General features: G+C 43.7%; 2 protein-coding genes across 2 annotated transcripts; both read left to right on the top strand.

Moving 5' to 3' along the window:
* The first annotated feature begins 146,601 nt into the window (after nt 1–146,601).
* On the top strand, nt 146,602–429,114 carry DAB1 (DAB adaptor protein 1). Its single transcript, XM_039238907.1, has 16 exons — nt 146,602–146,668; nt 282,848–282,987; nt 291,764–291,862; nt 360,324–360,455; nt 361,066–361,185; nt 361,647–361,685; nt 363,216–363,281; nt 369,784–369,843; nt 395,952–396,002; nt 396,098–396,145; nt 400,852–400,914; nt 403,277–403,385; nt 411,113–411,661; nt 415,494–415,621; nt 415,969–416,079; nt 427,976–429,114. The coding sequence occupies exons 1-15, from the start codon at nt 146,602–146,604 to the stop codon at nt 416,062–416,064; spliced, it is 1,767 nt and encodes a 588-aa protein (XP_039094838.1). The 3' UTR covers nt 416,065–416,079; nt 427,976–429,114.
* Nucleotides 429,115–458,538: 29,424 nt separating this feature from the next.
* On the top strand, nt 458,539–497,807 carry C8B (complement C8 beta chain). Its single transcript, XM_039237781.1, has 12 exons — nt 458,539–458,630; nt 464,740–464,896; nt 468,136–468,277; nt 469,986–470,127; nt 472,743–472,875; nt 475,474–475,671; nt 479,384–479,624; nt 481,721–481,849; nt 484,604–484,767; nt 492,536–492,689; nt 494,808–494,876; nt 497,484–497,807. The coding sequence occupies exons 1-12, from the start codon at nt 458,539–458,541 to the stop codon at nt 497,633–497,635; spliced, it is 1,773 nt and encodes a 590-aa protein (XP_039093712.1). The 3' UTR covers nt 497,636–497,807.
* The last annotated feature ends 11,317 nt before the right edge of the window (nt 497,808–509,124 follow it).

Genomic DNA, 509,124 nt, shown 5'->3' on the forward strand with positions numbered 1-509,124 from the left:
TCACTTTCCAACTCTAAATACCTCTACCTGAGGAGGTAGAGAGGCATTTAAAGTGCTCAGTACTTACCTGTATTATAGCACTTAGGGCTCTACTTTTAAAAATCTACTTGTTTACTTATCTTTCCCTCCCATTATTCTGTTACTTTGGAACAGAACTTGTCCGTCATTTCTTTATCATCAGTGCCTACCACAGTGTTTCATTCACATGGAAAACACTCAGGTTTGGTTTGGTTTTCTAATAAATGAACATATGAATGATTTTTTAAAAAAATGGACCTTATAAATGGAACCAGCCATGGTTATTCAGAGAAATAGATTCCAAGGGAGACTTTGAAGGCTCCAGTCCCACATATATTTAAAGATAGAATGGATAAACTTACATAGGTGTGTGTAATTAAAAGTCAGTCTACAGCTGGGAACTTCACTAAATGACCTTTGGGATTCCTCTGACTACAATGGGATTCTCTAAATTTAGTCACATGTAATAAATCCAAAGGAAATAACATACCAGATTCCAGCAATCATTGTACAGTTTATTGCACTGATAAGCATTAATGGTACATCTACACTGAGGATGGAATGAGTGGGGATACAGTGACAAAAAATTACATGTGTTTTTGAATCAGATGATGTAGGTCCACATTGATATTTTTGGAAGTAGTGCCCGAGTGACTGGATATATGAGTAGGTGAGTGGTGCACAAAAGGCCATGTTAGTCGCCCAGTGTCATACAATTAGATCTGGTGAAATAAATACCGAAATTCTGACTTCTAGAGGTATATTGTATTCCATACGGAGAAGAGGAAGGAAAGAAAGATTCAAAATATTCCTTTAATATAGACAGACGCATATAGAATCTTCTCTGCCATGCACCCGAAATATATGGGAAAACATTAAATTTAAATCACAATCATTTAGAGACTCCTCAAGTGGAGATGTCCCTAAGTCTGAAATTAAGTGGGAAAGACCTCAGTACTGAAGTGAGTTGGTTTATTCTATGCATATTAATATATTTTGGGGGTAAATTCTTAAATGAAGTGATAATACCAGATAAGCTGCTTAAATATTTGAATGCCAGTAATGAAATCATAATTAAATCAAGTAAAATGTAATAGTAAATGTCTATCTAATGTTGATATTCCCTCTTGGATTCCTTGGAATTTGAATGGATAAAATTTTTATCTTGCAATTCTTGGGATTTAGTTCAATATTTCTTTCATTATCAGTACAGAACCCCACATACTAACTAGTGTAATGACAATGAATGCTGGAGTCTGACTAAAGGCAGCAGCAACATATCAAATGATTTTAATTAGAATAATGTAACTGTATTTAGGGAAGATACTCTAGTAAATGTTAATATAGGAAAGACATAAATAAATGCAATTTCCCTCAGGCTGAGGTTGCTGTGTGACCTTGGGTAAGTCAGATAACCGTTTTCAATTCTACAGATCTCATTTGTAAAAGAAGAAGGCTGCCTATTTAAACCTGTAAGTTTCTTTTGCATATTTCAGCTTTAAAAATTTCATATGTCTATATTTTTATAAAATGAGTGCAAATTAAATTCAACTTAACAAATAATTTGAGCACCTACTATGTTCAGGTCGCTACGGAAAGATCGGGTATACAATGATGAATGGGTATAACTTTGCTCTATGAATGCTTATTTGTTCAGTCAGCACATAATCACTGATCAGCACTCAGCAATGTAACTATTACAGGAATATATAGGCGACTGCATTCATTTTTCAGGGCTACTGTAACAAATCACCATAAAAATGGTGACTTAAAAGATATTTCTTCTCTCATAGTTCTGAAGGGCAGAAGTCTAACATCATAGTGTCCATATAGCTGTGTTCTCTGCAGGATCTTTAGGGAAGAATCCATTCCTTTCCTCTTCCAGTTTCTTGTGCCTTGACTTGTGGTGACTTCACTCCAATCTCTGCCCCTGTGGTCACACTGCCTCCTCTTCTCTGTGTCTCCCTTGTGTGTGTCTTATAAGGATACTTTTTATTCGATTTAGGACCCACCTGTATAATCCTGGATTATCTTCTCATATCAGCATCCTAACTTGAGATCCAAAGATTCTTTCCAAATAAGGAACAGTCACAGATTCTGGGGATTAAGTCACGGGCATACATTTTGGGGAGCCACCATTCAAGCCATTATGGTGAGCAAACAAACACAAAAGTAACAAACAAACAAAAACATTGCTTTGCCTTTGTGGAGCTTATAGTCTACTAGGAGAAATAGACATTAAGCCAAAATATACTTACAAAACGTAAGTATATTTTATATATGGTTATACATAGATAGTTTTAAATTATTATAATTAGGTCTCTGAAGGAAAATTACAGGGTGTCTTGAAAGATTTTAACAAAGGAGACTCGTTAAGGATGGGAGTTAAGGTCAGACCTCTATAAAAGGAATAGTTAAGCTAGCATCAATGAATGCATAGGACCTGGGGCCTGGGGAGAAGCTGCTGGAGAGGCGAGGAGATACCATTCCAAGCAAATAGAACATCCCTTGCCAAGGCCTTGGTATGGGATCGTGTAGAAGTGAATTGAGGCCACTGTGGCTAGAGTATAATAAGCACAGGGAGAGTGGAGTGAGTGGAGGCTACGTCATATCATGGAGGGACTTGAAAGCCTTTATCAAGACTTTTGAAAATTGAAATACCATGAGGAATCATTGATGTGTTTTAAATGGGACTGAATTATGTTTTTAAAATGTTACTGCAGCTAGTACGTGGAACATAGGTTATAGGGAAGCAAGAGTAAAAACAGGGGAAAAGGTAGTACTAGGCCAGAGATGGATGTAGCTGGGACCAAGGTGGTGGCAGGAGAGATGATGGAAGTGAATAGATTTGAATTACATGTTGGAGGTAAATTGACATGGATGGAGAAAGGGATGGCTATAGGAAAATGAGAAACAAGAAAGCCACAGCGATAGCTTTAAGTCTATTAATGGGACAAGTATTAAACAAATATTCATAAGAGAGATTCATAATGTGATTCAATCTTGCAGATGAAAGAAAAAGTGATAGCACCTGGAATCGGGTTGACATGGCTCCTTCCTTTTTTCCTTCCTTCCTTCTTTCCTTCCTTCCTTCCTCCCTCCCTCCTTGCCTGCTTGCCTCCCTTCCCTTCCCTTCCCTTCCCTTCCCTTCCCTTCCCTTCCCTTCCCTTCCCTTCCCTTCCCTTCCCTTCCCTTCCCTTCCCTTCCCTCCTTTCTCCTGCCTTCCCTCCCTCCCTCCTTCTCTTCCTCCCTTCCTTCCCTCCTTTCTCTGTCATCCACTCTCCTGCCCTTTTTCATAACCCCATTTAGATGGAAGTCTAAGCATTCCTAATTATAAAGACTTTCCATCTCTTCATAAGGTGCTCCTTATGTGCCTTTGATTGATGACTGTTCATTGGTGGAATTACAGGCACATCAGCTGAATCACCCTTGAAATTAGTGCAATGACAGGTGTCACATACATCTCTTTCTCTCTGCTGTTTATAAGGAGCTTAGCATGTACTCTAAGACATTATAGTCTTTATGGGGGATCCAGACATGTGAAAAATGGCTCCAACACATGGCAGGGATCAGGATTATAAGTAGGCGCAATACATAAAGGAAGCAAAAAGAGAAATATGGAGGGGGGGCTTCATTTAAATTAGTTCCTACATTGAGAAAGATTCACTAAACGGGAATGGGCACCAGTAATCTTGGAGGAGGAAATAACATGAGTGAAAGAATGTAGGCAAGCATGTGGAAGACATGGTCAGGAAAAGATCCATCATCTTTATGGTTTGATCGGGGATATATAAGAGTATACTACTAGAAGAAGACTGTAAAATGAATATAGATGAAACACAGTAAAATGAACTAATTTTATTTTATTTTTTAGTCACTTAAGGAAATCACATCTATATGAAATTCCACAGCCATGTTTGTTGAAAGGCATTAATTTCCTTCACACCATCATCATATCATTGTTGTCTTAATCACCGTTATTAAATTTTATGATTGTGTAGCCTTTACAATTTCTCATTCATGACTTCATTACATTGAGGGGATGGTATTGGCAGAAGTAACAAAAACTACAAACAATGCTGGCTTACATGATCAAAAGGATATACTGGCTCATATTATTGTTGATATAATGCTGACTTTAGACAGTGACTCCATGATATGACATGATGATTTCTTTTGGTCTCTTTGCTTTGACCTCTTTGGATCCAGCTTTATCATAAGACTCATTCCATTGAGGAGCCTACACTGTTGCTTCATGGTCTACAAGAGGTATGTGTGCGTGTGTGTGTGTGTGTGTGTGCTGGTAAATAGAGATAATAGAGGAGCATCTAGTTCACAGGGTTGTTGAGAGCATTAAATGTGACATTTACAAATACAGGTGACCAAATGCCTCTCCCATCCATTTTGTGCTTGATCCTAAGAATATCCAGGAAAGTAGCTGAGGGCACCCAGTTCTAAGAGATGAAATTATTGAGGCCTAATATGGTTATTAGCCAAAGGAAATGCCAACCACACACACATATTTGTTGTTGTTTGTTTCTGTTTTCCAGCTGAAGTCTGATTGGACAGGTTTTCTGCCTTGGCCAGAGTGATGATTCAGGTATGCTGAGTGATTTAGCTTAGGTCATGTGTTCTCATCAAGAGCTGAGGTGCAGACAGCACCTCTGAGAAATCACATACTTCTCCAAATTGGAATTGGGTTTTTAGGAAGAGAGAAATGCAGTGCGAAAGGGTAAGATGAGATCGAAAGAGAGAACTAAAGAGTGTCCTTTAGAGCACTTTTATTGCCATTTTGTAACTGAGGAATAGAGGTTCATAGTACTGTTGGTTGCACAAAGATGAAATAGTTCCCTTTCTCTAAGAAGTTCTTATATGTTGAGAGAAAAAAAGAATTACCCACATATGGGAATTCAGAAGGTGAAGAGATGTTACTATCCCTTCTGACTAGAAAGGCCAAACAAGTGTCATGGGCTGTGGCACTGGACAAGTTATTTAATTTCTTTTACTTTTACGTGTGTGTGTGTGTGTGTGTGTGTGTGTGTGTGTGTGTGTGTGTGTGCTGGTAAATAGAGATAATAGAGGAGCATCTACTTCACAGGGTTGCTGAGAGCATTAAATGAGACATTTACAAAATCAGGTGACCAAATGCCTCTCCCATCCATTTTGTGCTTGATCCTAAAAATATCCAGGAAAGTAGCTGAGGGCACCCAGTTCTAAGAGATGAAATTACTGAGGCCTAGTATGGTTATTAACCAAAGGAAATGCCAAACCAAAGTCTCACGATTCCAAGCTTTACCTGCCTCTCTTTCCATTACACCGCTGCTTAATGAGATCCCCAGCCCTCTGTATATTCGCCTGCCGTTAACAGGAACCACACTGAGGGAACTACACATGCAAATTATTATTAGCATGAAAGAGGTAATTATTATTTTTTTACTTTGGCATCATCGCAGATGATCTTTGCATTAGACATTCTTTAGCAATGAATGATTGGACCAGAGGGCTTGTGGTTCATTCAGACAGTCATTAATTCTAAGTAAGAAATTCATTTACTGTCACTCATGTTGCTTGCACAATGCAAAGCCAACAGTGACACAGAACAGTCTTGAATTGCAAGGGCTAGAATGGAAGCTGGAAATCACCTAGCCTGACCTTTTGATTTACATATGAGCAAAATGAGGGCCAGCATGGGGAAGGTCACGCAATTAATTACTGGTAGGGCTGAGATGAAATCCGTTTTCCTTACTTCTATCCCAAAGCCTTGCCACTAAACCATGAACGCTGATCACCTATTTGGTTAGGAAATCCTTGATTATTTAAAACACATTGAGGATATAGGAGAGAGACACTTAACGTGCTGAAGGTTCCAAAGTGAAAATATATTAAAGAATCTTTCACAAATTCCCTTGTGCTGTATTAATTTAATCTTGATTATTTCTACAATGTACTTGTAGGGGGAAAACGGGCATTTGTACACACTGAATGGTCTCATTTGAGTCCTGCCAATGTAAAGGTATGAAGTGAAAACATTTTACATTAAAACAGCAAATTGCTTATGGTAACCATTGCATAATGAAGGAACACAATGAAGAATTACAGTTCAAATTACTTATCAGGTCTCTTCCATTTTCTAAGTTTTTAAAGTAGAAAATTGCACAGTATAATTACAGTAAGTTAATTTGCATTCATATTACAATTCAGCGAGCAATTACATTCTTTTTATTTAAAAAAATATTTTATAAAGTGTGATTTGCATCAGTACATTTCCAGGAAAGAGTGGTGACTTTTTCCTTGTGAGGTTTCCATACAAACTCAACCACACAGGCTAGACCTTCCAGTTTTGAGTTACAGCCTCTTATTGGCTTTCTGGGACATTGGAGAAGAGAACCATTTGAAGTATCGCTATGGTTTCAGAGCTCTTTGAGAATGCTTCAAGGAATCATAAGCTATCAGGGTTTAGAAGGAAACTTGAAGGTCTTAGTGCTCAAGATTTCCTTTCCTCTGTTTACTTCCATCATCTGAAGTCTGCGTTTCTCTATCCCATTCCTGGTAAGCCATCATCTAACCTACATTTGATTTCCTCCTGTGGCAGGAAATACTTTACCTTCTGGTGACACCCACAGCATTGCTGGACAGTAATTTCATTTTGTGTGTGTGGAAGGGGGTACTCTATGTTGGCCTAATCATTCTTTCATTAATGTACTTTCAAGGATATTTTTTTTAAAAAACCATACACATTCATTGCTTTGGGAGTGCCATACTTATAGAGTACTTTTTTGGTTGGGAGTATAACATAACACTCAGGACTTGCAACATTAGCACAAATATCTGTGTTGGGCCATCATGGAGTGGTTCCCATAAGGATTGTGTATTCTGGTTGGCTGTTCCACTTTCTCTTTACTTGCTTTTTAAAATTTTTTTAAAGATGAAATAGACATATATTGAAATGCATAGATGTGGAGTGCCCAGGTGGCTCAGTCGGTTAAGCATCTGACTTCGGCTCAGGTCATGATCTCACGGTTCGTGGGTTAGAGCCCTGCGTTGGGCTCAGTGCTGACAGCTAACTCAGAGCCTGGAGCCTGTTTCAGATTCTGTCTGTCTGTCTGTCTGTCTCTCTCTCTGACCCTCCCCTGCTCATGCTCGTGCTCTCAATCTCTCTCTCTGTCTCTCTCTGTCTCAGAAATAAATAAAAAACATTAAGAAAAAGAAAATTAAAAAAAAAGAAAAAAATGCATAGATGTTAAGAATAGTTTGGCCAGTTTGGGCAAATGCATTTGTCTATATAACCAACATTACATTAAAGATATAGAATATTCCATTACATCAGAAAGTACCTTGTGCCCATTTCCAGGAATACCCCTGCACAGAGGCAACCAGTGTTCTAATTTATCTTATCGTAGATTTATCTTGCCTGTTCTTCATCTCATAACAATGGAATCATGGCAATGTTCTTCTAGTTTCTCTCATTCAACATTTTTGAAAGATTTGTCCATGTTGCTGTGGTTATTGGTAGTTTATTTTGTTCCTTGCATAGTAGTATTCCGCTGTATGAATATTCTATGGCTTATTTATCTCTTCTACTGTGGAAAGATGTGTGTTGTTTCCAGTTTGACCAATGTAAGTAAAGTTGCCATAAAATTTATAGTATATATGTTTACTTGTGTGTATATGTGTATATAAGTGTGTGTCTACGTGTTTTATTCTCAGGGGTAAATACCTAGGAATGCCTATAAATGCCCAAAGAGTAGATGTTTTCTTAACTTGATAAGAAAGTGCCAAGTAGTTTTCCAGCATGGTGACATTGTTGTACACTTTCACTGGAAACATATGAGAGTTCTACATCCTCACCAATACTGAATGTTGTCAGACTTCCAAATTTTAGCCCTTTTAGTGGTTGTGAAGTGATATCTCATTATGGTTTATTTCCATATTCTTTATGATCAATGATGTTGCACACCTTTTCATGTGCTTATTGGCTATTCAGTATTTCTTCTTCTTCCTCTTCTTCTTCTTCTTCTTCTTCTTCTTCTTCTTCTTCTTCTGCTTCTGCTTCTGCTTCTGCTTCTGCTTCTGCTTCTGCTTCTGCTTCTTCTTCTTCTTTTTGGCCAAGTGTCTGTTTGAGTGTTTTGTCCATTTTAAATAAGCTGTTTATCTTTTCATTATTAATTAATAGGCGTTGTTTATATTTTCTGGATTTAAGCCCTTTGTCAGGTATGTATCTTGAATATTTTCTTAGGAGCACCTGGGTGGCTCAGTTGGTTAAGTGTCCGACTTCGGGTCAGGTCATGATCTTACGGTTCGTGGGTTCAAGCCCCACGTCAGGCTCTGTGCTGACTGCCAGCTCAGAGCCTGGAGCCTGTTTCAGATTCTGTATCTCCCTCTCTCTCTGACCCTCCCCTGCTCTCTCTCTATCCCTCTTTCTCTCAGAAATAAATAAAACCTTAAAAATTTTTTTTGAATATTTTCTTAGGTTTGTGGTCTACCATTGATTTTCTTAATACTGTCTTTTGACCATCACATTTTAAGTTTCGATAAAGTCTAATTTATCATTGTTTTCTTTTATGTTCAATGACTTTTTGTATCTTCTAAGAAATATATGCATACCTCTAAATCATTAGAATACACTCTATAGTTCTCTTCTAGAATCTTTACTATTTTAGTGATTGTATTTAGTTCTATATACGGTGTAAGGAAGGGACTGAGATTAATTTTTTTCCATATGATTGTCCAATTGTTCCAATATCATATTTTAAAGACTTTCCTTTCCTCAATGAATTGCACTGGCACCTTTGTTAAAAAAAATCAATTGACTCTATATGTGTTGGTCTATTTCTGGATTCTCTCTGATGTTCCATTGATGACTTTATCTTTCCTTAATGCTAGGACCATACCATCTCAATTACTGTAGCTTTTTAGTAAGTCTTGAAATCAAGTAGGGTAAGCTCTCTAATATTGCCCTTCTTTCTCAGGGCTATTCTAAGGCCCATATACAGTTTAGAATTAGCTTGGCAATTTCTTGAAAAAGTATGCTGGGAGTTTTATTTGGATTTTGCTAAATGTATAGTTCAATTTGGAAGAATTGACATCAACTTCGACTTTTCGACACCATGAACATGTTATGGTTCCCCATTTATTTGGGTCTTCTTCAGTTGTTTTCGTCAACACTGTAAGTTGTGGTGCAGAAACTTTGCATGACTTTTGTTCAATCTACTCTTAAGTGTTTTTTAATGTGCTGTTGTAAACAGTATTTAAATTTTTTGTTTTCCAATTGTCTGTGTAACTTTGGGTAAGATATTTAACCTCTTAGAATTGATTTTAACCTATAAAATGTGAATTCATGTTTTTCTCTGAACACAGCCACATATAACAACATACAAATAGCTTTTGGGGGATTCTTTAAGTATTACATTGGATTAACATATAGAAAGTTCATAATGCAATACTTGGTATGTTAGAATACTTTATGCCAAAAATGTGGGGAGGTGGGGAACTAGCCCAACCTCATTTAAGTAATAGAGGGAATATTTTGGCTCATATAATGGAAAAATCTGGCCGGGGGGATGGTAGCTGGCTTCAGGCATGGCTAAACCAAAGTCATTCAATAGTGTTCTCATAAATCTCTATTTTTCTCACCTGTTTTCTTCTCTCTCTGTTTTATTTTCTGAAGGCCTTTCTTACGGAATGGGTTCTTACAGCTACAGGCTTACCGTCTTTCCAGTTTCCAGGCCAGTGGTTAAGAGAAAGCATTTTCCCAAGTTGCTCTAGCAAAAGTACACAGGTCGCCTATTGGACCATCCCTGAATTGTGGCCAAGAAATGTGTGGGCTCCCATCTATTCCCGGAGCTGCGGTTAGGTGACCTCTATCAAAACTAAGTGGAAAAAACATATCATCGATTGGGGGGATGGCTCCCCATTAAAATCGGAGTGGTGTTTACCAAAGAGAGAGGAATGGTCAAGAGAGTCAAAAAGCAAATATCTGTCATACCTTGAACATAGTAGCCACAAAATGCATGGCACTGTATCCTACGGTATGCTGATTCTTCCCTTCTCTCATGCTCCCCAGGCATGGGAAACCTGGTCATTTTCTGATTGCTTTTAGTCTACTCCTATTTTCAAGCACTAACATCACCTTAAGATCCACTTTATGAGTGAAAAAAAATTGGGGGTTTGTGTTGGAACTTAAGAGCCTTTTGATGATCACTTCAGCCCTCTGCTTTGTTTCTGCTGTGCATTTAGCTGAAAAGAGCAGACTGGCGGCATAAATACAATTGCAGCATTGCTAGTCTCCTCCACCCCCTCCTTGGAAAAACTAAAAGGAGTTCTATTTATAGCAACTGTAAACCAGAGTCAAGTTTAGTAATAATACTGCCACACAACCTTTTCCTGGAATCAAGAAAGGCCAGTGTCGTAAAAGAAGGGGACTTCTGTTTTGATGAAGCCTTACAGAAATTTATTTTCATTTTTGACCTCAGAAAAGAAATAGCAATTGGATATCTTACTTGAGTTCAGGGCATGTAAGAAAAGTATCTGAAATGTGGTTATGTAAGGTGTGCAAAATATTTTTTCCTGTTTTTTAAAACATTTGACCCCTTTCACACTAAATTCCAAATCCTAAATCCTGAACATGGCAAACAAGACCCATTCAAGTTTGTTTATGTTGCTTCCCTAGAGTCAGCCATAGTCACCACCATCCACCGCCCTGGAAGAATTTGTACATTCTCTTTTCTTTGCCTGAAATACCTGTCCCTGCTTCATTTGGTTATTCGGTTATCTTTCCAGATGATATCACTTCCTTCATGAAGTTTACTTAACACCCTACCCTGTGTTAATTGCCACTGATGTTTCCCTAGCATGCTATACTTAATGCTACCATAGGGTTTTTTGGAATGCAGTGTAGTGATATATTTCCTTCATGTGTCTATGAATTGTTCAAGAGGAAGTTTTTATTTTGTTTTACCTCTTGTTTTCTTTACTTGCCAAAGGCTAATGTTGTACCTTGTATAGAGTAAACAATCAGCAAACACTTTTTGAATAAAGAAATAGAACTTGAGTGTAAACATGAACTGGAGTGAAAGGGACTGTAAGAGGCTTATATACTTTAGGTATTAACCTTTGACATTTTGTGCATTCTATATGTTAGTATACTTTGAACACATGTCTCTAGTATGCTTGGTAGAAATGTTCTACTGAACATTATTCAAAATTTTATTAATTTGAGAGCTTTATGTGCATAGAAACATTAGCATATTCCTGGCATATGTGAGCACTAGAAACTAATAAACAGTGGCTATATAATAATTTGTGTTTGAAACCGTCAGAGCTTACGGCACAAATTTATTACAATTCACCCAAAGAGAGGTGTATTAGAAAAAAATTATAGGAATAAACTGTGTTTTAAACAATACATAATGCACAAAAATGAGCTACTTTTCATTCCTTTCATTGGAGGAGTAATTATTGCTAATTGAATTTATGATTACTGACATTTGTTTTTGTTTTCAATCATGGGTCAATCTCAAACAGTGCTTAGGCTGTGCCTGTGCGGAGCTTGAAAATCATGTGCACAAGGATGAATTATGTGAAGTTCAGTAAAACTCCTTTGTGCCCGTCTTCCTGCTCATGCCTTTTGTTTTTTTTTGTTTTGTTTTGTTTTGTTTTTTTCGTTGTCTCACAGCTCCTCAAAGACAGGGTCTGTTTCTGATTTCTGTTCATCATTCTCATTGCCTAGCATAGTCCCAGATATATAAAAGGAATGTCATAAATGCTTAATGATTTAAAATTAATTACTTTGGCATTATTCCCAAAAGAGACTGATATTTGTTGGGTGATATATTTAGTGCTAGCCTTGTTTACTACATTATCTCACTTAACGCTTGCAGCAATCTCATGAAGCAGGTGTCTCAAGAAGCAGGTGTCACCATTGTAGAATGGAGACTTTTGAAGTTGTCAAAGATGACTCAGGCTATCAGATTCCAAAGTCCAGTCTATTCAGTACCCATTAAAAGAGAAATTTCTCGGGGCACCTGGGTGGCTCAGTCAGTTGAATGTCTGACTCTTGATTTCAGCTCAGGTCATGATCTCGCACTTTATGACTTTGAGCCCCGTTTTGAGCTCTCCGCTGGCAGCATGAGGCCTACTTGGGATTCTCTCTCCCTCTCTGTCTGCCCCTCCCTTGTTCACTCTTGTGTGCTTTCTCTCATTCTCTCATAAATAAGTAAACATTTTAAAAACTAAAAGGGATGTGTCTCTCTCACTGGGCTGTTACGAAGATGAAATGAGTTAATGTAATGAAAACATCTAGAACAGTGCCTGGAACATAATAAACAATGTATAGATCTTTGCAGTTCTTATTACTTTATTTTAGAGAGAGAGAGAATGCATATGAGCAGGGGAGAGGGGCCCAGGGAGGGAGGGAGGGGGAGGGAGAGAGAGAGAGAGACAGAGACAGAGAGAGAGAGAGAGAGAGAGAGAGAGAGAATCTCAAGCAGGCTCCAAGCTCAGCATGTAGCTCCATGAGGTGCTTGATCCCATGGCCCTGGGATCATAACCTGAACCAGAATTGAGAGTCAGATACTCAAGGGACTGAGCCATCAAGGTGCCACTGAGGTCTGTCTTTATAGATGTAGAAACTGAAGTGTTTTATTAATCTTTATAGAGTTGCTTGGTGAGCCTGAACTTCCTACTAAATGAATTGTAAGTGTTCAGTGGCAACTCTTCCCACTTTCTTGAACTTTGGAAAAGTTGCAGAGACTTGTGCCTTTCCCTGGTTCCTGGCCATTATATCACACCCAGCAGTGGAGAAAACAGTAGTACCAAGGGTGGTGCCTCCTCCCACCTTGCTGGGAGTTTCCTCTGATCAACTGTTCCCCCATGATTGCATCCTGCCAATGACCTCACCAATTTTTCTTGTCTCTATGTAAATTGCTATCTTTTCAGGAGGTGCATGACAGGCTCCCTTTGCTAGGGCTTCCATTTGTACAGAAGCTGTTATTACAGAATAAGTTTAATGGGTCGTGAATTTGTGCAGAAAGGGAGGGTCTCTCAATGACTTTGTATGTACCAGCCATGGACGTATTGGCTCCACAAGGAGTGCATTAGGCTAAATATTTTTAGCCCATTGACTCTGGGGGTAATAGCCCAAAATGCTTCATTAAATTCTCATGGGTGAGTGACAGAAGCTAAAGGGGGCGGGGGAACCAACACCAAAACCCAAATCTGCCACATTAGCTTTATTATGACACAGCTGGAGGACAGGAGTGTGGCCCCTAAAAATCAACTTTCTGAGAAACTGTAACTTGCCTTTTCCATCCCTTTTCCTGGCCTGCTTCAGTGGGGGCAGCTTTTGATTCGATGTTTTCCCTTCCCGCACCTGGCATTCTGGCGTCTGCGGACAGGTTACACCGCAACCTGGCGGAGCCCAGTTTCAGGGTCGAAGAATTTTCAGACCGACGCGGCACCTTCTGCGGTTTGACAGATCTTTGTAAAATGAGACGAGAAGAAGGGAGCAGCCGACCGTGTCCCGGCTGGGGCCTTCTTCCAGGCCAGTCGCGTGTTCGATTCTGCAGACTGTCTTCTCCCGAGTACGGGGAGGGCGGATGGGACCGCGGAGCTGGAGCAGAACCGGGACCCACATGCTCCCAGGGTCCTTGGGACTGAAGACAACGTGACCGTGACCGAGGCCACCCTATCCCCCCCCCCCCACCGCCCAGCTTTGCGTGGGAAGCCTCAGCGGAGACGGAGGGCCAAGCCGCTGGGAACGAGCGCCCCCTCCCGCGAAGGGGCAAGGGGGCAACAGGCCCTCTCGGCGCCCGCCCGCACTCTTTATTTGGGAGTGCGTAAGTTTGGAGGCTCGGAGAAAAGAATAGACCCTCGGGGGGAATGAGGGAGGTCGGGCGGGCGCTGCCGCTGGTGGCGATGGGGGCGAAACACGCTGGCTCCTCTGCGGAAGCCGAGTGCGGGGGCTCTGACCGCTCTCCTCCCGCCTCCGCTCCCCGCCGGCGCGGCTGGCGCGGGGCCCCAAGCCCTCGGCTCGGCTCGGTCCGCGCCGGGACGCGGGGTGAGCGCAGGCGCTCCTGAGGCGCGACCGCCAGCCGCGGCGCCCCCGCTCGCCGGCTCGCTCTGCCTCCCCCGCGGCGCCGCCGCGACTCGGCGAAGCTCTCCGAGCGCGCCCGGGCGGGGGCGGGGGCGGGGGCGGGAGCGGCGAGGGGCGAGGGGCGCGCGGCGGCGGCCGGGGAGCCGGCAGGTGAGCGGCGGCGCGGGGCGCCGGGCGGGCGCGAGGGCGGGCGGGGCGCGGGCCGCGGGAGGAGGCGGGGCCGCGCGCGGGGCGGTCTCCTCCCCATGCGCTGACGCCGGCCTGTGGCTCCCGGGGAGGATGGACCCAGCGCGGCGCTCGCCGGGGCTTCCCCGGGCTGGAGAGCGCGCCTGAGTGCCGCCGCCCGCCGGGCATGGGGAGCCGCTTCTTGGGCGGCTGCGGCAGCGGAGGAGGATGCTCTCGGCGAGCCGAGGTGAGGCGAGGTGGGGGGCAGGCCCAGCCCCGAGTTCAGAGCGGGCAGGTGCCGGTGGGGACAGGGCGCCCGGACAGCTCCACTGGCGCCCCGGGCGCGGAGGAGGGCTCCCGGGACGCCCGTCGCGGGAGTTTGGTGCGGAAGGGATGGTGACTGCTTTTTTCCGCCGGCTCCCTTCTCTGGATGGGAGGTGGGGGGGGGGGGGAAGGGGCGACCTCTGCCCCTTCCTTCTGGTTCTTCTCCACCAGCCCGTTTCCCTGCTTCTGACCGCGCGCGGCCTCTCTCCAGACGTCTTCACCCCAAACACTTAACGTCTCTCGGAGACCCCCGGCTCTTTGCACCCACGAGCCCCCCTTGTCCCCCTCCAAAACCTCTGCGGTGCTCGCTAGCCCTTCTCCCTGCCGCGCCAGGGGCGTCCCAGGGCCGGACCGTCTTCGCCTGCCGCTCGGCTGAGCTGTGGCTCTGCGGCACCTGTCGAATGAGCGGGTTTCTCCCACGAACCCCTGCCTTTTCGCAGACGCTCTCAGAGCTGGGCGCCGCGTCTCCCGGGACCCCAGCCCTTCCTGGGTCCTCCGCCGCCCAGTCCCAGTCGTCGGGCTCCCCGCCACCCTGCTAGCTCTCCTCCCCAGCCTGCCGCTCTTGGTTTCTTCTGCTCGGGACGCGACGCTGTGCCTGGGAAGCAGAGCTCAGGGTTGGTTGGTTGGTTGGTTTTCCTACTGGGGAAACTTTAAAATCCCCGTGGTGTGGCTCACAAAGAAGCCCGTTATAACAGGAGGGCTCAGCCGCCGAGAGAACCTGGACCTGGAGTCAGAGACGGGGGGAGATCGTATCGCGCGTCGGAGAGGGGCTCTGGGATGAATGTACAAAGTAAATTTCAAAACGGAGGTGGTTGCTGCAGCCCGGACTCTCCTTCCCTGGCTGGTGGCGTCCCGCGGAGTGTTAATGTGACCCCTGGTGGGAGGGCGCGGCTTTTCTCCGCACTTTTTAAAGCGCGCCCGCCGCCTTGATGGTGGTGCTGCTGACCCGGACGGGGGTGGGGGAGGAGTGGGTGGGCACGAGGGAAAGCTGCCTGCAGAGGCTGATGCCACTTGGCTCCTGCGTTGGTCGCTCCCGAACCCGCCAGATTGTGTACGTTTCACTCTAAGCTACCCGCCTCCCACCAACTGCATCACACAAGTCCTCATTGTTGGGGGTCTGCCTGAGCACTTCCGCCTGGGCAGGGAGAATCTGGAGGAATGGGGTGGGGGTTGGGAGGCCGGGGGCGCTCGGCGGCCGAGCTCTGGCTGTCGCCGGAGGCTGGCGGCGCTCGGAGCGGAGAGCGCCCCGGCGCGGGCATCTGTGCGCTCCCGCGAGTGTCTGCGAGCTTGGTCGCGTGCTGGCGTGGGTCGGTGCCTGCGTGTTCCTTTGGTGACCGGCGCACGTCTGGGCTTAGATCCTTAGAAAGATCGGCAGGTGGAAAGCTTGCAGAATCGAGTGCGTCTTTCGCTGCCAGGGAGCTGGGCAGGCGGTCCGGCGAGCGAGTCCTTCCTCAGATGGATGCTACTGTGAAGCTCTAACGAGTCACGGGGACCGAGGACCGGCTCTCGCGTCTCCCCACCTCCTGCTGGCCCGTTCCACGCACTTTCACAATGTTGATAGTTTCCAATAAAGGCCTTGTGGGGGTTCTGCTGACACTTCATAACAGTTAACATGTTTTCAAGTAATCATATAAATTAAAGGTGGCTTGCATTCAGAACCCCCTAATTATCCGGTTCACGCTTGTACATTTATGTGCCAATTATAGGTCTTCAGGAAATCCATAAAATTATAAACTACCCCACCCCCTGAATTAGCACCCATTGTTTTTATTATCTCAATGATGAGTGATTCTGGATGGAACCCTGAATTGCACAGGCAAGAAGATAGATGTGCAGGGAGAGAGGAGGAGAGCTGGGCTGGAGTAGGAACACGCCACAGAACCCCCAGCCCCCAATCTCTTTTACTTCCTATCCTGACGCGGCTTGGTGACAATTCTGGAATTTGAAAGGGATCAAAGATTTTCTTGATTTCCTATTGAGAAGGGCAACGTAATCAAAGGCTTATAAAAGTCAACTTCTAAGCAATCAGAAATTGTCTGCTGATGTCCTTGATTGAAACCCCAGCATTCAAATGGTGTATTGAAGAACTCACAGACATGGCTTTTGAAGCGCTATTGTTCTTTCCATACACAGAGGCCCTCGAAAAGGTTTAGAAAGTTCAAAATGTATTGACTTGAAAGACTGACATTGTAACTATTTGGCCACGCTGAGGGCATCAGCAGACATGAGAGCTGAGGCCGAGGTGCGAAGTGCAAACGTGTGTTACTGCTTTCTTGGGAGCAGTGCAGCTCTCCAGTGGGAATTCAGTTCTAAGCATCAAGTTGGCAATTAAATCTCTTCCTAGAGCAGATTTAGAAGATGATTTTTAGTAGTTTTTTTTTTCCCCTTGGTGGTTTGCTTAAGGTCTGAATAGGCATATCTGAAACATTTAATCATGTTCATTGTATTCAACAATAAAATCTGAATAAAAATTACTTATTGTTGATGAAGCTCTTCTCACAAGCTGTTCCACAGTATGTTTCATTTGTAAGATATACCATTGTGGGAGGCTGCGGGGAAGAGATGCTATCACTTATTGTTCTCGTTCTCCCCAGGCCAGAGAGGAATAGGCTTCTTCACTCCCCTCTGCCCTCCAAAGTAATTTCCCTTAAACGGGTGGGTGTTAGGCTTTGGTACCTGCTAGTACCCATCTTAAAAATTACATTTGGTGGATTTCTGATGCCTGGAGCCACCCCGCAGGCAGATGAAGAATCTAATTGAAGCAGCATTTCATTTTGATAATTCACTCAAGTCAAACATTTTGTTTTTGCAGGAATTTAATCCCTCTCTCAAACTAATAAAGCTAAGAATGCAAGAAAATCACAGTTTATGTCTTTTAGATGGCACTTTAAAAAATGGCCTACGTCGTCGAAGCCTGTTGTCAGGAACTTCTGATTGTTTCGCGGGCTTACTGTGACAAAGAATGTGCACTGGCTGAGTTAAGGAATTGAGGAGAGATCACGTCACTTCTCAGAGCCTCAGTTTTGTCATTTGCAAAACAAGGACAGCATTACGTATTACCTATGTGATCTTTGAGCAGTATTATAGAGAAAAGTGTCCCAGTTGGGTGCTTTGACAGATATCAGGATTTCAGCAGGATGGTAACTAGCATGCAGTCCTGCTAAGAAGACGGGATAATGTTTGGAATTAGAATGCCAAGCTTTAATCCAGGTACTTTCTGACTTTGTTCTGTTGGGAAAATCACCTCTCTTCTTAACAAAAATAAGAATAATTAACTTTTTTTTGGAGCACTTACTAAGAGTCAGGTACCCTTTTAAAATACTTTGCATGCATTTCTTTATTTAATCCTTAACCCTAGGAAATGGATAGCTGTATTCTCATTCCCATTTGATTGATAAAGAAACCCAGGGTACACAGTGAGTTGGTAACTGATCCAAGATCACACATCAAATAAGTTATAGAACTAGAAATTGAAATCCAAGAGTTCTGGGGACATCTGGGTAGCTCAGTCAGTTAAGCCTCTGACTCTTGATTTCCATTCAGGTCATGATATCGTGGTTCCTAGGCTTGAGCTGCATGTTGGGCTCCACGCTGACAGCCCCAAGCCTGCTTGGGATTATCTCTCTCCCTCTCTGTCTGCCCCTCCCCAACTTGCTCGCTCTCTCTCCTGCAAAATAAATAAACTAAAAAAATATATAATAAATCCAAGCATCCTGGTTCCAGGGTCTGCCCTGACCACTGTGTTATGCTGCCTCTGAGAAGAGAAGCAGTCCCAGCTATCTCTCATGATGGTTGTAAAACTTAATAGGGAATAATGGAGTAGACTTCCTGTAGATGCAAGCTGCAAGGTTTTCTGACTGTCAAGTGCTGAGAGCGTAAAATGAGTGCTGTTCTCCTGTCATCAGGGCACTGGGCCGACAGTGAATGTTTTGAACACTTGTGACTTCACGAGAGTATTGGTCAGTATGCTGACATCTGTTTGCACTGTTAAAATATTCATTAAGTAGGTATGCAGAGGTAGCATTATTGCTGTTGTCTGTTACCAGCCATGATGAGCAGAGATTTCTAACATTAAGAGGTGGTATAACAGGTGGGCAGAAGTCTGGACTTGGGTCCTAGACTACCTGGTTTCAGACCCCCGTTCCTCCAGTACTGCCAGCTGTTGACCTTGACTTCTCTCACCTCTCCTAGATTCAATTTTTCTTTATAATAAAACAACAGACCTGCCACCTAAGATTGTTGTAAAGATTGTAGGAATTGGTACCCAAGTACTTGGAACAGTAGCATGTAATGCTACTTAGCTGTTAATGCTATCCTTCAAATAAGATCCAGATTCTTCCCTTTGATAATGAAAAGTTCTCTGTTACTGATATCCTGAGGCTTAAGTATTCTAACAGTGGCCATTGTTTGCTGTTTTTTTTTTTTTTTTTTTTTCCCTTTCCTAACCAGGAGATAGGGAGAAAGAGATATGGTTCAGGATTTCAGGCAAAAGTTTCATTTTGTTTAGCTTATTGGAAATTGAAGGGAATTGTTAAGTACACATAACATGATAAAGCCGCCATGGTGTTGCAGTTTTCAGCAATTGTTTTGAGGAAAACAAAGTGACTATTTCATTGGATTCTAGTAGTAGAATAGTGAAGTCTCCCCATTTACAGATTGGAAGATAAATCAGGTCGGAGGAAACACACAACTTTACAGCTGATAGGCACCACTGGAATCCTGAATTCTTTCACTCCTTGTCCAGTGCTCTTTTTTCTGGACCGGAATGTCTCCTGTACTAGGATAGAGAAGTGGCCTGAAATATAAGTAACAATTGAGAGGAGGTATTGCCAGACTAAGCAGGAGCCAGTCAGATGTTCTGTTCTAAAAAAAGTGTCCCATAGGGAAAGAAAACCCCTCTTTCTGGTAAGTACATTCATGCCCATGAAAACTAGCACTGGACTCAATCTATGAAATGCATGTTAGCAAGATGTGAATCCATGCTAAAACAGAAACACAGTAAGTCAGTTAATGACTTGAACACTTCCCTTGGGTTGGAGAGCAAATGATTGGGTTTCTTTTTTTGTGAGATGCTCTTTGTAGTTTTCTTCCATTTAGTTCTCAGATATGGGAAGGTTGTGGTTCAGGAATCATAAAACTCCTCTGGCTTCTATTTCATGAAATATGCAGCATATTCTATTGGAGAGAAATTGCCAGCTTGCTTTTAGTATTATTATTATTTTTTATTTGAACCCAACATATAACCAATCTACAATGCCAGTGGGGGATGCTCATAAAGAGAAAGGAAAACAGAAATACAATTCTTCTGAATAGAACAACTCATAGCTAAAATGATACAAGTTTTGTGACGGCCAAGATAGGCTGTTTAGCTTAGGGATAAAAATGAGGGGAGGACCCTTTCAGACAGATATGACAGTTCAGGGTGACTTCAAGTCAGTGTCGACCACCTATGGTGTGTCTGCAAAATGACCAAACCTGTGTATAAGCTCCGAACTTCATAGTAGCTTCTGATTCTCTGTTGGTTAGTCTTTGTTTCTTTCTCTCTCTCTCTTTTTTTTAATGTTTATTTATTTTTTGAGAGAGAAAGAGGGAGTGGGGTAGCAATGGAGAGAGAGGGAGACCGAATCCAAAGCAGGCTCCAGGCTCTGAACTGTCAGCACAGGGCCTGACACGGGTCTCAACCCACAAACCGTGAGATCATGACCTGAGCCAAAGTCAGATGCTCAACCAGCTGCACCACCCAGGCCTCCCAGTCTCTCTGTTTCTTGACTGGATCCCTGTGATCTTTTTTTGGTTCACCATCCATCAGTTAAGCCATCCTTTCCCCCTCTTTTGTCTCCTTCCGTTTTGTCTCAGATAGTTTGTCTCTCTTTCAGTCTTTATATCAGATGAATCTATTCTTGTTAGTGTCACATTTGCTAGTAAAGACTGAAAAGTTACAAATATGCCTTGAGAGTATCTGGGAAATTGAAGAAGCCAGCTCAGGTCACCCATATAGGTATTGCTTCTGTGTCCATTTAACACATGTGGCCTGAGCGCCTATTTTGTTTCTGGCCCTGATTCTGTGCTTGGCATTGTGAACAGTATCAAGATGCAAAGATACAGCCTCTGTCATTTAGGCATCCTGCATCACGCAAATATAATTGACGCAGGGTGAGATAGGGTAGAGAAAAAAAAAATCTGCACAGCACTGCAAGTTTCCAGAAGACTAATTTATTATATTTGGAGAAAGGACAGGGTGGGGAAAGGCTTCAAAAAGAGATTACATTTTAGCTGGAAGCTGAAGGTTGACCAGTAGTTTCTCAGGGCGTGAAGGCATCCAGACTGGGAGAACTGTGTGGCCAGAGATAGGTGGGCATGAAGGTTCATCATTGGCTAGGAGATGGGCATAGTTGGGTGTGGCTATAATGTACAATATGCAGCTGAAATAGATTATTTTGGAGAGCATTTTCCATATTGTGTTCCAAGGAGGATTAGTGTTCCCCAAGATGGTTATGAAAACTTCAAAAGAAAGATCATTCAGAGGGAAAAATGCCCCAAAATGTTTGAAAATGACTGAATTATATATCTTAGTCTTCCTAAGACATGGTATTTACATGGTAGGAAAGCTCCAGAGGTTTCCTATAGTAAAAAAGTCATTTAACTTAATAAGATCTCAACTTGCTTTTCCTAGGACCTCTGATTTCCAGAAGCCTTTTCAGTGTCTTATGATCTAGACCAGGGAATGTGTTTGTAGGTAACCACTTTTTTAAGAAAAGGGGTTAATTTTATCTTGAGAGCAATATGTATGACTTGAAATGTAGTATAGTATATATAAGACGTATAAAGCATTGTAAGTAACAGTATAGTAAAAGCGTCTGTCCTCATCCCTTAGCTTATGAAATAAAGTCATACAAATGTAGTTGAAGCCTCTTAGTAACCTTTTCCTGATGATATCTCCTTCCTTTGGACAGAGGTAGCTCTCCTAGATTTGGTGTTTATCATTTCAGAAAGTTATTTTGAATGTTCTTTTGGGAGGAAAAAGAATTCCATTGAATTCTCATCTGGTTTCTAGCTGGTCACTACGGAGATAATAAGAAAGCGTTGACTTGTCTAGGAATTTTCCTTGAATAAAGGTCATTTGTAAGCTTTTCAGAAAGAGGAAGTGTGGCTTCTCTTCTTAACAATAGTGTCTGGAATGTAGTAGGTGTTCAATAAATTTCTGCTGAATTGAATTGTGTGCACTCTCATGTAGTACATTAAGTTCCTGTGTGTACAAAGATTGGGGTAAAGTAATGGTTTTCCATTGACAATATTGAAATTCCTTGTGATCAGTCTTGACAACAATTATTTTAATTTTCTAATATGGATCTGAAACTGGATAGTAAAGCCATCAACTGAAAGTCATTTTTAAATTATTTTTTATTTTAGTGAGAGAGAGAGTGTGTGTGTGAGCAGAGGAGAGAGGCAAGGGTGGAGGAGAAAGAGAGAGAAAGGGAGTGAGGGAGGGAGGGAGACAGAGAATATCTTTAGCAGGCTCCATGCTCATCCTGAAGTCTGATGTGGGGCTTGATTCCATGACCCTGGATCATAACCTGAGAGGAAATCGAGAATTGGGTGCTCAACCAACCAAGCTACCCAGGTGAAAGTCATTTTTGTGTTTTCTTGAAATCCTTTGGAATCATTAACAGTAACTACTTACCCAAATCTGCCCCATTAAAGTAGGTGATTGAGTAAAGCTGTCCATTTCCATTACAGGAAAAATAACTATAAGTGCTTTCGGTCAAAAAAGATATTTGTAAATTACAATGTAATTAATTACTCAGTACCCAGACACTACATACTTTGAAGGTTTATCTTTAGGGCCCCAAGAAATAATTTACTATCAATAACAGGGTGTGACAATTAGGCACAGTTATGCCGATGCAAGCATCTCTCTTGACATACGTGAGGGACAGCTTCCTGAAAAAGCTCCATTTGAAACACCTGTCATATTTGGAAGCACATGTTACCTAGCCTGTATTCATCTATTACTATATACATGTCAACATGTGTAGTGAACATTACTATATTGCTGAGGGATGCATGGTAGAAAGAATAGAAAGAGAAAGAAAGTGGAAAACTTGTAGGCTCACTTGGGGAGACCTTGGTTATGTGGGGGTTTAGCTTTTCCCATGAGGTTCATATTGATCATGGCTAAGAATCCACCCCTGTGATTTTCTGTCTTTGCTTTTGCCAGTACAGGTTTCTCCGAACAGGTTTGGGAGTAACAGTAAAAGTCCAGGAGATAGCACAGTGAGAGTCAATTTTGGGTATGAGTGATCATCAACAATGCAAACAGTGTACAGAGGGTAAGGAAGAGATGCCAGGCACTGCCATTCCCTTGTGATTGCCTAAGGATGCCCATGCACTATCATGATGGCACATGATCATACTTGTCTTAAATTGGAGGACTCAATCTGAGCAGTATCATATGCATGCTCACAGAAGTTCTCAGTATAAAACACAACCATTCAAACATTAAAATTAAACCAGAAGTTCCGGTAATCCAATTGTGGATGAAGTCAAAGATGGGCCAACCATATGCTGAATCTAAGCTATGATGTGTATTGTTAGAATGTAGCGAATTCAAAAAGGTTACTGTAATTTATTCCTTTGAAAAGCTGAATAGATTTATAGACCACATAGAAGTTGGATTCTTGCCAACCTTCTGCTAACTTAGTAATTTTAATGTAGTTGAATTTATCAATCTTTTCTTTTATGGTTAGTACTTCTTATGTCATGTTTAAGAAAGTCTTCTTTTAGGTGTGCCTGGGTGGCTCAGTCGGTTGAGTGTCTGACTTCGGCTTAGTTCATGATCTCACGGTTTGTGGGTTTGAGCCCCACCTCGGACTCTATGCTGACAGCTAGCTCAGGGCCTGGAGGCTGTCTTTGGATTCTGTGTCTCCCTCTCTCTCTGACCCTCCCCTACTCACGCTGTCTCTCTCTCTCTCAGAAATTAAAAAAAAAAAAAACATTAAAAAATAAAAAAAGGAAAGTCTTCTTTTGTTTTACTCTGATGTCCTAAAGATACTGTCCTTTATTATCTCCTAAAAGTTTTGTTGTTTTGTCTTTCACATTTAAGTTCTATAATCCATTTGGAGTGTATGTGTGAGGGGGGTGAGGTAGGAATTTATTTTATGTCTAATTTTCCTCCATTTGGAAAAAAGTCATCTTGGCACTTAAGATCATTTTCTAGTTGCGTGTGTATGTGTGTGTATGTATATATATTTTTTTTAAGATTTATTTTTAAGTAATCTCTACACCCAGTGTGTGGGACTCAAACTTACAGCCCCCCGCCCCCACCCCGATATCCAGAGTTGCATGCTCTACCAACTGAGCCAGCCAGGCACCTCCAGGCATATATTTTGTCTACTCTTTTGCCTAGATCACATTTCCTAGCTTATTATTAAAGCTTTATAATAACCCTTAGTATTTGACAAGACAAATCCCCACAATGTCCTTCTTCAGAAGTGTCTTGTTTTTTGTTTTGTTTGCTTTTTGTCTTCCAATATACATTTTATATTTAGCTTTTAAAGTTACACTAAATACTCTTGAGATTTGATTTGAGTTACAGTGAATTTATAGATTAATTCAGGGAGATGATATCATTATGTTATTGAGTCCTTCTACCCATAAATATGCTACCTCTCTCCATTTATTTTGTGCTTATTTAATGTCTTTCAATACAGATTATAATTTTCTTTGTAAAGGTATGCACTCTTAGTAGGTTTATTTTTGGGTGCTTTATATTTTTGTAGTTGCTATTGTAAATGCTATCTCTAAAAATTACATTTTCTAATTATATGTTTTCATCATATTCCACCTGTATTTCTTGCTCTGGATGGTAAGGTATTAGGAGGGGAGGAGAAAAACTGGTGCTTGCAGAGTGCTTACAAAGTACTAGGTGAGCTACAGAAAAACTGGTGCTTGCAGAGTGCTTACAAAGTACTAGGTGAGCTATGTGTTCTCATTTGGTCCCCAGAATAGCTTCAAGGAAAGGGCTGTGGGAAGCTTAGCACCACCATTGACAGGGTCACGACCCTCCTTTCACAGACTGACGGTCCCGGGATGTCCTTTGTGATGGTGGCCCCATGGGGATGTAGAAGTGAGGAATGGGGCTGCTCAGGCCTTGAACAAGCCAAGTAGCAGCCAGTCACCTTGCTCAAGTAGCAGAGGTCTTTGAAAGACGTCTCTGGTTTCCCCCTGGATTATGAGAGAATGGCAAAGTCCTTTGCTGATTAGACACTCTGTCTAGCATGACTAACATGGTCTGGGGCCTGCGGGCCAGAGTCTGGCTCCTGATACCCTAGTCTGGCATTTCAGACTGGCCATAGTCCTTTAGCTTCTTCAGCGCCAAATTTTGGCCAGTAGCTACAGTCTAGTTCTACTTTCTAGATGCATCCCAGGTCAATGGATGTTACTGCTACCTGCAGATGAGCAGCCACAGCTACAGGGAAATGAGAAGATGTGTCCAGTCACCAAGGTGAGCTGGGATAGAGATCCAGGTCTTCTAGTCCCCATGTCAGTGTTCTTTCTTCCTTACCATCTTGACTGAAGATCCTCAAATATATTATGATGATAATACAGTGAAATATTCAAGCATTTTTTATTTGAGAAATCACTATTCTGCATAGAAATTGTAACTTTTATCTGCAGAAAGGGGAGCAAGCAGGAGAGGTGTCTGCCTGTGGCCCATGGGGTGGTAATGGCCTGCCAATTGCTATCCCTCTCTGTCTGCCTCTCTCTGTTGCTGTTTGTGTCTCTCTTTTTCTGGAATTCCTTATGTTATGAATTCTTTGATAAGTCCACTCCTACTCATTTTTGCCGTTCAAATATTATGTATATTTTAGGGCCTAGTGGAGATAACCATTTCTCTCCAGAAATTACTTCTATGACGTCGATGTGGATAGAATTTCAGATTTTTCTTCCCTTGCTGAGTGTGGTACCTCTTTCTCCTTTCACATCCTGTCGTCATGTTGCATTGTATTTACTGCAGTGAAGATCATGTGTGCTGTGGTAATTTAGGTTGATATAAAAGAGGATATCTCATAAAAGCAAAATTAAGGGAAGGAGAAGCTGGCCACTTGGTTATCCTGATAACACTCTATATTTTCTATTTGCTATCCATGGGTTCATATGAATGAGTTCAGATACCATTCTGTATACATTTGACTGCTCCAAATGTATCACTGGTGAAGGAAGTGTTGATTTCCACAGTCATAAGTCAACATGGCTGGGAGGAGAGGAGGCTGGGAGGAAGGGGGGTTGGGAGAATGGACTACCATTGCCCTCTTCTAAAATAAGTACGGATCTTATAACATAGGCTCAACTAAGTTTGATGCTTCCCTCTGCCTGCCTTTCCCAGGCATGTGTATCTTTCTCAGGCTTCCTGAGCCCCAGACTCTATTAATAAACACTATCCTTCGTTATGTCTTCAATTGTTGTGCTGCATGTCTGTTTCTCTGGGTTCCTCTAAAGATTCAGTTCCCCAAGGACACTGGTGACTTGTCTTTCATGCTTCATATGCTTGGCTTTTCAAGGAAGTTCACCTTAAATTCTTGGTAGTTCTAGTTTTTAATATCTACCATAGTTCCTTTGCACTAGAGTGAAAAGTGTACTGTCCCTTTAGGGAACTATTTTGAATTTTTGAGAACAAAATAAGGGCCTTCTGTCATTTCAAGTGTTTCCATTGGCTCCTTTTATTCCCAAACTGGGCCTTTCCTGTTCTGTCATCTCTCCCTCCTTTTTTACTTTCCCTTTTTTTTTTTTTTGTCCTTCCTATTTCATCAGATCAAGGGAGTTGCATGAAATCAACAATAACAAAAGGGCTGTCAGCTTCAGAGTTTGCAGTGTATTGTTGCACAGTTGTTAGAATGTGCCTTGCTCCCTCTCTCACACATTGTTTCAGTGGAGGAGGAAGTATTTGGGGAGCAGTCACACGGTGGATTTCATAGTTCCTCTTCAGACCCCATGGTATCATAGGTTACCATGGGTGATTGTTCCCTTTTTGGGTTATCTGCAGCTGGTTTAAAATTACAGCTTAACTGCTGGTGGGAATGCAAGCTGGTGGGGACACTCCAGAAAATAGTACAGAGGTTCCTCAAAAAATTAAAAATAGAACTATCCTACAACGACCCAGCAATTGCACTACTAGGTATTTATCCAGAGGATACAGGAGTGCTGTTTTGAAGGGGCACATGCACCCCAGTGTTTTTAGCAGCACTATCGACAATAGCCAAATTATGGAAAGAGCCCAAATGTCCATTGAGTGGTGAATGGATAAAGAAGATGTGGTATATATATACAATGGAATATTACTCGGCAATCAAAAAGAAATGAAAGCTTGTCAATTGCAACAGTGTGGGTAAAACTAGAGTGCATTATGCTAAGCAAAATTAGTCATAGAAAGAGATATATCATGACTTCACTCATATGTGGAACTTAAGATAGAAAAACAGATAAGCATAAGAGAAGGGAAGCAAAAATAATATAAAAACAAGGAAGAGGACAAAACATAAGAGACTCTTAAATGCAGAGAACAAACTGAGGGTTGCTGGAGGAGTTTTGGGTGGGGGGATTGGCTTAATGGGCTAGGGGCATTAAGGAGGACACTTCCTGGGATGTGCACTGGGTGTTATATGTAAGGGATGAATCACTGGATTCTACTCCTGAAATCATTATTGCACTATATGCTAACTAACTTGGATGTAAATTAAAAAAAAAAAAAAGAATGGGGCGCCTGGGTGGCTTAGTCGGTTAAGCGTCCGACTTTCGCTTAGGTCATGGTCTCGCGGTTCGTGGGTTCAGGCCCCGCGTCGGGCTCTGTGCTGACTGCCAGCTCGGAGCCTGGAGCCTGTTTCAGTCTGTGACTCCCTCTCTCTCTGACCCTCCCCTGCTCACACTGTCTCTCTCTCTCTCCTAGAAATAAATAAAAACATTAAAAAAAATTTAAAAAAAAAAAAAAAAGAAAAGAAAAGAAAAAGAAACAAATGAGCAATGGGGGAAAAAAGAGAGAGGCAAACCAAGAAACAGACTCTGAACTATAGAGGACAAACTGATGGTTACCAGAGGCGGGGTGGGGGTGGGGGGAATGGGTTAAACAGGTGTTAGAGACTAAGAAGAGTGCATTTGTTGTGATGAGCATCAGGTGTTGTATAGAACTGTTGAACCACTATATTGCGCACCTGAAACTAATATACTGTATGTTAACTAACTGGAATTTTAATAAAACTAAAAAAAATCTAATAAATATTTTTGCCAAACAAAAAAACAAAGTTACATCTTAAAGATCGAAACTCTGCCAATCATTGCGTGTCAGGGGTGAAGAGCGTCTCTGTGGGTTGTCCCTGGACACATCCAAAACTGTACCAGCCACATCTCCAGGACAGGCAGAACTTAATAATGGTAAGGATATGCATTATGTCACTGAGCACTTCATCAGGAGGCACAAACCAGGTAGCTTAGTAGAAAGAATTTAAGCGGGCACCTGGGTGGCTCAGTCGGTTAAGCATCTGATTTCAGCTCAGGTCATGATCTCACAGTTCATGGGTTCAAGCCCCACATCGGGCTCTGTGCTGACAGCTCAGCCTGCTTCAGATTCTATGTCTCCTCCTCTCTCTGCCCCTCCCCCATTCATGCTCTGTCTCTCAAAAATAAATAAATGTTAAAAAAATACGTTTAAAAAGAAAGAATTTAATACAGGAAACTAAATAGGAAATTGGCAGAGCTGGATGTGTGACAAAGAAGCAAAGCACAAAGACGAGAGGCTACAGGAAGCCACCTGTAGATCTGCAGCCACAAAGGGAAGGTGCGGTGTTACCAGAGCCTGGGAAATGAGGCTGCTGGAAGCACATAGCACAGGCTGCATGGTGGGAGCAGGTCCCGCACAGGGATGGGCTGGAACCCTCGAGGAGGCTGGGCCACCGCCAGGCACACCACCTTGAGGCAGAGAGTGCAAATCTGAGACAGATCCCCTAGTTTCTCCTGCAACTCCCTGTCTCCAGGCTTTCCCATGAAGTGAACCTCGCTAGAAGTCAGTTGTCAACGGAGCCTGGGAAATGTGCTTGGGATTGGCTTCTGCCACACCCGGCAGAGCAGGGGAAGGGGCCAAGAGTGGACCAGAGAGAAACGGGCAAACTACTAGTCCTTATGCCGGAAAAATGAGTCTCTTATGAAAGTATTTACTGATATTGCAGAGCTCAAGAACAGCGAAGTGAAACCCTCATCCCTCCGCCTGCTCCTCCCCCACCTGCCGTCCCATCCCTCCTCCCTTGCAGAACATTGAGAGTGGCCACTGGCATCAAATCTCTGTCTTGCCAGGTGGCGCTTTGTCAGTGACAAGTGCCCTGCTGAGTAGAACGGTAATAGGGCCATATAGTCCTTTTCCTGCAATTCCCAATTCTAGAAGGCTCTGAAAAGTCAAAATACTTTTATACTTCATTTAGTGGCAAAACCTGATCTGATCGGACATGAAGCTGCTTGTAATCTTTATTGGTCCCTCTGTGTATAAATAGTCCTGCATATGACCTGAGAAGTATATTAATGAGTTTGATTACGGCGCGGGGCAGGGAGCGCTCCAAGCCTAGCAGGGGACAATACAAATATACAAATACGTAAGAGGTGAGTGTATGACATAGGACATGCTGCCTTTCTAAAATGCACAGTAAGATCTGAATTCTGAACACATCAAGCCCAGGAAATTTGGATGAGGGATTGTGAGTCTGTGTAGGGAGAACAAGTGGAAAGGTGGCCCAGTAAAACACAGTTCTAGGGCAGTACCTATGGTGAACATCACAGCTCTTCTGGAATCACCGAATGCCAGAGCTGGATTCCTTCGTAGCCTGGCAGAACAGCCCGTTTGTTCTATAGATGTGGAGGCTTTGTTTAGGTTGGAGAGCTGGCACCCATGTTGCAGGTTGACCAAGGGGTTAAAAGTGGAGCTGGTGCCACTCATTTCCCCTTTACAGTGAATGTTCTTTAGGTCTGAATCTTTGGTTACTGTAAGTGCTTAAGTAGTCAACATTTAGATGGAATGAAGGAGGAAGGCAGCAGGTGAATCTCTACTCCAGCTGCGGCAATCTTACATTTTTGTAGCATTTCATGTAAACACAGACTATTTAGGTTTCTTCTCTTCTCTTTTGATTTTATCAGATAGATAGCATGAGTGTTACGATCCCCATTTTACAGATGGTCAAATCAAGGTTTGGCTAATAACTAGGTCTGTGGCCATGGGCAAGTCCTTTAACTCTTGGAGCCTCAGTGGAAAATGGAATTCTCACATGCCTGTTTAGTAAATCAAGGACCATATGGCAGCATAATTAGAACAATGCCTGTGCATATGGACAGGCCACAAATGGTAGCTCTATTCTCCCTCACCCCTCCACCCTCGGCCAAGTGAAATAGACTCCAGGAAGTCACACAGCTATTGCTTTTGAAAGATCTGCTTCAGTATAATAAAGAGAACAGTTGAATGATGACGGACCTCCTCTCTCTGTGTCTCTGTGTTTTTTTTTTTTTCAACTTTAAGAGGAGGGGCTTGAATAAAGCCAACCTGTGCTAATTTTCTCTTTCTCCCCTTAGAAATTGGGTCACATTTGGCCATGACCTTGGTGGCCACTCTTCACAGAGCAGGATACATGCAGGTGGTTGTTTATTCCAACTCTGACTGGAGAGGAAACAACCAGGATCACAAATACAGTTTGCTGCAGAAAGCAACTTTATTTCTTGTCAGCACACGTGGGACTTTGTTTATCATAATTCACTTTGCATGGGCATAATAAAATATTTTCTTTTTCTGAGTATTTTGCAAGATTAATAAGGCTGCATTCTTAGGGAAAGTTTATTAATCCATAACTTACAGAAAACTCCAGAGGAAGAAGAGATGAGATATGTTGTGTATGTAAAGACGTCAGGCATGCCACTACCAGAATTGAATTATGCATACATTATCCAGCTAGCTCTCTGCTAGGTGCCTTACAGGTTGCTGATACGATGGCAGCTATGCCTCGGATGTGATCTAAACCAGCAGTTGTTTTGTTTTGGTTTGAAATTGGGAGGGTGTGAAAGAGTAGGTGGCAGATGCAGAATAATCACAGCCGGTGGGATGCTGGTCCTTTCCACCCCCTTGGCTGCACTTCCACTATGGGAGACACAGAGGCATGCATTTGGGCCCTGGGTCCCTTGCATACAGCTGTGTGCCCTGGATCTTGGCTCTCTTATCAAGTGGAGATGGTGTACCGGGGGTGAGGGCGATGGTGACGGCGAGGGTGATGGTGATGGCGATGAGGAAGATAATAGCTACCTCTGTGTCCATTACACAGACTGATGGTTTATGAGGAAGTACTTTTTATTTTCATTTTATTTAGTATTTATTGAGCCCCTGCAGGGTACTGGCGCAATGGTGGGCTCCATGAATATAGCCATAAAACATGTAGGCTTTCTTCTCAAGGTCCAAGATTAGTCTGTGAAGGACAAATACCTGGATGACAACATGGTGGCTTAGGACAACAAAAAAATAGTAGTCAAGGGATGAATTCTGCCAGAGTAGGGAAGGACCGGCCTCTAAGCTAAGTAATTGGAATTTGCCAATGGATCTTTCTTGTAGTAGATATGTTTCAGGTATTGTGTTGGGCGAATGTGACAGAAAATGTAGTTGTCCTCGTGGTGTGTATAGTCCACTAGAGAAGACATAGATCGACAGATGCCTGAAGGAGGCACGTTCTAGGTCAGTGGTGGATAGGGGAAGAGATGGGCACCTCCGTGTATGGGGAGCCCTACGTAAGTTGGTATGAACGGATCACAAAGTGGCAGGGGGCCGGGGGCCAAGTCAGCTGAGGCTGGGAATGGAAGCAGGAGCTCCAACTCATGGAGCGCCTTGTTGCCGTGTTAGCCTTGAGCCTGTGGATGGTGGTAAAACAGCCTTTCCTTTGTGTAGCCTTCTTGGCTGTTCTCGCCATTCTCCTGTTACCCAGGGTGAAGGAGCAGTCTAAGAAGTGTGGTTAGATTTATTTAGGTGAAATGAGGGTGTGTGTCTTTCAGGCGCCTCCTCTGACTGCACCAGTGAGCTCTGTGCCTATGGAGGCTGTGTAGTTGACATCACTGAGTGAACCAGGCCGGGGGAGGGGTTGGGAAGCACTGGATAAGCCACTGTTCAGTTCCAGCCAATGGTTGCACAACAGAAAGCTGGACCAAAGCAAGCACGTCTTCAGCTTTTTCAAGAAAAGCTAGAAATCTGGTTTTTAAATATGAAATCCATCAGTTTAAAAATGTGTCACTAGGGACGCCTGGGTGGCTTAGTCAGTTAAGTGTCTGACTTCGGCTCAGGTCATGATCTTGTGGTTTGTGGGTTCGAGCCTTGCATCGGGCTCTGTGCTGACAGCTAGCTCAGAGCCTGGAGCCTGCTTCAGATTCTGTGTCTCCCTTTCTATGACCCTCCCCTGCTCATGCTGCCTCTCTCTGTTTCTCAGAAATAAATAAAACATTAAAAGTTTTTTTAATCAAATAATAAAAATGTGTCACTAAGTCAGTTAAGCAACAACAGTAAAACATTTGTAGTCTAATAATATCTGGCCTGTGGGCTCATTTTCACTCATGAACCAGTCATTGGTGGATTCTGGACTATTCTTTATTGTGTTATGACCGCATAGATCTCTCTCAAGTGGAAGTTCAATCAATATACCAAGGGGTAAGTTGGGCTGCTTTTGGTAAAGAAAAATTTCTGCAAGATAGTTGAATGGTGGAAATTGGTCCTAATTTTTTCTGTGTGTCTCCTCAGTCATCTTTTATTGTTCTTGCCTAAACACTTCTGATACGTGCTAAAACTTCAGCAAAACCAGTGTGCATGGCAATCCTGGTGTTCTTGTCTGTTTGCTGGGCATCACTGAGGTTTGTGTGTGTGAGTCTACAGCTGTCTTGGTTAAGCTTGTTACATCCTGTGACCAAGGCATATTCCTGTAGTGAGTCACATGAGTAGTTTTAGGGTCCGTAAATGACAGCATTCTATGCCTTTCTCATTTAGGGTTGGGACTCGACTCCCAGCCTCTAAAATATGCACATTTCAAACCAGAGTGAGAACATGAGCAACTTAGTAGTTACTGTGGAATTGAGTGAATGTCATAAATATTTATTTATCTTTTTCATAGCTGGCATAAAAATGTTAGGATATAAAAAAGTTGTTCGCTATAAAAACAACAGAAAATTCATTGGCTATCCATCTCCTGAATGCGTGTGTCTCTTTGGGTTTTCATTAGCGTCTAGCAATATACTTTGAGAAATTAGATTTGAACAGAAGCTTCAGCAGAATATGAAAGCTCCTAGTGTTCATAATTAACCCGTTTTCAGCAAGGATCCATTGCGTGCAGCAGTTTCCTTTTAACCGTATAGTGGCTGTAGTCACATTTAATGAATTTTTTCTTTCAGAGTTTTTTTCCTTAAGAAAGAATCCCTTGTTTATTGAATTTGAAAACACACCAGAAATATGAAAGACAAAAAAAGTCACTTATGATATTTCTACCCAGAAGCAGTCACTGTTAATGTTTTGAATTGCAGAGGTAAACAGGCTGGAGGGTGAGGTCAGATGAAATGAGTGTCTTTCTGGGCTTCTTTAGTTATTTAATCTTGGTGAGTCTTATTTTTCTCACCCGTGAAATGGAAATAAAAATATTGCTTATTTTACCTGATATTTTTGTGGTGAAACCAGAGAATGCTTAATAAAGCCTGTCATTAGTTTGTCACACAGAAAACAGAAAACATTTAAAAATGAGCTATATGCACTGGGTGTTATGTGGAAGCCAACTTGATAATAAACTATAAAAAAAACAAAAATAATAATGCTGTTTGGTGACCGACTTACCGTGGAGAGCATAGAGTGATGCGTAGAGCTGGCTGATCAGTATGTTGCACACCTGAAATTAATATAGCATTGTATGTTAACTGTAATAAAAAAGTTAAAAAATAATTAAAAATAAAAGAGAGCTCTATGATTATGTTTTCTTTTTGCTACAAACATTTTGCTTTGCCAAGTTCATGCTGTCAGTATACTATTGTTAGTTAAATAAAAAAGGACAACTCACCTTGTTCACATATCTCTTTAAGAAATACTCTCTGGGGGCGCCTGGGTGGTTCGTTCAGGTAGTGACCGACCCTTGATTTTGGCTCAGGTCATGATCTCACAGTTCGTGAGTTTGAGCCCTGCATTGGGCTCTGTGCAGTCTGGGCAGAGCCTGCTTGGGATTCTCACTTTCGCTGCCGCTTCCCCATTTGTGCTTGCTCTCTCAAAAGAAATAAACTTTTACAGAAAAAGAAAAACTCTCTAAATCTTTATCAGTTTTTTTTTTTTACAGACTTGAATCTTCATTCAACTTTTCCCTTGTATATTTAGTTGTCATTCCTCCTTTTTTATTATAAATAATTATTTGATGAATATCTCTGTACATCAGTCTTTTGTGGCAGCTTGATTTTCTGGTTAGTGTAGTGACTGCATCTCACATCTGAAATGGGAAGGGTCACTGCCAGAATTCTCCACTGGAACTCCTGGCAATGATGGATGGGAATGTTTTCTATCTGCACTGCCTAATATAGTAGCCGCTACCCATGCATGGCTATTGAGCATTTGAAATGCAGCTACTGTGTCTGAGAAACTGCTTTTTTTTTTTTTTTTCAGTTTTCAACATTATTTAATTTTAGTTCAAATAGCATCAGGATCTCATGGCTACCATATTGCAGAGTAGAGTGGACCTAGGCTGGGTTTGTTTTTTAGATAGACATATCTATAAAACACTTGGCCTTATCTTTTTGCCTTTTCTTTTAATTTATCTGGTACAGACTCAAGATACTGACTTTTTACTTTCGATGTATACATTCTTTTTATTTATTTAAAAATTTTTTAATGTTTGTTTATTATTGAGAGACAGAGAGAGAGCATGAGAGGGGCAGAGAGAAGGAGAGACACAGAATCTGAAGCAGGCTCTAGGTTCTGAGCTGTCAGCACAGAGCCCAACATGGAGCTCAGACCTACGAACTGTGAGATCATGACCTAATCCGAAGTTGGGCGCTTAACCGACTGAGCCACCCAGGTGCCCCACATTCTTTTTTATTTTCTTTTATTTATGTAGGGTTTTTGGAGGGTGTCTCACATGCCAGCTACCATGTTAAGTTAGAAGCTGAATTTTAGAAGGGGCGTTTGGATCGCTCAATCAATTAAACATATGGGTCTTGATTTTGACTCAGGTTATGAGTCCATGGTTCATGGGATGGAACCCTGTGTTGGGGGCTTTGCAGACAGTTTGGACCCTGCTTGGGATTCTCTCTCCATCTCCCTCACTCACGTGAAACACACTGTCTCTCTTTCTCTCTCTCTAAAAATAAATAAACTTTAAAAAAAAAAGCTAAATTTCAAATTTTGCCAATGTAAGGACTGTTGAGGTTGTCAGTGGCAAGAATCTAGTTTAGGATGACTTCAGTCTAAAGGGGAATTTCTTGGCTTACATAACCGGATCTGGGTGCAGTCCAGCTGCCGGCACTGCTAGAGCCTCGTTTACACATCTGCTTTGCATTCTCCATGTTGGTGGCTTTGTCAGTGGGTTCTCCCAGAGCAGTGGCAAACATGGACACTGACCATCTACACTTACGTCCTACTTGCCTAGCAACGATGGCAGAAGTGGAAGTGCCTCTTCTCCCAAAGATCCACAGAGTGGCCTAGAGCTGGCTCTCAGTGGACTCGTTCTCATTCCTGAATCTCAATCACCATGGTCACAGTTGGGGAGGTAGGCTTCATGCCCAGTGGTCACTTGTGGGTGCAAGCTCACTTATGGAGCTCTGGTGAGTTCCCCACCAAACTACATGGGCTACCCAGGGTGTAAGAGCATGATTCCCCAGAGGAAAATCCGGGTGGCAGGCACATGCTATACAGTTGATGCCCACTGCACTGTTTTAAGGCATTCTTGGTTCCCCCAGTTGTCTTCCTAGGAAAGCCAGTTTGTTGGTGAGGGGTAGATTGTTTTGTCCTGTGAATTGCTATCTATTCACATAGCAGGCTTCTGTCATTTCATGGGACTATTCCCTTACCCAGAGGAGGGCCCTGTCTTCCAATTATGAAAGCATTGAGGTATTTGGGTTGTATCTGGTCTCACTCTGTCTGTGTTTATGGCAGTATGTTCACCAGCTAATTTCTCCTCTCTCGAAGTAGGTAACTATGCCCCAGAGAGTGAATGAGGTAAGTAAATCGATGCATCTATTGTGATTATTTTTCATTATGAATAAGGCAAAAGATATGTTGCCTAAGCCCCTTCCTACAAGTATCTGAATCAAAGCTGATGAGATTTACATGTCAGACTTCAGATAATCTAGGAATCTGGTAGAGAGTGGGCACTTCAGTCCCCAGCTGGTATATTGCAGCAATATCTTGGGACTTAAGGGTGTAATTAAACCATCCCTATTAGTAATTACAAAAAGGGACTCACTGCCCTTAAATGTGACTGTAACAAATCAGATCTTCATAAAAGCATGAAGCTAGTTATTTCATCAGAAAAATCCATGTAGAAAATATTTTATTAATGTTTCAATTTTCTGATTCAGCCCTTTGTGTAATAAAATATGGTGGCTGAAACAGTTTCTTTTTTACTGTTCTTGCTCAGCCTCATGAGAGAGGCTGAAATTTTGTAGTACCATTTATGCCAATTTTCCTTTAAACTCTCCAGCATAAAGCATATCAGCAAATTAGTATTCTCTGACTCTAAGATGAGATTGACCTCCTAGGTATAAGTTCATTTCTTGTCCTAACATCTACTGTACCGTGAAATTACGGGTCCTTTTTTTATCTATGTATTTTTACTTCATTTTCATTGTGGCAGGAGTGGTGGTGAAGAACTCAATTCAGATATTGTGTCACCTTAGTATATTATCAACTTTTAACTAGTCATTCATTTTTGTACAATGATGCAGGCAATGCCATGAACACAGCTCACTTTTCAATGCTGTTTTATTCCATGTGGAATTATAGACAAGTTCTCTGCATTTTAAAAGAACCAAAAACATGGAGCTTAGTCTTAGTGAAACTCAGTGGTCACTTCTGCTGAGTCACTTGTGCTGAATTGAGCTACCTGAATCAGCATCAAAAAAAAAAAAAAAAAAAAAGAAGCTCTGATGGGCTATGTCATAGGGAATCTTAGGATATGGTAGAGCACATAGAGTCTAATATCACGTTAGTCGGAAGACCTGTGGGTCCTTGAGCTACTCACTTGACTTCTCTGGACCTACATATTCTCAACTGAGAAAGTAGGGTTGGGTGAATGATCCCTAAGATCCCTGCCCACTGTCACCCTGTGATTTTATGTGTAGAGGAATTTTGTTCGTCTGCAAGAACACCTGATGACTAGTGTATAGTTCGCAGTTATACACACATGCTCTCCTCTGTCTCCCAAAAGTCTTCCTGGATACGCTCAACCTAGGCTCTGTCCTTCTCTGTTCTGGCTACACTTTTCACAAATGATGGTATTTGTCAGAGTGGGCATTAAAACCATTTTTAAAACATGTTTGCTTATTTTGAGAAAGAGAGACCAGACACGGACACACACAAGTGAGGGAGGGGCGGGGGAGGAGTAGGTAGAGAGAGAATCCCAAGCAGGCTCCGCACTGTCAGTTCAGTGCCAGATCTTCCGAACTGTGAGATCATGACCTGAGCCCGTATCAAGAGTCAGACCCTTAACGAACTGAGCCACCTAGGCACCCTCAGAATGGGCATTTTCATGTGTTTTATCTTCCCCCCAAGGATGTCAACTCCTTGAGTGGCAGGTGCCTTTTCATACATGTCTTTCCTTAGAGGAAAATTATTTTACATTGAGACACTCATTAAATATTTGGCAACTGTGTGGATAAACTGTATTACATATTAGAGATTGTGCAGGGAAAGACAAAAGCAAACACAGATACAAATATATCTGAAAGAGGACTCCTGTATAGTTATAGTGAAATTCCTCAGGTCCTTATGCCATGTAAAGTAAATTCAGTAGTTTCTCTGGGAGATTTCATTTTAATGTATATGAAGTGCCAAATTTTTGCAGTTGAGTGGAGAGGTAAATTATTTTGTGCCTATAATGGAATCCTTTTCTACATTTCTGATTATTCAGCACCTTATGGTAGGGCCATGCTGTGTTCTTTCCTATCATGTCAGAATGTAGCCTTTTTTTGGTGGTAAGGTCGTTCAAGTGCTTTTAAGAAAGAAAAGAGAGTATGCTGTCCTCACTGGTGTTTTAATGTTTTGAGATTGTTTTTGCATAGGCTCTGGGAGAGCTAGTCAGCAAAGCAAGACAATGTGAATACATCTCCCCAAATCAATGAGAATTGTGCTGTCCTCTAGAAAATTAGGTTTGAGCCACATCAACGTCAGTGCCAGGGACTGAATAAATCCCATTTCGTGATTGCACTATGTATGAATTGTGTAATGTGCCTAGATGGACACAAGCTGTGATCGTGTCTCTTTCCTCAGCATCAGTAAATGGTAATATGGTGGATTCATGTAAGGGGAAGTATCTCAAATAAACAGCCCAGGCTATATGAGGTAATTTAGGGCTTGCACTTGGGCAGTCTCCCAAGTAGACCAGTGTAAGATGTTACTGTTAACTAGAGACAATGGGGAAAACGCTGTTGGTGACTTGTTTAAAAAAAAAAAAAAAAAAAAAAAGCCTGATATTGGCATGAAGTACCCAAATCATCTTGCTTCCCATGGTGCCATGTGTAAGTGTGCTGTGTTGTTGGCAGGAAAGCCCTCTAGCTTGGTACCTCCAGGGGGAATTCACAGGCAGGTCAGGTGACCTTTCATGACCTGTGTTCATTGAGCCCCTTGAACTAAGTGCCTCCTATGTTGGTACAGAGATTGAGGGGTGGCAGGGGTGGGTTGGAGGGTTTAGACATAATAGCTTCATGGACTGAAAGCCCACCAGTTTTTCATTCTCGCCACCTCAGGTGTTAAAAATTAACCTGAGAAATAAACGTTCCAGTACTGATGCACTGTCTGTCTCTTGCACGGTGTTTCAGATCTCCTGCAGTTCATACTGGGGTAAGCCTTCACAGGGATGAGCCCTTAGAGCTGTCCGACACTAGTGCTATTTGAAGGTTGAAAGAAATTTAATGATGATTCCGAAGGGTGTCTTATCTCCTAATCCATTGGAAACTTCCCATAATTTAAAAATTTTTTAAATTTATTTTATTTTTTTCATTTATAGCCACGTTAGTGCAACAGTGATTTCAGAAGTAGGTTCCTTAATGCCTCTTACCCATTTAGCCCACCCCTCCTCCCCCAACCCCTCCAGTACCCCTCTGTTTGTTCCCCATATTTAAGAGTCTCTTATGTTTTGTCCCCCTCTCTGCTACTATGTTATTTTTGCTTCCCTTCCCTTATGTTCATCTGTTTTGTGTCTTAAAGTCCTCCTATGAGTGAAGTCACATTTGTCTTTCTGTGATTAACTAATTTTGCTTAGCATAGTGCTCTCTAGTTCCATCTACTTAGTTGCAAATGGCAAGATTTCATTCTTTTTGATTGCCGGGTAATACTCCATCATATATATATATATATATACCACAACTGCTTTATCCATTCATCTGTTGATGGACATTTGGGCCCTTTCCATACTTTGGCTACTGTTGATAGTGCTATATACATTGGGGTGCATGTGCTCCTTCAAAACAGCATACCTGTATACTTTGGATAAATACCTAGTAGTGCAGTTGTTGGGTCATAGGGTAGAAACTACCCATATATATTTTTTAATGTTTATTTTTGAGAGAGGAAAAAGAGACAGAGCATGATTGGGGAGGGGCAGAGAGAGACACACACAGAACCTGAAGCAGGCTCCAGGCTCTGAGCTGTCAGCACAGAGCCCAACATGGGGCTCATACCCACGAACTGTGAGATCATGACCTGGGCCGAGGTTGGACGCTTAACCAAATGAGTCACCCAGGTGCCCCAGAAACCACCAGTAACTTGAGTGCAGTGAGTGCTGGGCATAGGCAGCCCTGCAGTCAGTCAGTGAGTACCCGATGTGTTGGGGAAGTAGGGCCGCCATAGTAATCTAGCACTGTCCATCTTAGAGCAATTATCTTTTTCCTTTTCTTCTTAAAAAAATTTTTTTAATGTTTATTTTTGAGAGAGAAAGACGGTGCGAGTGGGGTAGGTGCAGAGAGAGACACACACAGAATCTGAAGCAGGCTCCAGGCTCTGAGCTTTCAGCACAGAGCCCGAAGTGGGGGTTTAACTCACGAACCAAGATTATGACCTGAGCCAAAGTTGGAAGTTGACCTGACTGAGCCACCCACGTGCCTCACAGTTATCTTTTTCAATTCAGCTCTGGCTCCCGATGTCTTATACTTGGTGGGTCTTCATAGCAAGGCAGAAGCCTTGGAGTTAATTGAGTCCAGTAGGTCTGTTATGGCTCAAGCTGATGCATATTATTTCTCTACCTTAAATGTGAACAACTCTCATGAGGAAGCAACAATAAATTCAGTCAAAGCAATGAAGCTTACTAGCTATGTGACCTTGGATGAGTCCTATCACTTCTCTCAGCTGCATTGTTCTTATCTATAACACAAGAGCTTTTTAGCTTTGATATTCTAGGGTATATAGATAGGGTTCTGGTACTGAGCACTGTGCTTGCTATGCCTGTGAGCTGATCAGAAGCATTTGGATCATAGGTACTCTACAAGCTACTGGGATTCTCAGATTTGGCCTACCGTCTAAAGCATATGCATATTATTCAGGTACATATGCTTGTCAAAGTCCTGATTTATTTTACAAAATGATATAAGCCTACAACCTTAGGTTTGAATTAATATTAAAATTTTATTTAATTAGGACAATCTCATTTTGAGATCAGGAAACTATGCCATCCATCCATAACATCCATCATGTTATTCTCTTATTCAATATTTATTAATATTAAGCACCTGCTATATGCTTTGTGCTATGCACAGGACTGAGAAAACAAAGAGGAATGAAACACAGTCCCTGTCCACAAACTTCTCATCCTCCACAGAGGAAAAGGACCCTTGCTGTACAAACCAGTCACTCTTAATTGCATTGCCTCTAGGTTCCGTGTGGCTGCAGTGGTGTTGATGGTGAGCAGGGGACCTCCAGTAGAAAAGAAGAGGTGAAAAGTTCCTTAGCTCTGGCTCCTGCAACCATTTTTAATCATTTCAAGCTTAAAGGAGAGCCTGAATCTGAGGGCAGAGCCCTGACAAGCCTGTTTAAAAACAAAAGTCCCGCCAGGAGTCAGATAGCATTTTTTCTGCTGAAGGACTTCAGTTTTGGAAGAGCACACATTCAAAACCCAAACCCAATCTCTCAGTCAGTGTTCAAAGGAAATAAAAGACCACATAGAAAAGAAATAGAAATGGGCACCCCAGTGAGGGATGGACAGAATCCAGGAAGTGCTGCAAAGCCTCTGTGTGGCCAGCACCTCCAGTGGTCTGACGGTGGCAAACAGGCTAGCAGTTTGTCCCCCTGACTTATAAACATGGTGTGTCTTTGCTCTGCATTTTACGATAGAAAAGAAATAAAGTTTATTATAAACTCCTGAATGAAAAGGCAGAAATGAAACAAGCCTCTTACGTTGAGGAGAGAATTGTAGAGGACCATTAGCATACTGGCTACTGGGCAGCAGAATTTCCAGAAGGGAGAGGAATATCCCCAGGGGCGCTTGGGTGGCTCAGTGGGTTGAGTGTCTGACATCGGCTCAGGTCATGATCTCATGGTTCGTGAGTTTGAGCCCTGCATCAGGCTTGCTGCTGTAGAGCCTGGTTCCGATCCTCTTCCCTCCACCCCACCCCACCCCCCCGGAGCCTCGTGCTTTCTCTCTCTCTCTCTCTCTCAAAAATAAATAAAGCCTTAAAAAAACAAACAAAAAAAGAATATCTTCAAACAAACAAAAAGTAGTTCTGTCACTTGCATCATTTAACAACCCATTCCCTACAGGTGTCTGTTATCTCCCTAGTCTTCAACACTGCCTGTGTGGACAGGCTTAAAACTTGCTCCTCCTCCTAGGTCATGGCTCCGGTTCCTTGCCCTGACCTGTCTCAGGCCTTCCTAGATCATCTCCCTCAGAATGGATGGCTGTCATGATCATGCTCCACAGCAGCAGCATTTGAGTTATTCATAACCACGTGGTTCACCATGGAAGACTCTAAGTGTCCCCAGCACAGAGACCGTGTTTCTTACATTCTGCAATTCTCTCCCCTGCCTGTGGGCCTTGCTTAAAGAGAGCACTCAGTAATGTGGACTGAGCAAATGAATGAACAGCCTTAAATATCTGATGTCTCTGATGAACTTGGGCAATCACATGGAAGTTGTTTATGCTGTGAACAGTTTCCTCAGGGGTCAAAGGGAGACAGGGGACAAAGTATGCCTGCCTGATTGGCAGATGACACAGAGACCAGAGAGCCAAAATAACTGGCTTAAAACTTGCTCTTCACACCTGAGAAGGATTGCTTGAGTCAAACATGGTACAATTTAAAAGAACTAAATGCAAGGTGTTGCACTTAGGTGCAAACCATTAATATTAATAGCAAAATAGGATGTAGTGACTATTTGCCCATTCTTATGAAGGAGGTGGAGGAGGGGCTCGAGTTAAGTTAATACAAATCACCGGGAAGTCACTCAAGATGTCTGCTCAGTCTTGGAGCAGATTAACTGAAGAATTCAGTAGCTGAAGAAGTAGTGGATCTTGGATTCTTGTCTCTGTTCTTCGGAGGACCAGTTGGAAGTTCAAGTATGTGAGGACATGCCTGCCTCCTGTGTCTGTTGTGGAGTAGAGCCTATAAAGGTCAGCAGTATTGGGATTGATCAGACAAGAGAGAATTTGGAGGAAGAATGCTGAGTGGTCTAGGAAAAAAGAAGATTGTCCCTCAAAGAATTAGAAAAGTAGTAGAAGGAACCAGGGATATTTATACTTTGAAACACATGTTTGCCAGCAGGGTTGGGTATGGGGAAGTGTGGAGCACAGTCATCATCTTTAAATATTTTAAAAACTGCCATGTGGATCGAGCGTTAGAAATCTTCTGTTTGTCATTCAACAAGTGGAGATTAGAAAAAGCAAGTTATGGTTCAAGGAATGTCTAAGTGTGAAATGGCTTATATGAGATAATGTGTCGCTTTTCTCATTTCATAGGGTAAAGGGTCCAGTCCCCACTGGAGTGGGGGATTGGATAAAATGATCCTTCTATTACTAACATTTTATGATTTCTATTGAATACACGGTCCTTTTAGACCCCAGAAAAATATTTAGTATATTTATATAAGATGAACAATTCTTAGTATATTGCTTAAAGCATGTTTATTTACATTATCTCAAGTGAGCCTTATAAGGTACATGCATATCCGGGAAACATTGTTTTTGTCATTCTGCAGATTAAAAAAATGACAGACTTGTTAGACAAATGACTTATTCAAAGTCATGAGAGGAGCTGAGTCCTTGATGCAAGAAGAAGGGCTTACAGTCTGGTTCTCTGCGAGTAGTTAGAACATCCCTAAGAGGTAGATTCTAATCTTAGTCCCAATTTATAGATGAGAAAACCAATGCATACAGCACAAGTCAAGGTTACTATGAAGTAGCCGAACTAATGTTTGAACCAGTGATTTTGAAGCTCATGTTTTTAACCTCTGTGCTAGCATTCATTTCTCTGCATCTGCAGATGAATTTTTAAAATTCAAAAGACACAAAGTAACCCAACAGTTTACTTTACCATCAACCATTCAAATGATCAGAATACAAAACTAACAACTAGAGATGTTCTCCCAAACATGGTGTCCAGGAATTTATCAAAGGTTAGCTGGAAAAGTTGAAAGAAAACCCACACCTTCCCAAAAGGTCCCAGAAAATCTGGCTCCTTACCCTTGAAAGTGGTTCATGACACAGTTATGCATTACTCATGTGGCTTGGTCAACGTGTAGATGCTAGGTAAAAGGGGTTTTCTAACTCCTGTGTCTAATGTTTTGAGCATCCAAACTTTTTTGTGTGCTTCAATAACAGCAAATGGAATAAGGGAAACATCACATGGTGGTTCAGAGCCAATGCATTGTATTTTCTGAATGACTGCAGTCATCTGGGTGCTTTTATTCTTGCTATGCCTTTGTCTAGCCACCTTATAGCTCATTTAAATGCTTTGGGGGATCGGTCCCTACAAGAAATGCCCCTCACCTGCTATATTCCCTTAGCTTATGCTCTGTCTTCCCACATTACTTGCTTTCTTTTCCTTTTTCTACTGTATTTGCCAATCTAGTCCCCCACACCCATTTTTTCCTCTAATCTGCTGGCCTTGGGATCTGTTTGCTCCTTGATTAGTAATATAATGTAGAACTGGAGATTGCTGGTGGACAACTGATAGATTGGTGTTTCTGTAAAACTGAGTCAAATACCTTTGTACTTCATAAAGGAATGCTCCAAATCTGTACTACCCAACATGGTGGCCGCAGGACACCTGTGGCCATTTACATTTAAGCTGATTAAAATAAAACATCCAGTTCCTCAGCCATACTAGTCACATTTCCAGTGCTCAGTGGCCTCGTGTGGCTAGTGGCTATGATAGTGGAGCTAATGGATAGCACAGATAAAGATCATTTCAGTCATCACAGAAAGTTCTCTTGACACTCATGGTTTAGGCACTTGTGGTACTGAGACCTGAGCAGAAACTGACCCAGACAGACATGGGTTCAGGGCTTAGTTTATAGTCAGGAAAGGTACTTTCTGGCCCCCAATATCCTCATCTGCAAAATGGAAATAATAAATAATTGCATCACAGGGTTGTTCTGAAGATTAAATGCAATGCCTAATAAAGCAGCTCTCATTTTGTAGTTCTGGCTCAAGGGAAATTCATTTCTGGAAGTTATTTGTTGCATGTGGCATCCTTACCAGTTTGGAGCCAGTTTGTAAGGCTGAAGTTTGCAAAGCCTGCTTCCCTAGAAATTGTCCCCTTGGTACTGAATACATAATGTAGGATTCAATACCACTGTTGGTTGTTGTTTGCTCCTGGATGGGTGGAATGGCAAAAAATAACCAATTTTTAATGAGTAAATACTCTCTAGGAGAGTATGTTCAGTGGGTCCCATCTGTCAGGAAACTTTTCTGTAATCTAAAGACCACTTTTCCCAAGCTACCTGCCAAGGAAAATCAGACCAATGATGGTTGTCTTTCATCAAGTTACATTTGGGAACCCCAGCACTTCCTATTTCCTTTGAAGTTCCTCTTAGAGACTCATAATGTACAAATTAAACACTCTGAGAAGTCCTGCTGAAAAGGAATATATTTAAAATGTTTCAACTCTGTGTTTTGAGTCTTCATGGATGTGGCGCTGCTCCTGGTTCTTACAGAACACTTATTAAAATAGTGTTGACAGAAACCATTTTATAGCATACTGCTCTAAAGGCAGAGTCAACCCACTGTTTTCCAGAGGCATCTGTAGGGAAGGCTCATTGAAAAGCATTTTCTTCTGCACTAACCCCTAATTCTAACATAACAAAAGGGATGTGGCACATACAGCTCAGCCTCTCTTGTAGTTCCTTAAGGAAAGGATAAATCTGAAGCTAGTTCAGGACCTGAAAGTACCTACTTTGTCAAGGTTTAAGGTTCAGTAAACAGCAATTGAGATCTCTCGTATTTCAGACAACCTCAAAGGCTGTTTCTATAGTTTGAGACTAGAGGCTAATGTAACCGCATTTCCATTGGATGGTGGCCTGCAGTTTTTGAAGCCCTCCACCTTCCCCAGCATTGTCTTTGCAGTGTAGCGCCCATTGGATCTGTCGTATGTCCTGCAAAAAAGGGAGATGTAATTCAACCCATGTTAGTGAAATGGTTGCTTTGAATAAAGCTCTACCTGTGTTGGCTCTAATAATGGGGTAAGATCTGAGATAATGGTCTCAATATTGTTATCTCACGGCACCATAAGATAAAGCCTGACAGATATACCCACTCATACACACAGACCTCAAGATGGTGGAACATTGAGAAATTAACTAGTGTAAACTAACGGCCAGAGCAGGAAAGGATAATAAGCAAATTCCTGAATCAAGTCTCTGGATTATAGATACATGTATATATCTGTCTATACATATGCCATCTAATCTCTCTCTCTCTCTCTCTCTCTCTCTCTCTCTCTCTCTCTCTTAGTCATCTGTCTCAGGGGTCAGCAAAGAATGATCTAGATGATAAAATCCTGGCAGGCTATTGCAGTGACTCAGCTCTGGTGTTGTAGATCCAAAGCAGCCATAGACAATACACAAATGAACATGTTCCAGTACGACACTTATTCAAACAGACAGGGGGCCGGATGTGGTCCACAGGCCAGAGTTTGCTCATCCCTGATCTATGTCGTTGGTAATTAGTATAAGCCCCAGTTTCTAAAATGCTTGCCTGAATCAGATCCTTAGGCTGAAGTAGAACTTTGGGAAAACCAAAAATTCTTTTAATGAATCACTGGCAGTAATGACTTTGCTGTAGATGGATTACTCTTGCTAATATTTACTGATCAGGCATTATTCTAAATGCTCATTTAGCTGTCACAACACTATGAGCTATGAGTTAGGTGCTATTTTTTTAATGTTTATTTTTGAGAGAGAGAGAAAGGGAGAAGGAGGGAGGGCCAGAGAGAAGGGGGCAGAGGAACTGAAGTGGGCTTTGTGGTGACAGCAGTGAGACAGATGTGGGACTCAAATTCCAGAACCCTAAGATCATGACCTGAGCTGAAGAAGTTGGATGCTCAACCCACTGAGCCACCCAGATGCCCTTGAAGCAGGTGCTATTTTTATCCATTTACATTTTGCATAAGAAACTAAAGCTGAGAAAGCTCAGAGTCACACAGCTCAAGAAGTGGTGGATCCTGAATGGGCATCTGAGGCTTTCTGGCAGCAGGACTGTACGCTCTCCCAAGGACCAAACTGTCTCTCAAGGAAATGTCAATAAAAACAAATCACCCTGGTTTAATGAATAGCACAGTACTCCCTAGCATGGTGCTTGTGACTTCATACGTATTCTGTGTCTCCCTGTCCCCTGCACAATTTTACTTGAGCCTCGTTGACCTTTTGTCTATTTCCTGAACATGCCATACTCTCTCACAAATCAGGGTTTGGAAATGCTATTCCATATAATCGGATTGCATTTTCCCCACCTTATTCACCACTTCTATTCGTTTCTCAAGACTATACACCTTCTCTGTTTTTCCAAACTCCTCTGGGTAGAGTGAGTTCTTCCCTTTGTTCCAGTGGATTTGCTGAAATGTAATGATGTATTGGTTTGGTTTTTTTACTGCAGGATACTGTGATCTGGGTGGCAAGGAGCACGGTGTTCCCCAGCAGCTAGCACAGTGCTTTCGCAACCTACCAAATGTTGAACAAATATATACTGAATTCAGGAATGAGTGAGTGAATGACTTTATAATAAGCCCAATACGTAGGAGTATCCATTACTTATTTTAAATGTAGTAGGTTTGGACTATTAAATGTAGGAGGTTTGAGCTGACTTCTGTTGGGTGAAAGTGGTCTTAAAATGCACTTAAAAAGGCTTGTTCTTCTTTATTAAAAATCATTAAGGAAATAAGTGGAGCCTGAACTAAAGTTATCTAGGAGAAGCAAATAAGAATTGTGATCAGAGTTACTCTTGGTATGAACATTGTATTTCACTTAAAAAAAATGCAGTTTCCCATACACAAAGTGTGTGTGCGCGCGTGCATGTAATGTGTGTGTGCACATAACGTGTGTGCACGTGTGTTCATCTACCTTTACAAACACCGTTGAATGCATGGATAGATTAATGCTTTAGACATCTTACATGAAGTTATTTTTATCTGATAGTGTCAAGACACATCTCTGTTGTCAAGAGCATCTTACATTCCTCTTTGTTTCCCACAACATATCTTTGCACATAGTATATGTTGAGTAAATGTTGGTTGTTAGGTAAACAAATGAACTATGAAATATCTAGTACTCACGCTCTTAGGGATTCTAGTGTAACTAAGTATATGGAAGCATTAATTAATATTTTTAGTTTGGCTTCCATGTGCCAAGCAGGAGCTAGATCTGGAAGATATGGCAGCTAGCGACATGACTTGGCAACTCATGTGATAGAATCTATAATAAACACTTGTGAGTTAGCATACTCTTTGGTGTCACATCCCTCCAGAAAACTGTATCATGAAGAAGTAACAGCTACCTCTGTTGCAGCCTCTTCTTTCTCTGTACCTCTGAGTATATTTTGGATCCCTCTTGCCTCTACCGTATCCCCAATGCCAGGCATAGTGCTGGGCAATTAAATACTTGTGAACGAATGAACGTTCCTGGAACCAAAAGCATAGAGCTAGTATATCATTCTGGAATGAGCTTTAGTTGTGGGCAGGGGACCTGGGTTCCAAGGCCAGCTCTGTCCCCTGGCTGGCTATGGTAAGGATCACTTGAGCTTCTCCTGGACAGCTGAGGAAAAAGCACGGTCACTGGGAACAAGGCTGAAAGACTTAAACTATTTACAAGAAATGATCTTATGGATCCTTAGAGGTAGAAGGAATGCCAAGGGGGATGGTCTGGGAGCTGCAGAGCATGCAGACATAGAAGGAAACGTAGCCACTGCTGGAGGAGGGAAGCTGGGCATCTGGGTGTCCTGAAAGCAGGTTTCCTCCGTGGCATCAGCCGAGACCATAAGTAAAGTCAAGTTATAAATGAAAGTCGGGAGAAGAGAGAAATGGCAAAAAATAAGATAAAAAGTATGCATTTACGATAGGCTGACAAAATGAACTGAAAAGGACTAAAGCCGGATTTCTTTCTGTTTCTCCTTGATTTCTCCTTGTCTCATTCTTGGAGAAAGCTGAAAATTGTCTCTGCAGGTCCTTTCCAAAGGGAAGATTTGAAAGGAGCAGTAACTTTATACAGGATAAGAAAAAGGTTACATGCCAGGGCTCTGATTATTCACAGCACTGGGATGAATTCAGGGCATATGCCTGCAGTGTTTTAGTCTCATGAATTAAGGAGCTCCAGGTGATCTTCCTATCAGGAGACTAATCATGGTTATTTTGGTGTCTGACTAGAGCTGATAGAATTGAAATAAGTACCTTTTGCAAAATATTTTTAGAGGCATTGTCTCATTTATACGTTAGAGTATCCCTATGAGGGTAGGTGTTAATATCTCCATTACAGGCGGAAATTGAGGCCCGAGTTAAATGATTTGCCTAAGGCCACACAGCTAATGAGCAACACAGATAGAAGCTGAATCCCATCAGGTCTTCTGATTCAAACTCCATATCCTTTTCACTACGATGGGCTTCAGGAGGAATGTTATGGCGTTTAAGAGGGCCACTTAGGGCCAAAACCCTCATTGGCTGTAATAAGACAGTGAGCGTGTGAAATACTGACTTTTTAAAGAAAATTTGGAATGTGTGTAGAGAACCACTGAAAATAGGAGACCACAGATGTGGTATTGCTTTCGAAGTTGACAGATTGGTTTTGGGGTTTGCACTCTGGCCCTCTACTAAAAGCTCGATGGCTTTGAGCACATAAATTAACATGTTTGTTTCCTCATCATTTATTGAGGCATAAATGAGTTAATATATGTAAAGAACTCATATATGTCTTCTGGCATATGGCATATTAGTATTATTTCTATTGATGTTATGATGCTGATTTATATTAGGGCATCCGGGCATCCAGATGACTGTGTCAGGGGAAGTATAGGGCTTCTTACCCACCATACATTTCATGTGGGGAACAATTTAATTATAACTGATGCAGGGATAGCAAGTTTTGGTCGAGCATCCTCTCCACTTGCCTGCTCTTTCCCTCCTTCCTGGTATTCCTTTCTCCCACTCTCTGTCCTTCCTTCTTTTCATTGAGTTGATTCAAGAAGGATAATAGGATCAAAGATGAAGGATAGTAAGTTTATCACATGTGTAGGTAGGAAAGGCATTCCCCACAGAAGGCTGTCCTTTGAGACGCTTGGTGGCATAACCTGCCGTGGTGTGTCTCCCATAGCTGCACCCACACAGATGCAAAGTGGCCCCATAGAACTGTCCCCTCGTGAGCTTGGGTGGTGATGAGGAGACGGATGTGACTTTGCGATGATAGGCAGGGACGAGCCAGATTTGGAAGTGCCTAAGTGCCTTGTGTTCCATGCTGAAGAGTTTTTGACTTTATGTTCAAAGTCAGGAGGAACCATTGGAGCCCTACAAGCTGGGGAATTAATTGATCAATTTGCTTTTTGGAATCAGTCGAGAGTAGAGGGTGTGACGGGCAGATGGAAGTTGTGACAAGAAATAATCAGGGATGTGGGTTAGGGGAATAGGAGAGAAATAAGTAGGACTGGAGCCCAGACCGCGACAACAGGAACGTGAAGAGAGGATGTGTGTTTAGGGGTACATAAAGCAGGGCGCCAGCCCTGTCTCCTCTGTAAAATAGGACGAAGAGTTGACGCATGAATTGATAGTTACCCTGGTGGTGTAAAAGAGAACATCTTTGAACGTTTCTCTAAAAGAATGACATTAAAAGGAGGCACGCACAGCTGGAACAGCTTCAAGGGCCCCTGAATAAAAGAAGGAGCCATACAGATCCGGTGGCGCATTTTGAAATAATGTTGTTGAGGCTTCCAAGTGGGTGAGAGGAGAAGTTTGTGAGAGGGAGTGGGATTCAGTGGAGATGAGAGATCTGTGGTCATGGAGAAGGGAAGTGAAGACAGTAATGAGGGATAAAGGAGAAGAAAAAGAAAACCATAGGAAGAAATCCAGAAGAGGAAATGAGCTGTGAGAATAGGAAGCTGAGCCCCCTTACGAAAGGGCTGCCTTTGTCTGAAGGGCACAGAGGGGGAAGGAGGGGAGGGAAGAGGAGCTTTCTGAGAAAGAGATGGAAGCAGGAACAAAAGTAAATGGAGATAATGGCCCAACTGTAGGTGGACACTGGCTGCAGAAGGTGGAGGGACACAGGAGGGGAGGGAGCATCGAGCGGCGCATAAAGCTGGCGTACAGTCAAAGGCAGCCAGAGAGGAAAGAGGGGGGACAAAGGAGCCTTGAAGAGTTCAATGAGATCACATCAATATGGGACAGAACAGCCCACACAAGCACAAATAGCATGAAATGCCAAAGGCCTGTGGGGCTCTGGCAGAGGGGAAGCCAGTTATAATTTTAGCATGAGAAACCAGGCTGTCTAGGATGATGGAAACATTCGGGGTGAATAGGGGCTGCAGGTCTGGTCAGTAGCCGCAGAAGCCCAAGGATGGGCTTCACACGTCGAGTGGATGCGTGAAGGGAATTCTTTGTTGAAAGATCTATGATCTCAAGTTTTATTTATTTGGGAAGGGAAATAATCACATTTATGAATGCACATGTTTCCGCGAGGAAATGTGTGAGGGAGAATGTCTGCAGGGATACGAGGCCTTAAATGCATGAGGGAGGAGGGTGAGGGAGGGAGGAGGTGCCAGCAGCTCATTAATATGCTGGCAGTGGAGAGGAAAGAGATCTCTGCAGCATTGATTTAGAATCTGCTGTGTGACTTGAGAAGGACAGGGTGAGTATAGCAGATAGATCATGGGCTTAGCTGCAGACACCCAATTTCAAAGCTGTTGTTTGAGTGTCTAGTGGAATGACCTGGTGCCAGGAATTTGACCCCTGATCCTTAGTTTCCTCATAGGTTTATCGCGTTACTATGGTGATTAGAAGAGGGATGAGCTCTGTGTGTGTGTGTGTGTGTGTGTGTGTGTGTGTGTGTGTGTATGTGTTCGCAGTAGACAATGTGATTTGGCAATAGTACATTTTATCATAAAATGTAGAAGTTAGGAAGTTCAGAAGTCAAAGACGGACCCGTGAGAATTTCCTTACACATTTGAGATAAGCTGTGATTCTGACAGTACTGCTAACACTAATGCTAGCCATGCCCTGCCCCTCACCTAGCTGCCGTCATGGAAGAGGTGCCCTTTCCCTGGCCCTGTGCTGCCGCTTTCTACGTGGCATCTTGTCCTCATAATGATTTACAGAGGTAGGCGGTGTTGCTTGAAGAGGTTTAGTGACTTGCCCGAGTCCCTTTCCTACTAAGTGGAGGAGCCAGAGTCAAACTTGTGGCAAATGCAAAGCCCTCCTCTCGGCCTGAACGTGGCGAAAACGCAGAGAGCTGGGGGATACCTTTAGGAAATAGGGTTACACTGATCCGGCTGATTCCACTGCCAGGGCCTCTGAGACTTGGCTTCACATGCCTTCCCGCTCCCGGGCCAGGCCAACGGGAGATGTCACTTGGCCTCTTGCAGCAATACAGCCAAATGCCATCAGAAGGCAGCCCACAGACGTGTTCTTGAAGGAAGAGGGAAGAGGATTGTTCTGCGGCTCCCTTCTGCCTCGGTGTCAGCTTCGAGGAGATCAAAAGGGATGGCACTAACAGTTTTTGGTTTCTCCTCTTCATTTGAAAACTGATGGGAAACACACACATTTATTTTTATTTATTTATTTATTTAAATTTTTTTAATGTTTTATTTATTTCTAGGAGAGAGAGAGAGAGAGAGAGAGACAGCATGAGCAGGGGAGGGTCGGAGAGAGAGGGAGACACAGACTCCGAAACAGGCTCCAGGCTCCGAGCTGGCAGTCAGCACAGAGCCCAACGCGGGGCTCGAACCCACGAACCGTGAGATCATGACCTAAGCGAAAGTTGGACGCTTAACCGACTGAGCCACCCAGGTGCCCCCCCACCCCCCGCCACACACACACATTTAAAGAGAGATGGTGAGGGGCACCTGGGTGGCTCAGTTGGTTGAGCGTCTTGACTTCGGCTCAGGTCATGAACTCATGGTTCATGGGTTTGAGCCTCGCATTGGGCTCTGTGCTGACAGCTCAGAGCCTGGAGCCTGTCTCCCTCTCTCTCTGACCCTCCCCTGCTCTCTCGCTCGCTCGCTCTCTCCCTCTCTCTCTCTCTCTCTCAGAAATAAATAAAACATTAAAAAAATTAAAGAGAGATGGTGAGGAGGAATGGGGCTGCACAGTGTGGGGGCAGGAGCACTGTCACAGAAGCAAGGACGTCCCCCTCCCCATGCAGTGACCTCCAGCCACTCGTTTGGTCTTTTAAAGCCTCGGTTTGTTCACACGCAGAGTGAAGTCGTCCATCTGCTGGTCTCCAGGGCCCTTTCCAGTTCTCACAGGCTCTATGGCAAGATGATAAATATGACACTTGTGTGAGGTTCCATTCAGTGTCTGGCTCTCTGTCACCAGTTTTCCAGGACTGTCATTAGGTTCCTGTAGACTCTATTAAGCTGTAGGACTTCTGTGCTGTCCTTCTTATGGAGATTAAGTAGACAGACCCCTTTTCTCAAGGGCCTAAGTGGTGGAGAGTAAACCAACTGCCGTTGTTGTCCTGTTGTATAATTATGACTATCTGACCTACTAGCTTGGGAACTTTTGGAGGGTGGAGTACTGTGCCTCATTTATCTTTAAATCTCTTTAGATTTCTAATGTCTCGAACAGTGCCTATTAAATATCTGGTGAAAGAATGAATAAATGGATGACTACCATTCGTGTAAAGTGCTTTCTGTGTGCTAAGTAAGCACTTGACATCCATTACCTCATTGAAGCTACACAACAACCCAGTGAGATAGGAGCCCCCATGCAATACTGTATTTACAGACACCGGCCAGGTCATTCACTCACCCAAGGCCTCACAGCTAGGGGGTGACAGGCACACTTTGGGTCAGAACCTTCTTGCCTGCTGTGAACTCTGTAACCCATGCTCCAAACTCACTGGAATGTGCATCTCTCAAGAGGTGGCTAAGCAAACATTGTAACCTGCCCAAGGGAAGTGATCAGTGAACCATCCATTCTTTGTAGGCAAAGTGAAATCAGCAGTGAAGTGAAGCACCATTTGGTAGGCTCCATGTCACTTTGCCATTTTGGGGATAGCATGAATGGGAAACACTACCATATGGCTAGAGTTAAACTGCACTTTGTTCTAACCCAGTAAGTTTTTAGCCCCTTCTCTTTCTAGCCCCCTGCCTGAAAGCCTGAATTCCACCCTCACTGAGCTATTTACTCTTTTCTCTAGCGCGTCATGCTGTCTCTTGCTTCTGGATTCTGCACATCTAGAAATGTAATTTCGGGTCTTGGTCTCTGACTCCTCAACTTGACTGAGTCTCCTTGAAGGCAGGGGCTACATCTGATTTACCTCCATGCCACAAGACCTGGCCAAGGGCTAGCATATGCTAGTTGCTAAGTAAATGTTTGCTGAGTGAATGTGTTAACAGATAATCCAAAAGATGATTTCTCATGCCCAGAACGTGCAAAGTGAAATGAATGTATGCAGCTATTTCTGCCGTACATCTTGTTTTATACAGGCTAACCCATGCCTCTGACCGTGATTTTTTTTTCTGAAATTTTGAAGAACTAAAAGGACCAAATCCAGATCCAAGGAAGAATTTTTTAAAATATTTACTTATTTTTGAGAAAGAGAGAGAGTGAGTGACTGAGACAGGGAGGAACAGAGAGAGACGGAGACAGATGATCTGAAGCTGGCTCTACGCTGACGGCAGATCATGGGGCTTGAACTCAGACAAAATGAGATCACGACCTGAGCCGAAGTTGGACATTTCACTGACTAAGCCCCCCAGGCAGCCCCTGAGGAAGAATTTTATATGGAGCATCTAGACTCAAGACTGTCTCTTTTCTTCCTTTTCAAAACATAGTAACTTATTCTGTTTGTGTTGATTCACAGTGTTTGAGTACAAGCTAATCCTTCAGTTCTTTGTCTGGTCGGTGGGAGTCCACAGACTGCTACAGCAGCCTTGAGAGAGGGTGTCCTGCCACTGCCGCTGGCCCTAGGCAGACATCCCTTTTTATGTCCTGTTCGTCATAGAAGCTCTGGGTGACAGTGTGGGTTTTTGTGTAACCCCTCACTTCTCCTCAGAGAGCATGTCATAGCATGACGGCAGCGCTTAGATTTCTAACATGCTTTATAAACCTCCTATATGTATGTCCTCACTGATCTTCCATTTTTATTTATTTTTTTTCTTTTTTTTTTTTTTAATGTTTTATTTATTTCTGGAGAGAGAGAGAGAGAGAGAGAGAGACAGCGTGAGCAGGGGAGGGTCAGAGAGAGAGGGAGTCAAAGACTGAAACAGGCTCCAGGCTCCGAGCTGGCAGACAGCACAGAGCCCGACGCGGGGCACGAACCCACGAACCGCGAGATCATGACCTAAGCGAAAGTCGGACGCTTAACCGACTAAGCCACCCAGGCGCCCCCCATTTTTATTTTTTTATTTAAAAAACTTAGTCATGGTAAAATACACATACCATAAAAGTTATCATCTTAAGCGTTTTTAAGTGTTGAGTATTTTCACATTGTTGTGCAGCCAATCTCTAAAACTTTTTCTCTTACAACACTGAAACTTTATACCCACTTAATACTTCTGCATTTCTCACTCCCCAAGCCATTGGCAACCACCATTCAGCTTTCAGTTTTGATGAATCTCTCTACTCTAGATGCTCCTCACATAGATGGAGTCATATGCTATTTTTTTATGACTGGCTTGTTTCACTTAGTCTGTGTTCTCATGTTATGTTTCATCCATGGCGTTATCAGTAGCATAATGTACTTCCTTTTTAAGGCTGAATGATATTCCACTGTATCCATGTACCACATTTTGCTTATCCATTCATCTCTTGTTGGAAATTTGGGTTGCTTCTATCTCTTGCCTGTTGCGAATCCTGCTGCTATGAACAAGGGTGTACAAATATCTCTTAAAGACTCTGGTTCCAATTCTTTGGGATATATAGCCAGAATTGAAACTGCTGGATAATATAATTTTATTTTTAGTTTTTTGAGGAGCACCATATTGTTTTGCATAGTAAGTAAACCATTTAACATTTCAACCAACACTGCACAAGGGTTTCAATTTCTCCACATCCAGCCCAATCCTTGTTATTTTTTTGAAAGTAACCTTTCTCATGGGGCACCTGGGTGGCACAGTAGATTAAGCATCTGACTTGAGCTCAGGTCATGATCTCGTGGTTCGTGGGTTCGAGTCCCGCGTTGGGCTCTGTGCTGACAGCTAGCTCAGACCCTAGAGCCTGCTTCGGATTCTGTGTCTCCCTCTCTCTCTGACCCTCCCCCTACTCATGCTGTCTCTCTCTCTCTCTCTCAAAAATAAAGCATTAAAAAAAAAGTAATCATTCTCATGGATGTGAGATGATATCTCATTGTGGTTTTGATTTTCGTTTTCTTAACAATTACTAATATTGTACATCTTTTCATATGGTTTGCTGTCTACTTGTATATCTTCTTTGGAAAAAGCTCTTTTCAAATCCTTTGCCCATATTTAATTGGGTTGTTCTGTTGTTGAATTATAGGAATTCCTTATATATTCTGGATATTATAACCTCTTATCAGATAGATGATTTGCAAATATTTTCTTCATACTGTTTTACTCTGTGATGATGTCCTTTGATTCACAGAAGTTTTAAATTTTTATGTAGACTAATTTATATGTTTTTACTTTTGTTGCCTGAGCTTTTGGTGTCATGTCTAAGAAACCATTGCCAAATCCAAAGTCATGAAGCTTTTCCTCTGTGTTTTCTTTTGAGGGTTTTATAGCTTTAGGTTTTATGGTTATCTGTCTTTGATCTATTTTGAGGTAATATTTTATATGATATAAGGTAACGGTCCGACTTCATTCTTTTGTATGTGGATATCCAGTTAGTTCCTAACACCATTTGTCAAAGAGACTGTCTTTTCCCCATTGAATGGTCTTGGCACTCTCATTGAAAATCATTTGGCCATCTACACAACAGTTTGTTTTTGGACTTTCTAATGTATATTTTTGGTCTGTTGGTTTATCTTTATGCCTGTTTGGATTATACTTACTGATCTTTATTGTCTAAATAACATGAGGTTCCAGGGGCAAGTGCCAGTGAACCCATGAACACTTTGAGGTCCAAAGATGGAAAAATGACATCTGCAGGTCTTCCAGCCACTAATTTGCAGAGCTGGGCCTCTGCTTTCTTCACTCTGCTACGAAGCCTGTTGTGTCCCGGGCCAGGATAATTCACCTTAAGAATTAGAGGAACAAAAACTTGAATAGGTTTTCTTCCAAGAAGAATCCTTGCTGTTGGAAGGGAAAAGAACTAGTATGTGGTAGGACCTCTGAATACGTTTTTGACAATTAAAGACTTTATAATCGTTAAATAACTACAAGTCTGTCATAACCTTAATTTCATGCATTCTTCCCTGTGGCCAGCAGCTCACTGTCTCTATTATATGCTATTTAATACAACTGTCTTTACTGATGTAAAGTCTGCTAATACTGTAGAATGTCTTTAATATTCCAGTCTGTCCCCCAACTCTGTCACTCCGGTTCCCCTTCATCTTCCTCTACTTATGTCTCCTACCTCCCCCACCCCGTGGCTCTCATACCCTCTAACAGACTGAGTAGTTGACTTCTTTTTTACGTTTCTTGTTTCTTGTTTGCCCCCGCCCTCTCCAACGTGTACTCTCTGAAGCAGGGATTTTCCTTTTGTTCACTGATGGATACAGTGTATGTTGGTGGTGGGCAGAATAATGACCCCCCCCTCCCCCAGAGGTTCCTGTGCCTTAATTGTCAGAATCTGTGGATGTTACCTTATATGGCAAAAGAGACTCTGCAGATAGGATTGAGAATAAGGACCCTGAGATGGGGAATTATCCTCGATTATCAAGGTGGACTCAGTCTAATCTTACAGGTCCTTAAAAGCTGAGACCCTTTCTAGGCTATAGAGAGCCAGAGAGGTGGCACCAGCCTGCATGCTGCTGGCTATGCAGATGTCAGAAGGGGCTACAGCCAAGGAATCCATGGTGTCTAGAAGCTGGAAGAGGCAGGAAAGCAGATTATTCTCTAGTGGCTCCCAGAAGGAGAACAGTCCTCTTGACAGTTGATTTTAGCCCAATGAGAACCTTGTGGGGCCTCCACAGCATTGAAAATAATGCAGTGGTGTTGTTTTAAGGCACTAACTTTGTGATAATTTGTTGGGGGAAGCAATGGAAAACTAATACAACAGTCAATAAATATTTGTTGAAAAAATGAATGAAGGAGCCCCATATCGATGTCAGGAGTAAGGACTCATCCTCATTAAGAGGGACCAGACTCAGCAAGAGGAAGCAAGTTGACCAGTGCCTCATGGTAGTGACTAGCAGAGTGGTTCTCTGTCTGACCCCCAGTCAGCTCCCTGTGTTTCCTCTCCTGCTGTTGTGTGTGAGAGGATGTGGGTTTGATATTGACCTTTTCAACCACACACAGCAAGCTACCATAATGGTTCATCCTCAGACCAGGTGTGCAGCGCTGTGGGTGTGTCTCTCGACTGGAAGAGGGAGGAGAATGAAAGCGTTATTATACCCTGTATACTTTAGAGATATGATAGAAAACTTCAGTCTCAGAGCACATGCTCTGCTCTGTGTATAAACAAGTAAAAGTGCCACCCAGCAGCTTCATTGTTGTGACCTACAGGAAGCAGCCACATCTGCCTTCAGCATCTGATTTGGGAAACTCATTGGGTCAGGTCACCCCAGGACCAGGGGCTGGGTTCAGGCTGATTGGATCAGGAAGAGCAAGGAGCTAAAAGTTGGATTTCATACCATCGGTCCTGAGATAAATCTTGAAGTCAGTGTCCAATTGTTAATCGTAAGGGATTGGTACGGGCAGAGGAGCTGTCAAGTCATGTTCTTTGAGAATTGGTTGTACAGACACCACAGATTTATTTCGGTGGATTTTGGAGCCTCTGTGCATGGTGGGCTAGCCAAGGCAGATGGCGCATGTAGGAGGAAATAGTGGGGAGACTGATTTCCTCACAAAAATTGTTCAGTGAAAGCTTTGCTAGAATATGCTGGGGGTGCTCCCTAGACTTGAACAAGATAGAGAGCATCCATATGAAAGGAGAGAGAACACAGTAAGCAATTTGCATGAGTGATGTATACAACTGTGTGATACAAGGCAGCATTTAATCTACAGACATTGACACATCATCAGTATTTTAAGAGTAACATCTTCTGTATAAAGATACTCAAGAGCCTTATGCTTTATGCTCTGGACTCCAAAATGATTACACAATCTCCATGACTAGTTGTAAGAAGCCTGGACTGATTACCCAAGGCCCATTTCCTGCATTTCTGTTTCCCTCTCATTTGACAGGTACCAGTATCCATTTATTCCATTATCTTCCAAGTTTGAATTGGAAAAATAAGCTAAATCAGGGCAGTCTTTCTTGAGTTATAAAACCAACCATGTGAAGATGCTTTGAATGCTGTTCTATGTGTACATAACTAAGAACCAGCTCCTCGCGGTAATTTTGCAGGTGATTAGCCTGTCGTGTAGAAGCATCCCTTTGGGAATGACAAAAGAACATGAGGTTGTATTTCTTTACAGTAAGCAGATTACTCAAGAGAATATCTCTCTCCTCACTGCTCCCCACCCCAAATCTCTGGAATGCAGATATTTTAGGGGAGGAGTGAAACATAAGTTGATAGGAAATATAGGGACTCATAATCGTCATTCTTTACATTTCAGATGTAATCAGTAAGCTTTTATATATGTGTGAGGGCTAAGATTTTGAGGACGACTTCAAAACCGGCTCTCTGTTGGGAATGCTGTTTAGCAGTGTGTTTGGCAAACTTCTCTTTATCCTGCACATCGTAGAGCAAAGGCTGTCTCCTCTGTGAAGCCTTTCCTGATTTTTTCTTAGACAGATGCAGGTCTTTGTTCCTGCTGTAACATGTTCATTAGTGTGCTTGGCTTTGGTCTGCATGTCTGCCCACCAGACTTAGCCCCATATGAGCAGAGAGGCCTATGCTATTTCACCTCTGTATCCCTAGTGTTGGCACATGATAGTAATAATAGTAAACATATTATCATTACAGTCATCACTTTGTTCCAGGCCTTGTCCTAAGCAGTTTACGTGAATTATCTGAAATACTGATCACTCACACCTGTCAGAATGGCTAAAATTAACAATATAAGAAACAATAAGTATTAAGATGTGGAGAAAGGGGAACCATCTTACACTGTTGGTGGGAATGCAAACTGGTGCACCCACTCTGGAGAACAAAATGGAGATTCCTTAAAAAACTAAAAATAGAACTACCCTAAATCCAGCAATCACATCATTAGGTATTTACCCAAAGGATACAAAAATACAGATTTGAAGGGGTACACGTACCCTGATGTTTATACCAGCATGTTGACAGTAGTCAAACTATGGAGGGAGCCCAAATGTCCATCACCTGACAAATGGATAAAGAAGATGTGGTATATATACATACAGTGGAATATTACTCAGCCATCAAAAAGAATAAAATCTTGCCATTTGCAGTGATGTGGATGGAGCTTGAATGAATTATGCAAAGTGAAATAAGTCAATCAGAGAAAGACAAATACCATATGATTTCACTCATATGTAGAATTTAAGAAACCAAATGGGTGCGTGGGTGGCTTAGTCAATTAAGCATTTGACTTTGGCTCAGGTCATCACTAGCCGTCCGTGAGTTTGAGCCCCACGTTGGGCTCTGTGCTGACAGCTCAGAGCCTGGAGCCTTGTTCGGATTCTATGTCTCCCTCTCTCTCTGTCCCTCCTCTGCTTGCACTCTGTCTCTCTCTCAAAAATAAATAAACATTTAAAAATTAAAAAAAAAAAAAAAAGAAACCAAACAGATGAACATATGGGAAAGTGGAGGAGGAAAGAGAAGAGAGGGAAACAAACCATGAGAGATTCTTAAAGATAGAGAACAAGCTGAGGGTTGATAGAGGGAGGTGGGTGGCGAATGGGCTAGATGGGTGATGGGTATTCAGAAGGGCACTTGTTGTGATGCACATTGTGTATTATTTGTAATTGATGAATCCCTGAGTTCTACTCCTGAAACCAATATTATACTGTGTGTTAACTAACTGAAATTTAAATTTAAAACATACTGATAACTTTAAAGATAATTATTTAGTAAATAAAGACACAAGTGTTAGATATCGTAAAAAAAATGCAAAGGTGGTGCATTTGATTGATATTTGGGGAACAGCGTAGGTACTAAACAGTATTGTAACATAAACGATTATGTTAATGATAGTAGGAGCTATTTACTGGGACCTAGTCTGGGCTAGATGCTTTGCTTATGTAACCGTATCAGCTTTATAGTAGCCTCAAGAAAAGACAAAACCTCATAGCTTTGGGGCAGCCAAAGCTTGCTTTGTCATCAATTTCCCTAAGTCTCAGTTTCCACATCCAGACAATGGAAGTAATCATACTGCTTCACAGCATTGTTGTGGGGTAGAATAAAATGGTGAATGGTGTCTGGCACTTAGTAGGTGCTCAGTAAATAGCATGGCATGATGCATGGTAGGATGAAGCCTTGCCAAGTGGTTGGCACATATTAACTTACTGATGAATAAGTAATAATAGCTACTATTAATTATTTACTATGTGACAAGCAACTTTTTAAGAGCTTCACCTGGATTTACATATGAGCTAATGTCATTATTTACATTTGACAAGTGAAAAAACTGGGATTCAGACGGTGACATATTTTACCCAAAGTCATGGCCTTAGTGAGTGGTGGAGTTTGAAAACGAGTTCTTAACCTGTAACACGAAGCCTTGTTTTCTTTCTGCTGTGTCTCAGTTTCCCTGTCAGCAAAATGCTGGGAGTGGGAAATCATACTCTCTGTGTGACTTGGAGGTCAGCCCTTATCTAACAAGTGATGCAGAATCTGTCCTCCTTTGCATATTTTGGGAGGAAGTTGTTCCAGCTGGTGAACAAGCAAACAGCATTGTGTGTATTACCCTGGGGCAGCTGCTTGTCTTGAATGATGGAAGCTGGTTTGCCTCTTTCCAACCATAGGCCATGTCACGATCAGAAGTGTTATGATGATGGCAGCTAAGCCATGCCTCGGAGAAGGAGACCCAATCTACCTTTATTCTAAAAAATGTAGCAAACCTGCCTATGGGCCATCGTATTAATTTCACTCTGAGTAGATGATTCTTACTTTGTAGTTTCATTAAGTACATTAGTTCATGCTTTAGAACTAGAAGGTAGACGTGGGAAAATACTCCTTCCTGGCTTCACAGCTCCAGCTGTGGTGGGATGCGATTGAGCTCATAAAACTGTCTTACACGACCTTTTAAGGAATCTTAGAGATCGTCTACTTCAAAGTTGCTTTTGTTGGTTTTGTGTTTTAAGCATTGGGAACTTATTTACAAAGGAGATTTCACGGGCATCTTGTCAGTATGGGATTGGTAAAGACTTGGGAGGGCGTTCTCGGCTGGCAGCCCTCCTTACCACCTCTTCCATGTTTAGCATCAGGGACCCTCCTGTGAGGCCCCGAGACAACTGTATAAAGTCACCCTCTAGCCACCCACACCACAGTCTGGAAGCTCCAGGTCAGCTGCAAACTCCAAGGTGTGTAGCTCAGCTGATTATGGGGACAGCATCTCGAAGCCAGGTCTTTTGACGTTGTTCCCAGTGCTTTTTTTCATTCCACTACAATTAATTTACTTTAACAGGGAAGCTAATCAAAGGTAGGGAGTACTTGAAGTAGCAGCAATTTTAGTAAGCAGTGACATCTTCCCTATTCTCCTTTTGGGTTTATGAAAAAGGCTGTTAAACATATGTTCTTAACCCACCTCCAAGTTGCTGAGGCATTCTGTGCTGCGTTGCCAAATTCCGTACATTCCAGTGACTCCTTCTTCTCCCTAATGCATTGCTAAAAATAAGAAAACTCACGCAAAAGCATATGTTGTGGTTTGCCTTTGATTTGGGCACAGATCATCCAAGTGTGAAAACAAAATTGGTTGCTCCCTCCTCCTGATGCACAGATCTGCACATCTGTAGTGTACTTAGTGGGGCAATTATAACTTACATTTTATAGGGCTTGGCAGTTTCACGAAGACACTTAATACCCAATATCTCATGCAGTGATTACAGGAGACATACTAGAGCAGCCAGAGCGGGTGGCTTTATTTATACCCATTTCATAGTTGAGAAAGAAATTAAAATTTGAGGCTTACGTTTCACAGGTTTTAAACTAGGTCCTCAACTCCAGAACTCCTCTGATTTCTTTCTTTTTTTTTTTTTTCTATAGGTATATGTTACACCTTTTTTTAAATATTTATTTTTGAGAGAGAGAGAGACAGAGCATGATGAGCGGGGGCAAAGAGAGAGGGAGACAGAGAATCCGAAGCAGGCTCCAGACTCTGAGCTGTCAGCACAGAGCCAGACACGGGGCTCAAACCCACGAACTGAGAGACCATAACCTGAGCTGAAGTCAGACACCCAACCGACTGAGCCACCCAGGCGCCCCTCTGATTCCTTTGCTGACCACTTCTGTGTCATTTTTAGGTAGAAGTGGAATATTAGCAGTCTTTGTTGTTATTTCCAAACTCACCTTGGGACTGTGATAGTAGCTAGTAGAGCAACTCTTCCCCCTGTTAGCTATTTGGGGGTACCTTCCCCCAGGCCGAGGAGTCACAAATATGGAGTGCTGGTATTAAACTCTCTTGAGAGATTATGGAGGAGGGGTGTGTGCTGGGCATCTTCCGTTTGCACCTCCAGATCCTGCCGGCACCTTGCTGTTGGCCCTGGGAGGCTGACTGGTATAATGCTATTAGCGTCTTGTCCTCTAGAGACTTCTGATCCCTTTGGCCCTTGGGAACATTGTCTGCGGGGATGACTAAAGTGGAGGGGTTTATTCTCCACCTCCGCATCTTCAGGATCACTACAGGCCGGCCGCTTCTCTCCGCTGGCGGTCACAGTCCTGTAGAAGGGGCCTCTCCACCCAGCCGCTCTGTTCAGGTCTTGCTCACCTCTCTTCTTCCTTCCTTCAGGCCGCTCCAGCAGCAGCTCCCAGTGTTTCCTAGCCATGCAGTACTGCGCCGTCCCCTGCGCTACCCTGTAACCCTACCCCCACCTTTGCAAATGGTGCCTTTATCGAGCTCTCCTAAAGCTGTGCAGTGTGAAGATGTGACCTAAGTCTTTCTGGGGCCCTGACTAATAGAAGTGGCTTAGGTAACATATTGTCAACTATACTGCCTTTCATAGGGAGTCTTCCAGGTAGTTTGAGTAAGAACTTACTGGAAAAAGCCCTCTGCCTTGCCTGGTAGGTACTTCCCTTTCTCTAACTTTCAAATATACCCTTGCCAGAAGCTGGAGCTGAAGATTTTATGTGTACATATAAAACCCAGTTTCTGGGCATGTGTCCTCAAAGATTCTGATTCTGCAGGGGCACCTGGGTGGCTCAGTCGGTTGAGCGTCAGACTTCGGCTCAGGTCGTGATCTCACAGTTCGTGGGTTCGAGCCCTGCGTTGGGCTCTGTGCTGACTGCCAGCTCAGAGTCTGGAGCCTGTTTCGAATTCTGTGTCTCCCTCTCTCTCTGACCCTCCCCTGCTCACGCTGTCTCTGTCACTCTCAGAAATAAATAAAACATTAAAAAAAAAAAAGATTCTGATTCTGCAGACCAGGAGTGAGGCTCAGGTATCTTCATTTTTAAGAAGATCGTCAGATGAATTTGATGTAGATAGACCCCGGACCACCTTTGAGAAACACTTTCTTAGGCCAACAAACTGAATCTCTGTCAGACTCCATGATGAAATTTGTATCTTCCATTTTGTTGACGTTCTGTGTGCATGTAGGCTTGCATATGTTTAACCGAAATTTTGCTGAAACGAGCCATTAGGCAAGACCATGCTCCTGTCTTTTCCCCTGATAAAACTGGTCGATGATAGGAATTTCTCAGTAGGCTTTGTGCTTTGATGAGTCTCTTTATCTTCGAATGGTTTTCTATCTCATCTACCCATCCATTCATCCACTCATTCATGAAACATTATTAAGCATCTAATGAACATGAAGCCATTCCTGTCCCCAAGCAGCTCACAAGTAGCTTGAAACAAACATGTAAAGAAATAGGTGTTTATTCATTCAACAAATATTCATTGAGCACTCAGTATTTGCCAGGCATTGTTCTAGGAATTGAGAATATAGTAGTGAATGAAATAGTCAAATATCCTTACATTTGTGGAGCTTAAGTTCTTGCATTAATTCTCTAGTACTAAACAGTATGGTGAGAAACAAAGGACAGAGTTTTTATATATATACACACATATATATGTATACATATATATGTGTGTATATATATACACACACACACACACACACACACCTGTGAGAGGCTGATGGACATGTATAAGCTGGGGCATTATAGGAACTACTCTATCAGGCAGCACCCACCTCACTGGGACACTTCCCAGCGGTGAGCAAGACTAGGTTTTCATTGAATACACTCAGGTTCCCTGACCGTGGAGACAGTCACTGTAAATATCTGAAGACAGAATAGCAAATCGCAGGGCTGGGAGTGGAAAGGGCTCAACCATGAGCTGCATATCTCAAAACTGCAGTGTTTTGGAGTCCGTTCTGGCATAGCAGTTGGTTTGGGGAAAATATTTAAGAAAAGCACCAGACTGGCTGGGTGTATGTGGAAGAGAAGACAGTGGAGCCGTAATGTAAGGGGACTTCGGGCTTTGTGCGTGACTACTGAGTTGCTCACAGCACATCCCCAGCACCGAGCGCATGCCTCTGTTAGCGTGCTCATTATGGAATACTGCACATAGCTGTGTTCGTGCCTCTGCCATTACAACATAAACGTGAATCGCTTAGTCTTTCTATCCTTGAAACCTCACAGTGGGTAGTATGCAAAGCATTTGTTGAACGGAAGAATGAATGCAAGGGTTGAACAGCTCTTTATTAAATACCTACTGTATGCCAGGTACTGTGTAAGACTCTGAGGAGATGGGAGTGGTTAGAACATGCTCTTACATTCAGGTAGCTCCGGCCTGTGGAGGAAGCAGCCGCGTACACACAGTGCTGCTGTGTGCTGAGCGTCGTGGCAGAAGGTCACAGCAGCTTGCTCGGTGACAGCCTAGCGTGGTGGCTGAAGGGAATGGGGCTGAGTAGTTCGGAGTTTGGGTTCTAGAGCCAGCTTACCTGGATCCTGCCTGTAACATTCACTAGCTCTGTGACCTGGGGCATGTGACGGGTCTTGCTTTTGGTTCAGTCTCCTTGTCTAAGACCTCCTAGGGATCTGGTGGGATTCACTGTGTTAGTCCGTGCAAGGAGCTCAGAGCAGGGCTGCAACAGGGTGAGCACTGGATAACTGTTGGCTGCCGTGTGGTTAACAAACAAAAGGGGGTTGGAAGCATGGCTGCTGTAGTCCTCCCCAAGTTCATTTGTTGAAACCTGACCCCCAGTGGGTTGATGTTTAGAGCTAGGGCTTTGGGGAGGTGTTGAGGTCATGAGAGTGGAGTTCTCAGGAATGGTGTCTGAGCCCTTCTAATAGAGCTCTAGACCCCTCCCCGCTTCCATCATGTGAAGACACAGCAAAAAGAAGTCTGTCCATGAACTGGAAAGTGGGCTCCACTGGACACTGGAATCTGCCAACACCTTGACCTTGGTCTCGGACTTTCTGGTCTCTAGAGCTGTGAGAAACAAAATTCTGTTGTTTGCAGGCCACCCAGTCTGTGGTATTTTGTTCTAGCAGCCCAAACAGACTAAGACAGTGGCCTTTGTCATCAGAGTTGGATTCCCACCCCACCTCTTGGCTCTGTGATCTGAGGCAAGGATACCACCTCCGTTTCCACCACTCCTTATGGGGTGCTGACAGTGTCACCTGATGTAGAAGGCAGCTGTGAGGGTTCAGTGAGATCCGGTAGATCAAGCATTCAGTGAAGCACTAAGGACTCCTTGTCACCAAGCACATGTAGCTGTGGTAGAGGGAGAGCCACCTGCTTATGTGGAAGGCTCCTTTTAGGACAGTCTCGAAACTGACATCATGAGAATTCCTTTGTCCTCATCAGCTGCTACTTGTGCCATTCTGCGGCAGTCAGGGGGTGACAGAAGGGTCCAGACCTGTAAATCAGGGTGGTAGAACAAGCCCTCAGTGCAGGCACTGTCATTAGGATTAGTGTTTCTGAAACCAGGCAGAAGCCTGTGTGCTGAGACAGGATGTAGTGCTGAGCCCTATGAGAATTTAGGGAGGGGCGAAATTTCAGCTTTCCGATTCTTTCTTTTTAAGTTTATTTATTTATTTTGAGAGATAGAGTATGAGCTGGGGAGGGGCAGAGAGAGGGGGAGAGAGAGATTCTCAAGCAGGCCCCATGGCTTTAGTGCAGAGCCTGATGCCGGGCTTGATCTCAGGAATCATGAAGTCATGACCTGAGCTGAAGCCAAGAGTTGGATGCTCAACCAACTAAGCCACCCAGGCACCCCTGAACTAGCCACTTCTAAAGGGTGGGCTCCAGCTACACTCCGGGGATGAGGCAGAGCCCCTCCAAGCACTTGGTTACACATTAAATCTTATTTAATAAATACCTATGCACAGGCCAATTCCAAAGCCATTACATCATTGTCTAGGGGAGTATTACCCAAGTATTTTATAAAAGATTCATAGATGGTTGTACCATGAAGCCAGGGTTTGAGAACTACCCAGACAGAGCCTTGGGGTGGGGCTAGCCATCTGAGAGGAGAGACAGAATGTTGGGCTGAGCCAGGCATGAGGAAGGCATCTGGGTCTCTAAGCTCTTTGCAACTTAAACATTTCATTTTTGATTTCCAAATGATGCAACCCAAATTTATTGAGCATAATTGAAAGGCGATTTACTCTGGGATAAACTTCTCGTATGTCAAATATTAGTAGCATGGCAATTTCTAAGATCATTCACTTCTACCAATACTTACTTTCCAGGCTAGAAATAATACCTTTCTTAATATAGGAGCCTAAAAGAAATTAATAAATATTTACATGTTCTAGATTTATCAGTGAAGGCATTGAAATTATGAAGCTTCCTCGTAGGTGATCTGTATTATAGTAGCTTCTGACAAAAATGCTTATCATTCCTAGGACTTTGTTTATTCTTTTCTTGTTTACTTTCCTGCTAAATCATTTAGCTTTATCATCGATCATAAAATAATCCATTGTTCATTTATTCAACAAATGTTTACTGTTAAAACAAAATGTTTTTTTCTGTTTGTTTGTTGGTTGGCCTTGTGTGTTTTAATTTGTCTCGAGCACACTTAGCATGCCTGTATCAGCAAATTCAGATTCCTTCCAACAAAGAGACCTATCTCCCTGGGTGTATCATAGAAAGGCTTTGCCATCAAGAATTCTACTGGCTTTTTAAAAAATTATGTCCTTCTTTTGTCCCTTTGGGATATGCCTCCTGGAGGGGTCTGAAATAAGGTTGGAAACATTATATCCAATTCTTCTTCAATAATCCTTTAAGTATCTTCTGATCCGTGTTTCAGAAGGTGCTACAGTAATTTGCAATGGAAAAAAATGAACCTGAATTTCACAAGAACCTAGAGATTATGTTCTTGAAATACGTTCATGCTTGTGTCAGTGGTTGGTGCGAGGGGTGGGGGGGAGCCACCCTCCCTGATTTATTCTGCTTGGGCCAGAATTTGCAATTCCTTGTTTCTCTTCGTCCACTTTTGCTAATAGTTACAGGAGGTAATTTTCAGATGTAGAAACAATAGAAGTAGGGCTTAGGCAGCTGGGAGGTACAGAAACTAACCTGGTTGTACTCTCTTCACACTACTCTACCCTACTTTGTGCTTGCATCTGCTGTGCTCTGTGCTCTTTCATTTCCCATGAAATACAAATACTTTTCAGTGCGGGCCTGAGGGTTGTACCAGGACTGCTTCCATTAAGTGTGCATAGGTGCACGTGTGCACATAGACATGCACACACACACTTGGTTTTCTTCCTTCCAGGGACCTTTCTGTGGCTTTAACTGGAAGCCACTTGGCTTTTTCACTTGGCTTTTCAGCCCAGTTACATGTGGTTAAAACTTTATCACTGTTGAGCATCATTAAGGGGTCGTGGAAGTTGGTCGAGGACACAGGGTTGAGCAAACATACCAGCAGCTGAGTATGTCAGTCAGTTGGTGTTTTGATTTATTTTATTGTTTTCAGGTAGCCATGGAAGGGGAGAGAGATCATTTTTTGCTTGTAGAGAGGATGAACCAAAAAGTATTATATATTCATCTTAAAGGTCACAGAAAGAGTTCTTGAGGACATTATCATCTTATTACAAGATAATCTCCTATACATACTGTGTATGTTGGCACTCTGAAAGCAAAATGATATTTTGTCTGGGATCTTTAGTCTCGATAGGAAAAAAAAACAGGAACTTAGATGTATTTTCTTGAAGGCAAGGTCTGTGAAAACCCTTTTATGGAGCTTGTGTGGCAAAGCATGCTGTGTAAAGTCAGCCGGAGGTCATTACCGTTTTTATTAGGTGATTATATTATAAATATGAGTTGGGCATCAATCATAAGCAGATCCTTTATGCGTGTTTCTGAACATTCTGTCTCCAAAGTGCTAAATTCCAAATTGGAATATTGATTGTCTGATGCCTGAGTTACAGCCTTCCTCAAACCTTGAATTAGGCCTCAGGGCCCATGTGTCTTTCTGGAGATAAGTTCTTCTTGTAAGTGGGAGATGTGAGGTCTTAAACAGTGGGCCCCACAAGGTGGAAAACCAAAGGCAGACTCAAGCACCGTTCTCCCCCAGGTGAATCGGGAGATATTAAACACACCGTTTTATGGCATATATAAAGAAATTGTCATAATTTGTAAATGTCCCTGAATTTCCTCCTGGGTAAAGCAAACGTTAATGGATTCCTGCAAATGTTTATTATTTTCATGCAAATTCAATTGAATAGTTTTTCTTTCCATTCTTTAGATGTTTTAGATTTTTTAAAACTCAACCACAGGCTTCTAAGTGTTTCCAATTCTATAAATATCCTTGGTTTTTAAAGTTTAACCATATTATTTTTAGAATGGTCAAACACCTTAGTCGGGATTTCTCCATCTCAGCCCCATTGACATTTTGTGTATTGCAGGGTGCTTAGCAGTATCTACCCTGTAGAGGCCGGTAGCCCCTCCTTCCACCAGTTGTAACAAACCCAAAATGTCTTCAGATGTTGTCCCCCTGGGGAGTGAAAGAGACTCTGATTGAGAATCACTGCCTTAAAATGTGTTCAGTCAAGGCCCTTCAGCACTCTAAATACAGAATGAAGTGAATCTCTTGAGTGTCTAAAACCAGAGGCAAAGGCCAACCTCACTGTGACAAATGCTTATTCACATAATGGCTTCCCCTCCAGGATGTCAGGGGAGGCCAGCGCTGTATTTTTTACCCCTCTAGACTTGGACTGCGAGGTCATGAGCCCCCAGTAAGTATTTGTTGGATGAATGGGAGAAACCAATTAGCTGTCACGAAATGTATATTTAGTTTCCATAAATATATGGAACATACGTATGCTTTTATATATGTTCATGAATGTTGTGTATATTTTTATGTATTTCCATAAAAAAGACTGAGAGTCTTTGTTATTCTTTTCTACCCCAGCATCTGAACAATGGGCACATAGCAGACATTTCAGTAGATGTAGATGAATGGCTACCTGGATGTGAAAAGTGTGTTAGAATGATGAATTAACGGGACATCCATGGCCGTATGCCATGAAAGGTGCATTTTTGTGGTGATTACAACTGTCTGCTGTTGGATATGGGATATTCCACAAATGGGCATTCTGAGAGTCCTGTTTACATCGCCTCCTTTGACGTTTACATTTGATACATTAGGTGTCCAGGCCTAAGGAGGCACGTGGGGTCTTCTGAATCCACACTGGCAGGAGGGAGAATGTTCTGGGTCAGTGGGGAATGAGTGACTCTATTTTCTGTATCCTGATCATCATAGTTGTACATGTTGCTACTTCTTATTCCCCAAATTCCCATGGCTGCCCTGCTAGAGCTGCGACCAGCCTTACCAGGTGGCTCTGTTCTGTAGGCCTGCATTCAAAGTTATAAAAAAGTCAGAGGAAAGAAACCCTTCCCCAGATTTATGCTGAAACAGCACAAAAGTTCAGTGTTATTGCAAGGTATTCGAAGTCACTTTTAAAAACTTGAGATTTAAATTCATTCTGTAGGCTTTTGACCACCACAATAGTGTGAATTTTAAAAGGACCGTAAAAAACATTTACAAGGTACAGTGGATTTCTAGGTCAGGATTCAAAGCTTGCAGAGGAAAGTGGAATTAAAAGGCACTTCAGTTAAAGTCACGAAAGATGGTAGAAATGACCTGATTCAACCTTCTTGATTTACAGATGAGGAAACTGGAAATCATTGAGAGATTAAATGACTTGTCCAAGGTCAGAGATTTTTTTTTCTTGTCTTTTAAATCTCTCTCTCTCTCATAATCATTTTCCACCCCTTTCCAATAAAATTAGACCTGGATTTACATGCACAGATAAATGATGGTTTTCATAAACCACAAAACACTGGCCCTGGCTGTGGTAACTTAGGAATAGTCAAGTGCAACTATATTCTTCTACTTTATGAGTAAACAGAAATCCAAAGAACTGTTATTGTGGTGTAGAAAAAAATTTAAAATCCAGTGTCCAGCAAATCTGCAACTTGAATACAGGTGTTTTTTCTGTTCAGCTTTTCTTTTGCTAAAGCATGCCGCATTCTTGTGATTTGATCATGTCCTCTCCTGATGGTACCCATTCCTTCGTTTATCAACTGACATTTCCTAAGCAGCTGCTGCATGTTTGGTAACAGGATGCAGCAGTTGGCCCGACACCATCTCTGCCCTCTAGAGCTAGTTTTGGTGAGGAAACTGAGAAACAAGCAGACAGTGCTTGATGAGCATAACGTTAGAACTAAGAAGATGGTGTTACGGGGCTGTGACTGGGAGCTGTCACTGAAGCCTGTTCTGTTAGGTGATACCAGGGAATGTGATATTCATTAGTCACACTGCACACGGTATGTTGTTCGTCACAGGGGTGGAGATCAAATGCTGAGCCAGGGAGAAGGCCTGTAAAGAGAGCTTAGCATGGTGCTAAAACGTGGAAAAACACAGACCTTGATTCAAGACCCAGCTCCAGGACTCCTTAGCTAGATGGTCTTCCTGGAAGGTTCAGAGCAGAGTCCTAATTTCGTCTCAAGCCTAAATCCAGAGCCCAGCCTTAGACCCTGTACCGTCTCTGGGAGCACAGGACTGGTCTGAGAATTCAGTAGGCTGATAACAGTCAATACAGGGAAGTACGCACTGTAAAAATGGTAGTTCTGCAAATAAGATTTCTTCGGTGGTCACTTTGCAGGTCCACTCATGGGGACATATATGTGCATCACTCATATCTCTCATCCACAAGTTTTCTGTTCATGGTAAATGGGTAAATGATTAAAAAGGAAAACATTTATTAAGAATATCAAGTACTTGGGCATGTAGAGGAAAAATGTATTTTTCTGGCTCTTCAGGTTTTTTGTTTTTCTTAAATAATTTGTATCACCTCAGTATTGTTGGGTACCAACTCCAGGGGAAGGATTGGATCTCCTCCTAATCTGTCCCTCAGCCCATGGTTTATTGGATTCTTATTCCTATTGATTAAGCTCTGTCTGTGCCAGCCATTGTGATAAGTCTTCACAGCAGTTGTAGCAGGGATGGGGAAAGTCAAGGCCTTGTAGACATTCCCCGAGTAGCAAAGGGAGGAGGCAGGGTGCAACACCAGATCCGTGGAGCTCCACCAGCCAAGCTTTAACCATTAAGCAATACTGCCTCAATTTGAGTTAATTCCTTTGGGCATTTTCTGTTACAGTGGGGGCAGAGATAAATATTTACTTTTACAGATTCCTAAGTGACATCTGTTTACTCCTGCTTTACCTACCCCCTAACCCCCCAGTGTGGGACCTTTCTCATTGTGTGTTTCCGGAATAAACCTTTTGCTAGATCTGTGTGAAGCAGACATACCTTTTGGTAAGTTTGTCTCTGTTCAGTGGGCAGGCAAATGCATGGCATGATACTTAGACTTGAACGTCCATGGTTTGTTTAGGCAGGTGCCGCTTGGGGAGTGTTTGCTGTTTCCCTGATGTGATTCTCACTGCAGTCTGCTGAGGTGGATGTTACTGGCTTCGTTTTCCAGAGGAGGGGCTGGAAACATGCAAACACAAGACTGGCGCCAGTCCTACAGTCTCCAGACCACAGGCGCCCAACCCTAGTAGGTCTCTGGAAATACGTGTTTCTTGTGTCCCCTAATGAGGAAGGCGCCTAGCTCTGATTGGAAACTGTCGTTCAGACTCTTAGGCTCTTGCTGTTTTCCACAGTACCGCTCTGTGTGACCTTTGTATTGTCATTTTACATTCCTGGGCTACGTTCTTCCCATCTCTTCCCAGAGATCTTCAGAGTAACATGGGGGTGAAGAACATAGAAGCCAGAGCCAACAGCCTGGTCCCGGCTCTGTTGCTCACAGCTGTGTGATGTTGGGCAAGTTCTATAATAATTTTCAGCCTCAGTTTTCCATCTTTGAGGTGAGGATAATAACAATACCAATCTTTGGAGATAACTGTAAAGAATTAAATGTGAGTTAATTTATGTAGGTATAATGCTTAAAGCAGTATCTGACATATGATAAGCTTTTTCTATATATATTAGCTACTATAATTATGAGCTATTATTCTTTACATCTCAAACACTTGATGAGCCGCTGCCATGTGGTGCACAGTGCGCCAGATAACGGGTGGGTTCTTGGCGTCCCTTTCAGCTCTGACGCTCCCTGATGGATGTAAACAACGGAACCCTTCATCATCGGGGGAAGCACTGTGTGGTTAGCTTCGGGGGACTTTCTGACTGTCTGCTTACAAATCGTTATGTGTGAAATGAAAAATGCATTTAGCTATTACTTTCTTTTACCCATCTTGTTCACGTAGGTGGATTGTATTTTACTACCTAATTAAGAGTAATGGAAAAAAAATGGAAGGAAACACATTTGCAGCTTATGTGTGGGTTGAAGTTTCTTGAAGATGGGAAACAAACTCATAAACTGCAGAGACAATAACACTGTTTAAATTAGAAAATCCATGGGTATCAGAAAGCGGAGTCGTGCCATTTTGCTATTTGGGGCTGGAAGAAAGAAAGCATCAACATGTTTGCACATTTTTGCACATAGTGTCCTTGGAGAAAATTGATCTTGCAAAGAGCAGGACACATTTGGGTATGAAAATTATATGCAGACAACCATGTTAGTATAGTCCTATCTTTTTGTATACCTTTCCACTGCTACACTTATAAGATAAATTTCTGGACCTCATGCAAACCAGATCAAAAGGGGATAGATAAACTGAAGAGGCTTAGGATATATATTTTGGCACTAGCATATAAATACCGGTTTCTCCTTGCTTGCATTTCATAGAATTTAGCCAAGCGTGCTGGAAGGAACCTGAACTTCAGGGCCAGATTCTGGACTCCTCTCCTTTTAGTTATAAATTCCTGGACAATCTAGGGAAAGTAATTTTCCTTCCATTGTCTATCCAAAGCCTGGTGCAGCAGGAAGTACATGGACTTTGCAGTCAAAGAGACCTCATCTGACTTGCGGCCCCTCCTCTTTACTGAACTGCTCAAAACCACATTTTCCTTGTCTGCAAAATGAAGACAATATGACCTGTTGTCAGGCTGTTCTAGGGCTTAATAGTATATCCTGCATTTTGTTGGTGCAGTACTCCTTTTTCATTAACATGTCAGGGACTTTTAAGATCTGTTTTCTAGTATGATATGTAGAATATGTTCAAAAGAGTTTATGACCCTTTTGGGGACAATTAATGAATAATAATAAACATAAAATAAAAACCCAGGTATCTATTCCTTAGGCCACAAAATAGAATTTCATGGTCTCTGGAATTTTCCTGAGGTCTCCTTCTTGACACATCCCCTCTCCACTCCTCCCCAGATAGCTGTTAGCCTGAATTTCATGTTCATCATTTCTTAATACCTTTCTGTAGGTATCCTCAAACAATTTCATTTTGTCTGCTTTTGAACTTCATATAAATAGAATCATATTGTACAATATTCTTATATCTTTGGTTCTCATTGTATATTTTTAAAAGTTTATTTGTTTTGAGGGAGAGAGAGGGAAAGAGAGAATCCCAAGCAGGCTCTGCACTGTCCACAAGAGCGCAGTGTGAGGCTCAAACCCATAAACCGTGAGTTCATGACCTGAGCCAAAATCAAGAGTTGGATGCTTAACCGACTGAGCCCCCCAGGCCTCCCATATTTTTAATTTTGTTAAGATTGTTTGGCATTGATACACCTACATATAGTTTATTTTCACTGCCGTGTAGTATTCTGTTCTAAGAGTAGCCCTTTATCTCCTCTAGTAAGGAGAGGCATTTGGCTGGTTTCCACTTTTGTCCTGTTATGAAATGTGTTGCTATAAATATTCTTCTATCACTTTGATTCTTAAGCTGAAAAAGTATTTATAGACCGTTTAGTCTGATATCTTGTCTCTGTCTAGCTGTTTTACATATAAGGCAGCTGAGGGCCAGGAAGGTAGGGAGGGATTCTCAAGGTTTCCCACCTAGGAAATGTCAGTGTCGGGCCAGTAACCAAGGTGTCTTGTCCCAGTTTGACTCATTGCTGTGACTGAATCACATGTTTGATAGTTTGTCTTTTGATTTTAAGCAATTTCCTGTACCACTGATGTTATAATTTTGGAGTCTGGGTTTGGGCTAGCTCTTCAATACTCCCCTAGAAATATACTTGGCATTTGCTGTTGAGATGATTTTTCTCCCCATCTCCAAAGCGGGGGCACTGCTGGTTTCTCTGGGGCCCTGTCCCATTAATGCTGGCCCTGGGCACACCCTGTGGCTATGGACCTGCTGAGAAGCTTCTCCCCCCTTCAGCAATGGGTGCCTCTGAGACATATTTCAATCAGGAAAGGAATCAAAACAGACCCAAAATGGCCAGCGGGAAAACTGCTGAGGAAATAGGGTCTGAATCCTTACAAGGCACTTTCTTAGGAAATGTCCTTTTACTATAAATAGGAATGGATATTCAGTTTTAGGCCCCCTTAAAAGAAAAACAAAACCTCTTAAGGACTGAAATTAGATTTGAGGCTGATGGGATGAATATATAGGATGGGGTGATTCTGTGCTGTGCTGAGACACGTCTGAAAGTTTGGAGCAGCTGGTATAGTGGGACAGCTGAGCCACAAGCAAATATCAGCTGACTTGAGTGCTTGTTATTTCTAGATGCCCTGGTTTCTTAATTCTAGTGTTTGGCTCGCTTGGAAGCTCTCTTCCCGAAGCCCCTCAACGTCTCATCCCACTGTGCCACTGACGAGCTGTGCAACCTTGGGCAACCTGTTCCTCTTTCGGGCCTCTGTGTCCTGCATCCCAACACTGAAGCAGTAGCTGATAGTTATGAAGAGCTTATAATGTGCCAAGCACTGTCCATGGGTCATCTCGTTAGTTTGCACATCACCACCATGGTGGGAGAACTATTATACTCCCATTTTATGAGGAAATTGAACATTGAGGCAGTTGGCCCACCGATCCCCATTAAACAGGGCATTTGGAAACTTTTTCTGGAAGACAACCTGTTTGGGCCTCCATCCCTCCTGCTTTGAATTGGGAACTGCTGTATATTACAGGTGCCCTCCTTTCCGAACACCTTTCCCATCACGGACCCTGGCCATCGCATCCTCTGTTAGCCGCAGGGGAGAATGTGGCTGGGATTCTGAATTCGTGATATGTATTTCTCTGGAGGGAGTGTCCAAGGTTTTCATCAATCTCAAAGGGGTGTGTCACCTCCAAAAGTTTAAGAACCACTGACTTTGATGTTAAAGTCATTAGCACAACAAACCGATGGCTAACCTACCATTTAAAGACAAGGAAATAGATCCACTTGGCTTATGAATGAATGAACTTTCAAAAGCTCCTAGTGATTTGCTCTTTAATGACTTGACCAAATATTTTGAAGTTGTGAAATCACATTGGAAATTCATTGGAAGGATATTTACCAAAGAAACAAAATATAGTAACCTGTCTTGTGAGTTATACTGTGCTCAGTCCAGATACTTCACCATTGTGTCTTTTCACTGAAAGTTTTCAAAGAACTTGGAAACAGCTTCTCATATTACTTATTCAGAGATAGTGACAGACTCTGTAATAGGAAAAGATGAAGTATTGCACATGTGTGGCATGCGTGTGTTTATGTGTTTGTGTGCATGTGCATACATGTATTTTGGGTGGGTCATCAGTTCAGTTAAACATAAATAAAATTTGGTATATTGTAGTTGATGTCATTGAGGAAGTATAGGTATTACCTCTCCCTTAGTAAATTGCAGCAGGTATTGTATTAGTTACTGAATGTTAATAGTAATAAATGCTGACTGGCTTATATATTTATTGAGCACAGATGATGATAGGTTTTCTTTTAAGGGCTCCACATAGATTAATATAATGATGAGAACTGCTGTGTAAAGTAGATACAGAGCTACTCTGTGCATTTTACAGATGAGAGAATAGAGGCACAAAGAGGTTTAGGACTTGGCCAAGGTAAGTAAGTATGAGAGCTAGGCCAGAATATGTCCAATTAATTCTGATGGCAGGTATCTAATATGGAGCAAATTAATGTATTCATGCTTTGGCGTGACCTTCATTATAATTGCTTAACTCTGAGACTGTTGCTGCTTTCTGCAAGGTCCAAGGTGAAGGAATCAAACACTGATTAACTGCCTAATATGGGACAAGTGTCTTTACATATGTTATTGGTTCTTCAGTACTATCCCATGCGTATATTTATATCATGGCTCTTCTCTGATTATTGTATCATTACCTACATGACTTCCTCTTATCCTGTAAGTTGTTCATTTATCTATGTATTGGTGATCTTTTACTTGGGTAATAAGCCACCCCCCACATTTCAGTAGTTATCCAGGCTGTCTGCAGTTCTCCTCAGCTCTTTGCCGAATCTTTTAATTTTTTTTTAAATATTTTTATTTATTTCTAGGAGAGAGAGAGAGACAGCATGAGCAGGGGAGGGTCACAGAGAGAGAGGGAGACACAGACTCAGAAACAGGCTCCAGGATCTGAGCTGGCAGTCAGCACAGAGCCCCACGCGGGGCTCGAACCCACAAACCGCGAGATCATGACCTAAGCGAAAGTCGGACGCTTAACCGACTAAGCCACCCAGGCGCCCCAGCCGAATCTTTTAATTTTAGGAACCCAGGCTCTGGGAGCAGCCTCCTGTGAACCATGTGATCTTCATGGCAGAGATCTGAAATACAGAGTCTGAACTGAACAACATAAGTGCATTTAAAGTTTCTGCACATTATGTCCACTCCTATTCCATTTTTCAAAGCTAGTCACATGGCCAAACTTGACAATGGGGCAGGGAATATTCTTCATCTCCCTTGAGGTGCAAGGGACATGGGTGAATACACATATCATTGGAAGGGACACAGGTAATTGGGAACCATAGTCCTGTGTACTACCTTCCGAGTGTTCCTAGAACTCATTTTTATTCAAGAGAAAACTAAAGCCTGGAGATGCTGTGTACCTGCAGGATGACATGATGATGTGATTTGAACTCGTCTTTCTATTTCTTGTACATGTTCTTTCCCCGTCCGGTTTCTAACATCATGTCTTTCTGCTCTGAAACATGCACTCCATTCTTGGGACCTGCTGAGTTTTATGTAATCTACCAGAACAGTGCATACGTTCACATGTCTGTGACTTAGTACATGATGTTTTACGTGTAGTTGCATTTCTCCTTCCTGTACCGGCAAATGCTCATTTCCTTCTGAGAATTCAGGGCCTCTGAAAGCATTGTTTCTTCAAGGCTGCTTTGGGAGCTCTCACTATTCCATTGTGTCCTCTGCTGCCACGTAGTGCCAGTCCCTTTGCATTTTAGTTGTGTGGGGACTTTTCTCTTCTCCTGAGTAGACTGGGCATTTCTGGGATACAGGGGGAGAGTGGCTGCTTTTTACTCAGGGGTCCCTACAGTGGGTACAGAAAAGATGCTCTAAATGTGCATTGGGGTAATGAATGATAATGGTAAGAAATGAAGTTTTCGTACACGAGAATGGCACTTGCCGTCATACTGTCAGTAATCTTGCATTTGTGTACATGTCAGGTCTGTTGGATTTAAATCATCCCAGAACAAAGGGCCTGAGAAATCAGTCCACTGTCATGACTCACATGTGTTCTGTGTTCTATCTACACATCGTTCTTTCTTTTAAAACTCAGCAATTTCTAGACAGTGTGTTTCCAAAGTGATTTTTATCCCTCCATTTTCGAGTATAAAACAGGCTCCAGTTATTCTCTTTAATTAAGTGGTTTTATTTTATTAATTGTTTCTAACTTACAGAACTCCCTAGAGACCCTTTACATGTTTCCAGATGAAGCCGGGAAGAAAAGCACATTAATTATACACACAAACTCCTTTTGGCGAATTAAGCATGATGCACAGTGAACATGAAATGACTGGCCCTCCTGAGCTATCAATCTAGTCATTAGTGATGGCTTGTATCAGTAGTATTGACATGGGCTTATCCAAATTGGATTCTTTAAAGAGTCATTTTAATTTTGCACAAATGTAAGAAGACAAAGTAGTTTGACATCTCATTTTTTTAACCCTCTCTTTTGCTGAGTGCCTAGAGTGTCTCTGTAATATCAATTCAGTATTTTACAGCACTCCAGTGTTTGTGAAACACCATATGTAACCTGAACATGCCACAGGGCAACCCCGGGAGATAGCTGAGTTTCACAGGGAAAGAATTGAGCCTCTGCCTCAAATCACAGTTAAAGTCTATGTCTCATATCAGTATAGCCACAGAGACTCTGGAGTCACTAGTACAGTTTTTAACATCTCTGAGCAGGAATATGGGTTGAGTTGTTCCTAAGCCCCTTTCTTAATTACTTTCTGTGGACAACTAAAAAGAAATTCAGATGTGTGCATATTGTTAATTCAGCAAGCATTATTTGGGTACCTATTATGTTCTAAGGTGGGAACATATGAGAAAATATAACATTTTAAAAACATGTACTATGTGCCAGGCGCAGTTCATGGAGGATTGACTCACTTAATCTTCATAGTGACCCTGTGAGGTAGGGTCACTATTGCTCTCAGAGTGTAATCTAGGCACAGAGAGATTAACATGTCAGAGGTGGGATTCACACCTGGAAGTTGGGCCCTGATTACCAGGCTCTTAACTCTCCACCTTATTTCTTATCCAGCTATGATATTCTTCTGTTAAGATGTGTACAGTCTGCTGTGGTAGGCAGTCAGAATGTCAGAGCAACATTCTAAGTTGCTGTGGTAGCTGTGTGATGGTGTCATGGAAGATGATCTCCAGTTCTCCCAAGAGGCATGGATACATGGCTCGAGGAGCCTCATTAGCCATCGCCAAGCTTTGGTTCCATAAACTTCAGTGTTTGCAAAGCACATTACATTCCCAAGACTTCTCTCTGAAAGGAGCTTCTTGTGTGTGATGCTTAGACTACACTAGGGAAATTGCTCACCTTCTGACTTAGAGAATTCCTTGGGTTGATGGTCTAGATTTCTGATGAATCATAAGTCATTCTTTGAGCCCCTACTGTATACTGGGTAAATAAGACCCAGTCCTTGTTCTTATGCGCTTCCCAGGCAGGGGGAATTTATATGATATCAACAAAGCCAGAAGGCAATAGTTCAGGTTTATTGAGGACTTCTTGTATGTCAGTTACTGTTTTGAGTTTTTTACACAACATTTTATTGTAACTGCATTTAAAATAGGCATTTCATCTGCGTTCTGCAGAGAATTGAGACTGGGCATGTTTTAAGGGAGGTATCATCTTTAAAGACAAAGTCTTCCCTCCAAATAAAATGTTGAGATGATTGAGTTTTGCTATCTTTAAAAAGACCATATTGTTACACAGTATTGATGGGATATCGACACATGCTAAACAGCATTCTGGGTCCAAGGGATACAGCAGCAGATGAAACCAGGCTCCCAGTTCTCAAAATGAACCTTACATTTCATTGGAGGCAGATAGACAATAACTAAAATTAAGTGAATCCAGTCTACATGGTGACGAGTACAATGGAGAAAACGTAGGAAGGGAGGCGACTAGGAGTGAGGTTGCAGTTTCAAACAGCATGCTCAGACAGGACCTGTGTGCATGTTTATGGAAGTTTAATTAAAAATCTAGTCACCGCTACCACTTCTGCTTAATACCCATTATTTATTTTCATTGCCTTCATAAAATTCCTATGTACAAAGCTTCTCCTAACAGGGGCTTGTCTCCCTCTCTAGCCTCATCCCATATCACTTTCCCATAAATGATGCTTCAGCGTCGCTGATCCACCTACACATCCTAGAAAATGCCACATCCTTGTGTATTTGTGCCTCTGTGTGCTGTTTCCCTTGCTGACAGCACATGGCTGCTTCATCTGGGAAGCTTGTAGGAACTCATTTCCCAGCATCCCACTGTGTTTCACAACACAATTATTTTACTTCCCACTATATTGAGATTGTCTGTGTGTGGGCGTCCCTCTTAAGCAGACTGATTTCTTCCATTAGGAAATGATTTTCCTTTGTAAGTGCTTAAGAGATGTAGAAGGAAGGAAAGTACATAGATAAGTAGGCAGGTAAGAAAGGAGGAGGAAAGACACGAAGAGAATCCAGAAGGAAGCTAGGAAAGGAGGGAGGAAGTTGCAAAGAAAGGGAGGAAGGAAAAGGGAGGAGGGGGAGGGAGAAAGGGGAGGGGGAAAGAAGGCATCAGAGTTCTTGGATCAGGCATGACAAGATCAGAATTGTATTTTAGAGACATTAGCCTGGGCATTGTGGAGAGAGATATGTTTAATCCCAGCACTCATCTGCCTTCCCTGAGTTAGCAGATCTTTTAAAGTTTGGTTCTTTGGGTCAGTAAGACTGAGGTTTCCATGGCCACTATGGCTTAACTCTGCTAATAGAAGAAGGTAACGCAGGGCTGAGGAAGGACTATACCTCTACAAACTTCTCTCTCCACTCGCCCCGTACCATGATGAATCATGGAAGTCTGATTGAAAATTCTAATCACATTTTTGCTGTCCTTCAGACCCCAGCCGTTGACAGTTGATTCACTCCTTTTCATGCCTGCTGCCTCTCTCTGGTTATGGTAGCTCTTATGCATGAGTCTATCATTAGCAGACAAAGCATGATGGATTGGCTAGGGTTCCCTTCATCCTTAGGACCTGGGAAATGCTTCCTTTTTCAGACTCTCAGGGCCCATGTGGGACATTGTCATGAATGAAAGAAGAAAGTAATACAATATTGGATGTGCCTGTTTTGCTGCCACTGTTTAGAAAGAGAATGATGCATATGGGGAATGTGAGTATATGGCGCGTGCCCACCCCCATCCCCCCAACCCGGCAGCAACTGATGCAGAATATCATTGATCCCAATCGATGACCGACCTGAGTCTGGCGGTTTCACTGAAAATGCCCCGCCCCTTTGAAAACCAGTCAACAATTTCAGAAATTGATTCTCAAAAAGGAAAATCAACCCACATAAAGTCTTTGGATTTTTGAGATCATATAAGATGCAAAGGGATTAGGATTGATTGATTTTTATCTTGGAAGTGGGTTCACGACAGTTTTGGAATCTGCAGTCTCCCTGGATATGAAGCTATGAATGTCAGCCAGATACTGGTTTATTTTATTTTTAATTTGATTCTAGTACCCTGAGTCTGTATTTAATGTTTCAGTGAGCAAAACAGTTATGTTTGGCTCCAATGAAAGATTGATAGAAGCGATTTTCAGATGTGGAATCAAAACAGAGTGGAAAAAAATGTCACGTTTAAATGAAATGCAGTACTTGGAGGCATCATGTGGCCTCATAATAAATGAATTCACGGCACAAAGTTGACACATTTTGAAGGAGAATTTCTTTTAAAAATTTGAGGTGATTCATTTTTATGATTAACTGTGGTAAAAACAATTACTAGAGAATTTTTAAAAGAAAGGAAAAGCTTTGAGGTGTTTATAGATAACACCTGATTGCCTTCATTTTTATACTTCGCCTCATGCAGACTATGAAGTTGTACATTTGTGAAGTTTGACTGAAGGCCCTGGAGCTCGAGGGGTGCTCATTTATCCCCGGCTTCATCTGTTATTCATCGTTTTGCAAGGGGGAGCAGCCGTGGTGAGGGGTCCACTGGCTTTGGACTCAGATAGACCTCAGTGTGAATAACTCTGTGTGACCTCAAGCAGGTCACCTAACTTCCTGGTGTCTCCCTCTCTGTTGCTTAAGTTGGGACAAAATGAGATAGAAATGAATTCTGAGCATCCAGCATAGCCTATACTTAGTAAAGGGTAAAAAAAAAACAAAAACAAAAACAAAAACAAAAAAACAATGACAAGCATACAGCGTATTCATTTCACCAACATTGATGGGTATTTACTATATAGTCTATTTGAAGCTCTGTACTTGTTATACAAAGGCTAGTCATGAATCTCAAGGATCTTGTAATTTAAAAAAAAAATTTTTTTTAATGTTTTATTTATTTCTAGGAGAGAGAGAGAGAGGGGAGGGTCACAGAGAGAGGGAGTCACAGACTCGGAAACAGGCTCCAGGCTCTGAGCTGGCAGTCAGCACAGAGCACTTGAACCCACAAACCGCGAGATCATGACCTAAGCGAAAGTCGGTCGCTTAACCGACTAAGCCACCCAGGCGCCCCAAGGATTTTGTAATTCAGAGAGAAGTTACATGGGTTTCTAGGGATGGAAAACCAGAGTATCTCCTCACCCTTGTAATCTAGTGTAGTGCTTGGTTCATGTGAAGCACTTAGAAAATACCAACTGAATAAATTGAGTAGAAAATACAAGCAATGGGAGGGAAGGTAAAAATAACAGCAACAACAGGAAACAAAAACCCTGTGTCTTAGTTCTTCCTGTGTAGTTCCTTTCCTAGGGTTCTCCCAAGAAGCAGACCAAAAGGATGTGTGTATATATAGGGAGAGATTTATTATAAGGAATTGGCTCATGCAGCTATAGTCTAGCAAGTCCAAAACTTGCAGTGTTGGCCAGCATGCTGGAGATCCAGGAGAGCCAATGGTGCAGACGAAGTCTGAAGGCCATCTGCTGGAGAATCCTCTCTTGCCTGGAGAATCTGGTCTTTTTTGCTGTAACTAGGCCTTTGACTGCTTGGGTGAGGCCCACCCACATTATGGGGGACAATCTGCTTACTCAAAGTTCACCAATTTAAATGTTAATCTCATCCAAAAACACCCTCCAGTTTGACATAGAAAATAAACCATCATACCCTGGGAGTAATTAATTTTAAATAGATGCTTCAAAAAAGCTCTAAGTTACTAGAATGTCTGAGTTTAAATCTTCCTCCTTCAGTTTCTATTTGTGTTATCTTTGGGCAAATTATTTAATTCTGTGCCTTGGTTTCTTTGCCTCTAAAATGGAGGTAATATTCGTGCCTACTCCACAGAGTGGTTGTGAAATTTAAGTGCAACAATGCAAGGCATTAAGAGCACTCTATAAACTAGAGTGGCTGCTGGTAAACTAATCAAGCCTAGACCCTTCATATTTTTAAAAAACATATATTTTTCTTTTTTTCTTTTTTAATTTATTTCTGAGAGAGAGAGAGAGAGACAGCATGAGCAGGGGAGGGTCAGAGAGAGAGGGAGATACAGAATCTGAAGCAGGCTCCGGGCTCTGAGCTGTCAGCACAGAGCCCGATGCAGGGCTCAAACCCACAAACTGTGAGATCATGACCTAAGCCGAAGTCGGATGCTTAACCAACTGAGCCACCCAGGCGCCCCTTAAAAACATATTTTAGGCAAAAGTATTTTTTCAGATTAGCATCAATACATTTTATGTTGTCATTTAAGTATTGTTTGTCATTCACTGTGCTGAAGTCCTTTACGTGCATTTTCTGATTTAATCTTGATCAGAAACATGACATTAGGTATATGATTGTGCCTATTTCCAGATGACAAATGGAGGCTTAGAGAGGCTAAGTGATTTACTCCAAGTCGTACACAAAGGGGCGGAATGGGCCTCCATCAGAATTTTCCTGGTTTATCTTCTGCCGCACCATGTCTGTGTTGTTGGATGGGACAGAGTCAACTGGGTCCAGGGTTGCTTCCTCCTTGTATTCGGCAATAAATCATTTTAGGAGTTAAAACTGGATAGTTTCTGTTTCATGCATAGGCATTGAAGGTACTCACATTTTTCACTTAACTTTGATTCTTTCTCTACTTTGCTTCATTTCCTTTTTGACTGCCCCGAGGCCCCCTAGAAAATGACAGGTGCAAAGCATGCCACGTGGTACGTGCTAGGTAGTCAAGTAGTTCTTTCTGAGTAGGGAGAAATGACAAATAAGCATGTGTAGATTTTTATACAAGCTCGATGTCAGCAGACTGGGCTCTTTGCAGCTGAATGGCCCCATGAAAGTCAATGATGGCTTTAGCTGAGTTCTGCTTGTTTTTACTCACACCAGGGGTCTAGTAAAACTCAAGTTAGTCCCTGCTCTGGGAAAATCACATAAAAAGACGTGTGTGTGTGTGTGTGTGTGTGTGTGTGTGTGTGAGTGAGTGAATACATGCACACGCATGGCCCTTTAGCCTGTTTCCTGCCTATATTAACATCTAACGTGTTATCTTTATCCCTGTTATCACTTTATATAATTGCTGCCCAGGATTCCTGGCAACACCTTAGTGGGCTCTTGTCTTGTATGCCTCTGGGTGCCTGAGTTCTTCTTTTCTTGAATGTTCAGATCCCTCCTTTATCTGCCTGATGAACTCCTGCTTACACTTCAAAACCTGATTTAGGTACCAGGCCCTGTGAATGATACCCTGCCTTTCCTTTGTTCCCCCGAATGAATCCCTTTCTCTTTGGTGACTCCCCTTGGGTTTGTTAATACCTCTGTTGTTGTAATTCCAATACTACAGGATCATTACTTCTGAGTGTGGAGCCTGGGAAATGTCATGGTTAAGATAGAAGCCTTTGGAGTCTGAAAAACTGAAGTTTGGGTCTCAGATGTGCTATTTACTAAGTTGAACAAGTGACAGCATCTTTCTGAAGCACAGTTTTATCACTTGTGGACTGCAGATCATACTGCAGCTATCTCTTCATAACATTAAGAAGATAAACATGAAGCGGCTAGCACAGCACCCAGCCCATGGCCAGCGTACAGAAGTGGGGTGCTGGCGTGGTCACCTCAGTACCCTGTCTCTTTTGCTCCATTCTAGCTCTTTGAGGCTCAGCAGGGGCCTTGGCCTATCTATTTCTGTATCTCTGGCTCCTGGCACAGGGTGCTCAGGAAATCTCTAGTAAGGGCTAAGTGAGCTGAATCCACAGAATCATTTTACAAACCCACAGGCTGTGGTATGCAAAGTTTACCTGAATCATCCATTGAGGGACTTTCATTTTATCTTCATGTTAGTACATGTGACTGCAGCAGCTATTTTCCTTTGAAGGCACCTGATGCCAGATGTTTTGACTTTGTGTGGAGTCACCTGGAATTTGAGATTTACTTCTCTTTCATTCCCAAGGTCATTGTCCCTTTTTAGTGCCAGTCAGAGGTATAGGCATGCCTTTGATTGGCTCAGGCAGGAGCTTACAGTTACTGGCTCTTTCCCTGAGAAGCATCCTACAAAGGTGATCTGAGTACAGAGAAAACGTATTCCCTTCAGGTCTCCGCATTGTGCTTTCCCTGTGTACGTTTCACTGAACATTTAACACAGTCAAACAAGCATTAGCATGTGGTTGGCTATTACTCAGCCTTGAACCTGCAGGAGACATCAGCTCTATCGGTGGATGATAATGGCAATCAGGGGAGTAGTACAGAGTGATAGAATCAGACAGATCTGTGTTCACATCCTGGCTTTGCCACTGGGAAGCTGGTGGGACCTGAGGTCAGTCCTTAACCTCTCTGAGCCTCATTGTCCCCACTAATGAAAAGAATGTCTGACTCATAAATATGGTTACAGGAGTTGATAGAGGCTTAGCATATCACAAGACTCAGTGTGTGGCAAATTCTCTATAGCATAGCCGATCCGGGCAACCGTTCAGGACGATGTGCCAGCATGGGCTAAGAGAACGAGAACCGGCTCTTGGCGATGTGGCTGTTTATGGAGTTAGGTCTGTTTGTAAATATTTGGGCCCGTCACACTGGTGTACTATTGTAGAGACGAAATACTCTGCCTGTCATTTCTTGCCCGTGCATAGTTGCGTCTGTCTAAGGATAGCTACGTGATGGTGAGATTCTACAGACATAATTAAGGAAAGGAGGCTTCAGACAGGATTTTAGTGAGAAAAATGTATCCTTTTGTGGTGACCCTTGGACAAAGTAGAGATACATGTAATTCATTTTTGTTCGTACCGTTTATTTTTGCTTCCCCTTAGGAGGGACAATCCTCTGCATCCTGTGAAAGTAGCTGATGCAAAGCTCCTATGTAGACACTGAAATAATGCATGTTGCTTTTTCCTGGAAGGGGCCTAAGTGGTACGACTATATGTTAATCATCAGTCCTGAAAGGTGTCATTTAGCAGCGGGGGAAATATGTTACTCTGTGCATTAATGGAAAAGAGATTATTTTGAAACATTTCAAAGCCCCGAGGACCCTCTTCAAGGAGTTTCCTTTTTTTTTTTTTTTTTCCCTTCTCCTCTTACCCATTTAGAGAAAAGGTATCACGGCTTCCCATGATTTAGAAATAGGGCTTTAAGTCTGGCGGAGGAAACCTAATGTCAGAAAATTAAAGGCAGAATGTGTGAAGCTCAGGCAGTGCGGGTGCTGGTGTGGCCTCATTCACAGAATCCTGGCACACAAGACAAAAAAGGTTTCACCCAAAATGTGGTGGTTATTTTACAGAAGCAGGGTCAGGGAGGGGTCATGACTGACATGTAATGGTTTGGGATGGAAGATCTCTCAGAGCATGAAAGAGAAGTGAAAACAAAGAAAAGTGGAACAAAGACGAGCAGTTTCAGAGACCCAGAGTCCTGGATGAAGAGGACTTGAAGGGTGCAGGGTCTCTCGAATGATGGGAAGGGTCGGGATTGGGATTGCTTACCCAGAACTGGAGGGACTGAAGGTTTTCTGGTCCCAGGTGGAAGGAAATGGGTCTGAGTGTTCTTTTGGCTCTCATGGACTTTCTTACAGCTGTCTGGACTGACCTCTGCCTCTGGGGGCTGGAGGGGCACTGTTGTGGAAGAACGGAGGGGCTTGCCAAGGGCGGCAGGTATGGCTTCTTCCCTGGAGAGCTTTAGAATGCTACAAGACGGAGGAGAGAACCCAAACCACTGGTAACTAAAAGAGGCCTTTCCAGAGGAAAAGAGCCAAGTGACATGGGTCAGGTTTGTATACTTGGTTCAAGTCCGGCAGGAAGGAGAGAGTTGTCTGCAAATCAGGTATGAGAAGACACTGTGTAGAAGGCATATTGTATCGGGGGAGAAGGGTATTCAAGTTGGTTTCCTTGGGAATTCATTGGTTTCCGTTCTCAGCTCTGGCCAGGGGAGTGATGTGGGGAAAGATATGTCACCTCCCTGGGCCTCAGCTATTTCACCCACACAGGGAGCTGATAGAGCCTCTGGCCCCTGCACTTCCGAGCTGATGTGAGGCAAGGGCACCTGGGTGGCTCAGTCAGTTGAGCGTCGGACTTTGGCTCAGGTCATGATCTCGCAGTTTGTGAGTTCAAGCCCCACACCAGGCTCCGTGCTGTGAGTGCAGAGCCCGCTTTAGACCCTCTGTCTCCCTCTTTCTGCCCCTCATCTGCTTGCACTCTCTTAAAAATTAAAAAATATTATAAAAAGGCTTATATAAGGCAATAACTATAAGATATGCAGCCCTAGGCCTGACCCATAAATATTAGTTCCTACTTCATGCTACTCTTTGAGCATTTACACCCACTTCTTTCTTTTCATTTTCTAAGCTTATGTATTTATTTTTGAGAGAGCAAGCGAGCATGCAAGCAGGCAAGGGGCAGAGATACAGAGAGAGAGAATGGAAGACAGAGAACTGAAGCGGGCTCCAGGCTCTGAGCTGTCAGTGCAGAGCCTGATGCAGGGCTCGAACTCAAACTGTGAGACATGACCTGAGCTGAAGTTGGCACGTAACCGACTGAGCCACCCAGGAACCAGCTTCAACTTCTGTTGGGAGCCGTAAATCAGGGTGTCCGCCTACATGTAGAGTTTCATTTTCTAAACCTGGACACAGCTGCCCATCGTCTGCTCTCTCTCTAGCCCTTCCCCAGCTATTTTAGCCCTGTAGCATTTAGGCAGACTTCTTAAAGTATTGGTGGCCTGTTTCCTACAGCAGACCATGAGATTCTAGTGGGGTGGGAGGGCCAGAGAAAACTCTGTACCCATCTCTTGGCAACTTGCCCAGCACAGGGGCGATACACCGTAAATGTTCAGAGTGTCCGTTTGTCTCCTTTAGGCTCTGTTGCTATGTCATTTGAGGTGAATTTATTTTCCTTTGCTCCCCCTGAATACCCTTGTGGATTGCTACACGTAATGGGATCAAAGGGCCAGGTGCTCCCGCTAGGAGAGGATCTGGGAAACTTTCACCTTTAGTTTATTTCCTTAAGGTTAGATTGGAAACAAAGAAGCTTTGCTGTGGGATCTGAGGAGTGAGGGGACCCTGGAGCCCATCTGTGGACAGCAGTGTGGTAACCCTCTCCCTTTACCCTGCATGCCTTGCTTACTAGAAGCTTGTTTTTATAGGAACTTAGTGGCAATAACTGGGGAAGCATATATGATCTGATACTTTAAAAAAAATACAGCTTAAAACCAAGTTAGAATAGACCCTTTTGGATAGCTATGCTATTTTTGTCTTTCATTAGTGCTGATAATTAGCAGAATTAAGAATGAACCTTTATTTTTTTTTTATTTATTTATTTTTTACAAATATTTTATTGTCAAATTAGTTTCCACATAACACTCAGTGCTCATCCCCAAAGTGCCCTCCTCCATGCCCACCCCCCCTCCCCCCCACATCCATCAGTCCTCAGTTTTTGTCAGCATTCAAGAGTCTCTCATGGTTTGCCTCTCTCCCTTTCCCCCACCATTTCCGCCCTTCTTCTCCCCCTTGTTCCTCCGTCAAGTTCCTCCTAATCCTCCTATACGTGCAAACATATGATATTTGTCCTTCTCTGCCTGACTTATTTCGCTCAGCATAACACCCTCAAGGTCCATCCATGTTGCTACACATGGCCAGATTTCATTGTTTCTCATTGCCATGTAGTATTCCATGGTATAGATAAACCACATCTTCTTGATCCATTCGTCTGTTGATGGACACTTAGGCTCTTTCCATGTTTTAGCTATTGTGGAGAGTGCTGCTATGAACATTGGGGTACATGTGCTCCTATGCCTCAGCATTTCTGTATCCCTTGGGTAAATTCCTAGCAGTGCTATTGCTGGGTCATAAGGGAGTTCTATTGTTAGTTTCCTGAGGAACCTCCACACTGTTTTCCAGAGGGGCTGTACCAGTTTACATTCCCACCAACAGTGTAGGAGGGTGCCCGTTTCTCCACATCCTCGCCAGCATCTAGAGTTCTCTGATGTGCTCATTTTAGCCACTCTGACTGGCGTGAGGTGGTATCTCAGTGTGGTTTTGATTTGTATTTCCCTGATAAGGAGGGATGCTGAGCATCGTTTCATGTGTCTGTTGGCCATCTGGATGTCCTCTTTGGAGAAGTGTCTGTTCATGTCTTCTGCCCATTTCTTCACTGGGTTGTTTGTTTTTCGGGCGTGTAGTTTGGTGAGTTCCTTATAGATTCTGGATATTAACCCTTTATCTGATATGTCATTTGCAACTATCTTTTCCCAAGGAATGAACCTTTAAATTATGGTGTAGACAACAAAACATCGCTAGGAATGAAATTATCATTCAGCTTACATTTTCAGGGAGATCTTGAAATCACTTAAATAAAATGAGTCTGAAGAATGCATTGATGCTGGGGGCTCTGAACTCTGGAGCCAAAGTGGATCATTGAAACAATGATAAAAATCTTGGTGATGACCATTATCTCCTTCATTTGTGCAGCAAATTAGGGTTTATAAGGCTGTTTTGTATCAGTAGAATCTTAGCAAATTAGAACAGGAAGACATCATAGAAATCATGTAATGCAACCTATTTATCTTATGAGTGAGGGAACAGACTTGCTGTTGTTGGTTTAAAACCACCTCAGACGTCTAGAAAAGTGCAATTATCATTACTTCAGAACAGCTTTACCAGGGTAGTCTTGTATTCCATGACACCCATTTCTTACGCAGGTCAGTTTGAACATGACCATTTGTATTTTTCTACTAAGTGCCAAAAACTGAAGTATAAAAAGCAACCAGGAATCTTATTTCAACTGAGGTATGTTTTTGACGTACCACATTGTATTTATTTCAGGTGTACAAGGTAACGCTTTGATGTATGAATACATTGTGAAATGATCACCACAACTAGTTTAGTTAACATCCACCACCACTCGTGAGTGTTAGTTTGTGGTGAGAACTTTTAAGATGGACTATTTTAGCAACTTGCAAATATACAATACAGTGTTCTTGTCTAGGGTTTCCGTGTGATACCTTATATCCCTAGGTCTTATTTATTTTAAAACAGCAAGTTTGGGGGCACCTAGGGGGCTCAATCAGTTAAGCGTCCAACTTTGGCTTTGGTCATGATCTCACAGTTTGCAGGTTAGAGCCCCGTGTCTGGCTTTGTGCCCACAGTGGAGAGCCTGGAGCCTGCTTTGGATTTTGTGTCTCTCTGGTCCTTCTCCCGCCCTCCCTCTCTCACTCTCAAAAATAAACATTAAAAAAGAATAACAGTAAGTAGGTTTGTACCTTGTAACCACCTTCCTCCATTTTGCCCACCCACCAGGCCTAGTTTGCAAGGCAGGCAGGATAGGTGTTATTGTTTCCGCAGTACCAGGACGGTGGGGGGTTGGAGTCAGGGATCAAAGGTGAGAAATGTTCTGGGTGGCACAGTTGGTTAAGCATCCAACTTGGGCTCAGGTCATGACCGCACGATTCGTGAGTTCGAGCCTGACATCGGGCTCTGTGCTGACAGCTCAGAGCCTGGAGCCTGCTTCTGATTCTGTGACTTCCTCTCTCTGCTCCTCCCCTGCTCATACTCTGTCTCTGTCTATCAAAAAGAAACATTAAAAAAACTAAAATAAAAAAAACATGAGCAATGTTTGGGCTGTGTTGATGCAGTGGAGTGGACTTTGTCCCTGTCCTACTGACCCTAGATCCCCTCCTGGTTTGCATAGCTTATCTTTGTTAACAGCTTGATCAGCTCTGAGGGGCCTTCTCTACCTGTAACTGAACTAGCCCCACCTTCCTGCCTGCCCCCTCACTCTCTCTCCTTACCCTATTTGATGCTGTCCCTCCACTACTACCTGATGTTCTAGAGGGTATATTTTAGTTGTGTGTTTTCTCCACCAGAGCGTAAGTTTCATGGACCTCTGTTTGGTTCACCACTAGAATCCAAGCACCTGAAAAAGTGCCTGGCACGGTACAGGCACTCAATAAATACTTGTTAAATAACTGAATGAATTATTGAAGGAGGTAGATGGCATATATAGATAGTCTGAAGTAGAGACTTGAAAAACAAAAACTCACTGTATTTTGAGAGCTTGACATATGGGCAAGAAAAATGACCTTTCCTCTTTGCTGTACCTTCAGCTTTTAATTCATTCACCCATTGAACAAATATGCCAGAGGGTGTCCAGTGCTTTGCACACTGTTCCGGGTTCTTGGGGAACTGCATTGACAAAACAGATGAGAAATTCTTGTCCGAGGAGAGCTTCCATTTCTGGGACATTGAGACAACCATAAATAAATTAAATTTATAAATAAATTCATAGATTGGCATCTGTATGTGTATTATAATAATGGAAGTGTGAGTAGAAAAGTAAAGCAAACCTAAGGAGTATGGGGAGGTTTTGTTTTACATGAGGTGGCCAAGAAGGTCTTTCTGAGAATTGACATTTCAGTACTTGATGAATGGATGGATATTTAACCATTAATTGTTTGTCGGAAGGGTGAATGTTTTAAAATACTAATGGTTTCTGGGGGCACTTGGGTGGCACTTGGATGGCTCAGTCGGTTGAGAGTCTGACTTTGGCTCAGGTCATGATTTTGTGGTTTGTAAGTTTGAACCCCACATCAGGCTCTGTGCTGACAGCTCAGAGCTTGGAGCCTGCTTCTGATTCTGTGTCTCCCTCCCTCTCTGTCCCTCCCTTGCTCATGCTCTGTGTGTGTGTCTCTCTCAAAAAAATGAATAAATGTTAAAGAGCCTAAGTGTCCATTACTGATGAATGGATCAAAAAGATGTGGTTTATACATACAATGGAATACTACATGGCAATGAGAAAAAATGAAATCTGGCCATTTGTAGCAACGTGGATGGAACTTGACGGTATTATGCTGAGCGAAATAAGTCAGGCAGAGAAAGAGATATGTTTTCACTCATACATGGAACAGGGGAAACCATAGGGTAGGGGAAGGGGAAAGAAATAGTTAAGGAGAGGGAGGGAGGCAAACCATAAGAGACTCTTAAATACAGAGAACAAACTGAGGGTTGATGGGGGTGGGGGAGAGGGGAAGGGGGAGTGATGAGCATGGAGGAGGGTACTTGTTTGAATGAGCACTGGGTGTTATATGGAAAACAACTTGACAATAAACAAAGAATAAATGTTAAAAATTAAAAAAAAATTTTTTTTAATACTAATTGCTTCTACCTCAAAGTATCTGTGAGTTAAGGTACTTTTCCTTCCTCAAGTAAAATGTGTAGAAGGCTTTCAAGCTCCTCTCTGTGAAATCAGGTTGTAGCTAAATGACCCCGAATCCACATCCATCCCCTCCCTTCTCTGTAATTGGTAGGAGTGGCCATACTGGAGCTGATTATGGTGAAGTCTTCAGCTCTTTTGTGCGGGAAGGAGCACAGCCCGGGCACCCATGGCCTTGGGTTCCAGCCTCATCTACCACTGTGTCTTCTAGCTCTGCCGTTACTTTGGGCCAGTTACCGCCCCTCCCCCCCAACCTCAGGGTTTTAATTTTTAAACAATGATGGTAATGCCAACGCTAGCCTTGTTTCTAAAGTGCCTGCATATTCTTGACATAAAACAGTAGCTCAGCAAATGTTCCTCTCTTTCCCCTTTTTTATCAGCTGTGCTTTAAAACGGTCCTTGCTCTGGGAGAGTAGAGTACAATGCAAGTGGCAAAATAAGTGATGCAAGAGTTATCCCGCAGAGGCGCCCCCAGTAATTGCAGGGCCTGGTACACGATCACCGTCTCATCCCAGCTTGTAAACAATAGTATATCTTCATCAGATTTTCCTCGTTAGGAAGGCTCCTGCTAATTATAGTTGTTTTTGCCTTAAAACTGAACTGCTCTTGTTAAAATTCTTCTGTTGAATCTTTTATTTCCATTTGGTAGTTATGGAAGATTGTAGAATTTCCGAGTCAGATGACTGGATATTGGATGGCACTTAGACATAACGTCTTACTGTTGCGATGCAGGAATAGCTCTGGAAAGGTGATGTTGCTGACCATGGACTTGCTGGGAGAGCTGGAGCCTGGAGAGGAGGCAGCAGCTTTGCCGTCACCTCTGCTGGCTCTTGCTTACTCCTCCTTCCCATTATCCTGAAGTAGGGCTCTACTTCCCCTTTACGGAGTAACCTTGTGTCCTTTTTCTCAGAGGCAGTTAATAGTATTTTCATGATTCAGATGAGAATAAATGAAGGTTCAAATATATTATTTGTTTATCCCATACCATTTACTAGTGGTGTGCAATTTGCTGCATGGTGCACTGTATGCTAGGTGTTGGGCCTGCAGACCACACGGTCGGCACAAGTGCTCCTGGCCAGTTGGAAAGGTGGATCCGGCACGGGAACCCATGTCCCCGGGTCCAGCTCAGTGCTACTTTCATTATACTGCCACAGCATCAGACATGTGACCCATTCAGAGTCCAACTGTGTTCTCACTAATATTATAATTAATGATAATGAAAATAGTCATCCTGAAAAAGATGGGGCTCTAAAATAATACAGACGTACCAGGAACAGTGAGGTGGATAAGACCACCTGAGGTCACTGTCCTGTTAGGGTAGTGCATGGTAACAACAAATACCAACTGGCTTCTTACCTGTGAGGCTTCACTGAAGCAAGGGCTCTTTCATGCACACTGTAAGATCCTAGCACAGCTTTATGATGACTGTAGTGTTATCCCTGGTTTATAGATGACCAAACAAAGGCTTCAGTATCTTAAGTGTTCACCCCAAGACATGTAGCCTGTAGGTGGCGCAGCTGGCAATTAGCCCCGGTTCTGTATGTTTCAAAGCCTGATCTTGGTGAAGCACAGGTGTTCCTGGGAGGGCATTCTGTCTTCATGGGGTTACAGACAGTGACGGATAGATGAGTGCACGGTCTTATCATGAACCAGTTACGTGTCTCTATACTTCTTTCAGTTGGAACTTTCTCTCACGCTCCCTTTGGTTCATTGGGGTGACCATGGGTGCCTTTTCATCTGAGAGGCTACTGGGGATGCCTAAACCCACACCACTTGAGCTAATTGTGTACAATTTAGCATTCCCAAAGCGCTGACAGTCCTCATTCAAACCAAGTGTGAAAGTTTTTAAATTAGCTTTCACAGTTTGATTCACAAGCAGCAAATGCAAAACGGCACAGGATTAATTTTTCCAGCCATCACCACGATGGCATAGCTGAAGGCTATCTTAGCTCATTTCTTTCAACAGAGAAGAGGCAGGGCAGAGACAGTGTTCTTAGGAGAATGACGTTCTAGAAGAGATCTCAGGGCCCAGGTTACAAAAAGCATCAGATATGCAAATTTCATAATGTCAGCATGGAACAGCGTGTGTGAAGAGTGGGAGCTTTGGAATTGGTCATGAGTCTGCATCATAGTTCTGTCCATCTTGCAGTATGATGTTCTTGTGCACTGGGCATCTGAATCACCCTTCTTTAGCCTCAGTTTGCCTCATTGTAAAATGGGGATAATGTTTCCAAATGTCTAAAAAGCTTCTGGTAAAGGTGAAATGATACGCTCTGTGTCATGGCTCAATATAGTGATTGACATATCAGAGGGATCTCAGTCAGTCAGAGCTATTGTTATTAGTGTCCTCCTTGAACTTTGTTTTCCTGCCAAAATTTTTTCACTGTCTTAGGGAGTTGATTTCTTTAAGTAATGTTTATTGAGCAACTGTTATGTGCCATGTGCCATGCCTGGCACTGGAGATGAGGAGATGACAAAACACAGTCCTGCTGTGAGAAACTCTTTGTACAGAGGCAGACACATAAAAACACCCTTACAATACGGCACAGTAATTGTGTTGATGGCACAAAGAAGGACCTTCTGACCCACCTTGTAGGGAGTGGTAATAGAAAACCTTGGGGGAAAAGCAGAATTTCAAAATATATGTAGGAACCAGCAAGGTAAGATGGTTGGAGGTGAGTTCAAGGTAAAGGAAATAACCCACCACAAAGGCAAAGAGGTGAGAAAAGCAAGGTTTACTGTGGGAACTTCTAGATGGTTCCAAATACTTGGAACAAACTGTGCATGAGCAGGTTAATTCAATCCTGCCTCAATTTCCACACCAGTGAATGGGCATAATGATGGTACCTGCCTCATAAAAGGCTGTTGCCAAGATAAATGAAGGAAATCAAGGAGGACACTTGGAATAATGCCTGCCACAGAGTACCCACAGGGTGTTCTCAGCACGTAGTGTTGAACAGTGTTCCACAGATGTCATCACTCAAGAGCTCCTCAGGACTTTTACAAGGTGGGTCTTGAAAGGGGGTTCTTACACATAGCATTTCCCTAAGCCTTTTTGACCATGGGATGGGTGACCATTTCTTCTTTATTCTTTTTTTTAAAATTTATTTCTGAGGGAGACCAGCAGAACATGAGCAGGGGAGGGGCAGAGAGAAGAGGGAGACACAGAATCTGAGGCAGGGTCCAGGCTCTGAGCTATCAGCACAGAGCCTGATGCGGGGCTCGAACTCATGACCTGTGAGATCATGACCTGAGCCGAAGTCAGATGCTTAACTGACTGAGCCACCCAGGCGCCCCTTTATTCTTGCTAATAATCTTTCTCAGGTGTTTTATACTCTAAGGTTTGGGAACTGCTGTGATTAGACTCATCAGATGAGATCTCTTTTCTTTCTCTAAAAGAAATTAACCTGGTTCAGAGTCTAATAGCACACCCTCACCAGAAAGACAGACAGACAGAAAGAAAGAAAGAGAAAGAAAGAAAGAAGAAAGGAAGAGAAAGGAAGAAAAAAGAAAAGAAAATGAAGAGATAGGGTTAGAGAAGAGACCTGTTGTCTCACATATGCCTTTGCTTGGCATTTGAATTAAAAAAATTACATTTTTTTGACTCACAGGTTCAGAACCTGAAGGGTAAGAGGAGGTTTCCTTTTGTTTATTTCAGTTGGTTTCTGCTATTCATGCCAAGCTAATAGTGTTTTTGGTACAGGTATTTGTGGGTGTGGAGTGGACAGTTGAAATATCCTCAGTGCACAGAAGCAAACCATATGGTTTGTCTGCTTAGCACTAAAACCTAGATTTGGTGGCAGACGATCTCTCAGCTTCGTCTGAGCTGCACAATAGTGCATGAACCAGGCTGGCTCCGTTGACGTGAGCATAGGGAGGAACTGAAACGGAAGGGCCAGGTCGGGGATTTGGACTCAGGGATGCTTCAGAGATACAGCATGAGAGTCAGTAAGCAAACACATGCCTCCCAGACTGCCCACAGCAGAATCTCTGCTCTGCACTCACCAGCTGTGCACCCTGGGGCAAGTCCTGATTCTAGGAGCCCCGTCTCCTCATTTCTAAACTGTGGGTGAAGAGCAGCAATCACCACATGGTTACCATGTGAAGCCCTGAGAACAGCACCTGGGCATGGGAAGGGCTATGTTCCGGCAGCCCTGGCACTTCCTGGGCAACTCCTTCAGCTTCTCCCAGCCTGTTTCCTGCGATCTTCATGCCTGACATCCAGAACTGTTGAGGAGATGAAAAGAAGTAAAGCGAGTTGGGTGCTCAGGACGTGACTCGGCCTGGGGGGACACCCTCGTGCAGCGTTCAGGTTCTGGCTTCCTAGCTATGAAGCCTTCCCGTCTCCCCGCTATGCTCCTGCTTCCTCAGTGTACCCATTTAGGGTGGTTGTGAAGTCTAACTGGTGCAGCTGGAGGCCGGGTGAGAGACTGAAGGACCGAAGCTCAGAAAATGTTAACTATTGTTACATCCTGAGCCTGGCTGGCCAGATGTAGCCTGCACACTGCAGTCTCTGAAGGTGTGGAAGTAAATGTAGATTGTGTCTCCGTGTAGCCTAGCAAACGGTTACAGTGAGTGGCTGCATTTCCACGGTGGCCGCAGGAATCAATACAGATGGCTGCCCAATCAATTCAAGTACAGTGTATCTGATAGACAGACTTTACGGGCCGTGACACACAGATGCGGAGGTTTTCCCGAGCCACGGCAGCACGATGGATTTTCACTGTTTGCTCCTCATTAGATCCAGGGTGCTTATTTTCCAACACAGAACACATGCAAATTGACAACAGGCACATGCTTTTAAATGTAATCAAGAAGAATGAGCTTGTGTACCAGCATTAATTTGCCTTAGTTCAATGTCAGGATTTCCAGAGTTTTATGATACATGTTTTTGTCCAGGGTTTCCTCTTTCTGGAGAAGGGTTTAGGCATATAAAGTGGTGTCTTACCGCTTTTTCCCATTTTCAAATGAATCAAACCAGGGTAAGTGTAAGTGTGCAGTAATGCCTGCTATGCAAATTCCTTTCCACTGGGGGGTAACTTGAAGGATACAAAGATTTTGTTTCTGCTCTCTGGCCTCTTCCAAACATGCCTGAGTGACCGGCATCGAAATTTCCATCACGGGACAAATCCTGTGAATGAATCCCAAGCATCTTAGACCCTGCTCAGTCTCCACTATCCCCACAAAGCTCTGGAGCACTGCATCCTGGTGCTCACTTGAAAATTAATTAAGTGCTGCTTCAGAATAACATATCTGTTGCTTAAACATTAACACCTTTTGTTGACACTTGACTTTGTGGCACTCTATGTCATGTCATCATAACTAGATTATAAGGACTATGATAAGGGATCATGTGTTAATTTTTGCATTCAACATATATTTCTAATCATAATTTTTGAAAGCTCATACGACATCTCATACAGCAGCGTGCGCCTAGCATATGTTCACATACTGGTTGGATTTTGATTAAAAGGTTGACTTTTTAAAAATGAAACTATTAATACCTTAAATATACCAGCTCAGTGAATGTGTCAGCCTGAAGTCATTGGTCTGTAATCACTTCTTATTCCCACTTTACTTTCTTAAGTGTACCCTTAGAAATAGCAATCTAGTAATAAGAATGCAACAGAGTACTCTGTTAAAGGCTTTGAAAATGGTTTGTTGAAGAAAGAAGTCTTAGTTTTTCCTAAGTCAATAGGAGGGAGACGGGCAGAAATTAAAGAAGTCTTACGTTTTCCTAAATCCACAGGAAGGACATGGGCAGAAACATTATGAGGATGGACATGTCATGAGTAGGGACGGTGTGATAGGCTTCTCTCATTTGATCTACACACATCAGTAAACTATTCATGATCCCTGTTTAGCATGTGGGGAAACTGAGGCTTAAAAAATGCAATCATTTGGCCAAGACAATATAGTTTCTAAACACTTAGAATTTATTAACTACTTGCAAACATATATCTCATTTGTACCTTTCAGTAGACTTCTGTGGGCTTTCTTGGTGACTTTATAGTTGAGATTATAAAGCCAAGAAGATTTGTCAGAGGCCACTGCACCTCTCAGAAGCAAGGCCATGACCATCACACAGGACTGTGGACCCCCAAGACTGCATTTGAGCAATATCACATTATCACACACTGAATGGTAACTATGTGAAGACTTACAAGCTTCAGTGGAATTCCAGCTTCCTGTACAATGCTTAAGCAGAGCTAGATCCCGTTCATGTGCTCAACCAAGTCATTTGCCTCATAAGGCTATATTAGATATCAATTTATTTCTAATTCTTGAAAAGAAATTTTAAAAAGTAACTGAGCCTTATAGCCAGATGCTAAGGTTCAGGCTACTAGACAGATCTTGAGAGTGCCCAGTGCAAGGATGGAATTGAGATGGTAAAGAAGGACACACACCTATTGTTTTTTACATACCTACAGCCACCATCCACAGTGAACAAGCAGTCTTTGTGTCTGTGGTCATATTACAAGATTTAGGTTTTTTAGGTAAAACTCTCTTTTTCTGAATTGGGACATAAGGAATGCAAGTAGGGAAGGAGGATGGATAGAGAGGGAAAAGAGGAGGAAAAAAAGCATAAACAGAAAGACCTTAGAGTCCTGGAAGTTCCTGTGGGAAAGGGAATCTGCATGCTCCTGGTCTGTGGAGGGTACTCAGGGAAGCCCAAGCATATAAGGAAGCGCTTCTTTACTTCTCCATTTGCTCGCTCGCTCGCTCGCTCGCTCACTCACTCACTCACTCACTCATTCACTCACTCACTCACTCACAAATTCATTAACACCTGCTCCTACCACAGGCACTGTTCTGGGTGCTGAAGATCCAACAGTAGATCAAACAGGCTCTGTCATCGTGGGCTTTACAGTGTACTTGGGAGATTTGCACAATAAACAAAAGTAACATGCAAGTTACATGGTATATTAGAAAGTTTTATGGAGGAAAAAAATGGGGGAGACATATTGGGAGCACAGGGGTGGGGTTTGTAATTTTAAATAGGGAAATCAGAAAAGGCTTCCCTCGGAAAGTGGCATTTGAGCAAATATCCAAGGAGGTTGTGAGTGCCTACTGTTATGATCTCTGAGACTGAGGGAGCAGTAGGTGCAAAGGGCAAGAACATGTCATGTGCATTGGAAGAGCGACAAGGTGGCCAGTGTGCCTGGAACAGGGCAGGGGAGCAAGACAACAGTAGCCAAGGAGGTCAGAGAAATTAAGGGAGTCGGGCAGGAAGTTCATAGAGAGCTTTATAATATCATAATAGAATCCACTGCTGTTTTGAAAATGAATTGTAGGGGAGTCTAAACAGAAACAGAGAATGCAGTGAGGAGCCATTGCAATAATGAGCGAGAAAGATGATGGTGGTTTGCAGCAGAGTTGTGCGTTTGGTGAGAAGTTCGGATTCTAGATAGACTCGTTCAAGTGCTTTTGAGTTTGTGCTTATGTGCCAGGCACGGAGACACAGGACACTGGTTAGGTGGAGAATCCACATCCTTCAGGAGTGAATACCATGCACTCTGTTTGAGAACCTTCCTTTGAGAGACTGGAACCCTGGAAGAGAGGCAGGGCTGTGTTGGGGAAGGAGACAGGCCTTCAGGGCTCCAGTCTCGCCCCGCCACATGCTGAGAGGGGGACCTTGAGTAGCAGTCATTTAACCTCTGAGTCTGTCTTCTTATCTGTAAGATGGGAGGAGGATATCTATTTGCTTGTGTACTTAAAATATGTATAAATAACAAATATACACTGCTTAGGGAAATTCTCTTAATAAATTGGGTGTGGATAGGGAGGTAACATCTAAAGACTTGATGTTAGGAGTAAGAGCACAGCCTCAGAAGCCAGAGCTCTTCCAACCATTATAACTGTGTAATCACAGGCAAATTACTTAACCCCTCCATGCCTCATTTGTAAAATGGAAAAGGTGAACCTACTTATTAAGACTGGTGTATAGATTAACTGGGTTAATACGTAAGCATGTAGAACAATGCCTGACATGTGGTAATTAAAACAAGTCCCTAGTGTTGTGGTGAGTTCCAAGGAAGTTGCTCAGAATATCCTTAGATCATTAGCATATTTGAGCAGCATTATCCCAGGGCATTCTTTATGTCAATGTTTTTGGAATCCGGATTTTGTGTAAATGGCCAAACAGTTTCCATGAACCCAAGTCCATGTATTTGGTTCTCTGTTTACTCATCCTATATAGTCAGAGTGCCTCCTTAATTTCTTCTTGGATTAGTCATGTTTACCAACAGCTCCCAAAATAGATTCCAGCCTTCAGAAAGAAAATGACAATAGCTATAACAAGGTATTAGAGGCAGCATAAACTTGTCTTACTTGAACTTAATGTGAAAAATGTGGGGGGGAGGGCGGGAATAACAAGGGGAAATTTTGAAAATTAGGCAATGATGTTTAACCAAAATGACATGTGCGTCTCTGAATGTAAATGCACAAGTGTGCTAATGCCTTGCCGGCTGCCTGCCATCCTGAGGTTTTATCACATCATAATGCAGTGATGAGGTATTTCTTTGCTTTTTTTAGTTTTTCCACTCGCAGATGCCAACAATGATTATTTGTAATTTCAGAAATAAAGATGCTCAAAAGCAACATCTGTGATTCCATATTTTTCTGTGGGATTCAAATTGCATGTCTTATTCCTATCTGTAGCCGGGGAATATTTGCAGTCAAACATAATTCCTGTATACTTGATTTAGCTCTGGGCCAGATTGACTAAAAGGTTTTAAAAACGGTGCCCATGCTCTCAGTATCTACGCTATGTGGATTCGCGACCTTTTAATCCCCATTTTCTGTAATACAAATAAAAAAGAGTTTATCAGTTGATTCAGATGAGTGGGAGTGTGCCATGTAAATTTCAAGGAATTATGCACTAAATTACAGTACCCATTTGGGGGCTTAAATATTATTCTCCACTACACAGAACTGGCATGGATTTTATTTTAAACGAAATGGCACACAGAGGCAGGCAATTATTTTTGTTATTGTGTTTCCCATCCTGGCCTCCAGAACCTAAGGACAAAGGAAGGGGATGTTCATTTATAAGTTGACCTCCTGAATTGTTCTTGAAATGCAATTTAATCCTCATATCAAGCAAAGTCTAATGCTGTATTTGCCAGTAAAATAGTCATTTGCATTTTTTATTGACAATACAAATTGTGTTTAATCAGGCAGTCGGCGTGTTAGCATTTCCAAATGATTGAAGACCCAGTTTTGTTCAAACTACATCCCATTTTGGGTCAGATGTATTTTGTTCTTTTTAATTATCAGAGCACATAAAGTTGGTTTCGAGCACTGTGCTTTTTCTTTTTTTTTTCCCAATTGTCCATGCCCCACATAGCTTGTCTCCAGAAGAAAGTCAGGAAGCCCTGAGTTCTTTTTTAATTTTTTTTTTAATGTTTTATTTTATTTCTAGGAGAGAGAGAGAGAGAGAGACAGTGTGAGCAGGGGAGAGTCAGAGAGAAAGAGGGAATCACAGACTCTGAAACAGGTTCCAGGCTCTGAGCTGGCTGTCTGCACAGAGCCTGACGCGGGGCTCGAACCCACGAACCGCGAGATCATGACCTAAGCGAAAGTCGGACGCTTAACCGGCTAAGCCACCCAGGCACCCCCAGGAAGCCCTGAGTTCTTAAGTTTACACATTTACAGATGTCAGCACAGCTCAGAAAAATAGCAAGAAAAGATTTGTACTTGGTAACTTTTTGATCGTTGAAAAGACTGGAGAGACGGACACAGTTCTGGACCACAGATCACAAGGTGGTGGTTTGATTTTTACCAGAAAATCTCGGTCAGTTTTCGGTTGTGCGCACCTCACCTCTCAGAGCCTGTTTCCTCAATTGTGAACAGGAAGGACAACCGCCTCGCTTCACCTTCTGTAGGATTTTCATGAGGCTTTAGCCTTTGAGAGGTAGCGTAGCTGAGCCTGGCTCCACTCTTCCTAGCCAGATGGGCTCAGGCGGGCTCACCTGGTGGGGACAGTAATAGTACCTACCTCACAGGGCTGTTGTACGAGTTGATATATAGAAAGCTTAAGATAATGTCTGGCCTGTGGGAAGTGCTGTTTATGTTTATGATATTATCGTCATCATTCTTAGTATTAATAGCGTTACCTCACAGGTTTACTGTGTGGATGAAATCAATTCATATTTGTAAAGTGCTCACAAGAAACCCTACATAGCACGTGGTAAGTTTTATAACTATTTGCCATTATTTTTATTATTGGTTATGTATCATTTATTAAGTGCTCATGGTATGAAAGGCATTAAGTCAGAGATTTTTGTAGCCAGCTGTGAGGGACACCACCGAGTCCTAACTTCACTTTGCAGATAAGGACAAAGGCCACGTGGCTAAGCCCATCTTGTGGAGGGAGGGAGCCCCAGGCGGGACTTGAGAACAAGGCAGAAGCCTTCTCATGTCCGTGTTTCCTCAGTCCTGAGCTTGGAGTCCACTCCAGACGGGTGTCCTCTGAGCTGCATCCCAGGCTCTTCCTCATACAGGGCCACACGGTTTCATGTTCCCTGCAAATTCAGCACAGTGACCTTGGCCGGGCCTCACTCCCTCACTCACACCCACCAGCATGGCTTCCACTTGGCCTGCTTTTCACCACGATTCGACACCGGGAGTCCAAGGCCCGGGGACCCGTTACTGTTTTCTTTTCCCCTGCAAAGACCTGGCCCGGCTGTGCCTCTCGTCACTGGCTCCTGGAGCCCCGTCTCTGCTCTGTTGTGCCGCGGTGTGGGGTGCCGACGCTGATGGGTTCTTGTTTGTTTTGGAGGAGACATTCGGTGACAGTTGAAAATACCAAATTTGTTTACACTGGTCCACACAGACAAAAGATTATCATCGTCACAGACGTTTTTCGAGAGCTTGCTGTGTGCCAGATCTGTTCTGGGCACTCAGTGCGTGTTAACGTATCTCATCCTCACGGCAGCCCTAGGCAGGAGGCTCTAATGCTGTCTGCGATCTCCGGATAAGTCCGCAGACCACGGGCTGCAGGGAGCTGGGGCAGCGGGGCAAGGGCAGGGCTGCGTGTCCCGTTATGCTATGTTCTCGTCAGCCGGGGGTGCAGAGCACGCTCGCCACGCACCACGCCCCGAAGGGTGGTACGAGAGGGGAGATGGAAAGGGGGAGAAACCAGCGTTTTACGGGGCACGTACGTGCCAGGCCCAGGGCTACATCTTCTACCCATGTTAGCACGTGACATGGACAACAACCCTGTCAGGGGAGACGTCGTCCTCCTCCTGTTAGAGACGAGGGTGTGGAGAACCTGAGCCGCTAAGTGATTTGCTTTCCCTTATGCTGTTATGTCGCAAAGCTGGGATTTGAACGCAGGTCTATCCAGCTGTGGAGCTCAGACTGTTGCACGGGTTTAAGTTCTTCCCTCTCTCCCTCCCTCTAGTTTTAGGACTATGGTGGCCGAACAGACAATGTGCTTGCCTTAAAGAGGCTTACCTCCTAGACAGGGGGTTGGTCAGTAAACAAACAGATAAACATATAAGCAGATCATTATAGCTATGAGGGAGGTCATTGGGGTGACTGACAGAGCCCCTGATCTAGGAAGCAGGCCCTTCATTAGGCTCCGAAGAGGGGAGATCTCTGAGGGCCGGTAGAGGTGAAGGAGACAGCTGTGCAAAGAACAAGGCAGAGAATCCCGAGCAGATACAGCAACAAGGACAGAGCTCCGAAGCAACGTACAGTATATTTGAGGAAAAGAAAAAGGGCAGCATGCCTGGTGTGAGGCAGGCAGAGGTCAGATCAAGCAGGGCCTCATGGGACAGAGTAAGTCTAGATAATTTTCCAGCTTCCATAACATTTAGAATAAAATTAACCCTGTGACCCTGAGCCATCCATTTATAGCTCTGAGTTTGCAGTTTTTAATCTGTTCGATGTGCGTAATAATCCCTGCCCTATGCCCATCTCAGGGATGGTTTGAATGTCAGATGCCACAAGGAAATCTGAGAGGCATTCGACAGAAGTCACAGAAAGGAATGAGTAATATATCTGATCACATTTATCTGTGTGAAAGAGAGGAGTTCTTGGAAGTCTGACTGTATAAAAGAAGGCAAGCTGAGCATTGGAATTCCTGAGGGCTGATTCTTTCCTTAGCTAGTACTAGTTATCATAGTAGTAGTAGTATGATAATAATAGTGTGTATCGAATAAGCTCTTACCGTGTGCCGGACTCCGAGCCAAGCTCTTTAAATGCATTATCAGTTAGTCCTCCCAATACCATAGAAGACATGGATACTATGATTTTCTTCATTTGCCAGCCGAGGGACTGAGGCACAGTGACGTTAAGTCTCTGCATCCTTGGGCTTGGTTGTGAATAACCAAAAACTCAACAGCACCTGGCCTGAACACGCAATATGTTTCTTTTAATTATAGAAATCCCACACTGAGAGTGAGCTGGTAAATCTGCTCAAGAAGGTCATCAAGAACCCAAGGTCCTCTACCTGTTTGCTCTGTCATCCTTTTTGTTCCTCATAAATGCGAAGTAGCTGCTGCAGCTCCGGTTTTCTCATCTGTATCTCAAATCAGGTGGAAGGAGAGCTGAAGGAGATGAGCAGTGGTGGCAGGGATAAAAGTTTTCAGCTTGTGAGGCTTTGGGAAAGGACAATGTTCATCTACATCTTTTTTTTTTTTTTTTTTGCCTCTGACAGGGTACACAACCAAACCTAACTAAAAAGGAAGAAGGATTTTGGAATTTCACTTTGTAGTTGAATGGGCACAGGTTACAGAGAAGGGTGTTAGAAACTGTGTTAATGAACGGGCCCCAGTCACCCCACTAGTACATGGTGAAATGTTATGTTACCCAAGTCATACCCTTAACCACAATGCGTTAGTATCTCCCTGCTGGGGTGAGACGTAGGAATCTTGAACCCTCTACTTAACCTCTCTATGCCCAAAATTTTCACTTGTAAAATAGGAATAATAAGAGTTTTTAAATAGTGGAGTTTTGGGGGGAGGATAAAACAAGAGTCCTCATAAAGCAATTGCCTTGGTGTCTGGCATATAGTTAAGTACACACCAAATATATGTACTTTACATTTATTTGTTCTTACCGTTACATTGTTATTGTTAGCAGTTTCTATGGCAGCATTAATGCATACAAAAGGTAAAAAAAGATACAACACAGCCTCTGCTGTTTAGGAGCTCACAGTTCAGACTCTTCGCAAATAATAATTTACAGTGTTAAGTTCAATGCTAGAGCAAAAGGTGGCATCAGAGTAGATGAGCAAGGGATTGGGATTCTTTGGGGGTGAGCGGGAAGAGATGAGAGGGGTTGAGAGAGTGCGGGATGAAAAGGATGACTGTCACAGGAAGCTAGGCTCTGTAGGTGGCTGCAGAGATGAGGCTGGGTTTGCTACGAAGAAGAGAGGGGGGGCTCTTCCTGGCGGAGGGGACAGCACATGCCCAGCAGGCAACAAGTCACATAAGGGCCACTCTGCACGGCCTGTTAAGAAACTGCATGGAACACTACATGGCAATGAGAAACAATGAAATCTGTCCATGTGGAGCAATGTGGATGGACCTTGAGGGTGTGATGCTGAGCGAAATAAGTCAGGCAGAGAAGGACAAATATCATATGTGTGCACGTATAGGAGGATTAGGAGGAACTTAACAGAGGACCAAGGGGGAGAAGAAGGGCGGAAATGGTGGGGGAAAGGGAGAGAGGCAAACCATGAGAGACTCTTGAATGCTGACAAAAACTGAGGACTGATGGATGTGGGGGGAGAGGGGATGGGCATGGAGGAGGGCACTTGTGGGGATGAGCACTGAGTGTTATGTGGAAACTAATTTGACAATAAACTATTTGTAAAAAAAAAAAAAAAAAGAAACTGCATGTATTTCTAACACACTGAAAAGTAGCGTGAGGGTCAAGGTCAGCCAGGCAGACATGAGCATGATTTCCTGGGAGCCTCCTTTATGCTGGGCACCGATGCCCTAGGGCTACAGTGAGTGGTGAGGGGAAGCCCCTGCTCTCAAGAAGCACATCACATCAGGGGCGCCCGGGTGGCTTAGTCGGTTAAGCGTCCGACTTTCGCTTAGGTCATGATCTTGCGGTTTGTGGGTTCGAGCCCCACGTCGGGCTGTGTGCTGACTGCCAGCTCAGAGCCTGGAGCCTGTTTCAGAGTCTGTTTCTCCCTTTCTCTCTGACCCTCCCCTGCTCACGCTCTCTCTCTCTCTCTTCTAGAAATAAATAAAAGAAAAAAAAAGAAGCACATCACATCAACACTCAGTTTTCTCATTTGCTAAATGGGGGGAAAAATGAAAGAAGCCTAAATTGTGTTAACCATCTGCTCTGTGACAGAATCAAGGGTAGATGTTTTGTGGATATTGTTTCATGAAACTTCGAGGTCATTATTACTCTCTCCATTTGACAGGTGAGTAGAAGAGTCCACAAGTTAACCTGATCACCCAGCTAATAAGGGCTACAGCAGGGATTCAGTTCAGATTTCTGACTCCAGAACCTGTGTGCTCTGCTTGCTGTACTGCTTCCAGAACCCTGGGTAGTACATGTGTGTACACACACACACACACACGGTGATGAAATGCAGCAATAAGTGAGAGCACTTTAGAGCCAAATGCAATATAAACATCAAGAGCTAGGACTTTTATTTTTTTTTTATTTTATTTTATTTACTTTATTTTATTTTTAAGAAAACAGGAAAGCACCTTCTTTACTACTACAGTAAATTTCCATAAGCTTGTCAGTTCCTTCCCAGCCAAGCTGATTAGCCAGAGCGCAGCTGTCCAGGCTGCTTACGCGAAGGAGGATGGCTTGATTGTAGTTCAGTGCCTTAGCTGTCATTGAGCTGCCTTCCTAAATATGATCCTTATTGCCCTGCTCACCCCTCTATAAACACCACTGCAATGAAAACATAAAACATTAAAAACATCCCCTGGGTGACTGCTATTGCCTTTTGAATTAACACCAGAAATGCTCATTTGAGAGATGCAGTTGAACTGGAGCGATATTTCTTGACGGGTTAATGAATATCATATGTTATCCTTTAACCTAATATAACACCATCAATTATTTAGTTATTTTTATTGATTGACCTCTTCCCGATTATTTAATAGTAGATTTTTCACTATTTAGAAGATGTAATGCTGGGCAGGCAGGCACCTTCTTTCACTGTTAAAGGGTGTCCTCTGAATATAGAGGAGTGTGTGTATGTATGGGTACATATTGTTATTATATTTTGGGAGGAAGAGACAAATTGCATGCCATCCTGGAATTAATGAACATGATGCATATATAACCATGTAAATCTAAACATAACAACAAGTTGAACTGCTGATGACACCGGAGATAGGGTTTCAAAGGGGCAGATAATCAAGCCTGCACAATTAGAGTTACTGTTTAAATATGCAAAAAGCAGAAGGGCACTCCTGGAAGAGAGAGTGTGCATCACAACCAGCGCCAGTATAAAATACAAGCAATGGCCCGTGCAAGCACATGTGTCACTGACTTTGTAACCAAGAACCAGAAAGCAATATGAAATTGTGTTCCTTCAGCGTGTATTTTGGGACCCAGCTTGTGTGTTCTCAGGGGCTCCTCATGGGCTGACAGGAAGGAGGGAGGTGGCATCTGGAAGGCAGGCTGCCTGGGTCCCTGTCTCTGGAGACACTAATTAGTTCCATGACCCTGGGACTGATTGGCCCTCAAAGCCAAATTTCTTTGTTGACCTGAATCTAGCTCTCTTTACAATGGACTCTGGCTGCTTTGTGGGACCTTGCTCTAGGCCGGGTGAAGGTTGTGGACTGGATAAGCCTATGAATTATAGAATTACAGAAAGGTAGGATACTGGCATGCCAGAAATTTTCTTAGGCGGGAGGATGGAACTTGGAATTTGTTTCTCAGAGTGTTGTCAAAATAATTTTCCCTAAGGCCCTCGTTTTAGGTCGTCCTATGAGCACGCACCTAAATTAATACTCCTATTAATTTTGTTAGGAATAGGCAAAATTTATCAAGTGATTTATAATTTGCAAAGTAATACTTAGATTCTTCCTGCTCTCATACCTTGCATGGGTAGTTGTAATTTCAAACAGGTGTCCGACTTCCAAGTATTCCCCAGGTTTTAAGTGAGTAAGGAAAACAAGTATCCTATCTTGGTCTTCAGGTCTAGAAACTGGTGGAAGGCAGAGAGAACTGGTAGGTCAGAAGAGATAGCGTTGAATCCTGGCCCTCCACGTGTTAGTTTCATGACCTTAGGCAAATCATCCAAACTCCACGAAAGCCTCAATGTCCATAATACTGAAACAGTGAAATAAACCTGACCAAGCAAATGATATAGACATATAGTTCATTGAGGTATGTGAAAGTCCTCATTACTGGAGAATAGAGTGCTCATGTGTAGGATTCTTCTAGCCTTTGGAGGATGCCAACTAGCCGGCTTCTAGAACACCACGTGGTCTTCCTCCACAGTGGACACCTGTAATCTATGACAGCATTCATCTTCATGAGCCAATGTGCAGCCTCAAAATTTCTTTTGGCACAGCCCTCCAGGCTGCCACGTGCCTGTTGATCTCATTTGGTAAGCCAAATCTGCCATCCGAGACCTGGCCTAGATTTTGGACCCAGACCTACCCTCAGCCTCCCTCCTTCTCTTCAGAAGCAGGCGTTTCTCTTTGCATCTTGGAATCAAGAGATCTGGCCCAGAAAACTAATGAACCCAGACATCTCTCAGAAGCTAGAAAGATGTGCTCTCTGTTGCTGAGTAGGTGGCAGTTGTGTGAGTCAGCACCTTGCATGCTGTACCAGCCACCACGGGCAGCAGACAGCCTGGTAATGCCAAGATGGGCGTATTTTCAGACCCAAGAGGCTCAGTAATGTGTGGTTTCCAATGGCTAGATTCCTTCCCCCAAATGGGACCTGCTGGGGTCCTTAGAGACCCTAATTAAAATAGGTCGCTGAAGATGGTTCTCAAACATCCTAAAGGTAACTTTAGGACCTGAATTCCAGGTCCATCAGTCCCCAGCATTCATGTTTTTCACTTTTTAATCTCTTTGGCTTTCAGGAAAATTAACTTTGGCAAAGTAAGTGATTTGGCCACGTACATCTCGGGGCCAGTAAGGAGCTACCCAGTCCACAGGGCGGGAATCCTTTTCTTCCCGTTTTGGTTCAGTTTTCTGGCAAGCTTATCGCCATTTGTCTTGGCATCTACATTTCCCTCTCCTTGCCAAGGCACAGGAGGTGTGCTCTGACACATGGTATCATTTTAGTGATCTCTTAGCCTTCCTTTTTCTCCCTACGTCTCCCATGGTGGAGCTCATCATGTTGGGGGCCTTGATCAGCAGGCTTGGCAGCAGGTCTGAAGAGACCCCCATCTACCGTCAGAAGCCTGGAGGATAGTTTTCTTGTGGGTCAGGTGGAGATGCCTGCGCACACTCGGAGAAGTTGCCAGCACACGCATCCCTGCGGGGTGCTGGATTGCAGGATGGCGGGCTGTGGGATAAACCCGGGGAGACTGATGTGTAGTTCTATCTTCCCTGAAGGGCCCATACTCTAGATTCCTCCGCCGGCCTCCCAAATGTGATCCTGGGCACACAACCCCACTAGTTGTTCTTGTAAAGAAGGCTCCATGAGGAAAAATCCTGGGTAGCACTGCTGGTTATGGAGTAAATGTTTGTCCCTATTCTGATGTTCCTGTGTTAAAATCCTAACCCCTAATGTGATGGTACTTGGAGATAGGGCCTTCAGGAGGCACTCAAGTTTAGATGAGGCCATAAGGCTGGGGCCCTCAGGATCACATTAGTGCCCTTGTAAGAAGAGGCACCAGAGAGATTGCTTTCTCTCCACTGGGTGAGGACACAGCAAGAAAATGCTATCTGCAAGGCAGGAAGGAAGAGGCTCCTCCACCAGAAACGGAATCTGCCAGTACCTTGATCTTGGACTTCCTAGGCTATGTAACTGTGAGGAATAACTGTGTGCTGTGTAAGCCCCTTAGCCTCTGGTATGTTGGGGCAGCCCCAGTGGACTAAGATGCTGCCCGCCCTGTCTTCTTAGAGAAGGTTGAGCTGAACGCCATGCGCCAGTGCCAGGAGAGGACTCCAGCTCATGGAGGAGAGCAAAGAGCATCACACTGCCAGCCACCAGGGTTAAGAAGTCCAGACACTTCTGCCCACTGTGTCTCAGTATCGGAGTCACCAAGGAAAACAACCCTGTCAAGCATTGGATGGAACGGCAGTGTATTCACATAGAAAAGAGACAGAGCGAGATCAGCTCCAGTACTGGGCATCAGTCTCCCAAGACCAGTGGGCCCCCTGGAAGCCAGAGCAGAGCCGTTGACCTCCACATACCTGGCTCTGTCTCAGTAGAAGGACCCTGACCCATCCCCTGTGGAGTCTCAAATACTGGCAGCTGGGCGCATACCCTTAAACAGAACAAAGGAGAACACATTGAGTCTGCAGCAGGGAAACCTTTCCCACACAGGATGCGAAACCGAGCACGGACTGTGTGGACTCTCTCTCGGTCAGGAGGTGTTCCAGGCCCAACACATTGTTACGTGGCTGAGTTGGGGTTAAAGAACTGCATACACGCACAAGACTGGCTTTCCCAACAATCATAGCGTGCATGGTCCTATCAAAGGCTCTGACAAGTCCAGGATTGGAGAAAGGATGTAACCTCCTGCTTCCTAGACTCACCTGTCCAGAGAGCACATTTGCAAAGCACTTCCATAGACTAGTTCTGCAGGTCACTTTGGGGAAAGCTGGATGAGGCCACAGTGTGCCCCCCTTTGCTTCCTGTTACCTTTAGGGTTTATGTCTGCATCAGGCAGAATGTGAGCATTATCCTTTTTGTTTCTTGAGCCTACATGTCTTAAAGTTCCTGTCCATGTAGGAATTGGCCAGTTCGTGGGCTGACAAGAGCAAGGTAGCCTGAGCATATACAGCCTGACATTTTGAATATAAAGGGAAATTATGGAAAGGACTAGAGTGGTCACCCTATGGTGCAGTGTTAATTATCCCCAACCATTTCACTGCTGGACTGAGCTCCCTGAGGGAAGGGAGTGTATCCTATTCATTATGTCCATGCCCAGCGCAAGCATAGAGCCTGAAGAAATCTCTCATAAGTGCCTGTTGAGTAAATGAAATCATTTTCAGGTGATGATAGGTTCATACACCTTTAATAATGGAAAGAAGCCAGGCAATTATTTAGCCCAAATTCATTTTAGAAACAAGGAAACAAAGAGCCAGAAAAAGTGCCTGGTTTGAAGACGTGATAGGCTAGTGATACGGTCCTTGTGTTGCAGATTTGAAAAAGAACAGTGAGGTCCAATTAGTTCTTGATTCTTTTCTCTGTTCGAGGGGAGGAGTGTTCTTGGCTTGGGACCTCATATGGGGGTGGGTTTGCCCATTATTCCAGTTTCCTTTTAGTAATTCACTTCAACAACTATTGTTACCTACTTAAAATGGCTGGCTGTTCAGGCTGCTGTATAAAGTATAATAATAAATAAAGTGCTGCTGATTGAGTGGGTTTCAGACAATAGAAATTTATTTCTCATGGTTCTGGAGTCTAGAAGTCTGAGGGCAGGGTACCAGCGGGTTCTCAGGGAATCACGTGAAACCCGAACAGAGCTACACACAGCGACTCGAGCATTGAGGAGGGGAACCAGCGCTGGGCTGTGCAGGTGTTGAGGATAGCGGACAGGAGACGCGACTGTCCAAAGTTTTTCACAGGATGCAGAGTGTGGAGCACTGTCCTAAAGAATAATTGGAAGGTTGCTGGGAATGGGGGAGAAGAGAGCCAAACCAGGGCATATCTTGAGCAGAGGCTGAGAGGCAGGTGGCTGTCACTCTGGTGGTAGCTGTAGCGCAGCAGGAAGGCACAGCAGGGAGGAAAGGACCTTCAGAGTCCTGCCACACGGAGCCATTTAGACTGAGTGATCCCCGTTTCTTAGCCCTCCCCTCCAGTGCACACAGCTAATGGAATGCTTTTTTATGGACTCCAAGACCCACATTATCAGGGTCTACTTTTAATTCCATACACTGGGCAAAAATCTCTTGGTTTTATTGACTGCTTCTTTATCTGACTTTACCTAATTGGAAAATAAACAGATAAAATGATACCTTTACTACAGATGAATAATTCATGTTCTCTTTGTCTTTTTGTCAGAAAAGAAAGCCTCGCAGATCTGTCTTTAAATTAGGATATCTGGTAGATGAGAGAAAAATGTGAGCGATTAACTCCAAATTGAGTTCCGTGTGAATTTCTGAGAACCAGAGTCCTCCTCTGTAATGAAGTTTAGATTGGTTCACGTAACGGTTCACCTGGCACTGGTGGAGCCCAAATTCAGAACATATGAGTGCTATTGACCTGTTAATTTGAAATGTTTTAATCTGCATAAAAATGGATTGTATTAATTGTTTCACATTAACCAGGGCTGACTGTAATGTCTGATTGAATTAAGCTGACTTTTCTCTCTTGGAGCTCCTTGCGGTTTCATTTGCCCCAAACACACGTAACTTCTCCCCACTGCATGCCAATCATCTGAACAGGGTGGGCTGCGTGGTTCTCAGAGAGCCACCAACCTCCTGCAAGTACAAGTACCCACCGTCCTCACTGACACACCACTGGGCATCTCTTTGTGAAGCGCTCCTCTTTTCTAAATACTCTTGTATTTCTCCACCTCCGGCTCACTGGTTTGCATCATTCTCATGTCAAATTTCAGTAAGTAAACTTTAACTAACTCCTTACATCAATCTGTGCCTCAAAGAAAGTATTGGAGCCAAAAAATCGATTAAAATTTTTTTTGTTTTACAAACATACTCTGAGGTCTCACATGGGCAGCATACCCCGTTGGACACAATCTAGTTGAACCCAGTAGTTGAACCATAGCCTGGGCCTTGTGATATGGTTTAAATGTAGGAAAAGTTAAGTAATAGTTCAAATCACCGCTGAAGGTAAAGGGGGCCCCCGGCCAGATAACGTTGCTAAATCAGTGATGGAATCTGTGGGGGACTAAAAAACACATTCGTTCCTTGAATGTGCCCCGTGTTTTGTTTTTCCTTCCCAGGATTCTGAGGCTAGGCCCAGTTCTTGACTGGATCTGGTATCTTTCCTCTGTATAACTCCCGTGAAATCGTAGCCTGTTCTGGGAAAGCCTGCCCTGGCCACCCCCTCCCCCCTTGTCTGATTAAGTGCCCTCTGCTGGGCCCTCATAGCTCCTGTCAAACCATTATTATATTTATCTTACCATTTACTTGTCTCCTTCATTCAGCTGGAATGAAAGGTTCACCTGGCAGCATGTAAGAAAGCAAGACTGGAGAGGAGTTTAGAGAGAATTAGATGATGTATCCCAGGCCAGGGCTTCTCAACAGCGGTGTGTGGCCCAGTGCCCTTGCCATCTCCTGGCAGTGAATTAAAACCTACGTCATCTGAATTTTAGCAGAGCCCAGTTGATTCATATGCATATTAAAGCATTAGAGGAACTGGGCTGGTTTAGGCTCCTGCTTCTCACACTTGGTTACACAGTGGAATCACATGGGGGTCTTATAAGTAAGGAGGCTGGGGTCCCACCCACAGAGATTGTGATTTAATTGATCGGGGTGTGGCCAATTAAAATCTCTCCAGGTGATGCTGATCTGCAGCCACCTATGTGTGCCACCTCTGGGCTAGTGTTTCCCACCTGCTGTCATGTCATCGTCACGCTGTGTTGTCTTTTTCATTTATGTGCCTGTCTTCCTTCCCTCTTAAGGGCAGGGACTCCTATATCCCAAGGCTCTAATACAGTCTCTCTCGTTGGATAATTATTTCTTAAAATGAGTGGCAACAAACTTGAGTGGAAGTCTTTAGTGCTGAATTTGAGGACATTGGAGCACACTTACAGGAAAAGATTAGCAATAGCTTGGACGGAGAATTGAAGCATGCTATTAATATAATAGGCAAAAAAAAAAAAAAAAGAGAGAGAGAGAGTGTTCTTATTCTGGCCAAAGTGTACAGGGTATGTCAAGTTGTTGGAAGGGGTGGGTGGTCTTTATTTTAACAAGAGGAGAGGAGACTTACAAGTTTAATTGGCTTTAAGCCCCAGATGATGCGACCGTGATGCTTAACTGTGCACTAAGAAAATCACAGTGTGACTTTTTAAATGCTTTACTAGTAGTCGCTGTGTTGACTTGTACTGGGGATTGGACTGCTGTACCTCTGGGCACCACACTTTGAGGAAGTAGTGAGCATTGTGGATAATATGGAAATCACATCTTGGGAGGGGGGTGCGTGGGAATGAATGCCTGGAGAGGAGAGGAAGTAGGGAGGACATGGTTGCTTTTTTCAGAACTGCCTCTTGTGTGGAAGAGAGTAGAACCACGCTGTGCTGCTCCACAGGACATAGCTCGGGCCAGCGGAAGTCATGGAGGCAGAATTTGGCTCAACCTAGGAAAGACTTGTGCCAGTAAGAGCTGGCCAATAATAGAACCGGCTGCCTAGGGAGATGGTGCGAGCAAGCTCTCTATCTTTGGAAATGTTCTAGCAGAGCCTGGATGGCCATCTGTCATGGGTATTGTGGAAATATTCATGTATTCAGTGGATGCACAAAATTTTGTTGATGATGCTAATAGTAGTAAATGTGACTACTATCTACTGAGTGCCTGTGAAGTGCCACTGAAGTGCCAGGTACTGTGGTAGGCAAGCTTGTATCCATTATCTTTAATCCTTCTACACCCTTAGGGAAGGTGACAATTACCACCTCTGCTTTACAGAAGAAATGGGATCAGAGCTAGAATTTGAACCCTGTGCTTTCAGACTTCAAAACACATAATCTTTTCAATATACCACCTACCTTTGATGGTTCCTCCATCTCTAAGATCTTGTCACTCCCAGTGCATTTAGATATTTGATTTGAAGTGACTTTTAGATGTCTATGTGGAAAAGGTCCCATTAAGAGCTGGACATGAAGGCTTGGGCCTTGTGAAAGTGCTCAGGATGGTAGATGGAGACTTGAGCATGTTCTACCAAGAGCTGAGAGTCAGTGCCATTTGATTAAGATTCCCAAGGTAGTGACTACAGAGAGGAGGAGTCAGAATGGGCTGACTCCTTCCCATGTGCTGTTAGAAACTCAAACCCAAGGGAATGAGACCTGCTTTCTGAATAGGAAGGAGTGGGTTATTACTGCGTGTTGGAAGCCTGATTTTTAAAAATTAATTTTAATGTTTATTTTTGACAGAGAGAGACTGGCAGAGAGAGAGAGAGAGACACGGAATCCGAAGCAGGCTCCAGGCTCTGAGCTGTCAGCACAGAGCCGGATGCAGGGCTAGAACTTGCAGGCTGTGAGATCATGACCCAAGCTGAAGTCGGATGCTTAACCAACTGAGCCACCCAGGTGCCTCCCCCTACTTTAAAAAACATTTATTTTTATTTTTATTTATTTTTGAGAGAGAGGGGGAAGCCTGATTTTTAATCTCAGTAAAATGTGAATGCTTCCATAAATTTTCAGATTCTAGATGGAAACTATGCAAGTCAAGTGCCAAAATTAGAGTCACTATGATATAGTGGCTCAATGTATAGCTTCTGTCTGGGTTGATACCTGGACACTACTTCTCCCTAGCTGTGTGTCCTCCCACAAATTACCTTCCTATTCCTTAATTTCATCGTCTGTAAAATAGGGATAACACAGTCTACCCCATAAGTTTATCATGAAGCTTAAGTTAAATAATGTGCATAAAATGCTGGAACAGTGGCTAACACGTAGTAAGCACTTGGTGTTTATATTCAGATTAGTTATTAAGTCTAATGAAATACTAAGTACCACAAATGGAATAGTTTCCTTATGATGCTCACTTGTCTAGGAATTCAGCTAACAATTTTTTAAAATTAAAATGCACAACTGATACCTTTAGGTGATCAAGCATTAAAGCTTGGTGTTTCGATCCATTTTGTTGCAGCTTCTAGACTGTATCAATCTACTTTCCCATTAGAATACAGAGTGTCTACTGTACAGAACGGAGAGGTCAGAAGGGCTTTGCAGTCAAACTGCCTGGGTTTAAATTCTGTCTTTGTCATCTACTAGCACTGTGACCTGGGGCAATTTACTAGTCACTCAAAGCCTCAGTTTCTTTCTTATAAAATGGAGATAGTAGTAATACCTCCCTCATTATGGTTTATCGATCCAATGAGATTACATGTATCGAGTGCTTGGAACTGTGCCCTGGGATCTTCCACATAGTAAGCATTTAATACATGATGGTGATAACATGGATCTCGTAAAATACAGGAACTTAAAATGCCTGGGGGTTCTTAGTATATGTAGCAGTGTTAATGATATAATCCTGTAGTTTGCATGCATAATCTCTGGACAGGTTTCTCTGTGAGCAAGAGACTTCTGGTTTGTGGGATGACCATGAGTGATGGCAGTCTGTGCTGCTTCTGAAATTGTAGACAAGACTAGGAGCTATGCCTGACTTTATGGAGAAAATCAACATGCTTTCATTAATCATTGTGCAGCCTTATAAAGTTTAAGAAGTGTTAGCATAAGAACCCTGAATGGGTTCTTGGTAGTAAGAGAAAACTGAAAACATGGTCCACACTGGTTTCAGGCATAAAGTCATTTTATTATCTCCTATAACAAAGAGTCAGAGGTGGGGGGTCCCGAGATCGGAACAGTAGTTCAGAGATGTTATCAGGGTTCAAATTCGTTCTTTCTGTTCTGTGTCATGCTTAGGTTAATTGCTTCATGGCTCAGGATAGCTGCCATAGGAACAAGTATCACATCCTCCTATAAGTTCACTGAACAGCAAGAAACCAGGACATCCAGGGTGGTACAGTAGAGCCTTCATTATTTGTCTCCTTTCTTTTATCAGAGGTCAAAACAAAAACAATTCAAAACAAAGCAACTTCCCAGAAATAACTCCCACAAAGTGAGACACTGCCATCCCTAGTTACTCTTGATTTGCCTGAACTGGATCATATTGCCATTTCCAGCCGGAAGGGAGGCCAAAAGACTGAGTGTCTGGCTTTTCAGCATCTCTAAGGGAGGCAGACAAGGAGATAAGGCAGTGTGGGTTAGGACATTTTCAAATGTCAGTGTGCCAATGAAAACATGAGTGTTCTTGTGCCACAGAAAGGTCACACAAAGTATTTGAATTTGGTGCGGGGCGGGGGGGGATGGGAGAGAGACAGTTGTTTGGTAAGCAACGGGCACCATCCAGAGAAGGGTGCTGGGGAATTGGGGAGGGCTTTGAATGCCTTCAGTTTGCCTTATCCTATAAGCAGGCATCATTCACCAGTGAGTAATATGGAGGAAGTGCCTGGATTCTAAATATGTGAGTGGAAAAATTGCCACTGAAGAGTCATCCAATTGCTCTTGTTTGCAGCTGCTGATTCTGACCCAGATCTGCCCTCCCCCAGTCCTCAGCTGCTCATCGTAGCTCTGGGGGGCTGGACTGTGAGCTCTGCCAGGATGAAGATGCCCATTTCCATACCTCTCCTGCTACTCTCCAAACAGGCTGTTCCTGGAGACAGGGGAGAGCACACTTCGGAGTGACAGGTCTAGTAATTAGCGGCCACCCTAGGGCCTTGCAACACTTCTAAAAAGACAACGGTGATCCAAGAAGTTCTTTCACTACCTGTGAGAGTCGCCCAGAGGGACAGGTGGGGATCTCCAATGCTAACTGCATGGAGCCCTTTAACCTTCAGTCTTTCCAGGGCGTGGGTTGGGAGATGTGGGCAAAACAGGTGGGCATGGAGTCTGCATGTGTGCTGTTGGCAGGAGAGCACTTTTTATACATGTTGTCGGCCAGTCGTGCTACCCTGAAGGGTGGGCAGACAACTCAGTAGAAGTGTGGTCATGTTTGAATGAACGTGCAAAACATGAAGACACTGTACAGACTCCAAGCCATGCCCCATCCCTTCAGTCTTTAATCAAGAGGCTCAAGAGCTGGAAGATCATTCTTTTTTTTTTTTTTTTTTTCATATTCACTGGTAAATTAAAAGTTCAAAGTTTGATAATACATTTATCATATTGAGTCAAAATGCCCTAAATAACTATACTAATTATTTTCTTTAATAGCGAGTGGAAGAATAGGGTAAGATGCGGGAAGAAAGCAGTGCTACATCTCCCCTGGGAGTTAGAGCCTCACAGAGGCAACTGGAACTGATTCTGGAAGGCTGAGTAGGAACTTGATGATAGGCTTATAGAGGTAAGCAGAGGTCTCAGAGATATCAGGGCTTTTTAATATTTTATTATTCATTCATTCATTCATTCATTCATTTATTTTTGAGAGAGAGAGCGTGAGCGCCAGAGACAGAACATGAGAGGAGGAGGGGCAGAGAGAGCCAGAGACACAGAATCTGAAGCAGGCTCCAGGCCCTGAGCTGTCAGCACAGATCCCGACGTGGGGCTCAAACTCACGAGCTGTGAAATCATGACCTGAGCCGAAGTCAGACGCTTAACCGACTGAGCCACCCAGGCGCCCCAATCAGGGCTTTTATGTAGGGTATTTCTGGTGGAGTGAAAGCATCTAAAAGGCATAAAGGTGTAAGATACAGATGAGCATCTGAAATTATGTTTACTTAGCACTTCTCTCCCCTTCTTCGGAAAAATAAAAAATCCCATTTTCTTCTCCTGGAGACGGTTCTCCACTGCCCCAGTTGCATGGTTGGATTCGATATCTTGTTCGGCTCCAGCCTCGAAAACCCAATCAGCTGGTCTGGTTGCATCATCTCTGGGATTTTTAAAAGCTGCAGCTGGGAGAGAGCTTTCTTCCAGTCAGCTTATCACTAGTGATAAACTGAGAGGTAGGGCAGGGGGCTCGTTGATGGCTCTGAGCCTGCTATTTTGAAATACTCCTGACTGTAAGAAACAGAAACCCAGTTCCAAGGAGGATAGATCAGAGGCATGTGTTGTAAAAATTTGCATAAGCATAGGCCCTGAGTCTCCCATTTCTGTGTTTGCAGGCAGACTGGATACTTCCAAATGGTGGCAATCAGGATCAACAATGACTTCCATATTCCACTTTTCACTGGGGTAGTAGGGAGGGTAGGAGACAGAAAAAGAAGAAAAAAAAAAAAGCAATACAATACAATTTAGTAAATAAGAAAATCTGAGGGAAAGAATAGAATGATAGGATGTTTCTCAGATGTTGATGTACCTATAAATCTGGAAATCTTCCTTTCGTGCAGATTTTGGCCAAGTTTGTCTGGAATAGCCCCAAAGATTTGCATTCTAACAAACTCCTATGTGATATTGATGCTGCTGGCTCAATGACCACACTTTGCATCACAAAGTGTTCATAGAGAATGTGTAAGATTTGAGAAGATAGGAAGAGCTGGTGCAGTGTATAGTGGTATGGGAAGCAGGTAGAGGTGAGTTGTAAATTTCAGTAGACCCACGGAGGTGACCTCTGAGCAAACTTGAAAAAGGAAATTGTATTGACATGATTTAAAGAAATAGACTATTTTCTGTTTGAAAGGCATCTACTATCGCCGCATAAGAGACTGCCCTAGAACTTCGTACCTTACAGCAGCAAACATTTGTGGTTCCAGTTTCGGTGGGTGGCCTTACCTGGGTGCACCTACTCAGACTCTCTCGTAAGGCTGCAGGAAAGGTATTGGTCAGGGCTGCTGCATCCATCTCCAGGCTCTCCTGAGGTGGATCTGTTTCCACGTTCACTCCAGTAGCTGTCGGCAGACCCCAGGTCTTTACAGACTCCCTCAGTCCCTTGCCACATAGGCCTTTCCATAGGGCGGCTCACAAACATGGCAGTCGGCTTCGGTAAGAGCGAGCAAACAAGAGGGCAAGAGATGGCCAGCAAGAGGGCAGCCAGCGTCTTTCCATAGCTGATTTATTAAGTGACCTCACTTCTGCCGTAGTGTAAGTAATAGAAATGAGCCGCTAGGTCCAGCTCACACTCAGAGGGGGAGGAGATTATCAAAGGCATGGATCCCAGGAGACTGGGATTGGTGGAGGCCATTTTAGAGGCTGCCTACTAAAGTATGTATTTGCCTGTTACTTCAGAACCTGGTGGCTTGTGCTCTTATACAGGTGGTGGTTATTGGTGGTTTGTGTAGCAAAGAGGGCCATGGGAGTTTCTTGGCTTCCAGTAGAAACCAGGATTGGCCCAAATGGTTCTGAGTAAGCTCGAGTTGGCTTTGGCTGATCTTCAGGTTTGAGGTGTGTCCAAGCCAGTTTCTTCTTTCCGAGACATCTGGGCAGAGGCTGGTAGGCCGCCTGAGAGCGTGTAGGCAGCTGAGCTCTAACTGACCCCCTGGCCATTTGAACACTGCCAGTAAAATTGCCTGAGGAGCCTGCCAAGGTGGCAGATGCTGCTGCTGGAGAAACACCTTCTGTAGCCTGGCATTTGTCTGGTGATGGCTCTCCAAGAGAAAACAAACTCTTCACGTGAGGGGGAAAGTGGATGGTGCCTGATTGTCTAGTATAGAGATGATTTAGAACAAATGCTGTAAAGAAAACACAAAAGATATGATTAAAAAATGGAAGACCATTGAACTGAGCTAAAGTTAGGCTCTTTTAAACAATCAACCAACTCAGGAAATGCTTCTTGTTTTCCAGGTGTAGACTAATACACAGTGCATTGAATTAATACACTACCTCAGCCTGTTGCCTCACGCCTGCTCCTTTTGCAGTCCTGTTTATTTTGCAGCAGTGAGAGCCATTGTTTCCGTCTGGCTTAGGGGCTCATAAGGCAGTAGAGACAGCCCTGGCTTAGCCTGGCAATAGGCCTCACCATCTGCCAGGAGGGGATTCCAGCCTTTGTCCAGACATGTCTCATCTTTACTCTGGGATAGTAACACTTCTCTCATGAAGTGGTTTTATTATTTTTTTTTTAATGTTTTATTTATTTTTTTGAGAGAGAGACAGACAGTGTGAGCAGGGGAGGGTCAGAGAGGGAGACACAGAATCCAAAGCAGGCTCCAGGCTCTGAGCTGTCAGCACAGAGCCTGATGTGGGGCTTGAACCCACAAACCGTGACATCATGACCTGAGCCAAAGTCGGACGCTTAACCAGCTGAGCCACCCAGGCGCCCGTATGAAGTGGTTTTAAAGACTAAGTTCAGCCAATGCCAGGAAAATTTCCTGGCCATTTGGTAAATACTTAATAGAGGATGTCTTTAGAGCTTCTGTACTTCAAATAACAGCACTGGGAGGAAGTTTAAATATTAAGTGTTCCAACACAGATGGGGAAGCCAGAGATCATAGTTAAGTGTTCCACTCACTCATCCAGCCATCCAGCTGGTGTTTATTGAGGTGTTCTCTCTGACTATAGTATTCTCATCACAGTGGCCATAAAGATGAACAAGTCAGGAAAATGGCCTGCCCTTGAGGGCTTCGACGGACAGTGGACAACACGTGTTATTGATATATTTCAGATGAAATAACTACTGTAAAATAAATAGAGGTGGAGATGAGAGAGAGTGACTGGTAGGAGGGACCTGGGGAGGCTGCTGTAGGATGGATGATCTGGGAAGGGCACTGAAAGAAGAGCCATTTCAGAGGAGACCTGTAAGACAAAGAGGAACCCAGAGAAGGACCCAGAAGTGGAAAGAACAGAAAGATGGCCAGGGTGGGCGTTTCCCAGATCAGGTGGGACATGTATAGTTATGCCAGGGGAAAATTTTGGTTTAAACACATTATGGAACTGCTGGTCATAAAAGCAAAACAGGTTTCCTTATCAGAAGATCTTCCAGGATTTCAGTATACTTATCTTTGCTATCATCTTTCGGGGGTTGAGGGCCACTGTCTTACGAAGTACTTTCAGAACTATTTAGCTGTGGATTTTCCCAGCCTTCCTTCCATCTGTCCTTCATTCCATCCCTTACTTATTTTTTGTTATTTATTTTATTTTAGGTTATTTATTTATTTATTTATTTATTTTTGAGAGAGGGGTGGGGCAGAGAGAGAGAGGAAGAGAAAGAGAGAGAATCCCAAGAAGGCTCTGCACTGTCAGCATGGAGCCCAATGCAGGGCTCAAACTCATGAACCATGAGATCATGACCTGAGCTGTAATCAAGAGTCGGACACTTAACTGACTGAGCCACCCAGGCACCTCTCCCTTACTTATTTTTAAAAAGCATTCTTGGGGCACCTGGATGGCTTAGTCGGTTAAGCATCCGACTTTTGCTTAGGTCATGATATCATGGTTCGTGGGTTTGAGCCCCACGTCGGGCTCTGTGCTGACTGCCAGCTCAGAGCCTGGAGCCTGCTTCAGAGTCTGTGACTCCCTCTCTCTCTGACCCTCCCCTGCTCATGCTGTCTCTCTCTCTCTCTCTACTAGAAATAAATAAAACATTAAAAAAAATTTAAAAAAAATAAAAAATGAAAAGCATTCTTAAGAAATGTTGTGAGAAACCTTGGCCAAATTGCTCAGTGAATCTTTGAGCCTCACATTGTCTCTGACCTAGGTTCCCGCAGTAGGGAAAGGAAGCTGGGGCTGACAGTGTGAAGGACTTGCCGAGTCTTTGGGGAGTGAGTCAGACCTGCAGGGTTCACACGTGACTCTCCCAAGTGCAGAGGCCTTCCCAGAGCTCTGTGGCCCAGCTGTAGTGTCAGCCAGTAGAAGCTGGGACACTGACTTTTTTGTGAAAGTGTTCTGATATTTTTATATTCTCAAAAAATGCATAGCAAATAAAGACAGTTTTGGTGAGGTTTCTCTTTGGTGGGAAGATGTTGCCTTTTAAGCTCATGGTCATTATTCAGTATGTGTATCTATTGAGTGATGGCCATGTTCTCACAGTTACTGGGAGATTTTTTTTTAACTTTTTTTAATGTTTTATTTATTTCTGAGAGGCACACACACCCACACACACCCACACCACCCCCCCACACACACACCTTGAGCAGGGAAGGGTCAGAGAGAGAGGGAGATACAGAATCTGAAACAGGCTCCAGGCTCTGAGCTAGCAGTCAGCATAGAGCCCGACGCGGGGCTCGAACCCGTGAACCGTGAGATCATGACCTGAGCTGAAGTCGGATGCTCAACCGATTGAGCCACCCAGGTGCCAACCTTCCCCCCCACTTTTTTTTTTTTTTTAATTGTTTTCTTTTTTTTTTCTGAGAGAGAAACACACAGCTTGAGCAGGGAAGCTACTGGGAGATTTTGAGGTGTTGACAAAGAGTAAGTCACAGAGCAAACAAATTCATGCCTTGTCTTCCAAAAGGCTCACAATCCTGTTTTCTTTGAAGAATGGCTAAGTTACATTTTCTGAGTAATAACAATAATATACTATTAAGAGCCGCCACCGAGTGGCTGCTGGATACCAGGCATGGTGTACATTACAGGTTAAACCACTCATGCTCAGAACATGTTCGGAAGTTGCTGCCAGCATTTCCTAGTTTTTGGTGAAGGAACTGTGGCCCACCTTACCGTTAGCACAGCAGTACAGTGCCTCAGGCCTCACAGCACTTTCAGGAGCCCACCAAAATGTTTTAATTTCTTTTCAAATCAGAAAAAGAAATGAGCTTTTAGTCATAGAATCTAACTTTTAACCTTTCTTTATGGATGAAAGGGCCATGGAGGATAAAGTGCTAGGGGCCTCTGAACATCACAAGGCGGGGACTCTGGGACTAAAGCCTTTGGATAGGATTCTGGGTATCACGGCAACTCAGTTTGATCCTGGGCATGTTCGTCCTTTCCCTGCTGGTGTTCCCCATCGCGTTTAGCTTGTGATGCCGTGCGGTCTTTGGTGGAGTTTATCATCAAGAGGAGGTTTCTGAATTATTATAGAGGATAATTGCTTAGATAATATTACAGTATGTCCCCTCTTTGAGCCTCAATGTCCCCTTGTAAAATGAGATTCTTAGATTTTTTCTACAGTCTATCCTAGCTTGAGATTGAAGCTTTGGAGCAACCTACTGGATGGAAGACCTCAACTTAAGGGCCGCGGGTTTGTTGTGGGGATCAAATGAAATCATGGTTGGAAAAATGCCATGTAAATCTCATTTGCTTTTATTTTAATGGAGAATAATAGCTCTCAGTTACTGAGAAACTATTATGAGCTTTTATATCCTTTTTTTTTTCCTGTAACGATAAAGCAACAAGATAAATCTTCGTATTACATTTTGGAGCTGAGAAATGGAGGCTCAGAGAGGTTAAGAAACAATAGGTTTAGAGCCAGTAATTAAGCTTGAGACGGACTTTACCTCATGATCTCTGTGATTTTTATCTTTGTCATCATCATGCTATTGTTGTCGTCGTTTCAAGTCCATTGAGAAGAAAGAGAGAAAGATGCATAAATACAGATTGCATACTAACACTGTGTCAAGTTCAATCAGCTTGAGTTGAGATGTCCACTGGTGATCTTCGCCTGGATATAATAGATTCTGTTGGAAATAAATGGTGTGAGACATTCCAGGGAGAAAAGCAACGAGAAAATGTGAACTTGTGATGAGTTGCACTGAATCTTAATTTATTGGGAGCAAGGTCCAGCGCCGTAAACATGTGCTGAACTGCATAACTGATTTACTTTCCTCTCCTTCAGGTGAGCTGGAGGCAAGAAGCCTTTCTTCTGAGAAGCAGTAACCCATCATTTGGAGATAACTACAGAGAGTTTGATGTCTTTCTTTTCTGTCTCTCTCTCTTTTTTTTTTCCACTTAAAGTTTGACACTCTAGGTCTGGGAGATTTGATGACCTAGATGGCTGCCTCAGTTTCCCAGCATAATCATGATCCTGGAACCCTGACTCACCAAGAGAAGCCAGAGAAGTTTAAGCTTGGCACCCTCGGGTTGGGGAGCACCCCCACGTGGACTGCCCAGCTCCCATGATGGGAGAGAACACTTGTTCTTCTGTGCCACGGAACACACGGCTGTGCGGCCCTTCCCATTACCACATTTCACTTCTAGCCATGCATTTCCTGGACCCACAATACAAACAACTCAGGGCTGTGGCTTTTATTTTATTTATTTTTTTTACATTTATTTATTTATTTTATTTATTTATTTATTTATTTTTACAAATAGTTTATTGTCAAATTAGTTTCCACATAACACCCAGTGCTCATCCCCACAAGTGCCCTCCTCCATGCCCATCCCCCCTCCCCCCGACATCCATCAGTCCTCAGTTTTTGTCAGCATTCAAGAGTCTCTCATGGTTTGCCTCTCTCCCTTTCCCCCACCATGTCCCCCCTTCTTCCCCCTTAATCCTCCGTTAAGTTCCTCCTAATCCTCCTATACGTGCACACATATGATCTTTGTCCTTCTCTGCCTGACTTATTTCGCTCAGCATAACACCCTCAAGGTCCATCCATGTTGCTACCCATGGCCAGATTTCATTGTTTCTCATTGCCATGTAGTATTCCATGGTATAGATAAACTGCATCTTCTTGATCCATTCATCCGTTGATGGGCACTTAGGCTCTTTCCATGTTTTAGCTATTGTGGAGAGTGCTGCTATGAACATTGGAGTACATGTGCTCCTATGCCTCAGCACTCCTGTATCCCTTGGGTAAATTCCTAGCAGTGCTATTGCTGTGGCTTTTAAAATCACAAAGACCTGCATTCAAATCCTGATTGTAACATTGCCTATGTTTTTTTTTTTTGAGCAAGACCTTCGCTCTCTGTGTCTGTTTTTTGTCTGTAACGTGTAGCTGAAAATATTAAACCCATGTGGTGGTTCTCCGGAGGAATTGAGATGACACACAGGAGTCTAGCATTTTGAAAACATCTTAAGGGATAATTTGGGAGTAGAATTAATGGGATGGAGGAGATGAGATCATTATTGTTCTTGTTTTGTAAATGAAGAAATGGAATCTTACCGAAGTTTGAGTTTCCCAGGAATACGTGACTGGTGAGTAAGGAAGCCAGTTCTGAGATACCAACCCTTCTGGGCAGAATTACCGCTAGATTGCCATCTCCTTGAGAGCAAAAACCCTGAGGTTCTATATCCAGGCTGGGGCTCTGGCCTCTGGCTCTTGCCCTCACCCGAAACTTCCGTCTCCCTCTCCCCTCTCCTCCATACTAGCTACCTCACTGCTCTTCAGAAATACTTCTTTCTGCCTCAGGGCTTTGGGGCTTACTGTTCCTGCCTGAAGTGTTCTTCCCCCAGATAACTATCTGTATGGCATGCCCCCTTCCCTTCTTACATTATGATGGAGTGTCATCTCCGTGAGGACTCCGTTGACTACTCATTTAAAAATGTACCCCCTTCCAGCACTTCTCATTCCCCTCCCCTTCCTTATTTTTCTTCATAGCATTTCCCAACATCTGACATACTGTGTACTTGACTTCTTCTTTATTACCGTCTGCCGCCCTCCACTAAGATAAACACCGCAACCCCAGAACTGAACAGTGCGTGGCAAACAGCCTGTAGTCAGGAAATTAAACGATGCGTTGATTGAATGAGTAAAGAAATGCATTTGGAGGAGAGGGAGGCTCTGTTTGAACGCCCTTTGCCCTGGTGGTGTTGGTGGCGGAACAAGTAACCGCTTCTCCCCATGTGATTACACCTTGCCCAACCTTTCTCTGGCAGTTGCCGACTCCGTCATCGTGATCCCAACTGTGTACTTTGTCCTTTCTTCTTTGTGGGGTGGCTCTTAGCTTCTACAAGGGCCAGGACAGCTGTCTCTAGGAGCTGAGCTTTGTAACATGACCACATGGGTAATGTAACGTTTAATTTAATTTTTTTTCATCTCTGAGTAGAGCTCTTTATTAGATATTAATTTGCTCAGGTTGTTAGGTTTTGTTTGCTTTTAGCATGCTGAGGTTATTTCCCCTGGGTAGGAGATGGTTCTCCGAGCTCTTTCTCGCCTGTGCCTCAGGTTCTAGGAAAATGCTTTCTGGAATGTTGCTCTGTGAAGCTGAGCTTTGGTAAATTATGTTTTGAACAGAGGGCTCCTTATACAGTGTGTGCGTAAGTCTTATTGTTCTTTAATTCTTTTAAAGGTTCTTATATGCTTTTTGAAATTTCAAAAATAACTTGTTCTTGGAGTAGGAATTCTATAAAAGTGATTGTTGGTAGAAAATGTCTAGTAATAGGAAATCATAAGGAAGCACTTTTCATGATGTTATGAATAGTGTACGCATTGGCTTAGAGTGTCAGAAATAGGCTAGGAATCTGGTGACCTGACTAATCGTTCCATGTGATTTGCTAACCAGGTGACTTTAGGCAAACCATTCAGTCTCTCTAAGTCCTGTTTCTTCGTCTGCAAAATGAAGACCCCAGGCCATTGGTTGGGGTGGTGTCCAAGGTCTTGTCCAGTTTTAAAACTGCAGGCTGGATGCCTAAAGACCCCAAACTTACCATGGACACAGCCACTGGGAAGTACTAGATCTCTGTGGAATGTACTGCCTTCAGAGAGTCATAGTTTCTCAGTCTTTAAAATGACGGTCAATATTCCTGTTCTGTGACTTTCCAGGGTTGCTAAGAGAATTTTACTCGGATACACAGATGTGACAGTACTTTTTAGCTGTAAAATACTGTTAGAAGCAACTTACTTTCTTGTGATTTCATGGCAGTGTGCCAACAAAATGGTGGGATGAAAGTTAAAAGATGAAAAGTCATTGCACATTATATTGACGGCTTTTAAATCGTGCTTTTAAAATATATTGGTTTTACAATTCACCTCTGAGGTTTTTTTTTTTTTTTAATCCCCACCTTACATCTTAAGTTCTTGATTTGAGCTTGGGAAGGGATTCGTAGCTTTCATAAAATTTTTTTCAAAGGAGTATTTGATATCCCCATTTTTTTTAAGTTTGTGCTTTTTTGTGGGTGTTTCCTCCTGGAATTCCTGAGGGGAAGAGATCTTTTCATGCTTCTTCTGATCATATATCCTTTCCTTTTTGGTCAGATATTAGCTGGCAATACCTAGAGAATCACAAGTGTTGAGTGAGTGACTATTTGCAGGACTCCCTGGCTGCCTTCTGGAATCCACTAGTTAATGGGAACCTAATCAAGACTGGCTCACTTTTTATAGTTAAACCCAATGAAAAATCAAGAGTAACTCATTTACCAGGTTGGCTCTTGGAAGCCGTGGAGTGTTAATTGTTATCGTTGTCTTAATCTTTTTATCCCTAACGAATACTCCTCTAAGTATTTGAATGACCAAAGACCAAAGTTCATCATTATTGGGAAAAGACAGTCACAACTGGGGTCACTGGGCCCACAGTCTGTGACCCAGGTGTCAATGTAAAGGTACAGAGATTCAGGAGTTGGGGATGGAGGTGTGGCCCAGAACCAGCAAATAGTGTGAGAGGTGTGGTCTTGCCCCCTGGGACCCAGAGGGGGAGGGTTGTGACCAGCTAACATACTAGCAACAGATCCTGCCCTCTCACTGTCACCCCACCCTCACCCCTGCTCCCCTCCTCATGGTATTAATTTTAACCTTAGAGCTGACCATCTATAAGGAAGCATAATATAGACCCAGGAGTCAGGTATTTGCAAGATATAAAAAAAAAAATCTGAGAATTAAGAAGACACGAGTTCCATCCTATTTTCAACACTTCCTCCTGGGAAACCTATGGTCCATCTCCTCTCCTTGTCCAGCCATGGTAAAGTAGGGACAGAAAGATGTACCTTACTGAGTTGTCATGAAGATGAAATGAATGTGTGCAACTGTGATAGTCATTGGAAAGGGAGTGTCAAATGAATGTACAGACAAAGGGGTGATCGAAAGCACCCTCCTAAGAAAAGCTGGAGATCCTTTCCTTTCACTGCTGCTTGTGTTCTGATACTTCATCTTGTATTTGCATTAAATGAAAATAGGAGGTGAGTGTGGAGTGGACGAAGCCAGTTGTTGGGCCTTAGGCCTCCACCTCCACATGGAGCTCATACCAACTCACCTTTGCTACCCTGAAGAGAAGGCAAAAGAAGTTAATGATGAAATGTCACGAAGGCACTTGGGGGCTTTTAGAAATACTCACCGGTACTTCTGCGTAGTATTACCCCAGGTAATATTACACACATCTGTTGTCGGATATACAGAGCTGCCACAGTTATGTTATTAGTCATTTAATCGTTTTATTAGTAATAAAGGCTTTAACTGGAGTCCATTTTGAAAAAATCTTGTTGGATATGCTTAAGAAAATGAGCGTAATATTTCTTTCAAGACTTTGTATAAGAAGGTTACCCAGAATCCTCATACTTGGCAGGCAGAAATTAATCTAAACTGTTTTCCAAATTTACCAAGTGTTTGCCTGAATAGACAAGGAGCCTGGGGGTATTTCTCATAGGAATGATGACTTGTGAATCCCAATATGAGATGTGTGTTAAAAAAAAAAAAAAAAAGAAGGGTCTGTTTAAAGAGGGAAAAGAAGCTTCTGAATATGTGGCAAAACAGGCTATTTTTAAACTGAGGAGAAGTTTGTGGGGATTTTAAAGATTCTGTGATTTTATTTATTCTGTGATTTATTCTTGTGGGACTTTTTTGCATCTCATCCATATACCCAGGGCAAGAGGATATGCAAGAGAAAGACTGTCCGTGTCCTCTGGTGGCCTTCCTGCTCATGAAGGGACAAGACATGGATAGATGACAAAATGACGATTTACACAAGGCAGGATGGTTTTCTGGAAACGTTGTGTTGTTTGCAGGCTGGTGCATTTGGGCTCTAGATCCGAATCTCCCCTAGAACAGATCAATGAGATGAGGAAGGCATCACAGACGCTTAGCACAGACTGCGGACACCATCACTTCTCACAAATGCAGCTCTGTCCTCCTTTCCCACTTTTACCTTCCATTTTATGCTGTCGCATATGCAGGAGACAGGAAGGAAATTTGGGAAACATGGGCTGTGACAGAACAATTTTCACGGAGGAGGGTCTCCGCTTAGACCTCGAGCTGGCTGTCTTCTGCTTGCCCTTCCAGGGGTGCTCTCTTCTCATCTCTATGCTCCTCCCTCCCTCTGGTAGGCTCACTATGGGGACTGCATCCATGGGCTGCCTGGACCCTAGGCCTCTTCTTGGGGTAGCTAGCTGCTGAGTTCCAGTAGTAGGCTGACAGGTGGGGAGGAGGGGAGTGAAGTCTTTAGGTTTTGATCAACTTTTTAAAAAATTTTGTTATGTCTTTATTTTATTTTGAGAGACAGAGAGTGAGTGGGGGGGTGGGGGTGGGGGAGGGAGAGGCAGGCAGAGATAAAAAGGGAAACACAAAATCTGAAGCAGGCTCCAGGCTCTGAGCTTGCTGTCAGTACAGAGCCCGACATGGGGCTCGAACCCACGGACTGTGAGATCATGACCTGAGTCGAAGTTGGATGCTTAACCAACTGAGCCACCCAGGTGCCCCTTGATCAACTTCTTGGTGTTCTTTTTTTTTTTTTTTTTAATGTTTTATTTATCTCTGAGAGAGAGCATAAGCAGGGGAGGGTCAGAGAGAGAGGGAGATAGAGAATCTGAAGCAGGCTCCAGGCTCTGAGCTTGCTGTCAGTACAGAGCCCGACATGGGGCTCGAACCCACGGACTGTGAGATCATGACCTGAGTCGAAGTTGGATGCTTAACCGACTGAGCCACCCAGGTGCCCCAACTTTTTGGCATTCTTCTAAGTTGCCTTGGGCCTGCTGTATCCTAGATTGAGGGTCACTGATCCTTTCTAGACTATTTTTTCTACCTTCCCTTCTGGTTCTGGTCACCCCTTCCATGTTTCACTCCTACAGGCCCTGGAGATGGAACAGTTCTGCTATTCTGTTCCTGGGCCACTGCACTGTCCTTCGGGGGCTTCCCTTGCACACAGCTTCCCTTGTGTAAATAATCTCTTTACTAACCCTTCTGGAATAGTCCTGTTTTGAGCTTGTCATTTATTGCCTGATAGAACCTCAGAGTATGGACTGAGTTGGAGTCAGTGAGGTGTGACGTTGGATGACCAAGGTGTGGTCTGAGGCTGACCCACCTGCTGTGGCTGTAGCACCTGGTTCAAGTAAGGAAGAGAAACTGAGCTGTGAGTCTGGGGAGGGGTGCTGGACCGGAGCCTGAAGGTCAGGCTACGTTAACATGCCGGATTTCGTATTCCGGCAGAAAGTGTTTTTAGGTAATTGTTTCCTGATTCATTTCGACAGGTCTATATTGAAAAACTAATAGGTATAGACTATAGGAAATATCAGAAAATTTTCCCTTTTCCTTCCTAAGAATTAAATGCAAATGAAAATGAGGGAGGGGGAGGCAAACAACATGTAATGAGTACCTCCTATAGTTTCAGGCAATTTGCACACATTATCTTAGTTCTCGGCAACTGTTAGGAGTAAGGTACCAATTTCCCAGCTTTACAGAGATAGCATTTGAGGCTCAAGAGATTTCAAAGGACTTGCCGAGGCTCATACATCTAGGACTTTGTAGAGCCATGATTTGAAAACCCAAGGCCAGTCTGTGAGGCCGTGATGCCCATGTTTCTGTCTTGGCCAGTGTGAATAGTGATGTGTTCCAGGGTTCAGGTGAGAGGCTCCTGGCCAGGAGAGCTGTGGCACTGTGTGGCCACCACTGCTGTGAGGCGGGAAGGGAAGGAACCTCTCTGCAGCCTCAGCATCGATGGCACAGCCTGGCCTCCCAGAGACCGGAGTATGATTTCTTAACAGGAACTAGCCTGGATGTCTCTCAGGACCAGGCCAGCTTGTTGCCCTTGCACAGGACTTGGCTCACTCCCTGCCATTGGGCACCCTCAGTTACTACTTCTACTGAAAATGATCCCTTTCCCTCTCTTAACTATATATGTGTGTTCTACTCAGTGGCCTCTGTTAGCCTTTACTTCTGCTCACTCATAACTTGGGCTCTCTTGGTCCCTTGCTGTCTCTTGGCCTGCCCCCGTGTCTTTTCTCTCCTCCTATTACCACTGGACAGAATCTGTACTAATGGGTTCAGATTCTTGAGAGAGAGAGAGAGAGAGAGAGAGCAAGCGCGCGCGCATGTCTTTTCATGTACCAGGTTTGGAGATAACTCTTTGTGCCAGGCCAAGTGCGCCTACTCGGTCACCCAGTGAATTGGGTGGGGAATGGATTCCTGGTGCATTCGGCTGGGATTTGGCTTAGGGAGTGTACATCTGTGGGGCCCATGATTCCGTCTATCACAGTCCAGCCTCTAGGCCCCAAAGGTTGGCGCCCAGTCCAAACGCAAACTATATGCAGGGTGTCTCCAGGATGTCTTCAGTTCAAACCCTCAAATCTCCTCCAAACCTCATCTGTTCAAAAGCCCAATGTCTTTTCCCTACTGTCTGAATCCCCTACATCATATTCTGATGCTCAGGGCATGTGCGTATTTGGGCAGGGCATTTTCCCCACCTACCAAGAGCCTTTATCATCATGGGATAAGCATTTTGTGTGGATTACGTCATGTAGTACACTCACCGTGTCAGGGTATGTATTCTCAGAGTTGTCTCATTTTGCAGTGATTGCATTCAAACTCGGGGGTTCAGGTCTGGGCCCAAACCCATAGACTAGGGAGGGGATCCTTCTTGGCCCTGAAAATGCTTGTGCTTCCCAGAATTTGCTGCATATTCTGACCACCTGGGGAGCTTTTGAGCCTCCCGGTGAGCCGGCTGCACCTCGGGCCAGTTACATGAGAATCCCAGGATGGGAGACAAGCATCGATATTCTTTGCAGCTTCTGAGGTGATTCCATTGTGCGGCCAAGTTTGGGAGCCTCTGCCTGACAGCCTCTGTCGACGCTAGAGGTTGGTGTGCAAGAAGAAGGGTACACGTGGTCAGGGAAGCCTCACCTGCTGGAAGGGAGTTCGAACTGAGATTGAAGGAGCTTACTGGGTTTCACAGTAAAGAGGAAATTGCATGGAGAGGAAACGGCTTTCCATGTCGGTGATTTGCTCAGTGTTTGCCAAGTGTGATTGAATTTTTATGTTTCTGTGAGAAGGTTCAAATAAATACATTCACAAATCAGGAAACAAACAAAAAAGAGCTCCTTTGTCAGAGCATCCATCCCTATTTATGGCTTCAGGAAAACATAGCCCCACGGTTATCACTGTTGCGTGTACTTTTTGTGAGGGAGATAATTGTGGAAATTGGGTTGCTTCCAGTCAAGTGCAGATCCTTTTGTGGAGAAAATTTGAGCCATCCGTGTATCCCATTTTACGGTAATTGAGATTGAACTAGCAAATCATTAGTGAAGCAAAGGAAGATGATGGGCCCTTTTTTCAAAAGGAGGGTGGTAAAAATGAGGTGTTTGGGGGGGGGAAGAATTAAAATAGGATGTAGGAGAAGGGAGAAAGCATGCCACCCATCTCTCAGCTCTCTGGGTAGGGACAAGGTGGCCCCTGTTGGCAACGGACGGGAGGGGTTGTAGCAGGAGGGCCGACCATCAGCCTTTTTGATCCTTACCCTTGGCGGAATGCACACAGCTTCTGGAGGAGCCCCGCCCAGGACCACCCTGCAGGCCAGGCAGTTTGGGGGCCTGCCGCATGCTCATTCGGCTTGCCACTTGCAGATGGTGACCAGTGTCACTCTCTTATGCATTGCCAACTTTAAAGATAATGAAATGCAGCTTGTGTAAAGGAGAGTAAATAATGGCAGTATATATTTCAGGTAAATCAGCAGGTGAAGCTGCCAAATGCGGCATTTGTTTATTTAAGATCCCCTTCGCTGGGAGGGCTTCATTAAACACTTGTCTCTTCTTCCTGCAAGACCCCAGGGAATAGCTGTAGTTCCACATTACACAAACACACACACAGTGGAGGGACCGGGGATGATCATGGAGGGCGTTCAGTTTGTGAAGAGCGAATAAACGGTGTCTCCCGCCTTCCCATTTGGCTGATGGGGGTAAAGTGAGGAAGAGCATCCTGGCTGAAATGCCCATGAGGAAGGCGCCCTGCCTTTGGAAGAGTATGTTTCTCTATCCCCCACCCCCACCCCCAGCACTTAGAACAGGGGTTGCAATGTACAGAGTGGGTGCTTAGGAAATGTGTGTTGAATTGGTTTGATTTATTGAAACTGATTTAATAGCTGTGCGCTGAAGATGTTTGCTTCTTTCCTTCTTTTTCTGAAGATTCATTTATCTAGCACGTATTTGGGAAGGAAAATTGAAGAGCATAAGCTTTTAAACTTAGCAGCCCCGTTGATGCCAGCTTTCCCCGCCTGCCTTCCTGCCCCCAGTGTCATTGGCCGCCAGTCCTGGCGTGATTCTTAGGCTAGCAGCATCTTGAAAACACCTGAGCTGTCTCAGTCTCTCTCGCTAAACCACTTTGGTGGCTCCCTGTCACCTGGCAGTCATCATCCCCCATCAATGAATAATTTTTGGAGTCTGCACCCTGTACCAGTGTATAAATTCCTATATATCAGTTTACATACAAGTGCTGTTAATCTGCATGTTTAAGTAATAGACTATTTCCCCTGTTTTAGATAAAAATAGTTATAACTAACTAGACATTGCACAGTTTTATTTTTTTAACTCCAGTGGATTTTCTGGAACACTCTCTGGACTGCATGTTCCCTGGTTTGAACACTATGGGGTCTACTGGAGACCCATTTCACAGATGATGAAATTGAGGCTCAAAAAGGTCAAGTAGCTTAAGTGCCTAGGGATATATACACAGTCAGTGGTAGAGTCGGTGGGATTCTAGCCCAGTCCCTGGGACAGCTGACTGCTTTAGGTTCTTTTACCTACTGATAACCTTTTTGTAGAACAAGGTGGGAGTTTTAGAAGGTTGGGTGGACATGGGGCCCCAAGTATTGAAAACACTAATGGAATTATTTTAGGTTTATACATTTGTTGTTGTTTTTTTTCTGATAACTCTTAAGAGTTTATTGTAATGAATTTTCATGGTGCAATAAATACTTAATGAGAAGGTGTGATCCATTAGTTAAATGAAATGTTTGTAAGTATGCTTTGTTGCTGTCCCATAAATTCCTTTAATATTGCTGAAACCTGGTTCTGACATTTGTTAGCTTTGAATTTGATTAAAGAAACATGTTTTGTCCCTCCTGTTATTGCCTTGCTGAAGGTTGACCAATATCCGAATAATAAAAGCGTTTGCCTTCTGGAAAATAGCATTTTATTTTTTCAAAAGAGCTTTGGTTTAACTTTCATGTATTTCCATTCACATAATTCCTTAAGGGACATCTAGCATCATCCCATTTTACAGATGAGTCAACTAATAAACCATTTATATTGTTTTTCTTTAGTTGCAGATTTTCTTTTAATGCTTATTTTCGAGAGAGAAAGAGAGAGAGAGAGAGACAGAGCACAAGAGGGGAAGAAGCAGAGAGGGAGGGAGACACAGAATCTGAATCAGACTCCACGGGCTCAAACCCACAAACTGTGAGATCATGACCTGAGCCCAGGTCAGGTGCTTAACTGACTGGGTGACCCAGGCGCACCTTTAATTCCAGGTATTACCTCAGAAAGTCAGACCACCAGATAGCTGTATGGCAAAGTCCCACTGATTTTTTACTCCAGTTAAAAAAAAGAAAAAGAGGGGCGCCTGAGTGGCTCAGTCGGTTAAGCGTCCAACTTCGGTTCAGGTCATGATCTCATGGTTTGTGGATTTGAGCTCCATGTCGGGCTCTGTGCTGACAGCTCAGAGCCTGAAGCCTGTTTCAGATTCTGTGCCTCCCTCTCTCTCTGACCCCCCTGCTCACGCTGTCTCTCTCTCTCTCTCAGAAATAAATAAAACATTAAAAAATTAACAAAGAAAGCATGCTTTATTCATAGAGAATTTAAAAATGACTTGGGCCACATTGTTTTCACCCTCTTTAAAAGTATTACTACTTGGGGCGCCTGGGTGGCTTAGTTGGTTAAGCATCAGACTTTTGCTTGCGTCATGATCTTGTGGTTCGTGAGTTCGAGCCCCGCGTCGGGCTCTGTGCTGACTGCCAGCTCAGAGCCTGGAGCCTGTTTCAGTCTGTGACTCCCTCTCTCTCCNATCCAAACCTTGGAGCTTGAGGGGGTTCCCACAATTTCTTAACTGATAAAAGTGCTCCCTGTGCTGAAACTGTAGTCAGTTCTAAACACTTGCTTTCATTCTGGGATCCCAGAATTCGGGCTCGTGCTAAGCAAAGTCCCTACGTGACCAGAACCCAGTAAAAACCTTAGGCACCGAGGGGCGCCTGGGTGGCTTAGTCGGTTAAGCGTCCGACTTTCGCTTAGGTCATGATCTCATGGTCTCATGGTTCGTGAGTTCGAGCCCCGCATCGGGCTCTGTGCTGACTGCCAGCTCAGAGCCTGGAGCCTGTTTCAGTCTGTGACTCCCTCTCTCTCCGACCCTCCCCTGTTCACACTGTCTCTCTCTCTCTCTCCTAGAAATAAATAAAAATTAAAACAAAAAGTATTACTACTAAATTATGCTTTAGTATTGTGCTTTCAGTGTAAATTAAGGGACACTGAACATTCCCTGTTAGATTTTTTGTTGAGAAAGTGCTGATGCTAATGTCCATGACCCCACACAGTGTTGCTTTTATGAAAGCTTATGGGCCCTTTTCATTCTGTAGTTCTGGTTCAAAGGGGGGAGGGGAAAAGGCTTTATTTGAGCATGAACCTTGTGAAACGTACAACTAACCACATTTCCTTCTTTGCTTTGGCCTCTAGGAATCTCGTAGACCGCTTTATAGCCTCTATAGTTATAGAAAACTAGACAGATTTTTTTTTTTTGGTGCCGTACCCTTGTTTCCACCTTCACCTTCATTTCCAATTATGTTTTCCTTTCACCCCAATTTTCCTTCTGTATTCACTTGTATTCTGTTACAGTGGCTTCCTATATTGCTTCCTGTAAGCTGAAGTTCGTTTCCTTTTCTGGTTTTTCACGACGCAAGGTAACAAAATGAAGATGGGGTCTCAGACCAAGCGGTGTACCCCATCTCTGATTTTTCTCCCCTCTCTTAACACACATCGCTTTGGCAAAACAGCCTCTGGTGGATCAACAGTAGGACAGTTGATCCATGAACTTTGTGGCCTTCAGAGTTTTAAAGTCAGCGTGTTATTTTTCTTGAAGTCTTTGATCAGAACAAGTGGAGGCTGTGTTTGCTGGGGGTGGTGATGGCCTTTTATCAGTAGTGAGAGATGTGGCCTCCTTGAGTAGGCTTCTGTTGAAGCCCCTAGAGCACTTGTGCTTTTGGAACCTCTAGCATCTTCAAATAAATACTGCCTTTGGGTTCCAACAAAATCTCACCCTTCCTATTTTATTGGCCCTGAAAAGAACCAAGGTGCAGAATGAGCAGATTTTAGGCACTTTCCAAATGGGCTAGATCAGACCAGGTAGCCCTTGACATATTTGAAAAAAAGAAAAAGGTATTACAGGCTAAATCTATAGCCCCACGGCTGGAGAGGGAGAGGATTCAGGAAGGGCTAGCTTTGGCCGCATAATGAAGGAGTTTGCAGTGATCTGTGGGGCAGGTAGGTGAAAAGTCTTGGCCGCCAAACTCCTGGCATGGGGGCATAGTATAGAGAGGATGTCAGAGCTCAGGAAGAACAAGGTGGTCAAACAGTTGCGGTCCAGAGGCTTCTGCCACGTGAGGCAGTCAGAGCAGACACAGGGTGAAGTCGGAATCTGTCGTGAGACCTGACAGCCACAAGCCATTCTAACCTCACCTGGCCTTGAGACTTGGAAAGCATGCCATCTAGGGAGTTGGAATGGGTTTGAACTTAAAAGTGAGGCCAGAACTGGCTTTGTTGCATTCCTTTAAGGGCCAGGGTCTGAGCTGGATTTTTTAAAAAGTTTTTAAATTTAGGAATAATCTCAAAATGACAGGAAAAGGTATAAAATATATACATACATAATGCCTTATACCTTTAGATTCACTTACTGCTAATATTGTATCCAGTCGGCTTTATTATTCGTGTATTCTCTGTATGGATACAAACATAAGCACACACACATGCTTGTATGTACCAAGCAAGTATATGATTTGTTTCCTCAGTCATTTGAAGGCAAGGTACACATAGCTTAGCCCTTTTTCCTAAGAATTCAGATATTCCCCTACATAACCATAGGAAAATTATCATGTTGAATAAATTTAGCATTGATAACTTTTTTTTTTTTTAACCTGATATGCCATTTATATTCACATGTATCCATTGGCCTAGTAATCCTTTTTGTAGTATTTCTTTTCACTGTAGTACAGGATCCTATACAGGTGTTGCATATAGTTGTTACATCTGTTTAGTTTCTCTTAAAATATTTCCCCAGCTTCTCTGTCTCTTGTTACTATACTTTTGAAGGATACAGTCTCCTGCCCCCACCCTTCATTTTTAAATACAAGATCTGATTAGATTCCTGGCCAGAATAGTACATGGTAGTGATACATTTTGGTGAGGGTATTACATGGTCTCCATCTGCCCCCGTTTCTTAATGTTAATTTGCATGACCTAATTGAGGTGTTGTTCAGTTTCTCATTGTATAATCAGTCACACAACTGTAAGCAGTAGGTGGGAGATGCTTGAAGACGTGCAAATGTCTTCTCATCAAAAATTTCCCTGGAGTTAGCCTTTATGGATGATTCTTGCCTAAGATTTATTCCGATGGTTGCAAAATGCAGCTCCCCACACTCCCTCTCTATATCCTAGACAGTACCTGACTCTAAGTCAGACAACCTTTCCTTCTTCCTTTTATCTGTTATCACTATGGATTCATGGATTGTTTTTCCGGTGGCTTATTATTGATTCACATCCTTAAATTGCATTGGTGTTTAAACCATTTCAGATTAGGCCAATGACCGCACCTCCAAGATGGCTTCTGTACCCTTGTGACATACACCCATCATGTGTGTTTGTCTTGAGCACTTCCTTACTTGCTGGAATAAAATATTTCACGCTCATCTTGCACCCACCCTACCTCAGCCTTGGCATCACCCATTTCTCCAAGAACCACTGGTTCTTTTAACTGGGGAATGGTAGTAAAAACCCAAAATCTAGGTATTAACTATTGTGTTGTTACTTGGATCTCTTTGCTTCTGGTCCATTCAGTGGACAGAGCTAGGAAATGTATTTATATAAATGCGTGTATGCATACATACATATACAGATGCATGTATATTTTATAAATCATGGGTTTGCTGGAAATCACCAATTTTTGGCTACCTCCATAGTATTCTTTCTTGGTCTCCGCCTTTCCATAATTTAATGTCTTCTTTTCTGTAGCAAGAACTTGGCTCCCAAGAACAACACCAATGCATCTCTCTCTTTGCCCAATCCTGTTACATCCAAAATGGTTTTGCAATTGCTCGGATCTAAACACTACCAGAAAAAAAAAAAAAAAAAAAAGGCCTACAGAAATGAGTGTGGGTTTTTTTTTTGTTTTTGATTTTGTTTTTTCTTTTTTTGTTTGTTTTGCAGCAGCAGCTCCTCCCGCTGCAACCCTGCCCAAGACTGAATGTAAACAGTCAAATTCTGTGTTCATTAATTTTTTGGATTAGTTCTTTCTCTCACCCCTTCAGCAACTGTGTGATGTTCATGTGAGATGCAATCGGATTAATTTGTCTCAGTCTACTTCCAGTCTTAGCCTCCCCGCTACTTCCCATTCCTGTTCATTTATTTTTTCAGGGAGGTAGAACCATAGCTTCCAAATGGGGAAATTATGCAGAAAGCTGTACTCTGAGGGCTATCACCCTCTGCCATCACCTTCTCCCCAGTCACCTCGTCGCTACCCTGGTTTCCCCATGGAACAAAGCAACGTCATTGTGCTCTGCCTTGTTCGCCCTGTGTTTTGTTATGTAAAGACAAACAGAATGATGTCTCTCTTTGAAACTGCCCTGATCTCCGAGATCTTCCAAATGTTACATACTTGCTGGTGGTCTTTCTACTTGACTGATGAGGAAACAGCCTCCTTGTCTGTCCCGTAGGAAACTCTTCCACTTTGTTAAGAAGTGGCTTGTTTTGGGTGCTTTATAGTTTGGATAAAGCTGTTTAAAATGCCCAGATCACAAAATCACTAAGCAAGTAGTAGCATGCAGCTTTTAATCCCCGCAGTTGCGACCACATGAATCCAAAGTCCTGCCTTCTGGGAAGACCATCTCTTCCTCTGTGTTTTAAGTCAGGGATATCCTTTCATTTATTTATTTATTTTTTAATTTTTATTTTTAAGGTTTATTTATTTATTTTGAGAGAGAGAATGTGAGTGGATAATGGGGCAGAGAACAAGAATCTCAAACAGGCTCCACACTGTCAGCATAGAGCCTGACTCGGAGCTTGATCTCAAAAACTGTAAGATCATGGCCTAAGCTGAGATCAAGAATCAGACATTTGACTAAGCCACTAGGAGCCCCTGGGATGTCTTTTTAGATTGAAATTTGCAGTGTTCTTATGGGGCACCAGGGTGGCTCAGTCAGATAAGCGTCCCACTTCGGCTCAGGTCATGATCTCATGGTTCATGGGTTCAAGCCCCGCGTCGGGCTCTGTGCTGACAGCCAGCTCAGAGCCTGGAGCCTGCTTCAAATTCTGTATCTCCCTCTCTCTCTGACCTTCCCCTGCTCACACTGTCTCTCTCTCTCTCAGAAATAAATAAGACATTAAAAAAATAATTTAGAAAAAGAAAAAGAAATTTGCAGTGTTCTTAGCATACCACAAGCCTTCAGTCTGGTTGTAGGACCTGGCTTGGAGGTTCTTTTGTTTTCCTTTTGTTTGATTTGGGGGAAGTTCACATAAAATACAATGAACTATTTTAACGTGTGCAATCTAGTGGTATTTATTAGATTTCTGGTGTTGTGCAGCCACCACCTCTGTCTCATTCCCAAACCTCCTTATCACTCCCAAAGGAGACCCTGGACCCGCCAAGCATGCGCTCCTCTTTCCCTGCTTCCCTCAGTGCATGGTACCCACAGATCCACCCTCCATCCCTGGATGTATCTGTTTCGTAATCAAACAGTGTGTAACCTTTTGTGTTTAACTTCTTTCACTTGGCATGATGTTTTCAAGGTTCATCTGTTGCCCTAGGATCTATCAGTACCTCATTCCTTTAAATGGCTGAACTGATACTCCTTTGTATGGATATAGCACATTTTGTTTATCCACCCACCAGCTGATGGGCGTCTAGGAGTATTCTGAGTGAAGGAGGGAAAAGGGTAGTTCGTACCCTGCCCTGTTCTGTGCTCCTTGATAGCCGTGTGACCATGGACAGGCTACTAAACCAGCTTCTGCTTTTCTTTGTTAAATGAAAAAAATAATAATATCTAACTCTTGGGGTGCCTGGGTGGCTCAGGTATGTGCCCAACTTCGGCTCAGGTCACGATCTTGCAGTTTGTGAGTTCAAGCCCCGCGTCAGGCTCTGTGTTGATACCTTAGAGCCTGGAGCCCGCTTTGGATTCTGTGTCTCCTTCTTTCTCTGTCCCTCCCCCACTCACGGTAGCTTTTTCTCTCTCTCAAAAATAAATTAAAAATTTTTTAAAATTTAAAAATAATATCTAACTCTTCAAGGGGTTGAAAGATTAAATAAAAGAAGTTCATAGCATAGTTAGTACCTGGCAAATAGTGAGCCCTCATAAATGTTACCTGTTCTGCTGTAGGATCTTACGAGAGGGTTGGGGGGCGGGGAGAGAAAGCACAGATTTGTGTTCTAGTAGGTGTTTTAGTTTGTTGTGCTGCTGTAGCTGCTCACACCTTTGTGCTTTTTTGTTTTTTGGTTTTTTTTAAAGCCCTTTTTTTTTTTTTTCTGCTTTGTGGTTTGGTGTTTTTGTGCCTCCTGAAACCACACCCCCCCCATCACTGAACATGGGATTTTACATTTAGAAGCAGTTCACTAGACAGAATGTCTGTAGTGGAATGTTACATAATTCACATTTAGATTTGAAGAGCTCATTATAAAAAACCTGACACACTTCAGGAATATTAAATTACTGCAGATTGTGTGGAGCAAAGAAACATTATTGAAGCATTTCAAAATTCTAGGCGAGCCTGAATTTAACTGATAGGGTTCCACAGCTTTTACTGGGGGAAAATGATTTGAGTTGTCACATGGTTTCTGGCCCTGAGGGACTTTAATCTCCTTAATTACAAAGAAATGAATTTCCCAAATAATTTGGAGTTGCTTCACGGCATTTTCCCAACCTCTGGCTTTTGGAAAATTAAAGGGGATGTCAGGGTCCAGGCCATGGTATCCTGCAGTTCCTCCATGCTGCAAGCTTCTGTATTTAAGTTTTTATTTGAAATGATGTTGGTTTCCTTTCATTATTGATAATGGGATGTACTTCGGAAATCCACAAGTAATGCTCCGTAACACTTGAACACTGTCACAGTTTTGTCGAACAAGTGGTGCTGGAGATACCCACAGAATAGGGAGAGGTGCTATGTTGTGCTTTTTATATAAAGTTGAAGAGGAACAAAATGGCCCAGTTCCTAGCCAGTTTTATATACAGACTTTTAAGAATTCTTGGAATTGTGTAAAATCTATATGTTTCAGCTCATATTTTTATTTATGTGTTAGATACCTACTGTGTGCAAAACTAGCACAATGGACATATCTTAGATTTTATCTCTTCCTGCAGTGTCCTGACAAAGTAGACTTAACCTGCCTTAGTTTCCTCTTCTATAATGGCTGGATAATAGTATGGACTTGTATCACATACCCCCATATGACTTTGAGCAGTTAACACAGGAAATTATTATTGCCTCACATTTATTGTATGTTTTCCAGGAGGTGTGCCAGGCACTCTTTCAAACATGTGATGTGTGTGGTTACACTTAATTTCTGCAGCCACTCCATAAAGTTGATACTGTTATGCCCATTGTACAGATACAGAAACTGAGGCAAAGAGGGGGCTGAGTAACTTCCTCAATATCACATTGCTTGTAAGTGGCTTAAACTATGCAGCTTGCCAAAAAGCAGATCATAATACAATTAGGGCAAGATTCTATTTAATCGAGATACTGGAAAACCTTTCTGCCTTCTGTGCTACTTCTTTGAACGGAACCTTGAGGGATCAAGGCAGAATGTCAAGACAGACTCAAGAAGAAAGATTCCATAGAAAGATAGCAGCACAAGGAAAAATTGGGAAGATGCAAAAGTATGCCACCTCCCTACTAGACTTATGTTTCCTTTTGTTAGTTAGGCTGTTGATTTCAAGGCTCCCTGACTTCACATAGCTGATTCTTTTGCCTGAAACTACAATTCATTTATTTATTATACATGTATTTATTGAGAGCCGTTAGGTCCTTTCTCTTATTATCCACTTAATATAAGAATTATTCTTCAAGACTGCATAGTATAAGGCTCCTCCTGATAAGTTTTATTGGCTCTTCCAAGCATAGGTGAGTGCTTGCCCCATTGTGCCCCAATTTGCCTGGTATTTGTCTGTTTTAGTTCTGGTTGTGTGTATTACAGTCCATTACATGACTGACATCTCTGGTCCCCTGAGTATCTTTGAGGACAGAAATAATCTGTATTCTTAGCCAGTGTGGTTGCATAGATGTCTTTTGACATGAATGAGCTAGCATTTGCACTTGGCCCATGGTACATTCTTAGTCGATATTTGTTGCAGTATTATTAATAAACTATATTGTTTGTGTTTATTATTTATTCATTAATAAATTTATTAATAATTACTTATTATTAATAAAATGTAATAATAAATCAATACTAATAAAACCCTGTATGGCCAAGGTTTGTGGCTCTGTCATCTTCCATGGAATGTTGCCTTTTGTCAGGAGATAGGTTAAGAAGGGGGTGCGGGCTAGAGGTGTAGTGCAGGTAGATGGCACAAAGATGGCAGGAAAAATTCTCATTTTCTGTATATGATTTTATGGATCCCATTCTAGGAAGAAAACTTTTCATTTTCCTTGCTTGTAGCTTTGCATCCTATAGTTCAGACACTTTTCAGTCAGGGCCAGTGTTATTGTTTGTTTCATTTTTTTTTTTTTTTAAATAGGTAGCTTGTTAACAAATAAACCAAGTATCTTTGGATAAAGTGGGAATTTCCCCATTATTGAGCCTTACTATAATTTTACGTATTTTCTTGTGTTTTTAATCTAAGTATATTTAACACACAATGTTCTGTTAGTTTCAGGTGTACAATATAATGATTCAATCTCTGTACATTACTCAGTGCTCATCACGAGAAGTGTACCCTTAATCCTCTTCACTGATTTTACCCATCCCCTACCCACCTCCCCTCTGGTAACCACCAGTTTATTCTCTGTGTATAAAAATGTGTTTCTTTGTCTCTTCTTCATTTATCTTGTTTCTTAAATTCTAGGTATTTATGAAATCATATGGTATTTGTCTTTCTCTGACTTATTTCACATAGCATAATCCTTTCTTAAGTTTGTAACAGCATGGATGAATGTAGAGGGTATAAAGCCTTGCTGTATTTTAGGTGACTTTTATATTAGATATTCTAGTTAAGCCATCTTTAGTTGTCATGATTAGGAAGTTCATTTTACTACTCTTTTTGAACGGAAACTGGCATTCAGGGTCAGCCTTTCTGGATTCAGACATTCTAGCTAAGTGGAATGAGTTAAGAATTGGCTACACAGTTTAAAGATCCATTTCCAGTAGCTTTATCTTAATTTTCTTTAAAAATGGATAACTAGCAAAATGTTTATTTTCAACTGAACTCTCAGATATAACTAGCAGATAGATAGTCACTGGGAAAGACTGTTGACTTGACACGGGAAATACATTCATTCAATTTAAATGAAATCAAATGAGATAATGTATGTGAAGCAGTAGCTGAGGGCACAGTGTATAGTAAGTGCATAGTAAATACTAGCTGTAATTGAAGTGCTTGTATTATCATTATTATCATTATTATCTCTTCCCAGCACAATGTCGGGACTTAATAGTACCTAGTAGTGTGCAATGCATATTTATTAAAGAAAGAATGAATGGAATGTGTGGCCGTCTGATTCTTTTCTTTTACTCCCCACACTAAATGCTTGTCTGCTCTTATAGCTGAGGAAAAAGCTGACATAAAAATTGGCTTGCTGGAAAGTTTCTCATCCCCATTTGTCACCTTACCCTTGGAGCCCAATTGTATGTCAACTCCATGTCCCCTCTGATGCCTGGCAGTGAGGGACAGACCACAGGTCACTTCCCTATGATCTGCTTTAGCTGCCAAGGCTCTGATCAAGCTTGGCTGATGGATGGGTGCTCTGCTGTTGGAAATGTCTCCACGGGGTTGCTCAGGAAATACGCCTTTGCTGTATTTTCTGGGTGGCATCTAGTGCTTGAAAGCAAGAAGCATGGAGAACAAGGAGTTGGGTTTTGTCCTTCTTAAAAATCCAGTTTTAAAAGATCTATTTTGAGTTATGTACCTAGTTTGAGAGAGAGGTTTTCAGATAGACCTCTCATTCCCTTTGCTATATACCCCGCCGGTGACTTGATGAAATCGTGTGAGCAGTTTGTACATGGGGACCAGGATTTTCCTGGTTTTGTATGTCTGACAGTCCATTTCCCCTCTTCCCACTAAGTTTTGTTTCACCTCAGAAGGGTGATGATCCTGAACATTCTCTCCCTTGGTTTGCAGCACCCGGAAGGAGTGACTGAAATGTGCAGCTCGGAGCGTTGTGTCTGAAGGGAGGAGTCATTCTCTTGGAGAGGAGTCCTCCATGAGCCTGGCCGAGGCCCGGGATCTGTGTGAAGTGGACTAAGGATTTAGTAGGATGTCAACTGAGACAGAACTTCAAGTAGCTGTGAAAACCAGCGCCAAGAAAGACTCCAGAAAGAAAGGTAGGGTTGATTTGTTCCTTTCTTACTGGCTATTTATCTGTGCAGTGCCTTATCTCTGGAATGATGTACAGGACTGTCTTCATGATGGCATATGGTTTTTAAAGGTTGCCAACTTTATTTGCTGTTTTCTGTACTGGTAGTATAATAAATATTTAATAGCTTTCCGTAATTGCTTGGGTAACATCCCAAAATTATGTTCATAACATGTAAAGCCCTTTTTGATACCCCTTCTGCCCATCCTTCCAGCAACATCTCTGCCTAGTCCCCTGCCTCCCATCCAACCATGTTTACCCTCCAGGCATTGTGTCCACTGTAGTTCACTGTTGCACCTATCCAAAGCTCTCAAATTCTAGCAGCATCAGAATCACCTGGAAGGCTCATTAAAATACAGTTTGCGAGGTCTCATCCCAGAGATTTTGGTTCAATGGGTCTAGGGTCGGACCCAAGCCTGCGTTTATAACAAGTTCCCCACTGGTATTAATGCTATTGCATTAGAGACCAGACTTGGAGAACCACTGGGTGATTAATCCAGCCTGAAATCCGTAGGTCGCTCTCCAATTTTCCCTAGACTTGTTCCCTCTTATTCTTCAGGTTAGTACTTACCTTACTCCCCTCACGGGGTTAGTTGTTTTTGTTTTTGCTGCAAGAGCACTCTGTTAGTATCTCACGTCTTTAAAAATGTCCTGTGTTTTAGTCCGCTGTAATATACATTCCTTCACAACTGGACCTCTCATTCACCCTTTAACTCCAACACTTAGAAGGTGCTTGGCCCAGAGGAAGCACATAGATATCCGTTAATGAGGACCGGCACACACAGGATGATCGTAAAATAATTCTATGACTTTTCATGTTTTCTGGGGAATTGGGTCCTATGGCTTTATGACTGTGTCTTTCAGTGTGTTTATCTCCTCATTGCAGTTAGATGTAAGCAACATCCCACCTTATGTGTGTGCGTGTTTCCTGTGGTTTCACCTCTTTCTCTCTCCCATCTTCTGAGCTGTGTGGAGGAGGATTAATAGACTTCTCTTTCAGGTCTCTTTCATATCTGTCAATATGGACTTGAAAACTGGAATGCACTTAGTTGCTTTGTATAGGCAGTGATTTGTTTGAGACACTGCTGTGCCTGCCCAGTCATGTTTCGGGATGACATTTGTCTGACACTCTATAGGAAGCAGGGGACATAAATGTAATACGCGTGCAGCTCCTGGACAGCCAAAACCTCAGGAAAGATTGTAAAGTTTGCTTTGGATGGATATTTACTTGAAACACAGATATTTTGGAAGTAGTCTATTTTATTTCCTAAAACTTCATGTAAACCTTGCATTTTATGCATCACGGGCTGAGAATAATAGAAGGAAAGCAAGTGGGTGAGAGAACAGGTCTTGATAGAACTGCTACATGGGGCGGGGTTGGGGGGGAAGATTGCAAAGCCTGATACGTACGAGGATTCAAAGACTTTTTCAGTGAAAACTGACAAGTTATATTTTTGCTTCAAATTTAACCTTTCCACTAAACTTGTGCTCTTGAATGCTTAATCTATTAAGCATTCTATCTTACTGCATATCTTTTCATTCTTAATTTTAACATGCAAAATGAGGAGCATCCTCAGGAAAGGATTCAGGTTTCCAGAACACTGGCTTAGTTGAAGATATGGAATGGGTGCACGAAGGTGACCTTTTTAGAACCTCCTCATCTTAATGCCTTACATGGTTCTAAAATCAGCATGATACATATGCAAGGAGTATCAGCTAGCGAATGGCCAATACCATGGAGTCCGGGCAGGCAGACTGGATTCAAATTCTAGCGATGCCACTTCCGAACTGTCTAACCTTCAAATGTTACTTAACCTCTCTGAACCTCAGTTTTCTCTCCTATAATAAGGATAGAATATTATAAACTTCAAAGGCTTACAATGAAGAATGATTGAAATAAGGCACATTACTTAGTATAGTACTTGGTGTATATTAAAGAATCAACAAAGCACCTTTACTGTGTTTTTCCTCTTCCTTTTCTCTTTTTCCTTCCCTTTTCCCTTTATCCTTCTCTCCTTACTTCCTCTCACCCCCTTTCTCCCCTGTCATCCTTCTCCACTTCTCTCTCTTCTCTGTTTCTCTTCTCCCATTTCTACTCTCTCCTCCTCATTTTCCTCTTCTTCGTCTTCATCATATTCATCATTTTCATCATATTGTTGTCTTCTATCCCATTCTACAAGGGGATCTTAAAAAATACATAGCTGATTTGTCCCAAAGTAAGAATTTACAATTATTTGTAGTTATGTAACAGTGATAAATAATATGCATTCTTGATAAACTTATTTGATTCAAGGCACGATGAAAGCACGTACATACATTAAAAAAAAAAGAGAATGTGTCTGTAACAGGATTAATTTATTTTGTATTCTTCAGTTTTCACTGTGAAACACTAAGTATTCCATTAAGCAAATGTTGCTGACTGGACCAAAATAAGTAGAACTTTAAAAGGAAATATTAACAGTTTATTTATTGATCTTAAATCTTGATTATAATACTCTTTACTAAATCTGTAAACTAATTCTTCCAACTCTTCTTTGATTTTCCATAGAAGCAACATATAACCTTTTAAGTAGGTTTCTGTCTTCTTTAACCTTTAAGTAATTATTCTTTTTCTTGTCTTAGTGCATTGGCTGGGTTGGTCAGTACAGTATTTAGTGATAGTAGGTATTCTTAACTTGATCTTCAATTAATGCAAATGCTTTTAAGTTTCATGTAAGTGTGATATGTAAATTCTTACTAGAGAATTTTTTTTAGTTTTCATTCATTTATCATTGTCTAGGAAGTATTTTTTAAATAAATCCTGAATTTGCATGTTTAATTTTATCAAATGCGTTTTCTAAATTTATTTAAATAATTATACATATTCTTTTATCATAATTTATATTGTGGTGTCTTTTACTGATGGGTTTTTCTAATTTACATTTCTGGGGTAAATACTGTTTATTCATGATGTATTATTTTCTGTATATGGATTTGATTTGTCAATCTTTAACTTAGAATTTTGATATCTATATTCATCAGCATGATTGGCATATAACTTTTGTTTCTTGAACAATCTTTGTGCTTGGCATTTAAAGTTTATAATTTCTTACAATGATTTTCAGTGTTATGGAAACACCTAGTAATTTTTAAGCCACTTTATGAATAAATGTATGTTTTTCTTTTCTTAGTACATTCATTTGACTTTTTAAAAACTATATATGCTTATTACTGAAAATTAAAAGAAACAGAGTAATCAAGTATAATCCCATTAATCAAAAATAACTGCTGTTAACATTCTAAATTAATTCCTTATGGACTGCCTTTTCAGAATGTGTTTGAGATCATTCTTTTTATACAATTTCATATCCTGCTTTGTTATTTAACATTATTTTTTGTGTGTTGTTTGACATATCATCAGTACATTTCTCAGATTATTACATATTATAGACTAGAAGAATTTTCCCCCTATGGCAAGATTTAGATGGTTCCCATGGCAGATATTTTATTTCCTAAAGAAGAATACCTAACAATGTGTGTTATCTATCATGAGGGAGAGTGGCATAAAGAAAGTTAAGAGACCCTTTAAAATTTCTCACAAACTTACCACCGTAGTTCTTTAACCCAGGTTGTTGAAGTCAAATAGTTTCCAATACAAGTCACACAGGGGCACATTTCACCATAAAATGCATTTCTAGACAGGACATGTATGAGATGTAACTGAAGTATTCACAATTCAAATAAGGGAAAGCTTGGAAGGAGTAAGAAATGAAGTTGGTTTCTTCATTTCATTTTTATTGGATTGTGTCGCTACACATGCAGCTTGTCTAACGGCGCCGATTCCAGGAGTGGAATTTGATAGAGGACGAGAGTGTACATTTTCAGGTTCGTTACCTGCCATCAAAGGGAATAACAGTTGACACACTTCTTGTTATGGGTAAACCCAGCATTAGGCCACCCAGTAGAAGACTGCTGTGGTAGGGAATGTGTCCCAGGATGAATGCATGCAGACCTGTCTGGGGGCAGTGCCTGGAGTTTTTCATCTGGCGCCTTCCGGTAGCTTAGTATGGTAGAAAGAACGCTAACTTTGGGGCCAGACCTGGTTTTACATTCGGACTTTTTCTTCTCTACTGTGTAACCAGATTGACTATTCAGCCTCTTGAACCCTGGTGTGTGTGAGTGTGTGTGTGTGTGTGTGTGTGTGTGTGTGTGTGAGAGAGAGAGAGAGAGAGAGAGAGAGAGAGAGAGAGAGAGAATAATACTTGTCATCTCAAGGGGGAGGGAGATATCAAGGGTTAAGGTCCAGCTAGGGATCCGCAACATGGCAGCTGCCTGGTCATTGTTAGCTTTTCTGCCCTCTTCCTTCTGAGATCATAGTTCAGCACTTTCTCTGGATCGTCTAGAAGCATGTGGAAATAAACGTATTCACTTTCCTTATATTTATATTAGAGTGTTATCCAAGGATCTTTAGTTAAGAAAACAACAACAACAAAATGTACTTTATTTCCTCCTTGAAAGATTTGGCCACAGGAATCAAAGGCTTGGTGGGTCAGGGCACCTGCGTAGCTCAGTCGATTGAGCACCCGACTTTGCCTCAGGTCATGATCTTGTAATTTGTGAGTTTGAACTCCATGTCAGGCTCTGTGCTGACAGGTCAGAGCCTGGAGCCTGCTTTGGATTCTGTCTCCCTCTCTGACCTTTCCCCACTCATGCTCTGTCTCTCTCTCTCTCTCAAAAATAAATAAACATGAAAAAAAAAAAAAAAAAACCCTGATGGGTCTAGGAGAAGTTGGTGGTCGGTCCTATGGCAGATAACACAGCTTTGGACCCACATCAAACTGAGTTTGAACCATGGGTGTGTACCTCAGTGTGAACTCTCAGGAAGTTTCTTAGAAAATTCTGGTTAATTTTGGTTAAGGAATGGTTTCAGTGATGCCATATTCAAGGTCTAATCCTTCAACTACACAGTTATCTCCAGAAAATATCCTGTTAACACTGGCTTACCATTTAAGAGCCTGTAAAGTGCTATCATATCCATCATCCCATTGGATCCTTGGGACTTAATTTTTTTTTTAATTCTCTTCATCAGGCTGTTGGTGCAGGGCTACTGTTTCATCACCTCTGCCTACTGCTCTTATCCTGTGGTGAGGCTGCCCACAGTCTCTCAGGCCCCTGGGCCTCAGCTTGTACCTCAGGCCTGCACTGTAGGTCCTCCACTGCCTCAGGTCACCTCCACTTTTCCAGCTTCTGTTTCCTCAGGCACCAAATGGATGTGGAAATTAGATTTGCTTGACCAAATCTGAAACCTAGAGGAAGCATTAATTAATTAATTAATTAATTAATTAGGTTTTTATGGTCCACAAGTGTTTATCCAGCCATGAGCCCTGCCTGTGCTGTGTTCTGTGGGGAGAGAGAAATATCTGGAAAGTAGACCCTGACTGCAGCTGGTTCACGAGGTCACGGAGGTCTCATCCTTCCTTGAAAAGATATATTTTTCTCTGCTTTGCTACTTTTACTCATTCTCAGCCTACAACAATTCATAAAATGTATGTTTTATTTTTACCCCAAATTTATATTTGTTAATTAAAATATTGTGTGTTCATCATAATAAAGAAACTTCTTACTTAAACTCTTTTCATTGCTTTCCTGGCCAAAAGCAACTGAGTTTTCATCTTAATAAACACAAAGAGCACAATGTTCTAGAAGTCTGTATACACTGAACCATGAGTAAGTTCTCTAGAAATTGAAGAACATGACAGGTTTTAAGGAATTAGCATTTGGGGGCTAGTCGGAGCCTCTTGCTCACAGATGAACTCTCATCAGAAGGACTTGCTGGCCATCACTCAGATGCTCAGGAGCAGAGTCGGGGTTGGAGGCCAGGAATGGGTCCCCAGGCTGATGTTCCTCCAGCTGCTCAGACTGCAGATAGTTTACCCTCTTAGGATTAACCTCTTCATATGTTTGTTCACTCTTCTTTACACTGAAGACTCCTGGAAGAGGTCATGCTTTAGAATTAGATGATCTTAAGTTTGATTTAAGATTTCATGCAATTTCTACTTGTGTATCTCAGGCTAGCCTCTTTATCTTTCTTTTTTTAATGTTTATTTTTGAGAGAGAGAGAGAGAGAGAGCATGTGGGCGCTCGAGTCCATGTGTGCTAGCAGGGGAGGGGCAGAGAGAGAGGAAGACACAGAATCGGAAGCAGGTTCCAGGCTCCGAGCTCCAGCACAAAGCCTGATGTCAGGCTTGAACCCATGGACCATGAGATCATGACCTGAGCTGAAGTCAGACACTTAACTGAGCCACCCAGGTGCTCCTAGCTACTTTATCTTTCTCAGCCTCAACTTCTTCCTCTATAAAATGGGGATAATGGCACCTATCTTGAAGTGTTGCAATGGGGATTACACAAGTGAATGATTCACAGCACCTATGTGCCACAATTCTTTGTGCACAGACTGGGGAAAAAGAAATTTTCCCTCTCCTGCCAGTCCCCCAGCTCCACTGCCAGCCCCGAGAGACAGCACTTTCTAGTACTATAGGATATAAAGAAAGTAGAAGGTACCCTTTTTTCCAGAGGCACATGGGAGAATCACTGAGAAAAAGAAATTGGACCATCTTCAAATGGATGCTCACTTCACTAATAACAGAGAAGGTCAACAGGAAATACAAAGGAGAATGGACCATGCTGTTAAGCTACAAACATTTATTAATAGACATATTTATTTTCTGCTTCCTGCATGCTAGCCATTATAGATAAATTGCCCCAAATGAGCTCAAATCTTACATCACCCTGTGGAACATCTAAGAAAATAATGGTCAGGGAGGTCTGGAGACTTGCCCTAGGTCATATGGTTTGTCTGCACAAGCTAGAAAGCACTGGGGCCGCCAGACGTTAACGTCTGTGAGGTCTTCCCTGAAAGTGTGCTTTGGGTTTGCCCTGTGCCTTGATGCTAGAGGGCTGAGGAATCTGAAAAAATGACAGAGGCTACACTCTCTTTTTGGTGACGGAGGCATGGAAACAGATTAGCCACATCATGTAAATCTATGACACCATTCTGTTTTGGCAAGGTTTTAGATCTTGGTGAGCTAATTGTTCTCTACTGAGTCTGTGATTTGCAGGCTTTGGAAATTCAAAATCAAGGATTTAATTACAAGGTGACATCAATTTCTCTGAGATTGATCCATAAAGCTCTTGGGCTGAAGGGCTTGTGGGGGAGGGAATACTGTTTTGGGTCAAGAAGTCCAGTTCTTTATGTAAGATTGGCTGTCAGGTTGTATGATGTGTGGTGGGGAAAGACTTCTGTATTCGCTTTGAGCACATGGCCTTGGATTTATTACAGGACACATCACTCATTATGGTCATTCCCTAAAGACAAACTCATTTCAGGTTTCATTGGTGACATAGTTCAGGGCCTCATTTTAAGTGGTTCCTTTCTAAGAAGTCAGGCTTTTCTCAGACCCTTCTTCATACCTCTCTCTTCCTCGAATGTATTGTATAACCCCATCAGCATACCATAGAGGACAACACACCAAACAAGCCCACTGAGATTTGGTCCCTGTCTCCTTGTACGTCACTGTGCCTCCTCCCACCCTGAGCCACACTGAGCCTTAGATCCCAGGACTCTCCTCTGTGACGTCTGTGTGTCCAGTTCCTTCTATGTGGGTCATCCTTCTTACCCTGTCTGTTCACTTGGCCAACTCCTAGTCATCCTTCAAAACCCAGCAACTATCATTGAGCCATCGTCCTTGACGTTTTGAACTTCAAAAGAACGTTCTTAATCACTGCCATCAGCCCCTATGACCTCCTGAATGCCTCCCGAAGCCATTTATTCTCTTCCTTCTTGCTGCCCCTCTCCTAGGGGCAGTCCAGGCTCTCTCTCTCTCTCTCTCTCTCTGCTGTCCGGATTGTTCTCACACCCTCCTAAGTGGTGTTCAGGTTTTCAGTATTTTCCACCTCTACGCCATTCTGGACACCACTCACTAATGTAAAGATGCGATCAGGTCTCCCCTCTGCTTCAGATGCCTCAGTGAGCAGCTCCGAGGGCCCTGAGGGTAGAGCCTCCCCCTCCCCCACTTCTTGTGGCATAAAAGAGGCCTTGCCTGGCCTGACACCTCCTCATCTTTCTAGTCACATCTCTCAACACTGCTCTGTAATGGTAGTCCGTTCCGTGGTGCGACTGAATTAATTTCAGTTCCTCGATCATGCCATGTGACTTTTTTCCACTTGGGACTTGGCAAATGCTGTTTCTTCTCCAAAGAACATGTTTTCCTTGATTCTTTACAGAGCTAACTCCACTTCTCTTTTAGTGTCAAGTTAGATATCCTTGTCCGCAGAAATGCTTTGGTGACCCGTTACAACCCATACGCACGGTCTCCCAGTTGTGGGTCCTGACTATTTTGTGTTCTCTCAAATGTCTCATTTTGCTCACCATAATATATTTTTAGTTGTCTTTCTGAGCCTCTGTATCACTCATTAGTCTGGGAATCCTGGATGGCAGCATGTCTATCTTGTTAATTACATTTCTACCATTAAGTACAACGTTGAAAGATGTAGGTATGCCACAAAGTTGGTTGAGTGAATAAGTGAGTGAATGAATGAATTCATGACTAAGAAAGCCTCATTTAGCTGGATTTGTGAGAGATTTCCATAGTACCCTGTACTCATTCAAAACATTATAATTTTTGGCTTATTTTTCTGTCTCTGCCGTTAGCCACGAGTTCCTAGCACAGCACTCAGAACATGGTAAGTACTCAGTAAGTGTTTGTTGAATTGATTATCATATAGTGTGAGAGAGAACGCTTTGCACAAGGAGAGAGAAAATGACAAAACACAAACATTTCCCCTAAATGCTGGCTCTTGAGATTCTTATTATGTGGCTTTGAAAATTCCTACCATTCTGTGGACTGCTTCTCCTTTTGTGATGTGCGTCCCATCACGTCTGGTGCCGTCATTCAGCGTGATGTGGGCCGTATTGGTAGTAAAGCTATAAGATTCGCCATATTAGTTCATCCCACTGCTTCATTAAGCTCCATGTGCTGCCTGTGGCAGTGGCTGGGCTTGAATTTTGATGTTTGGAAGAACAAAGCTCTTATTCCTCCAAGTCCTGTGAGTCAGGTAAGGGTATACACCTTGGTAGGGTTAGAAGTCTAATTTATCTTTGCAGATAATCAGCAAATGCCCCAGAGCATGAGGGTTTTTTTATTTTTTATTATTTTTTTTTAAATCCAGTATGGTTTGCTGAATGAGCAGAGAATATTCCACAGTGTGTTGGGATTTCAGCACCCTTCCGTTTTGTGACAAAGTGTCTAGGATGGTCAGAGTGCATATGTTATAAGACTGAGCGATTCTGCATGGTCCATCAAAAGAGTACAGCTAGATAAAAGGTAAAAGAGAAGGTGTGGTAGAGGAGAAATGTTGGCTCATTTAAGCTGGAAAACCACCTTTAGACAAGTGTTCCCATTTTATAGGAGAGTCAACTGACACTCAGATGAATAGCTTGCCTGAAGTCCATGGAACTTGGAAGTAAAGGAATCCATTTGCATCTAGATTTCTCTGATCCCAGAGCCTGTCCATGTCCCTAACTCTGGGCTAAGATGCTCCCTGCCGAATGGTGTGTCTTCTTACCAAATCCCAAGTAATGCTCACCCTGTAAAACGTCTCCCTACAGACTCCAGCAGAACCACTGTTAGGTTGAAATGGCCACAGCAGGAGGAAGGAATCATGGCAGAGTTGGAAAGGCACAGGAAGCTCTGGGTCTTCACACCCCTTCTCTGGCAGGGGGGAGGTTGCCATACCCAAGGGTTCCATGTGATTGATGGGGAAATGTTTCCCTTTCTAAGGAGGATGCCAGTTATTCTGTGTTTTCCAGATATAAAAAGGTAAAAATGAGGATTTTGAACTGTGAATACATCAAAATACATTTCTAGATCATAATTTGGAACAAGTAGACCTGTTTTGCAAATGCCCCGAAGGGATGAGTATCATCATAGGCCCAGTTCACCTCTCAGTGGGCATCCCCACATCAGAAATCATCATGAGAACACTGGCGATGAGGGTAGCTACTTTTTATCAGCAATTATACAATGTCAGGTAATGTATTTAAGCCTTTACATGTGTTTTCTCAGACAACCCTTTGAGGAAGCTCCATTTATATATATATATATATATATATATATATATATATATATAATAAATTATATATATATTTAAATATATATATAATTTAAAATATATATATATATATATATTTAAATCTCCCATGTTTACAGATGAGGAAATAGAAATTAAAGGGCAAAGACAAGTCACTGCCATCACTCTAGAACCTATGCTCTCAACAGCCTTGCAGATCGGCCTCACTCATCCATTTAGCAAGTATCACACATGCCTTCTATGTCCTGGGCACCTTCTCAACACATTGGCCTTCTTGGCTCTCCCTAAACATGCATAGGTTTTCTCTGGCTCTTTCTCTTCTCTCAACCTGGAAAAAAATTGCCCTAATCTCTTAGCTGGCTGCCAAATCCTACCTGATCCTCTAAGATCCAGCTCAGGTGATGCTTCTATGAAGCTCTTTCTTAGCACTTTGTTCTTCCCATGGAATTAAGCCTTCCTTTCCCCATGATTCTCAGTATGTTTTTTTTTTTTTTAATTTTAATCCAGATAAAGCTTTTATATTTTTATTCTATCAATTAGTATTGCACTCATACACCTCCCTTCCTTACTAGATTGTATTTTAAGTAGAGACTTGATGGCACGGATTGTGTCTTGGGGGTCATTATATCCTCTCAAGGCTGGGATAAGGAGAATTTATTGAAGAGTTGTCAGTGCAGAAAATGGGAAATGACATTAATTGCTTGACTACTAAATGCAGACAGAGAACACATTGAACATATGAGAATCTATGAGGTTGTTAATACGCCCATTTTGCAGATGAGGAAACATATGTAAGCTCAAAATATGTTCAAGGTCACCCATCATGTACATGGAAGAACAGGAATTTTAAAACTTAGCTCTACATGATACAAAGCATGGATATTTCTGCTGTATTTATGCTGTTTTCCAGCAGTGGCCATCAAATAAAACTTCAGTGAGAGCTCAGTTCCTGGGGGTCTGTGTCCTGTTGTAAAGTGGCAACAATATTTGCAATTTACTTTTATAAAGAATTTATATATCATCATTGTAGATTCACTTCCCTGAGATTAGGGGCTGTCATCACTTGAGGTTTTCAATTCCCCTGACTGGCGGTACTGCTCTAGGGAGAACTTGCGTTCTGATTGTTAAACCAGAGGCGAGAAAAGCCATGCAGGAACTCGCATTGGAAGAAGCCCAGCAGATGATGAATAGCAGACCTGAATCTTATCATGTATTTCAGGATGATGTACGGGACTGTTGGAAACTGCCTTTGACAAATGTGCACGGGAAGGGGAATTATCTCCAACAATGAAAAATGTTCTTATTATGTGATCCTAAAAAGGATCAGGACCCCTATCATTGGGAAAATGATCATCCCCATATCCCTTATTAACAGCGATATGGAAGCATGTGCTAAAGACATTGGACATTGGGCTGAAGCTGTGATGGATAGCCATGAGTGCTAAATCCAGTTGGGCTTATGAAAGGTGGCTTGATGCTTGATAGCAGGTGGGAAATGTGCAAGTCACTGAGGTCGCTTTTAGTCCTAGCTTCATGAGGCTCTGCTGGACTTGTTCTTGCTATCTTAGCCAAGTACCCAATGGCTTTTGATCAGGCTAAACGCTATGATTAAATAGTAGGAGTTTGGCAATACACGTTTGTAGGAAATAAAACCATTGCCATAAGGAGGAAAAGAAGGCATTTTAAATATTTAATCTCACCTTGTTTTCACATTTCACATACATATGTGAAAAAACCTGGAGTCCTAGAGATTCACTAGCCTGTCCAAAGCTAGAAACTAGCAGAGTGCGGATTTAAACCTGAACAGTTTGATTTCAAAATTTATGTGCTTGGTAGAGCAAAGTAGCTTTTAGTAAATACCCTCCTGGTTGGAGTTCAAAATTATAGAAATAGAAACAAGTGAATGCATATGTGAAGGTCCTTACTGCAACCTTTAGCACATAGTGGATGTTCAAGAAATGCTAATCAAATCAAGAATTGTCAACACAAATTAATTTTGTTAGGGGTTGTGTAATGATTGTTGAGTTCCTTCCTTTCTTTCCTCCTTCCGTTTCCCTCCTTCTTTGCTTCTTTCCATTTTGGGGAGTTTTCTAAAACCAAGCAGAGTGTTGGCCACAGAAGATTGTAAACAATTCTGGGCTTAGGGATCTGTACGAAAGACAGACAACTGAGAAGCAATTATAGTTCATTACAGTAAGTTGAAATCCCAGAGCAGAGATAACCAGCTATCCAAGGACTTCCCAGAGGTGGTGCAATTTAAATAAAGATTCTTGAAGTGCCAATTCATTCCTTTTTTTTTTTTTTGTTCAATGGGTGCTTTGTGAAAAATATCTCCTATTATTACAGACTTCGTCTACCCATTAGATTTAAATCCCTAGATGTGAAAAATAAATCCTACCTTGTCCTCCAGTGAAGGGAAGCCCAGCAGATCAGAAATTTTGCTCCCCCTTACTTGTAGCATAAAGGCTCCTTACAGTTGTATGCATATTTTATTCATTTCCTATTACCTGTAGGACCATGCACATAGTATATGTTCATTAAGCATTTGCCAAACAATAAAGTAGCCTATATTAGATAGGTAATTCTTTGGCCTTTGGCCTACATTTTCCTAGAATCAGTAATTTATATTCCATTAGTTTTCCTTTGGTGTTTTAAAGTAATGATTACTGTGGCTTCTCCTCCTGCTCTCCAAGTTATAGATTGCAAATAGATTTTTGTGTAATGTGCCAATGCCGGTCGATTTTAATGGCTACTTCAAGCACTGTGCAGAGGATTCTGAACTCTTGGCTCTGAGTGAGAATAGTTAACTTTCAGGCTTATTTTCTTTCAGTTTTTTTTCTGTCCACGAGTGTGGGTGCACAAACATGCAAACACGTGCATTCTGGTGTAATTCTCCTGGGAATTTGATTCTGCATTACTTTTTCAGTAAAATCTTAACATTTAAGCCCTCCCCATGTCACTCTAACTTTTGGAATTATCCCTTTTAAAAAAGCTGGTCTATCTCCTTTTCCTTAGCTTTTATTCACAAGACCTCCTTCCAAAAACTGCTGTTGTGGTTGCATTTTTCAATGGCTCCTTACTAAATTTGCCAAATCTCACATAAGTTGTGGCATACAGAACTGCTTTCAGTGGTTGATGATTCGTTTCTGTTGTTATCCCTGAACTGATGCAAATGTTTATCATCTGTATTGCGTGGCTGGGGGGATGATGCTAACTTCTTTCCTGCAGCGAAAAGAGAACTCGACCTTCTGGTGGGGCCCCCCTTTGTGGGTGTGTCACTGGTAGGGGACGCGATGCCAGCAAAGCCTTGGAATTAAGATTTGCCGATGGATGCCTCTTTGCTTGAGTGATGTTTGCAGTTCAAATCTTTTAACCTCAGCTTTATCAACTTTAATACGTTGTCCTGGTGCTTTGATTTTTTGGTTCATCTGTTTTAATGTGATGAAATGTAAAAACTGAGCTCAGCCTGGTCCTCTTACAATGACATTAGGGGTTTTCAGCTGATAGCCTATCCTTCGTCTGTTAAGGATCCGAATTTTAAGCAGCCAAAAATACATTTTCCTGGTATCTGTCATCAAGTGATTAGTGCAACTATTTAGTTCTGGTCGTCTTTCCTATTCTTGGTAGATTTATTTTCTCTTCTTAGAATTCTCCTGCCGCCCTCTCTGTCTGGGAGACTGGAGATGTCATTTAAACATTGCTTATTAGGATTCCATTATTTGTCTCTCATATACAGTCAGCTAAATCAAAAAGTCAGACAGTGTTTTTAAATTGCAAATTTAAATGACAATTTATAGACCAGGTCTGCTGGAAATTTTCTGTCCTTGGCATCCATCATTGCTTGTGTGTATATGGTTTTATGCTCACTCTCTTTTTATCTTCTTGAGAGCACAGCACACATATCCATCAGAAGGATCAGAACTGCTTGCAATCAAACAAAAAAATGCACTAAAGATCTTGAAAGGAAATGAAGACAAACTCCCTATCCCATACCTTACTTGCATATTCTTTCTCTTCTTCCCCTTTCCTCCTACCCTCTCCTCTTAAATAGGAAACTTGGGTTAGTCACTTTTTAAAAAGAGTATTGATGCACCTGGTTTAGATTCAAATCAAATAAGCATTCAATGAAGGCCTGAAAAATGCTAGATATTGTTACCTCAATTTGCACATTAAACCAATGATAATGACACTATTATTAGGACTGGTGTGATAACTAATATTTATTGAGCACTTACTATGTACTAGGCACTCTTCAATGTGTCTTATTTGCCATAACTCATTAAGATAATAATATGTTGACTTCTAGAAGAGGAAACTGAAGTTCATAGGAGTCGACTTGCCCAGGGCCCAAAGCTTGAGTGAGGGATGGAGCTCCCGCTTCTGACTTAGAACTCTATCTCCCACACTAGCTTCTATTTTTATTTTCAGTTAGAAAACTTGGGGCCTATTTAGTATCTCTATTTCATAAGAATGACAGGTGGAAAAGTCGTCTAACTATGCCTTGCTGAGTTTTAATTTTTAGCAGATTGGGTTAGAAGGGTAGACTTTAAACCTTGAAATCATCTTCTTTTATCGGTCCATTTTCTCTGGGATCAGAGTAGATTGGCAAAGCATTATGATCTTCCATTTCAAAGCTGAAGGATTATCCATCTCGATGGGTGAAATCATCTCTAAAATCCTTCTGAAGCCAGCTGCAGAGGTTGGTACATTTCAGAAAATGCCTGTTGTACCCAGTAACTTTGATGATGAAAATGAACAGCATGAAATTTGCGTCTGGAGGGCCCCTGTTTAGTACGTGGTGCCACTGCATCAACATTGTGTCCCATTTTTTTTTTTTTTATAACAGAGACTGGAGGTTTTCCTTTCAGCTTCTGCTCACCAGGCTCCACTGTCAGCAGCCGCTGGGGGAGTCGGGGCTGGTGGCGTTCCAAACAGATGTAGGAGGTGTGGACAGGGAGCAATGGAAGGACCTCACCGTGCCTGTGAGAAGACATGGAAAGGGAGCCGGAGGAGGCCAGGGGAGCCTTCAGACCACAATGCAGGGTGGAGCCTGAGTGGGAGAGGGAGAGAGGAAGGGAAGGATAGAAGGAAGGGAGGAAGGAGGGAGAGGTTGAAGGGAGGAAAGAGAGAGGAAGGAGGGAGGTACAGAAGGAATAAAGGAAGGAGATAGGAAGGAGGAAGGGAAGCAAGGGGAGGGGAAGGAGGGAGGGAAGGGACGAAGGAGGGAGAAGGGAAGGGAAGGAAGGAGGGAAAGGAGGAAGGAAGGAAAGGTGGAAGCATCGCAGACTTAAGCAAGGTCATTGTGGAGTCCTTGAGCCAAAGTCATCAGAGGAGGCCTGCTTCCTGGGACCGGCCCCTGGGCATCCATGCTTGCTCAGTCATTGGCTGGGAGCAACCTGCGGGAAACATGGTCTTGGTGCAGAAGTGGAATGATTTCTGAGTGCAGAAGTTGGGGCTGTTTTCTTGCAGCTGGAAGTCAGCAATATGCAACCTCATGTTCCCCCCCCCGTCCCGCATTGCACCACACTGAAAGCCAAAGTACCTAAATAATTCAGTGCTTCTAACTTCTTCAGTCTGCCCCCATGTGGTGCAAGGAACAATTCACATTCCTTCCCCTCTGTCACCATATGCCCCTCAGGCAAGGGCAGACACATACCAGCTACAAGGAGGTGCTGATTGAGGTTGGGACCTTGGATTCTCTGGCCAGTGAGTTGAGCAGTCCCCAGAACATTTTGTCCTTTTGCAGCTTTCAAGGCCCAAAAAGAAGGGGGTTTGAAAGCAGCTGTTGAGTTGGTAGCCCGAGAAGAAGAGGCCCTCTTTGCACCGAGTGATCTCCCCACACCTCTTTTTGTGTCACAGGCAAAAGCAGAATACCCATCCTGTCTTGCCCCTGTGTCACCACCAGTGCCAGGAAGGCCAGAGAGTTTCATTTCTGACCATATTTGTCACGCCAGCATGCACAGGGGCTTTTTTAAGTAGATTCCGTGAACCCTCACAACAACCGGTGAGGCCAGTGTTCCTTAGAGCACAGCCTAGTGAAGGCGTCACCGCCTTCAGAATTCCAGGTTGGTCCTTCGCAGCTCTGCCGTTTATTCAGTGGCAGTTAGCTTGGGCAACCTCTAAGTCCTGTAAGCCTTCATTTCCTTATATGTAAAATGGGAGTGATAGGACCTTTCTTTTTTAATGTTTATTTATTTTGAGAGAAACAATGAGAGCATGAGCCTTGCATGGGGCTCAATCCCATGAAGTGTGAGATTATGACCTTAGCCGGAATTAAGAGTCACTTAACCGACTGAACCACGCGGGTACCCCAGAACCTGTCCCTTGGGGAGAGAATTCAAACCACATGCAGTCATCTGTGTAAGGGCTTCACCATAGTGTGCCACATATATGCGCTAACTTGCTGCTCTTCTAACTATGGGAAAACCAAAGTCCCGTGTATCACGGCTGTACGGTTCGTGGGAAGTGGACTAGGCAAGCCTGCGTGCATATATCCATTCCTGCCTAGGTCTGTGCTGCAGGTGGGGAGGAAGGGGGAGACACCATTTGCCTCTTTCCTGCCTTCTAGGAGGTTACAACTTAGTGCTCAATATTATTTGTTCTCAAGCACACTATGCTTTCTATGGCTTCATGCTCAGCTTTCACATCGGCCTTCCTCCATAATCATTTGTTGTTTGGAACAGAACCCACTCATAAAAGAAGCAGTTTGGAAGGGTGGGCATCCTGAGGGTCTTGAGCCCAGCACTGAAAAGTCAGGCACTCATGTACCCCCCTGTCATCTCTCCAGAGCTACTTTGCTTTCTCCCAGACCCACTTCTTTTTTCTGTCTCTCTCTGCCTTGAGGGCTTGCCTTGGTCACTTTGCTCATGGCCAGTTTTCTGGCTTCTCCATTCAGAATCTTAAGGAAAACAGAGTCACGGGGTCCTCATTCTAGATCCAGGGCAGAGCAAGTCTGTAAGGCTCAATTCATCTGTGATACTGGTCACCCCTGGGCTGTTCAAAAGTTAGTGGCATATAAGGGACAGTAGGTGCTGTAGTCCACACTGTGGGTGATGGGAGGGGATCAGTATGCAAAGTAGTGAGACATGGACTGAACAGATACAACTATCAAAATGATTGAGCTTAGATGTCACTTCCTGTAGGAAGTTTTCCTGGACCCAGCTGAGCAAGGATATTTAGGCCCTCTTCTGGGCTACTCTGATTCTGGGCATTGGCCTCTGTTATAGGAGCTCTCAGGATGTGCTATACTTTCTGTAGCCCAAGTCTATCTTTACACCAGATTGTGCGTCCTGAAGGCATGATGGGATCCAGTTTGTCTTTGCAGACCCCACTAGTAGTATCTCAGGCCCTGCCACCAGCAAGTATTCAGTTAATAGTTTATAGGCCTTAGGGTCATCTAGGAACCTGACCAATAATTGTACCGCAGAATGAGAATGACTTCCCAGTAACAACACGAAGCAGTTGCTTTGCCCAAAAAACAGTTGTCCTCCCTGCCCCACCCTCACCCCTGCTCCCCAAGGTGCGGTAACCATCCACGGGGACAGAAGCAGAGCTCAGACGGCCGCCTTTCATGTACTGCCATGCTCTGTGTCTTTGATCCCAAACTCCTTTAGGTATTGAATCTTACAGAGCCCGCTGCAGCTACCCACTTAATAGCCATCCGGCACCCCACGCGTTAGTGCCAATTAGCCTGGGAAAGATGAAAACTTTGGGGACTTAATGAGCTGAGTTGGCACCTGTTCACTGAGCATTCCAGCCTGCATCTCTTTAGTTGCTTAAACCAACTGGATGGCGTCAGTTTTTAACGTTTCTGGGGAAAGGCTCTCATAAGCGTTTTTGCTTTTGTTTTTTCTCAACTTTTAGTTTACTGTGGGTGACTGACCTAAAGATTTTGGAGCAACAGGCTTCAGGAGCCTCATTTGAGGCCATACCCACATCCCCACCACCCCAAACCCTGCCCCATAGAGCTAAGGGGCTGAGACTAAGGCAGTACGCATCAGGAAGGCAGCACAGGTGTGACTGGGTCAAGGGCAGTGCCTGGCGCAAAGGCACCCAGTCAGTGTTGGAGGAGCTGTCTCTGGCACCCTGCAGTGTCCCGGATCAGAGTGCCTGCTCTGCGAGGACACCACGCTGCCTGTGGCCGTGTGACCGGCACCTCCACCAGTGCCTGACACTACGTGGTAGGCACACGATAAATACTTGTTGCATGAGCAAGTGAGCAGATGATGAATAGTAATTAAGAGCTCTAGCGGGAGAGAGACCTGGCTGTGAATCATGCTCCTCCCACTTCTGCACACTGTGAACATAGGCAGTTTGTTTCCATCTCTCGCAGACTTGGGTTCAGTCTTTGATTGAGAAGACCAGTGCTTGTCATGGTTTTGGGCTTACACGTAAAGCACTTAACACGGTGTCTAGCACACAATAAGTACTCAACGAACAGTTGCTGCTCTAATTTTTATTATTAATGGAGTAATTTTTTTTAAAGTTTATTTTGAGAGAGAGGCAGTGTGAGTGGAGGAGGGGCAGAGAGAGCGGAGAAGAGAGAGAATCCCAATCAGGCTCCACGCTGCTAGTGCAGAGCCTGATGCGGGGCTCGAGCCCACGAAGCCGTGAGATTATGACCTGAGCCAAAAATCAAGAGTTGGATGCTTAACTGACTAGGCCTCCCAGGTGCCCCTGGAGTAACTTTAAATAGAGTGCTTGATACCCACATCTCAGTGCCTTCATTTACAAAATGAAGGTGTTTCTGCCTGCTGTATGGGGTTCATATGCTGTATTCCTGTATGAGGAGAAATGTGGTGTGGTGAACAAAGCAATGTGTCTTGGGTTCAGTGCTCCATGAATGGTGGGTGATGCTATTCTCATCGGGAGAGGGCTTGAAGGGCTCAGAAGGTGGTCGCCAATCTCTCGGGGTGGTGTGCTGGAAGGAGAGGCAGGTTGTCTGTAGCTCCTGGATCTGACAGGCATTTGCCTGAGCAGACACAGTGCTCTGGCCTTCTTTTGCCTTTCACCTTGAAAGAACTCAGGCTTTTCAAAGGGATCCTAGGCTATATTATGAGACTTTTACCTAGCAAGCTGTTCTTTTCAGCAGACTGACTTTTATAATTCTCATGACCAAATGCCAACCCTTCTTTACCAAAACCCCCTTAATCCTTTGATCTTGTCTCAGTCACAAGAAATGATTGTCTGCTACATCTTGCCATACATGATTTAGAGAGGATTACGGAGCAACCTCAGTCCATCCCTAACCTTCCCCTCCCCGACCAGCAGGCACATCCTGATGTGAAATCCTCCAGGGCCCCTCAGACCCTGGGAAATATCCTTGGAAAGAAAGAGCTAAGCAAGGCAGCTGAGGCAGGGGCACCAAGCATCTCAGGGGAAGGGGCTGAAGGGAATATTCCAAAGGGAGGATGGGAGTGAGTGTGGACATACTGGGTTGTCAAGGGAAAGAAAACCAGCCGTGTGGTTCAGGGTAAGTGGAAGCACGCCAGGGGCTCGTAGTCAACAAAGCACCACCGCAGGTGCCATCTGGCAGGACCCTTGAGGGAGCTCTTCGAGTGGGAGGGCCTGGCAAAGCAACTCCAGGATGCTCTTACATAACAGAGACTCAGGATATGTGTGGCTGGCCTGTGGTCACATGGTGAGCGATGGCATCTTCCAGGGCTGGATCCGAGCCTCTTCCAGTGGTAGAAAGCTTTTCTGGCAGCAAGCTCAAGGGCTAAGAAGTAAGACAGTCCGGTCACGTGCCTGTTGCTGTCAGATTCATTCTCCACGTGTGCGTGGCAGGGTGTTCCCTGTATCCCAGGGAACTGCTCCTTGCGATCACACTCTGCCCTAAGTGCCCCTGGTATTGGACTTCGGGCTCAGTTCAGCCAACTGGGGGTACTGATGGGAGATGGGAAGGTGCAGCAAAGGGGGACGTTTGGGGCCCTTCTCCCCCTCCCTTTGCTTCTGGTTGTGGTTCCGGCAGCCTCCGCGTCTCCTATGGACCCAGGTCCTGCAGGTGGTGGCTCCTATCTTCCTGTCTACAGCCCTCCCGGGTGACCTTGCCATAGTTCAGCCCCCTCTACACAGCCTCTGCCTCCTGTGCTCTGGACACAGCACCTCTTCCTCTTGTTGCTCTATTCCCAGGGCCGGTGACAGCTTCCCGCGCTCGCTAATCCGTGGTCACTTCCTTTCTGCCTGGCTTTTCAGCTCTTCCAACACCACTGTAAGGGTTCCCCACATTCAGTTCCCTCTCTGAATAGCTGGTGAGGGCTCACTTTGTCTGATTGGTCCTTGACTGAGCTTTTGTTTGAAAACTGGCTCCACTAATATATGAGAGATTTAACTTTGAACAAGCTTCTTAACCTGTGGAGCCTCTTTGTTCACCTATAATGGGAAGATTTTAGGAGTTAGAGACTGTGTGTATAGAACATAACAGAGGGCTAGGCACATAGTAGGTATTTAATGAGTGGCAAACTTTTTCATTACAAATCACTTAAGAACAGAGTAAGGACCTCACATCACAAGGAAGGAAGCTGGTCTTTTTATTTGTCAACTCCTAGTAGGATGCCACATACGTTTAATAGAGTAAGGAAACTTAATAAACACATTTCATTGGATTACATATTATATAAATATATTTCAATATATTATATATATTTCAACTGAATGGGTTAGATGAATGAGAGACTGTCGTTGTCTCTCTAGACAATTTTAGAATTTCTAAGAAAAGGGGCGCCTGGGTGGCTTAGTCGGTTAAGTGTCCGACTTTCACTTAGGTCATGATCTCGCGGTTCGTGGGTTCGAGCCCCGCGTCGGGCTCTGTGCTGACTGCCGGCTCAGAGCCTGGAGCCTGTTTCAATCTGTGACTCCCTCTCTCTCTGACCCTCCCCTGCTCATGCTGTCTCTCTCTCTCTCTCCTAGAAATAAATAAAATAAAAAAAAAAAAAAGAATTTCTAAGAAAAGATTCAGAGAGAGTTTCCTGGATTTTCTAGTGCAATTCTATCAATATTTTCACAGCGGAAGCCCGTTTGACATGTTAGCCTCCATATTAACAAGTGGAGAACACTTTTGGAAGGCACTTAATTGAAGCAGCAGCTGTCTGCCCCCACCCCCTCTCAGATCCTCCCCCGCCCCTTTTGGTCCCTGTTTCTTCTCTTTCCCCAAAGGAGTTGAAAGTTGAGTCCCTTCATAGCTCTCAGGGCCCCCAGCGGCCCGGCCCCTCGGGTCCACACAGACAGTTGTCTGCCTCAGAACTCTTGAAGGAGTGACCAGATGCCGCTTGCTTAGGGGAGGGGAATTGGAAGGTTTCATTAGTCACACTTACTAAAAGTGTAAAACCTCTGGTGGGCTTGTCGAACATGGGGAAATCTCCACGTGTAAATATTTATGGATTAGGAATCAAATATTAAATATTTACTTCAGCTTCTTGGAATTTTAAATGATTTAATAAAACCTATGGGGAGTCGGAATGGCTTTGGTTCAGAACCAACCCATCTATTTAATTGTTTCCCCAAGCCCCATCCACTCCCTTATGGCACAGCGGCATGGGGGAGCATGGGGTGCCTGTGCAAAAGAGAGTTCAGCTTTCATGTAAGGGTTTGGCTCATTCTTCCCATTTTCCCTTCTGTGTTGCATCATGTGTGTTTCCAAGTAGGCATTTCTACAGGACTGCGAGGGTGAAAAGGCCACCCTTCAGTGCCAGTATTTCTCAGTCGTGACCACAGAACATAACCCCTTTGGAGGGTTTGTCAAAAAAAACCACAAAAAACCAAAAAAAAAAAAAACAAACCCGCAGGTGCCATTGCTCTCCCAACGACCTGGTGAGTGGGGGTCTCCACATAGAGGGCCTGTTACCTGCACGTGTCAGAAGCTCAAGCTAAAGAAGCCTGGGAGGCCTCTCTGATGCTACCCCTGGGTGCATCATGACAAAGGCTTTGGAATAAGACAGGTTCCGATCTGAATCTCATCACTGCTGATGAGTAGCCATGTGCCTTGGAGGAAACCCTCCGTCTCTGAACTTCACTGTCCTTGTTTTTATAATAGACATTAAAGTACCTCTCTGAATTAGTTTCCTGAGGCTGCTATAAAAATTTACCACAAACGTGGTGGCCAGAGCAAAACAAAAACACAGAAAACACCAGAAGTCCACTTGGTCACAGTTCTGGAGGATAAAAGTCCAAAATTAAGGTGTAGGCAGGGTGGCTGTCCCTGTGGAAACTCTACTAGGAGAATCTGTGTCTTGCCTCTTTCAGCTTCTGGTGGCTGCTGGTTGGCGTTTTTTGGTTTGTGACCACATCTCTTTCTGCTCTGTCTTTACATAGCCTTTTCTTTTATGTGTCTCTTCTAAGGACACTTGTCATTAAATTTAGAACCCATCCACGTGATCCAGGATAATCTCCTTATCTCAAGATCCTAAATGTAGTTATATCTACAAAGTTGTTTTTTCCCCCAAATAAGTCATATTCACAGGATCCACAGATTAAGACATGACAGTATCTTAAAACTTTTAAAAATGTTTATTTATTTACTTTGAGAGAAATGTGCAGGTGTATTTCTGCATGTCCAAGTGGAATAGGGGCCGAGAAAGGAGGAGAGAGAAGGAAGAATCCTGCACAGATGGTGTGGAGCCCAGTGCAGGGCTCAGTCTCACAAACTGTGGGATCGTGACACGAGCTGAAATCCAGAATTGGATGCCCAACTGGTTGAGCCACCCAGGAGCCTAGGACATGACAGTATCTTTTGGGAGCTGCCATTTAGCCCATGAGAGTGTCTCTTGAGCTGATGGTGTTGTCACTGACAGCAGTTCTCACTGGTTGGAATCCAGGCAGCAAGTTTACTAGAACAGGTCTACCTTGTGGAGCCATTGTGGATGATTGAACTCATATGCATGCACCTGTGTGTCTGGGACTTGGTGAGAGTTCATTAAACAGGAGCTACTTTTATTAATTCTTACCAAGTATTTACACATATTACTCTATTACTCATCATTTATTTGAAGATTTATCCCTTCATTCACCATTGATTTAAACAAGTTTATTGAGCACCTGTCTATTAAGGGCCCATCACTAGCCAGGCCCTGAGAATAGAAAATATATATATTTCTTGAGACACGAACTAGATATGAGGATAAACAGCAAAACTATAGTCCAGTTTGTAAGCACCTCAGTGGGTATATTTCCCAGGGGTTAGAGGAATGATAAATGTACCCAGGAGATTAGAGGTGGCTTCACTGGAGAGGGGGCATTCAAGGTACATCAAACAAGTTAAATAGGAGTTTATTAAACAAAAGGAAGGCATGCGTGTACCACCTGCGATGCTATATGTACTGAAGCATAAGAAGTCGTAGTGTTTCGGAGAAATGGTGAGAAATTTGGGATCCTGGAACACAGGGTTCATGTAGGGGAGCAGTGGAAATGAGACAGCCATACAAAACAAGACCCAGATTTCATTTAATGCCCACAAAAGGAGAATATTATTAATACCATCATACTGGGAAAGAAAGAAAAATTGACCTGCCCAGCATCACACATCTAGTTAGAAGGCGGACTTGTGCCAGGGCTCTGCACCCACTCTTTCAGATAGCAATAAGCATTTGTTCCTCGGTGCTCTTCTTCCACTGTCTGCAGGTGCTTCTTGGCTGTTTTTTTCATTCCTCCTCTATCGGGAGCCCTTTGATTCTAGGGGATATGCCTGTGCCCAGCATGTGCCCCTGGCCTGCCTGATGCCTGACACCCAATGGATATTGAGCAGATCGTTGCTAACCGAGTTTTATCACAGTAGACATTTTGGCATCAAGCAAGAGAGCTGGATAAAATTCTTTCTGAAGTCCTTCCTGACCTCCAGCTTCTAGATTGAGTTTGCTTACACAGGAGGGTGAGATTTTCTTTTGGAGTCAAAAGACATGGATACCACCAGAAACCTATTGTTACTTATTTCTCTGGGGGGCAGGGGAGTACTTCCACGCAGAGCCCGCTCTCCGTATGCCACATGCTTTTTTATTGGTTTACATGGTTACATCTCTTTACGTTTGCCGTCCACATGAGTGCTGCTTTTTCATAATTCATAGAAACGTCGCACAAAATTAATCTACAGTGAGAACTCGAACTTGACTCAAGCCAAAAGCCTTGCCTGCGAATGTCTTTGTTACTTACAGCGTATCCGTCAGAGCTCTTTTCAGTGTTGCCTAAGTTCCAAATTCTCCTTTAAAGAGACCGGCTTGAGGAAATCATTAATCTCTGACAGTTGTGTAGATATAATTAAAGATATATGAATTTAAAAATACCTGCTATCTCAAATTACTTCCTAAAAGAACAGGGAGGGGGAGAGAGGGTTCTATTTAAAATGTCAGATACAGACGCATCAGCCTGGGTAGTCAAAGCACTGTATGTCTGTCACTCACGAAAACTGACAATTAGGTCCATAAATAGATTTTACAGGCTTCCACACAAGAACGCACATCCTGCACATCTCAACCGCATAAAGATGAGGAGCGTGGTTGGCAGCCGCTGACTCACGGAAGGAAGCAGCGACTGGGAGGTGAATGAGAAGTTTGGAGCAAATCCACTGTGTCTAGTGGCTGGGTGTGGGGCCCATGGAAGGGGAGCCCACCAAGGTAGGAGAAGGGTGTGGCATCCTATCGTGGCTCTCCCATGCAGTGCCCATGTGAATTCTGGCCAGTGTCCTCATTTCCCAGAGTGTGGGTCTGTTTCCGCATTTGCAGAATGAAATCATTAACGATAGACTCAGCTGTTGCTACTTCCGTGGGCTGTCAGGAGGATCGGATGAGGTTAGAGGAAAATGGAAGAGATTGTCCATATATGAGCCATTGATTTATTATTACTGAATTTCTATTGTTGATATTGACCCCTGAGATATTTATATATACTCCAGGTATATATACATATATGTATGTAAGACTACAGCATCAGGTAATGAGACAATTGCTCAAAAGTAAAGCTGAACTTTGCCTTACCTTTGATAGCAGGAAATTCAGTTAGGTGAGCAAGAGCCTGACAGTTGGTGGGAACAGGGTTGGGGGATGGGGGTGGGGTGTGTTGATTGATCACAAGACCTATTCTCGATATCTAAGCTCCATGCTTGGCGTCCTCACCCCCTAAAGATCTAACCTTATTCAAGGCTCTTGGCATCTCTGACCCTCAGTCTCCCTCTCCACAAAATAGGGCACATGATTTTATAATTACCTTTTCCACAGGACTAATATGAAATCAGGTAAAATCATAGATAAGTGTATGGAAATTATGATGTCAGTGTGGAGTTCATGATTGAAAATATAATCATGTTCACATTTGACAGGGTCAGAGGAAGTTCAGGTACCCATCCACTCCTCTATTATTCATTTGTCCATCCATTTACCTTATTCTGTAAACCTGTTTAATTTACTAATGTATTATGTTTCCTGTTTATTATTTGTCTTCCATTGATGAAATATTCCACGAAGGCTGGAAGTTTTGTGTGTTTTGTTCATTGAAATGTTCCAAAGCACCTACACAAGTTCCAAGCACTTAGTAGGTGAACAATAGATTTTTAGTGAATTAAGTCTGTTTTATTTTAGGTATTATGGAAACAGGTGCTGTGGTACAGCAGAGGAGAGAGACTTTTTTTCAGAGTTCATAGTTTGACTGGGGGTCTAGTGGGGAGACATATGAACCATGGGGTCTGATGCAAAATGCTAAGTGCCCCATGATACCTACAGAAGCTATGTTCCCCAGTTCTTTTGGAATGTATAAAAGAGGGTGTTCTCCCAAGCCAGGATCAGTTGGGGTTTAGGTGCTCTCAGGGAACCAGTGTTCCTATAAGCCACACTTTGCCCCTTGTGGATGTAAGGCAATGTCCTCAGCATTAGAATGAAGCACAACTGAGCTTAAATGCATCCCCCGTCATCAAACAGCTGTGACCCTGAGTAATCAGGTTGAGTCCCCGTTCTTCTTTAGAAAAACATTGTGAAGACCCCTGTTGAGGTAACAAATGTAATAAAAACTATCCACACAAAAGCTGGCTCTCCCTGAATGGCACCCAGTCCATCTGAGTTCTTTGCTTTTCTCTCCACACCTGAAGGAAATGCAGCTTTTCCTGGCATTTTGCCTGTGAGCTAGAAGGTTTCTCTTTGTCCTTCAGAGCACCAATGAAGTCTGGCATCTTATTTCTTCTACTGTTGTGGCTGCTACCGCTGTTCCTACTTGTACTAGAATACTACCGCCACTGCTGCCACTGCTCCTGCGATTCCCCCTACACTCACCTTCCACTGTGACCACCCCCACCCCCAACGCAGCTGTTATTACCACCTGCTGTCCCTGCTCTCCTCAAGTCTTGTTAATGAGCACTTACTAGCCTACGTATTGCAGGAAACATCTTATATTAATCATTTCACTTAATCTTTGCAACAGTTGAGGAAAAAATAAGTGCTGTCTTCCTATTCTACAGGCGATGAAACTTAGACTCAACAGTTGACTGATTTCCCAGGTCACAGTGCTCTTGAGACATGGATGCCAGTGAGATCCACTCCTAGGCTATGATCCTCTTGAGGGAAAAGCCCTCACACCAGCACACTCCCAAGCCTGGCACGTGTGTGAAGCTCAGGAAATTCTTACTGCCTGATTGAGGGCACCATGCTAAAGTTTGTCATATTTCTGAGACACCTGAAAGGTAGTACCCGCATTTCTAAGATCAGAGAGCACTTCTAAGGGACTGCCCCTCTTCCACTCTGGCTGGGAGCAGAGGTGTGAGAATGGTGTGTTCTAGCCCACTGCAGCCAGAGGCAGAGGCTCTGGGATCCTCTTGGTCACATTTTACATTATGAGTTCAGTGCCTTACAAAGGGGAAAGCATAGCCCCTGTATCAGACTGGATGCAAATGAGACTCTTAGAGATGCAAATGACTTTCCTACAAAGAGCTCTGGGTGAGAGCTGAAAGGATGTGTGACTAAAACCACTGACTATTAGAAAAAAATAAAAAAAAAAAAAGGAATTGCCAGCTAATTAGCAATGCCAGAGGCCCTACTTGGTGGCCAGTCTGGGGGTTTGGTGTTCAACCTTCATCCTTATGGCCAGCTCTGGGGAGAAGTATTTGGGGCAGGAACACCGGCCCTGGGCCCAGAGGTTCTAAATCACATGGTACCAAAGCTGCTAAGAGCTCAGTAAGAGAAACAAAACTTCTCTTGGATTGCTTTGCTAATTAAGATTATATCTGATATGATGCCAGTCTAACAGGCTTGCTTCCAATGTGATTCTGCCACATAAAGCTCTGTGACCTTGGGTGAGTCATATAAGCTGCCTGAGCCTCAGTTTCCTCATTGGTGCAATGGGAATAATAACGTTCAGTGGCAAGAGAGGCTATGACTATTAACAGATACAAGCTGCCTGATAGACGTGTTGAATAGCTTCTCAACCCTGCCAGCTGCATCCTTTTCTTGCCTCACTGATGTTCATTCCTGGATCCCATCTGGTCTAACACTTGCTTCTGTTTACTGGCTGAAAACCACCCTCTTCCCCCCATATCCTGCACTCTTCCCCCCTCCCCCAACCAGTAGACCCCTTCATGATAGTGGCTGTGCCTCTTTGATTTCCATTTGCTCAGTGCAGGAACTAGATGGATGAGTGATGACGAATGGATGAGGGAATGAATGAGTGTTGGGTGTCCCTTTCATTGCATACTTAAAGGCAACGATAGCATTTCTGTACCACACTTCAGTTTGGAAAAGTATCTTTAATGTTCTATATTACCATCTGTGATAATACCACCATTTTCCAGGTAAGAAAGCTAAAGTTTTCTGAGATGGGAGGGGCTTGCCTAAGGCCATCCTGCTGGCACATGGCATGTCTCACACCTCACTCACTAGTCATCAAGTATTCATCAGGTGCTTTCTAGTGCCCACTGCACTGATCCAGGAGTCAGCTGGATTTTCCTCCTTCTTTATGGCTTCCCAGGGAAGCCAGATTCTTGCTGTGACTAACACTTAAGTAAGTTCCGGCTGCTTGGGTCCATCATAATAGACGGGACCACTACCCTCATGGAGCTTATGCTCAGTCACCAGAAGCAGAGAGCAGACATAAATAGCACATTTGTTAAAAAATAAAATGAGAATTTTAGAAGGTGATCCCTGATATGGGGGAAGAAAGGAAGGAGCTCTGAGACTTTGAAAGAACTCTTTTGCCTCTAGCATCTCTTATTAAAATGTGAATATTATTTAATCATTGAGTGTGGCTCTGTCCACACTTTGAGAAAATATATGTCAGATCCCCAGGGATTTCAAGATGAATTAAATCTAGGCTGACTGTGTTTCCTGCAAAGCCTGGGATGGCAGACAGAGGCTGCAGCAAGCTTCCAGAAGGCCAGAGTTTGCTACTGTATATGAACAGATTAGGAGGGTAGGAGTAATCATAAATGTAGCTACAGTTATTAAGTGCTCACTATATACCAGGCACTGACTCACATCCCTTGTACATAGTAACTCACTTAATCCTCATAATAATCCCTTTTGTTAGCTCTTATTATGACCCCATTTCATGGAGGGGGAAACCTTGGCTCAGAGAGGTAAATAACTTGCCAAGGTCACATGGCAAAAGATGGCAGATCGAGCTTGTGAACCTAGAGCGGTTATTTCCAGACTTGGCTTCTTTAACTATGCTACCAGGCTGCAGGGTAGAAACCAGCCCCCTCTAGCCAAAAGAGCTGGCTGGGTGTGGACTGAAAACTGTCAGGGTCCTACTGAGTAGGCCACTGAGTGATGGAGGCAGACATACAGTGAGATCACTGCAAATATGAGAAAAACCAAGAGTCCTGGACGCCTCAAATTGTACTTTTTGATGGTGCTTCCCTGTGCCTTGGTTGCCTTATCTGAACCATGAAGAGGATTGGGTTAGAGGATCATCTACATGCCCTTTTCTGTGCTCTGTAGCCTCAGGGACTGTGAGGACTGTGAGTAGCCATTTCATTGATTCTTAACAGTCAGTCTAGTTCTCAATGCTTAAGGGCCCAGCTTTGAATACAGACTGGATTAAGTTTGAATTGTAGCTCTCCATTTTGCTAGGGGAGGGGACAGGACTTGGCTTAGGTAAATAGTTTAAGTTGAGCAGTATGACCCTCAGTTTCATCCTCTGTTAGATGGGTGTGCCAGAAGAGCCCCTACCACAGGGTTATTAGGAAGAATAAATGAAGTCCTGTGTGAGGTCTGCTTACTGTACTGCCTGGTTCTCAGGCAGCGGTGGCTATATATAATTATAACATCATATGGACCCTGAGGACCAGGCACGTTGAGAGAGGCGAGGACTGTCTTATCCCCTTCTCTCAGTCTCTAGGCATTGAGCACAAGTAGGCCTTAGTGAGCATCTGTGGGCAAGGAGTGGTGTGGGTTTGCATTGCAGAGTCTCTGCCCCAGCCCAGCAGGTTGGTGAGGCTGCTGCTTGGCAGGGCTCTCTCTGCCCCCAACATTCACTGTTGTCTGTGTTGGAGAGTTCTGGAAGTCTTCTAAGGTTGCTTTCAGTCTTGACCTCACAATCAGGAAAAAACTTTGAGGTTTGCCAACATCTGTCATTTTTTAAAATCGCTGCCTTGAGGTGCCTGGGTGGCTCAGTCAGTTAAGCCTCTGACTTCAGCTCAGGTCATGATCTCACAGTTCGTGGGTTCGAGCCCCACGTCGGGCTCTGTGCTGACAGCTCAGAGCCTGGAGCCTGATTCAGATTCTGTGTCTCCCTCTCTCTGACCCTCCTCTGCTCACGCTGTCTCTCTCTCTCTCTCTCTCTCTCAGAAATAAATAAAACATTAAAAAAATTTAAAATCGCTGCCTTGTTCCTCAGTATATTAGCAAACAAAGAGATGGAGGACAGATTTAAAAAAAAAAAAAAGCCAGCCAACCAAAACCAAAACACCTAACCCCAAACCTGATTCTCTTGAAATGTATAAGACCCTCTAAGATGATGCTGGATTTCCTGTTCTAGTTTTAACCATTTATTTCCTACAGCAGAATCACGGAAGGTGAGAGATCATTGACAGCAATTAGCAGAGAAGAGTTTTTCTGAAAACTGACTAATAATCTCTTTATTACTTCTTGCACACTAGTTTCATGGTAACCCAAGTAAATTACAAATTACAGCACCTTTGCATCATTTACTCTCGTGTTTTGCTGTTTCTTGTTGTTGCTCTGCTCTGCCTCTGCTCACCACGAACCAGCCCGACTGCGAACCTCTTGGAGCTTTACCCTGCCCTCTCACCCGTTAGGTGTGTGCACATGCCATTCGCTCAGAGTGGAATATTCTCCCTCCTTCAAGGCCAGCTTAGTGCAGCTACTCTTGCTGGAATCAGATGCCCAGATGAGCTAGCCCCAGTTTAAATTAGTAACTTTCTTCTTTCCTCTTCTAGAGTGTTCTCCTTCCCTCCCTATACTCCTCATTTCACTGTGTTTTAATCACCTCTTTACTGGTCTGCCTCTTATCCAAACTGTGAATCTCCTGAGAACAAGGGCTGGGTCTGTGTTCATTATCTCCCTAGTCGGTGCTTAATATATTTTGATGTCTGAATGGTTCATGAACTGAAAGAGGTCAAATGGGGGCCTGGTTGCAAAAGGTACCCTCCACAGGGAAGGCAGAGACCAAAGGGTAGAATGGTGGCACAGAGAGTTTTGACTTCAGTGTCTATTACACAAGAGCTAAATGCTGTGCTATCATCCAGATGGCAATTATCTGTGCTGTGTCGCTCTCCAAGGTGCTTAATCAAAACCGTCTCATTAATCCTCACAAACATCTTCCAAGGAAGTGAGAAAGTAGAATTCATTTTTTGTAGCATGAGAAAATGAGACATCAAAGGTGCTGAACCTGCACATTTCGAGGTTGATACAGTTAGCTCCTTGGCTCCTGGGGGAGTCTGTACAGAATTCACCCTCCTCACCATGCCTGCCCCTCCTGTTCTCTCCCAGACATCGTTCTGACATGTCTCGCCCACCCCCACCCCACCTCCCACCTTCCCACTCCCATCTATTTATGACTCACTGTGTCACATTCAGGTTCACAGATGATTTTAGAAGTGGGGAGTGAGCAAATCCAGTTGAACAATTTAACCAGATTCAAAAGGATTTGGATCATTTGCGTAATTGGGCAAGCAGATGGCAAATGTAGTTCAAAGTACAAAAATGTAGAATAATTACAAGGGGAGAAAGCATTACAGTTTGTGGATGAGGAAAGCGATTTGGGAGAAAAGCTCATCGAAATCATTATCTCAGTGTGTTGGAAGGACAAACAGCACAGGTCTGGGTAATAGGCAGAGTACATAGAGTGGTGACTCCTTGGCTGGTTGGATGCAGGAGAGAGGGCATGTCTGTCTCCTAGAAGTAAGAAAGGAAATGATTGGTGGGGAGAGAAGGATCTGGAGAGGATGGTGACTGGCCAGGAAAAAAGCCATCATGGTCGCTTTATGGGTGTACATTTCTCCTGCTCGCGTCTTACCTGTGACTCCTTGGTGAGAATCTCTTTCCCCATGAGCCTCAATTTCCCTTACTGTAACATGAGCAGACTGATGCCTGCTTTCTTGCTTCATTGAAGACTGTATGAGATCATGGATGTGAGAAATGCATGCAAGTCACTTGGAAACACAGGAAATTCACTCTAAAGAGTACCAGTTCTATGTTCACAAGGCCCTCCCCCACATGTGGTGTTTTCATTAAATGGAAGTTGGAAAAGGGTTGTTTACTAATGTGATAGGCTAAATGATGACCCCCCCCCCCCAATATCCTTCTTCTAATCCTTAGAGCCTGTGAATGTTCTCTTAAATGAAACTTGGCAGGTATGATTGAATTAAGCTTCTTGAGATAGAGATTATCCTGGATTGTCCAGGTGAGGCCTAAATGCCATTACAGGCATCTTTTTAAGAGGAATACTGAGGGCTACTTGACATGGTAGAAGAAGGAAATTAGAATGATGTGGCCACCAGACAAGCAGCCACTAGAAGCTAAAAGAGGCAAGAACAGGATTCCCTCCAGAGCCTTTGGAGAGAGCAGAGCTTTGCTGCTGACTTTGATTCGGGTCCAGTGAAACTGAAGTTAGTCTTCAACTTCCAGAACTCTAAGACACTGAATTTCTGTTGTATTAGGACACCAAGTTTGAGGTACTTGTTACAGCAGCCATAGGAGACTAGTATAGCTAGAAAGAGAATTTGACCAGCACAGAAGAGATTTGGATTAGGTCCATGCTCTGATTCTTCCTTCCATGGGACTTTGGGTCATTCGTCTTGACCTCTGTTTCTTTATCTTTAAAATAGAATAATAGTGCATTCCTTATATGGGTTATTGGGAAGGCATAAAAGAGATAACACATGTACTGTATTTACTGTCGGTACATTTAAAAAAAAAAAAAAAACTGGACATGGTTTTAAGTTCTGAATCAAGCAGTATTTACTCAGCACTCAGAAGTCCAGAGAACCTGAGGGCACCATTTTGGAGAATGGAGGTAACACTCGGTATTATGGAGGCACCTGGGAGAGTTGATGTCACCTGGGCCATTTGTCTGGAGGAGGCAGGACCATGGCCACCAAAAAGGGGCTCACATCTTGCTCCTGCCCTAGAAGGTTGAGGTTGTAGGAAAGGCAATCCAGCAAAACCTGAGAGCTAGCACCATGACCCAGAGAGGGGGATATTTCGGGTTAGGAAAATGAGATTTGGGGGCAAGGCGTTTATTCTGGAGCTGCTTGATTGACACTGAAGGAAACTCAGATAAGACTTAAGAGCCCAGATCCTAGGTTTCTAAGGGCATTTTTTTTTAACATTTATTTATTTGGGAGAGACAAAGTGTGAATGGGGAGGGGCAGAGAGAGAAAGAGAGAGAGAGAGAGGAAGACACAGAATCCAAAGCAGGCTCCAGGCTCTGAGTGGTCAGCATAGAGCCCAATGCAGCCTGATGAACTGTGAGATCATGACCGAAGTCGGACGCTCATCTGACTTAGCCACCCAGGCGCCCCTCTTAGGATATCTTAATGCCAAGCCCTAAGATTCTGAATTCAGTGGTATAAACTGTGCTTCCATCAGAGTAGGTCTGGTCCAAGAACAGTAGCTGCTGGCATGGGAGCGATTACTGAAGGCTGCTCTAGAAATTAGGCCACCTAGTCAAGGGAGTCTGAGTCGAATCTAGGTGCTACTAAGGTATCTTTCAGAATCTGTAAAGACCAGTGGCATCTGGAAAGTTGAGTGCTAGATAGGAACAAGTAAGTAGGTCCAGTTAGGACTGTAGACACAGTCAGGGCCTGATGCACCCGTTGTGTGTACGAGTGTGGTGCTGGCTGTGGTACAGGAGGCTGTGATGGATAAATGTGGAAAATGAAGACCAGAGAGACTGAGTAGCTTGCTTAAGGATGTGACATGTTAAGAACAGAGCTGGACCTAGAACTGGACCTTGCCAGATTTTTAAACTGATCAGATACAACTTTTTTTTTTTTGTAGGTTTTAGTTTACTCTTGAATTTTGAGACATTTGCTCAAGGTCTTGTCTCTATTGTAATCAGCTTCCACATTGTAACAACTCTTGTGCTCTCTGATTAGACCGCAAGTTTTTGACCATCATTTAAGGAAAGAATGTGCAGGGAGAAAGGGAAGATTCAAGAATAAAAAGTAATTAAACATAATAAGTCTCTTGAGATTAGCCATTAATTTGGATGTGAAATGTAAAATTGCCTTTAAAGTAATAGGGGATAATATCGAGTGATTGTAATATCCAGCATGGGAGGTAACATGCTGATAACATTGCGTAAGGCAGGATAATACATGTGGCAGTTCCCTGGTTTTTGCAGAATTAATGATGTTGGTTTCATTTCACTGCTGATTTAAGATATACATTTCGCAAATCGCACATTAAGGCAAATATATTAAAATTGCACCTAAAGAGCTGAATAGCCAGAAAATGTCAGCCCCTTGAACACTGCGGTTTTACTATATCTTAGGTTTCATGCTTAATCAGTAGATATTTACATCTGTTTATTTTAATGCCTTGAAATGCCAGTTTAACAGAATTATTGGGACTATTCTGAGAGGGGCCTGTGAGTACGCAGGGGGAGCATTCTGATTCAGGTGGTAAACTGAAAAAGAGACCAGAATGCTCTTAAAAGCTTGGTACTTTTTTTTTTTTTTTTTTTTTTTTAAACAGAAGAGCTGGGTATTATTTGTCTTGTTAGAAGAGATGTGTTATTTGGGTTTCACAAAGTATATACATAAAGTATATAATGAGTTAAGACAGTTCATAACAAGTTTGGCTCAGACTGTATTAACTCCAGGAATTATTATAATAGAGCCTGCTGCTGACATACTGGTTTCTTAGAAAAGCAGGGTGGTTGTCCAGGTGAATGTTCAGCTTCTCAGGGAAGAAACACGCACCGTACTCATGCACTCATTCATGCATGCACTCATTCACTTATTCATTTGCTCATTCATTCATGTTATTTCATTTATCCATACATCACTTGTTTACTGAGCACCTACTCTTTACCAGGCACTATTTTGAGTGTTGGGAGTTAATAGTTTTAAAAAAGTAGTCACAGGGGGTGCCTGGGTTCCTCCTTCGGGTGGGTTTCTGACTTCAGCTCAGGTCATGATCGCATGGTTCATGTGTTCGAGCCGCACATTGGGCTCTGTGTTGACAGCTCAGAGCCTGGAGCCTGCTTCAGATTCTCTGTCTCCTCTCTCTCTGTCCCTCCCCCACTCATACTCTGTCTCTCACTCTCAAAATTAAATATAATTTTTTTTTTAATTTTTAAAAAGTAGTCTTTGGGCGAGTGGGTGCCTCAGTCAGTTAAGCATCAGACTCTTGATCTCAGCTCAGATCATGATAGTGAGATTTGAGACCTTCTTCAGGCTCTGCACTGACAGTGTGGAGTCTCCTTGGGGTTCTCTATCTTCTTCTGTCTCTTCCCTCTCTCTCAAAATAAATAAATAAACTAAAACAAAGTAGTCTTTTACATTCTATTTTATGGAAATAGATAACATATTGTGTGCCATAAGTTTTTTTTTAATAGTTAAGGACTTGACAGTACACTTACAGTCTAAGTGAAAATGCAGAATGAAAGCTTTTGTTTTCAGTTTTATCTGTGTGTGTGTATTGGATAAGAGTAGAAGCATTAATGATTGAAGTGAAATACTCCAAATATTCAATGTGTATATCTCTGGCTTTGCAGATTAAGCATGAGTTTTGTTTTAATATCTTTATTTATCTTAAGTTTTCCACAATAAGTATTCGTGGCTTAGCAAGAAAGGAAAAGGAAGTAAGTAACCAATGTGGGTACAGGCTCCACAACTGACCAGCAGGGGTTAGTCGAGAGTTTTTAGGAGGTTAGCTTTGTTACCTAGAAAACTGCATGTAAAACAGTAATTTGTTTGGATTCTTTGTTTACCATCCTGAATTTGTCCTTTTAAAGCCAAGAAGACCTTCCTCTTGTTTGGCATAGTCTTAGCCTTAGCAAGAGCAATGATTTCTGACATGATTAAGGGATTTCACGCTAGTGAAGGATTATTTAAAAAATAGCCGCTTTTGGTAATTGATTATTTTGTGTATGTTACCCATAATGATACTGTCTGAAGGATGAAATGTCTTTTCTCCATTTTCCAAGGCAGCCTCAGCAACCCCTGGTGACACTGGGTTTTTGCTCACGGACTTTAATTATTCGGCACAGAAGCTCCTGTTCTGAGTCTGGGTGTGCATCACCACAGTAAAGCACCCGGCTGATGAACTCGCCCTCAAGAGCATCCTGAGCTAGTCATGGAATTTGGAAACCATTAGAAAGCTGGGCGATTTCATTATTCATTCACTTGAAATAATCCCGGGACTGCTTTCAGTGACATGGTTCCTTCAGCAAATAAAGATAAGCCAAATCCCTGGGCACTCAAAGAAGGAGAAGATTCTCTAAATTAATTCCAGGCTCAAATAATTCAGTAGTATTTGTAATATTCTGTGCATAAATTGGCAATTTGCTAGAGAGATCAGGAAATGATAAAGGCTTTCTTTCCCCTCCCCCTTCTCATCTTAACAACTGCTGAGGCAGCTATTGGGATAAAAGAAATGTTTTATCCTTAATAAATGTCCTATCAGGTGATGCACTGATTAAAGGTGTCCAAACATGGTCCCCCTCTTCAAACAGTTATTTTTCATCAGAGAAATGGAATAATTATTTATATGAAAAATACATATACTGACAATATCAAGAAATAACAGAAATAAGACTGCTGACTTACAGGGCTCCCTCTTTTCAATTTGAAAGTGTTTCAGTTGTTTTGTTTGGAAAGATTGCTTGCCCTTACTCACTGGTGATATCACATCTTAAATCCAAACGTGAGTATGTCTGGTATTTCTTTCTCTTCCTTCTCATCCCCAAGGCCATTTGTTTGATTTGGGCTTATACTGGGGGATCTCTGGGAAGCTTTGTTACCCATGGCCCTCTCCCTCTGCATCTTGAGCCAACTGCAAACCAGATCTGGGAACCAGATAAAGTACCCTCATGTTGCTGGCCCAGCTGGGCTGGAGCATGTAGCTCAGGCTGCCTCCCACTTGCCCTCTGAGTCTATACCTGGAGTCCTACTTGGTCAAAATGAGGTCTGCAGAGCTGAAAGTCACCCAGCCAGTTACAGGGATGAGAACAGAGCCCTCTCTCCCTCCCTCCGTGCCGCCTCTCCCATGCAAGGACAGCACTTGCCCTAGAAAGCATGACACCAGTGTGCTCACGCCCCTCTTGCAGATGCAGGAGAAGAACCCCAAATGGGCTGAGCTCCAATTCTCACAGCCATTCCCAGTCTCAGACATCTAATAACTCGTTGCTCTTCATAAGGGAAGCAGCAACAGGGAGGGAGGAAAGAGCTTCCCACCTTCTCATTGTGTGAAAGAGACTGGGTCTCCATCGCATGGGCTGCTGGCCTCCTTCTCCCTTCAGCCTCCATCCATCCATCCATCCATCTGCCTGGCCCTTGGCTGTCTGATTTCATCTGCTGAAAACACAGAACTGGTCCTGCCACTCGCCTCCTTTCCAGTCTTTCAGGTTAGCATGAATTTAAGCTCCTTAGTGATGTGCTTACCACCTGCTCCCCCTATTTCATAACACTACCCCACTCATAGCCAGCTATTTGTTGATGGGGACTTACACGGAGCCTCTCAGCCCTGATCCTTTGCCTCTAATATAAGTTCGCATTCTGGTTAAGGTGCCCTTCGTCCTTCGTCCCAGTGGCCAAAACATGCATATTGCTCATCATAGCATATTTCCACTGCTAGTGTTTGTATTTTTCCATTTCTCCAGCTAGATAGGTGAGACCGCATATTTGCCACTTAATAGGTACTCACTGAGTTTTTTGTTGGGTACATAAATGAATGAACATTTGGAAAAAAATAAGCAATAAGCCTTTCCCTGAGTCCATCTGAAAGAAGATTGTCAACATGATTTTTTGTTTTGTTTTGCCTTCTTGTTTTCATGGAAATAAAAATTTCTTAATGCAGTTTTTTTCACTGTTTCAAAGATACCTTTAAAATAGTCATGAGGTTTGTTCTTATTGTCAGTGATAATAATCAAATAGAATAAGAACCCTCACTTAATATGGGGTCCTCTGTGGTGAGCTACATGTGTTCTTAATCCAATACTTACCCTGTAGGGACTGGTTTTACTCAGCTGAAATTATATCCTACCTTGCCACAGAATCAAATAGGGGAATGTGGGCCATGGCCAAGTTGCCACCGATAATTAGCGATGGATGAAAGTTTTTTTAAGTATAAGGGAAGGACAAATGAATGTATCTTTACACTGGGTATAAGTGGAATTTCCCCCTATTATTAAATCTATGCTTTTAAGTTATAGAGAACCCTTCTTTGAACTCTTTGACTCCCTGATACTTGGGAACAATGGCTGTGATTATCCCTAAAGACTTAAAGGAAAAGCAAGACTGCTCTGGTGTGCCTCACTTTCATCTCACCAGATGACTGTTCATCCCTTCTCAGGCCTGTGGTCCAGGAGGTTTCCATGCGGTGTGCAGGCTGCAGGGCTCCGAGGACAAAGGCCATTCCCTATTAGAGCCTCTACATCAGCCTTTCCCTCCCAAATCCTCTGATCACGTAGAATTCTAGCATTTTCTGTTTCTGAAATCACTGTCTCCAAAGAAAGAAAGAAAACTTCTCTCAGCCAGGTTTTGTTTAGAAGAAAGGGATTTCAGAGGCCAGAGGAAAAACACTTCCTTTTTATTTCAATAAGGAAGTTAAAAGTGAAGGTTTTTTTTTCTTTTCCTTTTTTTTCCATTGAAACTGAGCTGTTCAAAGTCCTGAAATGAGAAAACTAAGGAGGCAGCAGTTATAAGCATTTGTCTAATGATGTCTCTTTTTTTGCCTCCTCAAGAGTATGCTTACCCTTTTTACTGGCCGTTTCAGTGTTCTTCAGGTCAGTCATTGGCTATATAAAATGGTAAACCGTTAGATACTTGATGTACAAAATTATTCAGCTCTGGCAGGCTAAATAGTTTTAAACGGTCGGTGTAAAGGAGCCTTCTGGATATAAGATGAAGCTGTGTACATCTTCACAAAATATTCCATAAATCTCACAATTTCAGGAGCTTCTAAGGACACTTTTGATTAATGGTGAAACCAAGGCACAGTAGTGACTGGCTTTTCAGGAATGGCCATGTAAGCTAGCAACCCCGAAGCCATTCTTTTTCTTCTTGCAGCAAGACCTTTCAGTTCCAGAAGATATTTCGTGCTTACACAGACAGCTCACTACTTAAGCTCATATTCTAGGGATGATCATTCACATTGGTAAGATTTGGTGGCTTTTTTGGTGGCCCAGAGTAACATATGGGAAACTACACATCTCAAGGTGTTCGTTTAATATATGACTTTTCTGTGAATTCAGTGATACCACGTTCTGTTTTTCCAGCCAACAAATGCTATCTCTTACCCTTGCTCCCCACACATTCATAACACCACCCCACACACCACTTCTGAACTCTGATATAGTAATAAGAATGTGAACTTTGAGACCAGGAAGACCCAAGTTTATTTTTTTTTTCATGGTGAGCTCTTATTATTTATTTATTTATTGCATTCATGCAATTTATTGTCACACTGGTTTCCACACAACACCCAGTGCTCATCCCGACAAGTTTAAATACTGGGCCTTAAAAATGCTGCCTGGATGACTTTAGTCAAGTTACTTCGCCTCCATGGGTCTCAGATTTCTCATCTGTAGAATGAGGAATAGAAGTATTCTCTTTAAAGGGATTACATGAAACTATGAGTATAAAGTACTTAGCAATTCATTGGGGCAAAAAATATTAAGTAAGTATATTTATCAAAAAATGAACTAGTGAAAAGCTGTTGGCTCGTGAATGTATCTTAGCTATGGGCCCACTATTCTATAATGATGAGCAAGTGCAAGTTGTAAAAAGCTATAGATTTTTACTAGAATAGGAGGAAATAGAAAATCTTGGGGAAGGTTTGCTGAAATGAGTCCGTTTTAAATGAACTTTATTGGAACGCAGCTTTTTGTCCTATTCATGAGGAAAGTCTCAAAAAGAACTCTCTTAAATTTTCCCTTAAAGGATTTTATAATATAGTGAAAGGAAGAAGATAAATATTTTAGTTTTTAGTACATTTACTGGTCTTCCCCTAGATCATTATGTACTTTCATAGATACTTCCTTTGTTTTACATATTTTTATTCCTTAATAATTGTAGCCTGAATACAAAAGATATTGAAAGTTGATTGGGGCACCTGGGCAGCTCAATCTGTTAAATGTCTGACTTCAGCTAAGGTCACGGTCTCATGATGGGTTTGAGCCCCACATCGGGCTCTGTGCTGTCAACTGAGAGCCTGGAGCCTGCTTCAGATTCTGTCTTTCCCTCTCTCTTTCTGCTTCTCTCCTGCTTATGCTCTGTCTCTCTCTGTTTCTCAAAATTAATAAACATTAAAAACTTTTCAAAAAGGAACGTTTATTGACATAAATGGTTATCCTACCAAACATAGATTGGTATACTGTTTTCTGCCAGTTGAGGTGAGGAACTGACATTTATCTCCATGCAGAATTCTTGCAAACCACATGGTCCATGGCAATGAATTTGATTCATCTGAACAAGGGCATGGGTCTAGTTCAGCTCTACTACCAACTAGTTCTGTGGTATTGTGTAAGCACTTTTATTTTACCGAGCTTTTGACTTCTTCCTTTCCACTTGAGTTCAGGACAGAAAAGTTTCCTAAATTATTGAATGTCAGTCCTGATTGCAGGCACTGAGACTCAAAGTTAAATAAAGTTAAATATCTGTGTATTCCTAATTATAACATGACAAATACAAAAGAGAAAATTAATGCAAGGCACACAGAGTAGGGGATGTTTTAATCTAAAACATAGATTATCAGAGCAGCACAGATAGAAGAGGAAATGCCTGGGTAGAATTCTGAATGGAGCTAGAAGTCGTCAGATGCAGAAAGTTGAGTTGGTGGAAGGGAGTAGTAGAAGGAGCACTAGGGCATTCTGGGTAGAAGGGTAATGTGTGTGCGAAGTCAGGAAAAGGCATCGTGTGTTCAAATCAAATTATAAGTAGAACTGTTTGGTTAAGAGCTTTGTGAGAATGGTGAACATTGTTTTATTCATGAATATATTCCCACGTCCTCAAATAAGACCTAGGGCATGGCACTCAATAAACAAATAAATAATGGAATAAATAAATTGGCATAATGCAGAAGATTGGATATTTTTCTCTATATATCCAAGGTCCACATCAAAATTCAGTTACTGTGCTCCCTTGATTATTTGTCTTATTTTCCCAGCCAGACCATAAGCTCCTCAGCAGCAAAAAGCTCTTCGAAGGCCTTCAATAGACACTTGGCAATTGAATAAATGATTCAAGCCTGAAGCCCCTCTTGAAACCTTTGTAGATGGTCTGACTTGGCAGTGCCCGCATCTAGGAATCATGAACTTACCTCTCTCATGATCATACCTCTCTTGTTTGAGGGGTAGCACAAATCAGGTAGGTTAATTCTGAGAATTATCCTGGGAAATATGATAGTGAAGCCAACACAGCATCTGTAAGAAACTCAACTGTGTTTCCTAAGAAGGAGGAAAAGTGTTAGGGAAAGAGTCATCGGAGATTAAATAACATCCATACACTGTAATGAGGGCCTGAGCAAGCGCAGATACCTGTGGTTAAAGAAAATCACAGCTTCTACACAACCAGCACAACTGTGGGCGTAGGGGACCTTCCTGCTTCATTATTCTGAGGAATAGCATTATCAGGGAACTGCAAAGATTTGAGCTTCAAAATCAATATGTGCTGAGAGTTACACGGCAGGAAAGCCAGGAACTATAATACTTTGAACACTGTTTTTATAGTCAATTTTGAGCAAGTCCGTGAATTCAAATTCAAGGACACATTTTCAGCACTGCCACTCGTTAGCTGATAGTCATGCTTTTTCCCCCCTTTTCTTTTAGAAGTATTTAATGAATATATACTATTCACCAGGAAGTGTTCTCACTCTTTGGAGTGTTCAGTGCTGCAGATCTTGCCCTAAAGGAGGGTGTATTAGTCAGAGGAATTCCAGCCACTCTCATCCAAAATATGTAATCATTCAGGAAAAATTGAAGTTAACGTCTTGTTCTTGTAATAGTAAGGGGCAGATGAACCACTTGGTGAGCATCTCTTTTCTGTGCAGTCATTTGGGAACACAGATTAAGGAAGGCTCTGCCATTTATTGCAGGTGGGTCTAAGGGATCGTCCTGGGGATCCCTAAGGGATTTCTCCACAGTTAGAAAACACAAAGGGAAGTGAAGAGAAACCACAGGGGTCTTCATGGGCCAGGTTTGAAAGTGACAGTTATCACCTCCACTTGGCTAGAACACACCTACTTATAAGAGAGGCTGGGAAGTGTGGTCTGGCTGTGTACCTAGGGATTTGGGAGTGCCCTGCAGTCTCTGCCATAGCAGTCTACTATAGAAAATGGGTCAGGTTCAAGACTCAAAGTAATACAAGAGAAAGGAGGACCAGGCAGATTTTTTGACTACTAGGTGAGCAACCCCTTACTTTATACTTCCCCATGAATTACAGAATTTTGTCCTCCAGACAAAATTTCAAGAGTTACATATTGTAAGAAATGGAGACGTAGGGTCTTGTAAGTAACATTTGTTGGTGTTTATTTGAAGCTGTAGATGGAAAGTAAACAGAATGTTTGCAGTCACTGTGTCCCTGATTTGCGGGGAAATAGTGTTTTCACTGGTCAAAAGTTACCCATACAACAAATACTTCTCCAGACAGTTTGCAGCTGGAGTTCATCATCCTTGCTCTTTCCTTCTCTCTACCACATTTTTGGTGATACATGACTTCCAGTAGAAATTCAGGTGGTGATACTCAATTATGAAGCATGGAACAAAGACTCACTGTTCACTCATTTACTTGCCCATCTATCCATCTTTCTTTCATTGGTCCATTTAAAAAAATAATGTTTATTTCTTTTTGATAAGAGACAGAGCATGAGCAGGAGAGGGGCAGAGAGAGGAGACACAGAACCCGAAGCAGGCTCCAGGCTCTGAGCTGTCAGCACAGAGCCCAATGTGGGGCTCAGAATCATGAGCAGTAAGATCATGACCTGAACTCAAGTTGGACACTTAACTGACTGAGCCATCCAGGTACCCCACTGGCCCATTTTTTTCAAATCAAACATATCTAATATTTACTGTCCCTGTTTGAATGTGCCCAACATTGTAGTAGGTATTTGGAATGCAAAGACAAAAAGTATGGTACCTTTCCTTTGGTAAGCTCGTTGTCTAGTCAGGGAATCAGACTTGAAAATGGGTAGTTAAAATGTAAAGTTTTTAAAGGGTGTGGGACGAAAATGCACTTGGACTAAGAAGAGCCAACTCTGCCAGAGAGCAGTCGCAAAGACTCACAAAAAAGAAAGAAATAGATTTGGGCAACTGGAAATCTTTCCCAGGTTAAAGAAGCCTTAGGTTGAACATTCCAGTTAAAGGAAACAGCACAGATAAAGGAAAAGAGGAATTTGAAGATGGAGTATGTTTAAGACTGGTTAAAAAATCAAGCCACATGGAAGACTATTGTGGGGAATAGCTGGAAATGTGGAAGGGCTGGATCTCGATGTCTTACAAAAGGCACACTCTCAAAGCTGATGTCTTTTTTGTTTGCCTCCATGATAAATCATGCTACTGTCCAGTTCTCAGGATTGCTCTATGATGTGGGGGAAGCCACCACCAACACAGTTTATGTTGTATGGTAGGCAGAGCCAGGATCCATCTTCCCCCAATGGACCTTTCCACAGGCCCAAATAAGGACAGGAACTGAGCATTGGGTCACCTCAGTCAGTTAAGCGTCCAGCTTCGGCCCAGGTCATGATCTCAACGTTCATGAATTTGAGCCCCACATCGGGCTCTCTGCTCTCAGTGCAGCCTGCTTGGGACCCTCTCTCTCTCTCCCTCTCTCCCTCTCTCCCTTTCTCTATTCCCCTCCCCCATTCATTCTCTCTCTCTCCCTCTCCTTCTCTCTCTCTCTCTCTCAAAAATAAATAAACATTTAAAAAAAAACAACAAAAAAACCCTTGCAGAGGATCAGAAACTGCCTGGTCCAGCCTGCAAATCAGACATGCAAAATGGAAGCATTGGGGATCAGAGGTGGATAGATATAAGCACAGAAGAGACTATGAGCAGTAGAGCAAGGACAGGGTTGGGGGGTAGCCAGGGCTTTGGATTTGAATGTGGTTGACTATCTCCTCCCTATTTCCCACATTCTTCTTCCCTTCCCTCAAAACATACACACCCATATACACACAGAGACAGAGAAAGAGAGATTGAGATTCTAGTTTTTGGGAGCCTGCTGGATGTTTAAAATTTAGTTAGCTTAGTCATAAGAGAAAAGCCACAGAGCTGGGGGCAAAAAGTGTTGGGCAAAGCTACTGTGCACATGAGAGTTCATGGGAGAGATGCACCATTAACCTCTAACCCTCTATGGATTTTTTCCAAGTACATCTCAGCCACTCTGTTCATTCATAGTGATTTCAGCGACACTCATAGTTACACCAAGTAAGGCAGCCCTTAAGAATGACTAAAATAAAAATAATAATAAACATGTAAGTATTGATCTGTCATGGCTGATCAATCATATCTTTCCATTTAGCTGGCAGATAATTAGTGCTGTTAACAGTCATGATGGCTCACACTTAAAACTACAGTAACTCCGTCAAAGGGATCCTCATAGCACCCACGTTAGGACTCTAGCAGCTGGTAACAGCCCATTTCAAGTCAATTCAACAAGTATTTTTTGAAAGTCTACTAAGTTCTTGAATCCTGCTGCCAGAATAACAAAGATCAAAGGATACCCACCTGAAATTGTCCTTCCTGGAATTTTTCCAGTTGGTTTATTATGCTTATAACTGTGGCTCTGGGGAGTAACAAATGAGATTGTCTAAAAACATAGCTCTGTTTAAACATGTTCTGAAATGCTTAGAGGGTGTTTTGGCTCTTTTATAAATGAAAAGCAGATTAAAAGTTGCTTTAAGAGTGCTTAGTAGATTGTGACCTTTAGTATTTGGTAAGTATTAGGATTTTTAATAAGAAGTGACTTCAAAAACTGTTAAATGTGTTGGGAAAAAACCAAATTATGTAGAGAAATATGTAAAAATTTTTAAAACAACCAGCAAAAGGCTACATGTAGATCCAAGGAATTGTGTGTGTGTTGCTATTGTCATTATGTATGCATTCAGTTTTGTTTTCTTCCTGTTTTTGGTTTTCATTTTCCTTGAGAAGATTAAGGTAATTACAAGGGCCAATAGGTTTCAAGATAGTGAATGTTAGGAACACCTCCTTTAGAAAGCCATACACCTCCAGTAGCCCTCTGAGATGTATCTCCCCTCACCCCTCCAAAGACAGCCTAGCACTTTTTCCATTCCAGGAGAGTCTTTTTGTCTCTATATGTCTGTGCCCAAGGAAAATCATTTATGACCCTTTGGCCCAGAGTTAGAAGATGAAAGGCAGAAGAGAAGCACCTGAAAATGCCTTTGTCACCAAGATGCTCTAAATCTTCAAAGGTGGGAGAAAACTATAAAGATGCTTTTAACTTTTAGAAAAAGTTCTGGGCAAGTTGAAGGTTGCTTTCTCTAGGACCCTGGAGCTTATAAAATATACCAAACTCCTGCCTTTAACAATTTTTTCCCATAAATCTGTAACCATTTACTTGTGAAATCTCTTTATAATTAGTACCTAGAAAAGATAAGCTAGCTCCTTTAAACTTAAGACTGTATGGTTGTCATGAGGGCTCTTCTATGAGATGTTACAGGACTTTAAGATTGAGAAATATAAGAATTAGGGGAAATTATTTGAGTGCGACTGAAGGTATTAGCAGGTACTATCCATACAGCTCTTGGAAGACTGGGCTTTCTTTCAGCAGGTGTCAGAATGTAAAGGGATTAATATGATACATGGGGCCTAGCAGCAGAAGGTTTCAACAATGGGTGTGTGACCTTCCACACGTTAGAGGAACAAGCCCCATGGCATCTTTTCCATGGCAAAACCCAGTCAAGAGCTCACAGTAAGGGAAGTAAGGTTTTAATTCCTATGATAGGATCTGTCAAGGGCTAGACTCAGAAGAAGTCTCTGTGTAAGTGGGGGGCATTCCCATTCCAGATGAGGAAGAGTGGACAGCTGCTACCCAACTTGGCTGTATAGTCCTGTGCACTGGGCAAGTCCATAGAAGGCTAGTAACTCAGTTACTGTCCAGACTGTGCTCTAAGCCCAATAGGTATTAGGTCTGTGGAAACATGACTGGTTCCAAACCCTGCTTTCTACTGAGGCTGAAGATCAGTTTTCTGCTTTGGTTGATAGACCTGAGACTCAATATACTGGAACCTAGGTGTTTCCTACATGGTAGTATGTCTCAATTAGATAGGGACTGGAGAAGGAAGGGGCAGGCTGACCAAGGCCATAGCAGTAAATGACAGTATATTTCTCAGTTCTTTATCCCTGTTCTTCCTCTTTCCTCCAGTTACGCTGAGTGTTTGTGTATCCCTTTCTGGCTATTGTGTGGCAGAGATTGTGTTGATTGGTCGTTGACAAGACAGGTAAAAGCAGTTACATTCAGTAACGTGGTACACATTATTGAGCACCTGATCTGTGCCAGGGACCTTGCTAAGTGCTTTGGATACAATAATGAATAAGGTATCTCTACCACATTTCTGTATCCCACGTCCCATTTTCTGGCTTAGCATATCCACCTGCTTGTGGATGCATATACAGTGCAGATACCCACATATGTAACTGCTGTCCATTATTTCATCTACCCAGATGTGCACGGCTGGGAAAATCCTACCAGGGAATGCAAGAAGGGGAGAGGCCTGCATTTATCTTAAATAGGGCCCTTCCCAGAACAAGAGAATATCCCAGTGGGGAGGTTGATATAATTAACCAAGCATTAATAGTAAGAGTGGTCCTTGTGGTTTAATCACATAAGTTGAATCTGCAATAGTAAGCTCAGTTTAATGACTACAATTTTAATTTCCTTTGTAGTATCATATCCATCCTTCACTCTCCAAGCCCATCCTCCTCACCTCATTCTAGCCCATGTTCATCATTCTTGCTTTTCATTAGTTAAACCATAAAACTAGAGGCAATGCTGTCCAGTGGAAGCAACAGAGGGCATGCAGTCAGAAGTGTGTGAGTGTGAGTTTTTGTGCATCCAGTTATTTTGTGACTTGTGTCAACTGCACATTTTCTGAGCCTTGGTTTTCCTCATGTATAATGTAGGGATAAATACGCTGGCATTTTAGGATTGGTGTGTCCAGTCAGCTGTTGTATGGAAACTGATGAAGACTTGAGCTGTTTCTTCTCAGTACCCGGCACGGTGGAGGGCACATCGTGGATGAGTAAATGTGTGCAATAAAACAGTGATTTAATGTTTGTGTTGTATGGGATTCTAATTTGCATTTTCAACTGTATTATTATTTGTTTTATTAAAAATTTTTTAATGTCTTCTCTCCCTGATCCAATTCTCAACCCCTTATTGTGCTTTTTCCTTATATGTGTTTTGTCCTTTTCATTTTCCCTGTCTCAGATCTTGTCACAGTATAGGGATTTAAGAAAAGCTCAGCAAATAGTAATATATTGTTTCTCCTTTCTTCTCTAGCACCAATTAATAAATGCTTGTCATCAGTGTGTATAAAGTCGTTTCTTCCATGGTTTGGGGGGTGGGCACAGTTTGCCAAAGACAAATGAAATCTTGAGTTACGGTTCAATTCAAAATAATCAGGGACAAGAGACAAGTAAGCTTCTCAAGGATAAAGGCTGTTTCCTTCCTCATCTATGAATTACTGGTGGAGGGGCTAGCTCACAACAGGGGCTCCCAAAAATTTGTTGGTTGGATGGATGGATAAATTAATTAGTTAAGTGACAGATGACCCGACAGACCATAAAAGTCTTTGAGAATCAGAGGCAGAGAATTTATTAGTGAAGTGGAATGTTTGCATTTTTGTCTGAAGAGGAACCTAATTAATTGATCTGGGCTCTTTCAGAATGAAATAATCTTTTGGGCAAATAAATAAAAAAAAGGAAGAAGAAGAAGAAAAAGAGTTATAGTTCTCATGAAAACAGAGCAGGTGGAACATGTGCTTTCCCTGAAATGCTCTGTTCTTTTTAAATTTTTTATGTCAAAATCTAATCTGTTCTTCAAAATCTACATATACTTCATCTTTACATTGGCCTGAAGTATTTTCCTGACACATGGTAGGTGGCTTCTTAGGATAAATTTAGTTTTCAAATCTTACTCCACCTCTTAGAACCTATATGTCTTTGAACACTTTAGATAATTTCTTTGAGTCTTTACTTCCTCTTCTATAAAATGAGAATCATGATTTGAAACTTACAAAGCTATTGTTGGGATCAAGTACATGAGCAAATGTTTTATGAAACAGGAACTGCATCAAATGCTGTTATTTGAACTATTATTTTTTTCTTAGAGTCTTTATTTTAGTCTGGGATATTAGAAAATTACTTGGGGTTTTTTTTGGTGTTAGAAAATTTATAATTAATGAGTTTGTTTAGCTAGTTAGTGGTAGAAAATGGGAGTGGCATTTCTAGAGCAGGAGAAAATCGCCTACCTTCCATAGACCCCTTATAGTGAGAAGAAGTGAAGAAATTTGGATGAATGATAAAAGTAGCAAGGATAATTTATTTTTCTATCCGGCTTGCCCCTGGGCTATTCAAAAAGTCTCAGAAGTGGTTTGTATTTAATTGTAAAGCTTCTGCAAGAGAAGGTGAATTGTTTCCCCGTGTGGAAAGGTTGCCTTTCATCTGTCTGGACAGTGCCTGCTTCAGCTCAACAAACATTCCTTGGGTCAGATCCCATGCTGGGCACATTGGCTGTACTCACACAGAAAAGATGCAGTACCTGCCCTCAGAGAACTCAAATTTAGTAACTGACAGTTAGTAAATAGAGTGTCCAAAAATTCCCCCCCTCACCCAGCCCCCTGCCAAGGGACAGTCTCTCTCATCCCAAAGGATTGAGAGCCTAGAGCACTTGAAAGGTGACGTGGAGATGGGACCATCTGAGCACATTCTAACTCTGTGTTCCCAGTAACTCTTGTCACTTGCCACAAATGGCACACTTCCATTTATTTAAACTTAAAATTCAGCTCTTTGTTTGTACCAGCCACATTCCAAGTGCTCCCAAGCTGTATGTGGCTCGTGGCTACCCTGTTAGCACAGAATGTTTCACCGAGGTAGAGAGCCTCGTGCGGCAGCACTGGGGTATCTGGCGCCTGTGCATTCTCTAGGTGCCTGCAGGCCTGGCAGAGCCAATGACATCAGTCTCCTACCAGCCCTTTGCCCCTTCAGTTTGACTCCCTCTACCCTGATTATCACAGAGGTATCTTCTACTCAAATAATCAAGATTTCCGATTCTAGACAAAAGTCTGTCTTTGACTTCCGGTGCCTGTAGGAAGCAAAGATAAACTCTTGCATGAAATGAAAAGAGCACTGGTGATTGGTTCTTCCCTGGGATGTCCCTGCCCCATGTACCAGGTGTGTTCTTGCTCTACAGATGGTCCCAACTTACAGAGGTTCACCCTGTGATATTTTGACTGTACAGTAGTGTAAAAGTGACACACATTCAGTAGAAACTGTATTGTACTTTGGATTTTGAATTGTGACTCTTTTCCTAGGCTAGAGATACATGGTATGATTCTTTTCTGAGACACTGGGCAGGGACAAGGGGCCCCTAGTCTCTTAGTTGTTCACTAAGGTAAACAACTGACACACTTAACAACCATTCTGTACCCATGCAACTGTTCTGTTTTTCACTTTCAGTATATTATTCTGAAATGTTCAACCTTTTATTATGAAATAGGCTTTGCAGTAGATGATTTCACCCAAGTGTAGGCTGCAGTAGGTGTTCTGAGCATGCTTAAGGTAGGTGGTAAGCTATGATGTTGGACAGGTTAGGTGTATTAAATGCAGTTTCATCTTATGATATTTTTGTCTTACCATGAGTTACCAGAATGTGACCCCACCGTAAGTCAAGGAAGATCTGTATTGAATTCACCATTTTTCAATTATGCCTTGTAGTTTTATTCCTCTGGTCCTTTGCCTGCTTCTCAGCCATCCCTGCCTGTCCACGTTCTGTGTGCTAATCCCTTCAAGGTGCTGGTTAAGTGACTGCCAGCTGGCCCTTCCTTCCCCAGGCTCCTGGGACTCTCCTGTAGCACTTTTCTGATCTGTTGACATGTCTTCTTGACTGTGAGCTCCTTGAGAGCAAGAACTTCACTTAGTTACCTTCGCATGTCCTGCCTCTTTCTGTCTTTTTTACTTTTATTTATTTTTGAGAGAGAGAGCATGCAGTCGGGGAGGGACAGAGGGGGCTGGGGGGGACAGAGGATCCAAAGCAGTGTCCAAGCTGACAGCACTGAGCCCAGTGCAGGGCTTAAACTCATGAAATGTGAGATCCACCTGAGCTGAGCTGAAGTCAGAGGTTCAACCAGCTGAGCCACACAGGTGCCCCTGAGTGCCCTGCTTCTGATAAAAGAGCAAACTGAAAAAGATACATTGAAAGAATGGATTCCCACATGAATGGATTGCTATGCAAACAAACGAATGAATGAATGAATAAATGACAAACAAACTAGACCCACACCCAGACCAAGTGAGAATTAAAGAGCTGACTAAAAGCCTTTCTATCCCTAGTTCAATTCTGTTCTCTTCCTCGCTGTAAAATTCTGGGTGATCTCTCAGCATCCAGAGTCAAATACCTTTGAACTCTGGGTGTTAACCTAGATACCAGGGCATAGCACCCAAGTGTGAGTTAATCATCTTAAGAATAATGCAGGTCAGGAGATAAGGAGACATGTTGGCTTCCACTTAGACAGATGTTGCTTAACAGCCTCTGTGTGTACTCCTAATGAAGTGGGCTATAAATTCCGGGCTGTGCACAGTGCAGTGAGGTGGGACACTGGCATTGTGATGAGTCTACATTATTCTGTAAGGTTAGTGTTAAGGGATTAAAATGCAAGCTATTAAATTGTGCTTATGGTGGGGAATGCAACAGATGTGACTCAGCCATGCACAGTGCAGTTGTATCTCCAGAGTTTTGACTGGAAATCACCCGACTACCGACTAAGATGGTGTAGCTCTCGTTTAATGAGGGGCACTGCATTAATTACTTGAAACTTTCTTACCTGCAAAATGCAGGTAATAATAACTTATCTACCTAACCTGGACATGGTGATGTTTAAATGAGATGACACCCCACCATTTAACCTATAAACTTGGAGAAGAGAGGATCTAATGTACATCAGGCACCTTCTGTTGGCCAGGATCTCTGTAAGGCCCGTTAAGTTCTTTTTCATATTGAATCCCCAATACATCCTCAATGTGTAGAAGTGATCAATATGTAGATGACACCTAGATTACCCAGGTGGGCTTAGTCGAATCACATAAGCCCTTAAAAGCAGAGAGATTCCCCCACTGATGGCAGAAAGGAAGTTGGATTCAAAGCCCACGGGAGATTCCTGGTCCTGTTGCGTCTTAAAGATGGAGGACCCCGTGGAAGGGATGCAGACAGCCTCTAGGGGCAGTGAGTGGCCCCGGCTGACGGTTGCAACCACAAAGCTGAATTTTGCCAACAAGCAGAACGCACTGGCAAGTGGACTCCTCTCCAGATCCCCTGGATGATTGCGTAGCTGGCCAGCACCTTGATTTGGGCCTGATGAGAACTCCACAGAGCCTGCCCGGGACTTGTAACCATGGAACCATGAGATTATCAACAGGCATTGTGTTAAGCTGCTGAATTTGTGCTTCCTTGTTGCACAGCAACTGAAAACTAATAACAAATGCTTTATGTTCGTTTATATTAGTTCATAGCACCCACTGGACATGGTTATTTTCTGGACTAAGTAAAGAAATAACTATAGCACTTTATACAATTCTTGACATTTAAGGAGCACTTAAAAAATGTTCTGCTTTATTTGTCTCATCATGCTCATTTTACAAGTAGGGACACTAAGGTTCTGAAGGTTAAAAAACAGGCCCAAGGCCTTGGAACTGGTGAGAGTCAGGATGAGTGTCGGCACAAAGGGCTGCCCCTCTTCAGCTGGGGCATGGTATCTATGGTCGGATATATATATCCATCCTCCTAGTGGATTGTTGGGCCTTTACTGTTTCTGCTGCAATGCCATTGACCCTGGAGGCATTGCTGGTAAACATGCATCCCCACCCTTCTCCTAAATCCGCCCATTTTGGCAGCTGGCAGTGAGCCCTACATTTGTTCTATCTGACAGCTCTCAAAGCTATGAATCAGCTCCCCAGCGCCCCACCTCCCCACTCACATCCATGCATATAGTTTCTCTTTCTTTTCTTAGTCCGTGGAGGAGGCATTGCCACTCACCTGACAGCAGCAGGTTTAAAATAAGTTTGTTAAGAATAGGAGCAGAAACTCGAAGCCAGGTTGCTGAGATGGGTGAGTGCTTCCTGAGTGGGCAGAGCTGCTGGAGAAAAGCAGATAAAAGGCAGTGTGGAGAAGGAGCATGGTAACTCAAGTAGCATCCCACCTTTGAGCGTTGGCGCACGGCTTTTCTTTTTAGTCCCGGGAGTGGGTGCCAGTGTGTTTCTGTTTTTCCTACTCAGCTTTAATTTTAAAACTGCTCCCCTTTCTCAAGACAGCCCGCACAATTCCACTAGTGACGTATCATGCAATGAAAACCTTCAAGGAGACAAAGGAAGGCAACTGAAATTCCTCAGCAGCATCGGCTGCCTGCTGAACATTTCACTGGACATGGTCATGCTAATGACAGTCCCATTCTAAAAAATTTATGTGGCTCCTGCTGTCTTTCCAAAGAAATTGTACTACACTGTCAAATTAGTTTCCACTGCTTCTGGTGGAGCTGCTGACAATGGAATTGAGGACTGAAAAAAAAAAAATCTCCGTTCTTTGAATGCCAAGCCATTTGAAATGTCCCTGCTTTCATGGCGCCTAATAAATGTCAGCTCACATGTTGCTCATCAGATGGGCGCCATCTGGTGTATTGGAACGAGATTTTGATTGGTAATGGCAGGGAAATTGCCATTTGCTGGCTATTTGACTTCTGGGTCTCACTTTCCTCCTGAAAACTGGGAGAGTGTATTTAGGTAATCTCCAAGGTGCATTTTATCTCTTAGAACTCAAACAGTATTAAGAATGTAAGCTTCGTGGGGCGGGGAAACCATCTGTCTTATTCACCATCGTATCCCATTGCCTCACACGGAGCTCGGCAGGTAGCAGTGGTATAATAAATATTTGTTGAATAAATGACTGACTGGCTGAATGAGTAAACTAATGTTGATGAAGCTAATGAAGAGATCCTCGCCATGTTTATTATTGTCTTTTACGCCCATTTCAATGGAGTTTATACAGGGGGAAAAAAGGGCAGCTGATACACTGCCTTTGGAAAGTGTATCCACCATTGCAGTGTGGGAGTGATCATGGATTTGTTGCTCCTGGGCGTATCACACCTCTCGACAACTAATCTCATTATCAATCTTGTGTGTTATATAAAAACCTGGGATATAGGCCCAACTGTGAATTACTGGTCCTGATGGGGTATGGTTGGCAGTGGCCTCTAAGGGTATTGAGACCTCAGAGTCCAGAGACTTCCCTCAGGCCTCAGGTTCAGGCTGCTAAGGGTTGAAGTCAAGGGAGGTCATTTTAAGTGAAATAGAACAGCTCTACAGGCCTAGGTAATTGATGCACAGAGCCAACGGGTGAGAAACTCAGGAAGAGAAGCAAAGACATGGGGGCTTGATATCTGAGATCAGAGGAGGCTAGATGGGTCAGAAACAGATGCTTTGCTTCTAGGGCCCCATACATCATCCTAAAAGTGCCAGTTTGCTCCCATTTTCCCCAAACAGAATTTATTCTGTAAGGTGAGTGATAAAGATTAGTAGAGAGAATAAGGGTTTTAAAGCACCATCATTTATTTACTAGTCCATACCCTTGAATGACTTCTTTCTGAATCTTTGTTTCTGCATCTTTAATACATGGTGAACATTAGTACCTATTTCACAGTGTTATTATGAGGACTGAATTAAGAGACATAGTAAAGTGCCTAACTCTATGTCTGGGACACAGCAGGTAATCAATAAGTAGTTGTTTTGTGTCCATCCTTATTCCTAGTCGATCATTACATATTCATGGACCACCCAGTTTGGTAGGCACTCTGCTTGTTGTAGGGATACAGATGTGAAAGATGGTCTCCTCTCCTGTGGAGCTCACAGCTGAATGGAAGGAACAGGAAAGAATGCATGACAGTATGGTATGGCTAAATCTATATTAGAAGCATGAGGCCTTGGTGGTCATAAGTGGAAGTGCCTAACCCTGTCTTGGATAGTCGGGGAAGGCATCCATGACTACAGCTCAAACATCTCAAAGATGCCTAGGCTAACCTAGTTTTGGGGAGGAAAATGTTCTTTAATATTTTATATGTTGTTATTTGGGCTTTTGTTTCAGAAGGTTTTTTTTTTTTTTTTTAACTTTTTCTATCTTTATTTAATTTTGAGAGAGATAGATAGAGTGCACGTGGGGGAGGAACAGAGACAGAGGGAGACACAGAGTCTGAATCAGGCTCCAGGCTCTGAGCTGTCAGCACAGAGCCCCACGTGGGACTCTATCAAACTCACTAACAGTGAGATCATGACCTGAGCTGAAGTCAGACACCCTGCTGACTGAGCCACCCAGGCACCCCTCGTTTTGGAAGTTTCCATTCTATGTTTGAGTTATAAGAATCATAGGATTTTGATTTAAGGATCTGTTGAAAATAGCATCCTGGTCTCACATGTATCAGTCATGTGTGTCAAGTGATGATGATAATAATCCCTAATATTTATGGCAACTAAGGATAATACTGATAATTATTAATTCATTTTTATTATCTGACAGGTATTTTTCTAAGTACTTCCATTCGTCATCTTAGGTTAATTGTCCAAAGGTTCTCATAACATACATTTATTATCCTATAGCACTTTTATTATCCCCATTTGACAAAGGAAGAAACTGGAATTTAGAGAAGTTGAGTAACTTCTACAAGGTCACCAGCTAATAATTTGCAAAGTTGGACTTAAACCTGGTTCTGTCTGGCTTCAAAGCTCATGCTATGTATAAGAATATTATGTTGCCTCCTCCAGAAATCTCCTTACTTAGAAAAGAGAAATAGCATGGTTGATTTTGTTGGTTGCAAATCCAAATTAGAATATTGGAAATGATGAGACTCTTGAATGCCCAGAACAAACTGAGGGCTGATGGGGGGGATGGGCATGGAGGAGGGCACTTGAGGGGATGAGCACTGGGTGTTATGTGGAAACCAACTTGACAATAAACTATTAAAAAAAAAGAATATTGGAAATGATGTTTGTTCATTTCTGTATAATTATTTAATTTTAATGATCCTTTTTCCTTATCAGGATAACATTCTTTCTGAAGATTGGATAAGCACATTTGATATCTCTGATGCCATTTAATTCATTTAGCATCTGGAGCAGCTGTTTTATTTTTTCAGAAGGGTTGATAGTTGTCATCTTTAGGGAAACACCACCCCCCCACCCCCGCTGCCAAGTTTCCAATATTGAAAACAAAACAAATGGTTAAAGTCATCTTTGAGTCATAGCTTACATCTTTTCAGAGTAGTGGTTAGCTGGCATATGAAAAGATAATATAGACAGTGCCAGAATGAGAGTTAAAGAGCCCAAGTTTAGGTTGCTAGAGAAATCACCCATAATCACGAGAAAGATTACTTGGGTGTTCATTGAGTTCAGAACCTAAATACAGAAGGCTACACAATAGTCCTGTATTTTTCATGTGTTAGGAAGGGGAAATATATGCTTCAATAAACAAGTCTTGATTACAAAGACCAAATAAGGAAGGTCAAACGGTAGTCAGTCTCTTCTAAATTTCCCTTCTGATGATTAGGGAGATGGGTTTGGGGCAGCCAGTCATCTCTCATTTCAGACAGAGGCCAAAAGGAAGACTTCTATTTAACTTAAAGAGACCCCACGTGGAAGTAAAGGCAAATTCACCTAGTGCAGTGTGTGTACTCATGCAAGGAAACAGAACCTAACTTTGGGAAGATTCATATAGTTCTGCAGATGGCCACCAAAATGTTGAAAACATCTCACTTACAGCTTAGCAAAACCATCCTGATGTTTTACTATTGTGTCTTAAATTACTAGTATTTTAGGCGTAGAGATAAAAATAAAGAATAATGTAGAAGACATCAGTGTACCCACTACTCAAGTTCAGCAAAGCTTAAAAGTTTTGCATTATGAACTTCATATTTATTTCTTTAAGAATTAAAATAGTGCTGGGGCGCCTGGGTGGCTCACTTGATTAGGCATCCAACTTCAGCTTGGGTCATGATCTCGCAGTCCGTGAGTTTGAGCCCAGTGCCATGCCCTGTGCTGACAGCTCAGAGCCTGGAGCCTGCTTTGGATTCTGTGTCTCTGTCTCTCTCTGCCCCTCTCCCGCTCCCACTCTCTCTCTCTCCTCTCTCAAATAAACAAACAAATAAATAAAACAAACATTGTAAGAAAATTAAAATCTTACAGACACCAGTAATGTCCTCTTTGGTATTCCTGTTTGAACCCATGTCATCCTTCTTTAAGTGGAACTGGTATTTTGCGTTTGTTGTTAAACATTTCTCAGAGGGTCTTTAAACTCTTGCTGTTTTTTCTACATCTGATGCAAAATGTCCTTCAGGTGCTCTGTGTTTTAAAACTTTACCCAAAAAATGCATTCAAGTTGAATATGAACATATCTCTCTACTTTTTTGGCTCAACATGTTTTTGGAGATCTATCCATGTTGATATAAGTAGCTGTCATGTATTCATTTTGATGGCCACTCAGTATTTAGTTAAATGAATGTAACAATATTTATTTACTGACGCTTCTGATGATGAGCAGTTAGGTAGTTTACAATATGGGGCTATAACCCAAAAAGCTTGCATAACCATTCCTTTATCTATCCCTTTGGCCTCATGTGAGAGACTGTTGCAAGGTAGAATATCCAGGACCAGATTGTTGGATCTTACTGAATATGCATCTTCAGTTTTGGTAAATACTGCCAAATTATACTTTAAAGTGGGGTTTTCCAATTTGTATACCCACCAGCAGGGTATGAGGGTTCTCTGTGCTCCATATAAAAAGCAATAATTAAGTCATTTAGTCCTGTTAGACTTTTAGTTTTTGCTGATCTAGTGGGTATAGGATGATTCCTCATCTTTATTTTAATTTGTGTTTGCCTGAATACATCCCAAGTTAGGCTCTTTTCATGTTTATTGGCTATTCAGGTTCTCTTCCAGGTCACATGCTCCTCTTCTTTGTCTTATTTTTTATTCTGAGCAGTTTTCTTTTCTCTTACTGAATCGTGGTTCTTTATGTATCCTATATACAAATCTTTTCTTGGTATCTTCATGCATATTATTGGTACTGTTTTTGCAGGTGATACAGTACATCCAGAGCAATCCAGATCAAAATCCTAGCCTGTGTGGGTGCATTTGTGTATAGGTTGACGGATTCTAAAATTTATATCAGAATGCACATGGCTCAGAACAGTGAAGACTCTTTTGAAGAACAGAGGGCAGATGTTATACTCTCAGATTTTGAGATAGGCGCACGCACTATGAGCTTTGTTAATATGATGAAATGTTAGAAGCATCCCCTTCAGTGCTTCAGGAACAAGAAGAATTTCTGCCACATCTATTTCAGGTTATGTGGCCAGCAATAAGTAATGCTTCTACCTTAACCATTCCCTGTTTGATGTAATGTTTACTCCTGCCGCTCGCCCCTCCATTATTCAGCACAGCTAGCCCCCCCCGCCATTGATGCTTCAGTGTATTAAGAACTTCCCTATCTCTGCTTCTTGGTAGTAGTAGTTTCCTCTTGCTCCTTAATTTTTTACTCAGCTTTATTACTATTTATAGGTTATCACCACTGGCCATTATGTATTTTGTTTCATTGTCTGCCTCCCTTATTAGACTATAGGCTCTCTGATGACTCTCATTTGTGATTTTTGCTGAACCACCCACTGGGTCTAGACTAGTGCCAGGCATGTAATACATTCTAACAGTATTTGTTGAGTGAAAGAGTAATTGAATCTGTGCTATACTTTGAAATCTTACCTGTGTGAAGTGGTATATTTCAATTCCACTGTGGCTTAGGATATCAATGTATCTTGCATTTAAAGCACGAAATGGTTTCTTGGCAGGTATGGGTCATGATTAGGAGTATGGGCTTCGGATTTAACAGCAGTTGGGTGTAAATCGTTCCTGTCCTACCGCCTATACTTACTGGTGGCCTCACTGTTTACGTAACCTTTCTAGGCCTGTCTGCTCACTTGTAAACATTGACATAATCTTTCCACTCTTGAGTAACAAGGTCGACGTGGCTTTTCAGACACTTACTCTGGCAGCGCACTTGAGAATCATTCGAGATGAGGGAGTACACGTGGAAACACGGAGACAGTGCGGAAGATGAATACAGCCTAGATCAGAGCTGGAGCAGTGGAGGGGTTGAGAAACAATTAAATTTCACATGGATTTTAAAGATAGAGCCTATAGAATTTCCTGGGAGTTTGGCTTTGGTCTGAGAGAAAGAGCAATCGAGAGTGTCTCTAAGTGTTTGAGGCTGCAAACCGGGAGGATGGAGTTGCCATTTAAAGAGAGATGGATGATGTAATACCCACCAGTTCCATCCATGTTGTTGCAAATGGCAGGATTTCATTCTTTCTCATTGCCAAGTAGTATTCCATTGTATATATAAACCACATCTTCTTGATCCATTCATCTGTTGATGGACATTTGGGCTCTTTCCATGGTTTGGCTATTGAAAGCTCTGCTATAAACATTGAGGTACATGTGCTCCTATGAATCAGCACTCCTGTATCCTTTGGATAAATTCCTAGTAATGCTATTGCTGAGTTGTAGGGTAGTTCTAATTTTACTTTTTCGAGGAACTTCCACACTGTTGTCCAGAGCGGCTGCACCAGTTTGCATTCCCTGAAGGAAGCAAAGCTAGGACGAATGCTAGTTTTGACATTGAGTTTGAGATGAAGAGTGGATACCAAAAATAGTGGAATTGACAGATGAATGAAAGAATGTGGAGTTAGGAGAGGGGTATCTGCCGGAGAGGGGGATTTGAGAGACTCTGTCAAAGAGAAGCCATGAGAGGCCATTAGCATAGAGGAGAGGACCTGTGTACGGAGTTTGGTTGGAGAAAAGCAGTTTTGAGGTCCAAGCTGTGAATCATCTTAGCATTTAGAGGTTGGGGAGATGTGAAGTAGACTGAATGGCAGTGGCCACCGAGCGTGGAGAATCCAGAAGAGTGAGGCCAAGAGTATAGGTGTTTCTGGGAGGTGGGAGAGACTCAAAGTGTCCATTGCTGCTGGCATATGAGGGTCAGATGAGGACTAAGAATTGATCAATGTTAGATTGCGTGTAAATAGTCTTGTACTTTATATTAAAAGGTACAGTAGAGCTTGACCTAGGAATCTTCTGAAAATTCCTCTTATTAAAAAAAAACTGAGACAAAAACATCCATCATTTCCTCCACGTTGATCTTCTTAAAATGTGATTTTCAGAAAGGATTGATTTGGATCTGGATACCCTAGAATTTGCCACCATTTATTTGTCCTTTTTATTTATAAGAATATTTTTTGGAGCACTTTTAGTTTTGTAACAAAATTGAGAGAAAAGTATAGAGATTTTCCTGTGTACCCCCTTGTATCTACACATGTATAACCTCTGTCATTATTGGTGTCATTCAGCCAAATGGTACATTCTTACCAAAGATAGACCTGTATTCACACATTATAGTCACTGAAAGTCCATAGCTTACCTTAAGGTTTACTCTTAGTATTGCACACTTTACAGTTTAGACAAATGTATGACATATATCCATTTTTTTAATGTTTATTTCTTTTGAGAACAGGGGGAGAGGGGCACAGGGAGGGAGAGAGAGAATCCCAAGCAGTCTCTGTGCTGGCAGCACAGAGCCTGACATGGGGTTCCATCTCACGTACCATGAGCTCATGACCTGAGCTGAAATCAAGTCGTACACTTGGCCAACTGAGCCACTTAGGTGTCCTATATCCATGTTTATAATATCACATAGGGTATTTTCACTTCCCTCAAAATCCTTTCTTTTGCCTCTTCATCTCTCCCCTTCCCCAGCACATACCCTGGACAACCACTGACCTTTCTATTATCTCCATAGCTTTGCCTTTTCCAGACTGTTACGTGATGGAATCATTGTGTGGCCTTTCAGACTGGCTCCCTCCACTTCATAATAGGCATTTAAGATTCATTTCCTTTTTACTGAATAATATTCCAGTGCTTGGATGTGCTACAGTTTATTCATCCATTCACCTACTGAAGGACATCTTGATTGGTTCCATGTTCTGGAGATCCTGCGTAAAGTGATACAGACATCCATGTGTCAGTTTTGTGTGGACATAAATTTTCAAATCCTTTGGGAGATGGCCGGATTAGATGGCAAGAGTATGTTTAGTTTTGTGAGAAACCTTCAAACCATCTTCCAAAGTGACTGTGCCATTTTGCATCCCCACCAGCAATTAATGAGGGTGCCTGTCGTTCCCTGTCTTTGCCAGCATTTGATGTTGTCAGGGCTCCAGGTCTGGGGCATTCTAAGGGTTGTGTAGTCGTATCTCCTTGTTGTTCAACTTGCATTTCCCTGACGACATACATGGAATATCTTTTCAGGGGTGTGTTTTCCATCTGTATATTTTCTTTGGTGAGGTGTCCGCCAAGGTCTTTGGTGCATTTTGGTGGCTCTGCTCTTTAGGAATGCAACTCTGTCGCTCCATCTTTCTCATCAGTTCCCACTCTTCTACCTCAACCCGTGACTTTCTTTATATTTAAGTTATCTGTTGTCGTCTCTAGCCTAGGTCTTGAGTTTCTTGAAGGCGGAAACTGTGGCAGAAAGTATTCCCTCATGCCTCCCACTTCTGGTGCAGCAGGGTGTTCAAGAAGCCTTTGTTGGACAGAAAGTGACAGGTCAGTTGTGAGGTGTGCTGTGTCTCTGGGGGTATGGATGGGTGCGCGAGGGTGGAATTCATGATTACACTTCAATACCAAGACTCCAACACCAACTGGGTCAATTCATTTCTGACATAAGCTATCCAGTTAGCAAAGACCCCACAAAGAAAGGGCTCAGTCCCATAAGACTGCCCCACTTCAGACCCCAGGTATCCCCAGGCAGTCCTCACTGATGCCTGACTACAGACAGAGGGGTTCCCTTGTTCCCCTTGGGTTCCATAATTTGCTAGAACACATCACAGTACTCAGGAACACAGTACGTTTGTGATTATTGTGTTATTATAAAGGATCCAAATGAACAGCCAGATGAAGAGACATTGGGCAGCAAGATGGCCGAGGGGCGGGTGCAGGAGCTTCTTTCCCTATGGAGTCAGGACACCCTCCTGTACATCCCTGTGTTCATCACGCAGGAGTCTCCCTGAACCTCATTGTTCTCAGTTTGCCATTGACGTTTCAGTACACAAGCATGATTGAAAACATCGATGGCTACATATTGAACCCCATCTCCCCAGAGGGCAGGGAAGCAGCTGACAGCTCCAACCGTCTAATCATGTACTTTGCCTTTGCAATGACCAGCCCCATCCTAAGCTGTCTCGAGGCCCCACAAGAGTCACCTTGTCAGCATAATGGAACAATCTTATCACTCAGGGAATTCCAAGGGATTTTGAATTCTGGGCTGGGAATTGTGGATAAAAACCAAATATATATATATATATTTGTATTATACCACGGTGATTATGTTAAACAGGCCCCGGGGAAAAGATTGAGCTCCAGACCTGCTCTGAAGGGAGATGCTGTCCAGAGGAACATGGACCCTGATGCGACTCAGGGTGGCGCGGATGCCCAGGGCAGCCCTGGCTGCTGGGTGGACTGGGTGGGACACAGGAGTAGGACCGATTGCCTGGTGGGCAGTGTCTTCACTCAGAGTAGCTCAGCCTTTTGAAGCAAGCCTGCCACCAGTACCCAAGATGGGAAATAGGCTGACCCTGTTCTTCAGGCAGGGGGGTTGGTAAGTTGCACGTGGTGGGCTACAGTCACCGACGGCCATCATTCCAGCAGGGCTCAGGTGGTCGTCAGGGAAGAGGAGGGGCTGGAGGAAGAGAAACAGCTTTTATTAAGGGCCCAAACCATGGCCAGGTTCTTTCCACACCCCACAGCAGTCCTTGGAGGTAGTGATTCAGTATTGGTCTACATACACTTGTTGAATTGCTGCTGGTACCCGGTGCTGTAGTAGGTACGTCCTGGGGAATAAGACCGTGCGTAGCCTGAGGCAGTGCCTGCCTTGTAAGGACCTTTTCAGTCTAGTTGGGTTCGTTAACAAACCAGCCAGAACAGTAAAATGTTCTAAACAGAATGCAGGGAGCTTTGGAAGTGCATGGAAGGAAGTTCGTATTACAAGAATCAGAGAGCAGTAACTTACCTAAAGCTGCATACTGGTAACAGGGGGAGCCAGGAATTGAACCCAGGTTTTTCTGACTCCACAGTGCATTCTTTCCACGGTATTACCCTGCCTAACCTGAAGGAGCATGGTGGTGGGAAGGGGGAATGCTCTAGATCATGGCTCGTCCACCCCACGGGCTATGATGCTAGGACTGGATCCACCCCTACCCACTGGGCTGGTAGCGTGTGAAAAAGACAGAGCAGTGGCTGAGTGCAGCTGTGAGTGCCTACTGCAGGGTCTCCATGGTGACCTAGGGTCGCCCCTGTGGTCGTTGCAGCTCTCCCAGAGCGCGGGTGTTCCTACAGCATCTGCGCACCGCTGCCCAGTGCCTGCCGAGGCGGCATGTCCAGGGATGGGCTTGGCTTCCATCCACACTGCTACCAAGGAGGTGGGTGCCGCCATGGGCTGTGTCCTCTGTCGACTTAATGAATGCCTCGCTCAGCCGTGCATACAGACCAGACGGGAGTCTAGTCTGGTTACTCAAAGGTCAAAGAGGAGGTAACAGACATGGAGCCACAGTGACCTGCTGTCAGTGTCTAAGCCAGCAAGGCAGGTTTCCAACTTCTGGGGAAGGACCCGGGCCCCAGGGCCCTGGCAGATCCTGTCATTGTGAGCAGAAGCCTTGAAGTTCCCACACAGAACGCCCTCTTCTGTAACACTTCCTGTTTTGAACCCTCTCCTCTTAGCTATTTTTCCTCTCTTTTGATAATAAAATTACTTCACAGAGGGCTCATTGAATGTACTTCTGGAAACCTCCACCGTCCTGGATGGTGTTTATTCCCCTGGGCCTCCCGGTGCTTTCTCTGTTAACATGGCTGTGCTCATGGTACTCCGAATGGCACCTGCCTTTGGTTTCTTGCCAGCAGAAGTAGGAAAGAGCTTTCTGTGGCAGGGGGGACTTAGGTGCAGAGTTCTACCTTTGGCAGCGGTTGGGGATCCTCTCCTGAAGGAGCACTGAGATCTTAGCCTGCCGGAAGTAACTCTCAAGGCTCCACAGAGAAGCCAGGCAGGTGCCTTAATGCCCCAGGGAGTATCTGGTTTGGGAGAGTTCTGCCCAGACTCAGGCGTGAAGTGTGTTAAAAGTCATTGTTATTAATAATAAAATAAGATCCATTGTAAATTATTCGCTCCTTGAAAGGGAAGTCAGACTGGAGGTAGGGTTATTCCTCTCCTTAACCCTCTGCCCTGGTGTTTGATTCTTGTACTTCTTACATGGAGTAAACAGGGAATAGAGTTAGAAAAAGTGTGCAGGGCGATGGGATGAATTATATTTATACCTGTGAGAACAGGTGGCCTCTGGGAACATCTTCGCTTTGGAAGTCTATGGAAAAACAGACTGTGTGAGCCTGGGCTGTGGTGGGTGAGGTCTAGGCTCCGTAGCGTCCTCTCTAGATGGATCTCTGCCAGTCCTTTATTCACTCTCTGCTCCCCCGACATGATGACCCCTGAGCTGCCAGTGCCCCCAGCCTCCTGGGCTCACCGACTTCTGGACTGTGTCACCTGAAGCTCACTGTGCACTGTGCTTGGAGGACTAAGCTGGGGCCGGGGGCCGGGGTGCCCTGTGAGCCCAGTATCACTGACCTTCTCTGTGCCTCCACTGGCCCTGCTCCTCTCTGCCACAGCACTGGGGAGTTTGCTATTGTTCACCACACCAGTGTTCCTTAGCATAGGACCAGAATGTTCTACACCTAGTGTGAGAGATTTGTTTATGCATTTGGAAGGAGGAGAGGAAAGGAGGAGGAAAGAAAGAAATGAAGAAGGGCGAAGCACAGACAGACTCAGGAGCCCTGTGCACTTGGGTCTCAATCACAGCCTTGCTGGGCCATCTCAGGCTATTTCCTTCACCCCACACCCCTCCACCCTTTCTTTCTCCAGCTAGGAAAGGAAAACAACAAAAAAAGGAACAACAACAGTAATAATACTTTTCTTACTGAATTGTTTTCAGGATTAATGAGAAGACATTTGTAAAGGGCCTAACAGCCCTTGGCCCTTGGAAGGCAATAAATAAATGCTAGTTCCTGGCCGGTTTCTCCCTAACGGTCACTCCGGGCAAAGAAAAATAAAGAGGAATTCATGTGGAAGGAGCTAGGAAAAATAATCTGTGAAACAAACAAAAATCGAAGTTTATCTACCGCCCATTTTAGGGTAGACCATTTCTGTCCTCTAAATACGAAGCAGAGGGTAATGTTGCGGTCAGGAGATGGTCCTTGGGGCATTTTGTGACAGGGAAGGAAAAGATGCCTGCTTTTTGTTTATCCTTCTCTGGGAAAATTGACCACCGATGAGGTCTCTATTTCTCAAGGCCAAAGTAAGAGGCTGTGATTGGTCCAGAAGGCACAGATTACTGTCCTTGTGCTGTGGCCCTCAGAGTCCTTACCTCACGTATTAGCTCAGGAGGGCAGGACATGGAGATTAGGATTTCCACAAATGGTAGAGTCAAGCCCCGTGTGTGCTGGATAGTCTGATTCCAGTGGTATTTCTGAAAATACCACTCACTGTGGGTAAAAGAAATGTCTCTGGGATTCCTGGGCAGTGACCTTGGGCATGTCTCGCAGCTTCTGGAACTTCAGTCTCCCTGTTTGTACAGTGGACGTACTCACTGCCAATGCCTGGTACCCAGATCGCTGAAAGGACCAAGCGCCATGATGGCTGGGAAGGCTTTTGTGAAATCTGCATGTGGTGCAGTCGTGGGTCGTGGTGAAGACGGGTATCACCCCTCCCTGCTTCAGGCCTCACCCCATCCCGCCCTGCTGAGAATTTTTGTCTTCAGTTTCAGGAGAAGACCAGTGCAGCTGAATGTCTGATTTCCGGCTCAGAGCACCCAGTCTATGGACGCTATTACACTAGTGTCCTTGAAAGATCCTCCTGGCTTTTCAGAGGGATTCGCAGTGTGACCATAGCCTAAAGGAACCCCTCAGAGAACCTTTGGGTCTATGAAAAGATGACCACATGATAGCACCAGCTGCACACTTTCCAGTGTTTTGGGGAGTCTGAAAAACAGAGAGCTGTTTTTGACAGCCTGAAATCAGTGCAGGGCCAGTCTAGCTCAGTCTGGGGTGTTTATTCCTTGGCCCGTGTGTGCAGACAAGCGCTCTGGGCCGTCTGAGATCTTTGTCAAGGGTCGCGCTGTGCATGCATTACGTAGCCACTGCCGCATCACAGGTCGCTGCAGACGGAGCGCCTTGCATCAGCACATTGCTTATCTCTCGGTTCCCGTGGGTCAGAAGTCTGGGCCAGTGGAGCAGAGGCCTCTTCTCGGGGTCTCACAAAACTACAGACTGAGCTCTGCTCCTTTCTGGAGCTCGAGTTCCTCTTCCAGGCTTAGGAAGAGTGCTCACTGTGGCGGAACGCAGTTCCTGTGGCTGGAGGACTGAGGTTCCCCTTGCCTTGCCGACTGTCATCCAGGAGCTGCCCTCAACACCTGGAGTCCCTGCTGTCCCCTGCCATGCGGCCTCTCCCTAGGTGGCAGCTTCCTCCCTCAGGTCCAGCAGGAGAGTCGATCTTCTGTGTGCTAAGGTGGAGTCAGAGAATTTATGTGATCATGAGAGTGGGCAGCCAATGCCTCACCTTGGCTGTATTCTGTTGACTAGAAGCAAATCGCAGGAACTGCTAGTGCTCAAAAGGGAAGAATTTCTCCAAGGGAATAACTCCCTGGGCTCCCCTTCGGGTGGGCCAGCCGTGTATGGTATTAGAGTCACATACATGTTACTCCAAACATTTTTTTTAAAGTTCATTTATTTTTTCAGAGAGAGACAGAGTGTGTGGGAGAGGCAGAGAGAGAGAGAAAGAGAGAGAGAGAGAGAGAGAGCACACCAGAGGGGCAGACAGAGACAGAGGGGGAGTGAGAGAGAGCAAGAAAATCCCAAGCAGGCTCTGCACTGTCGGCTCAGAGCCTGACATGGGGCTCAAACTCATAAACTGTGAGATCATGACCTGAGCCTAAATTAAGAGTCAGACGTTTAACCAACTGAGCCACTCAGGCATCCCCCCAAAATAAAGAAACTTTAAAACACCCGTTTGCCTAATCTGAACTGATTTAACCTGAAATCAGAAAACTATGAAAAATATTGTGGGATTTATAAAACCATGTTGATTAAATATAAAAGCTCTAGCTCTTCTTTTGAAATGATCTTTCAATATTTTTATATTGAAGGACCTTTTATGAAATGATAATCATAGATTATCATATATCATACAAGAATATCATATATCATATATCATATCATTTATCATTTAAGAATAGATATATTCTTAAAAATATTCTTGATTGCAGGGCACCTGGGTGGTCAGTTGGTTAAACGTCTGACTTCGGCTCAGGTCATGATCTTATGGTTCATGAGTTCGAGCCCCGTGTTAGGCCCTGTTTTGACAGCTCGGAGCCTAGAGCCTGCTTTGGATTCTGTGTCTCTCCCTCTGTCTGCCCCTACCCCTCTCACAGTCTGTGTTTGTCTCTCTCAAAAATAAATAAACATTAAATAAATAAAATATATTGTTGATTGGCAAAATATAAAGATGGCAACTCAGCCATGGTGCTTGAGAGTTTAGTTATTTGTTTTTCAGAATTTCACTGACCCATTAAAGTCCAAAATCGGAAGTGTTTGATGTATCAGCTTCCAATCACTGTCCACTCTAAGACCCTCCGCTTACGTCAGGGTGATAGACGAAAGAAAGTTGAGCATGATTCACTTAGCTTGTTTACTGGCCAGGAATTTTTTGTCAGTGCCTGTCCACAGCACGCAAAGCTTTACTTTCCCCGCCTTGGGTTCCAGCCCATAGCAGGACTCTCTTCCTCTTCAGTAAGCCCTCATGCACCTCTGCCACCATCCCCCTGAGAGGGGAATGGGGACAGGGGCCCGGGCACCCTTTATCTCCACCAGAGCCACTTTGTGAAGACTGCTGCTTCTTCTGCCACCCACGGTAACTCGCACCTCTCTTCACAACTCTCACTTACTTTGTTTTTAAGTCACTGTGAACACGGAGCAGACTGTGGAACGTGCTCACCCGTGGGCTATGGAAGCAAAAAGGGAGACATCACTTTGCCTTAGATAATAAACACAAAAGATTACATGTAAGAGATGTTATCTGAGCAAGGATTTTCAGAATGGGTAAGATTTTAAGAGGCGGATGTAGTGAAGTAGGTGTTGCAGATAGCTACAGGCTTTTTGTTTTCTGGGTTTATTTTTGAGGGAGAGAGAGAGAGCATGAGTGGTGCTGGGGCAGAGACGGGGGTGGGAATCACAAGCAGGCTGTGCACCGTCAGCGCAGAGCCCACTGGGGGGCTCAAATCTGTGAACTGTGAGATTGCGACCTGAGCCAAAGTCAGATGTTTAAATGACTGAGCCACTCAGATGCCCCAGCAGATACACGCTTTTAAACCGGAGGATGCAAAGTGAGAGAATGCTTGTTCATCATTATTCGTGTTTTCACCACCAGTGCCTAGCAGCGTCTGGCATATGTACCTCCATTTGGATGAGTGAAGAATGAATGTATGGTGATGAGGCCCTTGCAGCTTGCCTGTAAGCTACAGCAGGAGGCATAGTCAGGGGCTGGGGGCGGTACATGCGATCAGACCTTAGTAGAGTTTCAATGCAAATTCAATCACTTATTCCTCAGCTTGAGGCATCATTGTCCCTGAACAAGAAATACAGTGACACCACTGGAACTGTGACTTCGGGTGAATAATTTTATCAGGAGAGTAAACCATGATTTCCAGCTTGCACCTTCTGTGGCCCTGTGATTCCATGAACAGAAGCTGGGGGTTTGCCAGATGCCATCTGCGGTCTCTTCCTGTCACTTGCTCCACTTACCTAGCTGGTTTGTGTTTCAGTGCTGGGTCTCTGTGTTTTCAGGATGCTTCTTTGGGTTCTCTTTGGGTTCCTATAAATCCTATGATGACACAGATTGGAGTTACCATAGTATCGTTCTGATCCAGTAGGGATGTGCTATTCAGGGTCTGTGCATCCACTGCCTGGCTTTCTCTGGTGCCTTCTGGCAAGAGGACTTTCCCAAAGTCTTGAAGAGGTTGAGCAAGTAGTATTAGAATGAAGATCAGACTCCTTCACGCACTTCAATGTAGAACTTAAGAAACCTGGATTTTTAATTTAAATATTCCTATCTTACAGAGGCTTTAAGAAGCTTTTGAGATACTGGATCATTTGAGCTTTGTGAAGGAAATTATAGGATTTCAGGAGGAAATTAAAAGAGGTATCCTTCCTGAGGGCTAGTTTCCTTTCTTAGATATTCTTCCAGTAGGAGTGATCTGTGCCTGCCTGACAAGGCCAGTTGATAAGCCGTGAAGCAGAGACAAACTCACCCATGATCCCAGAGCTCAGCCAGTGGTGGAGTGGAAGTCTCACCATAATGTCAGGCATGAAGGCCCTGGGTCATCCACTGTGTATCTGTTGAATGAATGAGTGAAGTTGACACAGCCTGAATTTCTACTGGATCCCTTCTGAGGGGGAAATCAGAAGAGACACTGGTTTAAAATGAAGAAAATATGAGTGAAAACCCCAGCCCTGCCTTATAGCAAGTACTCTTGTCTGTGTGCTGTTTCTAAAACATTTCTGACTCCCAGTTTTCTCTTAGGCAAAAGCGAGGACAATAAAATGTTTCACAAGGTTATGTTGCAGGGAAAGGATTATAAAAGTCCCTTGTCATCTATGAAGTGGTATATAAATCAAAGGGGTGATTGGGGCGCCTGGGTGGCTTAGTCGGTTAAGCGTCCGACTTTCGCTTAGGTCATGATCTCGCGGTTCGTGGGTTCGAGCCCCATGTCGGGCTCTGTGCTGACTGCCAGCTCAGAGCCTGGAGCCTGTTTCCGAGTCTGTGACTCCCTCTCTCTGTGACCCTCCCCTGCTCACGCTGTCTCTCTCTCTCCTAGAAATAATAAATAAATAAATAAATAAATAAATAAATAAATAAATAAATAAAAGGGGTGATTATAAATATATCATTTATTATTATCTTGCACTTTATGATAGGTATTTCTGTGTTTGTCTTTTTCCCCAAATGGGACTGAAAATTCCTAAAGGCCAGGGACCTTGTTTGGTGGCTCAAACCCATGATGACAATCTCATCCAGAGCCCAAATGGCAATGTACCATCTAATAAGAACATGTTTTACTTATAGGGAAACTAAAGAGAATATTTGAAAATAATGCCATCCTAGGAGATCTGAAACACACCCATAACTCTTGGTATCCCTTGGGGGACTGGCATAATGCTGTACAGTAAATAAATATGAGTGGAATCAGAGCATTATATAATTGTATAAAGGTGTCCCATTTCTTAACTACCTGGTATGCTCTAGACACCTTGCTCGGGACCTTACATAAACATAGTCCTTACAGCAATCCCACAGAAAAGGAATATTTACTCTATTTTATAGGTGAGGAATCTGAAAGGACCAGAGAGGGTAAGTAACCTTCCCAAGGCCACACAGCTAATAAATAGAAGACTAGAACCTAAGTCCGTGTATTAGATTTTTTAAAGGTCGTTGTTCTTCCCCTAGCCTCCCTAAGGGTCCCGGCTCCCCATGCAAACCGCAGTGGGAATGTGGAAAGTGCTGAGAATGGGTCAAGGACATCTGTTTGTGGAATTAATTATGATTAGTTCCTTTCCATCAACCAGCTCTGGTCTGACTTAATCTGGCTTTTCAGTCATTTTGGCTCTGCGCTTCAGACCCCAGAGGGATCTGGGTGCCTCTTGTGGGCATGTTGATTGCAAATCGGATGGTTTCACCCACCTGTCCTTTTGCAGACAGCTGCCATTCTGGGCTTTGGCCTTATCCCATAAGGGACTTTATGAAATGTGTGGACATTTCCCAGTAGCAGTCTGAATTTGGGCAGAAAAAATAAGAGAGTAGGGAGGAAATCAAGTGTCTGCCTAGGGTCTAGCTGGGGATGAGTACTATAGAAGGAAAGAGGTCGTTTTTTACTTTCAGTGATCATTGTGTTTCCATCAGGAGTGGATGACCTTCTCAGAAAGGTGATAGAACCCTCATTAGAGACCGTCAGAGCTGACTAGACACTGGATTAATGGGGATTTGATAGATTTCTATAAAGAGCGCTTGAACGCAAAATTCATGGGCCGACACAAAGACATTTTTCCAGACTTCAAAGACTGTGCCCTCAGAAAGTTTCTGGCTTTAGGAAGCTGATGGTGGACATAATTCAGAGTGCAGGGTGCTCATGCAAAGCTACCAGCGCCCATGCCCAGGGTGGCATTCTTGGGCGGTGCTTTTGTTTTCCCTTCCCCCCACACTCTGAGTACAGTGTCAAACATGGAAACAGTTGGTTTGTTCTAGCAAGTCCTCATGGGGAACAAATGGTTCTTTGTTTTTAAGACTCTACTTGCAGATTCTTCCCTGATTGCCTTTCCTTTCCATCTGATTTGGAAAACATTGCTTTTTCCCTGCATTTTTCACATCAAGTTAATATTATGCATCCATCACAGTGTGGGAAGCTGTGAGATCGCAACTCAGGATCAGACCCCAAATGTAACAGTCTCTGTGGGGTAAATGGACCCTCGCAGGGCAAATCTGCATGTGGAAGAGCCTGTCATGGGGTCCTGAGACGTCAGTGATACTCAAGTGATTATTTAGTTCATCGTCTCCCAGTCTGAAATCCTGCATTTCCTGTGATGCGCAAATGTCATGAATCCTCGAAGCGATTTTCACATTTTCACCGAGCCTCATTTCGTTTGTTTTTTCCAAGCTGAAACACAAATCAGGCTCTCTCCTTTGTACACTTTCTTTGCTTTGGAATGGAATTTATCAACTCACCGTGGCCACGCTGGATGGCTCTTACCTACACTGGTGAAAAAAACCGGGTAAAGAACGGATGACTTAGTAAGTGCGGCGTGACGACCAGCATCTCTCCTCTGTGAAGCCCATTCTGATCCTCCTCTAAATGAAAGGTAGTCAGATGTTCTCAAACACTCCCTCCTCCCTGATCCCATTATCCTTTGTGTCCCTCTGCTTTACAGTTAGGGTTTTGCACATGATTCCCCCGCTACGTTGTAGCTACTGAGAGCAGGGGCTAGGTCACTGGTCTCTAAGCCCCAATGCCTAGCACAGGGCTTGAGGATAGTGCATGCTCAGTGAATGGTGGAAGTTTATGGAGAAAGAGGGTCAGAGATATATATAAATAAAATGTGTGTGTGTGCGTGTATGAGAGAGAGAGGGGGAGAGAGAGAGAGAGAGAGAGAAATGGAAGGAGAAGGCGGTTTATAAGGAATTAGTTCATGTGATCCCAGAGCCTGATAAGTCCCATGATCTGCCTTGTGCAGGCCGGAGCCCCAGGAAAGTGGGTGGTGTAGCAGCAGTGTGAGTACGTGGGCAGGAGAAGACCAGTGCCCCAGCTCGAACAGTTGGAGAAAGAAAAGGCATTCCTTTGTCCTCACTTTTGTTGTTTTCACGCTGTCAGCAGACTGGATGAAGTTCACATGCATTCCAGAGGGCACTCTGCTTTATTCAGGCTACTGACTGAAGTGCTAATCTCTTCCAGAAACATTCTAACAGACACACCTAGGAATAATGTTTAACCAGATATCTGGGTGCCCCGTGGCCCAGTCAAGTTGACACATAAAATGAACCCTCACGATAAGCAAAAGAAAGAAAAAAAAAGTTAAAATACTGGAAAGGGTCTTTGGGTTATTCGAACCACCTAATTTTATTAAGCAAAGCAACAAGATCTGAAACAGCATACCTGGCTGGAAAGTAATGCCATGTAAGCTTTGTTCTCTGGGTCAAGTGCTTCCTGCTTTCTCTCTTATTCTCTATGTAAGAAGGGGAGGAGGGGAGGAGGAGGAAGGTGTACTGATGCAACAGGCTTCCTTCTGAGTTCCGGGTAGAGCCTACATTTTGTACGATTACAGACCCGGGTAAACTGTAAGAAAAGCGTTTTCTTGTTCCTCCTCCTTTTGGAGCCCAGAGGTCAAGACCCTATCCTTCCTGACCCCTCCCCAGCCTCTGTATCCACAGTGACCATTATAGTGGCCACTAGCCACATGCAGCATTTGAGTACCCGCTGTGTGGCTAGCCCAAATGGAGGTGTACTATAAATGTAAAACACACATTTATACCTTAGAACAACAATAAAAATGTGGAATATCTCACTGATAATTTTTTAACTTGACCACAGGTTGAAATGATACTATTTTGGAAACATTAAGTTACATATACCAGTAAAACGCCACCTGTTTCTTTTTGTCTTTTTAAATGTGGCTACGGGAAAATCTTAAATTCCATGCGTAGCTCACTTTCTGTTTCTTTTGGACAGTGCTGCCCTAAGTCGTTTGTCCTAGGCCCTTGGCAGCTCAGAGCTCTGACTCCTCTCCCACCTGCTCGCCCCTACTGCCCTCTTGCTCTCTGGGTTGTGGTAACCCCCAGCCCAGCCTTCTTCCTGCCACGCTTCACTGGCCAGGCTCTCGGTCCCTCAGTGTTTCCTTTTCTGTGCCTTGTAGCTCGGTTCACGCTGGTGGAAGGTGATCTGAGATTGAGGTCAGATTGAGCCCGTGAGTCCAAACTCCACCACCAATTAGCTACTTGACCTTGGGAAGGTCAATGCTCTTCCCCTTGTTTACAGTGGACAAGACAATAATACTCTCCGCTCTCACAGAAAATAAAAACCAAGTAGAGTCCATATGAATGTGCCTTGTAAGTAACAACATGGTCTGTACATGCTAATGCTACCATTCATCATGGTTCGTTTTTATATCATCATCATTTGTCATTATTCAACCCCTGCCTACAACTTGGACCACTTAGTTCCCTTCATGGAGCGTCTGATCATTTGTAACACAAGAAGATGGACGATACATCCCTCCAGCTCTGGGGCCTTATGGTGGGAGGCAAGGTGCTGTCACATAGAGAACATAAGCTTAGGGAGCAAACCACCAAATCTTACTTGCTCTTCACATTATTTCATATATCTATTCTCTGAGGCAGCCTGGGCAGAGGATGCATTGTACTAATGGTCATGACCACAACAAGAAAAATTGATGCATACATTGATGCATGATAAAATTCTAGTTTTATATAGCCCTTAGAATTCAGTTTTCACACACAAACAATGGGTTTTTTGTTTGTTTGTTTGTTTTGGAGATAGTAAGCTTCATTTTTATCATCGAACGTCTTGCTGCTTTGAGTGAGAGTCCTTCCTACCTCAGAGGTGGCGGAAGCCGTTGTGAGCACTCCACCTCCATGCACAACAGAGTGAATTTTAATGTCCCTGCCCCCACTTTGGGGAAGATCACATCACATACTTCGGGAGACATCCCCAAAGGTTTTCTGGCACGTCAGTACAGAAAGGATTTGGTCCAATGTCTTGCTGGCTTAGGATACTGAAAGGTTGATGACTCAGACCCCTCTGGGCTGGGGTAGGGCAGAAGGTGGGCTGGGAGGTGATTCAGAATGGATGGGCAGAGCACACGCTCAAGCTCTTGTCCATAGAGGTAGCTGGTCCTGGGTGGACCTGGGGCTCAGGCTGGGGAGGTGCTGCTGGGTGCCTCGTCTGCCCAGTGTACCATTGCATTGCTCTGGAACCACAGCTGCATCTCTTTCTGGGCCTCTCCATGCAGTCACTGGTATGGATGACATTCCTACTGGTGTGGACATTGTGGTCTCCCCAGGGGGTGCTGAGAGTAACCTCATCCAGGCTGGTGTATTGTCTCATGGCCCTTGAGGCGTGGGCCATCATGGTGACTTCCCAGACCATGGATGCCCCCTGGTGCCTGTGGCACCTTCATCTTAACCAGCTTGAAGCTTCACCTCTCAGAGTGCTGAATCACATCCCCTAGGAGACACTGATGTGCCCCATCTAGGTTCACCACAACAGGATCCCCTCCTACATCTAGATTGGTCCTCCTGACCTGGAAGCAGCTTTCGCTTAGGGCCCCAGGCCAGTGGCTGGTGCAGGAAGGAGAGCGTCCTGACCAACAGAGCCCCTTAGGGTGGGCAGGGCGGGGTCAGAGGGCCACTGACCAACAAAGCCCCTGAGGGTGGTCAGAGTCAGAGGGCCACATACAACATTCTTGATTTGATGTTTCCAGAACACTTTGAAGCAAGCACTTCTGTAACCCTAAGTGGCAGATAACTAAGTGTAGATACCCAGTGGTTAAGTGGTACCTCTGGGTCACCCATCTGTAAGGTGGGGCAGGGATTTGAATGTGGTCTCTCACTCTTCCCTGTACATCCTGTTACATCTGATAAAATGAGAAGGGAAAAAAAGCTTCTTTTTTAAATAGCTGCCTTGTCACTCCCACCTCTCTTAATGCCATGGCCTCTGTCCAGGGGTCTCCCTCAAGACTGTCCACAGGGTCCCACCAGTTGGCAGCAGTACAGAACTTGAAAGCCTGCCACTTTTTTCTCCAGAAGATCCCTTACCAAAGAGCCTAAATGAACTCGAGTGTTTTCATTGACTTTTCTGATCTTCCAACTCAAGTTAAAAGCATCATTTTGCTTCACTGTCAGTCAATTTCACTTTTGTGAGAATTTTAAAGATGTATAAGCCCCTAAGGTGACAGTCCCAGCCTGATGCTGTCACGCTGAGCTGTGTCATATTGAATTCTGTCACTGAAGAGAAACAAAATGAAATGCACCCAGGTGTAAAATTCCAGGCCTTGTTCATTCTTATCAATACCAGATTAGAATGGCAGCATCTAATATTATGAAACTGATATGATGAAGATTGATGTTTTAACTTTAATGGGTTGGTAGTAAAATGTGTCGTTTGTATAATCATGTGTTCATATTCATGCACAGACAGTGAAAACGATTTCATTTGGCCCCATTTTTTTCATATTTTAAATATTTTTTCTTGGTAATTAGACTTGGTACTTGTTGAAATGTAAACATTCTCATTAGCCCTAAAAAATAAAGTAGCCAGTTGTTTTGTCAGCTAAATGGGTTTATGTGGGAAAAGCAGAGAATTGCAACTTGAGACACAGGAGCTAGTGCAAAACCACAGGCGAGCCTGGAGAACAAAGGAGAGGATCATTTATAGAGGGAAGGGGAGAGTTAGGAGAGTCTGTTATACACAAAGTCCATTGGTCTAAACTGGAAGTCCAAAGTATAGTGGCTTTCCATTGGCTGAGTTGTGACAATCTCATTGGTTGGACTGTTGCTGGGCAAGGAGAAAATCTTCCTCTTGCTTGGGTGGTAAAGTATGCTTCTTCCCCTTGGGAGCTCAAGGGACCTTGTTTCCTATTGGGGTCTGGGAGTGGGAGTGCATGAGAGTGCCCCCTTCTGGCCTCCTGGCTGCTTTTAGAATGAGGTTTCCATTATTCGGTTTCACACTCTCCTTTGCCTCCTTTTGAACACCAATGAATTTGACTACAACCACAGGAGGTTTTCATCAAATTTGGTGATGCTTGGTTTGAGATGAACTTTTTTTAATGTTTTATTTATTTGTGTGTGAGAGAGAGAGACAGCGTGAGAAAGGGAGGGTCAGAGAGAGAAGGAGGCACAGAATCTGAAACAGGCTCCAGACTCTGAGCTGGCTGTCAGCACAGAGCCCGACGCGGGGCTCAAACCCACTAACCGTGAGATCATGACCTGAGCCAAAGTCGGACACTTAACCGACTGAGCCACCCAGGCGCATGAACTTTTATAATGCATGTGAGTTGCATGTGAGATGAACTTTTATATGCATGTGTATGTGTGTGTGTGGGGGGGTGTGCGTGCGCGTGCGCGCCTCTGTTTGGGTATATTTTCTTATTGTGTTCCTCAAAACAGACTGTTTTTTGAGACAGTGAGTTGACAAACGAAGCCTTTGGGGTATCACCGATGAGACCTGTCTAGGAGACATGAGGCTTTTATAACACTTACTAAGAAACTGCTATCTCTCATTCTCCTTGCCACCCCCTTCAACAAGTGGGATAAGCAATCTCCTGCTCACTTTATCTACAGGACATAGGCAGGAATGATTAATTTATCATTTAGAGTTTCATCATTACCTAGTAGAATAATTTATTTTCAAGAGGTTTATGGCAGAAAAGAATGTTATAACTGACTGTCCTCTCCTATTATCCTTTTCAAGTATGGTTTTGGTTATCTTTAACCATATAGCAATAGGCATTATTCTCTGAAATATTAATGGAAGCATTATGTCTTTAAATTAGGCAATAATGACTCTGCAACACAAAGCTTATTAATATTAATACTAGTGCTAATGAAAGCAGCTACCATAGGTCAAATTTTTAAGCACTGATTCAGATATTTTTTCCTACCTTTCCACTTAATCTTCACAGTAATCCTAGAAGTTAGACATTATCTCAGTTCTCTTAATGAGGACACCAAGACTTAAGGAGGTTAAGTCATTGGCTAAGGTTACTCCATTTGTAAGATACTAAACTAAGATTTCAGTTTAGGTCTCCTTAGTCCAAGCGATGAAGCTTTTGTATAATCCTAGTAATGCCTTTTCCTATAAAATTGTGTTATGCTTACATTCCAGTAGGCCAGGTAAACTGAGAGACTACCTGGTACGTGTGAGGGGAAGGTAGAGGATGCAGGTGTAGGGGGGACCGGAGTAGAGGAACAACTGAGAGCCATTGAACTAAGCAACAGTAAGAGGGCACTAGTGTCATGATCTAAGCATTACACACGTTGGTTTCTCCTACTTTGCAGTTGCTGGTTATCCAGTAACAGTAGTCAAAGTTCAAGAGCAGATTAAGGTCAAATAAAGCAGCAAAATGTTAGCTGTCAGATCTTTTCAGCTCAGTGACAGGAGATGTGAGTTATATAACAGGGTGGTCCTCTTAGCTCGCAAAACAAAGGTGTGAAGTGGAATTGAAACTGACTGCCAGGCATCCATCTTCCCTTGCGATTAGGTAAAGGGCATTATTGACAAGAACAAGCACACCCCTCACTGGAGGGGCAGTTGTCAGAGAAGCTTCTGCTGCTGCTAATACCCAGGTTCAATGCAAGGTACAGACTTCCCCCAGTTCATTAGATGGTCTTTACAGCAGAGGGAGAGCGTGTGTTTAAACAGAAAAAGAAAGGGGCGCCTGGGTGGCTTAGTCGGTTGAGCGTCCGACTTTCGCTCAGGTCATGATCTCGCGGTTCATGGGTTCGAGCCCCGCGTCGGGCTCTGTGCTGACTGCCAGCTCAGAGCCTGGAGCCTGTTTCAGTCTGTGACTCCCTCTCTCTGACCCTCCCCTGCTCACGCTGTCTCTCTCTCTCTCCTAGAAATAAATAAAACATTAAAAAAAATTTAAAAAAAAAAGAAGAACTGTGTATGTTTGTAGCATATGTTTGCATTGGGCTTTCTGAATATTGCTTAAAAATATTGATGTTCAGTAAATGCAGGTCCAGAGAATACAAACCCAGTCCAGAGACACTGAGTGCAGCAATGCACTCAGTGTTGAATTGCCATCTCTCAGAGCTCCCGTCCCGGGCACCCCCTTGGTTCATTCTGCCATTTACCTCCTAGGCACATACTCAGCTTGCTCTGTTTGGTTAGCCCCTCACTGTGTGCAGGCCCTGTGCAATGTGCTGGGCCTAGGAGAGGAAGTCTCACTGGGTTCTGCCGTGTGGAACTCACCTTCGCAAAGGAGGAACTAGCAGTTGAACTGCATTTCCTGGGTGGCCTCGTGACACCGTGCGTTTGTCTCCCAAGCCCACAGTGGACTCAGGCTTCCTTGTGTTCTTGCTGGATGTACCCTCTATAACCCTCCAGCTGTCTGTGTCACAGTCCCACGTTAAGACATGGCTTTAGAATCAAACAGTCCTAGATCTGAATCTGTATCTTACCACATTCGAGCTCTCAGCCTTTTCTCTTGATTCCCCTGGGCCTCAGTTTCCTCATCTATAGAATGAGAGTAAAAGCTAATAAAAAAGGATATCACAAGAACTAGAAAAAGAAAATGCAGTGAGATCACTTACCACAGTATATGCCATCATCATGCACCAGATTCTGTTTCGGATGCTTCAACCACAGACATGATCAAGATGCAGATGGTGTTAGTGTAATGCTATAAATGAGCGCTGTTAGGGGGTGTGTGCCTCAGGGTAGAGCTGAAAGAGAAGAAGGGTAAGCCAGTGAGAATGTCAAGATGATTGTTGCTCCTGGCTAAGGGAACAGTGTGGTCCATGGCATCTAGACTGGAAGCCTCCTTAGGAAGGGGCACAGACCGCCAGGGCCCCACCGTATCCGTTGTTCTCTGCTATTCCAGTGCCAGCCGCCCATCGCTGTATTTCTGTGTGGACTTTTGTATAATGGAGGAAGGCCCTTCTGCTGGTCAGGGTTGTTGACATCTCTCAACAGCAGCTGCCGACCAATGATTCTGGGAGTTAATACTTAAATACTCCAGCTTCTTTTGGAGAATTACCCCTTTGGGTCGGGTAATTCTGAGGTTGTGTGTTTATACCATTTTCTACTTTGGATATATGGTTTAATCCCTTTCTTATATCACCTCCTCACTCCCTGACAGTGTTTCTTGCATCTCCCGGGTCACCTACATGCACTGGAATTCTTACTTCAAGGTCTGCTTTAGGGCATCTCAAAGTAAGACACGAAGTATTTTCCCAGCTCCGTTTCCCAGAACGTCTATGTCAGTTTCAAGGTCTTTGACCTTTGTGGACACTTTTCACATGACCCCACAAATCAGCAATCAACTTGTTTTGAACTGTGGTTGTATTAAACTTTTTAAGATTCAGGCCCTTTAAGACATAAACGCATTATTGTCCAACTCAAGACTTGAAGCCTTGCCCAGGGAAATAAAGGTCTAGCAAATGCATGTTAAGCTCCAGTTGGAAAGAGAGAGGCTGTAAAATAATTCATTAAATTATGTTTATAAATGGACATAAAAGTTTTTCCTGCTTTTCCTTTGGGGAAAACTCATAAACTGAAGAGCCCAGACTTTTATCATCTACAGCTCCATGGTATCTGTGGCAAACGGCATTTGTTAATCAAAATAAGTGCGGCTTTCTTTAGCGTGCCCACTGTGTGTCAAACATCTGACAGCATGCCACTCACTTATCTGTTTCAACGTCTGTGTCTGACACAGGAGACTCAGAGGGGCCAAAGGAGAGTCTTTCCAACTTGAAAACACCTGCATATTTCCTTTTTTTTTTTTTTTTTAACATTATATTCATTTTTGAGAGAGAGAGAGCTTAGAGCAGGGGAGGGGCAGAGAGAGAGAGGGGGACAGAGGACCCGAAGCAGGTTCTGCGCTGACAGAAGAGAGCCTGATGCGGGGCTCAAACTCACCAACAGTGAGATCATAACCTGAGCCAAAGTTGGACGCTCACCCAACTGAGCTGCCCAGGCGCCGCTTACCTGTTTCTCCTCTCTGCCTCTTGATAGAGCCCCTTGCTTGAGACTCCGTTCTGAGCCATAGACAACAGCCCAGCAGACGAACCACAAAAACCTGGGCTTTAACATAGTTTTTTTGTGGAGAAGAACAAACCAGGAACCACTTCGCCTGGCACATAATGGCAGCAATTTGTGAGATGCAGAGAAAATGGGAAGAGATGGCCCTGGGTGCTGAAATTTTAACTTAAAATACAAAGGAGAGGTGAAAGTAAGCATGGCTGTGTTGAAGTCTCTGCCATTTTTCACAGCATCTCAGACTGCTCCCATGTCACAGATCTTACTGACGAGGCAGTCGGAGTTAGGGACTCATGGGGCTGGAAATAGGACCCGGATCTTTGTGAAGCCTTTGACCGCTGGTGCTCTGTACTAGACCGAGGTCGCATTTCACTCATCCTCCAGGCTGGAGAGAGGGCGGTGGTTGAAGAGTGTCTCCTGCAGCTTCATCTCTGGTTCCCTTAGCTAAGCATCTCTTCCTTTCCCTCTCCCTCCTCCCCTCTCCCTGCCTCTCCCTGTTCTCCCCCAAAGCCTTTCTAACAAGCTCTTAGTTACCTAAATTATAGAACAAAACCAGCTTCCTGCTAACCCCTTTGGACTTCAATTAAAGACATATTCAAATGCGTTCCCTGCTCCAGCGCCATCAGCACTAAAAAGCACATAAGCACTTTTGCAGTGCTTAATGTAAACTTGTTGAAAAATGTACATTATTTTTCATTGACTTTAAATTGGATAAATGCTCATTGAAAAGAATAAAGTGAATTGGTATTGGAGAGAGCATTAAGGGAGAGAAAGAGAAGTGCCAATAAAGACATGTGGTTTCTAAATGTAGAGCCACTAATTTCTCTTTGCAGCAGTCATTTGCTCTGTACTGTTAGGATGTGCTTGGAGACATTGTACATATTAATGAAATTAGGTCTGTTAAACCAGCGTGCTGGAAATGCAAGCCTGGTGTAAACACATTGGCTTTAAGGTCAAGCAGTCTCGGGTCAACTATGTTGTAACTGTGTGACCTTGAACAAGGTAGGTTGTCTCTTTCCAGGCTCAGTGTTCACATCTCAAGGCCAAGCAGGTCACACCTCATTCCTGGGGTAGGGCGGGGGGGGGGGAGGGAAAGAAGGGGTGTGCACATTAGATGAGGTGGTATTGATGCGTCCTGTGGTTCTGACAAACTGGAGATGATCAGTCGTTCTTAGCTCTGTTTGCAAGTAAGAAAAGTGGCTGATGTCTCAGTCAGAAGACTGTGACTCTGGGGCTCCAATGGGGAAAACCTTCCTACCCCCCACCCCTGCTTGGTCCTTGACTAAGACCACACCGCTCTTGTTCATTGCTGTGTACTCACTGCCTACCACATTGAAGGTGCACAAAAAATAATTGCTGGAAAGTACAGTGAGGGACATCAGGCTGAACCAGCCAACTGATTTTGAGGTAGACTGCCAGGAAACCCAATTTTCTGGAAGACTTTGCTTCCTAGGTCCCAGAGGGACTTTGCCTCTCATTAGACGGTGTCACAAATTCTCTTTTGTGTTGGGTGCGGGCGATTTTCTCCCTGTGCTTTCCAGTAACTGAGGGCCGCTGCATGAATAAGAGAGCACACGAAGGGACCTGATACCTTCAGAAAGGTGCCTCTTTTCTCTGACAATCCATTAACACCCTCAAATGGGTAGGCTTTAATTCCCCACAAAGCAGCCTTGTTTTTGAAAGGTGAGAAGCCCATATAAGAAATTGTTTCAACCATATCTTTTTTTTCCCCCCACTGCATTGAAAGCTCTTTAAAATTAGTGTTGCCATTTGTATTTTAATCGGGGGGGTGGGGGGGATTGAAGAATGACTGCCATTTTCAAAGATTTCTAGGTGTATATCTGATGACACGGAATGAAAATCTACTTTGGTGAAAAGCACATGGCAATAATAAGTGTCGTGTCAACCGTAATCACAAATGCTAATTCACCTTTTATTTGCTGCCTGCATATTGCATGAAAAACTTTACTTACATCTTACCTGATTCACAGGACAATCCCAGCAAAGCCTTTATTGATTCCTACCAGACATGAAGGAGGCTGAGGCTTTAGGAAGCTGAGATCATGCCATCCAAGAAGTGTCCAGGTCAAGAATCAAACTCTGGTGACTCCAAATCTAGGACTTTCCCTTCATGTTCCAGATCTGTATCAAATGCTAACCTTGTAGACTGGCTGCTACCAACACTAGGTGTTTCTCTAGGCTAGTGTTTTCATTTCTTGTTCTGTGGAAACTTAGTTCTGTGGAGGTACCTCAGGAGTAAGGAGGTCAAGACGGAGCTTGGGTAAATATTGCCCAGTCCCCACTATGTCTCTTTCAAAAGAACTGTGTTTTATCTTTTTGTTGTTGTTGTTGTTGTTAGGTTTTTGTCCTTCCAAGTGCTGTTCCGTTTGGGGGAAAAAGTATTTTGCTGGTGTCTTTTTAACAGCACTGCTCTAGGGGCACCTGGGTGGCTCAGTCAATTAAGCATCCAACCTCGGCTCAGGTCACGATCTCGCGATTTATGAGTTAGAGCCCCACGACGGGCTCTGTGCTGACAGCTCAGAGCCTGGAGCCTGCTTCAGATTCTGTGTCTCCTGCCATGCTCATGCTTGGTCTCAATAATAAATGTTAAAAATTTTTAAAAAAAGAAACACTGCTTTAAGATGAAGTCAAGCCAAATTTAGCAAGGCATGCCTCTTTGTCTGTATCAGTTGTCCAAAATGTTCTTCAGACAAACAGGCATTGAGCCTCAGAGATGAGAAACACACAGATAAGGGTTTGGGTTGCAATGGTAACAGTGTATCCAGTGGAAAAGTCCATGGAATATGTTGAGCCCTGCCACTGATGAATCACTGGAGGGGCCTTTCTTAGCTGTCAAAGGGAGGTGGTACAAAGACCCCAGCTGCTCATTTTGTTCTTGGTCAGCTTAGTTTGAAGGCTGGCCCAGTTGTTCTGCTAGCATTGACACTCTCACACGTGACACTGAGAGCAGTAACATGGTGGCATGGTGACAGCCAGTTTCATGGGTGACTGATTCCTACCTCCCCAAGGCCTCCTTGCTCATTGTCTCAGGCAGTGGGTCCCTACTCAGCTCACGCATGCACCTGTGTATCACCTTCCACATTTCACCTTTCTTGCATTCAGGCAACTTATGTCAGATAAGGAGATAGATGCACACGCAAAGCTTAATGGAGAGACAGAGAAAGTAGAGAGGGAACTAAGTGAGAGGGGACATCAAGAGTTAATAACAGCTCATCTCATGGAGAAGGAAGGTTGAGATCTTTCTGTTCGATTGTCCAAATCTTGGAAGTGTGAGCAGTTGTGGGGTAGGTATTCTGTGCAGCTGTCACCGGAGGGATGATGCTCTTTCTTGCGGTCCTTTGTAGCCACTGTTTGCTTTGCCTGAATTTAGCCCTGCATTACCACCCCAAACTGCTCCTCCACATTGCACCCACCTAACAGACGGATGTCAACTTGAGCCACCTTTCCTTCAGGAGCACCTACTATGGGGCACCCTACTATGAATGCACTTGAACTGATTGTCTATCTGTTCTCCCTTGTTGTACTGGAAGATCTTAATAAGCAAGGGATATGCTTCATGCTCAGTACAAGGAAATGAATGAATGACAGAAGACATGGCTCTTGAAAGTGGATTATTTCAGATATGGTGAGCCTGGACTTTGGACTTGATCCTGAAAGCAACAGGGTGTCTCTGAACTTAGTAATGTAGTAGAATTACATGATCAGATTTGTACAGGAAAAAGATAATTGATACCAAACCATGTGATAATTTAATCACAGGGCTTCAATGAGGATGAAATAAAATAATAGATGAATATTAAAAAAAAAAAGATTTCCAAACTGTAAAGCACTTTCCCAAATGAAGGGTGTAGCTATAATAACTTTTCTTTATGAAGCCTGCTTATCATAATTTGTATTTTGGTGAATGAAACCACCCCCCTTCAATATCTAATCTTGATTCAACTGGGAACTCAGTAGTTAATTCCATTTTACATTTGCTCTTCTTCCAGAGTGAATGCAGGTAAAGGGATCCTACTTACAGACCTGGCCTCTCTTTGCATTTCAATGGTTCCCACGTAGAGCTGCCAAATTCCAATGCGCTATTAAAATGGGCAGCACACCAACAAAAATCTGTCCTCATCAAAAATTCAGGAAAATAAAATAAAAAGATGTAAGGCCACATTTTCAAAGGATTCAGCCTGACCTCCTTGTATTTTTTTGTGTTTGCAAATGTTTTTTTTTTTTTTTTTTGCACCTGCAGGCATAGTCCCTATAAGCCAACTATAGCCTCCAAATTGCCAAGGCTTAAAAAAAAAAAATCTGCCTTTCACATTCAGCCCAGAAACCCAGTAATGAAACCAGGATGGGTGGAGGGCTGCCTAAAACTATTTATAGGAATATTGGGGGAGATAATTACTACCTTGCAGCTTGTTCTGAAATACCTCTGCTTGGCAGAAATATGTGCATCACACATCAGAGATTGAAGGGGCTCCTTAAAGATGGTGGATTCCTTGAATTTGTGACAGTGGCAGCTTGAATGCCTTCCTTTTCTGTAACCTAATTTTTAAATCACTCTGTTGAGAACGCTTTGGAAATTTCAACTGCGTTCATTTCTTCATTCATATAGGCATTCCTCTTTCATCTGAACTTTTTTTAAAGTTTTATTTATTTGACAGAGAGTGTACACAAGTGGGGGACGGACAGAGAGAGAGAGAGAGAGAGAGAGAGAGAATCCCAAGCAGGCTCCACACTGCCAATACAGAGCCCAAAATGGGACTCGAACCCACAAAGCCACGACATCATGACCAGAGCCAAAACCAAGAGTCCAATGCTTAACCTACTGGGCCATCCAAACACCTCTTGACTGAACTCTTCTGTTTTACTCAATAGAACTAACTTTCTGAGTATCTGCCAGATCTCAGGCTCTGTGCTAGCCTCTGCAGATTCAGCAGTGAACACAAAGGTAGCCCCTATTTGCCTGTGTCTTGCAACAGAGTATGAAAGACAGCCCCCTAGTGGTCATTCAAATAATTTGTTACAATCACTGAAGGGTTTTAGGAGAGAATGCTAGTTTTCTCTGCCAAGGAAGTTGTCATGAGGGCAGAGAGTTTTGTCTGCCTTGTTCATGCTGAATTTCCATTCCTACAATAGTGCTGGCATGCATTTTCCATGAATTTTGAAACATAGAGCGCACTCTCAGAACGTATATGAGAGAATCCTAATGCAGGTGTAAAAGTCCAGGGAAATGACATGTAGAGAGAGACCTGAGGAGCGATTGCAAGTCAGGTGGTTAAGGAAGGGCACATATAGGGGATAGAGAGTGGTCTGGAAGAGGAAGGAGCTTGTGAGAAGACCCCACAGGAAGACAGCTATGTGCCATTGAGGCACCAAGTCAAGGCTAGAGTCAAGTCAAGAGTCAAGTCAAGTCTGCAGGTATAGGCAGGAGCCAGACCATGTGAGATGTTGAAGGTGACAACCAGCTGACATGCACAAGTGCTGAAAGGCTCTGCTCTGGGGTTGTCCTGCTGATAGAATCCAGGAACCTGCTTAGTGGTGCCATGATGTGCACTGGGGTCTTAATGGAGTGGCTCCTAGAAGCATTTGGAAGTTGATCGATAACCACCATTCAGTAGACACGTTCACACCCCCAGGCTCCAGGAAAGCATGGCAGGCACATATTGAGTGTGTTTTGACTGACCATGAATGAATGAATGCTTATTCATGCCTACCATAAATGCCTACTGTGTGCCAGGCAGGAAGGGGGTTTCATTGACAAAGGTACAGAAATGTGACAGCAGGTGGGTCTCCTTGCAGTTTTTCAGTGGCTTTGCAAAAGAAGTAGCAGCTTCTGGTTTAAGACCCCAGCCCTATTCTTGCTTAGTTGTGTGGCCTTGAGGGAATCACCTAAGCTATCTGAATTAAATGTGTGTCATGAATCTAGCACAATGGCTATCTCATAGTAAATCCTGCCTCAGTTCTCTCATCCATGTTTATTAATTCAGCAAGCATTTATTTCATGCCTGCTGTGTACCTGGCCCTAGGCTAAGTACTAAAGACACTGTGATCAATTAAGACACTAAGGAAAATTTCTTGCCTTGCCCACCCATTCAGGTAGATTATTTTGATTATCAAGTGAGAATATATATGAAGATGTTTTGGAAATTGGAAAGTGATATATAAACATGAGTTGTTTTTGTTCTATAATCTTGCCTATTTATTGATCATCACCTTCAAACATTAGTTTGCTAAATTATGAGTGAAATCACCTGTGGGGCTTATCAAATGCAATTATAAAAAATTTAGCTAGCATTATTTTATTTCTTATTAAGGTCCAGGCACTGTCCTAAGCTTTGTGTATATAAACTCATATACTCTTTACCCCTGTGTGAAAACTGGGTCCCAGAAATCATTTGCCCGAAAGTAGACTGGAAAAGCAGCAGACTCATATTTGAACCCAGGCATTCTGACTCCAGACCCTATGTTGGTAACACTACATAATACATAGCACCAAGACTGGATTTTTATTTCTATTTGAGGTGGATCATTGTTTACTTACTTTCCTCCCCATCACAAACTAAATTATCTGCTATCTGAGGGCTGAGACCATGTTGACCTTTACCCTTCTGCCTAAAACCGTGCCTGGTACATAGTATGTATTCACTAAATACATACTGAGTGAATGCTTTCTAGCAGCTTCAATACTATTTGATAGAAATAGATTGACCTCAGGGCAGAGTGTGGCAGAACTACAGCTCTATAGTAAAGGAGGGAGGGGGGAGGCATAGTCACCAGTAATGTCAGATCCCTTAGGGGACAGCATTCATAAAGTTATTTGACTGAAAGCATTCTGGTGATCTACTAGGAAAAAATGGCTCAATTCAGCGAAGTATTAGTTTGATTTACATGGTCCTGTTAGAACTATAGTGGTGATCGTGGCCATCACCTACAGGTGTGTTCTCTGGTTTGGGTGACCTACCTAGGTCACACAGCTTGCTAATAGCAGGGACAGGACAAGAACCCAAGGTATTGGCTCAGGAAGTAAAGTGATGGTTTATTATGCCCACCAGTTCTAGAACTACAGTTTTAGGCATGCTTAGATGGCTCAGTCACCCAACTCTTGGTTTCAGCTCAGGTCATGATCTCATAGTTCTTGAGTTTGAGCCCCACATCGGGCTCTGTAGTGATAATGCAGAGTCTGCTTGGGATTCACTCTCTCCCTCTCTCTCTCCCCCTCCCCTGCTTGTGCTCTCTCTCGCTCCCTCTCAAAATAAATAAACACACTGTTTTAAAAATTCAAACATAACTGCAGTTTTATGGTGGGCTCACACGTTTTCCCAGTTTTTAGACTTTGATTTGATTTGGAGGTGAGTTAGGTAATCAATATGGGGACTGAGAGGAAAGCAAGACGTAGCCCCAGTCTTCTCATTCTGAATCCCGTTTGTTACTTAGCCCCCCTTGGTAAGTTGAAGCAGTCGTGTCTTCCCCTTCTTTAAATTTTTTTTAACAGTTTATTTATTTTTGAGACAGACCATAAGCAGGGGAGGGGCAGAGAGAGCGAGACATGGAATCTGAAACAGGCTCCAGGCTCTGAGCTGCCAGCACAGAGCCCGATGTGGGACTCAAACCCACCAACCGTGAGATCATGACCTGAGCTGAAGTCAACAACTGAGCCACCCAGGTGCCCCCATTCCCCTGCTTTAAGCCCTTTCACTGGCTGCTCGTGTCTACAGAAAGATGTCCATGTTCATGTGCAGGAAGACACTTCAGATTCTTCTGCCTCATTGCCTACCAGGTCATGTGCGAAGCACTTTTGACCTCAATGTGCCCGCTACCGTCCCTCTGACCTCTCCAGCCCTGCTTGACTCCTGCTCAGATTATAAAACTCAGCACAGACATCAGTTCCTCGAAGAAACTGTCCTAAAGTTCTTCCTCAGGCTTTTCGGGCTAATAGCCTTTTCTGTTTCCTCTTATTCCACATGATGCTTGCCTTGGGTTAATATCTGTGGTGAACTTTTTGAGAGAAGACTTGGTCTGGATTCTTCTGTGAATTCAGAGTTGACTTTGGTATATAGCACACAGTACATAATACATGTTTGTTCAAACAAATAAATAGCAAATTAATGAATCTGCTAGAGGGCAAGTCACAACTGGGTTCGCCTCATTTCTCTTTTCCTTCTCTTGGGGACTTCAGATTAGTGGACTGCCCTTGAATCTCTTGTGTGTTTTGCACTCATTGAGCCCTGATGCTCCATCTGACCACACCTCCCCTCAGACCCTGCACTCCCCATAAGAAGCCTTGGGGAGCCCTAGATGGCAGCCTGGGCAAATTTGGACCCCTTAGCACCACTTGGTCTTGGACTAGACACTTTTCAAGTACACTTATGTCACTTGTTCCTTAAAACCATCCTGTGAAAGATTGCCCATTCTCCCCATGTGACAGGTGTGGAAACATGGGCTCAGAGACATGAGATGCTTGACTCCAGGTCATGGAGCTGCAACTGGGTCTCGACCTCTGACTCTACATCCCTTTGTCTATTTTTCTCACTCCTGAATCTCTGGTAGCAACGAGTTTATTCTGCAAACATCCATAGTTGCTTTTTCAATAACCCATGATTTCACCATCATCAGTTATTCTCGCATCCAGGAAGTGAAGAAATGGTCTGTGCAGGGCCCGCCGTCATTCTACTCCTTCCTTCCTCACCACTGGCACGCCTGGAGTTATGCTTCCCTGTGGTTTCTGTAATGGCGGCTGCTGGGCCATCAGGAGGCAGCTTCTCCCCAGCCTTTAAGAGAAGGTGACAAAGCACCCCTTCCTTAGCAGCCCCTGGGTGGCTTGCCTCAAGCACCAGGCAGTTCCCACTGCCCTGTTTCTTGCTGGGATACCCTATATATGATATTTTTTAAAAAGTACCCATTTGTTAATCCCCTTCTTAGAAAACATTGGAAGTCATGGGGCACCTGGGTGGCTCAGTCAGTTAAGCGTCTGACTTTGGCTCAGGTCATGATCTTGCTGTTTGTGAGTTCGAGCCCTATATTGAGCTCTGTGCTGGCATCTCAGAGCCTGGAGCTTGCTTCCCATTCTGTGTCTTCCCCTCCCACGCTCATGCTCTGTCTTTCTCTATCTCTCAGTAATAAATAAACGTTAAAAAAATTTTTTTTGAAGACATTATAAGTCAGAAATTTTACTTTGCCAAGAGAAGAAGTTATTAAAAGGTACAAAAGCCCACTCTTCTTTCGATTTCATTTTGGAAGAGGTAACAAGGACGTTAACCAAAGCCTCCCCCAGGAGTGGATTGGGACTCCTATGCATTGGTGGTTTCCGGACAGGGGCCAGTCTTCCTAACTGTAATCCTAGAAAGTCTTTCCATTTCCCCAGTCTCAGTGCCCTCATTTGGGCAATTGTAGTCTCCCCTCCAAACAGCTGCCTGGCACTTTTTCTTTCAAAACAAATGTCTGTTGGATCAATGCCCTCCTTAGACCCTTTCTGGAGACTCCCAGGGCACACACAAGCCTTTACAGGGTACTGACCTTGCCAGACAGAGCCTTGGCACCTGGGCTCAGCAGATGCTCTTGTCTTTATCCACACCCCCCACACTGCAGCAGCCCATGCTTCACTGTTTCTCTTCGTATACCCTGCTTTTCCACAGGTCAGCACATCTGCCACAGGATCTTCTGTCTTGCCTTTGCCTCTCCTCTCTGTTGACTTTGAACTACCTCATTTCCTCATTCAGATTTCAGTGGCACGTCACTTCCTCTGGGAACCCTTCCCTCATCCTCCCAGGAAAGGGGATGCTTAATGTGTGTGTTGAGCCCGAGTATGGATGAGCAGGGCATCCAGGTAGAGGGAACAGAGAATGCCAAGGGGAAAGAGCATGGGGTACTAGAAGGAAAGAAGGCTAATATCCCTAGTGTGTTCCTGGTAGGAGATGCAGCTCTAAACTGATGGCCTTAGGGGCCATGCACAGCATTTTTGGATTTTATTCTAATACAGTAGGAAGGTCTTGACAGGTTTCATTATACTCTCTTGAATTATCTTTCCTTAAGACTTTATCTGTTCTCCCTGCTAGACCATGGATTACTTGAGGCCAGCATCTCTCCTTCACCTCCTCATGCCTTGCTCTGGAACATGGTGGGTGTTAGTAAATGTTTAGTGCTTAGTAGAAGGGATACAAGGGAGGAGGGATATGCTAATGAACCCAAGCCTGCTACAAGTTGCTTACATCCCTTCTCATTTCTTCCAAATCATATTTTAATATCTTTCCACCTATTGGTGTAGGTCTGGCAGACAGAGTTTATGGGAAAAGCAAGTTTTCATTTATTGTAGTTTATGTTTATTATATGTACTATATTCTCATTATTTTACATGCAAAGAACGTTGTTTACGCGATACTCTTTGGGGAGATAATATGCAAAGAGATCTTCTATTTCATTTTTACTAACACCCACTGCAGTTTGCTAAATCATCACCTTCAAACCATAGTTTAATTTAATCTACTTTATTGTTTTCCAAAGCGTTTCCCATGAGTAAGAGTATATTCTTTCCCTGGGTTTTCAAAATAACTGACTCTAAAATATACAAGTATAGTTAAACAGATGTTTTGTTCCCTTCGGCCTTCTGGAGTCTGTGTGTCGGTGTGTCTGTCTCCTCCGTGTATCTGTCTCCATACCTGAATAATGGAACTTTCTGACCTGAAAAGAGGAAGGTATCCAAAGGGGATGTAAAACCATGTGCTCTAAAGATTAGTCTGAATTTGCAATTAGATAAATCTGGCTCTACTAGTAATTAATAGTGTAAGATCTTGGATGAATAAGTATTTTAAAACTTTAGTTTCTGCATTTTTAAGATAGGGATAGCTGTACACCTAGTTCATGTTGTGGTTTTTAACATCAGTTTTTAAAAAGAATTCATATACAGTGCTTGCCAAAGGGTTAACACATAGTAAGTCCTAAAGAAACAGTAACTGTTATTATTAATAGTGGAAAATGCTACTTTTGGAGGGTGTCTAGGTGGCTCAGTTGGTTAAGCATCTGACTCTTGTTTGGCTTAGGTCATGATCTCATGGTTCATGGGTTTGAGCCCTACTTTGGCCTCCATATTGACAGTGTGAAGCCTGCTTGGAATTCTCTCTTTCTCCCTCTCTCTCCCTTTTTCTCCCTGCCCCTCCCTTGCTTTCTCTCTGTCTTTCTCTCTCTCTCAAAATAAATAAGCATTTTTTAAAAAATGCTACTATTTGTCATGTGGCTTCAATTAAGGTACTGAGCTTTTTGTGCCTCTATATCTTCATCTCTCAAATGGGGATAATGATAGCAATCTACATAATAGGTTTGTAGTATGGATTAAATTAGCCAGTATTCACAAAGTGCTTTGGAAGTGCCTGGCATATGGTAAATCCTCAGTAAATTGTAACTTATTACTTATATCAGTGATTATCACGTATGTTTTCTCCCTGCTTTTAAGCACCAAATAAAAGTGAGTTTTCAGACCACATAAAGGTTGTGTTTTGCCCAGGCAAAAAGGAATGTATCAGATATCATTGATTCCTCACTTACTATGATGTGCCTGCAAGTCAGAAATATTTTCAATTCCCAATCCATATGAACAGTTGCCTTTGTTGTGATAACTGTATATTCTGGAATCTCCATTGCCAGTTGGCGTGGTTGACCCCATTGAAAAATGACCATTGACTCACAGTTCAAAAACCACCTTAATTAAACAAAATTGTCTAGATCAGTGTTGGGCTAAGACTGAGAATTATTAACAGCCCTTTAGTTAACAAAAGCTTCTCCTCATTATGTTGCTCAAGGCTTCACATGATCAAAAAATGCTTGCTAAGCTCCCCGACTTGCCAAGCACCCACCTGTTCCCATCGTCACTGTGTGGTCATCTCCTCCTGCCACATGACAGACTGAGAGAGAAAAGGGAGATTTGCTGAGATGGGGATGCTGTGCCCTCAGCTCCAGCTCTGGGTTGGCATCCTGCAAGAATAGGAGCACTGAGCTAGTGCAAATAGAGAATTGACACTCATGTGCCTGAAATGCTTTTAAAGAACAGCTTCGTGTAGATAAAATTGATATGCAATAAATTGTACATATTTGAAGTGTACAGTGTGATCCGTTTTGAAATACACACACACACCTATGAAACCATTCCCACAGTCAAGGTAACTCAACACCCATCACTTCCCAAAGTTTCCTTGTCCCTTAGTCATCCTTCCCTCCTCCGCCTTCCTTCTCGTCTTCAGGTAACAACCCATCTGCTTTCAGCCTCTATAGATTATATTTCATTTTCTAGAATTTTTTAAAATCTATGAATTCATACAATTTGTACTCTTTTTGGCCTGTTCGACATGGCATAATTACCTTTTAATAGAAATTTGAAGCCACACTGCTCACCTACAAAGTTGTGTACTGGATTGTTTGTAGTAACAACCACCAGTCATTAAGTGTGTATGTTGCTGTCAGGGATTCCACATGTATGTCTCTTTAAATCCTCACAACAACCCTTGATTACCATGTCGGGGGCATTGAAACTGAAGCTGAGGCTAGACGCCCATTTAGGAGATATCCTCACTTAAAGAGTAATCCCCTCCACCTTGCTAGCGGCTGAAGGCAGCTCAGGCACTAGTGACAAGTCTGACTCTGATTTTGGAGAGCAGTGGGTTCAGTCCCAGACTACAGTGCATCCAGGAGTGAGACTTTGCACCAGCTGCTTAACTGCTTTGCACCTTAGTTTCCTCACTGAAAAATGGGAATGTGATGGTAGAAAGCCAACTCACTCTTGAGAAAAATAAACAAGAGGGTGCATTTTCAGGGCTCAGCCTTGCACACATGAAGTACTCAATGAACATTGGATGTCTCGATTACTGTTAAATGTGTTGCTGTTCCTCAATAATAGACATTGAACAAAAGCAGAAAAAGTCCCCTTACGAGTAAACAGTCTCCTAGTGTTAGTGGCCACCCTATGCTGAGGAGTGTTCTAAATGGTAAGCAAGAAAAAGAGGATAGAGGGTCATGGTGAACCTTATGTGGCTGTTTTGAACTAGTAGATTGTAGTCTGGCTTCTACTAGACTTGGGAAATGTTTGGTGAATCAATGTTGAGTAGATGAAAGAATGACCATGTTTATCAACAGTAGCACCACCATGATTCAGAGAGACAGGAAGTCCAAATCAGGCAAGAGTAGATGATCTCCCCACATCCCACTGAAGGTAGGACTTGGAAAGACATTGTCTATTCATTAGTCATTTTCTATTACACGCATCATACTAAGACCCAAGACTCTAGAAGTTATAACACTTTCCACTGTTACTAATTTATGTACCAGCAGGCACCTGGATGATAGCAAGCCTCTCATCCTGCCATCTGTCTGTAGTCAGAGGCTTAGGGTGCTGTGTTGGTTGCATCTTAAATGCTAATTCCTAGGCCAGCAATGGATATGGCTGTGTTCCATGGTTTCTGGATGACTGACTGGGAGATGTGCGTTCACCACATTGCCCGTGGAATTGCATCCTCTGCAGGCTCACAACTGCCACTAGCACACAGGCCAGTGGGTTTCAGATGGTATGAAAATTTGAATCTGGCACTGAGACTTGGAGATGTGCTCAATGGGCTGGCTCCATCAGGAAAGAATTGGGCACATCTAAACAGTAATGAATTTTTTTTTTAACAAAGACCCAAAGAGAGAAAGGGGTTTTTCCAAAGTGCCACAGCATGCTCTGGCCATCACAGAGCAGGATTGCTCTTGACTCCTGCATCATTCATCAAAGCCTTTCCTTTTATCACTGTCTTTGAGTCACCAGGAAAAACATCACAGAGTAAAATATGCAGCAGTCCTTGTGTGTGCCAGGGGCTGGTCTAGGCAATTAACATGAATCCTAATTTGACCCTCACAATGGCCCTGTGAACTAAGAATCGCTGTTGTACCCATTTTTCAGATGAGGAAACAGAGACACAGAGAGGTTAAGTCACTTGACCAAATCATATCGTGTCGGCAATAACTGCTGGAGGCAGGATTTGAACCTGGGTCTGGCTCAAGATACAATTCTTTTACTCTACACTGCGGTATTTTTCTTTTTTTTTTTTTATTTTTTGTTTATGTTTTATTTATTTCTAGGAGAGAGAGAGAGACAGCGTGAGCAGGGGAGGGTCATAGAGAGAGGGAGTCACAGACTGAAACAGGCTCCAGGCTCTGAGCTGGCAGTCAGCACAGAGCCCGATGCGGGGCTCGAACCCACGAACCGTGAGATCATGACCTAAGTGAAAGTCGGACACTTAACCGACTAAGCCACCCAGGCGCCCCTACACCGTGGTATTTTTCATTTACATGACTTTATTTGTGAAAATTGATAATACTGAATGAGGAAATTCAGAAGTCTCCCTAAAGTCCGTATAGAAAAGGTTGATTGGTTGGTTGGTTAGTGCTTTTAAAAATGCACATGATAATGGAACTGTGAAGTTTTTATCAAACCCCATCATCGACGTTGCCATGTCCCTCAGTGGAGAAGGGCTAGGAAGGCACCCCATGTGGGCACTGCCACACTGCAGATGGAGAACATGAAACCCAGGAGGACAGTGCTATAATAAGAAAGAGAAGTCCGCAAACAGAGAAAGGATGATGTGGATGGTAATGGTAACAGCAGCTTGCCCTCACTGTGTCCGGCCCTGTTCCCCGCACTTTCCCTGTTTTAACTCATCCTAGCCTCTTTCACAGATGAGTCGCCTGAGGCACAAGAGGTTAAGTCAGTTGCCCAAAGGCCCACATCTAGTAAGTGGAAGAGCTGGGATTCGAAGCCACGAGTGTAGGCCCAGTGCCCAGATTTTAACCACTGCCCTCTGAGCAGCTGTGTTCTGCTGCTTGTGTGATTCCAAGAGAAGTTATCCTATTTACGATTCTCGATCTTGCAGTGCTGTGCTGTTTTTACAATATGGTCTTCTGTTCAATTTCACATCTTTTGATTCTCCTAACAACCCTGGAGATCAGCAGGGATCGGCGTTACCCTCCATGTATTACAGATTAGGAAACCTAGGCAGAGTCAGTGCCCCCTGAGGACCAGGTTTCCTGTTGCCCCTACTCTTCACCATGGGTCCAGGCACTGTGGGATACTCTAAACCATTCAAAGTTGTGTTCCAGCATTTTGATCAGAATGGAAAGTTAACTTTCCACCACCGTTATGGAAGTGTCTGTGGCACTGAACTTTTTGAGTGGGGCCCATTGAATGGTGATTGTAAAACAACATTTTACTTTCTGTGAGCAAGGGGGAAGAAAGGGGCATGAGGTCAAGGCATCTACAAGGTGGGAGGGCATGGGCCTTAGAGCGATGGTTCAGGAATAGCTAAGGGGGCACAGTCCTCGGGAAATGAGACAGTAGTAAAGGAAGGGCTAGTGAATGAGACCCCATCATAGACTGTACAGCGATTGGGCCAAAATCATCGCTGACTTTTCTATTTGGAATTATTAAACCCAATTCAATCAGTTGTTCCCTACAAATTGTAAGGTCTGAAAGTGCTCCACAGGTACAAGATAGGATACTGCACCATGCTGTGAGGTCTCACAGGTGTAGGCATCTCTATATCTTAGATGAGGAAGCTATGGCCTGGAAGCTAATCACTTGGCAAAATGCAAATTCCCAAGGTGGAGAAGCCAGAGCCAGGTCCTCAGTGAACACCTACCTTCAGCTCCCTTTTGTACTAGCCTGCAGTTACCCATCACTTGTGATTCCTCTTCCTTTGTGTTGTGACAGCTAACAGCCCACCGAATGTATACATACTTGCATTATTCCGCTTGAGGTTCTCCTCCGTCATGTGAGTTCCTATAGCTGACATGAATAGTTCCACTTGTCGGTTCTGTGTTCAGGTGACATGAATAGTTCCAGAATTCAGACAAGTTATGGGACTTGCCCGTAGACCTCTGACAAAACAAGTAGTTATCTGAAGTCTCACCTTTGGGTGAGATGCACAGTCCTTGCATCAGAACAACTTACAGTTCAGAAGGACTCCCATATCTGCACATAGACAATTACGTCATTAGAGTCCCTCGGCCAGCAACATAGCAGACCCGCAGTGTGTGCTTCAGCTTCCCTGTCCTCTCTTTGGGATGATCTGTGAGTGGTGGCCTCCAGTCTTTGATGCATTTCATCTCCAGCCTTTTGAATTGGGGTAATAAAGACTGTGGGGGTGGGCTGAGTTGTTGTCTATTGTGGGTAAGGTCTGAGTAGCATTTTACAGAAGGCACAGCAGTTTCAGGAACTCCTGGGTCTTCTTGAGATTCACCTGGAGCTGGAAATTTTATTTATTTTATTTTTTTAGCAAAAACAGGGCTGGTTTTAAGGTCTGGAAGACCTAGATTTTTTTTAAAAATTTTAATGTTTATTTATTTTTGAGAGAGAGAGAGAGAGCATGCATACATGTGTGTGGGGGAGGGCCACAGAGAGAGACTGAGGTGCAGAATCCAAACCAGTCCCTGAGCTGTTTGCACAGAGCCTGACTCGGGGCTTGAACCCATGAACTGTGAGATCATGACCTGAACCAAAGTCGGACACTTAACCAACTGAGCCACCCAGGCACCCCCTGGAAGACCCAGATTCTGACTTGCGTTCTGCTCCTTTCTAGCTAGGTGACCTTGAGCAGGTCACTTTGCCCCTCTGTCCATCAGTTCCTTCATCTGTAGAATGTGGTTTTTAAAACTTGCTTTCATGCTTATTAAAATTGAATGACCTTTCTGTACCATTGATAGGAATGTATACTGGTGTATCCACTGTGAAAAACAGTATGGAGGTTTCTCAAATAAATAAAAATGGAAATACCATATGATCCAGTAATTCCACTACTGTTTACCCAAAAACATGAAATATATATGCAATAAAATATTATTCAGCAATAAAAAAAGAATGAGATCTTATTAACCATTTGCAACAACATGGACGGACCTCGAGGGTATTAGTCTGAGTGAAATAAGTTGGTCAGAGAAAGACAGATACCATATGATTCCACTTATATGTGAACTTTAAAAAACAAAATAAACAGGGGCGCAGCCTGGGTGGCTTAGTCGGTTAAGCATCCGACTTTCGCTTAGGTCATGATCTCGCGGTTCGTGGGTTCGAGCCCAGCGTCGGGCTCTGTGCTGACTGCCAGCTCAGAGCCTGGAGCCTGTTTCAGTCTGTGACTCCCTCTCTCGCTGACCCTCCCCTGCTCACGCTGTCTCTCCCTCTCTCTCCTAGAAATAAAATAAAACATTAAAAAATAAATAAATAAATAAACAAAGGCAGAAACAGACCTATAAATATAGAGAACAAACTGATGGTTGCCAGAAGGGACAGGAATGGGGAAGATGAGAAAAATGGCTGAAGGAGAATGGTGGGTATAGACATCCAGTTATGGAATGAATAAGTCATGGGGATGAAAGGTTCAGCAGAAGGAGTATAGTCACTGCTATTGTAACAGTATTGCATGGTGGCAGATGGTAGCTACATTTGTGGTGAGCATAGCCTACTGTATACAGTTGCGGAATGGCCCTATTGGACACCTGAAGCTGATGTAACATTGTGGGTCAGCTATACTTTAGTTAAAACATAAAATGTATTACTTAACTATTCAAAAAAAATGAGGCCAAATGCACATATCAGTTTTAGTTGATACTGGCTTCTTCCCTAATTGCCTTTCCTTCTCTCTGTAAAGCCATGGTTCTCAGAATGTGGCCCCTGGACCGGAAGATCAACCCCATCTGGATACAGGTTAGAAACTTAAATTCTCAGGCTGCTACACCAGACCTGCTGAACCAGGAACCCCATGGAAGGGGTCAGCGATCCATTTGCTAATAAGCCTTCTAAGTGCTGCTGATGTCCATTCAAGTTTGAGAACCACTGCTCTAAAGTGGCCTCCATTTTGGAGTCTGCTCCTGTTTCCAGATATTGAGCAGGGGTGGACATTGATTTGAACATTATGCTTCAGGCTCCTGTCCCTCCCCTGACACTAAATTCAGTTCAGTTGTGACATCAGTTGCTGTAACATGACGAGGGTCCTCTAGAATCCTTGAGGCTATCACAGGCCATTTTGGTGATTTGGTGTATTTTTTACCCCCTCTTTGCTATTCTCTGCCAACAAATGTCAAAACACTTCTGAGAGCCAGCCAAGTACCCCTGCTTTGAATAAGTGCCCTTGTCTTTTTAATCACTCTGCTGTTTACCTCCTTGGAATGTTTCTACCCATCCATCCAGTCTTCTCTTCAGATGGTTGGTGGGTGAGCCTAATTCTCCTCATCAGTGACAGTGTGGTGGTGACTTTGTGTCTCCAGGCTTGACACTGTGACCTGCCTGCCCTTTCACTGTCAGAGATGACAGGGAGCTCAGGAAATCAGGTGCCAAGAGCTCGGGAGAATCTATCAGGGTTAGTGATTCCTGCAAAATCATTTGCTCCCAACAAGATTGCTTACAAATAACTCTGTCCCAACAAGCCAGGGTCTGTTATCCACTAATTATTTTTGGATTAGGAAGGGCTAACAGGACTTGGCCTTGGAAGGTCAGAATAATTTGAGTAGATAACTAGATTGCTACATTCCCGGGGGAAGAGAAGGATCTGTGCACCCAAGATTTCATCACTTTGATTGAAAGGAAACCATGTTCGTGTTTTCCTCTGATAAATGTTGTTAGAGGACTACAGTTACATGATTTTCCAAATGTCATCTATTACGTGTTATGGTCGAACTACTTGGAGGATGAACCTCCTGTGGCATCAGCCCCAGACTTCTCGTGGGAGGGAAGTAGGTTGCAGAGGGCAGGAGAGTAGGTGGGAAGACGGGAGATTAGGAGATGGCTGTGGTCTTCCTGACAAGCGAGAGCAAGGGCTGAGGAGTAGGGGTGGGGTCAAGTGGAGTCTCGCAGCCCCAATTGGAATTTCTGTCCCCCACCCCATCCTTCACCCCTCCTCGGAGCTGTGAGGCCTCTGGCAAGTTACTTCAGTTTTGTGAGAATCCCGTTTCTTGATCCCTAAACCAAAGGAAAATAAGTAACTATATCTATGGCATCACTATGAAAATTACTGAGAAAAATTTGGAAGCTCTAGTTTAGCAAAGTACATGGGACAGACTCAACAAATGTTAGCTCTAATTATGTTTATTGAAGTAGCAGTAATGAGTTAACATGATGGGGCAAAGAGTCAACTCTAGGCCTTTCTTCCTCAAGTGGACGCAAAAGGTTTCGGTAATGAGAGAAATGAAATTGAAGAAAATCTGAAGACCAGAAAGTAGCAAGGAGAAACAATATTGATGTGATATAAAAGCACTGGAACTTTGATAATTTCTCTGGAGATCTCTCTCTCTCTCTCTCTCTCTCTCTCTCTCTCTCTCTCTCTCACACACACACACACACACACACACCCTACTCTTTGATGATGACATCGAATCACATGAGATGTGACACTATCCAAATGATGACTCTCAGTGCCTCTTCTCTGAGTCATTATGAAATACTCTGTAGTTAGCTGTGAGCCAAATTCCAGTCTTGCTTATTTTCATTAGTTTGGGCCACTTTTTTCTCACTAGAACCCCATTTATAATTTCTTCCCCACCTCTGCCTTCTCGGTAGATGGCACACATTGAACTTTTATCAAATAGTGATGGTTCAGGATGAAAATGTCCAAATCAGAGCATAAATGATCAGTGTATTTAATTGGTAATGATCCAAACAGACTTTAAGTAGGACCCCAGCTCCACGATTTATTGAGCAAATAATTTTTGGCAGGTTAAAAAAAATCTCCTTTTTTTTTTTTTTAACTTTAGTTTTGTTCAGTTTAAAGTGAGGATAAACACACACACACACACACACACACACACACACACACACACACCACATATTTACAAAGTCTTTCCAGGGTTAGATATGCCGCCTCTGTGTTCCCATAACACCCTAGACTTTCCCTTACATTCCCTTTCTTTCACTTAAAACTGATGGTATTGCTATCACTGTTGGGTGCCTATATTGTGTGTCACTGTATCCCCAGCTTCTTTCTGAGTGTCCAGGATACAGTAGGTGCTCAGCAAAATCTGGTTGAGTTGAATTGAATAGTTTGAGACATTGTTTTACCCTGCTTCTAGCATATACCTATTAGTCATCTACAATCTCAAGAAGTTCCCTTATCTACAAAATTTTACTCACAGCAGTCCCTTGAATTTGCTGATCACTTTGTTGTTTCTAGAGCCCTTTCATGTCTGTGACATCTATGGTGGTATGTAGGTCAGGGCTCATACAGCCAAACGGGCAGAGTGGGGCTCAGCAAGGAGGCATTAGATCTCCAGAGTCACAGTTGTAGGTAAAGGAACTGGCATCTGGATTCAAGCTGGCATGACTCCAATAGCCTGTGATCTTTGGACCCCATACTCCCTCTTCTGATTTCTCTCTCAGGGTTTGCTCCTAGATTTATTGCCATTGATTTTCCTGCCAATATTCTTTGCCACTTCTCTATTGATTGCATGAGCCAACTTGATGTATGCACACATGGTATGGGAATGCTTGCTCGACGTAAGGAGACAAGGTGCTCTCTGACTTAGAGATCAGACGACTCCTCTATTTCTTTGGAGATGAACATAGCCAATTTTTGTAAGTGTGGTGAGTGGTTTTGGTTTGGGTTTTGATTTTTGGAAGTGGCCACTGATGCACCTGAGTTCATCAAAGAGGACGTTTCTCCCTTTCCAAATATGGGTTTGCACTTCTGGCACCCCTCCAACTTCCCACTCAAACTCTATTCAGAAGTTAAAGGTTTTATTCTCTACCAGCTGTTCCTTGTTAGTGTTTCTGTGATACTCCCCAGCCTTGGCTTGGGGAGGTCAAAGTCATGGGAGTAACCTACTGAGGGCAGTGTAACCCCTAGGGAAGTGTATTGTCTAAGCACTGGCCGTGTGGCCCAACTTTCCTAGAAAGGCCCCAGTTTTCAGTATCCTGTGCCAGGAGACCACAAATACATGGATGTCTTTGGTGCACATGCTTTCCAGAATTGTGTGTAACTTGCCACACCAAATATGATGCTTTATAAGTAAGATGCTATGTTTTTAGCCCCTACCTCATCACAAAGATGATGTGAGAGGGTTTATAGAGATGTCTACATTGTAAGGAATGTTATTTGTATAACTAAGATGAAAACAAGGAGATAAATGACAGATAAAAATTGTGCAACAAGTTTCCATTTTGTGGTGCAATAGAGTTGATGCTGAGCTTCCTGGTGGTCAAAGGCAAAAGGCAAACTACCAGTTTTAAGATTCACAGCATCTCTAGAAAACAAACACATTGGTCTGGGGAGTCCCAGAAAAGCATGTGCTGCTTTTAAGGTGCATGTTTTATAATTGTGTGTATGGGTGAAGTTTTTTTATACTTCTCTTAAAAAATGGGAAATATACATCCTGGGATCTCTCAGATCACACCTTTTTAGGAGGTGACAGTAGCCATCAAAATTTGACACTCCTATACAGAATGAAAGTCAAGCAGCCTGGAGCTAAGCTTCTAGGAATTTTCAAGACCCCTTCAATCAACAGTCTGTTATTCCATTAAAGAGCGTCTGTTGCTCCTTTCGTAACTGAAACAGAATAATTTCCCACCACATCATCCTAAGACTCCCGGCCTCTGCTTGGGCTACAGTATGTCTTTACTCCACTAATGAAACTTTGCTAATTATAAAATTCTTGTGGTTGGGTCCTGGAAGAACAATGTTTTGCACAGTTTACAAATAATATGCCTCGTGGGGTGAGTGCTGACTTATGCGTTTCAGGTTTGGGCTTATTTGGATATTCATAAGGGTCACTCTTTGCTGATTATGTCAGCACGACCTCTTTATTGAATTATAGATTGGGTATTTAATCAAGGCCTGTGCCTTATTATTAACCATGTAACATTCCATTGTTTCAGTGGAAAATGGAATGTGTAAAATCTGCTTCACATGGAAATCTAGTGGCCTAATAATAAATAACATTTTATGATACTCTCTTTTATATCCCTATAATCCTTATCTGCCAGAGAAGTGAGAACGAATAAGGCTACCTCACATAGGAGGAGGATGGGGCGGTGCTTCTGTGAGAGTGCTGGTGGGTTTTTGTGAGTTTGATTCTCCCGTGTTAATCCTGTACTCGAGAGCTGGGGCTGTCTTTAGAGAAATACATGTAGGGGAGAGAATTTGTATTCCAATGTAATTGCTTAGTTAGGAGGTTTTAGTCGATTCCTACCACTGGATTTAGCCAAGTGATTCCTTAAACTTTGGTAGAACACCGAAGCACCATTGCTCGGACCCCACCTTCAGAGACCTGGATTCACCTGGTCTGGGCAGTCCTGGGTGGAACGATCATGTAGCCAGGATGGAAGGTCACTGAGTTGTGCCCTCCGTGGGCCAGTTCCTCTTTTTAGTGACTGTGAGCTGAGGCTCCCACCTCCACACTAGATCTCTGAGGATAAAAATCTTCTATCCTCCATGGTTTCTTCTTCTGGAATCTGCTATTTGGGGATTCTGCTTAGGTATTTATGGCACAAGTGAAAGGGCTCACCTTGGAGTTCTTGAAATACAAGCTTGTATCTTGGTAATTTCCTAGCTGAGAGGCCCTAGGAAATCTACCTCACTCTGTAGAAAACTCAGAAAGCTTGCTTTATTGTGAATTTGGAATTGCTTACATGGGAGACATCATAAGTACAGTGCTTGAATACCACCTTCTAGCTGTGTTAATACTAGTGAGTGTTGGGTGACTCATTACTAAGAAAGGAAGGATAATTTTTACTTCCCTAGGCTGCTGTGAAGATTTAAGTAAGACGATGTTATAAAAGGCCCTTCATGTGAGAGGTTATTCATAAAGGTTTGTTACATTCTCATCCTTTTCCTCCCCTAGGATTCCTTCTGTTTATCTTTCTCTGTGTTCTTCTTTTTTAAAAAATTTAAAAATGTTTATTTGTTTATGGGGGGAGGGGCAGAGAAAGAGGGAGACACAGAATACAAAGCAGGCTTCAGGCTCTGAGCTGATGGGCTTAAACTCAGGAACCATGAGATCATGACCTGAGCCAAAGTTGGACACTTAACCGACTGAACCACCTGGGTGCCCCTCTCTGTGCTCTTCTAACTCTCGAAGACTTCACTGAGAAGTGGTGCACTCGATGCTCCCTTCTCTCTGCCCAGGTATCCACGCAGGGACATGTTAATCTTAACAGTCTCCACATTCTGCTCTCCTCTGCCCATTGCCAATTTATGATTGGTCTTTGGGGCTCTAGATTTTCTGTTCTTCACATTATCCTTTTGTATCCAGTGTTCTGTCCCCAAGATGAAGCTACAGAGTAGCATGATACAGTAGAGGGAATGTCCAGAGCCACAAAGACAGTTCCTAACTCTGCTGAGGTTGGGGGCCTTTAATCTCTGAAGTCTTCCTCAAAGAAATGCCATCTCAGCCAAATTCTAGAGGTTTAGTTGAAGTAAGCCTGGCATAAAGAGAGAGAAGAGTGGGGCAGAGGAACAGTATAATCAGAGAAAGACCCAGGGGTGGACAAGGGCTTGGTGGCCTTAAGAGGATCAGGATGTCAGTATCACTGGGAGTGACTAAATGCTGGGACAGGTTCTGATGGGGAGCCAGTAAGCTTGCAAACATTTTGATGCCTGCTTATCTATCTCTGTGCCATTGGTGCCTGGTACCTTACTTGTGCTCAGCTATGTTGTTAGATTATCTCATTCTCAGGGCTTAGCAGGTAAGGGTATAAGGAGATGAGATGGGAGAAGCTGTCCTTGAGTGGGTGGTTTTGAAATGGGCCATGAAGAAGGGTGGCTGGGATTTTAATGGCACGTGTGTGTGTGTGTGTGTGTGTGTGTGTGTGTGTGTGTGTGTTTGCGCTTGCACGGGCACATGTGCATTTCTGTGTTGGGGTGTGGTGCCAACCACTGGAAGCATGTCACAAACCCATGTGTATCGATGGGCACCAGCCCCGTGGATCACATGACCCAAGTGCAGTCACATGAGGGAGGAGGAGGACTTCAGAAACAGTGAACTTCTGGTGACGATGAGGGAAAATGGAATTGTTCTCACCATGTGGAGTCAGCCTGCCTAGCCTCGCTTATTTTTGGTAACTTTGCATTTTTTACTATGAACCTTGTAATTCCTAGGGTTTGTTAGGCTAAGGATTTGCAGCTTTATCCCCTAGGAAGCTATAGATGGATTTAAGGCAGAGACCAGGGATGGGGTGGGGAGGAAATGATCAGATGGATATTTCAAAATGATGTGTCTAGTTGCAGAGAGAATGAATGAGAGGAGGTCAAGAATGGATATACTGTAACCCCTCAGCTAGTTTCCCCATCTAACTAAAGGAATCTCTTTTCTCCAAAATATGTGACAAGCTTCTGCCTGAATCAGACAAGCATGATTTTCCCTGTGGTTCGCAGAGGGCTCTCACCCTTTTTCTCCTGTCTTGGATCGGGAACAGATAGTCTTCCTGAGCACCGGGCACCCCTCTTAACCAAAAAGGATGCCTGGATGTGGGGAAGCAGGGTTACTGGCACTTTCTTTACCTATGTTTATGTGGGCTCTTAGCTCCTTTTGGAAAAGTTTTCTTGGTTTTTAAAATAATGGTGAGAAAAAGAGGAGGTAAGTAGGGAAAATTGTTCCATCCTTAGAAAGATCCCTGCCCCCATTCTTTTAGAACCAAGCCAACTACGTCTCCTCCATGAAGCCTCCCCTATTTCTCCTGTCCTCAAGCTCACTACATTCCTTGTTGACTTCCATGTTCCTAACCTTGGTGTAGCTCTTAGTGTAGCACTGCCACTTTCCTCTGGAAATTAAGAATCTCTGAGAAGAGGGAGCAGCTACTCGGTTTTCTGTTCTTTTTTCCTACACAATGGAGTGATTGGTGCACAGAAGTTTTCATGGCTCCAGGCGAGCTGGTGCAAAGCTCACAGGTTATTAGAAACAAGTGTAGTTATGGTCTTGGGATTCCTTCATCCACTTGCCTGGTGAGCACCTCCTTCAGGATGTGCCACAGGCAAGAGGTAAACATGTCCACGCCTCCTCCTTTCTTTGTTTCAAGTCCCAGGTGCGGGTAACTTTGCCCGCAGGCATTTTCTCTGCCCTTAACCCTGGGAGTTGATTTTGCCCCTCTCTCACTGTGCACAGTGTTAAGTTCTCTTCCTCCAGCCCCTATGTGGTCACTTTTTGCACCTCTCCACCCGTACATGTTTGTGCCCCAGTTTAACTGTGTGCATGTCTCACGGTGTGTAAGCCTTCCCTTGCCTTGCCATGTGATGCCCACCGTGCAGCCTTCCTGAAGCCCCAACGGTTCACGTCTGTCTGGAGCCCTGGGCAGCCCCCCATCATCTTGGGACTCCTCATGATCAGCCCCCTATGTCTCTCTCCAGGGAGTAAGCACTAGTTATGCTAACAGCCCATTGCTTTGGTGGTTTGCATTTTATCATCCAGGATAAAATACCACCCGTGCTGGCCCACAGAACTTTGCAGGGTGATGGACATGTGCTATATCTGTGCTGTTTGGTGCGGTAGCAGTTAGCCACATATGCTTTTTGAGCCCTTGAAGTGTGGTTGACTGAAGACTCATATTTTTTTTGAATTGTATTTAATTTTAATTAATTTCAATCTATGTGGCTTTATGTACTGGCTTCTACCTTATTGCACAGCATGGTGCTAGACCCCAAATACGCTGTGCTTGCCTGTATCTCTGGACTCCGGCTCAAGTTTTTCTCTGTTTCCTGAGTGCTCATACCTGCATTCCTTTCGGGGGCAGGGGAGGGGGAAGCCTTCGGGGCACCTCAGTGCTCAGTTGGTTAAGCATCAGACATTGGCTCAGGTCATGATCTCACGGCTCATGAGTTCAAGCCCTGTGTCGGGCTCTGTGCTGACATCTCAGAGCCTGGAGCCTGCTTCAGGTTCTGTGTCTGACTCTCTCTCTGATCCTCCCCCATCTGTCTGTCTCTCAAAAATGAATAAACGTTAAAAAATTAAAAAAAAAAAAAAAAAAGCCTTCTACTGATCCAGTCCAATAGAATCAACTCAGCTACTCCCTGCCCCCAAAGCCATTTCTGACCTTGAGACTGAATTGGTGCTGCTTCAGCCTGGGACTCCCCTCCACCTTGGGACTCATCATACACTTTACTTTTATATTTTACCATCTCTTGCCTGCCTTTCTATTTCCCTTCTCCCTTTTTATTTCCCTTTCTGTCCCTCCAGAGCAAGGCTAACTCTTTCCTCCTGGTATCCCAAGAGCATAGCACAGTACCTTCTGATTCCCCTACACAGGGAGGGGCTGGGATACAGAGGGCAGGGACCGAGAGTTCTGCATCCTAGCCCCCACTTCTGCTACTCATCATCTCTGCAGCTTTGGCCAAGTCCACCCAGCTGGGCCTTGGGCTTTTCACTTGTAGATGCGGCATCTTAATTCCTTCATTGTTCAAGTGGTTATGAGAATTACTGATAATACACATCAAGGATTCATAGCTGTTATTAAATGTGCTACAAATGTTTGAGCCTTTACCATTCCAATCCCTCAGGTACTTGAGCATTAGCCATTGTGTTGATTAGCGACATAGCATTCACTTTTTACGGTAACCCTAATAAAGCAGTTATTACTATTCAGTTGGTGGTTGATATTCCACAGCAAGGAAGTGGCTTAGCTGGGATTCCAACCCCAATTTGCCTGCATGCAAAGCCCATGCTAGACTCCCTCACTGCTGTACTTGCATGTATTTGTACTTAATTCCAGGTAGCATTGCACATATTCAGGTAAAGCAAATCGCTAAGAGAAATCATTGTAACACAGCCAACAGAAATTTCTTGAACCAGTTGATAGGGAAGACCACGCTTTGCATTCCTTGTACAGTATTTCCATTCCCTATTTGCAGTTTTTAGGTAAAGAGATAAGGAAACATTTAATCCATTCTCTCAATTAGGTTGTGTAATAGATTGTCATGGGCATTTTCAAGAGACGTGTTCAATGCTAGTGTTGTGAAGTCCATTGATCAGCTGGTCTCGGAAGTCTCATTGATTATCAGATCTCTGTAAAGAAGAAAGGCTGATGGTATCTGATCCTTGGAACACTCACAGTTCAGTTTTTGAAGGCAGCTCATAGGTCCATCCAGTCCGGACTTCACTTTTCTCATCTGTACAGTGAGCCTAGCTTTTAAGAAGGCCCAGCTGGAGATGGACCCCAGGTGTTTTAAATGACATCGCTGTGTCCCTCTCCCTACAGCATCTTTGTGTTTTGTGAACGTCACCTCCCTTTCTGGCCACATTTCTTGAGTGTCCTCACTATGCAGGGCACTCGGTTACCTGTTCTGAAAAGACAACCATCCCAGAGATAGGGCTAGACATTTGACCTCTGAATAGAGGACAGAAATGAGATGTCCACACACATGATATTAGCTGACTTTTAAGATAAGTAGCACTTGCCACAGGTAAGGAGAGCCTCAGTGTTACATTTACTCCTCATCACAACCCTACACGTTAGGTACTCAAAAGCCCGTTTTATAGTTGAGGAAACAGAGACACAGAGATTACATGACTTGCCCAAATCACACAGCCAGTAAGTACAAGAGCTAGACTTGAGCCCAGGCTGTCCAGCGTCAGTCCTTGCTCATGGGACCACAGTGCTACCGCCCCTCCATTTTTGCATGGATGACTACGATATGAGGTGCCCTGAGGTAAGTGGTATGGGCACTTCCCACTCTAGTCTACATCACAGGATTACCCAAGGAGCGTTTTAACAAGGACCCAAGGTTTGCTAGACCCGAGTCCCTAAAAGACGGCCCAGAAAATGAAGTGCTCCTAAAAACAAGGGCTCCACCTGACTAATACGGGCAGCCAGGTTTGTGCATCAGTGCTCTGACTGTGCAAATGAAGGAGTGAAATAAAGGCTCATTCTGCTGCAGAAGCTGGGGTGGAGGAGAGAAGGTGTGAAGAAGAGCTGGCCTTTGCACCTCAGATGGAGAGTTCAACCACCATTAGCTTGTTTTTCTTCCACAGGAATAAATCTGATCACGCCTGGAAGGTTATAGGTTCTCGGGAGAAAGACAGAGATGCAGAGACAGACCCCTCTGACTCTCATTTCACTGAAAGTATATGTAGGGACCTTGGTAACATTTGTCATTGTTCCCAGGACCAAAATTAGTATAAAATATCATTATAGCTGAAAACCAAAACAAAAAAGTCCTGGATTGCTGACACACTAAAACATTAACCAGTAACATTAGCAGCACAGCGGTTTTAACTCTTAGGGTGAATATACCTAGGGATAGATCAGAACTGGCAGAGGGATGGTGTGAAAATTGTTATTAGCTGAAATCAGGGCTGGGTTGAAACTAGTCCTGAAAAGGGAGTGAGAAGGGCTGGTTTGGGAGAAGGGAAAGGTGGAGACTAGGGTCGGGAGGACCCGGCACTGGGCCCCAGGTGTCCTCTGCTGTGCTCTGAGGCTGGCCTGACCATTTCCAGATCAGGTTTGCAAAGAAAGTTGTTCTCTGAGTCTGTAGAAGAGCAGGAATAGAAATGGACAGGTTGGTACGAGGATTCACACTTGAGCCAGGGTGTGACTAGCACGTGTTCAAGGTGGGGTTCTCGCAGGGTCACAGTTTTCTCCTCTCTCCCATCTTCCCCCCTCCACTAGGATGAAATGAACACAGAAAAAGAAAGATTAATTCTAAAACACCAGAACTGGTTTGTAAAGACTGGCATGATGTTGTAATCCTCTGGCTGACAGATTAATATCCTAAGGGTCAATGTTCACCATCTGTCCCTGCGCTTTTCTTGTTTAAATAGTACTTTTCCTCACTACATGTAAAAACAAGCCACTGCAAATTACTATAAACTTACAAGAAACCAAAACCTCCTACTGCTCACCCAGCCCTGCACCAAACACACACACACACACACACACACACACACCATTTCAATTTAATAGCTAATCATTGTCTCAAGTACACATTGTTTCAAGTATGCTTTTAAAAAAAAATATTTCACTGTTTTTCGGCCCCCACTCCCTCTGGCCTTTAAAGCAGATAGGATTGAGGATTCAAGGTGATTTATTTTGATGATTTCAGTAATAAAAACTCAAGGGGAAAATTGGTTCATAGTGAATACAGCCACTTTTCATTAAACGCAGCTAAGGGCCCAAGAATGAATCTGAAATGGAGACTAGATCTGCCATTTGAATCAGGGACAAATACACAATTTGCGTCTGACATAAATTCTCCTAGGGTCCCGTTAAGAATGCAGCAGGCAGGGAATGAAAATGAAATTGACTTCTCACCTATTGTTGTCGCTCCCTGAGCCCTGCTCCTCTGGAAGTCATTAATGGCTGCGGGTACAAAGGCTGAGATGTAGCCCTTTGGGCTTTCCCCAAGTCACTGAGATGTTTAGCAGATTGCTGCTTGAGGCCTTGATCTACCAGCCACCTTGGTTGCAGGAGAATCTCCTTTAAATAAAAGCAGCAGGGGCCTTTGAGTGCCACAGCACAGAGCAGCCGGACATCATTAAACAGGGTGTCTAGGGCTTGCTTCTAATCCCCCCAGACCCCAGGCGTCTGTTTGCTGCTTGGTGTCTGAATACGGAATTTCAGGATTTTGAAATGAAGTTGAAGTAAATCCTCTCTCTCCTCCACAAATTAAAAAATATATCATTTCTCCTCTATTAAAAGCAACCTAAGTAAGTTAATTGCTTTTGGTTACAGAAAATCTTTTAAAATGTTCTAATTCATACCTTGTTCTCAGCTATCTATCCCTTATCTCCAGGAGGTGGGAAGGGGGCTGGGAGCTGGCTCTCCTTTGACTCCTAACAGTTGGCCACACACTATGTTAGGTGCATTATATATTTGACCACATATTTTGGGGATTTTTCCACTTTTATTTTTATTGTGTAACATGGTTAAGATACCTAAAATAGAGAAAAATGAAAAAAACGTAAGAGGACAACAAATGATTGTAAAATGAACAGTTATAAAACACATACCCAAATCAAGACATTAGGACCGAACTAGTGCCCGTGAATTTCCCCATGTGCTCTCTGAGTCATTACTTCCTCCCCTCTAACAGAAACCCTCCTGTCTTTTATGATACTTACTTCTTTGCTTTTATGAATAAATATGTACACGAATAGTTGCATTTTGCTAGATGTGGAATTTCATGTAAGTGCAAGTACACAATGTGTATCCTTGGGCACAATGAGTCTCTTTATGATTCACCCATATTGTTTCGTGTAATAAAATACTTTTTTTTAATTTTTTAATTTTTTTTTATTTCTGAGAGAGAGAGAGCGCGCGCACATGAGCAGGGGAGGGTCAGAGAGAGAGGGAGACACAGATTCTGAAACAAGCTCCAGGCTCTGAGCTAGCTGTCAGCACAGAGCCCAACGCGGGGCTCGAACCCACGAACCGTGAGATCATGACCTGAGCCGAAGTCGGATGCTCAACCAACTGAGCCACCCAGGCGCCCCTAAAATACTTTTTAGTTTGTTTATTTTTACTAAAGTATAGTATTCCATAGTACAGATATGCCACCGTTTTTACAATCTATTCGATGGCATCTGGGTTTGGATCTCTTAAAACAGTGTTTCTAGAGCCAGCTTTTTAAAACACATATTCTGATAAACGTAAGTGTGCATTCAGGTGGGAGGGGACTGTGGGGTCAGGGAGTGTGTGTATGCTCAGCTTTAAATAGGGTATGTCTGTTTTCAGCTTTCTCTGTGCTGCCCCATTTTCCCAAAGTGATTGTTTCCATTTCCAGACCCCGTGATGGTGAGTTCATGTTGGCTCATGCCGTTATCAACACGTGGTCGTATAGATTTTCAATTTTTTCGTGCATGATTGTTTATTCCTATAATACTTTCCTAAGGCAAATAGAGCCCTATTTTATAAATGAGGAAGCTATAGTCTCAGTTTCTTCTTTTTTTTAAAATTTTTTTAATGTCTTTATTTTGAGAGACAGAGAGTGAGCAGGGGAGAGGCAGAGAGAGAGGGAGACACAGCATCTGAAGCAGGTTCCAGGCTCTGAGCTGTCAGCACAAGGCCCAACGTGGGGCTCGAACCCACAGACTGTGAGTTCATGACCTGAGCTGAAGTCAGACGCTTAACTGACTGAGCCACCTAGGCGCCCCTCAATTTCTTTTAAAAAGTGGCACAAAATACATAAAACACAAAGGAAACGTAAAAAAAAAAAAGGACTGAGTCCATAACTGAATAGTGAGGGAAGGCCAGATACGTACATTTTTTATAACTACATTACGACTTTACATACAATCAGTGACACCCTAACATCTGATATATCTTGTATTTTATTACTTTGGAGGTGAACAGGTTTGGGAGAAAATTATTGGTTTGGTCAGGATAAGAAGATAAACAGTAAAAAAACAAAACTAAAACAAAATACAGATAATGATAATACCTATGCCTACCTTTTGTAGAATGCTCGTTCTGAAACAGATGCTTAGCAGTTTCCGTAAATTGCTACCAGTGCACTTTTCCATAATTGTGTGCTTGAGTTCTTGAGTGATCAGAGAAAAGCAAAGTCTCCTTTGGTGTAGGAGCTTTTATTATCACTCCAGGGACTGCATGTCTGCTGCCCAGTCCTAAATGAATATTGTTCACATGTGAAAGATATACCTGCTTTCTTCATCCTGTCCTTCTAACCTTGTTACTTGTGCATATTCTCCCCAGAGCTCTCTTATCTTCCAGATCAGAGGTCTCTACCTTGCATGGTGAGTTCTCTTGCAAATCTTTGCCCATAACCAGAAGGATCCAGATTTCACTAGATCTCTTTGTACTCAGTCCCTCCCTATGTTAGTGAAGTAGAACAAATAGTCCCAATAAATACGTATTTTACGTATCATCTGCCAAAGAAAGTGTATGTATGCCATTCTATAACATGACTTAGATTATTGGGGATTTTGTTTAATACAGAAGGACACTCTGCATTGTTGATTAATGCTGATACTACAGTGTCAGACCTCCAGCAAGAGCCAAGAATACTCTTACCCTAACATACACCCCCTTGTTTGACTCTCACAACAATCTCATGCAGTACGTACTATCATAACCACACCATAGATGGAGGAACTTTGCTTTCAGAAAGGTTAAGTAACTTGCCCCCAGTCACACAGCTAGAATGTGACAACGTCTGCATTTGAAACCAGGTCGGCCTTGAGTAGGGTTAACTGCTATGTTGTAAAGCCTCCAGGCAGAGAGAGAAATTCAAGCAAGAGAATCCAATGTATTCATAGTATCCACCTGGAATCTGGCTTTCCTGAAGATGCAGCTTTCTCGGCCTTGTCATTCTTCTAAACTGCGTGTCCCGTCTCCAGGATGCTCTGTTGTCCAGTAGCGTTTACAAGAATTCTCAGAGCAGAGAGCAAGCACTTGCATCATTTGGAATTTGTACAGGAAGACTGAAGTCCTAGAATTTCTCCAGGTTGGGCCCTCCTTACAGGATTCAGGGACCTGTTATTTGCATAGACATACTATCCTGAGGGTTAGTATTTTACTAGTGTTCACCAAAAGCTAAATGCAAAGGCTATCGTAAATTGGGTGTAATTTTTTTGCGGTGGTATAAGTATGAATCTATTTGAAGTGGGCTGAATTAGAAAACTCATAAATAAATGCCTTGACATAATCAGAATTATATAGCAAGGACTTGACCTACTTTGCAGGAAGACTTCCCCCTCAGAGTTCCTTGGCTAATAGTATGTTAACCCAATAGAGAAATCTTCTGCTAACAGTGCTTAGCGGAGAAGATTGGAACCTATAGTTTCTCATGTAATCCAAAAATAATTATTTCAGGCCTGGAATCATTAAAAGAAAAAAGAAATTGTTCATGCTGTCTTTTAAATTGTATTTCAACTGAAAATATATAGTAAGTGTACATCTGTTGATCTTTTGATGTCAGCATAAGGACTTTTCCTTAGCCTTGGAGTACAGTTTTGCTCATTCAAATGCTATGTATTCTTCTAACAAAATTCCTACCTGTGAAATGTATCTTTTGTCACTTCCAGACCTGGTGTCTGAAAAGTGGCATGAGGGTTTAAAGACACTTGTGAAGCCACTAAAATGTAGATGTGCTTTTTTTTTGTTTGTTTACTTCATTTGCTTTGTGGCACTTTCTATTAACAACTTGACCATGTTGACTATTTCCAAACATTGAACTTCCTTCCTTTTCATAGACACAGCCACTCCCTTTCTTTGGGCCCTCCTGCTTCACTGATACATGTAACATTTAATAAGTCTGAAGTGCCAACCAAAAGTACCGCCCTCCTAAACAGGCTTGGGAACACATGGGCAAGATCCCGATAAACCTGTAACTTAACTGCATGGACCAGTAAGAAATCAAGTAGCCAACCTGGCAGGAGTGTTCACACTGCAGCCAGCAGCGGACAGTGAGAAGGGTCGATGCAGCACGTTGATTAGCTTTTGACAGTCTCTTCTGTACCTGTCCTACAGAGTTGTTCTGAAGGCGTGAATAAAGTAAGACACACAAATAGTGACTAGCGTAAGAAAATAAAAGTGACAAATACATAGTAGGATCTCAGAAATTTGTAGCTTAAATTTCTCTTAAAATTTTCATCGTTTCTCATTCCCAGCAATTCAACCAATACATTTTTAGCAGATTGTCATCAGTGATTTAAGTCTTTAGTTTTTTTTCACTCGAATATGAGCCCGGGAGATAAAGACCATGTCCTAGTCAGACTATTCTGTCTCCATTATATTGCTTAACATCTAGGAGGCCTTAGGAAATGTGTTACAATTCATTGCAGTCCGACAGGGATGGAATAACTCTTAAGGGAGGGCAGGAGGCCTGAGTCTGGTGTCAGGATACCAAGAGCGGGTGCTAAGGGATGGTATGTGCAAAGGCACCAAGTCTAATAGGCCAGTGACTGGATTCTGATGAGGTTTTGTGGGGCCAAAAGTCTAAATCAGACAGATTTTCTCAGACACTTCTCAGGAATCTTGTTCTTTTTTGGAGTCGGGGAGAGGGCAGGCAGTCCATCCTGCCACCTGAAGTCAGTTTATCAAACTTCTTGTGCAGAGATTTGCTTCCAAACGAGAAGAGGCTTGCAAAAGGAACCAAACATGATTTCCCTCCTGGGAACTTCTTTTTCTTTTCTTTTTTGAATTTTAAATTCCAGTATAGTTAACAAACTGTCTCACATCAGTTTAGGTGTATACCGTATAGTGATTCAGTACTTGCCTGCTCCTCACAAGTGCTCTCCTTAATCCCCATCACCTAGTTTACTCTTCCCCCCAATTCTAGGAACTTCTTAAGGGTAGTGACCATATCCTACTCATTTTTAGATCTAATTCCATGAAAGTCTAGACTTGCAAATGCAAAGAGCCTTACGGTCTCCTGTACAGACCGAAATTACTGCCGTTCTTCCTCTCTGGTGAATAAAAAAATGCTGTTCCCATTATTGGCAACTCTGTTAATAAGAATCAAATTCTTTGGCCACACCTCATCTAAAGTAAAATGTTGTTTGGGCCCTATGCCAAGTAACAAAGAAAGGAAATGGCCTTTATGAAATGTCGGGAGGAAGACGGGTTTTGCTTTCGCTGGCTTTAATTTGAGAAAGCTGCCTAGAGTGAGCCACAGACTGTGCTCTCCTCTCTAATCTGTTTCTCTCTCTCTGGCAATTAGACTCTCTCTCCACCTCAGGGCTGTCTCAGGCTTTAATAACACCATGGTTTCCTATTCACACTGTTTTGGGGGTAAGTGGCTGATACCAAGGGCCGTGAGCCTCTGATCACTGTACCTGTGACATACAGTTGTGCTTTCTGATGCAGGGGGCTCATTATGAAGCCCTGAACCTTGGGACTGATCCTCAGTGGCAGCAGGCAGACCTGGTAACTGAGTGGTGTACCACAGTCGAAGGTTATGTAGTGCAGAGAGCCCAGAGTGGGTCATCAGGTCCAGGTTCAAATGTTAGCGCCATCCTCACTATGCAAGCTGGCCAGAGCAGTTTACTTAGTGAGCCCCCACTTCCTCATAAGTAGAAAGAGAAGCAAAATGTGTGGGATTTTTTTCATGGAATTGTTGTGAAGCCTAAACGAGGCAACACTAAGCACCTGTATTATAGACAGTTATGTCCCCACCCCCTTCCTCTAGAAGAAAATGGATGTACTGAAGTCCTAACTCTTGGTACCTTAGATTGTAACCTTCTGTGCAAATAGGACCCTTGCACATGTAATTAGTTATGATGAGGTCATTGGGGCGGGCCCTGATCCCCATGCCTAGTGTCCTCACAAAAAGGGGAAATTAGTACAGAAGACGTGCAGGGAGAATGCCACTTGAGGATGACAGCAGAGATATGCAGGGTACATCTGTAAGCCCAGGAACCCTGCAGATTGCCAGCAACAGCCAGGCAGGAGGCCTGGAACAGACTCCCTCTCACAGCCCTCAGAAAGAGCCAACCCTGCTGATCTCCTTGACCTTGAACTTCTAGAACTGTTAAGACTATCAATTTTCTGGGGCATCTGGGTGCCTCAGCCGGTTAAGTGTCTGACTTTGGCTCAGGTCATGATCTCGCACTTCATGAGTTTGAGCCCCACATCCGGCTCTGTGCTGACAGCTCAGAGCCTGGAGCCTGCTTCAGATTCTGTCTCCCTCTCTCTCTGCCCCTCCCCCGCTCACATTCTGTCTCTCTTTCAAAAATAAACAAACATTACACATATTTTTAATTAAAAATAAGACTGTCAATTTTCTGTTGTTTAAAGCCACTCAGTTTGTGGTATTTGTTAAATATAATCAAATAAGTGTGGTGCTGGACCCTCGGGGTGGGGGGTGGGGAAAAATGCCTAGGTATGCAGCACGTCCATTTTTGATGTCCCAGAGGCCACACACAAGACTGGTCCTCTGTGATATGCAGTATGTATTTTTTAATCCTCTTGGTAGTGCCTGCGGTAGTCTTCTGCACACACATCCCACTGCAGATTTGACAATGAGAACTGCCTCGTGAGGCCGACCTGAAAAGGAACTGCAGATATAAACATGTTGCCATTCTTGTCATTTTGAAACAACATTTTTTTTTAAATTTTTTTTAATGTTTTATTTATTTCTAGGAGAGAGAGAGAGAGACAGCGTGAGCAGGGGAGGGTCAGAGAGAGAGGGAGTCACAGACTGAAACAGGCTCCAGGCTCTGAGCTGGCAGTCAGCACAGAGCCCGACGCGGGGCTCGAACCCACTAACCGCGAGATCATGACCTAAGCGAAAGTCAGACGCTTAACCGACTAAGCCACCCAGGCGCCCCTGAAACAACATTTTTTAAGGCATCTCTGAGAGTTGGGAAGAGAGGGATTCTTTGCTTCTAGGCCTGCTGATTCTCCTGTAGCAGGAAAAAAAAAAAAAAAAAACACCCACAGGTGTCGTGGAGGCAGCAGGAGGTAGAGAGAGAAGCCTTTACTGGAAACATTCTGAGTGATTTGAATTGTATTAAGTGAGTACAGACCACCTTACTTAGTCATTCATAGAAATTGAACCATTTTAAAATTCAAAATGGATCTCCTTCTGGGTTCCTGACCAAGGTTGTATCTCAGCGTTGCCCTGGCGTTTCCTTGAAATCGGCCCTATTACGTCCAGCTTTGCTGTCTGTTTGATGTCCTAGAGAGAAATCTCTGCCTGGCCCCACAGTAGCATCATTGTCGCTACTCTTAGTGCTTTCAGTGTAAAAGAATTCAGGCTCTGGGAACCAGCAGCACTGCGTCCAGTGACTCAGAGGAGAGTTTTCCAGCCACAGTGGAAAACACAGTCCTTTCTTTTCTGCCGATCCATATTGAACCCTTTGCCTTGATCTGAGAACCTAGGATCTCAGCCTCCTTCAAGTGTTCGAGACAGCAGTGAGGAAGCCAGGACCCCGCCGAGCGAGCCGCCTGCAGGCTGCAGAATTCCCGCAGAGAGGGGATTTTTGAAGTATCAAAAGCCTCACACCTGTGGGTGATTTCCATGCAGAGAATGAGAGCAAAAGTAGCCAACCCATGACCTCTCCAAAACTCACATCTATACCAGCCTTTTGAGGAATAGACTGATCCCTTTTGTTTTTCTAGACATCGCCAGAATACAAAGGAGATGAGGTGTGTGTAGGTTTGGGAGAGACGAAAGAGACGATGGGGTCACATCCGAGGGCACTGGAGCTGGACTTAGACATGTACATTACAATCCTGCACCTGCCAAGTTATGAGGTAGGAAGATGTATCAAAGCTCCTGCACCTGCCAGAATCTCAGTTTCTTTATTTGTAAAATAGGTGAATAATAAGTACCTGACAGGTCTGTTGCCAGGAGCTTGTGCAGTAGTGTATGTGAATATGCCTTGCGCCTGTGTGTTTATCTGTCAGCCTGTTTTCCCTCTCCCCAGTTCTCGTCTGTCACATTTATGGAATGATTACTATGTGTCCAGCACTTAGCTAAGTATATTATATCCACTAATTACATACTAGTGTGCATAAGCTCCCTAAGAGAGGCAGTATGTTGTTAGTGGTTCAAACTCACATTACCTGAGTTCACATAAAGTCCAGCTACCTGTGTAACCTCGGTCAAGCCCCTCTACCTCTGTAAGCCTTGGTTTCCTCATCTGGAAACTGGGGATGACTGTGTCTCTGTGATATGATTTCCATGAGAAGTCAATGAGACGATGCTTGCAAAATATTTACATCAAGGCTGGCACATAGTTCAGGACTCCACAAATATTAGCAAACTTAATAAAAAGAACTTGAGGAAGAGTTTCTCTGCAACTTCTGACAGGGTACACACACCTGTGAGTTTTGCAGATGACTGTCTATGACTAGATTTTAGCTGTGTTAGAAAACTGTGTTTTGTAAAGGAGTTGATGTCTAGGGTTTAAGGTGTATGTACCTATTTCAGTTTTTTAAATCTTCATTTATTAAGAAATGTTTCAGTGTGTGCTAAAGAGACATTTGGTAATATCTGGGAATGGAATTAATAGACGAGGGGAGAGAGATGGAGAGGAAAACATGATTTTGGAAGGATCTAAGTTAATCACTTAAGAGAGAACTGGGAGGTTCAAATTTTGGACTGGCAGGCAGAAGGTGGGAACAAAAAAGTGATAGGTACAGAGTTGACCTGGCAGATGAGGTCAGAGAGGCTCTGATTCCTGACTGTGTGGGAAAATACCCCTGCATGTGCAGGCATGTAGGATGTATCTTGGGACCCGGGCTTCATTTGGCTGATGCCGAGAGCTTGTATTGGGGCAAATGGAAGTGAGGAAGAAGAAATAGGTTTTCTTTCCAATTGAAAAGACTGTGATCTTCACAGGGCATGGGATTTGTCTTTCCAGTTCACCCTTAACTCCTCAGTGCTTAGCAAGTCAGTATCCCATATATATTTGATGAAATATAGAATAAACAGATGAGAAATTATGTTTGGTTTGATTTGGAGGAAAATGGAACCACTGAAGACTTTGAATAATGGAAAGACACCATAAGAATGTACTGTCCGAAGAGCAATCTTGTCATTCTCTAACAAATGGATTGGAGTAGGGAGAAACAGTAAACAGGTAGATCGGTAGACCATGGAATTATCTAGGTAAGGTATGAGAACAGAAGGGTGGTGACAGTGAGGACATTTTGGAAATGTTATTTACAATTCTTAGAATCGGTGCACAAGGCATGGTAAGGAAAAGGGGAGAAATCAAAAGTCTCTCCAAAGCTTCTACCTTGGGTGGCGGGTAGACTGTCCATGGTGTGCACTTATTTGACAAATGTTACCTGCATTGTGCTGGGCCCTCTCCTAGACACGGAAGACTTAACAATGACTGAGAATCCCACTTAGTGCATCAGACCTGCAAACAGCTGCACAGTGTGTGGGGTGGTGCTGCTGCTCTTGCTGTAATGCACTGGTAGATGATTGCCACTACCCTTTAGCTTGGCCTGGTGAGGCTTCATGGGGTGGCGATGATGTCAGGGGCAGCAGTGGAACAGCAGAAAGAGAGAAGGGTGGTTTGAGTAATGGAGAAACAGGTCCTATCTTTTCCGTACCTACCGAATTTTGGTCACTCTAAGAAATGTAGGTGCCCGTATATAGAAGGCAGACAGGAATGTGGGCATGGAGGTTGGGAGAGGTGTGAGAGCTAAATATGTTGATCAGAGTGTCGTAGAAGAGAGGGTGAGATTGACAAGGGAAAATAAAGAAAGGCCACGGACAGAACATTAGAGAAAACCTCCAGTTAGGATTTAGAAAGAAAGGATGACCATGTCAGGGAAGGAGACCAAGAGAGTCACAGAAGCATATGAGGGACAGCTTCTTCAAGAAGGAGGGGGCATTGAGATGTGCAGTTATATGGAGGGGCCAAGGAAAGCGGCGATGGAAGAAGGCCCATTGGAATCTGTAAGTCCTTAATGACTTTACCTTCATGAAAGCATATCATGTTATTAACTCTCCTCAGTGACCTTTGTTGTGGTCATCTCCTTTTTGGTGATTTGGAACCAGATCGTCCAGTCTGTGGACTGTCAGTGTACAGACATTGCCTTTGAGATTCTTCACTTCTCACTGATTTCTTTCCTGAAATAGGGAGTAAAATAATGGTGTTCCCCACCCCAAATCCCCTTATTTCAACCAGGCTTACACATTTTCACTATAATATAGCTCTGACCATGTTATAATAATGTCCTGAACAGAGACACCTTTGACGCCTACAGAGAAAATCTAGGTTGACTTTCAGAACCCTTCAAAATCTGAGCCCAGAACACACAGGTAGTGGAGTGGAGTGGAAAGAGCATGAACTTTGGAGTCATACAGGCACATCTGTCTGTTGACCCCCCATCCCCCAGCCTTGCTGGCCATCTGACTCGGACAACTCGTGCCCTTCCCTGAATCTCAGGTTCTTTTCAGTACATGGGCATCATCTCCAATGTGCCTAGTACCATTCCTGCTCATGAGGGATGCCAGGTAAGGTGGAAAAGTCGCTACTATACAAAATTCAATAAAGCTCCAATCCCAACAACTTTAGTGACCTTGATTTTGCCTTTAATTCTGGCTGAGGGTGGTCCTCAGTGACCTCCACTTCATGTAAATTGTGCATAAGAATGGAGATCTGGCTTCACCTCCACCTCCCCCTGAAAATTCCCTCCAAGAACCTTGCATCAAAATCCTGTTTCTCTCCTCCAACCCCCTAGGGCACTGCTCAGTATAATATATATGCTGGTTATTCCTGAGCTGACCTGGGCCATGACTTTTATTGTTCTTGACTTGTTTTTCTACCTTGATTTCTTGTTTCAGTTTTCAGAGGTTTATGTATTAGTTCCCTGACTTGATTGTAAATTCCTTGAGGGTAGAGAATGACCTTGTAATTTATTGCACCCATAATATGTAGCTCTTCCTTTCTTCTTTTATTCTTTTTTTGTCTTTCCCTTCTTCAGAAGACATGCTTTAGTAGGGAAAATACATTACTGAGCATCCTGGGTTTGAAATAATCAACAGGCAAATGACGATTGTGTGACATGGAAGAAGTTACCTTTCCACTGTGAACATTATTTTCCTTGTCTCTAAAACTGAAAAAATAATAATACCTACCTCTTAGGGTCATTAATGGCATACACATTCCATAATTGGTCCTTAATTATGATGTCTTTCACCATTTTCCCCGCCCTTACTGAATAGGTGTGCTATAATGGATATTTCCATTTTGTCAGGATTCCTGTAAAAAGTTTACTATAGGATCCTTTACATCACTTAGTATCCCGTCGAAATGCCACCTCATCCGTGCAGCCAGCCCCTGTCCCATCCATCAGAATGTGCAATTCTTTCCTGGAGCTGTCTTTGCACATTGGTGACATCTTTGTTTACGAAACATTCCCTTTTATGAAACTGTGTTTCTTCCAATGGCCTGGGGACCTCTTACAAAGAGTACATCTAACTCATCTCATCAGGGGAGCAACTTAGGTAAGGACAGAAAACACAGAGAGGTGGAAACAAACGTAGCTGGAGTGGATCCTGGATGAATCACATATCCTTACTGGTTCTGTGAACTCTGGGCAGGTTTCTTCACCTCATCTGCACAAAGTGAGCTCAAAAATGCCACATAGGGCTGGTGTATGGGCCGTCAGAAAAGTAATGTATGTGAAAATGTCTACCACTGTACCTGGAGCATAGTAGGTCTTTAATAAATGGTGGTCCCACAGCCCCTGGCACAATGTCAATTACATAAAAGATGTTCATAAAGTGTTGACTGAATAAAATTGAGATTTAATACTTATTTCTATTTTCCATTGACCTGTTGTATCCTGCTATTGCTGATTGTCCAAATGTGTCACATATTCTTCCTGGAAATTTGCTACAGTGCTTCAGGAAGCATTAAGATCACACTTGCCACTACATTGAGATCTTTGGAAGGGAGGTGCTTTGTTGAAATCAGCAAGGTTGTGCAGGTATTCATGCTTTTGTTATTTGATCAAAAAAGACCTGTCAATGTTTTTATTTTGTTGGCAGAAAAGGGACCAAAAGAAGTTGTTTAGGAAATAATTCATTCGTATATGTTAAATTCGTTGAAAGCTAAGTCATTCAGGGAGATAAACTACAAAAACTGGACTGTTTGAGGTCTGAGATCTTAGCGATAAAAGTGGGAGGGAAATAATCTAAACCCAAACTCTTTCTCTTTTTGTGACTTTATTAGCAGATGGGAAGCTGAGGAGAGAAAATTGAGCATAAAGCAAGAATTTCTGGGGCAGCAAACTGGGCACAGCCATTCACATCTTTTCTCCTCAGCAGGCATTCGGTGACTGCCACCCAGCAGTGGGCGAAGAGCCAGATAGACAGAAATGCACATCCATTATTAATGAAAGTCTTCTCGTTATAAGCAACAGAAATCAACTTGAATGGACTTAAACATAACAGAGGGCCATATCAATAAGGACTCAGAGGTGTGTCACAGAACTTAAGGAAGAGCATGTGTTAGGTGAGCCTCTGGGAAGATGACCCAGGGATTTGGAATCAGTAAGGACCCCAATAGTACTTTGTCTGTGGTAACTTCTTCCAGAACATCTTTTCCCTTTGCTTTTTCTCGTAAGATTGCCTTTCTCTTACTCAGGCAGGGAAAGATGGCTCTCCCGAATTCTACAGTCCCATGTTACGATTCTGGTCACAAGGATAAATTGACTCCTCTCTGTGCTTCAGTTTTCAATTCCCAAGAATGAGGCTCTAACCAACATAGCTTAGAACAAGTGTCACCATCCAGTTTAATCAAAAGACGCCTGAGGATGGGGTCATACTGTATAAATGTGGCCACTGTGAGGACACGCGGTGTGGGAAAGGGCAGTCAGCTGGGGCCCAAACATTCTAGTAGAAGGGGTCTACTCTTGATGAATGAGATAAGGTCTCAACTCTCAGTGAGATAGAAGCAATACAGAACCAATGAAAAAGAGAAACAAAAACAAAAAATAAAAACAAAGTGCCGCTTTCGTATGAGAAAAATCATACTTGAAAAGAAGCCATGGCTTTTCAAGCATTGATAAAGTTTAGTCTAAACTCTGGTGCCAAATTTAAACTGGAGGGAAAGGAACTTATAAGAACACGTACCTGTTCACCGGACGGGGCACCTTCACTTTCCACTTCGTTATTTCATTCGCAGACTTCAGGGGAGGTCTTGTGGATTCTGTATTATAAATAAGGAATTTACAGTGACTTTGTAGGGACTGGAGCCCTGGTGGTGGAGCAGGCAATGGGATGTCGCATTTCCTAAATCCTACACGCTCTGTGCACATCTGGGATTTGAAAAGCTCTGAACATTAAGTCCCCAGGTTCCACTGGCTTTTTAGCCATCACTGATTGGGATGACTTGGTATCAGGAAGTGCCTCTGCCTTCTACTCAGGTCCTGACACCAAAACTCAGCTGTCATGCTTGCTTCCTCCCTTTTCCTGCCTCTTACACAGGCAATCTACAAGTAAGCCCTTCCTGCCAGTCCTCCATGGTGTACCCTTATTCAGCCCCCGCCCCTTCTCCGTGTCTGCTGCATCATTCTCATCCCACCTCTCAGCTGGACTACACAGGAGCTCTGGCTTCCATTTTGCCCCCTTTTGCTGCAGAGCATTCAGAGAAATTTTTACAACAGGTGAGTTATATGCTTGTGTGATGGCCCCCAGTGGCCTCTGGTGGCACTGGAGCCAGATCCCCAGTGCTTGCTCTGCCTTCTAAAGCAGCACAGGAAGGAGCTCTGACTCCTTCTTTGCAGCCTTTTCCCACCTCCTCCCTCTAGACTGCTCTGCTCTGATCACACTGGCTTCTCTCTGTTTTGTAAACAGGCCAAACACATTCCCTCCCGGCATGACTGCCCTTTTCTTGTTCACGGCTCCTTTCAAATGTCATTTCTTACAGAAATGCCTTCCTGGGCCAGCCTGTCTAAAGAATCCTTCCCGTCACTCTTCATTTCATCAGACTGTTTTATCATCTTCATAACACTTTTCACTATCTGGACCCATCTTGTTCATTTTTTATTTACTGGCTTATTATCTTCCTTCCTCTTTTCGATCAGAAGCTCTAAGAAAGCAGGAATTTTCTTTTTTCTCTCTTGTTCCTGACTGTACTCTGGCCCTGGGGCCAGTACTGCATAGTAGTCATTCAACATGTGTTTGTGGCATGGATGACTGTCAAGCTGACTCTGTTAGAAACCCAGGGGTGTCAGGGCTGGGCCCATGCCCTTGCATTCATTACTAGCAATGTCGGGGGGCACTTAGTCACTGTCTGTTCCTGCACATTCCACTTAAAACCTCCATCACTGAGATTTATCTCTGAGTTTAATCAAATGTAATTTATATTGCAGCCTTCTCAGTAAATAATTGATTTGCCCTCTCTGTTGTCTTCATCACAAATACTTCTTTGTACTCTAAAGAAATAATTTAATCAGTCGATAGTATACACAGCCCTCTTGTTTGGAAGGCAGATGGAAGATAAAGCATGAGCCTTGCTTGCACCAGAATATACCAGGACCAAAATAATCTCCCTTAAAAAATAGTCTGCAAACAAGTTGGCAGCAGAGGCACCCAATTAAATCCTCTTGTTTTTTTTGTTTTGTTTTTTTTTTTGTTTTTTTTGTTTTTTTCTAATGGAGATGACCCCATGAAAGTTGTAGCTGCTGCAGAAGGAAGTTCTTGGCCAATTGCAAGCTGCATGTGAAAATAGAAACCCTCATCCATCTGTGGTTTAATTAACCTCTGTCTGGGTCCAGGAGCGGACTTTCAGATTCCGAGTGTTCATGCACATTGGGTGAGAACTCCAGCTCAGGGGTTCGGCTGCTGTATGCTGCACTGTGACCTCGGCTCACGGGATAAATCCGCATCGCCTGCTTCTCACTCCTTCACTCGCAGTCGCTCAGCTTTCCGTAGGCAACATGTGCAGAGCTTACAAGGATTCTTTTGTAATCCAAGGCATACAAACACCTTTCCTTTGCCCTCCTGGTTTTCTCCCAAAGAAAGACATTGGGAGACATTGGGAGAGGTAAATTTTGCACACATTTGTCTATTGTGAGCCCACACTTTCCTGGAGTGGAACAAGAGGAGGGGGAAATTATGAAGCGTCCACTCTGATAAGTATAGAAAGACTCCGTGGAGGCATTCTCACAGGGAAAATCCATCTTTCTGCTGTCTCTATGAGGAATTCTCAGTATTGTATTTGCTTGCACTGTTTTTATCTAGAAACGTCGTAACTGTCTGATGATAAGGGGTTGTTTAGATGAATCATGGATGCATGTATATGAGGAGATATGCAGCCACAAAGAATCATGTTACAAAAAAAGATCAATATGGAATAAAATATATAATGCACTGCCAAATGAAAGAGGCAAGCTACAGATTTACAGCATGAATACCTTTTTTGAGAAATGGGTGTTTGTGTGTGTGCCCACTTAGGAAAAGTTTTGGAGAGTATATACTCCAATGAAACCATAGATATCCCTGGAGTGTATTATGGGTGACTTTCCCCTTTATTTTCTCTCCTGCATTTTCCAGATTTTAAGATTTGAGCATGTTTCACTTTGTAATTAGAAATGGGGAAAAAAAGCAGTTGTTGAAAATAGAAAAGGTTTAAAAATGCGCCTGTTATTTTTCACTTGAAAACAAAATCGTCTTCACTTGTCATCAGCTTCCAGGGTTTTGTAAATGCCTCATATGTGCTGATGTGCATTTGCCAAAGAGGTAGAGGGCAAGTTGTGAATTAGAAGAGCAGACCCCACGGCACCTCCCAGTGCCTGTGGTGGTGAGGATGCCCTTGGGCAGCTGCACTCACCCCTGCAGGCTCAGCTGGGCACGATGGCTGGTGAACACGCAACCCTTTTGCCAGGGGCTTTTGAGATGCATGTGGTGGGAGGGTGTTAGCCCTAGATTGACCTTCTTGATTAGGCTTAGCCTCATGGAACATCAATAACAGTTTCTATTATTTGAGCACTGGGTGCTGCCCTTGAGCCCTCCTCCTCTTTTTTCTAAAAGTCAAAGCCAGCTGGCAACCCAGGTCTCTCCTGGATACTGTTCCTCCCCTTTCATTTCCCTGCCCTGCCCCACGCCTCTTGTATTTTTTACTTCACCTTCTGTGTCTGTCCGTCCAAGCCACAGCACACCCAGGATAGGACTCTTTCAGTTGCAGATAACAGAAACTAAAATAAAAGCTGTGGCTGTGGATTCAGACTTGTCCTTCCCTGCCCTCTGTGATCCTACTTCTTACCAGCCCAAATCTTCAGAATCTCTTCCTTAAAACTTCTTCTGATTAACTCCATTTATTTTTTGGCACTCCTGGCTCTGCCTTTTCCTAGCTCTGTTGTCTTGGACCCGTCTTTACCCTCTTGCAGCCTCAGTGTTATCATCTGTAAGAAGGACAAATAATTCATACCATTCTCAGCCACTGTAAGGAAGAAAGATGTGATAAAGAAGGATGTACAAATCTTTTAAAGCCTGTTCTCTGCTTTGCTCTGATACTAGCGGTAACACACACTAGTTTGCCCCTTGGCCACCAGGAAAAAGACAGAAGCCTAGCCATAAAACACCTGAGAGGCCAGTGGTATGTACCATCCTCAGGCTGTCAGTAAGCAGGCATGTAAAAATAAAGCTGCAGCTGAGAAGCCAAACTGGTTAGTGCCGGGCAGGCCCAAATTAGCAGGACATACAACGTTCCTTGGTCTTTATGGAGGGATTCAGAAGGAGTGAGCCGCAGAGGATTACAGATGTTGTTACAGTCTTAAAACCAGGACATTTCTCCCTTTTTCCAGCAGGAAAGGAAGGAAGGGAGAGAAGGAAGAAAGGAAGAAAGAAAAGGGAGAGAGAGAGAGAAAGAGAAATAGAGAAAGAAAAGGAAGGAGGAAGGGAGGGAAAGAGAGAGAGGTAGAAGGAAAAAAAGGAAGGGAGGGGAGAGAGAGAGAGCAAGAGAGAGAGATGAGTACTAGTAGACCTCAAATGAAATGAAAGAAGACTCCCCCATCAGAGCATAAGGACCGGGTCATCTATAAGGGGTCACTGAGAGACACTGCTTTATACTGCAGTTGTCTCTAATCTGACTCGGCCTCAGGGTCAGAGGCCAGTCTTTGAAAATGCAGATTCCCAGCCTCTTGAATTAGAATCTTTGGAATCTTAGTACTTGGTTTTACACAGAAGGATGCCAGTGGATTCTAGATGCCGTTTATAGAGAGCTCTTTTCAGAAGTACCAGTGAAGAACATCTTTTTAAGGGAATGTGTGCATGAATAATAGGTTGAATATTATTTTAGCTCCTTAATTAGTTTACCTTTTAGCAGTAATGACAGCAACCATGTTCATAAAAGCACATTTTAACGGCCCCCTAAGTGTGTTGTCCCCCATATTCTGCTTGCTACCCAGCTAGTTAATTACACAAAATCAGCATTCTCTCCTACACAGCCAGTATACATAATTATTTGTCCATTGCAAATCAACACCTGGGTAATTGCAAGATAGAATTCTAAGTAAAATAAGTTATCTCTGCTGCTGGGCTCTGAAATTCCCCCCACAATCTGTTCTTAAATTGGACAACATAACAGACAATAGAGCTCTTTCAGCAGTGGACAGAATCACGTTAGACAGGCTGGGGAGGGGGGAACCTCTTTGAAATTTTCTTATCATCAAGATGGATGGCCTGGTGATTCAGGTAGATATGCAGGAGGAGGGAGGATGTCTCAGTTTGGGTATTGTGTTAATAATTCATAAGTTGATCTCTGCGATTGCCTTCAGGAAGGAACATCCTGTTCCTAATTGCACCCTTATTCCCAGGCAACCAAAAAAATTTCCCACACAGCTGGGAGCATCACTCCTCCTGCTATAGACTTCGCTAGGGTTAGCTTTGGGCCACTGGTGCTTAATGTGAAATATATTATTTGGGGAGGAGGAAGGCAATATTTACTGAATGGCTGTGATGTGCCAGGGAGTGTGCTAAGAGGAAAGTGTGTGTTATCTCATATAACCCTTTTAACTGTCCTAGAGAGGAGTGCAGATAACTACAGTGTTTTACAGATGGGGCAGCTAGCACTCAGAAAAGTTAAAAAAATTGCCCAGTATTAGACATACGCAAAGTCGCAGAGCTACTGAAACACGATTGGCCTCCCAAGAGTTAGACATCATGCCTGTCACTGGCAGTGTGGCCTTGTGCCAGTGATGTCACTTCCTGTGCCCCAGCCTCCCCCCACCCAGTGGGTTGCAGTGTCTGCCTCCAAGGTATTGTGATTATTCAGTAAGACATTGTATAAAAATGGGACAGGCTGGTCTTCAGGTATCATCCAGCTTTTTACTCCTCCCAAATTCTGGCCCCCTTATTATGGACTGAATATTGGTGTCTTACCTCCCCCCTAGCCATCCACCCAAGAAAATTCATACATTGAAGCCCTAGCCCCTGATGTGATGGTATTGGAGGTGGGGCTTTGGGGAGGTAATTAGGTTTAGATTAAGTCATGAGGGTCAGCCACATAATGGGATTAGTGCCCTTGTAAAAGGAAGAGAGAGAGCATATTCACTCTGACCACCTTGATCTTGGACTTTCAGCCCCGAGAACTGTTGTTTAAGCCACTCAGTCTGTGGTAGTTTTGTTACAGAGCTAACTGCGACACTTCCTTAGATGTATAAGTATCTGAACACAAAAGTGAAAGCTCAGCTCAATATAAGAAATTTGTTGAAGTTGACCTCTGCCAGACAAGGAAATACTGTAACTGTCAAAAGCTAAAAGAATTCACAACCAGGCTGACCATGTTAGAAAACAACAACAACAACATTTATCTTGGCTCTTGTGTGAGTTTCTGTGGCAGTGCTCATTATAATGTGTGATGGGGGGGTGGGTAAAGAGAAAGTAATCTTGGGTGTGAAATATCTTTTATTTGGCCATTAGCAGTCTTTAGTGAGCAGCCTGGAGCAGCAGACCGAGACTATTTATTACTCTGGTGGATTCTGTGGGCTCTCTGCTCAGCTCCAAAAAAATGCTAATTGCCTGCTTTCTCTGGATCCTGATTTCTTTTTTTTTAATTTTTTTTTTTTAAATTGCTGAGAGAGAGAGAGCATGAGCAGGAGAGGGTCAAAGAGAGAGGGAGACACAGAATCTGAAACAGGCTCCAGGCTCTGAGCTGGCTGTCAGTACAGAGCCTAATGTGGGACTCGATCCCACAATCGACGAGATCATGACCTGAGCCGAAGACAGCCACTTAACCAACTGAGCCACCCAGGCGCCCCTGAATCCTGACTTAACAGAGGTGTTTGGTAGTTGAAGCTTCCGCACAGTCACTCCCAGTGTGGGACCTCCACGTTGGCAGTGCCTTCTGTTCTGAGACAGTGTCTCCAGGTTCTTCCTGACCAGACCTTGAAGTCTGTTCAAACCACAGAATTTACTCATGCCTCAATGCCCTGGGGGACTGCCACGATTTAAATTCTGAGGAGAGGCAGGCATTTCCTGGGTTATAAGGGGACCGGGTTGTGATGAGGTTGAGAAACGTTCTTCCTTAATGGCTTAAAGCAATGGCAACAGTGAAAATAACTATGGGTGTGACATTTACTTTATCTCAATAGGGCTTTTATTTCTTGGAGATCAAGTGCATCACACTCACAGAATAGATTTGAAATAGGGTCTGTATGGAAGGGGTGTTTGGTGACCCCTTCCACTTCCTCATAGTGATTCTGGCCCCAGGAGTCTGCTTGTTTCTTTTGCATACAGAAATAAATTTATTCACTTATTCAGTTATTCAGGAGAGCTGGGCCCTGTGGGTCCACTCTGTGTCAGGTACCGTGCTAGGTTCAGAAACGACAGAGGACTCCATCCCAGCCCCCGTCCTGGTGGAGTTCAGGTGCAGAGGAGGAGGCATGAAGATAAAGTCAACGAGGTGCTACAGAAGCCGTGACAGATGCTGTGAGGGAATACTGTGAAATTTGTGTATGTGTTAGGAAAATGCTGAGCTCTGGTATCACGGTCAACAATTCCAATACTCTCCCTGACTTTCTGGAGTTCACAGACTCAGGAGAAGGCTGAGTTTAAACAGATCATTACAAATGAGATTAATTGATTTCAAGAACGCAAGGAGATTATCAGGAGAATATGGCAGATGCATCTCAGAGGGGACCTTGCAGATAGACCCCTGGGATCAGAGGCCCCCTGGGCACATGGTGCTGTGCTGAGACCTCAGGTGTGGAAGGGGAGGGGTAGGAGATAAAGAAAGGGCCGGGAAATGCCTTCCAGGCCCAGAGAATAGCAGGTGCAAAACCCAAGAGCACAGCATGAGGTTGCACAGAAGAGGGTCTGTTGGAGAATCTGGATAAAGAACAGAATGTGAGAGAAATGGCAGAAAGGGGTCCAAAGTGAGGTTGATGGGTTCAAGAGATGTCTTGTAAGGTATGTTAAAGAGGTTAATTTTAGTCAGAGGGGTATGGGGGTTAGGAAAGGAGGAGTGCTTAAAAAAGAATAAATAAATAAACAAAGAAACAAATAAATAAAAAAGCACCAGCCCGCAGAGTAGAAGATGTACTTGATCTGAAGGTATACTTGCAACATTTATCAAGGAGACAAGGCAAGTCAGAGAAGAGGAAATAGGGTGGTCAAAGGGCATGGGGAAGCCTGTCCCAGAAGACTGGAGTTTAAGCAGAAATGAGATGGGAGGAGAGGAGGCCGCCTGTCATGGGCAGGTTGAAGGCAGTGACATTTTAAGGGTGGTAGTGCAGTGATGAGGTGGCATTGGGGCTGGATCTCTTTGGAGGCAGCATGGGGCAGGAATTAGAGGGTGACAGTGGAGGTATCTTTCTGGTGACTCCTGGGTGCCTCCAGATGTTTTAAAGTAAGGGATGTGCACCCTGCCCACCCCTACCATCGATGAAGGACAGCACCTGCTAGGGATACCAGCAGTCCATTGTAAAATTAGAAATGGGCCATTCTTGAAAACTCACATGGCTTATCAGGAGTGTAGGTTTGCCATGATTCCCTGAGGATTCTTCATATTGTGACTTCTCAGAGCAATATGCAAGGAAGGAAGCATTATGAGATGCAGACTGCCCCAGGGTATGCAGGATAATCTGCAGGGGATGTAGGAAATTATGAGGTATCTATTTATATTTTGTTCTAAACTATAAAATTTTAAGACAAATGAGCATTTACATTTAGATGTAGTTTGTAAGTGGTACATGTATATGCTATGTACATATAAATTGTACAGAAATATGCCTATTTTTGATTTATTTAAAGGCTCAAAAATATTTCACTCTTTCACAAGAGAGACATGTGGTTGAATATAAAAATCAAAACCCTGGAAATCCTGGTTCTGTGGACTGAGGCAGACCTTTTCTTAAATCCTGGCTCGGGGTCTGACCTAGATGTATCAGTTGAGGCAATGTGACCACTCTGAATTTCTATTTCTAGGATGGGATCCAGTAGACAGAGTTTATCCAGATACAGAAGACAGGCCATCCTCAAACACTACTGGGTCCATCCCACTAGACTCTGAGTCTCGGTGGATGGTATTTAGGAATCTTTGATTTAGGATTTTGAGGTGGTGGTTGTTTTACAGGTGATTCTCCATTATATTAAAATATAGGTGGGTGGGGGAGTGAGGGTACGGTGCCGCACCTGGGTGGCTTAGTTGGATGAGTGTCTGACTTCAGCTCAGGTCATGATCTCATGGTCTGAGACTTTGAGCCCCTCATCAGGCTTGGTGCTGTGAGCACAGAGCCTGCTTTGGAGCCTCTGTCCCCCTCTCTCTTTGCCCCTCCCACCCCCAAAATAAATTAATAAGCTTAAAAAGGAGAACACACAGTAGGTACTCAATATATATATTGACTGAGTGAATGAAAGGCTACATGGTCAATGCATCAATCAGTGAGAGCCTTATACTTCCCCAAATGTTGCCCCAGTGTTATTTGCATCCAATCCTCACAACAGACAGGGTCATTGAGCGCTCCTCTGGTCTACAGAACAGAGTCCAAAGCTTCAGGCCTTCTAGGAAAAGGCCCCCACAGCCTTGGCCTTCATCTTGTGAGGCCTGTGCTCTAGCACAGTACTTCTCAAGCACGTTAATTGTCCCAGGCTCACCCCAAACCATTCTAACCAGAATCTGTGGGGTACAATTTGTAAAAGTTCCCGAGGTGATTCTAAAACATAGCCTAACCCAATGACTCACTTTTCCCCAAATATCATCACATTTTTTACTCTTCTGGAAGTTTCTCTCTCACTTCTCTGCCTGATGAACCCTGCTTTCTCACCAAGCCTCCCTCAAATGACATTTCACCTCTACAGCTGTTCCTAATCCTCTCCCCACCAAACAAGTAACCTCTCTTCCCCTCAGCTCCATATGACCTTCACAGCCCTGGTCATAATTTGTAAAGCCATATGTTTCCCTTTCTAAAGTGTGGCTTCCTCCAGATGGGAGAGGAGACCCTTACGGCATACCTAGGTAGCACATTGCCTAGCACAAAGAACACCCTGGGGCAGTGTAGTATACAAACGATGATGATATAATTAGGATGACCACACAATTTTTTATCCAAACTGGGATAATTTTGATAGGATTATCAAATGGGATTGGATTAGGATAGGATTGGAATAGGATAGGATAGGATTACATAGGATGATAGTAATAATAGTGTCAGGACAAGAGATGTAAACAGGACTGCCCCAGACAAACTGGAAGTATCACCCAGATAACAGTGGTCAATTTTGATTGAGCTCTGTCAGTGACTGTCCTATATTGCTGTCTATGTGTCATTTCTTTGACCTTCCCAGTGACCTAGTATGGGAGCAATAGTTATTATCTACACTTCACAAACAAAGACACTATGGCAGACATGGAAGGGAGCTTACCCAATGCATCACAATTAGGGGAGTGGATGGGAAAGTTGGAACCAGAATGCAAGTCCTTCGAATCCAGAGCTCTTGTTCTGGGACATTAAACACTTTTGCCTCCCAGTGGAAGATCTCCAGTCTTGGAATAGGACATGATGAGATTCTATTCCCAGCTCAGCTTGCTATAATTTTGGTTACCTCTCTGGTCTTGGTTTCTTCATTTCTGGAATGATGACAATGCCTATTTCCAGTAGTCTTCCCTGGAAGACTAAGGGGAATAAGGTCTCAGAAGATCAGGCATCGTGTGAGTGTTTATGATGTACTTGTCTTAGAGGTAAGATAGCTGCCAATTTATTATAGGCTCCATAAGGCATCTACACAAATAGCTGTGACACAAAGCAAAAAGTGGCAGGTGCCATAACAGAGTATGGTATAAGGTCAACCAAGGCCGAAGAGCCTAATGGTTAAAAGCATGAGATTTTTCATAACACCCGGGTTCAAATTCAGGCTGTTAGATTTGACCGTGTCAGATTTGAATAGACATTTCTCCAAATAAGATTTGCAAAAGGACAATAAGCACAAGAAAAGACGCTCAACGTCGTTAATCCTGAGGAGAATGCCAAACAAAACTGCGATATCACTAAACAACCCACAAGGATAGCTAAAGCAAAAAAGACAAATATTGGCAAGACTATCCCATAGAGAAACTGAAACCCTCATGCTTTGCAGGAGGGATTGTAAACTTGGTATAACCACTTTGGAAAAAAACACTTCGATAGTTTCCTAAAACTTTGTAAACATAGAGTTACCCTATGACCCAGTATTATACCTAGGAGAGAAATGGTATAATACTAAGAGAGGATTGAAGACCATGCCCAGACAGTAACTGATACACCAGTGTCTTAACAGCATTGTTCCTAATAGCCCCCAAATAGAAACAACCTAAATGTCCATCAGCTGATGCAGTATCTTGATACCAAACAAAACAAAAAACAAAACAAAAAACACATGAAGTACAGGCACAGGCTGTAATATGGAATAACCTTGAAAATGTGATGATAAGAGAAAGAAACTGGTTGCAAAGGACCACACATTGTATGCTACCATCTATTTGTTCTGGAAATGTAGTTTGTTTCTAGAATAGTCAAGTCCATATAGACAGAAAATGCATTAGTGGTTGTCGAGGTTGCCTACTTGAAAAGATTGAATTGAATGGTATGGGAATTATATCTCAATAAAGCTGTTCTTTAAAAAAATTCAGACTCTGCTCTTGGTATTGGTCATTATCTTCTGTAATATAGGGCAGGTGACAGAGTGTAACATAAAGAGCAAGTGTGAGGGTGAAATGAGAGATTGTGTGTAAAATCTTGGCACAGCAGCTGGTATAGTAATTGGTCAATAATTGATAGTGATGATGTTGATGATGTTCCTTAAACATGGGTCCTTTCTTCTGTCCATCCCGACGCCTACTGTCGGTGGTGCTTTCAGCAAAATGGGCTGCGGATTCATGATGACCTAGGATGCCTGAAGACTGACCCTTTCCCTAGCCCTCTCAAATCGTATGTGCCTCTGATGGAATAGCCTTCTGGCTCTGATATCTGTTATTTATTTCTTAACTAATATAACTGAGACCTTGCTCAAGATGTGCTCATGAAAAATTACCCTTTTAATGGTGGAGAATTTAATGAGAAACTGGATTATCTACTGCATAAGTGCCCTTCATACAAATTAGCTTGGCCCTGGGTCCTAATCTAAATTGGGCTCCCTATTTTCCTCTAAATGGCCTAATATTTTCTTATTAATCTCTGCCCTTGTTCACCTGATCTGGCTCTGCCTCCTTATGAAGCATCCTCCTTGGTAGAGCTCTGTGCTTTAACAAATTCTTCTTAAGGCTGTCTTTGTATCTGGCTCATGGACAATTTGGGGGACAGTGACGTGGAGGCTGGAAGCTATGTGTTCCATCTTCAAGCTGTCTCTCCAGTGGAATTTTAATGCTGCCAGTGTATTGGGTGTCAACAGATTTGGGCCAGGTGAATTTTGGTACAACGTAAAGATGGGGAAGTGAGGTCTAATGAGAAGCAACTAATCACAGTGATTAAGAGAACAGGCTTAAAAACACAGAACCCAAGCAAACCCATACACCTGAGCTTTGGCATCAGCCATGTCTGGGTTCAGGTCCCCCTGAGTAAGTTTGGACAAGTACTTGGCCTCTTAGATGTTTAATTTAGATTCTCATTTATAAAACCTGGATAACAGTACCTACCTCTAGGATTACTTCTGAGGTTAAACAAGTTGGTGTATACAACATGCATTGTACAGAACATGGTAAGTGCTACCTGGTATGGTTATTATAAGCAAAGCTTGGAGAAGTTCCTAATAGTGCACGGGATTTGATTAGTGACTGAAATAGTGTCATAGGTTGAAAAGGCTGAGATGGTATTTGTGGTGGAGTAAGATAACCTTCCCAAGAAATAGAGTAAGCCATAGGCCACTCCTCTCCAACATTCCATGGTAATGCAGGGAGAGCTGACTTGTAGTCCCAGCCCTGTTGTTTGGATAGATGTCTGTACAGGGTTTATCATGGCAAATGTCCCCTTTGTTCTTAGCTTTTTAATCTTTGACATCTGCCCTCACAGAACCCTGAGGCTTAATTTTTACATCGATTATAGGTTCTGACTAATCATCCATATGTTATATCTGCTTTGTGGAATATAATTCAAAGGCTTCACTATACGAGGAGTCAGCAAGTGTACAGTGAGAAAAAGCATCAGCTGGAAATTAGGGGTCTGGCTCTGCAGACATTTCTTTGTGCCCTCCTTCCTTCGGCATTCTATCTTCTATTCTTTCACTAGGCTGGTAATAGTGGCAGCAGCTGCCATTTTCTGAGCATTTACTATGTGAATTCATGCTCCGCACATACTATCTCCTATAAGTTACTATTCACAATGAATCTGAAGGTGGATATTTTATCCACATTAGTCAGATGAGGAAACCGAGGCTGAGCAGACAGTTTAGTTGGCTTTCAAGTGAGAAAGCCATGATCTGAATGAAGATGTCCAACTAAAGCCTGGTACCTTCTTACACAACCAGCACAGTGCGCATTTACGCATTTTTATTTTCGGTCGCCAAAATCTTGAGCTTATAGGGCCCCAAACTTAGTCTCATACATCTGTTGCAGTGAGTTATAGCGTCTGGCACAGAGGAGATGCTCAGTAAGGGATGATTGAATAGATGAATGAAATGCAAGTTGTGTTTTTTTTTTCAGTAGAAAAGCACTATGCAGTGATTAATCATTGCTGGGTTTTTTTCCCTCTATTTTCAGCTGAGATAATTCTCAACTCCACATTATGAAAGGCCTTAGTTTGCAGATCATATAGATAGAGGGAAGTAGTTAGCTCTAATGTGCTCAGCTCAAAGTTTCTGACCAACGATGGAAGGCTTGATGGAGGAGATATTGGAAGTTGAAGTTCATGATGTTCCAGGAGCTGAATATTGGAAGATCAGGATGCTCCAGGTTTTAAGAACCACATGTGCAATGCCTCGTCCTGTGACAAGTTATATGAAAGCTTGATGATATTAGAAATTTTAATTACTGTGTATTCATCTTTTTTTTTTTCTGATTGTGTGAACTTGCACAAGCTCCTTGAATTTTTATGACCTTCATCTTCATTGTCTAGAAAATGGATATGGTTGAGTTTTTATGAAGAGTGGGAATAAAGTTTATAAAACATCTCCAGTGAAACACTCAGTTAACAGTAACTTTACTGTCCTTTTTTATATGGATGTATTTGAACTTCTGGTTGACATATCTTAGCAAAATATTATGTTAATAATTGTTGAGAAAGGCTGTTGCGGAATATGGGCACACCATACCATGTAGCCTATTTCTACACACACATGAGTTAGCAGAAGAGATATTGTAAAACCATTTCTTTGATAATTGTCCCCGGGTCATTAGTTGATACAAAGCAATTACTATGGAGTCTCACTATAAAACAGCCCATGGAATTGGGTGTAAGAGGATCTTGGACCCCGGCCAAAGTCATATTAAATGCTGGAAATGCCAAAGAGGCTCAGTGCTAATACTATTGTAACCAGAATGTCAGACATGAACTCGATGGGTGATTATTATTTGTTGAATACCTAGTATGCATCAAACTCTGTATTGGGTGCTTTACACGTGTTGTCTGATTTAATTATCTTCATGCCCCATTGGGGTTGGTTATTTTTAACTCTGTTTTATTTTATTTTTCTCTTGCCTGAGAAAACAGGCTCAGAGAGAAGTAATTTGCCTCTGGATTTAAAATGATAGAGCCAGACCTTGCATCCAGGAGAACTACCATTCTTGTCTACTTAGTCCAGTGATTTGACTTTCTCAGAACATGAAGTGAAACCAGAGACCAAATCTTGGCCCTGTGGATATTTAAAGACGATGGGACCTGAGTACTTACCTGCCTGAACCATGCTTTTCTCTGTTCTCAGGTCAGGATCGCAGTGAAGCCACTTTGATAAAGAGGTTTAAAGGTGAAGGGGTCCGGTACAAGGCCAAACTGATCGGGATTGATGAGGTTTCTGCAGCTCGGGGAGACAAGTTATGTCAAGATTCCATGATGAAACTCAAGGTACCGTGCAAACAGTTTACTTTCAATATTATGGGTTTAATAGGACTGAAGGAAGGAGGTGATTATGATCATTATGGTAAAACTTTTAACTTACTCGTTTATTAGTAAACTACTTGGTTCACTGATGAAGCACTGCATGTATTCATTGGGAAGAGAGTTCAGTCATTATGGGGTGACTACTGGGGATTCTTTGCTGCGCCCAGTTCTGTAATTTCTCCCATCCAAGTAGTAACCAGGCCTGACCCTGCTTAGCTTCCGAGATCAGACGAGATGTAATTTCTGAGCATATCACATTTTATTCTATTTTATTTTCATCATGCAATGCCTGCAAAAATAAAAGTTAAACTGTGAAATTTTATAGTCCCTCAGATTTTAGGACTCTTTACCCCTTTGTTATTTTTGAATACATTTTAAATATTTTACCGTATGATAAATAGGGAAAAGATGTTCTGTTAAGGTAAAAGCTAATTTTATTCATTCTATTAATGTTTCCAAACACTTCATAAAAGGAATACATTCTTTAAAGTAATACATAATAAGATTTGGAGATTTGGAGATTTGGAGAGAGGTTTCTGACTGTAAATGTTTAAAAAAGGCTTTTTTATTGTGAAACTTAAGGAAGAAATTGGGAAGAGAAAGACACAAAATAAGAATACTGTGTTATTCAATGGCTTTTAAAACATGAAAAAGGGCATTTTTTGTTCCTGTGTTCTGACCTTCATACAGTCTTTATTTCATTTTTTTTCAAAAGTGATTTATAATATTAGAAAAACAAATGACTTAGCAGGAAGTCCGCAAAAATACTTTATGCATCTAATACACATAAGTTAAGTATTTTCCTGATTGTAGAATTCACAAAATGTTCAGTCTAAGGTATTTTGAAAATACAGAAAAGTATAAAGAGAAGAATTGAATTTGTCTATAATAATTCTACCACACAAGGAAAATCAGTGTGTAACTTACAATGTCTTTGTATTCGTATGTATATTATATAAATTATAAACATATGTAATACAATTGGAATGACTATTTATATAGTCTTACATTTTTTTCCCTCATCTAATAACACATTATGAGAATTTTTAAATATCTTCAAATAGTTCCTCAGGACATAACTAGATCAATATATATATTTTTTAATGTAAGAAAGAAGGAAGAAAATACAAGTTTGGCCAAGTGCCTCAAAGTACAAAGGAGGACAGTATCTGTAAAACACCCCCTTCATTGCCTTTTCTTTCCTATTTGCTTAACATATCACAGCTATTATTTTTATTTACGCTATACAATTTTTCTCCCCACTTTAACATGTGTTACAGATGCTAGGTATCCCTGTAGTATGGCTGTAGGAGTCATCATTTTTAAAAATCTTAATTTTCTAAACAATGTACCAATGATTTTTTTAGCTGTTACATAAGCAAGCTTTATTTTATTTATTTTTAATTTTTTTTTATAGTTTTTTTTTATTTTTGAGACAGAGAGAGACAGAGCATGAGCGGTGGAGGGGCAGAGAGAGAGAGGGAGGCATAGAATCTGAAACAGGCTCCAGGCTCTGAGCTGTCAGAACAGAACCTGATGCAGGGCTCGAACCCATGAACTGCAAGATCATGACCTGAGCTGAAGTTGGACACTTAACCAACTGAGCCACCCAGGCGCCCCAAGCTTTATTTTAATAATTATTTATCTATCATAAGGTATACTAGAAAAAGTTACCAAAATCATGATTTCACTGATTATCACCTTGGAAAATGTTAATGTGTTCTTTATGTTCTCTTTTCTTTTCTAATTAAGCATTGTTATGAGATTTTAGGGCAGTCCAGTAATGAGTTCTCTTCTTTTGTTTAGGTTAAATCTGATTGATAAGTAGATAAAGGAGTCTTACAGGAGGGAGCCCCTGGGTGGCTCAGTGGGTTGAGCATCTGACTCTTGATTGCTGCTCAGGTCATGGTCTCCGGGTTCATGGGATCGAGCTCCACACGGAGCCCCGTGCTGTCAATGTGGAGCCTGCTTGAGATTCTTTCTTAACCTCTCTCTTTACCACTTCCCTTTAAAATAAATAAATAAAATTTTTTAAAAAGGCAGGCTGACGGGAGGAATTCTAAATTCCAGTCTTTTAAGTGATAAATGCCTGGCATGGAGGATGTGATGGGGATTCATGGCTACAGTGGACTTCCTTGAAAGAGACAGACTGTTCCGCTTAGCTTGTGTATTTGGATGCCTGTGGCCCTTCCTATTCCCTCCAAGCCCCGTGCTGCACTAGAGCAGGATGTGAGACCCACGCGTGCAATCAGACCAGAGTGCCGCCCCTCTACCAGGGGCAGATTGCAGAGAGAGCCCAGAAATGACTGAGCCCGGAGTCCTCAGCTTCTCTCCAAACACGTCTGATAGAGCCCTGCCTTCCTCCCTAGGGAGACCCTAGTCAACAATAGGGACGAAGGCCAGGATCTTGATTTTTGCTGAAGTGCCCCCCCGCCCCCCGACTTACTGACAAATGGAGATCTGCACCTGGCAAATATTAATTAAAGGACATCAGAAAAGTCTCTAGTGACCTGGTTCTCACGCAGAGCCACAAGTAAGTCTGCTAAGTTGCTGATGCTGCTCCTCCTGGCTTCCTGGTAGCTCGCTGTTCACCAGGCGTCAGTCACAGAGCGCCTCGTTGGCCAGCTGCCTTCGTGGGGACACGGGAGGCCTAAGCAGCTTTGAGCAGGAGTCTGCCTGCGCTGCCTGAAGGTTCGCTGTGAGGAGTAATGTTGGGCCAAGCTAACCGGACCAGGCCTGCTGATGACTGCTGACCTTGTGCGTATGTGTGAGTTACCTACAGTGGAAGTGCCCCATCTGTCACCCCTTATAACCGCAAGGTCCCCAAAGCCCTGAGAATTTGTCCTGGCCATAACAGGCTCCTGAACTTGTTGAGGGATTCTTGGTTCCCAGACCATTGTGTTTCATTATTTGCAAGTTGCCAAGAAGAATGTTGACATTTCAGCTCCCAGTGGTTTTTCTTTAAGAAACAGAAATATAAATGATCGATTCTCCATTTGGCCACCTGCCCAGGAAAAAAGAGGCAGAGAAGTACGAAATGCCTGTTAGTCTTGCGAAAGGCCCACTTGTTCACGTTAGGGCATATGAGGGAAAAAAAATCTATTTTCCTTTGCTAGACTCTTTGAGGCTGATACCTTTTTCCTGTTTTAGGGAGTTTTCTCTTGGACTATAAAGATTTTAGGGGGAATTCATGTTTTGAATATGAGTGGGCCATCACTGGTCTTCCAGCAAAACACTACCATCATCCTGTTTTAATTTAGAGTCAACAAAAGCATTTCCCCATATATTCTCTCTTTTGATTTTGTGAGGTAGATATTAGCCTCCTTGTTTTATACATAAGAAATCCGGGGTTCATAGAAGTTAAAGGATTTGCCCCAGAACCTTCATTTAACCTGTGTTAAGTCCAGAATTCAAACCTAGATCTCTGGATGCCCAGTATTTGATAAGACACAGTTTAGTGCTAATTATATTTTGTTTTGTGTCTGCATTTAATTTACCTTGGTTCCTCAATGAGATTTAAAGCCCAGACCAGTAAGTTACTACCCAGTACCCACACATCATCGACGTACAAAGTAGTCAACTTTCAGAGACGTTGGGCAAAACAATGGTGGTTGAAACTCTAGAAGGAAATGCAGTCTCCCAGAAGCTCTGTCTAGATGGCTAATTACAGAGCTTTAAACAAGTCAGTTGGGGTCCTATAAGAAGCAGAGCCCACCCTGGCTAGGTCAGACGCAGACACGTTAGTGCAAGAGCTACTTACAAAGGGTAGGTAAGGTTAAGTAAGATAACAAGGGATGGTGAAGCTCCCAGAAACCTGGCACAGTGCAAAGCTCTCTCCATACTAGGAAGAAATATATATACCAAAGCCCAGGGAGAGCAGGATTGAGGAGGAAATCCCTTCCCTCACCAAGCAAAAATATAGTCATTGCCAGAGATGTAGTACAAAGAAGGAAAGGATGTGGGATGGAATACCTGGCCTCTCTCTCCATCCAAACTCTGATCCTCTGCCTGTCTTGCATTGGTGGAACCTGGCTGGAAGCCAGAATTTCCTGAAGCCCAGAGGACCAGGGAACGCAGTCCATAGGAGCCAGTTCACTGGGCATAGAGCAGAATAGAGACAGATATTTAAATTAGTTTTTCTTTTACCTCCGCTGGGAAAAGTGAGACTTAAGGTGATTGTTTGCAGGGTTTGTATAGCTGATAACTGGGAAGGCTGAGATTGGAGACCAGCTTCTTTAAATCACGGAATGTTCTGAAATAGCATTGTAGGTTTTAAACCATTCATGCCTAAAGTCTGTTGTGTTTTCCTACTGCTTTCCAGGATGCATTGAGATCACAGCCATTCCTTACGTGCATGCACCATGCTGGGTGAGGTCTCTCAGAGCCCTTGCCTGTGCTTCACCTTATCTGAGCCTCACAGCAACCCCAGGGCTGGACAGAGCAGCCAGTTAATCCTGCCTGACATGCCTGACCCTTTGTGTGTCAGTTCCTTCATGGAGATGCTACCTGTGTGTGACTCCCTTAGGGATGCCAGTGTCCGTCACTTCACACAGTGCCTAGCCCATGATACTACTTCAATATATCATCCTTAGTGCCAGTAATAATTATAACTGTTATTTACCGAGCTCACCCTATGTGCAGCACACTGTGCTAAGTGCTGTTATGTGCATAATTATCTTTCAATATCTTAATACCCTCATGAGGTAGGAAATGTGATTATTTTCATTTAAAGTTCCTCTTCACTATTGAGTCTGGAAGCAAGCACCTGGCTGCTTGCACAACACTTTTGAACTATCTGTACTTCATTGTGTAGTCTTTTTTTTACCACCTATGTTTTCCCAAAAGAGCTCTTTAAAAAGATTATCAACAGGAGTCCCAACATTGGACTCTGAAAGATCACTGTTTGAATTTTCTCTGTCTTATTAGTTCCTTGAGGTTTAGGGAAATCACTTGAAGCCTTGGCCTTGTGTTTCCTTATATGTAAAACCAAAGAGATACGTTTTACTTCCCAGGATTATGGTATGGGCTAAGTGAGATGATATGTAGGAGAATTAGTAGCACATATAGTAGGTTCCCAAGAAAATGCTTGACTATATTTTCCAGATTCCCAACAGTGACTTATTAAGTCAGGTGGCTAATGGGAGGCACAGAGCCCCAAATGACACCTTGCATCTACATCTTCTAACTCCCCAGTCCGAGCTGTCTCTCAGAGCTCTGCTAGTTCTGCGTACCATCAATGAATAATCATGTGGGGAGATGAGACCCTCAGGTGTGCACTCTGGTGACAAGCTTGCTTGGACTTAGTGCAGTGTTTTAGAGCTTGACTCACGGTCCTGTCTCACAGGAAAAACATGCTTGATGAAATTGGAACTTTATTTCCCCGTAGACAGCGCTGCATGGATCGTCCTTCCCTCCTTCATCATGTAAAGCTACCACCAGTAGCCCAAGCAGAAATGCTCCTGGAACATGAGTGTTTGTTCTTTCCATCCTTTTTATCTACAGCTCAGTTCTACCAGGGATTTCCTTGATGGCTATGGGGAACCAGGAAGCAAAGGTGGGGGGCATGATCTGGATGGTACTACTGTGTGCCAGGAATTATGGCGCTTGGATGTCACAGTAGTTCTGGAGGCTAAGGACTGTTATATAGGACTGCTTTAGAGATGGAAACATTGAAGGTATTCCTCATGATCAAAGGTGTTACCCTCTCACCACCATGGGCTGTGATGTTCTCACCTAAGAGGAGTTAAACCTTAAGAAGGAAGGGCTCCTCTCCCTTCTGATAGTGTCCTTCCAGCCCTTCCATTTACGATTTCTTGTTTTCCTTTTGTGTATGACTGGATATCTGAGGTGGGCAGTTCAGCTGTATTGGGGTGGCAGCATAAGTTAGTTTATTCCAATACCAGGCCAAGAACACAGCATTCAAAGTGAAGTTTCCCTAGGTTCCACATTTGGCTCACCCACTCCCTGAGTGAGGGTCACTTCTCCTTTTGAGTGCCTGCTTGATGCCAGCTCCATTCTTGATACAAGGCACAAAGAATGAATACAACAGAATTCCATGCACAAATGAGCTTTTGTTCTATTGGGCAAAGGTATGAACGAATAAATATGTCAGATGGTGGTAAGGGCCAATGAGGAAGAGCAAAGCAAGGAGAAAGAGTTAGATGCAGTTTGGCAAAGGGGCAGGGTTCAGAGATGGTGTCTCTTATAGGGTGACATTAGAAATAAGAATTAGCCCTGGGGCTGCAAAAGCATACTGTGGGGGCACCTGGGCAGCTCAGTTGGTTATGTGTCAGCTCAGGTCATGATCTCACAGTTTGTGAATTCAAGCCTTGCATCAGGCTCTGTGCTGACAGCATGGATCTTGCTTGGGATTCTCTCTCTTCCTCTCCCTCTCTGCCCCTCCCCTGCTCATTCTCTCTCTAGCTCTTGCTCTCTCTTTCTGTCTCAAAATAAACTTTTACAAAAAGCATTCTTTGGCTATTCCCCCCATGTTCCTTAAAATCACCCCTCAGTGGATTCATAGTAAAGCAAACTGCACACTGAGCACTCCTAGAAACCTCTAACTAGGCAGGGCAGATACCCAGACTTAGCTTTGGGGGGTGAGTCACTCCCTTGAAGTATTTAAAGGGCAGGCATTGCAGGAGGGACCTTGGGTCGATGTGCTCAACCCCGGAGGGGCTGAAAAGAGCAATGCTGGGGTGGATTACAGCAAGAGATTGTGGCTCGCTAGAAAGAAGACACCGCATAAAGGAATAAGTGCTCCCTGTACCAGAAGTCTAGTCTGGAGAGCTGTTGTAGCCCCAGCTCTCTGCCAGCCCTCGTACCACCCCAGCACTGCCCAGCCCCACCTCCCAGCCATCGTTTTCCTCATCTGTCAGCTGGAAACGTTAACGTTTTCTCCAGCTCTTACCTTCCGTACGTCTGTAAATGTGTAAGTGGCGCTCGAGAATGATGGGTGACAGAAGAGAGTAATTTCCTAGTGGTAGGTCCCCAAACAGAAACTGAACTACAGAGTGCAAGGGACAGTCATTCATTTACAAAAAGAAGTAAATTTTCATGACCTCCCTGCACTGTTTCAGGCTACATACCTGTCATGTATTTTCATTTAATTCTCTCAACCATGCGAGGACAACATTTACACTTGAGGAAGTGGAAGTGAGAATTAAGAATTTGTCCAAGATCACAGAGAGCCAGAAGCATAACCCAGCTATTCACAGGGCACAGAACATTTCCAGTGACCGCGCTGGGGATAACCAAACAGCCTCAGGGGGACGCCAGGTCGCCGTTCCTCATGGTCACCCCTGTTACTAACACCGCAGGTTCCCTCACTGAGGTTCTGGATGTGCTGTTCTGACTACAGCACAAATGACTTTTACCACCTGGAAACATGAAATCATTATTATTTTAGACTTTTCTACTCCTAAAAGCCCAGAACTAGAACTGCTGGTAGTTGGACTTAAACTTGCGTTTAATGCAAGCTAATAGTGATGAAGGGGCTAGAAGCTTCAAAACACCTAATGCAGGGCTAAGAACTCCCCCGCCTCAAGGGTAAATCCCTTGAAATGTACTTACCCTCTGAGTTGAACCCTAATGTGAAGCCCCTGCTTACCTGTCACTGGCCACCACAGAAGCTAATTTAAAAAGCAAGTGTCTTCACTCTTAACTTGCATCTTACCACTTTGGGAGAACTCTGGATAACACATTCATCTCAGAGTGATTTACGGAGTGCCTCTTCCCTCCAGGGACTATCCTGGGCACCAGAGATAGAGCAGTGAGCAGAGTAACCTCTGCCTTTTGTGATATTTACCTTCTCCTTGACTTATATACATACAAAAAGTTTGGAAAAGTGGGAAAACAGCTGTATTGATAAATGGAATGCATTTGGTAGCTCTTTCCTACCAAAAAGGGTAGAGGAAAAAGAAAACGTGTGGGGTTAAAATGGCAAACCATAAGCACATAACTATGATGATTGTGTTTTTTCTAAACAAAGATGAGACATGCAGCCTGGTAATGGATTTTATTTTCTTGTATTTTCTTTCTGATCTCTAAAATTGATTACTATGAAAACTTTTCCCAGAAGTATAAAAATAAAATCACATTTAGGAATATATTCTGTGACTCATCTTTACTTAAAAGATTAAAACAGGGGGCACCAGGTTGGCTCAGTTGGTTAAGTGCCTGACTTCATCTCAGGTCATGATCTCGCAGTTGGTGAGCTCTAGTCCCGCATCGGGCTCTCTGCTGACAGCTCAGAGCCTGGATCCTGTTGTGGACTCTGTGTCTCCTGCTCTCTCTGCCCTTCCTCAGCTTGTGCTCTGTCTCCCTTTCTTTCTCAAAAATAGATAAACATTAAAAAAATAAATTAAAAAGGATTAAAACCATATCCAATATGAAGCCCTGCAAAATATTATTAATAGCAGGATCATATTGTGTTTATCTAGGGGTTTTGAATTCTGAGCCAAATTCAAAGTACAGGCACAAAGTAGGCATCCTGTAGATTGTGGGTAGTCACGGGTTCAGGTGTGTGTTTTATCCAATGTTAGACACCGTATTAGGGTAAGTATTACCCTAAACTGTCAAGAAGAGTCAAACACATTGGGCGGGGAAGCATGGAAGAGGCGAAGGGAGAGGAGTGTGCATGATTGGTGGCATCAGTTGATGGTATCTGACATGCCTTTGGGAGGGAGGGAATCTTCAAATGAAAACACTCAAGTAAAAACAATGTCCTTCCTTTAAACAGGGCGTTGTTGCTGGCGCACGTTCCAAAGGAGAACACAAGCAGAAAATCTTTTTAACCATCTCCTTTGGAGGTATCAAAATCTTTGATGAGAAGACAGGGGTAAGTAAAAGAATCACATGGCATTGTGAAATTGAATCCATTGACAGATGTGCCCTTAAAAGCCTCTACTCTCTGGGCAGGAATATCAAACAAGCATAAAAACACATAAAGCGACTGACAAACTTGATCAACTGTGATCGTCCATCAAAGGGAGGCTCTTCCCTGACTTGGCCACAGTGTGACTGCACAGTGTTTCTTACGGTGTGATTGCAATAAAAGTGTCACACAGTCCTGGTAATCTAATGGGAGATTGATGGGCTCTGAAGAGGGGTGGGTAATGTGACAGTTTACGTTACACTTCTGTTTGTGTTGGCAACTTTAATGACATGCATCCTAGAGGGAGACCCATGAATGTCTTTCGACTTGGTCAAAGCATCCAGACTCTCCTGAGTTTAACCTGTGCCACCTTGCAATTGCTGTAATCAAAAAGAACAAATGAGGTCTCAATCTTAGACAAATCTGTCACTGTGTGACGAGGAAATGTAAGGGCTGATAGGTTTGTCTAACCTGTCAGAGAGGCGGTATGGTGTGTGTTTTCGTCGGCCCCCAGCGAGAGTCAGCTCCCTCATTCATCCGCAGCAGTAGAACAGACATGTGTACACCCATGTTCATAGCAGCATCATTCACAGCAGCCTAAAGGAGGAAGCCACCCCAGTGTCCATTAGCAGATGAATGGGCAAACAAGTTCGGTGCATGCATCCAGTGGAAGGCTGTCCCGCAGGAAGAAGGAAGCAAGTTCTGACTCCTGCCAGTCCATGAATGAAATTTGAAGACATTAAACAAAGGGAAATAAGCCTTAGTTATAGCAGGATCATATTGTGTTCATCTTGGGGTCTTGCATTCCGAGCCAAGTATCTAGGCAGAAAGTGGGCGTTTTCTCGAGGATACGACTTATTCGTTGACACATCCAGAGAAATGAAATTCATAGAGACAGAAAGGAGAATGGTGGTAGTTAGGGCATACAAAGAGGGCGGTACGTGATGAAGAGTTAGTGTTTAGCAAGTGCAGAGTTATAGTTTGGGAAGAAGAAAATGGTGCTCATGACGGATGGCCGGGGTGGCCCCACAGCAGTGTGAATGTACTTTACGCCACTGAACTGTACCCTGAGAAATGCTTATAATGGAAAATCTTTACTATAGAAAATAACTAGTGATACTAAGTCTTCTTTTTGGGTTGCCTACTGTATACTAAGCACATATCATCACCTTACATACATTATTCACATTTGCCATCATAGCAGTATTATGGGAAATTAATAGTAATAGCTACTTCACCAAGCACATAATATGTGCCAGACATTGTTGTAAAGCCTTTGTAAGTACCAATTCATTTAATCCTCACAGCAGCCCCGTGAGATAGAGAGTATTATTCCCTCTGTTTCATAGTTGAAGTTATTGAGGAGAGAAAAGTATTGAGTAATTTATTGACAGTAAGTATTGGTTGAGACAGGATTAGAACTCAGATAGTCTGGTGCATGAGTATTTTCACTTAACCTTGATGCCTGTTATCTCTCAGAATAAGTGACTTTCCAAGTTACCTACCATGTAGGAGGCAAAAGTGGGACTTAGCCTCCTGTTGGCCCCATTCAGTATCAGGGCAGTTGACCTCTGTATTAAAGAGAAAGGCAGGCTTACCTGGGGATGCCTTGGGAGAAGCGAGTTTAGAATGAGGGCACCAGCACCGTACTAAAGGAGCTTGAATGCAGCAAGATTAAGAGCCTAATGAAAACCTCTCCTGCCTTAAGAAGAGTATGGCTTCTGTAACCAGGGAAGTTTTTCCTTTTCCTGGGTAGACTATAATTTGGAGACCTGTGCTCAAGTATGAACCTCACCTTTGAAAAAGGACATAGGCAAGTCAAAGAGTGCAGGCAAGTAGGGAGTGAATTAAGCCAAACAGAAGGCAGGCAAGACAATTGGATGACTAGAAAATATGTTGAGCCAAGACTTCTCAACACAGGTGTGACTGCGTGGGATCCCACGTGACACACAAGAGTCAGAGAGCTGCAGGCTTGAAACTGGCAAGATGTCACTAATCCCTTAGCATCTTTATTGGAGGAAGACAAGTCATGTGGATCAAACCTAACCGAGAGATTTATATGTCCTAGTAGTACGTCATCATCTCTAGTCTTTTCCCAATATCTCATCTGCCTGCTACTATGACAGCTGGTATAACCAAAGGGGCAGGAGTGAGGCGTAGTATCAGATGTTTCATCTTGCCCAGGGGCCCTTTTCTGGGGTGTTGCTGCTCCACCATGTAAGCCACCATCACATAAGCTGTGCCCAGGTTGTTAAAATCCCTATCACTAAATTTTAACTAGTGAAGAGAGGTAGTTCATATTCTTGACCTAGATCTAAATCCTCAGTCACGGGTGGCTAAACTGGCCCCAAAGAAGGATACCACCAAACTCTCTAATGCTATTTTTGATTCTTCAGCTGGACACAAAAGAGGACAACAGTAAAATCATGATTTCAGCTCAAAGTCATTTGACTTTGTGGGAAAAATGTCAGATCCCTGTTGAAGAATCAGTGGGAAGGTGGAGCTAAATGTTTTGTCTGGCTTCCTTCACTCCAGCTCTGTTTGATTTACATTAGGCTCCCGTAGCATCTGGCTTCTGCAAGCTTCTTAATATACTCCACACAAGCCTAGAGAAAACTAGTAGAAAGGATTGAACATGTTAAAGCCTGAAGCACAGACAATAGGGAGCAGGACACCCCATATTAATAGCATTCATCTCTCCAAAGAGTTGTGCAATAGAAGAAGGAGCTGACTTGTTCTGTAGTACCCAGTAAATAGAACCAAGACCTACAGGGGTTTCAATGAAGCAGTTTTGTTTTCTGAGAAAGAGGAGTTTTCTACCAGTCAGTTACAGGCACCACGTTTTGTGCCGATGAGTTTACCATCACTTAGGGGGCATTCAAGCAACTACCATAAGATGGGGAAATCATCAAGTAGAGGACAAAGTGTTGAACAAAGTCACATCTAAATTGAATCCTAAGACTAGTTTTAAAATTTTGTTTCTTGGGGGCACTTGGGTGACTCAGTCAGTTGAGCATCTGACTCTTGATTTCGGTTCAGGTCACAATCCCAGGGTCCCAGGATCAAGCCCCTAAGCCCCATAGCCCATGCTCTGCATGGAGCCTGCTTATGATGTTCTCTCTCTCTCTCTCTCTCTCTCTCTCTCTGTCTCTTCCCCCCCCCTTTGCTCCTCTCCCCACTGGCACTTTCTCTCTCTCTCCTCTCTGAAAAAGAAGAAAGAAAAAAACTCTGTTTCTTCCTTAAAGTCATCCCTGTTGATGTGATTTATCTTCAGATAAGTGGAGGTTTTTCAAACTCCTTTGGAGATTATGAGCAGGAACGGTTTACTAAACCTTTGTTGTTGCCCAGCATGGGACCAACTGAATTGTGCAGGATAGGAGTTTAAGTGAAGTATTTTGTCCTACATATCAACGAAGTGAAAAACTGTTTTTTTTTGTCATTTGGAATGATAAATTTTAATTGTTTATCATATCTAAAGTATTCCTGCTCAAGCTTGACTGTGTTTTTTTTTTCAAACCAAAAAAAGAAACATTTGCAGAACGTGACAATAGCTAGAATTTTAAAATCCAGAAGCTGTCAAAAATGTTTTGATCCCAATTAAAGAGACCCTTTGCAGCAATTTACACCTTGTCTTGAATTTCAAAGGGTTCTTGATCCCAATCCTTACACAAGTACATTCTGTTTCATTATTAGCATGTTTCAGGGAATAAATCAATATTGAAAAGCTGTTCATATTTTCAGATATCTAGGTATTGATAATGTGTCAAAGAGATCAGTGAGAAAGCAGGAAATGTCATATATAATAAACTCATTGGTAATAGTAGACGCAGTAGCAAATCTGGAGTAGAAGTAGTTTCATATCAGGCTAATTAAGTCCTCAAATCAAACCAGTGGATACTGAGGCAAGAGTGATGTCACCTTCATTTCGCAGATAAGGAAACAGATTTGGGGAGTGTCTCTGACTTGACTGTAGACTCAGAACAAACCTTCCCGTTTCAAATCTTCTGTCTTTCCAGAGAAACTCATGGACTCTGTCTCCCAATTAACAGTTTTATTCCATAGAATTATGGTCATTTTATGCCATAAAAATTATAAATATTGCAGGACCCTGACAATACATCTGTTTTTCACGGCAGAGGACGGTCGCCTGCATCAGCTTTTCAAGATGATGTAACATCTTGTTCCCATACTCACTTGTTCAGTTGGTTTAGCCAGCCCTGATTTGGTTCTATTACATGTACCATTTGAGATATGTTACAGTAATTCTGTAAAGTAAGTGCCATTATCATTACCATTCTCCAGTTGAGAAAACTGAGATGCAAATGAAGTCACACAATCATTAAGTAGCAGAGCTGATATTCAAACCCAGGTGCTCTGGTCCAGAATCCTGGATGCTGGTGAGATAGCACTAACAATAACATACCTGCTTTGGGCGGTTACGACAAAAATACCATAGAGGAGGTGGCTTATAAACAGCAAACACTTATTTCTCCCAGTTCTGGAGTCTGAGAGGCCAATATCATGGCCCCAGCAAATTCAGTGTGGGGGGAGAGCCCATGTCCCCAGAGGTGGTGCCTTTTTCCTGCCTGTCCTCACATGACAGAAGAGGTCAGGATGTTTTCTAGAGCCTCTATTATCAGGACACTAATATCATTCATGAGGGCTCCACTCCCATGACCTCCTCACCTCCCAAAGGTCCTACCTCCTAACACCATCACATTGAGGGTTAGAATTTCAACCCATGAACAGGCATTCAGACCATAGCAACATCAAATTTTATAAATGGTGTTCTTTTACATATATTAGAGCAGGTTCAGTATTCTCCCTGTTTTATTGTCACCATTATTCATTTTGATTCTGATGACCTTTCCTGAGGGAAGGTCCAGGGAGTGCAGTTACAGCTGGAACGGTCTGCTGGATGGAATGTTGGCACTGTAACCAGGCTGCAGTTAGGCCCGAGCAGATTGGATGCCTCTTATATGCCATGTGATACTCTTTCCTGCGGATTCAAAGATGAAAGAGATGTGGTCCTTGCCCCTGAGGTGTTCACAGTCTGGTTTGGCCAGGCTCACAAAGTGAGCTGAGAATTGCCATTGCCAAGGTACAGTGGTGAATGCAGTTGTTAGTACTCCAGGGATTAAGAACAAGCTTTGCCTAGAATATTTAGGAATTTTTCACGGGAAAGGACACACTGCCTTGGCAGTGGAGGAGTAAGTTATTAGAGAGGACCNAAAAAAAAAAAACAAAAACAAAAAAAACCCCCAAACAAATACTATTTATAAATGCACACAGGTCTTAAAGAGAAAGATACATGCATTCATTCTTCTCTGTAGAAAATAAGTATTGAGCACTTCTATAAATACACAGATGAGCAAGGCTGTATCATTTTGTTCATCGCTGTGGTCTACCTTGTTAGCATAATGACTCCCTCATAGTAGGGGCTCAGTAATACTTATTGCACAAAAAATAAATGGACTCAGTGATTAAGAATCAACAATTCTACAAAGGACAACTAGGGCATAGCAGGGGAGAGGTGGAGTTGACCCAGGATTGAATATTGTCCCTCATAATATAGGGGACATGGTGCTTTAAATGCACTGGTTGCATTTAAATTTCAGGGCTGATTTAATAATTTTCTCTTCAGTGAAGACCAGATGCTACTTTATTTGTATCTCATCAAAAACAGGATTATTCCTCCTTCAATTTGAAGTGGATGTTTTGCCTGGGGCTTGGGGAGAGCAGCTGAGGGAAAGGAAGGGAAAGTGGTTCTGGGGAGGGAGACCGGGAAGGGAAGAAGATAAAGGTGCTGTAGGGCAGGATGCTGGGACCTGGGAGTCGGTCGGGCATCCCTGTCATCCTGGGCGCCACTGGAGCAATACCCAGAATTCTCACAAGACTACTTACAAACTAACTTGTAAGCTGGACAGTATGGTTCACAGCATGATTTTGTGTGCCTGTCTCATTTGATTCCCAGCAGTGCCGGAAGGTTTTATTGCCCCCTTTTACAGCTGGGACTACTAAGGTACAGGTAGAATAAGTGGCTTGCCCATGGCCATATGTTTAGCAAGAATTGAATTCAAATTCAAATTTTATAATGCCTGAGCTTGTTTTCTTCCTTTGACTCCAGAGATTCTTCACTTCCCTGGTTCCTTCCCTGTACTGAGTGTTTTGGAACTTTATGTAGGCGTTGTATGGTTACAACTTTTGCCAGAGAGGGCAGTGATGCAGGAATTTGTTAGGAGCCAAGGATGGTAGCCATTCTGTAGAGGACAGGCCAGTTGCACACCACGAAAGTGTGTCTGTGCTATACGATTTTCAAATGTCTTACGAGACATTCCTGTAGACAACATACCTACTTATAATTAAATGAATCTAAAACCTAACTCTCTCTACACAAAAACAAAGTATTTTTGTTTCATATCCATAAATACTGAAGTTGCCAGAAATGCACCTAAACTGCAAGAAAGATGTACTTTGCTTAGTTGGAACCCCATCAAGAGTTGTTCCTCATTTTGGAAAACCATACCATAATGCTCTTTGTGTCTGAGTCACCCACATGGCACTGATGACCCAGCGTCAAGGGTACCTGTCATGTTCGCTACAGCTCAACTCATTTGGCCCTTCCTTAAAAATGTCAGATGTCAAGAAAAGAACGTCAACAATACTGAATTGAACATTTCTGAAACCCAAATTTATTCATTATAAGAAAATGTAAACGTACAGCAGTGTTATATTCTTCTATTGTAGTTGTAAGTGAGCGTTTATTTGTAGACATTCACATTATTTTTTTTTCTCAGAAATCATCTTTCATTTCTTCAGGTTATAATTTAGGACATTTTGATGTGCTTCAACTTTATATGTGTAGGTAGTTTGATTATATAATCATTTGTAGGTAATAAAGGAAGAATTACAAAATATTTTTTATAAAAAGATGTTTGGTCAGACAAGATTAAGAACCCCTTTCTAGACCATGACACCATTTTCATTGATTCTTATTCATTCATTCATTCATTCATTCATTCATTTATTCATTCCACAAGTGCTTATTGGGTGAAAGGGGAATTCTTCTTGGTGGATAGAGATGAACCAGCTTGAAACGTTTCCTTTGAGGAACTTCTGGCCTTGGAGGTAAGACGTGTATAAGTAATTTAGAAGCTCAAAGCAAGGATAATGAACGTGATAAGAGAAAGATGAAAATTACCATGAGAGTTTAAAGGGAAAAAATTATTTCTTCTCTCTGAAAAATATATATGGAATGATTTAGGAAGAAGGGGCTTAAACTTGAAACCTGCGACAGGATTTGAAGTTGGGGATATTAGAGGGCCAGTGTCCAGGCCAAGGGAATGATGGGCAGTGTTTACTGAGCCTGGGTGTCAGGAAAGTCATGAAAGAGGGTAGACATGGGGAGGAGTGAGATGTCAGTCGTTCCAGATCTGAGGATGTGTTATCCGAGGATGTCAATGAGAGAGAAGATGGCCAAGGTAAGCAAGAGCTAGACTGTAAAGCCTGGAATGTCAGACCAAAGGGTTTTGGCTGAATCATGCCCCTTATATCCTCAGTTATTATTCGCTGTACTCTGTGTCCCTGAAGCTGCTCTAGATACACAGAAAAGTAGGTACAGTGACTATCAGGCCACCCCGAGTTCTTAAGATGCTTTTATGTAATTCAGGAAAAGGTGCCTTTATTTAAGACTCATTGCCCTTTGCTGGGAAACTGTTGGTGTAATAAGCATATACATTTTTGATCACTGTGGTGTGCCTCGCTCCCCTGGAGGCTATGCAGTATATATGTTGCCCACCTGTATGTAGCAGGTCCAGGAGTATCATTGACGGATGCACAGAATGCTGAGGGTACCATCCTGCCATTTCCTGCACTGCCAACTTTCATGCTGCCCAGCTTTCATGATTTTCTCAAGGCAACCACTCTGCTCAGAATCCCCTTTGCCCTTCTTCACACAGTAAATATCTCATGAGTTCAGTGTCCAGTAATGTCAGTAGTGATACCAACAGCACAGCACAACATTTAGATTTATCAAGCCCTTTCTCTGGGCCAAGTCCTTCCTTAAACTAAGTGCTTTATGCATTTCATCCTCTGAGCAGGATTCATATAGGGTGTGTCTGAATCCACAGCCCACATTCCTTGCCAGTGTGCTATCGGCACCAGAGAGAGTAGACATAATGGAAGGAACATGGGTTCAAGACCCAGACTATTTTGGATCTTCTCCTGACCAGTTGTGTGATTGTAAAGCAATTTTTCTTAATGACCTTGTGCCTCTTTCACTCATCTGTAAGATGGGAATGATAAAAGTACCTATATCTTAGGGTTGGTGCAAGATTAAATGAGGACTTAATTTAATCCCGTAAGACTTAGAATAGCACCTGGTATAATACAAAGCTCTAGATACTAAATAATATTATATTATTACCTGCATTGTCCCTTCTTTTATCCTCTTAGCAGAATTAAGAAATCCTTTGGTAATGCTCCTACAGCTTCCTCTGCTCTCCCTGATCATAGCACACCCTCATGCACCCATGAGACTACCCTTACACGAGGTGCCTTGTGTCATCCATTGCTACATCTGCAGGGTCTCCCATAAGCCCTGGCATGTGACAAAAGTGCTAGTTGGACACTGAACGAAGGAGGGAAGGCAATCAGGGAGGGGTAGAACAGAAGGGAGGGAAGGAAGGAACAAGGCGATAATAAGTCAACTCATAATGAAATGCTGATCACCTGCGCCAGATTGCTTGATGGAGACCAAGATGCTACATACCAAAGATGCTCATTTTGCCATGCAGGCAGTGAGTACAGAAAAACCAGTGTCTGTGGCTCAGCGTTAACCCAGTCCTAGGCTGTCATGGGTGGAAGGTCCCTTGTACGTTGACTAACCTACTCATTTACAAATGACAAAACCTAGAACACAAAGAGAAGTGATGCCTGGCACCTTCCAGCAAATCATAGGGCACCTAGGATTGAACATCCCTCGGGGCTTGCCGGGATCACTCTCTGACACTCACAAAACAGGAAGTAGGAAATGTCATCTTCCTTCCCTCTGCCTCCTTATTTTGCCTTTCTTTTCTCTTACAGTCTGTTCCCTCTATACCGTTTCCACGCTCTCTGCTCCTTCCCTTCAGTTTTTCAGGCTCCCGCAGCCCCAGATCCATTTTAATATCAAAGAGACTGAACGTCTAAGGGGAAAAATTGGCTCTCTGTATGTTTAGTGTCTTGTTGGACGATATTGGATTTTAATTTATCACAATAAAGAATCAATTTATAGCTCAAAACCAACATATTTTTAGAAATTGGTACTGTCAGGAAGCTGTCTCTGCAAGATAATTTCTACAGGGCATAATTCATGACAGGGAAAAAGAATGTCCCTATTACCCTGGAAAGTGAGACCATCAATGTTTTCGAGCAGATTTGGTTAACTCAGAAATGTAATATCTTTCCCTTAATGAATCATTTTATCGTTTTTAGTCTTTAAGGAGGTAAAGAGGTAACGTTTTCTGTGCTACCTGCGTGTACATGCTTGGTCTCCTTTCTTTCAATCCCCTGAGAACTCAACTAAGAGGGTGTTGTTATTCCCATTAAACAGATGAGAAAACTGAGGCACAGAGAAATTTAGGGACTTACACAAGGCCAAATATGGAACCCGTTGCAGAGCTGGGAATTGACTCTAGCATGGCACAATGGGGAAGCCCATGTTCTCGCTAGTTCCTGGTGTTGGTATTCCTCTCCTTCATGGGTATAGTTAGGGCCCCTGGTAAGCAAGTGATCACTCTTTGCTCTCCAGTGGGGGAAGTCAAACTGTGTTGAGGGTTGTAATCATGCATGTTGACCTGCTGTCATCATGTGACTGAAGGGTCACCATCCCCACTTTGGGCTTCTGAAGGGGTATGGGAGCCCCTGGTCTCGAAGTCACAGAGCCTAAATATGCAGTGGGACTTCGGGTGCGGCTCATCTGCTTGCTTTCTGGGTCTGAGACTCTGTTTCCTTACCTGATGGTCATTCCACAGACTTTTTTTTTTTTAATATTTTTATTTATTTCTGAGAGAGAGAGAGAGACAGCGCAAGCAGGAGAGGGTCAGAGAGAGGGAGATACAGAATCTGAAACAGGCTCCAGGCTCTGAGCTAGCTGTCAGCATAGAGCCTGACGTGGGGCTCGAACCCACAAACCGTGAGATCATGACCTGAGCGGAAGTCGGATACTTAACCAACTGAGCCACCCAGGCGCCCCTGGTCATTTCACAGACTTTTTATTAAAGGTCCAGATAGTAAACATAGTGGGCCATAGGGGCTCTCACAATGATCTCATTTTGCCATCCTTCCGTGAAAGCCACCTCACACAGTATGTAAACAAATGAGGTTGGCTGGGTTCCAATAAAACTTTATTTGTCAGAATAAGTTTCTAGTTCACGAGCCATACTTTGCTGGCTCTGTTCTGGACGATTACGAGGGATTCTCCAAACTTTCTCATTCTCATGCCATGGTGAACCCTATGGGAGAGCAGGCTGAGCACAGTGGCTAATCTCTGGCTCTGCCTCACTGCTCTTTCGTGGTTGACCTTTGGGATGGGATGCAGAAGTGTTTGTTAGAAACTTTGAAGATAAATATTCAGCTCTGCGGAATCGTATTACTTATTACTACCATTTGTTGATCACTAATTGCCAGATGCTGTGGTAAGTGCTTCCATATATTTTTCTCATGGAATTCTTACAGTCCATCTGTTATATTTTATTATCATTTTACAGATGAAGTAACTGGAATTCAGGGAGGTTAGGTCACTTAACCAGGATGACTCTTAAGTTTTTGTCTATTTATTCATTCAACAAATATTCATCGAGTACCTACTATGTGCCAAGGAGTATTCTCAGGGATGTGCATACATGGGTCCCTACCTTGTCGAGTTTATGTTTTAATGTGGGGAGACGGAGAAAAAGCAATAGATGTATGTAAATCATATATTCTGTTCGAAGGCAGTCAGTGCTATGGAAAAGGAAAACCTAGAGCAAGGTCAGGGCATTTCCGTACTACACTTTGTCCTTGCACAGGGGCCTGTAGCATACGTGCATTGTAAATCACAAATATTAACGTGCTCTGGGAGCCTCCTGTAGTTTTAAGGGTCAGCTGAGTAATGGAGAAAGACACTTCTGAAAATTCTCATGCAAATTCCAGAGGCCGTTACATTTGAAAAATCAGAGCTGTCCTTTTGGGTGTTTCCACTTTTATTTAGATGGCTGATTGCTTCCTATGGGGTCTCCTGTTTATTGTTTTTCTCTAGCACGCATTGCTTTTAAATTTTAATTTAAAACCCATTTCTGTGGCTGTGCCATGGTTGCTTAATAGTTACTTCTCTTTGTACAAAGATACTCCTTACCAGAGCCATTTGTATCGAAAGGGTGATGCTGTAATCAGGCTCAGTACTGATGTGATGGTTCTTTGTGCCTCTCTGGAGTACTTCTTTGGGGCGGCGTCATGCGGAGCAGCATTAATAGTGCTGGTACAGTAAAGGGATGTGCCTCCTAGGAAGTGAGAGATGGGTCAATGTGAGAGCCCCATTCAGCCTTCCTCTCAGGAGAGAGAGCTCTGCCTGGGGAAACAGGCACAGTAGATACTGTGGCTGCATGACCAGTGGCATGGAAAGAGCTCTGGGTTTGCTGTGAGAAGGCCTGAATCAGAATTGTCACTCAGCTAAAGAAGTGCAGGTTGAACTGTAATGATTACAACAACAGCAACTACAGTAGTGATACACTGTCATTCAGGATGCCATTGTAAGTGCTTTATATACATCTTCTTTCATGCTTTGATAAAGCAGTGAATCTCTTCCTAGCCCGGCGTTCTCCTCTCGAGTATGAAAGCAGTAATTAACTAGCCAATCTTGATAACCAGCCTGCAGAATAGAGGTATTATGTCTTGTTTGTAAAAGATGACACAGAGGTTTGGAAAGGTGTGGCGAATTGCCAAGATGTCTCAGTTAATAGAGGGTGCCCTGTGCAGCACAATATTTAATACCACCCCGTGTTGTTGGCCAAAATAAGAAAACGGGTATGTGAGTAGGTCAGATGTTACCCGGAACAAAACTACTTCAGTGTTCAATGATATCCTGGTATAGTTGTCATCATTTGTGCTATAGTTACTGTGTGTGTGTGTGTAGCATTAATAAGATGAATCTAAGGTCTTCCCATTTTTATATCTGATAGTCACTCTCACTCTTTTCCTGCACCTTTCCCCACTTTTCTACAGACTGGGAACAACCATGCTAGGCATTTGCATTGCTCTGTTGCTTGCCAATATGAAAAGTGGGGGGAATTTTAAATAAAGAAACAAACAAAAACGCAAGACTGTGAGTAATTTGCAGTCAGGGCCCGTGATTTGGCCATTCTTGTATCTCCCACCTGTGGCACATGGTAGGCTTCCAGCAGATGTTCGCAGACATGCGCTGCATCCCTCACTGTTAAGTCAGCCATCCTCCGATTCACCTAACTGTGAATCTAACTGTACCCATCCCAAACCTTTGGCCATTGTGGTGGCATCCGAATTCTATCAACACTTAATCTGGCTGAGACTGAAAACACGATCTCCTTCCGCTCTGGCGGTGGCCTTCAATGACAGAACACATTTTACTCAAGCCACGTCTGTCCTTCTGATGGCTCCTTGAACTTCTAGATGAGTAGGAGGTTACGTAAAATGTGTTACAAGTTGCATGCAAGGTATTAAACCTCACCTTCTAGTGTTATTAATGACCTTAATGCATAGGTACCTTGTTTCCCCCATTTTTCTTTCTCTTTCCCTGCACCTAATATGTCTTTATCTTGCTCATCCCTGTTCTCCAGTGCTCCTATGTATGTAAATAAGTCACTGTTTTTCTATTGCCATAGACATTTCCAAGGACATTATCAAGAACCCCACTATATATAAGATATAAAGTATAACCTGCTATAAAAGAAGTAAAATATACAAATTGAGGGGAAGTAAGATCTAATTGGGAGAAAGGAAAGGAACATTTATTGAGCACCTATTGTGTGTTTGCTGCAATACTAATATTACCAGTTAGGAACTCTTGCCTTCTTCTACCCATTCTATGCTCTGCCAGAACAGGGAGTTTTCCCTAAGGGAGAGAGACCCTTCAAGGACATGGGACTTTTGATGCAGGGTACCCTGGGTCTTGGCACATGGACAAGTGTATTTTGCTGCAAAGGATAAGACAGAAGGTTAGCAGAGCTGTGAGGTGGTGAGGGGATGTTGTGTGTGCTTTGCTGAGTGAATTACACACACTGTCTCCTTCAGTCCTCACGTTCACACTGTGAGCTGGAGGTGTTACTGATGCTTTTCTGCTGGAAGGAGCCATGAACCTTGGGGGCGGAGAAGGATAGAAGTGCTCTCTGCTCTGAGGACAGAGGCCAGTGACTTCACAGTTCTGCCTTGAGCCCGGGGCCTCACAGTCTGCTGACCCAACCGCAGACACCGTAGGCGGCTGTTTCAGCCATAGGTAGCTCCTGTACCCTGGCTTCAGCCCAATATTCTATTGGGATCCCACCGCCACTCACCCTTCTCCAGCCGCCTCAGTCACATAGCACAGGGATTTTCCTGCCAGAATAGATTTGACTTCCTAAACTATTTAGAAAATCAGGAGATTTCAAATCTGCAAGAAATTACCAGGGAAGCATGGCCTCAATATTTAAATACAAAATGCCTGCACCTCCAAAGACTGAGGTCTGAATTTTTCATGATGTCTAAGAGACGCACAGACTATTTTGAAATTACAGATCTAAAAATGTGAAGATAAAGATTGTACCAGCAGTTGTCTAAACTCAAGACAGTCATAACCTCACTTTGGGAGGGGAGATACTTCATCTTCTGTGTAAATGGGTCTAAGGAGGGTGTCTGGGACTCTGAAGTGCACAGATGCACCATGTCATGACTGTGCAGTCTCATACATTCACCCTGTGCAAAGATGCACAGAGTCACACCATGATAATTGACAGAGCCTGATCCTTATTTATAGTTAATGCCTTTTCTGTTTGTAAAAATGATGTATATTTATTGTAGAAAATTCACAAAATATAGAAAAGCTGTAAAGTAGAAAATAAAAATGATCTGAAATGCCACCACTTAGAAACAAACAGAGTCAGGGGTGCCTGGGTTGCTCAGGTGGGTAAGTGTTTGAATTTGGCTCAGGTCATGATCTCATGGTTCATGGGTTCCAGCCCCTTGTCAGGCTCTGTGCTGACAGCTCAGAGCCTGGAGCCTGCTTCGCATTCTGTCTCCCTTTCTCTCTGCCCCTCCTCCACTAACATTTTGTCTCTCTTTCTCTCAAAAATAAACAAACATTTTTAAAAATTAAAAAAAGAAACAAACTCAATATTTTGGTGTCTACACCACCATTCCTCTTTATGCAAACAATGTTTTTCAAAACCAAAACCAGAATTACCCTGTATATGCTGCTTTGTAACCTCCTTTTTTTGCTTACTACTTATTTTCTTTCATTAAATATTTTTTCTAACATCTTAAATCTCTATAAAGCTTTCTAGCATATATGTGTAATGTAATCTAATAAGCAACATATTATTAGTACTTGCATTTTGGGAGCATGTCCTTTTATATACATCTGTGATTATTTCCTTTAGTTAAATTCCAGAATTACTGGTTCAGCATGTATGTATATTCTTAAGGCTTTGCTTTTTCTTTTGGTCAAATTATGTTCTAGAAAGTTGTACCACGAGATGTACAGATACTGTTTCACTATATGTTTGTCAGTGTGGTACTACTTATTTTATTTATTAAAGTTTATTTATTTATTTTGAGAGAGACCAAGACAGCATGAGTTGCTGTCATGGGCAAAGAGAGGGAAAGAGAGGGAAAGAGAAGGGGCAAAGAGAGGGAAAGAGAGAATCCCAAACAGGCCGTGCACTGTCAACACAGAGCATGGGTGCAGAACTCAAAGTCACAAAACTGTGAGATCATGACCTCACCCAAAACCAAGAATCTAACTCTTAACCAACAGAGCCACCCAGGTATCCCACTATTCATTTTAAAATAGAAACTTTTAAGCTTTTAAAAAATTCCATTTATTTATTTGTTTGTTCATTTATTTATTTATGTATTTTTTATTTTTTATTTATTTTCTTCTAAGTATTTATTTAAATTCTAGTTGGTAAACATAAATGTAATATTAGTTTCAAGGGTAGAATTCGATGATTCATCATTTATATATAGCACCAAAAGCCCATCATAACAAATGCCCTCCTTAATACCCATCACCCATCTAGCCCATCCCCCACTATCCTCCCTCCATCAACCCTCAGTTTGTTCTCTGTCTTTAAGAATTTCTCATGGTTTGTTTCCCTCTTTCTTACCCTGCTCCACATTCGTCTGTTTTGTTTCTTAAATTCTGCATATAAGTGAAATCATATAACTGTCTTTCTCTGACTGACTTACTTCGCTTAGCATAATACACTCTAGCTCCACCCAGGTCATTGCAAATGGGAAGATTTCATTCTTTTGATGGCTGAGTAATATTCCAGTGTGTGTGTGTGTGTGTGTGTGTGTGTGTGTGTGTGTGCGTGTGTGTGTGTGTGTGCGTGCATGCACATATACTGCATCATCTTTATGCATTCATCAGTCAGTGGACATTTGGTCTCTCTCCATAGCTTGGCTATTATTGATACTGGTGTAGTAGTACTCTGAACATAATCAGGGTACATGTTCCCCTTTGAATCTATATTTTTTATTCCTTTGGATAAATACCTAGTAGTGCAGTTGCTGAATCATAGGGTAGTTCTGTTTTAAACTTTTTGAGGAACCTCCATCCTGTTTTACAGTGTGGCTGTACCAGTTTGCATTCCTACCAACAGTGCAAGAGGGTTTCCCTTTCTCTGCATCCTTGGTAACATGATGGTTTTGATTTGTATTTCTCTGCTGATAGGTGATGTTCAGGATCTTCTCATGTGTCTGTTAGCCATCTAGATGTCTTCTTTGGAAAAGTGTCTATTCATATCTTCTACCCACTTCTTAATTGGGTTAGCTGTTTTTTGGATGTTGAGTTTGATAAGCTCTTTATAAATTTTGGATACTAACCATGTATCAGATATGTCACTTGCAAATATCTTTTCCCATTCCATCGGCTGCCTTTTAATTTTATTGATACTTTCCTTTGCTGTGCAGAAACTTTTTGTTTTGATGAGATCCTAATAGTCCATGTTTACTTTCGTTTCCCTTGCCTCTGGCGACGTGTGTAGTAAGAAGTTGCTATGGCTGAGGTTAAAGAGGTTGCTGCCTGTGTCCTCCTGTAGGATTTTGAGGATTTTCTAGCTCACATTTAGGTCTTTCATCCATTTTGAATTTATTTTTGTATATGTTATAAGAAAGTGGTCCTGTTTCGTTCTTATGTCCAGTTTTCCCAAAACCACCTGTTAAAGGGACTGTCTTTTTTTCCACTGGAAATTTTTTACTGTCTTATTGAAGATGACTTGACCATATAGTTGTGGGTCCATTCCTAGATTTGCTATTCTGTATCATTGATCCGTGTGTCTGTTTTTGTGCCAGTACCATATTGTTTTGATGATGAAAGCTTTATAATACAGCTTGAAATCTGGAATTGTGATGCCTACACTTTTGTTTTTCTTTTTCAGGATCCCTTTGGCTGTTCACGGTCCTTTGTGGCTCAATACTCATTTTAGAATTATTTGCTCTAGCTTTGTGAAAAATGCTGGTGATATTTTGATAGGGATTGCATTAAATATATGAATTGCTTTGGGTAGTAGAGACATTTTAACAATGTATGTTAAGCTTTTTGATTTTTTTTTTAGGAATTAGATTTTTTTTATTTGAGAGAGAGCACACCCACACACAGACAAGTGAGGGGCAGAGGGAGAAAGAGAATCTTAAGCAGGCTCCACATTCAGCCAAGAGTCTGATACAGGGCTTGATCCCATGACCCTGGGATTATGACCTGAGCCAAAATTAAGAGTTGTATGCTCAACTGACTGAGCCACCCAGATGCTCCAAGCTTTTTGATATTGAGTTGCAAATGTCATACTTCTATCTTGAGTTTATTATCCACTCAGAATAGTCATAATAGGGCCACAGTATAATTATAGAGGCCATGTTTTATGCTGATGAGACTTATCGTCCCTTGGCTCTACCTACAGATCGAAATGATGCCATAGGGCTTTGAGAGTTGGATCAAACTGGATTTACTAGCGGGCTCAGCTTATCAGTTCTCAAGCCATTAACTGTCTGTACCCCAATTATGCCCTTGGTCCTCCACTGTCTCTGGCCTGTGTGTAGGACAGTATTATCAATTCCCCATATATACTTAAATGTCACCCAGAAGAGAAAACTTGACAGTCTTGACAATTATAATTTATGATTTCTGACTTTGTCAAGCAGAATACAATGTATGTATATATTCACCCCTACACATGAAGTTCTACAGCCTTGGACCAAGTTCTTTGACCACTCTGTGCCTAAGTGTCCTCAATTATGAAATGGACATGGGATGACTTTGGCCTTCTTCAGAGGTCTGTTATAATAATTCAGGGAAAGAGAATGCATATTAAAGTTCTTTACAAATGAATGCTCCTTGATTATATGTGTTGTTTTTGTTACAAGGGAAGAACAAAGTTGGCAGCAAATGTTTATGAGTGAATGAACTCCTCCTTTGATGTTCTTCATTCTAATTACTTTGTATAATTTATGGAGAATGGGTTTCTGGAGTTAGGGAATGCAGCCTAGGTCTGTCCAAACTCAGAATTAGTGAGGTCTGAAATAATGAGATTTTCTTTTGACTTCCTTCAGGATGGTTCCAGTACCCCCATGGCGCTCATCAGTTTGGTTTTCTGCCCACAGTGCTTATATTCCTGCCACTAAGATAAGATCTTCTAGAGAACTGAATGTGCTTTATACCTCTTGAGGCCATTTTTCTAGCCTCGGAGTACTTTCTGCACAAATCTGTCTTTGTTTTATCTCTTTTTATGGAACTATGTGAATATCATTGGGAGGGTTAAAGTTAACTATTCCATAGAGTATAAAATTCCATCCTTAAAAACCAGAGCTTCCATCAGCACCTTGAAGAAGTCATTTGTTTTCCTTTTCATGATACTCTCATCTGTAAAAATTAAATTCTTAGGTCAAACATTTTCCACACATGCACTACGTCCCAGGCACTGGGATACCAAGTTGAATCAGAGAAACCCCTCTTCCTCCATAGGACTGATGATTTAACCGCCATGGAAACAGGCAATTATATGACAGTGTAATAAAGAAGGGCATGGTGTGGTCACCTCACTTCAGATTCATACATGTGTGCTTCTGTATTAATGCCCTGAAAAGGAAAGCAAACAGAATCATTCTCCTTAAACAAGCAGATGATATTTAATCGATCCATCCTGGCAATGTTGGTGAAATAGAGATATCATACAGAGATACCATGCAGAGAACAGCATTATAGACATGACCGTTGGAGGGGAGTAAACCCCTTTCAGCCTGGTGTCCTGCTGACTCCCACAACCAAAGGCAACCAGTCAGTTCAAACTGGGCCTGTCTTTCTTGGCCTTTAAACATGTAGTGTGTTTTGGGCTTATTGTATTTTTCTGCCTAGAGGTTTCTTCCCCTCCCTCCCCACAGTCCACTCACTGTTTGCTCCTTCCTTTATTTGACTGACTCTAAGTTATCCTTTGGGCCACTCTGCCCAGGTGCCTTTTCCTCATGAATTCCTCCATAACCTACCAACCTAGATTAGATATTTCTTGTCTGTACTTTCAGGCATTAGCCTGAAAACTATGATAGTTATTAAGATGTGTTCAGTGAATTAATGGATACACAATCTATGGAAAATATATCCATAAAATGGACTGTTACTCAGTCTTTAAAAGGGAAGGAAACTTGACACATGCTACAGCGTGGATGAACCTTGCTGATATGAAGCTAAATGAAATATGCTGGTGACAAATATTGTGTGACTCCTCTTACATGAGCTTCCAAGGGTAGTCAAATTCATATAGACAGGAAGTAGCATGGTGGTGACCAGGGGCCAGGGTTGGGGAGAATGGGGAGCACATGTCAGTAAGTACAGAGTTTCTAGTTGGGTACACTGAAAAAGTTGTGGAGATGGTTGGTGGTGATGGCTTTACGGCAGTATAAATGCTCTTAATGCCACTGAACCGTATATTTAAAAATGGTTAAAATGGCAGTTTTTAGGTTTTGTATATATCAGCACAATAAAAAAATATGTTAGAAGTAACTATGTTGTGACAGTATACCTTCCAATACCTTATGCACCCTTGAGAGCAGGGACCATGGATTTTCATCATTGTGTTCTCAGTACGAAGCACACACCTTGTAGATGGTAGGCACTCAAAACAAAAAAAGTTGAATGAATAAATAAATGTAGACACTATCTGTGCTTATGTATCCAACTAATAATGCTCTGATTTTATTTTATTTTACTTACTTTTAAAAAGTTTATTTGCCTATTTTGAGAGAGCAGGAGAGGCAAATAGAGAAAGACTCCCAAGCCAACTCTGTGATGCCAGCACAGAGCCCAGTGTGGGGCTTGATCTGACAAACTGCGAGACCATGACCTGAGCCAAAATCAAGAGCCAGACACTCAACTAACAGAGCCACCCAAGCACCCCTAATACCCGGATTTCACAGACAGGAAAACTCCAAGAAGAGCGGTGACCTTTGTAGGACCACACAGCTAGTCGTTGTCCACGTCAGGACAGAGACCCAGATGCTGCCCACCCCTGTCCAAAAACGTTCTTTCCTTCATGCAGCCTCTGTTTGCCATCAGTGTCTACACAGAGCTGATAGAACCAGAGAAGGTAGATCTTGTATGCCAGGTCTTAGATAACAAATGATTTTGGAAGGGCTGAAAAGAGAGTAGAAAAGAAGAGGAGAAAAAGAGGCTGATAGGAGACTTCCCTGGAACACCGTCACTTTTCATTTGCTGTTTACTTTTTCCAATCTCTTGTCATGTAACCAAAAGAATTGGAGTGGGGAGATTGATTGAGCAATCCGTTGTTTCCCAAGGGCTGTACCAGGATCCCAGTCTCTTAGGTAATTTAACCTGGAAGGGGGTTTTGCTAGAGGGAACAGCCCACGTGGTTGGGGATGAACAAGATGATTTAATGGGCCTCTTCCTGCCCTAATTGCTAATCTTCCTTATGGGAACCCCCTTCTCGTGCTGCATTAAAGACTCCATTAATTTGTTTATATATAAATTCAAACTCCTTTGGTTCTGTCACACTTCTTAGAGGCTCCCCTTCAGGAGTACCTGGCTTGTGCCACCCATTAGGATTTACTGATAAGAAAGATGCATTATGCATTTTATTACCTTGTCGACGGAGCACATGTAACAACTATAAAGTACATTCATGTATAGTATGAATAACTGTCAGGGTAATTGATAAAGTAGTCTGTAATAAAGGTAGCCAGAATGGCATTCCTAGATGCAGAGGTCTCTAAGTGCTCAAGAGGAGGTGGGGGAAAGGCGCTAAGTGAATCCAGCCTTTCAGAAACTGCTGGCATTCAAGAAAAAATAAGAATAATAACCAACTAGAATCCTTAGGCCTGCATTTCACTTTCAGGTGTAATTCTTTTATGTTGCAATTCATATCTGCTGACACATTGGAATCAACTCAAATAAAGGAACGCCATAAATCTTGCTTTGTTTGGATTAAGCACGTGTTGGCCCACGTGTTGGTGCTGGAAGGAGTCTAGGAGGAGGCTGCCCCCGTGTGTAAATAGTTTTCGAGGACTAGGAGGCTGGGAAAGACAGTGATCTGGTGAAGACAGATGCTCTACCAGCAGCCATCCAGCATATTTAGAGTATTCAAAGAAGTGAGAAGCTCAGTATTTCCTCCTCGTTAGATGAATTGTAGCTGGCCATTAGGGTAGTATCAGTGACGGTAGTAGTTGAAGCTGTCTGATACTGGGCTTCCATTTGCACCAGCTATCTACTCCCTACATGTACTAACTTCTGTCTTCGAAACAATACTACATGGAAGGTATTTCCAGCTATGTTCTCCAGCCCACACTCTTTAACTTCTCCACAAGTTGTTCTAGATTATTCATTTGGTAACGGAAATGATTATAACAGCATTCACAAGCCTCACACACATCACGGGGCCGTTGAGAGGATTTCAATGATGTCATACATATAAGGAGCCTAGAACAGTGCCTGGCACACAGTAAGTGCTGAAGAGTTTGAGCTGACCTTAGCATTTTCATCTGACAGATGAGGAAACCAATCATAGAGAGATTAAGAAACTTGCCCAAGGGGCTCCCGGATGACTCAATCAGTCAAGTGTCCAACTTTGACTCAGGTCATGATCTCATGGTTCATGGGCTTGAGGCCCATGCTGTGCTGTGTGCTGACAGCCCAGAGCCCACTTTAGATTCTGTGTCTCCCTCTCTTTCTCTGCCCCTCACCCGTTCACTCTTTCTTTCTCTCCCTCAAAAATAAATAAACATTAAAAAAAAAAAAAAAAAAGAAAAGAAAAGAAACTTGCCCAAGGTGACTGATGGGAGGTTTGGACCTGGATCTTTTTAATTCCAAAGTCAATTCATGCTACACATGCAGCCTGTCTACTACATGTTCTCCGTGTTAACCTCACATATCGGTCCTTGTTCTGACACTGGAAGGAGGGAGCTTTATCTTTTCTACAACCCCACTAGTCTTGCAGCCTTTCCCAAGCTGAGGGAGGTAATGAAGCAACCTTCCTGGGTAGAATCTTTCACCTTCCACTGGGATCTGTTAGTACCTGAGTACATGTTATGTCTTGTCCAAAGGTGAATTAATGTGGCCCCTTTGGACTTCTTTTTTGCAATATGATCTCTGCACTCCCACTCACTCTCAGATGTTTGTTGGTGTTGTTATAGCAGCACCGCACTCTTAATAGAGACTCCAATTGATGACTAACCACTGCCGACCTCAACCATGGCCATCTATCTTTATTCTACAGCTGTTTTGCAATTAGGGTGATCTCATTAGCTAGAAAAAGGGCTAGAGAAGGAGTCAGATCCAGAATATAGTCCTTTACCTCTCTGTCTATACACCTTTACTTATATGCCTTGTATCAAAAGATAAATACCGGCTCTTTCCCTGACTGACTGAGTATCCTTGAAAGTCACTGGACTAGAGTTTACCCCATCGTTCCAGGCTGCATCCTCGGCTGAGATTTCTGATCCACCAAGCCAGCAGAGCTGCAGGTCACAGAGAAATGCACCAAGAGCATGCAGGGCTGGCCTGTCATCCCCCTTACCCTAAGCCATCTTGAAAATCCTGCCATCTTCATGAGGCATTGATCATTAGTGCCAGAGAAGATGCAGACTACATTTTAGACAGATTTTCAGTGTGAAGACACAAATGAAACAGCTTAGAAACAGAACCATTGCTTAGAACCAATAAAGAGTCCATGGGGGAAAATACAAGTTCAATTTCAATTCCACTCATGAGCTGTATTACCTTGGCAGATTATACAAAGGGTACAGAACTGAACTTTCTTAAATTGTAGGTACTAGTATATATTGTGCAGCACAAAGGATTTAATTAGACTCTGCATGTCAGAAATGCCTTGAAAACTGCAGAATCCCTTGCAAAATTGTTAATTGCTACACAGGTTGGAAAGAAAGCGGCATTTAGGATCCAAAGGTAGAAACTCATGGTGCAGCTTTTCAGCTGACCAGCTCTGTGATCTTGCACACCGACCCTTTCTGAGCTTCCCGTTTTCCATCTGTAAAACCAGCAAAATAATTTTACAACTCTACACCTGTTTCACAGAGTGGTTCTCAGACTCCAATATGATGTCAATGAAAGTATTCATTTCAACGTCGAACTCTAAGGAAGCCTGGGTGGCCCAGGTGGTTAAGCGTCACTCTTGATTTAAGCTCAGGTCATGATCTCATGGTTCCTGAGTTTGGAGCCTGCTTGGGATTTTCTCCCTCCCTCCCTCTCTCCCCTTCCCCGCTCATGTGCACTGTCTCTGTCTCTCAAAATAAATAAACAAACTTAAAAGAAAAATTGAGCTCTGAAGCATTCTGCAAATGTTAGCCACCATGTTAACGACATGGGATGTTATGACAAGGATGGCCAACTAGTGGAGTGTCTCATCTTTGTCCCTGCAAGTCCAAAGGAAATCTTTGTAAAACTGCAGTACGATTTCCCATGGAGAAACCTTTACTTTTCACTGCACAATTTCCAGCTTTCTCGGCCAAACAGATCTTCTCCCCTATTCCTTTCCTTAATTGGAGAGAGAGAATAGAGAGGAAACAGAAGTCAAAGCCAGGAATCACTGGGCTTTTTCCACATAGACACAAATTATAAGAACCAGGGCTGTCTTTGCCTCTCATTTTGCTGTCGGCTGGACGATGTTTGCACAGTGCTGGGATGAAGTAACTGAGATCTCTATTCAGGATAAATGCTAGTTCTGCTTTGTACCGAAAGATATATGCCAGGACATAAAAAGAATTCTCTCCATGGTGTTCCTTTTAATTCATAGCAGTTATAGAGAGCTGTAAAAAGCCACCTAATTACTTCTTCTTGCTGTATATTTCAAAGATTACAGGTATCTTAGTAGATTCAAGGCAAGTCTGGTATTAAAGGCACTAGGCTATAATCTCTTCCCCCTCCACAGCTTTGTAACCATCACTTCGGTCTGTGAGACAGAATATTGGCCCCAGCAACCATTTTTATCCTTGGACTCCCTGTATCCTTGTTGAATGAGCGAGACACTGAGGTGTCCCCCTTTGCTTCTGCAGGCATCCATTTGGCCACTTGTAAGATGAGGGCAGTTTTTGGAATAGCCTCCAGAGGAGCCTGTCATTGATGGATGCAGTGTGACTGAAGAACCCTGTGAGGGCCCCGGTGTGTCATCTGAGCTGTCTGTCTACAAGGGCCCAGCCCTCCAAGATGAAGAACACATCCCTAAACAATTTTTGCACATAGTCTGCTGAGCTGTGGGAACAGTAGATACACATGTCCTTGACATGTTCATGATCCATGAGATCATGGACGAGTGAGGGGAGAAAGGCTAGAACCCTACAGAACAGCTGAGCTCTGGAGGCAGGAACTCTTGTTTCTGTGTCACCTCTTTCCCGCTAACACTCTTTCTGTGGTCCACTGAGGCCTCCTCATTGGTTTGGTCATCGAGCTTTTTAAAGAGGAGCTTCCACCCAGCCCAAATTCATACCCCTACCTTACAGTCTCTTTAACCATTTGGGAAATGCCCACACCCTTATCACCCAAAGCAAGGCCAGGCTTTCCACAGTCAGACTCCATGCACTTTGAAGAGGCCAGCTCAGAGAAGACCCCTAGCCGACGTGGACTTTCATGCCCAGCCTGACTGAAACCCTTATCTTTGCTTCCTGGAGGCCCAGAAGTTTAAGATTCTCCTTCTAGGACTGTTCTGTCCAATAGAGTAGCCTTTAGCACAGGTACCTATTTAGATTTAAATGTTAATTAGTTAAAATTTAATAAAACTTAAGAGCTCAGTTCCTCAGTCACACCAGATACCTTTCAAGTGCTCAAAAACCACACGTGGCTAGTGACTACCTGGGAAATAAAAGAGGAAAAAAATACACACACACACACACACACACACACACACACATATATATATATATATAGGTCTTTGCCTATATAACCTGCCCAAAGATGCATAGTTTGTAAGTAGCCTAGCTAGGACTGGACCCTGCGTCTGTCTGCTCTGAACCCTCCTCTCTGACCACCGTTCTCTGCTCTTACTGTTAGCAAGTGTTGTGTTGCAGTAGATGTATTATCTCCTGCATTCGTTTCTGCCTAGCATTTTCGGTGAGCCACAGAATGGGGCTAGGCTGATACTGCCGATGGGTGTGCTGAGGATGATGTTGTCTGTCTATTTCAGACATGTTTCTTGGTTAGGTACTTTTTAAAAAATATTTATTAATTTGGGGGCGAGCGTGAGTCGAGGAGAGGCGGAGAGGGGTGGACAGAGCATCCAAAGTGGGCTCTACACTGACAGGCTGACAGCAGAAAGCCTGATGTGGGACTCACACTCATAAACCATGAGGTCATGACCTGAGCCAAAGTCAGACGCTCAACCAACTGAGCCACCCAGGCATCCCATTTGTTAGGTACTTTCCATGCATTTATCATATATAATTCTGCTAATGACTCTATCACATAATTTTATTATATACACTTTATAGGTGGGAAAAAAAAAAAGCTAAGCAACATGGTGGTCAGTAAGTGGAAGAGCCAAAAATGGAACCCAGATGGTCTGGACTCAGAAGCTTCTGTTGTATCTACTGAGTTTTGCAGCTCTAATTTACCTTATTGTGATTTGAGTCTCACTCCCAACAGAAGGGCTCTCAGCCTCTTCTCAAACATGGAGGACCTCAGTGAATCTTCTGATTGCTTTGGGAGAGTAAACAGAGCAAACTATCTGAGTGGAGTGGATGCCTGCGAGTGTAGGAGTTTATCTGCTCCCTTGAGAGTTGGCCCTGGGTAAAGGCTCGCCCTCTCCCTCCACTACTGAAGTGCTAATCGATGCAGCAAATACACCTGATTGACTTCTTGTCAGAGCCCCATTTCGCAACAAAGGACAACATCTTCTGTAATTTGAAAACTGATTACAGACCTGCAATCTGGGTTTGCTTTTTTTTTTTTTTTCTTTTCCTTTCCCTTTTTTTTCTTTCTTTCTTCTTCTTTTTTTTTTTTTTTTTTTTTTTTTTTAACACAAATGGAGCTTCTCTTTAGGAGAAAGCAAAAGCTTTTCCAGTTGATTCCATTACATTCCCAAGGAGGTTTCTTTGCCAGCCCCCTCTTAAGAATCTATTCAATTACAGTAACTGAACTAGAAGATGCAGCAAAGGAGAAAATAGCATTATCTGCATTCCATTCATTCATTAAGAATCTGAGCCTAATAAAAGAGATGTACCTTCGTAAACAGTATTTATTCAGTCTTCTTGTACATCTGTAGCGGTCTGTTAACAATTTCTGTCTATAAAGTTGATGTGTCTGAAATCCCAAATCCTGAAGGGCTGGGAGGCTACATGAGAACACAGTGAGTGGCCCTCAGTCCTGCATTCATATTTTGGTCAGGGAAGGGAATTTAAGCAAGGATCACCAAGGCAAGGAGACCAGGTCAGTTTCCATAGAAAATCCTCCTTACCGTGACTCCAGGACATCACCCAAAGCAGCAGGGAAGTGTTCCAGCCTCTAGTTGAAATCCACTCTTGGGAGCGTTTGCATTCTGAATTCTCTCGCCTTCCTCCTCAAATACTCATCATGAGTGGTTGCATTTATGAGAAAGAGCATGTGCTTTGGAATGCGAGAAGTTTGGATTTGAGTCTGTGTTCTGTCCCTATGGGTGGGGCTCTGCAATGAAGCCAAAGAGGCTCACCTCCCAGAGCTAGAGCCAGAGTCCTGGAACTACAGTGGCCCGTAGGCTGAATCCTACCCACTGCCTGTTTTTATAGAGTCCCAAGCTACAAGAAGCTTTTACCTTTTTTTAGCGGTGGAGAAACAAATAAAAGAAATAACATGTCATGATGTGTGAAAACATGAAATCTGAATATCGTTATCCATAAATAAAAGATCACTACCACACAGTCCCACTGATGGGTTTACGTGTGCTCTCTGGCTGCGTTCACACTGCAGTGACAGACCTGAACAGTTGGAGCAGACACGGTGTGGCCCACAAAACTGAAAATAGGAACTGTCTGGCCCTCTAGAGAGGAAGTTTGCCAACCCCTACTCTAGATTCGAGACCCCTCATCTAAAAAGTAAGGTTGTTTCTTGGTACCTCGGTTTCCTCATATTTGAAAAGTAGGGTTAGTGATTGTAGCCACATCATGAGGTGGTTGGACGGGCTCAGTGTAAATCATGGAGGTCATGGAGCATGATCCGTGCTCATAGTAGATGCACAATAAATGCCATCAGGTGACCACATGATTTAGGTCAGCTTGAACTCTTTGATCCTCAATTACCTTACCTTAAAATGGAGATAATAATACCTACCTTGTAGGGTTTTTTAAAGAGTATTATTAGGGTAGCCTATCCAGAACAATAATGGCCAATTTTTATTAAGCACTCACTTGACATGTGTGAAAACTGAAACCAAAAAAAAAAAAAAAAAGGTAAAGTGACTTACCCAGGCAGTAAGTGACAGAGCTGGGCTGTGAAACAGGTCATCTCTACAGCCCATCGCTCTAAATTAACCTGTCATCCAGCCTTGGTACCTGACAGGCCAGGAGCCTCAATCCATTTCCTTCCTCCTCATCCCTGCTCACACGGTAGCACATTCTTCATGCTTGGATCTGACACTACTGTCGTTCTGTCTTGTAACGTCCCTAGTGCTTCACACTTCTGTCTTCAGCGTTCATTTACAAGTGTATTCTTATTGTCCAAATGTGTATTTGTTGTCCTTTCTGGAATGTGGTTTTCTTAAGCTCTGAAACCATATTTTTTCATCCTTCTAACCCTGTTGTCTAGCATGGTGCCTGGACCATTGTTGGTGCAAGCTCATGTTTGCTAATTGAATGAATGAGCGAACAAAACAATGTATTTTTTGATACTATTTGTACATTTCCATACACTGATCCTGTGTGGCTTCTTTGGGTGGTGCGTATTGTAAAGCATTTGGCACACAGCTGGCATGAGAGCTCTCACATGCAATGGAATTCAGGAGGAGCCTCTGACTGGCGCCTTGAGCTTACAAGAAATTGAAGAAACAATATGGGCCACCTTATTGAAAAAGATCTTTTCAAGCTTGCCTCTACCTCAACCTGGAAGTTCCAGTCATAATTGCTCTTTTCTTTTTTAATGTTTGTTTTTTAAAGAAAGAGAGCGTGAGCAGGGGAGGGGCAGAGACATAGGGGAGCCAAGGATCTAAAGTGGGCTAGAGAGCCTGACGCATGGCTCCATCTCACGAATCTTGAGATCATGACCTGAGCCAAAATTGAACACTCAACCAACTGAGCCACCGAGGCATCCCCATGATTGCCCTTTGAAAGCCCAGCAATATTTCTCAGGCAGCAGATGACATTAGGACCTGCTCAGCCAGCCATTGGACCACCCCATCTTGGCAATGATTCACCCACCGGACATTAACAGAAGACCTTCCTGGAGCACAACAGAGACCTTGATAAGCAGCCTTGTGGATGTGAACTGGCTCAGGATGGTCTGGCCCAAAAATTCACAGTGGGGGTGACCACAGCCCTTACTCAGAAGCATGTCTCTTGCCCTCTTGTCTGACACCGTTCCCAGAGGCTTATCTCTGCTTCATCTCCTAGACTGAAAGCAGACTTCTAGACAAGTGGGAAGGAATGCTGAACTTAAACAGATAGCCCTATTTTCTACCTGAGCCCCTAGGATGAAAGAAAGCATGACAGTAAGAGTGTCATAATGACATCAGACTTTAATGTGTTGGAAGCTTTGAATTTATCCCTAAGTGTTTCATGGGAGTATTATTACCCTTACTTGGCAGACACTGAAGTTTCAGAAGTAGAGGTTGTACATGTAGAGCATTTCAGAGCCTGGATCAGAATTTAAGTTTTTTGACTCCTGATCATCGAACCCAGCCTCACCACAAATGTATCCTAAATTCAGGGTGGAGACGATCCCATCATATCTGTATTCAACAACTACTTATTGATCCCCCACAACAAGCACTGAGGATTCATCCCTGAGTGAATAAGACAGATGAGGCCATGACCCTTATTACCTTCTGTTTTAGTGGGAGAGTCAGGCAATAACCATGTAAGTAAATAAATAATTTCAGATAGTGATAAGTACTATGATTATTTTTCTAAATTCAGAACATTGTGATAGAGAATGACTGGCAGGGATTGCAAAATTAGATAGGAGGGCTCGGGACAGGTCTTTGAGGAGGGAACACTTCAGCCAGGACTTAACTATAGAAGAAGGCATGGAGAGAACATGGGAGGGAAGAGTGTAGAGGGTGGATGAGTGTTGGTAGGTACTTGCACTCACAGGTGGAAACTGATAGAGGTGACACAGTGGTGGCTGCATCCCAGCCCTGATGGGGTAACAAGGACTATGTCACCAGCTCTCTGTGAGGCTCAGGATTCAGATTGATCAGCTTTTCCTGCCTCTTGTTCACAATTCTATTTCTCTCCATCTTTCTCAGCTAAAGCTCTCTGATCTCAGATTTGGGGCAGACAGCTCCTGTCTCCAAAACCTGCTAAGATTACAGCTCCAATGACTAGGCTTCCTTCTCCCATGCCCTGTATCTGAACGTCTCTTTCTCTTATTCCATGCATCTTCTCTGTATCGCCTACACTTCTGCCCTTTCGTCAAGACCGTGGCAGGGGCAGGGGGAGGTAGCATCGTAATCAAGACCAGGGCAGGCATGGGATCCCAGCTTTCTAAGGTGTGATTTGAGACAACTGCTCGATCTCCCGAGACCTCCTCACCCCTAAGTGGGCATAGCTACAGTGCTTATAGCATAGGGTTATGTGGAGGTAACAATGAAAGAGTATCCATCAAGTACTTAGTTCATAGGAAGCACTCAGTAGACGTGAATGATCGTTGTCACTGTTGTTATTACACGCTTCACGCTGCGTTATGAGTCTTGGATGGGAGGGCGGGAACTGTGTGTCATGAACCTGTGTGTCCTTGCCCACTTCCTGACATAAGTATGCATCTGGAGTGAACGAATGAAATCTTCTCTAGAGGTGTAAACACTACAGTGGTGTAGAACTGCAAAACTGGAAGGAACCTTACTTAGCTGTTACTGAATGAATTCAACTCCTTAGTTTAAACAAAAGGAAACAGAGGCTGACAGCGGCTAGAGAGTTAAGCCCAGAGTTACAAAACCCATTGGTGATGGATCTGAGAATCGGATCTAGTTCCTTTCAGAAAAGCAGTAGACATCACTAGAAGTAGGTTATTGATGGCTCTGAGCAGGACAGAGCTCCAGTTCTCCAGGATGAGCTCCAGCTTAGAAGAGTCTGTCCCATTAGAACACTCGCTTCTCTTGAAGAGGTTAGCCTAGTTTTTATTTGGAAATGGTGGCAGGGACTCATTCATATTTTTTTGTCATCCCTAGCAGAGCACTGACCCTGGGACAGAGCGGATGCTCTATAAACAGGTGGTAAGTGAGTGGACACATGTGGCCATTGTACTGAGAGCTCATTAACGTAAAAATGTTCATGTGCCAACTAACCTTGAGGTCAGCCTAAACACAGAATTTGGAATTACGCTCCATGTGTCACAAAGTAACTTTTATAATCTCAGGCCTTGCCCTATCCCCATGGCCCATCTGATGAGGGAAGCAGTAAATTTCCGCCTCCCTGGGAGTTAATATACATTGATCCATCAATGATTTGAAAGCTTGTGAACATTTAAATGACACCTGGGGCTATTGATTTCAGAAGCACGGCAGATTGTATTTAGAAATCATTTAATGGGCTAGGATTCACCTTCGTATTTATTCATATCCAACCATATTCAAACCTGAGGAACACCTACTAGGTGCCAGGTCCTTTTTCCCCTTCCCCATTAGGAGTGTGTGAAAAATAACAGTGTCTTCCTCCTAGGCTTGTTGCAAGGAGGGTTGAGTGAGTCCACGTGTAGCACCAAACACAGCGCCCAGCATATTTGGGGGAAGGGAGGGGATTCTGGTACATTTCAATTCCTCAAAATTTTAGTGAATATTTATAATATGTATTCATAGAAGTATGACAGTGACCACAATGGTGAGGAAAAAGCAGTGGCTACAGTATACTTAGAATTTCCACATTGCAAAGCTGCTTCTCTTCCTTACATTTTCAACTCCCCTTCCAATGAAATCACTCTATCTGTAAATTAGGGACCACAGAAAAGATGGTGCCTAAAATCCTTTCAAGCCTTCATGACAGCCTGACCACCTCTGTGTAGGTAGAACCCTGCTCCCCTGAGACTCCAATGGCATTGATCATTCTTCCTCTGTTCTCTGCCCTGCTTTCTGTTTTTATTTATTGCTTTATAATGAATACCCACATTTACCTGGTTCTGTCCCTCTGTTGATCTGTGCATCTTGAGAAGGAGAACAGGTCTTACCCATCTTGATTTCCATCACGTTGGACACAGAAAAGGTCCTCAGAAAATGAGACATGAGTGAATACACCTATTTATTCTTTTATTAACATTACACCTTTAAATGTACCCACATTTTTGACGATCCAGTGGAAAGGGAGCTACTCTGTATGTCTCAAGCAGTTTCATATCTTTGAAAGTCTAATAAGGTGTAAGTGAAAATTCAAATTTTGTGATCTCTAATCCTTCGTGGCCCTCCCTAGACAAGCAACAGAGAGGAAGCTCCACCCTGCCAACTGGATGGCTTTGGGACCGATCCAGACCCACATACATCAAAGGTGGGTTATGCTTGTTGCTTATAAAAGAACCATACACCCAGTGGAACTGGGGAAATGACCTAAAATTTGTGATGAGGCATTTAAATTGGGCAAACAGAACACTCGCTCCTCCCAACCCCCATGTAGAGATGGACTTAATGAGCCTGTGTCTTGTTGAGATTAAAGGAGCTAAAAATTCCTCCCAAAGGTTCCCTACAAAGAGAGAGTGCTGGGGGAAAATAAGTGAACGGGAAGAGAGATTTCCAGACATCAAATAAAATAGCAGACTCTCTCTGTGTCATTTAAGATCTTATTTCTGTTTTAGAAAACAGAACGTTAACTCAGGGGTACGTGGGTGGCTCAGTTCGCTAAGCGTCCGACTTTGGCTCAGGTCATGATCTCATGGTCCATGAATTCGAGCCCCACTTCGGGCTCTGTGCTGACAGCTCAAAGCCTGGAGCCTGCTTCCAATTCTGTGTCTCCCTCTCTCTCTCTCTCTCTCTCTCTGCCCATTTCCTGCCCTGGCTCAGTCTCTCTCTGTCTCAAAAAATAAATAAGAACACTAAAAAAAAAAAAAAAGAGAGAGAGAGAAGAAAAGGTTAACTCAATGTGATGACTGTTGCCTAAAAGTAGGGGAGGGGAGTTGTAATAGGAAGTGAGAGCCTACTAGGTGCCGCAGAAGACATGACAGGCCAGCACACAGCTTCCAGTCTTTGGATTTGGCAGAGCAGGGTGCAGAGGCTAAAGTGGTTAAGAGATCTGCCTGAGGCCACCCAAATTAGGAAGCATCTCAGCCTGGATTCACTTCCGGGTCCCAGGTCCACACCAAGGCTCTTCTCCCCCAAGCCAGTCAAATAGGAGCATAAGGAGTAGGACCTGAGCCTGCTGGACTCCATGTCCCATGTGTGCCCTGGGAGGAATTCAGATCACTCTTAAAAATTAGAATACATATCTCAGTGTGGTTTTGATTTGTATTTCCCTGATGATGAGGGATGCTGAGCATGGTTTCATGTGTCTGTTGGCCATCTGGATGTCCTCTTTGGAGAAGTGTCTGTTCGTATCTTCTGCCCATTTCTTCACTGGATTATTTGTTTTTTGGGTGTGAAGTTTGGTGAGTTCCTTATAGATTTTGGATACTAGCCCTTTATCTGATATGTCATTTGCAACTCTCTTTTCCCATTCTGTCAGGTGCCTATTAGTTTATTGATTGTTTCCTTTGCTGTGCAGAAGCTTTTTATCTTGATGAGGTCCCAATAGTTCATTTTTGCTCTTGATTCCCTTCCCTTTGGGGATGTGTCAAGTAAGAAATTGCTGCGGTGGAGGTCAAGGAGGTTGTTTCCTGCTTTCTCCTCTAGGGTTTTGATGGTTTCCTGTCTCACATTCAGGTCCTTTATCCATTTTGAGTTTATTTTTGTGCATGGTGTGAGAAAATGATGTAGTTTCATTCTTCTGCATGTTGCTGTCCAGTTCTCCCAGTGCCATCTGTTAAAGAGGCTGTCTTTTTTCCATTGGATACTCTTTCCCACTTTGTCGGGATTAGTTGGCCATACATTTGTGGGTCCAATTCTGAGTTCTCTATTCTGTTCCATTGATCTATGTCTGTTTTTCTACCAATACCATACTGTCTTGATGATGACAGCTTTGTAGTAGAGGCTAAAGTCTTGGATGGTGAGGCCTCCCGTTTTGGTTTTCTTCTGTGAGATACCACCTCACGCTGGTCAGAGTGGCTAAAATGAACGAATCAGGAGAGTATAGATGCTGATGAGGATGTGGAGAAACGGGCACCCTCCTACACTGTTGGTGGGAATGTAAACTGGTGCAGCCCCTCTGGAAAACAGCATGGAGACTCCTTAAAAAATTAACAATAGAACTCCCCTATGACCCAGCAATAGCAGTGCTAGGAATTCACCCAAGGGATACAGGAGTGCTGATGCACAGGGGAACATGTGTCCCAATGTTCATAGCAGCACTCTCAACAGCCAAAACATCAAAAGAGCCTAAGTTTACATCAACTGATGTGAGGATCAAGAAGATGTGGTTTATCTATACAATGGAATCCTACATGGCAATGAGAATGAAATCTGGCCATGTGTAGCAACGTGGATGGGACTTGAGGGTGTTATGATGAGCGAAACAAGTCAGGCAGAGAAGGACAGCTACCATATGTTTACACATATAGGTGGATTAAGAGGAACTTAATGAAGGACCATGGGGAAGGAGAAGGGGAAAAATAGATGGGGAGAGGGAGGGAGGGAAACCATGAGAGACTCTTGAATGCTGAGAGCAAACTGAGGGCTGATGGGGGTGGGGGAGAGGGGAAGGGGGGGTGATGGGCATGGAGGAGGGCACTTGTGGGGATGAGCTGGGTGTTATATGGAAACCAACTTGACAATAAACTACTTAAAACATAAATAAATAAAAATAAAATTAAAAAATTCAATAAATAAAATACTGTAAATAAAAAAATTAGAATTCGAAAATAGGGGGAGGAAGGAAAGAAAGGAAGAAAACTTTAAGGAAAATCAAAGTGACACAGTGAGATCACGCTGAGTTTGGGAGGCCTTCCTTGCACACAGTGTTTAATTGGGGTTGTATTTTGAGGGTTAGATTAAAGGAAGAAGAAAAAAGACAGTGTTCAACCTGATTTACATGAAAACGAGAAGAAGGAAAAAAAGTGGGGTATTAAATGTGTGAGTTGAATCCTCAGATGTCTGCATTGTAAGTGGTGCTCGGTAGAAGTTTTAAATTGGCTACATTGCTTTAATTGAAATATAGAATTGTAATAACACAGTGTGACAGGCACCTACTGAGGGGGACGGTGGCCGCTTCCACCTCTCCCTGGAGCTGCGCACAACAAGGGGATGGGAAAAAAATACACACCGAGAAGCACTTGAAAGGGATTTGTTCTTTTCTAGGCTCTTTGAGCTTTGCTTTTTGAAAAATGCATTTTTTTCTACATTCGCTCCAGGGTCCAATTAATCCATACCACTCCACCCCCATTCCCAGCATGTTCTTGCCATAAAGGTATTTTGCATCAGTTAGGGTATTTGTTGTATGCTGGATGAAGGCAACGAATTTGCAAAATATCCAGATTTGCCTACAAAGACCTCAAATCTGTTGGTAGCCTCAACCACACTGATGAGTTGGATGGGGATCTCGCTCTCCCCTGAGGTTTCCCTTCCGTGCCTGCATGGCTGTGATCATTTTCAAGCGTGCCCATGGGAAAGCTTACTGCAAGGGTACTTGACCTAGAGGCGGTCCCAGGAGATGGGCTTAGGCATCAAGGAAAGATATTTGTGAGGGCAGGCAGTGACGTGATCTAGGCCTGGTGTGTGGACCACCAGTTTTCTCTCTGACCTGGCCTCCCAATTCGGAGCTCACCCCTCCTGGCAGGACTCACAGTACAGTTCGGACCATCACAGGCAGCCCACACCCCCCAGCCCTCTCCTAGCTTTTTCTGTAACCCATGCTCATGACCTCAGAATCTCAGCCTTCTTCTCCTACCATTTCCTAACTCGTGTCTCAACAAACGCCGTGAAGTCCGGGTGTCCGGGTGCGACTGTCACCAGCCCCATCCTGCAAGTGCACTAGGCACAGGCGGCGCATGAGCTCTGTTGTCACGTCATCTTTCCCCATAAATCTGATGCGTGAAAACATGCAGTTCCCCTGAAACACACAGCTTTCCTCTACCATAGGGTATGCATTCACATAGCAACCTACCCTGCCCTAGTTTCCTGCACAGCATGTTGTAATGTCACCCCCTCTTAGTGTTAAGATTAGCAAACAGTTCTTTGAAAATTGTCAGCTGTAAAGGACAGTGGTGTTCCTCCTTAACTATGTATAGTAAAGGGCTAGTTATGTTCTTTTCCAATCCATTGAGGACCGAGACGTGGCTCTGCAATGCAGTGCCCACTCTTTGCCACATGGGACTCTCCAGGTGAGCTCCGCAGGGACTCACCTCATCCCTGCCCTGCTCACAGTAAGACAGGGCCACAGAGCACACTTTGGATGTTGCATCAACACTGCCATAGAAGCTTCTAAACTACCATTTTCGTACTTATCACAGATCAGTACTAGTTTACGTGCCATTTCCAGCCTGCAGACCCCAAAATGTGTGTTCAGGACATTCACAGCTTCTCACTCCTCATGGCAGTGCTTCTGGAACCACCGTTCATCCATTTGCACGAGTCAGGCACTTGACCCTACGTTTGATGGTGACATGTGTGGTCGAGTCTGCCCCTGTCTCTCACTTTCCCTCCGCCCACCCATCACTTTCTCTCTCCTCCGCCATCACTGTCATCTCAGCCCTCCATCGCCCATGGACGACTGTTGTAGGGACTTCCTACCTGGCCTCTCTGGATCCATTTCAATCCATTCTGCAAAATCAAGCCGCAGCAACCTCTTTTATACAGAGATAGAGATGGGGGGGGGGGCGGAGCCAGTTTCTCTTCTTAAAGCCTTTTGGTGGCTTCCTTGCTCTTCTCCTCACTCTGTCCTCCCCAGCATGTCTCGCCTTCCTTCAGTTCCCCGGAAGTCCTCTGCCTCCCCCCACAGAGCCCCCTCAGGGCCGTTGGCCCTGCTCTGTCTCAGGATTTGGCTGTTCTCCCTACAATCCCCATACACGAAGGTACTCTGCCCTGGGGCTCTGTTCTGAGAAATTTGCAAGGGGTGATCTCCTTGAATCCTCACATCCCAAAGATACAACTAACCCTATTTTTAAAATGAGAAAGCTGAAGCTCAGAGAGGTTAAGCAGCTTGCTTGGGATGTGGGGCGGGGAGGGGGTGGGTAGTAGCTAATGAGTGAGATCCTCACCCAGCCTGTGCCATCCAGGCGCCTGAGAGGCCTTTCCACGTGGAGATTTAGGGAACTGCACAGTCTTCCAGTCCAACCTCCTCACCACAGGGAGTCCTCCCCCTCCTGTGCCTCCTTTCATTTTGCTTCTTAAGCCCCCCCCCCACCCGCAACTGACCATCCTTCTTCCCTTTTAGCGCCTCATCTCATTTACTGGATGTTAGCATCCAGCTGTTAGTACCCAGGGATTCAGTATTAGGCAGAGCCTGAAGAACTAAAAATAGCCCAATTTTGCCCATTTTCTCTGCAAAGGCCTGGGTTCGTGGACTTCTGAGGCCCAGTCGTAATTGCAGTGACCCTCATTTCTGCTGCTTGGGTCCTGCCGTTTTGAGGAGAGCTGCCTTACTCCCAGCCAGGCTGTGGTCCTTTTCCGCTTCTTCTCAGAAGCTTCCTTGGGCACCAGACAGAAAGTTACTGAGCTGACACCTGGTTTCCACCAGGGCTGCCGCATACTCTGGCCTCTAAACACATGTGAATATGTAGTTAAAAATCCATTTACATGAATAAATTAACTCTTCAGGAGATGAAACCCATTTTTCCCCCACTTAAAATAGAAGAATCCCCTGAACTTTGCAACTTCATGATATCCTGTACTTTGTGTCATTGGCATCCACTGGAAGCAAGAAGGGCTCTGAAAAGAGGGGAATAAAAGCCTTCTCAATGAAAATAGTCAAACAGGCAATGGCAATTGGAAAAATTCGCATGCTGTAATTATAGATTTTTGTTTGTTTTAAATCCCGGCACTCAATCCATGAGCTCAGTTTAATAATAAAATACTAGCATTATGCATGCAAGTGCAAATTTGGTATCGTGTCAGTCAATTCCAAACACTATTTACAGAATGGAATCATTACAGTGCATTAATATAATGAAGACAGCACTGTAGCTTATTTCACAGTAATATTCCTAAAATATCACCACCGGATGGTGTCTGTAGCCCTTCTCAAGAGTTTAAGCTTAGCTCAAGCCATCTTAACATGCTTTGAGCTTTGTTACTGAAATAACGTGGCTTGGATTCTGCTCTTAGCCAGGCGTGTGGAAATTGTTTGTAATGGAAGAGAGTGGGAAAGAGAAAAGGGGTAGGGGGAGGCCGAGAGAGAGAGAGAGAGAGAGAGAGAGAGAGAGAGAATCACCCCTGATGGGAAGATCTCTGGCCACGGTTTTCTGTCCCTACAGGCATGCTTCTGTCCCTACAGAGAACACACTGCTTTGGCATGTGATCGATTAAATGTCTGTTGCCTCACTAGATGCCGAGCTCTCTAAGAGCAGGGGCCCTTGTTTGTTTATCTCTGAAATAGTCGGCAGTGTGGCATAACAATGAAAAGAACTGGCTCTGGAGCCACACAGCCTGGATTCAAATCTCATACTAGCTCGGTGGCTTTGCGTAAGCAATTAAGTTCTCTGTGCCTCAGTCTGCCTATCTCAGAGAGTTGTTATGGGAATTAAATAAGCAGAACCATAGAAGGATGCCTGGCACATAGAAAATACTCATTGAATGTCAGCTCTTATTTTCACGTCTGTACCCCTAGTACCCTGTTCGGTGACTGGTGTAGAGTAGGTGTGCAATCCACATGCAAGGGGTAGAGGAATGAGTGGATGGATGGGTGAATAGACAGCATGGCTATAGCCCCGAGCATGCATTGCTTATCTGAATCTATGGCATTCTTTGTATTTCAATGGTTCTGCCAGAATCCAGGCCTCTTTGTTGGAACTTGAGGCTGCCCGGAGATGATTGGACTTGGTTCAGATAGCTATCGGGAGAGACAAAGAGGTTTGCACATCAGGGACTAAAGTTGAGGCTTTGCGAATGTGCAAAACTGAGAATTGATGCAGAAGTCATTATTAACTCACACATTTAACAGGATGTTTGCCTTTCAACAAAGGGTGACTAATTAATGTAACAGTTGATTATGTAGCTCCCTTAATTTGTTACTGGTTTTCAAATACCAAAGTAATTACATCACTAAAGGAGGGGACAGTTGCTAGAAAGCCAGTGTATAAAAGAGATTCAAAAAAGAGTTGACTGTTGGTTTTCAGTCCTGCTCAGATATAGGCTGTGTTGAGTCTGACGTGGTAAGCGGCACACAAGTCCCTGGGTGAAGTCAAACCCTGTGCTATGGCAAGCGTGAGGATAATGGTGTCCGGCCTGGCAAGCAGATGTGGAGGGAGGCTTTGCCACTCTTGACTCTGCTGCTGACCACCTTTAACAGTGCCCACCTCTGGAAACAGTGCAGCTAATAGTGTCTCCCCCGTGGAGAAGTTGGGACGATTAAAGTTTGAGCCGTGTCTGGCCTATCCTAGGGGCTGAATGTTATTTTATAGTTTATGATCTATGTTCTACATTCTGCTTTTCTCTCCAGCCTCACCCCCTAACTTTCACCCCACCCCCCACCCCCCGATGGTATCTTTCAGCCCATGCCTACTTGTGCCATTCCCTGGGACTCTGAGATTCAGCCTGGGTGCCCTCCATACTCACCCTCATCCCCAGCCCGGCTTGGCAAACTCTTACTCATCTTGCAAATCCCAGTCAAACCAAATCTTCTTACACAAAGCACCTGCTTCTGCCAGGCAGAATTGGACACTCGCTCCCTTGTGCCATGTTATTCCTTGAATATATCATGTTTCAGTGATTTTTCAGGTAGTATTTTTGTCACATGTTAACCCCTCTGCAAGGAGGATTGGCTTGCAGTCTGCAGCATGGTGAGTCCATACAGCACAGCACCTCTATTATACTTTGGTCCGTGCCTAGTACCATTGTCTGCATGTCTCAGCAACCTAAGGATGGAGCCCATGGTATATTACCTTTGTCTTCCCCAGCACCTAGACAAAGCAGTCAGTGCTGCTAAATAAATAGAAGAATAAATGAACAATGTAGCTAGGTGTCCGATTTTGTTGATTTTGTTGAGTAGCCAAATGTCTCTGGCTATGTGCTAACATCTGAAAAATAACAACAATAACAACAATAATGTAGCACCTTCTTTGTGGCAGGTGTCATCCAAGTACATATGTTACCTCATCTTCATGATAGCCTGGTGAGGTTGCTTCTGTTTTCATGAGGAAACTTAGGTTCAGAGGGGTTAAACAGCATGCCCAAGACCCTATTGAACCCAGGTGGTCTGGCTCCAGGGCCTGCAAATCTACCTCTTGACCAGTGACCTTTTATTGTTTATGAAGGACTGGTTTAAAACTCTCTCACCAGCAAACACAGGCTTTCCTACTTTGTCATTCACTATCAGCTGGAAAAATCTTTGTGTAATCCAGTCAAGACACGTGCCAGGTCTGTATATTTTGCTTATGTCATTCCTCTACCTTGAACTGTATCTGCCTTCGATTTACCAATTGAAGTACGGAATTAGATTCAAAGCCCATCCCATTCCAGCCCCCCATGATGTCTTTGGAACCTGTTCCACTCTGTAGGAAAGTCCCTTTCCTTCTAACTCAGTGTGTGTAGCAGCTTTTGAAAACTATTTACGGACCAGGTTTTGCATGTATAATGCACCTGTGTCAGAGTTTATGTTGTATTGGCTCGTTTTAGCCCCTTTTCCCCTTAGGCTGCCACCTGCTTGGAAGAGGGCGAGTCTTTTTTCTTTCTTTCTTTTTTTTTTTTTTTGATGTTTATTTATTTTTTAGAGAGAGAGACAGAGCATGAGTGGGTGTGGAACAGAGAGAGAGAGGGAGACACAGAATCGGAAGCAGGCTCCAGGCTCTGAGCTGTCAGCACAGAGCCCAATGTGGGCCTTGAACTCACAAACCGTGAGATCATGACCTGAACCGAAGTAGGATGCTTAACTGACTGAGCCACCCAGGCACCCTAAGGGCCAAGTCTTAAATATCTTTAGGGTCCACCAAAATTCTTCCTATTCTAGACCCCCGGAACTAGTAAGGATGAATAAATAAATGTTGATAGGTAGATGAATTTCTTATGAAAAACTACCTCTGTAGTATCCAACCCACTGTATTAACATTTTTTCATGTATCATTCAAAAAACATAGTGTTCTAGACAACTGAGCTAATTGCTATTACCCCTGCTGCTACTATTATTACTAACAATAGCAGCTGACACTTACTGAGCACTCAGTTTTTCTTAGACATCATGCTAATAAGCGACCTATGCGTCATTTCTTTCAATCCCTACAACAACCCTATTTTCAATTTACAGATGGTAAAACCAAGGCTTGGAGATAACAAATAATATGTCTTACAAACGCCATGAGCACAAGGACTGTGTTTGTTTTTTTATTCATAGTTGTATCCACCCAACAGCTTTGGCCCTTATGAGGTCCTCAGTGAATATTTATCAGTTGAGTAAATGGATGAACCAGTGACTCCCATTTTTTAAATGCTGGTCTGGCCCCAGAGTTGTCAGTCATAACCATTATTCTACCCTAAATTTCAACCCAGTTTTAGAGAGGAGGATACTTCAACTATGAGAAATAAAATAATTGTCCTAGTCCATGCAACTGAGTAATAGTGGAGGGGCGAAAATACCCGCATCTATCCTTCTGTCCTTGTTAAGGAACATTTAGCCTAAAGGTAATTTTACCATGTGAGTTATCTATAAGGTAGAGTTAGAGTGTGTCCTTTTTTTCTTTCTCAATAATATGGGCCTCAGGGCAGGCAACACTAGATATATTTAGTATATAAGCCTAAGAATTGCCCCAGTTGTTGATTATTATTTTGGTTTCCTGAATGGGCCCCATGATTGCTCAGTGTGTGATAGAACATCCCAATTTGTGATCCTCCATTTTTCTTCCCACATCTTTAAATAAGGAACAAGCCAGGGCGCCTGGGTGGCTTAGTCGGTTAAGCGTCCGACTTTCGCTTAGGTCATGATCTCGCGGTTCGTGGGTTCGGGCTCCGCGTCGGGCTCTCTGCTGACTGCCAGCTCGGAGCCTGGAGCCTGTGTCAGTCTGTGACTCCCTCTCTCTCTGACCCTCCCCTGTTCATGCTGTCTCTCTCTCTCCTAGAAATAAATAAAACATTTAAAAAAATAAATAAATAAATAAACAAGGAACAAGCCATAATTTATCTGTGATAAATCAGTCTTTTTATAAGATGCCATTTGAATTTTTTTTCCACTGTGGCTTATAAAATGTTTTTATAGTATGGTCGAGGTCAAAGGGACAGTAAAAGGATCTTTCCCAGCAAATCACATGATTCTCCTCCAGACACACTGGGCTCCAGTGAGATGACCATGGGTCCTGTGAGTTCTTTTCTGATAGACTGAGTTCCAATTCCAGATGAATCCTTATGATTCATGTGACTTTGGTCAAGGGTTTCAGTCCTCTGGAGTCTCAATTTCTTCATTTTAAAAACTAAGATTATAGTATTGTCCTGCATGGTTGTTGTAAGGATTAGATGTTACAAAGGAGCAACCACACTGGCACCAAGTAGACTGAATTAGATGTGAGCCATTGTGTCCCAAACCCTGAAAGAAGCTATATTTACTTTTAATAAGTTGTAAAGGGTAACCAAATGGAATTCTTTATAGGTTGGAGTTATATCAACTCCTTGAAGTCATATTCTACAATTTATTCAAGAAAAGCTCCACTTGGTAGTTAACCATGTCTTGGATAAATAAAAACTAGACAGTGATGAACTTAAAGTCATTTGGTGACATTTCTTAAAACCTAGAGCATGTGAAAGCATTAGTGGTTGTCATGACGTTGAGGTGTTCTGGGATCTCCAGGTATAGAAGAACATGTGCTACCCACCTCATGGCCATGGCTCCTCTGTATCTCTAGCTCCTACGGAACCATGTGCCTGCGTCTGGCCGTGAACTGACGCGACATCACTTCTAGGCCAAGCTCACAAGTGCCAGATGCAAGCCTCCAGTTATTTCTTCTGCCTTGACAACTGTAAGGCTACGGGTTGGGATGTGGAAGTGAGCCCTGCGTGACTCTGCATCAGAGCCCCACCCCCCACACCCCAAGTTCAGGTGGGACATGCAGCTTGAATCAAAGATGAACCTGTGTGGTAATAAGCCACTGAGCTTTCAAGGTTTCATGTAGCCCATTTTAATAGATGAGGCCATAGGTTTTAGAGCATACAGTATATCAAGCAGTGTTTATAAATTTTCATTTCCACAGCTGAAAAAATAAATCATTGTTTATTCTTCTTATATTAATGTATCCATATACACATGCATCGGCCTATATAGTGAACAGACATTTTTTAACATCTATTAATTGCCAGGCACTAGTCTGGGTATTAAGGATGTAAAATGAAAAGCCCCTACCCATACGGGGCCAGGATCTAGCTGGAGAAACAGACAAGAAAATTCTATAATTATAATACAGTATTATAAGGGTATAATGTGACAGGTAAGAGAAGTGTTATGGGAGCCCAAAAAAAAGGGACACTGATCTCATTTTGGAGAAGGGGGTAGGCTTCGTGGTGTCTGAGCTGACCCTTGGTGAATGAATAGGAGTTCTATTTGTTCAACAAATGTTTATTAATCAGCTACTAGTCCCAGTGTTAGGTACTGGGGATATAGTGGTAAGCAAGGCAGGTCAGATAATATATAAGCACACAAATAAGTGAACACATTAATTTCAGAGTAATAAATATTATGAAGGCCAGGATAAAAGGTGATGTAATAGGGATTAATTGAAAGGAGGGACTTTAGGAGCACCTGGGTGGCTCAGTCAGTTGGGGATCTGACTTCAGCTCAGGTCACAATCTCACAGTTTGTGGGATCGAGCTCCACATCAGTCTCTGTGCTGACAGCTCAGAACCTGGAGCCTGCTTCAGATTCTATGTCTCTCTCGCTCTCTGCCCCTCCCCTGCTCATGCAATGTCTATCTCTGTTTCAAAAATGAATAAGCATTAAAAAATTAAAAAAAAAAAAAAAGGAAGGAAGGAAGGACTTCAGCTAGAGTTGATTGGGGAAGGTTCCTGTGAGGAGGTGACCCATAAACTGAGTTTGCCAGGGTTTAAATGGGTTTAAGTACCAGGGTTTAAACTGGAGGGTTTAAGGCTCTGAAGAACTATGGGAGAAAATGAAACTCTCAGCTAGGTAAGGATGTGGAATAGAGACATACAGGTTTAATTTTGTCAGAATTTCTGGGACACTCAATTTTTCTATTACTACATTTAATTCTTTAAGTTCTTTGCTTAAAATGGGGGGTTTAAATATATCCCCTGTTGTAGAGGTATATATTATTGGACTTGTGTATTTTTATTTTAGGCATTTCAGAAAGCAATACTCTGAGTAATGAGCAGTAAGATTTTGAAGCAAAGAAGTTGAAATAGGAAATTGTTTGTCTCTGTGGACTTGGGAAACACACAGGCCCTGAAGTTAGAAAGTTCCGGGTATGAACCTCAGCTCTGCTGCTTTCTCAGCTACCTGATCTTGGGTGGAGGACAGCCTCTCTCTGTCAGTTTCCTCATGAATTAACTGGAGATGATAATGGCACCCGTCCGATGAGCCGGTTATGGGACTGAAATACAATCGTACATCAAAGTCCTCAGCAGGGCTAGTTGACACTGAGTCAACATGCGATTAACAGTATCAGCTGTCACTGGTTTGATTACTGTCATCCTCATCTGTGTTTTTACTGTCATCACCATCACTGTATTTATTTTGATAGGAGGCATTATTCCTCCCTGTATTTGCAATGCTTTTTATGAGAGGTTTGCTTTCATTTAACAAATTACAGAAGACTATGGTCACTGGTATACCAAGTGCCAAATTCTCATCCTGGCAATTGAGACCCTTTTTCATCTGATTTTAACCAGAGTAGTTCTGCCTCACCTCCCACTATTTTTTTTTTAATTTTTTTTAGCATTTATTCAGTTTTTGAGAGACAGAGAATGAGTGGGGAAGGCGCAGAGAGAGAGGGAGACACAGAATCTGAAACAGGCTCCAGGCTCTGAGCTAGCTGTCGGCAGAGAGCCCAATGCGGGGCTCGAACCCACAAACCGTGAGATCATGACCTGAGCTGAAGTTGGACGCTTAACCGACTGAGCCACCCAGGCGCCCCATCACCTCCCACTATTATTAGCCATGCTCTCAACCTGTCCCACCCCAGAGTTCTCTCCTCATATTACTTCCATGCTTTTATTCAGTCAGGTTTCCACACAACATAGAATGTTCTCTTTCTTGACTTAATAAAATCTGTCGTTCTTCACTTCTATTGTGTGCCAGCCATTAGGGTGGGCCCCTTCCATATGTGAGCTCATTAATCCTCACCTCTTAAACAGCAGCTGAGACTAGGGGAGGTGAATTTCCTGCCAAATCCAAGCAAGGAATAAGTAGTGGAGGAGGATGGGTGGTAAGTATGCCAACCCACTCAGTCCCGCAGGATGGGACTGAAAAACTACTTCCTGCGTCCTTCTGATCCACAGTAAGGTGTTCACAGCCTCATAGGCTTCAGTCCATGTTGTCTTAAGTGGGAAGATAGAACCAAGGACCGATAAACCAAGGACAGAGGGACAAATCAGCAAAGCACTCTAAAGGGACAAAGACTTTTGTCTCCATGAGCCACACCCAGTCTGAAGAACCATTGAAGGTTATAGCTGGATTTTCTCTGCTCTGAATAGAAACCTGCCCTGTGTCCTTACATTGCTAAAACGTGCAGGGTAAACTCAGTCTTGGGCTACAAGGGTTTTCTTAGAGCCAAATGAGTCAACCCAGCCTGAAGAAGAGTATGACTTCCAGTAGGTGGAGAAAGTTATAGTATAGTCTTGGAAATCTGTACACAAAGAAGGACTTTTAAATAGGAAGCTGTCAGTTGGTCAAAAGTGAGGAGAATCAGGATGAGGGAGGAAAGAGAGTACAGATAATTGAGGGCCAGCGATTGAGGTCTAAGGCTATCAACACTGCCTTCTAGGGTGGTTGGCAGGAACTTCTCTGTGGCACAGAAGTGGGGCAGGCCTACTCTCCCAGAAATCAAATCCACACAGCTCCATTTCCTGACTTGCAACCAGCCTGGCCTCGTGGGATTTCGCATCCAATGATCCTGGTGTAGTCTGGGGACACCAGCCAGCACTGAGCACAGGCAATGAAAACGTCCTTCAGGACATAATTGGGGTCTACCCACAGGAGATGCTCTCTGCTGCTGGCTTCAGAAGCATTTTAGGAGACTTAAACAAGTGCTCAAACTAAAATCCTGCTCACTGCAAGGCAGTGAGTTTATAGTGGTAACCTAGGTGTGGGGCTGGCCAGTTCCAGCATGGCCGGATGCAAGTTCCCCTGCTTCTTCTTTCTATCACCACTCTGACTGACCTCAGGCCCTCTGATCGTTGTGTTAGGCAACCGGGAAGTGTATCTACGAAACAAATATCCAGTGCGCATGAGAGAGAACAAAGAAGTTTGGAATCTGCTGTTAGAACTGCTCAGACTCCTGTAGAAGGAAGAATGTTGTAAAGGTTCGCAAGCTGAGGCTGGGCTCTGTCCCTTCCTTTAAGTGGCTGTGGAGGAGCCGACACAGCCAGAGCTGCCCTGCTGTGTGTCTGCCTGACAGCAGCACCTCGGGAAGTAATGCTAAAGGGAAGAAAAGGTCATGAACATGTGAAAGAAAGAAACTACACTCAGAAAGGGGGGAAAAAAGGAAAAATTAAGCTTCTAAAGGTATCAACTCCAAGGTTCTTGGCATTGGAGCTCACCTGGCATTCTGGGCCCTCATCTAGGTACTTAAATCATCTCGGGGCGCCTGGGTGGCTCAGTTGGTTAAGCGTCCAACTTCAGCTCAGGTCATGCTCTCGCAGTTCGTGGGTGTGAGCCCTGCGTTGGGCTCTGTGTTGACAGCTCAGAGACTGGAGCCTGTTTCCGGTTCTGTCTCCCTCTCTCTCTCTGCCCTCCCCCTGCTCGCACTCTGTCTCTCAAAAATAAATACATGTTGAAAAAAATTTTTAAAACTCATCTTATTCGACTCACAACTTTATGATCTGCAGTTTATTACCCACATTTCACAGACTAGGACACTGAGGAAATTCAAAGTACAATCACTGCCCAGGACCATCCTGATTATTTGAAGACTGGGATTCACTCACTACACTATTTTTTGGATGGAAGCTTATTATGAGGCTGATACTGTGTTCTATATGCGAGACCCACTTTACATGCAGTCTCCTCAAAGTCACCCTGCAAGGAAAAGAGTTGCATTCATCCCCTTTTGTAGATGAGGAAACTAAGGCTCGGCCTCACGTTGCGTGTTAGGTGAGTAGAGATGGCTCCAGTGCTGGCACAAAACGATTTCAAGGCAGAACTTGGCTCCCGGGCATTAGTCTGAACTGGGTTCTCTGAGCATTAGATTTTTTAATTAATTTTTTTAATTATTAAAGAGAGCGAGCACACATGCAAGCAGGGGCAGAGGAAGAGTGAGAGAATCTGAAGCAGGCTCCAGGCTCAGTGAGGGGCCTGACACAGGGCTCGATCCCATGACCCTAGGATCATGACCTGAGCTGAAATCAAGAGTTGGACCCTCAACCAACTGAGCCACCCAGACGCCCCATGAGTATCAGAATCTTTGCCTTGTGGGGTGACGTATGTTGTTTTGGTGCTGAGAAGGCTCAGAGCCAGTAAAGGACCATAGCTTTTGACCAGGAGAACATCTTTGTCCACTGCACGTGGTGCCTGGGCTCTGAATCTCGGGTACGCCTCTGACACGAAGAGGGAGTCAACGGCAAGCCCCCCTCCTCAGCCTGAACCTCTAGCTCACTTATGCCATGTGCACTGCTTACCAGCAGCTTCAGGAACAAACCAAAGAAGGAACACGCCTGACCTGGAACCCCAGCCTGGAGCTGGGCTGGCCTGGCAGGGCCGCAGCTACGAGGTGGCACAGTCACCATGTTAGTGCCGTCTGCCTGGCTCTCCGCATCAGCTCAGCAGGACTTTCACCTGTGTTTCCCTTTCTTCTGCGAGTGGCCTGAGTAACATCCCCTCCACCCCCTCTCAGACACTCCCATTCTGTATCTGGGAAAGAAAGGCCCAGGAAGGATTTAGTTATTTATTTTTATTTAATTTTTAAAGATGGGGAACTAAATTGTGTAGTTTCTAGTTGCTGCTCTCATTGTCAGAATGCAGGCACTTAGGACTCATCTCCACCCCTGTACCGGTCAAAGCATCTCCCATGGGTTCCCCTGTTACCCTGCACTTTACCTCTCAGGGCACCTAGCATACCACATTGCTGTTTCCCATGAGGAGCTCCCCACGAGACCCTGAGCTCAGAAGTGGGGGCCATGTCTATGTCAGCATTGTGCTGAATGAATGATAATAATATTATCTCCCTGAGGGTATGTCCTTACAACAGCATGGTTCTCCCAGGAACACTTGCTTATTCTGGGCCAGGATAGAGAGAATCCACCTGGGTCCTTTTCTGCATCTATCCCGTGTTCCAGAGGGAAAGGAATGTAAAGTCTTCTTGATACAGCTGCAAGAGTCAGGCCTGGGTTCAAATCCTAACTCTTCCACCTCCTGACTAGGTAGTTTGGGGCCAGTTACAGGGTCCTCTCAACCATAGAACGACATTCTACAGTAAGAGAAGGTACGTGTTCAGAAAGAAACAAAACCCAAATAAACAAAAACCTGATACCGATATAATTTTGATTAAGTGCCAGACACTATTTTAGGTGCCCTGAATATTACAATCTACTTAATCGTCACAACTACATGAGATGTAGGTACTCTGGTTGTGCTCATTTTACAGATGAGAAAACTGAGGCACAGAGAGGGTACATATTTACCCAGCATCACATAGGTAGAAAGTGGCAGAGCCAAGATTTGAACTGAGGCAGTCTTGTTCCAGTGTCCATATCCTTAACCTCTGCAGGTACCGCTTCTATCAATATGATAGGGGAAGAGTCTGCATTTAGAGTTAGAAAGTCCTTGAGAGACTTCAGGTCTGCTGCTTACTGGATGTCACTTTGGGCAGATGACTTAGCCTCTCTGGGCAATGTAACATCCTCATATTATCATGGGGATAATAAAACAAGATAATGAACGAGATAATAAATTAGACAGAGCTTTAAAAGCTATAAAGCTCTTTGCACGTATAAGTATGAAGTGGCTATTAACTGTTAGATGCCAAAGAGCCCTGAATGATAAAATGAAGTGTTTGCTTTATAGGCTTTGGGCTTGTGAAAGCACTGGGAGATTTTTATCAAAACTGGGTAGCAGGAAGGAAGGAATGGACAGATGGCTGAATTGATGGATGGAAGGAAGGAAGGGGAGTTAATCAGTATTTTAGAAGACATGCTTCAAGTAGAAGACTGTTAACGAGAGAAATGTATAAGAAACAGTCTATTACCACCCTCCTGGATTTGGGAATTAGACATTTGGGGTTGGGAGTAAGGGGTCCAATCTCAGAACTTTGACTTTCTAGCTCTTTGAGCTGAGGCCTGCAACTTTACCTCTCTGTGCCTCAGTGTCCTCCCTTGTCAAATAAATGAGGACATATCCTTCCTTATTGGCCTGTGATGAGAATTAAATTCAATCCTATAAGAAAAGCATCAGGCTCGCAGGAGAGGATCCAAAAGCATCAGCCCTCCTCCCTGCCCTGGCTCAGTCCCTTGATGTTTCCCATTGTATCCACTTGATACAAAATTTCTAGATGCCTACTTTGGGGAATTAATTCCTAAAGTGGGGAGAGGGCATTCATAATAAACACTCTGCATTTTCCTCCTGTTGCTTACCTGCTTGCAGGTGCAACCGGGGAGGGAAGCGTCCCCTTCAGCAGGGGCCTCTGTTCTGCAATTAAAGGCTCTTGACTAATCCTTCTGCTTCCCAGATGCTCCTGGAGCGGCTGTATTTTTAGCTCGTCTCTTTCATATGCCTCACTCCAAAGACATCCTATTATTCATTTCAAAACTTGACAACTCCTATCACTTTGTTCATCGCTCCATTCTGATACACAAAGGGGGAATGGAATGTGGCAGTCTCCAGCCAAGTTGTGCTTCTGCTCAGTTGAGTCCAGAGCAGCAAGGTATCTGCCGGCCCCACCCGCTCATGGACCTGTCTGGCGTGGCCGCTGTGTGTCATCAGCTCTCACGTACCTGCTCATCTGCCCCGTAGTATAGACTGTGCTGGTATCTATGTGTGTGTGTGCGCTCAAGGGCACCACAAATGCTGTCATACAGACACAGACCAGCAGCCCCGGTGCATTTCTGGGACCTGACTGAAGAGTGTGCAGGAGTGAGTGACATCAAGGATACACATTCCCAGCATTAAGCTGTTTCCTCCACAAACGTTTATGAATGGTGACTGTGCCCCAGGATGTGTGCTAGGCAAGGGTATACATTCTGCAAAAACAGGGAAGATATCAGCTCATGGGATACCCTTTGAATGCCTTTGAAGTAACAGTGTCACATTTGTGAAGCACTTGCTGTGCTCTGGGCACCAAGCTCAGCATGCCATGTATGTTAATTCAGGGAGTGCTCCTAACAGCTCTGGGAGGTGGAGACAGTCCTTCCTCATATACAGGAGAGAGAGCAAAGTCACAGAAAATGTAAGTGCCTAATCCAGGCATCATAGGTTGTGAATAAAGAGGCCAGGCTTTGACCACTGACTCCACAGTCTGTGCTCCTAACCACTGTGCTATATAGGGGCCCCCCAGCCTCTGCCCAGATCGCCTCCAATTGCAGCATCATAATAAATGAGATAGTATGCATCATCCACTCAGCCCAGGGCCTAGGCTTCATACTGAAGGTGGAGATTGTGATCACCTGTATGGTATCAGAGATAAACAGCCCTGGACAATCAAGTAGTGAAAACAGATTTCATTCAGTAACCATGGATGGACGTAGAGCAGAGCGCTCCATTCCAACTTACACAGCGGTGGCTGGGCATTTTAAAGGGAGAGTGAGGGAGGGGGACTAGCGGGGTCTCCCAGAGTCAGCTCAGAGTAATTTGGGAAAAGTGCAAAATGTGGTGAGAGGGGTGGTTAGCGCATGGGAAACAAATCTAGGTTTGCAGCTGGTGCTTTAACCAAGCTTAGGCTCTGCCACTTCTGTAGCTAGTGGGAAACATGGATCTGATCTTCAGCTGCTGGAACAAATAGTAAATTCTTTTGGCAGCCTCGAGTTTTCTCAGGTAGGTACTTTAAGAAGGGTCATCCTTGGGATGCAGCCTTGAGCTGTCAGACGCTACAGGCATATCTCGTTTTATTGTGATTCACTTTATTGCACTTTGCAGGGACTGTTTTTTCATTTTTTGTTTTTCTTAACAAATTGAAGGTCTTTGGCAACCCAGCATCAAGCAAGGCTGTAGGCATCATTTTTTCCCAACAGCATTTGCTCTCTTTGTGTCTCTGTCACATTGTGTTAATTCTCACAATATTTCAGACTTTTTTTATTATTCTATTGATTATGGCAATCTGTGTTCAGTGATCTGTGATGTTACTGCTGTAATTAGGTGGGGGCGCCACGAACCGTGCCCACAGAAGACAGCAAACTTAATAAATGTTGCTTGTGTTCCGGCTGCTCCACAACCAACTATTCCCCATCTCTCTCCCTCTCCTCGGGCCTCCCTGTTCCCTGAGACAACAGCAATATTGAAATCAGGCCACTTAATAACCCTCCTGTGGCCCCTGAGCGTGCAGGTGAGAGGGGAATTGCACGTCTCTCCCTTTAGATCAAGAGCTAGAAATGACTCAGCTTAGTGAAGAAGGCATGTTGAAAGCTGAGGCAGGCCAAAAGCTAGGCCTCTTGCACCAAACACTTAGCCAAGTTGTGAGTGCAAAGGGAAAGTTCTTGAAGGAAATTAAAAGCCCTACTCCAGTGAGCTCACAAATGTGAGAAAGTGAAACAGCCATGTTGCTGATATGGAGAAAGTGTGAGGGTCTGAATGGAAGACCAGACCAGCCCCGACATCCTCTTAAGCCAAATCCTGATCCAGAGCAAGGCTCTAACTCTCCTCAGTTCTTGTGGAGGCTGAGAGACCTGAGGAAGCTGCAGGAGAAGTTTGAAGCCAGTAGAGGTGGGTTCGTGAGGTTTAAGGAAGGAAGCCGTCTCCATAACACGGAATTACAAGGTGGGGCAGCAAGTGCTGATGTAGATGCAACAGCTAGTTCTCCAGGAGATCTGGTGCAGAGAGGTCATGAAGGTGGCCACACTAAACAACAGGTTTCCAGTGTGGGTGAAGGACCTTGTACTGGAAGAAGATGCCATCTAGGACTTTCATAGCAAGAAAGGAGGAGTTAGTGCCTGGCTTCAAAGCTCCAGAGGACGGGCTGACTCTCTTGTCAGGGACTCATGCAGCTGGTGACTCTAAGTTGAAGCCCATGCTCCTTTCCCACTCTGAGAATCCTAGGGCCCTTAGGAATTATACTAAATTTACTCTGCCTGTGCTTTATAAACTGAACAACAAAGCCTGGAGGACAGCACATTTATTTACAAGATGGTTTATGGAATATTTTAAGCCCACTGTTGAGACCCACTGCTCAGTAAAAAAGACTCCTTTCAAAATATCACTGCTCATTGACAATGTTCCTGGACACCCAAGAGCTCTGAAGGAAATGTACAAAATAAATGTTGTTTTCCTGCCTGCTGACTAACACAGTATCCATTCTGCAGCCCGACCATGGAGTCATTTCAGCTTTCTGATATTTAAGACATACATTTCCTAAGGCTATCATTGCCATAGTGATTCTTCTGATGGATCTGGGCAAAAGGAAACTAAACACCTTCTAGAAAGGATTCACCATTCTACATGCCATGGAGAACATTTGTGATTCACGGGAAGAGGTCACGATAGCAGCATTAACAGAAGTTTGGAAGAAGCTGATGCCAGCCCTCACGGATGACTTTGAGGGATTCAAGACTTCAGTGGAGGAAGTACTGACAGACATAGTGTAAACAGCAAGAGAACTGGAATTACTAGTGGAGCCTGAAGGTGGAACTGAACAGCTGCAATCCCATGATCACATTGCTTCTTATGGATGAACAGAGAAGGCGGTTTCTTGAGATGGGATCTCCTCCTGGAGGAGATGCCGTGAAGATTGTTGCAAGGACAACAAAGGATTCAGATGATCACACAAACATGGTTGGTAAAGCGGCAGGCAGGGCTTCAGAGGACTGACTCCAGTTTTGAAAGAAGTTCTGTTGGTAAGATGCTCTCAAACAGCGCACATGCTAAAAAGAAATCGTGCGGGAAAGCAAGAGTCCGTTGATGCGTCGGTCTTGCTTGTCTTATTTGAAGATACTGCTGCAGCCACCCCGGCCTACACGCTGCAACCCTCACCATTGGCAGCCACTAACATGGAGTCAGGACCCTCCACCAGCAGAAAGATTACAAATCACTGAAAGCTCAGATGACGGTTAGCATTTTTCTAGAAGTAAGTGTTTTTTAATTAAGGTATGTCCATTGTCTTTTTAGACATTATGGTATTGCACACTTAATGGACTACAGTATAGCATAAGCATAACTTTTATACGCCCTGGAAAATCAGAGATTCACTTGACTTGTTTTATTGTGATAATCGCCTATGGCAGTGGTCTGGAACCGAACCTGCATCATCTCCAAATATGCCTGTGTGTTAGTGTCTGTTCAAGTCTTTACAGGCTAAGAGGGAAGCTTGGTCAAGAAGAGGCTTTGTCAGGGGAGCCTAGCTGCAGTTCGGTGACGTGGACTGTGTCACTGGGGCATTTCGCTTTCTGTGGCTGGTCTATATGGCGCCCACACCAGCTCTGCCGGGTGGGCACTGACATTCTGATGCCCGTCCGTGAATGGACACCCACACAAGGTAGAGATAGGTGTGTGGATAATGGGTCACTGCAGATTGAAACAGCAGGTGGTCTGCACCCAGAGACAGCAAACAAGAGGCACAGGAGGCAGAAGGGGTGGGTAGCTAACCCAGCCAGGAAGTCCCAGGGGCCACGTCTTCAGTGGCACACCCCTGCAATCTCAGTTGAATCATGGAAAGGACATGACAGGCCTCCACAGTTTGGCCCTGGCCTATGTCTCCTTTGTGTTGCACTGGGAATTTGCTCTAGAAAATGCATGAGAGGGGGACACAGATGACCTCACACCCACATCCTCTGAACACTCACCCCCAGAGCTCCTCAAAATTTCTTGAGGCCACCTCAAGAATCTCACAAACAGAGCCCCCAAGGTCCGGTGCAGGCCTACGACTTCCCTAAATTCATATAGGAGAAGAAGCAAGCAGAGCCAAGGAATGACCCAGACCCATCTGACACTGGCCCACACTCCACGCTCACCCCTAGACTTTGCCAGAGGTGACAGAAAGCCTGTGCTGTCAGGTAGGAAACATCCAGTTGTTCCCCCGAACTCCCAGCACAGCTGAATAAGTAAAAGGCGCAGCACCTTCACTGCTGCTACAGCTGGTACTGCCATTCGATTTTTCAGATGTCCTCTGGTCCCAGGGGACTTTGAGTGAACTTCTGCAGGTCCTGGATTGTGGGTCAGGGAGCAGGGGTTGGGGGGTGGGGGAGGAGGGTGGGATCTACCTGTGGCTCACAAGCATTTTGCCAGGCTGTGACCAGCCCAGAAAGCCTGTGGCTCTGCTCGTACAGGCCCAGCTACAGTGGCCAAGGCCCTGGAAATGGCCACCGTCCCATGGTCCCAGCTAGGAAAGGCTGCTCAGCTCCTTGTCCTTCTCTAGCCTGAAGGAAGACTCGATCTGCAGCCAGCTGAAAGGGTCAGCCAGCTGTAACTGAAAGCCACAACAGAGTTGAGTGGAAAGGAGCTGACAGTTCTTGGCATCCCAGATGTTTTTATTTTCTTATTTATTTATTTTTTAACTTTTTTTCTTTCATCGTTTATTGTCAAGTTGGATTCCATATAACACCCAGTGTTCATCCCAACAAGTGCCCTCTTCCATGCCCATCACCCCCTTTCCCATGTTTTTTAAAGTGGCCTTCAAAGTCCTGAATCCCCTGACCCCTGCCTACCTTCTCACACTGTCACTCTCTGCCTGGCACTTTATGGCCTAATAATCTAAAAATTGATTGCAATTCCCTCTCTATCACGACTATTTTGTAGCTTCCTGTCTCTTTGTTATCCATCAAGATGGAATATCTCAACCCCAGTCACACCCACAGTCACTAGCTTTTACCTGGTCAGCTCCTACCAGTTAGGCTAATTCCTGCCCTGCTCTTGCCTTCGTAACGGCATGGACACAGTGCTCACTTATTCGTTCAGCAGATCATCACTGATTCCCCGGTATGGATCATACACTTTGCTGGGTGCTGGCAATGCATGGGTGAGTCAGGAACTGATACAGGGGCTGATTTCGTTGTCTTCACAGCCTAACGGAGAAGATACACATTAACCAGGTAATTACAAGTGAAGGGGCTATTACAGACTGTGCTATTATGCATTAGGAAGAAAGGGAATGGGATTCTTTGAAAACACTAAACAGAGGCTCCTGACCCCCCGCCTCCCCAGAGACTGTGAGCCCCTCAAGGGCAAGCATCTTGCCCCCTCTATCATTTTGTCCCCAGCACCCAGCACAGCACCTGACGCAGAATTTCTGGGTCAAGGAAGATGCCCGCTCTGGAATTGAGTCATGGCGATGAGTCAGACCTGGGCCAGCAGCTTGTGGGTTTTGATGCAGGAAGCACTGAGTGACTGAGCTGGTCTTCCCTACACCTGTCCTCATTTGCATACACCTGTCTCCAAGTCTGGTACACAGACACATGCCAGAAGGGAGGGGATGGAGGGATACATGAGCAGAGAGCTGGGCAGAACCTGATGATCACAGCTTTTAAGGAGACCACCTGATGTACTAAAACGGTCATGAACTTTGCCATCACACCGACTTCTTGCACCAGCTCTGAACTTCACCATTGATTGAACATTGATTGGGCCAGTTCTTTCATCCCTCTGAGCCTTACTTTTCTCATCTCAACAGGCAAATGACAGAACCGAGGTTTAGTGATTTATTAGTTCATGTCAATATCCCCTCTAAAATTTTAAGGCGAGTTTAAGAAGATAGCTACAGGGTAGGAGTTTGTGCCTTTCCAACGAAGGGTACAATTCCATACTAATTTCTTTTACTGACAGTTCATTTTCCAAGGCAACAGCCTAACAAATCATGGGGCCAATTAGTGTAAGAGAACCAATTGATCCTGGTACTCAGAGAGCTCAGCCCACCACTCAGTGGTTTGGCGGTGTATTTGGGGAAATGCCGCACAGCACTAAATGGGAAATAATTGGACAGATGCAGCTGTAAATTGCACAGCGCTGCACTCCACTCAGCTTCTGATTTAAGTAGCAAGATCTGGCAGCAATGGGAAAACTGAAGGGTTGGCTCTCCAGGATTGAAAAGCAGAGCAAAGCTAGCAGGAACCAGTTCTGCCCCCTCATTTTACAGATGGGAAAATGAAGGCTTGCTGAGGGAGCAAATAGGACTGGATGCCTAAGATTTGGTTTTTGACCACTGTATTCTCTCGGGCAACTCTTCAAACAAAGAGGTGTAGGTGTGGCCATGAAATTAAGGGAATGACTATATTCCTTTCCTAGCCACCTCTCCCCCACACACAATAAATTACCACAGCTGAGAGGCTTAACGCAACAGAAATCTATTGTTTCATAGTTTTAGATGCTACAGTTTTTAGATCAAGATTTTGGCAAGGAGTACTCCTCATGAGGACTGTGGCAGAGGGTCTGTCCCGAGCCCATCTTCTAGTTTCTAGTAGTTTGCTAACAATCTTTGGTACTCCCTAGCTTATAGACACATCACCCCAACCTCTGCCTTCATGTTTTCAGGGTCTTCCCCCCATGTGTGTGTCTGTGCCCAAATTTCCCCTTTTCATAACACCAGTCATATTGGATCAGAGTCACACCCTATTCTAATATGACCTAATTTTAAGTAATTACATCTGTAACACTATTTCCATATACACAGTCTGAAGTCTCGAAGTTTAGGACTTCAACATGAACTCTGGGAGGGCACAATTCAGCATGTGACAATGACAAACAAGTCAGCTAACAGAGTCTTGGAACAGGAGAGGAACTACCATTTATTAAGCATCACTAGGGCGCCAGGCAGGATCGTTGGAATTTTAGCAGAATGATCTATTTTAGTGTTCTCACCCAATCTGATGGGGTCATAGATGAGAGTGCCGAGGTTCAGAGAAGTGAGGTGATTTGTCCAAGTTGACACAAATAGTCCATAATGGATCTAGATTTCAGAGGCCAACTCATGACTGTTCAAAGTCATGTATTGTCTTAACAAAATAGATCATAGAAAACACATGTACCACCACCAGTTCCCCACCTCAATTTATAAATGAAGATACCAGGACCTGGAATACAGCCATCTCACTCCCTCCTAATCCACTGTTCTTTCCATTGGCTGTGTTTTATTTAGTCAAAGCATCCATTTTTGTAAGTTTCTGTCTGGCACTCAGATTTCATTGTGACCAAAGCAGAGGTTAATTTCAGATTGGTTACAACACAAAAAGTAATTTTCCATTAAATACAATGACCTCATTTCTGCAGTGACTTGTAGCAAAACATGCTGTTTCATTTCCATTCATCCACACTCATTTACCTACTTGCTACAATAATTTTACACCATAAGCTAAAATGTTGAAATCATTGGTTATATTACTAAACACCTACCATGGTTATTAGCCTTCTTCATGCAGAAAGAAACAGAAATAAAAATAAGAATTTTAGGAGAATGAGAACATAAGCAGTTAAAGTACATCCAAAGCTGTATTTAGTGCACAGAGGCTGTAGAGGCTGGAGCCAGCCATAACTACCAGTGATCTAGGGTCAGTCTACCTTAGCAGTGTGACCTGGGCTAGTTATCCACCCTCTCTGTGTCTCGTCACCTCAGCAGTAAAAGAAGAAATGATAGGAAGAGTGGAGGGGAGTAAATGAGGATTGCATATGTAGAGTGCCTGACATGGTGCTGAGCACAGAGTAGGCACTAATAATAGTACCTTTTCTTTTTAATATAATGAAAATAAAAATCTCAATTCCTATGCATATTTAGAGAATCTTCTAAGTTGGGGATTTTTTCCCGCAGAGTTTCGGAAGTATAAATTGTTCCCATATTTATTCAACCTGAACTTTTGAAGATGTTGTTGTTAAAAATAGAGAGGTACCGGGGATGTTTATTTATGCTGGCCGTGGAAAGGCAGCAAGGAACAAAGGGACCCGGCAGCTGTAGTTGTGCATGCTTCAGAGTGCGCTGAACGGCCCCCTTATGCTTTGGACCAACGGCTGCCTGAGGTGGACTTGATAAAGGCCTTTTGTCTGCAGCCTACTTTCAATTAAGCTCTTGAAATGCTCAGTGCCTTGGTTTCTCCTATTCTCAGAGAGAGGGAGAGCGGGAGGTGGGTGAAGGGGCATGCTGGAATTTCCCGTTTTTCTCCAACATGCCATCATGAAAACGTTCAAACAGCATTTCCCCTTTCGTCATATTTGCTTTCTCTGACTCTCTTTCTCTCTAGCTAGGTTAGAGATCAATAAATAACTAGATAGCTAGATAGTAAATAGCCACATTAGGTGTGTTCATCGCTACTGGGGTTTCGTTGCTTCTGGGCCCTTTCCGTGAGCGGTGGTAGGAGTCTAGTTTTAAAGCCATGAGTTCGTGTTGGTATTTCCACTTCAAGCTTAAAATTATCTGGTTATTTCTTTCGTGTTTGTATCTCATTTTTCTTTCACTGAAAATCCTGCTTTCTAATAACACTATACTTATGCATTTGTTTTATCCTAATATATACCCAAAGCAAATTCGAGGTTGCAATTCCAGGATTAAATACTGCTAGCCATAAACGAGCATAGACTTGCGTGCCGATGAGACTTGCTGGAAGCTCATGTCAACCTGCCATTCCTTGGGCAGGTCACTTCTTTCTGAGCCTGCTTCCTCCTGAGATGGGGATAATGATGATCACTATATTGCTCAGAAATCTTAGTTGCAAATAATACAAAATCCACCTCCAGCTGCCTTAAACCACAAAAGGAATCCACTGATTTATATAACTAAAAACTACAGAATTAAATTTCCCAGGTTGACACCATCTGGTTTCTTTGATGACATAACATTTAAAACTCTCCCTGGGGCGCCTGGGTGGCTCAGCTGGTCAAGTGTTCGACTCTTGACTTCGGCTCAGGTCATGATCCCAGGGTCGTGGGATAGAGCCCTGCATCAGGCTCTGTGCTGAACATGGAGGCTGCTTAAGGTTCTCCCTCTCCCACTGTGCCTCCCCACCACGCAAAAAAGAAAGGAGAGAAAGAGACAAAGAGACAGACTCTTCCCTAGCTCTCAGTTCCTCTCCCTTTTCTGGTAAATTGATTTCCCAGTAGACTCTGGTTCTCACCAGCCTTTGTATACTCGAGGACTATTATCCTGTCAGCTCTAAGAAAGTCCTTACCTGAGGGAGGTATGCTTGGTGATTGAACACTGTGTAGTCCAGTAGATTGAGAATCTTCAATTCAGTTGACTGGGGAAAATATCTGAAGTATTAAGAGTCTACCATCTACCAGATATACTGCTAGGCACTTCAAGTGACGTTCCTCATTTCCTCTCTATGAGGAAGCAATCATTCCCATTTTACAGGTGAAAAAAAAAAACTGAGGCTCAATGAGGTAAGGTGACTTGCCCATGGCCACAAAACTGAGATTCCCTTCCATCACACTACACCCCTTTTGGAAATAGGAGCAGGACAGCACAATATGCAAACTATTCTGAGTGTTGAACAGAAAAGGAGCCCCCTCCCTTCCACACATATACACTTTTTGCTGGCTTTTGAGAGCCCGGGCTGTGCCTTGGTCATCCCAGAGCTCCTGGCACCAAAGGGCTGTAGGGGCTGAATGTGAATTGAAAGAGAGAGGACAGGAGTCCAACCCACTACCAACCCTGACTGTCCTTAGTCATGGGATGTGGAATTTTGATGGAACCCCAGTGTTAGGAAACTAGCATTTCACATGGAAGCCAGTTTCCTGTGTAAGGTGGTTTTCATGTTTTTGGAACAGAATTCTGCCTCATTGTCACTCTGGTGATTGCTAACTGATTAGGCACACCTGGCTCCACTTTGCCTGTTAGACAAATTTAGGTCTAAAACATAGGTCTAGAATGCTCTCAGCTAGTTAACTAGTTCACCTCCCTATTTTTAGGCAAGGACTTCATTCACATCTTTTAGAACCGTGTGTTTGCTGTGTGTTAATTTTTTGTGTGTAGCATGTACTGTTTTTATTTTTTATTTAAATTCTGGTTAGTGAACATACAGTGTTATATTAGTTTCAGGTGTACAATATAGTGATTCAGCACTTCCATACAGTACCCGATGCCCATCACAAGTGCCCTCCTTAATCCCCATCACCTATTTTCCCCATCGCCCCACCCACCTTCCGTTTGGTAACCATCCGTTTGCTCTCTGCAGTTGAGAGAGAATTGATTTGCCTTTCTCTCTTTGTTCCCCCTTTCCTCATTTGTTTTCCTTCTTAAATTCCACGTGAGTGAAATCATATCGTATTTGTTTTTCTCTGACTTATTAGCATAATACTCTATAGCTCCATCCATGTCAGTTGCAAATGGCAAGATTTCATCCTTTTTATGACTGAGTAATATTCCCTTATAGATATATAATAGTATATAATAATATAATATGAAAATAATAACATATGTGACATAATATTCATATGTATACATATGTGTATGTATATGTATATATGTGTGTGTGTATATATATCACATCATCTTCATACAGTCATCAGTCGGTGGACACTTGGGCTGCTTCCATAATTCGCCTATTGTAGATAATGCAGAGCTGTGTGTCTATGACATATTTTGAGAGCTACTAAAAAGAAGCTGTCTTTTACAGATGTTATGTTGTTATAAAATTTAAAAAGGAATCAAAGAAGTGTCTGGAGCAGCCGGCCTCTGGTTGGCTCAGTTGATTCGATTGGCCTCCAACTTCAGCTCAGGTCATGATCTCGCAGTTCATGAGTTTGAGCCCCATGTAAGGCTCTGTGCTGACAGCTCAGAGCCTGGAGCCTGTTTCGGATTCTGTGTCTCCCTCTCTCTCCCCCCTCTCTCACTCATGCTCTGTCTCTCTTTCTCTCAAAAATGAATAAACATTAAAAGATAGTTTAAAAATATTTTAAAGTATCTGGAGCAAAACAGGACATAAGTTCTTATTGAATACAGCCTCTTCATTTTAACAGCTAAGGAAGTAAAGGCTTAGTGAGGAAGACAGCCCTAAAGGCAGAGTTTGAGTGAAGGGTTCAAGGAGAGACTTGGACTCAGGGTCCTGCTGACAGATTCGTTCATTCAAGTTATTCATTAAGAATAGGTACTGACAAACTCATAGAGATAGGAAGGAGGAGGCGGTTGCCAGGGGCTGGGGGAGGGAAAGGTGGGGTAGTATTTAGTGGTACAGGCTGTCAGTTTCGGAAGATGACAAAGTCTAGACTAGGTGCTGCAGAGCAGTGTGAATGTACTTCATGCCACACAACTGTACACTTACAAATGGTTAAAGTGGTACATTTTAATAATAAAAAGTATATATGTGCTGTTTGCTTGCTCTATGCCAGGCACTGTATTTGATGCTCAGGATGAGATCAGGAAAAACTACTGATATTGTTGCTGCCATCCTGGAGCTGTTATGTGTATGAGTCTGTATCCATAGTGACTAACTCAGCAGCTGCCCCACATGGAAAAGTCCAACAAGCTAAGAAGACATGTGGCATGGGAACCAGGTCCCTACTGGAAAGTCAGGGAAGACTTTAGAGGGGAACAGACATCGGTGCTGAGGTCTGAGGAAGGAGGCATTGAGTGCCCTAGCTGGATAGAGTAGCCTGTGCAAAACCTTGAGGTGGGAGGGCAGCACTTCTGAAAGTCTGAATAATGGCTGCCGGTGTGGTAGGAAGCAAGGGGAACCATGGTGAGAGACCCTGGGGAGGTGGACAGAGGCCCTGGCAAAGATCTTGGTCTTTATCTGAAGAGTCTTTGATGTGTTTTACGTATGAGATAGCCTTGATCACATTTATCAGATTTTGTCTCAGTCCCTTCCTCTGCAGTGGGATGATCACAGCAGAGATTCTCAGAAGTGGTTGAGTGGCTGAGTTTTTATCCAGGTTGGAAATAGTAGCTGTGACCTGAGTCTGGTAGTGGAGATGAAGAAGGATGGACAGACCGAAGGATTTTGGGGGGTGCCCTTGACAAGATGCAGTTGTGGGGGTGGAGAGTGATGGAGGCTGAATGGGCTCAAGGACAAGTGTAGAAATGTATAGATGTTGGTACACACATTGATCACTGAACCCAAACAAGAAAGAAAGAAGCATCTTATGTTCTTCCTTTAATACTTATTAATATTTTTGTAAGTTTATTTACATATTTTGAGAGAGAGGGAATAGGGGAGGAGCAGAGAGAGGCAGAGAGAAAATTCCAAGCAAGCTCCATGCTGACAGTGCAGAGCCTGATGTGGGGCTGATCCCACAAACAGTGAAATCATAATCTGACCTGAAATCAAGAGTCAAATCCTCAACCTACTGAGTCACCCAGGCTCCCCTGTATACTTATCACTATTTTAATGCTTATTTAATGCTTAGTATTTATGTAATTAATATAACTATAATTTTTGTAATTTGTATAAATAAGCAAATAGTCAGATTCTAAAAGTTGCTAGTAATTCCACCACTCAAGAGAGAACTCTCATTAAGATGTTGCCAGACATACTTCTAGACTTTTTATACATATATATGGATATGCATACTTTTTTCCAAAAACAGGATCATATTTAACATAGTATTTGCAATATGTTTTCTCTAATTCAACAGAATATTGTGAATAGGTTTCCATGCCGAAAATTCATAACATTCCCCAGATGATTTCCAGCTACCTCATATTATTTCCTCGTACGGCACAGTGCAGTTTCTGCAACCAGTTAGCGCTCAACATTTCAAACATTCCTAATCTGTCACTATTTCTTACAGCACTGTGGGGAATAGTTGTGTCCAAGTCTTTGCCCACACACATCTTACATGATTTACAGATAATTGAATCCCTACAAGAAGAATCATGGGTCAAAGTTTATGCATGTCTTTAAGGCTTTGAAATATGCAGCCCTGCAGAAAAGTTGCACCAAATCACACTCCCACAAACAATAAAAGTAACCATAATGGCCAAAATCTACACAGCCCTTGCTCCGTGTTTCACACTGTTCCAAGCCCTTTACATACCCGTAAGTCATCCAGCCTCCTAACAGGACCATGAGAGAGTTATTATTATTATCCCCAGTGAACACATAGAAAACCAGTAGCCCAAGAAAGTATATTTCCCTACACTTCTCTTGACACTGGGTATTATCTGTTCTTTTATTTCATTCTGGTGGGGGAAAATAGCATTTCATTTCTATCTGGTACCTTTTATATGAATTAATTTAATATTTCCAACAACGTTTCAGGTTCTTTATCATTCTTCATATCATACAAAAAGAGAAAATAAGGCTCAGAAAGTTAGAAAGACGTGCCTGAAGCTACACATCTGGTAAATGATAATGCTTGGGTTTGAATTGTGTTCTCTCTGGCTCCAGAGTCCATATTCTTCCCTCTGCTATCACAATGCCCTTCCAGCTAGAGACTCAATGTTTGGAAATTTGGTTTTGTCCTTGAATAAAACGTTCTAGAAGATTTCAGGATGGGAGCTCAAGGAAGAATTCACTCTGACCGGCTCCACTGAGCATTTCATGATGGGGTGCCTGGGGGTGGTACAGAGGTTGCTTCCCAGCCTCATTGGCACTGTGATGCAGTAAACGCATCCAAAAATGTGTTAGGAAAGAGAAAGGCCTTTATAATGAGCCTGGGCCTGCCTTTGTCTTGTGAGGTTTTAACTACTGTAATTGCCTGTAGTGTGAAGTAGTGTATTTTTCATGTATCTATTTTTATTCTGTGTCTATCTGCGTATCTGCTTTGCTGTTTTGTTTTTGTTAACTCACTTGAATCCTGGTGGGTATTTTTCCTGTGACTGGTATTGCCTCGAGAAAGCACACACTCCTATACACACACACACACACACACACACACACACACACACACATACACATACACACGAATAATATGAAAGCAAATAGGGTAGGATTTATTCTTTAAAAAAAGCTAGTGGTGAAGTCAGAGTAGATGACTTTCCAATCCATACTGTATTTAATTGGTTGTATTGAACCGTACTACAAATTAAGTCTCCTCTGTAATTTATTCTGTCAGATGGTAACCCTCCAAACAATTTGATACTTCATTTAAACATTGGTAAATGGCTCATGGAAATGTTAAGGAAAAAAAAAAGATTTAATGATGATCAGATAAGAAACCCTCTGTTCACAGAATGAGTCCTGTGCGAAATGTCATGAATTAACCTGATTCAGTCATTCATCGAGCATTTATTGAGCAACTACCTCACGCCACACATGTCTCCAGATAGCGTGGTTCTTTCTTCCTTCCTTCTGTAGCTCTTCAAACATTATTTAGCAATTACTGTTCAAAGGGAACAATATTAGGAGCTGGAGGAGACTGAGATGAATTAAACATGGAACTTTGTCTCAAGAAGCTAACAACCCCTAAGTAGAGAGAAAACAGGGACACAGAGGTTTTGTTTCATTTTGTTTTGTTTGTTGACTCCCTTGAGTCCTGGTGGATATTTTTTTTCCTGGGAATGTTTGGTCCTTTCTGCCTAGACTGCCCTTTCTCATGATTTTCTGGAGGTTTGCCCTTAGCCTTTGAGATTCAGTTCAAGGCCAGCTCCTTTGTCAAGTCTTCCCCGAAGCCCTTCCCCATCCCTGCTCTGAGCCAGTGTAACACTCTATGCACACCTTTAATATAAGTTCGTCTTACTATATTACAGTCATTGGTTTCTTTTCCTGCCTGTTTTTATGAGATTGCAAGGTCCTCAGGGAAGGGGCTATGTTTTAATAATCTAGGTGGATGTAGGGCTAAGCATGAGACCTGGAACATAGCAGGTACTCAGTAAATACACATGGTATGAATAAGTGGATGAAAGGATAAACGTGAAACAAAATGAAGACGTGTGAAGCATCCTAGATAGAAGAACAAGTACAGTGCAGCAAGGTCTAGGGACAGGAATGATCACCGAGAGAAATAGGGGAGTCAGGGAAGGTTCCTTGGACAAGCATGCTGTTGGAGCTAGCCTGGAAACACATGTATGACTTAGTTATGTGGAGTCGCTGAAAGATGGGTGATGGGGATGAAGAGGGCACTCGACAGGGAAAATGTGAACAGTGGCACAGATTTGAGGAAGGGCAGAACTGAAAGCCACAGGGATGGGCTTTTTCAGACTATCTGTAGCCTGGCTCAGCTGAAGTTCAGTGGTGGGAATAAGTTCAGACCAGATTGAGGAGGCTAAGCTCTGGTCTGTCCTTAGAATTCCTCACTAACAACTTTCATCCACAATGTAACGGGAAGGGTGCCAAGTGGGAGAAGAACGAAGTGGTGGCAGAAAAAAAAAAAAAAAAGATGTCATTGAAGACTACTTTTAAAAGCAAATACCTGTTTTGATTTTGGGCAGTACTTTAGTATCTAGACTAAGTTTTTCTAAGACAAACTGTTTTCCAATGGAAATGTGGAAGAAGGAAGACCAGACTCCGCCTTTCCTTCTCCCTCCCTTTTCTTCTGGCTCAGTGTTCCCTCCTCCCTCCAGTGCTCAGTCCTACTCCCTCGTGACACCCCAGAAACTCCCCCATAAAAACCCTCTTGGGATGAAGCGGTCTTTATTTCCCATGACCAAGGGCCTCACCACACCTTTCCAGCCTGACTGCCCAACAGACACCACGATAGCCACAAGCTCGTGAGAGTTCACTTCCAGAGCATGCTGTCTTGACCTTTTTCTTTGAGATCCTTATAGCAACCTGGCCTCTACTCCAAACCTTCTGATTTATGACCCTCTCTGGCCTCAGATCCCTGTAAAAATCCTGAACAGCTTCAACTCGGCCTCCTTGGCCAGCTCTCCCCTTCCTCATCCCAGCTTGTCTGGGATCATGGCTTTGTTGTTTGACTGGGGAGGCAAGAGTCTAAGGAGTGGAGACCCCGAATCTACATAAACTTGCTTCCTCTTTTCAGTGCTTTGTCATCCTTCGTAGGGAGAATGAGGGCTGCATTCAGGACTGGTCCTTCCAGAACTCGCGGTGACCTTCAGTCCTTTTATAAATGCAATCAAACAGTATAATGTTCAAGGTTCCTTTGGCTTTGATTGTGCTGATAAAGTCTACTAGAAGACATGGAGCAGTTTTGAGCCTCAGTGAACAGGTATCTGTAAGATCCTTGGAGCTGCCAATATGAATGCAGTAGTACAACCATAGGGATTATCAGGATTCTGATGTGTTTGTATCTCCAAGTATCTGTTTTATGTCTGCACAGTTGAGGTTGGAGAATGTGGAGACATATCCCCTCAATGACGCTTGGTTTGCAAATAAGCGAGCCACTTTCACAGCAGTCCTTTTTCACATATCATAAAATTAACTCTGGGAAAAGATCATGGTACAGATATGTTTAGGCACTTCAGGCACGCCCAGAGCTACACTTCACGAGGCAACATTAGGTATCATCAGGCGTTAAAAATGTTTTGATTTTAAAACACTTAATGAGGATTCCCAGATAAATTAAGGCATCTCCATCTGCTGTCTTGCATAGTAGGTGATATTTTACCCTTGCACAATCATCTCCAAATCTAATTCCACCAGGAAGACTTCTAATCACAGTTTAATTTTAGAGCAATATTCCACTTGGCAATCAATAAGGTACTGTCGTCAAACTATGATTTAATAGGAGACGTGGATAACATTCTCCACATTATGCAGAGAGAGAAATACTTTGAGGAAAGGGAAAGAAGGAGAATAACTTTGTCTCCCACCTTCCCCTGCTGCATACCATTCTAGTTCACAAAAGCCTATAAATCAATACCCCCGTGTTGTGTGAATATAAATCTCATCAATTTTACATCATTAACAGCATGAAAAAGCAACCACTCTTTGAGCAATTTTCCTCCACCAGCTAAGTATGTCCGCTTAATAAAATAAGAATAAATGGATTCTACATCTTCCACTAACAGACATTTCCTTCCTTGCCAACTTTTTTTGGGGTCAGAATTCACTAGAATTACACAGTTGTCTTGCCACCAGTTAGGGGCTAGGGTGACTGGACAGTGACAACACCCTCCAAACATGACGTGCAGTGGTCAGTGTGCAACCTCGACAAGGCATGACCTAGAAGGAGAGTCCCAAGTGCAGTCAGAGAGGTAGATGAGGGATCAGAGTCTAGAAGGTTAAGGTGCAACAGCAAAATTCTACTGCAGAAATGATTCATGAGGTAAGAAGCCTAGAAAGATCACAGCACTCTGGGAATGAGCATTTTGGAAGGCCAAGGCCAGTGGTCCAGAACTAAGGTGATGACATCACAAATGCCCACTGACCTGAGAGACTGGCTGTGTGATTCACGGTCCTAATGGCTAATGGATCTGGGCGATGGGACAAGACCTTCCAGAACATCTACTCCAGAGATTCCCATCATGTTCATAACTAAGTTCCTTTGTGTCACATGTCTCCCTCCCTCTGTGGACTCGGTAATGGACAAGATGTTGTCCAACCAGAAAAAAAAAGGGTATTTGTAATCATTCACTTTCCTACTTGAATTATTCAAACCCATAACTAAATGCTGAAGAGAATCTTCTCTGAGTACAGCAGTAACCTGATACAATTCCAAAAGAACTTGGCATCTTCATTTGCATGCACATGTGTAGTCTTAATTAAGAGTAGTTACAAATTTCTTAGCTTAGCTTTTTGAAACATTGAAAATTGCTTATGACTTCTTTTTATTACCTTTAATGATGCAAGTAGACCCAGGACTTTGGGTTAGGAGCCCTTGATCTGGTACAAACTTCTCATTGAGTAGAAGAATAAGCAAAGGTCCAGAGAGGTGCGGGGAGTGCCTTGTGCTCACAAAGTGACTAGAATGAAAGGCTTTTATTCCTTAATTTAACAAAAAGACCCCTAATAAAGACTTTAAGCACATCATATAATGCCCAGCTGCCTATACAAGCTTTTACACAGAGCACTGTTTACTTGGGGTTGCTTTAAGTAGGTTTAATATAGGAAATTGTCCTAAAGATGATCATCACCAACAGGATGGCAAGCATTATTTGTTGAAGCTTAGATAATAAAGGTGGAGAGATCAGCTTCAAAGGATTACCAAATTACTGATCCACTATCCGATGTACCTGAGTTCAATGACTGGGTCAAGTACAGCACAAGGTTCTAGGAAGACAGGGTTGAGGCAGATGGAGCCTGGTGGGGCAGACAGACAAGGAATCAGGTAAATGCATCAGAGAAGGAAGGCCTTTGAAAGCAAGAGCCCAGGGAGTTGTGTGCAAGGAATCTATCAGGAATTGTGGTATCAGTAGACTGAAGCTCTATGGAATTATGTCTGCAGGGGAAGGAAAAGCTAGCCTCGCTCAGGGGAGATTTCACAGAGGTGGTGCTATTCAAATGTCCTTTGGTTAAAGTTTGTTTATTAATTTTGAGAGAGACAGAGACAGTGCAAGTGGGGGAGGGGCAGAGAGAGAATCCCCCAAGCTGGCAGTCCAGAGCCCAGTTGGGGGCCGAAATGCATGAAACCGTGAGATCAAGACCTGAGCCAAAACCAAGAGGTGGACACTTAACCGACTGAGCCACCCAGGCACCCCTCAGATGTCCTTTTGAAAGAGAATAGGACTCAGGCAAATGGATAGAAGAATGGGCAAACAGAGGGACCAGCCCAGGAAAAGCCTGAGAACTAAGCGTATCCACCTCTAGCCCAGATGGTGACTCTGGACAAGATAGAAGAAGGTGTTCATTCCCCGAGACACTCTGTCACTGTCTGTCAAAAAAAGGGTTGTCACCATACAAATGTATAGTTCTGTGACTGTGAATGGTGCCCTATACTTTTCCACCATGGCAAGCAGAGGCCCTGGGGATGGAAGTGTATTAAATATCAAGCTGGAACTTCAACGGGGCTGTCTCACGAAGATTGATGCAGCCGAAGCCTGCACCTTGAGCTAGACTGACTGGCTCTGGCAAGCTTGAAGGAAGCCACCACCACAGACGCTTATTCAGCATATGAGCAGTCCTGTTTATCTGCCTGGTCACAGCCCTAAGACCTTGGAGGGAAGCCTCCATCTCTCAAGGGCAGGCGCGGCTCTTTTTTCCTTCCATCTGGACCCAGCAGCTTTTCCAAAGCCCTTCGGGCCTGTTCACACGTAGCTGAAACACATCTCTTATTGATCAACAGCTCGAAGGGAAAGTCCCATGAAATATGTTCTTCCTTTTGTCTCTGATAGGCCCTTCAGCATCATCATGCTGTTCACGAAATCTCCTACATTGCAAAGGACATCACAGATCACCGGGCCTTTGGATACGTTTGTGGGAAAGAAGGGAATCACAGATTTGTTGCCATAAAAACAGCCCAGGCGGTGAGTATCCCCGTCCAAGGAGGGCCCCTTTCCTTGTAGCTTCAGGGGACAGTGCATACAGTCACACTGCTGGTGTTTGAAGGCCACCTCCGATGTAAGACGGAGCGATGCTGACGCTCTGATAGCCTCCGAGTAGGGAAATATGGTCAGGCCCATCCGGTCTGGTTGTTTTTTTCTAATGGGTATTTTGTAATGACTAATTATTTTCCTTTCTGATTAAGCTGGATGGAGGCACACTACACAAATAAGTTTCCTTGTGTTCATAGCCTCATTTACAAAGAAAATAAGAGAAAACAAATAGCTGTTTTGCATAAGGCCTACCCTGATTTTATTGTATTTGGAATTACTAATAAATAAAAGCAGTGCCTTTTATGCTTATGATTATTATGAATTTGCAAATATAATTAGTCGAAGAAATGAACTTTAGCCTAGATGCAATTTGCTAAACCAATATAAACAAGGTGGAATTAATTAAAGATGGAATGCTCTCAGTGTAACAGGAAGCGGAAGGGCTGCGGAGGGGGGGAGGGTACCAGGCGAAGACAGAAGTGGGCCGCATGGCTCAGCACAATTCCCTTACTAATGCACTTCGTCCCACCTTCTACTCCAGGCTGAACCTGTTATTCTGGACCTGAGAGATCTCTTTCAACTGATTTATGAATTGAAGCAACGAGAAGAATTGGAAAAAAAGGCACAAAAGGATAAGCAGTGTGAACAAGCCGTGTATCAGGTATACCTGTGAATTGACCCGAGTACCAGGGAAGACTAGGACTTAAAATACACAGATGTGAAAACCGACAGTCAGGTCCTGTCCTCCCACTGCCAAGCAGACATAAACAAAGATGCAAAGTTCCCGGGTAAATTTCAGGGACCGAGAGCAAGTCGTTAGAGGTGATCTTTTATTCTGTGACATTCCGAACATGAAAGAAAGTCTTGAATCCCGAGGAAGATTTCTGGGCAGGAGAACAGAAGAAACGCAATTGCTTTTGCTATTGTTGACAGTGGGCGTGGGGGGGAAGGGTGGCTGCTTTTTTTTTTTTTCTTCCCTGTGTGCTTTCTCCCTGAAATGACCCAGCAGCCTGTCCTACCCAGAACTAGTTTCTTTACTGTCCTGTAATTTCTGAACAGAGTCTCACACCTCTTCCTTTATATCCTCTGCTTTTCAACCTCCCTTCTCTCGCTCTGCTGTAGACAATTTTGGAAGAGGATGTTGAAGATCCTGTATACCAGGTAATTTCTGAAACCACTTGGGGTTGTAGGATCAGGAATTGCGAGGCCTGTCTACAGACACTTTGTCAGAGCCCTGAAGAACCCCTGACTGTAGAGCCTGGAGAAGGGACCCAGATTATTTCTGAGGATGAGGCCTCCCAGCCTCTCCAGGAGTGAATTTCCATAAAAAATGAGCAGAAGTTCGGCTGGCATCCATAACTCGGGATTTTGAGACACGCTTCCCACTTCTTGCCCCTGCCCAGCCCCCTCCACCATCTGTATAAGTTTGATTCCCAGATGTGGATGTTATCAGGAGTCACTTGTATGTTCCAAGTTCATGAGGAGGCTTCTCTGAGTTAGGAACCAGGGATGGGGAGTGAGTTTGGGCTACATTTGAGAACAAGCCCAAAGGGCAGTCTGTAAGCTTTGGGAAGGCTGTGGGGAGAAATCTGTCTGGCCCCTCTGATTGTCTGGCTCACACCATAGGGGCCGCTGGGAGGAGAGTAACGGAGATCCTAGAGATGTCCCAGCCAGTAAGTGTCCCTGGGCTCTCAAGGTTGCAGCCCAGGCGTGGCTGGAGATGACTTCTCTTGGAGTATGTGCTCTGTACAAACAGATGCAGAGAAAAGGGAGGAGGACGCCTCCCACCACCAACCCCAGCCCCACCCATGCTTATTCCCAGGAGAGGAAGGAGTGAGAAGATGGGCTTGTAGGGCTAAAAGAAAACCTGAAACTTATGAGTTACATGTGTGTGTGTCACACATGCCTATTTCCACACAGAAAGCTGGTACAGCTATGACAAAAATAAAATCATATGGGTAAAATAAATAATATAATACGAATAACACCAAGTAGAGATTTCTAGTACATGTGACCAACAAAAGCCAAAGATGTGCCTAATGGCATGCCCTGGCTATGGAACGCTGAGGGTGAGAATTTGTCTAGAATGTGAACTCTGCCCTGTTTATCTGGTGCCCAGAGAATGAAGACTGTCACCCTATTTGAAAGGACCCAGTCCTTCAAAGTCTGAAACATGCACAGGGAAAAAGAAGGTGATTTTCAGTATTTAAAACTAAGAATGTAAAATAAGGTGCTATTTATGGGATATGGAGGTTTGGGGTTTCTGAGCACTTCAGAGCTGAGTTGGGAGCTTTAGGGTAGCAAAGGGGGGCAGCAGATGTAACCCAGATTATGAAGTTGGGATCCCAGATGTTCCCAGGAGACGTCATTCCCACTCAACAACGAAGCACTTGCAGACCTTACAGAGACAAAATGCCATTGAATGAAGAAGTTACATCTTCCTAAAGATAAGCAGGGGTCCATGCAATCACTCCTATACCACTGACCATCAGACCCTTGCTATTTTTGTTAGAAATGGCCGAAGTGTGCAAGGCACCTGCAGTATTTCAGGAATCCACTTGTCTCTTGAGGGTATTTTCTGTTGTGACTATTTCTTTAATGCTCACTGTGATTTGTATCCTGAATTCCAAATGCCTTTTTTTTCCTCTCTTCTTCCCCTCTGACCTTTCCTCTCTGGCTGCTCCGTAATAGTACATTGTGTTTGAGGCTGGACACGAGCCAATCCGTGATCCCGAAACGGAAGAAAACATTTATCAGGTATAAAATCGCTTCTCTCTCTTACCGTAATACCAGTAGATGCTCCGAACCGAGGGCACTCCCCTCACATGGTCACACAGCTCTTTCTGCCATTCAGGCTCATGGACGATACCTTCGTGTGGTTGGCTTTTCCCAATTGACCAGAAGTTTTCACACCTTGTTGTAGAAATGCTTAATGGCCAGTGGAGTGCGATGTTTTAATTGTTAATGGACCTTAACTATGTCCAACTGACTTAAGAATCAAACGTTGCATTTTACTAAGGTAACCCATTGGAGGGTTGTTATCCATGATACCGAAGGGTCCTTCACTTCTCAAAAGACTGGGTTCATCACGTTTCTTTAAAAAGCACTACTGAAAATAAGGGACAAATTCCAAAACAAACGCCTTTGGAACACAGCACTGGAAATATTAACTGAATGAAAGGAAATATTGCTCAAGGTGTGACTCCTCCTGAAGGGAAGGTAAATTAATATTTTTCAATGTCTGCTTCTGTGACAAACCCCACACACACGTTTTGACTCACTTCATTCTGACAAACTATAAAGCAGGTATTTAATCCCACTTTTATGAGAGGAAACTGAGACCCAGAGAAGTCGAGTAGCTTCCCCAGGGGCTGTACAGCCATTTAGAGCAGAGATCAGACCCAGTGTGAGTAAAAGCAAGACTCACACGAACTCCCCCATGCTTGCCCATCAGAGTTTGAGAAACTTCACCATAGCAACACATCAGACAAATATGACAACATCCAATTTGTTACTAATTAGAAATTCAGCCTTAATTTGAAATATAAACATTATGGAAGAAGGGGAACAAATTTAGCATATTTAATAAGTGATTTTAATTTTCTTAACTCACTCAGTTGTGTGGTCTGCTATTCTGCCTTGGGCATGCACTACTTGTGTAATGAAAGTAAAACAGATTTTCCGTTTCCATCAAATGCACAGAACTGTAAATGACCAAAGTATAACATCAGTACTACCAATAGCTCAGTGTAAACCAGCCCCGTGGAGTAATAATCTTCAGTATTTCTCTCCACTGGGTCAGTCTGGATTGGATGCAAGTGTGACGTTGTGCTCTGGAGTTTTGTTTAAAATCAGTGCTCACACAGTTTCCAACTTCAAATGGAAAACTTACATGTTTGTTCTCAGATTTTAAATTATTACAACCTTGTGGTGTCTGAATATGAGGCCAAAGGAACCATTAACCAGTCATCCTCTGAAGAAAAAGCACCTTGTAAGACAAAATGGGGCTTCTCAGTGCAAGGTTTCTGAACCTGACCACGCCATTTTAGTGGGCACCCACCGAGCCCCATGGGAGATAGCTGAGGGTGCAGGACAGCCTGTGTGCAGGAAGAACTGGTCTAGGCAAGCAGAGCATGGGGTTCCAGTTCTGACTGCACCACCAACTGCCTTCGGCAGAGTGGTGGTATGCAAGACACTTGTCTTCTCGGAGCCTCAGTTTCCCCAGTGGTAAGATAGGGGAGTAGTTTCACTGTAACTCACACATTGGCATGAGAATGGAGCAAGATCGTGTGAAGGATGTAAAGAAGAGGCTTCATCCTGACTCACACAGTGTATGGATTCAGAATCATAGTACAAGTACCAACTCAAGTTCCTTTCCTTCTCTGAGTCTCAGCTTACTCATCTGTAAAACAAGCAACTAAGACTGAAGTATCTCCTAGGCAAGGTCCTTGGCTGCTTTTTGCAACTACTGCCTATCATAGGACAGGGATTCTTTAAAGAAACAGGTTCACTTACTTTACAGGGCAACAAGACCCTTAGAAAGTGTGTGTGTGTTAACATTTATTGAGGGCTGACGTCTACATGCAATACCTTATCTCTCACAACAAGACTGTGGCTTGCACCATCATTCCCACCTTCCAGACAGAACCCCGAGACTCACACAGATAAGGTGTCTTGCCCAAGGTCACAGGGCTACAAGAGACGGAACCCCCACTCCCAGCCAAGTCTCTCTGCTTCCGGTAAATGCATGAATCCCAAGGCTCTTCTCAGCCCAGAATATCCTGACGCAGAGTTTCATGATTAGATTCCGTGTAGGCTCCAAGTCACTATCTAAAAATCACACTTGTTTTTAACAGTTGTGACCTCCGGATCTTCCCAGCTGTCCATCATTAGCAGGAAGGTACCATTTAAGGAAATGAATATTTTATCACCCTCTGTTCTCCTCTCTTGCTATGCCAGTCAGCTGGGCCTCAATTTGCTTAACTCGAGATAAGCTCTTGGGCCCAAAGATAAGGCTGAGCTTTTAAGGAGCTGTGATTAGGAGCCTCACTCTTCTTTGTGCTTCAAGGGCCAATGAGTATTCCACAGCTATTCCTCCTGAGAAGGCTGCAGTGTTTCTTAGTCTTCAGCTTGGCCCAAGGTAGTCTCAGATTTTAAATTTTTTTTAAGTTTATTTCTGAGAGAGAGAGACAGCGTGAGCATGGGAGGGTCAGAGAGAGAGGGAGACACAGACTCCGAAGCAGGCTCCAGTCTCTGAGCTAGCTGTCAGCACAGAGCCCGACACGGGGCTCGAACCCATGAACCGTGAGATCATGACCTGAGCCGACGTCGGACGCTTCACCAACTGAGCCACCCAGGTGCCCCAGATTTTAATCCATTCCCTGCTTTCTGGAATGAGGCAGACAGACCCAGGGCCTAATCCTTTAGCTGTTTTGTGGCCTTGGATGAAGTACATAACTTCTCTATCCCAATTTCCCGGGCTATAAAATTAGGAATGCTGTATTCTCTGCTTCCAGAAGTGATGTGAAGGCATACTGCGCTTGATACATAGTAGGTTCTGGGTAAATGTTAGTTCCCTTTACTTCCTGAGAATATTGTCAGCATCAGATGCTGCTCAAGAGGTCCTATGATGCTGTATTAAGTGAGGGAGAACCTGACTCGCTCACCTCATCTCGTCAGGGAGCCTAGCGGAAAGTTGCCACCTCAATTGACTTGGCTGTTTATAACTCCTGCATAAGGGAGGGAGAGACTCTTGCGTAAGTGTAACCTCTCTTTGAGGGTCAGCAGTGTCATTTTCCAAACCGGATTAATAATAATAATTGTCTTTCTTTTCGTGTGCATCAGAAAAAGCTATCAGTCATCTTTTTAAAGCAACGCAGAACCTTGCAGTACAAGGGTTTTTCACACCTCATCTAATTTTGACCCTTGCATTGACTCAGTAAGATATGAAGAGCTCTGATGACTATCATTCTAAACGGAGGGAAATCAAGCCCTCCGGTTTAAGTGCTGAGCCCAAGGCCAGAGCCTCAGCTTCAAAACCTGGTAATTCTTCAGTACGTCAGCAGTAACATGAGGGCAAGATTGCAGCTTTCCACACAGATATTCTTTGAGTTCTTTGGTTCGAAAATAATTTTTAATTGCCCATGACGTGTCAAGTATTGTTATTTTAAAATGACAAGTCTCTACTCCGACGGCACTCAACCCTGAAACTGCCTCTCTAACACTATTAGTATGTTACTGAGCTAAAAGTGTCTACTGTACATACAGTACTTAACGTATAGCTTTTACAGTAGTTTAACATCTATTAACGGCTTCATTCAAGAAGCTATTATGTATGGAGCACCTAGTGTGTGCTGGGCACCTTGGTATATGACAGACCACGACATGGTCCCCACCCTCAGTCAGCAGCCAGATGAGAAATCGGAGGCTCAGAGAACAAAGGGACCCTCTGAGGACACACAGCCTGTGGCAGAGCCAGGATTAGGAACCAGATCTCCCACTTCTTTTGGTTGAGACCCGTCATCACTCTAAAATGTCATGTCACTGAAATGGACCAGCCAGGCAGGGGTGAGAGCCAGGACACGAGGCTCTTCTGGTCTTTGTCTCCTAAACACTCCTGCCCTTAGCACATGCATGGTAAGCGTTCAGTCCTTAAACATTTCCTGTTTAACCAGTATTCACGGATAGGGGAACAGGTTAGCAAAATACCTGCCCTGCCCTGCCCTGCCCAAGCTTACAGCAGCGACAGTGTGGGTTGATATCTCCTGTATGAGATAAAGCACTTTTGACACTCATGTGAGTAGCCCAATTACTTTCTCACCTCCTCCCAGTAAAACAGGGAGCTCCATTCAATAGGGGGCTATATCCAGCTTGTTCGCCACCACTGTCCCTGGCAAACCAGAGTCTGATACATAATAGGTGCTTGACCACTTTTATTTTTTTAGTGGAAGGATGTACCAGAGGTTACAAGAGTCCAGAGGAAGGCTCCAGCCGAGTAGAAAGCCAGGCAAGGCTCCCAAGAATGTATCCGGGTGACATAAATCTTAAAGGACAAACAGGCAGATTGATATGTCACCCATGGAAGAGCCAAGCAGCAAAGCTTTTTCAATTATGCACAGTTTGGGTTTATCCATCCCGCCGCTTCTCCTCCATTTGCAGGGATAATTGAGAGTCAGCTGAGGTTCAACTTGCTAAGTGCCCATAGTGAGCGGTGAATTACGGGGAACAGAAATACTGTTCGTGTTGCTCAGGAAAGGGTGAGCCAGTAAAAATACAAGTGCGGGTTGGTAATTTATTGGCCCTTGTTAACAAGGACTGTGTAGTCATTCTTAGAGGATTCCTTTTAGAGGGAGCCGAGTAATCAGGAGCAAAGAAATTACATTCTTCATTGGCTACCTGCAAACTAGGGTTTGCAAGAACAGCTCAGAAAGTACATCTTCTGCTCGTCCATGCTCCCTCCTAGTCCTGTTTCCTGCAGCAGTGTGCAGAACCTTCTGTGAGTGTAGAATATGATGTCCAAGAAAAAGGTGCAGTCAAAACAGCTAGGGTACAGTGGGAACAGGGGTTAGAGGCAGCTGTCTATACCATGTAGTAGTTAAAAAGAAAACTGCCAGAACTCAAACTCTGGCAGCCCCAGTCACCTGCAGGATGCTCTCTGGGCTTTATTTCCCTCCTCTGCAACATTGTGACAGTTGTCATCCTTGCCCAACTGATTTGTCCTGAGGACTTCATGAGAATACGTGTAAATACAAACATTAAGAATAGTGGCTAGCACATAGGAAGTGCCCTGTCAATGTTAGTTCCGGCTGTTAGTAACAAATGTTGTTTTTTTTTTTGGTAGCCAGAAAGAGCTGGGTTTGAATCCCATCACTTAACTAGCTTTGAAGCTTTGGAAAAGTTTCTCTGACATCTCTGAGGTTCACTTTCTACCACGTAAAGTGAAGATTCTAATACTGAGCTCTTAAGATTGTTAGAAGGATTTTAAGCGAAGGTGATGAGAGTGGAAATAGCAAAGATGCTCAAGGAATGAGCCCAAATTCTTCCTTCTTGTTAATGGTATAGTTAGCTGGTCCAAGCCTAAAAGACACTTTTTCCTTTTCTTCACTGTTCCCTGCATTTCTTAGGAAACATTTACCCACCAGACATTTACTAACTGCCTACTGAGTATCTAGGCACTGTGCCTGCTCGTGAGGAGCTCCCAGTCTGATGAAAAGAAACACAGATTAGCAGGCAGTTAGAAGACCACTGGAGGCTGATGCCTCGGATGGAGGTGTGAGCTACGCCGTGCCAGTTGCTGGGAAGCACAACTGATTGCTTTCAATCCAGAATGTTTCAGTGTAACACCCCTGACTGGCCCATTACAAAAGCATCCAACCTATCTACTGTCGTTAATATTATAAAATACGTTCTTATCCTTATTTATATAATGTGTCAGCAGTAAAAGAAACTCTCATTCTAACACTTTACAGTATTATAGTTCCTAATAGTTTGTATTTGCTGTCTACTTTCTCATTTCATCCCCCCAGTAATCCAAATAAGAAGAAGAGCCAATAACACCCATTTTATAATCGTGACAGTCAGAGGAGCTGTGACCATTCAGGGTGTGGCAGTTACCAAGTGGCCCGATAAGACCAGGCAGATGAGTAAGAGGAGAGAGGGAGGGAAGCAAATACAGAAACATATTAAAACCATTGGAATTTTCTGAACCCTTGTCTTGCGCTCTCCCTGCCATTAATGGTCCCTTTTCTTGGAAGACACTTTTGGTAAATATCAGATGACTTGTCCGCGATCCCAGCAGAAGCTGTTCTTTCTACTAAGCCCTTGATGTTTGCTATAATTTAAAGGACCGGCTCTCAGCTTAATCTCAGCTGCAAACTAATTTTAATCGCTTTGGCCAAGTCAGAGCACCTCTCTGAGTCTCATTTCTGTCTTTGGTGAGATGAGGATTATTTTTTCTGCCACGTGACCTCTGAGGTCTCTGCAGCTTCCTATCCAGTGTTTCTGTGAGGAGCCTGATGGTAGAGACATCCTGCGCACACTTGTCAAGTGACTCACACACTCCTCCCTCATCCGGCTTTCCTCAGGGAAGGAGCCTGGCCTCTTACTTCACTTGTCGCAGCCCCTTTGATTTGGGATCCTCAGGCCTCAGGGGCCATTCTCATACACGCTAAGCCAGCTTGAAGTTGAAGTGTGATCGCTTTGTTCTCTGAAAGTGGAGTATCAAAGTGTTCTGACTGTGTCACATTTGATTTTTCCATAGGTTCCCACCAGCCAAAAGAAGGAAGGTGTTTATGATGTGCCAAAAAGTCAACCTGTAAGTGTAAGTATATCTTCTCCCTTCTGCCAGGTTCCCACGACCTGCATTCCTACAGACTGTGTCTACAGCTTGAGGAAGGGAGCCCCTCTTCTGGAGAGGTGCCGTAACTTAGAGAGCTTTGCCAGAGCCTGCATGATAAGGACTCTCAGGGAGTCAGAGGGAAGGAGGTATAAGTAATGGTGGGGCTGGGGAAGGGATGCCAGTTTGGACCAAGGTCTGGCCCCATGCGTGGCCGTGACTTGACGTGTGCAAACCACTGTGTCTAAGGGTCTCAAGGTCTCAGTTATTCTGTGACAAAAGTCTCCAGCCAAAGACCCTATTGTACGTGATCTGTTAGGGAGCAGTGTCTCGATCCTGGGAAGAGAGCTGCCCATCCACTTTAAAAGCGGTTGACAGGTCTCAGAGGGATCATAGAAGAGCTGGCCAGGGCCTTTGGCGTGTATAAGGGTCCACCAGTGGACAGACCACCATGAAGAATGCCATGTGCAGCAGGCTTACAAAGAACCGAGAAGATCCTTGGGGCGCCTGGGTGGCTCAGTCGGTTGAGGATCTGACTTCGGCTCAGGTCATGATCTCACAGTTTATGGGCGTGAGCCCGGCATCAGGCTCTGTGCTGCTTGGAGCCTGGAGCCTATTTCGGATTCTGTATCTCCCTCCCTCTCTGACCCTCTCCTCACACTCTCTCTCTCTCTCTCTCTCTCAATTCAATTGTTTTGAATTAAAAAACAATTCAAAAAAATTGTTTAAATAAATAAAGAACCCAGCAGATCCACGATCCACTGTATCTGGACCATATCAGCCAGTGAGACTCCCGGAAATGGAAATGCCAAGCTCTGTGGTACTGTCACAAGTCAGTGCTTGGCCAGGCCCCTATTTAGGAAGTCCAGGTGGCCTGCAGAAGGCAGCCTCTGTACATGATTCAGGAGCACTGGGGACTCTTGCTCAGGAGGATATAGGACTTCACCATGGCCCATGTAAAAAGAACTAGGATGTTTAGTCACCACTGATCTCCTTCAGCTCAGCAGTGGGTAGGGAGAGCACAGGCTTTGAAAACACACCCTCAGGAACTCCAGCTCTGACCTTAACAGGACTGTTGTGAGTCTAGATGACAATCTGGGATGTTGTTATTGGTCCTGGACCCCACCCTGTGAGAGACACACAAAGACACATCCGCATTTTTCAAGGTCAGATTGATAGGGCAGTTTGAAACCCCATTCCCAGGGCAGCAGCTGAAGGACGTAAAACACTTGGCCTGGAGAAAAGGAACTATAAATATGGAGATGGAAGTCTCAAGGGCCACAGGTTGGACGTGGGGTTACACTGTTCTGTACTGGCCAGCCCAAAGTGACAGTGACCTTTCTGAACAGTTGTTAAGAGTTAGAGCTGTTAAGTGGTCGGGACTGTTAAGAGTTAGAACAGCTGGCACCTAGGGGAGTGAGCTCCCCATCACTGGAGCTATGCAAGCAGAGCCTGAAAGTCCACCTGTCAGAAAACTTATGGGAGGATTCAAATGTGGAGTGGGTAGAGGGGAAAGAGGAGCTTCTCTTGGCCCTTCCAAACCTGACCTTCTGTCCTGAGTTGAGAGTCTTTCTGGTTCATTCTTACCCTCCTCTGCCCCTGTTCCCTTTTTACCTGGTGAAGTTTCTTCCTATCAGTGTCCATTCCTCTACCCAATATCCTGCAACCACCAGACCCCACCTAAATCCTGCTTCTGAAAGCCAACGTGAGTTAAGTCTCATGAAACAGCGTATTTGAATGCAGGGTCCTCCTCACAAACTTGAGTCTACAAGGTAGTAGAGAGCGTGCAATGAAGTACCACTTGGAGAAAAAGCCATTTTTCTCCCCGAGGCCTCTGCAGTTGTCAAGCCTCCCTGTCACGGAGACACTGGTCTGTTCTTTGTGTTTCCGTTTGGCTCAGCCCCCATCCCACAGTTCCCTACAATTCAATTTGTGCCTAAATTGCCTCGCTTGCCCCTAACAGGTTTAGATACGTGAGGAAACATGCTCCATTTGCCACCTTGGTTTTCATGAATTTATTAACCAGTCTGGCCACACCGTCTCCATGCTTAATAGCTGGGGGGAGAGGAAAAAAAAAAAAAAAAGCCCAAGCTCCTTAGGCTGACACAGCACTCAAATGCCAGTCTCAGCCCTGATCTCTGGTCTACCTCCCCCTGGTCCAGCTCTGCTGAACTCTGAAGCCTCCTGAAGGAGCTGCATCCTCTCCTAATAGCCCAGCTTAGCTTTAGGCTTTGGGGGCTCAGGGAGACTTTGTGCTCTTCTGCTCAGCGTCAGCAGATCACCCCTACCTCTTTGCCCCACTCCCTATCTTTCCTCTATGAAGAGCATTTAGCCCATAGCATCCCATCCCCCCTCTTCTCCTAGCTCATTACTTCCAGGAGCTTCTGGAGGTCCTTGGGTTCCAAGAAGCAAGCCCAGGGCCTGCCATGTAAAAGCCAGGGATGACACAGCCACTCTAGGAATGTTTAATAAATATATAGATGACTTTGCCCTGCAGAAGGAATTGATGAAAATCCCTGGCACTTTCTTTTAAAAGGAATTCCCTGTTTTTCTGCCTCTGAAATAGGCATTCAGTGAATATGCTAAGGTTTTGCTTGGGAAATATCTGGGCTGCCTGAATGGCTGGCAGTAGCTTCCAACCCTCTGCTCCCACAGAGTCCTAGAAGCATCTGGGGTGATGCTGACTTTTCCATAAACACTTTCACCATTTCTAAAAGCCCAAGAGAGGTAGCAAGTCAAAAGCATCAACTCTAGTGAGTGCAGATGCTTGCATTTGGTGTCTCCGCTCCTGTTCTTACTACCTGTAGGACTTCTGATAAGTTCCCTTGTTTCTCTGTGCCTCCCTGCTCTCGTTTACCAAAGGAGTTACTGAACCCAGCATACCGAATGATTCTGAGGAGAAAATAGTGTATATATTGGAAACTTGATCCCACTTTCCTAAAGCTCCCAAAGGTTCTTTTTTTAAAAAATTTACTTATTTCTGAGAGAGAGAGAGACATACACAGCATGAGCAGGGGAGGGTCAGAGAGAGAGGGAGACACAGAATCTGAAACAGGCTCCAGGCTCTGAGCTAGCTGTCAGCACAGAGCCCAACACAGGGCTCGAACCCACGAACCGTGAGATAGTGACCTGAGCTGAAGTTGGATGCTCACCCGGGCGCCCCTCCAGAGGTTCTTGAAATGTCCCACAGCCCTCATCCCTCACTGTTCTGGGATCTTCCTGTCCTCCTGGCTGGCCGCTGTAGACCTGCCTCCCTGATGAGTGCATATTCCCTGGGATACCTGTGCTCTGGAACTCTCTGTTGTGAACTCACTCTTTGCTCCCTCACCACCCACTCCTTAGCCGGAAAGACAAATAAACCAAAGACAATGAAATCAGTGCATATTAAGCAGCTTCCAGACAGGCTGAGAGCTTCCACAAGTTTCCCACAAGAAGGGAAACTGCCCAGTGGCCTGTTCCTGTAGAACCACTGGTCCCTTCTTCCTTGGGTCCAGGTCTACCCAGAACCTGTAACAGTTAGGACTGTCACTGGGGAGAACCACAAATCAGGCTGATTTGTGAAGAAATGGCCAGATCTTCAGCATCAGACCTGGGCATGCTCTCATCCTGGCTGCCTACTAAGGGTCCTTGAGCATTTTTTCGATCTCTAAACCTCAGCAACATAATCTCTAAACAGAAAGTAATGCCTGCCCTGTAACTTTGTTTGGAGGATTAAAGGAGGCATTTATGTAAAACCCTTAAAAGGGGAAATGGATTAGATATAATGAGAACATTAACATTGGTCGTCTGTACAACCGGTCCACCAGCCAACAGTTCACCCTGAGCAGGCGATTACAGGTATGCTAGGTGATTGCACACCTCCTCTGGGAAGGCTTTTTCACACCAGAGTAAACAGCCCCCCTGGGAGACCCCAGTGCTTCTCTGTGCGATGAACACAATGCAATATCACTTTTTCTTAATGAATCCATGTGAACCATTGAACTTTGAATTTCTTAAAGGCGTTGCTTTGGGGTTGATGGCAGTACCTGCCTTAGAGTTTCTGTGATAAAGACTGAGTGAGCTGAAGGATATGAATCAACACAGTGCTTGGGACAGAATAGGGATTCAACAGCTGTGAGCTGTTACTCTTCTATTCTGTGAGCTCTGTGAGATCAGGAATAGCTTTTAATCATCGCTGTCTCTAAAGAACTCCTCTGGGGGGTTCTGATCCCTTTGAGCTTTTAATGGTATACTCTTTCCCCATGGTGGGGGGTAAGGGGGTCGGGGAATCACATGTGCCCATATACATTTTTACAGGCCTTGAAGTCAATGGGATGCAGCTCTAAAACCTCTGTCCTAGAGTCTTAGTCCCTGGCTCCTTGTCACCTTACATGGCAAAAGGTGTCCTCATTAAGGTGTCACATTTGGTGTATTGGATTCCAGAGTTTGGGGCAGAAATTAGAATTCATTGCATATCTTGTGGTTCTTACCTGCCTCAGTGCATCGCCTTATGGGAACACAGTTTTGTCTTGATCAGTTGGACTGCAGGTCCAGACAGAAAGCCAATTCCATCTCTTTACTTTCCTCTCCAACATTCGTGCATCCGTGCCCTAGTTTACCCCTCCCGGTCCCATAACCTTAGGGTACTAAGCTTTACCAACCCCTTTCTTGTTCCCTTTTCACAAATAATGTGTTAGGATGCTTCTGTTTGCCTGTCCTAATCTGGACCTATAATGTTCCCTTCGTGTAGCAGATTTGTTCTTAGGGTTATACTACACTGCCCTCCACTCTTACCTAGGACTCTGAGCCAAGATAAGGATTAATCCCATTCACTCCCAGAAATATACATTTCCTCCCTTCCTATGCAGCTGGAAGATCTGCACACAGGCTTCATTTTTATGCCAGGGTCCCCAAACTCCAATAGCATTGATGCTTTCTGATAGGGAATATTAGCTGGCTCAAGAGGCAGGGAGGAAAGAACGAATGACTTGGGCATAGCCTGGAAGGAAGAGCAGGACTTGGACAGGCACAGCACCTTCTGGGCATATCATTAAGGTCCCTCTGGCTCCTGAGTTTTTACTTCCTGTACTAGGTAGCACTCAGAATTGAAGAATTTATCATCAGTTTCCTTCTCAGAGAAACAGGTAGCCTTCCTTTCTGCCAGATGATAATGCTTCTGGTGTTCTTTGGACCAATAGTCTGGCCTCTTTGGGGCTGTCAGGAAGACACATTCCTGAGTGGAGAGGAAAGTGTCTGCTAAGCAGCCCATTACTGCATCCATTATTTAGCACTTTTTGCACTCTGTTAGCCTTTGAACATGATTCTGGTTCTACAAGAGCACCAAGGGGAATGGCACATTATAGGTTGCTGAAGTGCCTGTTTTGGGCCTTGTCATGCCCTGCAGCACTCAACTTGGTTGAGACTTAACCTTCAGGTCAACTGTTTCAGTGACACAGACCTAACCTTCAGCATGCCTTATGTCATTGTCACAGGAGAAGTACCCAGCATTTGTCTTCTCCCGTCACCCCCCCTCCTACCTCACATAATAGTCTTGTGGCTAAGGGGCATCCGGCTGACTCAGTAGGTGAAACATCCAACTCTTGATCTTGGCTCAGGTCATCACCTCACGGTTCACAGAATCGAGCCCCGTGCCAGGCTCAGTGCTGACAGCTCTCTCACACTCACTGTCTCTCAAAATAAATAAATAAACATTTAAAAAATAATTGCTTGGGGCACCTGGGTGGCTCAGTCAGTTAAGCATCCGACTTCCACTCAGGTCATGATCTCACAGTTCGTGGGTTCGAACCCCGCATCGGGCTCTGTGCTGACAGCTCAGAGCCTGGAGCCTGTTTAGGATTCTGTGTCTCCCTCTCTTTTTGCCCCTCCCCTGCTCATGCTGTCTCTCTCAGAAATAAATAAAACATTAAAAATTTTTTTTAAATTCATTCTTATGGTTGAAAAAGATCTTTTATCCTTTACCCTATAATCACCCGGTTTTAAACTCTTTTATGTGTTTGTACTAGACATAATTATCAGTACTAACCAGTCAGTGGTTTCTAGCAGAACTTTCTTTGGCCTTTGAAAGAGGGTCTTACTGGCTTGGCATAGTGGTAAATAGGAAGGACACAACTTGGGGAACTGACCAGCTGGACTCCACATTCAGTTTTGGGGGATGAGACATGGATTCAGATATTGAAAGGAATAATCAGACTCCCCCTGAGAGCCCTTCCTCCCTTTGGGTATGACCTTTGCCAATCACTTCGAGTTTCTGAGACTCCTCTTCCTGATCTGCAGAGTGGAAATGATGACCATCCTCTGCCAACATCTCAGGGCTTTTGTGAGACCCGTGAAGCACTGCGAGAGCATTGTCTGTGAGGACGAGGGGTTGATTTCATGGTCTCTGGGGACGTAAAGACCGAGAGATAGTGTGCACTAGTTCCTCCAGTTATTTTATAGACTGAAGCCATCTGAGCTGATTTTCAGAGGGAAGGACGGTTCTCAAAGAATAGTGAGATCTCTGGCCCTCGGAGCATTCAAACAGTAGGTGAATGGTTCTTTAGGGGTTCTTATGTTGAGAAGGTGGACTGTACTAGTGGACCTTGGAGCCACTAACCTGCTCTCTCATTCACTTTTCCCATGTTTATGACATCAAATGTTTACCTCACCATCTTGTTCCCAGTGTCTCAGCTGCCAAATCAGGCACCCCAGAGTCCTTTGAGTCGAGTGGCCCCTGAGTGGTCCCGTTACTATCCCCACCATCCTCTCCCTGGCTTTAGAGTTGCCCACTGTGAGGAGCACAGCAGTAAGTCATGGCTTTGCCCTATGAAGCTGGTGCTCTGGATGGAAACAAGTTTACCACACACTGTAATCAAGGCACCACACTGAGCAAGCCCTAGGCACAGAGCAGGTACTTAGAAAATCGGTCCCTCCTTAGTTTCCTTCTGGAGAGCTTCACATCAGGGCTCTGTATCTATATGGTATGTTCTGAAAAGGAGCCACACTGGGGGTATTGAGTAAACACCCCAGTGATTGGATGTGAAGTCCAAGGCTCCCTTCATTTCCTTTCTTTGCGTTATAGTGCTAGCCCACCAGCCCTGCACACCTAGAGTCTGAGCTAACTTAGCTGGGGAAAAAGCAGGTAGACTTAACTGAGTAGATACTGTGTGCCACAGACAGCCTAGACTGTGGTCTCAGCCTGTCTCACTCAGTAATCACACCTGGAAGGTAGATGTCATCTACACATGAGGAAACTGAGGCTTCCAGAGGTCATATAACTCACCCCCAGTCACAAAGCTGGTAAGTGGCAGAGCCCAAAATTAAACCTTCAGCTGTTGTGACTCAGGTACTCACACAATTTCCACAAAAACACACTGCCTTGAGGAATAAAGAACATGCAAAGCCCCCAAGTCCTCTTCCTCACCATAGTCAGAGTCAGTACTGAGGCCAATTTCTGTCTCCCATTATTCATTGCTTATGAGTCCTTATAACAACGCTGAGGCCAGCCCCTAGGGGTGGCTGTGAACACCTCTCTCCCCTTCATCCCAAGTTCCATGAGGCACACCCACATCTGACTTGTTCCTGACCCTTCATTCTGCCTATGCAATGCTTTCTTTATCCTGATGTTGAAAAAATATTTGTGGGTCCCAGAGAACAAATCTCAAGGAAAGGTGCCACCCTCCAAAAATCAGAGAGCTGCTCATTCAGCCTTTCCTACCTCCCACGCTCCAAACATCTATGTTTCTGTGCAAGACCCCTGTCTCCCAGCAATCAGTATTCAGTTGATTTTCCTTGCCTTAGATTTAATTCCATTTCCCCACTGCAAATGTAGGAAGAGTCAATCCATTAAAGTGAAGAATTGCAGAAATTCTCTGGACAACTGTTCCTAACCACCCCCAGCAGCCCCCATCTTTCATGGCAAATAAATTTTCATTCACAATTCAGCAGTTGGTTTTTCCTTTAGTTTGAAATCTGGATCAAGATGTTTCATAATTGAATTAAATGTAGTCTGAACATTTGTCAGCTTCACTTCCTCATTAAGCACCACATTGTAGAGAAATTATAATTATCGGAATGCCGTTAACATAGATGTCACACAAGAGGAGGTCTTCCTGCACTAAGGAAAGGAATCTGAATCGGCATGTTCCCACAAAGGAAAGAGAAGGCTGCCCCGTCCCATGTTCTTAGACAGGCTTTCGGTTTGCAGCGCTTAACGAAACTGTCCTGAGATAGAATCCTCAATTCCTGGAATGTCAGAGTTAAAGAGGACATTAAAATGTGCTGGTTTAGCCTTCTCACCAATGCAGAGATCCCTCCAGAACATTTGTGATGAGCACAGATGAACATGTCTGACTCTGGGTTTGGCCCACATGCCTGCAGTGACAGACCTTCATGACTTTTATGATCCTACAGCTCCTCCTTTTTTTCAAGTTCCCTTACACCTTCTATTCATTCATTCATTCATTCATTCATCCAGTTGGCAAAGATTTACTAAGGACCTCCTACCTGTCAGAAAATGTCCTACTCACTAGAGATACAAAGATGAATAAGATAGAAGATGCTTGAGAACCTTAATTATTACAAGAAGATAGATGTATAAGAATGATTGCAATCCATGTAATTGTCCAGGCTGTAAGAGGTTGTCTACCATATGCTCTGGGAGCATAGTGGGGAGGCAGCAGGCTTTGCCCAAGGGAGTTCAGTGATGTCTTCACCCAGGAAGTAGAGTCTTAAAAGATGACAGGAACTTGGCACCAGAGAAAGGGTGGAAAAGTACTTGGGAAGAGGGAACTGAATGTTTAAAGGCACTGAACTGTGGAAAACCATACCATATCCTGGGGGCTGATGAAGAGTCTGGGGTGGCCGGACTGCAGGATGCCTTCATGGGAGCAGGAGGAAGAGGCAGGGCATGAAGGGAAGCTGGCCCCAGGGAGTGAAGGACCTGGAATGTGGTGCTCAGAACCTGGGGTTGGCTGGGAAGCCACTGGAATGGCACTGTTAGAGTTGTGATTGTCAGCATCACTTTGGTGGCCTGCGGCAGGTGCCTTGGCTCTTGTAGAGGCCATAAGAAGCTAACGGGATTATCCATGTGTATCTATCAGGATGAAGTCAGGAAAAAACAGAGCCCACACCCGGTAATTTAATACCGGGAATTTAATGTGGAGAACTAGTTACAAAGGTGTTAGAAAGGTGGAAACTAGAACCATGAGGGACCCATCCATGGCCAGAATACTGCCTAAAGAGAGCCAGGGAGAAATTCAGTGCTTCTTCCCTCTTTCCACCAGCCAGCATCCAACTACCCCCGCCCATTGGCCAAACCAAAGGGAGAGTGAATTGGCATGGGAGCTCAGGCAGTGTAATTTACAGGATCAGCCCCTTGTCATACTACACAGAGCAGGGGGAGGGCAAGAATGGGTCTAAGGGCGAAGAGGTTATGGGGAAGGCAAGTAAGGATTACTGTAGGTCTGGGCTGAGGTGAGACCCTGCAGACAGGGAGAGGGACAGAGGGAAATGTGTATATTTGAATGAATTACATTCAGGTCTAGAAGTAAGTCTAGAAAGTAGCAGGTCTAGAAGGATCTTGCTGATGTGGGGGGTAGGAGAAACAAGGGCTAAGCTACCTGTGAAGTGGCAAGCTTTGGCAGGTGAGGTCAGCAGGCAATAGGGACAGGATGCTCTGTCTCCTCTCCTATAGCTCTCTCTACTCTTTACATACATGCTGTTTTCCATATCTGGGTTCTAAGAGTGTTTGTAGACCAGTCTTTCCATCCACTGCCTTCAGGTTCTTGCCGAAGACAGGAGTAATCCCTTTCATCGTCCTCTCTTTTCTCAGTCCATGACTCGCATTTGGACAGTGTCACATTATCACTTTGAATGATATCTGGCTCTTTCTTCCTAGTTTGAAAACCCAGGCTGTCACAAATGGAAGGAATCAAGCAGAGTTGTAGACAGCTCGCTGTTAAATCCTTCCCAAAACTTGTTTTCCACAAATGCAAATGTGGAAGGGGATAAGTGCTTGCATAAGCAGTTGCCTGGTGTCCTGCTTGCTCAGTTGTGTGTTGGCAAAAATTACATCTAGATAAAGCAATGATCAGTCCATCGCTGTGCTAAAATTCCTGCCACCAGCCTCCTGCAGAAATTGTCTCCAAACTTTTTATAAAATTCTGGCACCTTAATTCAAATGAACAGTGCCCAGTAGCCTTTTATATAAACAGATGGAAGAGGAGTTGTGGTTGAAGCTGGGTTGAAGCCTCAAGGCCTACCCACCTGGAATCCTCTTCTGAAGCACAGAAGTTTCTGGCAAGGAAGAGATCCAAAGAAGGTAGTGTGAAAACCACTGTCAGAAGAATCCACTAGCTAATTCCATGGGTGGGAGCAGTAGGCTATTTAGATGAAGAGATTCTTTTATTTTTCCATTAGTGGCTTTGTTCTTCTGTCATTGAATTGGCAAACACAGATTGGGAGCCTGCTCTTTGGGAGGGAGTCAAACAGCACAAAATTGGAAGTTTGGGGTACCTGGGTGGCTCACTCAGTTAGGTGTCCAACTGTTCCGTGAGCTCAAGCCCCACGTCGGGCTCTGTGCTGACCGCTCAGAGCCTGGACCCTGCTTCGGATTCTGTGTCTGTCTCTCTCTCTCTCCAGAATAAATTTTAGAAACATTTTAAAAAATTGAAGCTAATCAGAGCTTTATACTCTTAGCTGTATAACTCGGCAAAGTGGTTTATCTTTTGGATTCTTCTGAATGACCAACTAGCAACAGGGGAAGATTACTTGGCACCAACATGGAATTACAGTTAGAAGTCTGAGCCTTTTGGAGTACCTGGATGGCTCAGTTGGTTGAGTGTGTGACTCGTGATTTTGGCTCAGGTCATGATCTCATGGTCATGAGACTGAGCCCCACATTGGGCTCTGCTCTAAGCATGGAGCCTGCATGGCATTCTCTCTCTGTCTCTCTTGGCCCCGCTCCCTCGGTCACGCATCCTTGCTCTCTCTCTCATTTTAAAATTAAAAAAGAAAAACAAAAACAGAAGTGTGACCCTTTACAGCCTGACTAATAAGGCGTTACATTTTTTTTTCCCCCACAGTTACCAGTGGCATGCCCTCAGATCGTGTGTTCACTCATAATGACTGTGGTGTCTTCCTCATAGAACTCTTCTGAGGACCAAATAAGGCGATACATGTATAACATATACAGCGGCTCCTGGTACATAGTGCTCAACAAATGTTAGCCATAATTATTATCATGAGCTGTTATATAGGCATAGGACTATGCCAAGTGCTTCAGGAGATAGGAGGAAGAGTAAGATCTGGCCCAGCCACTAGGGTGCTTGTGATCTTTGGGCAGGAGTGACTTCAGTATACAGAGTGAGGGACTAGAGTGCCTTTAATTCTCCATGGCTAAGCAGTGTCAACAAGATCAAGGGTAATCTGAGTGCCTGGGGTAGGGCTGAACCTACAGGAGAGTTTTGTGACTACGGGGCAGGGATAGCCCTGTAGTCACAAAGAAAGCTGCCAAAGAAAGCAAGGCACTTCGTGAAATAGGCACTTAACGCACTACATAGGTCTCTCCCAAGCAACCAGAAGAAGTAGGTCTCTTCTCTGCTGTAAAGGTCATTAAAGATGAGAGAAGTTAAATCACTTATCACAGCTAGAAGAGGCATCACTAAGAATCTAAGCCAGTTCTCTCTGAGCTTAAAACAAGGGTGGCCTAGTTTATCATCCTAACTGGGTCACTTTTAAAAGCCAAAAGGGGTATGCTATTAATAATGACATCAGGACAATAGGCATGAACAGGAGCTGTCTTGAGCAAACCGGGATGTAGGGCCACGTTACCCAAAGCCAGTGAATGTCCTTCCCAACAGGGCTACCCTGTCTCAGAGACTAGAGTACAGAGATTGCAAACAGAAGGCAGGAAGCGTCCATCCATCTTGTTCTTGGCACTCTGCACCGGGTGTGTCCGTGTGCGGAGACAAGCCCATTACCACCCACGAGACAGAGGTGCTCCGGCACATGCTTGCTCCTCCAGTGGACAGAATAAATCGGATTACTTGGAGATCTGTTATGTGGTGAAAAAATGTGGTCCAGGGTTGTGTGTTCACTGCCACTGCTGCGAGTCTATCATTATTCCTCTAATACAGACCATTAACATTCACAGAACCTTAACTACAGCACCTCTAATGAGCACAGCGATAATATACAGTTTCTCCATAAATATCCATTGATGCTGACACTCATTCTCTCTTGGTACAGTAATTCAGCTTTACTGGGTAAATCATCATGCAGAGGCTCTTTCTTTCTCCCTAACTGCCATTATTAGTGGTTACACAAGAATAATGAACAAACTCGGGTTGTAAAAAAGGAGAGAGAGATGACTGATCATGGAGAATACAAAAATATATGGCGGTGACAGTCCCGCCCCAAACCATGCAAAACCTGTTTTTGCAATGACTTAGAAAGGAGGCAAGGAACGACCATTAGCTGAGCACTTACTGGGAGCCAGGGAGTAAGCAGTTTGCTTGGCAAGCTCTATCTGGTTCAGGGAATCCCAACGCTGCATTGCTTAACAGTCATTTGTGATGTTTTTAAAAACGCGGCTCCCTCGGCCCCACCCCCGAGATCTGCTTTTGTACGGCTTGCGTGTGCGTGTGTATACGTGTAAGGGGAGATTTATAAAGCTCCCCAATGCCGTCTGATGCTCCACTAAGTTTATCTAGTTTAATTAACAAAGCATCTGTGATTTTCCCCACTCTGTGGCCCAGAAGACTGAGGGGGAGGTACTAGGGGGAGAGGGCTCTGATGGAGGCATCCCTTTCTTTCCAACTTGTACATAAAGAATGACATTGACTTAAGGTGACTTTGACTCACTTAGTACACGTTCTCTCTTGCTCCACATGGCATTCCCGCCTGTCACGGAGCTCTGTCAGCGCCTCACCGGGCTTCTCCCCAGCATGGTGGGAGCTCTCCTGCTGTCTGTCACTCCTTTTTCCCCTCATTGTATGCTACCAGCCCAATACTATGGCTTTCCTATAGTTTTCAATATCCTAGCCTTGTCTTTCTGGCTATTTCTCTGTTGTTCTTTCCACAGTCACCTAGAAAGTTCTAACCTTAAGTCCCCAGTCAGCATTACAGGGATAACAGTTGCAGTGCGATCTGGCCAGGGTCCTCCAGGAAACATCAGGGTGCACTGTGGCAGGGTGGGCTCCTCAACTGGCTGCTGTGGTTGCTCCTTCCAGAACCCCTACCTCCTTTCCTAGTCTTAAAACACAGATCGTCTGCCATAGCTTAGTAGTTCAGAGCACACACTCCAAAGCTCACCCACTTGTATAAACATTATAGCGCTATCATTTGCTAGCTGTATGACCTTGGACAAGTTAATTAATGCTCTGTCCCTCAGTTTCCTCCACTGAAATTCAAGATAGCAGTAGCAGCTGTATTCATTGTGATAATTAAATGAATTAATATAGTGTCTGTGCATATAGAGGAAGTTCCATCTACACATTAACTGTTGTCATTATTGTCCTGCATGACCCATTCCTGGTCAAGAAGGAATGAGGTCTTAATATTAATATTAAAACCATTCCTTTCTCTTCACACCGGAATGGACTATTTGGGATACATTCTAGAGATAGAATTACCATTTTTTAAAATTTTTTAATGTTTTATTTATTTTTGAGAGGAAGATAGAGACAGCATGAGCAAGGGAGGGTCAGAGAGAGAGGGAGACACAGAATCTGAAGACAAGCTCCAGGCTCTGAGCTAGCTGTCAGCACAGAGACCGACGCGGGGCTCGAACCCAAAAACTGTGAGATCATGACCTGAGCTGAAGTCGGACCCTTAACCAACTGAATCGCCCAGGCGCCCCATAATTACCATTTCTTAATGAATGAGTGTATGCCACAGTGTGGGAGAGAGATGAATCAAAAGTAACTTGTACATTTGGGGGCTTTATGGATCTACCAAAACCAGAGAGAATGACCTCAACCACTTGTGACGTAATCCAGGATATCTTAACTAGTTTAGGTTAAAAAGGTCTTTCCTAGAACATAGCCAGCATGCAGGTAAAGAGGGTCTCTGCCTGTGAGCTCTGTGTGGAATCTCATCAAATATGCAATCTTCTTACCCTAAGGTCCCTAGTCTTCAGAGATAGGGTGTCCAGCACTGGAAAACAAATAAGTTTTTTGTTTTGTTTTGTTTTTTGTTTTGCTGTAGTAGCATGCACAAAGTGTCTCTGTTGCTTTAGGTGCATAGTTCCTGCAATACTGGAAGGCACCTGCTAGAATCAATGTCTGGTCACCTGTGCTTTGTTCTGTTCAGGCATCAATTCCTTCGCCATTCCACTGAGAGTCATCTGGGTTCACCGTGCGTTGAGCACTGTGCGAGGCTCAGGTGCTGTACAAGTGAGAACAGGTCCCAACCCTTGCCCAGCTCACATCCTGCAGGGAAAGGCTGCCAACAACCAAGTTAAAAGACTAACAGAGCATGAGTGCGAGCCACAAAACCGAACAGGATAATGTGGTGAGAGGCGGGGCTGCTCTCCTAATTAGGGAATGGACAGAGGAGGTCTCCCTAGTGATGTGACATCTGAGCTGAGATCTGGATTCTGGGAAGAAACCAGCGAAACAGGGACAGGAGAAAGCAAGGGAAAGGACATGTCCCAGTGGTCCATGAGGAACAGAGGGAAGACCCGTGTTGGCCAGAGCACAGTGGGAAAGGGGAGAGCGGAAGGCAAGCTCAAACACAGGTGGCAACTAGGCATGGTCAGTCCTACAGGCAGTGGCTCTGAGTTTGGGTCTTATTGCAAGTATAATGGAAGACAGTGGGGCATTTTAAGCAGGGAAGTAAGCCTGGTCTGATTTTTTTAATGCCACTGTGACTGTTGTATTAAAGATTAACTTAAGAAGCAAGAGTAAAAACAGAAGTCTAGGCAAAAGAGAATGCAGCAGAAGAGATGGAGAGAGGGAGGCAGAGCTGGGGTACCTTCTGGAGACTGTCTGCATTTCTTAGTGAATGGTTGGATGTCAGGGCTTGGGAGAGGAGAGGTCAAGTGTAACTTTACATGTAAGGGCTTAAGCATATAAGCATACGTTGGTGGTCTTTACAGAAATCTGAAGACAAGGTTAGAATGGATTGGAAGAAGTCCAAGGTTCTTTAGACATATTAAGTTTGAGAGGTTGAATAGTATGGAATACAATTTCTAGCAACTAAAGGGTGGGGTCAGATAAGATCAGATATTGGCTCAACTTCCAATAGTGAGGAATGTTACAGGTTTACTGTCACCCTTCAGCCACCAATGGATCTCAGTAATGGGGAGGACTTGAACTCAGATGAATGCCATCCAGATTCTAGAAGGGCTAGAAGGATAGATTATCTCTCTCTCTTTTTAAAATAACCTTTTCTGGAACATCTCCTTACTATTTCTTTGGAATCAGAATAAAGGCCCTTTACCCTGATTGCAAAGCCTCACTGGGTCAAGTGATAGAGTGGATATAAGATCCTTTCTTGAGTTTATAATAGTAAATGCCAAGTCTTTGTGAGTGAGCAAGTGTGTGTATGTGTGTGTGCATACATGTGCGCACACATACATGCCAAGCATTTGGAAACACCATATGGACTGCCATACCCTCTGCTTAGTAAGTCATGCGATCACCAAGTTTCTTTCTGTTCAGTTTCCTATTCTCTTATATAAACAAGTTCATCCATTCGCTCATTCTGTTTCTTTTTTTAATTTGTCAATTCAATATCATTTCCTGTTGTGGGCTAGTCTCTGGGCTTTCTAGATATTAGGAATACAAAAATGAATAAGATACAATTTCCCATAAAAGGAACTTAATTCTTTTCTACGGGGTCTTAGTCCATAGTGGAGAAGAGAGAGCCAGTGAAGCTGGACATGTTTGATGCCCAGGGGAGGGTCATCTAATCCATCCTTAGGACTTTGGAAGAAGATTTGGAAGAGGTAACTATACCTAAGTCTGTAGGGATGTGTCGCAGGTCCCCTGATGAACAAGGACGAGAAGGGTAGCCAGTCGCAAGGAGTGGCTTGTACCAAAGCCTGAGGGTGAGAAGTATACGGAAAGACGTGTTATGACACAAACTTACAAACTATTTGTAGGTTGGACAATCAGTTAGAGACAGTTGAGGACAATGCTCTTCCTGATTTCCTGATTCCAAACCTTTAGGCTGCTTTCCACATCTATTCTCCTGGTGAACACTGCCTTGCATCATCTTTGGAGATCTATGAAGTAGCCATTTCCCTTGCTCTTTTATGTATGAGCAAGCTGGCCTTTTCTTGGGGCCTTAGTTTCCTTTTTACAAAATGTGTGCCAGGTTTCTCTGCTCTGACTTTCTGTCTCCTCTTCACATGTGGAATTGGGAGTAGAACAGTGATCTGGTAGTAAACTAGACTAAGAGTTGGGAACTTGAGGTTTTACCTCAGCTGTGCCACTCACATCATGATTTTGAAAAGGTTGGAGGCCTCAGTTTCTTCATCTGGAAAAAAAGTACAGGATTAATTAACTAAGAGATCTCTTCAATCTCTTCTAATTCAACTACCCTGCAATTCTGCAACTCCTAAAATTACTCAAACTGCCATCCAAAAGGTGCTACGAATCATCGTATTCCTAAAGAGTACTCTGCCAAATTGTTGACTTCCTGTTTGATCCAAAGCAGCAGACACATATTTGGAGGTCTTTTGTTTTTATTTTTTTTAATGTTTTATTTATTTTTGAGAGACAGAGAGAGACAGTGTGAGCACGGGAGGGTCAGAGAGAGAGGGAGTCACAGAATCCGAAGATAGACTCCAGGCTCTGAGTTGTCAGCACAGAGCCCGACACGGGGGCTCAACCCACAAACCGTGAGATCATGACCTAAGCCGAAGTGGGATGCCTCACCAACTGAGCCACGCAGGCGCCCCTGGAGGTCTTACTATACATCACGTGCCATGCTGATGAAGCTATTACCTGAAATCTTACCCAGGCTGATCTTCCCCTAATCTTGTGAGATGAATATTTCCCAAATTTTACAACAAAGAAAACTCAAGAGATGAGTAAAGTAGTCCAATTCCATTCACCCCAAAATAGAAGTCTGGTTTTGGTTGTTTGCCTTCAGTCCTGTGAGTGGCATCGCAGCTGTGAAAATGGTACACACTCTGTGAACATGCTCAGCGTGGCATCCTGTTTTGACACTCCTCAGGCTCCAACCTGAGTTGGAACCTTCCAGTTTCCGTAGCTTGGCTCTCACTGCTCAGAGAAGGGACAGCATCTCAGTCCTTGCCGTGCTGGCACTGGGCCTCGCTCCTCATGAGCTTTCAGGAAGTTTATTAATTATCAAATGAATTCCTTGAGGATCGCATCCAGGAATGAAGACGTGAATAAAGAAACGAATGCCTAAGCACGTAAAATCTGCATCCTTCCAGAGACGAGAAGGAAAAGCATGTTGTGCAGAACGGCTGTCAGAGCAGCAGGCAGAGCCCTCCTGACTATTTTTTCCTCTGCTGTGACATCTCTCCGTTTGTGATTTCCTATGATTTGCTCTGCACTCAGCCGAGCCTCCGCTACCCTCGCTTGATTTCAGCTCCATCCAGTATTTCTTGTTACCGTTTGGGTGCCATCTGGATCATGGGAGTAGCCTCTCCAAGAGACACACACCAGCAAAGCAGGAGATGACTGACTCTCGGAGAAGGTCCCCTGACCTCCTCCCCACTCGCGTGTTGAGATCCTGTCATCTTGCTGACAGGAGCCAATTTCACATTACTGTGATTCTAATTCACTCCCTTTTCAAAGTACTGAACTGATGCCAAATCTTGTTAGGAGTTTTGAAAAATCCTCGAGTTTTTGCTAATGTAGAACTAGAAGCATAGATTTTTAAAAGGAGATGCAATAAAGGAAGAGATCATTAAAAACAAGTAATTACAAGCTTTGGGAAATTGTTCCCCTTTGGTTTTCAGTTTTCTCTGTGCATCTAGACCTAGGCAGGTGTGTTTGCTCTCCTGACAAAGCACTCAAGTACTAAAGCCATCTTGCAGCCCAACAAAGGAGCTAAAACGAGAAAGGGAACTCCACGTTCTAAAATTCTCCTTGTCAAATATTAGAGCTTTGGGATGAGGTCCTGGGTCGAGACCAGGAAACTTCTACAAATGTAAAATCATGAGATCATCACAGAGCTCCTGCGGAAACTTAATGGCCAGGATGGTGTTTTCGGTGTTTCTTCCTAATGCCCATCACCAGCCCCGTTTTGGCTATCACCATACAAATAGCTGTACCATCATCTCTCTCTTTATGATCACTGATACCATCAAATCCCCAATACCACTACTGCCTCCATCTCAAAATGTCTGCTGCCTCCAGTTTCCCTAGCTCCTGAAGATTGGGTTGGATGCTCTGTGTTTCATAATAAAGGCAACAGTGGTAGCAGCAACTGGCATGAACCAGATCGTTACTGTGAACCAAGCACTATATACTGAAGGCTTCGTGTGTCCCATATTCCCCCATAATTATCTTTGGATAATTGTCTGCTTTCTTTTCCATCTTCTTTGGATGATATAAGGTCAAGGACTGTGTCCTTTCATAACTGCTCAATAAATAGATGTGAGGTGACCTAGTGACTGGTTATCACAGTCTACGAAAGACACCACTGGCACCGCCACTGCACTCCAGACACTGCACCTGCCACTTTGTAGGAATGACATCCTTGTCCCTTACCCATCATGACTGTCACTGAGATCAGGCTTACTTAGCTCTGAGTATCTTACTGCATAATCCACCCACAGCCTACAACTTGTGCCACCTGCCTTCTGCATTTTCTCCAGAAAATAATGGTTATGTTTTTGAAAATCTGGGCATGAAACTATGGTGTTGCCACATGAATCCTGAAATAGAGATAGAGAAGGAGAGAAGAGAAGGGCATGCAGTATTGGGATATAAGGGATGAAGGATGGGGCTGACGCCCAGAATGGTCCAGCCTCACCAGTGTTAACACTGAGGGAACGGTGCTGGAGCATGAGCCCGCTCGGGCTGTGTCTGCCCCAGGAAGGCCATGTCACACCTTCAGCTCTTCCAGGTGACGTTGTCCCTTCCCAGGATCAGTGTTACCAAACCTGTGCAATGGCCAGGAACCTGTCGCCTACCAAGCAGGTATCCTATGGTTTTCCTCCCTTGCTTGCTTGCTTCCTTCCTTCTTTCCTCCTTCTCCCTCCCTCGGTCCTCTTCCCTCCTTTCCTTCTCTTCATCTCTTTCCTTCCCCTCCCTTTCCATCTCTCCCTCCCTCCACTCTCCCTCCTCCTTGTCCCTCTCCCTTTCACTCTTCTTCCCTTCCTCCCTCGCTCCCATCCTTCCTTCCCTTTCTGTAGTTGTGGAAAGGGAACTGACATCCATTGAGATTTTACTCTGCCAGTTACTGCGCTAATTTTATTCATATACATCAACCTTCTTGGTGCTTCCTCCTCTCAGCAAGCCTACACTGGCCTATTTTTCAAAGAGAAAACTGAGGTTTGGAGTGAGGGAGGAATGTATTCAAGGAAATGCCAGTGATGAAGGCAGCAGTTTGAACTGAAAGCTGCTGTTTCAGACATCCCTCATTCATTTTCCCCATGCTGCCTTGGCCTAAAAACATCAAACTTCTCACCCTAGAAGTATCTATTATTTTCAAATGCAAGCAGATGGGTTCTCTTGACATTAGGTTAAAGGTGGGAAACTCAAGAGTCCAGAGTCAGATTCTGGAGCCCCAGCTGCTTGTCCACAATAGCCTGGTCAGGTCAGCTTAGTGCCCTGACCTTCCAGGGGGTCCAGCTTTCTCATGCCACCTGAATAAAGCACTAGCAAATGCCTTTCACCTCCAGCCCCCATGCTGACTTTCTCCTTACATAGTCGGTCCACTTCAAACTGAATGTCCACTGAGAATGGTTGGATGAAGACAAGGTGGTACACGCATGCAATGGACGATTTTTCAGCCTTAACAAGGAAGGACATGCTTCCATATGTGGCAAGTTGGCTGAACCTTGAGGACATTATGCTAAGTGAAATAAGCCAATCACAAAGGACAAATGCTGCATGATGCCACTTATCTGAGGTCTATAAAATGGCCAAACACATAGAGGCCGAGGGTAGAATGGCAGTCACAAGGGTCTGGGGACAGGGGAAAGTGGGGAGTTGCTATTCAACTGGTGTAAGTTTTAGTTACAAGACATCTAAGTTCTAGAGCCTGCATTGTGCCAGTAGTTAAAAGTACTGTATTGTACACTCTAGAACTTGTTAAGAAGGTAGATCTTACACTAAGTGTTCCTGCCACAGTAAAAAGAAGTAGGGGCAGGGAAGGGTGTTTCAAAGACCAACTTAATTTCTAGGAAGCCAGATGTAAACATTTCATTGTCCAAAGATTTACAAATATATTACCCTTGGAGACACTTTCAGGGAAGATATAACTTTCATTGTAAGGTCTAAGCATTCCCCTGCCCCTCTAACCTTCCAGACAACCTGTGGGAACCTCCTAAAATGGTAGCTGTGGAAAGGAGAGCCATTCCCTGCTAAAATGAGCCCCAACTTTGAGTAACTACAGGTAACTTTTTGGTCATTACAGAAACATATCCTCAAAGCAGCACAATTCCTCTATTAGATTAAGACATTGGGTCCCAAAGACCTTTGGGCCCCAAATCTCGAAAGGCCTGGAAAATCTGGGCATTAAATGGGACTCCATGCTCTTGTAATAATGAACCTTCATGGATTTCCTCTTGAAACATGAATCTTAATTTCTTAAAAAAAAAAAAAACCCACAAATATCCAGCTCAGTCAATGAAAAAGTCCTTTACACCAAAAGAAGGCTGCTATTTGTGCAAAATGCATTTGTTTTCATGGTACCATCTAGACAGTGCAAAGAATTCAGTTCTCCAATAGAATCTTTTCAGTCAGTACAAACGTAGGATATTCTTTAAAAGAACAGAAGAGACTATATAAGGAAGCAATATGTTGAGGATTTAGAAAGTTCTCAGTCATCCAAAAATTGTCTTTTTAAATATGTATTCCCTGGGATGCCTGGATGGCTCAGTCCTTTAAGTGTCTGACTCTTGGCTTCAGGTCAGGTCATGATCTCATGGTTCATGGGATTGAGCTCCGAGCTGGGCTCTACACTGACAGTGTGGAGCCTGCTTGGGATTCTCTTTCCCTCTCTCTCTGGCCCTCTCCTGCTTGCAGTGTATACTCTTTCTCTCAAGAATAAATAAATTTAAATAAATAACATACATATTTATATAAAGAAAGCTATCTGAACTGTAAATACAATAGCCATTAGCTACATCTGGCTATTTAAATTGAAATTAATTAAAAATAAATAAAATTTTAAGACTCAGTTCATCAGTCATAATAGCTGTATTTAAAGTGCTCAATAACCACATGGAGCTACAGGCTCCATTGCAGACATAGCACTTTCCATCACACAGAAAGTTCTCTGGGACATTGTTGCTCTTGGGAGAAATCATTTACTAACATCAGATTTTCCATTCCCCATCTCAGCTGCACCTCCACCCCTTCTTTGTTCTTCATTTGCCAAACAGGGTTTTATTTGTTTGTTTGTTTATTTTCATCTCTCTCTCTGCCAGGAAGTAGGAAAACAGCTGTTTTACTCTTGGCTAAACGTGATAAAAAGCTAAATTCCTAGATACACAGCAGGAATTAGTCTCCATTAGCATGTGTCTTCCTTGTTAGATCACTCACCAGGAAAAGGTACATGCATTCAAATGCCTGGAATCACGAGGTGCCTTAATAGTACTCGCTTTGGTGCAGTTACAAATCACTTAGGTTAATCTATTTCTCTTGAGCTTTCTAACTGGATAATTGAATTCAGTCTTTTGCAGCTTTGGCCTGAGTTCTGAGGTTAGATCCAGATGCCTTGCACCCTCCCTGTCCCACTCCTAACCCCACTCCCAAACTAGAATGGTCATATATTCTTGCTCTGCGCTTCAGGAGAACAAGGACCATGGATTATTCATCTTTGAATCTCCAGTGCCTAGCCAGAGTTTGGCATGTGAGAAGCACCCAGTGAATGTTTGTTGAAGAAATTAATCAATTACATAATCATTCAAGATGTCTTCCATTTTCCCATTAGGACTTTCACTAATTATTCCTGTAGAGAGTTCATTCCCCAGCAGAGTGATTCCCAAGTCTGGCTGCAAATTAGAGTTACCCAGGGGTCTCTTAGAACCCACCGATGCCAGGGTCCCACCCCAGACCATTACAATCCAAATCTTTGATGGCGGGGCTCAGACATCATCAGTAGTTTGGTGAAACTCCCCTAAAGGATTACATTGTGCAGCCAGGGGTGAGAACCACACAGGGTTCTGAATTGGCAGCCATAACTATATGTGCATCCTTTTTGACGTGTTCACCCACGTCCCGTCTCATCCACTGTCATGGTTGCTGTAAGATTAACATGAATCTGGTCTTAATAGTTACTTTACTCAGTTATGGGACAACAGCGTCCCCGCTGCTCCCAACAGGGACTCTGGGAAGATAGACTCCCGATGGAGGCTTTATTTCAGTGTCTTCATGAAGATTCAGGCTAAAACTGTCTTAAAACAACACAAGAGAGCCTCTTCACTCCTCACTGTAAGTGTATGTTGTCAGTAAATGTGATGTTGTATTGAGCTTGAAAGGCAAAATACAAAGCTTCATGCATGCCATGATCATAAGTGTGAAAAATGTTATCTACGAGGGGGAAAAAGACTTGAAGATGAATGAATGAAAACTCTCATAGTAATTGTGGGTAAGCCAGGCTGGGGGTTGGGGAACGAGGGAATGGACTCCGGCCCTGAGACTCAACAGGAAGGAAGTGCTCTGGGGGAAGGGTCTCGCCACCAGCTGGACGCAAGGCACTGGGTGTCCCTGAGGCTTGCCCCAGATGGGAGGAAAGGGGTCCAAGGAATGACTGAGCCAGGATCACAACGGGAGGGTGCTTGTGGTGACAAGGACAGGGGGATTATCAGGCAAAACTGGCCAGAAAGGAGATGCAAGGAAGAAGACAGGATTAAGAATGGACTGAGGGCGGGGCACCTGGGTAGCTCAGTCGGTTGAGCATCCGGCTTCCTCTCAGGTCATGATCTCACGGTTTGTGGGTTCAAGCCCCACATTGAGCTCTGTGCTGACAGCTAGCTCAGAGCCTGGAGCCTGCTTCAGATTCTGTATCTCCCTCTCTCTCTGACCCTCCCCTGCTCATGCTGTCTCTCTCAGTGTCTCAGAAATAAATAAAACAGTAAAAAAAAAAAAAAAAAAAATTAAAAGAATGGACTGAGGGGTTTAGGACGAGGGTCAGGAAGTGTGGGCCATCCTTTTACATGGGATCTGGTCTGTGCTCTCAGACAGGGGTACTTTCTAAAGAGGGGCCTCCCGTAACATTTTTTCTTCTTCCTCTTTCATTTGCCAAGTGTCATATAATCGTAGTTTCCTAACATTAAAAAAAAAGTGTGCCTCTGCATTCCAATGACACAGGGTGAGAAGATTCTAGTAAGCGCTACTATTTATTGAACATCTACTATGTGCCAAGCACCAAACGAGACCTCACACACACATCTCAAGTAATCCCCTCAATAAACCTGAGGCAATGTTAGCATTATCATCTGCAGTTTAAAGATTGGAAAACTGAGGCCGACTCACTTGTCCAGGGTCACACAGCCCACGTGTAGCATGTCCAGGGTTCAGTCCACATCTGCATGACTCCTGAGAGATGCCTTTGCTCACACACCCAGACGAAGCTTCTTCTGAATGGATGGAAACGACCTCCTCATACCACGGCCCCACACCTCACCAAAGGCCACCTCTTTTGTCACCAGGAAAGTGACGGACTCACACCAGTGCTGGTTATCCTCACACATTTTCATTATATGGTGGGGGTTTTATGAGCGTCTACCACAGGCTGTTTTTCAAATTTATTTAATTCATCCATCATGCTCTGAAGCCATTTGCTTTTTTATATTGGACAGATGTAATGAGATTTTGGACACTAAAAAATGTTTTTATTAAAAGTTATGACCCAGAGCTAGTTGGTAAGGGCTGTGCCATAAATCCCTAGAAGAGTGTGAATTTATAAAGGATGTAGCGACGTAACCTTAACCTTTTTAGGCCACACCATAGATTATAGGATCACGTAGGCTAATACTGTCTCACTACCTCTCTCCACCTCTGGCCAAATAGAATCATCATCATCATAATTTATGTGGTTATCTGATGTGGTTGCCCTTCGTCTCGTCTTGCCACAGTTGACCTCTGGCAAGCCAGGGCCTAATGGAAGCAGGTGATTGAGGACAGAATTGGTGGTGGCTACAGTAGGCACGGCCACCTTGGGTCTCCTGCTCCGCTGCTGTGTAACTGGGGCTGCCTGGCGTTACAGTCACCTTTTCTGCAGACAGGATGGAGGTGATTATGGGAGCTGGTCTCTCCACTCCTTCATTGCCAACAGGCAGTTTCCCTCAAAAGTGGGAAATGATGCAGCTCTTTCTGTTCGTGCATAATAACTCCATTTCAGTGTTAATATTGTCAGGTTTCTATTAATACTACACTACTTGTATATCATCCAGAACGTAATTAGCTTATACATATTGACCAAAATATGATTAAAAACATAAAATAATAGATGTTATATATATTATCTATAATACATATTATCACTGCGACTTTGGTGTGCAGAGCACCAAGGTATCAGATGGTGAGAGGGCAACAAAAGATGAAAACAAACTGTACCAGAGAAGTTTAGTACTCACAGGTCCTGGAGGAGGTACATAGCACACCTCAGGAGGTCACTTGGGAAAGGTCAAGCAAGGCAGGGGGCAGGTAGAGAAAACAGGGCAGGACCGAAGATGCATGCCTTTATTAGGACCCACACGGAAGTGCTTTGGGCTCCCTGGACTAAGGTCAGATTGGTCCATTCACACCACAAAGGACGGGGTTTTGGTAAGCTCCACAGAGACCTTAGCTAAGGGGTTCACGGGGGGAAGGCTCTGGGAAGCCAGGGAGGCTGCCAACCACAAGGCCACTGGGGGGAGTCATTCCAGGGACTTAACAGTTACTTGTGACTCTGCAGCCCTGCCCCATAGCCTCATGGGAGGGGCTCGTGTCCACTGCAGTTACTTGAGCCACATAAATGAGTGCCTTTGCAGCAGTCTGGAGTGGTTTAGTGAAATTCTCAGTAATCGCAAAGAATAAAATGAGAACATTAACAAAACGATTAGATTTGGTCACTGGCCAGCTACTTAGGAAACATGCCTAAGTTACGCTTAGGGGCACCTGGGTGGCTCAGTCGGTTAAGTGTCCGACTTCAGCTCAGGTCATAATCTCGCAGTTCATGGGTTCAAACCCTGCATCGGGTTCTGTGCTGACAGCTCAGAGCCTGGAGCCTGTTTCAGATTCTGTCTCCTTCTCTCTCTCTCTCTCTCTCTCTGCCCTTCACCTGCTTGTGCTCTGTCTCTCTCTCTGTCTCAAAAATAAATAAACATTTTTTTAAATGCCTTCATTCTTATATTCTTGAGCGTGGCTATGTGCCAGTTCCTCTGTGAGCAGCCAGGATCAGGAATAAATACAGCTCAGTCCTTGCTCCAGGAAGCACAGTTGATGTCCCATTCCTCTGATGATTTTCAGCTCAGAGGATCAAGGAAAGCTTCATGGAAGAGGTGGCCTTCCAGCTGGACTTGAGGAACTTGGTTCCTAGAGCTTGCAAAGATTAGAAGAGAATTTCAAGCAGACGGGACAACATGCAGTAGGGCACTTACAAAACCAGCTGGTCACAGACTGCTCCAAAGAGTTATGAGTTTGGCTAAAGCACATGGTAGTTTTTTTAATTTGTAAAACCCAAGTCTTGAGTGTAAACATCATGCTCTTATCTGCTGCCCCCATGGAGGCCGACTGGCTAATGTCTGTAATTGCAGGAAGATAGGCTTTAAACCTACGAACTTACCCTTGTATTTCCTAATCAGGCCCGTGGTTTATCATCTGCTTCTGCTGGGAACATACCCGAGGGCTTCCCTAGTACAGTGGCAACGGCTGCCGCCTAGGGTGACCTTCCATGCCGTCATCCTTACATTCATAAACCCGTGCCATCTGTGTGTCATGCTCTTCATCCTCACTCATCATCCCTTACGCTTTCAGAACGGCCATCCATTTGAGGATTTTGAAGAACGGTTTGCTGCGGCCACCCCGGTAAGGATGAGAGGGCCCTGCCTGGTTAACTAACCATTTCACATCATCATCCCATTGTTCATCTCATGCTCATAAGTCATGCCTTGTGGTTACAGAACAGAAACCTGCCGATGGACTTTGATGAGATTTTAGAGGCAACAAAGGTAAGGCCTCCGGGCTCTTGTTAAAGGACAGTCGTCCTGGTCATTCTCATACTTTCCGCACTCTCATCCAGCCTCCATCAGTGGCACTGCCAGCTCTACCCCGGTGGGGTCTAGTCTGCTGTTCACAGGCAGATTATTGGTGAGCCCCGTGATGAGGTCAGATAGCATGTGTCTATTTATACGTGTGTGTGTGTGTGTGTGTGTGTGTGTGTGTTGAGATTGTGTGTCGGAGAGGAACCAACACCTTCTTGTTTTTATTCAACAAATACTTTTCAAGCTCCCAGCATGTCCCAGGAACTCTGATAGATGCTAGAGGTTCAGTAGAGCAAGAGGCCACGGACTCTGTCCTCAAGTTGCTCACGCTGTTAACAGTGCGATGTGGCCCAGCATGGGAAAGATGGGGCAGGTTAGCCTCGTCCGCTGGAGTCCACCAGGGGGGCCAGGCACGTAAACAGGATGTGCAAGGTCACCCCCGTGGATCGAAGCGAGGCGAGGCTCTGATTCACTTGGTATACCCTGGACTGGAGGCACTGGTTTGCTGCCGATGTTTGTTCAGATTAGTTGATACACAGGCCAGTGACTGTTACCCTCTCTGAGAATAGGGTGTTTGGGAGGTCTGTAGGACAGGGCTCCTCAACCTTGGCTGTCAATTAGAATCACCAGGAGAGCTTTTCAAGTCCCAGTTACGAGGCTCTTCTTCAACGAATCCAGAATCTCTAGGAGCCGGCCATCAGTATTTTCCCCAGGTGCATCTGAGGTTGAGAACCCCTGACCTAAGAGTCTCGTAGAAGCTGTTCTGGATGGTGGGATGGGGTGCAAGTTGAGTTAGGAAGCACTTCCCAGAAGAAGAAGAATCCTCTAATTTGCGTCCTGAAGGACAGATGAGAAAAGCAATTGGGGAAGCAGTGAATGTTCTCGGAAAAAGGAAGAGCATGTGCAAAGGGCCTGAGGTGGTCCCTCCTTTTGTGACCCTGTGTCTGCCTTCTCTGTCACATTGCCCTGATTTTGTCTATAGGTTCATGTTTGCATAAAACCACCAGCCCATGAGAGTAGGGACAGGAGCAGGCCCGTATGCACTGCTCTCGGTACAGCAGCTGATGAACAGTAGGGGCTCCATACTTTTCCTACATGAAGGAGCTCCTGATGCCAAAACATAAGGAGTGTGTCTGTGAGAATGTGTTTTGGGGGTCAGCCAAGGACATCTCAGCCTTCATCAATGGCGCTTTCAGAATCTCTGTGCAGGAGAGGCCTAGGAGTCTGCTTGCAGCCGTCTAGTTGAAAGAGGGACCAGGGGACTCATCTTGAAACAGCAGTGGCACAGCACTCTAAATACTGTTTGGAAACCATAGCTTGTTTGTTTCAAAGAATGGCTGTGGAGTAGCTGGCTGACGGGAGATATCGAGGGGCTTCCTCAATAACTGAGTTATCCTTATCCCCTTCACTGGGCTTGGCATCTTCCAGTATCACTCTGCTTACCGTGGAAAATATCCGGGACCTAAAGAAGGCAGGATCTGCCATCGCCAGCCTCATCTCTACCTGAAGATGTCTAAAGTGCTGGTAATGGGAAGGGGAATAGCATCTTGAGCTGGCCTTCCAGTTGAGCCCTTGAGGTGGATGTCCATCATGGCAGACCTCTTAGGAACCCTGGCTTCTTGTTAGAGAATATAATGGCCACACTCCCATCATCTAGGAATGCTAACCGGGGCTTGTGAAGTGACAGACAAACGAGGTATTACGTGGCCTGTGGGTCAAGCCCAGCTTCTTTTAACTTCTAGATCATACGTGAGTCATGTCACCACTTGGTCTCCGCTCACGTGTAAAGTGCAACATCACAGGGGTTCAGTGAGCATCAAACATGATGATGATGTATTGGAAAATGTATTATAAACAGTAAAATGTTTTACAAATATGAATGGTTAGTTTTAATTCTCTTGAGGTCATAAAATGATTAATTACAACAATATTATCGGATGGAACATGGTTTGTTAGGTTATAGATAAAAGTACTAGGGCTGACGTGGTGGGGGCGTGAAAACAGTTATTATTCCAGATTCTCAATCACATATGGCTATTAGAATTATTTTTAATTTTATGGCCATAAGAATCCCCCTTTTCTATAAAATTTAATTAACTCCAGTTTCTATTTAAACAGCAAATCCAATGGAATGAAATAACAATCTGTGTTTTACGCCCCTGCATGTTTTTCTCGTTTAATCCTTGAGTGAAAATCATCTGGTAAGAGGAAAGTCTATATCTCAAGAATGAAGGTTATTTTAAAAGTTGTGCTTAAGGAGAAAATTAGCCAATAAATTATATTTATGATGTTAGTTAAAGTGTGCCACGAGTTCAAACGCATTTGAAATGTAAATTGTGTGACTTAATTATTAACTTCATTTTATTATTTTCCTACCACTGAAAATAGTTGTAGACCATTTTAAAAGCATAGAGTCCCAATTGCAAGGAAGCCCAGAAGCTTCATTTGAATTGATTAAATAGAAGTATTCCTTTTATGAATCTGGGAGGGAATGTAAAGATTGGCATAGTTTCACCAAGCGACGTAAAATAGTGTAAATACGCTAAAGGCTCTTTCCCGAAGACAAGCAAGTATCTAGGATCTAGCCAGGTCTGGTCCCACCACGACCGTACCCCTTTCCTGTCCACTTTGCTGGCCTCTTCCCTGCGCCTCTCCACCCTCACGCTCCATACAAATTGCTCTGCTGCCCACCTGCTCGCACCTCCCAGACCTCTCTCCTTTCTGCTCATATACTTTCACCTGCCTGGATTATTCTTCCTCTTGTCTGTCCGACTGATGGCTCTTCTTCAGCATTCAGATGGGGTCTGTTCCCTTTAGAAAACCCTCCTTATGCTTCTTTGCCAAAATCTAGCTGATCTCCCGCAGAGACCTCTGTCGCCGTCCCTGCCATGTTGCCTTGAAATTTTCTCTGGATCATCCACCAGACTGCAAGCTGCCTGCAGCCTGGGACTTGGCACTTCTCATTATTCTGTTCACAGCTCCCAGCACCCAACAGGTGTTCAGGGTGTATGAACAAAGCATTGCGTAGTTGGGAAGGAGATGAGTGCGTGTGTAGGGCCCTACTGTGTGCCCAGTACCATCATTCTGTCTGAAAGCTTAAAGGGGGGAATTGAAAGTACATTAACCAACCTAAGCTGCTTGCAGCAAAAAGACCATTTTGTAACTTTTTTTTAATCTTTATTTTTGAGAGAGAGAGAGCGTGCGCGCATGAGTGGGAGAGGAACAGAAAGAGAGGGAGACAAAGAATCTGAAGCAGGCTCCAGGCTCTGAGCTGTCAGCACAGAGCCCAACACGGGGCTCAAACCCACAAACTGCAAGACCATGACCCAAGCTGAAGTCTGATGGGATGCTTAACTGACTGAGCCACCCAGGTGCCCCCAATGTACCTTTTTAACCAGGCTTAGACAGACTTCAAAGATAAAGTCTTGCGAATAGTGTTGTCAATAAATCTGCAAAGGATATACTATCATCTCCACCATCCAGAGGAGGGTACTATAGCTCTGTGGCATTGCAGAAGTTGGAAGTGAATACGTCCCCAGATATTGCACCTTTCCCAGAGCTCACTTACTTGTCAGTAGGAAAGAATAATCTGGTTTTGTTTTTGTTTTTTTTTACTAAGTGTAGAAATCTAGCCATGCCTGGTTACAGAAGAATTCAAGTCCCAGTTTCCTGCAGGCAGGCAGGCAGGCAGGCACTGTCTTCTTGTCCTTTCTGTTGAGTGATATTCTTAGGTCCCCGAATCACTAACTGTCACTTAAAATCCAGAGATGAGCCAAAAGAGTTTTTTCCTCAGTGGGCAGGTTCTGCACAAAGCATATGATTATATACTTTAAGCCAGGCCTTTTGGTTCCTGGTTCTCTACGGCCTCTGAAGCTGGAAATGTATGCAGATAAATTTCTACGCATATCTTAAAGGGTTTCCCCTGCTGCTCAGATGCTCCTGTGTGATGGATGGGGATGTAGATGATGCAGTGTCTGCAGTGATGGAGTTACTAGCAGTGATTAATAGTATATATACTGGGCTGTTTTTGATGCCCTTCTTGGTATTAAATGATATATTTTCTTTTCTTCCAACTACATTTTTTATCCTAAAGACTGACTCCTTCAGGGACTGTCATTTGACTGCATGCTCTTTATGCAGAAAATTCAACTCCTGGCCCTGGGAGAACTTGGGGTCCCCCCTGTGAGACTCAGTTGACTCATCTGTAAAAATGGGGATGACGATTTGTACCCCTCAGGTTAGCGTCTTGGGGAACATTTGCTGAGAAGTGGCCATAAAGTCATGTCTCACTATACTTGGCACATGGAAGGCACTTTGTCCGTGTGAGTGCGCTCGTTAAAGACAAGCAGTGAGGGGACCGCCTTCTTGCCTTTATCTCCTGGAGAAGAGAGAGAGCATTGCACTTGATGGGAGGTCAGCGTGAAGTGGGGTTACTGGGTATGGGAGGTGCTAAGCCTGAATCCCCTTAACTAAGCCCACATAAACTGCCAGATACCCTGAAGCAGGAATTGATTCTGGCCATATCCCAGACATTGTCATTAGGGTCATGAGGTATTGGAATGACAGATGGACTATAGCCGTGATGAAAGAAACAGCCACAAAAACATTTTAAAGCAGCACCCAGCTGCATTGGCTTCCCTTGCGGTGATATCATTCCCTTTTTGTCTTTCCAGGCTATGACCCAACTAGAACTTTTTGGGGACATGTCCACCCCTCCTGATATAACCTCTCCCCCCGTAAGTATGCACAGCCGCACAGCCCTATGACCCTTCCCTTTCCTTCCCTTTCTCTAGCGGCACGGTGACGAGAATATGGGCTTTGGGTAAAAGAGGGCCGCTGGTGGGTTTCAGCTCTGATTCTTCCTCACTGTGCGGTTTGGGAAAATCAGCAGTGCCAAACCTTAGTTTCCTCTGCTGCTTTTTAAAGGAATTACGATACATGCTTCTTTTTTGAGAAGTCAGTGAAACCGTGCGTCAGCAATTACAGGATCCCCTGTGGGTACTTGCTGTTCTGCTAGGTGGTGGAGAAAGACAGCCGTGGCTGAGGTCCCTGCCTGCACGGAGCACTGGCTCTAGTTGGGAATACAGGCGAGAATCCCAGCAGAAATGCAGACACAGGGAGGCGTGGGTCAGCACCTACCCTGAGCCCACACGGCCGGGTGGTCAGCCCAGTAAAAGAAGCACCTTCTCCCCCTGGCCCTGTCTTCCTTTTCCTGTCTCTTCCTTTATCTGCTCTCCCTCTTCTTTCTGCAACCCCCCCCCCCGCCCCGCCTTCCACTTCCCACCTGCCTTCTAGCTTTGCTGAGCTTCTCATGAAACTTTGGATTCCCAGCTCTGGTTTCAGTCAGGGTGTGTATCCCATTGCTTGTCTCGCTGCTGACAAGTGGACGGAGATTGCAGGGAGCCCTAATATGAAAGCAAAAAGAAGGAACAAAGAATGAAAACCTAAGCATCCGGGTGCTTTGAGAGCCGGTTGCGTCCCAAGGCAACCCTGTGTCCATAGCAAAGAACAGAGCAGAGCTGGCCCCTCCAGAACCTCTCCCGCCAGCTCCCCAGTGAGCAGTTGGCCGCAGCTGCACCAGAGGAAGCCACGGGAAGGGGCGGCTCCTCTGGGTGCTGCGGGGTTGTGCAGACGGAGGGATGGTACTATGGTTCATTGGCGAGATGCGCCTCAGAGAAGAGGCTGTACCCTCACGACTGAGGACAGATGGCACAAGACTCTGCTGCCCACAGCTGCCGCCTGGGACTCTAGACGCAGCTGCGTTGCTCCCGACACCTGATGTCCAAAGCAACTGTGACAGTCCCCACAGCAGCTCCTGTCTCCAGGGAGGCAGTCTCCTTCTCTCCTCCGTCCCAGGGGCAACAGCGTCTTGGGCACTTAGAGACTCAAGCTGCGGAACTAGAAAGGTCTGAAGAGATCTTCTGACCTCCCTTCATTTTACAGATGAGCAAACTGAGTCCCAGAGAGGACATGTGACTCCCCCAGGGTCACATAGGGGAAAGAGCAGGGAGTGGATTGTGTTCAGAAGTGCTTAACACAGCAGCTCAAGGCTTTGTTTCTGGCCCTGAACCCAAGTGCATTCCAAATGGGTATTTAAAAACCCTCAGAACAATGCCCTTCCTCCCCACCAGGCTGCTGGTCTAAAAATGGCCTTGTCTGATTGGTGTGGTTTCAGGATTAATTGCTTGCCCCAGTCTATTCCAAGGGGAAAAGAAAAATAAGGATAACATGGCCTAGAATAGACATACTTTGTAGGCAAAAGGCTGCCGTAAATGGGCATGGTCTTTAAAAACCTGAGGGCTGATACTTTTCTTTCAGCAACCTTCAGTACCCCTTTTATTTATTTGGTTTATTTTAGCACACCTCACCGTACCCAGCAGCTCATGCACCAGGCCTCTCGGATGCCTGGCTTATGCTGGGCACTTGCGTGTTTGCAGCTCCTTACGCACTGTTTTTGTTGTTGTTGTTGTTTGTTTGTTTGTTTGTTTGCTTTTTTTTATCATCTTCTTGAAAATGTTTACTTCTCTTTGCATGTGAAGACTCAGGCAGAATTCTGGAAAGGCACCAGGATACAAGGGTCTCTACTTGAGTTACTAAGCTTGATTGTTCATTTGAAGCTGTTTATTTACCATGTATTAAGTGACAAGCCCCAAACGTGGCGCGCACAGTAGGTCCTGAGTGGGTGTGTGTCATTTTAAATTAGCCACCCCTAAAGGATGAAAGCCAGATGTTATGGAATCATTTGATGGCCTGAAAATACCCCCAAGGGGCAGGGCTCAAACTAAAGGGCCGTGGTATTGACCACTGTTGGCTGACCACCTGCTATTGCTGCTTCAGCATGGAACTGGGTGATTTAAATGCATGATCTCACTGAATTATCACAGCTGCTCTAAAGGTAGGAATCATTTTTCCTGTTCTGTGGTTGGTATGTACAACCATCTCATGGTCTGCACTCCACATATGTGGCTTGGACCGTGGCTTCCTTTTGCCCCATCCTCTGCCCTTTACTTCCTGTACCTGCTGCTTCCCATCCTTGATGGCCGCTGCACCAGGGCTCCCGGGAGGCTCATGCACCCTCTGCCTCTCTCTGTCTGACAGACTCCTGCAACTCCAGGTGATGCCTTTATCCCGTCTTCATCTCAGACACTCCCGGCGAGTGCAGACATGTTTAGTTCTGTACCTTTCGGCACTGCTGCTGTACCCTCAGGTAAGCTGTCTTCTGCCTGCTTCCTTTCCTTCGGCCTCCGCTCACCAAAAAAGAGAAGGGGTTGACATGAACCAGCTGCCAGATCATGTGAGAACACCTGTGGAGCCGCCAGTCTCTCGAGGTGACACTGAGAGGCTGCTGGTGGGGGCGAGGGAGTGTCCACAAATCTGTAGTGTGCCGTAGACAAATTCAGTGATGCCTTTCACCTGGAAAGGTCAAGATTCTAGGTTATTCAAGTATACGGCATTAGGGAGCCCGGTGCACACAGAGCCATGCAAATCAGTACAAGTTCATTTCCTCCTATCCATCTCAGCCAGAAGGAGGAAAGTGGAGGGGTATGAGCTCTGCACACACCTCTTGAGATCTGATTGATAGCAGGTGTCTGCCTCCATTGGTAGAGATTCCAGAACCAGGAGGTTCTCCATGCATACGGGACACTGAGGGGACAGGGCAAACTGCCAACAGTGAATTGGGATGATGGGGCTCTTAGTGATTTCGAAAGTATTTGTCTTGTTTTCCAAACATTCTTTAAAATGTATATACCTCTTTTACAACAGCGTAAAATATATACACATATACACATATGTATAATAACTGAATATACATATGTACTAGTATCTATGTATACTATATATAGTATATATATATATACATATATACATATATTAGCTACACACATATATATATATATATATATATATATAGTAACAGTATTGCAGGTAAGGTACAAACTGGTGGGATTGCAGACATCTTAACTTGTTTCCATGGCAACAGGCATTCCATGTAGCCAGGCCACTATACTTGAATGTGGCCAGAGGTGGTATTCTGCTCTGTACATACATGAGAGCTTTAAAGACTTGTTTCTTTCTTTAGCTACATATTTGACATCTGGGTGGCTTCATCTTTCCATTTCATTATTAGATATGGCAAATAGAGCCTGAATATTTTCAAATACAAATCTTCTTGCGGTTTTTCTATAAATAATTTTAATTATATAGTGTTAGAAGTTAATTCTTGCCACCGAACATGAACCTTGCTGCTACTCAAAGTGAAGTAAAAATTCGTTCTCTTCTGTGAAATAGTTACAGTTATTCCCCATGAGCCCAGAAACCATTGTGAGAACTTTTCAGAGGCAGCAGAGATTGTTAGCCATTCTAACTTAAAATTTAGAGTCTGCAAGTAACCCAAAAATTTATTGAATTGATAAGCTTCCCAATCAAATCTTTTTGACTCATCTCTAAAATGGGACCATGGTGATGACTAGTTTTCCTTCCCTCAGATATTAAAATTTCCTTGGGAATAGTGTAATAGAGTATGTCATTTTAAATAAGAATAGCAGTTTTCCGTGAGAAATATATCACCTCCCTGTGTTGAGAATACCCATGTTTTGTCCTCACTGTTTGATCCATGGAGATGTGCTGGGACAGGTAATGGATACTTGAGGCCCTAAACTGACAGACGTGTTCATTCCACAAACATTCACTGAGTGCCCGCCTGCCCAGGCCCAGGCCTAGGTGCCTGGGATGTGTCGGTGAACACAGCAGACACAGGTCCTGCCCACAGAGAGCTTCCTTTCTATTGTGGAAACAGGCGACAACGTAAAAATAAGTAACTTATGTAATATATTCGAAAATGCTAAGTGGTAGAGGCAGAAGAAAATAGTGAGTGACGTGTGGAAGCTTTGGTGCATGTGGAGAGCCGGTGTGAATGGAGGTTGTGGTCAGACGGGGCTCATGCAGAGGTGAGGCATGAGCAGACTAGAAGGGATGAGGGAGGAGGCCAAGCAGGTGTCAGGGTGAAGAGGACTCTAGGCAAGGAGTCTTCATTCCCGTCTCTGTGAGAGTGGGGCAGGATGCAGTCACACGCCTTCTGCCCTTATGTTTCAATAAAGGCACCTGAGGACCTTCCTGGGCCGTGCACAGGACTGCTTTGGGCCTTCTCCAGAGACTGTGTCAGATTAGGGCTTTGAAGACCTGGGTTTTGAACTTGCTAATTGAACAGCCATGTTGCAAACTATGGACAAGCCACTTCACATCCAGATTCAGTTTCTACAGCTGCTAAAATATAATATAGTATTATAATATAATATAATATAGTATTATAATATAATATAATATATAATATAATATAATAATGTACAATTGATAGAGTACATCCCAATTTTCATTTTTTAGATTGTAAGAGCAAAATTGATTTCAGTGAGCACACTTCTCGAAGTGCCTGCTTCTACTTCAGATATGCTGGGGAACAAAATTAGACTTCAGTTGGTGGTCACCTGTCAGCCTTTTCCTTCTTTAACTGGCCCTAAAAATCTCTGCAGACATGGGGTCTCCATCTGCCTGTCCCTCACTGTCCCACCGGTGATCATGAACCATGGTGTGCAGGACAGCAGACGGGCTGCTGGAGGGCTTTGCATCTGATGGGCTACGTTTGAATCTTGGCTCATCTATGTATGTATATGTTAGACTCCTGAGCAGATTACTGAACATGTCAGAGTCAGAGTTTCTTCATCTTTATACCTAAATGAAAATAATACTTACCCTGCAACAGTATCATGAGAATTAAGTGAGAAAATAAAGTTGAGCACCTTGAAACTTGCTGACATCCCGTAGATGCTTCATATGGAAAATGCAGCTGTTTTTGCTATTATTATTATTACTACTACCACTACTACTACTACTATTACTACTACTACTACTACTACTACTACTACTACTACTACTACTCTTCCTACCCATATTTTTTCATTTACCTTTTTGGAATATTTAGAAAACCATCCATGTAATAAAGCTTAGGTCTTTGGCCTCCTCATGTGCGTGGCATGGGGGCTCAGAGGATGTACTGTGTATGTATACAGACCCTGCCACTAGCCAGCTGGGTAATACTCAGCTAAATCTCTTCTGAGCCTCAGGGAGCTTATCTGAACAATGGGGATGGTAGTTCCATCTTACACAGCCGGTCTGATGACTGCGCGAGTTAAGACATGTAGTAGAACATTTAAAACAGTGCCTGGCAGCGTTGACGGAAGTCAGCAGTCAGCAGGTGCTGGCCAGCCTGTCCATTAGGAGGCCTGGCTCTGTACCCGTGCTCTGTGACAGCTGCCTCGAGCCCTGCCCTCAGCACACTGCAGTCTCGTGTCCAGGGTAAGCAGGTACCAACAACGACTGTACCAGAGGCTTGTTGCTAGGATCAGCGAGCTCTGTGAGGGCAAGGATTCTTTTTTACCTGTTCTGTTCTTCACTCATCTCCAGAGACCGAAACAGTGCTGAGCTTCCAGTAGGGCTGTTTTTGAATGAATGAATGAATGAACGAACAGGATAATCTATTACCATACAAGTTCTGATTAAATGTTGATGGAGTCCCTCCATTTCCAGAATTTTTCCCTGCTTTTATTTTAGCCTGTTTTTTTTTTTTTTTTTTTTTTTACCCAAATAATAAGGTATCCCCAGGTGCAAGCATCTGGTTGTAAATTGCAATTTTCAACCCTTCTTAAAAATCTAACTGCAAGGCAGTAATGCAGGTGTTTCCTTTCACTTCACAGTAAGGAGATTTATGATTGATCTGAACTCCGTGGCATAAACAGATGCTCCTTGGCACCTCCTCCCTCCACTGTCGAACATTAATGAGTAAATGTTCCTAAGCAGTTAAGTGGCCGCAGTGGCAGCACCAAGTGGTTTCCCATGTCCAGTGCTACCGCAGTCCAGCTACCGAGGTGTGCCGTCGGGCACGCACAGTGCCATGTGGCCCGAGAGCCTTAGCTCACGGGTTTGGGGAGAGCCCAGGCTGCAGAGACCCCTCCAGGAAAAAAGAGTGAGACCTGCGAGCTCCCAAACATGATACCCAATTACTCTGTGCTGCCTTTTTTTTCTTTTGAATATTGTACTTTGGTCTGAAGCAGATGGCATGAAGCCAGGGAGACATGCTAATAGCTCTCTCCACAAAAGTGTGCACAGACCATCTGTTGGTTCCTTGGAAAAAAAAAAAGACAGAGGGAAAGAAAAACCTGCTACCAACAGTAAAATCAGCAGAGATCACCGTACTTACAGATCTGGGAGTTTAATTGTATACTTGGAAAAATGCAGGGGAGACATTTAGTCCACTGTAACTCAATCACCTTTATAAAGAGACTTTCTCCAGTCTGCAGCACTTATGGGGCCACTGATGTGTACCCAAAACTGTGGGAGACAGAGAGGAGACGGAGAGAGAAAATAAAGGGTTCCTGCTAGCAGGTGGTTTCTTGTCTAATGAGGGAAGACAGAATAACTGGGCAATCACAACACTGCGTGACAAGTGCTGTAACAGAAATGAACAGTGGGGACTGTGGAAGCGCAGAGAAGAACCAGCTGAATCCCGAGGGCAGGGAAAGCACCCAGCACAGGTGATACTGAACTGATTCTCACAGACCACCTGAGGAGCAATCATGTGAAGGACGCGGTGGCTTTCTGGTCGGAAGGTGGCTTTCTGGTCGGAAGCACCAGCAGAGATGAGAAGGAGCAGATGAAGTTCTGCTTGCAGCTGCTGTGGGGAAAGGTACCAGTGAAAATGCGATGGAGAGGTGGGAAGGGGACTGGCCCCTAAAGGCTTCTAAGCCAAGCTAAGGCATCTGAACCTTAGACTCAAGAAAACAACGCACAGTATTTGCATTTTAGAGCAGTCCGCCAGTGGCAATGAGGGGGGCAGAGTGGAGGCAAAGTAAAAGTAGCCTTACTGGAGGCTGAAAACTTCCATCGCTTCATAGAAATGGGCATCAAGCAGCACCCATTGGGTGGATCAGTTGGTTAAGCGTCTGACTTTGGCTTAGCTCATGGTCTCGCAGTTTGTGAGTTTGAGCCCCACATTAGGCTCTCTGCTGTTAGTACAGAGCCCACTTGAGATCCTCTCTCCACTCTTTCTCTCTCTCCCTCTCTCTCTCTCAAAAATAAATAAACATTTAAAAATAAATGGGCATCAAGATTGAGGTAGTTGAAAGATCCATGTCTCTACCCTGTCAGACCCCACACCCCCTTTTTATGACAAATATTTGTAATGTCACCTTTAAATTCTTGAAATTCGTAGACAATATAACTTATCTACGTATTTTTTTCAAAACCCAATATAATGGCTGCATTATAATAGGAGGAACTTTTTAGAAGCTGACTTATAATTAAAGGATACATATTTGAATACGCAGAATGCGCTAGTGCAGGCACACTAAACATCCTACTAAGTGGTCTGGTGTGCATACCCAGAAAGAGAGTCGCTGCAGGTGCAGACAGACACTTGACTGTGGTGTTGGCCCAAACACCATGAGAAGGACCTCTGTCCTTCTGTCGGGACCACAGCTTTCCCAAATGGTGAGCAACTCTTAACAGTGTTTCAAACAAAACAGAATACAGGCTACCCTTAGAGTACCCAGTTGTTATGTTCCTGGGAAACTAAGTATGTTACAACTCTGCAGAGAAACTTTGAATTTGTGTGGAATTCAAAGTCCAGTCCATACTCAATCATAAGACACCGTGTGGAGTAACTACTGCAATGTTGGTCTCAGATGTTATAGGATATCTGGTATCTGTGCTCGCCGCCGCTTACATGCTGGTAGTGTCTCCCTCTCACAGGTTATCCTGACAACCAAACCCACCCCACAGATCTCTCGGTGGTCTCCTAAGGGGATGGCAGCACCCCCACTGAGAAGCACTGGGCCCCGCCGAATAAATCAGAAAATAAGAAACACAGTCGCAGAATTCTTAGTCTGTGGGTGGGCTCAGGTCACTGACTTATTATATGATAGGAGAGGTGAAAATCAACATAAGCAACTGTCAGGTTTGGAATGTCCACTCCAGTGCGTCTTCACCCATCTAAGTTCAGTGCACTAAGGCTCAAGTGATCTCATAAGGATATTGTCTGTTTTGCTTCTTGATGCCCCATAAGTGCATTTCACACTGCTGGATGAGTCAGCAAGAGGCCCATGTGTCCTGTCTCAGACTCTCTGGAACCTCCTCTCACCTTGCAAGGGAATAGCTAGATTTTCAATGTTGTCCCCATTCCTTATCCATCCGTTGAAGGGCAGGGGATCTGAGGCTGGAGCATGAGTGCGGCACTCTGCACACGACTTCTCTGGGCTCCCCAGAGTCACTGACATCACCCATGACCCAACCAGCACCACAGCACCTGCCTGCCTTCCCTTGGAAGCTTCAGGACACCCTGTACCCACTCCTTCCCTGGCCTCACTGCTGTACACCTGCAGACTCCCCCTGACAGCCACGAAAAGGCTGGTTTTGACAAGCCAGACCAAGTCAGCTTCTCCATCCTCTACTCCACCTGGCCTGGGCATCTGTCTCCAAGGCTCAGCTGCACAGGCATATGGCCCCTGGGTCCCCTGAGAAGGGCAGGGACCACTGGAAGCACGTGGGAGTTTCTCTGGGCCCGCCCACACTTTGCTGAAACACCGGGTGTGCTGCCTGTGCAAAGATCAGAAATTGGTCTGGGCCATCTGGGTGGGGCAGCGTGGTGCAGAGGGAAGAACACTAGCTTTGAGGATGGATGACCTCAGTTCAGATCCCGATCCCACTTGATGCTGGCTGTGTGACCCCAAGAGTAGTACTTTCTCTCTCTGAGCACCAATTTCCTTTTCCCTAAAATAGATTCCTCCCTGCAGGGATTTTGTGAAGATGTAGAGCATCTAATGCTGTGGAAATGATTTGTGTTACTATTGTTAATGTAAAAAGTGTCACTTGTGCTCCTTTTAAAATGGTTATATCTCACCTGAAAGGAATTAATACAGTCAACAATTCTCATGGTAGCCTATGTGAGTAGGCCCCCTGGAGTTTTGCAGTACCCAACATATGCTGCTGTATGGGGTGCTCCCCAGTAGACAGTCACCTAAAATTGGCATTAATAGTAATAATACAGAAATAATGTGTAATAATACCTGTAGCTACCATTTATTGCATGGCTGCTATATATCAAGAAAGGTTTTAAGTACTTTAAAGGCTTTATCTGATTCCGATCCTACTAATTGCTAACATTTACCGAAAGCTCACTCTGTGTCCGGTGTAGTACTCCACCTCAAATACATCCCCTCCATTTATCTGTAAGCCAAGCCTGTGTGACAGAAGGTATCTCATGCCCTTTTTTCAGATGCAGAGACAGAGCCCTAGAGAGCTTGTGAGCTCTCCCTAAATTGCAGAGGTGAGAAGTGGCAGTCTGAGGTTCAACCTGTGCCTCACAAGCCCAGACAGGGTGGTTCTTCTCCCTTGCTACAGGCCTTTGATGCTTCGAAGGAAGATCTTACTACCTGGCTTTCCAACAAGGAACCTGACTTTTTAGCTTAGAGAACAGGAGCGATTGAGAATGCCCCAAGGCTAGTAAGAAGGGGAGGCAAGATTCAAACCCAGATGCGCCTGATTTCCAGTCCTCTGCTGATAACACCGGCTGTTGAGGCTCTGGTGTCAGAAACCTTTAACAATGATGACAGTATTATCATTATCCTCCAGATGTGCCTGGCTTGTTCCCTCACTGCATTCTGGTGTCCACTGAGGAATCACCTCCTCGAAGAGGTTTCCCCTGACCATTGCTCTAGAAGGAATGCTCTCTGAGAGCAGGGACTTCTGTCTAACTCATCTTTGTGTCCCCAGTACCTAGCACATAGTCTGATACTTAGTAGTTGCTCAGTCATCTTTGCACTTATCCTTTGAATCCACGAATTGCTCCTTCCCAGGGTGCCTGACTATTCCTGTTCGTCCTTCCAGGTTATGTTGCAATGGGCGCCGTCCTCCCATCCTTCTGGGGACAGCAGCCCCTCGTCCAACAGCAGATCGCCATGGGTGCCCAGCCGCCAGTCGCTCAGGTGATGCCGGGGGCTCAGCCCATCGCATGGGGCCAGCCGGGTCTCTTCCCCGCCACTCAGCAGCCCTGGCCAGCTGTGGCCGGGCAGTTTCCGCCAGCCGCCTTCATGCCCACACAAACTGTTATGCCTTTGCCAGCCGCCATGTTCCAAGGTCCCCTCACCCCACTTGCGACTGTCCCAACCACGGGTGACTCCACCAGGTCAAGTCCACAGACCGAGAAGCCCAGGCAGAAAATGGGGAAAGAAATGTTTAAAGATTTCCAGATGGCCCAGCCTCCACCCGTGCCCTCCCGCAAGCCCGACCAACCCTCCCTCACCTGTACCTCAGAGGCCTTCTCCAGTTACTTCAACAAAGTCGGGGTGGCACAGGATACAGATGACTGTGATGACTTTGACATCTCCCAGTTGAATTTGACCCCTGTGACTTCTACCACGCCATCAACCAACTCACGTGAGTGCCCTTCTTTGGAGACATAAATCCAATAAGAATGATGCCTTGTTTCTGGAGTCAGAGAACTCCTCTCGGTTCCCATGCAGCAGGCTTCTTTGTTTATATTACTACTAATAATAATAGCTACCAATTACGAGGTACCAATTATAATAGACATACCTACTTTGTATACATTGATTACTTTTATACTCATAACAGTGCTTACTGCAGGTTTTATTAGACCTCCTTGGACAATAATGAAAGTGAAGTTCAAAGACGGGAGAGTAGGCAGAAGGGTAGCATTGAACCCAAACCTGTCACCTTTCCACCATGTAACTCGGCTGCTCAAGTTTTTTTCTTTATTCACTCACATCCATTCATTCATGATCCCTGTTTATGCCACACAGATTCCTGAAATGAAAATGCAGGGTGAATGTGAACTGCAAAAGTTTGGGGAACAAGGACAAAAATTTAGAATAGAAAATTAAGATCAAGAGAAAACTTACAGGCGAGAAAGAGCAGCTATAAGGTCTTATTCAACTCGTACAGTAGAAGCCAGATTTTGGCTTAAGGCTCTGGGTGTGGAAAGAGAAAAAATGGTAGTGTAGCAGAAAGCTCTACACTGGGAACCAACAGGCAGATTGATCATTTTGTAGTTTTGTGCCTGTCGGCCAGTCATTTTATGTTTGTGAGCCTCAATTTCCTCATCTCTCTTAGGCTAAGGGATAGTAAAAGGATTCAGTGCTGCAGAAACTGAAACATTGTATACCTCACAGAGTTTAAAGTCTTTTTATCACTGTTCTTGTTGAATATTGAGTGGTTTTGTGCAGAATCCTGACCAGGATTCCAACCTTGGCTCTTCTACCACAAGCTTTTTCTTTGGGCAAATGGATGACTTTTCTTCCTCACCTCAGCTGTATCATGGGTAATATATGTGAGCTGGCTTGGATGAGCCACGTGCCTCCTAGTTCAGGCATTCAGTGATTCTGTCCCAGCTCGCTTTTCTACTGCAGGCATCTGGAAAACCATGACCATGCGGCCATTCAGAACCCAGACACACTTGAGCATGGATATGCTTGGTCGACACCATTCAGAAAGGTGTCTGGCAATTCAGCCTGTGCCTTGACAGTTGATAAGGGAAAGGAAAAGGCTCATGGAACAATGAGTTTGGCGTTTTCATTACTGTCACAGATGATATGGATCACTGCTTGGCCAATATCGTGAATTGTCAAAAAAAAATCCAATGTTAACACAATTAGATAATGTCATTTCAGCCAGGTTCCGAAGGCTGTTCTGAAGAGGACTGCCTTCTGTGTGTATAAACAACACACTTCCACCCAGGCTGTATGATCTACTTAGTAGGGGCATCGCTGTTAACTCTAACTCATAGGGTTTCAACGAAGAATAATGAATAAAAAATGAAATGGTCAAAGAATAAGAGCGATATACAAATAAGCAAGTATCTCTTGACAGCAAGCACTGTCTGTCACTGGGCTTGGGAGCCAGCAACAAATAAAAGGGAAGTTGTAGTTCTTTGAGAACAGGGAATGTGTCCTAATCATCGTACACTTCTCATAATGCTCTCATACCATCTAGCACCTGGGAGATGTTTGGGAAAAGTCAGAGAGATTGAAATGAACAAAAGCCAAAGGCCACTCATTCACTATTGTGTTTTAGAGCAAGGGTCTGCAACCTTGGCTCTCTTGGTATTTGGGGACAGGTAATTCCTTGTTGGAGGGTCTGTGCTGTGCTCGAAGGACAGCTAGCAACCTCCCTGCACTCTACCCATTGGATTCCAGAAGCACCCATCTTCTCCCCCTAGTCGTGACAGTCAAAAATGGCCTGACATCTTGCCAAATATCCCCAGAATTTAAATTGCCCCAAATTTAGAGCCACTCTTGTAGATCATAGAGGTATTCTATAAAACCTTCTGAAGGAAAGACACAGCAATAAATGCCTAATTATGCTTTCAATTAATTTCATCTGGTAAGGGGGAGCAGTCTACCTCTCAGCCAGCCACTCAGCCTGGGTTCCCAGCCTTTAGTAAGCAATAAGCCGCTTTCAACACAATTCAGAATTCAGTTACACTAACATTTATTAAACAGCTATCACACATGAGGGTGCTTCTAGATTGCTTATCTCACTTAAACCCACTAGAACTAGTTTGCTCCATAATCGTCTCACAAAAGAGATTTCCTTTTAAATTAAAAAAGAAAAAGAATAATGTCTTATTTCAAAGAAAAGAGTGAAACCAATCTTTATATCCTCTTATCCAGAAGCATCACCTTCAGAATGTTTTGAGTCGAGGATCATTCGAACCCAAAGTAAACCTCAACTAGAGATAGAGCACACAGTCTAACTTCAGCTCAGGTCATAATCTAGCAGTTTGTGAGTTCAAGCCCCACGTCAGGCTCTGTGCTGACAGCTCAGAGCCTGGAGCCTGCTTCAGATTCTGTGTCTCCCTCTCTCTCTGCCCCACCCCCACTCATGCTCTGTCTCTCTCTCTCTCTCAAAAATAAACAAACGTTAAAAAAAGAAAAGAAAAAAGAAATAGAGCACACAATTGACCGGACAGTGTAGAACGACCTATGTTTAATCCCAGCGCTCCTATTTCATGGCTCTGTTAGCCCTGAAAAAGTCACTTCACCTCTCTGAGCTGCAGTTTCTTCATCAGAAAAGAACATTAGATACAACAGCAGTTTGCAGCATTCACATGAGAGAACCCCATGAATACAAAATGCCCAGCACAGTGCCCAGCTTGCTGGCACAGCATAAATAGCGTGATTATCCTAAATATAGATCCATCAAGGCAAAAGGTACTCACCAAGTTTTAGAATCGCTCACTATCTGATAAGCAGCCAGATTTTGCAAATTCTGGGCAGTTCTGGCAGGGAGGCCTCATCAGTGGCACTTAGAATTTAGCTACTAAATCAAGCCATACCACCTCCTCACTTGAGGCGGAGCCAGTGACCGGTGTTTTCAATGCCAAATTAGAAATCATTGAAGGAAGAACAGCTTCAAATGGCATTTTTGCTGTAACCTATGGAACAAGTGAGATGAGGAAAATATGGGAAGGCCAGGACAGAAGATGCAGGTCCTTACGCAGAATGAGAAATAAAGTGCCACTTGTCAACTTGCCACCAGCCGCATCCATTTTCCCACATCATTGAGGCTCTCTTCATTCAACACGTGTTCATCAAATACGTGCTGCATGCAAGGGTCTACCATTCAACAACTAAGTAGCTTCCATTCACCAACTATGTGGCCTTGAGCAATTTAGCAACTTTGCTTCCCTTATCTGTAAAATCGGGGTAACTCCGACCTCAAAGAGGCTTTGAGAGGGTTGGAGATACTGTCTGTGAAGCTTCTGACAGCATCTGACACATAGAGGGTACTCAATACATGCACATCACCATCCTCTGGTCTATTTATTCTTATTGAAATAATGCATGATGTTAAGAAAGAAGAAAGAAAAATGTGTTCAGTGGTTCTCAACTGGAGTGTGAAGAAGTGCAGTCTCTGAGCCAGTAGGTCCAGGGTGGGGGCCCAAGAATGTGCATTTCTGGCAAGTTCCCAGATGTGTTAGTGCGGCTGAGCCAAGGACCATTCCTTGAGACCCACTCCCCGACCCCCCCGTATGCATCTGCTCCTTCCTGATCCCAGGTGTGTGAGAGGGACAAGATAAATACATACAGAGGGGACCTTCAGTTGTCCAGCTGACCTGACTTAGGATAGAAAGCAGAGTGCTGGATTTGACCTGAATATAACCAGATCCCTGAGGTCCCTGTGGGATGTAAATGGCTGCAGACAGACACTTAATGATGTTCCCTTTCTGTGCACCGTCTCTGTGTAGCTCCAACCCCAGCCCCTAGACAGAGCTCTCCATCCAAATCATCTGCATCCCATGCCAGCGATCCTGCCACAGATGACATCTTCGAAGAGGGCTTTGAAAGTCCCAGCAAAAGCGAAGAGCAAGAAGCTGTAAGTAACCAACTTGTTCTTTCTTGTTTCTTGTTTTGTTGTTCCTTGAGACTAAGACCTCTGTATCTGAAAGGGACAGTGGGCGAGGAGCCCTGCATAGACTCTCAAGTTCTAGGCGGGGTGCTAGAGGGGCTTTCTTTCATGTTCGAATGAATGAGCAGCTGAAAAGCGTGTTCCTTTCACGAAGTCCTTCCCACGAGGCTCGGTTTGTGGGTATGGCACCCTCTGACTTGCAATTGCTACCTCCTTGAAAATAACTGATTGTGTGCATGAAAATTTGCCCAGCTGTCTAATGCTTTCAGTTGTTGAAAAGGAAAAAAAAAAAGTGTTATCTTCTTGTGTTCTAGCCTGATGGATCACAGGCCTCATCCAACAGTGATCCATTTGGGGAGCCCAGTGGGGAGCCCAGTGGTGATAATATAAGTCCACAGGCCGGTAGCTAGATAGCACAGGTCTGGGTAGGTATCTGTTCTTTTTATCTCCTTCACCCTTAAGCTATCTGCTTTCCCTCTTGCTTGTTCTTCCTTTCTGAAGTCACATCCCCGATGTTTGCCCCATCTCTCTCCTTGCCTGACTGTATTCCTGATGCTTGCACCATTTCCCCTTGCCTGAGCGCATTCCTGCTGCCTGCACCATCTCTCCTTGCCTGGTATCTATTTGCCATCTTGTTTCTCCTCATGGATGCATGACCTTTGACGTATACTGCTAGGTAAGGGTGAGGAGTGGGGATTGGTCCCATTCTTTTATTAATGATATGTTCTGAGTGGATGGTGGTGATAGAAGGAGGCATGGTCAATGTTACTTAACGTGGATTCAGTTTCTGAAAGCATCACCATTCCGAGATGGACACGTCTTGCCCGCTCTGGTAATTTCTCACTGCGGTGGGATCCAAAGGCTTTCATCTTTGAAGCAAAGTGTCCCTGCATCTGCTTGTACTCCACAGACCCAAAGAGGTCACCAACCAAACACCCAGTGAAGCCAGGCTACGAAGCAAGAACAAGCCGTGCTTGGAATGGGATTGATAGAGATGTAAGCTCACGGTAGCCCATTTAGTGTAGCCAGAGGGGACCCCCTCACCCTCACTAATGTAAAGGTAAAATTCAAAGCCCAAAGACATGTAGCCTTCGCTTGAGGCGCTGCTGTTTGCACCTGTTCTACAGCATACGGTTTGCCACCGAACCACTTCAGATTCTATCAGCAGCTACTTTGAGAGAAGTGTACTTACATTTACCAGAAGTAGCTTCTGGCACTTGAATTTCAATACATCTGATTTGATCCAAAGAAAGAGCTGCTGATGAAGCAAACCTTCGCAGGAGACAGAAGTACACCTCGTTACCCAGGCATGGTTTCTAAGGTCACTCCTTGAATAATGTGTTCAATTTTCAGATACTTTCCTAGTTTTCCTTAAACATGTAGGACTGCAAGGCTGTACCCACAAAGCTCCTGTTTTTAGTCCTGAACAGCATGGTAAAACCATTAAAATGGTAAATTGTTTTCACCATTCATAACTGGATGCTGAGGCTCGAAGTCCTTCTTAGGTCACATGTAAGTTATTTTGACAGTTATTGAAAGCTAATGCAGTGTTTGGAAGGTGCGTTTTGTTAATAGATTTTATGATTAAAGAACTGAACATACTGTATATTTTGCCACATTTCCTATCAGTACAGTGGCATATAATAACACATATGCCATGCAAAATACCCATCTAAGAATCCAGTCTTGCAGACCTCTTTGGGAAGCTGGTGAGTTTCAGGCAAAGTCAATGTTCCAGGAAGGAGGAGAGCTGAGGATTATGGGTGGATGCCTTGGAAAGATTCCCCAAGAGATTTTCTACCCCCTTGTGTATGTTCTATTTCATGTGCTCAACCTTGTCTTGAAAAATCTGATGAATGAACCAGAGGTGACAAGAGCCATTCATCAGTATAACATCTAACATCATCCTAAAATTGAAGTTCTTCTAGAAAACAAAGATGACTTACACCATTTGCAGATCAATGTATCAAACCCTCATCTTTATGAGCCTGCTCAGCTTGAGACAATCAAACAAGCTGAACTGTGGCTTGGGGGCTTTCGTCTATCCCACATTTGATGCTCTATTCAGAACCCCAAGCCATGGCTGAGCTGTAAATGGACGGAGCATGGGATAGCAGGAAGAGCTCAGAATTTGGAACTTGAATTCAAATTCTAGCCCAGGCTACTTAATAGCAGCAAATCTTGGGCAAGAACCATGATTTCTTTTGAGTGTTAGTTTCTTCATCTGCTAGAAGGGGCTTGTATTATTGAGTAGGTTAACTGAGACAGTATTTCAGTCTTTAAGATTGAGACAGACACCCAGCACTCAGCTCAAACTCAGCTTAAAACTCTGGGCCCTGGAGCAAGATTGAGTTTAGAATCTGGCTGTACCTACGTGACCCTAATGAAATTTCATAGTAAGTCTCTATCTTATTTTTTTTAATCAGGGTAAAAATATTGTTTTCCTTAAAGGGTGGTTTTGTGAATGAAGTGAGGTGATCTATGTGGAGCTCATAGCACAGTGTCTGACACCTAAAAAACAACCCGTGGATGTTAGCTCTCACCACAGTCATCTTCATATGTGCTCAGTAAATGTTCCCCAGTACCTTAGTTTTTATACATTTTGCCCTCATATAGAATAAATTTTACCATAAAGACCCAGGCCATTGACTGGGAAGCTTTACTATGTGCTTCCTCTCTTCAGATAATTAATTTTCAGTATGCCTCAAAACAGTTTTTTGGGGGAAAAAAACAGAAACGGGAAAATGCAATTTCCTAGCTCTTTGGCTTGCCCACTCTCATAATCAGAATGATGCCAGATAGGGGCTCACAAGCCACCTCTCATTTCCAAAAAATGTGCAGTCTTAGATTCACACATAAATTATAATAAATAGCTCCCAACCCCAAAAGGGCTGGAACTGTAATCTTCAATAAAACAGTTTTCTCCTTTGAACACTTGGCTTGGCATTATCACAGTTGCGTTGAGAATCCCAAACCAAGAGGCTGATGCCAGGCTCACAGACATATCCCCCAAGGTGCCCACAGGAGAAGTCCATGTGTGCCTTTCTGGGCCCCTCCATCAATAGCAGCACGAGCCGTGTTTGATCTTTCTGCCCATTGCATCCACTCATCCACCCAACTAGAAATCTCCGGACTGCAATCTCTTAGTGCCTTTCCAGACATCTGGACAACGGACACTATGAAGAGAAAGTTACATCATGGCTCTCTTTTCCCCTCTGTCTTTGTACAGTTGGAAAGCAGGGATCTTGTCCTTCTTATCCCCCTTGCATTTTATCTCCAGCTGCTTTTGATTAGAAATACTCCCACAGTTGTTGGTAGTTGGTGGTAACATCTATTAATAAGTGAAAGCCATATCACACAATCACACCACAGCAAGAGGGAACAAACGACTCAGTCTTTGCAGGTGGAAGCCTCAGTACCAATCTCAAACAGCATTTCTGTTTTAGCAATAAAGGGAAATATCTTCAATTATTTCATTTTTCCCCTTACCCTCCCATCTGGGAGAATCACGTGTCTTTGAAAGACTGGGTCAACAGGGGCAAAAAAAAAACAAAAAAAAAAATAAAGGAAAGAAAGAACCCAAATAATATTGTAATGGCCGGTGTGGGAATGGGACATAATTTATACTTCACGGGTATGTTGCTGGAGCAATTTTAAGGGCGAAATGTTAGCTTTTGAGGAGATGAAGGAAAAATGAAAACATTTATTTGGTTAAATGGCTAAGTAAATAAACTGCCTATCAGACTTTCCCAGCTGTCAAGGCAAAGTAGCATCTGTAACAACAGGGAATTGTTTGGTCTGTCTCCCTTAGTAACAATAGATATCGTCATAAATAATAAGTCGTTGTCACGTTTTTAATACCGATCTTCGTAGTGGGAATCCAAGACATATAAGATATTACCTGATGGATTTCTAGTGTTCAAGGGAAAAGAAAGCTGAACCTCAGATGCTTTTGATGGAAGAAGCTTTAAAAAAAAAAAATAAAAACAAAATCTTTGTAAAAAGAAAGGAAGAAGTGCATAGAGTCAGGGACTTAGGTCTGGATTCTGGTTTCAAAGCAGGTGACCTTAGGCAAACACATAACCCCTTTGTACTCTGGTCCCTCACATGGATAAATATGGATAATTAGTTTCAACAACTCCTTCCCTAGGCTCCCCCAGAGTCAGTAATCATGACCATGAAAGTGCTTTGTCACCTTGTAAGTAAAATACATGTATCTGGAATTATTGTTATTATTCTATTTTTAAATCCAATGAAACAACAGAGCCTTAAACCAAAGAACCATATAAAACATAAAATAATCTGCCCGTCTCTTGGACATAACACTCAGAGGCAAGTCCAACCCCAAGGTATTGGAGTCATGCAGTCAGGAGATGGGAGGGGCCCTGCTGAGGGCCATGTTGGCCAGGGTGGAGAGGTGGGTTGGGTGCCCAGAAATATGTAAAAGACGAAATCAGGAGACCACTAAGACTGAAGAGAAACGGGAGTTGAAGACAAAGACATAACCAAGGACAGTCCCAACGTTCCTGATTTGGGAAGCTAGGTGGTGCCAGTCACTGCATTATGGAACACAGCATACTTGAGCAGAGAGAGGGTGGGCTTTAGAACTTGAGTTGAACTTGCGATGCCCATGAGACAGCCAAGGAGAGATGCGGGAGGCTGCTGGATTCAAGAATCTGGAGATCAAAAGAGGAATCCAGACTACACAGCAAGATTTCAATATAGGTCCCAGCCATTAGAGTACTGGGCACAGGTAGACTATGTTGATCATTTGGACCAGAGGTCAGCAAACTCTTTATAAACATTTACGCTTTGTGGGCCAGTTCTCTGTCACAGCGAATCTACTCTACTCTTAGAGAAAGAAAGCAACAAGAGATAGTGCATGAAGGAATGAATGTGACTGAGTTCCAATAATACTTTATTTAAAATACTTTGTTAAATTATTAGAAGCAGGCAGCCGCCAAAATTGGCCAATGGACTATGGTTTGCTGACCTCTGTTTTAGATCCCACTCACTGTTTCCAGAATCCCTCTGCAGAAGGTAATCACCATGCCTTTCTCTTATTACTAATAATACAATATATTTTAAAATTACTAGCATGTTTATAACCCTTTTATAAACATCACCTAATTCAATCCTCAGGGAAGCCCTCATAAGTATTTTTATTATTCCCATTTCACAGATACGACAGGTAACGTAGACAGGTTAATGGCTTGCTGAAATCACAAGACTCACACATAATGAGACTAGGATTTGAACCTACACCCAGGTTAAATAACTGGAGAGCTCTCAACCACACCAGGACCACATGGGTTTTAGCAGCTTCTCTTTGACTTAACAGCTGCATGCCTTGAGGCAGATGGCTTCATTTCTGACCTTTGGTCTTCTCTTCTGTAAAACAATTTCCATATCCTTCCAGCTGACATTCTAAGACCTTCTCACTTGCCTGGGTCACCCAGTCAGAGCATGGAAGACCCAATCCTCAAACAAGATCTTCTAATAGGACCCCTCCCCCAGGCTGCCTTATTCTAATAGAGGATAGGACATAAGCCCCTTAAATATGCTGACTTCATTAGGGTTCCTGGAGACTATCGGACTGAGATCCAGTACTCTTTCCTGATGACCAGGAGTTTCCTCTGGACAGGACCCTCTGCTCATGGCAGAGAATTGGTGTCAGCAACCTCACTGTCTTCATCTACTTGTGACACATCAAGAAAGATGATGTGGGGCACCTGGGTGGCCTAGTCGGTTAAGCGTCCGACTTTCGCTTAGGTCATGATCTCGAGGTTCGTGGGTTCGAGCCCCGCATCAGGCTCTGTGCTGACTGCCAGCTCAGAGCCTGGAGCCTGTTTCAGAGTCTGTATCTCCCTCTCTCTCTGACCCTCCCCTGCTCACGCTGTGTGTGTGTCTCTCTCTCCTAGAAATAAATAAAAATATTTAAAAAAATGATGTATGTGTGCAAAGCAGATAATTTGTGTCCATGATTGTTGGAGAAATGTAGAGTTGGTCAGAATATTTGCAGACTCCCCCCTTGGGAACTCAGATTCTGCATCTCTGCATTCACCAAGTGGGTTTCAGCACCCCAAGATCCCAGGAAGCAAGGCATTTGGGCAGCAGTGTCAGTCTCTAAGGTAGTCGTCTTAAATCCCTCCTGTATTTTAAAGACCTTTCTACCCTGAAAGGCAGACATGCAGCCGGAAAGTAATCAGAAAGATTTATCGGGTTTTTTCCTTTTTGTTCAAAGACTCCCAGCACTTGTCAAAATATTTTATGTTTTCTGAGCTCATTTGTTACTTGTCACAATCCCTTGAGGTAGATGTTACAAGCCCCATTTTGTCGATGAAGAAACTGAGGTCCAGGTAAAATGCCTGCCTAAGTTCACATAGGAAGTTAGGATAGCTGGGGTCTTTCTGGCTCTAAAACCCATGCATTTTTAATGATTTCCTTCGTGTCTTCAGACAGGACTTTATTTCAGCCTCATTTCCACTCCCTGACTATTACCATGTTTTTCATTTGCAAAGCCAAGAAATGTAAAACCCCACCGAGCTGGGCCCCAGTGTTGTGGGTGGTTATTGCCTCAGCCGGGTGGTGCTGCGGGGCTCAAGCTTTGGCTCACATCTGGCTCCAGTCTGACCTCTGGCTTGGCTAGGTGTTGATCTCACCCCCAGGCATAAATGGGCTCGCTCAGCAAGCCGCTTGCATGGTGCACATTGACCTCTCCTCTGAGACCACCTTGCTCAGCATGCCCTGTCTTCTCTCCACCAGTAATTTTTTTTCAAGGGACGTATCTTTAGTAGATGTAGCTAAGGTTTCTGAAAACAAACATAATAAAAATTAAACAGGTGCAAAGGACTAAGCATAATTTAGGTGGCTTCAAAACGAGGCTCATCTTAAGGCAAGATAGGAAACTTCAAGCCAAAATTGTGGGGGCCAAATGGGGAAAATGAAGAAGCAGACAGAGAAATGAGAGACCATACCCTGGGCTGCTCTCCTCTGTTTCTGATACTTTGGGGAAAACACCCCTCAAGCCCGGGGCCTCAGTTTCTCCCTGCAGGCGAGAAGTGTCAGGCCGTGGCCCATTCTTGCTTTGACCTTCTACAAGAGGGAGCACATGGTAGTGGAGAGGACAGTACGCATAAGGACACCTGAGTCTGTTTCTGTGAAACTCTAGGAAAAGACAAATCTATCGATAGTGTTCAAAATCAGATCAGTGGTGGTTGGCACTGGAATGAGGGGTTGACTGAGAAGGACACAGGGAAGGTTGTGGAAGTTCTATAGCTTGATTGTGGTGAGGAGGACCAAATGGGTGGGTATGTTTGTCTGGACTCCTCAAACTGTACACTTAAAACAAGAACATTTCATTATATGCAAACTACACCTCAATAAGGTTGATTTTAAGATGAGAGTAGATGAATTTGCAGAAACAGGGAGCAGAGGGGCGCCTGGATGGCTTAGTCGGTTGAGCGTCCGACTTTCGCTTAGGTCATGATCTCACGGATCGTGGGTTCGAGCCCCGCATCGGGCTCTGTGCTGACTGCCAGCTCAGAGCCTGGAGCCTGTTTCAGAGTCTGTGTCTCCCTCTCTCTCTGACCCTCCCCTGTTCACGCTATCTCCTAGAAATAAATAAAAATTAAAAAAAAAAAAAAAAAAAGAAACAGGGAGCAGATTAGAGGTTCCGAGGGGTTGGGGCTATGGAGAATGGGGAGTTAGTTACTGCTTAATGGGTCAGTCTGTTTGGGGTGATGACAGAGTTGTACAACATTGTGGGCATAATTAATGCCGCTGAATTGGACACTTAAAAATGATTCAGATGGCAAATGCTATGCTATACATATATTATTGCAATTTTTTAAAAAAGCTAAAAAAACAAGCTAACTAACTAAACTCGTTATATCCCATCTCTGCCCTGTGCTGACTGAATGACCTTGGGCAAGTAGCCAAGGTCACCTCCTTGGCTTGCTTCTTCACTATAAGTAGAGATAAGAGTATCCAAGGTACAGCCTCACTGTGAAGCCCAAGTGAGATCATGTATGTGAGCTAAGAAAGTCCTTACAGACTGTAAATGTTTCTGGAAACATAAGCTCTTATTAATCCTAATTCTGTGATTCTCCATGGCTACTGTAAACACATAATTCATACTGGGCATAGTCTGTAAACATGTGGAAGTATCTTATCCAGAGGGCCCTGTGCCCAGGTCCTATAGATTTTTTTTTTAATGTTTTATTTATTTCTAGGAGAGAGAGAGAGAGACAGCGTGAGCAGGGGAGGGTCAGAAAGAGAGGGAGTCACAGACTGAAACAGCCTCCAGACTCTGAGCTGGCAGTCAGCACAGAGCCCGACGCAGGGCTCGAACCCACAAACTGCGAGATCATGATATAAGCGAAAGTTGGACGCTTAACCGACTAAGCCACCTAGGTGCCCCCCAGGTCCCATAGATTTAACCCCACATTCTTTCTACACAATTTCCCTGGGCTAGTCCAGCGTCATTATTAGATTTCCTAACAGAGACTGGTTATACTTGCTCCTGTGTACTATGAAGGAGAAGCCACCTACAAGCGATTGTGAAGCTTAGAACTACCTTCTGCAAAGGAGGGATAGAACCACACATGCAGACATGAGGGACCTCACCTTTTTGGTATCTCCTGTGTGTCAGGCTTTGTGCTAGATAATCAGTGTATATTTTCTTCTTCGATCCTCACCACACCTCTCACAGAGAGAATTTCTAGGCTCATTTTACAAATGAAGAAACTGGAAATCAGAGGGGTAAAGTGTCCTGCACAGAGTCCTCCAGTCCTAGACCTCTACTGCTTCTTGTATAGACCTCTGTCCAAACTGCATCTTGTTATCTTCTAGTATGTTCTACACAGTCAGCTCCACTGTCCCCAAATTCTGAGTGGGAGCAGAGTGGTCCACATCACCTGCAGAGTCCAGGAAGTCTTTCTCCTGGAGCTGGGTCTGAATTAGGAACTCTCATTGTAGGACAAAGAGAGGCACCAGTGGCAGGAGAAACTGCCTGAGCAGAGCCTCAGAGATGGGGAAATCCCGTCAAGTGACCAGGGTGACCAGAAGAAGAGCAGAAGGTGAGGCATAGGAGAGAGAATGGAAATAGATGAGGCTGGAAGGTGGAGCCTTATTGGAAGGGTGCCATTCTGAGGGGTTTGTTTTCCTTGCGGTAATAAGGAGTCAGGAAGATTGTTTTGAGCAAAAGAATGACATGACCAAATCAGAAAGATCATTCTGGCAGAGGCATAAAGACATTTAAAAAAACAAACAAACATGATTTACGTGACCTGAAAGTTGGGTTTTGATTCACGATCTGGAAGGAACATTTATTAGCTCTAATGGACTATGAAACAAATGGGTCTTGTGTGCCCAGGTAAGAAGCTTTGACCTTACCCTGTGGGTGATGGGGAGCCTTTGAAGGAGGGCAGAGATGTGGTCAAATCTACCAAAAAGAAAACAAAAAATATCAACAGTGTGCTATGTTAATGTACGATTCCATTTAGGCTTTTGGAATATTGAAAATAGCCTGAAGACCCCCATCATGACCTTGCCAGAAGCCAGGTTGGAAATTTCTGGATCAAATGATTTCTTACTCCCCTCCAGCTCTGACAGTCTAAGATTCTGTAACAGGGAAGGTAAAGCTATTGCCAAAACGTATAATGCATCACAGTGTCAGACTTAGGGATTATCTGCTGCTTGGGGTTTTCCACACCACTGCTCCCCTTCATTATTGGGGATAATTGAGAGTTGACTGCAGTCCTTACCGCTGTTGTGATGGGTATTTGAAACTAAATTCCGGCAAGCAGGAGATGTGTGAATATTTATCTCAGCTGCAGAAAGTTAATGCAGTGTGGCATTAATTACCCTGTCTGAGCCTGCTGTCTTCTTCTGTTTTTAGGTGTCATTCTCTGTTGAATAAATTAGTTTCCAAAATTAGAATAGAGCAAATTGTAGGCTGAGATCAAGGCGGCCTGAGTTCTTAGGGTTTCCGAAAAGAAGAGTGGGCTGAGCAGTTCTACCCGGGAAAGATGAAGATACGTCCTGTAGCCCAGCACAGACAGGAGAACGCGTTTTGTTTTGTTTTTTTCCCCACCAGAACTTGTACTTGACTTCCCTTCTTCTACCTTTGCTCCACCCAGCCCACCCCCAGAATACAAACACAGCAAAGTTACATGATTAGCCTTGCAATAGGTATATGAAACATTTCAAGGTATTGGTAAGGAAGAGATTAGGTGCATAACAAAGCATCTTGCTATAGATTCTCCTAGATTCGATTTTGAGAGAATGAAGCCAAACTAGAGTGTATTTAGGACAGAGTGACAGAACAGTGAAGAAAATAGAAACTGTATCATAGTCATTCATTAATCCCACAAATTCATTCGTTGAGCACCTGCTGTGCTAGGTCCACACATGTAAAATGGCAGGAGGATTTGGCAAGCAGTAACCCAGAGGTAGGATATGGAATAATGCGCTTCCATGTTTTCTGTCATCAGACATTTGGGAGAAGGATTACATTCATTCTGTATGTTTCTAGGGGCAATATAAAGTCCCATGTATGGAAAACATGGAGGGACAAATTGGTATCCTCTTCTGCTACAGAATAGGGGGTCTCAAAGGGTAGGCAGATGCTTTTCTCTGAAAGAAGACATAATGAGGTCCAGAAGAAGGCATCTTGGATTTGACAGCAGGAGTCCTGGATTCAGTTTAGGACATGGTTTCTAAGTAACTTTGCCATTCTGGGAAACAAAAGCTCCCTTCTTTAGGCTTCACAGTCTTCACCTGTAAAATGATGGATCTGGATAAAATTATGTCCAAGTCCATTCCCACTGTACAATAAAAGTAAGCAATATGATCTTTTAAATGCATGAGGTGCAGCACTATGACCTTGAGATCACCACACTTCTCTGACCTTCAGTTTTTATCTACAAAATGAGATGGAAAGAACAAAAGCCACTCCTAGGACTGTTTTGCAGATAAAATAAGATGGGAGGGTGCTTTGTAAACCCCGAAGCACTCTACAGTACTACAGATTGAAGGATTGGTCTTTTCTTTCTTTCATGGCAATTGTTGTAGTTGCCTAGATAAAGCTCTGGACGCTCATGTTCCAAACTTCACTAGCTATAGGAGCATGGAAAAATTGCTTTACTTCTTTGTACATGATTTCCCATTTGCAAAGGAGACAAAACATCTGCTTTACAAGACTGTTGTGATGTGTTAAAAAGACAATGTACTTAAAGACACCTAGCATGGTGCCAGACATGTAGCCAGGGCTCACAGAATATCGGTTCGATCTGATGATTTAAGAAAATAAGGCAAATAAAAGGGATCTGTACTCACGTGGCAACAGCCAGGCTAATATAAAAATATGACAGAATTAAGATGTCACTGTTTCCTTTTAATTCTGGCATAGATATCCAACAGTGACAGCAAAAGGTCAATTGTAAAGGAAGGGCCTATGTATGCCTAAGACCAGAGCCTTGATCTGATCTGCCAGGCCAGTGCACCCTGGGCCATCTCAACGTGAAGTCGGAAGTAGTATCAACAGGGCTAAACACCATTTCCCATATACCTTTGGACTGAAGGTTTGCCTTGTCATATACTGGTAAAAATCCCTGTGTGTGCCTCACAACAGCCAGTTCCAGGGTGTAGGCAAATGACTGGCCAATCCCGAAACAGGAGATTTAATGGAAACAAGTCCCAGAAGCTCTGAACTAAGAGCTAAAGGCATAATAATGGCTGTTTCGCTTCCTCAGAAGTGTGCTCAGCCCTCTCTGCCTGCAGAAACCAAAGACAGCTTGAACTAGAACTTCAGTGGTTTCAAGTAGACATTCATAAAACTATGTTGGAAGAATTTCCACTCAACTTGTGATGATTGTTTCCATTTTCTGAAGACCTCTTACTGCCAAGCACTGTGCTAGATGCTTTATATATAGATTATCTCAAACTCTCTCAGGAACCCTGTAGGATAAACAGTATTATTACCATTTAATGGTTGGGAAAACTGAGGCTCAGAAAGAATAAGTATCTTACCCACATCACACAGCTTGTCCAGCTCTCTCTGCTACACCATCCTTTTCCCCTGAGTGGGAAACCAGTCTCGGCTTGAAAACAAGTACAGACCTGGGTGAGTAGTTATTCTTAATGATGAAAAAAGTTGCCAAAATGACATGCATCATGATCAGATAAGCCAAAAATTACCTAAGGTCATCCATCATCAACTGTCATCTCTCTGTTCTAATCCCAACCCCTCCTTCCCAAGCTGCCTCAGGAAACCCTATCTGGAAAAGAGCAGGTCTCACTTTGTCCCTCTGTCCTTAGGAGCTGGAGCCTCTCTATGCGCAGATCAACAGACCCAAGAAATAGCATCAGTGTGGGCTCATGGCAGGTGCTTCAAGACTGGCATGGAAATCGGCATCGTGATGGGCTCTCTTGTATTCTTTCACCTCACCTCATCCCACGAAGAAATTAATGACTGCCCAACAGAACTCATTTGGAAAAGGGAACTAAGAGTTTTTGGCAACAATGGCAGATAACTATGGCAGCACAAAAAAAATCACAAAAGTATAAAAAAATCATACCCAGCATTAAGTCACAAATCAAGCAAATGCTTACCCGACAAATACTCTGAGCTCTGTTAGCATGGGTTTAAGATGACCCAGGATGCAAAATCATAACTCTCTCTTTATTTCTCAACTGTTGGCCACAATAAAGACATCAAATGTGGGGTTACAGGCCTCAGAGAACGACAGCAGGGTTGGCACTGACTTCTCTTAGACACGAGCAAGATGTCCTCGTGACGACAGTATCCTCATCCTTATGCCTTTTGACGTATGATGATGTCTTTTCATCGCTCCACAGGGCCTCGTCTGCCATTTTGTCCCCTTTCCTTTGTCATGTTTAAAAATTAATGGGTGTAAAGATTTTTGTATTGCTTTTGACTTTTTTTTAGATATGGGTGAGGAAATCTAACTGGAAAAGGAAAGCCTCATATGAAATGAATTAACTTGAAAATCACAAGACAGATAAGTGGTTGATTATGATCAAGAATGTTGCCAAAACAACCCTTCAGCTATTCTGCACCCTGGTGAAGAAAGACAGCTTTTGGTTCGAATCTTCATTCTGCGAGTAGGAAAGGACATCGGATCCCATTGATAAGAAAGATGAAAAATGCATCTGGTTTTCTAAGAAGCTGTAAACTCTAAGTACAATAAAATGATATTTTTTATTTTTCCGATATCTTGCTGCTGTGATGCTATGCAGACAAGTGTCTTCTCCACGTGCCATTTTCAAAGAAAAGTCATTTGCCAAATAATTCTGGTACAATCCTGTTAATGTGGTTTTGGATCTTAAAACCAACTTTCTAATGGAACAATGGTGACATGAATATTCAGAATAACAAACTGATTCCGAGATCACAATGGTTCATCTGTATCTCTTTTTGTACATCAGAAAATTCAAATGGGATTTTTATTTTATAACTTGAAAAAAAAAAAAAAACCTTACCATTAAACTCTTTAAATATTTAAGGGAAATGGCTTTAAGGAGTTCTAATGAAAAAAAATGCCAGTTGTTGTTTTTTTGTAAATATAAATGTTAATGAAAATGCTTTTTAATAATGCCATTACACTGTAGAGAAGGTAGCAGATTGAGTGCAGGATGTGACAGACTTGATGGATGGGGCTCCCTCTCCAGATGTTATTGTAGAGCAGATGGGAGAAAGCTGGAGTTCAGGGGCAGCTGTCAGGAGCAGTTGGCCAATCCGCAGCTAGTGAACAGGAAGGGAACAGGTGCCCCCCCCCCCCCGCCACCATCTCCTCCAGCCCTTCCACAAGAGAACCCACCCTGGGTGGAAGAAACCAGAAAACGTTCACATTTTGAAGGGGTGTCCTTCAAATTCTGAAACTCCCTCCCATCTCTTCACTCCCACCTACCCCCATAGAGATCATTGGACTGTTTGTATGTGAAACAGAAGAGTTTAAGCTTCCTTTTTTTTACATTGATGAGACAAAAAGTGCGGTGGTCGGTTCATATGTTTAGCACATGATTTTCATAAAGAATCTCTCTATTTTTGCCCTACAGAGAATTGTTCTACAGGTCAAGTGTGTTTTCCCGATGTTCCTATGCAGTGCCAGTATGTAGAATTTAGTGGTTTAACGCTAAGGAGAAAACTTTCGAGGACCATGGGGTTAACTATCATCACTTGGTTTTAAAACTTGGAAACTAGAATTGACATTGATATGATTGACTTCACCAGGCCTGTGTACCTTGGTTCTTCATATCAACAGAAATGAAAGTGATTTGAAAGAAGGTAATACTTGGCTCACAAAGAGAAAATTGAAAATCAGGGTAATTGTTACTGTTTGAGGCCCAAATTTTACACTGACAGGTCACTGGAATGGAATTTTCTCCCGGTTAGGTAAACTGACCAAATGTCTTTACAGAATATATGTCAGTGTCATCCTAATGGGGAAAGTCCAAAGAACCAGAAGAGTGAGAAGGGCCATTTACCCTTCTCTGTAGCTGTCACCTCTCAGTCCACATGATTTCTCCAGGAATGCACATCCGTTTTATAATTAAATAATCCTTTCACACAACGAGGAAAATAGGAAAGGTGTGATGACCATGAGAGTCGTCCTAAAACCGGTTCGATTCTGTTCCCTGGGGATTTGATACAATAGGTAGTTCACATGGGGGAAATGGCTTAAATTGCTCTTTGTCCGTGATTCTGATTCTAACAAGTGGTGCTATATCTTCCCCCTCAGCACAGCTGTCTTGGGTCTGTCTACAGGGCCACACCATTACACTGATGCTTTGGGTTCCTTGTGACGGGCTCAAAGCGAATGCTGGCCAATGTTGCCACTTCAGCTACACCTTCTGGAGTTCATTTCATAGCAGGACGTGACAGCCCAGTGAACCTGTCATCATTCACTAAATGTGACCGAAAGTGTAACTGGCTCTGGACTTAACAAAGAGGCCCATGTGTTGCATTATAGTGAGGGAAATAAAGGCAAGATTTTAAACTGCCATCCATGTGATCACTGGCAGGATTCTGATTATTAACAAGCACTGGTTGATGAGCTCAGAACCATCATATCCTGTCCCAGGAGTACAGTGGAATTTCCAAACAAGAGCCGAGGGACCAAAACCAAAAGGCTCTGGAGAGACCGCCCGGTTCCGGTTAGACCGATAGAAAACCCGTGTGTACAACTGTTAATTCCTCATCCTTCACTAGCACTAAATTTGTCACTTTAAATTTTGAAACCAGGGAAACGCCACCTGTCCTTCTATCCCCATGCCCTGTAGCTCTACAATCTTTCCATGCCGCCAGACTTTTTTCATAATCCGTCCTCATCCCAGTGTCTGCTGAAACCCCATCCCATCATGTACCGGGCACCTTCTTTTAAAAAAAATGTTTACTCTGTGGGTTTGGTTTATTTCAATTTCCGCATTCTGACACATATTTTTTTAATAAAGATGAGAAAGAGAAAGTGACTGTTTCAGTACATTTCTAGACCTACTTTAACTTTACCTCAGATGACAGTTTGTTAACATATATGGACACATTATTTTTAACTTTATGTACAATACATTCAGCAACAGTGAAATTTTTAGAAATTTTCCATTAATTTCTGTAACACACCATGTATAACTGTTAACAAATAAACATGTTTGAGAACAACAGCTTAGCCTGGTTTTGTTCTACAAGTTTCTACTGGATGCTCAGGCGAAGGACTGCAAGACAGAATTGCTTCTATGTAAGCGTCCATCTGAGCAGGGAAAGGCCTCTGTTTTCCTGACAGGAAGAGAAAGCAAGCTTCATTGAGGAGTTAGATCAGCTCATCCTCACTTGACTGCAGGCACTTGCATGCTTGGAGAAGCAGTCACAGCGAAGAAAGAGGAGTGTGTAGTCAGAAAAGACACACCCTGCATGGGGTGGTGTTTGGACTCCATGTAGCACTGGACTTCCAAAATTGGACAAGACCCCGTGACTAGGTCTCTGAGTTGTGTTTCACCCTCAAAAAGAAAAAAAAAAAAAAAAAGAAAGAAAAGCCTGATAAACTCTTGGTTTGAAAACCAAGGTTCATCTACACCCTCAAAGAGTTTGCACAGTTCAGTGTGAGGTCGCCTGCTTTAAGAGACCCTCAGAGGAAGCATTTATCTTCCTTCACATTCCCCCATAGCCTCCACATCAAAAAACATGAGACAGCGTAAGACAAAACTAAGGATTGGAGCTGGCCCTTGACTTGGTTGTGTATTAAAGAACAGAAAATGTGTATGTGTGCATATGTATATTTATGCGTGTATGTGTACGTACGTGTGTATATGGGTGAGATTCTTATTTCATTTTATAACTAAATTCGTTTATCTAATAATCAGCCAGATTAAAGATTGCAGTTAGATCACTGACATGCCAAAAAAAACACCTCTGTTTAGGACTGTTTATGTGACTGCAGGCACACGTGCCCTCATGCGGCCTCATTATACAGAAAGTATTAAACAGATGTTATTGCCACATTGAGACAATGAGGGAATGGGCTTAAATTCCCAAAATAAATTTGGGGCAAAGAGAAGATACAACTTTCATACAGTAAGAAATGCTCACTCCTGGATCAAATTGCTAGAAAATGTTACACAAGCACTTGTGGATACCAACAGTGGCTCACAATTATGTGCCCAGTAGGTGCTATAAGGTTTTTGTCCATTGCCTCAGTTAACTTACTTAACAAATGGGTAGATATATTCCCCACTTCTAGATTAAAAAAGACACAGAGAGATTGAATAACTTCCACAGTCAGAAAATGGTAGATTTGAGATTTGACTTTTGAGTCTCTTTACTCATAGTTGTTTTTAATTGTAAACCAATAGTTACTTTTTTAAAAATAGTTCTGCGTAAACTTGTTGACAGCATTGACTTTCTTTTCAAGACCTCTAGTTATTCTTTGGTAATAAGTTAGATTTCTGAGTTCCTCCAGTTTAAAGTAAAAATAAAAATCCATTAAATGTTACCATCTTAAGTATGTTGCTGAATACATAGTTTATTCTTTAACTGGCCTTTTACAAGGTACCTGTCTGAGAGGTAGAGAATATGCCTTTTCATCCAAATAGTTCAAAGTTAGCTGAACCCAAGCACTGGTGATTTACTTTTCCAATCTAAATGAATCTTAAAGAAGTGACAAATTAAAAGGTGTCCTATTTAACTGCTAGACGGATGCCAAAATAAATCAGGCAGACATATCTGCTTTCATTTTGTGCTTGAGAGCAAGCCCTTACTGTTTTGACAGTAAATGTTTTTTTGTTTTACTGAGAATGACAGTAGGAAAAACGCCTAGAATAAAAACTGATTTCATTGAAATCAACCTTCAAAGCTTTGAAAGCTTTTAAAGGGTGTTTCAATTCAAGGCAAATGCGAGCAACAGTGCCTGACAGATTAAAAAGAAAAAGATCTAAATGGCTTTTAAGCCATTTAGTGACCAGTTCTCAGTATTACTGTTAAAATATGAATGATGGCTGCCATTCTTATGTTCCTACTCTGTGTCACCCATTTTCCAGCTCCTGTCTCTAAATCTTTATGCAACCCGCGGGAAGAAAGAATGTGGTCCCCACTTTACAGGCTAGGAAACTGGAAGTCAGCGATGTTATGGAGCGGCTATCAATTAATAGAGCCAAAGAGCTCACCCAGAGACTGGCAGGGTACCCAGGATTCGATTCCCAAGTCTCTCCTCTAGTCCACGGCTGTTCTAGCTTCAGGATTTCTGTGATGTCGAAATGCCCAGGCACCAGCTATGAAATCCTTGGAGTCTTTCTGTATTCATTTCTAAGTAGTGACTACTCTATTACAAGAATCAAACCATGCGTTACCCTGACTGATGCAGTAGGGAAACCCTGACTGTCACTGTTTTCAAACAAAGGAAAAATTCAGTTTTATTCTCAAGAACGGTAATGGCTCTAACCCACGCCAATGAATATTTCATTTCAAAACAAAACCCTAACATTCACTTCATCTTCCAAGGTACCAAGATCTGAAGAGGGAACCTTTTTGAACAGGTTTCCTGCTCATCGTTTGCTGGAGAATATTAATGACTGCCAAGTGGAAAACGTCTAAATGTTCTTGCGAGATGGCAGCCTCTGGTGACTTGGGCCTTTAATCTTCTGAACACCTCTCCCCACTCCTGTCACTCACGCTGGGGTCACAGCCTAGAGTGGGGAGCAAGCAGGAGTGGTTGGAGATGCAGTACGTGATAGTCAGGGCTGGGATGCTGACCACAGTAAAGCACTCAAATCCTCTGCTTCGTGCTCTGCTTTTAGTACTTCCATGGTGCCTCCCCTTTGGGGGTGAGGAGAGCCCTGAAATCTGTTTCATTTCATATTATAGGTCATAGTCATCCACCTATAGCTCAGGGCCATGAGCTTAAGAATCCAGGAACTTAATTGTTAAAAGGAAAGCTGTCTCCTCTTACCTGACTTGTCCCCTTAATAGAGGGAAAAGGAACGGTGATCCACGATCACACAGTTCAGCATATATTCTTTTGGGAGAAAACAGCCTTGTAGCATAAACTAAAAAGAAAGGGAACCTTACTCAGTGGTTATCCCACTTTCATCAGAAGAGCAGCATATGATACCAAAGGCAATCGAGTAGATACTCTCAGTGGTTAGTTTGTTTGTTTGTTTTCTCTCTGTTGTGCACTAAACAAAGGTGAACCAAGGAAGTAGAGTATTTGACCAATTTTGCTTATCATTTGTCTCTTTTCTCACGTAAGCGGAGCACACTGTCTTTACTAATGAGTCCATATAGAGCAGCTTCCACAGAGTGAACTCTGAATTCACAAAGTCTGGGTTGAGGTTCTGGTTTCATGTATGCCCATTGTTTGACCTCCGACAAGTCATGTAAGCTGTCTAAAATTTGGTTGGCTCACATGTAAAATTGAGACAATAATATGTACTCCATTGGGCTGTTATGAGAAATAAATTTGATAATTCCATACCTGGGACATAGTAAATCCTCAGTGCACATTACCTATTATTAATATCAAAGACAGTCTGATAGCTCTTGTGTATTTTTGTACTTAATTCTTTGATTTATCCTTTATTCTTTCACATCCATTCTCCCAGCACAGCGCTCTGCTAAGTGTGCAGAATGGCAGTGAGTGATTATTATCTCTATTTTATTGTCAAAGAAAGGCAAAGGAGCATACACATACCTCTTTGAAATTTTTTCACTGGCAACATTTGAAGCAAAATGTATCATGGGTGTATTCATGTAACAAGGAGTTATTAAGCACATGCTGTGTGCCAGGTCCTGGGATAAGCCCTAAAGAGTCAGAAATTTCTTTTTTCAAGTGCATATATGGCTTTCCCTGCTTCCAGAAGCTCAAAATCTGATGGGGAAAATAGGTTAATAGATGAGTAAATTATAGTAGGGTTAGTGCTGAAATAAAATTACTTGCTAACATTAAGGGAGTGGTGGGGCAAGTCTAAAAGTGTTGATGGTCGTGTTGGGTCCTAGGAAATGAGTAGGATTTCACCAAGAGGCAATGGCAGCACTTGGAAAGTTTTAGCAGAACTGTCAGTGCTGGGTGCCTGGGTGGTGCAGTCAGTTAAGCATCCAACTCTTGATTTCAGCTCAGGTCATGATCTTACAGTTTGTGGGGTTGAGCCCCACGTTGGGCTCTGTGCTCACAGGATGAAGCCTACTTGGGATTCTCTCTCCCTCTGCCCCTCCCCCACTCACACTCTCTCTCTCTCTCTCTCTCTCTCTCTGTCTCTGTCTCTCTCTCTATCAAAATAAACAAACAAACAAAGAACTGGCAGGGCCAATGAGCATAGTGTGCCTGGAATGACTGCAAGTGAAGGGGGAAAATGACTTACTCTTTAAGCTGTTGAATAACACAGAAGAGAAAATGGTTTTTCAATTCATATTTCAAAGCTAGAATAATGAATCATCAAAAAAAGTAGTACAAATTATAACCTAATCTTTCTAATGAATAATCAGAAATTCCTAAATTAAATATTAGCAAATTAAACCCAGCTGTAAACCATGACTAAATAAAGTTGATTCTTGGAATGCAATTAATAGGTCAAAGAGCCTGTCTCATCTTGGTGTGTGCCAAAAAGGCTTCTGATAAAATTCATTATCCACTGCTGTTGGAAACTAGAATTAAAGAATTCTCTTCACATGATAAAGCACATCTATGTCAAACCAACAGCCAATATGAAATGTAACAGCGAAACTTGTAGTCATTTCCGTTAAAGTCAAAGGGAGATCAAAACAGTCAGCTGCTATCACCTCTATTAGTGCATACATTAATATAAGAAAAGGAAATTAAGTATTTAAAATGAGGAAATTGTCGATGTTTGCAGATTATATTTTCTAATGAGCAATATCATCCCAAAAAAAGAAACTAATAAGAAAATTAAGAGGGTTAGTTTAAAATTAAATATATAAAAATCAATATTTTCTATATTGCTAGAAATAACCTTTTAGAACATTCAATGGTATAGAAGATTCCACTAATAATAGCAACAAAAATAAAATACCGAAGAACAAGTTTAATACTGAAGATATAAGATCTAGATTTTTAAAAATTACAAACTGTTGTCAACGGGAATAAAGTAAACAAATTGAGGAAAGAAAGTTTGACATTATAAAAATGTCACTTCTCCATGATTACAGATGGTCCCTGATATCTGATGGGTCAACTTAGGATTTTTCAAGTTTACCATGGCATGAAAGCAGTACATATTCAGTAGAAACTATACTGTGAGATTTGCTCTTTTCCCGGGCTGGCGATAGAGGGTAAGATGCTCTCTCATGATGCTAGACAGCTCCCCATCAGCCAAATAATCACCAGGGTAAACAGCCAGTACACTTAAAACTGTCCTATTTTTTGGGGCGCCTGGGTGGCTTAGTCAGTTAAGCGTCCGACTTTCGCTTAGGTCATGATCTCACGGTTCGTGGGTTCGAGCCCCGAGTCGGGCTCTGTGCTGACTGCCAGCTCGGAGCCTGGAGCCTGTTTCAGTCTGTGACTCCTTCTCTCTCTGACCCTCCCCTGCTCATGCTGTCTCTCTCTCTCTCCTAGAAATAAATTAAAAAAAAAAAAAAAGTTAAAAAAAACTGTCCTATTTTTTCATGTTCAGTATGATGTTTAATAAATTACATGAGATATTGAGCATTTTATTAGAGAATAGGCTTTATGGTACATGATTTCTCCAATTTCAAGCTGATGTGAGTGAGCACATTTAAGGTAGGCTAGGCTAAGCCATGGTGTTCAGTAGATTATGTGTATTACATGCATTTTTGACATGATATTTTCAACTTAAAATGGGTTTATCAGGACATATAAATGAGGAAGAGCTATAATGGACAACAGTGCAATTCCAATCCTAATCTCATTTCTGTATCTCCAATCGCATATTCATGTTTAGTCATATTCTAATACATATCTGAAAGAGAAAAGCTCGTGAGAATATTCAAAACAGTTAATTTAATGAGAAGAAACTTATACTATGAAAAAGATTTCAAAATATAAAGACAAAATAATTTTATTTTTATAAAGCTTTTTTTTTTAACGTTTATTTATTTTGGAGAGACAGAGAGAGACAGAGCACAAGCAGGGAAGGGGCAGAGAGAGAGGGAGACACAGAATCTGAAGCAGGCTCCAGGCTCTGCGCTGTCAGCACAGAGCCTGATGTGGGGCTCAAACCCACGAACCACGAGATCATGACCCGAGCTGAAGTCAGATGCACGCTTAACCAACTGAGCCACCCAGGTACCCCAAGACAAAATAATTTTAAATTATTGTTAAAGGCCAAAGAATAGAATGATCAGTGAAACAGAATATAAGACACAGAAGCCCAAAAAATTTAATTATAATTAATTAATGTGTAATTGAAAGTATTTAGATCAGTGATGCTAAAGACTTTTCAATTAAATGGAACTGGTATAATAAAAACTGATAGAAAAAGAGTCCTACCTCACGCCATATTGTTAAGTAAATTCCATATAAATGAAATATCAAATGTATTATCTATAGACATGAAAATGTATTTATGGAGGAAAAATTAATGAATATTTATATAGGGGTAAAACGGCCTCCCATAAGTATGCAGAAAATACATATTTACAAATATTTGGAAAGACTTAATTTCATGAAAATTTATATTTATGTAAAAAATGCTACAAAGAATATTAAAAGGCCTTAGAAAATTAGGAAAATATGTATAGCATACAATGTAAACAAAGCTTTACTATCATCAATCTACAGAGAGCTCCTAAAAGCTTGTAAACAAAGTTTATAGAAACATTAGTAAATAGTATAAACAATTCCTAAAGGAGAAATACAAAGTGCCCATAAATAATAGCTACATATAGAAAACAACTGAATGTTTCATCAACAGGGAGCCCATTAACTAAATGATGGTATTATGCAGCATTGTTTTAAAAAATGAAACAAATCTTAAAAAATAATATGAAAAAATATCAAAGATACATAACAAGATTGGGTTTGGTAAGTTCCCATTTCTATTAATAATATAAAAAGTGTTCATATAGGTGCTGATGTATCCATAGAAAATTTTAGGGTATTCAGGAAACTGCCCATTCATTTAATAAGTATCTATTGAGCACCTGCTATGTGCCAGGCCTCGTTCTGTGTGTTGGGGGAGCAAAGTCTTTGCCCTCATCCAGCAATGTCAGGCACATGCTAACCCGGTGGTGGGTGTTGGTAGAAAACAAACTTCTCACCTAAACCTAATTGCACTTTTTGAAATGTTACTACACACTTTATGTTTCCAATATTGATAGATTTTTAAATTCATACATTTTTGTAATAAAACAGATTCAAATTCAAACAAGATAATTTTTGCTTCTCAAATTAACAATGATGAAAAAAGGTGTTTATCCCCATGTTGGTAAGGATATGAGGACAGAGGCACCCTCAAATACTTTGAATATTTGATTCAAAGGCATTTTTAAATCAAAATCTCTTAAAACGTGCATAGTGTTCAACATGGTAATTCTATGCCTAAAACTGGAATTTATAAGATGTTAACTCCCATGGTAATGAACAAATAGATATTAAGATCTCTTTCACTTATATAATGTATAATAGAGAAATGCTGGAAGTCTAAATTACCAGTGCTATGAGACTGTCTAAATGTCACATCTGTAGAATGGGATTCTGTTCCCAAATGCTCAGTGATAAGCTACTTGAAGTCAGGGACCGTATTTCTCACATTTATCTTTAGCGGCAATAAGTAAAAGTTTATGAATGTGGACTATGCAGTCATTAAAATGTTGTAGAACCTATATTTTATCCCAGGGTTTCCTATGCCACTGGTTTTTTTTTTTTTTCAAGTTTGTTTGTTTGTTTATTGAGAGAGAGAGAGAGCAGGAGTTAGTAGTTGAGGGGAAGAGAGAGAGAGAAAGAGAGAGAATCCAAAGCAGGCTCCTCACTGTCAGTGCAGAGCCCTACACAGGGCGAAAACTCATGAACTGCAAGATCATGACCTGAGCCAAAATCAAGAGTTGGTTGCTTGACTGACTGAGCTACCCAGGCATCCAATCCACATGCCAGCTTTTTATTAACAATTCAGTGTAGCAGAGTGTAAAATCATCTATACATTATGATTCTAATTTGGTTGTATCAATATATGCATTCACATACACTCATACAAAAATCCCACGAAAACCCAGGGATTAGGATTACATATGACTTCCATTTTATTCTTTGTACTGAATGTTATTTTGTTTTACATTTTCCCTATGATGAATATCTATTGCCTTTTTTAATGTTTGTTTATTTTTTAAAAAGAGAGACAGAGCATGAGCAGGGGAGAAGCAGAGAGAGAAGGAGACGCAGAATCTGAAGCAGGCTCCAGGCTCTGAGCTGTCAGCACAGAGCCCAACGTGGGGCTCAAACCCACGAACTGTGAGATCATGACCTGAGCTGAAGTCAGATGCTTAACCAACCAAGCCATCCAGGCACCTCAATATCTATTACCTATTTAAGAATAAAGAAATAAATTTTATTTTAGGAAACAAGAAGCTATTAGACAAATGTGTTACACGCAGACATCATCATAATAGGCTTAGAAAAAAAACACCCAAGTCACAGAAGCAGCTGTTGGAAGGACTGAAATTGACATCCACAGTCTGACTCCAGAACCTGGATTCTTACTTATACCAGGTTGATTCCGCAGTGAGCATCAGTACAGTGCCCACGGAACCTTCCCGAGGTGATTTGGTGATGTTGGACCATAGAGAGAGAGAAGATTTGGAATCAACACGACTGGCTCAAACGCGTAAGTAGTATTTCACTCTGTGCTTCAAACCACCCTAGTGAAGTAGTCGCTAGAGATCTATTGATCCCCTTCTCAAAGGAAGCCAATCTTTGGACTAGGTTTGAATGACTTGCTGGCATCCTCTAAAGAGGTTCAAAGAGGCCTTGGGAAAGACCCAGCACCCTGCCATGCATGCATCCTTGGGAAAGGCAGGAACAGTGTGGGGAGGCCTGGGCCACAGCTAGTGAGTGCTGACCCAACAAGCACAAGATTCCGCTGTGGAACCCCGAAGCCATTTTAGAGACGGCAGCAGCTGGGTTGTTGAAAGAGGGCCCACAGCTCCCTGTTGCCAAGCAGCCGCAATCTGCCTTTCTCCTCACAATTATGGTGATACCGTCACCACCCCCACCCCCACCCCCTGGCTCAAAAAGCCATGCCGTGATCAAGAGAAAGTGTCTAAGTCAATCTGTGAAACCCAGAATTTATGATTCACAGTTTCTAATGACATCCTCTTTATTTAGCATGTACTTCTGAGTTTAGTAAATATAAAAATCAAAAACAGAGGAAAGATAAAATATAAAAGGTAAAATGTATAAATATAAAGCTTTCCTAAGTGTGCTTCTAATTCTGCTTTCTCTGCTACCCTGTTTTGCCGTTGGCTTTTTAAATGTATTTATCATTGCTATAGCATAGTAATGATAAATACATGTGCTACATTTATAATTGCTATTTATAAGCATAGCTTGTATAGCCAAGCTCTAGCATAGCACTTCTAAATAGCAATAGCATAGCATTTATAAATACATTCTTAACATGACAGTAATTTTAATATTAGAGAGAAAACTAACTCTTGACCATGCCCTTCCATCCTTGTTCCTTTCCTAGAGAAAACCAATTAGGCATGCAGGCTACTCTTCTAGAGTCTTCTAGGTATTTACACTCACAAAGGTTTACTACAGAATACCTCATTTTATCTCATAGGAATTGCCTTTTTAATATATAAATAGTATGCTGTGCATGTAAGTTGTTCATCTTCACTGAACCATGGATTTGGAATATCACCCTTCATGTACACGTAGATCAATAGAGATAAATGTGTATGTACATGTGTGTCTGTGAAACGGAGGCACAGTGTACCTACAGTAAAGTGCACAGGTCTTCCGTGTACAGCTCAAACCCCAGCCGCTCAGTTCTGTCACCTAGTAGCCCTGTGGCGTTGGGTGAATTAACTTCTTTGAGCTACCATATCCTTATCTGTAAAACAGAGATGAGAATATCATCGTAATGAGGAATAAATGAGCCAGCATTTGTAAAGTGCCTAGCATATGTAAACTCTGCATTCACGTCTGTTAAGTATTAATGAAGTGTCTGAGGTCCATGACCAGCGAGGAGCAGACGTAGATTTGCACTGGCAGGCCCACGTGGCTGCTGGTGCTCTTTATGCTACATTAAAATCCTCTTTGGGGGGTACCTGGGTGGTTCAGGTCAGGTCATGATCTCAGGGTTTATGGATTCGAGCCCCACATCAGGCTCTGTGCTGACAGCTCAGAGCCTGGAGCCTGCTTCGGATTCTGTGTCTCCCTCTCTCTCTGCCCCTCCCCCACCCACGCTCTGTTTCTCTCCGCCTCGATAATAAATAAACATTTTAAAAAGTCCTCTTTGGGAATGAGGAGTGGTCACCACGCCCACCCTTCCAATGAGACGCAGAGGCCCAACAGGGAAGTGGCTTAAAATTAATTCAGCCATGGACTGAGCCGCTGGGACTTCTCCTTCCCTCCTTTCCAAGGCTCTGCCTGGGCCACCCCGCATGGCTGGGTTCTCAGCCTCACCCTTTCTTCCAATCCCAGGGACCTTCTCCATTGAAGGAAGAGTAAGGTGCCTGTAGCATCCCAGCCTTTCTGCTATAGAGTCCCTGACTCAGGGAGCAAAGGAAGAAGTGCTCTATGATCCATCATCCAAACCTCCTTCCCCAGCCTTTACAAGACAGTTTTGACAGTTTCACTTTGAGCACATATGTCCATCCATCCCTTCCTGTCCACTCCACTCCCACTACAGGTTAAGCCCTCTAAGAAGTCACCTTGTCTTTTCTTTTAAACAGTGTCTGATAAATATTAAACACAGCTCTGCCCTTTTCTCCATTCCTCTAAGAGCTTTCCTGAATTAAGTCTGGTTGAGTCAAATATTTCCCACCGGGCTTTCAAACACACAGGGAAGGATTAAGCTTACAATGAGTGGCAAGTTTCTAGAATTTCATCGTGAAGCTACCCTTCAGGGTAGCTACAATTGTAAGGTGACCAGCAGTTGCTGAGTCTCTTCTAGAAGTCCCAGAAGCCTCCTTAAAGTCATCATCACCCTGCTCAGCCCTGATCCAGGTCTGACCACAGGGGCCCTGCATGAGCATTCACGTCCCCACCAGCAAGCAGGGTTCCGAGCTGGCTTTGCTGTTCCCGTCAGAATGGATCTCCTCAACCCCTTTCTGGTTGGATCCTGGCAGGGAGCACCTGGTCCCAGTATTTGGGTTTCAGTTCCAGTGTTTGGTGGCTATTCCAGTGCTGCAAATGGCCTGGAGTCCTGCCAGAGAGCCAGCACGCCTGCTTGGGGTTCTGACATGCTTACCTGAGCCAGGTGCCTGATCCCCCCAAGACACTGGATTCCACCCTAACAGGATGCAGGCCTGCTTCAAGTCTCTCTTCAGTCTCCCCGAAATCTCCCTCTGACTTATTACTGAGCTAGAGCAGATCTAGTTGTCCACTCCCCCTAGACATGGTTGTTTGACCTTGGCCACCAGCCCCTTCTAGCTCCTCACCCTCAAATGTCTAGCCCAGGAGTCTGTTCCTCAGCCAGCTCATTCGTCATCTCAACCATTCATTTTTCCCCAGGCCCCTCTTCCCCATGCCTCCCTTCATAGATGCTGATATTTGGGATGGGAGATAGACTATCCACATGTTTGCTTTGCTCTCACGTAGCCCTGTGACGTAAGTATTCTCACTAGCATTTTATGAAGAAGAAACTGAAATTCAGGGGCAGGAAACACACTTTCCAGATAAATAGTGCACAGGCAGAATTTGAACACTGACCCACAGACTCCAAATCCCTGCTCTTTATCTACTCTCTGCTTCCTGGGGATAGAGTGGGGTGACTGTCCTCCCCTTTCCACCTGGGACCCACCTGACTTTGAGGAGGCTCCAGTTCTTTCCCTATTTAGTTGCACAGAGGATGGAAAGATGCTATCTGTTACATGAATGTGTGAGGTTCACTACTAACAGTGCTATGTTATCTCAGTGGAAACATCTGGCTTGTGGATCACATGGAACTGGTTTTTATCAAGCTCCACATGAGCTTACCCCAAAAGTAATATTCCACAAAGCCATCCATGTGCCATACTGTTGGCATTTTCAGTAGAGCAAGGATTGCATTTTGCAAGTGGTACAATAATTTGCAAACCAAGTGCTGCACTGGAAACCATCATCTCAAGAAAAATATGCTTTAGCAGACTTGTTCTCCACAAAAAGAAAGTTAACATCGCCAGAGGCACAAAGAAAGGGGCCAATGGAAATATCTCTGGAATAGTGCCAGATTCAAGTTAATTTCATTGTAGATGCTAGCACTAGCCCAATGAATAGTGAGGAGTGTGGTGGTGAGGATTTGTGGGCCTGGAAACTAGAGTCAGGAGTCTCTCCCAAGAAAGCAAGAGATAGACTGAGAAGAGCCTCAAGATCACACAAGAAATCCTGGGTGCAGTGGTGCCTGGGCGGCTCAGTCAGTTAAGCATCCAACTGTTTTGAGCTCAGGTCATGATCTCATAGTTCATGAGTTTGAACCCTGTGTTAGCACAGAGGCTTCCTGGGATTCTGTGTCTCCATCTCTCTCTCTCTTTCAAATACATAAACATTAAAAAAGAAAAACAAACAAACAAACCTGGGTTCAAAATGCCAGGAGAAAAGAGTCAGACAGAGGTGAGCAGAGGGCAGGATGTGGACAGAAACAGCTGTCAAAGTCAGAGTACAGGTGTAGGGTTCAGAATCAGGTGCATGAGGCAGCTTAATGCAAGTGAGAACAAAGTAGTGTTTCTAAAGGAACATTAGTTGGCATCGGTGACCTGCTCTCAGGAGATGGTCGGTATGGTATTGGATCAGTGGGGCTTATGTTTTCATTAGTGATTTAGATGATGTGGGTAAATGTCTTTGCTTTCCTACTAGGACTGTAAACTAGAGTGGGAACCGTGGCATACTGATCTCATTTCCCTATGCAAAGCACAGTGCCCAGCACATAGTAGGTGAGGAACAAGGGGTTCCTGAACAGCTAGACTGAAAGAAAGGCACAGGACCAAAGCAGGAGTCCTCACGTTGATGTGCCACTCTGTGTCTGCATAGCTGGGTAGCTTTGGGTAAATTACTTTACCTCTCTGAGTCCCAGTTTCTAACTTAATTGAAGAGGTTGTATGATAAACAGGATGTCTTTCCTATATTATAAAATCATCTGAGTCTCTGAATAAATAAATCAGTGACTAATAAAGACTGTTTTGACAGGATTACTACCATTCTTACTAACAAGGCAGTATCCAAATAGGACTTTTCTACAAACGTTCAGGATATCAAATGAATAAGAACACAGTCCTCCCCTTGAAAGTGTACACAGGTAGACGAAGATGAAGGAAGAGGTAGCCAAGGAATTACAATTCAGTGTCACAATACTATCCTAGAGTTAGTGCTGTGGGGCCAGAACAGGAAGTGGTTTCTTTTCTTGAGGTAGGGAAGGCTTTGCAAAGGAGGGAGCATTTGAGGTGGATCTTGCAGAAATGAATATAAGTTCCCCAGACAGAGAATGAAGAATTGAGTAGAAAGTCCATCCAGACAGAAGGAATGACGTGTACCAAGGAACACAAGTCAGGAAATTGAGGATTTCTCAATGGAGACCCAGGACTTGACCCAGGAGATAATGCATTTTTCTCATGGAAAGAAAGTCAGGGAAAGGAAAGGAAGGGAGAAGAGAAAAGGAGAAATGGGAGAAGAGGGGAAAGGAAGTGCCTTTGTTTCTGTCTTACCCCCATTGCTGAATAACCTTCAGGAGCGAATATAGAAAGCTATGAGACAGCATGGCCGTGGATTTCAGTTCTGGAGCACTAAAGCAATACAATGTGAGTTCCGGAAGAAACTTCAAAATCATCCAAACTAAAATTCCCTAACACGAGCATTTCTTCTTTTATGCAACCTTCTCCTGCTGCTCTCTCCTTCCCCAGCCTCATTTCTGAGATTGGAAATGGGGTATGGAATTTAAATCGTTTTTCTTTTTTTAGCTTCTAGCTAAATTTGGGCTGGGAAATACAAATTATAGGTGAACACTCTCATTTTATGTTTTTAAAAAATGTTTAAGTTTATTTAATTTTTGAGAGAGAGAGAGAGGGAGATCAAGAGGGGGAAGACCAAAGGGAGAGGGAGAAACAGAGAATCCCAAGCAGGCTCTGCAATGTTAGCACAGAGCCTGATGTAGGGCTCAAACTCACAAACCGTGAGATCATGACCTGAGCCGAAATCAAGAGTCGGTGCTTAACCAACTGAGCCACCCACACATCCCTGAACACTCTCATTTTAAAGATAAGAAAGCTGCGGCCAGGGTAAAGGAAATTACTTTCTCAAGGCCTCAGAGCTAGTTAGTGGCACGGCTGGAAATAAAGCCCCGATCCCTCTGCCTTCTTGTCTCAAGGCAACGATCCTCATAACTTTTTCAAGCTACAGTGAGAGCATCTGCACGCCCCAGCAGCCTTTCGTGAAGCAGGACACAGGGATGGGCAGGATGTCTCCAGGCCTGGAACTGTACCACCGTGTGCCAGTCTCCACCCTACTGGCTGGAATCCTGCTCTCAAAAGACTCCAGGACATTGCCATCATGAGGCTCTTGCTCTTTACCTTCAGCCTCAACAGAGACTTCAGGTGTTTACCTGAAGAGCCTTTGTTTTATTTGTCCTTCCCTGGGATTTTAAACATTAGAGAAAGAAATGCGAGAGAGGGAAAGAAAAAGCAGTCTCTAATTTTCCCACCAGTAGAGGAGAACTGGGGGTTGGCCTAAAGTCCCTGGCGTAAATCTTACCTTTAACATATAACTAACATTATTATTAATTATAATACCTAACATTTATTGAACCTTTCCATGGTGCCGGGCATAGTTCAGGTGGTTTACCCACATCATCTTTAATCCTTACAAAATCCCAGGAAGATTTCATCCTCTCTGTTTTGTTTGTAAAGAAGAGGACCGTGGATTGCATACACTCCTCAGTCAAGGTTACATGGTGGCAACTTGACCACTTCAGGGTTTAGGTACAGATCACCTTATTTTTAAGGGGTTGTATGACCTTGAGCGATGCAGGTTCCTCATCTGTGACACAGTGGGTAATAATAAAAATTCATGTTGTGGAAAGACTCACAGAATAAATAAATCAAAATAAATCAAATAACTCCTACCTATCAGGGTTGCTGTCGGAATTAAATGAGTTGATATGGGAAAGTGCTTTGTAAACTGCAATACACCATACAAATTTTATCATTATTATTATTTCCAAAAGATATGGCTGCTCCCATACAATAAAACAGTCCATGGCATATATTTATGACAACATGCCTGAGAAACAATTTCCATTCAGATGGGTTGCCTCCCTATCATGTTATTAAAAGGTTAAGGAAAATGAACAATGGAGGATCAAGATTAGATCTTTCACACATGAAACCACAAAATCAATAGAGCCCCCTTAATCCATCCGGTGATAGGAAGAAATATACCTGAGGCGCCGGGACCGATTACTCAGAGAAATGTCAACAGGTATTGACAAGAAACCTGGCAAGGCAGCCTTGGCCAGGGCTTAGCTGCTGCCTCCCTCACTCTAGCGCCCTCCTGGCAACTGGAGACAGACTGGAATTCGAGAAGGTGGAGCAGTGAGGGGGCTGCGGGAGTAGAGGGGGGTGGTAGGGAGAGGGGTGCTTTTCCTTCTCCCAAAGTTCTGCAGAATCGATGTGTCTGCGGCTGGGTCAGAACTGCCTGAAAACAAATGATAGCCTAAGAAGCACTGTGGGGACCTGTGTGATTACATCTTTTTGTAGTCAATATGAAGCCTAGTTTTTGAAACCTGCTGTGATTATTGTTATGCTTTATCACTGTCATTCTTATTCAGCACTTATAGGATGCAGACCCTCTTCCCGGACACCTGTGGGATTGGTAGCCAAGGCTGGAAACTCAAAGCAGTGAGTGAGATCTCCTCAGAGGGTTTCTTCTTCCTTCCCAGCTGGAAAGGGATGGCTCGAAATGTAAGGAGAAGACGGAGTTCTGGTGAGTGTTGTGGTCAGGCTTTCTGACAAAAGTCTGACATTTGGCTAAGTGGCAGATTTAAAGTCTGGCCCTGAGGTGCCCTAAGATAGAATGACCTGTTGATTAACTTACGTGGTTTTATGATTCCATGTCTCTGTGAGCGCCTTCCCACTGTCTGGCCACGGACAAGCCACAGACGTTGTGGAGGATGAGACAGTAATAGTTTCGGTATACTGAATGTCTGCTGCATGTTGAGCCCAGTACAGAAAATGACGTATACTGTCTCGAATCCTTAAAACCGCTGTACAAGGACTGTTCTTGCTACTTTATAATGGAGAGACGCAGAGACACAAAGAAGCCTGCCCACAGTCACTTAGCTAACAAGTGATAGAACTGAGATCCAAGCTCAGACCCCTGTTCCTCCACTGCCCACCCTCTGCCCACTCTTTGGCATTGCCTCTCAGAAGTACAAATCCTCAAAACAGGTGCAAGTGCTGTCATTGGGCTTCAAACATAGGACACAGCTGCCCTCCTACCAAAGGGACAGCATGGAAGTAATGGGAGCAGATGCCAAAAAGAGCAGAGGATCGGAGCACACTGGAGAGACCTGGGAAGGTTCTAGAGGGCTTGGAAAGAAACTCTGGCAGCAAGGTCTGCATGGGAAGGACCAGGCGGACTTCGGGGCTGGTTTAGTATCCCTCTGAGCCCTTCAAAGATTGCCCTCTCAGCCTCTGAGAACATAGGCTGTGGTATAAGACACTCCAGCCACTCGCTCTGCAAGCATCTGAACACAAGACAGCCAGTGGCCAGCCTCTTTAAGACTTTGTGCCCTGTTTCTAGCAGCTGGGCCCCAGGCATCACCTACTTTTGGGTTTCTATGGGAACCCAGGGGACTCTGACTTGAATGTCTGGACACCTCAGCTTGCCCCACCTCAGCCAGTCTGCCTGGATCTGAAAAGCTCCGGTGCCCTGTGCATAGGACATGTTGTACGTATTGTGCGGGTGAGGACCTGAGACTCAGAAGGGAGACACAAAGGTGGCATGCAAGTGGCAGGAATGAGTCCTTAGCCTCATTTTCTAGTGTGAATCCCAACTTGTCCTCCTACCCCATTCTGCCTCATAGAAGAGGCTCAAAGCTGTGGTTAGCCTCCAGGGTTCAAGTGGAACTCTATTTCCTGAAAAGGGCCACCTCTCTGTCCCTTTCACACTTCTCCAGGAAAGTCCAGGATCAGAGTCAGGGTCCATAAAGGGGAGGCGTGAGGCCTAGAATAAACCTCCATACTTGATATAGAAGCTGATAATAATGACTAATGTTTATACAAGGTACTCATCATGGCAATTCGTGGTTCTAAATGTTTTTTGTAATGTTAACTCAGTAACCCTCATAAGAGCCCTACGAAGTAGATACAATTAGCCTCATTTTCCACACAGGAAAACTGAAGGTGAGAGGCCTATCTGGTAAGTGCAGAAGCCCACTGCTATAGGCAGAATGTTTGTGTCTCCCACCCCCAAAAAGTCATATGCTGAAAACTAATCCTCAGTGTGATAGTATTTGGAGCTGGAGCCTTTGGGAGGGGCTTAGGTCACGAGGGTGGAGCCTTCAGGAATGAGATTAGTGCCCTTGTAAAGGAGACCCCAGAGGGCTTCCTTGTCCTTCCACATGCGGGGACCCATGAAGCTGGAATACGGCAGTCTGGAATCCAGGAAGGGGGCCCTCATTAGCCCCTGAATCTGCTAACACTTGATCTCAGGCTGTAGTAGCAGCACAGGGCAGCCTGAATAGACTTGGACCTGCCCCCTTCTTTTGCATCATGCAGAAGTACTGTAGAGTCTTGCGTCCCATCCCCCACCAAGGTCCCTCTCAGGAGACAGGGAACAACCCCAGACCTGGCTCATGTGCAGAGACTGTGACATCAGCAGCCAGGATAAAGAGAGCCTCTGAGAAGGAGCAGTTGCACACCTCAGTGGATGCAGTTATTCAAACGTGGGTCCAGAACTAAGAGACTAACGCACTCAGGATATGTAGAAACTTGCAAAGTAATATCTTGAATAAAAGTCAAAACTTCTATCTGCGTTCACATAGGACTCCCAAAATATCTTGTTTGTACATCAGACAACATAAATGTTTCTTCTTGGGTTGATCCGTCAGGATGACTTAGACACCCAGGTGATTCAGCCTTGACATCAACTCTGCTGTTTATCAACACTGTGCAGGAAGCCAAGCTCAGGAGGCCAGAGTTTTCCTCTCCAGCAAATTCCACAAGGTTGTGTGCTGGCTGCACATTGACAGATATTAATGGTCCCTTCTGGAAAGAGGGCTATTATTCTGCCAAAAGTAGGCAGCTAAGGTAGCCCATATCCAAGCCAAATATCGAACTGGAAAGATGTATAACTGGGAAATTATGAAATTAACAATATGAGCAAGAGCAAAAATGATATTAATAGTTAACATTTATCAAAATCTTGTTACCTATACGGTGCTGTGCTAAGCACCTTGGTAGTCCTGAAAAGAAAAGTAACTTGACATAAGGCCACTTTTCTAACAAGTAGAAGAGACAGATGTCATAACCAGACATTCTGACTGTAGAGCCCATTATCTTAACATGCATAGAAGCTGAGCCTAGTGCCATACTTTTTGTCTACCACACAGTTAAGCAGAAATATGTAGAGCAAACTATAGGAATGCTAGCCTGGGGTCTGATGTCAGAGTTGACCTCTTCCTCAGCTAAGGGGACAGTCTCTGTCCAGGTAGGACCAGGTCTCCTGCCTTATTTCATTTGTAATCTGTTGATCCACTTCTGAATGTCCCTGCTCTTCTTTCTCATGCTCTGTCTCAGACTTGCATCATTTCCGTGTATTGGGGTCTTTAAATCCGTTGAAAGAATATCTTAGCCTTTGCACCTGCCACTTCTCAAGGTCCATTTAAGTCTTGAGTCTTGATCCCAAATGAGGCTGGAAATGGTGTTTCCCTGTGGGTGGTGCTACAGGTATACCTAAATCTCTAATCAAATAGCTCTGCCTATCTCTGTGAGCTGTATTTTTTTTTTTTTTTTTTAGCAAAAGTGGTTAAAGAAAGGTATTTCCAGACCCTTTGGGGGGAGAAAGAGGCTCTTCCTGAATAAGACTTTCATTTAAAACAACAACAACACCTCATTAAATAGCACCACTTGATGAATATGATAACTGATCTCCAAAGATAGTTCCCAATGAAACACACCTCCCTGTATTTATACCCATGTAGAGCTCCCCCAGCACTGAATCTGGGATGGCCCTGTGGCTCATGTAACCAGTGGAATGTGATAGAAGCAGCACTCCCTCCAGCTCCAGGCTAGAGCCTGAAGAAGTTCTGGAAGCTTCTGCCTTTGTGCTCTTGGGAGCCCTGGGCTGCCATGTAAGAAGTCCAGCCCCCCTGTAGAGAGGCCCTCAGGAGGGGGACCAAGGCCCAAGTCACACTGTCCCAGCAAGCTCTCAGTTGTCTAGCTTCCCAGCTGAGTCAACAAACGTCTGAGTGGTCCTCTCGGTCACTCTTCTTGTACCCCCTCAAATACTTGACCTTCAGAGTTGTGAGTAATAGTAACATAATTGATGTTTTAAGCCACTAGTGTTGAGGTGGTTCTTTGTGACAACACCACGTAGCAGAAATGCTCTGTGATACTGTGTGGCATTGGTAATTACATTTGCAACTCAAACATCTGGCAGTTCAATCACTTCACCCTTTGGTTTGGGGCTTTCTTTTTATTTTTTTAACTTCTTTTTAAGTGTTATTTATTTATTTTTGAGAGAGAGCAGACAAGCAGGAAAGGAGCAGAAAGAGAGGGAGAGAGAGAATCCCAAGCAGGGTCCATGCTCAGAGCCCAGTGTGGGACTCGAACTCACAAACTGTAAGATCGCAGCCTGAACCAAAATCAAGTCATATGCTTAACCAACCGAGCCACTCAGGCACTCCTGGTTTGGGGCTTTCAAGTACAGGGTAATTTCCCAGAGTCCCTTCACTACCACCAGCCAACCCCCATTAACATCAGAAGAGTATATGGTTTTACTACTTAAAGTCACTCAAGTCATCATGATAGATAGAAGTGTAATTACTTGTGTTTATTTCCTCTACGAAACCGGAAGCTTCATGTGGACAGGGAGCCAAGGTTTGTATTTACTGCTGTGTCTCCCACTTGAGCACACTAGGCATTGAAAAAGTATATATATTTGAATGAATAAATGAATTGGTGTGAAGCTCAGAGTAGCCGAGGCAGACAGATTTAGAAATCACTTCTGTGCCAGGCTGAGGAGTCTAAATGTGATCCACTAGTGAGTGAATGAACAAATGAGCAGGGTGGCTTAGATTTCCTATTTGCCACAGTTAATCCACAATATCAATGCAACTGCATAATCCACCAAGTTGTTAAAAGTCCCCCAGGTAATTCGTTTCCTGGCACATTGCCAGGTGGAATCCCATTTCCCCTCTTCACACATTTCTAGCATTCCTGGAAGTATCATGGAAAATGAGCACTCAACATTTTATTTCTGAAGAATTGCCTGTACTTTAATATAAAAACATTTAAAAATGAGCTGCTCTGGATTGAACTCAAGGCGTTTCCTTGCCTGTGCCAACGATGTCAGTGAGCATCATGAGGTCAGTAAAATATCCAAAGGCTGTGGGAACTAAAAAGAGTCTAATAGAAAATGTGATGGGGGCAGCTGGGTGGCTCAGTCAGTTAAGCATCCGACTCTCGATTTCAGCTCAGGTCATGATGCCAGCGTCATGGGATCGAGGTCCACACCGGGCTCTGCACTGAGCATGGAGTTAACATCCTCTCTCTCTCTCTCTCTCTCTCTCTCTCCCCTCCCTCCCTTCTTCCTTCCTTCCCTCTCTCCCTCCACCTCCCTCTCCCTCTCTCTCTTCCTCCCCTCTCTGCCCCTTCCCCCCCTCGAAAAAAAAGAAAAAAATATGATGTTCTATGCTCCATTATTAAACAAGTAATTATGTATAGACCCTGAGAACCACTGAGTGAACCAGGAACCTACCTTATGAGAGACAATCGTGTGTCCTTGAATCCACAGGACCTTGAGTAACAAAAAAGGAAATGGATGCCGTGTGGAGGCAGGCTGCTCTGGGCAGCTGACAAGCTCAGCCCTGGGGACTTAACATACCTTCCTTAACACAGAACTATAATCCCTGTCATAATGATCCCACCTCGGGCTGAGCAGCATAGTTTACAAAGCCCTTTATAATAGTGTGCTAATGGGCACCTGGGTGGCTCTTTCGGTTAGGTGTCTGACTCTTGATGTCAGCTCAGGTCATAATCCCATGGTTCGTGAGTTCGAGCTCTGCAGTGGGCTCTGTGATGACAGTGTGGAGCCTGCTTGGGATTCTCTCTCTCCCCCTCTGTCTCTCTGTTCCTGCCTCCACTTGTGTTCTCTTTTTCAAAAAACTAAACTTAAAAAATTACAAATAAATAAATAGTGTGCTACTTACTTCTCTCCACAAAAGAACACGGACATTGTATTTATGCACTACCCCTGCCCTGCAGCAGACGGCCGTCTCTTTCACTGGACTGTTGGAACGCACCTCAGCCAGACTCTCTGTCCTGATTTCCCTCCCACCGGTCCATCCTCTCCACCATAGCAAGCATAATCTCACTCCCCTCCGAAACCTTCAGTAGCTCCCCTTGCACTTAGGACAAAAGTCCCTTTCATTAGCCCTGCCCATCAGCCCCTTCATGATGTGACTCCTGCTTGCCTCCAGCGCCAGTTCTTCCTACTGTCTGTGCTGAACTCTGTGCCCCTGCAACACCAAATGGATTACGGTTCCCACCCTTGTATCTTGAGTTTGCTGACCTGTCCCCCTGTGATAGCACACGCTCTCCCTTTGGTCCTTTGGTTTGTTTACTCCTCCTCACGCCTGAAAGGCCAGCTCAGGAATCACTTCTGAGAAACTTTTCTAGTGATCAAAAACACATACACTCACATGCACCTACACACACATGCACACACTCTCACACTTACATGCACACACCTGTGCACACTCACACACACGCAATACCCATGCACACACTCACACACGCACTTGTGCACGCTCACATGCAGGTACACACGTGTGTGCGGACACTTAGGCACACATTCTCACACATGTATGCACTTGTGCACATGCGTGCACACACACAATATTCATATGTTTACACACACACTCACATGCACCTGCAACTCGTAACACTCATGTACACACTCATGCTTGAGTGCACACACTTGTCCATACACACATGCACACAGCTGTGTGCACACTCACATACACAAATGCAATACCCATGCATGCGCACAATCACATGTACACACACACTTGTGCACGCTCTGGTGTGCATTTGCACGCATGCACACACTCATACACACACATTCTCTCACACTTACATGTATGTACACATTTGGCTGTGCCCAGATTATGCTCTGCGGGGCTCTATCAATACTGTACTGCACTGGTGTATTACTGTGTCTGTTTCTCTCACCAGGTTGTCAGCTCTTATGTGGAAGGTTTATTACATATTCATCTTTATACCAGGCACCTAGCATTGTGCCTGACAAGTACTAGGCTTGCAATAAATGATTATTGAAGCATTATTTCAACAAGCCTGCATTTTAAACTAGGGAAACTACTGCTCAGAGGGCTTAAGGGATTTGTCCAGGATATAAACTAATAAATGGGAGAAATGAAATGCTAATCTAGGTCTGTCTGATGCCTCAGACACTTCCAGCTACTCCACACTACCTTCAAGGGGAACAACACATAATCCTGTGAGCTGAAAAGTTATGTCTCCCGAGGGAATGTTCCCACTTTGTTTTGTTTTTACTTCTTTTTGAATCTCAGATATTTTTTAGCCTGAGGAGAAATGCAGACTTTTTCTCCAGAAAAATGTACATACACAACAAATTTTGTGTGGAACGTTAAAATATAATCAGTCAGAATAGGGTAACTGTTGTTGCAGTAACATACAGACCACAAAATCTCAATCTCAATAAAACACAACAAAAGTTTAATTCTCAGTCATATAAAGTTCTCTTGAGTCCACAGGGGCTCTTTTTTTAAGTTGTTTTTGTTTTTTTGTTTTTTTTGGTGGGGGGAGAGAAAGAGAGAGCAGAGGAGGGGCAGAGAGAAAATCCTGAGCAGGCTCCATGCTGTCAGCCCAGAGCCCAACATGGGACTCGATTTCATGAACCATGTGATCATGACCTGAGCCAAAAACAAGAGTCACGCACTTAACTGACTGAGCTACCAGGCACCTCACCAGGGGCTCTTCTCCATCCAGCAAGTCAGGGCTATAGGCTTTATCCACCAGAAGATACTACTATCTCAACACACACTATGAAATCACAAGGACAGGAGAAGTGTAGTAGGCACACTGACTTTTAACTGCTTTAGTGTGCAAGTGGCACATACCTGGGGTAAACTGCAAAATATCCATGAATTCCTTCCAACCTTGTATGCACAGCCCTTTGCAAAGTGATTCTGTTTTTCCTTCTATCAATAGGTATGATTTGTGTCTGTCTCTTGAGTGTGGATTTGGCCATTGCTTTGGCCAGTGGGACATTAAGAAACATAATTCAAGCAGGCATTTGTGCCCTGGAGCCTGTCCTTTCTTGCCATTCTTTGGAACCATGAAGTCACCATGAAGAAGACTGAGTTAATCCATTTGGAGAACTGTGGCCTACTGACCCCGTCACTTTAGTCAACAGCCAGCACCGATAGAGAGACAGAATGAATCCTCAAGTAGGTAAGGCCATCCTGTATCAGCTTGCCCCCTCCCAATCCACCGGCCTGCTGAGGCTGCATGAGGGAACCCAGCAAGACCAGCAGCATGATCCAGCTTAGGTCAGACCTGTTTGATAACCAAAAAGATTTTGATTTAGTAAATGACCCTTGTTTTAAGTGACTACATTTAGGAACTTTTGTTATGCAGCAAACGCTAACTAATACAAAAATAGGTACCAAGGGGAGAGTATTACCATTACAAAACCTAAAACATGTGGAATTGATTATGGAAACGGAGGATAGAAAATTAGTAATCAAAGACTGAACACACCAATGAACTGTTAGTGGATCCATAAGCCTACACTTATGAGTTTCTTCATATAATTTAAGGGCCTGGAAACACATGATCATTTTTAAAATCCCACTCTTAAAGGAGAGAGCTGTGACCAGAGAGTGGCGAGGTGTGATCCTTGTGCTATACCCAAGTCCATCCTGGAGCTTCCTAAAAGGAGAGTAATGCCTTGGAATTACAAACGGAAAAATTGGGGAGTCAGGAAAAACCAAAAAAAGATAACAACATAAAATTCATACCTGATCGTAGGTTTCCTCATGGACTCAGTTAAACTGGGACCCCATGTCAGAGGCATGGAAAATGACACTTAGTTATTAGCTTATTGTCAAGATCAAGCAAGATGACATATGGGAAAACCTGTTAAATTGCTAAGAGCTGTGCACGAAAGGTATGTTTTATCACTGCTGCCTGAGGCTGCCATCCTCCTGGCATGACCTCAGGTGAGCAGCACTGTAAGCCAGCAGGGGGCGTTCTGAAGTTACCCCAGGAGAGTCATTTGGGAAGGTAACAGTATGAAACATAAACAACGAGTTATGTTTAACCAAGTGGCACATATTCTGGGTAGAGAGAGCAGCATGCACAAACAGTCTGGCGAGAGGGCGCATGAGTCACTCAGGTAACTGGCCTCTAAAAAGTGTAGGGTCCTCCATGAGTCCATTGCGTCGAGGACGTGTCGAGGAGGTAGAAGGGGAGCCTTATCTTCTAAGAATGTGGCTTCTCTTAAATGCAGGCAGGCATGAGAGAGGACATGGATCTTTCTCGAAATGCAATTTTCTGCTTGTTTACAAATGATTAACTACCACAATCAATGGTGGCAAAGTTCAGGTCACTGCATCCTTTGAGACCACGGTGAGATAGTGCCTGGTGCTTGGGGTCATGATAACTGGGATGCACACAGGATGGTCTGACAGCAGAGTTTGTGTTCAGCGTTCCAGGCCCAATTAACGCGAAGGGATGCCCTTTGTGGCTTTCCATCCCTCCCCTCGCTGCCCTTCCTCGTCTGCACTCCCGTCCCCAGCCTGGCTCCTCTGGCACATGTGGGCAGGTGGGGAGCAGGCTGGCACCCAAGAGTACCCCGACCTGTGAGGGGAGCTACGTTAAGGGCTTAATGCTTTCTACATTCAAACCTCAAAATAACCTTGATGAATTATTATTCCCATTTTTCAGGTTAGAAAACAGAGAAATTGGGTAGCTCATTTGAGGAAATCATCTGCAGTCTTCCTCCCGGCCCATCGTCAAGTTGTCTGCTGCCCCCCCCCCCACCCCGAATCCCCTCATCCGCACCAGCAGTATTAACAGCAGCAGGACGGCCATCCGCCATGTTTATACAGTCCTTGATGTACTGCCCGGTGGCTTCATAAATGCAAGGTTAGTGCAGTTTGGGTTTTAATTTGTTGATTCTGAGGAGTCAGTGGTGGTTTTCAGGGAGGTATGTTTGGGAGCCTTGGCCACCTGCCCACCGCCTTCAAGTTTGTGCTCTGCTTCCTCCAACGCCACGCCAGTGCCCCTCACCACAGGACAGTGGGTGCCATCTACAGCTGAGAAGCGAGGCCGACACTGTGTCCATGCTGAAACTGAAAATGTGAAGACACCCATCTCCAACACCCAGTCAGGGTCCTCTGGGAATCATTTCTAGAGGTATTGAGGTGAACATTTGCTTGGATTATGCCATTGCAGGAGTGCCGTGTGTGACATTTTCCTTTAATCCCATTTAAGCGGGAAGCCACATAGAAATGACAGGATAAGCAGAATAATGAAAAGTCGAAGGTCTATCCCTCTTTTAGGCTCAAATAAAACAAGTTGATTCGCCATATGTGAAGCACCTGCCTTTGCTGTGTTCGACCTTAGAGGAAAGAGTGAGTCCCTCTGACCTGTAATGTGGGAGACGCAGTAGGTGGAAGGCACTAGTGTCAACTGAACATTTCAGGTTGCTGCCGCTTCTGGCTCTCTAGGGTCACTAGCAAATTTGGGAGACACATGTTAAATCTACCGGTACCAATTATCTACTACACTTCCCAGCAAGGTCAGGGATGCTCTCCATTTTCCCCCAAACCACAGTGACGTTCCATATAAGTCACATGATAACAACAACACATATTTGAATAATTATTCTCTCACAGTTACCATTTTTTTAAGTTTGTTTATTTCGAGAAAGAGAGCATACACACAGGAGAGGGGCAGAGAGAGAAGGAGAGAGAGAATCCCAAGCAGGCTCTGCACTGTCAGCGCAGAGGCTGATGTGGGTCTCAGTCCACAAACTGGGAGACCATGACCTGAGCCAAAATCAAGAGTGGGACACTTAACCAACTGAGCCACTCAGGCGCCCCATGGTTATCATTTTTATATTGCCTACTTATGAAACATTTTCACAGTTAGTATCCCAGCTCTGAGTGACAAGTAAACATAACCCTCCAAATTTTATGGATGAGGAAACAGAATCAGAGACAGTCAATAAAAAATGCCCGTTCACTTATAGAGAGGGCACATAGAACGTGCTAGGCACCATTCAAAGTGTTTTAAGTATTTCAACTGATTTGATCTTCACAAGAACCTTGTGAGTTGGGCACTATTATTCTTGTTTTGTAGATGAGGAAAGAGACCGACAGACGTCAATGATTTTGCCATGGGTCACACAACTAGCGAAACATGCCAAGAGAATTTTAACGCAGGTAGACAAGTCCTAGAGCCCGACAGCTTCTCGTTGACTTGCTCCAAGTCACACGGCTAGAAAGAGGCAAAATGCAAAGCTTGGCCTGACTCCACAGCCTGCCTTCCACTTTGTCATAATAGCTCACACTTCTGAGTATTTCACACGGACCTATTCTCATCATCTTACTTATGTTACTGTATTTATACCTCACCACCTTGCAAGTGAGAAAACTGAGACTAGAGGTAGAGCGACTCGCCAAAGGTGAAAAGCAGAGACAGGATTTGAACCCAGGGAGTCTGGACCTAGAGCCCACAGTCCCCACTGACAGCCTGTCCTCTTGGCTGCTTCCCCAGGTTGACTCTGTGTCACGTGCTGCCGAATTTTCCATCGTCCTTGTTGATGTCTGGAGTCATGGGGATATTTCTGTCCGTGCAAAGTCTAAGGAGTTTCCAGGCGCTGCTGGCTTTCTGTTTACTTTGCTGAACTGTTTGCTCTGTGGGGACAGAAGCTCGCTGTGCAGACTTTTCATGGACCTAGGAGCCTCAGCGGAAGCTCCACCACATCGAGACAATGAAGACATCCCGACCGTGGGCTCGGAAGGCATCAGTAGAACTCATTCTTCTCTCTGCGGCTCTGGGCTGCCTCAGTTTGCCTGGCTCCAGGTAAGTGGCGGTTACAAATGGTTCCCCAGTCAATAACATGACAAGGAGTATAAAGCCACATAATGCTGACCACCTCTTTGTCGTGTGTCCATTAAGTAAAAAACATCACCTTGAGCAATTTGCATGCCTTTGCTAAAATAATATCAACAAATGTCTTCAAATTATTATGGAACTAAGCTGCTGACTTCAACAAAGTTTCCCATGGGAAACTGAGATGTTTAAATGTGCTTTGTCACGCTGAGAATGGGGTACTTGTTCTGTGTCCTGAACAGAGCCTCTGTATGATTCTTTATGCAAAAGAAGGTTTGTTATGTATAGAAAAAAGAGCCAGTTCACATCAGTGACTTTGATGTATGAGTGGGACCCACTCTACCTGCTCATGAACCCAAATTCTGTGGGTTCTCAAGTTCTCTCTCTCGCTTGCGCGCTCTCTCTCTCTCTCTCTCTCTCTCTCACACACATACACACACACACACACACACACACACACACACACACACACACACACTGTATGTTCCCAGCAATTAAGTTCTAACTGATTTATTTCATTACTTTTGGTATTGTTAGTAGAGTATAAGACAGACTAAAGAAAGTATCTTAGTGAAAGCTCAAATTTGGGCTCCAGTGAAAGATGTACCAGTGAGTTGGCAACTGAGGGATCCTTCTGGTACTTGAGAAGCTCCTTCCATGAATGCTGAAGTGCTCAGGTATCCCTCCTTGTGAGCAGCCCTGTGGGAAGAAGGACTGTTCATGCCATTCCTTCTGTTGATTCCATAAATGCTATCTGAGCACAACCTCCCACTTAATGTGAGGAGCACCAGTGCCCATTGGACACATCCCTTGGTCTCACCTCTGCCCAGCACTTAGCTGCCATTGGGCACCACCTCTAAGACCAGAGTAGTGAGGTGCACTACCCATTGGGCACTCAACAAATAATAGCTATTAGGATTATCAAGAATCTCAGCTTGGCTCCACGAAAAACCAAGCTGCCAAGGCCTACCTTATATGCACGTACTATGTATAAACAGAGAAGGATTATAAAGACCCAAGGAAACATGTCTGGAATGGAGGTTTTAGGGGCTCATAGCAACTCAACCCATAGGAGTGACCCCTTTGCAAGCCCCCTTGTCAGGCTCTGAGGATACAGAGATGAGTAAGACACAGAAAGCTGTGTTCTCATGGAAAAAGCCAACATGTAAGCACACCCTCTAAGTACAGTTGCAAGAGATGATACAGGTGAGAAACAAGAGAGGGAGTGACCAGCTCTACTGGACATTCAACTAGTCTGGAAAGCCTTCTGGAATAGGATGGTATTTGAGCTGAATCTTCATATAAGAACAGATGTTTGCCAAATGGCCAAGGGGGTAGAGGGTGTTCAAGGCAAAGGAAGCATCATAAACAAAGGCATGGAAATGTGAGAAACCTGACTTGTTCCTGAAGCTTCAAATCTATTTCAGGAGGCCTTGAGCATAGGCCAAGGTCAGGCACTATCAAAGACAAGATCAAGTGGGAATAAGCAGGATCAGAGTGGGGTGGAATGGAAGAGCACTAGTGTGGGAGCTAAGAAGCTTGAACCTTACCCTCTAGGCAATGGGGAGCCATTGCAGGGTTCTAAGCCAAGGCGCAAAACGATCATATTTATATATTCGGAAGTTCACTCTAACATAGAAAGTGAAGGTAGTCGTGGTGCATAAGCAGAATGTCTCGTTTAATCCTCTAGCCATGTCTTGAGATGGATATTATCTCTTGTTCACACTATGTAGAAGAGCAAAATGATCCTCAGAGAGGAGAGCAGATTCGCTCATGTGTTGCCAGTCTCAACTCCCCACCAGGTTTGGTGTTCTGGCCTCCCCCCATGATTTCCACTGGGCAGTCCTGAACACAGCGGGTATTTGAATCCCATACTCGAAGTGGACGAACAGCCTTCAGTTCTGGAACAGGAGAAACTGAGACCTCCCTCCTGTTCGCTCCTGAGAAAGGTTTTTGTTTTTAGTTCTTATAATCATGTCAGATGAAATAATCACATTGTCATAATACCTATCCTTTATTCAGCACTGCTCTGTGCCAGCCATTTAGATACATTAGCTCTAATCCCTCACAGCTATTGGAGCTAATATAGTGTTACAGAGAGGGAAGCTAAGATTGAGAGATAAGGTGACTGTCCCAAAGCCACTCACTTAATCTGTAACAGGATATGGATTCAAATCCAATTGTTTTCTTCTGGTTGCAGAGTTCCTGTGTATCCCTGCACCACCCTGCCTCTCAAATGCATTATCCCCTCTCCAGCTGCATTGTGTAGGTGATGTGCTGGGCCCCCATGCCATTCCTCTATCTCTGGGCCACACGTTTGTTGCCTTGAGGTGTTGCTTTAAATTTCATGTCTACAACAGCAAATGACAGAGAGAGGAGAAATTGAAAATCTGCCACCCGGAAGCTGCCCCTTCTAGCAAAGAGGAAGGATGCTATTTGCAAAGGCGACGCAGCTGCCTAACAAATTGTGTGTGACAGAAAGTTGTCGTGTCAGGGCATTTCTACAGAAAGCCAAAATATATTGACACACCCCATCCCTACAAGCTGATGGCTTGCAATTTACTGCTGACCTAATCCTGCCTTACTCGATGGATCCATCAGTATTTTGATCAGAAACTCCTGTTAGGAAAAGAGTAGGAGACAGGGACCCAGTGAAATATGTCCTGATGTTGGCAATTGCATTCCATACACCTCCGTGAAAGGAGGTGTTCCTTACATAGAGGGATATGTTCCAAGGATTTGTGGAAGGGTATTTACTGTAGCATTAATTGCAATTGGAAAACGTTGGGAAAATATAAATGTCTTTCAAAAAGAAAAAGTATACATCGAATGCAGTTTATGTACTTTGATGGAACATCTAAGTAAAAGAAATGAACTAGATCTCTTTATGAGTCAACATGGAGAGGGCTCAGAAATAGCGCATTGATTGACAAACTCAAGTTGCACAATAATATGTATAGTATTGAGTAAAGCACACAAAAGGAGTATTATTGTTGTGCATATATAATATGTAAAAGTATTTAAAGGACCTGAGGAATACATGTAAATGCCTAACAATAGTTCCCTCTGAGAAGGAGGAGAGGAAAATATATCTGGGGCTGGTATCAAATGCAAATGTGTAATGTATAGGGTTATTTCCTATTTAAAAAAAAAAAAAAAACACTTGAAGGAAACATACCAAAATGTAAATAATTGCCAATCCTGGGCTATGATGACATGAGTTCTTATTATTGTACATTCTGTACTTTTCCAGGCATGTTTATAAACATACAGAGGATTTTGAATGACAGTCAATTCACTTGATCAAAAGATTCATCTGGTTTGTTTCCGTACAACTTCGTAGGCACGAAATGAATGTGCTGTATCCCTATACAGAGACCAAGATTTAAAGATGTAGTTTAATGCCAGCCTTTCTTTTAGATTTGCATTTTGTAGTACTAATAAACTACACACATCCTAACCAATGTAATTTACAAACATACTCTATATTCAACTGATTACTTCATTATATTGCCACCGTCATAATGAAAATGGGGTGCAAAAATGAGAGACTTGGTGGCTATAACTACTTTTTGCCAAGTTCCTTCTGTAAACGATCATCTCGCCTATTAACAGGCTTTCAAATCTCAGAGAAGAAAATCATTGTGACTCTTAATTGTGTGTGTGTACATTACCTATCCACTCAGTCTCAACTACCACCGAATTGGGTTGATAGTTGCTAAAAACACAATGTAACTGTTTCTTATTTGAAACAGGAAGAGGGTACCCTGCCGAGCTGTCAAATATATACTTAGGAGAAGCAGAATCTCAGACAATATTGTTTTGTCAAACCCCAGCAAATTAGTAGATAAGAGCACATTCTGAGCCCCCCTCCTGGGGAGCAGCATCCTGCCTCAAGTAACCATTTTAAAGTATCCACCTGTGGTTTCCAGGAGAGTCTTTGACCTTTCCTTAAAGATCCGACTTTACTAGGCAATTGATTTTTGCTCGTCTCTGGGGTGGTTGTGGAGATGGATTTCACTGTGGTTAATATTATCCTCTTCTTAGGACTTTTGCCAAGTGAGAATGTATTGTTAATGACCTTGTCTGGAGTGATGTACTATGTATTTGAGACTGTGGAAACTGTGTGATGTTCTCCCTAATGACTCAATCTTGGACAGAGATGAAAGAGGGCTTGCGTAGAGACAGAGGGCACTAGTGGAGTGGATGCTGTTCCTGGTACCCTTCCAGGCAGCATGGGGGAAATGGATAAAGAGGCTCTAGAGTCCAACAGACCTCAGCTCAGACCCCAAGACCACCGCATAGCAGCTATATGACTCCCAGTCATTTCCCTCACCTGTCCAAGGAGCTTTGTCCTCTCACGCTGCCATGAGGATTCCGGGAGATAGCACGGGTAAAACACCTCACCCGGAGCTTGACATGTCCTGGGTGCTCAGCAGATCTTGGTTTTCTTTCTCATCTCTTTTGCCTTGAAAAGGAACCCAGGTTGCAAGATTACGTTCTCTCCAGTGGAAGAAAGGTAAAATCGTAGTCCACCTGTCATGTTACATATAGGGTACACTGGAGGCCTAGACGGATTTAATGGCATGTTCACGTATCCACTCTATTACTGAATGTCCCACTGAATGCCAGGAACTCCACAAAGAGCATCACCTTACACTCTGGACACAGTCCAGGGCTCGTGTTGTTTGATAGCTCTGCAGATGCTGTCTACCTCTTCCCCCCACCCCGCCCCCCTCTCCCCCGCCCCCGGACCCTGCCTAACCGATATCCCCTCTCTGCACTCTGTGCTCTGGATTGGCAGGGCACCAGTCTCTCTTGGTCTGCTGGTGGTTTGCTATTCTTCAAGGACCTCTCTCTGGCCTGCTTCTCCTCTCAGCCCTATGCACGCTTAAATAGCCAATCTTCCATAGCTTCTCATGACCAGCTCTGCATCTCTAGTGAAAATCTCTCTTCTGTGTGCCACACCCACTTAGAAACTAGTTGCTGAATACTCTACTTAGGTGTTCCATGAGCCCCTGGAGCTCAGCATGCCCCAACCACATCCTCTCCAACAAGGTCTTTTGCTCCTGTGCTCCCCACTCATGTACACGCTCAAACTAGAAATAAGTATCAACCTGAACCCCATCCTGTCTAACCCCTTCCTCTCATTTTCTATCCATTCCACCTGAGCCACATCTTGTATACCTGTCCTTCCCATGTGCTCTCCCTTAGACATTGCCATGGTTCAAGTTCACACCACTCATTGATGCTACTGTGTGAGCCTCCTACCTGCTTGTCCCACTTCCAGGCTCTCCTTACCCCAACCCAGCCTCCACACGACAGCCCCAGTGACGTCCTAAAGCAAAGCTCTGGCCATGGAACCTGCATGCTTAAAAACCTTGCCTCCTGGATAAGTCTCGAAGAGCTAAGATATGAGACATGTTTCTCGTCTCCTTTTCTAAGATAAACTGTGAGCTCCAGAAGGTAGAACCTATGTTTTATATTTCCCCACATGCCCTATAGCACAGTACCCTGAATGTTTTTCTTCTCAGCAAATGCTTCACGGATCGTAACATGGGAGGGTGCCTTAAAGACCATCTAGTCCAAACCTCTCCTTTCCCTGGGCATAACCCAGAGGCCCCCAGTGAGGGGAGAATTGCTTCAAGTTTTACGTCTAGCTGTGGTTGTATTCCCTGCATCTCTGTAGCAGTTTAGCATTTATAAAGTGCGTTCATGTGTACTTTCTTAGTTAATCCTAGAAATAGCCTTGGGAGATAGGCCTGACTCTCCCATTACATGGATGAGAAAAGTGGAACTCACACAGGTCGAAATGGCAAGTCAGAACCCCCAGGTGCTGATGGACTGTCTTCTGCTCTTGAATTCAATACTCTTTCAACTATAGCTAGCCAAAATGAAAGGTACTTATAGGTGTTCGATAACTGTTTGCTGGATGAATTAACCTATACTTGAATGATAAACTAATAGCCTCAAGCACATGAGCAAATATATATTTATTGAACGGCTGGGTAGGTGGTTGTATGTATACTTAATTCTTTTTTTTGACACTTAATTCTGTTCTCTCATGATGACCCTTTAGAGGTGAAAGGCCACAGTCTCTTGGGTCAAATGCAGTCAATGAGAGCCTTGCCAAGAGCCGACAGACACGGAGCGTGGCTGCATCGGTGATGCCTATTGATTGTGAACTGTCCAGCTGGTCCTCTTGGACTACATGTGATCCCTGTCAGAAGAAAAGGGTAAGTACTCTGGCCTTGGGGGAGCTCTAAGTTTCCAGAAACCCTCACTCTCAGCAAGAGTGGTTAAGGCACTGCTGACAGTGCCTGGCACATAGTAGGGCCTCATTAAACATTGGCTCACTTAACAAATTCTGTTTCTCAATGCTTCCAAGTAGATCCTTTCTTCGACCTTCCACCTACTTTCCCAGCATATTTACCCTTGTTTGGGTTAGCAGCTTCCTAATCAGACCTCCTGCCTCCAGACCTGCTCTTTCAGTCCATCTTCATGGTACAACCAGGGCAGCTATTCAAAATGCAAGCTTGTCCTGGCTTTTCCCAGCTTGAAACCATTTAAGGTCTACACATGGCGCTTGAGATCAAACCCAGACTCATGGTCTTCAAGGTCCCCGTGACATAGACCTGGCCAACATCTTCGTAAAACATCCCCCACCCCAGCACAGAGATCACTTGTTTCTCTCTGACCATTTCACTTTCTCGCTCTGCCTTTATTCATGCTGCTTTCTTAGGCTGGAGTGACCTTTTCCCACTTGCACTGCTGGCTAACACCTACTCATTATTTGAAACTCTGCTTATAGGCTACCTCTTTGGAGCCCTTCCTTGACGTCTCAGCCCTGTGCACACTTAGATAGCCAACCTTCCAAGAGCTGTAGTAGCTCCCTATTCTTCCTGTCATTTACTTTTCCTTAATTATTTACCTTTCCATTAAGCGGTAAGCTGTTGAAGGTTTATTCAATTCTATATCTACAGTGTAGGTCAATTTCTGGAACATAAGAGCTCCATAAATACGCGTTGTTTGATCTCATGATATTTTCTGATACCTCTAGAAGGAAGGGAAGGCAGCAGTTACACTTTCCATTAGGCAAATAGGTAAACAGAGACTCAGAGCAGATGATTTGTCAGGTTCACCTAGCAGCAGATAACAGGCCTTGAACTTGGGCTGCTGGCTTCTTGTCTCGCGTTGTCCCACAGCAAACAAACAAACAAACAAACATGGTCCCTGCAGTATTTGTGCTTCAGGTTCCCCTGTTGTGAGAGTGCTGAGCCGGGATCCCAGCTCTGAGAACAGCAGGTGTGTGAGAGAAAAGAGAATGGTTGCCATTTCCCCAACTCCTCAGGATATCAAAGCAGCCATGGGCTAAGACCCTAACGAGGCTGTAAAAGTGGGCCCAGGACATTTACACAGTTAAGTGGATCTTTGTGGAGAGCCAAGCAGGATCATTCAGTTCCCAAAGTGAGCTTTATTGCTGAAACTATCAACATTGATCCAATTATGTGTATAATTGCTTCGTCTGCATTATAAACCGAAGAGACTCAGCATGAGGCGGCCAGAGCTCTTCACTCAGAGTTTGCGAAGCACTGGTCCTCAGTGGATATCATCACTTTCTACAGGGTCACTGGCTGGTGGTTTATCAAAACCTTTCAACCAGAATTTTGAGATGTCTCTCTCCCGTCATTTCTGCACCCCTCAATCCCATAATGTCTTTGGTGCCTAGGGCTGGTCTTCTAACAGTCTTCTTCGCAGACCTCATCCCTGTCCTGCCAGTCTCAACCTTCCAGAACAAAAGACCCCCTGGGGTCCCAAACAAAGAAGCATGGGTGAATGGTTTTCTGTTTTTTTGTTTTGGTTTGGTTTGGTTTGGTTTTGGCAGGGGGAGGTGGGGAGGGCTGTCCAGATGCCATAAAAGTAATAACTATGGTGGGTTAACATGATTCTGCAAAGGGGCTGGTATCCTGGTTTGTAGGATTTTGTTGCACCAAACTCTTGCCTACAGCTAGTATTCGGAAGCCACCCAGACCTGATCACTTTCCCCCCTGTAATTGTTTCTCATTGCCTCATAGTAAAATACTAAATCTAACCTAACTGAGGCCTGAGAGGCCCTCCCTTACTTGCTCCTGGCTTTGTCTCCCTCCAGCTCTGGCCACCCACACTCTTGTACTCTTCTCTCCAGGTTATGAATTTCTTTTTGTTTTCTGGAACAAGGCACATTCGTCCTAGTCTCTCGGATTTGGTATAGCAATTTTCTCCACACAGATTTCTCTTCTCTGCCCTCTTCCTGCTTCCCTGATATCTCTATCCACCTTTGAGATCTCAGCTCAATTGTGACTTCATTTTCTCCCAAGTTTGCATCAGTGATGCCCCTATCAATTTACAGAGCACTCTGTCCTTCCGCAACATGGCGGCCGTCACGCTGTGTTGTCCCTGCCTGTGGCTCACCGTCACTACCACCACCATCTGTAGCGACGTCCTTGAGGGCAGGCTAGAGGGCATGATTATGATTAAAAACAAACAAAAAAGCACTTATGGACTGAATAAGTCATGGAGATGGAAGTACAGCATGGGCAATATAGTCAATGGTATTGTCATAGTATAATATGGTGACAGATGGTAGCTCCACTTGTGGTGAGCACAGCATAATGTACAGAGTTGTAGAATCACCGTGTTGTACACCTTAAACTAATGTAACACTGTGTCAACTGCGCTTCAGATAAGAAAAAAACAAGCAAACATACATACTTACCGTGTTCAATATTGGGTGGCTCAGTTAATGTTTTGCATATTCAGTATTTCTGGAATAAACAAAACGTTAGAGATAGAGAAATATTGACTGGTAAAAATTAATAACAAAGAAAAATAACACTATATGTTACCCAATAGGAATTTAAAAATAATAATAATAAAGAAAACTAAGTACAAGAAATAGTGTGCCTACTATGTACCAGACAACATGAGGTTTCCTATTTAGACCATATATATAATTGAAACTCCATTACTGTACATTTAGGTAATTCAGTACCCCTATTTTATAGGTTACCAAAGTGAGATCACAGAGGTTAAGTAACTTGCCAGCATCACATAACGGGAAAGTATTAGAGTCAGGTGTGTCTCCAATGTGTTTGCTTTTTGATTTATAAGTAGTGAGTAAACGAGAATAATTGAATCAACCCATTGGAGTACTCAAGCTGAGAGACTATTGGCGTCATGTTACTGAACTGGCTACATCAGTCTACTTAATACCTTTTGACTCTGAAGCCCAAGCTTTTCCCACATTCAGCAAATCTTTATTGATCACTGCAGCTGCAGAGATCAAAGGCCAGGTCTCTGCCCTCAGAGAGCTCAGAGTCTAGGTTGGAATAGTCAAGCAAACAGCCAATTGCAATATACCCTTATGTGTACATCCCTCAGTTCCCGAGGTCCCTGAGGTTCCACTCTTGGTTCACCTTGCTCTTCTCTGCCATAGTACAGACATGCCTACTTGGTCCGGCCCTCTCAGTTCAATGGGGAACCGTGTGACTTCTCTGACAAGGAAGTTGAAGACTGTGCTACCAGCAGACCATGCAGAAGTCAAGTGCAATGTGAAGGCTTTGTGTGTGCACAGACAGGTATCAAGGGATGCAGGAGGGGGAGGGGAAATCTAGCAAATGAGGTGATGGGGCGGGGGGGACTGGCCATTGCCTACTGCTAAAGGTCAGGGTCACGGGTCAGGCCAGGAGCCCTCCTTGTCCTCTCTTTCCATGTATTATTTAACAAAAACAGCCCTATAAAACCCTATAAAATTTACAAATTTAGAAATTGAGACTTGGGGAAGTTACTTGCCCAAGGTCACATGGCAGGCAAGTAGAAGAGCTGCACTTCGAAATTTGGGAATGCAAATCACATTCACAGATATTAAGGCCAAGAAAAACAAGTATGTGTACTGGAGTCAGAAATCCCGAGCCAAGTCTTATTGTGACTTTGTGACCTGGGAGAAGTCACTTAACCTTTCTGCATGTTGGTTTTCTCAAGAGAAAATCAGAAGTGATGTTAATACCTTCCAGGCATACTAGAAGCATCAAGTGACATAGTGGGAATGAAAGCTCTTTGCAGATTCTGAGCCCTGCTGGCTTTTTCAGAGGCCTGGGGCTAAGGAGCATGTGGAAAGCCTACAGCAGTTACATAGGGTGTTTAGACCATTTACCTCTGAAAAATTTTTGCGGAAGTAGCTCTTGACGTTTGCATTTCTGCATAACCAACTATCACATAATCCCTAGTGCATGATAGAGTCAGTAAAAAGTTTTGATTAAGGGAACGAAGGGAGGAGCATACAAATCAATACTCATCTGCTGCAGAACTAAGTAAATACTTGTCAACTCTTTCATCTTGTTATTTCAAGCAAGCATATGCCTGTCTCTTTCTCTAAGTCTCCAGCAAACATAAGAGTATTTTGACCCAGATTATCTAGATGGGAATTGCAACCCCTCTACATTCACTGTACCCATGTGAACTGTGTGTGCTTCAGGATTTTTCAAGAAAGGGTTAGAGATTTTTTAGAGCGATCTCCAGGGCTTATTGCAAATGCAGAATTCTAACAAATCTGAAAGACATTTACAGTGTGTCCATGGACTCATTATAGCCAGTGTTCCATGATTCTGACCAAAGCCATAATGGTTATTCAGGCAGGCTTTAGTGTAAGTGCCTTGTAAGAAACATTTGAAGATGAACTTGAATTCTTCTGCTTTTGATATTGGTTAAAAATGATCCGACATCTCTAAGGAAACAGAGTCACCTGTCTTATAGGCTTACCCCCTAAGAAGACACAGATAAGAAAGGGAGTCAAGTCATAGGGGAAAGCATTCAAAGGAAGCAAAAGTGCCAACAGCCCTAGGAGGGGAGAGGAGATGGCTTCCCGGTTTTAGAGACGAGCAGATTGAGGCAGGTTAGGTAGCCCGTGGAAGGCCACACAGCTAGCGCTACTCACAGGACCCACCAAACCCACCTCTTCTCACCAGCCTCAGGGAAGAGGAGAGAAGCCTAGACTTGCTTCCAGTCTGGCCACTTCAACCTCAGCCATGTAAACACTTTCACTTTGCCCACTCTTAATAACCTCCCCTCACAGTGGGTTCAGAAATACAACACTGGCCTCTTTGGAGGGAATAAAGTGTTAATGCCATTACTGGCCCACCCCGATACATGAGGACTAATCAAAACAGAGCGTTAAAGGCCCAGCCAAATGTCTGGCATGTAGTAGGTGCTCATCCATGTTAATTTCTTGGTTAATTTCTTGCTCTTGGCAGCCACGTTGACTGCGGGGAACGCCCTTTCTCTTTCCAGGGAGGTGTGTAAACCGCAGACTTCTCTGCAACGGGGACAATGACTGTGGAGACCAGTCAGATGAAGCAAACTGTAGGCGGATTTATAAAAAATGTCAGCATGAAATGGACCAATACTGGGCAATTGGCCGTCTAGCCAGTGGGTGAGTTACTCTCCTTCTGTGGTGTAGATGGGAAAGCACAGAATTCAGTGAAGTTCTGGAGGAGAGGAAGGGAGCTGGTATCAACTGAGTGGCTCCTTTCTTCCTTTCTGAAAAAAGACGGCAGTGTAAGTGGATGCTTGTAGCTACTCTCTGAGCACAGCTCTGGAGAGCTCCAGGAGCATGTCCTGTGGATGGACACAGGCCACGCGGAGGGCTGGGTCAGGAACACTGGAGATGGGTGCAGGCTTCACGCCAGGGCTGGGGGAGCATGTTTATGTAGCACTTGCTGTGTGACTGTGCTAGGGGCCTTGTCAGCATTACTTCTGGATCCTGGTGACAACTTGTGAGGGAGGTTTTATCTGTTTCTGTATCTCTAGGCTCTGGCATAGGGCCTGGCCCAGAGGGTAGGCTCCTAAGTAGTTAGTGAAGTGGATTTCTGAGGGCACCTGGGTGGCTCAGTCAGTTAAGCGTCCGACTTCATCTCAGGTCATGACCTCAAGGTTCATGAGTACCAGCCCCACATCAGGCTCTCCACTGACAGCTCAGAGCCTGGAGCCTGCTTCAGATTCTGTGTCTCCCTCTCTCTCTGCCTCTGCCCCATTTGTGTTCTTTCTCATTTAAAAATAAGTAAATAAACATAGAAAAGAAAAGAAATCGACTTCTGAGATAGGTCTACAGCCAATCTGTGTTTTAATCTTCTGGGATGTCTCAGTTGGTCCAATCCTCTGGAGCGATCAGAGGAGCAAGGTCAGAAGGGACCACACTAGCCTGGTGTTTTCCCTGCTTTCCTGCCACATTCTGCACTTTCTTGCCCCCCAGGAGGAGTGAGAGCCTCCCCTTACACACACTAACAGTCATTGTACATGAGGCCATGTGGGGAGGAGAACAGTGACCTTGAGTGGGATTAACTTTCTTCCTAAACAAATATCAAATCTCGCTCCCCAAATGTCATTAGAGAGAGAGAGAGAGAGAGTCCTCATGTGAGGAAGACCTGCTCTAAGCACCACTTTATAAGCTAGTTGTTATAGTCCCACCTCCTTACTAAAGAAACTGAGGCCTGCAAAAGTTAAGAGAGTTTGTAGTGGTCACAGGCCTCAGAGGTGACTGAGTAGACATTCCAAGCCAGGAGTAGAGCCAGATGGGACCCTGTAGGAGGAGACAGAATGACACCTCGCTGGTCATGGGGCCTCGGGTGGGGCTTCAGTTTTGTCATCTCTAGAAGGCAGTTAATAATAGCCTTCTCTCAAGTTCTATGAAGATCAAATAAGCTACTGTGATTATTACACACAAGCAAGTGAGGGGCAGCTGGTGTGGTGGGAAGGACGCAGGCTGGCCGTGAAACTGGAGACAGGCCAGTCACCCTCTGTGCCTCATTTTCCTGCTCTGTAAAGTGGACATCATCACCATAATCACTGTCTCAGGGATTAATCCTTTCAAGGATCACATGAGCCGGTATGTGTAAGTTGATAAGAAAAGTCGCCTCCGCAAAGCGAGCATTGCATTGGTTAAAGAAAATAAACACATAGACATTATTATGATACATGGAACTCTGTCACAGGACAGAGAGCCTAGGACAGTTCTGTTAGGAACAGAACTGAGGCCAGTGCACAGAGGCTGAGAGAACACAGAACTCCCTTCAACAACAAAAAAAAGAGCTTTCAGTAGTCACCATAACTGGTCAGGAACGGAAGCCTGCCTTAGGAGCAGAGAGAAATAATGCTATGCACTGATTTTCATCCCTTCTAAATGTACGCAGTGATATCTACTGCCCAGGAATCGGGGGGGGTGGGGGTGCGGCATATAAGGTGATCCGTATATGGAGCCTGCACTGCTGTGTCTGTTTCTAGTTATCCCCTCCCTCAGCAAATGACCATTGTTTAGGGTCTTGTGATGGAGATGACACAGAAATTAAGAAGGAAACTACCACCCTCAAGGGCACACAGTCTGGTGTGGCAATAGACAAGTAATAACAAACATTTATCACAGACCGAGCAGTGTTTAACTGCTGAGCAAATATGGGCACGTGTAATCCTCACAGCAACCCCATGGCATAGGAATTTACCTCGTCCCCATTTTACAGATGCGGAGACCAAAGTACAGAGCGGTTAGCTGGCTTGCCTAAGGTCACATTACTTGTAAATGGCAGAGCGGGGATTTGACCCTGGGCATCTGGCTCCAGAGTCCATGTTCTTTATCTATTTCTCTAAACCATTTTCATAAGGTCACTGTGAAAACAGAACAATAGCTACTTGAGAGGCAGGCACCCGGGTTCAGGCAAGTGTTAGTGAAGGCTTCCCACAAAGAAGGTAAGAAATAAGGAGATAAAACAGTGAGTGGCTGGAATGGCATTCTGAGCACAGGAAACAGCACTTACAAAATAGAGAAGGAGCAGAGCAGGCTGGAGGAGGAACAAGCATCTCCCAGGGGCTGGGACTCGGGTATATGATTGTGGTGGGAAGGGCCACACGGGAAGCTGGAAAGCTGGTTTGGACCAGACACTGAGGATCTTGAATGCCGTACCAAGGAGTTTTGGTTTCACTTATTAGGGTCTGCCAGTTGAGATTACATAAACGGATCCCCCTAACCTCTTCCCCCGTTCCATGCCTTCCCTGCAGGATCAATCTGTTCACAAACAGCTTTGAGGGCCCAGTCCTTGATCACAGGTATTATGCCGGTGGATGCTCCCCCCATTACATACTGAACACGAGATTTAGGAAGCCGTACAATGTGGAAAGCTACACCCCACAGGTACGTGGCAGCCAGGAAGCCACTGCAGGGAAACAGAGGGAATGCACACTAAGGAGCCACGTAGCTTAGAGCCAAGGCCCAGCCCCGGGGCCTGCCAGCTACATCAGCTTGGATGCATCACTTCTTCTCTTTGAACTTCAGTTCTTTTATTTTTTTAATATTTTTATATGTTTTTTTAAACTTTTTAAATGTTTATTTATATGAAGGAGAGAGAGGCAGAGCAGGAGCAGGAGAGGGTCAGAAAGAGAGGGAGACACAAAGTCTGAAGCAGGCTCCAGGCTCTGAGCTGTCAGCACAGAGCCCAGTGCGGGGCTTGAACTCACAGACCGTGAGATCACGACCTGAGCCAAAGTTGGTTAACTGACTGAGCCACCCAGGTTCCCCAATGTTTATTTATTTTTAAGAGAGAGAGAGAGAGACAGAGTGTGAGCAGGAGAGGGGCAAAGAAAGAAAGGAAGACACAGAATCCGAAGCTGGCTCCAGACTCCGAGCTGTCAACACAGAGCCCGATACAGAGCTCAAACCCACAAGGGGTGAGATCATGACCTGAGCCAAAGTCAGATGCCTAACCAACTGAGCCACCCAGGCTCCCCATCACATTTATTTTTGTATTATTTTTAATCTAAATTTTAGTTAACACACAGTGCAATATTGTAGAATTCAGGGATTCATCACTTGCCTGTAACACCCAATGCTCATTGCATCAAGTGCCCTCCTTAATGCCCATCACCCATCTAACCCATCCTCCCACGCACTTCCCTCTGTCAACCCTCGGTTTGTTCTCTGTCATTAATTATGCAATTCCAAGGGTTAGGTTATGACTTCCTCCTCCTCCTTCTCCTCCTCCTACTTCTCTTCTCCCGACACATACATATTGGCTTAAAAGGGGGAAAAATGAGCCATGAACAAACACAGCCTCCCCCACCGTGCCCACTGACAACCCCATGGCCTCTACCTTCAAGGGAGGATCTCAGAGAAGCCATTCATCATCCCAGTTAAAACAGCCCCTGACCAGCAGGAAACACATGGTTCAGTCTCTTTTCTGCAAAGCCAGTGCTTTCTGAGTGCTGTGTCGGGCACTGTGTGGTGTTTTATCCACATAGACTCAATCCTCAGAACATGGCCACTGGGAGGGACAACCATCGTCTCTATTTGACACGTGAAGAAACTGAGGCAGGGGCACCTGGGTGGCTTAGTCGGTTCAGCGTCGACTCCTGATCTCAGCTCACGTCATGATCTCACAGTTCATGGGTTTGAGCCCTGCATTGGGCTCTGTGCTGATGGTGCAGAGCCTGCTTGGGATTCTGTTTGTCTCTCTCATTCCCTGACCCTCCCATGCTCTCTTTCTCTCTTTTTCTCTCTTTCAAAAAAGAAAAAACCCAAAAAAACCAAAAAACTTAAAGAAAGGAAGGGAGGGAGGGAGAGAGAGAGAGAGAGAGAGAAGAAAAGAGAAAAGAAAAGAAAAGAAAAGTAAAGAAAAGAAAAGAAGAGAAAAGAAAAGAAAAGAAAAGAAAAGAAAAGAAAAGAAAAGAAAAAGAAACTGAATATACAGAGGTTCAATCTGTTGCCCATGGTTGCTCAACTGGAAAATGGCAAGGGCCGTGTTCCACCTCAGGCAACCTTGCCCTAGGCCACAGCCAGACTCACCCCTTCTCCCTTCCCCAGCAGCTAAGTGTTATGGGAACTGCAGGCAACCAGAAGCCAGTGGGGATGGGGGATGCGGACACCAATGGGGACTGGTCCCTCCAAGGCCATTGAGGCAGTACCTTGGGCAGTTCCCCACTGCACAGAACAGTGAGCACTGATTTTTGAGCACATAGCTCTTCTACGTTCTCCAGAAGGCACTTTCCTGCCCCTGTCACTTCCTTCCCACTGCACGCCTTTGACCAGACCTCATCAGCTGTCAGCTGCTCTCCCCTGATAGCCTCCTCACCCACCTGTCTGACTCCAGATTCAGCCCTTTGAGTCCAACCGCTGTGCTGTCCCAACATGATCTTCTGGAGGCTCAGCTACATCCGTGTTGGCTCATCTTGGATTAAATCCAAATTCCAGACCAAGTAATGCTGAAACCTCAATGTTCTGATGCCAGCACGTTCCCTCACAGCCCCTGTCCCTTCCCCTCACTGTTGTGTCTTTGTGGTCAACTACTCTAGAATCCCTTTACTTTGTAGAGTATGTCCTGTTCTTCTCCACCTGTCTGCCTTTGCCTAAGCAGAGTCCCCAGTCCAGAATGCTCTCCTGCCTTTCTGCCATTGGAACCCAAGCCATGCACTCACCTCTCAGTATCGCCATAGTCTGACTCTGCTACTGGATTAGGAGCCCTGGGGCTGGGCACACAGTTGGCTCTGAGGTTTCTGTATCCAGAGCCTCTAGTTGAGCACCCAGCACATAGTAAGAGTACAGTGGGTACCTGTTGTAAGAGTAAAGCGGGTACCTGTTGTAAGAATTCACCAGGTACCTGTTGTAAGAGTTCATTGGGTGCCTGTTGTAAGAATACAGTGGGTACCTGTTGTAAGAGTTCAGTGGGTACTTGTTGACTTGTACTGAACTGAGGTGAATCAAAGCATGTAAGAAGCCTTTCCTTTCTTCCTCCTTTAGACCCAAAGCAAATACAAATTTGAGCTGACAGAATATGAGTCGTACTCCGATTTCGAACGTAACATCACGAAGATGGAACAAAGCATGCGTAGTTTCAGCTTTGGTTTTAAAATACCTGGAATAGTTGAAGTTGGCATTAACAGTGCAAGTTCGAATGGCAAAAATTTTATTAGCAGAATCAAACGATTCTCTCATACCGTAAGTACCCTTTGCTGCTCTTCAGTTTCCTTGTATCCATTTGGATTTTCACGCCCAGATGTGTCTGTGTTCCCCACTACCGCTAGGCCTGGCAGCCAGCTATATTCCCATTGGCCTGAAAATCTGTTCCCCAAAACACAGTGTGGTCTTCCATGAAGTGACTTTTGAGAAAGGCCAGGCAGTAGCTTATCATTATTTTCTTATTTTATATTCATTCTCTCTCATTTTCCAATGAGCTCTATCTTGTGGTTTCCATTATGCTTGAGCAGGTAGCTTTTCCAGACCGTATCATCTCTGGAGACCTTTCAGCCTCTAGCAATGTACCTTCCATCCTAAACATTCAGTTCTCCCTTGAAGTTCCCCCTCCAGGATGTCACCCAAGACTCTTCTTCTCTCACAGTTTGGGGCCTCTGCTGGAGTCGACCACACCATCACCTGCCTGTTCCTCCCACTTGCTTTCTGCTCCTTATGGCTTTCCTTTCTGTGTTCTAATCTTCCCACCTATTCTTTATTTAATTCGTGGCCATCTTGTCTTCTTACCGTTCAGCCACCCCAGCTGACCTCTGTTCATCTTCCCTCCCCTCCCCCCACCAGGGCAAGCCACACGCCTTCATTATTGCTTCTGACCTTTCTGTTACACTCTGACCTGCACCACACACTCTTCTGGGCATCATTACCTGGATGCCTCGCTGATGCTCCAAGCAAGCTCTTCCTCCTACATTTTCTGTGCTAAATAACATTTGTTTCCTTCTACTTTTCCAGCCTAAGCATTCCAGAATCATATTTCGCTCTCTTTTCATTTCCATGCTTTTTGGCCACCAAATCCTTCAGTGTCACTCTCCAATATTTCTTAATCTAACTCTGATTACATCTTAACTAGCCCAGACCCTTGCACCTCTTGCCTGGCCCCCCTTAGGGGGTCTCCTGTCTCCCAACTTGCCCCTGAGATTTATGTGCTGTCAGAAAGACATTTCCATGATACTAATCTAATCATGTCGCCTACTCCCCCTGGCCCGTAAGATGAAGGTCAAAGCCCGTGAGTTGGTGGAAGAGGAGTAATTGGACTGGGAAGTCATGGGATATGATGTTGGAGAATCAGGTGACAAGCAGCCTTGAGGAACTTCAAATTCCCAAGCAAGGAAGGTGCATTTCATTCTCGAGTCACTGAGTGTTTTCAACATGGGTGAAATGTGTTAGAAAATTAATCCAAGTGGAATATGGAGATCAAGTCATCTATAATGATTCATATGAGGAGAAAGTGGTGAGGGGCTCAGAAAGGTCTCTGCTGCTGAAATACCAACCAGGAGAAAATGAGTAGTAAATGTTAATGGGATTGTTATTGTCTTTGTTTGTTTTTCCTTCTAGGCTCGGAGCAACTTGGGGGCAGAGGCTGTCTCTTCCATCTTTAGACTTAGGATGGCACTTAGTAGGTGGTTAAGACTGAAATACAGTGACGAAGGGTGGGATTAATGAAAAGGATCATACTTTGTTGGGGAGGAAATAAAGAACACCGTCTATTTACTCCTTCCCTTTCTCCTGCTAAGCCCCTCACTCCCTGCCTCCCTGAGTCATAGTGTGCTTACAGTATCTTGGGCACCATATAGGTCCAGAGACAAATACAACCTCATTCTTGCCTTCAAGCTTGCCTTCAAGTTGCCTTCAAGCTCTAGGAGGAGAGGGAAACATGTATGAGACAACTGATTCTTAATTTTTTATATCAGTTGTAATACTGCCTGGTTTGTGCTATAAAGGAAATATAAGCAAAGTACAATGCAGTCCTGGAAAATAGTGTGTGTGTCTAGGAAATTCAGGGATGGTGTCACATAAGCAGCAATATAAGTAGATGTGTGTCGGGCAGAAAAGGGAGGGAAGAGCACTTAAGGCACAAGAAACAACAAGTGCAAAATTGTATCATGAAAAGAATAGATTTGGCAAACTGTGAGAAGTTGGATTAGTGCTGAAGTATGGTGTGCGGGGCAGAAAGTGGTAAGGTATGAGGAGGCACACTTCACTACCAGGGGACGGAGTGTGAGTTCTTATAATCACAGCAAGGGAATAGATTCTATTCTGGAGACAAATAGAGAGCCAATGCAGGGTTTTGTTTTAAGCCCAGAGGGGCATTAAGATAGAGGCATACCTCAGAGATATTGCAGGTTCAGTTCCAAAGCACTAGAATAAACTGAATTCACAATAAAGTGGGTTATATGAATCTTTTGGTTTCCCTTGTGCATATACAAGTTATGTTTACACTATACTTGAGTCTATTAAGTATACAGTAGCACTGTGTCTAAAATAACAGTGTACATACCGTAATTAAAAATACTTTATTACTGAAAATGCTCACCATCATGTGAGATCTCAGCAAGTTATAATCATGGATCACCATAACAAATATAATAATAATAAAAAAGTTGACATATTGCACGAATTACCAGAATGGGGCACAGAGACACAAAGTGAGCAAATGCTGTTGGAAAATGGTGCCAATCGACTCGCTGTACGTAGGGTTGCCACAGACCTTCAACTTATAAAAAAAAAACACGGTGTCCATGAAGCGCAATAAAACAAGGCATACCTATAGTCCAATCAGAGTTTTTAAGATGTCAGCTCTGATTGGAACATTGAAGGCAGGCTAGAGAAAGAAGGGAGGTCAATGGGAAGGCTTTATCAAAACCCAAGCAGGAGAGAAAACTACAGTAATTTAGCAAAATCATGGACAGAGCACTGCTTAGCTTAGAAGGGTGGGGAAGACGGAGAGTCATGCATCTCTGGAGCAGGACTAGAATGAGGTGAGAGCAAGGCAGGGAGCAGTCAGGGGCCCAGGCGTTTGGCACAACGGGAGCTTGCGTGGCATTCTAGAGCTCACAGGTCCGGCTGGCTGTGAGTTTTAAGATTGCGGACAGAATGTGCCTCATGAACATTTCCCATCCTTTTACCTTTTCCTCCACCTACACCCCAGTATAGGAAGCTCTCACCTCACATTATACTAATACCTCCAAGACGCTTGCACATCACCTCACGTCCCCATCTCTCAGCCTGTACCCCACACCAAGGGTCACCAAACTTCTTCTATAAAGGGCCAGAGAGTAAATATTTTAGGCCTTGTCGGACCACAAGGTCTCTGTCACAGCTACTCAGCTCTGCCGTTGTAAGGTGACAACAGCTGTGGGCAGTGCCTGAACGAGACGGCGTGGTGGCTGCATTCTAAAAATGCTCAATTTATAACACTGGGCACCTGATTGGATGTGCAGGCTGTAGCTGGTTGACTCTTGCCGTAGGCTACAATGCCCGGCCTTCCTAAAGCACCACTTTTACTCTTTCTAGAGCGGCCTTTCTTTGGAATATAAAAAGCACAAACCAAGAGGCTGTTGTTGCAGGCAGGCAGACCCTGTCTCCCTCCAGGGTGGCCTCAAGTGCTCCCGCTGCTCCCTGCCATGTCCACTTCTGGCTGCCCTGCCCACCCCTCTCATTCCTTCTTTGCTGCTGTAAGGAGGTGAGTTAAGAGCAAGCTCTTCCAAGCTGAAAGGACATCAGAATATTGATGAGAAATGAAAGCTTGTCAAAGAGGCAGTCTTCCCTCAAGTATCCTAAAGGAATCATAAGAGTGACGACCCCAGGCCAAGAACATCGGATGGTATTTGTAAAGTTCATCTTCTTGTTCCAGATTCCTAACTTTAAAGGTCTGCTTCTCCCATGTTGGTATTTCATTTAGAAAAGCAGTTTTCTGCACGCGCGCTCTGACCTTGAAGTAGCACATTACAAGCTGAAACCCAGAAGCCTCATGCTCCATTACGAATTCCTTCAGAGAGTCAAGCTACTGCCCCTGGAGTACAGTTACGGAGAGTACAGAGATCTCTTCCGTGATTTCGGGACCCACTACATCACAGAGGCCATGCTGGGGGGCATTTATGAATACACACTCATTATGAACAAAGAGGCCATGGAGAGAGCAGGTGTGTTGCCCAGGGGACTATGGTTTTCCTGCCGGGGCACATGTGAGCTCTGTGAGGTGGGGGGGAAGAGTTCTGGGCTTTGCTCCTAGTTTCCTTCTCCTTCTCTGGCTGTAGTGTCATTTGCAGATCTCTTCCTTCATAACCTGCTGGTGAGTCCCCCTCCACCCAGCCCTCTGTGTGGGTGCTCCTCTTTTCTACAACTGTTCTCCCTAGACGACGGCATCCTTTCTCATGGCTTTAAATGTCTTCAGTATGTGGAGACCTCCCAGTGTATGTTTCCACTTGGACCTCTTCCCAGCACCCAAGAGCTCACATCAGAATGTCCCCTTGACATCACCATTTGGATGCCCAGCAACCATCACAACCTTCCCATGTCCTGAAAGTCAACTTTTGCTTTCCTTTCCCAACTTTGTGTCCTTCCTGGTCATCCACATCTCAGAATGGTTTCACCGTCCAACAGTGGCTTAAGCCAAGAACCTAGGAGTCAACTTTGACTATATGTCTTTCCTTCTAGTTGATTGGCACGTCTCCTCAGTAAGTTTAAGACAAAACCCAAGATGCTGCACAAGCTCTGACATGTTGTCAATGCTTCTGATCCATAAACCACATTTTGAGTAGCAAGATCACAGATTGTTACCATAGCCGCCCAACTAATATCCAAGTCCCATTGCCCCTTGGCAATCTCTTCTCCCTATAGATTTAATTACAGGGCTTTCCACTCGTAACTGTCTACAGGCCTAAGGTGTGATTCCTGCTTCCCAGTCCAGGGTTCTGGCACTTGCCAGGTTAGGTGACCTGCCCTGGGTGACAGTTCACAGTAGAGGAGCCAGGGCTTGGTTATAAGGCCATTGCACTCGCAAGAGGACACATGGTTTGCAATGTATGTAAATTTATGCCGGTGTGGTTTCATTCTTGCTAAGGCCAAGGATAGCTTCCTTCATACCACTGGTTTCCAAAGCACTTTTCAGATTTCCTCAAACTGCTTCCTGCACAAGGATTCTGTTATCAAATAAATTGGGGAAACATATAATGGATCCCACTTTCAGCATTCCACGAGCCTACTGCCATAAAATGACCTCTCCGCCTCCTCTGATACAATATTGGTCACACTTACTTGGCCACAGATGCACATTTTCTTATAATACTTTTACAAAAAGTACAAGAGATATTATCATGGAATTCATATTTCAAGTAACATGCTTGGGAGGGAAAACTGATATATACTTAACACCACTGGAGAACTCAGTAGTCAGGATTGGTCTCCTCTCCTTGCCCAGCCTCAAAGTGCCACAGACGGTGCTGACAAGTCACACACGTGTTTTGAGCAAGCTCAGGAGGGGAGCATCCCTTGGGGAGACTTAGGGAGAAACAAGTGGAAAATGAGCCAAAATGAAGGGGAAATAAGACAAACTGACCCCCTCACTTAGCCAGATCCTAGACCAGACACTTTAAATGTAGCACCTCAGTTAATTAGTGGACTAACCCTCTCTACTCCAGCAAAGATTAAAGAAGAGTGGGTCGGGCCGCCTGGGTGGCTTAGTCGGTTAAGCGTCCGACTTTCACTTAGGTCATGATCTCGCGGTTCGTGGGTTCGAGCCCCGTGTCGGGCTCTGTGCTGACTGCCAGCTCAGAGCCTGGAGCCTGTTTCGGAGTCTGTGTCTCCCTCTCTCTCTGACCCTCCCCTGCTCATGCTGTCTCTCTCTCTCGCCTAGAAATAAATAAAAATATATTAAAAAAAAAAAAGAAGAGTGGGTCAGGGGAAGGTGGACACACTGCAGCAAACTGTACTCACTGGATCGACCCCTAGAGGCTTAGAAAACCACTCTGAGCACTTTCACTCTTAGGAGGGCAGCAAAGACCCTCAGAGCTTTTGAAAACCCTGAAAGGGGAAGGTTCTGTCACTCTTTCATAAGGCCTCCACCCTCATGTCATGTCATGGCTGCCTGCATTGCTTATCATCAGGCTGGCCATCCATTTATTTGAACCTGAGTCATGACGTGATATCCAGGAAGGGCAAAACCTCTGGAATCAATGAGAGCAAAAGGGACAGGGTGAATTATCTTTACGTCACGGGACTCTTTTCTTGCTTCCTTCAGACTACTCCCTTAATGATGTCCACACCTGTGCCAAGAATGATTTCAGAATCGGTGCTTCCATCAAGTATGTCTACGTCAAGCTGGGTGTGTCGATGGGCACATGCGAGGGTATTCTGAATGAAATAAAAGGTGAGTGGCAGGGGCATGTGAATTCTGTGCTCATTATCTTTCCCTTCTTGACATCCCCCAAACCGAATCTTTCTTCCAGCTAAAGACTGTATATTCTAACGCCTTTCAATTAAAGTAATAATTCATTCAGTAAAAACTTACCTAGCTCCTAGCTCCTACCATGTGCTGGGCGTACAACAGTGAATAAAATTGTATTCCCATCCTCATGGTGCCCACACGAAGCAGACAAACAATTAAAGAAGCAATGGCAAGCCAGCAATTAGCACCAAACCCAGTTTGGAGCATCAGGACCAGCTTCCTAAGGGAGGGAGTGTTGGAATTACCACTCAGGGAGTAAAGCAGCAAGGTTGTTTTTAAGGCAGGAAAACAATGACAATGGAAATTTGCTCTGGAGGCCAGGAGCTGTCCTGGCTGGAGGCAGATGAAGAAGGTGGGAGAGGAAGGTGAGGAGGCTGGTCCTTCCCTGACATAATGGATGGGATGGAAACTGGAGGAGCCAGTCTGCTACGTAAATCATGTGTAGCAGAGCCCACACGACAGGGGAGACCAGATCGGAGGTGGGTATCAAAGCCAAGTGTCTGGGAGCAGGGAACCTGGAGATTGTTCCAGAGAGCTGGGAATCAACACAGCAAGTAGAGTAGGAAAGAGAGACGGATCAGCAGGGCCCCAGGCCCCATGCTCTGCTGCACCCCAAAGAGCAATCCCCCAACGACTCCACTTTACTAAGCTTGCACCTGGGATCGTAGGTAGAGAAAGAGTTCCAACAGATGAAACAAAACAGAACAACAAAAGTTAAATGCTGGTCTAGAACCATCTCTCGCACTTTTGATTGATGTGTGGTTGATATTGTTTATTTGTTGATTTTGGTGGGGCTGGGTTGGAAGATAGGTCCTCCAAGGGAGACATGCACAGAACACAAGTGCTCTTTAAAGAAGACTCATAGGGGAGCGCCTGGGTGGCTCAGTCACTTAAGAGTCCAACTTCGGCTCAGGTCATAATCTCATGGTTCGTGGGTTCGAGGTCCATGTTGGGCTCTGTGCTGACAGCCAGCTCAGAGCCTGGAGCCTGTTTCGGATTCTGTGTCTCCCTCTCTCTCTGACCCTCCCCTGCTTATGCCGTCTCTCTCTCTCTCTGTCTCTCACGGTCTGTCTGTCTGTCTCTCTCTCTCTCAGAAATAAATAAATCATTAAAAAGGAAGGAAGGAAGGAAGGAAAGAAGGAAGAAAAACAAAGAAGACTCATAGGAAGCACCTTCGTGGCTCAGTTGGTTAATGTTTGACTCTTGATTTTGGCTCAGGTCATGATCTCATGGTTTGTGGGATTGAGCCCCACATTGGGCTCTGCACTGACAGCACAGAACCTACTTGGGATTCTCTCTCTCCCTCTCTCTGCCCCTTTCCATGTGCACATACTCTCACTCTCTCTCTCTCTCAAAAATAAATAAACTTAAAAAAATAAAGAAGATTTGTAAAGTAATCCCTTGTGCAGGTCACTAGATGGAATATTGCCTAGGACCCCAGAACCCTTGCCAACTCCTCTCTCCCTTTTGGAGATAACACCATCCTTGCTTCTGTGTTAAACCCATCCTTCTTTTCTTAATAGTTTTACCACCATATGTATCACTAACCAGTACAGCTCAGTATGGCTTGTTTTTGAACTTTATATGGATGGTATGTAATCTTTTCAGTTCTGGGTGGTGGTGTTTTTTCATTCAGTATCATGTTTTGTGTATAGCTAGTTTCCATTGCTGCATAGTATTTCATTGTACGAATATAACACTTTGTTCTTTCTACTGTTGAATTTGAGTTATTTCCTATTTCAAGCAAGTGCAGTCACTGCTGCTAAAACATTCTTACATGGTTGTCTGGTACTGATGTGCAAGTGTTTTGCAGGGAATGCACCAGGAGTAGAAATGTTGAGTCCGTAGACTGTGTACTTTTTCAGGACCAGTTAATGCAAAGTTGTTTTCTAAAATGGTTGTACCACTGTCCCCCTACCAGGAGTGTACAAGACTCCTATCTAAGGTCTTCTGGGTTGCAGGCTCAGAGCTAAGTGGTCACTTGACACCAGTTCCCTTGGCATTGGTGCATGGACAAGTTAGAATGCGAAGGACTCACTGATATGATTGAGGACTTTCTGGGAAACTGTGCAGGAAGTCAAAATAAAAATCATATTATAGTAGACACTCTTTAGTGGATATCTGTCACACAAAAAGCTCAGCTTTTACAGATTTTCCTACCTCTGTTATGCCATACAAAGAAGAGAGATAGCTTAGAGCTTCAGCAGGGCTACCTGGATAAACCGTTTCACCCCTAGTGCCTAAGATTTCTTATCTGCAAAATGAGGATTATATAGTACTTATTTCATTGTGAAAATTAAGTGAGTTAATACAACGCTTAGATTACTGGTTGACCAGTAATGATCAATAACCTATCTCCCTATCAACCTATGTATGTATCTATGACCTGTCAATATACCCATATATTGAATGTATCTATTTATCTGTCCATCAGCTATCTATCTTCCATAGACTCAGTGACTGGCATTTATAGATGTCCCCTCCTTGTCCTATATGATTGAGTGAATTGCCTTTTGCCCCTTATGCCATGACTTCCTTGCTGGTGGGATTGCATCTTGTCTACTGGCACCTCCAGGATGAGCTTAGTGAATATTATGGTAACTGTGTTGGGTTGCAGCAAATTCCAGGGTGCCGAAGTGGGTCCCCTGACATGTCAGGTCTCTGTGTCGATTCCAGACAGAAACAAGAGAAACACCATGGTGAATGACTTGGTGGTCCTTGTGCGAGGAGGGGCAAGTGAGCACATCACCGCCCTGGCATATAAGGAGCTGCCGACCGCGGACCTGATGCAGGAGTGGGGAGACGCTGTGCAGTACAACCCAGACATCATCAAAATTAAGGTATCGCTGGGGAACCCTTTCCTCTGTTCAGTAAACAGCCTATGAGGGGCTACTGGGAGCCAGGGTGGGGGATACAGAACTTAAGAAGACCCACACCCTAATCTCAAGGCACACACATTGTAGTAGATAATATATTTGGAGTGGACCAATTACAAAATAACTGTTGAGCACCAGCTGGAGACACCTGACTCCGTCCCATTCAGGTCCCCAAGTTGCTAAAGGAAATGAACTCTCAGCTTCTAATTCAAGCCTTCCTAAATTGACACCGTTTCCATCTATCTCATCAGAGAATCTCTCGTCGCATTATGTGTTTACTTTAACATTCATTCAGCCAACATTCAGTTGCTAAGTTCCTGCAGTGTGTCAGGAACTACGACACTGGAGGAGACACAGGAAGATGGAAGTATGAAACATAATCTGTGCTGAGCAATAAGACACATCCAGCCATGACCGTCGTACCAGACAGGATCATACTTCATGGTGCTCACTAACATTTTGAGCACCTACTATATTCTTGACACTCTGCCAGGGGCTTTAGGAGTGTTATTTCATCAAATCTTCAAATTGTGTGTGCTTATCTCCATTTCGTGGCTGATGAAAGTCAAGGTCACAGAGGGTTGCATCCACCTGTGGCTATACCAGAGTCTATGTTAGGTCTGGACCTGGGACTTTGACCTCTTCCCACCCCTCCAGACTTTCCTGTGGGTTTGGTAAATAAAAACTAATGATCCCAACCACCTGCCACCCACACAAGAGCAGTCTTGCAGCCTTAAGCTAAACAGACGTTTGCTAGAACAGGACTGTCATACATATCAGCAGTAGTAGGGCCTTGCCTGTGGGGACTTCTGCACAGTGCTGATGCTCCATCTCAGGCCATCTCTCCTTGCTGTTGTCTGTATAGTCACTGGTTGCCTTGCATCCACTCCACCCTACGTCCAAGACTTAGCCTTACAGCCAAGGAGGGGTGACTAGGGACCAGAGGTCCTGACATGATGCTCTGCAGGTCCCAACCCTGGAAGTTTCCCCATGTCATCTATTTCAATTCAAACACATAGTTTCTGCGGAACAGAAGGCTGTCATTCAAATCCTGTCCTCTGCTATGCATTCAGTAGTGACACTTAGGGTACAGCTGCTAACAAACATCGAGGAGAATAAAGTCAGCTGTAGGTTATAGGCAGCTCCAGAGAACTCTGGGGGTGGCTGATGGTGTGGTGACATTGCTTGGTATCACAGATGGGCATGGGAGTGAATAGAGCTCAGGGGAAAATAGATCCCTAGTCTTTACTTGTCACTTATATCTTACTTGAATCTTTTTTCCCCAAAACTGGGAATTAATGGAGTTTTCCTGGGTCATGTACCTGAATAGGTTGGATGTGCCAGACTGGGTATTGGGAATGTCAAGTGTCAAGCATGCGATGTGATCTGGTGTGTGTGTGTGTGTGTGTGTGTGTGTGTGTGTGTGTGTGTGTGTGAGTGAAAGAGAGAAATGGACAGAGCGGGGCGGGGGAGAGAGAGAGAAAGGAAGATTGGAAGACAGGTAGGGCAAGCTAGCATTCTAAGCATCTCAGTCAGGCCTGCAGACAATCTCAGGTATGCAGCACTTTACCAAAGGCACAGAGGCTTCTCAGCATGTGTGTGATGTAGTATAAAGTATCACACCCGCTATGAGCTGTGTGGGCTGAAAGGGGAAAAAGATGAAGAAATCAGAGATGTTTTCAGGAGTTGGGGAGGGAAGGTTACTGAAGGCTTTTAAGCCCTTCCTTTTGGAAGGGCTTCCTTTGACCCAAGTTGGAAATGTACGTTCTGGGCATCCCACTCTTCCATGCACTCTTTCTGGTGAGAGAAAACTGCAGACGGCTCCACATTACCTCCCAGTAATTCTTCTCTGCAGAGCCAGCCAGCTAGGTAGTTGGAGAGCTATTTTTTTTCCAGGATATCAGAAGCCATTAGACAAGCAATTCCTAGACAGAGTGTTGGCCAAGGATTGCATGCATAAACCATTCTTGAAGATCAAGACCTGAATCACGACTGGCATAGGAGCCAGGTGGACAGGGAAGAACACCGAAGAGCCCACTCGCACTGTTTACTGGTAGACGTTAGACCCAGAGAAACGGCTCTTTGCTCAGAGTTAAGAAATAGCAGTGGACATAGAAAGAGAACTCCAAACACAAAAGATTGAAATTACATTCAAGATCCAGAAGACAAGCCTACCTCTAAAAGTGGAAAAATAGAAGTAACTTTTGGAAGGCATTTGCTTTTTTTATTATAAGATTTAAGCAAATGAGGCATTCAGGAAGGAAAAAATAGATGCTGAGATATTAGACACTCATCAGATAAAAAAGGAAGTGGCTGCCTATATGAAACCAAAGGCGCAATAGCAGATGAAAGCCTACATTGGAAACTGTAAAGAACAGAATTGACACTGCAGAAAATTGAGTCAGTGATGTGGAAGGCGCCATAAAAATATTCATATAATGTAGAAGCAAAAGACAAAGAGATTAAAACAACGACGTGGAAGAAATATGATGGAAGAGAGTACAGAAGGAGAAATCTAAAACTCAAGGACGGCTTCCTGAGAAAGATGATTAAATTTGAAGAAGCATTCATCATGGACGTAATAAGGGAAAGTCCCTGGGCTGATAATGCAAAATGCAGAACTCATTGAAAAGTAGGCAGAGGTACTGAAAACAAAACAATACTGAAACACATCCTATGATGTGATTTTTTTTTTAACTTTTAGAAACAAACCTATTCCAAAAAAAAAAAGTTGTGCTGGTCATAGAATTCTTTGCAACACTAAATCCCTGAAGACAGTGGAGTCATAACGACAATGTCATGAAGGAAAAACTCGGGGCCCAGTGAAATGGTCATTAATGTATAAAAAAATCCCAAAGACACTTTGCATTATTAAAGGAGTCACACAAAAATTGCCAGACTTGGCAGATGGAAATGCAATGTGTCCAGTTAAATTTGAATTTCAGACAAATAATGGATAATTTCTTAGTATAAGCATACCCCAAAGAGTTCATGGGACATATCTGTATGTCCAAATTATTTGTTGTTTGTCTGAAATTCAACTTAAGTTGGACATATTGTGTACTTGACTGGCAACCCTAGTCACAAACCCAGCCACTCATGAGCATTTCTATAAGTAGCCAGGGTGGCTAGGTTGTCGTCTGAGGTCCGAACAGATGGAGAAGCTACTGTATAGAGCTCAGGCATTGCCCAGGGTAGAAGGAAAAGATATAGTTGTGAATGGTGTTCACATAGAGATCAGGAAGGCATTGGTTGTGATGCAGTGAAAAAAAACCCTCCCAAATCTTAGTGACTTCATACAACACAGGTTTATTTCTCAATCACACACATGTCCAAAGTATACTGGGGTAGGGGCTTTTCACAGTGCCGCTCGGGGATCCAGGCCACAGAGGCTTTACGTGGTCATATGCTCCGAGGGTCACCTCTGCGTTGATAAGGGAAGAGGATATGTCCCCTCACTCTGCACTGAAGGCTTCATCCTGGAAAGGACGTTCTCTTTGTTCACTGTCCACTGCTCAAAACAAGTCAAGGTGCAAACCCGCCCTTTAGGATGTCAGGAAATTGCAGCCCTGCTATGTATCCAGAAAGAAAAGCAGCTGATCAGTCGGTAAGCAGTGGTAATCACACCTTTCTAAAGGTGTGACCACCATACCTTTCTAAATCACTGTATTCAAAGATTCTCTGAAGGCAAATTGCTCTGACCAAGAGAAGGGTTAAAATATAGATGTTATGGTAACATTGCCTGGTAAGATAACATCAGACTCAGGCTGTTGGATCTCACCCCTCCCCCGAAATAAATTCTGAATGTCAAATAAGGAAACCATGAGTATAATTAAATGACAGGTAACACACCCATGAAATAATTTTGCCATAGACAAAACCCTAAATGTGTAAGGAATGGTACAATGTCTAAGAAAGACTACATCTCAAATAAAATAGACAACTCCTGGCACTAAGATGATGAATAAACATGCAAAATGCTTAACTTTTCTAGGAATACAAAATGAAAAAGTAACAACATATTTTTTTTACCTATCAAATTGACAATGATTAAAATCTGTAATATTCAGGGGCGCCCTGGTGGCTTAGGAGGTTAAGCATCCGACTTCAGCTCAGGTCATGATCTCATGGTTGATGAATTTGAGCCCCATATTGGGCTCTATGCTGACAGCTTGGAGCCTAGAGCCTGCTTTGGATTCTGTGTTTCCCTCTCTTTACACACACCCCCCATGCTCTGTCTGTCTGTCTCTCAAAAATAAATAAACATTAAAATTTTTTTTTAAAAATCTGCAGTATTCAACAGGCTGCCTGGGTAGCTCAGTCAGTTAGGCATCCAACCCAGGTCATGATCCCAGGGCATGGGATCAAGCCACATGTAGGGCTCTGTCCTGAGCATGGAGCCTGCTTCAGTTTCTCTCTCTCTCTTACTCTCTCTCTGTCAAAAAAATATATATAATACTCGATGTCATTGAGAGCAATGAGGCAGGTACTTTCATAAAAAGAGATGAGAATATAAGTTGATCCAATACTTTATGTAACCGTCTATACCCATAAAAAAATTTGTATCAAAGAATATTGAACAGCATGGGAAAATGCTCATAATATGATATTAAGTGAGGCAGGTGGAAAATAAAAGTGCACTTTTCTCATGCCACTAATTTGGTATAAATACCTGTCCATTTAACTATCCAAAAATATACACTGAAAGGACACAAACCATAATGCTAACAATTTGAATCCTTTTCTTCCACTTACCGTGTGACTCCTCCATATTTTTAACTTTTCATCTATCTGTAAACTGAGGATACAGAAGACTATCTGCCTCAATAGGATTGTTGTGAAGATTGTTAGAAAATGCATGCATTTAGTTTAGCACCAGATTACTGCTACCAATGCAGTAATTATGCGTTATCACTAAGAATGGTGATCACCAGGGGCACCTGGGTGGCTCAGTCGGTTAAGCGTCTGACTTCAGCTCAGATCATGATCTCATGGTTCATGGGTTCGAGCCCCGTGTCGGGCTCTGTGCTGACAGCTAGTTCAGAGCCTGGAGCCTGCTTTAGATTCTGTGTCTCCCTCCCTCTCTGACCCTCCCCTGCTCACGCTGCCTCTCTCTCTCTCTCTCTCAGAAATAAATAAAACATTAAAAAAAAAAAAGGAATGGTGATCACCAGCATCCATCACAAGGAAGGATATGGAATTTAATAAATAGTGAGGACCATCTCTTTGCGGCAATATGACAAATAAAATTTTCACAAGGGCAAGTGTGTATAGGACCCAGTGGTCCATAGGAGCAGTTAGGACTGTGTATTTGGGGGAGAAAGAAGGAAGAGAGATGGGGGCAGGGGGGAAAGGATAAAGAGGAGAAAAGAGAGAGAAAGAAAGACAGTAGCGGAAAGGGCCAGGGAATGAAAGAAGGGACAATCAAAGAAGAGACAATAATGCCATACTAACTTAGAATTAAAAGGGAGCTCTTGAATTTAACTAGAATTAAAAGCTCGTAGGGGTTGCTGCTCAGTTCCAAGGCAAATCACAGTCTGCAAAATTTGTAGAACGCCAGTATAGAAACTGGAAAATGGGAATAATCAAGCCATTTTTATGAATAATTATCCTGAGCCAGTAAGAAACACAAAAGCTTTGGGTTAGAATCCTGGAAATCCTGTTTAATGAGTTCTTTGACTTGGTTCAAGTCACTTACCCTCATCTGAAAACGGGGCCTATAATGGCTGCCTTGGAAGGATGGAGTGGGCTCGCGTCTGTAAGCCACCAGCACGCTTCTGACACACAGTCCAAAGGAGGAAGAGGCTTATTCCGGTTCTGCCGCTGACTGGCTCTCTCTCCGGGAGCAACTCTCCGCGCTGGTGGGAGAATGCCTGGGGGGCTAAAGGCAGCCTTGCAAGGTGCTCTGACAGGGAATACAGACTGTTGGAGGAGCTCATACTGGTGTATGGCAAATCCCCGTTTCCCTCCCCTCCCTCCCCCACATGAGGACAGCAGGCTGGCCGGTTCTGCAAACCGCCTCTGGATCAATTCATTGACCACAAAACGGTGAGACAATGGGACCACCCAGGGGCCTTCCTTTGCCCACTGGAGCGAAGGTCAGCATCAGACGCATTAAGAAATGGAAGCAATTTTCTTCCCACTGGAGGCTTCTATTAGGCATGATTGCCTGCATTTAGACAGACCCTAAACTCTCCAGAGCTGGATTAGGGCAGGAACATAGACAAAATCTGGAGAGGAACCTGGCCCTGGAGCTGAAACTAGGGCCCGCATGCTCCAAACATTTTTTTTTTTTAATATTTTATTTATTTCTAGGAGAGAGAGAGAGACAGCATGAGCAGGGAAAGGTCAGAGAGAGAGGGAGTCACAGACTCTGAAACAGGCTCCAGGCTCTGAGCTGGCAGTCAGCACAGAGCCCGACGCGGGGCTCGAACCCACAAACCGCGAGATCATGACCTAAGCGAAAGTCGGGCGCTTAACCGACTAAGCCACCCAGGAGCCCCAACATTTTTAACTACCTCCTTGCACTTTGCCTCAGACTCTTCCTAGCCCGCAAACACCACCACACACATCTGTGGCTTCCTCTGGTCGAACACTGCCAGGTTCACTGGTGACCAAGGGTCACTCTTTCTGCAGCGAGGTTTCTGCTGTCCACCCCTCTCCTCCCAGCCAGGTGCCTTTGCCCTGATGAAGTCTCCCACCCCCTTTCATTGTCCATCCACTTTTTTTTTTTTTAAATGTTTTATTTATTTCTAGGAGAGAGAGACAGCGTGAGCAGGGGAGGGTCAGAGAGGGAGGGAGTCACAGACTGAAACAGGCTCCAGGCTCTGAGCTGGCAGTCAGCACAGAGCCCGATGCGGGGCTCGAACCCACGAACCGCGAGATCATGACCTAAGCGAAAGTCGGACGCTTAACTGACTAAGCCACCCAGGCGCCCCATTGTCCATCCACTTTTATCAGCTGTTCTCACTAAGCTTGAGGCTAGACCCTAGACTCTAGACCCCAGAGCTGAGCAGTATATAGCCCCGATCTCCTGCAGCTTCCCTTCTTAATTCAAGAAGGAAAAGAGATTTCAACACATCAAAAAATTAATGACCACAAAGGAGCAAAGAGATAGAATTTGTGTTGGCTGAACACTGGACAGTATTCTGAGCACTTCATGGTGGGAAGGTATTCTGTGAACTTTGGAACTGGGGAAAGGCTTCATGATTGTGGTTCTTGCATCATGTGAATGATTTTGCCAAGTCTGGAGGGAGAGCCATGTTGAGATGAAGCTTCTACAATAGTTTCAAGGAGCTGCTTGAAAGTCACCTCCTCTCCCCAACCTAAGGCCAATTAACCACCTGCTCCTATGCCCGCATTCCAAGTTTCCACTGTTGCCGGACCTGGCGTACTGTAAGAATCTGTTACTATGTCTCTGTCTCTAGATTCCGAGTTTTTTGAGGGTGTGGATTTTATCTTACTCATTACTCATGCTTCCTGCCTGGTACTTAGGAGAAATTCAGTAAGAGTTGACCTGATTTCAGATGAGTTTGTTTGTGGATATTGGATAGGATGGTTCAGACAGAGGACAGGGCTTCCACGTACATGTTCGGGCAGCCATCCAGTTGCAAATGAATCCATTTGTCTCAATGCACCAACCCTTTGCCCATTCCTGTGGAACCTTGCTTTACCCTTCTATCCTTCTATTTGATGAATATTTTCTGTCGAAATACATCTTTCTTCTCCCCAGGCAGAACCTCTGTATGAACTGGTGACGGCCACAGACTTTGCCTACTCCAGCACAGTAAGGCAAAATATGAAGCGGGCCCTGGAGGAGTTCCAGAAGGAAGTCAGCTCTTGCCACTGTGCTCCTTGCCAAGGCAATGGAGTTCCTGTCCTGAAAGGTACCATTTCCAGGCAGCTGGTGTCCCTGTGGAAGACATATTTGGAGGGGCTGGTGCTGCAGCCAGAACACATCATCAAATCCATATGCCCTCCAGAGTATCTCAAGAAGAGTTCTAGATCAATCCCTAGTCCTCTACCTGAGGCCCCAGGGACTGTCATAAAATTCTCTTTGTTATCTCAGGGGGACAAAAAGAGCCCCCTGGTCATTGGCAGCCTCTTAAACTGAGCTTCTCCATCTTGATCAGGTATTAGAACCACCTGAGACCCAGAGCTACTGACGCTCAGGCCCCCACCTGAATCACTGTATGAGAATCTGGAGAAAGCCCCTCATCAGGAAGGGTAAACTTCCAGGCAGTTCTAATCTGCAGCCAGGCTGTGACTCACAACTGCTGAAGTCCCCATCTCCCTGAAGCACAATGAGGTGGGATTAGACCGAGGAGCCCCTTATACTCAGGTGCATCTCCTGGGCATAGAGCATGATGTTCCTCTAAAGCAGATCTCAGTCCAAGATGCATAAGATAATCACCCAAGGTGCTTTCCACAAACACGGAGCCCTGGGCCTCAACCCAGAGTAGTTCAAGTGAATCACTGGGGATTGGCCTTTGAAAAAGCCTACCAGATGATTACACTGTGGCATCAGGGCTGAGAAGCTAATCAGCTGCATCCACTGGCAGACAGGATCCATCATTCCACTAGCTCACAAATCCGTGGGGAAGGTAGACTTGACCAGAGAGTTACATTGAAGTGTACTGAGCATTAGGACTAGTGTTAGTCCATTTCGCAAGAAGTCAGAGTGTAGGCAACTAGGCCATGCTGCTCTGGCTACCAGAATGCCTAGGTTCCAGCCACAACGGACATAGTAAGTGGCAGCACCGTACAACTGAAGGGGTGAGCCTAGACTGTGCGTTTTGCAGCACAAGGTGAGGGTGGACTTGGGGAATCTCTCTGGGCCAAATAAGAGATGCTAGGCTGTGCAAATCCTGACCAATGCATGGTGAGAAGATTGGCGGAAGGGGGGAGCAGCAGCAAGGATGGGCCACTTGAACTTGATTCCTAATTTTAAGGGCCATATCTGGAGCCACTGCAATCAGCAGGGCAAATTTGGGGCTGGCTGAGGCCTGGGATCTTGTGTTCCTGTCATGGTGGCCAAGGAAGAGTCAAGTCTAGCTTGAAGCCAAAACAAGGAATCAGGTTCAGTTTGGTCCAGCAGATCCACACACAGGGAGGGAGCCAGCTGGCATTAGGGCAGAACCTACTTAGATAGAGCCAGCTCAACAGAGGGGACACAGGAGAAGACCTATTCCCAACTGAGACTGAGGAGTATGTGTCTAACTTCTTGCACAGGGTGGATGGGAGTAAAGGAGACATAAGTCATAAGACAAAAGCCTAAGGCTGGAAAGTTCTGCCATAAGGACAGACACACTGAAGTGGGGATAAGGTCAGCAAGAAGTGTGATTTGCCCATCAGCTCAACATGTTGATCTAGAGTTGCTGAAATCTCCTTGCCTTTATATGCAATTTGGACCTAGAAACTGGGACCCACCTGAGGATGTGCGCTGGTGTGGGGGGGAATACGAAGCCAGGGACGCGGGTGTTCATGGGCCTGACTTATAAAGGATAATCCTATGAAGGGATTCTATGTGATCCAGATGATGACATGTTACAGATCAACATAAAGAATAACTTCCAAAGGGCCAGAATTGGCCAAAGGAGGATGACACATCCAAGGACAGTGAGTTCTCCATCACTGGGAGTGTTCAAGCAAAGGCAATTAAATGACTCGCGGTGAAATTGAGCATCAGTGACCATTGGCTTCCGTGACCACCACAAATGTAGCTTCTAACACTGGACACTTATAAGGCTGGGTCAAATGTCAGCTCATGAGTTGTTTCCCTCAGCAACTCCATATGGTTTCCCACGATGGCAATAAATATCCTTCAGGAGCAAAAGACCCTCAAGGCAGGAGTAGGTAGTCTTGGCACTGAGCCTTCTTATCTTACACCCTTCAATTAAATGCTTCCCCTATTTTAATCTCATGCAAAGTGGTGATGTGGAGGGCTGAACTCCAGTTCTGTTTCACACGGTATGATCCACACTCTGCCTGCATTGTCTTTTCAGAATCCCGCTGTGACTGCATCTGTCCTGTTGGATTCCAGGGCCCAGCCTGCGAGGTCACCTATAGGAAAAGTAAGGAGTCTTGGAGAGTCGGTAGGAAAAGGAAAATCGAGGGAGTTCCAGAGAATAATTCAAAAGGGCCGGAGCATTGGGGATGTTGGGTTGGGAGCCGGAAACTATGAGATTTGAGATCTATTCTGGCTCCTGATTTTATATTTCATTATTTATACACCCAAGAGTGATTCATGTGACAGAACGATTAATGCCTGGCCTTTGCAAGTAATTTTTTGAATCATTCTGGAATGCTTACCTTCTTTTTTTAACTGAACTTTTATTCAGCCCTCAAAATCCAGCACAGATGCCCTTTCTTCTGTAGAAGTTCTAAGCCTCCACCCCCGACTAAATTTAGTGAATTCCTCCTATGTGCTCCTATAGCACTTTGAATATATACCTAATATAGCTCTTAGCACATTATATTTTGGGTTATAAGTGTCTGTCTCCCCAGTGTGTGTGAGCAGAGATCATGTTCCATTTGTCTCTGAGTCCCTATGGCCCAGCCTCATTTCCTCTCAGTGCTATGGCCTGAATTAACAAAGCAAAGACTAGACTATCATTAAGATCCCTTCCAGCTCTCAAATTCTTTGCCCAGTTTATTACCTAAGAATTCTGAACGTGCCCCCACCCCTGACTCCTCCTTCCCTTTCTTTTCCTTTCTGTGGCTTTTTCGCAGTATCTTTAAAAAAGGAAATGGCATGGGGCTCTTGGGTGGCTCAGTTGGTTAAGTGTCCGACTTTGGCTCAGGTCATGATCTCATGGTTTGTGGGTTCAAGCCCCATGTTGGGCTCTATACTGACAGTTCAGAACCTAGAGCCTGCTTCAGATTCTGTGTCTCCCTCTCTCTTCTCTCTCTCTCTCTCTCTCTCTCTCTCACCCCTCCCCTGCTCACACTCTGTGTCTCTCTCTCTCAAAAAAAAAGAAAAGAAAAAAAAACATGAAAACTTAAAAAAAAAAAAAACAAAGGGAATAGCATATCGTCATATCCAGGGACGCCTGGGTAGCTCAGTCAGTTAAGCAACCGACTTCGGCTCAGGTCATGATCTCATACTTTGTAAATTCAAGCCCCATGTCAGACTCTGTGCTGACAGCTCAGAACCTGGAGCCTGCTTCAGATTCTGTGTGTGTCTCTCTCTCCCTGCCCCTCTCCCTCCCCTCAAAAGTTTAAAACTAAACAAAAAAACAAAGAGGCACTGTACTACATATCAGGCACCTTGCTAAGTGCTTGGACTCAGCTTGTGCTTGAATTTCATCTATCATTCAGTAACTGTGACCTTGAGCACTTTACATGACCTCTTTATGCCTCAGCCTCCTCATCTGTAGAATAGAGCTGATGGTATTAACTACCTCATAGAGCTGTCTTGAATTTCTCATGAAAACTAGAAGCACTTATAATGATGGCTAATACATATAAGAGCAAAATAAATGTTGGTTAGTTTGTTTTAGAGCAAAATAAAGTGTTCCTTCGTATTTTACATATATTAAATCTGTTTATCCTCACAACAACATCACAAAGTAGGTACTATCAATGTCCCCCATTTTATTGATGAAGAAACTAAGGTTCAGTGAGTCAATAACTTGCCCAGAGGTCACACAGTGAGTGTAGGAACCTGGGTTCATGTTCACTGAATCTGCTACAGCCTTTGCTCTTGACTCCTGCTTGCACTCTCCATTCTCCTCCCCAGTGAAATGCTCACCTCCCACCACCAGCACGGGCCCCACATGGTGCTGTGCCCAGTGAGTATGTAATCGCACAACCACAGGATATCTCCTGGTTGGAGGAGACATTGGACACCTCCTACTGTAGCCTTCTCATTTTACGAGTAGGGCAGGCCCAGAGATACCAAGTGATGTATACAGAATTATACTGCCCATCAGAGGTTCAGCCAGACACCTGATGTATCATGGTGGATGGAACTGGTTACTTGTCAGTCTCATCAACAACCAAAAAATCCTCAAGGGAAAGGCAACTGTCAGTGAGGGAAGAGTGCAGTACTTGTTATTATTTCATATAACACACAGTGCTTACAGTCGATAACAGAGCCCCTATGCTACCCAGCATCCTACACCTGGGAGGTGACCGAGCTGGGAAGCACTCGTGCATTCATCCAACAAATGTTTATTAAAGAACCCCTGGGGGCCAGCTTAGGTGCTAGGGTTCAGTGGCGAGCAAATCATATATAGACCCTGTCATCATGGAGATCACTGTTTAGAGAGGAAGACTGACATCATTTGAATTGTCCCAGAAATACATTTAAGGCTGTAGTTGCCACTGCTATAAAATGCTCCAGGAGCTCAAAATATGATGAATTGGTGGGGAGTTAGAGGTCAGGGAAGGTTTCCCTGCAGAGATAATACTTCAGCTGAGATATGATGGGTGAATAGGATTAACCAGATGAATAGAGGAGGGAAGAGTATACTGGGCTAGGGAAACAGCATCTGCAAAAGCCCTGTGGTAGAAGGAAACATGGCGACTACCATGGTTTGCAAGAAGGACAGCTGACTGGAGGGAGGAGATCTGAGTAGACTCACCAAGCCTTTTGGGCTTATATGCCGCCCCTACCCCCATGGGGCCCTAGGGTGTAACGAGGGTTCATTAATGTTTGATGACCTTCTTCTTTACAGATGTCCCCATTGATGGGAAATGGAATTGCTGGTCAGACTGGTCTCCGTGTTCCGGAGGACAAAAAACAAGACAAAGGCAGTGTAACAACCCGTCTCCCCAAAGTGGAGGCAGCCCCTGCTTGGGCCCTGCTTCAGAAACACTTAACTGTTAAGGAAGGACGAACTTCTAGCACCTAGGACTGTGGGCTACACACAGCAAGAGCTCTGAACCCTTAGGAGCTCAAGCTAGGTTACCTTGTACCGGCTCCCAGCTGGGGCCAGCCCAAGGGCAGAGGCCTGTGTCATTCAGAGTGTTTGAAATAAAGATGTTATTTGCAAAATGCATGTTGATTTGAACAAATAGTGAGTTAAACATAATCTACAGGTTCCTTAAGGGCTCTTTGCTCATCTGTATAGTTTGATTCCATTCGCATGTACTACCAGCCAGGAACTGTGTTAGCAGTTGTTCACACTGAAGTCCCCCTATGTGCCAGGCACATGTTAGGTGCCCAATGATGAATCAGTGATTGGATATTAAGTTGTTCCTCCCTTGAGAACTACATGGTCTCGCTCAGTGCCAATGGTAGTGTATATGTATTGAATGACTACTGTGCCAGCCACGATGCTCAGTGTGTTAATTCATTCCATCCTCATGACAGCCCTACAAGGTGGATGCCATGTTAGCCATGTTCAGCAGCTGCAGGAACTGGAGCTTAGAACACTTAAGTGGCTTGTCCAGGGTTTGCACAGTTAGGAAATGGCAGAGCTGGGCTGCAAACCTGGGCACTTTGGGCCCCAGAGGTTCGACTCTTAACTGTGGTGCTCCATAAATGGGCATTTCTTGACAATGAATTTTTTTCTGAAAAAAAAAATGTAGAAGAAAGTGGGATGTGTGTGTGCAAACGTGTGTGCCTGTGTTGTTGACAATCTCCACCCACTGCATCCTGAGGAGAGTGGATCCTGGTTCCTCAGCTCCCTTTGATGCTGATCAAAGGACAGGCAAGGTCCTGCATGTCAGAAGCAGAGTTCTGGGGCAGAGCTGAATTGCAGTGATATGAGTGGGTGCCTCGAGAAGTCCCTGAGCTGGAGAAAAGAGCAAGGGAAACTGATAACTGAGTGAGAGACAGACAGAAGGAATGCAGGAAGGAAGGAGGGAAGAGGGAGGGAGGGAGGGAGGGAGGGAAGGAAGGAAGGAGATGTTTTAGTGGCTGGAAGAGGGAACATGGAAACATATCAAGGAGAAGTTCAAGTTGATGGCTCTGCGGCAGTGTGCAATGTGCACCTTCCCCTACCTCTGTATGTTTCATTTTGCTCACTCATGCTTTTGTGCACTTTCCATCTGGAGCGTGGCGGGGACGGGGAGGGGGGTTGCTTGAGGAGAGACAATAAGGGAAGTCAGTTGATCATTAGATTTCTAAAAACCAAAATATTTTTATTTTTTATATGGAGTCAAGCTATCATTTAGGCTCTCTTGCTCTCATTCATTGCATCCCATTAAAACATCTCTTCGTATTTTGTTTGCTCTTGGATGCTCCCTGTCTGTTGCCAAACTTCCTGCGAATTCCTTGAGATCACGTTGATGGGAGGCTGGGGAATGGTTCAGAGTGAATTGGCTCATCCTATTCATTTTCAACCACTTTGTTTCCAGCCACATTATCTGCTTAGAGTTTGCCTCTGGGCTAGGCGTTGGGGGCTAAGACCTGCACACATCCATGACTCCAAAGCATGAGTCAGCACCACCCACCAATCTGGCCTGAGCAGCTACCTGGAATTGCTTTGACAGAACAAACAGGAAGGAGCTGATCCTTGACTGCAAGGGGGTTGTCTAGCAAGCGTGGTGATCTGTGATCTGGCCTGCCCTTTCGCATCCCTGTGTCCCTGCAATTGAGCTGACGGCTCTGCGCCCTTGTTTGGCTTCATGTTATTGCTTTGCCGTCTGCTGTTATTTCAACAGGCTAATCCAATAATGTTTTATCTCTTTCATTATACTGAAGCTGTATAATTTTCTTGAGTTATAATCTATCTTCTTTTAAGATTCCCCAGAGACGGGAAAGAGTGGTTCTGTCTTTGGTTGATGGGAAGCTCCCAGGAAGCCCGTGCTAGCACGTGGAAGCCAGCGCCGCCAAATTAAATTCTGAATCTCAATCACAGCCACCGCTTCTAATGGGAAATTTAAGTTGATTGTGGAGATGACAGCCCAGGTTCACGTTTATTGCATTTAGCAGAAATTGTTTATCCTATTAAATATGGTCTTGAAGGAGAAACAATTGAATTTTGGAGCACCGGTGAATACCCGGGTGACGCCCAGGTACCGCTTAACTGTGTAATAATTATATTCTTACTCGTGGGCTGAACTTTCCCTCGTGACTCTTCTTGCAAACAAATGCATTTAGGAGGAAGCTGAAATATAATGTAAGAATTAAACAAAAAAAATGCAAACTGTGCTTTTGGCAAAACTTGGCTACTGCGGCCAACACAGGCGTATCTGTGAAGGAGCTGCGGTATTCGTGGGGCTCAGTCCAGGCAGTGTAGATTGGCCGTGGTCCTGGAGGCTGGAACACAGCACAGGATACCTGGGTGTGGGAGAGTTTTGCATCCAAGAGTATGAATGTCTGAAATGCTGCGAGCTCCCTAGAGTGCTTGATGTCGGGGCGGGGGCGGGGAGGGTGGCTCTCCGGCTCCGCTTCCTCTCTGTGTGACCTTGGGCTAATAACATAACTTCTGTGGGGATAATAATGATTATAATTATTTTAACAATAGTGATAATAATAATAGCTGCCAATTATAGAGTGCTGCTCAGTTTATGAAGTCTTTTAACCTACATTATCTCAGCTAATCTTTATCTGAATTTGATGGGGTAGATATTAATATAATCATCAGGTGACAGGTAGGGAAAGCTTCAAAGGGAATCAGGATCCTTACCACAAATGGGCTGCCTGCAGAAATCAAGGTGGGTGGCTGAGGCTGGGAGAAAGCATCTCCTGGCATAGAATCCAGAGAAAAATGCCATCTTTGTTTTAAAGAAGAGAACTTTGGACTGTTCCCAGGCACTTATTTGAAAAGCTCTCCGGAAAGAGTGAGCCTGCAGGAGAAAGCCCTTGGGACACCAGCCAGGATCCCCTGGGGACCTTCTGATTAGCATCTTGATGGGGAAAGATTTTGTTTTATGGATTAAAGATGTCCTTAATGACACTATGTCTTCCTTGCCAGCATCTCTAGGCTTTGAGGACATTGTGTTATAATTTACTCTTTTACCATCTCCTATTCCTTCTCAAATGCAATGTTCACGAAGCAGGGATGCTGTCTTCTGCTCTTTTATATCTCAAGAACCCAGTTCAGGGCCTGACACAGCAGACAACAATAAATAATTGGGGTTTTTGTTGTTGTTGTTTGTTGTTTTTTAATGTACCTTCATTGGTTTATTTTTTATATATATAATTTATTGTCAAATTGGTTTCCATATAACTCCCAGTGCTCATCCCAACAAGTGCCCTCCTCCATGCCCATCACCCACTTTCCCCTCTCCCCCACCCCCATCCACCCTCAGATTACTCTCAGTATTTAAGAGTCTCTTATGGTTTGCCTCCCTCCCTCTCCTTAACTATATTTTCCCTCTTCCCCTCCCCCATGGTCCTCTGTTAAGTTTCTCCTGTTCCACATATGAGTGAAAATATGGTATCTGTCCTTCTCTGCCTGACTTATTTCACTTAGCATAACACCCTTGAGTTCCATCCACGCTACTGCAAATGGCCAGATTTCATTATTTCTCATTGCCATGTAGCATTCCATTGTATAGATAAACCACATCTTCTTGATCCATTCATCCGTTGATGGACACTTAGGCTCTTTCCATGTTTTAGCTATTGTGGAGAGTGCTGCTGTGAACATTGGGGTACATGTGCTCCTATGCCTCAGCATTTCTGTATCCCTTGGGTAAATTCCTAGCAGTGCTATTGCTGGGTCATAGGGGAGTTCTGTTGTTAATTTTTTGAGGAACCTCCACACTGTTTTCCAGAGGGGCTGCACCAGATGGCATTCCCACCAACAGTGTAGGAGGGTGCCCGTTTCTGCACATCCTCACCAGCATCTAGAGTCTCCTGATTTGTTCATTTTAGCCACTCTGACCAGCGTGAGGTGTTATCTCAGTGTGGTTTTAATTTGTATTTCCCTGATGATGAGTGACGCTGAGCAATGTTTCATCTGTCTGTTGGCCATCTGTGTGTCCTCTAACAATAAATAATTGTTGCATGAATTAATTAACGAAAAGGAATGTGAGTGGGCCAACAGCAGAACCTTCCCGGGCCGGTGAGAAACTTTCATGAATTAGTGGCACATGATGGTAGCTACATGAAATTTGGCGTACAGCATCCCTGGGATAAGGGGCAACCCACATGGGGGTGGCTGGGGAGGCACCTTCAGCCAGTTTTGTGGGCAGCATTGCAGAAAATACTGAAATAAAAGAAGCAGAGAAGTAGCCAATGTCAAATGGAGGCTGATGGGGCTTGGGTAGGGTTATTGGTGACACCCGCTAGTGACCACCAGAGACCTCCAGGAAAACTTTACAGCGGAAGGGAGCAGGAAAGTCTGTAGCCATTGGTGGGGTAATCCTGAGAAGTACATTTCCAGGTGGCTGTCCAAGCCAAGGCTCCAGAGGGTTTAAGGCCTGCCCCATATGTGGCAGAGGGAAGAAATGAACAAAGAGCAACTCAAAAAAAAAAAATTATTTTCTAGCATTCTGCCTCCACCTCATTTTTTTCATCTGTGGATTCATTTGAAACCGACAATGCCCACCTAAAACCAGCAACACATTGGGGGTGCCTGGGTGGCTCAGTCGGTTAAGCGTCCCACTCTTCATCTTGGCTCAGGTCATGATCTCACGATTCGTGGGACTGAGTCCCACGTCAGGCTCTGCACTGACTCTGCAGAGTCTGCTTGGGATTCTCTCTCTCCCTCTCTCTGCCCCTCCCAACTCTCTCTGTCTCTCTTTCTCTCTCTCTGAAAAATAAATTAAAAAAAAAAAAAAAAACTAGCAACACTTTGGCCTAGTACACCATGTCATTGAGATTCCCTGTTCAGTGAAAGCCATCATGAAATCAGATTTTTCTGTATGGTGTTTTCCTCTTTGAGTTATCCTTCCATACTGAGGTATTCAGAAATTCAGGATTTCCTGAGATACCCAGGGACAGTCTCAACCTCATAGGCAGAGATGGAAACACAGATGAAGAGAAGTCAAGTAGCATAGTTCTTAGAAGTGTGCTCTCTGGAGCCACACTGCCTGTGTGTGACATTGTCTGGCTCTGTGGCTTATTAGCTATGTGGCTTTATGCAAGCCGTGTACCCATCTGTGCCTTCATTTCCTCATCTGTAAGATGGGGATGCTCACGGTAGCAACCTCCCAGAGTCTGGGGAGCATATGTGAACGCCCAGACAAAGTCAGCCCTCCATAGTTAGCTATATCACTATGATGACATCATTGTTTCTGGGGCTTCTCAAACCATCAACAAGAACAGTGGTTTGTTGGTTTGATTTTTAAAGGTAATTTAAGACTGGTTTAAAAATATTTCAGTGCTAAACCCACCATAAGCACGAGAACAAGAAAGACATAAAATAGCTTAGCTCCTAGGAGATGTCTTCATAAAGGACATGAAGGCTTTGTATACCCCAAGCTCTGGGTTATTAAGGGAAAATGTAACAGCATAATAACTAATATTTGCAGAGGGCATTACCAGCTACAAAGAACTTTCACATACCTAATCCAGCTTAATCCTCTCAATGGCTCCAAGAGGAAGGATTTATTATCTCCCTGACAGGTGATGAGAGGGAGCCTCGAAGAGACTGAGCAATTTGCCTAAGACCACACAGCTCAAAAGTGGCCATACTGCCCAGTCCCCGGGCTATGTCCATGCCTCTAACTGCAGTGGAAGCAGTGGCGGTGACATCACATAGCAGGTGCCTGCCTGCCTGTCCACTTGCATGGAAGAGGCAGAGAAAGGCCCCTGGTCTGGCGTCTTTGCAGTGGGGAAGCAGCGCTGTATTTCAGAGGGCTTCCAGGCAGGGTGCCTCGGTGGCTCCGTGGGTTAAGCATCTGACTCTTGATTTCCACTCGGGTCATGCTAGGGTCATGATCTCACAGTTCGTAAGTTCAAGCACCGCGTTGTCCTCTGCGCTGACCGTGTGCAGCCTGCTCGAGAATCTCTCTCTCCCTCTCTCTGCCCCTTCCCTGCTTTCTCTGTCTCTCTTTCATAAAGTAAATAAACTCAAAAGAAATTAAAAAAAAGAAAACAAAGAGCTTGCAGCCAGACATACAGAGATGTAAGACCCAATGCCATCACTTCCCAGCTGAGTGATCTTCATCAAGTCACTTACCCTCTCTGTGCCTCAGGCCAATCGTCCTGATGGCACAGTGCAAGGATTGAATGATGTGACATATGCAGAGGGGCTGTTATCACAAGTGCCTGGCGCATGGCGGCTACTCAACCACCTTTCTGATCTTGGGTGCAGAATGAACCAGCACCCCTACCGTCTGCTGCTTCTCCCCTGCCTAGCATCTGTCTCTTCAGGGGCATAGTGACTGCATTTTACAGAAAAGAAAGGGAGAAGAAATGGGGATTGCGTTTGCAGTGGAAAATTCTTGGAGGATTGTCAAAGGGAGTCGAGTGGCTGGTCTGACATTCACCTCTGTGCAGGAGCCCATTCCAGAGCCCAGGCACTGCCATTATCACTGGCTGCACTCACCAGTTATCTCACGTCTGCACCTTGCAACCCCAAGTGTTCCTTCATCCATCACTGGCCACTGTCTGGTATCCACTTCTCCTTCCCCCCACCACCTCCTGCCTGATGGGTCTCCTTGTTAATAAGCCAGTTTGTTCATATCCTGAAAACTATCTGATTCTGGTCCCTTTTATCCAGAACACCATCCATCCATCAACTGCTTGCCCTCCATGCTTGGTTAGGAAAATTGGAATAGGGGAGGGAGACAAATAATAGATAAAACTTCTTAGCTGCTATCGCTAAAGAAATAGAATGGATAAATAGATCCATCAGACACGTATCGTGCCACTAGACAGCAAAGTCCATTTGTTAAAAACTGGGTAGGCGGGAGGATTTATCTCCCATTTTAAGCTGCTAATATAGAAGGGAAACATGTTTTCCTTTATCTCTTGCAGGGGAGGGAGAAAACCCCAAGACCACTGATGCAGAATTTTTAACTCGATTTGATGGACTTTCCTTCACTAAGGTGGAAAAAGTAGTCTCTGTCTTGAAGTTTACCCAGCCTTTTGGAATGGTGTGGGCTCTCCCCTGATGAAGGTTGTGGGATCCGGAAGCCCTGTGAAAAGGTCTTCTCTGGGGTTCTGTCCCACAAATTCCTGACACAAAGGCCATTTCAGAGCCTTTGCTTCTAACACAGAGGGACCAGAGAACAGCATCCGAGAAGCTTTTACTAGGAAGCTCCTATGTGCTGACACTGTGCTAGGTACAAAGGCTACAAAGGTAAAGATGAGCTTCCACTTGCTCTGCACGAAGTCACTAGGTGGGGAGAGAGACAAGCTACAGTTATAGCCTGTGGAAAGTGCTGGAATACAGAGCCATACGAAGGAGTAGCGCCTGCTGAAGTGTGGGCTAATGGAAGGGGTCAGGGTTGACACCTAACCTTCTCCCTGAAGAGTCCTGGCAAGGAGGTTGGAGTGGAGGGAGCTGGCAGGCAGGGTGCTTCTGGGTAGTGTGTGCAAAGGTCTGGAGATGACAAAAAGCCTGATCTGTTTGAGGAGCTAAATTGAGCATCATTCATTCAACAACTCTTTGTTGACCCTGTATTAAGGCCAAATACTATTCTAGGCACAAAGGGTCTAGCCATGAAAAAGTTTGCATCTTAATGGAAGGAGGCATACCAAGAAAAATAGTAGACTGAATGAATCTATTTAGTAATAGTGCTAAGTGCCATAAAAAATAAAAATAAATGAGGGTAAATGGCCCTTGGAGAGGTAATATTTGAGCAGAGACTTCAGTGAAACAAGAGTGCGAATATTTCAGTGAAACAAGGGCATGAGTCTTGGATGAGCTGATTTAGGGGATGAGCATTTCGGGGAGAGGGAATAGCAGATGCAAAGGTCCTGGGACATGAGAGAGCTTGCATGTGTGAGGGACCACAAACAGGCTTTCATGACTAGACCAACATGATTGAGAGAAGGAGTGACTAGAAGGAAATGAAGTCAGAGAGCCAAAAGTTAGTCATATAGGGCTTTGTACATCCAATTAGGGGTAACAGATTTCTTCTAATGTTTTTATTTTTGAGAGAGGGAGAGAGATACACAGTACAAGTGGGGAGGGGCAGAGAGAGAGGAAGACACAGAATCTGAGGCAGGATTCAGGCTCTGAGCTGTCAGCACAAAGCCCGACGTGGGGCTCAAACCCACAAACTGTTAGATCATGACATGAGCCGATGTAGGACACTTAACTGACTGAGCCTTCCAGGTGCCCTGGGACAATAGATTTTTAGTACAAGTGTCTCATAGATTTTGAAAAAGGAGATGACGATGGTATATTGGCATCAGATAATAGAGAACCTTGCGAATCCAGTTAAAAATGCTTGGGCTTTATTACAATGGTTGTGGGGTGTTGAACCACCAGAAACACTGGAGGGGAGCTGAAAAATGGCCATCTGTCGAAATTTCCCCAGGACCAAGCACCAGCTGCCCTTGGGAAAGGCTCCGTGGGCAAACCAAAGGTCTGAGAAGGACCAGCACTCAAATCAAGGAGCTGAGCAGTAATCACCTCCCCCACCAACCCACCTCATGAGTTCCCACCCCTGTGGCTTTGTTGCATGCTATTTCCTCTGTGTTATCCTGCCCCTTATTGGCCTTTCTTTGCTTGTCTAGTCTAATCCTAACTCATTTCCTAGGCTCCACTGGCCATCCTTTCCTCCTCTAGGCTGTCTTCATTGCTCCCCCAGCTGGGCTAGCCCCCACAGCCCTCTGGGCTTCCTGCTGGCGTCGGACCTAGTGCCATCACTGGCTTCCTGCACCAGTTCGGCATTCTTGCAGGGCCGGGACCACATCTGACTCATTTCTGTATCTGCCAGGCATGGGGCCTGGCACAAGAGCTCACCAGGGAGCTTCGCCCATTTCCCAAGCGCAGGGGTCGCAGCCCTGATGGTCTTCATGGAAGAGAGATGTCCTTCCGCTAACGCACATCACGCCCCCTTCCTGCCATGGCTCCTGAAAGCTTCCTTCTGCCATCTCTCCTTTCTGCGGCGTGGTTTCTGAAGCCTACCCTTTGTGTCTGTCCGTCCTCTTCACCCTAAAGGCATATAGTTCAGAAGAGATTCATTGAGGGAACTCTTTAGATCTTCCTCTATCTCAAAGAAGAGAAAGAGCCGCCCCTCCTTATTGCTTTTCATTCTGTCATTAATTTACTTTCCAAAGACACCTTGTCAAGCTGAAGATTATATCTTTAAGCCGTGTTTTTACATCCGCTCCCTTTAAAGCCTTAGATTACGGGTCTCCTGAAAGGACCTGAGGGAGAATACATGTGATAAGCTTTGTGTCCTTTGCTTGGCAAGCGCTAGGCATTCTTAAAGAGGGAAAGGCACTGATCTGGGGGAGGGTCGCTGCTTCTGAAACGGCCCCTGCCTTTGTATTGTGATTTCTGACACCGCTGGGGATACAGCATCCTCGCAGGAGCAAGGCAGATGCTGGCCATGGTTCTCTGGCTCTGGTGACCAAAGACGGTGTCGCTCAACTGGTGGTTTTGGCCCACAGGGGATCCAGGCAGTTGCTCAACCCCTGGGTTCTCATCTCCCACCTGGGTGACTACATTTACCCCCTAAGGCGCTTCCTCACCTCTTCCATGTGCTCCCACACCATCCTACAAGTCCGTGCACTGGCACACAGCATAGAGCAAAGGTGGGGAGCATGTACCACATTCAAACCTTGGCTGACCATGAAGCTCAGCCTTGCCAAGACTCAATTTCCTTAGCTCTGAAATGGGACTCCTAAAACAAATCTGAAGAGGTTCTTGATAAGGCTGAACGAGATAGCACAGATAAACCCTCTGGTGGCTGCCTTTTTGTTAGATGCCTGTTCCCATGAACATGTGATGACTCCTTGATGCTCAAGGATTCTCAGCCTTGGCTACTTTCTTCTTTCTTTTTTTGTAAATTGAAATATAGTCGATAACAGCTTAAAAACTACTGCTGTCTGGCTCATATCTCCAGACATTTGAATTTAATGGATCTAGGGTATTGCCTCTGGATAGCAAGATTTTTTAAACTCCCCAACTGAAAATTACAGCTTTCAGACCAAGTTTGAATGTCGTCTGTAAATTGCCCCCTCGGCCTCTGTCAGGTGCTAGTGTGTAAGTACCACTGCCTGGTAAGTAATGAATGGAAATTAATTACTAATGTAAATTAACTTGAAAAGGAAAAAGCAAAGTAATGACAGGATGAGGAGCAGGAAAGCAGTTGTCTTCTTTCAGATGGAGGATCTGGTGACTTCGGAAATGAAATTGCTAAGCAATAACTTTCAAAGAATAATAGTAACAATAATAATAAGGGTGATGCTATTAATTCCATATGTGACAGGAACTATGCTGGGGTTTTTTTTAATTTTTTTTTTTTTTTTTTGAGAGACAGAGACACAGCATGAGCAGGGGAGGGGCAGAGAGAGACGGAGGCACAGAATCCGAAACAGGCTCCAGGCTCTGAGCTGCTGCCTGCCCGGAGCCCGACGCGGTGCTTGAACTCATAAATGGTGAGATCATGACCTGAGCTGAAGCTGGACGCTTAACTGATGGACGCTTAACCAACTGAGCCACCCAGGCACCCCGGCACTGTGCTGCTTTATAGGACGTATTTATCTTCACTTTCTTCCCCACTCTCTATTCCCAACACATGTGCACACACCCCCAAGGTTCTTTCTCACCTTTAAATTGTATTACATGCTGACCTTATGTCTTAAAGACCTCCTCCCTCTTTGCCTTGTTCAGAAGTTCTTCAAGGTCTGGGTCAAGCCTCATTCCATATGTACAAAACACACCAGGGAACATAAATTTCTGTCCCATCTGGCCTCCTTTGGTACTTCCTTTGGCATTAACTCAGCAGTTAATTCTCTATGTTCCTAAAGTCCCTTCTAATTGTTTCATGCATATATGTCTTATTATTACTCTAAAAAGATGGAGGGTTCTGGAAAGATAGAGAGCACCAGGGCATACCAACCAACGGATGTTTTTTGTCCCTACTGGAAAGTGCAGATTCCATTGCCAAGGAGCCACCCATCCCTAGGAGAAACTTAGAAGTAAACAGAAAAGTCAGTGCAACACAACACATTCTCTATTTGAGACATGACTGGAGAACGATGGGGATACGGAGGCAGGCCCTGTCATTGGCTCTCCCACAGGTGGTCAGGGAAGGTGCACTGATCAGCATTGGTTGGCTCCTCCAGCTCCGTTATCCAGTCTGGGGAGCTGACCAATAGGGACCACATTTTTGAACTGATTCCTGAGTTCAGTCCCTCACTTGATCTTTGTTAGGTCCCTCCCAACTCAAGGCACAGCACTGGCCTCTGGGAATACACTGCTGATCCAAACAAACCTAATCGCTGCCCTCACAATTGGCATCTCAGGGGAGACAGGTCATGGTCACAGGAGATATGGCAGCCAATGTACA

Source organism: Hyaena hyaena, unplaced genomic scaffold (assembly GCF_003009895.1).
Source record: "Hyaena hyaena isolate Hyena2069 unplaced genomic scaffold, ASM300989v1 scaffold_5, whole genome shotgun sequence".
Classification (NCBI taxonomy): domain Eukaryota; kingdom Metazoa; phylum Chordata; class Mammalia; order Carnivora; family Hyaenidae; genus Hyaena; species Hyaena hyaena.

Excerpts from the sequence above, each read along its gene's own strand:
- DAB1 (XM_039238907.1), top strand. The coding sequence starts at position 146,602 with ATGTCAACTGAGACAGAACTTCAAGTAGCTGTGAAAACCAGCGCCAAG. Across the intron at positions 282,988-291,763 it reads ATTCCATGATGAAACTCAAG|GGCGTTGTTGCTGGCGCACG; the intron begins GTACCGTGCAAA and ends TCCTTTAAACAG. Across the intron at positions 361,186-361,646 it reads GTGAACAAGCCGTGTATCAG|ACAATTTTGGAAGAGGATGT; the intron begins GTATACCTGTGA and ends GCTCTGCTGTAG.
- C8B (XM_039237781.1), top strand. The coding sequence starts at position 458,539 with ATGAAGACATCCCGACCGTGGGCTCGGAAGGCATCAGTAGAACTCATT. Across the intron at positions 475,672-479,383 it reads TCAAACGATTCTCTCATACC|AAAAGCAGTTTTCTGCACGC; the intron begins GTAAGTACCCTT and ends TATTTCATTTAG. Across the intron at positions 479,625-481,720 it reads AGAGGCCATGGAGAGAGCAG|ACTACTCCCTTAATGATGTC; the intron begins GTGTGTTGCCCA and ends TGCTTCCTTCAG.